This window comes from Homo sapiens, chromosome 19 (assembly GCF_000001405.40).
Source record: "Homo sapiens chromosome 19, GRCh38.p14 Primary Assembly".
In the NCBI taxonomy this organism is placed as follows: Eukaryota; Metazoa; Chordata; class Mammalia; order Primates; family Hominidae; genus Homo; species Homo sapiens.
In genome coordinates this window covers 21,275,762-21,777,315 of record NC_000019.10, presented here as the reverse complement: position 1 = coordinate 21,777,315, position 501,554 = coordinate 21,275,762, and the positions used below count along the sequence as shown (strand labels likewise).

General features: G+C 41.4%; 5 protein-coding genes, 5 long non-coding RNA genes and 11 pseudogenes across 70 annotated transcripts, besides 27 other annotated features; 12 read left to right on the top strand and 9 right to left on the bottom strand.

The window, feature by feature from the left end:
* Positions 9,573-9,750: a silencer, noted in NCBI's record as "fragment chr19:21950368-21950545 (GRCh37/hg19 assembly coordinates)". NCBI's record gives its function as "represses an EF-1alpha promoter that drives an FKBP-Casp9 reporter gene in an ReSE screen in K562 erythroleukemia cells {active_cell/tissue: K562}" and the evidence as "EXISTENCE:reporter gene assay evidence [ECO:0000049][PMID:32094911]".
* On the top strand, positions 9,737-54,545 carry ZNF100 (zinc finger protein 100). 7 transcript variants are annotated; one of them, NM_001351669.2, is made up of 5 exons: positions 9,737-9,889; positions 11,530-11,622; positions 32,249-32,375; positions 33,204-33,299; positions 49,327-54,545. In NM_001351669.2, the coding sequence occupies exons 1-5, from the start codon at positions 9,887-9,889 to the stop codon at positions 50,631-50,633; spliced, it is 1,626 nt and encodes a 541-aa protein (NP_001338598.1). In that variant the 5' UTR covers positions 9,737-9,886; the 3' UTR covers positions 50,634-54,545. The 7 variants fall into 7 exon arrangements, with proteins under 7 accessions (NP_001338598.1, NP_775802.2, NP_001338600.1 ...); NM_173531.4 differs by having other exon boundaries at positions 33,201-33,299; XM_047438363.1 differs by lacking the exons at positions 9,737-9,889; positions 11,530-11,622 and adding exons at positions 26,641-26,795; positions 30,427-30,500 and having other exon boundaries at positions 33,201-33,299.
* CCNYL6 (cyclin Y like 6 (pseudogene)) lies at positions 23,878-26,571 on the bottom strand (annotated as a pseudogene). The gene has a single exon (NR_024523.1). The product of NR_024523.1 is annotated as a cyclin Y like 6 (pseudogene) (transcript).
* Positions 25,888-26,387: an enhancer, noted in NCBI's record as "H3K4me1 hESC enhancer chr19:21933731-21934230 (GRCh37/hg19 assembly coordinates)". NCBI's record gives its function as "activates a minimal SCP1, AML or CMV promoter by ChIP-STARR-seq in primed H9 embryonic stem cells {active_cell/tissue: H9 hESC(primed)}" and the evidence as "EXISTENCE:reporter gene assay evidence [ECO:0000049][PMID:30033119]".
* Positions 26,388-26,889: an enhancer, noted in NCBI's record as "H3K4me1 hESC enhancer chr19:21933229-21933730 (GRCh37/hg19 assembly coordinates)". NCBI's record gives its function as "activates a minimal SCP1, AML or CMV promoter by ChIP-STARR-seq in primed H9 embryonic stem cells {active_cell/tissue: H9 hESC(primed)}" and the evidence as "EXISTENCE:reporter gene assay evidence [ECO:0000049][PMID:30033119]".
* Positions 57,176-57,689, top strand: VN1R84P (vomeronasal 1 receptor 84 pseudogene; annotated as a pseudogene).
* Positions 67,150-67,780, bottom strand: MTDHP4 (metadherin pseudogene 4; annotated as a pseudogene).
* Positions 77,989-78,489: an enhancer, noted in NCBI's record as "H3K27ac hESC enhancer chr19:21881629-21882129 (GRCh37/hg19 assembly coordinates)". NCBI's record gives its function as "activates a minimal SCP1, AML or CMV promoter by ChIP-STARR-seq in primed H9 embryonic stem cells {active_cell/tissue: H9 hESC(primed)}" and the evidence as "EXISTENCE:reporter gene assay evidence [ECO:0000049][PMID:30033119]".
* MTDHP3 (metadherin pseudogene 3) lies at positions 99,095-99,766 on the top strand (annotated as a pseudogene).
* LOC400682 (zinc finger protein 100-like) lies at positions 118,708-127,648 on the bottom strand (annotated as a pseudogene). The gene is made up of 2 exons (NR_144514.1): positions 127,608-127,648; positions 118,708-122,162 (listed from the first exon to the last, which is right to left on the bottom strand). The product of NR_144514.1 is annotated as a zinc finger protein 100-like (transcript).
* On the top strand, positions 142,141-142,483 carry CPSF6P1 (CPSF6 pseudogene 1; annotated as a pseudogene).
* LOC105372323 (uncharacterized) lies at positions 149,340-190,943 on the bottom strand. 7 transcript variants are annotated; one of them, XR_001754059.2, is made up of 5 exons: positions 190,422-190,943; positions 180,845-180,968; positions 179,951-180,032; positions 164,901-164,990; positions 161,437-162,832 (listed from the first exon to the last, which is right to left on the bottom strand). It is a non-coding gene; the product is annotated as an uncharacterized LOC105372323 (long non-coding RNA). The 7 variants fall into 7 exon arrangements; XR_001754056.2 differs by lacking the exons at positions 161,437-162,832; positions 164,901-164,990 and adding an exon at positions 149,340-149,465; XR_001754057.2 differs by lacking the exon at positions 164,901-164,990.
* Positions 150,015-150,309: an enhancer, noted in NCBI's record as "tiled region #12513; K562 Activating DNase matched - State 5:Enh". NCBI's record gives its function as "activates a minimal TATA promoter and a strong SV40 promoter by Sharpr-MPRA in K562 cells {active_cell/tissue: K562}" and the evidence as "EXISTENCE:reporter gene assay evidence [ECO:0000049][PMID:27701403]".
* Positions 182,641-207,414, top strand: LOC101929007 (uncharacterized). 10 transcript variants are annotated; one of them, XR_002958421.2, is made up of 5 exons: positions 182,641-182,890; positions 183,398-183,633; positions 184,681-185,538; positions 189,705-190,453; positions 205,777-207,414. It is a non-coding gene; the product is annotated as an uncharacterized LOC101929007 (long non-coding RNA). The 10 variants fall into 10 exon arrangements; XR_007067177.1 differs by having other exon boundaries at positions 182,667-182,890; positions 183,487-183,633; XR_007067178.1 differs by lacking the exon at positions 182,641-182,890 and adding an exon at positions 183,327-183,397 and having other exon boundaries at positions 183,487-183,633.
* A 645-nt stretch (positions 207,415-208,059) lies between these two features.
* On the top strand, positions 208,060-213,393 carry LOC124904670 (uncharacterized). Its single transcript, XR_007067182.1, has 2 exons — positions 208,060-211,487; positions 212,835-213,393. It is a non-coding gene; the product is annotated as an uncharacterized LOC124904670 (long non-coding RNA).
* Positions 225,157-225,938: an enhancer, noted in NCBI's record as "H3K27ac hESC enhancer chr19:21734180-21734961 (GRCh37/hg19 assembly coordinates)". NCBI's record gives its function as "activates a minimal SCP1, AML or CMV promoter by ChIP-STARR-seq in primed H9 embryonic stem cells {active_cell/tissue: H9 hESC(primed)}" and the evidence as "EXISTENCE:reporter gene assay evidence [ECO:0000049][PMID:30033119]".
* Positions 236,648-271,714, bottom strand: ZNF429 (zinc finger protein 429). 14 transcript variants are annotated; one of them, XM_047438765.1, is made up of 5 exons: positions 271,236-271,714; positions 249,805-249,926; positions 247,532-247,657; positions 246,632-246,727; positions 236,648-241,036 (listed from the first exon to the last, which is right to left on the bottom strand). In XM_047438765.1, the coding sequence occupies exons 2-5, from the start codon at positions 249,851-249,853 to the stop codon at positions 239,238-239,240; spliced, it is 2,070 nt and encodes a 689-aa protein (XP_047294721.1). In that variant the 5' UTR covers positions 249,854-249,926; positions 271,236-271,714; the 3' UTR covers positions 236,648-239,237. The 14 variants fall into 14 exon arrangements, 9 of the variants coding, with proteins under 9 accessions (XP_047294721.1, NP_001333842.1, XP_016882237.1 ...); NM_001346913.2 differs by lacking the exon at positions 249,805-249,926 and having other exon boundaries at positions 247,532-247,658; positions 271,236-271,331; positions 271,542-271,714; XM_017026748.3 differs by having other exon boundaries at positions 271,542-271,714.
* Positions 255,420-255,970, top strand: BNIP3P26 (BCL2 interacting protein 3 pseudogene 26; annotated as a pseudogene).
* Positions 265,097-265,703: an enhancer, noted in NCBI's record as "H3K27ac-H3K4me1 hESC enhancer chr19:21694415-21695021 (GRCh37/hg19 assembly coordinates)". NCBI's record gives its function as "activates a minimal SCP1, AML or CMV promoter by ChIP-STARR-seq in naive H9 embryonic stem cells {active_cell/tissue: H9 hESC(naive)}" and the evidence as "EXISTENCE:reporter gene assay evidence [ECO:0000049][PMID:30033119]".
* Positions 270,729-271,330: an enhancer, noted in NCBI's record as "H3K27ac-H3K4me1 hESC enhancer chr19:21688788-21689389 (GRCh37/hg19 assembly coordinates)". NCBI's record gives its function as "activates a minimal SCP1, AML or CMV promoter by ChIP-STARR-seq in naive and primed H9 embryonic stem cells {active_cell/tissue: H9 hESC(naive and primed)}" and the evidence as "EXISTENCE:reporter gene assay evidence [ECO:0000049][PMID:30033119]".
* Positions 270,729-271,385: a biological region, named in NCBI's record as "H3K27ac-H3K4me1 hESC enhancer GRCh37_chr19:21688788-21689389".
* Positions 271,026-271,385: an enhancer, noted in NCBI's record as "active region_14387". NCBI's record gives its function as "activates an Ori minimal core promoter by ATAC-STARR-seq in GM12878 lymphoblastoid cells {active_cell/tissue: GM12878}" and the evidence as "EXISTENCE:reporter gene assay evidence [ECO:0000049][PMID:35858748]".
* Positions 271,331-271,933: an enhancer, noted in NCBI's record as "H3K27ac-H3K4me1 hESC enhancer chr19:21688185-21688787 (GRCh37/hg19 assembly coordinates)". NCBI's record gives its function as "activates a minimal SCP1, AML or CMV promoter by ChIP-STARR-seq in primed H9 embryonic stem cells {active_cell/tissue: H9 hESC(primed)}" and the evidence as "EXISTENCE:reporter gene assay evidence [ECO:0000049][PMID:30033119]".
* Positions 271,396-271,715: an enhancer, noted in NCBI's record as "active region_14386". NCBI's record gives its function as "activates an Ori minimal core promoter by ATAC-STARR-seq in GM12878 lymphoblastoid cells {active_cell/tissue: GM12878}" and the evidence as "EXISTENCE:reporter gene assay evidence [ECO:0000049][PMID:35858748]".
* Positions 274,078-293,601, bottom strand: LINC00664 (long intergenic non-protein coding RNA 664). The gene is made up of 11 exons (NR_037194.1): positions 293,310-293,601; positions 291,163-291,211; positions 287,546-287,651; positions 286,802-286,913; positions 286,005-286,107; positions 283,469-284,050; positions 282,985-283,196; positions 282,109-282,222; positions 280,594-280,664; positions 278,967-279,117; positions 274,078-276,045 (listed from the first exon to the last, which is right to left on the bottom strand). It is a non-coding gene; the product is annotated as a long intergenic non-protein coding RNA 664 (long non-coding RNA).
* Positions 302,168-302,821: an enhancer, noted in NCBI's record as "H3K27ac hESC enhancer chr19:21657297-21657950 (GRCh37/hg19 assembly coordinates)". NCBI's record gives its function as "activates a minimal SCP1, AML or CMV promoter by ChIP-STARR-seq in primed H9 embryonic stem cells {active_cell/tissue: H9 hESC(primed)}" and the evidence as "EXISTENCE:reporter gene assay evidence [ECO:0000049][PMID:30033119]".
* Positions 313,197-314,095: an enhancer, noted in NCBI's record as "H3K27ac-H3K4me1 hESC enhancer chr19:21646023-21646921 (GRCh37/hg19 assembly coordinates)". NCBI's record gives its function as "activates a minimal SCP1, AML or CMV promoter by ChIP-STARR-seq in naive H9 embryonic stem cells {active_cell/tissue: H9 hESC(naive)}" and the evidence as "EXISTENCE:reporter gene assay evidence [ECO:0000049][PMID:30033119]".
* On the top strand, positions 313,412-336,617 carry LOC105372321 (uncharacterized). Of its 9 annotated transcripts, none has more exons than NR_187819.1 (5): positions 313,412-313,572; positions 320,728-320,855; positions 322,844-322,933; positions 323,539-323,766; positions 327,939-332,669. It is a non-coding gene; the product is annotated as an uncharacterized LOC105372321 (long non-coding RNA). The 9 variants fall into 9 exon arrangements; NR_187823.1 differs by lacking the exon at positions 327,939-332,669 and adding an exon at positions 324,037-324,891; NR_187816.1 differs by lacking the exons at positions 323,539-323,766; positions 327,939-332,669 and adding an exon at positions 333,176-336,617.
* Positions 316,406-316,905: an enhancer, noted in NCBI's record as "H3K4me1 hESC enhancer chr19:21643213-21643712 (GRCh37/hg19 assembly coordinates)". NCBI's record gives its function as "activates a minimal SCP1, AML or CMV promoter by ChIP-STARR-seq in naive H9 embryonic stem cells {active_cell/tissue: H9 hESC(naive)}" and the evidence as "EXISTENCE:reporter gene assay evidence [ECO:0000049][PMID:30033119]".
* Positions 334,142-334,342: a silencer, noted in NCBI's record as "peak3411 fragment used in MPRA reporter construct". NCBI's record gives its function as "represses an SCP1 promoter by STARR-seq MPRAs in K562 erythroleukemia cells {active_cell/tissue: K562}" and the evidence as "EXISTENCE:reporter gene assay evidence [ECO:0000049][PMID:32103011]".
* Positions 337,562-337,762: a silencer, noted in NCBI's record as "peak3410 fragment used in MPRA reporter construct". NCBI's record gives its function as "represses an SCP1 promoter by STARR-seq MPRAs in K562 erythroleukemia cells {active_cell/tissue: K562}" and the evidence as "EXISTENCE:reporter gene assay evidence [ECO:0000049][PMID:32103011]".
* ZNF493 (zinc finger protein 493) lies at positions 349,739-380,183 on the bottom strand. Of its 8 annotated transcripts, none has more exons than XM_047438678.1 (4): positions 379,894-380,183; positions 372,061-372,187; positions 371,460-371,558; positions 349,739-354,403 (listed from the first exon to the last, which is right to left on the bottom strand). In XM_047438678.1, the coding sequence occupies exons 2-4, from the start codon at positions 372,092-372,094 to the stop codon at positions 352,332-352,334; spliced, it is 2,205 nt and encodes a 734-aa protein (XP_047294634.1). In that variant the 5' UTR covers positions 372,095-372,187; positions 379,894-380,183; the 3' UTR covers positions 349,739-352,331. The 8 variants fall into 8 exon arrangements, with proteins under 8 accessions (XP_047294634.1, XP_047294633.1, NP_001070146.1 ...); XM_047438677.1 differs by having other exon boundaries at positions 380,049-380,183; NM_001076678.3 differs by having other exon boundaries at positions 371,460-371,555; positions 380,049-380,183.
* Positions 379,906-380,144: a silencer, noted in NCBI's record as "fragment chr19:21579974-21580212 (GRCh37/hg19 assembly coordinates)". NCBI's record gives its function as "represses an EF-1alpha promoter that drives an FKBP-Casp9 reporter gene in an ReSE screen in K562 erythroleukemia cells {active_cell/tissue: K562}" and the evidence as "EXISTENCE:reporter gene assay evidence [ECO:0000049][PMID:32094911]".
* Positions 388,734-418,316, bottom strand: ZNF738 (zinc finger protein 738). 6 transcript variants are annotated; one of them, NM_001355237.2, is made up of 5 exons: positions 418,173-418,316; positions 415,458-415,550; positions 401,952-402,078; positions 401,352-401,447; positions 388,734-394,450 (listed from the first exon to the last, which is right to left on the bottom strand). In NM_001355237.2, exons 1-5 carry the CDS (start codon positions 418,173-418,175, stop codon positions 393,642-393,644), a joined length of 1,128 nt encoding a protein of 375 aa, NP_001342166.1. In that variant the 5' UTR covers positions 418,176-418,316; the 3' UTR covers positions 388,734-393,641. The 6 variants fall into 6 exon arrangements, with proteins under 6 accessions (NP_001342166.1, XP_047294228.1, NP_001342170.1 ...); XM_047438272.1 differs by lacking the exon at positions 388,734-394,450 and adding an exon at positions 397,635-397,712; NM_001355241.2 differs by lacking the exon at positions 388,734-394,450 and adding an exon at positions 398,007-401,154.
* Positions 395,315-396,284, top strand: ISCA1P7 (iron-sulfur cluster assembly 1 pseudogene 7; annotated as a pseudogene).
* Positions 417,955-418,254: an enhancer, noted in NCBI's record as "active region_14385". NCBI's record gives its function as "activates an Ori minimal core promoter by ATAC-STARR-seq in GM12878 lymphoblastoid cells {active_cell/tissue: GM12878}" and the evidence as "EXISTENCE:reporter gene assay evidence [ECO:0000049][PMID:35858748]".
* Positions 419,046-419,603: an enhancer, noted in NCBI's record as "H3K27ac-H3K4me1 hESC enhancer chr19:21540515-21541072 (GRCh37/hg19 assembly coordinates)". NCBI's record gives its function as "activates a minimal SCP1, AML or CMV promoter by ChIP-STARR-seq in naive H9 embryonic stem cells {active_cell/tissue: H9 hESC(naive)}" and the evidence as "EXISTENCE:reporter gene assay evidence [ECO:0000049][PMID:30033119]".
* Positions 447,061-448,049: an enhancer, noted in NCBI's record as "NANOG-H3K27ac-H3K4me1 hESC enhancer chr19:21512069-21513057 (GRCh37/hg19 assembly coordinates)". NCBI's record gives its function as "activates a minimal SCP1, AML or CMV promoter by ChIP-STARR-seq in naive and primed H9 embryonic stem cells {active_cell/tissue: H9 hESC(naive and primed)}" and the evidence as "EXISTENCE:reporter gene assay evidence [ECO:0000049][PMID:30033119]".
* Positions 447,061-448,113: a biological region, named in NCBI's record as "NANOG-H3K27ac-H3K4me1 hESC enhancer GRCh37_chr19:21512069-21513057".
* Positions 447,593-447,814: a silencer, noted in NCBI's record as "fragment chr19:21512304-21512525 (GRCh37/hg19 assembly coordinates)". NCBI's record gives its function as "represses an EF-1alpha promoter that drives an FKBP-Casp9 reporter gene in an ReSE screen in K562 erythroleukemia cells {active_cell/tissue: K562}" and the evidence as "EXISTENCE:reporter gene assay evidence [ECO:0000049][PMID:32094911]".
* On the top strand, positions 447,906-486,156 carry ZNF708 (zinc finger protein 708). 5 transcript variants are annotated; one of them, XM_047439310.1, is made up of 5 exons: positions 447,906-448,106; positions 449,175-449,356; positions 466,689-466,815; positions 467,975-468,070; positions 482,577-486,156. In XM_047439310.1, exons 3-5 carry the CDS (start codon positions 466,704-466,706, stop codon positions 484,040-484,042), a joined length of 1,674 nt encoding a protein of 557 aa, XP_047295266.1. In that variant the 5' UTR covers positions 447,906-448,106; positions 449,175-449,356; positions 466,689-466,703; the 3' UTR covers positions 484,043-486,156. The 5 variants fall into 5 exon arrangements, with proteins under 5 accessions (XP_047295266.1, NP_067092.2, NP_001284489.1 ...); NM_021269.3 differs by lacking the exon at positions 449,175-449,356; NM_001297560.2 differs by lacking the exon at positions 466,689-466,815.
* Positions 447,934-448,113: an enhancer, noted in NCBI's record as "active region_14384". NCBI's record gives its function as "activates an Ori minimal core promoter by ATAC-STARR-seq in GM12878 lymphoblastoid cells {active_cell/tissue: GM12878}" and the evidence as "EXISTENCE:reporter gene assay evidence [ECO:0000049][PMID:35858748]".
* Positions 448,154-448,353: an enhancer, noted in NCBI's record as "active region_14383". NCBI's record gives its function as "activates an Ori minimal core promoter by ATAC-STARR-seq in GM12878 lymphoblastoid cells {active_cell/tissue: GM12878}" and the evidence as "EXISTENCE:reporter gene assay evidence [ECO:0000049][PMID:35858748]".
* Positions 449,442-449,963: an enhancer, noted in NCBI's record as "H3K4me1 hESC enhancer chr19:21510155-21510676 (GRCh37/hg19 assembly coordinates)". NCBI's record gives its function as "activates a minimal SCP1, AML or CMV promoter by ChIP-STARR-seq in naive and primed H9 embryonic stem cells {active_cell/tissue: H9 hESC(naive and primed)}" and the evidence as "EXISTENCE:reporter gene assay evidence [ECO:0000049][PMID:30033119]".
* On the bottom strand, positions 458,628-459,155 carry BNIP3P25 (BCL2 interacting protein 3 pseudogene 25; annotated as a pseudogene).
* Positions 459,075-459,579: an enhancer, noted in NCBI's record as "NANOG hESC enhancer chr19:21500539-21501043 (GRCh37/hg19 assembly coordinates)". NCBI's record gives its function as "activates a minimal SCP1, AML or CMV promoter by ChIP-STARR-seq in naive H9 embryonic stem cells {active_cell/tissue: H9 hESC(naive)}" and the evidence as "EXISTENCE:reporter gene assay evidence [ECO:0000049][PMID:30033119]".
* On the top strand, positions 485,984-501,341 carry COX16P1 (COX16 pseudogene 1; annotated as a pseudogene).
* VN1R83P (vomeronasal 1 receptor 83 pseudogene) lies at positions 487,318-487,762 on the top strand (annotated as a pseudogene).
* Positions 501,342-501,554: the final 213 nt, after the last annotated feature.

Genomic DNA, 501,554 nt, shown 5'->3' with positions numbered 1-501,554 from the left:
TTGTTCATCTTCTGAATAAATTGAAAAGGAAAAACAGAAAAAATAGGACTTTTCTCATGCTGGCTTTTTCAGGTCTTTTGATTGAAAAACTGAATCTCCTGTATCAAACAATAAAAGATTATTTATTTTATTTTTTTCTGAGGCGGGAGTCTCACTCTGTCACCCACGCTGGAGTGCAGTGGTGCAATCTCCACCTCCCAGGTTCAAGCGATTTTCCTGCCTCAGCCTCCCAAGTAGCTGGGATTACAGGCACCCACCACCACTCCTGGCTAATTGTGGTATTTTTAGTAGAGATGGGGTTTCACCATATTGGCCAGGCTGGTCTCAAACTCCTGACCTTGTGGTCCACCTGCCTTGGCCTCCCAAAGTGCTGGGATTACAGGCACCCACCACCACTCCTGGCTAATTGTGGTATTTTTAGTAGAGATGGGGTTTCACCATATTGGCCAGGCTGGTCTCAAACTCCTGACCTTGTGGTCCACCTGCCTTGGCCTCCCAAAGTGCTGGGATTACAGGCATGAACCACTGCACCCAGCCCAAGATTTTGGTGGTTTTTTTTTTTAATCTTTTAATTATCACTTTGGCTAAATAAGTGACTATTATTTTATGAGAACTTGTGGTTCTATTTTGGTCAAGTGTTTTTTTTTTTTTTCTTTTTTTTTTTTCTTTATTGATCATTCTTGGGTGTTTCTCGCAGAGGGGGATTTGGCAGGGTCATAGGACAATAGTGGAGGGAAGGTCAGCAGATAAACAAGTGAACAAAGGTCTCTGGTTTTCCTAGGCAGAGGACCCTGCGGCCTTCCGCAGTGTTTGTGTCCCTGGGTACTTGAGACTAGGGAGTGGTGATGACTCTTAACGAGCCTGCTGCCTTCAAGCATCTGTTTAACAAAGCACATCTTGCACCGCCCTTAATCCATTTAACCCTGAGTGGACACAGCACATGTTTCAGAGAGCACAGGGTTGGGGGTAAGGTCATAGATCAACAGGATCCCAAGGCAGAAGAATTTTTCTTAGTACAGAACAAAATGAAAAGTCTCCCATGTCTACCTCTTTCTACACAGACACGGCAACCATCCGATTTCTCAATCTTTTCCCCACCTTTCCCCCTTTTCTATTCCACAAAACCGCCATTGTCATCATGGCCCGTTCTCAATGAGCTGTTGGGTACACCTCCCAGACGGGGTGGTGGCCGGGCAGAGGGGCTCCTCACTTCCCAGTAGGGGCGGCCGGGCAGAGGTGCCCCTCACCTCCTGGATGGCACGGCTGGCCGGGCAGGGAGCTGACCCCCCCCACCTCCCTCCCGGACGGGGTGGCTGCTGGGCGGAGACGCTCCTCACTTCCCAGATGGGGCGGCTGCCGGGCGGAGGGTCTCTTCACTTCTCAGACGGGGCGGCCGGGCAGAGACGCTCCTCACCTCCCAGACGGGGTCGCGGCCGGGCAGAGGCACTCCTCACATCCCAGACGGGGCGGCGGGGCAGAGGCGCTCCCCACATCTCAGACGATGGGCAGCCGGGCAGAGACGCTTCTCACTTCATCCCAGACGATGGGCGGCCGGGCAGAGACGTTCCTCACTTCCTAGACAGGATGGCGGCCGGGCAGAGATGCTCCTCACTTTCCAGACTGGGCAGCCAGGCAGAGGGGCTCCTCACATCCCAGACGATGGGCGGCCAGGCAGAGACGCTCCTCACTTCCCAGACGGGGTGGTGGCCGGGTAGAGGCTGCAATCTCGGCACTTTGGGAGGCCAAGGCAGGCGGCTGGGAGGTGGAGGTTGTAGCGAGCCGAGATCATGCCACTGCACCCCAGCCTGGGCACCATTGAGCACTGAGTGAACGAGACTCCGTCTGCAATCCCGGCACCTCGGGAGGCCGAGGCTGGCGGATCACTCACGGTTAGGAGCTGGAGACCAGCCCGGCCAACACAGCGAAACCCCGTCTCCACCAAAAAAATATGAAAAACAGTCAGGTGTGGCGGCGCGCGCCTGCAATCGCAGGCACTCGGCAGGCTGAGGCAGGAGAATCAGGCAGGGAGGTTGCAGTGAGCCGAGATGGCAGCAGTACAGTCCAGCTTTGGCTCGGCATCAGAGGGAGACCGTGGAAAGAGAGGGAGAGGGAGACCGTGGGGAGAGGGACAGGGTGATGGAGAGGGAGAGGGAGAGGGAGAGGGAGAGGGAGAGCCAATTTTTATATATCTGGTCAAGTGTTTTAACCCTTTGACATATTTGACAGGTTTTCCAGAATGAAATTTCCGCTTAATAATTGTCTTTTCTTTGACCCTTAACTTTTAGATGCTGCAGAGGGCTAATGCAACATCCAGAAGAGTAATCATCAGAATTATTTGATATGTTAAGTTACATGGAAGGCATCATAACATTAAAAATGATGTCTGACCTTCAACTTATATTTTAATAAGTGCTATTAGCATTTATTTGAAAATTGTATGAAATTTCTGAGTATATGCTATTAGTCATAATTATGGTTATTATGATAGGTTATTGTAGGACACAGATAAAATCAATTTTTTCATTTGTTTCTTTATAACTATTTTAAGTTATTTCCACAGTTAATGAATTAATTTTAGCATAGTTTTATGAAAAGATGGAAAGGACCCAGACAAGTTGAGTACAAGTTTCTGATAATTTTACAATCAAACTGTTTAGACTGGGTAAGAATTGTGAGAATTCTAATGAAGAGAATGACTCTTATGAAACTACTAATCCAGGCAAAACAAAAATTAATTGAACATCATGAAAATACTCTACCACATTTTTATACTAAATTAGCCAGTACTAAAATTGTTTTAGATATGCCGTTTGAATAAACTCTGTGGTACAAGTCAAATTATGTATGATAACTTCTCAGTTATCAGTGCTATGCACCTGAATTGAAGAAACAAACCAGATATTGAAGAGGACATAAATTTAATGTTGTGTGTGGACTCATGGAGAACCTAGACAGCCAACAGCCACTTGTTTATTTCTGAGTTCTTAAAGTTTCCTCTATCAAAATCACTGCATTTAATTACTCATCACAGAAGAGATAAAAAATAAATTAAGCTAAATATAAATTGAGTGTGTGTGTGTGTATGTGTGTGTGTGTGTTTGGTGATTATTCTAATTACTAAAATAGGTTAGGACCAATTTTTTTTTTTTGTCAAACAGAATCCCGAGAAGACAATCAAAACTTCATGTACATTTCTGCTACCCAATGGGCTATTTAAACATTTGTAAAGAAATTTTAGGCCGGGTGCAGTGGCTCACTCCTGTAATCCCAGCACTTTGGGAGGCAGAGGTGAGTAGATCTCTTGAGGTCAGGAGTTCGAGACCAGCCTGGCCAACATGGTGAAACTCTGTCTCTACTAAAAATACAAAATAGCTGGACATGGTGGCACCCACCTGTAATCCCAGCTACTCAGGAGGCTGAGGCAGGAGAATCGCTTGAACCCAGGAGGCAGAGGTTGCAGTGAGCTGAGATTATGCCACTGCACTGCAGCCTGGGTGACAGAGCGAGGTTCTGCTTTAAAAAAAAAAAAAAAGGAAAGAAATTTTATTTAATTGTCATTTTTAATTCATGTCTGTAGAATAAAAGTTTTCTCAGGCCGGGCATGGTGGCTCACGCCTGTAATCCCAGTACTTTGGGAGGCCGAGGTGGGTGGATCACCTGAGGTCGGGAGTTCAAGACCAGCCTGACCAACATGGAGAAACCCTGTCTCTACTAAAAATACAAAATTAGCAGGGCATGGTGGCACATACCTGCAATCCCAGTTACTTGGGAGACTGAGGCAGGAGAATCGCTTGAACCCAGGAGGCAGAGGTTGTGGTGAGCCGAGATCGTGCCATTGCACTCTAGCCTGGGCAACATGAGCAAAACTCCATCTCAAAAAAAAAAAAAAGTTTTCTCATGCAAAAAGTTTGATGTTATAACAGTAGCCAAAATAATATTAGGAAATATGTTTTGCTCGTGAAACATTTCTTAAAAAGTCTCCAATAATAGGGATACTTATTTTACTAGACATGTTATAAAACTGTTAAATAAGGTATTACAGAAACAGTAATATTGAGCAAAGTTAACTAAATTGACAGAATTGCTTTTGTAGTTGCAGATTGATGACAATCAGGTTAACTGAGAGTGAAAAAATGTGTTGACGATTGTAAAATAGTCATTGGAAGGCTTATGCACCTGATAAAAGAACCTCATGTATCTTCTGCTACTGAAGTCTAATATGACTAAATGCAGCAAAGCTTTAATGCATTACGGCAAAGCATATTTTCACTAGGTAAAGAATGCTTTTAATGGTTTACTGATGGAATACTATAAAACCCTTTATAATTTAGAAACCAGAGAGATTGAGTCTGCCTGCCATCTACACTGCAGCAAGACTTCAGGACTTTAAACCTTGGTTTGATAATCTCATGACTCAGAAGGGCCCCTCCAAACTTGCAATTGTATACCCATTGGAGATCTTAAAGTAAAGCTAAGCAGGGAAGCTTCTCCTCAAAAGCAGATGGTAACATTAACATAGATAGCTTTTTTTTTAACAAGATAAAAAAATCAAGAAAGACATCTCTGCTATTACGACACTCTTAGTCCACTGTTTTTTTCTTATGGCTCTCCAAATGACAGAAATAAAAAAGGGGTCACTTGTGTGCCTTCATGAGCTACACTTTTACATGAAAATGATTTTGCAGCCAACCTTCTATATGGGCAAACTTATGCCTTGATAGGTAAAAGACGAAGGGCCAATATGGGAGAGATTTTTTTTTTTTTTTGAGATGGAGTCTCACTCTGTTGCCCAGGCTGGAGTGCAGTGGTGTGATCTCAGCTCACTGCAACCTCCGACTCCATGGTTCAAATGATTCTCCTGCCTCAGCCTGCTGAATAGCTGGGATTACAGGCACATGCCATCACACCCAGCTAAGTTTTGTATTTTTAGTAGAGACAGGGTTTCACCATGTTGGCCGTGATGGTCTCGATCTCCTGACCTCGTGATCTGCCCGCCTCAGCCTCCCAAAGTGCTGAGATTACAGGCGTGAGCCACTGCACCCGGCCTGGTGAGAATTTTTAATAGGACATCTGTTGCCTCATAATATCAAAAATGGAATATTTGTCCACTGCTCTTAACCTACCTTATAAGTTAAAGAGAACTTATTCAGAATAGATTACAGAGTGTTGCCAGGAGGCCAGTACTCTTCTTAATGGGTATCACTTGTTAGGTCTTTTTTTCCCCCATGGTTTAGAGTAAATGAGGCAATGGTTAAAAATTTATTCCCTATGCTGGCGCAGTGTCTCATGCCTGTAATCTCAGCACTTTGGGAGGCCGAGGCAGGCAGATCACCAGGTCAGGAGTTTGAGACCAGCCTGGCCGACATGGTGAAACCCCATCTCTACTAAAAATACAAAAATTAGTAGGGCGTGGTGGCGTGTGCCTGTAATGCCAGCTACTGGGGAGGCTGAGGCAGAAGAATCGCTTGAACCTGGAGGCAGAGGTTGCAGTGAGCTGAGATCATGCCACTGCACTCCAGCCTGGGCAACAGAGTGAGACTCTGTCTCGGAAAAAAAAAAGAAAAAAAGAAAAAAAGAAATTTATTCCCCATAATAGGGCTCTATAGCAAATTCTATTGTAAAGGCTATGGTTACACAATAGACTTTAATTTTTCTTAGTAAAATTGTGGTAAATAATAGAATTTCTCTAGATTATTTACTGGATAAACAGAGAAGTATCTGTGAAGTTGCTAATACTTATAGTTGCACATAGAGAAATTCACCAGGTATTACAGAGATTCAGTTGTAGGAGATTAGTGAATAGGCTGCTTGTTTGAAATGAGGAGAACATTTATGTAGCTAATTATTTGATCTATTTAATTTTAGTTGGTGGGTTCATGGGACCCTGACTAAAAAGCATACTTGAAACTTTTGGTTATTACCCCCAGATAGTCAAAATAGTAGTCTCCCTACTGCACTGTATTCTCTCAAAAGTTATTGAAGTTTGCATGCAGTTATCTCTAGAATGTGAAATAGTCTCTCTTTAACTGGAACCACAAAAAGTCAAATACATACGTGACCATGAGGACACCATAACCTATGAATGAACTGATAAAAACAAAAACCAAAAATAATAGAAACTGAGAGTGACACTAAGACCCTGAGTTTTAGTCACACTCTGACCTATTTGAGAACTTAACCAAAAGGTGGAAAATTTTTAAACAAAATTATTGGAGGCCATTATTCTGGACTGACCTTGTGCACTAGGCCCAAACAGACCAAATCAAAGTAAATGGAGTCACTCATGCTAAATGTGAAATAATCAAATTAAAAATTTAAGTAAATAGGTAGATCTTAAAACAGGGTAGGTTTTATTTTTATTTTGGAAACAGCAGATTTCGATACAAGATGGTCCCCTCTACTGCAACCCTAAAAAACAAATAACGTGAAGTCCTTGTTTCCACTTTTAAAACCCACAGTTCTGCTATTTCATAGTGGGATTTGAGACTAAATAAGTACACTTTTGATGGTGACAGAGTAATATCAATGTCTAAAGTTTTGGTCTATCTCTCAAAATTGAGAACGTGACCAAAAGGGAGAAATTGTTAAATTAATTATCTCTAAAGCTGCACCCTTTCCTGTTTAACTTTGGTCACTAGGTTTTTTTGTACATAGTAAACTGAAACCTAACTGGATATATAAATAGACTGTAACCCATTATTGTACCAACCACTGTGCTTCTGCCAATAAAAGAACATCAAGTGTTCAAATCATGATTAAATAAGGCAAATCCCAACCTGTAATCAATCTGGCTGTTTCTGTACCTCACTTTCATTTTCTGTATGTCACTTTGCTTTTGCTGTCTATCAATCTGTTTTCATCATGTGGCTGTGCTAGAGTCTCTCTGCGCCTACTCTGGATCCACAGGCTACCCAATCTGCAAATCATTCCATGCTCAATTGGACTCTGCTGCTCACGCCTGTAATCCCAGCACTTTGGGAGGACAAGGTGGGCAGATCACGAGGTCAGGAATTCGAGAGCAGCCTGACCAACATGGTAAAACCCCGTCTCTACTAAAAATACAAAAATTAGCTGGTCGTGGTGGCGGATGCCTATAATCCAGGTACTCAGAAGGCTGAGGCAGGAGAATCGCTTGAACTGGGGAGGCCGAGGTTGCAGTGAGCCAAGATCGCACTGCTGTGCTCCAGCCTGGGTGACAGAGCGAGACTCCATCTCAAAAATAAAAAATAAATTTAAAAAATTTATTAATTTCTCTAAAGATTTTTCCTTTTAATGGATTTCAACTATTTTCTATGATGAAAAATAAATAATGTGTTGTTGGTCTTTGATTTTCTAAACTCATCCTTCAGTTATTTCCCCAAATTATTTTATATCTTTTCAAAATGCTTCTCCAATTTTTTTCTTTCTTTTTTTTTTTTTGAGACAGGGACTCACTCTGTCACCCAGTCTTGATTGCAGTGGTGTAACTACTCATAGCTCACTGCAGCCTTGACTTTCCAGGCTTAAGCAATCCTCCTGCCTCGGCCACCTAAGTATCTGGGACTATAGGCATGCACCACCATGGGTGGCTAATTTCTTCATTTTTGTCATGGAAACAGAATCTTATTATGTTGATCAGGCTGCATTGGAACTCCTAAGCTCACATAAATCTCCCATATCAGCCTCCCAAAGTACTAAAAATACAGGTGAGAGCCACCGTGTGCTTCTGCAATTTTTGTGAGGATTATTCCCAAATGAGCACAAATCTAAAAGGAATCTGACTTCTACTATGGAAGTGTCACTCTCCAGGATTTCAATAGTCTAGGGCAGGGCAGCTACTTTAGTAGTGTCATCTATGGAGGTGCATGGGCTTTGGAGTCAGATAAAGTTGATCCTGAGTCTCAGCCCAGCCACTTAGTAGCCGTAGGACTTTGCACAAGTTTCCTGATGTGGAAGAGTTCTATATACCACATATGCAAAAAAGGTAGAATGATACTGATTGCAAAATGACATTTTTTCATCCCTCTTGTATCTTTGCCCATAACCAGGTGCTTTTACAGCTGTTTCCATCAAGATCTGGAATCTGTTTTCAAAGCCCTATATCTGGCTGACCTTATTTGCTCAGGTCAACAGAAACCTGTGAACATGACAGTGGGCCAGTTTGGGGCCCAGGCTCAAATGGTATTGACTGCTTCTCTTTTTCTTTTAGAATGCTGCCATCTCCATGAATAATGCCCATGTTAGCCAGCTGGAAAATAAGATACCATGAAGAGGAGAAGCAAGGTGCCCCTGTTGACAGACCCAGGAGCAGAAGCTCACCCCCAGATGCACAGCTGTCTAGTCAAAAAGCAGGTGATGATACATGTCTGAAGGAGCTCAGCTGAGACCAGAAGAATGGCCCCACTCAGCTCGGCCTAAATGGCCAACCATTTCAATTATAAACTAATAAGTTTTGGATGATTTGTTATGCCTCAATAGCTAACTAATACATGCACCCAGTACAGATAAGTTGCCAGGATTCAGTGACAGGTTGACTAAGAGTTGGCTTCTAACAGTGGACACCCTCTAGGTACTGATTTCTTCCCCTGATTTAAAGTTCGATGTTTTGTAAGAGAATTTTGGGTAATGCAGAAATACCTGTAGACATGTATGCGTGTGATTGGTGCTTAGACTCACATAGTCCCCCACACCACAGGAGAAAACAGATAAACACAGCCTGATTGTTAGGGCCAAGACCATATAGCAAACTATGTTTGTTTTTAATCTATTTTCTCCATCTCTAAATACTGGAGTTCAAGTGTGTGGACAGAACTGAAGACATAGTTGTTTTTTCTCCTGTGGCCCCATCATCCTTTGTTCACTATCTGGTCTCTAAAAGAAAGGTGGGCAACAGGTGGCCAGCAGTTGTTTATTACCTGTGGCTATTTTATTCCTACTGCCCTCAGCTCTTTCTATGGGAACTATCTGGTCCACCCTAGGAACCAAAGAGAGATGTTTGTAGGGAGAGTCTCTTCTTTCACTCTCGCAGGAAAGAGATGTTCAGGCCCTTCACACCGCTGACATCAGAGCTGCACTTCAATGTGACAGCTATTGTCCATGTGTGGCTACTGGGTTCCCACAATGTGCCTGGTCTGAAATGCGATATGCTAGAAAGGTAAAATACAAAGTCAGCTTCAAAGATTTAGTTCCAAATATTTATATATTTTATCAATAATTACATATTTCTCACACATTAAAATGATAATATTTTGAATATAATGGGTGAATTACATTGTTAACAATCAGTTCAACTTGTTTCTTTTTAAAGTTTGGCTACTAGAAAATTTCAAATCCACATGTGGCTGACATTCATTTTAGATGATTTTCTCTTTTCTAAAATCTCAGGCTGCCTGCTCAAAGGGCCAGAAGCCAGGAAGGTCATAAAAGCTGAAATTTTAAAATAATTGTTATATTCTTTTCACTTGTGTATAGCTATATAATGTATTATTTATTTATACATATGACCTTATACACAAATTTAAAGGCAAATACTCTCTGGGATGGGCCTAGCTCAGCTGAGGGAGGAAGCCCTGTCAGAAGAGGGGGCAGTCTAGGCTGTCACTCTTTCTTCATTGAACCCGCATCTGATCACATCTTCTGTCACTCAAAGCCTGACAGGGCGGGGATTTAAGCATTATCCAACCAGGGACGCTGGGCTGGAAACCGTCCAATCAGGCATGCAGCTGGAGCGGACTGGACGGCTTCCGGGTTTGGCGGGGTCTTTGTCTCTCGCTGTAGCCGGAGCTCCAGGTTTTGCTCTCACTTCTCTGTGTCTTCTGCTCCTAGGGGCCTAGCCTGTGTGGCCCTCTGACCTGCAGATATTGGGAGATCCACAGCTAAGACGCCAGGACCCCCTAGAAGCCTAGAAATGGTGAGAGTGCCCGGTCCGACATCCCGAGAGACGGCGAAAGGGCTGGTTGGAACTGGTGGGAAGTAGCTGTGGCGGGACTCAGGCCTCTCCGCAGTCAGCTTCACAATCTGCGCCTTGCCCAGCTCGGCCTCCGTCCCCTTCGGCCATAAGATGGCGGCTGCGCTGACAGCCAGGACCCCAGGCGTCCTTTCTCTTCCCTGCGTAGTGACTGTGCCTTGGCCTGGAGCCCTCTCTTGGCAGCTCTGCACCCGCAGCGCCGCGTCTCTCTCAGATTGTGCAGGGACCACGGGAGGGTCGTCAGGGGAAAATCCTGACTCGGGGTGCGGGTTCATGAATGGGAAGATCTTTGGTCCGTGGCTTTCCCAGTTCCTCTTTTCTCCTATTAAAAATGTATGGGAGTCACTGCACAAATATTAACGATTTTTTTGTTTGTTTGAGACGGAGTCGCTCTGTCGCCCAGGCTAGGGTTTAGTGGCGCGATCTCCCCTCACTGCAACCTCCGCCTCCCGGGTTCTGGAGATTCTCCTGGCTCAGCCTCCCGAGTAACTGGGATTACAGGCGCCTGTCACTGGGCCGGCCTTATTTTTTTGTATTTTTAGTTGGGACGGGGTTTCACCTCGTTGGCCAGGCTGGTCTTGAACTCCTGACCTCGTGATCCGCCCGCCTTGGCCTCCTAAAGTGCTGGGATTACAGGCGTGAGCCACCGCGCCTGGCCTAAAGAATTTAATCAAACAGTGATTCAAGAATCATAGAGTATCCAGCTATGGTTTGTAGTTTGTTGTCTATGGGAGAGGCTTGAAGGAAAGTCATTTATAAAATGTATGATGAAGAAAACTAAATTTAGTAATTGGTTACAGTAACGTAGTTTCTTGATTTGTACAATACAGGTGAAGATTTCCTGGTTGTGTAATCAGAGGTTAATTAACAGTTTATAGTTGTTTAAGCCTACATTTTCTCTGAATGTAGTAATTAAAAAAAAAATGCACCTGAGTTAGATTTTTTTTTTTTTTAAGTAGGAACCCAGGGACTAGAGACACCTCAGTGGAATTGCCTGTCTCTTAATTATTTTCACACTCCACGGGGAACTGATTTTCTGCTGCATTTTTCACCTGTGTCCCAAGCAGGTTGTTAAGTCTAACCCCCGTCCCCCATTTCTCCAGCCTCACTCTGGCTTGCAGTAAGATACTAAATTTCCAATTTCTTCTGGCGTTCCCAAATGTCAACTTTTCCTTCCTAATTCACATTATCACCTATTTGTCCTTTAGTGTACTTGTTTATACCATATTTTAATTAATTGTTTTTGACAAAGCATTAAATGGCGCTTTTAAGAAGATGTGTTATCCGCTTGTAAATATTTCCCACGAAAAGGAAACAAAGACTAATCCTCTGACACTGTATTGTAGAAAATCTCTGTGTCTCTTTTCCTTTTACCTTCTCTAGGCACAGAGATTTATCAGAATGTTTTTGGGTCAAGGTTTTGATTTGGAAAAATCTATGGGGTGATGTGTCCTCAGCCACCCTTTAGTTTTTTCCTGGTCCTGGGTTTCAGTACTATCTGTGGATAAACCGAGATATCCGCCATGGTTCTGTCAGCTAAAGTGCCTAGTGAATGTCAGCTTCTGGTTTATTTTCTCCCGTAGGATGACCCGAGGTATGGAATGTGTCCTCTCAAGGGAGCAAGTGGATGCCCTGGGGCTGAGAGGAGTCTTCTGGTGCAGTCTTATTTTGAAAAGGTAACCCCTTGAGACATTAAAATTGTCTTCACCCAACCCAGCTTTCATTTCTTGGAGACACGTTGCTGGTCAGCCAATCAGATGCTGGTATTGAGGGGAAACACAAAAATAATTTCTGCTCCCTGGATCATCTAAGGGGGGCAGAAAAATAGTGAAATAAATATAAAGAAAAATATTGGAAAAAAAAGTGAAAATTTTGTTACCAAAAAGTATTCCAAAAGACAAACAACAACAGAACTGACCCCAGTGAGATGGTGTAAGAGCTTGCAAAGTAAAATGCACCTGGGGCAGTCACTGGGGCATAATGCAGTGTCTTCTGAGTGGGTGGTTCTTGAGCACATAAGTGAGCAGGAGTGGGTGGAAGAATCTCTCCAGTGATTGAATGACCTGACTTGAAACATGAGTCAGACACATCTGTTATTTAATCAGCACTGCCACTACCTGGGTTTGTCACCTTGAAGATATTTGTCACTTATTTTGACCTCAGTTTTTTAGCTGTAAATTGCATTATATTAGTAGGGCTTGAAAGGTAGAAAAATATTTACAAAGGTCATGAAAGAGGTGGGTTTCAGAAAAAAATGTCTGATCATGTATTTCATTTGTCAAAAATTTGTTAAAAATTCTCATTTACTGTTTTTCCCAGAGTGAGTTAGGAATTTTCTCAGGTGTGTTTTTTTTATGGCTGAGTGATTTCAAACAGAATTTCAAGGCTTAGCTTTTAGAATGCTCCCAGGCAAAATCTCTCAATTTTAGTTTTGGAAAATGAATACATTTCCACAAGAAAATGTGGTGGATAATTGGTGAGTTACATAGATTCATTAAAACATCAGTTTCTTTTTTTTCAGGGTAAATTTGTGACAGTGAATATCTGTGTTCAGATCCTGTTACATTGATTTTTGAGTTTTATGCTAAATTTTATGAGATGAAACTCGGTACTGTTTAGAAGTGCTCCCATATGACTCATTGTTTACAAAATAATTTTAAATGGAATTAATAAAGTAATACGTTTATTGTCTGAAAGAAATAGATACTTTTGCTTTTTTTTTTTTTTCCCCACACGGAGTCTGGTTCTGTCACCCAGGCTGGAGGGCAATGGCACCATCTTGGCTCACTGCAACCTCCGCCTCCCGGGTTCAAGTGATTCTCCTGCCTCAGCCTCCTGAGTAGCTGCGATTAGAGGCGCACCACTATGCCCGGCTAATTTTTGTACTTTTAGTAGAGGCGGGGTTTCACTATGTTGGTCAGGCTGGTCTCAAACTCCTAACCTCGCGATCTGCCCGCCTTGGCCTCCCGAAGTGCTGGAATTACAAGCATGAGCCACCATGCCCGGCCTGATACTTTTGCTTTTCTTATTGAGGTATAAAATGTAAGCACCTTAAAATTCCCTTCCCTTATATGAACACTGCATTTTGCTGGATTTTTCAGACACTTAATTTCAACAACCAAGTGAATAACTCTTAACATGGAAATTAGAGCTTGGTCCCAGTGACTCAGAGCTAAGGCTAATATTGAGCCTGCAGAAGAAATTTAATAACGGCCTTGTTAGTTTTTTCTGGGGAGTCTCTCCTGCAGATGTCCCAGCCTTCTCACTGCAGCCATGGAAGAAGCCTATCTGCTGAGAGAAGCTACAGAGTCCTGGAAAGCTGGGGGCTCACAGGCAGATGCAGTTAAGGTTAACATAAAAGGGGATTGGGAGGGTCTTGCTGATGATGAAGTTGTTATTGTTTTAAGGCAGTTTCTAGACTTTGTAATGTATAACCAAGTTCAATTTATTTAAAAAATTTGAATTCCAAAAAAGTATTAGAACAGGAGGAATACCAACTATAAAAACTTTAAGAATTGCCAAGTTTAGGCAGACGAGGGCTTTCTTTCATACAGTGGAGCAAAAAAGATTAGAGAGAAGGTGGGAAGGGAATGGCAGTTGGAGATTGAAAAGGTTAGATTTTAGATTAGAGAATGTTTTACCCTGAAGTCAGCATGTTCTTAGGAGGGGCACAGAATGAAGTTTTAAGTTAGCTCAGATTGAGGGTAGCTCAAAGTTCAGGAGCCCACGTAAAATTTTACTTAGACCACTGAAGACAAATTTAGCTGATTTTTTTCCCCCCGGGATGGAGTCTTACTCTGTCGCCAGGCTGAAGTGCAGTGGTGCAATCTCGGCTCACTGCAACCTCTGCCTCCCAGGTTCAAGCGATTCCTTTGCCTCAGCCTCCCAAGTAGCTGGGAATACAGGTGCGTGCCACCATGCCCAGCTAATTTTTGTGTTTTTAGTAGAGACGGGGTTTCACCATGTTAGCCAGGATGGTCTCAATCTCCTTGTGATCTGCCCACCTCGGTCTCCCAAAGTGCTGGGATTACAGGCATGAGCCACCACGCCAGCCTTAGCCAATTTTTTTTCATGAGAAAAAGAAAAAATATGTGCAGAGATTTTACCGAAAAGGGTCCCAATCCAAACCCCAAGAGAGGGTCCTTGGATTTCACTCAAGAATCAAGGTGAGTCCATAAAGTGAAAGTAAGTTTATTAATAAGAAATAAAAGAATGGTTTACTCTACAGGCAGAGCAGCCCCAAGGACTGCTGGTTGCCCATTTTTATGGTTATTTTTTGATTATTTGCTAAACAAGGGGTGGAGTATTTATGCCTCCCCATTTTGGACCCTAAAGGGTAACTGCCTGATGTTTCCATGGCATATGTAAACTCTCATAGCACTGATGGGAGTGTAGCAGTGAGGATGACCAGAGGTCACACTCATCACCATCTTGGTTTTGGAGGGTTTTATCTCACTTCTTTACTGCAAGTTGTTTTATCAGCCAGGTCTTTATGGCCTGTATTTTGTGCTGATCTCCTGTCTCATCCTGTGACTTAGAATGGTTAACTATCTGGGAATGCAGGCCAGTAGATCTCAGCCCTGTTTTACCCAGGCCCTATTCAAAATGGATTTGCTTTGGTTCAATATGCCTCTGACATTTTCCCCCTCTATTATTATTGTTATTTTTTTAAACAAGGAAACCCTTAATCCTAAGGGTTGTAGTGGGACGAAGATCAATCTTCTGTTACTACTTCATGCTGAATAGAGGTGATGATATTCTTGCCTATTAGCGTCTTTTGTATTTGAGGTAGAGAGGAGCTCAATCAGAAAGCATCAGTTTGATGACGGCCATTCCTAACTCCCAGTTCCAACAATAGGTGATATCTGGAAGATTAATAAGTGTTCACTTTAAGAAAACACCCAGTAAGTTTATTCTGCATTTCTACACAAGGAGTAGAATGGCAATATATTCTACAACAGTAAAGCAAAATAAGCAAAATTCTTCCAAGGAAACTTAAGAAAGCTTTTCATGAACTGGGCATTTGTTGGAACCAAGCTGATAGGAAGTCGTGGCTGATTGTCATGTCTTCATAATTCAAACAGTAATCCAGATTTTTACATAATCCATCTTATGACACTGTTAGTAGTAGAAAGAGAAAGCTAAGCTTTGTGACTGTTTTGTTTAGGAGTGCTATTTTTTTTTCTTTTTTTGAGGCATAGTCTTGCTTTGTTCCCCAGGCTGGAGTGCAGTGGCATGATCTTGGCTTACTGCAACCTCTGCCTCCCAAGTTCAAGTGATTCTCCTGCCTCAGCCTCCTGAGTAGCTGAGATTACAAGTGCACACCACCATGCCCAGCTGATTTTGTATTTTCACTAACTCTTAACCTCAAGTGATCTGCCTGCCTTGGTCTCCCAAGTGCTGGTGAGCCACTGTGCTTGGCCTACTAGTGCTATTTTAAAAATATCTTTCAGATTCATGCTTTCTGACCGGCTCTAGCCACAGACTCAACTCTGTGAACTCTATTGTCTCCAAGATGTGAGCAAAGCAAGATCAGCAGGATGTAGGTTGGGAGTGGGTGGTGGATATTACCTGTTGTGTTAGCCACCAAATTAACATGAAGAAGTGAACTGCTATGGCTGGAAGATATGCCATCTTCAAGTTCAAAAATAACTGCAAATAAACATAAGACAATGTGAAGTGTGAACATAAAAAAAAAAAGTTTTAGTCTTATACTTGGCCCGATTATTTCTATAAAGTGTAGCAAGAATAATTATTTTTCACATAGGCCTTTTAAATTGGGTTTGATGGAACCTTGTTTCATAAAAGGAATCTCAGATAAGAAATTTTTTTATTTACCGCTAGCCAGGAACCCTGTACAGGGGCTGTGTAGACAAGGTATAATACCAGTTTTCCCATGGAGCTTTATTGGTTCTACAAGTCAAGTTTAGTTCATTAAAGCAAAGTATGTCATTCTAGTCAGAAGCCTTGGTAAAATAACAAGTTTCTCTAATTGTGTCCTGTTGTAAAAGAAAACAGTTTCTTATTGCACTTATATAAATAACTAAATTGTTTTAAGTTCAGAATACTCACAAATATTTTCCAAATTTTTTTCACAGGTGTATACTTTACTCAATTGTTAAAAGGTGTGAATAGTTCAAAAGAATAGTTTTTTTGACTCTGAAAAACAAAACAAAGGATCAGTGATGTTTTAGGCGAAGTCAAAAAATATTACTTCAGTCTTCTATTAGTTCAGTCCACTCAGTTAATTCCTGTTCTGTTTGATAGTCATGACCATTTTAGTTCTCCATTAGTATTGAAAGTTCTTCCTCAGGCCGGGCACGGTTGCTCACCCCTGTAATGCCAGCACTTTGGGAGGCTGAAGCGGGCAGATCACGAAGTCAGGAGATCAAGACTATCCTGGCTAACATGGTGAAACCCTGTCTGTACTAAAAATACAAAAAAAAATAGTGGGACATGGTTGCGGGCACCTGTAGTCCCAGCTACTCGGGAGGCTGAGGAAGGAGAGTGGCATGAAACTGCAAAGTGGAACTTCCAGTGAGCCGAGATCGCACCACTGCACTCCAGCCTGGGCGACAGAGTGAGACTCCATCTCAAAAAAAAAAAAAAAAAAAACAAGAAAGTTCTTCCTCTATTCTAATGTCACAATTTCTAATGTTATCAGAAACTTGCATTTAAGAACACCTATCATTGTCTTATAGTGGACTACAAATCATCTTTTGAAGAGGATCAACACAAGATGATTGTCTGGATGGCAAAGTCTTAGGGCAGTTACAGTAAAAAAAAAATTGACAAGGAAATTTGGTTAGCTCTGTGGCATACAATGATTTTAGGTAACAATGTAATTATTATTATTATTTTATTTTATTTTTTTTTAGATGGAGTCTTGCTTTGTCCCCTAGGCTGGAGTGTAGTGGTGCAATCTTGGCTCACTGCAACCTCCGCCTCTCAGGTTCAAGCGATTCTCCCGCCTCAGCCTCCCAACTAGCTAGGATTACAGGCACCTGCCATCACATGCAGGGCTAAGTTTTGTATTTTTAATAGAGACGGGGTTTCACCATGTTGGACAGGCTGGTCTTGAACTCCTGACCTCAGGTGACTCGCTAGCCTCAGCCTCCCAAAGTGTAATTATTAATAACATACACTTAGTCATATTAGAATAATAGCAATTTCCTTTTTTTTTTTTTTGAGACGGAGTCTCACTATTTTGCTCAGGCTAGAGTACAATGGCTCGATCTTGGCTCAGTGCAACCTCTGCCTCCCAGGTTCAAGCAATTCTCCTGCCTCAGCCTCCCGAGTTGCTGGGATTACAGGTATGTGCCACCACGCCCAGCTAATTTTATATTTTTAGTAGAGATGGGGTTTCTCCATGTTGGTCAGGCTGGTCTCGAACTCCCAACCTCAGGTGATCCACCCATCTCGGCCTCCGAAAGTGCTGAGATTACAGGCGTGAGCCACTGCACCTGGCCTGTACATTTATTAAGAAAGTGGAGATATAAGAGAATGGCTTTCTCCATAGGCTGGTTGCCCATTTTTATGGTTATTTCTTAATTTTATGGTAAACAAGAAGTGGAATATTTATGCCTCTCCTGTTTAGACCATTATGGTGTAACTTCCTGATGTTTCCATGGCATTTGTAAACCGTCATGGCACCGGTGGGGGTGTAGCAGTGAGGATGACCACAGGACACTCTCATCACCATCTTGGTTTTGGTGGGTTTTATCCCACTTCTTTACTGCAAACTGTTTTATCAGCCAGCTCTTTATGACCTGTATCTTGTGCTGACCTCCAGTCTCATCTTGTGACTTAGAATGCCTAACCATCTGGGAATGTAGCCCAGTGGTTGCAGCCTTATTTTACTCAGCCATATTCAAAATCGAGTTGCTCTAGTTCAATAGTCTGTGGCTATGTGATAAAAAAGAAAAGAGAGCACTGTGTAATTCATAATGGAAGAGTGTTTCTTTCCATAAACTGTTCCTGGAGAACACAGAGGATGAAAAATTTTATTAATCACAGCTATTTACCAGGGTTATCTATATGTTTCATCTTTCCCCACCTCTTCTTTTTGTTCTATACATTTCTTCTATTTGATTTTTCCTGGGTTGTATCTTTTATAATCTGTAAACATAGCTGCAGTGTTTTGCTGAGTTCTGTGAGTAGCTCCATCAAATTATTGAACTTGAGGAAGGTCGCAGGAGTCCTCAGTTTTTAAACAGTAGCCCAGAAACATAGATGGGCCTATGGGGTTTGTGACTGGCAACTGCAAAGAGGGCAATGTTATGAGACTAAACCTTGAATCAGGGTCTTTGCTGACTCTGCATGGTGTCAGAATTCGAATGTTAGACATTGAGTTGGTGCTAGAGAATTGCTTGGTATTCAGCAAACTCTGCAGTTTTGGTGGTAGAAGAAAGATATCATGGAGACCTGGCCTGGAATGGAACTCTTGGTGTCTTGGAGTGGGAGGCTCTGTTCTCGTCTAAAGGAGAACAAAGCCTTTCATTGTCGTGTGATTCCAGATCTTCTAGGGTAAGAGAGGATGAAAACTTAGAGGAAAGGAACTCTGATGACAGACCCCCTTGTTCCACAGCTATCACCACAGGATTCTGATCCACTCACAAACATACCCACTAGACATTGACGTGTCCACACCCCTCCCAGGACTAGTCACCACACTTGGGAATTTCACTACAGCGTTGTGGATCCTAGTATTTCTTGCCAAAAAGCCACAAAAGTGTCCACAAGTCTCCTGGCATATCCCAACCCCCAGACAATGAATCTGCAGCAGCAACCTGTTTTCTCCACCAGCCTAGGGTCCTGGACTACCTGTTCATAATCTTCTCTGCCTGCATGGACCCAGAAATAAATCAGAGTACAGCGCCACCTGGGCCACTGTCTGTAGAACAAACAATCCACTTACACTGCATTCTTCCCCACCCATGGATTTTCTTTTTCTACACGTGTACATGTGCAGGGTTGTTATATGGGTAAAATTGTGTCATGGGGGTTTGGTGTAGATTATTTTGTCACTGAGGTACTAAGCATAGCACCAAAGAGGTATTTTTTTCTGATCCTCTTTGTCCTTTCATCCTCCATTCTCAGCTAGGCCCCGTGACTGTTCCTCGTGTCCATGTGTTCTTATTATTTAGCTCTTACAAATGATAACATGCATTTGGTTTTGTGTTCTGCATGAGTTTTCTAAGGCTAATGGTCTCCAGCGCCATCCGTGTTGCTGCAGAGATCTTTATCTTGGTGGTGTTTGTTTTATGGCCACATAGTCTTCCATGTTGCTTATGTACCATATTTTGTTTCTATTAAATCTTTTCTTTATTTTTTTTTAAGACAGTGTCTCACTCTGTCACACAGGCTGAAGTGCAGTACAGTTGTGGCTCACTTCAGCCTCAACCTCCAAGGCTCAAGGGGTCCTCCTACCTCAGCCCATTAAGTAACTGGGACTACAGGCACACACTACCATGTCTGCCTAATTATTTTTATTTTTTGTAGAGATGGGGTTTTGCCATGCTGCCCAGACTCGTCTTGAACTCTTGAGCTAAGGCAATCCACCTGCCTTGGCCTCCCAAAGTGCTGGGATTACAAGAATGAGCTCTGTCATCTGACCATACCATATTTTTTTCAATCTAGGCTACCACTGATAGGCATTTAGGTTTATTCCATGTCTTTGTTATTGTAAACAGTGCTGAAATGAACATGCATGTGCATGTGACTTTATGGTAGAATAATTTATATTTCTTTGAATATATACCCAGTTAAGAGGTTGCTGGGTCCGATGGTAATTCTGTTTTTAGTTCTGTGAAGAATCGCCACACTGCTTTTCACAATGGTTGAACTAATTTACACTCGCACCAACAGTGTATAAAAGCATTCCCTTTTCTCTGCAACCTTGCCAGTATCTGTTAGTGACTATTTTTTTCCTTTGAGACAGGGTCTCACTCTGTGACCAAGGCTGGAGTTCAGTGGCATATCTTGGCTCAGTGCAACCTCTGCTTCATGGGTTGAAGCATTTCTCATGCCTCAGCCTCTTGAGTAGCTGGAACTACAGACATGCACCACCATGCCCTGATAATTCTTGTATTTTTAGTAGAGATGAAGTTTTGCAGTATTGGCCAGGCTGGCCTGAAACTCCTGATCTCAAGTGATCTACCTGCCTTGGGCTCCCAAAGTGCTAGAATTATAGGCATGTGCCACCTTGCCCAGCTAATTTTTGTATTTTTAGTGGAGACAGGGTTTCACCACGTTGGCCAGGCTGGTATCGCACTCCTTACCTCAACTGATCCACACCCACCTTGGCCTCCCAAAGTGCTGGAATTACAGGTGTGAGCCACCTCTCCCAGCTTGTTCCAGCACCATTTATTAAATAGGGAATTATTTCCTCATTCCTCTTGTCAGCTTTGTCAAAGATCAGATAGTTGGAGGTGTGTGGCATTATTTCTGGCCTCTCTATTGTGTTGCATTTTTCTATGCATCTCTTTTTGCATCAGTATTATGCTGCTTTGGTTATCGTAGCCCTGTAGTGTAGTTTGAAGAGGGTTAATGTAATACCTCCAGCTTTGTTCTTTTTGCTTAAAATTGCCTTGGCTATTCAGGCTTATTTTAGTTCCATATAAATTTTAAAATAGTTAAGTTTTAGTTCTGTTAACAATGTTTTTGGTAGTTTGATAGGAATAGCATTAAGTCAGTAAATTTCTTTGGGTAGTTTTGACATTTTAGTGATGCTAATCTTTTCTATCCATGGCATAAAATGGTTTTCCATTTGTTTATGTCATCTCTCACTTCTTTAAGCAGTGTTTGATCATCTTGTCATAGAGATCTTTCACATTCCTGGGTAGCTGTATTCCTCGATATTTGTGTGTGTGTGTGTGTGGCAATTGTGAATGGCATTATGTTTTTGATTTGGCTTTTGGCTTGGATGTTGTTGATGTACAGAGATGCTACTGATTTAGTATCCTGAAACTTTGCAGAACTTGCTTTTCAGTTTAAAGAGCTTTTCTGCTGAGACTGTACCAATTCTATGTCGAACAGGAGTTTTGAGGGAAGGCATCCTTGTCTTGTGCCAGTTTTCAAGGAGGAATGCTTCTCACTTGTGTCCATTTAGTATGTTGGCTGTAAGTTTGTGAAAGATGACTCATTATTTTGAAGTATGTACCTTCAATGCCTAGTTTGTTGAGGGTTTTAAACATGAAGGATAGTAAATTATATTGAAGGCTTTTTTAGCATCTATTGAAATAATCATGTGGTTTTTGTCTTTAGTTTTGGTTTATGTGATAAGTAACATTTTTTTCCTCTTTTAAAAAATTTCTTCTAAAAAAGCAGGGAGATACACTTGCAGAACATGCAGGTTTGTTACATAGGTATGTGTGCCATGGTGGTTTGGTGCGCCTATTCACCCGTCCTCTATGTTCTGTCTCCTCACCATTCACCCCTCAACAGGCCCTGTGGGTGTAGTTTCCCTCTCTGTGTCCATGTGTTCTCATTGTTCAGCTCCCACTTATGAGTGAGAACATGCAATGTTTTGTTTTCTGTTCCTGTGTTAGTTTGCTGAGGATGCTGGCTTCCAGCTTCATTCATGTTCCTGCAGAGGACATGATCTCATTCCTTTTGATGGCTGCATAGTATTCCATGGCTTATATGTACCACATTTTCTTTATCCAGTCTGTCATTGATGGGCATTTGGGTTGGCTCCATGTCTTTGTTATTGTAAATAGTGCTGCAGTAAACATACATGTGCATGTGTCTTTATAGTAGAATGGTTTATATTCCTTTGGGTATATACCCAGTAATGGGATTGCTGGATCAAATGGTAATTCTGGTCTAGATCCTTGAGGAATGACCATACTGTCTTCCACAATGGTTAGACTAATTTGCCTTCCCACCAAGAGTGTAAAAGTGTTACTATTTCTCCACAGCCTCACCGGCATCTGTTTCTTGACTTTTTAATCATTACCATTCTGACTGGTGTGAGATGTATCTCACTGTGGTTTTGATTTGCATTTCCCTGATGATCAGTGATGTTGAGCTTTTTTTTTTTTCTTTTTTTCTTTTTTCTTGAGACGGACTTTCACTCTCATTGGCCAGGCTGGAGTGCAATGGTGCGATCTTGGCTCACTGCAACCTCTGCCTCCTGGGTTCAAGCGAATCTCCTGCCTTAGCCTCCCGAGTAGCTGGGATTACATGCCCCACCATGCCTGGCTAAGTTTGTATTTTTAGTAGAGACGGGTTTCTCCATGTTGGCCAGGCTGGTCTTGAACTCCCGACCTCAGGTGATCCAGCCGCCTCGGCCTCCCAAAGTGCTGGGATTACAGGCGTGAGCTCGGCTGAGTGTATTTTCATGTTTGTTGGCCACATAAATGTCTTCTTTTGAGAAGTATCTGTTCATGTTTTGCCCACTTTTTGATGGGGTTGTCTTTCTTTTAAATTTGTATAAGTTCCTTATAAATTCTGGATATTAGACCTTTGTCAGATGGGTAGGTTGCAAAAATTTTCTCCTGTTCTGTAGGTTGTCTGTTCATTCTGATGATGGTTTTCTTTTGCTGTGCAGAAGCTCTTTAATTAGATCCCATTTGTCAAATTTTGGCTTTTGTTGCGATTCCTTTTGGTGTTTTTGTCATGAAGTCTTTCCCATGCCTTTGTCCTGAATGGTATTGCCTAGGTTTTCATTTAGGGTTTTTATGGTTAAACATTTAAGTGTTTAACCCATCTTGAGTTACTTTTTGTATAAGTTAATTTTTGTATAATTTTGTAAGGAAGGGGTCCAGTTTCAGTTTTCTGCATATGGCTAGCCAGTTTCCCCAGCACCATTTACTTAACAGAAGATCATTTCCCCATTGCTTTTGTCAGGTTTGTCAAAGGTCAGATGGTTGTAAATGTGTGGTGGTATTTCTGAGGTCTCTGTTCTGTTCCATTGGTTTTTAACATGAAGGGATGCTGAATTTTATCAAAGGCTTTTTTCTATTGAAATAATGATATGTTTTTAATTAAAAGAGTTTATTAACTTTTAATATAAACATGAGAAATAAAAACCACATAAATTGTAACATTCTTTTTAAAATAAAACAGCTATCAATACTTGACTCTCCAAGCTCTGAACTCCATAAACAATGTTTTGTTGTTTTTTTTTTGAGGTGGTAGATTGTAATATTTTTATACCATTATTTATCATTTATTTCTCTGCCCTTTAAAAATGATGGAAATTGCAGCACAATATGATGTGAAATATTGCTATAGTAGAGGAAGTATTCCTGGCCCAGGAATGCTTTGTTTATAAGCAAGATTCCTAGGATTAGATTTGAGTAAGTAGGAGAAATAGATTTCACATAATTGAGAACACTAATCTCCTTTTAGTTTTTCAAATTTAGATGGCATTATCAGTCTCCTAAAATTATTTGTTCCTTGCCTTTTAAAGCCTGAAGTAAGTGTTCCTAAGGGTTATGTAAGTTATTTCTTAAATAGCAGGACTTAATGGGACACCTACAGGTTGGTAGCATGTAGGATGATAAAACAGCTGTTCATATCACCTTCTATCATTAGGGCCCAGTTCCTTTTATTACATGTTAATTAACAGTGCTCTTCAAAATCTTCCTTTAAATTAAAGAAACTTCGGTGATCAATGCATATAGAGCACAGCTCTGCAAGTAATTCATTTTAAAAAGAGAAGGGCATTTTATGGAGATACAAGATATTCCAAAGGTTTAATGTAATTTTAAGCTTTGATACTTGTAGAAGTGCTACAAACCTTCATAAAACCTTGCCTGAATGTTTTTCTTTTCCTTCTTTTGAGATAGGGTCTGGATGTCGCCCAGACTGGAGTGCAGTAGCATGATCATGGCCCACTGCAGCCTTGACCCCGCAGGCTCAAGTGATCCTCCCACCTCAGCCTCCAGAGTAGCTGGGACTACAGACATACGCCACCATATCCAGCTAATTATTTTTATTTATTATTATTTTTTACAGACAGGGGCTCACTGTGTTGACTAGACTGGTCTTGAACTGCTGCGCTCAAGTAATCCTCCCACCTCAGCCTCCCAAAGTACTGAGATTATAGGCATGAATCACTATGCCCGGTGCATTTCTTTTGCATTTAATTTTGCATTTTTCTAAGAGATGGGGTCCCGATATGTTGTCCAGGTTGAAGTGCAGTAGCTATTTCTATAGGCACCATCACGATACACTGCAGCCTCCAATACCTGACCCCAAGCAATCCTCCAGCCACCCAAGTAGCTGGAACCTCAGGTGTGCACCACCACACCCAGCTTCATTTTGAGAATTTTGAATATAAAGCTTTTAATTTTTTGCTTCAGTCAAGAGTGACTTCAAGAGTGACTGAAACAAAAAATCAAAAGCCTAACATTCAGGAGACAAATGCAGGGTGCGCCTGCAGTCCCAGCCACTCGTGTGGCCGAGGCTAGAGGATGGCGCGAAGCCAGGAAGTTCTAGGCTGCAGTGCACCATGACTGCACTGGTGAACAGCCACCATACTCCAGCCTGGACAACACAGCAAGACCCCCATCTCTTAAAGAAAAAAAACAAAACTCTCAAATGATGTTTTTCAAAGGTTTATAGCATTTATACTCCTGCTGCAGTACCTTGGAGGGCCCAAACTATATTAAAGCTTAAAACTGCTTTACTTTTTTTTCACTGTCACTGAACCACCATGTTCATTGGCATTATGAAAATATCTTTTAATACATTTATTTAATAAGATAAAAATTATCAGAAAATGAGAAGTACCATTTATAGTTCACAAGAAATGCAACATGGACCCCAATAGAAGTAGATATCATAACTGATACTTCCTTTGTTTATGACCGCAGACATGCTAAAATGCTAAAGTAATGCTTGCAAAGAATATGAATGACAAATGTTATCCATCAGCTTTTTGGTTTAAAATGATTGCCAATGACTAGCAGCTTTAATGGTAACAGTAGGGAGGAAGAACCCTTCAATACCTAACAATGCTGCAGTCTGCTCCTAAGTGGCTTTAGTTAGAGTCCCTTGTTTTAAGGGCAATACTGCATTGATTCTAAAGGCATATGCAGCAAAATGAGCAGGGGGAGAAAAACTGGAAGAAACATAAAAGTTATATGGTTAATGTCTTTAAAGTCTAAAAATTTAAACTATTGTTTAAAAAACCTAACATAGTTCAGTTACTGGCCCACATTGTAAGCAAATATCTGTGTGTGGGATGGGAGCCTTCACTTTGGAGTGGTTTTGGTGACTCTGTTTACATTAAAAAGGACAGAAGAGTGTTTTGTTGCATTGACAAGGTCCCATTCTTTTCTATGGAGTATGATCCTTGTTGTCCGTGCGTCTCTTGAATTTGAGATCTTTCCTTTTGATGAAAACACTAATTTTGCTGGTTTTTGAGCAGGAAAGGTGGTATTTCTCCAGTCTTTGTAGATGAAGGTCCCGTGACATTATAACCCCTCATTTCTCCCTTTAAGAGAGGATGGCTTTAGAGTGCTGAATACCAATGAAGTTGATCAGCGCTGAAAGACCTTCTTACAGCTGCTCCACACAAGTCTTTGTCTTCACATAATCTAGAAATAGCCTCTAGGTTCTGTGCTCTTTCTTTGCTAAGAGGAGCAAATAGAAAATTCAGGTGGTCATCTGCTAAGGAGCGATGGTCAAGGTAGTGTTTGGCATAAACACTAGCAGGAACATTAATATTAAACTGAAGAAGCTCCGAAAAATGCCTTTCCATTTCATTCATGTCCTCAACTGTAATGTCCTTGAGGATCTGGCAGTAGTCCACATTCCATACAGCCTGATCATCCCAAACCTTGGAGGCAAGAAGAGTGGCTCCCAGAACAATCCTTTTCTAGTTAGTGGGGCAAATGTCGATTTCAGCATAAGTTAAAAGCCTTTCTAAGTAAACCAGAGTTACTGTTGCACATTCAGCTGTTAGCTGTGCAGCACTAAAAAGAGTATGAACAAATCTGTAAATAAATTTGTGCTCAGGATCATGCTTAAACTATTCCTGTGGAACTTTTTCTCGTGTGAGGGGATGTGATCTCTCATCAAAAATATCCAGGGATCTGTTTGCATCTCTGTTCTTTATGTGGTAATATATTTCTAAGGTCACATTTTACTGTGGTTCTAAGGTTAGGCTGGCTGACTGTTCTGTCACCTAGAAATATTGTTGAGCATGAGCTATACTTTTTAGTAAGCTGCCCTGGAGATAGATGATTTAAGTGGTTGCTCTTCCTCTTGTCTCGCACATCGGTTTGAGATTTGCTCAGGAAACTTGTGCTTGCCCTTGGATGGTCAGAAGGGTTTGACTCCAAAGCTAAATCTTAGGGCATCTCGTGGTCGCTGATGTGCTGCAGGTGGTGGCCCTCGCCCGCTGCGAAATCCAACTGGTAGGCTCCACAGAAGCGGGCGCTACCGCCACCGCATCCCCGGGTGCCGCCTCGTAGATGTCGGTTGCGCAGTACAGCTCTGGCACCACGCACCGGCCCAGCTTGAGGCTGGTACTGGGGGGACACGCAATAGGTCAGCGTGTTCCCCATGGGGCGTCTCTGCTCCTCTGGGCCGGGGCTGGCGCCTTCTCTAGCCCCCTACTCGCCGCCCTCAGCAGCCGCCCCTCCCCCAACAATGGCGCAGCCCAGGCTGCACCCGCGCAAGCAGGTGCCTCCTCGCTGGCAGTTCACCCGCCCACCCCGCGACCCGCCCCGGGCAGGGCTCCGGCCTCCCTGCACGCTCGCCGCGCTGCCGCTGCCTCCGCCTCCCCAAGCTGACTCATCTGGAGATAATTATGTGTTTTTCTCTTTCGTTCTCTTTATGTGATGGATTACATTTATTGATTTACATATGTTGAACCAGCCTTGCATCCCAGGTATGAAGCCGACTTGATAGAGGTGGATAAGTTTTTTGATGTGCTCCTGGATTCGGTTCTCCAGTGTTTTATTGAGGTTTTTCACATCAGTGCTCCTCAGGGATATTGGTCTGAAGTTTTCTTTTTTTATTGTGTCTCTTCCCAGTTTTGGTATCAGAATGATGCTGTTTTTATATAATGAGCTGAAAAAGAAGTCCCTTTTTCTCAATATTTTGAAATAATATTAGAAGTGGTACCAGCTCTTCTTTGTACATCTGGTAGAATTAATCTGTAAATTTGTCTGGTTCTTTGCTATTTGTGATTGGTGGCCATTTAAGACCAATTCAGTTTTGGCACTTGTTATTGGTCTATTCAGGGATTCAATTTCTTATTTGTTCAGTCTTTGGAAGATGTATTTTTGCTCCAAGGTTACAGTCCTCAAGCTTGGCCCAGATGAACTCTCTACTTATATTCATGTTGCCTCAGTTTTTTCTTTTAGTTAGACATATTATTTAGAATGTGCCAGAGCAGCCTCTATGAGGGGAGCTCTCCTTTGATTGTAGTCTGTTTGCTGTAACACCCAAGGATGCAGAGTCAGATTGATCCCACCTAGAATCTGCACATAAGGTCTGGCCTCTGCCTAGGATTTACAAGACAGGGCCAGAAGACTTTGGATTGAGAATGTACTGAAAACCAACAGAAGGCATTTTCTGTATTGTGAGATGTCAGTGTAGAAATCTTGAAGCCCCCATTTGAGAGTGTGGCTCTTCAAGCTTTTCAGATCTTGTTTAGTGAGTGACCTGCTACAGTTATGTGAGAGACTCCAGGTATAAATAGAATTTGATGACAGAATCTGTAAGTGTAAACGAGCATCTTAAGAGTGAGAGATCAAGGCCACAAAGTATCCAGAGCCATGACCACAACTATACCTACCTGTAAAATATGATACTGGAGTAGAGTATTCTTGTCCTTCTTCTTACCCAAAAGCTAGCAAGTCAGGATAGGTGATGCAGGTTCTGGAGCTCCACCAAGGCAGTTCCATTTTCTATTTAGAATCAGCATGAATCTCTCTCAGCCTGGCTTATCACTGGGCCATCAGCCCAGGGTCAGTAAGAACCTTCTCACAATCACCTAGATGTCTTTGAGACATTTGAGGATGTCCAGTGCAGAATTGTTTCAGGCTGACGAGTGGTTAATTCTGCTTCTGTCTCGGTGTAAGAGAAATGAGTCATTCTGTTTTTTTTTTTTCTCCCTTCATACTCATACAAGAGATAACTTTGGTTGGTACCCAGATGAGAGTTTCTCTAGTTTGCTGTTACTTTGGTGAAACACAAAGAGGAGGTCCGGTGACTCAAAAGATAAACTAATTGCTTCCATTTCATAAGGTCATTCAAAAAATAGATGAAGCAGTCACGGTCCCTACCATCCAGAAACTTTTGCTCTAGACTAGCAACTGGATACACGGTTGAATTAAACATCATATGGTTGGTACGGTGAATAGATGTGTGCAAAGCAAAACAAAACTTTGGCCTCTTCAGTCGGGAGCAGTGGCTCACGCCTGTAATCCCAGCACTTTGGGAGGCCGAGGCAGGCGGATCACCTGAGGTTGGGAGTTCGAGATCAGCCTGAACAACATGGAGAAACCCTGTCTCTGCTAAAAATACAAAAAATTAACTAGGCGAGGTGGTGCATGCCTGTAATTCCAGCTACTTGGGAGGCTGAGGCAGGAGAATCACTTGAACCCAGGAGGTAGAGTTTGCGTTGAGCCAAGATTGTGCCATTGCACTCCAGCCTGGGTGACAAGAATGAAACTCCATCTCAAAAACAAAACAAAACAAAAAAACTTTGCCCACTTCTTTTTATATTGTTGTGTCTTCTGAGGTTATCACCTGAAGGGATATTTATGGACTGAAGAGTTGTTAGTATTATTTGTGTATCTTTTACTTTGTTAGAATACATACTTATCTTCTAATGAAATTATTCCAGAAAACTTTAAAAGAGTCATTTAAATTGCCTGTTAGTATAGTTATAAAATTGACAGAGCAGTGGCAAAAATAGATTAAAGTTACATAAACTCTAGGATTTAAGTTTTTCTTAGGTAAGCTTAGGAAAAACAGAACTGGAAATACTCCAGTGGCAGAGAACAGAATTCTCCATAGGGTCCTTTCCCTGCCCCAGTTCTGTTCAGATTCACCCTTTTTGAAGGCCTTCTTTAGGTCTGGCCCACTTTGGAGTCTTGCCTTACAGAACTGATTTATAAAGGTCAGAGTTTTGGCCGGTAAATCCTTCTGCCTTTCTAGAGCTGGTGCTTACAATTTCCTGCAACCCAAAAGCAGATAAATAAGAAAAATAAACTATACATTTTAACATCTTATTTTTTTAAATTTTGTATTAAAACCAGTGCTTACAGAAACATTCCATTTAGCAGCTTGTTTTCTATTCTTGCAGATCCAGTAGTTGCTCCACAAGTCACAGACAAGTAAATATAAATAGAAAAAAATTTCTTAAACTCTTTCTATGCCCCCTCCTCTGTCTATATTTAGCCTTATTCTGTACATTTTTTTAAAAAATCAATAACAGAGAAACAGAGGAAGAAGTAATAATGCTGGGCCCTTTATCTAAATCCTGAGAATTACTGAACACTTAGTATCAACTTCCAATGTGTTATGGGGATTAAATCACATAATATGTTATGCCCAGCACAGTGCTCTATATTGTACTCTTGAGCACATAGTACCTGCTTAATAATTATTGCATTAGTACATGTGTACATGTTGTTTTCCAAATGCAGACTTATTCCAACATTGCTGCCTTTTGTTTCCTCTGTAAACTTTAAAGAGCCAGCAAATAATATAAAACTTCAGGATGGAGTGTGGTTGTCTTCATTTGTACCAGAAGTATTTGTGTTGTGACAAGAGTGCTGAATGTCAGGGACTCTGTGCGGTGCCTGCTTTCTCTCACTAATGCTAATGATGAGCCTGGGGGAGCAACATCAGCATTGGCAGGGGACTTGTTTGAAACACCCATTCATGAACCCTTTCCAAACATGCAGAATCACATTACATAAAGTGGGACCAACATTACCAAGTGATTTTTGAGCTCATTAAAGCTTGAGAGGCAATGCTTAGCTAAGTGGTTATCAGCCCAGGCTTCTCATTAAGATCACATGACCAGTTGGCAAAAATCTCTTGTGCCTTCCCCACAGCTTCTGTTTATTGTTGTGGGTGGAAGCATCCATGTTATTTTAATGAAGTGCCTCATGTGACTCTAAGGTGAGGCCAGAATGAAGTATGAGGGCTTCAAGATACATTCATGAGAGTTAAGTGCCACCTTTGCACTAAAGGGTGGTTACGATACCTGTTCTGTTTGGGTTTGGTAGGGACAGGGCAGTGTGGCCCATATGTTCATTACTGTAGCAGAAATTGCTGGTGTTTGTGGCAGGGGAGGGCACCTGAGACAGGAAAGGAGAAACTTACATTTTTACATCCATGGAGCAGCACATTTTTCCTGAATCTCCTCTGTTATAAGGGAGAGGTATGGGTGGACTTTTTGGTCTTGGTCCTTCTGTCTGTGGGCGTGGTGCTAGCAGGTAAGAAGGTGGTGCTGACACATTTAAGGCAGTTTTCTCAAGATGTAGATGTTACTTCTTTAGAGAATTTCATCTGAAAAGGATTCCAAGAGAAGAAGGAGAAAGAGGAAAAATGATGTTTTTTTTTCTTCAGCTAAGTAAGTCTCACATCAAGAGCTTTGTCCACTCTTTTCTAGAGTCTCATGCATTTAGTATTTGCAAACCTTTACTTCTCTACTTGTGTTTTTCCTTACTAATGAGTTTAACTACTTTTTAAAATTCTAATGATAGTCAAGGGTCTATGCAAAATATTTCTTTCCTATGTACTAGAGCCTTCTCTACATTCTCAATATCATGGCTTCTTATATGCCATGCAGAATTCCTACCATGAATTTATGATCTGCACTATTAAAAATGTTCCCATTGTGGCTGTTGAACATGGAAGGATGTGGATACTCAAGATTCCTATTGGGGAAAGCTGGGGTTTACGTGGAGAATATGTAATGTTGAGGTTCCATCTGTGTTCTCCATTAGCTCTATGCAGAACAGGATTAAGAAAATACTTACTTAAATAGGATGGCATTTATTACCCAGAAAGTTCTGAAAAAAGATTGAGAGATACCTGCTATATAGGGTGCTGAAGAAAGACTACTTAAAATCATTATTGAAAATTACAGAACATTGGAGATACCTGTATCTTGAACTTTGCATAAAACTGATGTTTCTGTATGATTGAATTCAGAATATAATTTACTTTTGGAGGGGCAATATCTAGGCAATGATGCTATGTTCTTCTATGTGCATAAGCACAACATAAAAATTCGTCCTACTATGGTTGATATTAATAATTTACTTGGTTAAAAAGCTCTCTGATATTTCTTTCACTACAGAGTTAACTATTTTTCTTGTCATTATTAGGCATCTTTATGCAGTTAATGTGCATAAGCCATCACATTTAATCTGGCAGCTGCCCTTTTTTCTTATGTTTTCTTTGCATGTAGCTGTCTTTGGAAAATGAAGGCTCTTTGTTTTACAGGCCAGAAAAATCTGGTAAAACACAGGCTCTTCCACTTACTGGATGTTTCACAGAATTTTCTTTTGGGGCCAAAAACTTTGGCATTACTAGTGAGCTCGTTAGAAATTCAGAAACTCGGCCGGGCGTGGTGGCTCACGCCTGTAATCCCAGCACTTTGGGAGGCCGAGGCGGGTGGATCATGAGGTCAGGAGATCGAGACCATCCTGGCTAACAAGGTGAAACCCCGTCTCTACTAAAAATACAAAAAATTAGCCGGGCGCGGTGGCGGGCGCCTGTAGTCCCAGCTACTCGGGAGGCTGAGGCAGGAGAATGGCGTGAACCCAGGAAGCGGAGCTTGCAGTGAGCCGAGATTGCGCCACTGCAGTCCGCAGTCCGGCCTGGGCGACAGAGCGAGACTCCGTCTCAGAAAAAAAAAAAAAAGAAAGAAATTCAGAAACTCAGACTTCATTCCAGATCTTCTGAAAAAAAATCTGCACAAGATTTCCAGTTTATTGTAAACATTAAAATTCAGGAGGTGCCTTCTAACTCAACATCTCTTTTTTGTCTGAAAAATATACACAACTCATTCTTTATGATATAAATAATAACACTCAAAAATGTATATGTTTGTGTTTATGCTCTTAATTTTATACTTTATCTAGAAAAGTGTCATATATACACTGGTGTTGTGGATCTTATGCCATTCTCTTCTCTCAGAATTAGAGAATATTTTAGAGAATATTTCTGTGTTAAAAATTATTGGAAAATTTGTCATTTCTATTAATCAGAACCAATTCTCTTTGCTCTGTCATTTCATTTTAATTCAAATAATAAATTCTGCCCATGGCCACTTGGTAAATATATGTGTGTCTCTGTGCTTGTGCTTTTCAGGGGCCATTGACGTTTAGGGATGTGGCCATAGAATTCTCTCTGGAGGAGTGGCAATGCCTGGACAGTGCTCAGCAGGGTTTGTATAGGAAAGTGATGTTAGAGAACTACAGAAACCTGGTCTTCTTGGGTGAGAATAACTTTAATACACAATTTCTAATATACCGTAAAGGTTTCTCTTTTTTTGTGGAATGATTTTTGGTAATTCATGCTTTGCATAAATGAGTTTCTGATCCGTTTTTTCAAGAAAATCTTGAGGCTGTGTGTGGAAAAGAATGTATTCAAGATGTTTCATCTTGACCTGAACTTTCCATATTCCTGAGCTGATCTGTATCCTTCACTCTAGATTAGTGGTAATTCCAGAAATTTAGTGTCATAAAATATTGTTGCCCATGTTTTTAGGCCGGGCATGGTGGCTCACTCCTGTAATACCAGCACTTTGGGAGGCTGAGGCAGGCGGGTCACGAGGTCAGGAGTTTGAGACCAGCCTTGCCAACAAAGTGAAACCCCATTTCTACTAAAAATACAGAAATAGCCGGGCATGGTGGCAGGCGCCTGTAGTCCCAGCTACTCAGGAGGCTGAGGCAGGAGAATTGCTTGAACCCAGGAGGTGGAGGTTGTAGTGAGCCGAGATCATGCCACTTCACTCCAGCCTGGACAATAGAGCGAGACTCCGTCTCAAAAATAAATAAATGTATATATATGTACATATATATTTGCCCATATTTTAAAATCCATTCATCACCACCAATTTTTTGATTCATGAGTACCGGGTAGTGAAATTAAGAACCTACAAATTTAAAATATTTTCTAAATATTTAGAAATTTCTCTCATTAATTAGTACGTTAGGATTAATTTTCTAGAATATTCTATCACCTCCTCTTTACTAAGCATAGTACTAGGTTGGTAATTGGAGAATATGAGAAAGATTCATGTTATTTATTTCTAATAAAGCAGGTATTGCTCTCACTAAGCCAGACCTGATCACCTGTCTGGAGCAAGGAAAAGAGCCCTGGAATATAAAGAGACATGAGATGGTAGCCAAACCCCCAGGTAGGTGAGAGTGAACACAACAGATGACACAGATGTGAGGTCCAAAGGTCAAAAAGAAAGCTGGTCATTAAAATGTGGTTTGGGAAGCTATGTTCCAAAGGAAATAGTTTCTGGGATGCCTGAGTGTTTTTGTTTTTTGGGCTTTTTTTTTTTTTTTTTTTTTGGCTGTCACGTAGGGGCATCTTCTGTCTTATGCTTTTAAATTCTTTAAAGATTCTACTTTCCTTTTGGTGATCTTCCTTCAGGTTTACAGTGAGAGCCAGAGTCCTTTTCAAGGCATATAAAAGACTGCACAATCTCCCTACTTTTCCATTATTTGGGGGGACACACAGATATCTGCATAATTTTGGGAAACTCTATGTTAAACTATTTTTTAGTTCTCTTTTTTCATCATGTCTGAAATGTGTGAAAGTAGTGTTTTCTGTTCCGTTGTTTTGTTTGTTAATCTTTTTGCACATTCCATCCTGTTTTTATTACTATATTCTTGAAATATAGTTAGAACTTATAAAGTATAATACCCCTCTGCTTTGTTCTTTTGCCTCAAGATTGCTTTGGCTATTTGAAGTTTATTGCAGTTTCTTATAAATTTTAGAATTGTATTTTTTATTACTGTGGAAAAAAATGCCACTGGAATTTTAATAGGAAGTTTATTGGAGCTATAGATTACTTTAGATAATATGACACTTTAACAATATTTATTCTTTCAATCCATGGACATGAAATATTTTAAAATTTGTGTCTTCAATAATTTATTTCATTGATATATCTTTTTTGTTTTGTTTTGTTTTTTGAGACGGAGTCTCGCTCTGTCATCAAGTTGGAGTGCAGTGGCGCGATCTTGGTTCACTGCAACCTCCACCTCCTGGGTTCAAGCAATCTTCCTGCCTCAGCCTCCTGAGTAGCTGCGACTACAGGCACATGCCACCACGCCAAGCTAATTTTTTTAATTTTTAGTAGAGATGGGGTTTCACCATGTTGGCCAGATGATCGTGATCTGTTGACCTCTTGATCTGCCTGCCCCGGCCTCCCAAAGTGTTGGGATTACAGTCGTGAGCCACTGTGCCTGGTCTATCTTATATCTTTTATTGTAAAGATTTTTTTTACCTTCTTGGTTAAATTTCCTCTCAGAAATTTATTATTTTAATGCTATTGTAAATAAGATTGTTTTCTTTATTGTATCAGATGGTTAAAATGTATGGAACAGTAGTTTATACTTGTATGTTAATTTTATATTTTGCTAATTTACTGAGTGTATTTATTACTTTAGACAAATTTCAATGTAGTGTTTATGGTTTTTTTATATATAAGATCATATGATCCACAAAAAGTAACTTATTTTTCTTCAATTTCAGTGGCTTTTTAAAAATGTTTTTGACTCATCATTCTGCCACTTACTTCCAGTCCTACGTTAAAATAGAAGCATTGACAATGGGCACAATATAGTTTTGCATTGGTGTCTGTGAATTTGATGGAGGAAATACCTCTTCAACTTTTGTTTTTTGTTTTTTGTTTTTTGTTTTTTGAGACGGCGTTTCACTGTTGTTGCCCAGGCTGGAGTGCAATAGCGCGATCTCAGCTCACTGCAACCTCTGCCTCCCGGGTTCAAGCAATTCTCTGTCTCAAAAAAAAAAAAAAAAAAAGAAAAAGAAAAATTAATGGTTGTAAAAACACGTAACATAAAATTTACCATCTTAAATCTTTTTTTTTTTTTTTTGGGTGGGGGACAGAGTCTTGCTCTGTCGCCGAGGCTGGAGTGCAATAGCGCAATCTCGGCTCACTGCAACCCCCACCTCCTGGGTTCAAGCAATTCTCCTGCCTCAGCGTCCCGAGTAGCTGGGAATGTAGGTGCCCGCCACCACGCCTGGGTAATTTTTTCTATTGTTAGAAGAGACAGAGTTTCACCATGTTCTCCAGGTTAGTCTTGAATTCCTGACCTCAAGTGATCGCTCTGCCTCAGCCTCCCAGAGTGCTGGGATTACAGCATGGGCCACCGCGCCCAGCCTACCATCTTAAATTTCTTTAAGTGTACATTTCAAGGCCAGACATGGTGGTGCCTCACAGCTGTAATCCCAGGATTTTGGGAGGTCAAGAAAGGAGGATCACTTGAGCCCAAAAGTTTGAGACCAGCCAGGGCAACACAGGGAGATTCCCTTTCCACAAAATTATTTAAAAAATTGCCAGGCATGGTGGTATGCACAAGTGGTTTCAGCTACTTGGGAAATTTGAGAGAAGAGAATTACTTGAGCCTGGAAGTTTGAGGCTGAAGTGAGCCATAATTGTGCCACTGCACTCCAGCTTGGGTGACAGAGTGAGACTGTCTCAAAAAAAAAAAAAGTTTTACATGCCAGGCGTGGTGGCTCATGCCTGTAATCCTAGCACTTTGAGATGCTGAGGTGGGCAGACCACCTGAGGTCAGGAGTTCAAGAGCAGCCTGACCAACATGGTGAAACCCCATCTCTACTAAAAATACAAAAATTAGCGGGGCCTTGTGACAGGTGCCTGTAATCCCAGCTACTCGGGAGGCTGAGGCAGAAGAATTCCTTGAACCTGGGAGCCAGAGGTTGCAGTGAGCCAAGATTGCCCCTTGCACTTCAGCCTGGGCAACAAGAGCAAAACACCGTCTCAAAAAAAATAATAATAATAATAATTGCATTTTAGCCATGTTAAGTATATTCACATTGTTATGCAAAAGACTTACAGAAATTTTACATCTTGTGAAATTAAAACTAAATACCCATTAAGTAACAACAACCCATTTTACCCTCTCCCCAGCCCTTGACAAACACCCTTCCACTTTCTGTTTTTATGAGTGTGACTATTTAAGATATCTCATATAAGTGGAATCATACAGTGTCCATCATTTTGTTTCTGGATTATTTCAGATGACATAATATTCTCAAAGTTTGTCTTAAAATTGACAAGATTTTCTTCTTTAAGTCTGTATAATATTCCATTTTATGTATATGTTACATTTTTGATGTGTTCATAAATCAAGAGACACCCGGGTTGCCTCAGCCTTTTGACTTTTGTGAGTACTGGTACAATAATCATAGATGTTCAAATATGTCTTCTAGGTCTTTTGTTGCATATTTTGAATATAGATTCATTAATGGAGTTGCTGTATTTGATAATAATTCCACTTTTAATTATTTGAGAAATGTAACATTTTAAAATAATGACTGCAACTTTGTTTTCTACCAACAATCAACAGAGGTTTCATTTTCATTGCATCATCAACAGAGTTGGCGTCTTTAAAAAATTTATAGTGGCCATTGTAATGGATGTGAGGTGATTTCATTTTTCATTTTTATTTTTACGTGTTTCTCTACAAATTATTAATTTGTAATTTGGTCAGGCTGGTCTTCAACTCCTGACCTCAGGTGATCCGCCCACCTCAGCCTCCAAAGTGCTGGGATTACAGGTGTGAACCACTGCACCTGGCCCGAATATTAACTCTTATCACATGTGACTTGCAAATATTTTCACCCATTTCTTATGAGGCATTTTTACACAGTTGAATGTTTTTTTTTTCTAATGTGGATAAATTTTGAAGTAGCGTGTAGTTAAATTTTTCTGTTTTTCTGTTGTTGCTCATGCATTTAATGTTGTATCTAAGAAAATGGTGCCAAGACCCATGTCATGACTTTTTTCTATTTTGTTCTAAGAGATTCGTTAGTTTTTTTATGTAAGTATTTTATTGAAAACATTTTTTATATACGGTTCAAGGAAATGATCCAACTTTATCAGTGTTGACATTTAGTTCTTAACATTTTTTGAAATGATTATCTTTTCTCTATGGTGTGTTCATGGCAGCTTTGTGGAAGATCATTTAATCATATACACAAGGGTTCATTTCTGAACTCTCTATTCTGCTCTTTCATCTGTTTATCTGTCTTTGTATCAGTACCATACTGTTTTTGTTATTGTAGCTTTTAATGTTTTAAAATCGGGAAGTATAATGCCTGTTTGTTCTTTTCATGGGTGTTTGGTTAGTTATAGTTCACAATCACATTTAAAAATTTTAAAGAATATTTCTGTAATAACTGTGCTATTGAGATTTTTATAGAGATTGTACTGAATTTGTTCACCTCTGTAGGTTGTATTGGCATCTTAACAAAATTAAAATTTTTGACCCTCGAGCAGGAATATGTTGAAGAATGTGTTTTAATTTAATTTTATTTTATTTTATTTATTAGAGACAGTTTATTTATTAGAGACTAGCCTATGTTGCCTAGGCTAGTTTCCAACACCTGTGCTCAAGCAGGTCTCTTGCCTCAGCCTCCCAAAATGGTAGTATTACAGGTGTGAGCCATTGCACTCAGCCCATGTGTTTTATTTTTAGATATTGTTGGAGTTGCCAGTTTTACTTTTGCTTTTAATTCCTAGTTTTATTCAGTTTTGGTCAGATACCATGCAGTGCATGATTTTGGTCTTCTTAAATTTATTTGTTGTTGTCATTTTCAGACATGATCATACTCCGTCACCCAGGCTGGAGTATAGTGTCATAATTTTGGCTCACTGCAACCTCAGCCTGCTTGACTCAAGTGATCTTTACACCTCAGCCTCCTGAGTAGCTGAGACTATGGACATGCACTACCATGCCTGGCTAATTTTTTGATTATTTCTAGGGACAGGCTCTCACTATGTTACTGACACTGGTCTTATACTTGTGGTCCCAAGTGATCCTCTCACTTTTGTCTTCCAAATTGTTGAAATTATGCGTATCAGCCACTACGTATTCTTCAATAAGACTTGTTATGTGTTCTAACAGAATACATCAGGTGCAAATAAGAATATTGTGTATTATTTTGCTTTTAACTGAAAAATTTTGTACATGTCTGTTAAGCCTAGTTTGTCTGTGATATGGTTTGGATGAACATGTTCTGCAAACCTCATGCTGCGATGTAATCCCCAATGTTGGATGTGGAACCTGGTAGGGAGGTGTTTAGGTCATGGGGACGAATTTCTCATAAATGCCTTGGCACCAGCCTTTTGATAATCAGAAAGTTTACACTTCATTAATTCAAATGAGAGCTGGTTCATTAAAAGAACCTGGCCTTTTTTATTTTTTTGAGATGGAGTTTCACTCTGTAGTCTAGGCTGGAGTGCAATGGTACCATCACGGCTCACTGCAACTTCCACCTCCCTGATTCATGCAATTTTCTTGCCTCAGCCTCCCAAGTAGCTGGGATATAGGCACCCGCCACCATGCCCAGCTAATTTTTGTAGTTTTTTAGTAGAGATGGGATTTCACCATGTTGGTCAGGCTGGTTTCGAACTCCTGACCTCATCGACCTCCCAAAGTGCTTGGATTACAGGCGTGAGTCTCTGCGCCTGGCCTGAACCTGGCTTTTTCACCTTACACTTGCTCTTTTTCTTACCACATCCAGTTTCCATTCTCTGTATATGACTAGTCAGTTCTCCCAGAACCATTTATTAAATAGGGAGTTCTTTCCTTATTGCTTGTTTTTGTCAGGTTTTTCAAAGATCAGGCAGTTGTAGATTTGCAGTCTTATTTCTGAGTTCTCTATTCTGTTTCATGGGTCTATGTGTCTGTTTTTATACCAGTGCCAGGCTGTTTTGGTTACTACAGCCTTGTAGTATAGTTTGAAGTTGGATAGCATGATGCCTCCAGCTTTGTTCTTTTTGCCTAAGATTGTCTTGGCTATATGGGGCCTTTTTGGGTTCCACATTAATTTTAAAATAGTTTTCTCATTCTCCATCAGTTTTTTTTTTTTTTTTTTTTTTTTTTTTTTTTTTTTTTTTTTGACATAGTGTCACTCTATCGCCCAGGCTGGACTGCAGTGGCACCATCTCGGCTCATTGCAACCTCCACCTCCTGGGTTCAAGCAGTTCCCCTGACTCAGTTTCCTGAGTAGCTGGGATCACAGGCGTGCGCTACCACACCCAGATAATTTTTGTATTTTTAATAGAGATGGGGTTTCACCATGTTGGCCAGGCTGGTCTTGAACTCCTAACCTCAGCTGATCTGCCCGCCTCAGCCTCTCAAAGTGCTGGGATTACAGGCAAGAACCACTGTGCCCGGCCTGCATCGATATTTATCAGGGATATTGGTTTTAAGTTTTTGTTGTTGTTGTTTTTATATCTCTGCCAGGTTGGATATCAGAATGATGCTGATCTTATAAAATGAGGGAGGAGTTCCTACTTTTCTTTCATTTAAAATGGTTTCAGAAGAAATGGTGCCAGCTCTTCTTTGTACCTCTGGTAGAATTCAGCTGTAAATCCATCTGGTCCTGGGCTTCTTTTGGTTGGCAGCCTACTTATTACTGTCTCAATTTCAGAACTTGTTGTTGGTCTATTCAGGGATTCAACTTCTTCCTGGTTCAGTCTTGGGAGGGTGTAGATGTCCAGTAATTTATCCATTTCTTCTAGATTTTCCAGTTTATGTGCATAGTGGTGTTTATAGTATTTTCTGATGATTGTATTTCCTTTTTTTTTTTTCTTCTTTTTTTTTATTTTTGGAATGAAGTCTCACTCTTGTCCCCCAGGCTGGAGTGTGATGGTGCAATCTCGGTTCACTGCAACATCCGCCTCCTGGGTTCAAGTAATTCTCCTGCCTCGGCCGCCTGAGTAGATGGGATTATAAGCACCAGCCACCATGCCCAACTAATTTTTTTTATTTTTTTATTTTTAGTAGAGACAGGGTTTCACTTTGTTGGCCAGGCTGCTCTAGAAGTCCTGACCTCAGGTGATCCACCCACTTCACCCTCCCAAAGTGCTGGGATTACAGGCATGATCTACCACGCCAAGCCCTGATGATTGTATTAATGTAGGGTCAGTGCTGATATCTGCTTTATCATTTTTTATTGTGTCTATTTCATTCTTCTCTCTTTTCTTTATTAATCTAGCTAGTGGTCTATCTCTTTTATTTTATTTTTTTTAAACAGCTCCTGGATATATTGATTTTTTTGAAGGGTTTTTTTTGTGTCTCTATCTCCTATGGTTCCACTCTGATCCTGGTTATTTTTTGTCTTCTGCTGGCTTTGGGGTTTGTTTGCTCTTGGTTCTCTTTTCCTTTTAGTTGTGATGTTAGGAAGTCAATTTGAGATCTTTCTAGCTTTTTGATGTGGGTATTTAGTGCTATATTTTCCCCCTTAACACTACTTTAGCTGCATTCCAGAGATTCTGGTATATTGTCTCTTTGTTCTCATTGGTTTCAAAGAATTTTTTTATTTCTGACTTAATTTTATTATTTACTCAGAAGTCATTCAGGAGTATGTTGTTAAATTTCCATGCAGTTGTGTGGTTTTGAGTGAGATTCTTACTCTTGAGTTCTAATTTGATTGCACTGTGGTCTGAGAAACTGTTATGATTTTGGTTCTTTTGAATTTGCTAAGGAATGTTTTACTTCCAATTATGTAATCAATTTTAGAGTAAGTGCCATGTGGCAATTAGAAGAATGTGTATTGTGTTTTTGGCTGGTGAGTTCTGTAAATATCTATCAGGTCCACTTGACCTAGAGCTGAGTCCAAGTCCTGAATATCCTTGTTATTTTTCTCTCTCAGAGATCTGTCTAGTATTGGCAGTGGGGTGTTAAAGTCTCCCACTGTCATTGTTTGGGAGTCTAAGTCTCTTTGTAGGTATCTAAGTATGTTTTATAAATCTGAGTGCTGGCTGGATGTGTGGCTCATGCCTGTAATGCCAGCATTTTGGGAGGCCAAGGCAGGCAGATCCCCTGAGGTCAGGAGTTTGAGACCAGCCTAGACATGGTGAAACTCTGTCTCTATTAAAAATACAAAAATTAGCTGGGCATAGTGGTTGGTGCCTGTAATCCCACCTACTCAGGAAGCTGAGGCAGGAGAATCACTTGAACCTGCGAAGTGAAGGTTGCAGTGAGCCAAGATCGCGCCATTGCACTCTAGCATGGGCAACAGAGTGAGATTCCATCTCAAAAAAATAAATCAATAAGGCCGGGCATGGTGGCTCACGCCTGTAATGCCAGCACTTTTGGAGGCTGAGGCTGACAGATCATGAGGTCGGGAGATCGAGACCATCCTGGCTAACAAGGTGAAACCCCGTCTCTACTAAAAATACAAAATACTAGCCGAATGTGGTGGCGGGCACCTGTAGTCCCAGCTGCTCAGGAGGCTGAGGCAGGAGAATGGTGTGAACCCGGGAGGCAGAGCTTGCAGTGAGCCAAGATCATGCCACTGTACTCCAGCCTGGGTGACAGAGTAAGACTCCGTCTCAAAAAAAATCAATCAAGCGAGCAATAAAAACAAATCTGGGTGTTCCTTGAATTGATCCCTTTAGCATTATGTAGTGTCCTTCCTTGTCTTTTTTGATCTTTGTTGGTTTAAAGTCTGTTTTATCAGAAACTATGATTGCAACCTCTGCTTTTTTTCTGATTTTATTTGCTTGGTAAATTCTTCTCCCTTTATTTTGAGGCTATGTGTGTCGTTGCATGTGAGATGGGTCTCTTGAATACAGCACACCAGTGAGTTGACTCTTTAACCAGCTTGCCATTCTGTGCCTTTTTTTTTTTTTTTTTTTTTGAGACAGAGTCTTACACGGTCGCCCAGGCTGGAGTCTGGAGTGCAGTGGCACAATCTTGGCTCACTTCCAGCTCCGCCTCCGGGGTTCATGCCATTCTCCTGCCTCAGCCTCCCGAGTAGCTGGGACTACAGGCACCCACCACCACGCCCTGCTAATTTTTTGTATTTTTAGTAGAGACGGGGTTTCACCGTGTTAGCTAAGATGGTCTCGATCTCCTGACCTCATGATCCACCCACCTCGGCCTCCAAAAGTTCTGGTATTAATTGGAGCATTCAGTCCATTTAAATTTAAGGTTAATATTGTTATGTGTGAATTTGATCCTGTTCTCATGGTGCTAGCTGGTTATTTTGCAGACCTGTTGACGTAGTTGTTTTGTAGTGTCATTGGTCTTTGTACTTCAATGTGTTTTGCATTTGCTGGTAGTGGTTTCTTCTTTTCATATTTAGTGCTTCTTTCAGGAGCTCTTGCAAAGCAGGCCTAGTGGTGATGAATTCCCTCAGCATTTGTTTGTCTGAAAATGATTTCATTTCTCCTTCACTATGAAGCTTAGTTGCAGGATATTCTGGGTTAGAAATTCATTTTTTTTAAGAATGCTGAATATTGGCCCCCAATGTCTTCTGGCTTGTAGGGTATCTTTTTAGAGGTCCACTTTTACTCTGATGGGCTTCCCTTTCTGGGTGACCTGGCCTTCCGGTTGGCTGTCCTTATCATTTTTTCCTGAAGTTTAAACTTGAATAATCTGATAATTATGTGTCTTGAGGTTGATCTTCTCATGGAGTATCTTACTGGGGTCCTCTGGATTTTCTGAATTTGAATGATGGCCTGTCTTGTTAGGTTGGAAAAGTTTTTCTCGATGATATCCTGAAGTATGTTTTCCAACTTGGTTCCATTCTTTCCCTCTCTTTAGTGTACTGCAATCAGTTGTAAGTTTGGTCTGTTTACATAATCCAATAGTTCTTGAAGATTTTTTTCATTCCTTTTTATTTTTATTTTTTCAATCTTATCTGCCTTATTTTAGCAAGATAGTCTTCAAGCTCTGAAATTCTTTTTCCTGCTTGGTCTACTCAGTTACTGATACTTGTGGTTGCATTGTGAGGTTCTCATGTTGTTTTTCAGTTGCATCAGGTCGTTTATGTTCCTCTCTAAACTGGTTATTCGGGTTAACAGCTCCTGTAATGTTTTTCATGGTTCCTGGCTTTTTTGCATTGGGTTAGAACATGCTTCATTAGCTCACTGAAGTTCATTATTACCCACCTTCTGAAGCCTACTTCTGTCAGTTTATCCATCTCAGGCTTCTCCCGGTTCTGTGCTCTTGCTGGAAATATGTTTTGATTATTTGGAGGAGTAGAGACACTCTGGGTTTTTGAGTTTTCAGCATTTTTTGGTTGATTCTTCTGATCGTCATGAGTTTATCTAGCTTTGGTCTTTGAGGCTGCTGACCTTTGGATGGGGTTTTTGTGGGGACATTTTTGTTGATGCTGCTGTGGTTGCTTTCTGTTTTTCCTTTAACAGTCAGGCCCGTCTTCTGTAGGGCCGCTGTGATTTGCTTGGGATCCACTTCAGATCCTATTTGCCTGGGTTTCTCCCACACCTGGAGGTGTCACCAGTGGAGTGTGTAGAACAGCAGAGAGAACTGCCTGCTCCTTCATCTGTAAGCTTTATCCCAGATGGGCACTGAGCTGATGACAGTGGGAATACTTCTTTATAAGTTGTCTTACAATGCCTGTTGGTGGGGTGGTCCTCACTCAGTCAGGATGCACAGGATTCAGGAACCATTTAACAAGGCACTCTGGCTGCTTCTTGGTGAAGGGGGTGTGCTTCACTGGGAGAAATTCCATACATCTGGACTGCCCAGATTCCTCAGCCAGCAGGGGGAAAGACTAAGTCTGCTGATCTGCAGAAATCACCTCATTGTTACTATTTTATGTGTTTCTTGTAGATATGTCTTTTCTCATTTCCTGTGTTACTACCTTAATTTTTGTTTGTTTTAATTTTGTTGTGACTTGCTTTGATTATTTTTTATTTTGTTTTGCATACTTTCCAGAAGTATAATGTAATCATCTTGAAATATAATGTAACCATATTGAAAAACAGATTACATAAAACATCTTAAAGTTAAAACAATGTATTTTAATCTCATCACACCTTCAATTAAGTACAAAACCTCTGTTGTTATATTTTCCAATTTGTTATTAATATTAAAAACCATATTATCTTACATTGTGTATCTATTAACAGATTTATGCAGATTTATATCTTGTTTTTTATATCTAAAGAACTGTAAGGGTTTTATGTGCATCATTATGATAGTAAAAAAATTCTATATGTGTCTGTATTTACATTTAATAGAGAGTTTTATATTTATACATTTTTTTGATACTTCTGGCATCATTTTGTTCTTCAACATAATGGACTCATTTTAGCATTTCTTTTTGTTTATATGCAGAGTTTCACTATGTTTCTCTGGCTGATCTTGAACTACTGGTCTCAAGTGATCTATCTGCCTTGGCTTCCTAAAGCTGTAGAATTACAGGCCTGAGCCACTGTGCCTGGCCACCATGTAACATTTTATGTAGGACTGTGGTAGTTGTAATAAATGCCCTGAATTTTTATTTTGGAAAGTCCTTATTTTTATCTTGTTTTTGAAGTAAAATAATTTTGAATTAAATATTGGTTAGAAATTTTTTTGTTACATAAAAATTTGGGAAGTTCTCAGCCTTTTTTGTCTTCAAGTTACCTCTGTATTACTTTTTCCCTATATTCTTCTAAGATTCATTTGATGAATATATTGATCTACTTGATGGCATCCAATACGTTTTACATTCCATATTTTAATTTTGTGTTATATATTTTACATATATTATATATATATATATTTTATATTGTGTTATGTATTTTAAGGTATGACACCTAACACCAGTTGCTTGTGTTTTGGTGTTTTATTTTATATTGCCATTGTGTATGACAGTGTTTAACTCTGTACAATTTAAGACTGTGTCTAGCCAAATCAAATATAAATCAGCCATATGTCTACTGCCAATATAATTACCTCTGTGTTTGTTTGCCTCTACAAATATCATCTCTGTTTATTTTATGACTTGTATATTTGTTGTGTAGGTTTGTTGTAAATGGTCGTTCAATCTTGGCTAGGTGACCAGTTATAAAAATTCTCCTAATTTCAATATCTGTTGTGAATCTACATTACTTCTATGTGGGAGAAACACTTTGGGATTTGAAGATAATATTGAAACTATTGTAACTGTATCTTTCTTGGTATTAATTGTTCATTTTTACTTGAACACATAAAATATTAGCAATTTTTTTTTTTTGAGACGGAGTCTCGCTCTGTCGCCAAGACTGGGGTGTAGTGGCGGGATCTTGGCTCGCTGCAACCTCCGCCTCCTGGGTTCAAGTGATTCTTTTGCCTCACTGTGTTGGCCAGGCTGGTCTCGAACTCCTGACCTTGTGATCCGCCCACCTTGGCCTCCCAAAGTGCTGGGATTACAGATGTGAGTCCCGGCACCAGGCCCATTATCAAATATTTTTTAATATTCTGTTTATTCCTCTTAATTATATTGATAATGTTATGCAGCATACCCCTAGAATGTTTTATCTTGCAAAGCTAAATCTCAATGTACAACAACCAATTTGTCTGATGTTCTGGCACTTTGCAAACACCACTTTGTTTTCTATTTCTAAGAATGTGACTGCTTCATGTGTCTCATACAATCTCTGTCTCATTGTGGCTAGCTCATTTTATTTTGCATAATGTCATCAAGCTTTATTTTTAGAGTTATTAGAATATTTCCTGCTTTTTAAATCCTGGATGATATTCCAGTATTTTTATATTGCAAATTATATCTATTGGATAATTTGGTGACAGAAAGTTGCATTGCCGGGCACGGTGGCTCATGCCTGTAATCCCAGCACTTTGAGAGGCTGAGGCAGGCGGATATCAAGGTCAAGAGATCGAGACCATCCTGGCCAACATGGTGAAATGCTGTCTCTGCTAAAAATACAAAAATTAGCCAGGCATGGTGGCACACACCTGTAGTCCCAGCTACTCAGGAGGCTGAGGCAGGAGAATCACTTGAACCCAGGAGGCGGAGGTTGCAGTGAGCCAAGATCATGCCACTGCACTCCAGCCTGGGCAACAGTGCAAGACTCCATCTCAAAAAATAAAAAATAAAAAAAAAAGGAAAGAAAAAGGAAAGAAACTTGCATTGCTATTGGTAAAAAATGCTGCAATAATTATGGATATGAAAATAACTCTTCATATAAACATATATGTGAAAGTTTCTATAGATGTGGCATTCTATTTTATTAGTCTACTTTTTAACCATTATACTCATACCAACTTGTTTTAATTATGTAGCTTTGCAATGTGCTTTTAAATCAGGAACTATAATGCCTTCAACATTTTCTTTTTTTTGAAGACTCTTGGGTACTTTATTGTCTCTTGACATTTTATATACTTTTGGGGTTGTTGTTTCTAGTTTCTCAAAAATGCAATGAGAAATTTTTAACAACATTGCACTAAATCTGTAGATTACTTTGAAAAGTATGGACATTTTCAAAATATCTATTATTTCTATCTTTGAACAGGAGCATGCTCAAGAGTGTGTTAATTTCCATATATTTGTAAATGTTTAATTGTTTTTCTATTATTGTTTTATACTCCCATTTTGTTCATGTAATATAATCCATACAATCTCAGTCTTAACAAATGTGTTAAGACTTCTTTTTTGGCCTAACATGTGGTCTATTAAGGAGAATGTTGTATGAGCAATTGAGAAGCATGTGTATCCCGATATTGTTGAGGAATCTTCTCTATACCTCTGTTAGAAATAATTGTTTTATACTGCCTTCACGTCCTCTCTTCACTTACAAATATTCTGTTTTGATTTATTTTTATTACAGAAAGTAAGTTATTGAAATGTCCTACTATAGTATTGCTGTCTAGATGTTTCTTCAGTTCTATCAATATTTGCTTTATGTATTTGGAACCTTAATGTGAGATACACACACACACACACACACACACACACACACACTTAGGTTATCAGTAAATGAATCTATTATTGTTTAATGCCCTTCTTTGTCTCTTTGCAGTTTTGACTTGCAGTACATTTTATAAAATATGAAAGTTTTTCACGTAAGATGTAGCTTATGTAATATTATTTTGACCTCTTCTCTCATTTGGTTAATATTTACATGCAATATCTACATCCATCTTGCCACTTTCAGTTTTTTTTTAATCAATAGATCTCAGCTTACTGTCGTAGAAAGGCAAGTTGGATCTCAGTTTTTAAAATATTTAAATAAGTCTCTATTGAAAGTATGTCTCTTGATTGGAAAGTTAAACATATATATTTAAATAATTTTCTGAAACAGAAAGACATACTAATGTTATTTTATTAATTGTTTTATTTGATTCTTATATCTTGGTCACTCATTTTCTCTCTGTCTTTGTATCTTTTTATTTTTATATTGATATGCTTTTACTTCTTTCTTGTTTTGTGTATCTATACACACATGTTCTTTTTTGGACCTTGGGGATTACGTAAACCTCTAAAAGATATAACAGTATATTTCAATCTGGTAAAAAAGAACTTCAGTTGCATGCACATTTTTTTTCTCATTACTTCTCCCCTCAAATTTGTCATTGATTTTGCTAATTATATCTTTTTATGTTGTATATTTATTAACAGATGTTTATAATGATTTCTCTGATTTTCACTTTCAAATTTTAGAGAATAATTAAAAATGTTTTCTGCACCATTATGATAATGCTAAGGAATTCCATTTTGGTGTATGTGCATATACTTAGAAGTAAAAGTATATATGTGCATATAATCTTTCCCAGAAAGTAATGTATTTTTTTGTTGTTTTTTGTTTTTGTTTTGTTTTGTTTTTATTTTTTCTTTCATTATTATACTTTAAGTTCTAGGGTACATGTGCACAATGTACAGGTTTGTTACATATGTATACATGTGCCATGTTGGTGTGCTGCACCCATTAACTCGTCGTTTACATTAGGTATTTCTCCTAATGCTATCCCTCCCCCCTCCCGAAAGTAATGTATTTTTATTTGACTGTGTTGTTTTTGTTGAATCATGTTATTTTCAATAGAAGCAACTGCTTTCAGTACATTTTGTATGTAGGGTTTATGGAGTTCCAATATACTTTTCAGAATTTTGTTACTTTTGAAAGTTATTTTCTTTTTATTTGGCAGGACAGATTTGCTGATAGTATTATGCTTACTTGATTGCTGTATTTTACAGGAGTTTGACTTTATTACACACTTCCCTTCTGGCCTGCAAAATTTTTATTGACAATTCACTGGCTGTCTCATAAGACTATGCTGGCAAATGACGCATCACTTTTATCTTGCAGCTCCCAAGGTTCTCTTGTCTGTGACTTTTGAAATTGTGCTTATATATGTGTTTGTTATAAATATCTTTGTGTGTTTCCTAGTTTGTTTGTTGAGCTTCTTCATCTTTACATCGTTTCTTTCAATATTTTTCAGCTATTCTTTTTTATATTTATTACCTCCACAATTTGTTTTTTTGATATTCTAAATATTTATGTTCTTATCTTCATTTTTCTGATTTTCTATAGTTCTCTGTCTTCCTGTTTCACTCACTGAGTATTATTCAATTTATTTTCAATTTTTAAAATCGGTGTGTATACATCTTTTTTATAGTTTCTTTTTTAAAATTTTATATTTTTATGGAACCATATTGCCTTATTTTGTATACATTGTAATCCTTGATTGAAATTTGGACATTAAAAAAGGCTACCTGTCACAATCTTTATAATGTAGCTTTGTCCTGGCATAGTCTGAACAATCGTCTTGGTTAGAGATTCTGGGAGTCTCTCAAACATGTTCTTAGAATGTGTCTTGTCTGAGATTTTGTCTTTCTCTTTTAGTTAAAGGAGTTTATTCATGTTTCTTCTTAATAATAATCACGTGCTACACCTGTTTTCTGTCTGTGGTACAGCAGTCTCTCTGTTGCTGAAACATTTACCTTTGGTCTCAGCAAAGTTAAGACTGTCACTCCAAAGTATACCACCGTTTCTTTCAGCATTATATTTCAAGAGAGACACAAACCAGTGTCTGGAAAGGCTCCTAGAAGCAAGTAATAAAGATAAATGTGCCAGTATTTTACTTGTCATTAAAAACAAGTTGGCAATTTACTTCTAAAGACAGTATGTTATATTGGGGAGCAGAAAGAGCTCTGTTGGGTAAATGTACAGACTTTTACTTCTAAGTGGCTCTTTGCATTGTTCTCACCAGGGGCACTTCACACACTTAACTCATTTATAATTTTTTTCAGATGTAATTTGGTTGGTTTTTTTTTTTTTACATTTATATGTCTATAAAGGAATGAGGGCCTTTGGTATTTTCCTATGCCATCTTATTTATGTAGTTTGTATATTAGAGGTTAGATTTGTAAACTATCTGTGTCTAGTAAGTAAAGTAATTTGTTATTTTTATTTCTTTCAGTTATATGTTCTCATTTTCCCCAAGACCTTTGGGCAGAGCAGGACATTAAAGATTCTTTTCAAGAAGCGATTCTGAAAAAATATGGAAAATATGGACATGACAATTTACAGTTACAAAAAGGCTGTAAAAGTGTGGATGAGTGTAAAGTGCACAAAGAACATGATAACAAATTAAACCAGTGTTTGATAACTACCCAGAGCAACATATTTCAATGTGATCCATCTGCAAAAGTCTTTCATACATTTTCAAATTCAAACAGACATAAGATAAGACATACTAGAAAGAAACCTTTCAAATGTAAAAAATGTGAAAAATCATTTTGCATGCTTTTACACCTAACTCAACATAAAAGATTTCATATTACAGAGAATTCCTACCAATGTAAAGATTGTGGCAAAGCCTTCAACTGGTTCTCAACCCTTACTACACACAGGAGAATTCATACTGGAGAGAAACCCTACAAATGTGAAGAATGTGGGAAAGCATTTAACCGGTCCTCACACCTTACTACACATAAGATAATTCATACTGGAGAGAAACCATACAGATGTGAAGAATGTGGGAAAGCTTTTAACCGGTCTTCACACCTTACTACACATAAAAGAATTCATACTGGAGTGAAACCCTACAAATGTACAGAATGTGGCAAAGCTTTTAACCGGTCCTCACACCTTACTACACACAGGATAATTCATACTGGAGAGAAACCCTACAAATGTGAAGAATGTGGCAAAGCCTTTAACCAGTCCTCAACCCTTACTACACATAAGATAACTCATGCTGGAGAGAAACCTTACAAATGTGAAGAATGTGGCAAAGCTTTTTACCGATTCTCATACCTTACTAAACATAAGACAAGTCATACTGGAGAGAAATTCTACAAATGTGAAGAATGCGGCAAAGGCTTTAACTGGTCCTCAGCCCTCACTAAACATAAGAGAATTCATACTGGAGAGAAACCCTACAAATGTGAAGAATGTGGCAAAGCTTTTAATGAGTCCTCAAACCTTACTACCCATAAGATGATTCATACTGGAGAGAAACCCTACAAATGTGACGAATGTGGCAAAGCCTTTAACCGGTCCTCACAACTAACTGCACATAAGATGATTCATACTGGAGAGAAACCCTACAAATGTGAGGAATGTGGCAAAGCTTTTAACCGATCCTCAACCCTTACTAAACATAAGATAACTCATACTGGAGAGAAATCTTACAAATGGGAAGAATGTGGTAAAGACTTTAACCAGTCCCTAAGCCTTATTAAACAAAATAACTCATACTGGAGAGAAACCCTACAAATGTGAAAAATGTGGCAAAGCCTTTTACCAGTCCTCAACTCTTACTAAACATAAAAAAATTCATACTGGAGGGAACTCCTGTGACTGTGAAGAATATGGCAAAGCCTTTAATAAATTCTCAATTCCTAACAGACATAAGATAATTCATACTAGAGAGAAATTCTACAAACCAGAAAGATGTGACAGTGCTTTGAAAACACCTCAAACTTTTCAAAACATAAATCATAGTGTTGAGAAATCCTAGAAATGTGAAGAATGTGATAAAGTTTTAAATGGTTGTCACACTTGATTGTAGGTAAGGTAAGTTATACTGGAGAAAACTTCTACATGTGTGAACAGTGTGACAAAACTTTTAACTAATGCTCACACCTTCACAGGAAAGCATTTATACTTGAGAAATATTGTACAAATATAAAGACTGTGAAAAAGCCATTAATACATGCTCACATCTTACTCAACATCAGAGAGTTCATACTCAATAAAAACATAAGTGCAACTACTGTCAAAATATCTTTAAGAAAATATAAGCTTTTAAAGTGAAGAGTATTTTGAAGAAGAACATTGTAGTAGAATTGTAATATGTTTACTTGTATCACAGATCTTACTGTACACGTTTTGTATTAGAGGAAACCTCTGAAGCAGTTGCTCAAACTTTGTTCAATATCAGGGAATTTATATTGAAAAAAACTGTGCGAATGTAATAAAGTTGGAAAAATACTTTTTCAAAAACTACAGCTTAGAAAACACCAGAGAGTTCATACTAAAACATATTTTTGCAGATACAGGAAAAATTTTTTAAAAATTTTAATCATTAAGTCTGTAAATATCAGAGAATTTACAGTAGAAATATGTAAGGCACTGATGCTTCAGGTATTTTACTAAATCAGAGTGCTGAGTATAGAAAATAATCTAAAACTAAAATTGGTAAAATATTTGTATATAACTTTAAAAGTAGAAATTTTTTGCAGTTATTGCATTCAAAGTATGCTTAACTTTTTGAAAAAATTAGATTTTTTGAAAAGTGAGTAATAATGTAATTCAACTCTTAAATTATTTCCTGCCTTTTCTTCACTCCTATTTACATGTGAAAGCATGTGATCAATTGTTGCTGCATCAGATATGAGAGATTCTTTTTTATTAGGTGAGCATTATTTATAAACTTTGCTATGAAAAAGACATTAAAATATGAGATGTATGATGAAAATCTAAGTGAAGAGACTTTTATGGTTAACTTATAATATTAAGCAATGTGTGCGTTAGGCATTCAGAGTAATATTCTGCATTATGAGAAAACTTAATTTCATTTATAAGTAAATTAAAATTAGTATATTTTACTAATACTTTTATATAAAATGCAGTATATTTTTTAAATTTCAGATTATATGTGATGTTAATATATTCAACCTTTTTAACATGTTAAATACTATTGTGCATTCAGTGAAGTGTTATTATGCCACAGACATTAACCTATTCCACCTTACTCAAGGGTGTACGTAAAACATGGTAACAGTATACTATTTGGTAACATAATGGATTAACATCTCTAGTAATCTCTTTTGCTAGTGGCTTTGACTGCAAATAAGTTAAAGAATATTATTTCTGTAGGTTAAATTTTTGTTTTTATTTTATTTTATTTTTGAGAGGTAGTCTTGCTCTGTCACCCAGGCTGGAGTGCAGTGGCACGATCTCGGCTCACTGTAACCTCCACCTCCTGGGTTCACGCAATTCTCCTGCCTCAGCCTCCTAAGTAGCTGGGATTACAGGCACCCACCACCATGCCCAGCTAATTTTTGTATTTTAGTAGAGACAGGGTTTCATAATGTAAGTCAAGCTGGTCTCGAACTCCTGACCTTAAATGATTTGCCTGCCTCGGCTTCCCAAAGTTCTGGGATTACAGGCATGAGCCACCGTGCCCAGCCAAATGTTTATTTTATTTAAATTTATTTTTCTTAATTATTTGGGGTACATAATATGAGTATATATTCATGCAATATATGGCATATTTTGATACAAGAATACAGTATATAATAATCACATCAGGGTAAATGAGGTATCCATCACCTCTAGTATTTATCCTTTGTATTACAAGCAACCCAGTTTTATACTTTTAGTTATTTTAAAATGTAAAATTAAATTGTTATTGATTACAGTGTTATTTTTATGGTCATAATAAAAGTTATGTAGAAGTATAATAAAATCCCTACATTTCTGAGGCCTGAATAAGTATTTTTAAAGTTTTCTAATATTTATTTTTTGAGCATGTTTCCTGTCTGCCTGCAAACACATGCAGACATTTAGTTTTGATTTACATATAGTTAAATATATGTTAGTCTAAAGATAAACCTTAAGTGTAAGAAAATTATAGAGTGAGTTTGTGTGTATGAATTTGTACCTGTTTTCCGAAGAAAAAAGCAATACTGAACAAAACAAATCATTTTAACAAGATGACTACTAGAAAACTAAAAGCCTCAAAAATGCTAAAAGAAAATGTATTCTCTGCTTTGTATTGAATTTATTACTGTACATTCTGTGGCTTATAGTTCTGAATCTCCCCATGAAAATTCTGTTTATACTTGCCTGGTACTCATGATAGACCCCTAATTATTTTGTATCTTTTTTCATATAAATATTTTACAGATTATGAAGTATTCATTATGTGAGCTGGTCTGTGATTATAAGAATAATTTTTACAAAATTTAGTGCATACAAAATTTTTAAATGTAATTCCACAATTAGTGTATTAAGTTACATTTTATTTAGTTAGAACACTTCATTTTGTTTTTAGTTGGAGAACTCTATAGCCCTTTAGTTATTTTTCTTTTCACTTTTTATAGTTGACATAAGTAAATTTATTTATTGAGTCAATTTGTTCAGGTAAGTACTAGGGAAGCTTTATAAGTCGTGAGGATGTTTTTATATTTAAATGTAGCAAACATACATGACAGTTCTTGCTGTGTAACAGATGCTCCATAGTAAGCCATAAGTATTCCTGCTAAAGTTAGCTTGTAACTTCAGTTCAGAGATGGAAAACATCAGTGGTGAAGAAATAAAATTGATTCTTCATGTGGAGAGGACATAGTTTCCAGGCTGCAATGCTGAATCTTGCTGAATTTAAAGAGAAGTTCTGCATCTTTTATTTCTTAATTATCTTCAGATTTCTCTGTATTTATTATGTGTATCCCCAGCTATGTATGCAGCACAGCCCATCTCCTTTTTCTGTGTTATGGCTTCAGTTTTCTCACTGTTGTCTTAATGCCATTTCATTTCACATGGTACTTTGTAAATTTTGACGAGAAAGTTGGTTGTTTTTTTTTTTTTTTTTTTTTTTGAGACAGAGTCTCACTCTTGTTGCCCAAGCTGGAGTGCAGTGGTGCAATGTGGGCTCACTGCAACCTCTGCCTTCCAGGTTCAAGCAATTATCCTGCCTCAGCCTCCCAAGTAGCTGGGATTACAGGCACCTGCCACCACATCTGGCTGAATTTTTTTTTTTTTAATTTTTTGTAGAGACGAAGTTTCACCATGTTGGCCAGGCTGGTTTCAAACTCCTGACCTCATATGATCCACCTGCCTCAGCCTCCCAAAGTGCTTGGATTACAGGCATAAGCCACTGCACCCAGCTGAAAGTTGGTATTTTTTAATGCACTGAATAATTGTTTTTAACTGGAGAGTTTGGTTATCAATATAACTTTCGGATTAGTTAAGATAAAAGCATACATTGTCCACAGGTGAGAAGATTAAATCAGAATAGTTGTTCTTTGTTAAAAAAAAAATTAGATTCTTAAAGTGTGGCAAACATAAAATTTGCAAGAAAATGTAGAAATTAAATTTTTAAGAGTTAATGGTAAGTGAACAATTTTAAATTTATTTTTTATTATGTAACATACTTTTATTAAAATATATACTTATATAATAAAAGTATAACATAATTTTTTTTTTTCTCACATTTAATAATAATTTTTTTTTTTTTTTTTTTTTTTTATTTTTATTGATCATTCTTGGGTGTTTCTCGCAGAGGGGGATTTGGCAGGGTCATAGGACAATAGTGGAGGGAAGGTCAGCAGATAAACAAGTGAACAAAGGTCTCTGGTTTTCCTAGGCAGAGGACCCTGCGGCCTTCCGCAGTGTTTGTGTCCCTGGGTACTTAAGATTAGGGAGTGGTGATGACTCTTAACGAGCATGCTGCCTTCAAGCATCTGTTTAACAAAGCACATCTTGCACCGCCCTTAATCCATTTAACCCTGAGTGGACACAGCACATGTTTCAGAGAGCACAGGGTTGGGGATAAGGTCACAGATCAACAGGATCCCAAGGCAGAAGAATTTTTCTTAGTACAGAACAAAATGTCTCCCATGTCTACTTCTATCCACACAGACCCGGCAACCATCCGATTTCTCAATTTTTTCCCCACCCTTCCCGCCTTTCTATTCCACAAAACCGCCATTGTCATCATGGCCCATCCCCAATGAGCCGCTGGGCACACCTCCCAGACGGGGTCGTGGCCGGGCAGAGGGGCTCCTCACTTCCCAGTAGGGGCGGCCCGGCAGAAGTGCCCCTCACCTCCCAGATGGGGCGGCTGGCCGGGCGGGGGGCTGACCCCCCCACCGCCCTCCCGGACGGGGCGGCTGGCCAGGCAGAGGGGCTCCTCACTTCCCAGTAGGGGCGGCCAGGCAGAGGCGCCCCTCACCTCCTGGATAGGGCGGCTGGCCGGGGGGGGGGCTGTTCCCCCCACCTCCCTCCCGGACGGGGCGGCTGGCCGGGCAGAGGGGTCCTCACTTCCCAGTAGGGGCGGCCGGGCAGAGGCGCCCCTCACCTCCCGGACGGGGCGGCTGGCCAGGCAGGGGGCTGATCCCCCCACCTCCCTCCCGGACGGGGCGGCTGGCCGGGCGGGGGGCTGACCCCCCCCACCTCCCTCCCGGACGGGGCGGCTGGCCGGGCGGGGGGCTGACCCCCCCTCCCCCCTCCTGGACGGGGCGGCTGGCCGGGTGGGGGGCTGACCCCCCCACCTCCCTCCCGGATGGGGCGGCTGGCCAGGCGGGGGGCTGACCCCCCCACCTCCCTCCTGGGCGGGGCGGCTGGCCGGGCAGAGGGGCTCCTCACTTCCCAGTAGGGGCGGCCGGGCAGAGGCGCCCCTCACCTCCCGGACGGGGCGGCTGGCCAGGCGGGGGGCTGACCCTCCACCTCCCTCCCGGACTGGGCGGCTGGCCGGGCGGGGGGTTGACCCCCCCACCTCCCTCCTGGACGGGGCGACTGGCCGGGCAGAGGGGCTCCTCACTTCCCAGTAGGGGCGGCCGGGCAGAGGAGCCCCTCACCTCCCGGCCGGGGCGGCTGGCCGACCCCCCCCCCCCCGCCTCCCTCCCGGACGGGGCGACTGGCCGGGCAGAGGGGCTCCTCACTTCCCAGTAGGGGCGGCCGGGCAGAGGAGCCCCTCACCTCCCGGACGGGGCGGCTGGCCGGGCGGGGGGCTGACCCCCCCCACCTCCCTCCCGGACGGGGTGGCTGCCGGGCGGAGACGCTCCTCACTTCCCAGACGGGGTGGTTGCCAGACGGAGGGGCTCCTCACTTCTCAGACGGGGCGGTTGCCAGGCAGAGGGTTTCCTCACTTCTCAGACGGAGCGGCCGGGCAGAGACACTCCTCACCTCCCAGACAGGGTTGCGGCCCAGCAGAGGCGCTCCTCACATCCCAGACAGGGCGGTGGGGCAGAGGTGCTCCCCACATCTCAGACGATGGGCGGCCGGGCAGAGACGCTCCTCACTTCCTAGATGGGATGGCGGCGGGGAAGAGGCGCTTCTCGCTTCCTAGATGGGATGGCGGCCGGGCAGAGACGCTCCTCACTTTCCACACTGGGCAGCCAGGCAGAGGGGCTCCTCATATCCCAGACGATGGGTGGCCAAGCAGAGACGCTCCTCACTTCCCAGACGGGGTGGCGGCCGGGCAGAGGCTGCAATCTCGGCTCTTTGGGAGGCCAAGGCAGGCGGCTGGGAGGTGGTTGTAGCGAGCCGAGATCACGCCACTGCACTCCAGCCTGGGCACCATTGAGCACTGAGTGAACGAGACTCCATCTGCAATCCCGGCACCTCGGGAGGCCGAGGCTGGCGGATCACTCGCGGTTAGGAGCTGGAGACCAGCCCGGCCAACACAGCGAAACCCCATCTCCACCAAAAAAAAACGAAAACCAGTCAGGCGTGGCGGCGCGCGCCTGCAATCGCAGGCACTCGGCAGGCTGAGGCAGGAGAATCAGGCAGGGAGGTTGCAGTGAGCCGAGATGGCAGCAGTACCGTCCAGCTTTGGCTCGGCATGAGAGGGAGAGGGAGACGGGAGAGGGAGAGGGAGACGGGAGAGGGAGAGGGAGACGGGAGAGGGAGAGGGAGACGGGAGAGGGAGAGGGAGACGGGAGAGGGAGAGGGAGACGGGAGAGGGAGAGGGAGACGGGAGGATAACACATATAATTTTTAAGTGAATGCTAAAGGCTACAAAATAATGAGCTCTGTGAATTTGAAACTTAAAAGAATATTGCTTTTCCATATTGATATTACAATTTGGAGGAATTTCTCATATAATTTTTTAAGTGGGTGAAGTTTAGTCTACAGTTTTTATTTTCTGTCCCTGAAATGCAGGCAACTCCTTAGTCATTTTTTCTGGATAAATTTTGGGCATCATGACAGCATTTGGATTAAAACATTTTCTGTTACTTTGCATGCAAACTAGTTTACTGTGTTCACAGAGTGGCCAGTCATGGGACCATAAGCAACACCTGCTCTTTGAGTGTCTTTCATACCATTACCATCAGCACCAGAAACTCCAGGTGCCCGGAGCTTAAAGTAAAAATCCTAAAGGACATAAGCTTCTTCCATGCAATGTGCTGGGTCCAGAACATACTGTTAAATATCGGAGTTCCTACGGTTATGACTGACAAATTAAATGATAAAAACACAAAAACTATATATCTTGATACTATTCAACCAAAAACAAAAACTATATATTTTGATACTATTCAACCAAGATTATGACAAAAACATGGACAGTATTTGACACATTGTTATCCTTCTATAAAGCTTTAAAAACTTAACTTGACAGATAAAATGTGTACTTTTTCTGTAGAACATAATATTTTGAAGTGTATATACATTGTCAGGTGATTAGTTCTAGGTAACTAATACTTCACATAGTTAACGTTTTTGTGGTGAGACCACATGACATTGTCTTACCACTTTTCAAAAATACAAAAACATGAGCTATAGTCACCATGCTGTACAAAAAAATCTCTTGAACTTATTTCTTCTATTCAACTCTATGTATTATTTGACAGATATCATTCCAACCCTCTTTTTTCTTTTTCTTTTTTGAGACAGTCTCACTCTGTCACCAGCTGGAGTGTAGTGACACAATCTTGGCTCACTGCAATCTCTGCCTCCCCAGTTCAAGTGATTCTCCTGCCTCAGCCTCCCAAGTAGCTGGGATTACAGGCATGTGCCACCACACTCAGCTAATTTTTGTGTTTTTAGTAAAGACGGGATTTCACTATATTGGCCAGGATGGTCTCCTCCTGACCTCGTGATGAGCCTCCCAAAGTGCTGGGGGATTACAGGCGTGAGCCACCGTGCCCAGCCCATTCTAAATACATTGGCCTCTGATGGTCACCATTTTACATCAATGAGGTTATGTTTTTTGGAATCCATGTGTAAGTGAAATCATGAACTATTAACCTTATCTCAATTAATGTTCTCCAGCTTAATCCATGTGATTAAAAATAATGAATTTTTTTTTAAAGGCCAGGTGTGGTGGCTCACACCTGTAATCCCAGCATTCTGGAAGGCCAAGGTGCATTGCATGAGCCCAGGAGTTTGAAACCAGCCTGGGCAACATGAAGAAACCCCATCTTTACTAAAAATACAACAAAAAATTAACTGGGCATGGTGGTGCACACCTGTAATCTCAGCTACTCTGGATGCTGAGGCATGAGAATCCCTTGAACCAGGGATGTGGAGGTTGCAGTGAGCCGAGATTGTATAGACAGAGACTTGGTCTCAAAAAAATTCTTTTTTAAATAGTATTCCACTGTATATATCTACCACATTGTCTTTCTTTACTCATTAGATGCTGAACTGTTGATTTTTTTTTTTTTTTTTTTTATGAAGTCTCACTCTTGTCACCCTGGCTGGAGTGCAGTGGAGCAATCCTGGCTCACTGCAACCTCCACCTCCTGGGTTTAAGTGATTCTCCCAACTCAGCCTCCAGAGTGGCTGGGATTACAGGTGCCCGTCACCATGCCTGGCTAATTTTTATATTTTTAGTAGAGACAGGGTTTCGCCATGTTGGCCAGTCTGGTCTCGAACTTATGACCCCAAGTGATCCGCCTGCCTTGTCCTCCCAAAGTGCTGGAATTACAGGTGTGAGCCACCACACCCAGCCTGAACTGTTGATTCTATATTTTGGCTATTGTGAAGAGTGCTGCAAACAACATAGAAGTGTAAGTGTTTCTTCATTCTGATTTCATTTGTTTTGGAAATATACCCAATAGTGCAACAGCTGTATTACATGGTAGTTTGATTTTAAGTTTTTTGAGAAATCTCTATTTTGTTTTCCTAACGGCCGTCTTCATTTACATTCAAACCAACAGTGTCCACGCAATGCCTTCTCATCTTTCATAACATTTTTTTCTTTTTCATTTTAATAAGAGTCATTCTAACAGGAGTGAATTGATATCTCATAGTTGTTTTTGGCTTGCCTTTCCCTGATCGTACTTAACACTGGGCATATTTAAATATATCTGTTGGCCATAAGTATGTCTTTTCTTGAAAATTATTTAAGCCTTTTGCTCATTTTAAGAGTTACTTGTTTTTGTTGTATAGTTAATTGAGTTTCATATATATTATACATATATTTATTTATATATATATATATACATATATATGTAGTTTTTTTTCTTTGAGACTGACTCTTGCTCTGTCGCCCCAGCTGGAGTGCAGTGGTATGATCACAGCTCACTACAACCTCCACCTCCTGGGTTCAAGCAATTCTCTTGCCTCAGGCTCCCTAGTATCTGGGATTACAGTCACGTGCCACCACGCCTGGCTAATTTTTGTATTTTTAGTAGAGACGGGGTTTCACCATGTTGGCCAGGCTGGTCTGGAACTCCTGACCTCAGGTGATCTGCCCACCTCAGCCTCCCCAAATGCTGGGATTACAAGTGTGAGCCACCGCACCCAGCAAAGTTTCTTACATACTTTTGGTATTAACTCCTTGTCACATGTAATTTGCGAATATTTTCTTTCATTTTTTTAGTTGTCTCATCCTGTTGATTGTATCAGATTCTGTGCAGCAGCTTTTTAATATGAAGTCATCTGACTCATCTATTTTTCCTTTTATTTCCTAAGATTTTGAGGTTAAATAAAAAAAAAAAAAAAAACTGACCAGACACGGTGGTTCACGTCTGTAATCCCAGCACTTTGAGAGGCTGAGGTGGGTGGATCACCTGAGGTCAGGAGTTCAAGACCAGCCTGGCCAACATGGTGAAACCCCATCTCTACTAAAAATACAAAAATTAGCCGGGTGTGGTGGTGGGTGCCTGTAATCCCAGCTACTTGGGATGCTGAGGCAGAAGAATCACTTGAACTCGGGAGGCAGAGGTTGCAATGAGCCGAGATCATGCCACTGCACTCCAGGCTGGGTGACCGAGTGAGACTCCGTCTCAAAAAAAAAAATAAACAAAAAACCAACTTACTGCCCAGAACAGTCTAAGGGGCTTTCATTCTATTTTTCTGTAGCAGTTTCAGAGTTTCAGGCCTTACATTTATTTGTTATTATTACTTTTGAGATGGAGTGTCACTCTTGCTGCCCAGGCTGGAGTGCAATGGTGCACGATCTCAGCTCACTGCAACCTTCACCTCCCGGGTTCAAGTGATTCTTCTGCCTCAGCCTCCCGAATAGCTGGGATTACAGGCGCCTGCAACCACACCGAGCTAATTTTGTATATTTAGTAGAAATGGGGTTCCACTACCTTGGCCAGGCTGGTCTGGAACAACTGACCTCAGGTAATCTGCCTGCCTCCACCTCCCAAAGTGGTAGGATTACAGGTGTGAGCCACCAGGCTCATCTCAAGCCTTACATTTAAGCGTCTAATTTATTTTGAAATGGTTTTTATATACGGTGTGAGATGAGGGTCTCATTTTATTTCTCTGCCTGTGGACATAAAGTTTTCTCAACATCATTTATTGAAGTTACTGTTCTTTTGGCTCATGCCTGTAATCCCAGCCCTTTGGAAGGCTAAGGAGGGTGGATCATGAGGTCAGGAGATCGAGACCATCTTGGCCAACATGGTGAAGCCCCATCTCTAATAAAATACAAAAAAGTAGCCAGGTGTGGTGGCACGCGCCTGTAGTCCCAGCTACTCAGGAGGCTGAGGCAGGGGAATCACCTGAACCCAGATGGCAGAGGTTGCAGTGAGCCGAGATCGTGCCACTGCACTCCAGCCTAGCAACAGAACAAGAGTCCATCTCAAAAATAAAAAAAGAAATTGTCAGCTTTATTCCAAATCACTTAGCTGTAAATACATGGATATATTTCTGGTCTCTTTTTTTCTACTGCATTGGCCTATGTGTCTGTTTTTATTCAAGTACCATACTGTTTTAGTTACTATTGCCTTGTAGAATATTTTGAAGGTATGGTAATACCTTTACTTTTTTTTCTTGATTGCTTTGGCTATTCAGGGTCTTTTGTGGTACCATATAAATTAAATTTTCTATGCAGTATGCCACTGGTATTTTGATAGGGGTTGCATTATATCTGTAGATCAATTTGTGTGATATAGAAATTTATTAATGCAATTCATAAATGAGTAGTATTTCATTTGCGCATTACTCAATTTATGTAATGCTGTTTACAGTATAATATAAGGTGTTTCAACTTTTTGGTTAAGTTTTTTTCAAAATATAGTTACTACAGTTTTTGTAGATGGAATTATTTTTTAATTTCATTTTGAGATATTTGTTAGTGTACATAAATGCTACTGACTTTTGGATGTTGCTTTTGTATTCTGAAAGTTTAATAAATGTGTTTATTTTAATATTTTTCAGTAAAATCTTCGGCTGTTCTATACTTCAGATTATGTACAGAGATAAAAGATAATTATATAGGGATAATGTAATTTCTTCTTAACCTGGATGTCTTTGATTTTATTCTCTAATTTCTTTGTCATGGGCATTTAGTACTATGTTTAGTAAGACTGATTAGAGTGGGCATCCTTGTCTTGTTTTAGCTTTTAGAGTAAAAGTTTACAATATATCCCCGTTTAGTATGTTGTTAGCTGTGCATTTTTTTGGTTATATGTGGCATTTATTGGCTGAGGTGCATTTGTTCTATACCTAAATTTTTCAGAGATTTATCATAAGGGAATGTCAACTTTTGTCAAACTTTTATTCTGCATCTGTTTTTTTTTTCTGTTGTTCTCTGCATCTATTTAAATATTAGAGATGTGAAATCACAACTAATCCTACATAAATGCAAAAAATTGTCAGAGACTACTATGAACACCTCTATGCATGCAAACTAGAAAATTTGGAAAAAATATGCTGGGCATGGTGGCTCACGCCTATAATCCCAACACTTTGGGAGGCTGAGATGGGCGGATCACTTGAGGTCAGGAGTTCAAGACCAGCCTGGCCAACATGGTGGAAACTCATCTCTACTGAAAATACAAAAAATAAAATTAAAAAAAATTAGCTAGTCATGGTGTCACACACCTGCCACGCACCCAGCCTCCCGAATAGCTGGGATTACAGGTGCCCACCACCACACCCAGCTAAATTTTATATTTTTAGTAGAGACAGGGTTTTGCCATGTTGGCCAGGCTGGTCTTCAACTCCTGACCTTAGGTGATGTGCCTGCCTCGACCTCTCAAAGTGCTGGGATTACAAGCATAAGCCACTGCACCCAGCCGCAATGTAATTTTCAAACAATTGACCAGCCTTTTTCCATGTCAAATTCTCTGCTTAATCTATCCTTTATTTTCACTCTTCAAAGGCATTTTAACTGTTTTTTTTTTTTTAGATGGACTTTCGCTCTTATTGCCCAGGCTGGAGTGCAATGGCACAATCTAGGCTCGCCACAAGCTCCGCCTCTTGGGTTCAAACAATTCTCCTGCCTCAGCCTCCTGAGTAGCTGGGATTACAGGCATACGCCACTACACCTGGCTAATTTTGTATTTTTAGTAGAGATGGGGTTTCTCCATGTTGGTCAGGCTGGTCTCAAACTCCTGACCTCAGGTGATCTGCCCGCCTTGGCCTCCCAAAGTGCTGGGATTACAGGCGTGAGCCACCGCACCCAGCCATATACATGCTTTTATGACAAATCATTTTGTGATTATTTAAATTTTTAATTTAGCAGCGTTGTCTGGGTTTAAAATATGAATGGTGACATATCAGAGAAAGAAATAATAAAGAATACAAAACAAAGCATGATAGTGTTGATGGCTGTGTGAGACCTCGATTCTTCTCACTTTCAAAAAATTTAAACAAGAGACACAAAACAATGAAGATGCAGCATAGAGTGATTTATTGCAAAGTAGAAATACTATTTTAAAAGTTAGGTAAAGAATAGCCAGTACTCGCTGAGAGAGGAGGAATTCAGGGCAGGCTGCTGTAAGAATGAGACAGCAAAGACTGGAACTAGGGAGACTCAGTTATGGGAGTCTTACGTAATTATTTACAAGGAGACGGGAAGAGGTGTTAGTAAGCATGTTCTGGGTGGTCCTTTTGGTGCACAGACACAGTGGCTGTACATGCTTATATGTCACATATCTCATTAACATCTTAAATCTTCACACACGTGTTTATTTTTTACTATTATAATGAGTAAAAGGTCAGTTAGAGGACAAGTAAAATCAAAATGTGCATGTTCTCTACAGGGGAATTTCCCTACTGAAGAGAGCTTTGCTTGAATGGCTGAAATACAGTGTAAATGCTGGGGCTTATCGTGTTGACAATATGCAGTCAGCATGCAATTGCTGTGGTTGCTGCATCCCGAGGACATCGTCACTTTCTTGACTACCTAGCCTGCCTCAATAGTACTTGTCTTGATTTATTCTAAATTATCAACCCTGAGACTCAGATTTAGCTGTTATGTCAACAATGTCAACAGTGGAAAAGTCAAAATTTTTAAATCAAACATATTTGAGCTTGTTGGGTCACTAGCTGTGTATCCAAGAGAAATTATTTGACATCCCTGGAGCTTCAATCTTCATTATTAATATAAAACACTATTTCCCCTAAGGCTACTTTAATTCATGAATGATAGCTATAATACTTGTCTAAGTATTAAATATTAAAAGAAAAAATCATTCATATTTCAAAGATATGAGCGGGTATATTTTGTCATATTTATTCTTTTCTAAAAAAGTCATAATTGTATTAATTTTTTCTAGAATAACGGACTATGGGTATCTAAGTTATGACTTTGCTAATTTTTACATATGGTAAAACTGCTACTGTTAAATTTGGGTTAAATTTTAAACCCACTGTTTTTTAGCTTGTGTGATTTTTTGTTCATTTGGGGAACAAAATATGTTAGATGTTGACTGTTTGGGGTAACTTGGGTTCATTTCTGCTGTCTTTCTGTTATTCCATCTGGGGATTTAGAAATGACTAGGATTAAATTAAGGTTGGTTTGGAATCAAGCAACAGAAAATCCCAGAAAGGACTAAGGAAAATAGCTACTGGATACTGCCTTTCAGTGAGATTTATACATGAAACAGAGTTTAATGAAATTCATAAAATTATTGCAAGTTTTTTAAATTTAGAAACTAATTGCCTACAACATATTAGGCACTTGTCTTAGTTTGTCTATGGCAACCGTACGTTGGGGAAGCTGATATTACAGAAAAGGATATTGCTACTGTAATAAGATTTGGAACAAATGTTTATGTGCTTATGAACAGTCCCCCCTAATAATCCTTAGAGACGTGTCATTCTGGCTCAATCCTTTTGGCATGACTCTAATTCCAGAGACTCCTTCCCACCAAAGCAAGCCATGGAGTTTTCAGCTGCTTATGCTTATTTTCAGTTAGTAAGCTTCATAGTTGATGTCATTATATTGGGGTCCCCAGGAATCCCTGAGCCTTAGGGCTGATCATCCTACCCCATCCTTCTTGCTTCTCATGCTCTGTTGTTGAGTCCCTCTCATTCTATATTTGAGCCTTCACAAGACTTCAGTTTGGATAAACCAGAGAAATGGGTTGCCATATGTATTGAGTTGACAATCAGAATCCGTTTGAGGATAAAGACTTTACATTTATTGTTCATACTAAGTACAAAGCAGTATTTTTAAGATGTGAAAATGTTTTATTCAAACTGAATATAAATAATTTTTTTTTAAGATGGAGTCTCGCTCTGCCACCCAGGCTGGAGTGCAGTGGCAGGATCTTGGCTCACTGCAACCTCCACCTCCTGGGTTCAAGGGATTCTCCTGCCTCACCCTCACTCCTGAGTAGCTGGGATTACAGGTGTGCACCACCACACCCAACTAATCTTTGTATTTTTAGTAGAGACGGTGTTTCACTATGTTGGTCAGGCTGGTCTCAAACTCCTGACCTCATGATCCGCCCAACCTTGGCCTCCCAAAGTGCTGGGATCACAGGTGTGAGCCACCGCACCTGACCCAATATAAGTGATTTTATTGGTATGCCAATGTGATCAAAATAATTGTATCAAGTTCACCAAATGTTCTGCTTTAGACTCTACCAACACAAAGATCAATATGTACACACTGGTCAAGTTAGTTTTTTTGGTGTATGGTTTTGTTTGTTTACATTTTTAAAGATTTTTTTCTACTTAATGCTGATGTTCAACTACACAAAGCTTACCAAAAGCACTATTTCACCACATTTTCAACTAAAAATTTAAATACTTAAATATTGAAAGTGACATTCTGGATTACCCTTTTCCTTATGATGGAGTCTGCGTTAATTAGTCCTCCATTGCAGTTTTTCTTTACCTGGTGCAAGGTTATAGAAACGCCATCCAGTTGATTTTGATTTATTAGGTAACAGTAGAATCTGTTTTCTCAGGCAGTAGCATGAGAATTCTTGATGTACTACCTTTACATGTACTGAAAGCAACTGGATAAATTTGCTGAAATTTGTCTTTATTCTTAAGGTCATTAGAGCCTTAGTCATAGCAACACATGTTATAGTTCAGTCCAATACTTTTTGTCTAAAATTTTGTTGAGCTGCATGCATCTGTATATGTAACTCGGTAACAGCTTCTTTATTCTAAGCCAGAACTCATTTTACCTGCTGGTTTTGTTTTAAATATATGAGCTTTATTATATAACATTTAAATAAGTAATAGAAATGAATTCAGAGGTTATGGAAAGAAAAGTACAGGCACACTAAAAACGAATTGGAATCTGGCAGCTGACACTGATTAACAGGTTGAGCAGATTGGACTAGACCTACATTCCTGTAAACAATATTGAAAGGGAGAATTTTAATTGAAAACATCTTCAATAACATAATATACCTATGAGATTTGAAAAAAATTGATTTGTTTACCCATCATCAATCAACACTAGGTTAAACTAGAACATTTTGAACACATTATTCCAAAAATGAAATTAGTAAATTATTCTCAGACTTAATATGATTAAAACAAGACTTCTGGGTATTTGAAAGCACCAAATTATTGATGAAAGATATCCATTTTAAATAGATTCTTGATCTTATATATATATTACTACTAAGTAAAACCTAACACTGATAGCTTTAATATATGAAATATTTGTGAATGTCTATCACTGTAGTGAAAAAATCAAATTATTTAAACTTACTAAATTTTGATTAAAATATTTGGATATTTGGTATTTTATCCAAATATCCAATGTGGGCATTGGACATTGAGTGCCAGTGTCCACATAGTATGGCAAAGCACCCATTTCTTTAGTATTCTGTTATTTTATAAAATAAGCCAGAATTTGTGGAGACATTTGTAAAACAAAAATAAAAACAAAACAATCTTTTCTAAAAAAAATCTAGACATTAGAAAATAGAGATACTAATGTTAGATTATATAAACAGTTTGCTGAACCCTACAGTAATCTGTGAAGTTTTTTGGGGGGGGGGGTACAACAATCTTAGGTTACCTAAAACAAAATGAAGTCTCTTATGTTAAGCTTAACACACAAAAGTTTAAAATATATCCAGACAGACAGGAACTGTGGCTGCCACTTTAAAAAAACAAATGTTTCAGCACGCTACACTGTTTTATGTATGAATAGATGGAAAACCAGACTTTGAAGTTTTCAAATTTGTGACTGTAAGCCTTAAATATATAAAACAAATACAGTTTATTCTTCTTAATTTAAAATATACTGTTCTTGGAACATCAAGTGACATTAGACTATCAAAAACTTCATAAGTCATGCAAGTGTCAACTGTATTTTCAAAATTATAAGAACATAGAACAAGTAAACTAAACCGCTACAGTTTAGTTAAAAATAATAATAATAAACTACTCTGTATTTGCCCTTGTGATGAGAATCACTTTTATTCATTTTGGAACAAACAGGAAATGCTGCGGTGGTAACTTGCTGAGTGGTGACTGTGATGAGATTTACTGCCCTAGGGATGATGGGATCCAGTGGACCAGAATCGTCAGCACCTTACCATGGTCACTGCTGTCCTTTCTTTCTGTCATTCATTTCTCAAACTTCTTCATCAATTCCGTCTCTATCGTTGTGTGAACGGTTTTGCACTGCTTTAGCATCTGCCTTTGATTTCTGCTAATTTTTCATCTTTCTAGTCCATCTCTGGTGGCTGCTTTGCTGTTCCACTTTGAGGAGTTCGCACAACTTCACCCTCAGGTGTTCCAACGGTCCGTCCATTTTTGTGGTTCTTCTGTTCCTGGCGTCTGAGATTTGTCAGCAGGGCCTGGTTTTCAGCGACCATGCCCTCTTTCTGCCGGCAGGGCGGCTCCTGCACTTCTGGCGGGCGCCGGTTCCAGCCACGGCTTAGCCAAGCACAGCAGGAACCGCAGGAGCAGATGGAGCGCCCACGTCCGGGGTGGCCCAGCCGGTGGACGCCTCGGCTCTAACCCTTGGTCATGGCGCAGCTTGGTGCGCAGAAACCCGATGTCAACCAGAGCATTTTGTGCAGCTGGGCGAGCTTTCCTTGGCATGCGGGGCAGTTCCCCCATCATCTTCATGCTGCCACCTCGCCTTTCATCAGAGAGTTACACAGGATGGTGCAGGGGCCTGGAGACACCGTGGAAGAGTCCAAAGGAGTGAGGAGGGGCTGGGCTGGGCAGCCTCAGGCCCAGGACATGGCGGCGCCCCTCATGCCTGAGCAGAAATCGGCCACTGCCACCTCCGGGAGGACAGTGGGGCCCAGGCTCCCCCAGCTAGCCTCACTCTGCACCAGCAGAGGAAAGAATTATTTTCTAAAAAAACAAAAAGTATGGAGGAGAACTTGCGGATCTGACCGAATCAAATTTTCATTTTTCTTTTTCTTTCTTTTTTTTTTTTTTTTTTTGCCATTTCCCCTTAAATTGTGCTCTCCTGAAGTCAGGTTTCATGTTCCATCCTCATGTGGCAATTTAAATGTAATTATAATGGTCCCAAATTTAGAAACTAAAAATTTTAATGGCCGGGCCAGGTGGCTCACGCCTATAATCCCAGCACTTTGGGAGGCCGAGGCAGGTGGATCACCTGAGGTCAGGAGTTCGAGACCAGCCTGACCAACATGGGGCAACACCGTTTCTACTAAAACTACAAAATTAGCTGGGCATGGTGGCGCATGCCTGTAATCCCAGCTACTCAGGAGGCTGAGGCAGGAAAAATCGCTTGAACCCGGGAGGTGAGGTTGCGGTGAGCCCACATCGCACCATTGCACTCCAGCCAAGGCAACAAGAGTGAAACTCCGTCTGAAAAAAAAAAAAAATGTATTTTACCCATGTGTGCTGGGTTAACATTAAACTTTCTTTTTTTTTAAATTTTTATTTATTTAGTTTTTTTATTGATCATTCTTGGGTGTTTCTCAGAGAGGAGGATTTGGCAGGGTCATAGGACAATAGTGGAGGGAAGGTCAGCAGATAAACATGTGAACAAAGGTCTCTGGTTTTCCTAGGCAGAGGGCCCTGGGGCCTTCCGCAGTGTTTGTGTCCCTGGGTACTTGAGATTAGGGAGTGGTGATGACTCTTAACGAGCATGCTGCCTTCAAGCATCTGTTTAACAAAGCACATCTTGCACCGCCCTTAATCCATTTAACCCTGAGTGGACACAGCACATGTTTCAGAGAGCACAGGGTTGGGGGTAAGGTCATAGATCAACAGGATCCCAAGGCAGAAGAATTTTTCTTAGTACAGAACAAAATGGAGTCTCCTATGTCTACTTCTTTCCACACAGACACAGCAACAATCTGATTTCTCAATCTTTTCCCCACATTTCCCCCTTTTCTATTCGACAAAACCGCCATCGTCATCATGGCCCGTTCTCAATGAGCTGTTGGGTACACCTCCCAGATGGGGTGGCGGCCGGGCAGAGGGGCACCTCACTTCCCAGAAGGGGCGGCCAGGCAGAGGCGCCCCCCCACCTCCCGGACGGGGCGGCTGGCCGGCCAGGGGCTGGCCCCCCCAACCTCCCTCCCGGACGGGGCGGCTGGCAGGGCAGGGGCTGACCCCCCACCTCCCGGACGGGGCGGCTGCCAGGCGGAGACGCTCCTCACTTCCCAGACGGGGCGGCTGCCGGGCGGAGGGGCTCCTCACTTCTCAGACGGGGCGGCCGGGCAGAGACGCTCCTCACTTCCTAGACGGGATGGCGGCCGGGAAGAGGCGCTCCTCACTTCCCAGACTGGGCAGCTGGGCAGAGGGGCTCCTCACATCCCAGACGATGGGCGGCCAGGCAGAGACGCTCCTCACTTCCCAGATGGGGTGGCGGCTGGGCAGAGGCTGCAATCTCGGCACTTTGGGAGGCCAAGGCAGGCGGCTGGGAGGTGGAGGTTGTAGCGAGCCGAGATCACGCCACTGCACTCCAGCCTGGGCACCATTGAGCACTGAGTGAATGAGACTCCGACTGCAATCCCGGCACCTCGGGAGGCCGAGGCTGGCAGATCACTCCCAGTTAGGAGCTGGAGACCAGCCCGGACAACACAGCGAAACCCCGTCTCCACCAAAAAAATATGAAAACCAGTCAGGCGTGGCAGCGCACGCCTGCAATCGCAGGCACTCGGCAGGTTGAGGCAGGAGAATCAGGCAGGGAGGTTGCAGTGAGCAGAAATGGCAGCAGTACAGTCCAGCTTCGGCTCGGCATCAGAGGGAGACCGTGGAGAGGGATAGGGATAGGGATAGGGATAGGGATAGGGATAGGGATAGGGATAGGAATAGGAATAGGGAGAGCAACATTAAACTTTCGATAGTGCTTTCTGCATTCTACACTTCATTATTTTCTATTTGATTTTATTAACTAAACTATAGAAAATAAAAATAATAAAGGCTTGATTTGCATAGTTTCACAGTTTACAAAGAATATGTATTCATTCTTTTAACCAATAAATGTATGTGGAGCACACATGATATGCCATCCTTTTGGTAGCCTTAGAAAATAAAATAGAGAAAGGAAAGTTTTGGTCTCTACTCTCATGAAACTTGAAGTCTAACTACATAAACGCCTTACACACTCCTGATAAGTGGATACTTCTGAAGTTTCCTATAAACCTCCTATCCCAATCTGACTTCAGGAGAGCACAATCTAAGAGGAAAAAGCAAAACAAAAAGAAAAAGAGAATGAAAATGTGATTGGGTCAGATATGCAAGTTCTACTCCATACTTTTGTTTAAGAAATAGTTTTCCGGTGAAACCCCGTCTCTACTAAAAATACAAAAAATTAGCCGGGCGTAGTGGCGGGCGCCTGTAGTCCCAGCTACTTGGGAGGCTGAGGCAGGAGAATGGCGTGAACCCGGGAGGCGGAGCTTGCAGTGAGCCGAGATCCCGCCACTGCACTCCAGCCTGGGCGACAGAGCGAGACTCCGTCTCAAAAAAAAAAAAAAAAAAAAAAAAAAAAAAAAAAAAAAAATAGTTTTCATCTCTACTGGTGCAGAGGGAGGCTGGCTGGGAAGCCTGGGCTTCTCTGTCCTCCCTGCAGTGGCAGTGGCTGATCTGATTTGTGCTCAGGTATGAGGGGCACCACCATGCACTTGGCCTGAGGCTGCCTGTCCCAGCTCATCCTCACTCCCCTGGACTCTTCCATGGTGACTCCGTGCTCCTTCCTCATCCTGTGCATCCCTCTGATGGTAGAGGAGGAGGCAGCAGGAAGCTGGTGGGAGGGCCTGGCTCCACAAACTGAGGAGGGTTCACCCAGCTATGGGAAATGCTCTGGATGACCTTAGATTTCTATGCAGTTAGCTGGACCTCATCCCAGGGTTACAGCCAGGGTGTCCCTGAGCTGGGTGACACCAGATGTGGATGCTCTGGCTGCTGCTGTTGTTTCTGTAGAATCAGCACCCACCAGAAGTGCAAGAGCCACCCTGCAGGTGGAACGAGGTGGTAGCCATGGTTCCTGAAAACCACGCCCTGCTGACAAATCTCAGATGCCACAAACAGAAGAACGGGGAGAAACTGTCCAAGAGCTTGAGCCAAATGAATGGACTGCTGGAGCAGCTGAGGGTGAAACCACCTGAACTTCTCAAACTGGTACAGCAAAGCAACCACCAGAGATGGACAAGAATAATAAAAAGTCAAAGAAAATTAGCAGAAGTTAAAGGAAGATGCTAAAGCAGTCCAAAATTATTCATGCCACAATAGAAATGAAGTTGAAGAGGAGTTAATACAGGATTTATTAAGAAACTGTTTTAGGCAGTTTAAGTGGGTAAAAGAGTTCTCACTGGAATTTTCCTTTAATAAAAAGCAGCCCCCAAACCATTTTATTCCTAACAGAAAGTAGCCTAAAAAGTCAAACTGCAAGCTTATAAGCAAGCTAGAGGGTTGCATATGTAAATAGAGGCAGCTGTACCAAAAGCCAGTTATATTTCAACATGGAAACTTCCCCCTCTTTTCCTTTTCACCCTGTGTGTAGGTGTCATGGTCACAGCCAGGTAGAAGCTGCATTTGCATAATAAAAGGCTAGGGTGGGGAGCCAGTGTTTTCACTGGCTATGTAAATGGCACTCCTGGTCAACCAAACCCCTGGGCCCTATGTAAATCAATCACTGCCTCCACAAGCCTCTCTACAAAATCAATCGTGTTCTACCCCAAACCCAGAAACTCTTCTGGGTGACCTGCTTTCTCAGCATGAGGAAGCTTTCTCTCTTCTTTTTTGTCTATTAAACTTTCTGCTCCTAAACCCACTCCTCCTGTGTGTTTATGTCATACATTTTCCTGGCATTAGACAATGGACCCCAGGTATTTACCCCAGACAGTGCAGCCATTTCATCTGGGAGCTTGTCCAGGATCAGAACAAAATACAGAATCATCGGAGTGGTGAGTATGGAGTGACCATCAAATCTGACCTTTAATCTCAAGGCTCTCAACCTCCATTTTAAAATACTTCAGGCTGGGCACAGTGGCTCACGCCTGTAATCCCAGCACTTTGGGAGGCTGAGGTGGGAAGATCACCTGAGGTCAGGAGTTTGAGACCAGCCTGGCCAACGTAGTAAAACACTGTCTCTACTAAAAATACAAAAAATTAGCTGGTGTTGTGGCAGGCACCTGTAATCCCAGCTACTCGGGAGGCTGAGGCAGGAGAATCGCTTGAATCCAGGTGGCGGAGGTTGTGGTGAGCCAAGATTGCACCATTGCACTCCAGCCTGGGCAACAAGATCGAAACTCCATCTCAAATTAAAAAAAAAAAAAAAAAAAGAATGATACAGCAAAGGCTGGAACTAAGGAGATTCCATTTATGAGAGTCTTACATAATTATTTATAAGGAGGTGGAAAGAGATGTTACTAGTAACCATGTTCTGGGTGGTTCTCTTCGTACACACACTCAGTACCTGTACATGTTTCTTTATATGTCACATATCTCATTAGCATCTTAAATCTCCACACACGTGAGTGTTTTTTACTATTACAATGAGTAAAAGGTCAGTTAGAGGACAGGTAAAATCAAACTGTGCTCTCTACAGGGGAATTTCCCTGCTGGAGAGAGCTTTTCTTGAATGAGCTGAAATCCAATGTAAATGTTGGTGCTTATTGTGTTGGCAGTCTGCAGTTGTCATGCAATCACCATGGTTGCCGCATCCCCAGGACATAGCCACTTTCTTGATTACCTAGCCCGCCTCAATAGTACTTGATTTATTCCCCAACTATCAACTCTAAGGCTCAGATTTAGCTGTTATGTCAACATTGTCAACAGTGGCAAAATTAAAATTTTTAAATCAAACATATTTGAGCTTCATTTGGGTCACTAGCTGTGTATCCAAGATAAATCATTTTACATTTCTGGAGCCTCAATATTCATTATTAATAAAAATTATTTCCCCCAAGGCTATTTTAGTTCATGCATGGTAGCTATAATACATGAAAGTCTTGTCTAAATATTATATTAAATACTTAGGAGAAAGAAAATCATATTTCAAAGATATAAGTGAGTTGGTATATTTTGTCATATTTAGTGTATTTTTTCTTTTTTAAAAATGCCAAAATAAGAATTTTATTATTTTTTCTGGAATAACAGAATGTTTCTAAGTTATGACTTTGCTGATTTTTACATATGGTTTTCTGCTACTGTTGAATGTAGGTTAAATTTCAAACCCACTGTTTTTTAGCTTGTGTGGTTTTTGGGGTCATTTTGGGGAACAAAATATATTAGACATTGACTGTTTGGGGAAACTTGGTTTCATTCCTGCCCTCTTTCTTTTATTACATCTAGGGCTTCAAAAATGACTAGGATTCTAATAAGGTTGATTTGAAATCAAGCAACAGAAATTCCCAGAAAAGTCTCAGGGAAATAGCTACTGGATAGTGTCTTTTTGTGAGATTTATACATGAAACAGAGTTCAATAAAATTTATAAAATTATTGCAAGTTTTTGGGCCAGGTGTGGTGGCTCACCCCGGTAATCCCAGCCCTTTGGGAGCCCGAGGTGGGTGGATCACCTGAGGTCAGGAGTTCGAGACCGGCCTGGCCAACGTGGTGAAACTCTGTCGCTACTAAAAATGCAAAAAATAGCTGGGCATGGTGGCAGGCACCTGTAATCCCAGGTATTTGGAGGGCTGAGGCAGGAGACTTGCTTGAACCTGGGATACAGAGGTTGCAGTGAGCCGAGATTGTGCCACCACACTCCAGCCTGGGTGACAGAGCGAGACTCTATCTCAAAAAAAAAAATTGCAAGTTTTTTAAATTTAGAAACTAATTGCCTTCAACATATTAGTGCCTTGTCTTAGTTTGTCTACAGCAACCCTACCTTGGGGAAGCTAAAATTACAGAAAAGGATATTGCTACTGTAATAAGTTTTGGAACAAATACTTATGTGCTTATGAACATTCCTCCTTAATAATCCTTAGATACATGTCATTCTGGCTCAATCCTTTTGGCAGGACTGTTTGTAATTCCAGAGACTTTTTCTCACCAAAGAGAAGCCATGGAGTTTTCAACTTTTTTTTTTTTTTTTTTTTTTGAGATGGAGTCTCACTCTGTCACCAGGCTGGAATGCAGTGGTGTGATCTCGGCTCACTGCAACCTTCACCTCCCGGGTTCAAGCCATTCTCGTGCCTCAGCCTCCTGAGTAGCTGGGATTAGAGGTGTGCGCCACCATGCCCAGCTAATTTTTGTATTTTTAGTAGAGACGGGGTTTCACCACGTTGGCCAGGATGGTCTTGATCTCTTGACCTTGTGATCCGCTTGCCTAGGCCTCCCAAAGTGCTGGGATTACAGGCATGAGCCACCATGCCCAGCCTCAGCTTTTTATGTTTATGTTTACTAGTGAGCTTCATAGTTGACATCATTATATTGGGGTCCCCCAGGAACCTCTGAGCCTTAGAGCTGACCATCCTACCTCATCCTTCTTGCTTCTCATGCTCTGTTGTTGACTCCCTCTCACTTCATGTTTGAGCCTTCATGAAACTTCAGTTTGGAGAAACCAGAGACACGGGTTGCCATATATCTTGAGAATCAGGATCCTCTTGAGGATAAAGACTTTACATTTATCATTCATGTTACAAAACAGTATTTTTAAGATGTGAACATGTTTCAGTGAAATTAAATAAAATGATTTTATCAGTATGCCAATGTGATCAAAATAACTGTATCAAGTTCACCAAATGTTTTGCTTTAGACTCTCCCAAAACAAAGATCAATATGTATGCACTGGTAGATGTTAGTTTTTTTGGTGTAGCTTTTTGTTTGCATTTTTAAAGATTTTTTTTCTACTCTATGCTGATGTTAAGCTACACAAAGCTTACCAAAAACTTAATTTTATCACATTTTTCAAGTGAAAGGTTAAATACTTTTTTTTTTTTTTTTTTTTTGAGGCAGAATCTCACTCTGTAACTCAGGCTAGAATGCGGTGCTTCAATCTCAGTTCACTGCAATCTCTGTCTCCTGAGTTCAAGCTATTCTCTTGCCTCAGCCTCCTGAGTAGCTGGGATTACAGGTGCTTCCCACCATGCTTGATTTTTGTATTTTTAGTAGTGATGGGTTTTACCATGTTGGCCAGGCTGGCCTTGAACTCCAGACCTAAAGTGATCCACATGACTCAGCCTCCCAAGTGCTGGGATTACAGGCATGAGTCCCCATGCCCAACCTAAATACTTACATATTGAAATTGACATTCTAGATTATTCTTTTCCACATTATATCGTCTGTAATTATTAGTACTGCATTGCAGTTTTTTCTTGCACAAGCTTATAAAAATATATCCAGTTGATTTCTTAGATAAGAGAAGAATCTGTTTTTTCAGACAGTAGCATGAGAATTCTTGACATACTATCTTTAGAGATACTGAAAGCAACTGGATAAATTTGCTGAAATTTGTCTTTGTTCATAAGCCCACTAGAGGCTAAGTCATAGCAACACACGTTGCCATAGTTCAATTCAAATTTTTTTGTCTAAAATCTTGTTGAGCCACATCCATCTATGTATGTAACACTAACTTGGTGACAGCTTCTTTATACTAAACCAGAACTCATTTTACCTGGTGGTTTTGTTTTAAATGTATGAGCTGTGCTATATGATATTCCAATAACTAATCAAAATGTAATTCAGAGACTATGGAGAAAAAGTCACATAGGCACACTAAAAATGAGTTGGAATCTGGCAGCTGACACTGATTAACAGGTTGAGCAGATTAGACTAGACCTAAATCCCTGTAAACAATATTAAAAGAAAGAATTTTTATTAATAACATCCTTGACAATGTAATAGGCCTATGAGATTTGAAAAGAAATTGATTAGTTTACCCATCATCAATCCATATTAAACTATCAAATTTTGAACACACCATAAAAAATAAAATTAGTAAACTATTCTTAGAGTTAATCTGATTAAAACAAGACTTCTGGGTATTTGAAAACACCAAATTATTGATGAAAAATACCCATTTTGAACAAATTCTTGATCATATATTATACATCATACATATATGATAATGTATGATTGCATATATGATATGTATGTATGATGTATGATATATATGATCAATAATTTGTTCAAAATGGACATTTTCATCAATAATTTGGTGTTTTCAAATACCCAGAATATATATATATTTTTTAAATACCCAGAATATATATATATATTACTACTAAGTAAAACCTAATACTAATAGCTTTGATTTATAAAATATTTGTGAATTTCTATCCTGTAGTGAAAAATCAAGAAATTATTTAAATCTGCTATCTAAATTTTGATTATAATATTTGGTATTTTAATTAAGTGCATGTATTCATATACTATGGCAAACCACCTATTTCTTTACTATCCTGCCATTTTATAAAATAAACCTGAATTTGTGGAGATATTTGTAAAAAAAAAATTATTTCTAAAAAAAGTTTTGATTTAGACATCAAAATAGATATTAATGTCACATTATAAACATAGTTTGCTGAACCCTACAGTAATCTGTAGTTTGTGTACAACAGTCTTAGATTACCTAAAACAAAAAGTCTCTTTCTTATGTTTAACATGCAAAAGTCCAAAATATATCCAGACAGATGGAAACTGTGACTGCCATCTTAAGATACAAATGTTTCAGCACGATAACACTGTTCTGTGTATGTACAGATGGAAAAACCAAACTTTGAAGTTTTCAAATCATAAACAGGAGTGTAATTTGTGATTCTAAACCTTAAATATAGGAAACAAACACATACAGTTTACTCTTCTTAATTTAAAATATACTGTTCTTTGAACAATTCAAGTAATGTTAGACTATCAAAAATTTCATAAGCCATACAAGTGTCAACTGCATTTTCAAAATTATAAGAACTTAAGAGTAAACTAAACTGATACAGTTCAGTTTAAAAAGTAAACTACTTTTTATTTGCCTTTGTGATAAGAATCACCTGTATTTATTTTGGAACAAACAAGAAATTATATGGTGGTAACTTGCTGGGTGCTGACTGTGATGGTATTTACTTTCCTAGGGATAGGAAGATCCAGTGGACCAGAATCATAAGCACCTTGCCATGTTCATTGCTGTTCTTTTTTTCTGTGACTAAGATTCATTTCCCAGACTCTGAAATGGCTGCATTGTCTGGGGTAAATACCTGGGGTTTGTTGTCTCACACGAGGAAAATTTAGAACACGAACACACACGAGGATTGATTTTGGGGTGGAAAGTTTAATAGACAACACGCCTGTAATCCCAGCACTTTGGGAGGCCGAGGCAGGTGGATCACGAGGTCAGGAGATCGAGACTATCCTGGCTAACACGGTGAAACCCCGTCTCTACTAAAAATACAAAAAATTAGCCGGGCGTGGTGACGGGCGTCTGTAGTCCCAGCTACTCGGGAGGCTGAGGCAGGAGAATGGCGTGAACCCGGGAGGCAGAGCTGGCAGTGGGCCGAGATGGCGCCACTGCACTCCAGCCTGGGCGACAGAGTGAGACTCCGTCTCAAAAAAAAAAAAAAAAAAAAAAAAAGAAAGTTTAATAGGCAAAAATAACAGAGAGAGAGAAAGCTCCTCATGCTGAGAAACAGGGTCACCTAAAAAATTTCCTGGTTGCGGGTAGAACACAATTGATTTTGTAGAGAAGCTTGAGGAGTCAGTGATTGATTTACATAGGGCACAGGAGATTGGTTGACCAGGTGTGCCATTTACATAACCCATGCAAAGGCTGGCCCTCCCACCCTAGTCTTTTATTATGCAAATGTAGCTTCTACCTGTCACCATGATACCTGCTCACGTGGCTTTACCTGGCTGGTGCCATGACACCCACACAAGTGGTGTCAAAGAAAAAAGAGGAGGAATTCACCTCTGTTGAAATGTACTTGCCTTTTAATACAGCCGCCTGCATTTACAAATGAAAGTCTCCAGCCTGCTTATCAGCTTGCAGCTTGACTTTTCAGGCTGTTTTCTGTTAGAAAAGAATTGGCTTTGGGGCTGCTTTTTATTAAAGAAAAATTCTAGTGAGAGAACTCTTTTACCCTCTCTAAATGCCTAAAATAATTTCTTAATAACTCCTATATTATTCTCCCCTCAGGAGACGTATTCCTAACTGCTGTTAGGGGGTGTCAGATGACGAATCTTTCAAGATACTTCCTGCTGAAAAGGGCCATCATGTTGGGGAACAGCAGTTAGGGCTCCTCCTGAGGTTGATCTAAGAGTTCTTGAAAAAAAATGGTGTGTCCAGGCCAGGTGCAGTGGCTTATGCCTGTAATCCCAGCACTTTGGGAGGCCGAGGCAGGTGAATCACCTGAGGTCAGGAATTCAAGACCAGCCTGGCCAACATGGTGAAACCGCATCTCTAATAAAAACACAAAAATTATCCAGACTTGGTGTTGCGTGCCTGTAATCCCATCTACTAGGGAGGCTGAGGCAGGAGAATTGCTTCAACCTGGGAGGCGGAGGTTGCAGTGAGCCGATATCTCACCACTGCACTCCAGCTTGGGTGACAGAGCGAGACTTCGTCTTAAATCAAACAAACAAACAATAAAAAAAAAGAATGGTGTGTCCTCGTGTGGCTCTGTTTGCAGCACCTAGGCAAAAAAGAGATAATTTTTACCAGAAGGTTTTGAAGACAGGATTAGAATATTCATATTAAGATGACCGCTGCTAGTGGGGTAATACAACCTTATGGTATAATAGCAGAGTTCTACACCTGTTAGTTGTCCCAATGGATTGTAATACTGGTTTGCCTCCACTAGATGTTGCTGTACATTACCAGAAACGTTAATATAAAAGTAACATTTTCTTTGAGAAAAACATACATTTTCCCCTTGACTTGCCATTAGGGAATACTTTTAGGTTTAGGCCATTTTTATAACTTTCAATATGATTGGGAGAAATACATCATCCGGTGGCTAAAGTAACTTTAGTGTTAATCTTGGCAATGCCTTTCCTTTAATTATTCAACTCTTTATTTCCACAGACCATCTTATAACAAACTTTCTGACTTGTCCTAAACATCCATTCTTTAAACAACCAGTCATCTCCTTTTAGAACAAGAATTTAACATACAAGATTCTTCCTTATATAAAATCTTTCTTTATAACTGTCTTTCTGTAGCTTACAGTGCACCATATTACCAATTTTTTTTTTTTTTGAGACAAAGTCTTGCTCTTGTCCCCCAGGCTGAAGTACAATGGCATGATCTCTTGATACCCTACCTTGTTTTAACCTGATTATCTCTCTTAGCTGAGAGAGCCGGACAGACTCCATTTTATTTCCTTCACTTACAGCCCCTTTACCTCCCTCCCTTAAGGGCATAACTAGTGCAAGCTGACTCCAAGCACGTCCAGGAATGCACTTACTGATAAGATATTGAGGCAAGCTGAACCAGCAGCTCCTGGGGACGCACCTAAAACCCCTGCATTTACCTCTTTGTGATAGTTTAAACCCCTGCACCTGGAACTGTTTATTTTTCTGTAACTGCTTCTGTAACCAATTAATTTTTTTAACTTTCTGCCTGTTCTACTTCTGTAAAAATTGCTTTAGCTAAACTCCGCCTCCCCTATTTAGACCACGATATAAAAAAAATCTAGCCCCTTCTTCGGGGCCGAGAGAATTTTGAGCACTAGCTGTCTCTCGGTCACCGGCAATAAAAGGACTCCTGAAATTAGTCTCAGAGTGTGGCGTTTCTCTACAACTCGCTCGGTTACAACATTTGGAAGCCCCAGCAAGATAATTGCCACCTGGTGAGTGCCGGACTCGCTCCAGGCTCTCCTGGCTGGACAGCGGGCTTATAGGGGAGGCACCTCCTGAAGCTGTTCCAGAGACCCGTAGGCCACTGTCTTCCGGAGGGGAACGGATCGACTGCCGGTGTGTGCCCTCCAAAATCAACTCCTGAGTCCTGCATTTCTGGTCCTGGGAAGGTAAGTCAGATCTGACTCTGTTTCTCTGGGAGGGAAGCGGCCCTGACGAGGGCGTCCTTCTGACTCTGCCCATATTCCAGGATGCTGGAGGACGGAGTCCTGGTTTCTGTCAGCCTTCTCTGTTAAGACTAGCCTCTCTCTCTCTCTCTCTCTCTCTCTCTCTCTCTCTCTCTCTCTGTCTTTCTCTCTGTCTTTCTCTCTCTCTCTTTTTATCTCTTCTCCTTCTCTCATTCAGGTTTCTAGGAGACCTCTGTTTTAGAATGGGAATAAAGAATTGTGATAAACTCTGTGTAAGTGTGTGTGTGAATGTGGGGTTCAAGGGCTTGTCCTTGAATTTCCAGTTTGCAGCTCCACGGTGAAAGCTACGGAGTTGGAGTGGGCCCTCACCTGTGGTTCCGTGGCGACCTCATAAGGCTTAAGGCAGCATCGGGCATAGCTTGATCTGAGCCGGTGGGTTTATACCGGTCTGCCAATGCCAAGAGGAGCCTAAGTCCCCTCCGGCGGAGCAGCCAGGTGGGCATCTGGCTGATCCCATCACGGGACCCCCTCCCCTTGTCTGTCTATAAAAATTGTCATAATTGTTTGTATACCCCGGTGTCTCTTGTCCTGTCTGGTGTCTGTCTAAGTTTCACATGTCAGGTCATCGATATTTCCGAAGATGACTGGGCAAGAACTTCTTTAAAGTCCTGAATGCAGATTTTCTAACACAGGAGGTCAAATTTCTCATCAGTCATTTGGGCTGGTCTTCCCAGTCCTGCCTTTTCTGTCAGAAACAAATCAGGTGTTGTTACGGGGAGGCGTGTGGGGAACATTTGCCCGTTTGGGATTTCTGGCACCATAAAGATTGCTAGCATTTGGATTGCCACACCCCATGCCCCAGTGACTGGACCACCTCTGCCTTAGACCAGTGGTGGATTCAAAATAGCCACCCTGCAGTCCTCCTTGCTCACCTTTTCTGTCATCCCATAACTTTTCCCATGCCCTTAGATAAGGCACTGTGCAGAGAAACCTGTGCCCATACTGCTTTACTCCACCTGGATTCTTATTCTATCCCTCTGGCTACTCTCCTACCTTAGAAAAGATCAGAGTGGCCCCTTTCCTCCTCATCCCCATCCCTTACCCCACCCATCTTGTTTTCCTGTGTCACAGCAAGTCCAACGTCCAATGACTCTACTCTCCCTCCTAAAATCCTTAAAAGAAAGGGCCAACTTTAAACTTTTTGCCTTTGAGTCGTGGAGATACCAAAGATATTTGGGCTATAAGTCAGAAAGGAGGGGAGGATCACATAGGTCCCACTGGCCTCAGACCCACCTCTTGTCCTCCCCCTAGATCTCAAAGCTTAAAGAAACAGAACTTATGTGACAAGAAGTGTTGGCTATAGTTGTTTTCCTACTTCTTCTGGTTATAATACTTCTGTTCTTCCTATACTACAGCCCCCCAGATTGTGAATTTCTCTGTCCATGCTGAGTTTAATATTTCGCCTAGACCTTGTTAATTGCCTCCAGAATGGGGAACTCTTCTTCCTGGCCCCATAAAGATTGGAGCCCTTCCAATATACGTTACAAAATTCCTCTCTGGGCTTCTCAGAGGATTATGGAGTCTGCCTTAAGAAAGCAAACTCTGGACACTTTATGAAGTGGAATGGCCACAGTTTGGAACCAGGTGGCCCCTAGAAGGGTCACTGAATCTCACAACTGTGCAGACTGTGTGGCAGGTCATTGCTGGAACTCCCGGACACCCCAATCAGTTTCCTTACATTGATCAATGGCTAGATTTGGTCCAGAGCCCTCCTCCATGGCTCTGCTCATGCACCATTCATGATCCCACCTCCCAGGTCCTTTTGAGCCCGACTGCACTTTTGCCCCAACCCTCAGCTCCCTCGGCTCCTCCTGTACTGCCTCCTTCTAAAGAAGAGGAAAGTTTTCCTCACCCATGTTTGCCACCCTACAACCCTCCTGCTCTCCCAGAATCTTCCCATGTCTCCTTGACTACATGCTCTGTGGCTTCTCCACCTATAGCCACCCAATTACGGCCTCAGCCAGAGGAGGTGGCCCCTCTCCTCCTGCTGAGAGAGGCCCAAATCCCTCCAGGCAGTGAGCGCTCTGCTCCATTTTTAGTTTATGTCCCCTTCTCTACTTCTGACCTGTACAATTGAAAGGTTCATAATCCCCCCTACTCTGAAAAGCCCCAGGTCTTGACCTCACTGATGGAATCCATGCTCCGGACTCACTGGCCCACCTGGGATGCCTGTCAGGAACTCCTTTTAACACTTTTCACCTCTGAAGAGAGGGACTGTATCTGAAGGGAGGCTAGGAAGTATTTCCTTACATCAGCCGGTAGACCAGAGGGGGAAGCCCAAGACCTCCTAGTGGAGGTTTTTCCCTCTACCCGGCCCAGTTGGGATCCAAACTCCTCATGGGGAAAGACAGCTTTGGATGATTTTCACTGGTATCTCCTTGTGGGTATCAAAGGAGCAACTCAAAAACCCATAAATTTATCTAAGACAACTGAAGTTTTCTAGGGGCCTGATGAGTCACTGGGAGCATTTTTGGAACACCTCCAGGAGGCCTATTGGACTTACACCCCTTTTGAGCCAGCGGCTCCTAAGAATAGCCGTGCTATTAATTTGGCATTTGTGGCTCAGGAGGCCCCTGATATTAAAAAGAAATTACAAAAATTAAAGGGATTTGCTGGAATGAATATCATTCAGCTTTTAGAAATAGCACAGAAAGTTTTTGACAATCAAGAGTTTGAAAAACAAAAAGAGGCATCTCAGGCAGCTGAAAAGGCTGCTGACAAAGCATCAAAAAGACAGGCAAAAATCTTAGTGGCTGCCATCCAAGAAGCCAGGAGGGAAGGGCCCCCAGCACAGAGCGCTGGCCAGGAGATCTCGGGTCCCTGCCAAAAAGGCCAAAAAGGTGAGCAGGCTCCTGTACTAAAAAACCAATGTGCTTATTGCAAGCAGATTTGACACTGGAAGAAGGAACGCCCATTAAAACCAGAAGAAAAACCAGAGAATAAAAAGGTCCTCATCCTCCCTGCTGTGGAGGAATATGCTGATTGATGGGGCTGGGTCTCCCTCTCCCTTGGCCCCCGGGAACCCATGGTGTCCGCCACAGTGGGGGGCCGGCCTGTACGTTTCCTAATTGACACCAGGGCAGAACACTCAGTACTGCAAATGCCCTTGGGCAGTGTCTCTAATAAAAAGGTGGCTGTGCAAGGGGATACTGGAGCTATTCAGGAATATCCTGTCACCCACTCATGAGAGGTGAGTTTGGGACAGAAAAGAGCAACCCACTCATTTCTCATAGTCCGAGAGTGCCCCTTTCCCCTCCTTGGATGAGACCTACTTCATAAGCTGAAGGCGTCTATCTCCTTCTTGGCCCAACAAGCTCACCTTGCTTTAGGGGACACAATGCCCACTGCTGTTCAGCTCCTGCTAACCACCCCTCCATCAAAAAAAATCTCTTAGTTTCACCCTCACAAGCACTGGATAATAAAATTAATCCTCTCCTACTGGATTTACAGACTCTCTTTCCTTGAGTCTGGGCTGAGTCAAACCCCCAGGACTGGCAAAGCACTATCTGCCAGTAGTTGTACAACTCCTGGCCACTGCCTTGCTAGTCCAGGTAAAACAATATCCTATGAGTCAGCAGGCTAGAGGGGAAATCTATCCCCATATTCAGCAACTGTTACAAGCTGGTATATTCACACCATGTGAGTCTGCCTGGAATACTCCATCTTTGCCAGTCCAGAAACCCAGAACAAATGATTACCAGCCTGTACAGGACTTGAGAGAGGTTAACAAGTGGACAGTTACCATCCATCCAACTGTCCGTAACTCTTATACTTTACTCAGACTGCTCCCACCAGAACATACAGTATACACTGTCACTGACTTAAAGGATGCCTTCTTGGCTATTCCTCTGGCCCCCAAAAAGCCAACCTATCTTTGCTTTTGAATGGACAGATCCTGGCTCAGGAAACACCACCCAATTAACCTGGACCCAGTTACCCCAGGGTTTTAAAAATTCCCCCACACTTTTTGGAGAAGCTCTCCAACAAGATCTCATACCGTTCTGAGCCAGTCACCCTAACTGTACTCTTCTCCAGTACATGGATGATCTTTTATTAGCTACTGAAATTACTGACAGCTGCCTGCAACATACTAGGGACCTGCTTGGCCTTCTGCAGGAACTCGGGTACCAGGTCTCACCAAGAAGGCCCAGCTTTGTCTTCCCAGAGTTTCCTACCTAGGGTAAAAGATAAACAAAGGAAAAACGGCACTCACCAGTGCTCAAAAGGAAGCCATCCTGCGAATCCCCACTCCCACCACCAAGAGACAGGTATGTGAATTCCTGGGGACCATGGGATAATGTCATTTATGCATACTGGGGTTCACAGAAATCGCTAAGCCCCTGTACACTGCTACCGGAGGGAATGGCCCACTAGTTTGGACTGACAAAGAAGAACAGGCTTTTCAAAATCTAAAAAAGACATTAACTGAGGCCCCTGCTCTTGCCCTCCCAAATATCTCAAAACCATTTCACCTTTTTGTTCATGAGAGCCAGGGAGTTGCTAAAGGTGTACTTACTCAGACTTTGGGACCATGGTGACCCCCAGTGGCCTATTTGTCTAAAAAGCTAGACCCTGTGGTCTCCAGGTGGCCACGTTGTCTGCGAGCCACAGCAGCAAAAACAAGCCTGGTCCAGGAGGCTGATAAACTGACTCTAGGCCAGAATTTAACCCTTACAGCTCCTCATGCCATAGAAACTTTGCTATGAAGTGCTTCTGGCAAATGGATGTCAAATGCTCGCATCCTGCAGTATCAGAGTTTACTGTTAGATCAGCCTTGTTTAGCTTTCTCTCCCACAAGGTGTTTAAATCCAGCTACCTTGCTCCCTGATCCAGACCTTACCACACCTGTCCATGACTGCCAAGAACTGTTAGAGACTATGGAAACTGGCCGACCTGATCTCTGAGATGTGCCCCCAAAGGAGTTGGATGCCACCGTGGTTACAGATGGCAGTAGCTTCCTTGAACAGGGAGTATGAAAGGCTGGTGCAGCCATTCCAACAGAGACAGATATACTGTGGGCCTAGGCACGGCCGGCAGGTACCTCAGCACAGAAGGCTGAATTGGTCGCCCTCACTCAGGCTCTCTGATGGGGTAAGGACAAATGTATTAACATTTACACTGACAGCAGGTATACTTTTGCTACTGTACATGTACATGGAGTCATCTATCAAGAGTGAGGGCTACTCACCACAGCAGGAAAGACTATTAAAAACAAAGAAGAAATTTTGGCCCTGCTTGAAGCTGTTTGGCTTCCTCAGCAGATGGCTGTAATTCACTGCAAAGGACATCAAAGACAGAGCACAGCCGTTGCCTGTGGTAACCAAAGAGCAGACTCTGCAGCTCAAGAGGCAGCTCTGCTCCCAGTCACCCCTTTAACCCTGCTGTCCACAGTGTCCTTTCCACAAACTGACTTGCCAGACCAACCAGAATACTCCCCAGTGGAAGAAAAACTAGCTTCAGATCTTCAGGCCAGTAAAAATCAGGAAGGTTGGTGGATTCTTCCTGATTCCAGAATCTTTATGCCCCCAAGCCTTTGGGGAAACTTTAATCAATCATCTGCATTCTACCACCTGTTTGGGAAGAATAAAACTGGCCCAGCTTCTAAAGAGCCATTTCAAGATCCCCCACCTTCAGGACTTAACTAACCAAGCAGCTCTCTGGTGTATGGCTTGTGCTCAGGTAAATGCCAGATGAGGTCCCAAGCCTAGCCCAGGCCACGGCCTCCAGGGAAGCTCACCAGGAGAAAAGTAGAAAATTGACTTTACAGAAATAAAACCACACCGGACAGGGTATAAATACCTCCTGGTGCTAGTAGACATTTTTTCTGGATGGACTGAGGCATTTGCCACAGAAATGAAACTGCCACCATGGTAGTTAGGCTTTTACTCAATAGAATCATCCCTCGACATGGGCTGCCTGTTGCCATGGGGTCTGATAATGGACCAGCCTTCACCTCGTCCATAGCTTATCGGTCAGCAAGCCATTAAACATTCAATGGAAACTCCATTTCGCCTATCGACCCCAGAGCTCTGGACAGGTAGAATGCATAAACCACACCCTAAAAAACACTCTTACTAAATTAATCCTAGAGACAGGTGAAAATTGGGTAAGGCTCCTTCTTTTAGCCCTTCTTAGAGTAAGATGCACCCCTTACCGGGCTGGGTTTTCACCTTTTGAAATCATGTATAAAAGGGGTGCACTAGCTTGCCTAAGCTAAGAGATAACCATTTAGCAGAAATCTCACAAGCTAATTTGTTACAGTACTTGCAGTCTCTCCAACAGGTATGAGACATCATCCAGCCACTTTTCTGGTGAGCACATTCCAATCCGGTTCCTGCCAGACTGGACCCTGCCACTCTTTCCAACCGGGTTACTTGGTGTATGTTAAAAAGTTCCAGAAAGAAGGACTCACTCCTGCCTGGAAGGGACCTCATACTGTCATTCTCACCACGCCAACGGCTCTAAAGGTGGATGGTATCCATGCTTGGATTCATCACTCTGACATCAAGAAAGCCAACAAAGCCCAGCAGGAAACATGGGTCCCCAAGCCTGGGCCAGTCCCCTTAAAACTGCACCTAAGTTGAGTAAAGCCATCAAATTAATCCTTTTTATTTACCTCTTTTGTTTGTTTCTGCCTATTATGCCGTCTGCTCCATCCTACTCTTTTCTCCTCACGTCTTTCACAACAGGATGTGAGTTTTCAAACACTACTTGGAAGGCAGGAACCTCCAAGGAAGTCTCTTTTGCAGTCGATTTATGTGCTTTGTTCCCAGAGCCTGCCTGTACCCATGAAGAACAGTGCAATCTGCCAGTCGCAGGAGTGGGGAACATCAACCTTGCTGCAGGATTCAGACACACAGGAAGCTAGACCGGAGGTGGGAGCTCTAAAGGTGCAAAAAAAGGACTCCAAGGCGTTGACTTTTACCTCTGTCTTGAAAATCACCCTGACTCTAGTTGTTGAGATTCTTTTCAGTTTTTCTGCCCTCACTGGTCGTGTGTAACCCTAGCCACTTACCCTGGAGGATCAACCTGGTCCTCAACCCTTTCCATAACTCACAATTCCCGTCCTAGACCGTGTACTATAAAAAATTGTAGCCCTCTCACTATAACTGTCTGTAACCCTAATTCAGCTCAATGGTATTATGGCATGTCATGGGGATTAAGGCTTTGTATCTCAGGATTTGATGTTGGAACTATGTTCACCATCCAAAAAAAGGTCCTGGTCCCATAGAGCCCTCCTAAGTCAACCAGGCCTTTAACTGATTTAGGTGACCCTATGTTCCAAAGACACCCAGACAGGGTCAATTTAACTATCCCACCACCACTCCTTGTTCCCAGATCTCAGTTACAACAACAACATCTCCAATCCAGCCTGATATCCATTCTGGATGGGGTACATCACCTCCTAAATATCATCCAGCCTAAACTAGCCCAAGATTGCTGGTTGTGCCTGAAGGCCAAACCCCCATGGTATGTTGGGTTAGGAATAAAGCCATGTTCAAAGTTAACTCTCTTTCTTGTCATACACAGCCCCATGCCCTTACACTAGGAGAAGTGTCAAAGAACACCTCCTGTCTAATTAGCTCTGGGTATAACTTGTCTGCTTCTGCCTTTCAGGCTACCTGTAATCATTCTCTACTTACTACCTTAAACACCTCAGTCTCCTACCAGGCACCCAACAATACCTGGCTGGCCTGCACTTCTGACCTCACTTGCTGCATCAGTGGGACTTAACCGGGGCCTCTCCTGTGAGTGTTGGTTCATGTGCTCCCCCAGGTCTATGTGTACAGTGGGCCAGAGGGACAACTTCTCATTGCTCCCCCTGAATTACATTCCAGGTTTTGCTGAGCTGCCCCACTCCTTGTGCCCCTTCTGGCCAGCCTTAGCATAGCTGGATCAGCAGCCATCAGCACAGCTGCCCTTATTCAAGGGGAAACTGGACTAATGTCCCTGTCCCAACAAGTAGATGCAGATTTAAGCAATCTCCAATCAGCCAGAAATATACTGCATACCCAGGTAGAGTCTCTAGCTGAAGCAGCCCTTCAAAACTGCTGAGGCTTAGATCTACTATTTCTCTCCCAAGGAGGGTTATGCGCAGCTCTGGGAGAGAGTTGTTTCTATGCCAATCAGTCTAGAGTCGTAAAAGATACACCCCCAAAAGTTCAAAAAAATCTAGATAGATGCCAACAGGAATGAGAAAGTAACACCCCCTGGTACAAAAGCACCTTTAACTGGAATCCATGGCTAACTATCCTAATTACTGGATTGGCAGGACCCCTTCTCCTCTTCCTGTTAGGTTTAGTCTTCGGGCCTCATATATTAAACTGGTTTCTTAACTTTATAAAGCAGCACATAACTTCTACCAAACTTATGTATCATAGAACCCAACATACCCCCTTGTTATAACCAAGGAATCAATTATTTGATTCCCCAAAACACGAGTGGGGAATGTGATACCCTACCTTGTTTTAACCTAATTGTCTCTCTTAACTGAGAGAGCCAGACAGACTCCATTTTAGTTCCTTCACTTACAGCCCCTTTGCCTCCCTCCCGTAAGGGCATAACTAGTGCAAGCTGACTCCAAGCACATCCAGGAATGCACTTACTAATAAGGTATTGAGGCAAGCTGAACCAGCAGCTCCTGGGGACATGCTCAGTGGATGGCCCCTAAAACCCCTGCATTTATCTCTTTGTGATAGTTTAAGCCCCTGCACCTGGAACTGTTTATTTTTCTGTAACTGCTTCTGTAACCAATTAATTTTTTAACTTTTTGCCTGTTCTACTTCTGTAAAAATTGCTTCAGCTAAACTCCCCCTCCCCTATTTAGACCACAATATAAAACAAAATCTAGCCCCTTCTTCAGGGCCAAGAGAACTTTGAGCACTAGCCATCTCTTGGTCGCCGGCAATAAAAGGACTCCTCAATTAGTCTCAAAGTGTGGCATTTCTCTACAACTCACTCAGTACAATCTCAGCTCACTGCAACCTCCACCTCCTGGGTTCAAGTGATTCTCCTGCCTCAGACTCCCAAGTAGCTTGGATTACAGGTGCCTGCCACAATGGGTTTCACCATGTTAGCCAGGCTTGTCTCAAACTCCTGACCTCAGGTGATCCGCCCGCCTCAGCCTCCCAAAGTGCTGGGATTACAGGCATGAGCCACTGCACCCAGCCCATATTACCAATATTTAATGAAAAGTCCTATCAAGCTCAGTGAAGTAAAACTTTCATGCTTACTTTTGTCTGTAGCTATTACCTCTGATACAAGGATAATAATTAAGCAAAACAACCTTCACTAAATCCTGCAATTATTAATACTGTTATAAGTATGATAACTCGGCCAAGTATTATAGCAATTAGAATTTTGCAATCAGAATTACACATTACGGGTGCCAAAGTGTATAGTTCTGCAAATAGTGGAGTGAGTATAACAATTCGTGCAAGAGTTGCATAATAGATAATTTTTTTTTTTTGAGACAGAGTTTCGCTCTTATTGCCCAGGCTGGAATGCAATGGTGTGATCTCAGCTCACCACAACCTCCACCTCCTGGGTTCAAGTGATTCTCCTGCCTCAGCCTCCCGAGTAGCTGAGATTACAGGCATGCGACACCACGCCTAGCTAATTTTGTATTTTTAGTAGAGACAGGGTTTCTTCATGTTGGTTAGGCTGGTCTCGAACTCCCAACCTCAGGTGATCTACCCAACTCAGCCTCCCAAAGTGCTGGGATTACAAATCTGAGCCACCATGCCCAGCAATAATTTTTGTTTAAAATTTTACTTGCCAAGAAATAACATTTTCCTTTGGGGTTCTATGAAATTACAAATGCAAACCCATGTATAATTAAAATCTCCCTGCATGTATGCATTTTTAAATGTTCTAATATTTTAAGATATTAAAGTAAATTTTGAGAGAAAAGGGCAAAAATTTAAAAAATTATTTAGTGAGGAGTAAATGAGACTGAGTAAGATGAGTAGACCTCACTTATCTTTTATGGTTTTCAGCTTAAGTTCTTCTATTTTTTCACATTGATATTGAGGACGTTCCTCTGGGCCATCAGGGGTTGCTCCCTCAGCTCTTCAGGCTTTGATTTGAGTGTCATGTATTCAGAACTTGATACCTGTAACTTTTACTGCTGAGGGAGAAGAACAGTGCAGGGCCCTTCCTAGCTTGGCTTAGGGAAGCAGAGAAGGGAGAGTTTTCACTAATACCAAATCTGGGTTAAATAGAGATGGTTCTATTTCCTGAGGTTGGACTTTTTCTAGTTGTGTTAATTACTGTTGGAAGTTCCTAAGTGAAAATCTTGGTGCAGGATTTTAATGACTTTCCATTGGCTGGAGGCTGGCAAATGGAGTTTGCCATCCCCTGACTGTAGCCATCCTGAGGGATGGAAAGTATGCCCTCAAGAAATGGCTTATTTTGGCTGGGCACAGAGGTTCATGCCTGTAATCCCAGCACTTTTGGAGGCCGAGGAGGGTGGATCACCTGAGGTAAGGAGTTTGAGACCAGCCTGGCCAACATGGTGAAACCCTATCTCTAATAAAAATACAAATATCAGCCAGGCATGGTCGCGGGCACCTGTAATTCCAGCTACTTGGGAGGCTGAGTAACGAGAATCTCTTGAACCTGGGAGGTGGACGTTGCAGTGAGCCGAGATCATGCCACTGCACTCCTGCCCGGATGAAAAGAGTGAGACTCCATCTCAAAGAAAAAAAAAAGTGGCCTATTTTATTTCTGCGAAAAATACTGAGGTTTAATTTCTCTTATAGGGCCTTCCTAGATTAAAAGGACTTGAAGTATATTGATGCCTTGGGGCTTCCTTGCCACTGACTTAGTTGCCTGCTTAGCTAACCTATTTCCTTTGGCTATTTATTTGTTCATTTTGATGTCCCTTATAATGCATCACTGCCATTTCTCATGGAAGGAAAACTGAGGATAATAACCTGTTAATTTCCTGGTGATATTTTATAGAAGATCCATTAGTGGTAAGAAAATGTCTTTCCTTTTAAATGGCAGCATGAGCATGGAGAACTAAGAAAACATGCTTGGAGTCAGTGGAAATGTTAGCTACCTTTCCCTTGCTTAATTCAAGTGCTCTTGTAAGAGCTGTTAGTCCAGCTAATTGAGCACTTGTGTCTGGAGAGAGACATTATTTACAGTGACTACTGCTTATCCTGGCCTATGTATTTATTGCTATACTGGTTGGTTGTTAGCTAAGGGCTCCACCTAGAAGACAGTAATTCTGCCACATTACGTGGGTTGTAAACAGTTAAGTTATTTCCTAGGGTTAGAGGCTTTTCTGACTAGTACAGCTACCGTGACAATGGCTTGGAGGCATACGTAAATAACAAGTGCTCCTAACTGCAACTAAGAGATTGAGAAAAATATTACAGTTTTTCCTGAGATGCCCCTTTACAGTCATGCTATGGGAAGAGGGGAGGCCTGGATTCGAGAGGTAATTTAGTTGTAAACCCAGTGACCTCTGTCTCTGGAGGCAGTTTGATTTCCAGTGGCCTTCATCACATGCTGGACAGGGTCGAGATGGCTTCTTCTTGCTGTTTGGGCATTCCTTCTTAAAATGCCCTGACTTACCACACCAATGGCAACTAGCAGATGCACCTCAGGGATCCTGGACTTTGCAAGCTTCCAAAGCAGCTACTAGAGCTTTATCCTCCTGACTTTTCTCTCTTTCTCTTGAGCCTCCTCCTGGTCCCTATTATAAAAGAACAAAGTGGTCACCTTCAGGAGGTTCTCTAAGGTGCTATCTGGTCCTATAGCTTGTTTCTGTTGTTTCCTTCTGTATCAATAGCTGTCTGTGTAATAAACTTGTTCTTTAGAATAAGCTGTCTGACGACTGAATCAGGGAATAAGGAGGTGTGCTTTGTTAGTGCTTCTCTCAGCCTTTCCATAAAGGCTGCAGGATTCTCATCTGGCTTTTGGTCAATCATAGACAGTTTAGAATAATTGAGAGGTTTGGCCTTGAGAGTTATTTGTAGGCCCTCTTATATGCATATTAAAAAGTGTTTCTGCCAGGCGCAGTGGTTCATACCTGTAACCCCAGCACTTTGGGAGGCCGAGGTGGGTGGATCACCTGAGGTCAGGAGTTCGAGACCAGCCTGGCCAACATGATGAAACTCCATCTCTACTGAAAGGACAAAAATCAGCTGGGTGTCCTCCCACACACCTGTAATCCCAGCTACCTGGGAGGCTGAGGCAGGAGAATTGGCTTGAACCCAGGAGGTGGAGGTTGCAGTGAACCAAGATTGGGCCACTGCACTCCAGCAAGTGGGCAACAGAGCAAGACTCTATCTTAAAAAAAAAAAAAGTATTTCCTTTTCCATTCATCTGCAGAGCTATTGGGGTTCCAAGGGTTGTCAAGAGGAACTGCTTCACTTCCTATTGGAAATGGTGTTTCTGCTATTTCTTCACTTTCCCTATCTCCCTTTTTTCCTTTTTGGCGTATTATAGGAGATTTGTTGCTCATCTCCAAAATCCTCTGCTGCCTGCAGAACTGCCTGCTTTTCAGCTGTGGTTGGGGTTTGTTTTAGAAGCAGCATAACATCCTTTCATGTGAGGTGAAACACCTGAGTTAAATTCAGAAATGCTTCTATATACCTATTGGGGTTGTCAGAAAATCAGCCTGTCTTCCTTTACTTGCCTAAGGTCTTGTTATGAGAAGGAAAGTTGAGGTGGCCCCAAATAAGGGACACTCTTAGATGGTTCCACCAGAAGTTGCTTTCTAATTTGGGGGAGTTATTCTCTATGAGCCTGCCTGATATGACTATTAAAAAAACATGGGTTGAGCCAGGCACGGTGCCTCATGCCTGTAATCCCAGCACTTTGGAAGGCCAAGGTGGGTAGATCTCCTGAGGTCAGGAGTTCAAGACCAGCCTGGTCAACATGGTGAAACCCCATCTCTACTAAAAATACAAAAATTAGCTGGGTGTGGATGTGGGTTCCTGTAATCCCAGCTACTCAGGAGGCCAAGGAAGAGAATCACTTGAACCTGGGAGGCAGAGGTTGCAGTCAGGCGAGATCACACCATTGCACTCCAGCCTGGGCAACAAAAGTGAAACTCAATGTCAAAACAAACAAACAAAAAAAACCTGGGTCAATCTTATGACACTTGCAAAAGTTTAGTATAAATACCATGCCCCATGCAAAAAATAAAAAATAAATAAATAAAATAAAGTCACTTTTCTCTTCAAAGTCCTGAGGTTAAAGGAGTTCTGGTGTTTCAGAGTACACTCCAGAGAGTTGCTGAAGTTGGTCTGTTACCCATCTAGAAAAAGAATTGAGAATAGGCTGGGCATGGTGGCTCATGCCTGTAATCCCAGCAATTTGGGAGGCCAAGGCAGGCAGATCACTTGAGGTCAGGAGATTGAGACCAGCCTGGCCAACATGGTGAAACCCCATCTCTACTAAAAATACAAAAATTAGCTGGGCATGGTGGCACGTGCCTGTAATCCCAGTTACTTGAGAGGCTGAAGCAGGAGAATCGCTTGAACCCAGGAGGCAGAGGCTGCAGTGAGTCAAGATCAAGCCACTGCACTCCAGCCTGGCCAACAGAGTGAGACTGTATCTCAAGGAAAAAAAAAAGTAAAATAAGTGAGAATAAAAGCATTCTTTTAGTCTCCCTCCTTTTGATGTGACCCAGGGTGGAGGAAAAAACAGTTGAAGCATCTCCCTGACTGTTTTTTCTCCTTTGTTCCTGGGTCCCAGCACCATGTTAAATGTGCCACCCATGGTTATAGGTATGGCCCTCCAAGCCATGGAACTGGATGAATGAAGTGATGGGATTTAACAACAATTACCCACACAGCCTTAGTTATCCACTATGACTACCCTTTGACTTTCTAAACTTGTGTGATCTGCCTGGCACCCCAAAGAAAGGATCTCTGGAGAAACTGTGTAATGGTAGCATGTAGGCAATGGTTACACCTTCCTCCTTAATGGAGGAAGTATGCTGGTTTGAGCTCTATATCCTGCTATTACGGCCCATGCTAAAACATTTTCCCTTAGAAAACAGTTCCAATTAACTTCTGGACTTAAAATTGCCTTACTAATTAAGTACTCTTCTAATTGGAGACAGAATAACGGCTTTTATTTATTGATTTATTTATTTGCTAATGGGATAGCATTGGAACAAAATTTGGTTATGGAGGATATTTTTCTTTTTCTTTTTCTTTTTTTTTTTTGACATGGATTCTTTTTTTTATTTTTTATTTTATTATTATTATACTTTAAGTTTTAGGGTACATGTGCACAATGTGCTAGTTACATATGTATACATGTGCCATCCTGGTGTACTGCACCCATTAACTCATCATTTAGCATTAGGTATATCTCCTAATGCTATCCCTCCCCCCTCCCCCCACCCCACAGCAGTCCCCAGAATGTGATGTTCCCCTTCCTGTGTCCATGTGTTCTCATTGTTCAATTCCCACCTATGAGTGAGAACATGCGGTGTTTGGTTTTTTGTCCTTGCGATGGTTTACTGAGAATGATGATTTCCAATTTCATCCATGTCCCTACAAAGGACATGAACTCATCATTTTTTATGGCTGCATAGTATTCCATGGTGCATATGTGCCACATTTTCTTAATCCAGGCTATCATTGTTGGACATTTGGGTTGGTTCCAAGTCTTTGCTATCGTGAATAATGCCGCAATAAACATATGTGTGCATGTGTCCTTATAGCAGCATGATTTATAGTCCTTTGGGTATATACCCAGTAATGGGATGGCTGGGTCAAATGGCATTTCTAGTTCTAGATCCCTGAGGAATTGCTGCACTGACTTCCACAAGGGTTGAACTAGTTTACAGTCCCACCAACAGTGTAAAAGTGTTCCTATTTCTCCACATCCTCTCCAGCACCTGTTGTTTCCTGACTTTTTAATGATTGCCATTCTAACTGGTGTGAGATGGTATCTCATTGTGGTTTTGATTTGCATTTCTCTGATGGCCAGTGATGATGAGCATTTCTTCATGTGTCTTTTGGCTGCATAAATGTCTTCTTTTGAGAAGCATCTGTTCATATCCTTCGCCCACTTTTTGATGGGGTTGTTTGTTTTTTCTTGTAAATTTGTTTGAGTTCATTATAGATTCTGGATATTAGCCCTTTTTCAGATGAGTAGGTTGCGAAAATTTTCTCCCATTTTGTAGATTGCCTGTTCACTCTGATGGTAGTTTCTTTTGCTGTGCAGAAGCTCTTGAGTTTAATTAGATCCCATTTGTCAATTTTGGCTTTTGTTGCCATTGCTTTTGGTGTTTTAGACATGAAGTCCTTGCCCATGCCTATGTCCTGAATGGTAATGCCTAGGTTTTCTTCTAGGGTTTTTATGGTTTTAGGTCTAACATTTAAGTCTTTAATCCATCTTGAATTAATTTTTGTATAAGGTGTAAGGAAGGGATCCAGTTTCAGCTTTCTACATATGGCTAGCCAGTTTTCCCAGCACCATTTATTAAATAGGGAATCCTTTCCCCATTGCTTGTTTTTCTCAGGTTTGTCAAAGATCAGATAGTTGTAGATATGCAGCATTATTTCTGAGGTCTCTGTTCTGTTCCATTGATCTATATCTCTGTTTTGGTACCAGTACCATGCTGTTTTGGTTACTGTAGCCTTGTAGTATAGTTTGAGGTCAGGTAGCGTGATGCCTCCAGCTTTGTTCTTTTGGCTTAGGATTGACTTGGTGATGCGGGCTCCATTTTGGTTCCATATGAACTTTAAAGTAGTTTTTTCCAATTCTGTGAAGAAAGTCATTGGTAGCTTGATGGGGATGGCTTGACATGGATTCTTGCTCTGTCACCCAGGCTAGAGTGCAGTGGCATGATCTCAGCTCACTGCAACCTCCGTCTCTAGGGTTCAAATGATTCTCCTGCCTCAGTCTTCCAAGTGCCTGGGAATACAGGCACCCACCACTGCGACTGGCTAATTTTTGTATTTTTAGTAGAGATGGGGTTTCAACATCTGGGCCAGGCTGGTCTTGAAATCCTGACCTCATGACCCACCGGGCACAGCATCCCAAAGTACTGGGATTACAGGCATGAACCACCGTGCCTGGCTGACATTTTTCTTTTAATTGTTGAAGGCAGACCTTTCCCATTCACAGAAGAGGCATAGAGCCTGATTTTTAGCAGTGCAAAAAGGGAGGAGAGTTGGGAAACTACAGTGCATGGCAAAGGACTGACAATGTGCCTCATGAAGAGGATTTCTATTGCCACTTCGTTGCACTGTTGGCTTGGAAATACCACGTGCTCCCCAGTACTGCAGGATTTACCAAGACTTCCTGCACATTGCATACACAGATAGGATAGAAGACACAGTAACCACAGACAGGAAAGAAGAAAAATTTTGTGACAAGATAGTTGGAGATCCTTTACCAACACGTAGATGAGCTGTCAAAGGCTGGATTCAGTCCAGAAGCCTTGAATAACACCAGGATGTGCCCTGGCCAGAAAACCTCAGTTGTTCCAGGACTTCTCCCAGCCTCATACAATGGTTAGATTCTCTGTGAAAGGAAACTGGTCCAAAGCATTTTAACATGGAGACTGAGAGCCTTGAAATTAAAGGACAGATTTGATGATCACTCCATACTCACCATTCCAATGATTCTATATTTTGTTCTGATCCTGGACAAGCCTCCAAATGAAATGGCTGCATTGTCTGGGGTAAATACCTGGGGTTTGTTTTCTCATGCCAGGAAAATTTATGACACAAACACACAAGAGGAATGGGTTGAGGAGCAGAAAGTTTAATAGACAAAAAGAAGAGAGAGAGAAAGCTACATCATCCTGAGAAAGCAGGTTGCCCAGTAGAGTTTCTGGGTTTGGGGCAGAACACGATTGATTTTGTAGAGAGGCTTGAGGAGGCAGTGATTGATTTACATAGGGCCCAGGGTATTGGTTGAACAGGCATGCCATTTACATAGCCAGTGAAAAGACTGGCTCCCCGACCGTAGCCTTTTATTATGCAAACGTGGCTACTACCTGGCTGTCACCATGACATCTGCACTCATGGTGAAAAAGAAAAGAGGGGAAAGTTGCCATGTTGAAATATACCTGGCTTTTAGTACAGGCATTTCCATTTACATATGCAACCCTCTAGCTTGCTTATAAGCTTGCGGATTGAGTTTTTAGGCTGCTTTCTGTTAGGAATAAAATGGTTTGGGGGCTGCTTTTTATAAAAGGAAAATTCCAGTAAGAACTCTTTTACCCTCTTTAACTGCCTAAAATAATTTCTTAAGAACTCCTGTATTAACTCCTCATGAACTTCATTTCTATTGTGGCATGAATGATTTTGCAGTGCTTTAGCATCTGCCTTTAACTTCTGCTAATTTTCTTTGACTTTTTATTATTCTTGTCCATCTCTGATGGTTGCTTTGCTGTACCAGATTGAGAAGTGCAGGTGGCCTCACCCTGAGCTGCTCCAGCAGTCCGTTCATTTGGCTCAAGCTCTTGGGCAGTTTCTCTCCGTTCTTCTGTTTGTGGCATCTGAGATTTGTCAGCAGGGTGTGGTTTTCAGGAACCATGGCTACCACCTCGTTCCACCTGCAGGGTGGCTCTTGCACTTCTGGTGGGTGCTGATTCTACAGAAACAATAGCAGCAGCCAGAGCATCCACATCTGGTGTCACCCAGCTCAGGGATGCCCTGGCTGTAACCCTGGGATGAGGTCCAGCTAACTGCATAGAAATCCAAGGTCATCCAGAGCATTTCCCATAGCTGGGTGAACCCTCCTCAGTTTATGGAGCCAGGCCCTCCCACCAGCTTCCTGCTACCACCTCCTCTACCATCAGAAGGATGCACAGGATGACACAGGGGCACGGAGTGACCACGGAAGAGTCCGGGGGAGTGAGGATGAGCTGGGCCAGGCAGCCTCAGGCCCAGTGCATGGTGGTGCCCCTCACACCTGAGCAGAGATCAGATCAACCACTACCACTGCAGGGAGGACAGAGAAGCCCAGGCTTCCCAGCCAGCCTCCCTCTGCTCTAGTAGAGATGAAAACTATTTCCTAACAAAATTATGGAATAGAACTTGCATATCTTACTCAATCACATTTTCATCTTTTTTTCTTTTTGTTTTGCTTTTTCCTCTTAGATTGTGCTCTCCTGAAGTCAGATTGGGGTAGGAGGTTTATAGGAAACTTCAGAGGTATCCACTTCTCAGGAATGCATGAGGATTTTATGAAGTTAGACTGAAAGTTTCATGAGAGTAGAGATCAAAACTTTCCTTTCTCTATTTTATTTTCTAAGGCTACCAAAATGATGGCATATCATGTGTGCTCAACACACATTTATTGGTTAAAGGAATGAATACATATTCTTTGTAAACTGTGAAACTATGCAAATCAAACCTTTATTATTTTTATTTTCTATAGTTTAGTTAACAGGATCAAATAGAAAATAATGAAGTGTAGAATTGAGAAAGCACTATTGAAAATTTAATGTTAACCTAGCACTCATGGGTAAAATACATTAACATTTTTAGTTTCTAAATTTGGGACCATTATAATTACATTTAAATTGCCACGTGAGGATGGAACATGAAATCTGACTTCAGGAGAGCACAATTTAAGAGAAAACGGCCAAAAAAAAAATGAAAGAAAAAGAATGAAAATTTGATTGGGTCAGAACTGCAAGTTCTTCTCCATACTTACTTATTTATTTGTTTATTTATTTATTTATTTATTTTTAGAAAATAATTTTTTCCTCTGCTGGTGCAGAGCGAGGCTGGCTGGGGAAGCCTGGGCCCCTCTGTCCTCTCCGAGGTGGCAGTGGCTGATTTCTGCTCAGGCGTGAGGGGGCGCCATCATGCGCTGGGCCTGAGGCTGCCCGGCCCAGCCCCTCCTCACTCCCCTGGACTCTTCCACGGTGTCTCCGGGCCCCTGCACCATCCTGTGTAACTCTCTGATGAAAGCGGAGGTGGCAGCATAAAGATGATGGGGGAACTGCCCCGCATGCCGAGGAAAGCTCGCCCAGCTGCGCAAAATGCTCTGATTGACGTCGGGTTTCTGCGCACCAAGCTGAGCCATGACCAAGGGTTAGAGCCGAGGCGACCCCGGACGTGGGCGCTCCATCTGCTGCTGCGGTTCCCCCTGTTCTCGGCTAAACCGTGGCTGGAACCGGTGCCCGCCAGAGGTGCAGGAGCCGCCCCGCGGGCAGAAGGAGGCGGTAGCCGTGGTCCCTGAAAACCAGGCCCTGCTGACAAATCTCAGACGCCAGGAACAGAAGAACCAGGAAAAATGCCCGACAGCTTGAGCCAGATGGACGGACTGTTGGAACACCTGAGGGTGAAGCTGCGCGAACTCCTCAAAGAGGAACAGCAAAGCAGCCACCAAGATGGACCAGAAAGATGAACAAAGAAAATTAGCAGCAATCAAAGGCAGATGCTAAAGCAGTACAAAACCGTTCACACAACGATAGAGACGGAATTGATGAAGAAGTCTGATAAATGAATGACAGAGTGAAAGGACAGCAGTGACCATGGTAAGGTGCTGACGATTCTGGTCCACTGGATCCCATCATCCCTAGGACAGTAAATCTCATCGCAGTCGCCACTCAGCAAGTTACCACTGCAGCATTTCCTGTTTGTTCCAAAATGAATAAAGGTGATTCTCATCACAAGGGCAAATACAGAGTAGTTTATTATTATTATTTTTAACTAAACTGTAGCTGTAGCTGTTTAGTTTACTTGTTCTAAGTTCTTATAATTTTGAAAATACAGTTGACACTTGTATGACTTATGAGGTTTTTGATAGTCTAATGTCGTTTGATGTTCAAAGAACAGTATATTTTAAATTAAGAAGAATAAACTGTGTGTATTTGTTTTATATATTTAAGGCTTAGAGGCACAATGCTTCTGCTTATGATTTGAAAACTTCAAAGGTTGGTTTTCCATCTGTTCATACACAAAACAGTGTATCGTGGTGAAATGTTTGTTTTTTTTAAAGTGGCAGCCACAGTTCCTGTCTGTCCGGATATATTTTGGACTTTTGTATGTTAAGCAGAAGAAAGAAACTTCGTTTTGTTTTAGGTAATCTAAGATTGTTGTACGCACACAAAAAAACTTCACAGATTACTGTAGGGTTCAGCAAACTGTTTATATAGTGTAACATTAGTATCTCTATTTTCTGATGTCTAGATTTTTTTTAGAAAAGATTGTTTTCGTTTTTGTTTTTTTAACAAATGTCTCCACAAATTCTGGCTTATTTTATAAAATTGCAGAATACTAAAGAACTGGGTGCTTTGCCATACTATATGAATACTGGCACTCAATTAAAATATCAAATATTTTAATCAAAATTTAGATTTAAATAATGTCTTGATTTTTCACTACAGTGATAGACATTCACAAATATTTCATATATTAAAGCTATCAGTATTAGGTTTTACTTAGTAGTAATATATATATAAGATCAAGAATCTGTTCAAAATGGATATCTTTCATCAATAATTTGGTGCTTTCAAATACCCAGAAGTCTTGTTTTAATCATATTAAGTCTGAGAATAATTTACTAATTTCATTTTTGGAATAATGTGTTCAAAATTTTCCAGTTTAACCTAGTATTGACTGAAGATGGGTAAACAAATCGATTTACTTTTCAAATCTCATAGGCCTATCGTGTTGCTGAAGATGTTTTCAATTCTCCCTTTCAATATTGTTTACAGGAATGCAGGTCTAGTCCAATCTGCTCAACCTGTTAATCAGTGTCAGCTGCCAGATTCAAATTCATTTTTAGTGTGCCTGTACTTTTCTTTCCATAACCTCTGAATTCATTTCATTTACTGATTTAAATGTGATATAATACAGCTCATACATTTAAAACAAAACCAGCAGGTAAAATGAGTTCTGGCTTAGTATAAAGAAGCTGTTACTGAGTTACATCATACAGGTGGATGCAGCTCCACAAAATTTTAGACAAAAAAAGTTGGACTGAACTATATTGTGTGTTGCTATGACTTAGCCTCTAGTGCCCTTAAGAATAAAGACAAATTTCAGCAAATTTATCCAGTTGCTTTCAGTACGTCTAAAGGTAACATATCAAGAATTCTCATGCTACTGCCTGAGAAAACAGATTCTACTGTTACCTAATAAATCAAAATCAACTGGATGGCATTTTTGTAGCCTTGCACCACATAAAGAGAAACTGCAATGTAGGACTAATAAACGCAGACTCCATCACAAGGAAAAGGGTAATCCAGAACGTCACTTTCAAAATTTAAGTATTTAAACTTTTAGTAGAAAAATGTGGTAAAAGAGTGCTTTTGGTAAGCTTTGTGTAGTTTAACATCAGCATGAAGTAGAAAAAATCTTTAAAAATGTAAACAAACAAAACCATACACCAAAAAAACTAATATTCACCAGTGCATACATATTGATCTTTGTGTTGGGAGAGTCTAAAGCAGAACATTTGGTGAACTTGATAAAATTATTTTAATCACATTGGCATACTGATAAAATTATTTATATTTGGCCAGGTGCCGGGGCTCACACCTGTAATCCCAGCACTTTGGGAGGCTGAGGTGGGTGGATCACGAGGTCAGGAGTTCGAGACCAACCTGAACAAATGGTGAAACACCATCTCTACTAAAAATACAAAAATTAGCTGGGCATGGTGGCTCATGCCTGTAATCCCAGCTACTCAGGAGGCTGAGGCAGGAGAATCCCTTGAACTCAGGAGTCAGAGGGTGCAGTGAGCTGAGATCGCGCCACTGCCCTCCAGCCTGGGTGGCAGAGTGAGACTATGTCATAACAAAAAAAATTTATTTATATTTAATTTGACTAAAACATGTTCACATCTTAAAAATACTGCTTTGTACCATGAATAATAAATGTAAAGTCTTTATCCTCAAACGGATTCTGATTGTCAACTCAATACATATGGCAACCCATTTCTCTGGTTTCTCCAAACTGAAGTCTCATGAAGGCTCAAATATGGAGTGAGAGGGACTCAACAACAGACCATGAGAAGCAAGAAGGATGAGGTAGGATGGTCAGCTCTAAGGCTCAGGGATTCCTGGGGACCCCAATATAATGACGTCAGCTATGAAGCTTACTAACTGAAAATAAGCATAAGCAGCTGAAAACTCCATGGCTTCGCTTCGGTGGGAAGGAGTCTCTGGAATTACAGTCATGCCAAAAGGATTGAGCCAGAATGACATGTATCTAAAGATTATTAGAGGGGACTGTTCATAAGCACATAAACATTTGTTCCAAATATTATTACAGTAGCAATATCCTTTTCTGTAATATCAGCTTCCCCAAGATAGGGTTGCCATAGACAAATTAAGACAAGTGCCTAATATGTTGTAGGTAATTGGTTTCTAAATTTAAAAAACTTGCAATAATTTCATGAATCTCATTAAACTCTGTTTGTGTATAAATCTCACTGAAAGGCAGTATCCATTAGCTATTTTCCTTAGTCCTTTTGGGATTTTCTGTTGCTTGATTCCAAACCAAACTTATTTTAATCCTAGTTGTTTCTAAATCCCCAGATGTAATAACAGACAGCAGAAATGAACCCAAGTTACCCCAAACAGTCAACGTCTAATATATTTTGTTCCCCAAATGAGCCAAAAACCACACAAGCTAAAAAACAGTGGGTTTAAAATTTAACCTAAATTTAACAGTAGCAGTTTTACCATATGTAAAAATTGGCAAAGTCATAACTTAAATATCCATAGTCTGTTATTCTGGAAAAAATACAATTATTATGGCATTTTTTAGAAAAGAAAAATACATTAAATATGACAAAATACACCCACTCACTTATCATATCTTTGAAATAAAAATGATTTTATTCTTACTCTTAAATATTTAATATTTAGATGAGACTTTCAAGTGTTATAGCTACCATTCATGAATTAAAGTAGCCTTAGGGGAAATAGTGTTTTATATTAATAATTAAGATTGAAGCTCCTGGGATGTAAAATAATTTCTCTTGGATACACAGCTAGTGACCCAACAAGCTCATATATGTTTGATTTAAAAATTTTAATTTTCCCACTGTTGACAATGTTGACATAACAGCTAAATCTGAGTCTTAGAGTTGATAATTTGGAATAAATCAAGCCAAGTACTATTGAGGCAAGCTAGGTAGTCAAGAAAGTGACGATGTCCTCGGGATGTGGCAGCCATGGTGATTGCACGGTGACTGCATATTGTCAACACAATAAACCCCAGCATTTACACTGTATTTCAGCCATTCAAGCAAAGCTCTCTTCAGTAGGGAAATTGCACTGTAGAGAGCATGCACATTTTGATTTTACTTATCCTCTAACTGACCTTTTACTCATTATAATAGTAAAAAACACACACGTGTGTGAAGATTTAAGATGTTAAGGAGATATGTGACATATAAGCATGTACAGCCACTGTGTCTGTGCACCAAAAGGACCACCCAGAACATGCTTACTACTAACACCTCTTCCCACCTCCTTATAATTAATTATGTAAGACTCCCATAAATGGAGTCTCCCTAGTTCCAGTCTTTGCTGTCTCATTCTTTTGGCAGCCTGCCCTGAATTCCTTCTTTCTCAGCAAATGCTGGCTATTCTTCACCTAACTTTTAAAATAGTATTTCTACTTTGCAATAAATCACTCTATGCTGCATCTTCATTGTTTTGTGTCTCTTGTTTAAATTTTTTGAAAGTGAGAAGAATCGAGGTCTCACACAGCCATCAACACTATCATGCTTTGTTTTGTATTCTTTATTATTTCTTCTCTGATATGTCACCATTCACATTTAAAACCCAGACAACACTGCTGTTGGGAGCAAGCCCCCCAAAATCTGGCCATAAACTGGCCCCAAGGCTGGCCATAAATAAAAGCTCTGCAGCACTGTAACATGTTCATAATGGCCCTAACACACACCCTGGAAGGTTGTGGGCTTACGGGAATGAGGGCAAGGAACACCTGGCCTGCTCAGGGCAGAAAACCACTTAAAGGCATTCTTAAGCCATAAACAATAGCATGAGCGATTTAGGCCTTAAGGACATGCTCCTGCTCCAGTTAACTCGCCCAACATATTCCTTTAATTCAGCCCAGCCCTTAGTTTGCCATAAGGAATACTTTTAGTTAATTTAATGTCTATAGAAACAATGCTAATGACTGGCTTGCTGTTAATAAATACGTGGGTGAATCTCTGTTCAGGGCTTTCAGCTCTGAAGGCTGTGAGACCCCTGATTTCCCACTTCACACCTCTATATTTCTGTGTGTGTCTTTAATTCCTCTAGTGGCACTGGGTTAGGGTCTCCCTGACCAAGCTGGTCTCGGCAAGTGGCGTCCATTTGTGGGGGCTTCAATCCAGGTCAAAGGGTCACCGGAGCAATGGTTGGAATGGAAAACTAGCTGGAGGACACCCGAGTACTCTTAAAGCAATCCCCATGGTGAGTAAGAAGGGGAGCTCAGAAGTGTCAGGGTAACAATGGGACAGGTATGGGGTCTGGTTCATTTTACCTTGGAACTTTTTCACAATGATGAGGAGGAGGAATGAGAGTATAGCAAAGTAACAGTAGAGGTTACAGACCAGGTTTATTTGCCAGCTAAAGCTAAAGTGGCAAAGGAAGGAGAGGTTCATCCCTACCCTTCTGCACCCCCTCATTATTATTTTGAAGAAAAAGAACCTTCAGATCTTTCTTTTCCAGAGGACACTGGGTGAAAACTAGTTGCCCCAGTGACTGTTCGAGCAGCACCTCGAGCGACCGCTCTTAGTTCTATTCAGGCAGGAATTCAGCAAGCTAGACGAGAGGGTGATTTAGAGCCTTGGCAGTTCCCCATTAGAACACAACCCCCAGATCAACAGGGAAATATTACAGCTACATTTGAGCCTTTTCCTTTGAAATTACTCAAAGAATTAAAACAAGTTATAAATCAGTATGGACCAAGTTCTCCTTTTGTAATGGGACTATTAAAGAATGTTACTGTTTCCAGTCAGATGATTCTTACTGACTGGGATGCTCTTACTCGAGCTTGTCTAACTCCTGCTCACTTCTTACAATTGAAAACTTGGTGGGCAGATGAAGCTTCCATTCAGGCTGCTCACAGTGCCCAGGCCCAACTTCAAATTAATATAACTCAGACCAACTTTTGGGGGTTGGCGGTTGGGCTAGTTTAGATGCACAACTGGTCATGCAGGATGATGTCATAGAACAGCTTAGAGGAGTGTGCATTAGAGCTTGGGAAAAGACCACTTCAGGTGGGGAACAATACCCTTCCTTTAGTGCTATAAAACAGGGACCAAAAGAACCATACATTGATTTTATAGCTCAGTTACAGGAGTCTCTTATAAAGATGATTGCAGATTCAGCTGGTCAGGTTATAGTGTTGCAATTATTAGCATTTGACAATGCTAATCCCGATTGCCAGGCTGCTCTGTGAACCTATCTGAGGGAAAGCACATTTAGTTGATTATGTCAAGGCCTGTGATGGTATAGGGGGTAATCTGCATAAAGCTACCTTGTTGGCACAGGCAATGGCAGGGCTGAGAGTGGATAAAGGAAATACTCCATTTCCTGGAGCTTGTTTTAACTGTGGGAAGCATGGTCATACTAAAAAAGAATTTAGAAAAAATCACCGAGTCGGGCCACCAGATAGGGGAAAAAAGAAAACTGCTGATCCTGAAATAAGTCCAAAAGGAAAACATTGGGCTAATCAATGTCATTCTAAGTTTGATAAAGATGGGAACCCAATTTCTGGAAACGCCATGAGGGTCCCGTCCCAGGCCCTGTTCTAAACCGGGGCATTTCCAGCTCAGGCCATTCCCTCACCCCTGTACAATGGCTGTCCCCCACCACAGCCAGTAGTGCTGCAGTAGATTTATGCTGCAGAAAAGCTGTGAGCCTTCTGCCTGGGGAACCCCTGCAAAGGGTCCCAACAGGAGTCTGTGGACCCTTGCCAGCAGGGACAATAGGATTACTTTTAGGAAGGTCTAGTTTAAGTTTAAAAGTACAAATACATACAGGAGTCATGGATTCAGATTACAATGGGGAAATTCAAATTGTTATATCTACCTCTGTTTTCTGGAAAGCAGAGCCAAGAGAGTGCATAGCACAGCTCCTGATTGTGCCATATGTGGGAATGGGAAAAAGTGAAATTAAACAAACAGGAGGATTTGGAAGCAGAAATAAACAAGGCAAAGCAGCTTTTTGGGTAAATCAAATTACTGATAAACATCCTACCTGTGAAATAACTATTCAAGGAAAGAAATTTAAAGGTTTGGCAGATACAGGAGCAGACATTTCAATCATTTCTCTACAGCACTGGCTGTCCACGTGGCCAATTCAACCTGCTCAATTTAACATAGTTGGAGTTGGTAAAGCCACTGAAGTATATCAAAGTAGTTAAATTTTGCATTGTGAGGGGCCCGATGGACAATCTGGGACTATTCAACCAATTATAACTTCTGTACTTATAAATTTATGGGGAAGAGATTTATTACAACAATGGGGAGCACAATTTCTAATTCCAGAACAATTATATAGCCCTCAAAGTCAACATACAGTGCATGAAATGGGGTATGTCCCTGGTATGGGACTAGAAAAAAATTTGCAAGGTTTGAAAGAACCACTTCAAGTGGAAAAACAAAGTTCCCAACAAAGATTAGGAAATAATATTTGATGGTGGCCATTGTTAAGCCTCCAGAGCCTATACCTTTAAAATGGTTAACAGATAAGCCAATTTGGATAGAATGATGGCTGCTAAATAAAGAAAAACTGGAGGCTTTAGAGATTTTAATTACTAAACAATTAGAAAATGTGCACATAGCTCCAATATTTTCCCCTTGGAATTCTCCAGTTTTTGTAATTAAGAAAAAATCAGGTAAATGGAGAATGTTAACTGACTTAAGAGCCATCAATTCAGTTATGCAACCTATGGGAACATTACAGCCAGGATTGCCTTCTCCTGCTATAATTCCAAAAAATTGGCCTTTAGTAGTCATAGATTTAAAAGACTGTATCTTTACTATCCCTTTAGCTGAACAAGACTGTGAAGGGTTTGCATTTGCAATTCCTGCAGTAAACAACCTGCAGCCTGCTGAGCGTTATCATGGGAAAGTGTTGCCAAAGGGCATGTTAAACAGTGCAACAATTTGCCAGATGTATGTTGGGCAAGCAATTGAACATACTCATAAAAAATTTCCACAGTGTTACATTATTCACTATGTGGATGGTATATTTTGTGCTGCCCCTACTTGAGAAATATTACTCCAATGTTATAATCACTTGCAAAATTCAATTTCTCCCACTTGTTTAATTAAAGCTCCTGACAAAATTCAGACTGCTACTCCTTACTCCTACTTGGGGACCTTAGTAAATGACACTACCATTGTGGCACAGAAAGTAACCATACATAGGGATCAACTAAAAACGTTAAATGACTTACAAAAATTATTAGGGGATATTAATTGGATAGACCTGCTCTAAGCATTCCTACCTATGCCATGAGTAATCTGTTTTCTATCCTTAGAGGAAATCCTAGTCTCACTAGCCCACAGCATTTAACAAAGGAGACTGAGGGAGAGTTACAACTGATTGAGAAGCAAGTCCGTAAAGCTCAGATAAATAGAATAGATCCAGAGAAGACTCTGGATTTGCTAATTTTTTCAACTCAGCATTCACATACTGGTGTTATTGTCCAAGAACAGGACTTAGTAGAGTGACTTTTCCTTCCACATACTAATTCACGGACTCTAACTCCTTATTTAGATCAAATTGCTATTATGATAGGGATTGGGAGAACTCAGATTGTTAAATTACATGGATATGATCCTGGAAAAAGTATTGTCCCTCTCACAAAGGCACAAATATAGCAAGCTTTTATAAATAGTCTTACTTGGCAAACCCATTTAGCTGACTTTGTGGGTATTCTTGATAATCATTTTCCTAAAATGAAGCTGTTTCAGTTTTTGAAATTAACTAATTGGATTGTTCCTAAAATAACTAAATGTAAACCAATTGAAGGTGCTGATAATGTTTTTACAGATGGGTCTAGTAATAGCAAAGCTTCTTATTCTGGCTCAAAAAGCAGAGCTTGTAGCTATAATTGAGGTATTGACTACTTTTGATATGCCTATTAATGTGATTTCTGATTCTTCATACATGGTTCCTTCCACACAGTTAATTGAAAATGGTCAGCTACTGTTTCATACAGATGAACAACTGATGACTTTATTTACCCAATTGCAAACAGCAGTTAGGAGTAGAATGCACCCTTTTTACATCACTCACATTAGAGCTCATACACCTCTTCCAGGACCTTTGACTGAAGGGAATCAAATGGCTGATTGCCTAGTTGCTACTGCAATATCTAATGCTAGACACTTTCACAATTTAACCCATTTTAATGCCTCTGGTCTCAAATGCAGATACAGCATCACCTGGAAAGAAGCTAAAGCTATTATCCAGCAGTGCCCAACTTGCCAAATGGTATATTCCTCATCTTTTACAGGAGGAGTTAATCCTCGAGGACTGGAACCTAACTCTATTTGGCAAATGGATGTGACACATGTTCCCTCGTTTGGGAGACTAGCTTATGTACATGTATGTGTGGACACATTTTCTCACTTTGTCTGGGCTACATGCCAAACAGGAGAGTTTTCTGCTTGTGTTAAATGTCATCTTTTGCAGTGTTTCACAGTGATGGGCATTCCAGCTTCTATTAAAACAGATAATGCCCCAGGCTATACTAGCCAAACTCTAGCTACATTTTTCTCTATGTGGAATATTAATCACATTACTGTCATCCCATACAATTCTCAAGGACAAGCCATAGTGGAAAGAATGAATCTTTCCCTAAAACAGCAGTCACAAAAGTAGAAAGGGAAAAATAGAGAATATGGAACACTGCAGATACAACTGAATCTAGCATTATTAACTTTAAATTTTTTGAACCTTCCCAAAGGCCAGATGTTATCAGCAGCTGACCAGCATCTACAGAAACCAGCTGCAAAGACAGGAACAGAACATCTGATTTGGTGGAGAGATCCGACTACAAAAAGTTGGGAAATAGGTAAAATAATAACTTGGGGTAGAGGTTATACTTGTATTTCTCCAGGCCAAAATCAACAACTGATTTGGATACCATCAAGACACCTGAAACCTTATCATGAGCCAGATGCTGAGGAAGAGATTCTGGGAGGATCCTGAGGACCCGCCAGTTGCAGCCATGTCCAGGCTGACACTGAGGAGGACCCCAACTGTCACAAGCAACACCCGTCAAACACAGCCACCCACCTGGGGACAGATCAAGAAGCTGTCACAGATGGTGGAAGAAAACCTGAGGAAAGCAGGACAATCAGTCACAATGAATAACTTAATGGTAGCTATGATAGTGGTTATCACCATTGCTGTGAGTATTCCTTCAATAAGGGCTGGTAATAATGCCTGGATGCAATCACTCTATGACACAGTTACACATGCTTTCTGATCTCCGTATTTACCATAATAAATCTGCTCCTATAATTGAGGCATACTGCCCTCAAAAACCTATTTGTAAACAGGATTGGACCCAGTAGAAAAAATGAACGTACTTATTTAGGAAGATTGCTTTGCAGAACAGGCAGAGGTGCTGCAGAATGTTTCCTATGGAATCATTATTAATTGATCCCCTAAGGGGATGTTTAGCTTGAATTGCACCTCTCAGTCTGCATGCCACGGTCACACTATGTTCAGGTGATCTGAACAAAATGGTCAGATGGTAGATATAATAATAAGTATGGCAAAAGTTCCTATTATCTGGAACCATGACGGTATAGTGGCACCTCAACCTCAAATGATATGGCCTGCTCTAGGAGCTTAACATAAGGATTTAAAATTAAAAGAACAAATATTTAAAGCATCCCAGGCACACCTGACCTTAATGCCAGGAACTGGAGTGTTTAAAGGAGGTGCAGACAAATTAGCAGCTAGTAACCCATTAAAATGGATAAAAACACTTGGAAGCTCTCTGATTTCAATGATGGCTGTAGTTTTAATCTGTGTTGTTTGCCTTTGTATAGTCTGCAGATGTAGATCCCGACTCCTGTGAGAAGTAGCTCACTGTGAGAAAGCTGCCCTTGTTTTTATTGATTTGCAAATCAGAGAAGGGGGCATGTTGGGAGCAAGCCCCCTAAAATCTGGCTATAAACTGGCCCCAAGACTGGCCATAAACAAAATCTCTGCAGCACTGTAACATGTTCATAATGGCCCTAACGCCCGCGCTGGAAGGTTGTGGGCTTATGGGAATGAGGGCAAGGAACACCTGGCCTGCTCAGGGCAGAAAACCACTTAAGGGCATTCTTAAGCCATAAACAATAGCATGAGCGATTTAGGCCTTAAGGACATGCTCCTGCTGCAGTTAACTAGCCCAACATATTCCTTTAATTCAGCCCATCCCTTCATTTCCCATAAGGGATACTTTTAGTTAATTTAATGTCTATAGAAACAATGCTAATGACTGGTTTGCTGTTAATAAATATCTGGGTAAATCTCTGTTCAGGGCTCTCAGCTCTGAAGGCTGTGAGACCCCTGATTTCCCACTTCACACCTCTATATTTCTGTGAGTGTCTTTAATTCCTCTAGTGCCACTGGGTTAGGGTCTCCCCAGCTGAGCTGGTCTTGGCAACTGCTAAATTAAAACTTTAAATGATCACAAAATGATTTGTCATAAAAGCATGTATATGGCCAGGCACGGTAGCTCATGCCTGTAATCCCCGCACTTTGGGAGGCCAAGGTGGGCAGATCATCTGAGGTTGGGAGTTCGAGACCAGCCTGACCAACATGGAGAAACCCCATCTCTACTAAAAATACAAAACTAGCCAGATGTGGTGGCACCTGCCTGCAGTCCCAGCTACTTAGGAGGCTGAGGCAGGAAAATTGCTTGAACTCAGGAAGCAGCAGTCGTGGTGAGCTGAGATCATGCCATTGCACTTCAGCCTGGGCAATAAGAATGAAAGTCCATCAAAAACAAAACAAAACAAAAAAACACAGTTAAAATGCCTTTGAAGAGTGAAAATAAAGGACTGATTAAGCAGAGAGTTTGACATGGAAAAAGGCTGGTCAATTGTTTGAAAATTACATTGCTGCTGGGTGTGGCGGCTCAAGCTTGTAATCCCAGCACTTTGTGAGGTCAAGGCAGGCACATCACCTAAGGTCAAGAGTTCAAGACCAGCCTGGCTAACATGGCAAAACCCTGTCTCTACTAAAAATACAAAAATTAGCTGGGTGTGGTGGTGGGAACCTGTAATCCCAGCTACTCAGGAGGCTGAGGCAGGAGAATCACTTGAACCCGAGTGGCAGAAGCTGCCATGAGCTGAGATTGCATCACTGCACCCCAGCCTGGGAAACAGATCAAGACTTCATCTCAAAAACAAAACAGGTGGGGCGTGGGGGCTCACACCTGAAATCTCAGCACTTTGGGAGGCAGAAGCAGGCAGATCATGAGATCAGGAGTTCGAGACCAGCCTGACCAACATAGTGAAACCCCGTCTCTACTAAAAGTACAAAAATTAGGCATGATGGCATGCACATGTAATCCCAGCTACTCAGGAGGCTGAGGCAGGAGAATCACTTGAACCTGGGAGGCAGAGGTTGCCGTGAGCCAAGATTGCACCACCGCGGTCTATCTTGGGTGACAGAGCAGGACTCCATCTCAAAAAAAAAAAAAAAAATTATTACATTGCCTGCATGGACTACAACTTTTACAATGTAAGATGCATAACATAAACACCACACAACAAAATAGAATAAAAATGACAGAGTCGGCCACAAAGGACAGTCAAAGCTCTATTACAGCAATAGAGAAAAATATATATCTACTGTCAGAGAAAGATAACTTGAAGTACTTGAGAAATGTTCTCCAAAAATGTAAAATTATTTTGTTTTAGTTTCTATAAAAAAAGTTTCTTAAGCATTTTTAACTTACAAAAAAAGTTAAATGCAAGCTGTGTCAGTTTCACTTTTCTGAAGAATTTAAATAGAATAAAATATTACATATCAAAAGATAAACTTTGCTGATAATAAATTTTTAGACTAAAAGTTAAACTTTACAAATTTGTATGCTGATCAATTTGATCAGAAGCCTCTTTCTTAGAACTGGGAGAGATGACACAAAGATAGTGCTTTCACATTGGGTGGGAGAGAAAATGATTACCAGGGGCTAGATAATATTTGTTTCATTAATCAATGCTGATTTTCATTGCTATTATGTCTCAAATTATGTTAATAATTAACTAATGGCCTTAATTCAAGAAATTTTCTAACAACTTATATTTTCAATCAACCTTAATATTAGCCAAAAGAGGTATAGAAATGAAGATATTTAACAGCCATAATTTATATTTTAAAATTATATACTTCCAGAAATCTGTAAAGTTTTCTAGGTAGAGCATTATATCATCAGTGTAAGATAATTTAACTTCCTTTTTTTCTGTTTAGATGCTTTTTATTTCTTTAGTTTGTTGGATTGCTCTGACTAAGACTTCTAGAATTATGTTGAATAGGAGTGTTAGAGTGGGTATTCTTGTCTTATTTTTATTCTAATGGAGAATGCATGCAGCTATTGCCTTTTCAGTATAATGTTGGCTGAGGATTTGTCATAGATGGCTCTTATCACTTTGAGGTATGTTTCATCAATGCCTTGTTTGTTGAGAATATTTTCATGAATGAATATTGGATTTTCTTCAATGCTTTTTCTGCATCTATTGTGTTAATCTTATAATTTTTGGCTTTTAATTATTTTTACATGGTGAATCGCACTTATAACTTGCATATGATGAAACATCCTTGCATATGTGGAATAAAAATCACACGGTTGTGGCAAAATAACTTTCTCATTTGCTTATGAACTCAGCTTGCCAGTATTTCATGCAGGATTTTTGTTTTAATGTTTATGAAAAATATCGGCCTGGAGTTTTCTTTTTTAGTTGTGCCTTCACTAGATTTTGTTCACTAGATAGTACTGATTTTATATAGTGAGTTAGGGTGGAATCTTACCTTGATTTTTTGGAGTACATTCAGCAGAATGTCTTTGTATGTGGGGTAAAATTTGGATGTGATTTCATATGATCCAGGGCTTTTATGGTTGGTAGTTTATTACTAATTCAGTTTCATTATATATTTTATACACTTTTGCTCTGTTCGAGATCTGTTTATTTCTGGTTCAGTCTTGGAAAGCTGTTTGTATCGAGGAGTTTATTTATTTTCTCCAATTTTTTTTTATTTTTTTGAGACAGAGTCTCACCCTGTCACCCAGGCTGGAGTGCAGTGGTGCGATCTAAGCTCACTCTCACTGCAATTTCTGCCTCCTGAGTTCAAGTGATTCTCCTGCCTCAGTCTCCTGAGTAGCTGGGATTACAGGTGTGTGACAACATTTCTGGTTAATTTTTTTTATTTTTATTTTTTGTACTTTTAGTAGAGATGAGTTTTCACCATATTGGCCAGGCTGGTCTCGAACTCCTGACCTCAGGTGATCTGCCCATCTCAGCCTCCCAAAGTGCTTGGATTACAGGTGTGAGCCACCTTGCCCAGCATATTTTTTCCAAATTTTCTAGTTTGCCGGCATAGAGGGGTTCATAGTAGTCTCTCATGATTTTTTGTATTTATGTAGGATTAGTTGTGATTTCACATCCCTAATATTTAAATAGATGCAGAGAACAAAAAGAAAAGAACAGAAGCAGAATAAAAGTTTGACAAAAGTTGACATTCCCTTATGATAAATCTCTGAAAAAATTAGGTATAGAACAAATGCACCTCAGTCAATAAATGCCACATATAACAAAAAAATGCACAGCTAACAACATACTAAACAGTGAAATATTATAAGCTTTTACTCTAAAAGCTAAAACAAGACAAAGATGTCCATTCTAATCAGTCTTACTAAACATAGTTCTGAAAGTCCATGACAAAGAAATTAGAGAATAAAATCAAAGGCATCTAGGTTAGGAAGAAATTACATTATCCCTGTATAATTATCTTTTATTGCTGTACATAACCTGAAATACAGAAAAGCCTAAGAATTTACTATAAAATATTAGAATAAACACATTTATTAAGCTTTCAGAATACAAAAGCAACATCCAAAAGTCAGTAGCATTTATGTACACTAACAACTATCTCAAAATGAAATTAAAAAATAATTCCATCTCAATAACTGTAGTATACTTTGAAATAAACTTAACCAAAAAGTTGAAACACCTTACATTACACTGTAAATAACATTGAATAAATTAAGTAATGCACAAATGAAATATTACTCATTTATTGAATTCCATTAATAAATTTCTGTATTACACAAAATGATCTACAGGTATAATGCAACCTCTATCAAAATACCAGTGGCATACATCATAGAAAATGTATATGGTACCACGAAAGACCCTGAATAGCCAAAGCAATCAAGAAAAAAACATGAAGGTATTACCATACCTTTCAAATATTCTACAGTGCTATAGTAACTAAAGCAGTACGGTACTTGAATAAAAACAGACACATAGGCCAATGGAGCAGTAAAAAAGAGACCAGAAATATATCCATGTATTTAAAGCTAACTGATTTGGAATAAAGATGACAATTTCTTTTCTTTTCTTTTTTTTTTTTCTTTTTTTAAGATGGAGTCTTGTTCTGTCGCCAGGCTGGAGTGCAGTGGCACAATCTTGCCACTGCAACCCCCACCTCCCAGGTTCAAGTGATTCCCCTGCCTCAGCCTCCTTAGTAGCTAGGACTACAGGCGCCCACACCTGGATAATTTTTTGTATTTTAGTAGAGACAGGTTTCACCATGTTGGCCAGGATGGTCTTGATCTCCTGACCTCCTGATCCACCCGCCTTGTCCTGCCAAAGTGCTGGGATTACAGGCGTGAGCCAAAAGAACAGTATCTTCAATAAATGGTGTTGAGATAACTTTATATCCACAGGCAGAGAAATAAAATGAGACCCTCATCTCACACCATATATAAAAATCAACTAAAAGTAAATTAGACACTTAAATGTAAGGCTTAGGATGAACCTGGTGGCTCACGCCTGTAATCCCAGCATTTTGGGAGGTGGAGGCGGGCAGATTACCTGAGGTCAGTTGTTTGCGACCAGCCTGGCCAAGGTAGTGAAACCCTGTTTCTACTAAAAATACAAAACTAGCTGGTGTAGAAAAATACAAAATTTCCTACTAAAAATACAAAATGGTTGCATGTGCCTGTAATACCACCTACTTGGGAGAGAGGCTGAGGCAGAAGAATCACTTGAACCCAGGAGGCTAAGGTTGCAGTGAGTTGAGATCGCGTGCCATTGCACTCCAGCCTGGGCAACAAGAGTGAGACTCCATCTCAAAATAGTAATAATAATAAATAAATGTAAGACCTGAAACTCTGAAACTACTACAGAAAAATAGAATGAAAACCCCATAAAATTGTTCAGGGATACTGGGTATGTACCCAAAGAACTATAAATCATGCTGATATAAAGACACATGCACACGTATGTTTATTGCGGCATTATTCACGATAGCAAAGACTTGGAACCAACCCAAATGTCCAACAATGATAGACTGGATTAAGAAAATGTGGCACATATACACCATGGAATACTATGCAGCCATAAAAAATATGAGTTCATGTCCTTTGTAGGGACATGGATGAAATTGGAAATCATCATTCTCAGTAAACTATCGCAAGAACAAAAAACCAAACACCGCATATTCTCACTCATAGATGGGAATTGAACAATGAGATCATATGGACACAGGAAGGGGAATATCACACTCTGGGGACTGTTGTGGGGTGGGGGGAGGGGGGAGGGATAGCATTGGGAGATATACCTAATGCTAGATGACGAGTTAGTGGGTGCAGCGCACCAGCATGGCACATGTATACATATGTAACTAACCTGCACAATGTGCACATGTACCCTAAAACTTAAAGTATAATAAAAAAAAAAGGAGCCATCTAAAAAAAAATTTGTTCAGGGCATTAGTAAGTTGGTTTTTTGTTTTGTTTTGAGACGGAGTCTCACTGTCGACCAGGCTGGGGTGCAGTGGCATGATCTCGGCTCACTGCAACCTCCGCCTCCCGAGTTCAAGTGATTCTTCTGCCTCAGCCTCCCGAGTAGCTGGGATTACAGGCACCCGCCACAGCGCCTGGCTAATTTTTGTATTTTTAGTAGAGACGAGGTTTCACCATGTTGGCCAGGCTGGTCTCAAACTCCTGACATTAGGTGATCCGCCTGCCTCAGCCTCTCAAAGTGCTGGAATTACAGACGTGAACCACCGTGCCTGGCCAGTTTTTTAAAATTTAACCTCAAAATCTTAGGAAATAAAAGGAAAAATAGATGAGTCAGATGACTTCAAATTAAAAAGCTGCTGCACAGAATATGATACAATCAACAGGACGAGACAACTAAAAAATGAGAGAAAATATTTGCAAATTATACATGTGACAAGGAGTTAATATCAAAAATATGTAAGAAACTCTGCCAGGTGCGGTGGCTCCCACCTATAATCCTATCAATTGGGGAGGCTGAGGTGGGCAGATCACCTGAGGTCAGGAGTTCAAGACCAGCCTGGCCAACATGGTGAAAACTCGTCTCTACTAAAAAAAAAATAAAAAATTAGCTGAGCATGGTGGCGCAGGTGCCACCATGTTCACTTACCATAACTCTTTTTAAAATTTCTATGTTTTGAAGCAAATTTTATATTTGCCACAGTTTGTGTAAGAATCCAATTTTTTTTTTTTTTTGGTTTTACAAAGAAAAACCATGCTGATTTAATCCTCTCACCCGTGGACAGTGTATGTTTTTATTTATCTTAACTGATCTGAAAGTTATATTGATAACCAAACTCTTCAGTTAAAACCAATTTTTCAGTGCATTAAAAAATACCAACTTTCAGCCGGGTGCAGGGGCTCACGCCTGTAATTCCAGCACTTTGGGAGGCCGAGGCAGGTGGATCACATCAGGTGATCCTGATGTGTAAAACCAGCCTGGCCAACATGGTGAAACCCAGTCTCTACTAAAACTACAAAAAAAAAAAAAAAAAAAAATCAGCCAGGTGTGGTGGCAGGCGCCTGTAATCCCAGCTACTTGGGAGGCTGAGGCAGGATAATTGCTTGAACCTAGAAAGCGGAGGTTGCAGTGAGCCGACATTATGCCACTGCACTCCAGCCTTGGCGACAGAGCGAGACTCTGACGCAAAAAAAAAAAAAAAAAAAAAGGCGAACTTTCTCATCAAAATTTACAAAGTACCATGTGAAATGAAACGGCATTAAGACAACACTGAGAAAACTGAAGCCGTAACACAGAAAAAGGAGAAGGGCTGTGCTGCATACATAGCTGGGATACACATAATAAATACAGACAAATCTGAAGATAATTAAGAAATAAAAGATGCAGAACTTCTCTTTAAATTCAGCAAGATTCAGCATTGCAGCCTGGAAAATATGTCCTCTCCACATGAAGAATCAATCTGAATTCTTCACCACTGATGTTTTCCATCTCTAACTTGAAGTTACAAACTAACTTTAGCAGGAATACTTATGGCTTACTTCGGAGCATCTGTTACAAGGCAAGAACTGTCATGTATGTTTGCTACATTTATTTTTATTTTTTATTTTTTTTTGAGCCGGACTCTCGCTCTGTCGTCCAGGCTGGAGTGCAGTGGCGCGACCTCACCTCACTGCAAGCTCCGCCTCCTGGGTTCACGCCATTCTCTTGCCTCAGCCTCCCCAGTAGCTGGGACTACAGGCGTCCGCCACCACGCCCTGCAAAGTTTTTCTATTTTTTAGCAGAGACGGGGTTTCACCGTGTTAGCCAGGATGGTCTCGATCTCCTGACCTCATGATCCGCCAGCCTCGGCCTCCCAAAGTGCTGGGATTACCGGTGTGAGCCACTGCGCCCGGCCTGCTACATTTAAATATAAAAACATCCTCATGACTTATAAAGCTTCCCTAGTACTTATCTGAACAAATTAACTCAATAAATAAATTTACTTATGCCAATTATAAAAAGTGAAAAGAAAAATAACTAAAGGGCTATAGAGTTCTCCAATTAAAAACAAAATGGAGTGTTCTAACTAAATAAAATGTAACTTAATACACTAATTATGGAATTACATTTAAAATTTTTGTATGCACTACTAAATTTTATAAAATTATTCTTATAAACACAGACAAGCTCACATAATGAATACTTCATAAACTATAAAATATATATATCGAAAAGATACAAAGTAATTAGGGGTCTATCATGAGTACCAGACAAGTATAAACAAAATTTGCATGGGGAGATTCAGAACCAAAAGCCATCGATTGTACAGTAATAAATTCAATACAAAGCAGAGAATATACTTGCTTTCAGCATTTTTAAGGTTTTTAGTTTTCTAGTAGTCATCTTGTTGAAATGATTTGCCTTGTTCAATATTGTCTTCTTCTGAAAATAGTTACAAATTCATACTTACACAAACTCACTTACTCTATAATTTTCTTACACCTAAGGTTTATCTTTAGACTAACATATATTGAACTCTATGTAAATCAAAACTAAACGTCTGCATGTGTTTGTGGGCAGACAGGAAACATGTTCAAAAAATAAATATCAGAAAACTTTAAAAATATTTATTCAGGACTCAGAAATGTATGGATTTTATTCATATTTCTACATAACTTTTATTTTGACCATAAAAATTACACTGTAATCAATAACAATTTAAATGTACATCTTTAAATAACTAAAAGCATACAATTGGATTGTTTGTTATACAAAGGATAAATGCTAAGCCGGGCACGGTGGCTCACACCTGTAATCCCAGCACTTTGGGAGGCCAAGGCAGGCAGATCATGAGTTCAGGAGTTTGAGACCAGCCTGACCAACAAGGTGAAACCCTGTCTCTACTAAAAACACAAAAATTAGCTGGGCATGGTGGTGCATGCCTGTAAACCCAGCTACTCAGGAGGCTGAGGCAGAAGAATCATTTGAACCCAGGAGGTGGAGGTTGCAGTGAGCCAAGCTTGCACCACTACCCTCTAGCCTGGGCAGCACAGCAAGACTCTGTCTCAACAACAAAAAAAAGATAAATACTAGAGGTGATGGATACCTCATTTACCCTGGTGTGATTATTATATAGTGTATTCTTGTATCAAAATATGCCATATATTGCATGAATATATACTCATATTATGTACCCCAAATAATTAAGAAAAATAAATTTAAATAAAATAAAAATTTGGCTGGGCATGGTGACTCACACCTGTAATCCCAGCACTTTGGGAGGCCGAGACGTGTGGATCATTTGAGGTCAGGAGTTTGAGACCAGCTTGACCTGCATAGTGAAACCCTGTCTCTACTAAAATACAAAAATTAGCTGGGTGTGGTGGCGGGTGCCTGTAATCCCAGCTACTTGGGAGATCGAGGCAGAAGAATTGCTTGAACCCAGGAGGCAAGGTTGCAGTGAGCTGAGATTGTGCCACTGCACTCCAGACTGGGTGACAGAGCAAGACTCCCTCTCAAAAAAAATTAAATAAAATAGAAACAAAAATTTAATTTAAAGAAATAATATTGTTTAACTTATTTGCAGTCAAAGCCACTGGCAAAAGTACTAGAGAAGTTAATCCATTATGTTAACAAATAGTATATTATTACCATATTTTATGTACAACCTTGAGTAAGGGGGAATTAATGTTTGTTACATAACACTTCACTGAATGCACAACAGTATTTAAAATGTTAAAGATGTTGAATATATTAACATCACATATAATCTGAAATTTTCAAAATATACTGCATTTTATATAAAAGTATAATTAGTACAATATACTAAATTTTAATTTACTTATGAAATTAAAAATGTTTTCTTCTCATAATACAGAAGAATATGACTGAACACTTAACTCACACATTACTCAATATTATAAGTTAACCACAAAGGTCTCTTCACTTAGATTTTCATCATGCATCTTACATTTTAATGTCCTTACATTTTCATAACAAAGTTTATAAATAATGCTCACCTAATAAAAAAGAATCTCTCATATCTTGGATGCAGCAACAATTCATCACATGCTCTCACATGTAAATAGGAATGAAGAAACAGCAGGAAATAATTTGAGAATTGAATTACATCATTATTCACTTTTCAAAAAATCTATGTTTTCCAAAAGTTAAGCATACTTTGAATGTAATTATAATTCTGCAAAAAATTCTTTTAAACTTATATATGAATAATTTTTCTATCAACTTTAGTTTTAGATTATTTTCTATCATGAGCACTGTGATTTAGTATAATATCTGAAGTGTCAGTGCCTTATATATTTCTACTGTAAATTCTCTGATATTTACATAGACTTAATTTTGTATTAAAATTTCTTTAAATTTTTACTGCATCTGCAAAAATATGTTTTAGTATGAACTCTGTGGTGTTTTCTAAGCTGTAGTTTTTGAAAAAGTATTTTTCCAAATTTATTACATTTGCAGGGTTTTTTTTTCAATATAAATTCCCTGATATTAAACAAAGTTTGAGCAATTGCTTCTGAGGTTTCCTCTAATACAAAATGTGTACAATAAGATCTGTGACACAAGTAAACATATTACAACCCTACTACAATGTTCTTCTTCAAAATAATCTTCTTTACTTTAGAGGCTTCCATTTTCTTAAAGATATTTTGACAGTAGTTGCACTTATAATGTTTTTATTAAGTATGAACTCTCTGATGTTGAGTAAGATGTGAGCATGTATTAATGGCTTTTTCACAGTCTTTATATTTATACAATATTTCTCAAGTATAAATGCTTTCCTGTGAAGTAAGGTGTGAGCACTGGTTAAAAGTTTTGTCACACTGTTCACACATGTAGAAGTTTTCTCCAGTATAACTTATCTTACCTACAATCAAGTGTGACAACCACTTAAAACTTTATCACATTCTTCACATTTCTAGGATTTCTCAACACTATGATTTCTTTTATGTTTAGAAAAGTTTGAGGTGTTTTCAAAAGCACTGTCACATCTTTCTGGTTTATAGAATTTATCTCTAGTATGAATTATCTTATATCTGTTAAGAATTGAGAACTTATTAAAGGCTTTGCCATATTCTTCACACTAACAGGGGTTCTCTCTAGCATGAATTTTTTTATGTTTAGTAAGAGTTGAGGACTAGTTAAAGGCTTTGCCACATTTTTCACATTTGTATGGTTTCTCTCCAGTATGAATTCTCTTATGTGTAGTAGGAGTTGAGGAGTGGTTAAAGACTTTGCCACATTCTTCACATTTGTAGAATTTATCTCCAGTATGACTTATCTTATGGTTCTTAAGGTATGAGAATCTTGCAAAAGCTTTGCCACATTCTTCACATTTGTAGGGCTCCTCTCCAGCATGAGTTATCTTATGGGCAGTTAGGGTTGAGGATTGGTGAAAAGCTTTGCCACATTCTTCACATTTGTAGGGTTTCTCTCCAATATGAATTCTTCTATGTGTAGTGAGGTGTGAACACCGGTTAAAGGCTTTCCCACATTCTTCACATCTGTACGGTTTCTCTCCAGTATGAATTATCTTATGTGTAGTAAGGTGTGAGGACCGTTTAAATTCTTTCTCACATTCTTCACATTTGTAGGATTTCTCTCCAGTATGAATTCTCCTGTGTTCAGTAAGAATTGAGAAGCAGTTGAAGGTTTTGCCACAATCTTCACATTGGTAGGAATTCTCTGTAATATGAAATCTTTTATGTTGAGTTAGGTGTAAAAGCATGCAAAATGATTTTTCACATTTTTTACATTTGAAAGGTTTCTTTCTAGTATGTCTTATCTTATGTCTATTTCAATTTGAAAATGTATGAAAGACTTTTTCATATGGATCACATTGAAATATATTGCTCTTGGTAGTTATCAAACACAGGTTTAGTTTGTTATCTTCTTTGTGTACCTTACACTCATCCACACTTTTATAGCCTTTTTGTAACTGTAAATTGTCATGTCCACATTTTCCATATTTTTTCAGAATCGCTTCTTGAAAAGAATCTTTCATGTCCTGCTCTGCCCAAAGGTCTTGGGCAAAATGAGAACATATAACTGAAAGAAATAAAAATAACAAATTACTTGCTAGACACAGACAAAGTTTTCAAATCTAACTTATTATACAAACTACATAAACAAGATGGCATAGGAAAATACCAAAGGCCCTCATTCCTTTAGACATGTAAATGTAACAAAAACATACCAACCAAATTACATCTGAAAAAAATTTACAAATGAGCTAAGTGTATGAAGTGCCCATGGTGAGAACAACGCAAAGAGCCACCTGGAAGTGAAAGTCTGCTATATTTACCCAACACAGCTCTTTCTGCTCCCCAATATAACATAGTGTCTTTAGAAGTAAATTGCCAACGTTTTAACGACAAGTAAAATACTGGCACATTCATCTTTGTTACTTGCTTCTAGGAGCTTTCCAAAACTGGTTTGTGTCTCTCTTGAAATATAATGCTGAAAGAAATGGTGGTATACTTTGGAGTGACAGTTTAAGTTTGCTGAGACCAAAGGTAAATGTTACAGCACCAGAGAGACTACTGTACCACACAGAGAAAACAGGTGTAGCACGTGACTACTATTAAGAAGAAACATGAATAAATTCCTTTAACTAAAAAATAAAGAACATTTCAGACAAGACACATTCTAAGAACATGTTTGAGAGACTCCCAGAATCTCTAACCAAGACGATTGTTCAGACTATGCCAGGACAAAGCTACATTATAAAGATTGTGACAGGTAGCCTTTTTTAATGTCCAAATTTCAATCAAGGGTTACAATGTATACAAAATAAGGCAATATGTTGAAGCTCAACAAACAAACTAGGAAACACACAAAGATATTTATAACAAACACATATATAAGCACAATTTCAAAAGTCACAGACAAGAAGAGAACCTTGGGAGCTGCAAGATAAAAGTGATGCGTCATTTGCAAGCATAGTCTTATGAGACAGCCAGTGAATTGTCAACAAAAATTTTGCAGACCAGAAGGGAAATGTGTGATAAAGTCAAACTCCTGAAAAATACAGCGATCAAGACAGCATAATACCATCAGCAAATCTGTCCTGCCAAATAAAAAGAAAAAAACTTTCAAAAATAACAAAATTCTGAAAAGTATATTGGAACTCCATAAACCCTACATATAAAAAGTGCTGAAAGCAGTTGCTTCTTCTGAAAATAACATAATTCAACAAAAGCAACACATAATCATATAAAACTACATTTATTTTCTGGGAAAGATTATATGCACATATATATTTTTACTTCTAAGTATATGCACATACACCAAAATGGAATTTCTTTGCATTATAATAATGGTGCAGAAAACATTTTTAATTATTATCTGAAAGTTGAAAGAGAAAATCACAGAAATCATTATAAACATCTGTTAATAAATATACAACATAAAAAGATATAATTAGCAAAATCAATGACAAATTTGAGGGAAGATGTAATGAGAAAAAAATTGTGCATGCAAATGAAGTTCCTTTTTACCAGATTGAAATATACTGTTTTATCTTTTAGAGGTTTATGTAATCCCCAAGGTACCTCAAAGAACATATGTGTATAGATGCACAAAACAAATTAAGAAATAAGTAAAAGAAACATATCAATATAAAACTAAAAAGACACAAAGACAAAGAGAAAATGAGTGACCAAGATATAAGAATCAAATAAAACAATAAAATAACATTAGTATGTCTTCCTGTTTCAGAAAATTATTTAAATATATATCTTTAACTTTGCAATCAAGAAACATACTTTTAATAAAGAGATTTATTTAAATATTTTAAAAACTGAGATCCAATTTGCCTTTCTACAAGAGTAAGCTGAGATCTACTGATAAAAAAAACTGAAAGTGGCAAGATGGATATACATATTGCAAGTAAATATTAACCAAATGAGAGAAGAGGTCAAAATAATATGACATAAGCTATATCTTAAGTGAAAAACTTTCATATTTTATAAAATGTACTAAAAGTCAAAATTGCAAAGAGACAAAAGACATTAAAAAATAATAGATTCATTTACTGATAACCTAAGTCAAATGTATGTGTGTGTGTGTGTGTGTGTGTATCTCACATTAAGTTTCCAAATATATAAAGCAAACATTGACAGAATGGAAGAAACACCTAGACAGCAATATAATTATAGTAGGACATTTCCATACCCTACTTTCCATAATAAAAATAAAACAAAACAGAATATTTGTTAGTGAAGAGAGGACTTGAAGGCAGTATAAAACAATTATTTCTAACAGATATATAGAGAAGACTCCTCAACAATATCAGGATACACATGCTTCTCAATTGCTCATACAACATTCTCCTTGGTAGACCATATGTTAGGCCAAAAAGGAAGTCTTAATGCATTTGCTAAGACTGAAATTGTATGGATTATATGAACAAAATGGAATGAGTATAAAACAATAATAGAAAAAGAACTAAAAATTCACAAATACATGGAAATTAAACAACACACTCTTGAGCATGCTCCTGTTTAAAGGTAGAAATAATTGATATTTTGAAAACATCCATACTTCTCAATGTAATCTACAGATTTAATGCAATGTTTTAAAAAATTTCTCATTGCATTTTTGAGGAAATAGAAACAACTCCAAAAATATATAAAATGTCAAGAGACAATAAAGTACCCAAGAGTCTTCAAAAAAAGAAAATGAAGGCATTATAGTTCCTGATTTCAAAACACATTACAAAGCTACAGAATTAAAACAATTTGGTATGAGTATAATGGGTAAAAAGTAGGCTAATAAAATAGAATGCAGCACCTATATAAAGTTTCACATATATGGTCATATGAAGAGTTATTTTCATACCCATAATTATTGCAGCATTTTTACTGAAAGCCAATAAGTAAAAGCAATGCAAATTTCTTTCTATTGTTTTTGTTTGTTTGTTTGTTTTGAGACTGAGTCTTGCACTGTTGCACAGGCTGGAGTGCAGTGACACTTGGCTCACTGCAACCTCCACCTCCCAGGTTCAAGCAATTCTCCTGCCTCAGCCTCCCAAGTAGCTGGGAAAACAGGTGTGTGCCACCATGCCCAGCTAATTTTTTGTATTTTTAGTAGAGACGGGGTTTCACCATGTTGGCCTGGATGGTCTCGATCTATTGACTTGTTATCTTCCTGCCTCAGCCTCTCAAAGTGCTGGGATTACAGATGTGAGCCACTGCGCCCGGCAGCAATGCAACTTTCTGTCACCAAATTATCCAATACATATAATTTGTGACATAAAAATACTGGAATATCACCCAGGATTTAAAAAGCAGGAAATAGTCTAACAACTCTAAAAATAAAGCTTGATGACATTATGCAAAATAAAATGAGCTAGCCACAATGAGACAGAGATTGTATAAGACATATGAGGCAGTTACACTCTTAGAAAAAGAAAACAAAGTGGTGTTTGCAAAGTGCCAGAAAATCAGAAAAATTGGTTGTTGTTTAATGTACACTGAGATTTAGATTTGCAAGATAAAAACATTCTAGGTGTATGTTGCGTAATATTATCACTATAATTAATATGACTAAACAGATTATTTAAAAATATTTGATAATGGGCCAGGTGTGATGACTCACACCTGTAATCCCAGCACTTTGGGAGGCCAGGTGGGTGGATCACGAGGTCAGGAGTTGGATACCAGCCTGGCCAACACGGTGAAACCCCATCTCTACTAACAATACAAAAATTAGCAGGGTGTGGTGTCGCATGCCTGTAATCCCAGCTACTCAGGAGGCTGAGGCAAAAGAATCGCTTGAACCCAGGAGACGGAGGTTGCAGTGAGCCAAGATGCCACAACTGCACCCCAGCCTGGGCAACAGAGATGCTGTCTCAAGAAAAAAAAAAAGATAATATTTTATGTGTTTTTGACAAGTAAAAATGAACAATATATAAAGATATAATAGTTTCAATTTTATCTTCAAATCCCAAAGTATTTCTCCCACACAGAAGTAATGTAGATTCACAACAGATACTGAAATTAGGAGAATTTTATAACTGGTCACCTAGCCAAGACTAAACGACCATTCAAAACAAACCTACAAAACAAATATACAAGTGATAAAATAAACAGAGATGACATTTATAGAGGTAAACAAACACAGAGGTAATTATATTGGCAGTAGACTTCTGGCTGATTTATATTGATTTTGCTAGACTGTCTTAAATTGCACAGAGTTAAACACTGTCATACACAATTATAATATAAAATAAAACACCAAAACACAAGTAAATGGTGTGAAGTGGCATACCTTAAAATATATAACACAAAAATATAACATTGCAAAACAAAATTAAAATATGGAATGTAAAATGTATTGGACACCATCAAGTAGATCAATATATTCATGAAAGGAATCTTAGAAGAATATAGGGAAAAAGTAATACAGAGCTTATTTGAAGACAAAAAAGACTGAGAACTTCCCAAATTTTGATGTTATAAAAGAATTTCTAACTAATACTTAATTCAAAATTATTTTACTTCAAAAACAAGATAAAAATAAAGACTTTCCAAAATAAAAGTTCAGGGCATTTATTACAACTACCAGAGTCCTACATAAAATGTTAAATGGTAGCCAGGCACAGTGGCTCAGGCCTGTAATTCTACAGCTTTAGGAAGACAAGGTAGATAGATCACTTGAGACCAGTAGTTCAAGATCAGCCAGAGAAACATAGTGAGACTCTGCATACAAACAAAAAGAAATGCTAAAATGAGTCCATTATGTTGAAAAACAAAATGATACTAGACAGCATCATAAAACATATATAAATATGAAGTTCTCTATTAAATGTAAATACAGACACATATAGAATTTTTTACTATCAAAATGATGCTGCATAAAACCCTTAAAGTTCTTCTACAGATATAAAAAACAAGATATAAATCTGTATAAATCTGTTAATAGATACATGATGTAAGATAATATGGTTTTTAATATTAATAACAAACTGGAAAATATAACAGTATAAGTTTTGTATTTAATTGAAGTGTGATGAGATTAAAATACATAGTTTTAACTTTAAGATGTTTTATGTAATCTGTTCTTCAATATGGTTACATTGTATTTCAAGATTACATTATACTTATGGAAAGTATGCAAAACAAAATAAAAAATAAAGCATGTCACAATAAAATTAAAACAAAAATTAAGGCAGTAAAACAAGAAATGAGAAAAGACATATCTACAAGAAACACATAAAAGTGTAACAATGAAGTGGTTTCTGCAGATCAGCAGACTTAGTCTTTCCCCCTGCTGGCTCTGAAAAATCTGGGCAGTCCAGATGTATGGAATTTCTCCCAGTGAAGCACACCCCCTTCACCAAGAAGCAGCCAGAGTGCCTTGTTAAGTGGTTCCTGAATCCTGTGCATCCTGACTGAGTGAGGACCACCCCCCCAACAGGCATTGTAAGACAACTTATAAAGAAGTATTCCCACTGTCATCAGCTCAGTGCCCATCTGGGAAAAAGCTTACAGATGAAGGAGCAGGCAGTTCTCTCTGCTGTTCTACACACTCCACTGGTGACACCTCCAGGTGTGGGAGAAACCCAGGCAAATAGGATCTGAAGTGGATCCCAAGCAAATCACAGCGGCCCTACAGAAGAGGGGCCTGACTGTTAAAAGAAAAACAGAAAGCAACCACAGCAGCATCAACAAAAATGTCCCCACAAAAACCCCATCCAAACGTCAGCAGCCTCAAAGACCAAAGCTAGATAAACTCATGATGATGAGAATAATCAATAAAAAAATGTTCAAAACTCAAAAAGCCAGAGTGTCTCTACTCCTCCAAATAATCAAAACATGTCTCCAGCAAGAGGACAGAACTGGGATCAGGCTGAGATGGATAAATTGAGAGAAGTAGGCTTCAGAAGGTGGGTAATAATCAGCTTCGGTGAGGTAATGAAGCATGTTCTAAGCCAATGCAAAGAAGCTAAGAACCACGAAAAACATTACAGGAGCTGTTAACCCGAATAACCAGTTTAGAGAGGAACATAAATGACCTGATGCAACTGAATAACACAACATGAGAACTTCACAATGTAATCACAAGTATCAATAACTGAGTAGATCAAGCAGGGAGAAGAATTTCAGAGCTTGAAGGCTATCTTGCTGAAATAAGGCAGATAAGATTGAAAAAATAAAAATAAAAAGGAATGAAAAAATCTCTGAGAACTGTTGGATTATGTAAAAAGACCACTTACAACTGATTGCAGTACTCTAAAGAGATGGAAAGAATGTAACCAAGTTGGAAAACATACTTCAGGATATCATCCAGAAGAACTTTTCCAACCTAAAAAGACAGGCCAACATTCAAATTCAGAAAATCCAGAGAACCCCAGTAAGATACTCCATGAGAAGATCAACCTCAAGACACATAATTATCAGATTCTTCAAGGTTAGACTTCAGGAAAAAATGGTAAGAGCAGCCAAAGGGAAGGCCAGGTCACCTACTATAAAATGGACCTCTAAGAAGACACCCTACAAGCCAGGGTGTCAATTGGGGGCCAATATTCAGCATTCTTAAAAGAATGAATTTCTAACCCAGAATACCCAGTAAAAGTAAGCTTCATAAGTGAAGGAGAAATGAAATCATTTTCAGACAAACAAATGCTGAAGGAATTCATCACCACTAGACCTGCCTTGCAAGAGCTCCTGAAAGAAGCACTAAATATGAAAAGAAGAAACCACTACCAGCAAATGCAAAACACACTGAAGTACAAAGACCAATGACATCATGAAACAACTACATCAACAAGTCTGCAAAATAACCAGCTAGCACCATGAGAACAGGATCAAATTCACACATAACAATATTAACCTTAAATTTAAATGGGCTAAATGCCCCAATTAAAAGACACAGAATGGCAAGCTGGTTAGAGTCAAGACCCACTGGTGTGCTGTATTCAAGAGACCCATCTCACATGCAAAGACACCCATAGCCTCAAAATAAAGAAAGGGAGAACAATTTACAAAGCAAATAAAAGCAGAAAAAAGCAGGGGTTGCAATAGTAGTTTCTGACAAAACAGACTTTAAACCAATAAAGATCAAAAAAGACAAGGAAGGACACTACATAATGGTAAAGGGATCAATTCAAGGAGCACTAAGATTTGTTTTCATTTATTGATTTATTTTTTGAGATGGAATTTCACTCTGTCACCCACACTAGAGGTCAATGGCACAATCTTGGCTCACTGCAAACTCCACTTCGCAGGTTCAAGCAATTCTCCTGCCTCAGCTTCCTGAATAGCTGGGATTACAGGTGCCCATGACTATGCCCAGCTAATTTTTGTATTTTTAATAGAGACAGCATTTCACCATGTTGGCTAGGCTGGTCTCAAACTCCTGACCTCAGGGCATCTGCCTGCCTTGGCCTCCCAAAGTGCTGACATTACAGGTATGAGCCACCACACCCAGCCAGCACCCAGATTTATAAAACATAGATACCTACGAAGAGACTTAGACTCCCAAACAATGACAGTGGGAAACTTTAACACCCCACTGCCAATATTAGACAGATCATTGGGAAAGAAAAATAACAAGGATATTCAGGACTTAACTCAGCTGTAGGTCAAGTGGACCTGATAGATATTTACAGAACTCACCAGCCAAAAACAACACAATACACATTCTTCTAATTGCCACATTGCACTTACTCTAAAATTGATTATATAATTGGAAGTAAAACACTCCTTAGCAGATTCCAAAGAACTGAAATCATAACAGTTTCTCAGACCACAGTGCAATCAAATTAGAACTCAAGAGAAAGAAACTCACTCAAAACCATACGACTGCATGGAAACTAACTCAAAACTACACAATTGCATGGAAAACATACTCCTGAATAACTTCTGAGTAAATAATTGTCAGAAATCAAAAAATTATTTGAAACCAAATTCTCTGGAATGCAGCTAAAGCAGTGTTAAGGGGGGTAAAATAGCACTAAATACCCACATCAAAAAGCTAGAAAGACCTCAAATTGACACCCTAACATCACAACTAAAAGAAAAAGAGAACCAAGAGCAAACAAACCCCAAAGCCAGCAGAAGACAAAAAATAACCAGGATCAGAGTGGAACCATAGGAGACAGAGACACAAAAAAACCTTTCAAAAAAATCAATGAATCCAGGAGCTGTTTAAAAAATAAAATAAAATAGACCACTAGCTAGATTAATAAAGAAAAGAGAAGAAAGAAATAGACACAGTAAAAAACGATAAAGCAGGTATCAGCACTGACCTTATAGAAATACAATCATCAGGGCTGGGTGTGGTGGATCATGCCTGTAATCCCAGCACTTTGGGAGGCCGAGGTGGGTGGATCACCTGAGGTCAGGAGTTCTAGACCAGCCTGGCCAACAAAGTGAAACCCCGCCTCCACTAAAAATACAAAAAAAAAAAAAAAATTTGCCGGGTGTGGTGGCAGGCACCTGTAATCCCAGCTACTCGGGGGGCCAAGGAAGGACAATCACTTGAACCCAGGAGGCAGAGGTTGCAGTGAACTGAGATTGTGCCATCATACTCCAGCCTGGGGGCCAAGAGTGAGACTTTGTGTCAAAAAAAAAATTAAAAATACAATCATCAGAAAATACTATAAACACCTCTATGCACATAAACTGGAAAATCTAGAAGAAATGGATAAATTACTGGACACATATACCCTCCCAAGACTGAACCAGGAAGAAGTTGAATCCCTGAATAGACCAACAACAGGTTCTGAAATTGAGACAGTAATAAATAGGCTACCAAACAAAAAAAAGCCCAGAACCAGACGGATTTACAGCTGAATTCTACCAGAGGTACAAAGAAGGGCTGGTACCATTTCTTCTGAAACTATTTAAATGAAAGAAAAGGAGAAACTCCTCCTTAACTCATTTTATAAGATCAGTATCATTCTGATACCCAACCTGGCAGAGATATAAAAACAACAACAACAAAACCTTAAAACCAACATCTCTGATAAACATCAATGCAGGCCAGGCACATTGGCTCTCGCCTGTAATGCCAGCACTTTGGGAGGCCAACGAGGGCAGATTAGCTGAGGTTAGGACCATCCTAACCAACATGGTGAAACCCCATCTCTGCTAAAAATACAAAAATTAGCCAGGTGTAGTGCTGCAAGCCTGTGATCCCAGCTACTCAGGAAACTGACTCAGGAGAATCACTTGGACCTGGGAGGTGGAGGTTGCAGTGAGCGGAGATTGTGCCACTGCAGTCCAGCCTGGGTGATAGAGTGACACTATGTCAAAAAAAAAGAAAGAAAGAAAGAAAAATTGATGGAGAATGAGAAAACTATTTTAAAATTAATATGGAACCCAAAAAGGCCCCATATAGCCAAGACAATCTTAGGCAAAAAGAACAAAGCTGGAGGCATCAGCTATCCAACTTCAAACTATACTACAAGGCTGTAGTAACCAAAACAGCCTGGCACTGGTAAAAACAGACACATAGACCCATGAAACAGAATAGAGAACTCAGAAATAAGACTGTATATCTACAACTGCCTGATCTTTGAAAAACCTGACAAAAACAAGCAATAAGGAAAGAACTCCCTATTTAACAAATGGTTCTGGGAGAACTGGCTAGCCATATGCAGAGAATGGAAACAGGACATGGTAAGAAAAAGAGCAAGTGTGAGGTGAAAAAGCCAGGTTCAGGCCAGGCACCGTGGCTCACACCTGTAATCCCAGAACTTTGGGAAGTCGATGAAGTCAGGAGTTCGAAATCAGCCTGACCAACATGGTGAAATCCCATCTCTAATAACAAACTACAAAAATTAGCTGGGCATGGTGATGAGTGCCTATAATCCCAGCTACTTGGGAGGCTGAGGCAGGAGAATCACTTGAACCAGGGAGGCAGAGGTTGCAGTGAGCTGTGATTGTGCCATTGCACTGCAGCCTAGAGTACAGAGTGAAACTCCATCACAAAAAAGAGAAAAAGCCAGGTTCTTTTAAGGAAGCAGCTCTCATTTGAATTAATGGAGTGTAAACTTTCTGATTATCAAAAGAATAGTGCCAAGGCATTTATGAGAAATTTGCCCCCCATGATATAAACACCTCCCCACCAGCTTCTACATCCAACATTGAGGATTACATTACAGCATGAGGTTTGCAGAACATGGACATCCAAACCATACCACAGACAAACTAGGCTTAAGAGACATGTACAAAACTTTTTAGTTAAAAGCAAAATAATACACAATATTCTTATTTGCACCTGATGTATTCTGTTAGAACACATAACAAGTCTTATTACAGAATACCAGCTGGGTGTAGTGGCTGATATGTATAATTTCAACAATTTGGAAGACAAAAGTGAGAGGATCCCTTGGGACCACAAGTATAAGACCAGTGTCAGTAATATAGTGAGACCCTGTCCCTAGAAATAATCAAAAAATTAGCCAGGCATGGCAGTGCATGTCAATAGTCTCAGCTACTCAGGAGGCTGAGGTGTAAAGATCACTTGAGTCAAGGAGGCTGAGGTTGCAGTGAGCCAAAATTATGACACTATACTCCAGCCTGGGTGACGGAGTATGATCCTGTCTGAAAACAACAACAAATAAATTTAAGAAGACCAAAATCATGCACTGCATGGTATCTGACCAAAACTGAATAAAACTAGGAATTAAAGGCTGGGCGCAGTGGCTCACATCTGTAATCCCAGCACTTCGGGAGGCCGAGGCAGGCGGATCACCTGAGATCAGGAGTTCAAGACCAGCCTCAACATGGAGAAATCGTGTCTCTACTAAAAATACAAAATTAGCCGGGCGTTATGGTGCTTGCCTGTAATCCCAGCTACTTGGGAAGCTGAGGCAGGAGAATTGCTTGAACCTGGGAGGCAGAGGTTGTGGTGAGCGCAGACCACACCATTGCAATCCAGCCTGGGCAACAAGAGCAAAACTCTGTCTCAAAAAAAAAAAAAAAAAAAAAAAACCTAGGAATTAAAAGCAAAAGTAAAGCTGGAAAATCCAACAATATCTAAAAATAAAACACATGGGCCGAGTGCAATGGCTCACACCTGTAATACTACCATTTTGGGTGACTGAGGCAAGAGAACTGCTTGAGCCCAGGAGCTGGAAACTAGCCAAGGAACCATAGGAAGACTGTCTCTAATAAATAAAATTAAATTAAATTAAAATAAAACACATTCCTGCTCAAGGGTCAAAAATTTTAATTTTGTTAAGATGCCAATATAACCTACAGAGGTGAACAAATTCAATGAAATCTCTATAAAAATCTAAATAGCAGTTATTACAGAAATATTCTTTAAAATTTTTAAATGTGATTGTGAACTATAACTAACCAAACACCCATGAAAAGAACAAACAGGCATTATACTTCCCGATTTTAAAACATTAAAAGCTACAATAACAAAAACAGTATGGTACTGATACAAAGACAGATAAACAGATGAAAGAGCAGAATAGAGAGTTCAGAAATGAACCCTTGTGTATATGATTAAATGATCTTCCACAAAGCTGCCATGAACATACAATAGAGAAAAGATAATCTTTTCAATAATGTTAAAAACCAAATATCAACACTGATAAAGTTGGATAATTTCCTTGAACCATATATAAAAAATGTTTTCAATAAAATACTTACACTCATAAAAAACTAACAAATCTCTTGAACAAAATAGAAAAAAGTCATGACATGGGTCTTGGCACCATTTTCTTAGATACAACATTAAATGCATGAGCAGCAACAAAAAAACAGAAAGATTTACTCTATACTTCAAAATTTCTCCACATTAGAAACTAAAAACATTCAATTGAATGAAAATGCCTCATAGGAAATGGGGGAAATATTTGCAAGTCACATGTGATAAGAGTTAATATTTGGGCCAGGTGCAGTGGTTCAATCCCAGCACTTTGGAAGGCCGAGGTGGAGAAGGCTGAGCTCAGGAGTTCAAGACCAGCCTGACCAACGTGGTGAAACCCCATTTCGACTAAAAATACAATATTAGCTAGGCATGGTGGCGCATGCTTGTAATCCCAGATACTTGGGAGGCCGAGGCAGGTGAATCACTTAAAATGGGGAGGCGGAGGTTGCATCAAGCTGAGGTCACACCATTGCACTCAGACTAGGCAACAAGAGCAAAACTCCATCTAAAAAAAAAAAAAAAAAATGGAATATAGAGACAACTCTTAAAACTGAACAATAAATTTGAATAACTTGATTTAGAAATGAACAAATAATTGAACTAAAAGATACACAAGGTCGTGTGCAGGGCCTCATGCCTGTAATCCCAGCACTTTGGGAGGCCAAGGCGGGTGGATCACCTGAGGTCAGGAGTCCGAGACCAGCCTGGCCAAGGTGGTGAAACCCTGTCTCGACTAAAAATACAAAATTAGATGGGCGTGGTGGCTCATGCCTGTAATCCAGCTGCTCAGGAGGCTGAGATAGGAGAATCATTTGAACCTGGGAGATGGAGGTTTCAGGGAGCTGAGGCCGCGCCATTGTACTCCAGCCCAGGTGATAAGAGTAAAACTCTGTCTCAAAAAAAAAAAAAAGATACACAAATGGGGAAAACCATTTGAAATGGCACATAAAATTAACAATTTGTAGAGAAACATGTAAAAATAAAAATGAAAAAAATGAAATCACCTCACATCCATTACAATGGCTGCTATAAATTTTTTAGACACCAAATCTGTTGATGATGCAATGAAAATGAAACCTCTGTTGATTGTTGGTAGAAAACAAAGATGCAGTCATTATTTTAAAATGTTACGTTTCTCAATTAAAAATAATTATTATTAAATTCAGCAATTCCATTAATCTATATTCAAAATATGCAACAAAAGACCTAGAAGACATATTTGAACATCTATGATTATTGTACCAGTACTCACAAAAGTCAAAAGGCTGAGGCAACCCGGGTTTCTCTAGATTTATGAACACATCAAAAATGTAACCTATACATAAAATGGAATATTATTAGGTCTTTTTTTTTTTTTCCAAGAAGGAGTCTCGCTCTGTCACCCAGGCTGGAGTGCAGTGGTGCGATCCCGGCTCACTGCAGGCTCTGCCCCCCTGGTTCATGCCATTTTCCTGCCTCAGCCTCCCGAGTATCTGGGACTACAGGCGAGAGCCACCTCGCCCAGCTAATTTTTTGTACTTTTAGTAGAGACTGGGTTTCACCGTGTTAGCCAGGATGGTCTCGATCTCCTGATCTCATGATCTGCCCGCCTCAGCCTCCCAAACTGCTGGGATTACAGGCGTGAGCCACCACACCTGGCCTATTCAGTCTTAAAGAAGAAAATCTTGTCACATTTTAAGATAAACTTTGAGAATATTACATCGCCTGACATAAGCCAGAAACAAAATGATGGACACTGTATGATTCTACTTATATGAGATATCTTAAATAGTCACATTTAGAATAACAGAAAGTGGAAGGGTGTTTGCCAAAGGCTGGGGAGAGGGTAAAATGGGTTGTTGTTACTTAATGGGTGTTTAGTTTTAGTTTCACAAGATGTAAAATTTCTAGAAGTTTTTTGCATAAGAATGTGAATATACTTAACATGGCTAAAATGCAATTATTTTTATTATTATTATTTTTTGAGATGGTGTTTCACTCTTACCCAGGCTGGAGTGCAATGGGGCAATCTCAGCTCACTGCAACCTCTGGCTCCTGGGTTCAAGCAATTCTCCTGCCTCAGCCTCCCGAGTAGCTGGGATTACAGGCACCTGTCATAGGCCCAGCTAATTCTTGTATTTTTAGTAGAGATGGGGTTTCACCATGTTGGTCAGGCTGGTCTTGAACTCCTGACCTCAGGTGGTCTGCCCACCTCAGCCTCCCAAAGTGCTGGGATTACAGGAATGAGCCACCGTGCCTGGGCTGTAAAACTTTTTTTTTTTTTTTTTGAGACATTATCACTCTGTCACCCAAGCTGGAGTGCAGTGGCACAATTATGGCTCACTTCAGCCTCAAACTTTCAGGCTCAAGTAATTCTCTTCTCTTCATTTCCCAAGTAGCTGAAACCACTTGTGCATACCACCATGCCTGGCAATTTTTTAAATAATTTTGTGGAGAGGGAATCTCCCTGTATTACCCTGGCTGATTTCAAACTTTTGGGCTCAAGTGATCCTCCTTTCTTGACCTCCCGAAATCCTGGGATTACAGTTGTGAGGCACCACCAGGTCTAGCCCTGAAATGTACACTTAAAGAAATTTAAGATGGTAGGCTGGGATCGGTGGCCCATGCTGTAATGCCAGCACTTTGGGAGGCCGAGTTGGAAGGATCACTTGAGGTCAGGAATTCAAGACTAGCTTGGCGAACATGGTGAAACCCTGTCTCTCCTAAAAATACAAAAAATTAGCCAGGCATGGTGGTGGGTGCCTGTAATCCCAGCTACTCAGGAGGCTGAGGCAGGAGAATTGCTTGAACCCAGGAAGAGGAGGTTGCAGTGAGCCGAGATTGCGCTACTGCACTCCAGCCTGGGTGACAGAGGGAGCCTCTGTCTCAAAAAAGAAAAAAAAAAGATTTAAGATGGTAAATTTTATGTTATGTGTTTTTACAACCATTAATTTTCCTTTTTTTTTTTTTTTTTGGAGACAGAGCATCACTTGAACCTGGGAGGCGGAGGTTGCTGTGAGCCAAGATCATGACACTGCACTCCAGCTTGGGCAACAAGAGCAAAATGCTGTCTCAAAAAAAAAACAAAAAAACAAAACAAAACAAAAAAAACAACTTGAAGAAGTGTTTGCTCTATCAAATTCACAGACACCAATGCAAAACTATATTGTGCCTATTGTCAATGCTTCTATTTTTACGTAGGACTGGAAGTAAGTGGCAGAATCATGAGTCAAAAACATTTTTGAAAAGCCACTGAAATTGAAGACAAATAAGTAAAAAGTTACTGTTTGTGGATCATATGATCTTATATATAAAAAAACCATAAACACTGCACTGAAATTTGTCTATACTAATAAATACACTCAGTAAATTAGCAAAATATAAAATTAACATACAAGTATAAGTTATTGTTCCATACACTTAAACCATCTGATACAATAAAGAAAATAATCTTATTTACAATAGCATTAAAATAATAAATTTCTGAGAGCAAATTTAACCAAGAAGGTAAAAAATCTTTACAATAAAAGATATAAGATAGGCCAGGCATGGTGGCTTATGCTTGTTATTTCAGCACTTTGGGAGGCTAAGGGGGGCAGATCACAAGGTCAAGAGATCAAGACCATCCTGGCCAACATGGTGAAACTCCGTCTCTTCTAAAAATACAAAACATTAGCTTGGTGTGGTGACATGCGCCCGTAGTCCCAGCTACTCAGGAGGCTGAGGCAGGAAGATTGCTTGAACCCAGGAGGCAGAGGTTGCAGTGAGCCAAGATTGCACCACTGCACTCCAACCTGGCAAAAGAGTGAGACTCCTTCTCAAAAAACAAAACAAAACAAAAAAGATGTAAGATACCAATGAAATAAATTATTGAAGAGACAAATTTTAAAATATTTCATGTCCATGGATTGAAAGAATAAATATTGTTAAAGTGTCATATTATCTAAAGTAATCTACAGATTCAAAAAACTTCCTATTAAAATTCCAGTGGCATTTTTTTCACAGTAATAAAAAATACAATTCTAAAATTTACAAGAAACTGCAATAAACTTCGAAAAGCCCAAGCAATCTTGAGGCAAAAGAACAAACCAGAGGGGTATTATACTTTATAATTTAACTCTATTTCAAGAATATAGTAATTAAAAACAGATGAAATGTGCAGAAAGATTAACAAACAAAACAATGGAACAGAAACCTCTACTTTCACACATTTCAGACATGATGAAAAAGGAAAACTAAAAAATAGTTTAACATAGAGTTTCCCAAAATTATGCTGATATCTGTGTGTCCCCCCAAATAATGGAAAAGCAGGGAGATTGTACAGTCTTTTACATGCCATGAAAAGGACTTTGGCTCTCACTGTACACTTGAAGGAAGATCACCAAAGGGAAAGCAGAATCTTTAAAGAATTTAAAAGCATAAGAGAGAAGATGCCCCTATGTCACAGCAAAAAATACTCCCAAAAAACAAAAAAGCTCACACATCCCAGAAACTATTTCCTTTGGAACACAGCTTCCCAAATCACATTTTAAGGACCAGCTTTCTTTTTGACATTTGGACCTCTCATCTGTGTCATCTGTTGTGTTCACTCTCACCTACCTGGGGATTTGGCTACCATCTGTCTCTTTATATTCTCGGGCTCTTTTCCTTGCTCCAGACAGTGACCAGGTCTGGCTTAGTGACAGCAATACCTGCTTTATTAGAAATGAATAACTTGAATCTTTCTCTTATTCTCCAATTACCAACCTAGTAGTATGCTTAGTAAAGAGGAGGTAATAGAATATTCCCAAAATTAATCTCAAAATACTAATGAAATTTCTAAATGTTTAGAAAATATTTTAAATTTGTAGGTCCTTAATTTCACTACCCGGTACTCATGATGCTGATGAATAGATTTTAAAATACGGGCAACTATATATAAATACTTTTTTTTTTGGGGCGGAGTGGGACAGAGTTTTGCTCTGTTGCCCAGGCTGGAGTGCAGTGGCACGATCTCGGGTCACTACAACCTCTGCCTCCTGGGTTCAAATGAATTCTCCAGCCTCAGTCTCATGAGTAGCTGGGACTACAGGCATGTGCCACCATGCCCGGCTAATTTTTGTATTTTTAGTAGAGACAAGGTTTCACTTTGTTGGCCAGGCTGGTCTCAAACTCCTGACCTCGTGGTCTGCCCACCTTGGCCTCCCAAAGTGCTGGGATTACAGGAGTGAGCCACCGTGCCTGGCCTAAAAACATGGGCAACAATATTTTATGCCACTACATTTCTGGAATTACCACTAATCTAGAGTGAAGGATACAGACCAGCTCAGGAATGTGGAAAGTTCAGGTCAAGATGAGACATCTTGAATACCTTCTTTTCCACACAGACAAAGTCTCAAGATTTTTTTGAAAAAATGGATCAGAAACTCATTTATGCAAAGCGTAAATTACCAAAAATCATTCCACAAAAAAAGAGAAAGGAAACCTTTAGGGTATATTAGAAATTGTGTATTAAAGTTATTCTCACCCAAGAAGACCAGGTTTCTGTAGTTCTCTAACATCACTTTCCTATACAAACCCTGCTGAGCACTGTCCAGGCATTGCCACTCCTCCAGAGAGAATTCTATGGCCACATCCCTAAATGACAATGGCTCCTGAAAAACGCAAGCACACAGACACACATATATTTACCAAATGGTCATGAGCAGAATTTATCATTTGAATTAAAATAAAATGACAGAGTAAAGAGAATTGGTTCTGATTAATAGAAATGACTGAAATTCTCCAATAATTTTTAACACAGAAATATTCTCTAAAATATTCTCTAACTCTGAGAGAAGAGAATAGCATAAGGCCCACAACACCAATATACATATGACACTTTTCTAGATAATAAAGTATAAAATTAAGAGCATATAGGCAGTAGGAATAAAATAGCCACAGGTAATAAGCAACTGCTGGTCACCTGTTGCCCACCTTTCTTTTAGAGACCAGATAGTGAACAAAAGATGATGGGGCTACAGGAGAAAAACAGCTGTCTTCAGTTCTGTCCACACACTTGAACTCCAGTATTTAGAGATGGAGAAAATAGATTAAAAGCAAACATATTTTGCTATTTGGTCTTGGCCCTAATGGTCAGGCTGTATTTATCTGTTTTCTCCTGTGGTGTGGGGGACTATGTGAGTCTAAGCACCAATCACATGCATACATGTCTACAGGTATTTCTGCATTACCCAAATTCTCTCACAAAACATCAAACTTTAAATCAGGGGAAGAAATCAGTACCTAGAGGGTGTCCACTGTTAGAAGCCAACTGGTAGTCAACCTGTCTCTGAATCCTGGCAACCTATCTGTACTGGGTGCATGTATTAGTTAGCTATTGCAGCATAACAAATCATCCAAAACTTATTAGTTCATAATTGAAATGATCAGCCATTTAGGCCGAGCTGAGTGGGGCCATTCTTCCAGTCTCAGCTGAGCTCCTTCAGACATGTATCATCAGCTGCTTGTTGACTAGACAGCTCTGCTTCTGGGGGTGAGTTTCTTCTTCTGGGCCTGTCAACAGCGGCACCTTGCTTCTCCTCCTCATGGTATCTTATTTTCCAGCTGGCTAACATGGGCATTATTCATGGAGATGGCAGCATTCTAAAAGAAAAATAGAAGCAGTCAATACCATTTGAGCCTGGGCCCCAAACTGGCCCACTGTCATGTTCACAGGTTTCTACTGACCTGAGCAAATAAGGGCAGCCAGATATAGGGTTTTGAAAACAGATTCCAGATCTTAAGGAAACAGCTGTAAAAGCACCTGGCTATGGGCATAGATACAAGTAGGATGAAAAAATGTTGTCATTTTGCAATCATTTTACAATTTGTAATATTCTACCTTTTTTACATATGTGGTATATAGAACTCTTCCACATCAAGAAACTTGTGCAGACCTACAGCTACTAAGTGGCTGGGCTGAGACTCAGGATCAACTTTATCTGACTCCAAAGCCCATACACCTCCATAGATCACACTACTAAAGTAGCTGCCCTGCCCTAGACTCTTGAAATCCTGGAGAGTGACACTTCTACAGAAGAAGTCAGATTCCTTTTAGATTTGTGCTCATAGAGTACTTTTTATCATTGGGAATAATCCTCACAAAAATTGCAGAAGCACATGGTGGCTCTCACCTGTATTTTTAGCACTTTGGGAGGATGAGATGGGAGATGATGTGAGCTCAGGAGTTCCAGTGCTGCCTGAACAACATAGTAAGATTCTGTTTCCATGACAAAAATGAAGAAATTAGCCACCCATGGTGGTGCATGCCTATAGTCCCAGCTACTTAGGTGGCAGAGGCAGGAGGATAGCTTAAACCTGGAAGGTCAAGTCTGCAGTGAGCTATGAGTAGTTACACCACTGCAATCAAGACTGGATGACAGAGTGAGTCCCTGTCAAAAGAAGGAAAGAAAGAAGGAAGGAAGGAAAAGAAAGAAAGAGAGAAAGAAGGGAGGGAGGGAGGGAAGGAGGGAAGGAAGGAAAGAAAGAAACTGGAGAAGCATTTTGTAAAGACATAAAATAATTTGGAGAAATAGCTGAGGGATGAGTTTAGAAAATCAAAGTCCAATGGCACATTATTAGTTTTCATCATAGAAAATATTTGAAATCTTTTAAAAGAAAAAACCTTTAGATACATTAATTTTTTTTTTTAAAGATGGAGTCTTGCTTTGTCACCCAGGCTGGAGTGCAGTGGTGTGATCTTGTCTCACGGCAACCTCTGTCTCCCCAGTTCAAGCGATTCTCTTGCCTTAGCCTCCTGAGTACCTGGATTATGGGCATGCGCCACCATACCCAGCTGATTTTTGTAGTTTTAGTAGACACAGGGTTCCACCATGTTGGTCAGGCTGCTCTTGAATTCCTGACCTCGTGATCCACCTGCCTCAGCCCCCCAAAGTGCTCCCAGACGTGAGCAACAGAGATCAATTGAGCATGGAATGATTTGCAAATTGGGTAGGCTGTGGATCCAGAGTAGGCTCAGAGAGAATCTAACACAGCCACATGATGAAAATAGATTTATAAACAGCAAAAGCAAAGTGACATACAGAAAATGAAAGTGAGATACAGAAACAGCCAGATTGATTACAGGTTGGGATTTGCCTTATTTAATCATGATTTGAACACTTGATGTTCTTTTATTGGCAAAAACACAGAGGTTTGTACAATAATTGGTTGGTCTATTTATATACCCAGTTAGATTTCAGTTTACTATGTATAAAAAACCTAGTGACCAAAGTTAAACAGGAAAGGGGGCAGCTTTAGGCATAATTAATTTAACAATTTCTCCCTTTTGGTCAACTTCTCAATTTTGAGAGATAGACCAAAACTTTAGACATTGATATTACTCTGTCACCATCAAAAATGTACTTATTTGGTGGCGGCAGCAGCAGTGGCCGAGGCTGAGGGAAGATGGCAGACAGCGTGGACCACATAGACATTTACGAGATGTGGGTGAAGAGTTAAACCAGGAAGCTGAATATCGTGGGTATGGCCAGATAGATTTGTATGACTGTGTCATATCTCCATCTGCAAATAATGGAGATGCCACAGAAGACTGGGATTACATGGATACTCTCCCACCAACTGTTGGTGATGATATGGGTAAAGGAGTGGCACCTAATGTTGTCTATACACATACTGGAAAGAGAATTGCATTATATGTTGGAAATCTAACATGGTGGACAACAGATGAAGACTTAACTGAAGCAGTTCATTCTTTGGGAGTAAATGATATTTTGGAGATAATTTTTTTTTTCTGTTTTTGTTTTGTTTTTGTTTTTTTCTTTTTTTTTTTTTTTTTTTTTGCAGTTGCAAGATTTAATAGAGTGAAAACAGAGCTCCTATACAAAGGGAGAGGACCCAAAGAAGGTAGCAGTCACCAGCTCGAATGCCTGGGTTTATATCCTGACCATTGTCCCTCCCGCTGTGCTCTCAAGCAATAGATGATTGGCTATGTCTTTACCTCCTGTTTTTGCCTAATTAGCATTTTAGTGAGCTCTCTTTACTACCTGATTGGTCAGATGTGAGCTAAGTTGCAAGCCCTGTGTTTAAAGGTGGATGCGGTCACCTTCCCAGCTAGGCTTAGGGATTCTTAGTTGGCCTAGGAAATCCAGCTAGTTCTGTCTCTCAGTGCCCCCTCTCAACAGGAAAACCCAAGTGCTGTTGGGGAGATTGGCTGATGACCACTCTAACTGCTTCCTGCTGAATTGGGGTGTAGTAGGGGTCTTGCAGTTGAGATTTCCTTGAGAGGAGTGCCTTCGATGTCATCAACTTTGGACTGTATCTGGGGCTCCATTTGAAGAACCATTTGTAGCTTTACAGCTTCGATTCTGGAGGAGACAAACTTAACAAGGAGGTTAAAGATACAGAATCCAAAGAGGAGTAACAATATTATAGCTGCTAGAGGTCCTAAGAAGGGGAGAATCCAGGGCATCCATTGGCTGAGGAGGCCCCAGGTCCAGTGTTTTGAAGCTCCTCTGCTCTACATTATATTTGATCTCAAATTTCTTTAACTTTCTTGGTGACAATTCTGGATTGATTAACATAATAACAGCATTGTTCCCCTAAAAATAAACAAATTCCCCCTCTTTCGGTGGTTAGCAAGTCTAAAGCTCTTTGATTTTGAAGGACTACTGCTGCTAGGGAGTGAAGTTGATCTTGCACTAACCTCCACTGTCTGTTGGGTTTCTGTACTCCTAAAATTGGAGTATTGTAGGGGCTATTGCATGGTTGGGCTTTTAGGTCCTTAACAATCTTTTGGAGTTGTTGTTGGGCCTCGGGTTTAAGGGGGTACTGCCTTTGGTAGGGAAAAGAGGTGGAATCCTTTAGTTTAACTTGAACAGGATGGGCATTCTTTGTTCATCCATATTGTCCTTCTGTTGCCCAGACTTCAGGATTATTCCTTCCTCAAGTAGGGGACAACAAATGGGTGTTCCTTCTCCTATGTTCAGGTGTATAATTGCCCTTGCTTTTGCTAGAATGTCTCTCCCTAACAAGGGAGTGGGGCTTTTATGCATAATTAGAAAAGCATGTGAAAAGAGTAAATTTCCCCAGTCACAACTTAGTGGCTGGGAGAAGTTTCTAGTGACTGGCTGTCCTAGGACCCCTCTGATAGTGACAGATCTGGAGGACAGTTGTCCAGGACAGGAGAGTAAGACTGAGAAGGCTGTGCCAGTGTCCAGGAGACAGTTAACCTCCTGGCCCTCAATGGTCAAGCATACCTGGGGCTCTGTGAGGGTGATGGCATGGGCTGGCACTTGCCCCAGGAACACTCCGTCCTGCTGCTGGATCATCTGGTTAGTGGCTTCTGACTCAGAGGACCTTCATCCCTTGGGGCAGTTGGCCTTCCAGTGATTCCCTTGACATAAGGGGCATGGATGAGGGGTTGGCTTATTTCTACTTGGATAATCTTTTTTAGTGTCCTTGTAGACCTCACTGGAAGCAAGCCCTATTAGGCATTTGATTTGCCCAGGTTTTCTCTCTTCCAGAGCCTCCAAAGTCTGCTTGCTTGAGGGCCATGACTAAAGTGGTGGCCTTTTTTTTGTAATTCTGTTTGTCCCATTCTGTCTGCTCTCCTGATCTCTATTATAAAAAACTGAGGTTGCCAAGTTCAATAGGGTTTCTAAGTTTTGCTCGGGCCCAAGGTGGACTTTTGAAGTTTTTTTCTAATGTCTGCAGCTGACTGAGTGATAAACTTATCCTTTAAGATTAGTTGGCCTTCAATAGAGTCAGGTGACAGAGAGGGATGCTTTCTCCATGTCTCCCTTAATCTCTCCAGAAAGGCAGTAGGATTTTCTTCCTTTCCCTGTGTTATACTGGACATCATTGAATAATTCATAGGCTTTTTCCTAGTTTTTCTTAGTCCTTCTAGCATGCAAGTTAGCAAATGTCTGTGGCACCAATCTCCATGTTCTGATTCTATGTCCCAATGAGGGTCTGCACTGCGAACTGCCTGCTGGCCTGTGGGGAATCATTCTCTTTCCTCTGTTGTCATCCTATCATTGACCTGACTAAGATACCAGAGATCACCAAGCTCTCACGCTGCAGTAATGGTGGCACTTCTTTCATTTGTGGTTAGTGTCTGATATAGCAGTAACATTATATCTCTCCATGTCAGATGTTAGGCTTGTCCTAACCCTTGTAAAACATCAATATAGCCATCAGGGTTATCTGAGAATTTACCTAGGTCTATTTTAACTTGTTTTAAGTCTGAGAGAGAAAAAGGTATACACACACTGGCTGGGCCAAATTCTCCTCCTCCCACTGCTTGGAGTGGACATAATGGGGGAATATTGGCACTCTTTGACTCATTGTTTACCCCTTTGTATATCTCCTTTTGGACCATTAGGGTTGAAGGGGTGTCCTTATTAGTTGGGGAAGGAGTCGGGGGGACACTGGGGTAGGGAGATAGACTCTGAGGGCTTCCTGTAGGGCTTTTTACATAATTGTACTTTTTACATAATCACAAGTTGTCCCTTAATGAAAAGAAAGTTTGCACATATGGCACTTCACTCCATTTGCCTTCCTTTTTACAAAAGAGGTCTAGCTGTAAGATGGTGTTATAGTTTATACTTCCCTCAGGAGGCCAGGTTTTTTCCCCTTGAAGAGGATATCATGGTGAGGTTGTACTGCAGAAGAATATAAGTCATTTCTTTCTTAGTGTCTGAGGGTCAATTGGCCCCAATTCTCCAGAATATATCTTAGGGACATTTTTGCCTTGGGGGGAACATTTCCCATCTGAAAAAAGAACATAGGGATGCCAGCACCCCTGGTCATTTTCCAATAAGCATTAGTCATAGAGCGGCCTCTATGTTCTTAATGCTTATTCCTTTCCAGGGTGCATAACCACCCATAGGCCTCTGCTTATCAGATTAGTTATGTTCACTGATGTAGCAGTCCTGCACCTCTTTTCCCACCTCTCTTGACCACAAAGAAAGGGGTCCAGGCTGCTGGATTCTAGTGGTCCTTTACCAAATTGCCCAACATTGTTTTTGTGCTCAGGGGTGAGTACTAGACCTGGGCTGGGTTCCTAAGTATTTCATAACAACCCAGCTGCCCCATCAAGATGCATTCCCATAAACAACCGTTCTTATGCAAATTCATTTCAGAGAGGGTGTAGGTAGCCCTTTGAGTCAGGATTGAAATAGTCTTTTTTGATTCTGTAAGTACTTTAAGGCCTGGCTGAGTGCAAACAGCTCGTGCATTTGAGCAGACCAATTATTAGGCAATTTTTCCAACTCTGCTTCCACAGGAGCCTCCGTATCAATTACTGAATACCCTTTTTTATTTTTTTCTCAATCACCTGGGAGGAACCATCTATCATCCTCTCCTGAAGGGATTTCCTCTTAGGTCTGGTTGGACCTTTGTATAGTAATTAAGATTTAAATCCCCTGTGAGGAAATCTGCTGGGTTAAGGGAATTATCAGTGGTTAGTGTTAAATTACCTTTTTCTAACAGAATAACCCCGTATTTTAAGACTTTTTGAGTTAGTAAGCTACTTTTTTCTTGTTTGCCTTAAACTAATTCTGAACTGGTGAGGTGTGCTCACAATGAGTTTTCCTCTAAAAGTTACTTTTCTACTTTCTACTGCTACGAAAGCAGTTGCCACTATAGATTGAATGCACTTGGGCCATCAGTCGGTCTCTGGGTTAAGGATTTTTGATAAGAAGGCTACGGGTGGTCAGTGGTCTCAGTGTTTTCAGGCTACGCCCTTGTTTACAGTGACAACAGGGTAGTATTGGAGTGTTATAGGGTCATGGATAAGACCTTCATTTCTCAACTATAGGTTTTTAATTTACCCTGGCTTTTAAAGGAAGAGGGCACACTTTTTTTTTCTACTTCTATCTTTCTCTTTCTTTCTCTCTTTGACTCCCTCTTTGTCTCTCTGCCTCTCTTTCCTCTCTCCTCTCTGTCTGTCTCTCTTTCTCTGTCTGTTTCTCTCTCTGTCTCTCTCTCTCTCTCTGTGTGTGTGTCTCTCTCTCTCTGTCTCTCTTCTCTTAGCCATTTACAAAGTTGGGGCCCTTGCCAGGGTGGTAGGGAACAGGTCCCACATAACTGCCCATGTTGAAAGCTGTATACCTAAATCAGGAGGGGCACCAGGGACAAGACTCCCTGGGTTTATAGCCTAGATACCTAAGGATGCAGCATAGAGTTTCCTTAGATCCCTTTGGAGATACAACTTGCTAGAGGAAATGAAAATCTGAACCATTAGTACCTAGGAGGCAGAGATCAGAGGAAGTAGATTCAGAGGTAAGGAGAATTTTGGGGCTATATTTTCAAGAAAGTCATGCTCAGGACCCAGGAGTTATGGGTCAGAAGGAAAGGTGGGGGCACACACATGGGTGACTGTTGAGTAGAGACTTCTGGCTGTGCCATAATCTCAACTGGCTAATGCCAGGACTTCGGGATGACAGCTTTCTGCCTCTAGTTGGCCCTCAGCTTCCCCAAGAAAATTGAAAGTGGAAGCTGGTTCCAGGCAGGCCAACATTCCCAACCCAGAAGGGTTGGGGGTTGTTAGAAAGCCCTTCCCAGACAGCCTCACACCTGAGTCTTAAGTCCCTTGGCCACGCTAATTGTTTTTAACCAGCTGACAGGTGCCCAGTATTTTCCTCCAATTCTAAGGAAGGATAGGACAGAATAGCAAGCGGAAGTGGTCCAATGTTACTCACCACTTTGGAGGTCGCTTCATGGTCACCAAAATGTTGCCGGGGGGGGGGGGGTCCTTGCTCCCAGAGCTCCCAAGATGGTGGCAGGCCACTTCCAAAATGGCAGCAGGCCACTTCCAAGATGGTAGCAAGCCTTATGTTCTCTGACCTGGGGTTCTTGGCTTCACGGATTCCAAGGAATGGAATCTTGGGCCATGAGGTGAGTGTTATAGTTCTATTGGAAGCCATGGGTCATGGAAGAGAACCATGGAACCCAGTGACTACTGTTCAGCTTGATTAGAATGAACCCAGGAACTTAGCCATGCAGGAACAATGGCAAGCCTTTAGCCTGATTAGGAGCAGCAATGGGTGCCTTGCTGGATCAGGAGCACAGTGGACACCTTGCTGGATCTGGAGGGATGAAAGTCAGTGGCAGGTCTGCAATGGCGGCAAATAGCAGTGGTGGACAGCAATCAAAAGCTCAGCTCGAGCTGTAACAAACATAGACCAGAAGAGAGTGCAGTTGTAAGATTTAATAGAGTGAAAACAGAGCTCCCAGGCCAGGCTCAGTGGCTCACACCTGTAATCCCAGCACTTTGGGAGGCCAAAGCAGGTGGATCACCTGAGGTAGGGAGTTCGAGACCAGCCTGGCCAACATGGAGAAACCCTGTCTCTACTAAAAAATGCAAAATTAGTCAGACATGGTGGTGCATGCCTGTCATCCCAGCTACTCGGGAGGCTGAAGCAGGAGAATCCCTTGAACCCAGGAGGTGGAGGTTGCAGTGAGCCAAGATCATGCCATTGCACTCCAGCCTGGGCAAAAAGAGTGAAACTACATCTCAAAAAAGAAAGAAAGAAAGAAAGAAAGAAAGAAAGAAAGAAAGAAAGAAAGAAAGAAAGAAAGAAAGAAAACAGAGCTCCCATACAAAGGGAGGGGACACAAAGAGGGTAGCCCAAGATAATTTTTTTTTTTTTGAGACAGAGTCTTGCTCTGTCACCCAGAATGGAGTGCAGTGGTGTGATCTTGGCTCACTGCAAGCTCCACCTCCTGGGTTTATGCCATTCTCCTGCCTCAGCCTCCTGAGTAGCTGGGACTGCAGGGGCCCACCACTACACCTGGCTAATTTTTTTTGTATTTTTAGTAGAGATGGAGTTTCACCATGTTAGCCAGCATGGTCTCAATCTCCTGACCTCATGATCCACCTGCCTCAGCCTCCCAAAGTGCTGGGATTACAGGCGTGAGCCACCGTGCCCGGGCCTGCACTCCATTATTGACCACACTAGCTTTTAATTCTTTTAGTAATTTAAACTCTACAGGAGTGTGTTCATTTAAAAGATTTTGCGGATCATTCAGGTCAGGCCTTATGGTAATAGGAAAAGTGCAAGTTCCTAAAGGTTCCCTAGCCACAGCAGCAGTGCACAAAATTTTTTGTATGGGGGTTTCTACTTCTGTTATTGGAGGGTGTGGCAGCGGCCAATTCTCCTCTCCTGTTTCCTGCTTAGCAAGGGGCCAATTCTCCTCTCCTTTCTCCTGCTCATTGTTTTCAATAGGCCCAGTTGGAGGAACAAATAATTTTTTTAAATCTTGAGACTCAGAACCTGGCTCCTGTTGTGTGACAGAATAAGAAGGAGACAACAGCTGTAGGACCGTGTGAACAAAACCCCAAGAGGAAAAAACAGAAGGGTCTACTTTGGGACCTTTTTGATGAGCCCATTTCAATTTGTCTCCTACTCTGTCCCAATTTTCCACATTGAGAGTGCCTGCCTGCAGAAACCATGGGTTATGTGTAATAACCTCCTGCAGAAGCTTAGTTAATGTCTGTGAATTAACTTGAGCTCCAGACTGTGTTCAATAAAACTTTAAACAACTGCACATAATGTTTTTCTTCAACAGACAAATTCTACCCCATGTTACCCTGATTCAGAGACTTCCCATCCTCAGTACTTCTTTAGAGCACTGGCCTTATATTCCCTGCTGACAGACTCGTCCTGGGGTCCCGGTTCATCTGGTAAATTTCACTTCCTCTGCTCTAGCAGACCTTCTTCGTCACGTCCTTGAAGTCCCTGTTGTTGGTGCCACTTGTCATGGAGCCTGGAAAATGGAACAGAGGACGAACACGGGAATAAAGAAAAAGACACTAGAGTATGTTTTCAAGAAGGGGTCAGGGGGCTCCTTGCTTCTAGGGAGCAAGGCCCCTGAGCTTCTAGAGCCCTTTGTATTTATTAAGTAAAGGAAATAGGGAGAAAGGGGTGGTTGTCAATCAGCTGCTTGATTTAGTGCAGGCCTGCACGAATGCTTTCTTTGAACAGTAGACTCCAGATGTTCCAGTAGACAACTGCAAGGAGCACAGTGCCAGGGAGTGACTGCCCTCAGCATATCTTCTGGTGGCAGGCACAGATGTGAGTTTGCCCACATCCTGCATTCATGATAAACAGTTTGCTCTTTAATCGTATAGCCTCCAGTGGGATGCTGAGTTGGTCACAACCGTCAGGCTTTTGGCTCCTAACAAGAACAGTTTGCTGTTTGCTCATATAGCCTCCAGTGGTATACTGAGTTGGTCACAACCCTCATTCCTTTGGCCTCCAACAGTAGCAGGCAAAGTGAGAGAATAAAAAAGGTTAATACCCTACAAGAGTTGCAATGTACAACAGAAAGCATAGCAAGGAACAAATTATCTGGAGTGAATGTGTCTGTGTCTGGACCAGGATTCACTCAGCCTCCTAAGTTATCTTCTTCAGCATAATGTCCGGGGTCTGTGTTGTCCTAGGAAGCCACATCGTCCAGGGCTGTTAGGTCCTGCAGTGTCATTTCCTTCATTTCTGATACCGAGTTGGGTCCTAGCCAAGCCATGGTAAGGTCTGATGCCTCGTGCTGGAATCCAAAGAGGACCTGAGGGGGTGTGAACACGAGCATACCCTCTTCCCCATGTTAGCAAATCATCTGGACCACACCATACATTACTATTTACATCTTTCCATAAAACTGAAGGTTTTATATCTTGAGTGATTTTTGCAAGGTGCTTGTCTATAGCTGATTGAAATTTATCATCTAAATTTAAGAAACTCAGGGTAAATAAGGCTTGTGCCAAAAGTGTTGCAGGGTCCTTACTCATATTTCCCCTTTTTTGTTTTCTGAGCATATTTAAGGGCAGAGTGGACACTTTTTATTATAGCCTGTCCTTGGGGGTTATATGGGATGTCTTGGAATGTAGGATGTTCCATGTGTGACAAAATTGGTGAAACTGTGAGCTGGCATAAGCCGGACCATTATCAGTTTTAATTTTTTGGGGGCCACCTCATAAATGCAAAAGTTAAGAGAAGATGTTTAATGACATATTGGATGGACTCTCCAGGAAGAACATGAGCGCTAATTAGGTGGGAATAGGTATCAATGGATACATGTACATATCTTAGTTTTCCAAATTCAGGGACATGTGTAACATCTGTTTGCCATGCTGATTAGGTTCTAGTCCTCTAAGGTTAACATCTGTTGAAGGAGGGGATGTGCCTGTGAGCTGGCAATCTGGGCATTGCAGGATAATTTGTTTATCTAGTCTTTGGGTAAATTGAAATTGTTTAGTTAAGTTTCTCCAGTTTTGGTGGAAAAATTGGTGTGATTGGGTGGCTTGGTCAAGCAAGTGACGTCATAACCTGCAGGTCTGCTTGATTGCTGTCATGAACTAGTGGGCTGGGCAGCAAGCTTTGGGCCCAAATGTGTGTGATAAAAACAGGATGTGTTTGTTAATGTAGCAATTTCTTAAGTCAAAGAAAAAGGGCACACAGAGTGGGCTCAAGAGTTGACTTAATGAGGACTGTTTCAAGGTTTTGCAATAAATAAATGGAGTAAGCAGAGTCATTAACAATATTGATGGGCTGAGTGGAAAAGGTTTCCAGGACCAATACTAGGGCTCCAACTTTAGCTGAGTACTAGTAAATCTAGATCGAGTGAGGAAGTTATGCGGTTCCCACCAGATAGCTGCTTTTCCATTTTTACCAGAGCCATCAGTGAAAACTGTTAAAGCACATTAGGTATGGGGGAGTGAACTACCTTTGTAGGCATAATTACAGGAGTATAAGAGCTAGAGTAGTTCATCAGCGGGAAGGGTACTTTCTATATGGCCCACATAATCAGAGAGTGCTATTTAAAGAACTAGAGATAAGGTCGGGTGCGGTGGCTCATGCCTGTAATCCCAACACTTTGGGAGGCCAAGGCAGGCAGATCACGAGGTCAGGAGATTGAGACCATCCTGGCTAACACAGTGAAAGCCCATCTCTACTAAAAATACAAAAAAAATTAGCCGGGTGTGATGGTGGTCCCCTGTAGTCCTAGGTACTCAGGGAGGCTGAGGCAGGAGAATGGCGTGAACCCAGGAGGCAGAGCTTGCAGCTTTCAGTGAGCTGAGATCGCACCACTGCACTCCAGCCTAGGTGATAGAGCAAGACTGTGTCTCAAAAAAAAGAAAAAATCTAGAGATAAGGGCAGGACTCCTTCGAATTGTTTTTTACTTAAGGGTATTCTTATGACATCAGAGTCATAACCTTGCAATCGATTGCATCATCTGTGGCCTGTATAAATGACTTTACCAATTAGCTGGATATAGGGGGACAGTGTTTTAGTCCCAGTGTGTGAGCAAAAACCCATTCTAGGAAGCACAGCCCTGGGGCCATCTGTCCTATTAATCCTGTTGGGGAATGTTTTGTAGGAGAAACAAACAACTGGACTGAATATTGTGGGTCTATGCAATCTAGTTTCCTATGAGAAATAGCTTGCTCTATTTCCTCAATTACCCTATTTGCAGTGGAGGTTAAATACCTGGGGGTGTCCAGGGTTTCATTGCCCTTTAGGATAGAAAACAGGTTCTGCAACTTATCAGTAGTTATGTCCAAGGTGGGGTGAAGCCAGGTAATATTGCCTAGTAATTTTTGATAATCATTTAAGGTATATAAGTTGCTAGTATTTAACATTTTGAGGTCTTACTGACCGGGAAGTTAGTATGTATCTAAGATATTTCCAAGGGGAGGACATCTGTACCTTTTCAGGTGCTATGATTAAACCTCTTAACTGTGTATTCCTTTTGACAGGGGCATATAAACTCAAAAGTATTGGCTCCATTGGGGCCACCAGTAAGATGTCATCCAGATGATATTGCAATTAGGAAATTCTTTTCTACTGGGAAGCAAAGCCTGATTTACATGATACTGACACACGGTAGGACTGTTTAGCATTCCTTGAGGAAGTACTTTCCAATGAATTGGAGGAGCTGGCCTTTCATTATTTATAGCTGGTATTGTAAATGCAAATTTTTCTCTTTCCTGTTCTGCAAGGGAAATAATATAAAAGCAGTCTTTTAAGTCAATAATGAATATAGGCCAATCTTGAGGAATCACCGTGGGGAAAGGGAGCCCCTGTTGAAGGGGCCCCACAGGTTACAAATTAGCATTGATAGCACATAAGTCATGCACAAGTTTCCATTTACCAGACTTTTTGGGAATGACGAAAATAGGTGAATTCCAAGGGCTGTCTGATGGTTCTAAATGGCCAGCTTTTAATGGCTCCTCAACTAATTTATGGGCTCATTGTAATTTCTCTCCCTTCAAAGGCCACTGTTCTACCTAAATTGGATCTTGAGAGAGCCACGTCAGGGGTAGGGGAGGAATAACAACAGTGGCCATTATTAGAAAGAGGTCTGCAGAGTAACCCCCCATTGGGCTAATAGGTCCCATCCACAAATATTAACTGGGATGGGCATGATTTGAGGTTGTATAACTGCTTTCCTTCTCTCTGAATCATGACATATTAAGGGGTGTGTGCTCTGCTTGGCTGTGTGCACTTCCCTGATGATGACAATTTTTTGTTTCTGAGTGACCCAAGGCCAAGTTTCTGGCCAGTTTTCATCACTGATGATCAAAATGTTCACCCTGTGTCCAATAGGCCAGTAAAATTTTTATTTTCAATTTTTAAGGTAATCATGAGTCTCTGATCAGTGATTGATTGGTTCCAATATACTCCTGTGGCTTCCGTGTTTCCAAAACCTCCTTGTCCCCTTTCCTTTCCCTGGGCATTGGGAACCCAGTATGGTAAGAGTAGTAACTGAGCTATTTTAGATTTAGGGGGAAGAATATGTAGACCTTTACATTAAATCATAATTAATATCTCATCTTGGTAATCACTATCAATTACCCCAGTGAGCACATTGACTCCTTTACTGGATAGGTTTCATCGCACTAGGACCAGTCCCACTGTTCCCAGAGGCAGTGGACCCCAGATCCCTGTTGCAACCCTTTAGGGTGTTCTCCTTCTTTTAGCACTAATTTGTCAGGGCAGAGTAAGTCCAGTCCTGCGCTCCCCAAGGTGGCTGCTCTGAAAGAGAGGACTGTGGGCTTTCCATCTAACCGAGGAAAGCCACTGGCATTGCCCCAGTGTGGAATGGGGCCTGGGGCCAGCCCCTCATGAAATGTCCCACCTGATTGCTTAGGGGGTTGACATTTTTATCAAATTTGGACTTGCATTGATTTGCCCAGTGTTTCCCCTTTTTACATCGGGGGCATGTAGAAGGGTTTTTTTTTTTTTTTTCCTGAGTTACTTTGGTCTTTACTATTGGGGCATTCCCACTTCACATGACCTGGCTCTCCGCATAGAAAACAATTTGGGTTTTTCTCCCTTTTCACTTTAGGAGGCTTTAATACAATAGCCTGCATTGCCTGCTGGCAGTCTACATTAGCATTTTCATAAGCCAATTGCAACAATAAGATTTCAGCAGCCTGGGCGTGACTAATTTGTCTCTTAATTGCCTGTGTTAACCGACTGATAACAAATGGCTCCTTAGGCCCTTGTTGAACATTCACAAAAGATCCCTGTTGAACTCCATCTTCAGGAATTCAGTCCCAAGCCCTGCGAGCACACAAAGACACTTGTGCATAGGCCTGGGGAACAAAATTAATTGTTCTTGTACATTGACATAGGGACCCCTCCCCTGGAGCATAGCGGCCGTTATGTTTTGCCCAGCCAACTGATTCTGGTTGGCTTGTTGTTAGTACAACTCATCATATTCTGCCTTCCAGAGGAGATATTGACTGGCTTCTAAAGTTGTTTTAGCTAGTAGTGGCCAGTCTCATGGGGTCATATGGAAGTTGGCTGCTGTGGCATCTTTATAGGTGTTAAAAGTAATGGGTTCATGTACCCAATTGCCTTGTTGATCTTGCATCACCGGGCATGCCAAGAGCTCCCCTTCTAATGCTGCTTGCCTAAGACAGGGTCCCATAACTGTAGTGTATCCCTTGTCTTTTTTCCAATTTACTGGGGGAGGGGGCACAGGGAAAATCTCTGTCTCCTCTGTGGCACCTTTACCTGGTAACAGCAGGGCTGGGGGAGGAGGAGGAGGTGGTAAGGTAGATGATGGTTCTTCCTCCCTTCCCTTTTTAGGCACTTCTGTGTAGAGCGGGGCCAAAGCAGCCATAACAAAGCCCCCTAACATTAAAGATGTTACTGGGACCTGTTGCCCTTGCGCATGATGTCATCTAAGTTTTCTCCCCACTTGTTCCCAGAGCTCTAGGTCTAGTGTGCCTTCCTCTGGGAACCATGGGTTATGAAAAACAACACTTTGCATTAGGTCCCTTAATTGGGCTTCCAAAACTGAGGCTCCACTAGCTTGAAGCAGCTGTTTCAATACTTTTATATGCTGTTGCTGTTGAGCTGATAACTGTTGTCCCATGATGAAACCCTAGCTTGAAAATCCCCTCAAACTTGGAAATCCTGAATGGGCACTGATTACTTACTGCACAGTCTCTTCACCTTTGTTTTTGAGGGTTCCATTGCAGCTTTGTTCACATGGGGCACCAGCTGCCAGGTCTGTCCCATAGACCCTGGCCAATTGATGAATGAAAGGAGTACTCAGACACAGGTATGCAGTGTAAGAGCAGCTAGAGGACTGGCCAGCACTTGTGGTCAAAGACGAGAGCAGCCCCGAACAGCTGGAGCTGCTTGCTTTTATTCAGTACAGACATAATACGGAAAGCCTGGAGCAAACACAATCTGCAGGTAATTAACATTATTGTTCCCCCTTTCAGAGAGCAGTCAAGAGCACGGATGATCAAAGGTCAGCTTCTGGACAACACGAGCAAACAAGCCTATTTAAGATAAATTCCCCTACATTCCCTTGTACCTACTCCTCACCCTCTGCCTCAGGGTAAGAGAACGGCTGCCATCAGCTTATTCTCCCACAAAGTTTTGCAGAGCCTTCTGACCTTTCAAAAGGCCTGCTCCTTTCCCTATAATTTCTCCCCCCATTTTGACTAATCCCCCACAATCTGTCATTTAATTATTTCTATAAAAAATATTTAAGGCCAGGTGGCATGGCTCACACCTGTAATCCCAGCATGTTGGGAGGCCAAGGCAGGTGGATTACCTGAGGTCAGGAGTTCGAGACCAGCCTGAGCAACATGGATAAACCTCATCTCTACTGAAAATACAAAATTAGCCAGGCGTGGTGATGCCTGCCTGTAATCCCAGCTACTCAGGAGGCGGAAGCAGGAGAATCACTTGAACCCAGGAGGTTCAGGTTGCGGTGAGCCAAGATTGTGCCATTGCACTCCAGCCTGGGCAGCAAGAGCAAAACTCCGTCTCAAAAAAAAAAAAAGTTAATATGTACAAACCATGATTAATCAATAGGACAGCCCCCAGACATAGTTTGTGGTTTGGGGGCTATAGGGAAAAGAAAGAGAGATCAGACTGTTACTGTGTCTATGTAGAAAGGGAAGACATAAGGGACTCCATTTTGAAAAAGACCTGTACTTTGAATAATTGCTTTGCTGAGATGTTGTTAATTTGTAGCTTTGCCCCAGCCACTTTGCCCCAGCCACTTTGACCCAACCTGGAGCTCACAAAAACATGTGTTGTATGAAATCAAGGTTTAAGGGATCTAGGACTATGCAGGAAGTGCCTTGTTAACAAAATGTTTACAAGCAGTATACTTGGTAAAAGTCATCACTATTCTCTAGTCTCAATAAACCAGGGGCACAATGCACTGCAGAAAGCCGCAGGGACCTCTGCTCTTGAAAGTGGGGTATTGTCCAAGGTTTCTCCCTATGTGATAGTCTGAAATATGGCCTCATGGGATGAGAAAGACCTGACCATCCCCCAGTCTGACCCCCGTAAAGAGTCTGTGCTGAGGTGGATTAGTAAAAGAGGAAAGCCTCTTGCAGTTGAGATAAAGGAAGGCCACTGTCTCCTGCCTGCCCCGGGGAACTGAATGTCTCAGTATAAAACCCGATTGTACATTTGTTCTATTCTGGGATAGGAGAAAAACCGCCCTATGGTGGGAAGCAAGACATGTTTACAGCAATGCTGCTTTGTTATTCTTTACTCCGCTGAGATGTTTGGGTGGAGAGAAACATAAATCTGGCCTACGTGCACATGCAGGCATAGTACCTCCCCTTGAACTTAATTATGACATAGATTCTTTTGCTCACATGTTTTTTGCTGACCTTCTCCTTATCATCACCCTGCTCTCCTACTACATTCATTTTTGCTGAAATAATGAAAATAATAATCAATAAAAACTGAGGGAACTCAGAGACCAGTGCTGGTGCAGGTCCTTGGTATGCTGAGCGCCGGTCCCCTGGGTCCACTGTTGTTTCTCTATACTTTGTATCTTATTTCTTTTCTCAGTCCCACCTGACTAGAAATACCCACAGGTGTGGAGGGGCAGGCCACCCCTTCAGGGGCTACCAGAGGGTCTTGAAGAAAAGGATTCTATAATGTGTATGAGGATGGAATGCAAATTAAATAAATGATTGGGTACAGTTAGGTAGTCGCTTCATTTGGAGTGTCCAGGAGAAAACTTTCTGGTAACATAATCAGGGATTAAATGGAAATTTATGTTTAATTAAGCCTGAATTTTGTTTTCTTCTAAGGTAGTAACTTACAAAAAATGCATTTGAGTTAGTTTTTTTTTTTGTTACACAGAAACCTAGACCACTAGAGCCACATCAGTCTAATTAGCTGTTATCTAATTATTTTAACTTTAATCAGGAATTCTAGCTAGATGTGGTGGCATGTGTCTATAATCCCAGTTACTTGGGAGGCTGAGGCAGGGGAATTGCTTGAACCAGGGGGGTGGAGGTTGCAGTGAGCCAAGATTCTGCCACTGCACTCCAGCCTGGGTTTCAGAGTGAGACTCCTCAAAAAAAAAAAAAAAAAAAAAAGGACCAGGTGCAGTGCCTCATGCCTGTAATCCTAGCACTTTGGGAGGCCAAGGCAGGCAGATCATGAGGTCAGATCAAGACCATCCTGGCTAACATGGTGAAACCCCATCTCTACTAAAAATACAAAAAAATTAGCCGGGTGTGGTGGTGGGCACTTGTAGTCCCAGCTACTTGGGAGGCTGAGGCAGGAGAATGGTGTGAAACTGGGAGGCGGAGCTTGCAGTGAGCTGAGATTGCGCCAATACACCCTAGCCTGGGTGACAGAGCAAGACTTTGTCTCAAAAAAAAAAAATTAGCTAGGCGTGGTGGTACATGCCTGTAATCCCAGCTACTTGGGAGGCTGAGACAGGAGAACCTCTTGAACGCTGGAGGTGGAGGCTGCAGTGAGCTGAGATGACACCACTGCACTCCAACTTGGGTGACAGAGTGAGACTCCATCTTGAAAAACAAAATTTAATAAATAATTAAGTTAATAATATGTAAATACTTCTAGAAGATGCCAAGTACCATCTTATAAAATTTAGCTTCAGCCAGGCATGGTGGCTCACGCCTGTAATCCCAGCACTTTGTGAGGGCAAGACAGGTGCATCACCTGAGGTCAGGAGTTCAAGACCAGCCTGGCCAACATGGTAAAACCCCGTCTCTACTAAAAATACAAAAATTAGTCAGGCATGGTGGTGGGCACCTGTAATCCCAGCTACTCGGGAGGCTGAGGCAGGAGAACAGCTTAAGCCTGGGAGGGAGAGGTTGCAGTGAGCCAAGATCGCACCACTGCACTCCAGCCTGGGCAACTGAGTGGGACTCTGTCTCAAAACAACAAAAAACAAAATTTAGCATCAGACTCACACATTCAGGTGACAAGATACAGAAAAGAGATTCAAAATATTAAAAATTCTGCAGCTTGCAAAAAAGAGAAACTAATGTAATCATGCCCCAAAAAGGACAGACCAAAGAAATTTAACTGCACTCACTCTGGTGGAGAAAGAAGTAAATAAGAATTTCTACTAAGTAAAACATATGACCAAATATTTAATTTTTTCTGAAATTAACCTCTTTCATGCCCTTTGTAAGTATGTTTTTTGCCTTTTGAGCTCTGATGATAAAATTCAATTTACATCTAATAAAAAACCAAAGTTGAAATAAGTGAACAAATCTGTTCAAGGTGGCAAACTCAGGGAGTAATAGTGTTTATTGCAACAGACACATATCTGACTCAAGTGTCAAATCAGGCAACCCTATCACTTGGGACATTCTCCCACCCTTACCCTACTCACCGAAGTGCTCAAAGATCACCCTCCCAGAAGACACTGCACTGTACCCCACTCTGTGTCCCTGGTACTTTTTTGCTTTGCAGGTTCTTGCATTGCCTCCATGGGGTAGGTCTATTTCGTCTTTCAGCATAGTTTTTCTCCCTTCACAAATATGACACTATTCTGAGGACAGACATGATTTCTGCCTTTTTCTCTAAATACCACCATCTGATTGGCTAACCAGCAAGAACTGGAATTGGGAAAAGAAAATCTTAAAATCCCAAAAGGTTCTGTTTTTATGGGAAGGGTAAGCCAGGATATTTATCTGAGCCCCAGGGCATTCAGTTGCTCTCCTGAGAAGCTACATTCCCATATGTCAGGGTGTCCTCTGGAAGGAGAAGACGAAGGGGCTGGTCGTCACCAAAGCTTCCAAAAGGCATGGCTGTTGTGTGTATCTTGGGCCATCCCAAGACAGTTCTAAAACTCAAGACTAGAAAGAGATCAGAGTGTGGCTGAGGACACATGGCCCCATCAAGTTTTCAAAGGGAAACCTCAATCCAACGATGTCCTGATAAGGCATTTGTGCCTAGGGAAGATAAAAGGAGAAAAGGCAGAAAGATTTTTGACAGTGGAGTGTAAGGGGATGATTTTATGCTTTCCTCTCATGAAAAAATTTACAAATAGAAAACAACTATTTTATTGGGAGGCCGAGGCAGGTGGATTAAAAGGTCAGGTGTTAGAGACCAGCCTGGCCAACAGAGTGAAACCTGTCTCTACTAAAAATACAAAAAATTAGCTGGGCGTGGTGGCAGGTGCCTGTAATCCCAGCTACTCATGAGGCGGAGGCAGGAGAATGACTTGAACCCGGGAAGCAGAGGTTGCAGTGAGCCAAGATCGCATCGTGCTGCTGCACTTCAGCCCAGGTGACAGTGAGAGACTCCATTTCAAAAAAAAAAAAAAAAAAAAAAAAAGGAAAGAAAACAAGTATTTTAAAGAGTGCCATCCACAGCTCTGTGAATAAGTGATTAATTAAAATGCTGTTTCTAAAATGTAAAATAAAGGACAAAAATAGTTGATAATGTTGTGAATTGGAGGGGAGGAGTTGGCTCTGGGAAATATTTGAAAGAAACTGGAAATTTAAGATTTTACTGGCCTGGCGCAGTGTCTCATGCCTGTAATCCCAACACTTTGGGGGACCCAGATGGGCGGATCACCTGAGGTCGGTTGTTCCAGACCAGCCTGACCAACATGGAGAAACCCCATCTCTACTAAGAATACAAAATTAGCCAGGCATGGTGCCGCATGCCTGTGATCCCAGCTATTCGGGAGGTTAAGGCAGAAGAATCGCTTGAATCCGGGAGGCGGAGGTTGTGGTGAGCCGAGATTGAGCCATTGCACTCCAGTCTGGGCAACAAGAGCGAAACTCCATCTCAAATAAAAATAAAAATAAAAAATAAGATTTTGCTGCAAGCCAAGTTAGGCTGGCAGAACAGAGTAGTGGATTTGAGGACCTGCTTGCCACACATTTGGAAAATGTAGGGGGACACCAGAGCCCCTGAATAAAGTTAAAATAATTAGATAGCAGGTAATTAGACTGGAATGGCTCTAGTGGTCTAGGTGCCTATGTAACAACAACAAAAAAAATCTAACTCAAATGCATTTTGTGTAAGTTACTACCTTAGGAGAAAACAAAATTCAGACTTAATCAACCATAAATCTCCAATTAATCCCTGATTACATAACCAGAAAATCTTCTCCTGGACACTCCAAATGAAGCGACTACCTAACTGTATCCAATCAGCTATTTAATTTGCTTTGCTTTCTCATACACCTTATAGGAGCCTTTTCTTCAAGACCCGCTGGTAGCCCCCAAACCACAAACCATGTCTGAGGGCTGTCCTATTGATTAACACTGTTTCTGCATATTAACTTTTTTTTTTTTTGAGACGGAGTTTCACTCTTATTGCCCAAGCTGGAGTGCAATGGCGCGATCTCGGCTCACTGCAACATGCGCCTCCTGGGATCAAGCGATTCTCCTGTCTCCGCTTCCCGAGTAGCTGGGATTACAGGCATGCAGCACCACGCCCGGCTAATTTTGTATTTTTACTAGAGATGGGGATTCTCAAGGTTGCTCAGACTGGTCTCGAACTCCCAACCTCAGGTGATCCACCCGCCTTGGTCTCCCAAAGTGCTGGGATTACAGGCATGAGCCACCATGCTCAGTCTCTCCTGTTAAAAATTAAAGGGAGTCAATGTTAAAACGTTAACAAGTTTATTTGAGCAAACAGTGATTGGTGAAATGGAAAGCACCCAGCCATGATTTGAGGTCCACCTGAGGGGCATAAAGAAAAGGGTTTTAGGCCGGGCGCGGTGGCTCACGCCTGTAATCCCAGCACTTTGGGAGGCCGAGGCAGGCGGATCACGAGGTCAGGAGATCGAGACCATCCCGGCTAAAACGGTGAAACCCCATCTCTACTAAAAATACAAAAAATTAGCCGGGCATAGTGGCGGGCGCCTGTAGTCCCAGCTACTTGGGAGGCTGAGGCAGGAGAATGGCGTGAACCCGGGAGGCGGAGCTTGCAGTGAGCCGAGATCCCGCCACTGCACTCCAGCCTGGGCGACAGAGCGAGACTCCGTCTCAAAAAAAAAAAGAAAAGGGTTTTATAAAGTGTGTCAGAAGGCAAACCAGATTCAATAATTGGTTACAGTTATGTTGTCACCTTATTTGTATGATCCAGGTAGAAATTTCCTGGTTATGTAATCAGGTTAATTGCAGGTTTATGATTGGATAAGCCTGAATTTTGTTTCTGCCTAAGAGTAATTTATAAGACATGCATTTGAGTTAGGTTTTAGATTTTTTACCAATGAACACAGGGCACTAGAGCCACTTCAGTCTAAGTTCGTGCTCTTTAATGATTTTTAACACTCCACAGAAGGACTGGTTTTTTTTTTTTTTTTTTTTTTTTAGTATTTATTGATCATTCTTGGGGGATTTGGCAGGGCCATAGGACAATAGTGGAGGGAAGGTCAGCAGATAAACATGTGAACAAGGGTCTCTGCTTTTCCTAGGCAGAGGACCCTGCGGCCTTCCGCAGTGTTAGTGTCCCTGGGTACTTGAGATTAGGGAGTGGTGATGACTCTCAAGGAGCATGCTGCCTTCAAGCATCTGTTTAACAAAGCACATCTTGCACCGCCCTTAATCCATTTAACCCTGAGTGGACACAGCACATGTTTCAGAGAGCACGGGGTTGGGGGTAAGGTCATAGATCAACAGCATCCCAAGGCAGAAGAATTTTTCTTAGTACAGAACAAAATGGAGTCTCCTATGTCTACTTCTTTCTACACAGACACCGTAACAATCTGATTTCTCTTTCTTTTCCCCACATTTCTCCCTTTTTCTATTCGACAAAACCGCCATCATCATCATGGCCTGTTCTCAATGAGCTGTTGGGTACACCTCCCAGACGGGGTGGCGGCCGGCCGGAGGGGCTCCTCACTTCCCAGATGGGGCGGCTGCCGGGCGGAGGGGCTCTTCACTTCTCAGACGGGTGGCAGGGCAGAGGTGCTCCTCACATCCCAGATGGGGCGGCGGGGCAGAGGTGCTCCCCACATCTCAGACGATGGGCGGCCGGGCAGAGACGCTCCTCACTTCCCAGATGGGATGGCAGCCGGGAAGAGGCACTCCTAACTTTCCAGACTGGGTGGCCGGGCAGAGGGGCTCCTCACATCCCAGATGATGGGCGGCCAGGCAGAGATGCTCCTCACTTCCCAGACGGGATGGCGGCCAGGCAGAAGCTGCAATCTCGGCACTTTGGGAGGCCAAGGCAGGCGGCTGGGAGGTGGAGGTTGTAGCGAGCCGAGATCACGCCACTGCACTCCAGCCTGGGCAACATTGAGCACTAAGTGAGCGAGACTCCGTCTGCAATCCCGGCACCTCGGGAGGCCGAGGCTAGCAGATCACTCGTGGTCAGGAGCTGCAGACCAGTCCGGCCAACACGGCGAAACCCTGTCTCCACCAAAAAATACAAAAACCAGTCAGGTGTGGCGGCGCGCGCCTGCAATCCCAGGCACTCCGCAGGCTGAGGCAGGAGAATCAGCCAGGGAGGTTGCAGTGAGCCGAGATGGCGGCAGCACAGTCCAGCCTCGGCTGGGCGTCAGAGGGAGACCGTGGAGAGAGAGGGAGAGGGAGAGGGAGAGCAGGACTGGTTTTCTTCTGTGTCTTCCTAATGTATGGCAATCAGGGCCTCTAATCCACCACTCTTTTCCCCTAGCCTAACTCAGGCTTGCAGTAAAATTATACATTTCCACTTTCATTCCTACATTCTCAAATGTAGAAAAGAAAAGTAGAAAATAATCCTCTGACACTTCACTGTAAAAAAAAAAAATCTGTGTGCCTCTCTTCCTTTTATCTTCCCTAGGCACACACACCTTATTAGTATGTCTTTGGGTTGCAGTTTTGCTTTGGAGAAATTACAGGGCTCTTTACAGCAGCCCTCCGGTCTTTTCTTGTTCATGAGTATTAGAACTGTCTGGGATAACCCAAGATGCCCATAATGGCCATATCTCTTGGAGTGTCTAATGAATATCATCCCCTGGGTCATCTCTTAGAGGACAGTCTGAGGAATAAGAGTGTAGCCTCTCAGAGGAGCAGCTGGATGGCCTGGGCCTGAGGACAGTCTCTTGGTATACCATTTGCCTAAAAAACTAACCTCTTAGAACATTGAGATTTTTGTTTTTCTCAAAGGAACACTTATACACTGTTGGAGGGAGTGTAAATTAGTTCAACAACTGTGGAAGACAGTATGGTGATTCCTCAAAGACCTAAAGACAAATACCATTTGACCCAGCAATCTTGTTATTGGGTATATAGCCAAAGAAATATAGATTCTTCTGTTATAAAGACATGCATGTGTATGTTCATTGCAGCACAATTCACAATATTAAAGACATGGAATCAACCTAAATGCCCATCAATGATAGACTGGATAAAGAAAATGTGGTACATATACACCATGGAATACTATGCAGCCATAAAAAATGAGGTCATGTCCTTTGCAAGAACGTGGATGGAGCAGGGGGCCATTATCCTTAGCAAATTAACACAGGAACAGAAAACTAAATACTACATATTCCCACTTATAAGTAGGAGTTGAATGGTGCGAACACATGGACAAATAGAGTGGAACAACACATACTAGGGCCTATTAGGAGGAGAGAGAGGATCAGAAAAAACAACTAATGGGTACTAGGCTTAATACCTGGATGATGAAATAATCTGCACAACAAACTCCCATGACACATATTTACCTATGTAAGAAACCTACACATGTACCCCTGAACTTAAAAGAACTTAAAAAAAATTAAAAAATAAAAAGAATTTGGTAGCTTTTCCAATAATTCCCTGAGAGCATTTTGATTCCATGTGTATACATATATAACACCTATTATGTATCAGATATTTGGATTACATAAATGAGTAGGGTTCAACATATCTGCCCCATTTATAGTCCATTAGTGTGGATAGATGCATAAATGATTAATTTATTCTGGAGAATAATGCTTGTACATAAAAAGATATAAGGTATTGAGGCAGCCAAATGGTAGTAGTGATTAATTCTCCCCCTGAGATAGCAGTGAGGGAAATCAAGGAGGGTTTTATAGAGGAGGTGACATCTGAGTGGGTGTCAGAGTTTAACAGAAGCTTTTGTGTCAATGTTGATGCAGAGTATACCATTTTAAAGAAATTATTTTTTAGGCCACATGCAATGGCTCATGCCTGTAATCCCAGCACTTTTGGAGGTTGAGGCAGGCAGATCACCTGAGATCAGGAGTTCTGTAGTGGGATATTTTAAGGAATCAGAGATACTGAGGGATTGAGGAGGATATTTATTATTTAGGTGCACCGACCCAGTCAGATTTACATCCAAAGGACTGAGCCCTGAACAAAGAGCTAAGTCACCTTTTAAGCATTTTGTGGGGCAGGGGGAGATCTGTGCAGGGGGAAGCATATTACAGAAGTGAGAAACAAAGAGAGTTATTCAATTAATTGAAACATGCATTACATCATTTCTTACTTTTCAAGGAAAAACATGTTTTATGACTTGAGTTGATCTGTCTAGTGATCTTGCAGCTGCACAGCTAGAGAAACAGAGTCTTCACAATGCCTGGGAAAGAAGAGATAAGGCTCACTAGCCACAGAAAAACAGGCAGTTAATTTTTAAAGGACTCCAGCTCTTTCTCTTTCTCATACATACAACCGAGTTTCTGTTTACACATTCTTTAATTTCTTTTTATTCCTGTTCCATTCCTCCCTTTGGTGCTTTTTATAACAAAGATGTTAACAGAAAGCACCACTATCTGTCACCTCTTCACAGGGCTGTGCTTCTTCTTCTACTGGCAGTGGCTGATAATCTTGTTAATGCCATCAACTGCACGGTAGTTTTTTTGGTTACTATTGCCTCTATAGTTGACTGAATACTCCTAATAAACAGAGGTAAAAGGCAAGGGAGGATGAGGCAGATGCCAAAAATAAGCAAGAACCCACCAATGAGGGTTTTAATTTTTTTTTTTTTAAGGTTGAGAACCATCCTCCAAACAAGGAATCCAGGGACCACCCAGATCAAGTTTGAACTGGAACATAGGTGAACTCGTGCATTCTAGCTGTGATTTCCATGACAGCTCGGTCATTATCATCAATTTCTAGGCAACAGTTGGTTAAATTAAAATTTTCACATACTCCTCCTTCTGAGGCTAATAGGTAATCTAAACCCAGCCTATTTTGATATATGGCATGCCTCATTTGTGTTGCTTGTATTGCCAATAAATCTAGTGCCCTTGAGGTTTCATTGGTTATAATTTCAAGGACTGCCTGCAACCTTATGATGCGGTTGAGCATATAGATTGGGGTACGGTACCTCCATGACCCATCTTGCGCCTAGGTAGCTGGCCCATAACATTTAATGATTCTTTCAGGAGGCCATTTATTATCTTTCTAGTTTCCTATGTCCACATCTTTTTTGATATTTGTGTCTCTTTTTGTTATTATGCTTCTAGTTGTTTTTTTATTTTTATCATAAACTGGATACCCTAAGAGTTCCTCTTGCTTTAGAGGAATTAGAAAGAATGATGGCTTGATTGTTCCTAACGCACATGCCCCTGTCCATTTAGCTGGCAGTTGCTGATATGCCTGTGCTCCACAGATCCAATATAGGCCAGAGGGTGCCTTTCAAGAATTTGGAGCCTCTAGCTGATGCCAAGTGTGGCTTAGAGTAGAGAATTGAGAGAAAGGGTTTGGATCTCCATAGAGTTTTGTTTTTAGTCTCATCACAATACTGTTGCCCTAGGCAGGTTGTTTCTCACACTGCCTCTGTGAAAGCCTTTCCTCATCGGGTGATACAGTACTTTCCAATTATGGAGGTAGTTGACAACCAAACACTGGCTGAGGCTGTTGGTTCACTGGCAGTGTTAAGTGAAGGGATCTTGTGGCATTAATTCCTTTGCCTCCCATGGCCACTGGTCTTCCATATTAGTTCTTCTACATACATAGCATGAGGAAATTCCTAAGCTGCCAGCTATGTTTTCAGCTAGTTGAGCAAATAAGTTTTTGGTTGATGGGGGGAAGCTTCAGCATTGACTGATCAAAATGCTTATAGAATGACTTATGGACCTGGAATTGTGGGGTTGGATACATTTGAGTCCTTCTAGTCTTTTTGACAATTAGTAGTGGAACTCCAAGTTCTGCTCCTTGTCTATCAACTCATAATAGTGTCATCTGTCCTGTAGACCAAGAAGGTAGCTCTGGCTTTAAGATAGTAAAATTTAAAGGATTGTATGTTCTTGTCTTACAATCTGGTTTGGTTGACATACTAATTAGCAGAGCAGTCCTTCCTGAATGTAAGTGTTGGAGCTGTGTTAGCATAGACCACTGAATGTTCAGTCTCGACATCTGATTTGTGGTTTTCTGTACAGATGTTTAGGACTGTTGCTGCTAAGTCTCTCTTGTGTTAAACTATTGCAGACTGTTTCCGGTTGTATGTGCAGGTTCCTAACTTTGTTCCTGTACATTCATAGTCAGTAACGTACAGTAGAGGTTTAACTAGGGTATTCCTTATCCAGGTAGTGTGTACACAGTGTGGGCATTCTTCTAGGGATTTCTCCCCTTCTAGTATAGGCAGAAATGGTAACAACGTCAGTGTATGTAATAGAAACATGCTTACACTACACATGGGCATGGCAAACCTTCCTCTGGGCATAGACGTTTGCAGTATTTGCAGTAATAACATAACAACAGAACAATCAGTATTGACAGAATTATAACTAGGCTTATAAATTGTATCCACATTTACTTATCCGGAGATTGTCCCCTTAGCTTTGGCTGTGCGTAGACTAGTCAGCTTCCAGGATGTGACTAGAGCAGAGCTTACAGGATCCTCAAGCTTCAGCCGTGCATAGACTGACCAGCCTCCAGTGTGGTCAGAGCAGGGCAGTTGTCCTTCTTACCGGTGGTTGGGTTTCACCATGGGACTATTCGGGTGGGGCAATCTGGGTCTTGTTGGCTAATCCACTGTTCGTCGTTGGGAGTCACTGCTGCCACTGGTTTCAGCCGACTATGGTGAATCCAAGGTGTGAAACGTGCAACTTTAACAGCAGTGGGACTAGGCATGATCACGATATGGGGCCTATCCTATATGGGTCCTAGTGTGGTTGGATTCCATTTTTTTTCCTTTTTTTTTTTTTTTGAGATGGAGTCTCGCTCTGTCGCCGAGGCTGGAGTGCAGTGGCGCAATCTCAGCTCACTGCAAGCTCCACCTCCTGGGTTCACGCCATTCTCCTGCCTCAGACTCCTGAGTAGCTGGGACTACAGGGGCCCGCCATCATGCCGGGCTAATTTTTTGTATTTTTAGTAGAGATGGGTTTTCACCGTGTTAGCCAGGATGGTCTCGATCTCCTGACCATGTGATCCACCTGCCTTGGCCTCCCAAAATGCTTGGATTACAGGCGTGAGCCACCACACCCTGCCTCCATTTTTTAACTTAAACAAAATCCTTAGGTTTGAAAGGGTGTACTGGGTCTGTTTGACTTATAGGCATTTTTTTTCTATACCTAGCCATGCATTTTTGCATGGCCATACTTAAAGCCTGAATTTGCCTTCTTAAAGTTAGTTCTTCTAGTTTACAGAGATTACCTTTAATCTGACTTATGATGGGGGGTGGCTGGCTGAATAAAATCTTACAGGGCGAATACCCAGTTGTTTGGTGGGAGTGCACCTGACTCGGAGGAGGACAACAGACAAGACCTGATCCTACTTTTGATGAGTTTGACAAAATTTCTTCAGCAGCTGTTTGAGTGTCTGGTTTATGCACTCCACTTTACCTGAGCTCTGCGGCCTGTAGGCTGTATGTAATTTCCACTTTATTTTAATAGTCAAGTAAAGTCCTGAACTATTTCAGCCACAAATGTTGGTCCATTGTTTGATCTTAGAGTTAGAGACAGTCCAAATCTGGGAATAATGTCTTTTAACAACACCTTGGTCACCTCTAGTGCCTTCCCTGTCTGGGTGAGGAAGGCCTTGACTTATCCTGAAAAGGTGCAAATGAACACCAACATGTACTGATAGCCCTCCCTCTCAGGGCAATTAGGTGAAGTCTATAAGCAGTTTTTCACAGGGCACGGCTCCCTGGCTCCTGTTTCCTGAACTCCCAGGGGCGGAGTAGGCCCTCCTTGTCATGGATTGTTCTGAGTGCAAGTTAAACACTGTTTGTTTACAAATGGCTTGAGTAATAGCAGTGAGCCATGGTGCATAGAAATGATGCCTTAATAATGTCTTTAGTGCTGTTTTTTTTTTTTTATGTGAGTTCTTTGGTGGAATTGTTTTACAAATCTGGAGGTCACCATTTCTGGTATGGCTAGCCTCCCACTGGAGAATTTTTACCATCTTCCTTTAGTGTAGTTCTTATTTTTCTGGGCAAAACAAGCCCTTTCACTTGGAGCATAGCTTGGGATCTCCGGGAGGGGAATCTCTGGGAAGAGAAGCATAGCTAAGACTTCCTCTTTAGAAGGTGGAGTTGTCATTGCAGCCTGCTTTGCCTCTTTGTCTGCTTTTTTATTTTTATTTTTTTAGCCTTTAGTGTTCTTCCTTTTTTGGTTCCCCTTGCAGTGCATCACTGCCACCTCTTTTGGGTCCTATACAGCATTTAAGAGCTGTAGAATTTCTTCCTTGTACTTTATTTCTTTACTTTCAGCAGTTAAAAGTCTTTTTTCTTTGTAAATCACCTCATGAACATGCAAAGTGGCAGAAGCATATTTGGAATCTGTGTAAATATTTGTCTTTTGGTCTTTTGCTAGCCAGAGAGCTCTTGTCAGAGATATTAGCTCTGCTTTCTAAGCAGAAGTTTCTGTAGGCAGAGACTGCACCTCTACTACTGAGTCCAAAGTCACCACTGCATACCCAGCTCGGCAGACTCCCTTTAGTGATTTTAGTGAAAATCACTGATTTTCAGCAGCCTCAGGGTTAAATGGAGTGCACAATCAAAATGCCTTACAAAGTCTTTCATAAAACTTTAGTATGAAACTGCTTCCATCAGTAAAATATTTAATGTCCAGTTTCCCTGAGGGGCTATCAAATCTCTCTGGCTTGAGAAAACTTCATCTATCATGTTGACACAGAAATGAAAGGGGTCTCCTGGCACTGACTTGATGAGGAGCAATGTAGCCAGGTTTAGGCTATTCACAGTCTCTAAAGTCAGTTTATTAGCTTCTTGCACCAGTAGGGCAGTGGCAGCTAGTGCTTTAATAGCTTTAAAACAAAGAGGCCATCCAAGTGCCACAAAGTCTAATTGCCTGGATAAGTATGTCACTGGGTGATGCCATAAACTTATGGCTTGAGTTAGAACCCTTATGGCCTCCCTTTCACTTGTGGACATACAAGAAGATAGGCTTAGTTAGTTTATCCGGCAGTCCTAAAGCTGGGGCCTGAGTCAAGCTTTTTTGATTTCTTTAAACCCCTTCTCCTGGGAGCGTCTCTGCCCGGCCGCCATCCCATCTAGGAAGTGAGGAGCGTCTCTGCCCGGCCCCCCATCGTCTGAGATGTGGGGAGCGCCTCTGCCCCGCCGCCCCGTCTGGGAGGTGAGGAGCGTCTCTGCCCGGCCGCCCCGTCTGAGAAGTGAGGAGCCCCTCCGCCCGGCAGCCGCCCCGTCTGAGAGGTGAGGAGCCCCTCCGCCTGGCAGCCGCCCGGTCTGGGAAGTGAGGAGCGTCTCCGCCCGGCAGCCACCCCATCCGGGAGGGAGGTAGGGGTCAGCCCCCCGCCCGGCCAGCCGCCCCATCTGGGAGGGAGGTGGGGGGTCAGCCCCCGCCCGGCCAGCCGCCCCGTCTGGTAGGTGGGGGGTGCCTCTGCCCGGCCGCCTCTACTGGGAAGTGAGGAGCCCCTCTGCCCGGCCACCACCCCGTCTGGGAGGTGTACCCAACAGCTCATTGAGAACGGGCCATGATGACAATGGCGGTTTTGTGGAATAGAAAAGGGGGAAAGGTGGGGAAAAGATTGAGAAATCGGATGGTTGCTGTGTCTGTGTAGAAAGTAGTAGACATGGGAGACTTTTCATTTTGTTCTGTACTAAGAAAAATTCTTCTGCCTTGGGATGCTGTTGATCTATGACCTTACCCCTAACCCTGTGCTCTCTGAAACATGTGCTGTGTCCACTCAGGGTTAAATGGATTAAGGGTGGTGCAAGATGTGCTTTGTTAAACAGATGCTTGAAGGCAGCATGCTCGTTAAGAGTCATCACCACTCCCTAATCTCAAGTACCCAGGGACACAAACACTGCGGAAGGCCGCAGGGTCCTCTGCCTAGGAAAACCAGAGACCTTTGTTCACTTGTTTATCTGCTGGCCTTCCCTCCACTATTGTCCTATGACCCTGCCAAATCCCCCTCTGCGAGAAACACCCAAGAATGATCAATTTAAAAAAAAAAAAAAAAAAAAGATAAGCTCCATGGCATCTGCCATGAAAGGCTCTGGCATCTGCCACGAAAGGCTCTACCCACATCAAAGGTGTTCCTTGCAAGACCACTGGACTGCCTGGCCCAGACCAGGAGATTCTTTTTGTCTCTGTTGCTCTTCATGGACTGGTTCATTAACCTTTTTTTCCCATTTCTTTTCTCTTGATGTTAAATGTTATTTTGTTTGTTGTAGATGTTTAACCCATAACATTTATATATTGATTAGGTGTACTATTATGTATAATTTGCAATATAGAGTGACTTGTGGAGTGGCTTCAAAAAAAAATAAATAAATAAAAGCCTTCTCCTGGTTGGCCTCCTAGAGGAGAGGCTCTTTCTTTCCTCCTCTTTGTGGCTTTGTATAATGGCTTAGCCATGAGCAAGAAATTTGGGATCTAAATGTGGCAGAACCTTGCTGCCCTTAGGAACTCTCTTATTTGACACCAGGTTGTTGGAGTAGGAAGTACACAAACAGCCTGCTTTTGTTTACTACTAAGCCATCTTTCCTCTTGGTTTATATAAAAGCTTAAATACTGGACACTTTTAGAGCAGATTTGAGCTGTTTTCTGATACTTTATATCCTGCCTTTCACAGCAGGTGCAGGGGGTCTTGGGTTTTTCCTGGGTGCAGTAGCCCTTGGCCGGTGGTTTTTTTTTTTCATACCATGGCCTTGACAATTCTCCTTATTCTTTTTATGTTTTTGAGATGGAGTCTTGCTCTGTCACCCAGGCTGGAGTGCAGTGGCGCGATAGCTCACTGCAAGCTCCGCCTCCAGGGTTCACGCCTTTCTTCTGCCTCAGCCTCCCGAGTAGCTGGGACTACAGGTGCCTGCCACCATGCCCGGCTTTTTTTTTTTTTTTTTTTTTTTTTTTTTGTATTTTTAGTAGAGACAGGGTTTCACCGTGTTAGCCAGGATGGTCTCGACCTCCTGACGTCGTGATCCACCTGCCTCGGCCTCCCAAAGTGCTGGGATTACAAGCGTCAGCCACCATGCCCGGCCCATTCTCCTTATTCTTTTGACGTGTATCCTTCTAGTGTCCTTTCCTTTTGCACCGTGCACATAAATCTCTCTCTAGCCTTGGCCAGCTTTCAAACTCCTGTCCGGACTAGCCTTTTCCGTGACTGTGTTCACGCCTGCGTCCATGCCTCTTTGCAAAGCCAGCTTCTCTTCCCACAAGGGCTGCTGCTAGTAAATTAGCCTTTCTTAAGCCTCTGATCAGCTTTCTTCTTTGCCTCCTGATCTCGTTAATGTACACCCTGGTAGCCACTTTAATAAGCTGAGTAGCATTCATGCCTACAGAGCTTCTAACTTCTGCAATTTATGCCTGATATCTCCTTGGGTCTGCCTTACAAATGCCGTATTCACCTTGCACTGATTTTCAGCAGCCTCAGGGTTAAATGGAGTGTGCAACCAAAATGCCTTACAAAGTCTTTCATAAAACTGGCTGGTGCTTTTATCTGCACCCTGGAGCACCTCTGAGATGTTTTATATTGGTTGCCTTTTTCTTTTACCATCCTTTAGCCTTTGCAGAAGTGCTTCTCGGCACTTTTGTGGGTGCTGAAGGTGGACTGCATCATCTGCATCCTGGTGGGGGTCCTCTTGTCCTTTTTAGAGGCAGAAGCATAACTTGGGCATGGCTCGACCTGAGATGGCCTGCCTGACTTTTCCAGCCTTTCGCTTTAACTTCCCAGAGCTCTGATTTCTCTTTCTCGGGTGAGACTGGGAGCCTGTATCTCTTTGAACTTAACTCCTTAGGGGCAGTTAGCCTTGGTAAAGGGGGGTAGATTGGAATGTAGGGAGGAGGGGTCTCTATTCCCTCCTGTGGTTCTTGCAAAACTGGTTTTCTTTTTCCTAAGACTTTTCTTTTGTCTCCATAGCTGCCAGGGTGGCTGATTTTTACTTTCACTTTTGGCTTTCACTTTTTGCTTTTGGTGCTATAAGCCTCTGTGACTTTCCCTTTAACTCTGTAGCTGCCAGTGCAGCTGGTTTCTCTTGGCATGAGCTGTGAGCGTTCTACAATAAACTGCTAAGCAGGGCTGCATTCATTTAGCCATGAGTCAATATAAAGACTAGGTCTGAATGTCCTGGCTGTCCTCTGATCCTAGTCACCACCTTAAAACACATGGCCAATTTCTCTATAGTGCCTTCGGCCAGCCATCCAACACTAAAACAGGGCTATTCTAATTCACAGTATGTCTTTAACTTTTGAACATCCAGTTTCATCCCATAATCACCTCTAAATCCTTTTTTAAAAAAATTCTTTATCGTGCACTCCAAAGGAGTTGGTTTCAATGCTTTCCCTCTCATTTCCTCCCTTGCAGTGCACTCTCACTCTCATTTTCACCCTCAGGTTCACCAGACTGGGTCCTATTACAGGAGTTTTGGATGCTGCTTAGCCAGGAATGTGCCTTCCCCTGTCACAGCCTGCTGCAGCTGCAAAGCTGATCCTATCAGCCGTATGCAACATCCTAGGTTTGATTTTGCCTACACTCGCCTCAGAGCACACAGCCTGCACTAAGGGATCTGTGCCTCCCCACATCAGTCCCCATGTTGGCCTCTCCTGAGACCATCTCTTTCACACACTTTCACACACCTCCCCTGCCCCAGGACTCCTCACTGGATGAAATGAACCTCTCTTGTGTCCTGGGTGAGCCTAGTTAGGCTCCCACATTCACACACATAAACCCATCACTCCTACCCCAGGACTCCTCATCGGATGAAATGAGCCTCTCTCATGTCCCAGGTAGGTTCACATGCACCCACACACCCCCAGTTCCTGTCTCCAGATTCTGTGAACCATTTTCACTTTGTTAGTGGGGACACGAGGTTCAATCAAATTGGCAGGCCACTCCTGCTGCCCCCAGCCACTCTGGGTTGGATTAATGGTCAGTCCCCTTCATCCCTATGGGACGGGCTTTCCTGCCTTGGGCCACTACTCCTTATCGTGGTTCCTGAAGTGCTGGTATTGTCCTGCATCTCTGTCCCCAGTTCTGTTGCACTGCTGGGCAGGGCACCAGGACATGGGGAGAGCTGGTCTCCATCCAGGTGAAACCCCCTCATGGTGCGTCTTGGATGCTGGGTCTCCCCCATCCCCGGGGCCCTAGACACACTGGCAAAGGAGACAGTAAATCTATCATCTCCAAACCCAGATAAGCCCCCAGAAATGTTGCAGGATATTTTAAAGAATCAGGGAGACCGAGGGGTTGAGGAGGATATTTATTATTTAGGTTCACTGGCCTAGTCGGATTACATCCAAAGGACTGAGCCCTGAACAAAGAGCTAAGTTATCTTTTAAGCATTTTGTGGGGTTGGGGGAGATCTGTGCAGGGGGAAGCATATTACAGAAGCGAGAAAGAAAGACAGTTATTCAATTAATTGAGACATGCATTACATCATTCTTACTTTTCAAGGAAAAACATGTTTTACGACTTGAGTTTATCTGTCTAGTGACCTTGCAGCTGCACAGCTAGAGAAACAGTGCCTGGGAAAGAAGAGATAAGGCTCACTAGCCACAGAAAAACAGGCAGTTAATTTTTAAAGGACTCCAGCTCTTTCTCTTTCTCAGGGAGAATTGGGTTTTCTTACATACAGCTGAGTTTCTGTTTACACATTCTTTAATTTATTTTAATTCCTATTCCAGTTTAAGACCAACCTGGCCAACATGGTGAAACCCCGCCTCTACTAAAAGTATGAAAATTAGCCAGGCATAGTGGTGCATGCCTGTAGTCCCGCTACTGGGAAGGCTGAGGCACAAGAATCGCTTGAACCCAGTATGCGGAGGTTGCAGTGAGCCGAGATTGCGCCACTGCACTCCAACCTGGGTGATAGAGTGAGACTCCATCTCAAAATAAATAAATGAAATTATTATTTTTTTAATTTACCCCTTGACTCTGCAATGTATTTAGGATTTTCCTCCAATGAAATAAAAATGCACAAGTGTGCAAGCAGTTAAAAAAAGGGTTTTTTTAAACCCCAATTTTTATTCTTTGTAGACACATTGGTGATCAGCCAATCAGAGGTTCATATTGAGGAGAAAAGGCAGAAATAATTCCTGCCCTTTGGATTCATCAGATTTGTGAAGAAATAAATTTTTTTCCAAAGGACTAAGAAGAACCCATTTTAGTAAGGCAATGCAAGAACCTGCAAAACAAAATGTACCTGAGGCCCACAGTGGAGTACAGTACAGTTTCTCCTGGGAAGGTGATCACTGAGTAATTGAATGGGTAGGATGGGAATGGGAGAATGTTTTGAGTGATACCATGGTCTGACTTGACAGTTGAGTCAGACATGTTTGTGTTCCAATCGGCACTGCCACTCCCTGAGTTTGTCACCTTGGAAAGATTATTTTACTTATTTCAACTTCAGTTTTTTAATTACCTTAAATTACATTTTATTAGTAGAACTTAAGACATTTTACAAGAGTCAAGTACCCAGAAAGGTGGATTTCAGTAAAATCTAGTCATATATTTATTTCATTAAAGATTCTTATCTATCTTTATTATCCCCAGAGTGAGTGTAGTAAGTTTCTTATGTGTGTTCTTTTTGGGGGGTGATTTCAAGTAAAATTCCAGGGCTTTTCTTTGAAAATGCTACCAGAAGGCTGAGTGCGGTGGCTCACACCTATAATCCTTGCACTTTGGGAGGCTGAGGCAGGCAGATCACCTGAGGTTGGGAGTTCGAGATCAGCCTGATCAACACGGAGAAACCTCATCTCTACTAAAAATACAAACTTCGCTGGCCATGGTGGCCCATGCCTGTAATCCCTGCTACTCGGGAGGCTGAAGCAGGAGAATTGCTTGAACCTGGGAGGCGGAGGTTGCGGTGAGCTGAGATCAAGCTATTGCACTCCAGCCTGGGCAACAAGAGTGAAACTCTGTCTCAAAAAAAAACAAAAAAAACAAAAAAAAAACAAAAAAAAAAAAACCAAAGCTACCAGGGAAATAAATAGGAAAAATCGCTCTTGCATTATGGCTACAGAAAGTGATATATTTCCACAGCAAATGTGATAGATTAACTGGTGAATTGCATATATTTTTCAAAACATCAGCTCCCATTTTTTGCAGGGTCTAGAATTTGTAACAGTGGACATCTGTGTTCTGTATCCTGTGGTCTGGATGTCCAAGTTTAATGCTAAATTTTATGAGATGAGACTTAGCACCTTCTAGAAATGTTCCCATATGGTTATTTATTAAATTATTTATCATGGAAATATTTAAATGACACGTTTATTTTCTGAAAGAAATAGATACTAAGTGCCTTACAATTTCCTTACAATATTCTATAAACACTGTGTTTGAGTGATTTTGCTCTTTTCTTCAAACATTGAGCATTTTCTTATTTAAAACTAAGTGAATAACCCTGACTGGGAAGTAGAAGCCTGAATTCAGTGACTCCCCAAGCTAACAATAGTTTTGCCTGCAAAGGGAGATTATTGAAGGAGCAACCAGTTCTGCCTGAGGAGCCTCCCCTGCAGATGCCCTAGCCTGCTCACAATAGCCATGGACAGAGCCTTTTATACTTAGAGAAATGACAAAACCCTGAAAAGCTGGAAATCCTTAGGCAGACACAGTTGGGATTGGCATGAAAGTGGGGTTGGGAAGCTCTTTCTGAGGATGGAGTCGTTATTTTCCTGGGGCTATTTCTAGATTTTGTAAAATAAGACAAATTCAGATTTAGGTAAGAAGTTACATGATTTTAAAGGAGTATTGCAACAAAGGGAAAGCACCAACTATAAGATGCTGGAAGATCTCAAAAGTTAGGCAGAATAGGGCTTTCTTTCATAAGGAGGAGGAAACAGGACAGAAAGAAAGGTAGGAGGGGGAGGGAGGAATAAAACATGGTGAAATCAGGTCCCAGATCAGAGAATGTTTCACCCAGAAGTTAGCCTGTTGTATTTTTTGTTGTTGTTGTTTTTTTAAAGACCGAGTTTTGCTCTTGTTTCCCAGGCTGGAGTGCAATGGTGTGATCTCAGCTCACTGAAACCTCTGCCTCCCGGGCTCCAGCAATTCTCCTGCCTCAGCCTCCTCAGTAGCTGGGATTACAGGCATGCACCACCATGCCTGGCTAATTTTGTATTTTTAGTAGAGATGAGATTTCTCCATGCTGTTCAGGCTGGCCTCGAACTCCTAACCTCAGGTGATCCGCCCACCTTGGCCTCCCATAGTGCTGGGATTACAGGCATGAGCCACTACACCTGGCTAGCCTGTTCTTAAGAGGGGTATAAAGAGGAGTTGTGTGTCAGCTCAGAGTAAGTTCAGGTCAAAGTTTGGGAGCCTGAGGAAGGAAAGAAACTTAGACAAAGTTTGGTTAACAAGTATTTTGTTCTGACCACTGAAGACAAACTTATTATTTAATTGTTTATGAGACCCCCAAAAAAGGGAATTTAGAGTCTGTGGCTTTGTGATATCAAAAACAGGAAAGATGTTTCTTTGCAGTAAATGCTCTTGGAAAACACAAAGGATGGGGGATTTCTTTAATCACAGCTGTTGCTGTTACCTACCCACCCCATTCCCCCCCACCGCTTTTTCTTGCCATTTACATTTCTTCCATTTGGCTGTTCCTGACTTGTATCTTTATAATAAACTGGTAAATGCATGTATAGTGTTTTGTTGAGTTCTGTGAGTAGTTATATTAAGTTATTAAACTTGAGGAGCAGGTTATGGGAGCCCCCAATTTATAGGCAGTAGCTCAGAAGGATAGATGGGCCCCTAATAATCGCAGCTGGGATCTGCAGTGGGGGCAGTGTTGTGGGACTGAGCCCTGAACTTTTGGCGTCTGCGTTGACTCAGGATGGTATCAGAATTGAGTTATTATTGGACAACCAATTGGTGTTGGAGAATTGGTTGCTGTTAAAACTCTATACATTTGGTGTCAGGAAAAAATATCCCAGGGGTTTAGGCAGGAGGGAAACTCTGTTCCCCTGCACACAGTCTGTCACAATGCACATTGTCCTGTGATTCCAGATCTCCTCTCAGGGTAAAAGGGGACTGAGGACTTAGAAGAAAGGAGTTCTGAGAACAGACCCCCTGCCCCCAACCTGCTACCACACGATTCTCACCTACTTATGAACATACCCACTAGGAATAGATGTGGCCACACCCTCCACAAAACAAGACTTGACTATCAGGAATTATGTTTATAGGGCCTTTGCACCTAGAATTGCTCACCAAAAAATTCACACAAGTTCCTAGAGGACTCCTGGCTCTTTCCTACCCTTGATCCTCAAACAGCAGCAGCAACCTTTCCCTCCATCCACCTAGACCTGTGGACCACCAGTCATAATCTCATCTGCCTGTATGGACACAGGAACATGTCAGAATATAGCCCTGCCTGGGTTAGTGTCTGTAGCATAAACCAGTTCTCCCAGCTATTATGTACTGTCCCCCACTCATGGGTTCTTGATAACACCTTTCCCTCTATTGCCTTTCTTTTTTTTTTTTTTTTTTTTTGAGACAGAGTCCCACTCTATCGCCCAGGCTGGAATGCAGTGGTGGGATCTTGGCTCACTGCAACCTCCAACTCCTGGGTTCAAGCAATTCTCTTGCCTCAGCCTCCCAAATGGCTGCGATTACAGGTGCCCACCACCATGCCCAGCTATTTTTTTGTGTGTATTTTTAGAAGATACGGGGTTTCGCCATGTGGGTCAGGGTGGTCTTGAACTCCTGACCTCAGGTGACCCACCCACCTTGGCCTCCCAAAGTGCTGGGATTACAGGCATGAGCCACTGCGCCCAACCTCTTCTGCTTTTACTTCCCCATAAACCCTTCTGATGTGCACAGTATGCCCAAGGTCACCCCTCAGGTGCCTGAATCCAGCACCTACTAGAATTCAGATGTCCATGAAAAAAGAGATTTTTCTCTTCTCTTTTTTTAAACACATTCACTTTAGAAAACTTTTTTTTTTTTTAGAGATGGAGTCTCACTCTGTCACCCAGGCTAGAGTGCAGTGGTGTGATCTTGGCTCACTGCAACTTCTGCCATCCAGGTTCAAGTGGTTCTCCTGCCTCAGCCTCCTGAGTAGCTGGGATTACAGGCACCTGTCACTGCGCCCGGCTAAGTTTTGTAGTTTTTAGTAGAGATGGCGTTTCACCATCTTGGCCAGGCTGGTCTTGAATGCCTGACCTCATGATCCACCTGCCTTGGCCTCCCAAAATGCTGGGATTACAGGTGTGAGTCACCACGCCCAGCCCAGAAAACTTTTATACTTAAATTATTTTTCTGCCAACTTGAAATATATATAAATTATTCTAACTGCTAAATAGGTCTTTTGTGAGTATCTCTGACTCAGGACTGTCTTTCTCTAGGACCTGAAAATCATTTATTTAAAATGTAAATAGCAAAGAAAATAGAGCTCCATTCCACACTTTTTGTTGGAAGATAGGAGCCAACTTTCATCACGCACCTGGCTCCAAGTTTCCAAACTACCTCTCATGAAAGCATAAGTTTATTTTTCCTTTGAATATAGCCAATTAGCAACCAGAGATGACCTCCAATTTTCAGGGGAATTTAGGATAAATTGTATGTGACAAATTCCAGAGATATGTCACAATTCCCCCTGTCAGCAGGGTCCAAGCAGGAGATTCACATAACCTTTATGCTGGGCCCAGAAATATGTCACAATGCCTTCTGAGGGCAGGGCCAAGGCAAAACAAATAACATTACCTAGTCGTTGGGCCAAGCAAAAAGACACAATCTCCTCTGTGAGCAGAGCCTAGTAAGAAAAGTCACGTCAGCCAGGGGTTGGGTTCAGCGATATATCACCATCCCCTCTGTGATCAGGGACCAGGCAGGAGAAGAGAATCACATCACCACGGTGATGGGCACAGAGGTATGTCACAATGCCAGGGAGGCAGGGCCCCAGCAGGAGGGTTGTGTCACCAGCTTGTTGGACCCAGCAATATGTCACAGGAGAGCCACATAACCTGTGTGCAGGGCCCAGTGATATGTGAAAACACCCTCTGTATGCTGCGCCAAGGCAGTAGAATACAGTCCCATCTTCTAGGTGCTGCGTCCAGTGATACTCTATTCTCCAGTGCTAAGGCAGGAGAATAGAGTATCGTCACCTAGGTGCTGGGTCCAATGATATGTCACAATATGAAAAATATGCAGAGCCACGCAAAAGAAAAAACTTACATCATCTAGGTATTGAATGCAGTGATATGTCACAATCTCCTTTTTTCGGCATGGCCCAGGCAGAAGTGGTCAGTCACATCACCTAGGTGATAAAGAAAAGATATGTAATAATACCCCAGTGGGCATATGAATGAGAGTCACATCACGTAGGTGTCAAACCAAGCCATATGTCACAATACACAATAAATTCAGGGCCCATTCAGGAGAGTCAAATCCCGTAGGTGCTGGAAACAGTGATATATCACAATTTTTCCTTGGTCAGAAGCCAAGCATTAGAGAGGAGTCACATCGCCTAGGTGCTTGGTCCAGCAATATGTCACAATACCCTTGCACTATGCCCCCTGTGAATAGAAATCAGGAGGAAAAAGATGGTCACATCATCTAAATGATGGGCCCAGAGATAGGTCATAATGGCTCTTGTGTGCAGGAACCAGGCAGAAGAATCACATCAACATTGTCCTTGGCCCAGTGAGAAGTCACTCTCCCTTTTGTGGGCATGGCCCAGGCAGGAGAGGAGACTCACATTACCAAGATATGTCCCAGAGATATGTCACAATCTTTCCTATTTGCAAAGCCCAGGTAGAAGAGGAGAGTCACATCAAATAGTTGATGGGTCCAGACACATATCACAATGCCCCCTGTATGCAGGGCACAAGCAACTATCTCCCATTATTTAGGTGCTGGAGCCAGTGACATGTGAAAATAATCAAAATATGCAGGAACCAGGCAATAAAAGAGAGTCACATCATCCAGGTGCTAGGTTCAGTGGTATGTCAGAATCCCTACTTCAGCAGGGCCCAGGCACATGAAAAGAGTCACATAACCTAGATAATAAATATAAAGATATGTCATAATACCTCTGTGGGCAGAACCCATTGAGGAGAGTCACATTACCTTGATGTTGGACTCAGCCATGTGTCATAATACACAGTATATCCAGGGCTCAGGCAGAAGAGAAGAGTCACATCATCTAGTTGCTGGTCCAATTATATGTTGCAATCACTTGTTTTGGCAGAACCTAGGCAGAAAAGAAGAGTTATATCTGCTAGTTAATTGATGCAGAGATATGCCAAAAGGCCCCTTTTGGGCAGGTCCCAGGCAGGAGCCTCTCATGCCCTGGGTATTTGTTCCAGAGATTTGTCACAGTGCCAAATATGTGCAGGGCCCAGGCAAAACAGGAGAGTCACATCACTTAGGTGCTGAGTTCGGCGATATGTCACAATCACCCCTTTAGGCAGGGTCAAGACACAAAAAAGAGTCACGTCACCTAGGTGAGGAACAAAAAGATATGTCATAATACACCCGTAGGCGGGGCCCATGCTGAGGAGTCAGAACAACTAGGTGTTAGTACCCAGTGAAGTCACAATGTATAATTTATGCAGGGGGCCAGGTGCAGTGGCTCATGCCTGTAATCCCAGCACTTTGGGAGGCTGGGGTAAGTGGATCACTCGAGGTCAGGAGTTTGAGACCAGCCTGGCCAACATGGTAAAACCCCGTTTCTACTAAAAATACAAAAATTAGTTGGGTGTGGTGGCTCACGCCTGTAATCCTAGCTACTCGGGAGGCTGAGTCAGGAGAATCACTTGAACCTGGGCAGTGGAGGCTACAGTGAGCTGAGATGGCACCACAGCACTCCAGCCTGGGCAACAGAATGAGACTATCTCAAAAAAAAAAAAAAAAAAAACACAATTGATGCAGGGCCCAGGCAGAAGAGGAAAGTCACATAACACATAACCCAGGTGCTGGGTTCAGTGACCCATCACAATTCCTCCTTGAGTAAAGCCCAAGCAGTAGAGGAGAGTCACATTACCTAGGTCTGGATCCAGCCCTATGTCACAATACCTCCTAAAAAAAGAGCCCAGGCAGGTGAGTTCCATTACCTAGTAGATGGGCCAAGAGATATTTCCCAATGACCTCTGTAGATAGGGCTCAGAATCATCAAAAGAGTCATAGAACCTAGGGGCTAGGCCCAGCTGTATGTCACAATTACCCTAGTTGGCAGAGCCTTGATATGAGAGGAGAGTCACGTGACTTGGGTGCTGTGCACAACGATTTGTCACAATTATCTCTGCAAGAAAAGCCCAGGTATGGGAGACACACCACCTGGTTGGTGAACCCGGAGATATATCACAGTCTTCTGTGCGGGCATGGAGCAGCCAGAAGAGGAGAGTCACACTTCCAAAGTGATGGATGCAGAGATCTGTCTCAAGGTCTCCTGTGGGCAGGGCCTAGGCAAGAGCCTCCCCCTCCTTTGGTTTGACCCAGTGATATGTCATAATACCCAAAATACAAGAAGCCAAGGTGAAAAAGGAGAGCCATATCACCTAGATGCTGGGTCCAGTGATATGTCACGATCTCCCCTTTTTACAGTGTTTAGGCAGAAAGGGAGAGTCACATCACCTAGGTGAAAAAAAAATATGTCATAATAGCCCTATTAGCAGGACGCATGCAAAAGAGTTGCCTAACCTAGGTTTTGAAAATATGTCACAATAAACAATAAATGCAGGGCTTTGGAAGGAGAGGAGAGTCACATCAGTTAGGTGCTAGGACCAGTGATGCATCACAATTACATCTTGGGCACAATACCCACTGACAGGAGGACCCTGGAAAGAGTCACATCACCTAGGTAAGGAGCCCAGAGGTATGTCACAATGCCCCCTGTGAGTAGAACTCAAAAAAAGAGGAGTGTCATATAACCTCATGGCTGTGCCCAGCTTATATGTCACAATCACCCCAGTGGGCAGGGCCCAGGCATGAGATCAGAGTCACAACATGTAGGTGCTGGGCCAAGTGATATGTCACAATGCCCACTGTAGACAGGTTCCAGGAAGAAAAGGAGCATCACATCATCTAGGTGATAAACCCTGAGATATCTCACAATGACCCCTTTGTGCAGAGATCACAAAGAAGAATCATATAACCTGTGTGCTGGATCCAGTGGTAAGTCACTCTCCCTTCTCTGGCCATGGCCCAGTCAGGAGAGAAGAGTCACATCATCTACATTCTAAATCCAGAGATGTGTTACAATCTCTCCTATAGGCAACGGTCAGATAAGAGAGGAGGGCCATGCCAGATAGTTGATGGGCCCTAAATGTCACAATGCCCAGTGTGGGCAGGGTCCAGGCAGAAGTCCCACATCACCTTGGTGATTAACCCAACAGTATGTCGCAATGCCTTCTGAGGTCAGGGCCAAGGCACAAAAGTGACATAACCTTGGTGTTTGGTCCAACAATATGTCAGAATCTCTTCTTGAGCAGAACCTAGCAAAAAGAGAAGAGTCACATCAGCTGGATGGTGGCCAAGAGATATGTCACAATCCCATCCGTGGGCTGAGCTAAGGAAGGAGAATAAAATCACCCAAGTGTTGAGCAGAGGCAGATGTTAAAATCACTCCTGCAGGAAGGCCCAGGGATGAGATTAACAATACTGAACATGTCCTTGTTTTAGGTATGAAAGTCAACACCTGTATTTTGGGTCTAAGTACATGAGACACAATGGTGGACAATCTATACTGAGAGCCTCAATTCTTCCTGTAGACAGTGTCTCCTCAGTGGAGTAAAAGCCTCACGGTGTGTTGAATCTTGGTCTGAGAGTCGCCAACCCACTGGTGGACCGGATCCACTTACAAGAGTCAATGTTCAAACTTTCAACTGTCTCCAGCTGTGAGATTCAGAACCTCAACAGTGAGTTGTGTTCATGTGTGTGGATGACAATCTTTATTGTGGGATGGGGGTGCATATGAGTGTTACAGTCTCATCTGTGTACTAGGCCCTGTTAGGACGCTTACTGGCCTGAGGCTTTAACTGGTATGCATGAGAGTCACAATTCTCTCTGAGTCCCTATGTTGGTATTAACCCATGATCATACCTATGGCCCTGAACCCAGGTATGAGAACCAACATCTCTTCAACTGTCTGGGTCCAGATAGGAGAGTCTTCTACTGGCTATAAGCTGGGTTAAGAAATTAGTCAGCATTCCAACTGTGGCTGGATGTTTACATATAATGCTCGCAATACAAACTGCATGCTGAGCTCAGCTGCCCCCCTCCTCTAGAAAGCCTTCCTGGGTTTCTCCGTGTCACCATAAGATCATGTCTGCCTATCTCTAACAGCTCCAACTTTTCTAGTTTGTCATTGTCTCCCTTTGTCATGGTGCTTTAAATTCCCTCAGGACTGCACTGTTTGGCTTCTAGAATGTCCCCAGAGTACAGGGCAAGGGCTGGCCCAGATAAGGAACCCCATGAGAGTTTACTAAGCAAATGCTGAATGGTGTGACTAAGCCCCCACCTGTGGTCCCCAACCACTGGCCCACCCTGCCCCAGTGACTTGCAGCTCTCCTCTGAGGATTCCACTGTGAGGTGGTGCAGGCCTCTGGAAAGGTGGCGTGGGTCCCATCAGGTGACCCCTGGGTGCTGGCCCTGCCAGACCACAGCAGACTGAGGAGCAGCAGCAGGCCACCTGTGCCACAACAGAAGGAACTGACCCACTGGAGCCGGGGCTGGGGTCCCCAGGCACAGGGTGTTCTGTGGGTGGGACAGCTGGCCAGGCTGGGCACGTGCATCCCCTTGGCTCCACCAAGTCAAGCAGTGTCCCAGCCACAAGAACCACCATGGTGCTGACCATCATGCAATAGTAGAGGCCCCCATCACACATCTGGACACAGGAGAGAGAAGACGAAATGGGTCACATGAAAGGTACTGGAGACCTAGGTGTTAGTATTTCTCTACCCTAGGTCACTTTACAACCTTGGAGAGGTCATTTGACACCTCTGTGCCTCAGTTTCTTCATCTGCAAAATGGAGATGGTGTCCCGGACTTTGCAGCACTATTTTGAAGGTCAGAGATAATGGGTATCAGCACTGCGCCTGGGACATGGTAGGAACTAAGTGTGACACTCTAGGCCTCTCCCCAGTCCTCAGGAGCCTCATCTACTGCTGCATATTAAGATTCCCCACCCACGGCCGGGTGTGGTGGCTCACACCTGTAATCCCAGCGCTTTGGGAGGCCAAGGTGGGAGGATCACCGGAGGTCAGGAGTTCGAGATCAGCCTGGCCAACATGGTGAAACCCCATCTCTACTAAAAATACAAAAATTAGCCGGGCGTGCTAGCACATGCCTGTAATCCCAGCTACTCAGGAGACTGAGGCAGGAGAATCGCTTGAACCCAGGAGGCGAAGGTTGCAGTGAGCTGAGATCACGCCATCGCACACCAGCCTGGGGGACAAGAGCAAGACTTTGTCTCAAACAATAATAATAATAATGATTGCCCACCCTGATGCCTTATGGGAAGCTGAGAGGGAGGAGAATGAATACTTGTTGGGTGGACCAGGCCTGCCAGAATCAGGGTTTGCTGGCTATGCTCTGCCTTACTTCACGTGGTCACAATCCCATGAGATCCACGCTGTTAACTCCACTGGACAAAGAAGACACTGGGACCTAGGGCAAACAGAACATTGAAACAGAGCATTCAAATGTCTGAAACTGAAACTAACAACATGGAGCAAAACTTTGTGCAAAAAGATGTTCACCATGCCCTTGTTTATAAGGGTTATCATTTGAAAAATGCTCAAGTGTCCAATTATAAAGAAATGGTAAGTAAAATATGACATAACTTCTAGATGAAGTAACTAATATTAATAGTTTTTAAAAAATCAAGCTCAGCAAAAAGGTTTAATAACAGGAGAAAACAGTTACGATATGTTACTTTTTTTCAACTTAAGTATACCAAGAAATATATAGAGTGTTATCTAAATTAAGTAAAGAAAACCATGGATGGGGGGATAAACCTGGGTAAAAACCTGGCCCCAGACCATGCTAAGAGGCTGAAACCTAGGTCCAGGTTATCCCATTATCTCTCTTCAAGGGCCAGCTCAGCCTCATCTGAGACGCCTTCTCTGCTGACACTTTTCACTTTAACACCCAAGTCCTCTGGGCTGTCCTCACCACAGCATGCACCTGTCCTAACTTCTGCTACACCTGTCCACTATCCCAGACTGTGAGCTCCCAGAGGGCTGGATCCATTCTGGCTTTGTTCACCACTATATCCCCCCAGTGCCTAGCACATAATAGCTGCTCAATAAATGTTCATTGAGTAAATCTTCTGAAATGAGGGAAAGTGCTGCTGGATGAGCAGATACTCATTGGGTGAAAATCCTCCCCCACCATTGCAAAGAGCTGAGAAAGGGGCAAGAATGCAGGATTCCAGCTGCCACAGCACTGTTGAGGGAGTGCAGTCCTGGATTTGGTTCTCGCTCTGCAGCTTGTCCTGGGGAAAACCACTCAACTGCCTGGGCCTGCTATCACTTAAAGGGCAGGCACTCTGGCAGGCTGAGAGGAGGATTTGCAGATACACCAGCTGTCTGCTCTTCCAGAGGCTGAGTTGGTGCAGCAGGAAGCAAAGGAGCATAAACCCTAAGGAAGATGTCAGGAACCAGCAATCCCTTCAAAATGGGGCTTGCCCAGCCAAACGACAATACACAGTGGTGCAAAGTCATATTCCTGTGGGAGGTGAAAGGCATGGTACATTTTTAAGATATAGGAGGTGAAACTTTAGATTTCAAAGGGGTATAGTTTCAAATATGTTTACAAATGTGTGTGTGTGCATGTGTGTGTGTCTGTGTGTGTGAGAGAGAGAGAGAGAGAGAGAGAGAATGTATACATGTAAAAGGAGTGCTCTGGGAATGGACCCCAGTATCTTTGAACCCTTAGACTACTGGACACATACAATGCCATTTGTAAATTCCCTGCAGTTCGCCTCCTGTGAATCTGTCCTGGGGGCAAGTACTTCCTGTCTCCAGATCAAAGCATTTTCATGGAGAGAGAAAAAGAACCTGACTACCTGCCACTCCTCAAAGTTGACAGCCAGGAAAGGCTGTTAGGAGGAGAAAACACTTGGCCAGGCGCAGTGGCGCACGCCTGTAATCCCAGCACTTTGGGAGGCCGAGGCCAGTGGATCACTTGAGGTCAGGAGCTCGAGACCAGCCTGGCCAACATGGTGAAACCCCATCTCTACCAAAAATACAAAAATTAGCCGGGTGTGGTGGCACGCACCTCTAATCCCAGCTACTCTGGAGGCTGAGGCAGGAGCATTGTTGAAACCTGGGAGGTGGAGTTTGCAGTGAGCCAAGATTGTGCCACTGCACTCCAGTCCAGTTGACAGAGGGAGACTCTGTCTCAAAAAAAAAAAAAAAAAAAAAAAAAAGAGGAAAAAACACTTTGGGGGAAGGTGGCTGGGCTGGAGAAAATTCCCATGTTACAGATGAGGAGACTGAACCCCAAATGGTGAAGAATCTTGCCTGTAGCCGGGTACAGCAGGGTTATCAGCACTAGAGGAGCTCGCATCTGGGCACACCTGCACAAGGCAACTTACAACACATTTTACTTTCTATCGATACAATAGCTGCTGCTCATTGTGGGAAAAAGAGAAAGCCACAGGAAAATGAGAATGAAAAATACAAATCCCCACAAATCTTGCTTCTCACAGATGAGCATAATCTCCATATAAAGTATCTTGTCCATTTCTCCCTTGCCCTGTGCATTTCTCCCTTTCTCTCCACACCACACAGGACGATGGTGGCACCAGGTGTGTGCTGGGCACTTAGAGGCCGGGCACCATGCTAAGCACTTTACAGACATCTCTTCACTTATTCCTCACAATAGTGTTATGTCCCAAGAACACTGGGACTCCTAGGGTGACCCCTTGTCCAAGGTTGCTGCTGGATTTGGACCCAGCTCTAGTCTGAATCAAATCCCTGCCTGTGTGCACAGCCAAGTTTATCACTATTTTTGTTGTTGTTTTTGTTGTTGAGACGGAGTTTCGCTCTTGCCACCCAGGCTGGAGTGCAATGGCGTGATCTTGGCTTACTGCAACCTCCACCTCCCGGGTTCAAGCAATTCTCCTGCCTCAGCCTCCCGAGTAGCTGGGATTACAGACATGCACCACCACGTCCAGCTAATTTTGTATTATTAGTACAGACAGGGTTTCACCATGTTGGTCAGGCTGGTCTCAAACTCCTGACTTCAAGTGATCGACCCACCTCGGCCTCCCAAAGTGCTGGGATCACAGGCATAAACCACCGTGCCCAGCTTATCACTATTTTTTTTTAAGATGGAGTCTCGCTCTGTCGCCAGGCTGGAGTGCAGTGGTGTGATCTCAGCTCACTGTAACCTCCGCCTCCCGTGTTCAAGCGATTCTCCTGCCTCAGCCTCCCATGTGGCTGGGACTACAGGCACGTGCCACCACACCCAGCTAATTTTTTGTATTTTTAGTAGAGACGAGGTTTCACCATTGCCGAGACCAGCTCGGTCGGGAGACCTTAACGTAGCGGCGCTAGAGGAATTAAAGACACACACAGAAATACAGAGGTGTGAAGTGGGAAATCAGGGGTCTCACAGCCTTCAGAGCTTAGAGCTCTGAACAGAGATTTACCCACATATTTATTAACAGCAAATCAGTCATTAGCATTGTTTCTATAGATGTTAAATTAACTAAAAGTATCCCTTATGTGAAACGAAGGGATGGGCCAAATTAATTGAATAGGTTGGGCTAGTTAACTGCAGCAGGAACATGCCCTTAAGACACAGATCTCTCAGGCTTTTGTTTGTGGCTTAAGAATGCCTTTAAGTGGTTTTCCACCCTGGGCGGGCCAGGTGTTCCTTGCCCTCATTCCTGTAAACCTACAACCTTCCAGCTTGGGCGTTAGGGCTATTATGGACATGTTATAGTGCTGCAGAGATTTTGTTTATGGCCAGTTTGGGGACCAGTTTATGGCCAGACTTTGGGGGGCTTGCTCCCAACACACCATGTTGTCCAGAATGGTCTCGATCTCTTGACCTCATGATCTGCCCAACCTGGCCTCTGAAAGTGCTGGAATTATAGGCGTGAGCTACCACGCCCAGCCACTATCTTTTAATACATAAAGTTGAGGCCATGCTGTGAATGGGTGCAGGTGTTAAGTCTTTGGCATAGGCAGCTCTCACTCTGGAATGCACTGCCTGCCTTACTGGCTTAACCTCTCCCACACCTTGGACCAGCCCCTGCAATTGTCCTTTGCATGGTCTCACGTGGCATCATGGTCATCTCCTTCTATGTGGGTCTCCCTCCTTCCATGTGGCTCCCCCATGGCAGGCAGGGCACGTGCTAACCTGCCATCTGGGGGATTAGGGGCACGTGGAGAGGGTCAGTGTCTACTGGATGAAGGACAGCCTGTTTTGTTTTGCCGTGACTATTTTTGCAGTAACTGTCAGCAGGGTGTCCCACCCCAAGAATTTCCTTGAGCCATATCAGAGAATTGGTGAAGCAGGTTACTGGTCCCTTACACTGTGTACCTCCAGAACCTGTACCCTGCTAGGAAAAGAAGAGTTACCTGCCCTGGAATGCATAAGCCCACCCCAGGGCAAGCCAGGAACTCCCCTGTCCCTGAGAAGTCCCACCCCCAACCCTAGCACTCATGCAGGGCCTCGGAGGGTGGCCCTGCCTCCCTCAAATGCCCTCCCCCCAAACTCCTATCACCTGGAAGCCTCTACTAGGCCTGTGCCCCATTCCAGGGAACCCTCTGCTCCCATCCAGGGCCCTCATTTCACCCCTTCCCTGAAGCCTGTCTGCGGCTGTCCCCACCTCCCTCCAGCCAGGGGAGGGTGCTCCCTGACCAGATGGCTCCACCTGTCACTCCCTGTCACTATGGTGGTCCTTCCTCCTCTGAACTCTGGGACCTTGCAGAGGCTGCTCAACACCTCTGAGCTCGAATCTCTGCTCCAGGGGATGCAGGTTATGAAGATGAGAGCGTGAGACAGCGAGCTGTAAGGGAAGCAGGTTACCCAGGGATGGACAGAGGATGGGCCCTGGCCCTCATGTTATGAAGCTTCTCCACGTGGTGCCTTCCTCTGTCAAATGGGCAGAAGAATATCCTTTTGATAGAATTAAAATATACGAAAACCATTTATTCTCCTGTTACAATGATTTTTATTTCCACAGCAACACTTAGTACCTGCCCCCCCCTCCAGCTTGCCCTGCCCACCAACCAGGAGCGGGGCCAGCCTGGATCTCTTCTCTGCCGCTGGCGTAGGGGCGGGGGCGGGGGACAGTGTCTTCAGCAAAAGTCTGCGGATAGAAAGGCCCCGCTCCTGTCCGGACAGCAGGAATGGGAGAGCCGCCTCCAACCCCAGCCCCATGGAGCAGGGCAGAAACGCTGCCCACTGCCCTGCTCCTGCCACCAGGAAGGGCGTGTGGGGGGCCACTTTCTGTAAAGAAGAAACCGCCTGAACAACAAGTGGCTCAAGGCACCCTTGTCTAACGACCAGGGACACTGAGCGCCAGGGCCCAAGTCACCAGCAAGAGAAAACCCAGGCGGAGCCCAGGGTGTCCCCCACTGCCCACCAGCCACTGCGGTCAACGTGAAGGGCAAGGGTGCAAGCGGGATCGCGTCACAGGGAGCCGAGTGAGCCCAGAAAGTAGGAGAAGGACGTTTCCACCCACCTGGAGCGCAGTCCGTTTGCAGCCGGCGGCAGGTGAGGTTTCAGCGCGGGTAGCCAGCGGGGTTGAGGCCTGGGGGGAGCGGAGCGGGGCGCCGGCCCCTGGAGTCCCACGCAGGCGCTCGTTGCAGAAGGCCCCGCGTTGTCCCCAGCGCCGCTGCCCAGCCAGCCGAAGTGCCACGGGGTTGGGCTCCGGGCGGATCCGGGGCGCTCTCCCGCCGCCACTGCCAGCTGCGTCCGCTCGGCCGCCCGCCCCGGCGCGGAGGGTCCGAGCCTGGCTCCAGCCCGCAGGCTCCGCTGCTTGTCCCAACACCCGTGGTGAGCGCCCGGTCAGGGGGTGCTCGGGCTCGGGGCAGCCTCTCCGGGGTCCGCGCCCACCGCTGCCGGGTTCCACCGAGACTCCAGGTGCCGCTGCACCCGGCCCCAGCCCTCCTTAAAGCTACAGTGAGAGGGCCCTGGCGGGGACCGGGCGTCCCGGGCGGCGGGGGTAGCACAGCTGCGGACCTGAGCGCCTAGAACTGTCTGGAACCCGTCCCAGGGGCCACCCTGCCCCAGCAAACCCTCTCGGGCGGGCTGGGGGAAGGGAGGCAAACGCAAAGCACCGTCCTTGCTCAGCCCCGTAGGGCTTTAGGAATCCTGAGCTCATGCCTCTTCACCTGCATTTTACAGAAAGGGAAACTGAGGCCCAAAGAGGGGAAAGTCTTTTTTTTTTTTTTTTTTTTTTTTTTGAGACGGAGTCTCGCTCTGTCGCCCAGGCTGGAGTGTAATGGCGTGATCTCGGCTCACTACAACCTCCGCCTCCCGGGTTCAAGCGATTCTCCTGCCTCAGCCTCCCAAGTAGCTGGGACTACAGGCGCCCGCCACCATGCCCAGCTAATTTTTATACTTTTAATAGAGACGGGGTTTCACCATGTTGGCCAGGATGGTCTCAATCTCTTGACCTTGTGATCCGCCCGCCTCGGCCTCTCAAAGTGCTGGGATTACAGGCGTGAGCCACTGTGCCCGGCCGGGAAAGTCTTTTGACTCAGTGTTTGCCACCTGCTGCTTTGACAAAACCGGCATTTTTTTTTTTTTTTGAGACGGAGTTTCGCTCTTGTTGCCCAGGCTGGGGTGAATGGCGCGATCTCGGCTCACGGCAACCTCGCCTCAACCAGCTTGTTTGTTCAGCCGTCAGACACCAAGCCCTCCAGGTCTCTGACCTCCAGAACTGGTCCCAGCAGCAAGTCTGCCGTGCTGCCCGGGCATAGTGGTAACCCTCTCTGAACAAGCAGCCTCAGATTTTCCCTGCCACCAGCTGGGTCACTCAGAGGGAACCCTTGGTCACCAGCTTCCGCCTCAACAGGGCAGGGAAAGGAGCTACCACTTCACCTACTTATTACTGGTCACCAGTCAGGCACTTTTCACATTTAGTGAAAAGTGGCTAAGTCATAAAGGCTCAGAGGGCAGTGCCTTGCTTGGGTTTCACAGCTAATAAGTGAGTGGGGAGTGGGGAGAGGAGGTGGGGTTCCCACATCTGTCTGGACCTTCCAGACTCCTATGCACTTCTCCATTTTTGCCACATTGTTCCCTCCTCAGTGACAGCCTGGGCTGCTGCTCCTGCCTCTCACTGGCCTCTCTGTCCCCAGGCTGCCTGCCCTTCATGAAGCACCAGCTTGAGCTACCAAAACAGCACCCAACCAGTCCCTCACCTGGCTGTGCCTTTTTTTTTTTTTTCGAGATGGAGACCCACTCTGTTGACCAGAGTGGAGTGCAATGGCACAGTCTGGGCCCACTGCAACCTCCGACTCCAGGGTTCAAGCAGTTCTCTTGCCTCAGCCTCCCGAGTAGCTGGTATTACAGGCCACCACCACCATGCCTGGCTAATTTTTTTGTATTTTTAGTAGAGACAGGTTTTCGCCATGTTGGCCAGGCTGGTCTCAAACTCCTGATCTCAGGAGATCCGCCCATTTCAGCCTCCCAAATTGCTGGGATTACAGGCATGAGCCACCGCGCCCAGCCCTGGCTGTGCCTTTCAGTGGCTCCTCATTGCCCTCGGAATAATCCCAGTTCCTAAGCATCCACAACCTTGTGATGAGGTCCCTGGCCACCTCCTAGTCTCACTTCCTGCACCTAAATTCACTGTTTATTGTGTCCCGGGTCTAATGTCACACCTTGGCTACAAAAGTTCTTTCATCTGGTGAACTCATGCACTTCCTTTAAAATTCAGGTCACCTTCTGTGGGTGACTTCTCTTCAGTTTCCTAAAGTGGTATGAACCAGTCTCTCTTCTAGGCTTTCACAGGACTTTCCAGGTCCATACATCATATCCCTCGACATGCTGACAAAAATAAACCTGCAAGCCTTCCTTCTTTTTTCCAGTGGAAAAAAGATAGCTAGGCCGGGCACAGTGGCTCAGGCCTGTAATCCCAGCACTTTAGGAACCCGAGGCAGGTGGATCACGAGGTCAGGAAATCGAGACCATCCTGGCCAACATGGTGAAACCTCATCTCTACTAAAAATACAAAAATTAGCTGGGCTTGGTGGCATGCACCTGTAGTCCCAGCTACTCAGGAGGCTGAGGCAGGAGAATTGCTTCAACCCGCGAGGCAGAGGTTGCAGTAAGCTGAGATGGTCCCACTGCACTCCAGCCTGGGCAACAGAGTGAGACTCCATTTCAAAAAAAAAAAACGCTGGAAACTGCAGAAAAATTAGAAAATATCAGTCAGTTAAAAGAAATCAGAATATCTCCCTTAACAGATAAAGAACAGTTTCGAACCCTACAAAGAAGGAAAAACATTCCCCTAAATGCAGCCACACTTGGAGAAACAAGTACTAAGCACTGGAATCAGATAGGTCTGGTAGAGATGGCATGAGGGTTAAATGAGTTATTATATAATATGCTTGGCGACAGTGCTTGGCTTATAGTAAGTGCTTAGTGATATTAGCTATTTTTTTTTAAATCTGTAAGTAGGAGAGAAGCAATGGGAGAATCCACGATCTTCTTGGAAGAACCTCCTTTCTCCCTCCTCCAGGACAGGGGTCCAATGTTCTTTTCCAGTGACTTAAGACTCATTACCACGCAGAGACCACCCATCACTGTGACATTTTTGATATAACTTTTTCCTAACGTGTATTTTACAAAACTCTGGGCATGCATTGCATATAGTTTTTTATTGAACGTGATCCATCGTGAGCACCTTTCCATAGCCCATGCATGCTAATTATTTGCTTATATATCTGGCTCCCCTGTGTACAGCATCTGGAGGGCAGGTAAGCACATGTCATGTCCTGTCCCCACCCCCATACCATCTCCAAACAGCACACAGTAGGCCACCATGTCATGGCCAGCATGGGCGATGTGATGGTGGGTTGCTCTGTTCCCTGCCTAGGAACATGATACATTTCCACAGGGATGTCTCAAGGCCTGCATTGAGCAGCCAAGGCCCAGCAAGCTCTGTAGCAGGAGTATCTTTATAGAAAGATACCTGAGCACATCCTTAACACCAATAGAAACAAGATTCTCAGATTCAAGATCCTAAAAGAGTCAGCAAACATTTTCTGTAAAGATCCAAATTGTAAATATTTTAGGCCTACAAAGCCTAAGATATTTAACTTTATAGAAAATGTTTGGGCCGGGTGCGGTGGCTCACACCTGTAATCCCAGCACTTTGGGAGGCTGAGACGGGCGGATCACCTGAGGTCAGGAGTTCGAGACCAGCCTGGCCAACATGGTGAAACCCAGTCTCTACTAAAAATACAAAAATTAGCCAGGCATGGTGGCGGTCACCTGTAATCCCAGCTACTCGGGAGGCTCAGGCAGGAGAATCTATTGAACCTGGGAGGTGGAGGTTGCAGTGAGCCGAGATTGCACCATTGCATTGCAGCCTGGGGGACAAGAGCGAGACTTCATCTCAAAAAAAAAAAAAAAGAAAAGAAAATATTTGTTGACTCCTGCCCTAGGCTGTAGCTCAGCCCTGTCATTCATGTGCAGTGCAATCTTGGGCAAGTGACTTCACCCCTCTGGGTCTCCTCACTTGTAAAATAGGAATAAAACTGCTCTCCAGAGATGAGGGATATATTTGTATTCTACTGTAGCACAACAAACTATGACAAATGTAGCAGTTTATAATAATCCCTATTGACTTCCTCATAGTTCTATAAGTCAGAAGTCCAGGTGGGTTTAACCGGGCTCCCTGCTTAGGGTCCCACAAGGCCAAAGTCAAGGTGTTGGCTGGGCTGGGCCCTTCTCTGAAGGCTCTTGGGGAGAATCCACTTCCAAGCTCATTCAGGTCATTGGCAGAATTCAGGTCCTTGCAATTGTAGTAACCAGGTCTTTCTTTTTTTTGTTTTTTTTGCGATGGAGTCTTGCTCTCTTGCCCAGGTTGGAGTGCAGTGGCCCAATCTCAGCTCACTGCAACCTCCACCTCCAGGTTCAAGCGATTTTTCTACCTCAGTCTCCCGAGTAGCTGGGATTACAGGCACCTGCCACCATGCCTGGCTAATTTTTGTATTTTTAGTAGAGACGGGGTTTCACCATGTTGGCCAGGCTAGTCTCAAACTCCTGACCTCAGGTGATCCACCTGCCTTGGCCTCCCAAGTGCTGGGATTACAGGCATGGGCCACTGCGCCCGGACCCAGGTCCTTCTTTATAGCTGCCAGCCAAGGTGCTGCTCTCTGCTCCTAGAGACTGTTCTCAGTTCTGTCTCAGGGACCCCTCCAACTCAGTAACTGAAAACCAGCCTCAAGTCAAATCTGTCTCCCACTATGAACCTCTGATGGCCTTTTCTAGCCAAAGAAGACTCTGCTTTCAAAGGGCTTCTGTGATTAGGTTAGGCCCACCCATCTCCCTAGCATAAGGTCTGCTGATTACTAACTTTAATGACATCCACAAAATTTCTCTTGCCATGTCACATAATTATAGCATTAACACCAGGGGGCAGAGGTCAGGAGAATCATCTCAGAATTCTGCCCACCATAGGTGCTGTGCCAAGGGACTCAGAGCACATGTGCTGTGAACACATTCCTTACAGGATCACTCCCTCTGTGCCAGGTGCCACCATGCCAGAAACAGAGGGCAGGACACAGGGACAGGTGGTGCATTCACAAATAATTTGGAAACAAGCCAGATGGTGACCAGAGCTTGCCTCTGAATGCCCCTTGTTGGGGATGCTATACAGAAAGCCCAGGATTTTTAGCTGAACCAACAAGGAGGCTTTGAAAAGGTGACATCTGAGCTGGGTTGTGATACACGTAAAATTTCAAGAAGCAAAGAAAGGGCTGGAACTGAGGGTAAAGAAGGGCTATCTGCTCAAGGCACACATTGATTACGAAAGGATACATCAGTATTATGTTAACAATGAACATAATTGTAAGCTTTTGTATAAACCAGCCTGTTAAGGATTACCAACAGAATAAATGTTAGCATATTTTGAACACCTACCAAATGCCAGGCACTATGTATACTAGGTACACTAGGTATATTGTATTCCTAGCTTATTTAATCTTCAAAGAACCCTACATGGTAGAACTTTTTCTTCTTACAACTTTTTTGAAATATAATTTGCATACTAGAAAAATCACTCATTTAAAGTGTACAATTTAATGGCTTTCAGTAAATTCACAGAGTTGTTCATCTATCACTACTAAAATCGAATCTATCTTAGAACAGTTTTATTACCCTCAGAAGAAATTCTACGCCCCTTAACCATGACACCCTAATTACTCCCTGGCTTCCAGTCCTAGGCAATCACTAATCTAACTTCTGAGTGTGGATTTGCACATTCTAAACATTTTATATAAATGAAAACATAGAAAATGTGACCTTTTGTGTCTGGCTTTCACATAATATGCTACGTGAAAGGTACATCCATGTCTTAACATGTGTTGGTACTTCATTCCTTTTTATTGCTGAATAATATTCCATTGTATGGATATACCACATTTTGCTTAATTATTCATTAATTGACAGACATTTGACTTGTTTCTACTTTTGGCCATTATGAATACTGCAGCTATGAACACTCACATACAAGTTTTTGTGTGGATGTATGCTTTCATTTTCCCTGGGTATGTAACCTAAGGATGAACTTGCAGGATCATATAGTTAATTCTACATTTAACTGATTGAGGATAAGATAGGAATTTGTATCTTCACTTTAGGATTGAGAAAGCTGAGGCTCAAAGAAGTTAAAATAGCTGCCCAAGATTATAGAACAGAGAAGATTGAAACACATATTCATCATACATCAAAGCTCTAGACTTCCATGGCTCTACATACATACAAAATAAGACAGAGGTCTCTTTTAACAAGTCTCATCTTAAAATATACATTTCTCAAGAGCAGAAATTTTTGTCTGTTTTATCTCAAAAAAAAAAAAATGTGATTTTGATTTCTCCAATTAGCTCCACATGAATGGGATTTTGAATCGAGCAAAGAGATAGGCAGGACGAGGACATTTTGTGGGCTTGAGTCCAGCATTGACTTCCTAACTCTAAGGCAATCTTCTGATTTAGTGCTTCCTGCCTTTGGATGAAGCAGGAGCTCCTCTGATGGACCAGCTCTATGTGGTGTTGAGAGCCATTTCTGGAAATTGAGCCTAGAGTTTCTGTCTTCAGCCCTTTGAGGCTGAGAGCCATCTAAACCACTTAACCCATTTCCCGTTTAGAAGAAAAGGTGCAGCTGGTTGCCAGTGCTCATTTAATTTTACATAAACATCCTCCTTGAAGCTGAAGCAAATCTGAATGATTTTTATCTTGAAAATAAAATATAAAAACTGTTTGTGAAGTTATTTCTAAACAAAACTTGTCTCTAGTCCTAATGTAACAGAAATGTATATGATGTCACATTAGGATTAGAAACATGAGTGTTCTCAGGGCAAGTGGGAAATAGGTTAATGAATTCTTGTCTTCTTAACCCACACAAGTAGACATTATAAGTCCCACTCCACAGATGAGTAAACAGAGGCTTCACTGGAAAAGCTAAATGTTTTGTTAGGGGTAACTCTACTAATAGTGGCAAAAGTAGAATTCGACCCAGATTTATCTAACCAGAAACTTGTGTTCTCCCCTATTACTGACCCCCTGTGACAGTCAAGGTGTAGAATAAACTAAAAGGCATTCCACCCCAAGAAAGGAGCTGAATGTTTAGTTAACAACAGAAGACACAGTGGATGGGAGTGGTAGAAGGTAAGATTTCATCGCTGCTGTGATAGTGTTATGGCCAGCATCCCAAGGAAGGCTTTATCCTGCCTTGATCTTCCCATAGGGTTCCTACCCAAGGTGCTATAGACAAGGAACAATAGCTAAATGCGAATCACTGGCTCACTTTGTTAGTATTTGACTTAGTGTCCAATAACTGCCAAAATGATAAAAGTCTGAGGTAGAGTATAAAACTTAGGCCTGGTCGAGCGCGGTGGCTCATGCCTGTAATCCCAGCACTTTGGGAGGCCGAGGTGGGTGGATCACCTGAGGTCAGAAGTTCAAGACCAGCCTGGCCAAAATGGCAAAGCACCATCTCTACTAAAAATATAAAAATTAGTGGAGTGTGCTGGCACACACCTGTAATCTTAGCTACTTGGGAGGCTGAGGCAGGAGAATCACTTGAATCCAAGAGGTGGAGGTTACAGTGAGCCAAAATTACACCACTGCACTCCAGCCTGGGTGACAGAGTGGGACTCTTTCTCAAGAAAATAAAAAATAAAAACATACTGCTGGATGCGGTGGCTCATGCTTGTAATCCCAGTGCTTTGGAAGGCTGAGACAGTCAGATCACAAGGTCAGGAGATCGAGACCATCCTGGCTAACAGAGTGAAACCCCATCTCTACTAAAAATACAAAAAATTAGCTGGGCATGGTGGCACATGCCTGTAGTCCCAGCCACTCGGGAGGCTGAGGCTTGAACCGGGGAGGTGGGTGTTTCAGTGAGCCGAGATCACGGCACTGCACTCCAGCCTGGGCGACAGAGCGAGACTCTGTCTCAAAAATTAAAATAAATAAATAAATAAATAAAAACATATTTAAGCCTGAGGCTAAAGTGAGTCTTTCTACCTGTCTCCATTCCTGCTAGAATCCAGTAGGCTCAGGTGAGTTCTGATCTTTAAGAAATACTAATCCCGTTTGGTTCAGCAAATATCTTAGGGTCAAAGGACATAAATGACTTCTGGAGTTGAAAAGGTGACCAGAGGCAGGTCTGATTGTAAAGGAAGGCAAAGAGTGCATCTATCTTACACAAATTCTTCCAGAAAATTGAAAAAGAGAGAACATGTTCTAATTCATTTTATGAGACCAAAAGAATCCTTAATGACAAAACTACAAGGACATTACATGAAAGAAAAATTATAGGCCCGTCTCTCTCATGAAGTTCCGTTTAACACTCAAAGATTAAGCAATGTGAATTAGGATTTCCACACCTCAATACTATTAACAATTTTAGTTGAATATTCTTTGTTGTGGGGAGACATTCTGTGCATTGTAGAATGTTTGTCACCACCCCTGGCTTCTACCCACTAGATGCCAGTAGCACAGACACACACCCAATTGAGCCAATCACAAATGTCTCCAGACATTGCCAAATGCTCTCTAGGGAGAAAAATTACCCTCGGTTGAGAACCGCTCATGAAATTATTTCATTAACAGAATAAGTAGAAAAATCTACAAGATTATCTTAACAGATGTAGGAAAAGCATTTTTAAAAATTGAACACCATGGGAGGCTGAGGCAGGAGAATCCCTTAAACTTGGGAGGCGGAGGTTGCGGTGAGCTGATATCATGCCATTGCACTCCAGCCTGGGTAACAAGAGCGAAACTCCATCTAAAAAAAAAAAAAAAAAAAAAATTGAACACTGGCCTGGCGCGGTGGCTTACACCTGTAATCCTAGCACTTTGGGAGGCTGAGGCAGCCAGATCACAAGGTCAGGAGTTCAAGACCAGCCTAGCCAACATGGTGAAACTCCATCCCTACTAAAAATACAAAAAAAAAATTAGCTGGGCGTGGTGGCAGCACCTGTAATCCCAGCTACTTGGGAGGCTGAGGCAGGAGAACAACCCGGGAGGCAGAGGCTGCAGTAAGCCGAGATTGCACCACTGAACTCCAGCCTGGGCGACAGAACAGGACTCCATCTCAAAAAAAGAAAAAATTGAACACCAATTCATAATTTTCTAAAAAGCAGCAATCTAGAATGAAAGAAAACTTACCTAATTTAATAAAAGGTACCTACTTTTCAACAATCTATAGTAAGCATCAGAATTCTTTTTTTTTTTTTTTTTTTTTTTTTTTTTGGCAGAGTCTTGCTCTGTTGCCCAGGCTGGAGTGCAGCAGCGTGACCCCGGCTCACAGCAACCTCCACCTCCCAGGTTTAAGTGATTCTCCTGCTTCAGACTCCAAAGTAGTTGGGATTACAGGCGTGCATTACTAATTTTTGTATTTTTAGTGGAGATGGGGTTTCACCATGTTGGCCACGCTGGTCTCAAACTCCTGGCCTCAAGTGATCCATCCACCTCGGACTCCCAAATTGCTGGGATTACAGCCATGAGCCACTGTGCCTGGCCAGTTATTATGATTCTCAATGGTAAACTACTAAAAGTTTCCCCTCCTAGATCAGGAAAAAGACAAGGATGCCTGCTATTATTGATTCTATTATATTTCATTGGAGATCCTAGCCAGTGCAATAAGGTAAGGAAAAAAAAAATTTAATAGGAAAAAATAAAACGGTCATTTGCACATAATGATTATCTTGTGTAGCAAATCTGTAAGAATTTGCAAGTGAATTTACCAAGTTCATTACATACAGCTTCAATAAACAAAAGTCAACTTTTTAAACTAAACTAGCAATAAACAATCAGACAATAAAAGTAATAAAGACTGGCCGGGTATGGTGGATCATGCCTGTAATCCTAGCAGTTTGGGAGGCCGAGATGGGTGGATCACCTGAAGTCAGGAATTTGAGACCAGCCTGGCCAACACGGCAAAACCCCATCTGTACTAAAAATATAAAAATTAGCCAGACGTGGTGGTGTGCTCCTATAGTCCCAGCTACTCAGGAGGCTGAGGCAGGAGAATCGCTTGCACCTGGGCAGCGGAGGTTGTGGTGAGATGAGATTGCGCCATTGCACTCCAGCCTGAGTAACAGAGTGAGACTCTGTCTCAAAAACAAAACAAAACAAAACAAAACAAAAAACAAGTAATAAGGACCATAATTCCCTGTACCCTTTTCCACCTGACTGGTCTGCTGTGAGGGTCAGGATGAATCATTCTGAGCTAAACATCCTGGGTTTACAGGCATGAGCCACCATCCCTAGCCAGGAATATTTGGATAAATGCAGGTCTCATAATTTATTCATTCAGAGAGAGGGAGACACAGAGAAAGAGAAAGGAAGAGATGTTTTTATATGTGAGTGTATATTAATATGTACATTTCCAAACTCTGTCTGCTGAGAGCTTTCAGAAGCAGTAACACCCCAGTATTAATAAGAATACCTAGCTCTCATATTATGGTTCCTAAGTACTATTCTTCAATAGAAGGAAGCAACACTACTTGGACAAATAGATAATTCTGGGACTGGAGTGAAAAATCAAACTTAAGGTAGAGTATTTTGTAAAGCTAGAAAGTTAAAAAGTGCTTTATGAACAACAGAAAGAGACATGTCAGAGGAAGTGAACCTGAAAGAGTTTCCAGCAGCCCAAGCTGAAACAATGTGAGAAACAAAATAATAATACCCTTGGATTATAACCTAGAGAATAAAAGAGCTATACATGAGTCCATGCAGATATAGACAAAATATAATAAGAAAAAAGGAAAGAAGAAAGAGAAAAAGCAAATCTTTTTTTTTTTTTTTTTTTTTTTTTTGAGACGGAGTCTCGCTCTGTCGCCCAGGTCGGACTGCGGACTGCAGTGGCGCAATCTCGGCTCACTGCAAGCTCCGCTTCCCGGGTTCACGCCATTCTCCTGCCTCAGCCTCCCGAGTAGCTGGGACTACAGGCGCCCGCCACCGCGCCCGGCTAATTTTTTGTATTTTTAGTAGAGACGGGGTTTCACCTTGTTAGCCAGGGTGGTCTCGATCTCCTGACCTCATGATCCACCCGCCTCGGCCTCCCAAAGTGCTGGGATTACAGGCGTGAGCCACCGCGCCCGGCCAAAGCAAATCTTCTTAACAGAATTCTAAGTACTAATCAATGTAGATAGATAATGCAAAATAGGAAATCACTACCAGGACACCACAGTAATAATTACTGTAGATAAAGATGTATTAAAGAATGCACAAATTGTGGGTAAAATTTAAAGGAGAAACAGTGTATTTACATAGCCCAAAATATCTGCCTCCAAATATTTATAATACCATTTTCTCTTAATTTCTTTATAAGACTTATGACTAAAGGAGAAATTGTAAGTATTGTGAGATATAGAATGTGTAGATGTAAAATTTATGAATAGCATAAAAATAAAAGGAGGTAAGTAAAGCTCATCCATAGCAAGGTCTTCATATTTTACATTTATTACAATTGTACAGTATTAACTCTAGGTAGATTGTGATATGTTAAAGATGCATATGGTTATCCCTAAAGAAACCACTAAAAAATGTAAAGAGTTGTCATTTAAATGCTAGTAAAGAAATTAAATTATATATGAAAAAGTATTTGTACCAGAATGTTTATAGACCTTTTAGTCATAATAGCTTAAAGCAGAAAACAACCCAAATGTCCATGTCTAGGAAGATGAATAAACAAATCATAGCTCATTCATACAAGAGAAGGCTACTCAGCCATAGAAAGAAACAAACTGAAGCACACACCTTGGATGAATCTCATAAACCTGCTGAGACAAGCTTGAAATAAAATAATACAAATTGTATAATGTCTGGAAAAATGAACTAATGGTAAAAAAAAAAAATACCAAGTAGCCTCGGTAGAGATTAAAATTGTCTGAAAAAAGCAGGAGGGAATTATCTGAGAATAATAAGAATATTCTATCATTTTATTATAAATTCTATTAATAGAGAAGGGAAACATTCTATTTATTCTTAAAAGATATGAAGGTCATATGGGTGTATTTATTTGTCAAAAATCTTCAGTTAGGATTTGTGCCTTCCAATGTATGTACATATGACGTCACAAAAAACAAAACTGAAGAAAATAATGAAGGGTGGACAATGGGTTGGCCAGGGATGACCGAAGTAGAGAAGAATAGGTGAAACCAGAATGGCACAAGATTAGTAGTTGTTGAAGCTTCATGATAGGTCTATTAAATTATTTTTGTTGTTGTTGTTTTGCATATGTTTAATTTTTTGTAACAAAACACTTGAATAAAAACACAAAATTGATCTACAATGTTAACTCTTAAGATTATGGTTATTGTCTAGGTGCAATGGCTCACGCCTGTAATCCTACCACTTTGGGAGGCTGAGGCAAGAGGATCACAAGGTCAGGAGTACAAGACCAGCCTGGCCCAGATGATGAAACCTCATCTCTACTAAAAATACAAAAAAATTAGATGGGCGAGGTGGCACGTGCCTGTAATCCCAGCTATTTGGGAGGGTGAGGCAGAGAATTTCTTAAACCTGGGAGGTGGAGGTTGCAGTGAGTCGACATTGCGCCACTGCACTCCAGCCTGGGTGACAGAGCAAGACTCTGTCTCAAAAAAAAAAAAAAAAGGTTATGGTTATTGTTGGAGAAGAAAAAAGAAAGTAATTGTTGGAACATGGTTGAGGCTATTTTATGCATTGCATTGCGTTGCGTTGCGTTGCGTTGCGTTGCGTTGCATTGCATTTTAGAGACAGGGTCTCACTCTGTCAGCCAGGCTAGAATGCAGGGGTGTGATCTCAGCTCACTGCAACCTCCACCCCCGGGCTCAAGTAATCCTTCCACCTCAGCTCAAAAGTTTTAAATGTTATCATGCATGAGTCATCTCTAGAATGACAAATGGTCTCTCTTTAACTAGAATGACAACAATTGAGACATATGTGACTATGGAGACACCATAACCTATGAATGACATAATATGGACAAAACCCAAAAATAATGGAAATTGACAGTGGCACTAAGATCGTGAGTTTTTTACACTCTGATCTATGTGAGAACTTTGCCAAAATGGGAGAATTTTTTAAACAAATTTATCGGAGGCCATCATTCTTAACTTCTGCACTAGGTTCAAACAGAAAAACAAAACAAAAAAAGTAAGTCACTCATGCTAAATGTGACATAATCAAATTGAAAATTTCAGAAAATAGGTAGGGCTGGGCACAGTGGCTCATGCCTGTAATCCCAGCACTTTGGGAGGCTGAGGTGGGTGGATCACCTGACGCCTGGAGTTCAAGACCAACCTGACCAACATAGTGAAACCCCATCTCTACTAAAAATACAAAATTAGGCGGGCGTGGTGGCACATGCCTGTAATCCCAGCTACTTGGGAGGCTGAGACAGGAGGATTGCTTGAACTCGGGAGGTGGAGGTTGCAGTGAGCTGAGATGGCGCCATTGCACTCCAGCCTGGGCAACAATAGTGAAACTCAATCTCAAAAACAAAAAGAAAGAAAAAAGAAAATAGGTACATCCTAAAACAGATGAGGTTTGTTTGTCTGTTTGTTTTGGTAAACAGCACATTTCAACACAAGGAGTTTCCCTCTACTCTTTTAAAAATAAATAATAATAATAAAATAATAATAACCTGAAGTCCTTGTTTCTACTTTAAAAAATCCACAGTTATGCTATTTCACAGTGGGATTTCAGACTAAATAAGTACTTCTTTTATAGTGAGAGAGTAATATCAATATCCAAGTTTTTTTTTTTTTTTTAGATGGAGTCTCGCTCTGTTGCCCATGCTGGAGTGCAGTGTCGCGATCTCAGCCCACTGCAACCTCTTCCTCCCGGGTTCAAGAAATTCTCCTGCCTCAGTCTCCTGAGTAGCTGGGATTACAGGCACTCACCAACAGGCCTGGCTAATTGGTTTGTATTTTTAATAGAGACGGGGTTTCACCATGTTGGTCAAGCTGGTCTCAAACTCCTGACCTCAAGTGATCCACCCACCTCGGCCTTCCAAAATGCTAGGATAACAGCCATGAGCCATCACGCCCGGCCAATGTCTAAAGTTTTGGTCTATCTCTCAAAATTAAGATGACCAAAAGGACAAATTATTAAATTAATTACACCATAAAGCTGCCCCCTTTCACGTTTAATTTTGGTCGTTTTTATTTAAAATACTAAACTGAAACCTACCTGGATATGTAAATAGACTGTACCCATTCTTGTACCAATCAATGTGTTTTGGCCAGTAAAATGACGTCAACTGTTCAAACCATAAGGCAACTCCCAAGCTGTAATCAATCTGACTGTTTCGGTACCTGGCTTCCATTTTCCGCATGTCAATTTGCCTTTTCTGTTCATAAATTTTTTACCACCATGTGGCTATGCTGGAGACTCTCTGAGCCTACACAGGCTACCCAATTTGCAAATCATTCTTTTCTCAATTAAACTCTGATAAATTTAATTTCTCTAAAGTTTCTTTTTCTTTTTTCTATGATGAAAATAAATAATGTGTTCTTGGGCTTTGATTTTTCTAAACTCATTCCTCAGCTATTTTTCAAAATTATTATATGTCCATTCAAATGCTTCTGCAATTTTTTTGAGACAGTGTCTCTCTGTATCACTCTGGGTGGAGTGTAGTGGTGCAACCAATCATGTCTCACAGCAACCTTAACACTTCAGGCTCAACCAATCCTCCTGCCTCAGCCACCCGAAGAGCTGAGACGACAGACATGCAACATCATGACTGGCCAATTTTTAAATTTTTTTTCACGGACACAGGATCTTACTATGTTGCCCAGGTTGCACGTAAACTCCTGAACTCAAGTGATTCTTTCATCTCAGCCTCCCAAAATGCTAGGATTACAGGTGTGAGGCACCCTGTGCTTCTGCAATTTCTTGAAAGGATTATTCCCAATCATAAATAGTGCTATATGGGCATACATTTTTTAAAAATCTGGCTTTTACTGTAGCAGCATCTCTCTCCAGGATTTCAAGGATCTACAGCAGCCAAGAGTTTGATGCATGGGCTTTAGAGTCAGAAGAGTTGGTACTGAGTCTCAGGCCAGCCATTTAGTAGCTGTGAGTCTTTGGACAAGTTTCTTGATGCGAAAGAGTTGTATAAACCACATATGCAAAAAAGGCATAATGATATTGATTGCAAAAATGGTAGCAATTTTTCATCCCTCCTATCCATGCCTATTGGCAGGTGCTCTTACAGCTGTTCCCATTGAGATACAGAATCTGTTTTCCCAACCCTAGATCTGGCTGGCCTTATTTGTTCAAGGCACTAGATACTTGTGAACATGACAGTGGGCTAGTTTGGGGCCTGGGCTCAAATGGTGTTGAATGCTTCTGCTTTTCTTTCAGAATGCTGCTGTCTCCATCAATAAAGTCCATGTTAGCCACCTAGAGGATAAAATACCACGAGGAGGAGTAGCAAGGTGCCCCTGTTGACAGATCTTGAAGCACAAGCTCACTCCCAGAAGCACAGCTGCCTAGTCAACAAACAGCTGACAATACATGTCTGAAGGAGCTCAGCTGGGAACAGAAGAATGGCCCCACTGAGCCTAGCCTAAATGGCGGACCATCTCAATTATGAGCTAATAAGTTTTGGATGATTTGTTATGCTGCCATACCTAACTAATACATGCACCCAGTGCAGATTGGGTGTCAAGATTTAAAGACAGTTTGATTATTAGTCACCTTCTAACAATGGGCACCCTAAAGGTACTGACATTTTTCCCGATTTAAAGTTAAATGTCTTGTAAGGCAATGTTGACTGATGCAGGAATACTTGTAGACATGTATGCATGTGATTGGTGCTTATATGCACACAGTCCCCCACACCACAGGAAAAAACCGATGACCAGAGCCTGACCATTATGGCCAAGGCCAAATAGCCAAAGTTTGCCTTTAATCTATTTTCTTCATATCTAAAAATTGGAGGTCAATACTGTGGACAGGTCTGAAGACATAGAGTTTTGTTCTCCTGTGGCCCCATCATTCTTCAGTGGTCTACCTGTGGTTATTTTATTCTTGTTACCTTCTGCTCTTTCTATGACCACTATCTGTTCCACCCTTGAAACTGAAGACAGATGTTAGTAGAAAGAGGCTGTTCCCTCATGTCGGGCATGTGGGATACGATGAGGTTTCTCTTCAAATAGCCTGATCAATCTTTTATTCTTTAATTCATAGTACCCACACACACACCCCTTTTTTTCCTTTTTCTCCTTTTTCCTTTCTGCCTTTGTTAGATGCCCAGGCACGCCACAGTACCAGGCATTATCAGTACCAGCTCACATTTCTTCCCTTATTTGGAAAGAGGACTAACTTTCTAGCTCAATGCAGACACCCCTTCCCCTTCCTCTCTGCATTCTTTTGCATGCCCACCTTATCTAAAAAAATCAAATGTTTAGCCAACCAGGATTAGTTCAGATTGTACGACCCGACCCTGGCCAATGGGGAAAGGGTACAGGGGCAGGACTTGTGTCAGGAATAAAGGCTCTTGTGCCCCTTTGTTCAGGTGTGCTCTCATGGTGACTGGACAAGAACGCACCCCTCTGTGCAGAACTAAAATTGCTTTGCTAGGAATCCTTTGTTCGAGTGTTCAATTTCCTTATGATTTTGAGCGTTATTCCTAACAGGAAGAAAAGGGATATTCAGGCCTTTCACAGACCTGACAACAGAGCTGCACTTCAATGTGACAGGTATTGACCATGTGTGACTCCTGGGAGCCTGGAATGTGGCTGGTCTGAGCTGCAATTTGCAAGAAAGGTAAAATGCAGAGTTAGTTTCAAAGATTTAGTTCCATAAATATAAAAATATACAACATATAGATAAAAATATCTATATATAATATGGATAAAAATACATAGCATAATGCAATATATAGATACATAATTATGTTATATATAAATATATATCTCATTCATAATTATACATTGCTCACATATTAAAATAATATTTTGGATATATTGCTTTAATTAAATTGTTACAACAGACGGATGCAGTGTCTCACGCTTGTAATCTCAACACTTTGGGAGGCCGAGGTGGGCGTATCACGAGGTCAGGAGATCGAGCCATCCTGGCTAACACGGTGAAACGTGTCTCTACGAAAAATACAAAAAATTAGCCAGGCATGGTGGCAGGCGCCTGTAGTCCCAGCTACTTAGGGGACTGAAGCAGGAGAATGGCGTGAACTCGGGAGGCGGAGCTTTCAGTCAGCCGAGATCGCGTCACTGCACTCCAGCCTGGTCAACAGAGCGACTCCGTCTCAAAAAACAAAAACAAAGACAAAAAATCTCATGCTGCCTTCTCAAAGCCAGGAAGGTTATAAAACCTGAAATTTCAAAATCATTATTATTATATTCTTTTCATTTGTGAATAGCCATACAGTATAATATTTATAAATGCATATAACCTTATACACAAGATTACATGCAAACACCCTCTAGGGTGGGCCTGGCTCAGCTCAGGGACGAAGCCCTTTCTGAGCGGGCGGCAGCTTAGGCAGTCACTCTTTCTTCATTCAGCCTAGCGTTTGGTCACATCTTCTGTCAATCACGATGTGAGGAGGCGGGGATTTAAGCGTTATCCAATCAGCAACACTGGGCTGGAAACCCTCCAATCAGCCACGCAGCTGGAGCGGGCAAGACAGCTTCCGGAATATGGGGGCCTTTGTCTCCGGCTGCAGCTGGAGTTCTACGTCTAGTCTTCAGAGGCCCAGTCTCCGTGACTTTGTGACCTGCAGGTATTGGGAGATCCACAGCTAAGATGCCAGGACCCCCTGGAAGCCTAGAAATGGTGAGAGTGCCGGGTCCGACATCCTGAGAAAAGGGAAGGAGTTGATTGGAACTGGTGGCAAGTGGCTGTGGTGGGACTCGGGTCTCCCGTCAGTCAGCTCCACAGTCTGCGCCCCGAGTTCTCCTTGGCCAACTCAGCCTCAGTCCTCTTCAGCCATAGCATGGTGGCTGCGCTGACAGCAGGACCCTGGGCTGAAGGTGTGGGTTGCCCCTCCACACCTGTGGGTGTTTCTCGTTAGGTGGAAGGAGAGACTTGGAAAAGAGAAAGACACAGAGACAAAGTATAGAGAAAGAAATAAGGGGACCCAGGGAACCAGCGTTCAGCATATGGAGGATTCCACCAGCCTCTGAGTTCCCTTAGTAGTTATTGATCATTCATGGGTGTTTCTCCAAGAGGGGGATGTGTCAGGGTCACAAGACAATAGTGGGGAGAGGGTCAGCAGACAAACACATGAACAAAGGTCTTTGCATCATAGACAAGGTAAAGAATCAAGTGCTGTGCTTTTAGATGTGCATACACATAAACATCTCAATGCTTTACAAAGCAGTATTGCTGCCCACATGTCCCACCTCCAGCCCTAAGGTGGTTTTTTCCTATCTCAGTCGATGGAACGTACAATCAGGTTTTATACCGAGACATTCCATTGCCCAGGGACAGGGAGGAGACAGATGCCTTCCTCTTGTCTCAACTGCAAGAGGCATGCCTTCCTCTTATACTAATCCTCCTCAGCACAGACCCTTCATGGGTGTCGGGCTGGGGGGCGGTCAGGTCTTTCCCTTCCCACGAGGCCATATTTCAGACTATCACATGGGGAGAAACCTTGGACAATACCTGGCTTTCCTAGGCAGAGGTCCCTGCGGCCTTCCGCAGTTTTTGTGTCCCTGAGTACTTGAGATTAGGGAGTGGTGATGACTCTTAAGGAGCGTGCTGCCTTCAAGCATCTGTTTAACAAAGCACATCTTGCACAACCCTTAATCCATTTAACCCTGAGTTTGACACAGCACATGTTCCAGAGAGCACAGGGTTGGGGGTAAGATTATAGATTAACAGCATCTCAAGGCAGAAGAATTTGTCTTAGTACAAAACAAAATGGAGTCTCCTATGTCTGTCTACTTTCTACACAGACACAGTAACAATCTGATCTCTCTTGCTTTTCCCCACACTGGGCGTCCTGTCTGCACAGTGACCCAGTGATGGTCCCCTGGCCTGGAGGCCTCTCTGGGCAGCTCTGCAGCCGCAGCGCCTTGTCTCTGGCCAATTGTGCAGGGACCATGGGAGGGTAGTCAGGGGAGAATCCCGACTCGGGTGAGGGTTCATGAATGGGAAGAGTTTTGGTCGGTGGGGTTCCTAGTCCCTCTTTTCATCTATTAAAAATTTATGGAGTCACCGCAAAAAGATTAAAGAATTTAATCAAAGAGTGGCTCAAAAATTGTAGAGTACCCAGCTATGGGTTTTAGTTTGTGGTTCATGGGAGGAACTTGAAGGAAAGACTTTTATAAGGTCCATGATTAAAAAAAAAAAAACAAATTCAATAATCGGTTAGGTACAGTTACCTACTTTTTTTTGTTTTTTTTTTTGAGACAGTTTTGCTCTGTCACCCAGGCTGAAGTGCAGTGGCGCGATCTCAGCTCACTGCAACCTCTCGGTGTCAAGCGATTCTCCTGCCTCAACCTCCCGAGCAGCTGGGACTACAGGGAGTCACGTACTTTCTTAATTTCCACTTTGAGTGTGTAAATTTTCTGGTTATGTAATCAGAGCTTAATTGGCCATTTATAGTTAGTTGGTTAAGCTTAAATTTTGTTTTCCCCAATGCAATTTACAAAAATTTACAAAAAAAAAAAATATATGTTTGAGGATACACACTTCACAAGAGACTGATTTTTTTTTTCCCCTGAATTTTTTAAATGTGTCCCAAGTGCGGTCTCAAGTCTAGCCCTCATCCCCCATTCCTCCAGCCTAACTCAGGCTTGAAGTAAAATACTAAATTTCCAGTTCCTTCTGACAATCCCAAATGCCAGCCTCGTTTCCCTAGTTCACATTGTCATCTATTTGTCCTTTAGTGTATATTTTCAATACTGTATTTTTTTTTACAAACCACTGGATGGCACATTTTAAAAGATTCATTTTCTGTTTGTAAATATTTCCCATGAGAAGAAAGCAAAGAATAACCCCTGACACTGTGTTGTGTAAAATCTCTGTGCCTCTTTTCCTTTTACCTTCCCTAGGCAGAGATCTTACCAGAATGCTTTGGGGTAAAGGTTTTTTTTTGGCGGGGGGAAGCTTTATTGGGTGATGTGTCCTCAACCACCCTTTAGTTTTTTCTTGGTCATCGGTTTCAGTACTGTCTGTGAATAAACCATTATATCAGCCATGGCTATGTCTGCTAGAGTGTCTAGGGAATCTCAGGTCCTGGGTCATTTTCTTTCATAGGACAGCCTGAGGTATGGAGTGTAGCCTCTCAAGGAAGCAGATGGATGCACTGGGGCTGAGAGAAATCTCCTGGTGTGCTCTTCCTTTAAAAAAGTAACCCCTTGAGACATTAACATTGTTTTCACCCAACCCAGCTTTCATATCTTGGTGACACATTGCTGGTCAGCCAATCAGAGGCTGGTATTAAGGGGAAAACAGAAATAATTTCTGTCCCCTGAATTCTCTAAGATTTGTGAAAGAAAAAATAGTATCCCCCCTAAAAAAAAAACAAAAGAAAACCTGACCCCAGAGAGATGCTGCAAAAATTTCCGAAAGTAAAACCTGGGCCACTCACTGGAACATAGTGCAGTGTCTCCTGAGAGGTTAGTCATTGAGCAGTTAAGTGAGCAGGCTGGGGTGGGAGAATCTCTCACGTGATTGGATGACCTGACTTGACACATAAGTCAGACACATCTGTTTTTTAATCATCACTGCTACACCCTGGGTTCGTCACCTTGAAAAGATTTGTTCACTTATATTGATTTCAATTTCTTAAACTGTAAATTGCATTTTATTAGTAGAGCTTGAAAGGTTCAAAAACATTTACAAAGGGCATAAAAGTGGTGGGTTTCAAAAAATATTAATATCTAATCATATATTTCGTATGTTAAAAATTCTTACTTACCTTTTTCTTTCCCAGAGAGAGTTTAGGAATTTTCTCAGGTGTGTTTTCTGTAGGTGATTTCAAACAGAATTCCAAGGCTCAGCTTTTAGAATGCTACCAAGGAAAATAATAGGGAAAATCTCCTTCGATTTTGGCTGTAGAAAATGAATACATTTCCACGAGGAAATATTGTAGATAATTGGTGAGTTACATAAATTTATAAAACATTAGTTCCTCTTTCTGCAGGGTAAATTTCTGAGAGTGAATATCTCTGTTCTGTATCCTGTTATCTTGATTTCTGAGTTTCATACTAAATTTCATGAGATGAAACTTGGTACCTCCTAGAAGTTTTTCCCTATGACTAATTGTTTACTACATTATTTTTAATAGAAATAATACAATAATAAATTTATTATCTGAAAGAAATAGATACTTTTGCTGTTCTTATTGAGGTATAAAATGTAGGCCAGGTGCGATGGCTCATGCCTGTAATCCCAGCACTTTGAGAGGTCAAGGCGGGCAGATCACGAGGTCAGGAGTTCGAGACCAGCCTGGCCAACATAGTGAAACCCGTCTCTACGTAAAATACAAAGTTAGCCAAGTGTGGTGGCATGCACCTGTAGTCCCAGCTACTCAGGAGGCTGAGGAGGCAGGACAATCACTTGAACCCAGGAGGCAGAGTTTGCATTGAGCCAAGACTGTGCCATTGCACTACAGCCTGGGTGACAAAGTGAGACTCTGTCTCAAAAAAAAAAAAAAAAAAAAGTAAGCACCTTATAATTTATTTTCCATGTATGAACACTGTGTTTGAGTAATTTTGCTGAATTTTTCAAACACTTAGTTTCAAAAATCAAGTGTATAACTCTGACATGGAAATTAAAGCCTGAGCCCAGTGACTCCAAGAAAAAACTAATGTTGAGCCTGCAAAAGGAGGTTATTAAGGGCCCAGTTAGTTCTTTCTGGGGAGCCTCCCCTGCAGAAGTCCCAGCCTGCTCAGCCCAGCTATAAAAGAAGCCTTAATCCTGAGGGAAGCTACAGAGCCCTGGAAAGCTGGGGACCCACAGGCAGATGCTAGTAAGGTTAAGATAAAAGGAGACTGGGAGAATATTACCAAAGATGAACTTGTTACTGTTTTGAGGCAGTTTCTTGACTTTTAAAAATAAAGTTGGATTTATGTAAGAAAATTCAGTGTACAAAGGAGCATTGCAACAGGAGGAAGTACCAACTATAAGATCTTTAAGGATTGCAAAGTTTAGGCAGACAAGGGCTTTCTTTCATAGGGAGGAGCAAACAAGATTAGAAAGAAGTTGGGAGGGCAATGGCAAGTGGAGGGTAAAAAAATCAGATTTTAGATCAGAGAATGTTTTTCCCTGAAGTCAGCATGTTCTTAGGAGGGATATAAAATGAAGTTTTATGTTGACTCAAAGTGAAGGTAGCTCAAAGTTCAGGAATCTGTGGGAAGGAGATAAACTTAACTGAAGTTTGCTTTATAAGTGTTTTATTTTGACCACTGAGGACAAATTCACCTCCTCTTTTTTTTTTTTTTAAGATGGAGTTTTGCTCCTGTTGCCCAGGCTGGAAATGCTATCGTGTGATCTTGGCTCACTGCAACCTCCCCATCCCAGGTTCAAGCAATTCTCCTGCCTCAGCCTCCCGACTAGCTGGGATTACAGGCATGCGCCACCACGCCTGGCTAATTTTGTATTTTTAGTAGAGATGGGGATTCTCCATGTTGGCCAGGCTCATCTCAAACTCCCAACCTGAGGTAATCCACCCGCCTTGGCCTCCCAAAGTGCTGGGATTACAGGTGTGAGCCACTGTGTCCGGCACCTTTTTTTTGAGAACAAGAAGAAAATGTGCAGAGTCTGTGTCTGGCTATGTGATAGGTAAGAAAAGACAGCACCATCTAAGTCATAATGGGAAGGGTGTTTCTTTCCATAAGCTGTTCCTGGAGCACACGATGGATGGATAATTTTATTAATCACAGCTATTTTCTAGGATTATGTATAAGCTTCATTTTTTCCCAGCTCTTTTTTTGGTCCTATATGTTTTTTCCATTTGACTTTTCCTGGGTTGTGGCTTTTACAATAAACTGGTAAACATGCTGAGTTCTGTGAGTAGCTCTATCAAATTATTGAACTTCAGGGAGCTTATGGGAGTTCTGAATTTTTAAACAGTAGCTTACAAGCACAGATGGGCCCAAGGGGTTTGTGATTGGCATCTGCTGTGAGGTCAATGTATTGAGACTAAGCCTGGAATCAGGTTCTGTGCTGACTCTGGGTAGGGTCAGAATTCAAATGTTGGACAATTAGTTGGTGTTGCAGAATTGCTTGGTGTACAGCTAACTCTACACATTTGGTGACAGAGAAAAGATATGGAATCCTGGCTTGGACTAATCGCTCGGTGTCTGGGAATGGGAGGCTCTGCTCTCCTGTACACAGGCTGTCACGCTGCCCATTGTCCTGTGATTCTAGGTCTCCTCCCAGAGTGAGAGAGGATGAAAACTTAAGGAGCTCTGATGACAGTCCCCCTTTTCCCACAGCTGCCACCACAGTATTCCCACCCACTCATAAACATACCCACTAGACATTGACATGTCCACACCCCTCCCCGGACTAGACACCACCATCAGGAACTTCACCATGGCATTTTTCATTCTAGTGTTTCTTGCCAAAAACCCACAAAAGTGTCTATAAGTCTGGCATATCCCCACACCCAGACACTGAATCTGCAGCAGAAACCTGTTTTCTCCACCTAGGGTTCTGGGCCACCTGTTCATAACCTCATCAGTCTACATGGACCCAGAAATAGCACAAACCAGTTCTTCTGCCTACATTAGACTCTCCCCCACTAATGGAGTTTTTACTTTTTAATGTTTATTTTTGGTTCAGGGGTACATGTGCAAGTTTATTATATAGATAAAACTGTCATGGAAATTTGGTATAGATTATTTTATCACTGAAGTACTAAGCATAGTACCCAACAGGTATTTTTTCTGATCTTTATCCTTCCACTCTCTACTCCAAAGTGGGCCTCAGTGTCTGTTCCTCTCTTTGTGTCCATGGTTTCCTTTTCTTTTTCTTTTTTTTTTTTTTAAGACAGATTCTTGCTCTGTCACCCAGGCTGGAGTGCAGTGGTGCCATCTCGACTCACTGCAACCTTGGCCTCCTGGGTTCAAGTGATTATTCTGCCTCAGCCTCTCAAGTAGCTGGGATTACAGGCATGCACCACCATGCACGGCTAATTTTTGTATTTGTAGTAGAGATGAGGTTTTGCCATCTTGGCCAGGCTGGTCTTGAACTCCTGACCTCTGGTGATCTGCCCACTTTGGCCTCCCAAAGTGCTGGGATTACAGGTGTGAGCCACCGTGCCCAGCCTGTGTCCATGTTTCCTTTTCTTTTTTTTTCTTTTTCTTTTTTTTTTTTTTTTGAGACAGAGTCTCACTCTGTCTCCCAGGCTGGAGTGCAGTGGCATGATGATCTCGGCTCACTGCAAGCTCCACCCCCCGGGTTCACGCCATTCTCCTGCCTCAGCCTCCTGAATAGCCTCCCGAATAGGTGCCTGCCACCACGCCCAGCTAATTTTTTTTTTTGTATTTTTTTTTAGTAGAGACGGGGTTTCACTGTGTTAGCCAGGTTGCTCTTGATCTCCTGACCTCGTGATCCACCTGTCTCAGCCTCCCAAAGTGCTGGGATTACAGGCGTGAGCCACCGCACCTGGCCTCATGTTTTCTTGTTATTATCTCTTAACTTATAAATAAGAACATGCGTTTGGTTTTCTCTTTCTGTATTAGTTTTCTAAGGATAATGGGCTTCAGCTCTGTTCATGTTGCTGCAAAGGACATAATCTTGTTCTTTTTTTATGGCCACACAGTATTCCATGATGTTTATGTACCATATTTTCTTTTAAATATTTTATTTTATTTTGGGGGGAGACCCAGGCTGGAGTCTGGGCGCCCACTGTCCTGTGATGGGCACAATCTTGGCTCACTGAAGCCTCAACATCTTGCATTCAAGCAATCCTCCTACCTCAGCTCTCCAAGTAGCTGGGGCTACAGGTGCACACCACCACGACTGGCTAATTTTTCTTTCTGTATTTTTTGTAGACCAACAAATGTTGCCTTGGTTGGTCTCAAACTCGAACTTAGGCAATCCATCTGTTTTGACCTCCCACATTCTGGAATTATAAGCATGAGCCACTTTGCCCAGCCATACCATATTTTCTTTATCCAGTCTGCCATTTTTGATGAGCATGTTGATTCCATGTCTTTGCTATTGTGAATAGTGCCACAGTGAACATGCATGTCTATGACAGAATAACTTATATTTCTTTGGGCATATACCCAATTATGAGGTTGCTGGGTCAAATGGTAATTCTGTCTTTAATTCTGTGAGGAATCACCACACTGGTTTTCACGATGGTTGAACTAATTTACACTCCCACCAGCAGTGTGTAAGCATTCCCTTTTCTCCACAACCTTGCCAGCATCTGTCATTTTTTAACTTTTGAGTAATAGCCATTCTGACTGGTGTGAGAAAGTATTTTGCTGTGGTTTTTCTTTGCATATCTCTACTGATTGGTGATGAGCATTTTTTCATATGCTTTTAGCCACACACATGTCTTTTTTTAAAAAGCATCTGTTCAGGCCGGACGTGGTGGCTCACGCCTGTAATCCCAGCACTTTGGGAGGCCGAGGCAGGTGGATCACGACGTCAAGAGTTCAAGACCAGCCTGGCCAACATGGTGAAACCCTGTCTCTACTAAAAATACAAAAATTAGCTGGGCATGGTGGTGCATGGCTGTAATCCCAACTACTCCAAAAGCTGAGGCAGGAGAATTGCTTGAACCGGCACCCGGGAGGCGGAGGTTGCAGTGAGCTGAGATAGCACCATGCACTCCAGCCTGGGAGACGGAGCAAGACTCCATCTCAAAAAAAAAAAAAAAGATCTGTTTGTGTCCTTTGCCTACTTTTTAATAAGTTTTTTTAAGTTCATGGATTCTGGATATTAGATCTTTGTCAGAAGCATAGATTGCAAATATTTTCTTTTATTCTGTAGGATGCCTGTTTACTCTGTTGATAGTTTCTTTTGCTGTGAAAAAGCTCTTTAGTTTAATAAGGTTCCATCTGTCAATTTTTGCTTTGGTTGCAATTGCTTTTGGTATCTTCTTCATAAAATATCTGCCAGTTTCTATGTCTGGAATGGTATTATTTAGGTTACCTTCCAGGGAATTTTTTTTTTTTTTTTTTTGAGATGGAGTCTCACTCTGTCACCCAGGCTGGAGTGCAATGGCGCAATCTCAGCACACTGCAACCTCTGCCTCCCTGGTTCAAGCAATTCTTCAGCCTCAGCCTCCTGAGTAGCTGGGATTACAGGTGCCTACCACCACTCCCGGCTAATTTTTATATTTTTAGTATAGACACAGTTTCGCCATGTTGGCCAGGCTGGTTGCGAACTCCTGACCTCAGGTGATCCGCCTGCCTTGACCTTCCAAAGTGCTGGGATTACATGTGTTAGCCCCACACCTGGCCTATTTTTTTTTTATAATTTTAAATTTTACATTTAAGTCTTTATCTTGAGTTGATTTTTGTATGTGGTGTAAGGAAGCGGTCCGTTTTCAGTCTTCTACATAGTGCTAGCTAGTTATCCCAGCACCATTTATTAACTAGAGAATTCTTCACACATTCCTCTCATCAGCTTTGTCAAAAATCAGATGGTTGTAAATGGGTGGCATTTCTGAGCTCTCTCTATCACATTGGTCTGTAAGTCTGCTTTTGTACCAGTACCATGCTGCTTTGGGTTTCTATAGCCTTGTAATATAGTTTGAAGTCAGGTAATGTAATGCCTCTAGTTTTGTTCTTTTTGCTTAGGATTGGTTGGCTATTTGGGGTTTTGTTTGTTTGTTTGTTCCATGTAAATTTTAAAATAGTGTTTTTTAGTTCTGTTCAGAATGTTTTGGTAGTTTGATAGGAATAGCATTAAATCTGTAAATTTCTGACCACACTCTCCACAATGTCTGTAGAAATATATTCGCTAAACACGAACTTTTCAGTCAGCTGGGTCAAGAGCTTCTGAGCAGTAGACATTGTCTCCTCACAACAGGAGGGGACAATGGATGTTCCAGAAGAAGGTGTTGATTATGCCAGTGTGGCTGTTCTCAGTGCCCTGGTGTCCCCCAAGTTTCCTGCAGTCCTGAGGCCAGCAGCCCAAGCAGCAGCAGTAGGAGCCCATCTTAGGCCGGGCTCCTAGGGTCCACCTCAGGTGCATGTCTCCATGCCAGCAGGTGGAATGTGGTGGCATCATGGGGCAGGGAGAGAGCTGCACACAGGGCTGGGCTGCCACAGGCTCAGCAGAAACAGCAGTAAAATAATCAAGTGCTGCACACTACACCTTTGCCCACTACTGCTGCCACCACCTATAATGTTTAAACAAACATCTTTTAGAGGGCTCATGTAATCCTTTATCAAGATAAGAACTCCCTGGCAGGGCATGGTGGCTTATGCCTGTAATCCCAGCACTTTGGAGGCAGAGGTGGGCGGGTCACCTGAGGTCAGGAGTTTGAGACAAGCCTGGCCAACATGGTAAAACTCCGTCTCTACTAAAAATACAAAAATTAGCCAGGTGTGATTGCCAGCACCTGTAATCCCAACTACTTGGGAGACTGAGGCAGGATAATCGCTGGAACACAGGAGGCAGAGGCTGCAGGGAGCTGAGATTGAATTAAATTCTTTTTTTTTTTTTTTTTGAGATGGAGTCTCACTCTGTCACCCAGGCTGGAGTCCAGTGGCATGATCTCGGCTCACTGCAACCTCTGCTTCCTGGGTTCAAGTGATTCTCCTCAGCCCCCTGAGTAGCTGGGATTACAGGCATGCACCACCATGCCTGGCTAATTTTTGTATTTTTAGTAGAGATGGGGTTTCATCATGTTGGCCAGCCTGGTCTTGCACTCCTGGCCTCAAGTGATCCACCCGCCTCAGCCTTCCAAATTGCTAGGATTACAGGTGTGAACCACCATGCCCAGCCTGAATTTAATTCTTTTAATTAGAATGCTTTCAAAATTTCTCAGTGTGGAATATTCAAAGCCAAACTTACAATATATCCTCAGGAAGCCTTATACCTAGAAGTTAGATGGAGTTGTCAGAAAGAGGAGTTGTCTAAACCACTAATAAATAAATTTTTAAGTATAAAATAAAATCTTAACTAGTGTATCAACAAAAAAAATCAAGTTCATACTAACAATAAAAGTTAAGAAAGTTGATGGACTGCATATATTGATTGGTAAAAGTTTTAGACACCGAAAGCTCCAAGGCCAGTAGAATATCTAGGGTAGGTGCAGTGGCTTATGCCTGTATCCCAGCACTTTGGGAGGCCAAGGCAGTCGAATCACCTGGGGCAAATCACCTAAAGTCGGGAGTTCAAGACCAGCCTGACCAACATGGAGAAACCCCTTCTCTACTAAAAATACAAAAATATAGCCAGGTGTGGTGATGCATGCCTGTAATCCCACTACTTGGGAGGCTGAGGCAGGAGAATCACTTGGACTGGGGAGGCGGAGGTTGTGATGAGCTGAGATCGCACCATTGCGCTCTGGCCTAGGCAACAAAAGTGAAACTGCATCTTAAAAAAAGAAAAAAAGAAAAAAGAATATTCTTGATCACCCAGTTAGAGCAGGTAGTCAGATAGTAATGAGTGGGGTAAGGTAGAGACCCTGGGAATGTGCCCCAGGAATGTCAGGTGATTATCAGGTGGTCAGCTCAGGATTGACAAATGGTCTCAGCTGGTACCAGGGAGGGGGAAACCTCCTAAACACAGAACACATCCTGAGCTCAGGGGCAGCAGCTGTTTCATAAAATCTCAAATATTGGGCAAGACACCCAAGCATGCACACTGAGAGGCCAAATATTGGAGTTTAACTGGTATATGACCTTTCTCTGGCACTTGATCTCTCAAGTCACACCCTTGGTTCTTTCCCAAGGGTACTTTATTTCCTTTCAACAACCCCCCACTTATGCTTCAAACCCACTCTTCGTCTCTGGGCTGGATTATTTCTTTTGAGAATGGAAGAACCAAAATCACTGCAAACCTATATGGACCAGCCATTAGTAACACGGTAACGGTGATGAATGATTTATTTTTTATTGCTGGCAATTTATTATTATTAACTTCTCCAAATTAAAAATAAAAACTGATTTACATTTGAGAGTCTATTGTTTATTATATGAAGCTTTTCATGTCTTCAGAAATAATTATCAATTCTTTTTCCAAGGATTAACAATTAACAGGTAGTTGTAACAACATTGCTGTGTTTATATCTCTTCAGATTATTAGATGCGAATAAGTTTTTATAAACAGAATTCTCTGAGGTAGAATTTCTCATATTTTGCAGCCCACAAATCAACATATCCCAAGATAGCTGTGAATTTGGGAACTGCAAGAACTGAGTTCAGATTTGTTCACCCTGGAAATTACAGAGGCAACTTCGCTACCCTTTAACCTTCTGTTGAAGGGCCACTGAGAAGCTGTTAATTTCAACCTGCAAGAGTTTTACCATTTTAGGGTTAGCACTGAAAATAAGAAAAAGGCAATTTTCTTATATTCACCCTATGTAATTAAGTGATAGTAATAGTTACCAAAACAAAGCAAAATGTGAATGGTGACTATTCAGACCATCTGCTCTATCTTCTCTGGATTCCCTGAAGTTTCTAGATTTCTTTTTGAATTCAATAGTATTATGATGTTAATTCTGTGCTTTTGCAATCTACAATATGAGTTCCAGCCAGGAGGTAGAGTTGAAGTTTTTTGTTTGTTTGTTTGTTTTTAATTTGTTTGTTTGTTTGTTTGAGATGGGGTCTCACTCTGTCACCAGGCTGGAGTGCAGTTGTGTGATCTTGGCTCACTGCAACTTCTACCTCCTAAGTTCAAGTGATTCTCCTGCCTCAGCCTCCCGAGTAGCTGGGACTACAGGCTCCCGCCACCATGCCCGGCTAATTTTTTGCATTTTTGTAGAGACGGGGTTTCATCATGTTAGCCAGGATGGTCTCAATCTCCTGACCTCATGATCCACCCGCCTAGGCCTCCCAAAGTGCTGGGATTACAGGCATGAGCTACCGCGCCAGGCCTAGAGTTGAAGTTTTTTGAACTAATCACTGTTGGTAAAGCCTTTCCCTCCTGCACAATTTTTAAAGGTAGATTTGGCCAGGCATGGTGGCTCATGCATGTAATCCCAGCAATTTGGGAGGCTGAGGCAGGTGGATCACTTGAGATCAGGAGTTCAAGACCAGCCTGGTCAACATGGTGAAACCCCGTCTCTACTAAAAATATAAAAAGTACTTGGGTGTGGTGGCAGACGCTTTTAATCCCAGCTACTTGGGAGGCTGATGCAAGAGGATCCCTTGAACCCGGGAGGCAGAGGTTGCAGTGAGCTGAGATCATGCCACTGCACTCCAGCCTGGGTGACACAGCGAGACTACACCTCAAAAAAAAAAAAAAAAAAAGGTAGTTTTGATCAGTGATTAGTGCTGCCCTGCCAGAAATGTGCAGTTTAAAGACAAGTAAACGAATTGGCTAAAAGCATAACTACTAAGTAGTGAGGTCACAGCAGGATCACTGCTGATTCCATTTTCTCCCTTCGGATATTTTCAAGCCTTCATACTCTGTTTCAATGTAACATTAAGAGCATATAACCCGAAGAACAATTCATTTTTCAGCTGTTTCTAGAAGTTATACTTCATTATTGGAGCAGGGGAAAGCAATTTGAAAAGTGTTATTAATTAGCCAATTTAATCTAAATTTTGCCAGAAACTCTTTAAATTCCAAATATAGGGTCCACTTGCTATGCAAATTTAGATCGTTGTTCTTATTATAATTTAGGCAAAGATGTACAAAAAAAAGATAGCAGCTATTTGGATGAAATAAAAATAAAAGATGATTTGGGGGACAGGGTCAAGAGGGCCAAATAAACATTTCCAGTCTGCAGCTCCCAGCGAGACCCATGCAGAAGACAGGTGATTTCTGCATTTCCAACTGAGGTACCCAGTTCATCCAACTGGGACTGGTTAGGCAGTGGGTACAACCCATGGAGGGCGAGCAGAAGCAGGGTGGGGCATCGCTTCACCCACGAAGTGCAAGGAGCTGGGGGACCTCCCTCCCCCAGCCAAGGGAAGCCGTGAGGAACTGTGCTACCCGGCCAGGTTACTATCCTTTCCCCATGATTTTTGCAATCTGCAGATCAGGGGATTCCCTGGTGTGCCTACACCAGCACAGCCCTGGGTTTCAAGCACAAAACTGGGTGGCTATTTGGGCAGACACCAAGCTAGCTGCAGGAGTTTTGCTTTGTTGTTGTTGTTTGTTTGTTTTGTACCACAGTGGCATCTGGAACCCCAGCAAGACAGAACCCTTTACTCCCCTAGAAAGGGGCTGAAGCCAGGGAGCCACGTGGTCTCGCTCAGCAGGTCCCAATCCCATGAAGCTCAGCAAGCTAAGAACCACTGGCTTGAAATTCTCACTGACAGCACAGCAGTCTGAAGTTGAGTTGGGATGATCGAGCTTGGTGGGGGGAGGGGCATCCCCCATTACTGAGGCTTTAGTAGGCAGTTTTCTAGTGCTAAGGAGGCTGGGAGGATTTGTGGGCTGCCAAAATATGGCCAGACTGCTTCTCTAGATTCCTCCTCGCTGGGCAGGGCATCTCGGATGGAAAGGAGACAGCCCCAGTCAGGGGCTTACAGACAAAATCCCCATCTCCCTGGGACAGAGCACCTGGGGGAAGGGGTTGCTGTGGGCACAGCTTCCATAGATTTAATCCTTCCTGACTGCTGGCTCTGAAGAGAGCAGGTGACCCTGACAAGAGGGATTCTCCCAGCACAGCACGTCAGCTCTGCTAAGGGACAGACTGCCTCCTCACGTTGGTCCCTGACCCCTGTGCCTCCTGACTGGGAGAGACTTCCCAACAGGGGTCGATAGAAACCTCATACAGGAGAGCTCCGGTTGGCATCAGGCTGGTGCCCCTCTGTGATGAAGCTTCCAGAGGAAGGAGCAGGAAGCAATTTTTGCCATTCTACAGCCTCTATTTGTGATTCCCAGGTGAACAGGGTCTGGAGTGGACCTCTAGCAAGCTGCAACAGACCTGCGGAAGAGAGGCCTGTTAGAAGAAAAACTAACAAACAGAAAGCAACAACATCAACATCAACATAAAGGACCACCACACAAAAACCCCATCCAATGTCATCAGCCTCAAAGATCAAAGGTAGATAAGTCCATGAAGATGAGTAAAAACCAGTGCAAAAACACTGAAAATTCAAAAAATGAGAATGCCTCTTCTCCTTCAAATGATCACAACCCCTCTCCAGCAAGGGCACAAAACTGGATGGAGCAGGCTGGGTGCAGTGGCTTAAGCCTGTAATCCCAGAACTTTGGGAGGCCAAGGCTGAGGCAGGTGGATCACTTGAGGTCAGGAGTTCAAGACCAGCCTGACCAAGATGGTAAAACCCTGTCTCTACTAAAATACAAAAATTAGCTGGGTATGGTGGCAGGTGCCTGTAATCCCAGTTAATTGGGAGGCTGAGGCAGGAGAATTGCTTGAACCCAGGTGGCAGAGGATGCAGTAAGCCAAGACTGCACCACTGCAATCCAGCCTGGGCGACAGAGCGAGACTCTGTCTCAAAAAAACAAACAAACAAAAACTGGACGGAGAATGAGATTGACGAATTGACAGAAGTAGGCTTCAAAAGGTGGGTAATAACAAACTCCTCTGAGCTAAAGGAGCATGCTCTAACTCAATGCAAGGAAGCTAAGAACCTTGACAAAAGGTTAGAGGAATTGCTAACTAGAATAATCAGTTTAGACAGGAACATAAATGACCTGATGGAGCTGAAAAACACAGCATGAGAACTCTGCGAAGCATACACAAGTATCAATAGCCAAATCAATCACGCGAAAGAAAGGATATGAGACTGGAGATTAACTCAATAGAATAAGTCGTGAAGACAACATTAGAGAAAAAATAACAAAAAGGAATGAACAAAGCCTCCAAGAAAGATGGGAGTATGTAAAAAAACCAAACCTATGATTGATTGGTGTACCTGAAAGTGATGTGGATATTATCCAGAAGTTCCCCAACCTAGAAAGACAAGCCAACGTTCAAATTCAGGAAATAAAAAGAACACCACTAAGACACTCCTCGAGAAGAGCAACCCCAAGACACAAAATCATCAGATTCTCCAAGGTTGAAATGAAGGAAAAAATGTTAAGGGCAGCCAGAGAGAAAGGCCAGGTTACCTACAAAGGGAAGTCTATCAGACTAACAGCAGAACACTCTGTAGAAACACTAAAAGACAGAAGAGAGTAGGAGCCAATATTCAATATTCTTTTTTGTTTGTTTGAGACAGAGTTTTGATTATTGCTCAGGCTGGGGTGCAATGGCACGATCTTGGCTCACCATAACCTCCAACTCCTGGGTTCAAGCGATTCTCCTGCCTCAGCTTCACGAGTAGCTGAAATTACAGGTGCACGCCACCACGCCCGGTTTTTGGGCTCACGCCTGTAATCCCAGCACTTTGGGAGGCCAAGGAGGGTGGATCACCTGAGATTGGGAGTTCAAGACCAACCTGGCCAACATGGTGAAATCCTATCTCTACTAAAAATACAAAAATCAGCCAGGCATGGTGGCAGGCACCTATAATCCCACCTATTCTGGAGGCTGAGGCAGGATAATCACTTGAACCTGACAGGCAGGGGTTGCAGTGAGCCAAGATCATGCCACTGCACTCCAGCCTGGGCAACAGAGCGAGACTCCATCTCAAAAAAAAAAAAAAAAAAAAAAGCAAAAGAATTTTCAACCCAGAATTTCATATCCAGCCAAACTAAGCTTCGTATGCAAAGGAGAAAGAAAATCCTTTACAGACGAGCAAATGCTGAGGGATTTTGTCACCACCAGGCCTCCCTTAGAAGAGGTCCTGAAGGAAGCACTAAATATGGAAAGGAAAAACCAGTACCAGCCACTGCAAAAACACATCGAACTATAAAGTCCAATGACACTATGAAGAAACTGCATCAACTAATGTGCAATATAACCAGTTAGCATCATGATGACAGGATCAAATTCACGCATAACAATATTAATTTTATATGTAAATAGGCTAAATGCCCCAATTAAAAGACACAGACTGGCAAATTGGATAAAGGGTCAAGACTGTGCTGTATGCAGGAGACCTATCTCACATGCAGAGAGACACATAGGCTCAAAATAAAGGGATGGAGGAATATTTACTTACCAAGCAAACGGAAAGAAAAAAAAAAAAGCAGGGATTGCAGTCCTAGTCTCTGATAAAACAGACTTTAAACCAACAAAGATCAAAAAAGACAAAGAAGGGCATTACATAATGGTAAAGGGATCAATGCAACAAGAAGAGCTAACTATCCTTAATATATATGCAGCCAATACAGGAGCCCCCAGATTGATAAAACAAGTTCTTAGTAACTTACAAAGAAACTTAGATGCCCACACAATAATAGTGGGAGACTTTAACACCCCAGTGTCAATATTAGACAGATAACAAGACCGAAAATTAGCAAGGATATTCAGGACTTCAACTCAGCTCTGGACCAAACGAACCTAATAGACATCTCCAGAACTCTCCACCCCAAATCAACAGAATATACATTCTTCTCAGTGCCACATAGCACTTATTCTGAAATCAACCACATAATTGGAAGTAAAACACTCCTCAGCAAATGCAAAAGAACTGAAATCATAACAAACAGTCTATCAGATGACAGTGCAATCAAATTAGAACTCAGGATTAAGAAATTCACTCCAAACTGCACAACTACATGGAAATTGAACAATCTGCTGCTGAATGACTACTGGGTAAATAATAAAATTAAGGCAGAAATACGAGTGCCTGCGATTGCAGGCGCACGCCGCCGTGCCTGACTGGTTTTCGTATTTTTTTTGGTGGATACGGGGTTTCGCTGTGTTGGCTGGGCTGGTCTCCAGCTCCTAACCGCGAGTGATCCACCAGCCTCAGCCCCCCGAGGTGCCGGGATTGCAGACGGAGTCTCGTTCACTCAGTGCTCAATGGTGCCCAGGCTGGAGTGCAGTGGCATGATCTCGGCTCGCTACAACCTCCACCTCCCAGCTGCCTGCCTTGGCCTCCCAAAGTGCCGAGATTGCAGCCTCTGCCCGGCCGCCACCCCTTCTGGGAAGTGAGGAGCGTCTCTTCCTGGCCACCCATCGTCTGGGATGTGAGGAGCCCCTCTGCCTGGCTGCCCAGCCTGGGAAGTGAGGAACGCCTCTTCCCGGCTGCCATCCCATCTAGGAAGTGAGGAGCGTCTCTGCCCGGCCGCCCATCGTCTGAGATGTGGGGAGCGCCTCTGCCCCGCCGCCCCATCTGGGATGTGAGGAGCGCCTCTGCCCGGCCACGACCCCGTCTGGGAGGTGAGGAGCGTCTCTGCCTGGCCGCCCCGTCTGAGAAGTGAGGAGCCCCTCCGCCCAGCAGCCGCCCCGTCTGAGAAGTGAGGAGCCCCTCCGCCCGGCAGCCACCCCGTCTGGGAAGTGAGGAGCGTCTCTGCCTGGCAGCCACCCCATCCGGGAGGGAGGTGGGGGTCAGCCCCCGCCCGGCCAGCCGCCCCATCCGGGAGGGAGGTGGGGGGCCAGCCCCCGCCCGGCCAGCCACCCCTTCCGGGAGGGAGGTGGGGGGCCAGCCCCCGCCCAGCCAGCCGCCCCGTCCGGGAGGGAGGTGGGGGGTCAGCCCCCGCCCGGCCAGCCACCCCGTCCGGGAGGTGGGGGGCGCCTCTGCCCGGTCGCCCCTTCTGGGAAGTGAGGAGCCCCTCTGCCCGGCCACCACCCCATCTGGGATGTGTACCCAACAGCTCATTGAGAACGGGTCATGATGACAATGGCGGTTTTGTGGAATAGAAAAGGGGGAAAGGTGGGGAAAAGATTGAGAAATCGGATGGTTGTTGTGTCTGTGTAGAAAGAAATAGACATGGAAGACTTTTCATTTTGTTCTGTACTAAGAAAAATTCTTCTGCCTTGGGATCCTGTTGATCTATGACCTTACCGCCAACCCTGTGCTCTCTGAAACATGTGCTGTGTCCACTCAAGGTTAAATGGATTAAGGGCGGTGCAAGATGTGCTTTGTTAAACAGATGCTTGAAGGCAGCATGCTCGTTAAGAGTCATCACCACTCCCTAATCTCAAGTACCCAGGGACACAAACACTGCGGAAGGCCGCAGGGTCCTCTGCCTAGGAAAACCAGAGACCTTTGTTCACTTGTTTATCTGCTGACCTTCCCTCCACTATTGTCCTATGACCCTGCCAAATCTCCCTCTGTGAGAAACACCCAAGAATGATCAATAAAAAAAAAAAAAAAGAAAAAGAAAAAATTAAGGCAGAAATAAAGAAGTTCCTTGAAAGCAATGAGAACAAAGAGACAAAGTACCAGAATCTCTGGAACACAGCTAAAGCAGTGTTAAGCGGAAAATTATTGCACCAAATGCCCACATCAGAAAGCTGAAAGGATCTAAAATCAACACCCTAACATCACAATTAAAAGAACTATAGAAGCAAGAACAAACAAATTCAAAAGCTAGCAGAACACAAGAAATAACTAAGATTAGAGTAGAACTGAAGGAGATAGAGACACAAAAAACCCTTCAAAAAATCAATGAATCCAGGAGCTGTTTTTTGAAAACATAGACAAAATACATAGACTGCCAGCTAGACTAATAAAGAAAAGAGAGAAGAATCAAATAGACACAATAAAAATGATAAATAGGATATCACCACTGATCTGACAGAAATACAAACTACCAACAGAGAATACTATAAACACCTCTTTGCAAATAAACTAGAAAATTTAGAAAAAAATGGATAAATTCCTGGACACATACACACACCCTCCCAAGACTAAACCAGGAAGAAGTCAAATCCCTGAATAGACCAATAACAAGTTCTGAAATTGAGGCAGTAATTAATAGCCTACCAACCAAAAAAAGCCCAGGACCACATGGATTCACAGCCAAATTCTATCAGAGATACAAAGAGGAGCTGGTATCATTCCTTCTGAAACTATTCCAAACAATGGAAGAAGAGGGACTCCTTCCTAACTCATTTTATGAGGCCAGCATCATCCTGATTCCAAAACCTGGCAGAGACACAACAGAAAAAGAAAATTTCAGGCCAATATCCCTGAATAATATTGAAGTGAAAATCCTCAATAAAATACTGGCAAACCAATTCCAGCAGCGCATCAAAAAGCTTATCCACCACGACCAAGTCGGCTTCATCCTTGGGATGCAAGGCTGGTTCAACATATGCAAATCAATAAAATAATCCACCACATAAACAGAACCAATGACAAAAAACACATGATTATCTCAATAGATGCAGAAAAGACTGTTGATAAAATTCAACACCCCTTCATGCTAAAAACTCTCAATAAACTAGGTATTGATGGAACATATCTCAAAATAATAGAGCTATTTATGACAAATCCATAGCCAATATCATACTGAATGGACAAAAGGTGGAAGCATTCACTTTGAAAACTGGCACAAGACAAGGATGCCATCTCCCACAACTCTTTTGTTTTTTGAGACGGAGTTTCACTCGTTTCCCAGGCTAGAGTGCAATGGCATGATCTCGGCTCACCACAACCTCTGCCTCCTGGGTGCAAGTGATTCTCCTGCCTCAGCCTCCGGAGTAGCTGGGATTACAGGCGTATGACAACATGCCTGGATAATTTTGTATTTTTAGTAGAGACAGAGTTTCTCCATGTTGGTCAGGCTGGTCTTGCACTCTCAATCTCAGGTGATCCACCCGCCTTGGCCTCCCCAAATGCTGGGATTACATGAGTGAGCCACTGCACCTGGCTCCTCCACTCTTATTCAACATAGTATTGGAAGTTTTGGCCAGGGCAATCAGGCAAGAGAAATAAATAAGGGGTATTCAAATAGGAAGAGAGGAAGTAAACTTGTCTCTGTTTGCAGATGACATGATTGTATATTTAGAAAACCCCATCGTCTCCACCCAAAAGCTCCTTGAGCTGATAAGTAACTTCAGGAAAATCTCAGGATACAAAATCAATGTGTAAAAATCACAAGCATTTGGCTGGTCATGGTGGCTCATGCCTGTAATCCCAGCACTTTGGAAGGCTGAGGCAGGTGGATCATCTGAGGTCCACCTACTCGGGAGGCTGAGGCAACAGAATCGCTTTAACCCAGGAGGCAGAGGTTGCAGTGAGCCAAGATCATGCCACTGCACTACAGCCTGGGTAACAGAGTGAGACTCTGTCTCAAAAAAAAAAAAAAAAAAAAAAAAATCACAAGCATTTCTATACACCAGCAATACACAAGCAGAGGGCCAAATCATGAGTGAACTCCTATTCACAATTGCTACAAAGAGAATAAAATACCTAGGAATACAACTTACAAGGGATGTGAAGGACCTCTTCAAGAAGAACTACAAAACACTGCTCATGGAAATAAGAGAGGACACAAACAAATGGGAAAAAATTCCATGCTCATGGATAGGAATAATCAATATCATGAAAATGGCCATACTGCCCAAAGTAATTTATGACTCAATGCTATTCCCATCAAGCTACCATTGACTTTCTTCACAGAATTAGAAAAAAACTACTTTAAATTTCATATGGAACCAAAAAAAGAATCTGTATAGTCAAGACAATTTTATGCAGAAAGAACAAAGCTGGAGTCATCACGTCACCTGACTTCAAACTATACTACAAGGATACAGTAACCAAAACAGCATGGTACTGTTACCAAAACAGATATATAGACCAATGGAACAGAACAGAGACCTCAGAAATAACACCACACATCTATAACCATCTTATCTGCCACAAACTTGACAAAAACAAGCAATGGGGAAAGGATTCCCTTTTTAATAAATGGTGCTGGGAAAGCTGGCTAGCCATATGCAGAAAACAGAAACTGTACCCCTTCCTTATAACTTATACAAAAATATACTCAAGAAAAATTAAAGACTTAAATGTAAAACCCCAAACCACAAAAACACTAGAAGAAAATCTAGGTAGTACCATTCAGGATATAGGTATGGGCAAAGACTTCATTACTAAAACACAAAAGCAACTGCAACAAATGCCAAAATTGACAAATGGGATCTAATCAAACTAAAGAGCTTCTGCACAGCAAAAGAAACTATCACCAGGGTGAACAGGCAACCTACAGAATGGGAGAAAAATTTTGCAAGATACTCATCTGACAAAGGTCTAATATCCAGAATATACAAGGAACTTAAAAAAATTTATAAGAAAAAAACAACCCCATCAAAAAGTGGGCAAAGGATATAAAGAGACATTTCTCAAAAGACATTTATGTGGCCAAAAAACGTATGAAAAAAAGTTCATCATCACTAGTCGTTAGAGAAATGCAAATCAAACCACAATGAGATACTATCTCATGCCAGTTAGAATGGCAATTATTAAAAAGTCAGGAAACAACAGATGCTCGTGAGGCTGTGGAGAAATGCTTTTACACTGTTGGTAGGACTGTAAATTAGTTCAACCATTGTGGAAGACAATGTGGCAATCCTTAAGAATCTAGAACCAGAAATACCATTCGACCAAGCAATCCCATTACTGGGTATGTACCCAAAGGATTATAAATCATTATACTATAAACACACATGCACACATGTTTATTGCAGAACTCTTTACAGTAGCAAAGACTTGGAACCAACCCAAATGTCCATCAATGATAGACTGGATAAGAAAATGTGGCACATATACACCACAGAATACTATGCAGCCATAAAAAAGAATGAGTTCATGTCCTTTGCAGGGGCATGGATGAAATTGGAAGCCATAATTCTCAGCAAACTAACACAGGAACAGAAAATCAAACACCACATTTTCTCACTCATAAGTGGGAACTGAACGACGAGAACACATGGAGACAGGAAGGGGAACATCACATACTGGGGCCTGTCAGGGTGTGGGGGGCAATGGGAGGGAGAGCATTAGGACAAATACCTAATTCATGTGGGGCTTAAAACCTAGATGATGTGTTGATAGGTGCAGCAAACCACCATGGCACATGTATACATATGTAACAAACCTACATGTTTTGCACATGTATCACAGAAATTAAAAAATTTAAATTTAAAAACATAAAAAATAAAATCATCTATATATTTATATATATATATATTTATATATGTATATACACCACGATTTGAACCCCGTTGAAGACCAATTTTACACAAAAGTCCCCTAATTAACATTGTTTCTAGGATATAAAAACTTGTGCATACATTGAGGACATTTTGCAGAAACAAAAATCCTTACAAAACTCTGTTAATTCCAATATTACAGTTTGAAATTAGCCTGTGCTGACAATAACTTAAGTAAACAAAATTTCCAAACTTAGTAATAAAAGTAATTTAAAAAAACTGAAGCAAAGATAATTGTTATAAAGACAGTACCATGTATCCTACATAATAGAGTATTTCTAGTTGTAGTTTTTTTGTTTTGTTTTTTTTTTTGAGACAGAGTCTCACTCTGTCTCCCAGGCTGCAGTGCAGTGGTGCTATCTTGGCTCACTGCAACCTCCACCTCCCGGGTTTAAGCAGTTCTCCTGCCTCAGCCTCTCAAGTAGCTGGGACTACAGGCGCATGCCACCATGCCTGGCTAATTTTTATATTTTTAGTAGAGCTGTGGTTTCACTCTGTTGGTCCAGCTGGTCTCAAACTCCTGACCGCAGGTGATCCACCCGACTCAGCCTCCCAAAGTGTTAAGATAACAAATGTGAACCACCGCACCTGTCCTGTATACTTCTTTAATTTGAAAACTGTCAAAGATGTCTACACTCAAAGAAAAATCTGGAATAGTCTTCATATTCTCTATCCAAGGCTTCTTTGAAGAGCTCAACAATAGGATGTGTGTTGCCTTCCATTTATATAGCAAAGAGGGAAGCAAAAAAAAATGGCAAAAAGTAGAATATTCAGAAGAATATTGAAATATTAAAACGAACTAGGAAACTTTTCAGAAATAATTTGGGTTTTTGCCTACTTGATGTCACAACTTACCTGATTAATATTTTCTGTGTGTCTGTGTGTGCGTCCATATGACTGAGTTCTTATAGCCTTAGTACCCTTTTAAATTGACAAATGGTCAATTTAAAATTCCTTAAATTGCATTCAGGAAATAAAATTCCTTAAATTGCATTCAGGAAAATAAAAAAATTTAGGCTTGGAGGCTGAGCGTGGTGGCTCATGCCTGTAATCCCAGCACTTTGGGAGGTGGAGGTGGGCAGATCACTTTAGGTCAGGAGTTCAAAACCAGCCTGGCAAACATGGTGAAACCCATTTCTACTAAAAATCCAAAAAATAGCCAGGCATGGTAGCTCACACCTGTAGTCACAGCTACTCGGGAGGCTGAGGCAGGAGAATTGCTTGAACCCTGGAGGCAGAGGTTGCAGTGAGCCAAGATTGCACCACTGCACTCCAGCCTGGGCAACAGAGCTAGACTCCATCTCAAAAAAAAAAAAAAAAAAAAAGGCTTAGAGGCTTTAATTCGCTTAATATTTCCAGGATCTGCATAATGCGCCTCACAAAATATTCCAGGAAAACATTTTTATTAGAATCTACTAAAATTTCTAAATAGATTCCTTAGAGATTGGATTTTGATTAAGAAATATTTGCCGGGCATGTTGGCTCACGCCTGTAATCCCAGCACTTTGGGAGGCCGAGGTGGGCGGATCAGGAGGTCAGGAGATGGAGACCACCGTGAAACCCCGTCTCTACTAAAAAAAAAATACAAAAAAATTAGCCGGGCACGGTGGCAGGCGCTTGTAGTCCCAGCTAGTCGGGAGGCTGAGGCAGGAGAATGGCGTGAACCTGAGAGGCGGAGCTTGCAGTGAGCCGAGATTGCGCCACTGCACTCCAGCCTGGGCGACAGAGTGAGACTCCATCTCAAAAAAACAACAAAAAAACAAAAAACAAGAAATATTTAATACTCTAGGTAGATACCTGAAATACTGTAAAACTCAATACATTCATTCTTCCAGAGTGTTCCTAGCATTTATAAGATGTCCAGAATAATATTTGTAGAAAATAAGCCTAAATGTATTTAGAAATGTATGTAGAAAATTATGGTATTTTGCTAAGCAGGTATATTCAGGATAAATGCATTACAAAATTCTTGCTGGGCACAGTGGCTCATGCCTGTAATCCCAGCACTTTGGGAGGCCAAGGCGGGCAGGTCACTTGAGGTCAGGAGTTTGAGACATGTCTGGCCAACATGGTGAAACTCCATCTCTACTAAATATACACAAATAAGCTGGGTGTGGTAGCGCATGCCTGTAATCCCAGCTACTCAGAAAGCTGAGGTAGGAGAATCACTTGAACCCAGGAGATGAAGGCTGCATTGAGCCAAGGTTGCACCACTGCACTCCAGTCTGGGTGACAGTGAGAGTCTCAAAAAAACAAACAAACAAAAAAAAACTATGAATTTGTTTTAAACTATATGGTGAAATCGACTCCTAATTTTTATCTTTTTTTTTGAGATGGAGTTTCACTCTTGTTGCTCAGGCTGGAGTGCAATGGCATGATCTCCACTCACCACAACCTCTGCCTCCCGGGTTCAAGCGATTCTCCTGCCTCAGCCTCCCGAGTGACTGGCATTACAGGCATGAGCCACTACACCCAGCTAATTTTTGTATTTTTAGTAAAGACGGGGTTTCTCTGTCAGGCTGCTCTTGAAATCCCAATCTCAGGTGATACTCCCACCTCGGCCTCCCAAAGTGCTGGGATTATAGACATGAGGCATTGCGCCTGGCCTAATTTTTACTTTTTAGATACATAAACTAGTCGACACATAAACTATTTTAAATTTGTTCCCCTCTTTATTAGTCCTTTGTTATGTTTGGTACTAGAACATCCAGTTTCACAGCATCTGCTGCTTCAGGGGATCTCAATTTGCTCATTCATTCATTCATTCAGAGAAGTTTTGCTCGTCGCCCAGTTTGGAGGGCAATGGAGTGATCTCAGCTCACTGCAACCTCCTCCTCCCAGGTTCAAACAATTCACCTGCCTCAGCCTCCCAAGTAGCTGGGATTACAGGCATGCGCCACCACACCCAGCTAATTTTTGTATTTTTAGTAGAGACGGGGTTTCACCATGCTGACCAGGCTGGTCTTGGACTCCTGACTTCAGGTGATCCACCCACCTCGGCCTCCCAAAGTGCTGGGAGGCCTGAGCCACCGTGCCTGGCCGCAGTTTTTTATACAGCCTAGTTCTTCTCCCCCTCTCAGTTTTTAAATCATTCTTTCTCCATTTGAACCTAAACCATATAAGCTCTACAAATTACCCTTCAATACTAACATACACTTGAGAACCACTTTTCTGTCAACTTCCCTTCCCCATCCCTCTAGTAATTTGGAATACTAATAGCGTAATTTTTACCTAAAACTGTAGTCAGTAAACGCTGCAAAGTGGTTAACTATCGTTCACTGCAGATCCAAGCAGTATACATTGATTTTATCAACTAGTTAATACAAATTTCTTTAACAATTATTGCAGTCCATATTAGTTTGATTTTATGTCTAATGCTAAGTCTTGCTGAAATACCTCCTCTTAACTTACACTTGCCCTAAAATATTTTTCATTTGTTTAAAAAACTTTAAATTATCTCTGGGTTACATTTTTTTCCCTGCAGATGTCTCTCCTGCTGATCACCTTCCTCCTCCTCTAATTTGCTGTCTCTCTGGACAATGTGAAGTTTGACCTGAGCTCCCCTCCTCACACCCTGTATGCATGTTCTGTCTCTGGGTCTTCTGCTGTTGTGTTCCGCTGTCGTTTTGCTTGCTGACTCCACAGAGAGTTTGTGTCCTGGTGTCCACAAAGAGTGCACGTCAAGGTCAGGAGCTCGAGACCAGCCTGACCAACATAGTGAAACCCATCTCTACAAAAAATACAAAAATTAGCTGGGTGTGGTGGTGAGCACCTGTAATCCCAGCTACTCAGGAGGCTGAGGCAGGAGAATTGTTGAACTGGGGAGGTGGAGGATGCAGTGAGCCAAGATCATGCCACTGAACTCCAGCCTCGGCAATACAGCGAGACTCCATCTCAAAAGGGGAAAAAAAAAAATATAACTTCAAAGATGGTTCCTGGCCAGGTATGGTAGCTCACGCATGTAATCCTAGCACTTTCAGAAGACAAGGTGGGTGGATCACTTGGGGTCAGGAGTTCAAGATCGGCCTGGCCAACATGGTGAAACCCCATCTCTACTAAAAATACAAAAATTAGGTGGATGTGATGGCGCAGGCCCATAATCCCAGCTACTTGGGAGGCTGAAACAGGAGAAGCACTTGAACCCAGGAGGTGAAGGTTGCAGTGAGCCAAGATATTGCCAGTGCACTCCAGCCTGGGCAACAGAGCAAGACTTCATCTCAAAAAAACAAAAACAAAGAAACAAACAAACAAAAAAATGGAATACAAAATGAGTTTCTAACAAAATTGATATTTACCACACTTTGTGTAAGAATCTAATAGATTTTTCCAGCCAGGCACAGTGACTCAATCCTGCAATCCCAGCACTTTGGGAGGCTGAGGCGGGCAGATCATCTGAGGTCAGGAGTTCTAGACCAGCCTGGCCAACAGGCTGAAACCCCATCTCTACTAAAATACAGAAATTAACCAGGCGTGGTTGCGGGTGCTTGTAATCCCAGCTATTCAGGAGATTGCGGCAACATAGGAGGCAGAGGTTGCAGTGAGTCAAGACTGCATCACTGCACTCCAGCCTGGGTGACAAGAGCAAGACTCCATCTCAAAAAAATAAAATACATAAAGATTTTTCTTTTACAGACAAACAATGCTAAGTGATGTAATTCTCTCACCCAGGAAAAACGTGTGCCTCTTATTTTATCAATCCAAAAGTTATATTGATAAGCAAATTCCCCAGTTAAAACCACTTTTTCAGTGCATTAAAAAATAAACTTTCAGCCAGGTGTGGTGGCTCACTCCTGCAATCCCAACACTTTGGGAGGCCAAGTCACTTTGCGCGAATCACATGAGGTCGGGAGTTTGAGACTAGCCAGACCAACATGGAGAAACCCCGTCTCTACTAAAAATACAAAATTAGCCAGGCGTGGTGGTGCATACCTGTAATCCCAACTACTGAGGAAGCTGAGGCAGGAGAATCGCTTGAACCCGGTAGGGGGAAGTTGTAGTGAGCAGAGATCGTGCCACTGCACTCCAGCCTGGGCAACAAGAGCGAAACTCCATCTCAAACAAAACAAAACAAAACAAAACTTTCTCATTAGAACCTTCAAAGTACCATGTGAAATGAAGACAACAGTGAGAAAACTGTTGCCATAACACAGTAAAAGAAGTACTGTAGTTCATTGTAATGCATACAACCTTGGAATACACATAAGACAAACAAAACAGGATAAGAAACAAGAGAAGCAAAATTTCTCTTTAAATTCATTAAGAGTCAGCTTTGCAGCCTGGACAAAAATGCCTTCGCCACATGAAGATTTCTTCACCATGGATATTTTTCATCTCTGACTTGAAAATACAAACTAACTCCAGCAGGAATATTTATGGCTTATTATGGAGCGTCTGTGACACAGGAGGAACTTTCATATTTGTTTGCTACATTTATATATAAAAACATCCTCATGACTTATGAAGTCTCCCTAGTACTTACCTGAACAAATTGACTCAATTAATAAATTTACTTGTCACTTATAAAAGTGAAAAGAAGCAATAATTTTTAAAAAATGCTTATATAGGGTTCTCCAGTTAATAAAATGGAATGCCCTAACTAAATAAAATGTAAATACACTATTTTAAAATTATATCTAAAAATTATCTTGTGTGCATTACTCAATTTTATAAAATTTATTATAATCTCTGACCAGCTCACATAATGAATACTTCATAAACTATACAACAAAAAATATATAAAACACACAAAAAAATTAAGGGCCTAGCATGAGTACCAGGCAAATAAATACAGAGAATTTGCATGGGGAGATTCTGAACTATAGCCATAAAATTTTACAGTAATAAATTCAATAAAAAGAGAGTATAGATTTGCTTTCAGCATTTTTGAGGTTTTTTGTTTTCTAGTATATTAGCAACCTTAATAAAATGATTCTTTTTGTTCCAATATTACTCTTCAAAAAAATTAGGTGTATTCACACAAAGACACTTAATAACTGTATAATTTTCTTACATCTAAGATTTATCTTTACAGCCACACATGTGTACATTTAACTCTATGTAAATCAAAGCTAAAAGTCTGTGTGTGTTTGCAGGCAGAGAGGCCAAATGTTCAAATAAAAATATATTACAAATAATTGAAAATATCTATTTAAGACTCAGAAATGAGTTTATTTATACTTATATATAAATTTTTATACCACAAAGATAACCATGCAGTCAATAGCAATTTAATTGTACACTTTAAAATAACTAAAAGTGCATAATTGAGTTGTTTGTAAAAGATAAATGTTACAAGTAATGGCTACATAATTTACCCTGATGTAATTGATGTAATTATTACATATTGTATGCCTCTATCAAAATATGCCAGATTTGCATAAATATATACACATATTATGTACCCACAAAAAAATAAGAAAAAAATTTAAATATCAAAAAAAGGATAAATATTTAACCTATGGGAACAATATTAACTTATCTGCCAGTTAAAGCTACTGGCAAAAGAGATTACTAGAGATGCTATTCCACTATGTTACTAAATAGCATACTGCTACCTTCATTTAGCTACACCCTTGAGTAACGTGGGATAGGTTAAAGTTGATAGCATAATAATGCTTCATTAAATGCACAATAGTCTTAACATGGTAACAAATAAAATCAAATTTACATATAATTTAAAAATTTTGAAATATACTGCATTTTATAACATAAAAGCTCAATCACTAAAATGATTTACAATTTTATTATAAATTCACTTTTAACTAAAAAATATTTTCTATCACTGTAATACAGAGGCATATTACTCTGAACATCGACCTCATACATCACTCAATAAGTTAACCACAAAGAGCCTCTCCACTTAGATTTTCATCAAGCATCTTACATTTTAATGTCCTTACTTTTTTACAGAAGAGGCCATAATTTCCACCTAATGAGTCTATATGTGATGCAGCAATAATTGATCACATGCTTTCACATGTGAATAGGAACAATGAAACAGCATGAAGTAATTTGATACTTGAATTATATCATAATTTGCTTTTCAAAAATTTTATATATATACATATTTTTAAAAGCATACTTTGGGCTGGGTGCAGTGGCTCATGGCTGCAATCCCAGCACTCTGGGAGGCCAAGGTGGGCAGATCACTTGAGATGAAGAGTTTGAGACCACCCTGGACAAAATGGTGAAATCTCATCTCTACTAAAAATACAAAAAAAAAAAAAAATAGCCAGACATGCTGGTGTATGCCTGTATTCCCAGCTACTCAGGAGGCTGTGGCAGGAGAACTGCTTGAACCCAAAGGTCGAAGTTGGCAGCAAGCTGAAATTGTGCCACTGAACTCCAACGTAGGCAACAAAGTGAGACTCCATCTCAAAAAAATAAATAAAAAGTACACTTTGAATATAACTTTGCAAAATATCTTCCACTCTTTTAAAAGTTATATACAAATAATTTAACAACTTTAGTTTTATTTTCTATACTCAGCACTTTAGTGTAATGTCTCAAGTGTTTGTGTCTTAGTTGTTTCTACTGTAAATTCTGATATTCATGTAGACTTTTCTATGTATTAAATATCATATTCTATGTATTTAATACATGTATTCAATATCATACATATCTATGTATGATATTTATGTAGACTTTTTAAATTCAATTTTGAATTAAATATTTTTATACATATGGCCATATGCAAAAATATATGTTAATATAAACTCTCCATTGTTTCCTGAGGTATAGTTTTTGGGGAAAAAAAAGTTTTTCCAAATTTATTACACTTGCTGGATTTTTCTCCAATATAAATTTCTGATGTTGAACAAAGTTGGTGCAACTGCTTCAGGGTTTTCCTCTAGTATAAAATGTGTACAACAAGATCTGTGATACAAGTAAATGCACTATAACCCTCTTTACATTTGTAATGTTTTTCCTCAGACTAGTCTCATTCACTTTAAAGGATGATATTTTCTACAAGATTGTTTGACAGTAATTGCACTTACAATGCTCTTATTAAGTATCAACTCTCTGTTGTTAAGATGTGAACAGATTTTAATGGCTTTTCCACATTTTTTAAATTTGTATACCTTTTTTCAGGTATAAATGCTTTTCTATGCAATAAGATGTGAGCATTAGTTAAAACGAGTTTTGCCACATTCTACACATTTGTAAGGTTTCTCTCTACTATGAATTTTCTTTCTTTTATTTATTTATATATTTTTTAGACAGAGTCTTGTTTTGTCATCCAGGCTGGAGTGTAGTGGCGTGATCTCAGCTCACTGCTACCTCTGGCTCCCAGGTTCAAGCAATTCTCCTGCCTCAGCCTCCCAAGTAGCTAGGACTACAGGCATGTGCCACCACATCCAGCTAATTTTTGTATTTTTAGTAGAGATGGGGTTTTACCATGTTGACCAGGCTGGTCTTGAACTCCTGACCTCGTGATCCACCCGCCTCGGCCTCCCAAAGTGCTGGGATTACAGGCAGGCATGAGCCACCATACCTGGCCTATGAATTTTCTTTTCTTTTTTTTTTTTTTTTTTTTTTGAGATGGAGTCTGGCTCTGTCACCCAGGCTGGAGTGCAGTGGTGTGATCTTGGCTCAATGCAAGCTCCACCTCCGGGTTCAGGCCATTCTCCTGCCTCAGCCTCCCGAGTAGGTGGGACTACAAGTGCCCACCACCACGCCTGGCTAATTTTTTTTTTTTTTTTTTTTGTATTTTTAGTAGAGACGGGGTTTCACCATGTTAGCCAGGACGGTCTCGATCTCCTGACCTCGTGATCCGCCCACCTCTGCCTCCCAAAGTGCTGGGATTACAGGCATGAGCCACCACACCCATCCTATGAATTTTCTTATGTTGAGTAAGTCTTGAAGACCGGGTAAAAGCTTTGGCACATTCTTCACATTTGTAAGGTTTCTCTCTAGTATGAATTTTCTTATGTTGAGTAAGTCTTGAGGACCGATTAAAAGCTTTGCCACATTCTTCACATTTGTAGGGTTTCTCTCCACTATGAATTTTCTTATGACTACTAAGGTTTGAGGAGTGGGTAAAAGCTTTGTCACATTGTTTACATTTGTAGGGTTTCTCTCCAGTATGAATTTTCTTATGTTGAGTAAGTCTTGAGGACCGGTTAAAAGCTTTGCCACATTCTTCACATTTGTAAGGTTTCTCTCCAGTATGAATTTTCTTATGTTGAGTAAGTCTTGAGGACAGGATAAAAGCTTTGCCACATTCTTCACATTTGTAGGGTTTCTCTCCACTATGAATTTTTTTATGACTGTTAAGGTTTGAGGACTGCTTAAAGGCTTTGCCACATTCTTCACATTTGTAGGGTTTCTCTCCAGTATGAATTCTCCTATGGCTAGTAAGGTGTGAGGACCGGTTAAAAGCTTTGCCACATTCGTTACATTTATAGGGTTTCTCTTCAGTATGAATTCTCTTATGTCTAGTAAGTGTAGAGGAATAGGTAAAAACTTTGCCACATTCTTCACAATTGTAGGGTTTCTCTCCAGTATGAATTTTCTTGTCTTGAGTAAGTGTTGAGGAACAGGTAAAAACTCTGCCACATTTTTCAAATTTGTAGGGTTCCTCTCCAGTATGAATTTTTTTATGTCGAGTAAGTCTTGAAGACTGGTTAAAAGCTTTGCCACATTCTTCACATTTGTAGGGCTTCTCTCCAGTATGAATTACCTTATGTTTAGTAAGAGTTGAAGACCAGTTAAAGGCTTTGCCACATTCTTCACATTTGTAGGGTTTCTCACCAGTATGTATTCTCTTATGGCTAGTAAGGGTTGAGGACCGGTTAAAGGCTTTGCCACATTCTTTACATTTGTAGGGTTTCTCTTCAGTATGAATTATCTTATGTTTAGTAAAGGTTGAGGATATGCTAAAGGTTTTGCCACATTCATCACATTTGTAGGGCTTCTCTCCAGAATGAATTCTCTTATGGGTAGTAAGGGTTGAGTACCTGCTAAAGGCTTTGCCACATTCTTTACATTTGTAGGGTTTCTCTCCAGTATGAATTCTCTTATGGTTAGTAAGGGTTGAGTAGTGGTTAAATGCTTTGCCACATTCTTCACATCTGTAGTGTTTCTCACCAACATAAATTCTCTTATGGTTAGTAAGGGCTGAGGACTGATTAAAGGCATTGCCAAATTCTTTACATCTGTAGGTATTCTCTCTAATATGAATTTTCTTATGTTGAGTTAGTTGTGAAAGCATGCAAAATGATTTGCCACATTTTTTACACTGGAAAGGTTTCTTTCCAGTATGTCTTGTCTTGTATCTATCTGCATTTGAAAATGCATAAAAGACTTTTACATATATATCACAGTGATACATTTTGCTCTGGGTAAGTGTCAAACATTGGTTAAGTCCATTATAACCTCCTTTGTATAGCTTACAATCACCTACAGTTTTATAGCCTTTTCTTAATTGTAAGTTCTCATGTCCACGTTTATCATATCTCCTCAGTGTCACTTTTTGGAAAGAATCTTTTATGTCTTGCTCTGGCCAAAAGTCTTCAGCAAAATGAGAACACACAACTAAAATAAAATTAAAACAACAAATTACTTCACTTACTAGACTCAGATATATATACGTCACAAACAAAACCTCTAAAGTTATAAAAACTACGTAAGCAACACAGCATAGCAAAATACCAGATTCTAATTTCTTCATAAACATATAAATATAACAAAGACATACTAACCAAAATATATTAGTGGATAATTTATCAATAAGTTATATGTGTACAACGCCCCAGGTGAGTACAATGCAAAGAGTCACATAGAATGAAAAACATTTCTGTTACAGTTACCCAACACAGCTCTTCCTGTTCCCCAATAAAACACAGTGCCTTTGGAAGTAAATTGCCAGCTCCTCATTTTGTTTTTAAAAGACAAGAAATATATTGGCACATACATCTTTATTTCTGGCTTCTAGGATATTACCAGATGCTGGATTTAGCTTCCCACAACATAAACTGCTGAAAGAAATGGTGGTATACTTTGGTCAGGCGCGGTGGCTCATGCCTGTAATCCCAGCACTTTGGAGGCCAAGGCGGGCAGATCATAAAGTCAGGAGTTCGAAACCAGCCTGGCCAACATGGTGAAACCCTGTCTCTACTAAAAATACAAAAAATTAGCTGGGCGTGATGGCAGGCACCTATAATCCCAGCTACTCAGAAGGCTGAGGCAGGAGAATCACTTGAACCCAGAAAGTGGAGGTTGCAGTGAGCTGAGACCGTACCACTGCACTCCAGCCTGGGCAACAGAGCAAGACTCTGTCTCAAAAAAAGAAAAAGAAGGAAAGAAAGAAAGAAAGAAGAAAGAAAGAAAGAAAGAAAGAAAGAAAGAAAGAAAGAAAGAAAGAAAGAAAGAAAGAAAGAAAGAAAGAAAGAAAGAAAGAAAAGAAAAAGAAAGAAAGAAAGAAAGAAAGTAAAAAAGAAAGAAAGAAAGAAAGAAGAAAAGAAAGGAAAGGAAAGAAAAGAAAAGAGAAAGAAAGAAAGAAAGAAAGAAAGAAAGAAGGAAAGAAATGGTGGTATACTTCACAATGAGAGTTTGAGTCTGCTGAGACCAAAGGTAAATGTTACAGGAGTGGAGTGACTGCAGTACCACAGACAGGGAACAGGTGTAGCAAGTGATTACTGACTATTAGGATGATACATGAATACACTTCTTTAAAAAATAAAAACAAGGCCGGGCGCGGTGGCTCACGCCTGTAATCCCAGCACTTTGGGAGGCCGAGGCGGGCGGATCACAAGGTCAGGAGATCGAGACCATCCCGGCTAAAACGGTGAAACCCCATCTCTACTAAAAAAAAAAAAAAAAGAAAAAACACAAAAAATTAGCCAGGCGTGGTGGTGGATGCCTGTAGTCCCAGCTACTCGGGAGGCTGAGGCAGGAGAATGGCGTGAACCCGGGAGGCGGAGCCTGCAGTGAGCCGAGATCACGCCACTGCACTCCAGCCTGGGCGACAGAGCGATACTCCGTCTCAAAAAAAAACAAACAAACGAACAAAAAAAAAAAAACACAAAAAACAACTTTCCAGCTGAAAGCAAGAGATTCTCTCCAGTCAAAAGCAAAATATCCTTATTTGCACCTGGTGTATTCTGTTAGGACACAAATCAAGTCTTACTAAATTTAGGAATATTGGCTGGGTACAGTGGGTCATGCCTTTAATCCCAACACATTAGACACCAAGGTGGAAGGATCACTTGGAGCCACAAGTTTGAGACCAGGCCTGGGCAACATAGTGAAATCCTGTCCCTACAAATAATTAAAAACTGCACTAGCCAGACATGGTAGTGCATGTCTGTAGTCAGGAGACTGAGATGGAAGGATCACTTGAGCTCAGGAGGTTGAGGCTGCGTTGAGCCAAAATCATGCCACTGTACTCCAACCTGGGTGACAGAGTAAGCTCCTGTCTCAAAACAACAAATAAAATTTAAAAGACCAAAATTACACACTATGTTTTGTGGCCAAAACTAAATAAAACTAGGAACTAAAAGCAAAAGTAAAACTGGAAAATCCAAAAATATATGAAAATAAAACATGCTCTTCAACATTTTCTTGCTTAGGGGTCAAAAATTTAATTTTTCAAATATGTCAATACAACAGACAGTGATAAACACATTTAATATAATCCCTAAACAATCCCAATAGCACAGTTTTTTACAGAAATATTGTTTAAAATTGTAAAATTTGATCATAAACTATAGCCAAACACCCATGAAAAAGAATAAAGAGGCATTATACTTTTTGATTTCAAAACATATTAAAAGCTACAGTAACAAAAACAATGTGGTACTGACAAGACAGATGAAAGATGAAAGAATAGAATACACAGCACAGAAATATACCCTTCTGTATATGATCTGTTGTGTGCCATGAGCACACAACAGAGAAAAGAAAATCTCTTTAAAAAATAATATTGGAAACTGGATATCAATACAGCCTAGCCAACATGGGGAAACCCCATCTCTACTAAAAATACAAAAAAATTAGCCAGGTGTGGTGGCATACACCTGTAATCCCAGCTACTTGGGAGGTTGAGGCAGAAGAATTGCTTGAACCCGGGAAACAGGTTGCAGTGAGCTGAGACTACACCGGTACACTCCAGCCTGGGCAACAGAGCAAGACTCTGTATTGAAAAAAAACAAAAGAAACACTGGTAAAATAAAGTTGGGTCCTTTCCTTGAACCATATACAAAAAACATTTTAAATAAAATACTTGGACATTAAAAAAAAAAAGAACCACTAACAAATCCCTTAGAAAAAAATATAGAAGAAAGACATGACATTGGACTTGGCCGCATTTTCTTAGATACAACATTAAATGTATGAGCAAGAAAGAAAATAGAAAAATTTAACTGCACTAAAAAATTTCTGCACATCAGAGAAAACGTTCAATACAGTGAAAATGTCTCTTAGGAAATGGATGAAAATGTATGCAAATCACATGGATATGATTTAATATTCAGAATATATAAACACCTCTTGAAACTAAACAATAAAGTTGAATAATGTGATTTTAAAATGGGAAAACAACTGAACTAAATTTTCATCAAAAAAGACGCACAACTGGAAAAAAAGCATTTAAGAACACAAGATCACTAATTTGTAGAGATATGCATGAAAATAACAATGAAAACCAAAATCACCTCACATCCATTAAGAATGGAAACTGTAAATTTTTTTAAAAACACCAAAGCTGTTGATGATGCAATGAAAATGAAACCCATGTTCATTGTGGAAAACAAGAATGCAGCCATTACTTTAAAATGTTATGTTTCTCAAATACTTAGAAATGAAAAAAAAAAAAATTTGGACCGGGCAAGGTGGATCATGCCTGTAATCCTAGCACTTTGAGAGGCCGAGGCAGGCAGATCACCTGTCAGGAGTTCAAGACCAGCCTGGCCAACAGGGTGAAACCCTGTCTCTACTAAAAATACAAAATTAGCCAGGTGTGGTGGCACACACCTGTAGTCCCAGCTACTTGGGAGGCTGAGGTTGGAGAATCGCTTGAACCCGGGAGGCCGAGGTTGCAGTGAACCAAGACTGCACCACTGCACTCCAGCCTGGGTGACAAAGCGAGACCACCGTCTCCAAAAAAAAAAAAAAAATCCTCTCACATAGAGGCATCTTCTGTCTTATGCTTTTATATTTTTTAAGGATTCTACTTTCCCCTCAGTGATCTTTGTTCAAGCTTACAGTGAGCCAAAACCCTCTTCATGGCATATAATATACTGCATAATCTGACTGCTTTTTCATTGTTTTGGGGGACAAACAAGTATCTGCCTAATTTTGAAAAACTCTTTGTTAAACTACTTTTTAGATTCTCTTTTTGTATTATGTCTAAAATGTTTGAGAGTAGTGGTTTCTGTTCCAGTAGTGTTTTTTTGTTAATTTTTCTGCACATTCCACTATGTTTGTATTACTATAGTGTTGAAATATAGTTTGACATTATGAAGTATGATGTTCTTTTGCTTTCTTTTTCCTCAAGATTGCTTTGGCTAGTCAAAGTTTATTGTAGTTTCATGTAAATTTTAAAATTGCATTTCTGTGAAAAAAAAAACACTGAAATTTTCATTGGGAATTCACTGAATCTATAGATCACTTTGAATAATATGGCACTTCAAAAATATTTATTGTTTCAATCCATAGATACAAAATATTTTAAAATTTACGTCTTTTTAAATTTCTTTCATTGATATATTTTTAATTGTAAATACTTTTTACCTCCTTGGTTAAATTTGTTTTCAGAAATTTATTACTCTAATGCTATTGTAAATAAGATTGTTTTCTTCCTCTCTTCTATCAGATAGTTTAAGTGTATGGAACCATAACTTATACTTGTATGTTAATTTTGTATGTTGCTAATATACTAAGGGCATTTACTAGTTTAGACAGGTTTTAATGTACTGTTTATGGTTTTTTAATGTCAGATTACATAATCTACAAACAGCAACTTTTTACTTGTCTTCAATTTCAATGCTTTTTTTTTTTTTCTTTTTTTGAGACAGAGTCTCACTCCATCACCCAGGCTGGAGTGCAGTGGCATGAGCTTGGCTCACTGCAACCTCCGCCTCCTAGGTTCAAGCAATTCTCCCTGCCTTAGTCTCCCAAGTAGCTAGGATTACAGGTGCCTGCCACCACGCTCAGCTAATTTTTGTATTTTTTAGTAGAGACAGGGTTTTGCCAAGTTGGCCAGGCTGGTCTGGAACTCCTGACCTCAGGTGATCCAGCTGCCTTGGCCTCCTGAAGTGCTGGGATTATAGACATGAGCCACCGTGCTCAGCCTATTTTCTATTTTTTTGACTAATATTTATGCCACATACTTCCAGTACTATATTAAAATAGAGGCATTAACAATGGGTACAATACAGTTTTGCATTGGTGTCTGTGAATGTGAAGAAGCAGACACCTCTTCAATTTTTTATAAACTGGCCTCAGGAGGTAAGCCTCTTTTGTTGGGTCCCCAGGGTGCTGAGATGCCCTATGGATTTGTAATAGAGAGGGGTTGTAGCTTGGTCACAAGGCTGCGGGGTCTGTACTAGGGTCCACCTTTAGTTGGCTTGTTACAAGGGGTTTTGGTAGTTGTTAATCCCCATTTTATTTTTCAACAGAATGAATATTCTTCAGGACTTTGCTCTGTAGGGCAGTCACCAAGACGGGTGTTTTTTTTTTTTTGGTTTTTTTTTTTTTTTTTTTTTTTGAGATGGAGTTTCACTCTTGTTGCCCAGGCTGGAGTGCAATGATGTGATCTCAGCTCACTGCAACCTCCGCCTCCCAGATTCAAGCGATTCTCCTGCCTCAGCCTCCTGAGAAGCTGGGATTGCAGGCATGTGACACCATGCCCAGTGAACTTTTGTACTGTTAGTAGAGATGCAGTTTCATGATGTTGGCCAGGCTGGTCTCAAATGCCTGACCCCAGGTGATCCGCCCACCTCAGCCTCCCAAAGTGCTGGGATTACACGTGTGAACCACTGTGCCAGGCTGAAAGTTTTTTAGAACACAGTTTTTCAGAAAATATTTTCTTTGAAACATAGCTTCCCAAATCACATTGTTAAGGACTGGCTTTCTTATTGGCCTTGGGACCTCTCATCTGTGTTGTCTGTTGTGTTCACTCTCACCTACCTGGGGGTTCATCCACCATTTCATGTCGCTTCATCTTGCAGGGTTCTTTTTCTTTCTCTAGACAAGTGATTAGGTCTGGCTTAGAAACAGCAATACCTGTTTTATTAAAAATAAAGAAGATGAATCTTGCTTATATTCTGTAATTACCAATTTAGTAATGTGCTCAGTAAAGAGGATGTAATATAATATTCTAGTAAATTAATGCCCAAATACCAATTTATAAGAGAAATTTCTAAATCTTTAGAAAATATTTAAAATTTTTAGGTTCTTAATTTCATTGCCCAGTACTACTTAATAAAAAATCGATTGTGACAATTAGATTTTAAGGTGTGGGCAACAATATTTTAGGCCACCAAATTCCTGAAATTATCACTAATCAAGAGTACATAATACAAATCAGCTCAGGAATATGGAAAGTTCAGGTGAAGACAAAACATCTTGAAGAAATTCTTTTCTACATGAACAAATCCCCAAACTTTTTTTTTTTTTTTTTTGAGATGGAGTCTCGCTCTTTTGCCCAGGCTGGACTGCAGTGGTGCTATCTCCGCTCACTGCAAGCTCCACCTCCCGGGTTCACGCCATTCTCCTGCCTCAGCCTCCCGAGTAGCTGGGACTACAGGTGCCTGCCACTGTGCCCAGCTAATTTTTTGTATTTTTAGTAGAGACGGGGTTTCACCGTGTTAGCCAGGATGGTCTCCTGACCTCGTGATCCACCCGCCTTGGCCTCCCAAAGTGCTGGGATTACAGGCGTGAGCCAAGACACCCGGCCCCAAACTTTTCTTAAAAGCAGGAATCTGAAACTCATTTATGCAAAGCATAAATTACCAAAGAACATTCTACAAAGAGGAGAAATGAAACATTTAGGGTATATTAGGAATGTTGTATTGAAGTTATTCTCACCCAGGAAGACCAAGTTTCTGTAGTTCTCTAACATCACATTTCTATATAAGTTCTGTTGTGCTGTGTCCAGGCACTGCCACTCCTCCAGAGAGAATTCTATGGCCACATCTGTAAATGTCAATGGTCCCTGAAACACACACACACCAACAGAAGGAGAGAGAAAGAGAGAGAAATATATTGACCAAGTGCCCATGGGTAGAATTTTTTATTTAATTCAAGGTGAAATGAGAGAGTAAAGAGAACTGCTTCTGACTTATACAAGTGACTGAAATTATTCAATAAACTAATTTATAAACAGAAATGTTCTCTAATATATTCTCTAACTTTGAGAAAATAGTGGCATAAGATCCACAACATCAGTGTACACATGACATTTTTCTAAGTGATAAAGTATAAAATTAAGGGCATGAACAGAAACATACATTTTTGAGTGCTATGTTTACATCTTACAGAATGAGTTGTGTATATTTTTCAGATCAAAAAGACATGTTGAGTTAGAATTTACCTCTCACATTTTAATGTGTTCAATGAACTGAAGATTTTGTTAATGCAGATTATTTTTTCAGAAAATCTGGAATAAAGTCTGAGTTGCTGAATTTCTAACAAGCTCACCAGTAATGCCAATGTTTTTGATCCAAAAAGAATATTTTGTCAAACATTCAGTAAATGAAGGAAGCTGTGTTTTTCCCAGTTTTTTTGTCCTGTAAACAAAGATGAGAGCTTTCATTTTCCAAAGACAGATATATGCAAAGAAAACCTAAGGAAGAAGGGCAGCTGCCAGATTAAATGTGATGGCATCAGCTGCATAAAGATAGTTAATAATAAAGAAAAAATAATCAACTCTATAGTAAAACAGTCTGTCAGAGAGTTCTTTAACCAAGTGAATCATTAACATCAACTGCACTAGGACAAATTTTTATGATGTGCTGGTGCATACAGAAAGACATAGCCTCACTGATGTGATCTTGCTACCTAAAAGTAGATTACAGTCTGAATTTAACCATAAAGAAACATCAGTTTTATTCAAAGTTTAAGGTACTGATGACTCATGGGTTCTGTAATTTTTTTTTTCTTTTTTTTGAGACGGAGTCTCACTCTGTCCCCCAGGCTGGAGTGGAATGGCACAATTTCGGCTCACTGCAACCTCCACCTCCTGGGTTCAAGCGATTCTCCTGCCTCAGCCTCCACAGTAGCTAGGATTACAGGCACCTGCCACCACGCCCGGCTAATTTTTGTATTTTTAGTAGAGATGGGGTTTCACCATGTTGGTCAGACAGGTTTTGAACTCCTGACCTCAAGTTATCCACCCACCACGGCCTCCCAAAGTGTTAAGATTACAGGTGTGAGCCACTGCACCCAGTCAAGTGTTCTATAATTTTTAGTAATGATTTAAAGTAGTCTTTTTTTAGCACTCTAGAGAACAGGTACCTCCTAATATATATTATTTTTTAGAACTTTCTGGGTGATAAATGCCATCCTGTTTAAATAAGCATTTTGAAAATCCTGTTCTGCATAAAGCCAATGGAGAACACAGATGGAACCTCAACATTACATGTTCTCCATCTTTACTGAGGACCCCCACCTTTCCCTAATAGAAACCTTGAGTATCCACACCTCCTGTTTCACAGCCACAAGAGAACATTTTTAATATTGCAGATTAATTTATAATCGGTGAGAATTCTGCATGGCACATAAAAAGCTATGATGTAGAGAATGTAGAGAAAGATCTGGTATGTAGGAAGGAAATATTTTTCAGAGACCCTTGACTATCATAAGAATTTTAAAAAGTAGTTAAACTCATTAGGGAGGAAAAATACAAGTAGAGAAGTAAAGGCTTGCAAGTACTAAATGCATGACAGTCCAGGAGGCAGAGTGGACACAGCTCTTGATCTGGGACATGATTAGCTGAAAAATCGCCATTTATTCTTCTTTTTCCAATTTCTGTAAAATTCCTGCTCAGATGACATGCTCCAAACAAATCACACCTGCATCTTGAGACTATGCCTTTTAAAATGTCAACAGAACCTGTTTACCTGCTGCCACCACACCCACAGGCAGAAGAATCAAGACTTGCAAAAAAAGTCCACCCATTTCTGTTCTTAATAACAGACATTTAGGAACAATGCACTGTTCCATGGAGACACATTTCTTCTTTCCTGTCCTCAGGTGCCCTCCCCTGCCACAGACAACAGCAGTTTCTGCTACAATATTGGTAGTATGGACTGCACTGCCCTGTCCCTACCAAACCCAAACAGAACAGGCCCTGTAACCACCCTTTAGTGCAAAGGTGGAACTCTCATGAATGTGTCTTGAAGCTTTCATACTTGATTCTGGCCTCACCTTAGAATCACATGAGGCACTTAATTAAAACAACATGGATGCTTCTATGCAGAACCTGTTGAAAGGGCACAAGTAAAGAGATTTTTGTAAATTGGCTGTGGAATTCTAATTAGAAACCCCGGCTGATAACCACTTGGCAAAGCATTGCCCCTCGAGCTGTAATGAGCTTATAAATCACTTGGTAATTTTGACCCCATTCTACATAATGTGATTCTGCAGGTCTGAAAAGGGTCCAAAATGAGTGTTTTAAACAAGTCCCATCGGTGCTGATGTAACTCCCCCTGGGCTCACCATTAGTATTAGTTAGACAAAGCAGGCACAGCACAGAGTCCCTTCCACTCAGGACTCTTGTCACAACACAAAAAGTTCTGATACAAATGAAGACAACTCATCTGTACACTAAAGTATCATATTCTTTGCTGACTCTTTAAAGTTTACAGAACAGGTGGCCTACTTACTTAAAGAGCCAAAGTGGAATGGGCTCAGTCATGGTGGATGGGAGGCAGGACTAGATTGCAGCTCCGACTTGGACAGAGAAGTGTGTGGAGGTTCACAGTGTGAATTTTAGCTCCAGATTGACTGCAAGAACAAACTAGCAATCCCAAGAGGACCCACAGACCATCTGAAGGAAGCAGACTGCTCCTGCAGGACCTGAGAGACACCCCCAAGTGGGCTGATACAAGGTTGTCTGTCAGAAATTATTTATTTACAAAAAAAATTGATTATTAATTGGGTATATATACATCGTTAAGGTTTAGAGTATGGGTTATAGTGCACAGTGCAGCACTATTAATTTAATTTATAGCCACTGGTGGCAATAGTAAACAGTTTCAAGAGATAACTACATAGTTCAAAGAGGAAAGACGTAATTGTGTTCTCATTTTAATGTCTCTCTGAGTTTGACAACTATTAGGTTGGTGCAAATGTAATTCTGGTTTTTGCCATTACATTAAAAGGTAAAACCACAATAACTTTTGCCCCGACCTAACAAGAGGATTTGCATTCCTCAGATAAAAGGTTTTCTGTTCTCACTGATATGTGGGAGCTAAACTACGAAAACACAAAGGCATAGGAATGGTACAATGGACTTTGGGGACTTTGGGGGAAGAGTGGGAGCAGGGCAAGGGATAGAAGACTACAAATGGGTGTAGTGTAAACTGCTTGGGTGATGGGTGCACGAAAATCTCACAAATCACCACTAAAGAACTTATGCATGTAACCAAATACTACCTGTACACCAGTGACTTATGGAAAAAAAAAAGTCAAAGTGAAGAAACCTCTCTTTTCATAACAGATTAAAGTAGCTTCTCAAAAACCTGAAAAAAATAGTAAAATAAAGTTTACAGAACAAACAGAAGGCAGCAATGTCTGAATGAGTCTGCATTTGAAAAATAGCATATGCACAGGTACTAATGCAATGTTTGTTAAGCAGGTACTATGTGCTCAAGAGTATGTTACAGAGCACTGTGCTGGGCATAACATACTGTGTGATTTCATCCTCATAACACCCTGGGAGTTGGTACTAAGTGTTTAATAATTCCCAGGATTTAGATAAAGGACCCAGAATTTTAATTTTTCTGTTTCTCTGTCATTGATTTTTAAAAAATAAAATGTATAGAATAAAAGCTAAATATAGACAGATGAGAGGAATACAGAAATTAAGAGTTTAATGTAGTTTAGAGGAATTTTTATTGTGTTTATATTTAATTTATTGTGACTTGTGGAGCAACTACTGGATCTGCAGGAATAGAAAACAAGTTGCTAAATGGAATGTCTTGGTAAGCACTGATTTTAATAAAAAATTAAAAATACGTATTTTTCCACTTATCTGCTTTTGAGTTTCACGAAATCAGAGCACCAGCTCTAGAAAGGTAGCAAAATATACCACCCAAAACTCTGATCTCTTCTAATCAGTTCTGTGAGGCAAGGCTCCAGAGTGGGGCCAGACCAAAATAAGGCATCCAAAAAGGGTGAATCTGAACAGAACTGGGCCAAAGAGTGGACCCTGTGTAGAATTCTGTTCTCTATGCCAGTGGGGGTACTTCCAGTTCTGTTTTTCCTAGACTTACCTAAGAAAAACTTAAATTCCAGAGTTTGTGTAATTTTAATTTTTTTTAGCTACTGTGCTGTCAATTTTATAACATATACTAATAAGCAATTTAAGCAAATCTCTTAAGGTTTTCTAGGGTAATTTTATTAGAAGATAAATATATATTCTTAACAAGGTAAGAAAAATAGAAATAATAATAAAAATTCTTCTGTCCATAAATATCCCTTCAGCTGATGACATCAGAAGTTACAACAATGTAAAGAAAGTGGCCCAAATAAAGCCCAAGTTTTTTTGCACACACGTATTCATTGTACCAACCATATGATGCTTCATTCAACCATTTATCCAGTTGATAGTCTAAACCAAGAGTTTTTGGATGGTAGGGACCATGACTGCTTCATTTTTTTTCTAATGGTCATATTAATGAAGCAATTAGTTTATCTGCTTTGAGTCTCCAGACCTCCTCCTCGTCTTTTACCCAAAGTACCAGAAAACTAGAGAAACTCTCATCTGGGTACCAACCAAACACATCTCTTGTATGAGGAAAGAAACAAACACAAGATGATTCATTTCTCTTACATTGAAACAGAAGCGGAATTAACCACTCTTATCATCCTGACACAGTTCTGCTCTGGACATCATCAAATGTCTGAAATATACCTAGCTAATTGAGAGAGGGTTCCCAGTGACCCTGTGCTGATGGCCCAATAATAAGAAAGGCAGAAGAGACTCAGGCTCATTCTAAATAGAAAATGGAACTGCCCTGGCAGAGCTCCAGAACCTGGATCACCCGTCCTGATTTGCTAGCTCTTGGGTAAGAGGAAGGACAAGAATACTCTACTACAGTGTTCACTTTTTTTTTTTTTTGAGATGGAGTCTCGCTCTGTCACCCAGGCTGGAGTGCAGTGGCATGATCTCAGCTCACTGTAACCTCCGCCTCCTAGGTTCAAGCGATTTTCCTGCCTTAGCCTCCTGAACAGCTGGGATTACAGGCATGTGCCACCACACTCGGCTAATTTTTGTATTTTTAGTAGAGATGGGGTTTCACCATGTTGGTCAGGCTGGTCTCCAACTCCTGACGTCGTGATCCGTCTGCCTTGGACTCCCAAAGTCCTGGGATTATAGGCGTGAGCCACCACGCCTGGCCCAGCATCACATTTTACAGGTAGGTATAGTTGTGTTATGGCTCTGGATACTTTGTGGCCTTGATCTCACTCCTACGATGCTTGTTTACACTTACTGAATCTGACATTAGATTCTATTTATACCAGAAGCCTCTCACACAACTGAAGCAGGTCATTGGACAAGATCTGAAAAGCTCAAAGAGCCACACTCTCAAAAGATGTCTTTAAAATGCCCATGTTGACATCTCACAATGCAGAAGATGCCTCCTGTTAGTTTTTTTTACATTCTGAATCCAAAGTGTGGCCTTGTCTTGTAAATCCCAAGAAGAGGCCTGGCCTTATGTGCAGATCCTAGATGGGATCAACCTGGCTCTGCATCCTTGGGTATTAGAGCAAGCACACAACAATCAAAGGAGAGATCTCCTCATAGAGGCTGCTCTGGCACACTCTAGATTATACATCTATCTAGAAGGTAGAAGATGAGGCAACATGAACAGAAGTAGGCAGTTTATTTGGGCCAAGCTTGAGGATTGTAAACTGCGGGCAAAGATTCAAGTTGACTGGAATCTACACTTCAATTAGCAGCACTTACAAGTGGATTTGCAAAGGCAAAGAGAGAGGGACAGAGTGTGGCCTGATAAAAGGTTGTCTGTGAGAAATTCTTATTTATTTACAGAATTAACATTGATTACTGATTGAGTGTACATCGTTAGGGTTTAGAGTATGGGCTATAGTGTCCAGTGTGGCACTATCAGTTTAATTTATAGCCACTGGTGGCAATAGTAAACAATTTCAAGAGATAACTATATGGTTCAAAGAGGAGAGAAAGACATAATTGTGTTCTCATTTTAATGTCTCTCCGAGTTTGACAACTATTAGGTTGGTGCAAATGTAATTGTGGTTTTTGCCATTACATTAAATGGTAAAACCGCAATAACTTTCGCCCCGACCTAAAAAGAGGATTTGCATTCCTCAGATAAAAGATTTTCTGTTTTCCAAATCTCATGACCTAGATTCAGAATTTCCATCTGCAGATTTAGGTCCTGAATAGGTGGAGTAGCAGTAGCAGATGTTACCTGAACATTTGTGAGCAGTTTACCAAGAGGAGGAAGGGGAAAGTGGAGATTCTCATGTCCACATGTCTACTCAATGCACACGTGTTACTCTGATTTGGTTTCTTGGCTCCATGGTCTCTTAATCAGTTTCAGGTTTGAAGACACAAGAGTCATTGAAAGAGGTAAAATGGTTGATTTCCACCCTGTAACATTTGTACAAATCTAATCCCTCTAGAAGTGACTGTAGAGGACTATAGATAACAAAGAGACATGATTCTGCCTGCATATTTACGGGACAGTATACACTTTTTTTTTTTTTTGAGACAGAGTCTCGCTCTGTTGCCCAGGCTAGAGTGCAATGGCATGATCTTGGCTCAATGCAACCTCTGCCTCCTGGGTTCAAGCAATTCTCCTGTCTCGGCCTCCAAGTAGCTGGGATTGCAGGCACCTGCCATCATGCCCGGCTAATTTTTGTATTTTTTTAGAGACAGGGTTTCACCATGTTGGCCAAGCTGGTCTCAAACTCCTGACCTCAAGGTGATCTGCCCATCTTGGCCTCCCAAAGTGCTGGGATTAGAGATGCCCAGTGACAGCATGCACTTTGCAGCACAACTGTGAGTTGACTGGAAGCCTGAGAGGAAAAGTACCCTCTAGAGTAAAGCCTGGCTGGCACCTAATATGTTTATATCATGTATGGTAATTCTAGATAGTGTTTGGAAAATATAATTAAAAGAAAAATTGTATCCAGCTGCAGAGAAACTCCATAATGATAGAACAAAAGAGTTTTTATATGCAAGTAAACCAGAATGTGACATGCACCACAGTCAATTTGCTTAAGAGACTGCAAAGACAGAAAAATAGTCATTATAATTAGTCCACAAGTGGAAGAACTTACAGCACCATGTCATACAGAGTTTATCCTAAATTTACCTGGTAATTTGAGAGGCCATCTGTGCATGCCAGTGGGTTATAGTCAATGACAAAATAAACTTTTCCTATCTTCACGACAGGAGGTAATATTCCAACTTGAAAGCAGGTGGCTGCTGAAGGTAGGCTCTCACTCTCCTGCAGAAATGGCTGGATGGGGTGCTATCTTTTTGGCTATTTACATTTTAAAGCAATGGCTCCTCTACTCCCTAAGCACTGGGCTAGAGCACTCCTGCTTACCCTCTCCTGATGACGAGTGTCCTCTCGACTCCTACCATCTGCCACTGAAACACAGCTCACAGCACAGGGCTCACAGCTGGCAGCTCACATCATACATGAACCCCAATTGCCATAGCAGCACTCCAGTGCCACATCAGAGAGTAAAGCCTGAGCTGCATGAGGAGATCCTGTAGGCCTCCTGGATAGAATTGTGCCTTCATAATAATGGGAATGGGAGCAGTGTTTCAGCCTCAGTTTCTAGTTATAATTGTGACATTAAAAAATACTGCTGGATTTCCAGGATAAGTGCAGATGCTCCAAGAGTTCTCACTGTGACAGCCCACCTAATTCACACAAACCACAGGATATGAATAGGCCTTCTGAAACAGACAACCAAAGCATGAGAGAGAAAAGCAGCTCTCCATCTCAGCAAGATTCTACTGAGAACAAACTAAGTTAAAAGCATCTTAAGAAGAAAACTCAGATTAGATACAAGATTGATCAAGTAGGCCAGAAAATATTCCCCTAAAAGGAATTTCTCTGAAAACACCCAAAATGCACAGCTATTGTCAGCATGAGAAACATGAGCATTATGAAGAAAAAGGGCATATTCTCAGTAGAATTTCATAAGGTTTTTCTTTCATGTCTGTTGCTCTTTTATCTCCTAGCCATCAAATGGGGGATCTATTGTGAAATACATGTGACAACTTCCACTAGAGCTTTTTGATAAGAACTGGAACCTGACTTTGTTTATATAGTGGAATGTATCTGAGATTGAAACATAGTTAACTAAAGAGCTATTATGGTTTTGGGTGGCCACATCACTCATCATGTTGATTTGTCCTGTAATAGCAGCATTCAAATTTAGTGAAATAAGACACTGAAACCATGCTCACATATAATTAGTCCTTTTGGGGAAACTAATGAGCATTTCAGACTAATATCTACTGTAACAATTTTGTAGTGAGTTTTCCTTTGATGTTAGATACAAATATCTATGTATAAATAATTTTTGTGTACTAGTCATGATGTCTGTAGAACTTTTAAAAATTGTCTGTAACCATAATTCAGTTAAAACACTATATTTCAAAAGTAAAAAGAACAATATTGAAGTGCCTATTTAAGGTATTCAAAGTAAATATTGTGGCCTTATATTCATACTATTATAGAAAATGCTATTAATATGAGTGCAGGTTGTTGACAAACACTACACATAATAACTATGTTAATTGTTCTGAAGTAATAAATAGAAACCAAAGTACAACTACAGATTCCACTTTTCAGTTTATACACTGAACTGCTCTTGCTTTTTCTGTGTAAGTACTTTGGACTGCAAATATCAGATAATTACCCTGGATAATCAGTTTTCTCTCAAAGGAACTTAGTATTTTCTAGTCTTTATTATCTTTGTGCTCAACTTTTGTGTACTCTTAAAATGAGCTTTAATCTAAACAACTCTGTGTCTACTTTACAAGACTAAAAATGAAAAAATAAAATAAAACCTTTCCCAAAGCAAAAACAAAGCAATGGTTATGAGGTCCTAGAGAAAGACAACCTTGAGTCAAAAAAAAATGACAAATGGTTTATTTAGCTGTTACTATGATTTACATATATTTCCAAAAATCAGAGAAAAATATCTACATATAATCTAAATGCTTTAAGAAAAAAGAACAAAATATCTTCCATTATTTTCAGGTAGGAGAATAAAGCCTCTTATTTCTAATTTATATTTTCTCCTACAACAACCAAGTCTCTGGACATGTCCCTGAACCCTTGGACATCTGAATTTTAGGAGACACTGGATTCAGGTATCTAAGGTGTAGCCTTGGGCACCCTGTGTACACTTGAAAGAATGTTTATGAAGGAAAAAGCAGAAGAGAAAAAGGTGTTCTAAAAAAATCCATGGGTGTTGGCTGGGCACAGTGGCTCATGCCTGTAATCCTAGCACTTTGGGAGGCTGAGGCAGGTGGACTGCCTGAGCTCAGGAGTTTGAGACCAGCCTGGCCAAGATGGTGAAACTTCATCTCTACTAAAATACAAACAAAAACCAGCCAAACATGGTGGCAGGTGCCTGTAATCCCAGTTACTCAGTAGGCTGAGGCACGAGAATTGCTTGAACCCAGGAGGTTGCAGTGAGCTGAGTTCATGCCACTGCACTCCAGCCCGGGCAACAAAGTGAAACTGTCTCAAAAAAAAAAAAAAATTCATGGGTGCACATGAATACAGCAAGTTCTTAGAAGACCTATAAAGAGATGTAGATTCTGACACAATAATAGGAGACTACAACACTCCGCAGACACTTAGATCACTGTGTTGTGGGAATTAGGAGACTGGAAAGACCGATAGGTAGAAAAGGAGGATTTTATTGAGTGCACTCAGACCCAGTGGATTAACATCCAGAGACTGGGCCAAGGACAAAGACAGCATTTAACTTTTACATACACTTCTAAAGAGGGTGGGCTAACTTGAAACAAGCCTACAGTGGCACAAAGTGTAGTGATGTGAAAGCAAGGATACAGAAACAGAACAAAAGCAGTTAATCATACTATGACAGGTTTATAACTCAGACTTACATATGACTCTTACTATGTGGCCCAGATGGCTGTTACCTAGGCTTGCTCTAGTGCCTTGCATGGGCTTATCTTATAACCTTCACTATGGTGCCTAGGTGGCTGCAATCCAGGCCTGCTCAGGCATCTCATGACCTTCAATGTGCTGCTTAAATGAAAAACAGGAATCATAAGAGAAAGGAAAATTTGTTTCTCTTCTCCCTATGTTGAGGGAATGCTGGGAGAGTCTCCAGAGCACATTCTTTCCAGCCCTGGCTTCTTAAATAGTGTTATCAAAACTTTTCCTGGATGTGGGCTGTGCCTGTTACTGCCTCTAGGATAAGTCAGCCTAATACAGGAAACCTTGTTTCTTTCTCTTTTTAATTTAATTTTATTTTCTTTAATTTCCCACCTTGAGGCAGAAAATTAGCAGATATCAGAACCTAAACTCAACACTTGACCAAATCATTCTAATAAACATATATGAAACTCTTCATCTGAAACCAACATAGTATATATATCTTTCTCATCACCATGTGTCACATACTCTAAAATTGACCACGCAATCAGAAACACAACAATCCTCAGCAAATTCAATAATCCCAAAATCATACCAAATGCTCACTTAGACCACAACTTGATAAAGATAAAGATATAATACAGGGCTGGGCACGATGGCTCATGCCTGTAATCCCAGCACTTTGGAAGGCTGAGGTGGGCAGATCACGATGTCAGGAGATCGAGACTATCCTGGCTAACACAGTGAAACCCTTTCTCTACTAAAAATAAAAAAATAAAAATTTAGCTGGGCGTGGTGGTGCACATCTGTAGTCCCAGCTACTCAGGAGGCTGAGGCAGGAGAATCACTTGAACCCGGGAGGTGGAAGTTGCTGTGAGCCGAGATGGTGCCATGCACTCCAGCCTGGGCGACAGAGCAAGACTCCATCTCAAAAAAAGAAAAAAAAAGATATAATTCAGTACAAAGAAAAACACTTGAAAACATGCAATTACATGAAAATTAAACAATCTTCATCTGAATGACTTTTGGGTAAATAATGAAATTAAGGCACAAATCAAGAAGTTCTTTAAAACAAATGAGAACAGTGATACAACACACCACCAGAATCTCTCCAACACAGCTAATGTGAGGTTAAAAGGGGAATTTACAGCACTAAATGCTCACATGAAAAAGGTAGAAAGATCTCAATTTAACAACCTAACATCATAAATAAAAGTATAAGAGAAGCAAGAGCAAACCAGCCCCTGAGCTAGCAGAAGACAAGAAATAACCAAAATCAGATCAGAACTGAAGGAGATTTAGACATAAGAAGTCATACAAAAGATCAAGAAATCCAGGAGTTAAATCTTTTAAATAAATCAATAAGATAAACCACTAGCAAGTTTAGTGAAGTAAGAAGAGAAGATTCAAATAAACACAATAAGAAATGACAATGCCTGTAATCCCAGCACTTTGGGAGGCCGAGGTGGGTGGATCACAAGGTCAGGAGATAAGAGACCATCCTGGCTATACCCTGTCTCTACTAAGAATATAAAAAAAAATTAGCCAGGCATGGTGGCGGGTGCCCGTAGTCCCATCTACTCAGGAGGCAGAGGCAGGTGAATGGCGTGAACCTGGGAGACGGAGCTTGCAGTGAGCTGAGATCGAGCCACTGTACTCCAGCCTGGGTGACAGAGCAAGACTCCATATCAAAAAAAAAAAAAAAGGAAATGACAAAAGGGTCATTACTACTGACCCCACAAAAATACAAATAACTACTGAAGTCTACTATAAACATCTCTATGCACACAAACTAAAAAAAAAATCTAAAAGAAATGGATAAATTTCTGGGCAAATACATTCTCCCAATACCAAACAGAAAGAAACTGGAGCCCAGAACAGAACAATAACAAGCTCTAAAATTGAATTAGTAAATAGCCTACCAGCCAAAAAAAGCCTAGGACCCACAGATTCACAGCTGAATTCTACTAGATGTACAAAGAAAAGCTGGTATTATACTTTCTAAAACTACTAAAAAAATTGAGAAGAAACTCTTCCCCTGCTCATTATATAGTAACAGCATCATTCTGATACCAAAACCTGGCAAACATAAAACAAAAAAAAGAAAACTCAGGCAAAAATTCTTCATGAACACTGATGCAAAAATCCTCAATGAAATACTGTAAAATTGAATCCAGCAGCACATCAACAAGCTAATCTGCTATGATCAAGTAGGCTTTATCCCTGGGATGCAAGGTGGGTTCAACATACACAAGTCAATAAATGTGATTCATCACATAAACAGAACTAAAGACAAAAAACACAAGATTATCTCAATAGACGTAGATAAAGCTTTCAATAAAATGTAACATTCTTCATGTTTAGAACCCTAAACAAACCAGGCATTGAAGGTACATACTTCAAAATAGTAAGATATCTGTGACAAATCAACAGCCAACCTGCTGAATGGACGCAAGCTGGAAGCATTTCTTCTTAAAAACTGGCACAAGAAAAGGATGACTTCTCTCACTACTTTTATTCAACATAGAATTGGAAGTCCTGGCTAGAGCAATCAGGCAAGAGAAATAAATAACAGGCATCCCAACAGGAAGAGAGGAAAGGAAACTAACCCTGTTTGCAGATGACATGATTCTATATCTAGAAAACCCTATAGTCTTGGTGCAAAAGCTCTTTAGACTGAAAAACAACTTCAGCAAAGTTTCAGGATACAAAATACATGTACAAAAATCAGCAGCATCTCTGCACATCCACAATATCTGAGCCAAAAACCAAATCAAAAACATAATTCCATTCACAACTGCCACAAAAAGAATAGAATATCTAGAAATACAGCTAACCAGGGTGGTGAAAAATCTCTACGACAAGAACTACAAAACACTTCTTAAAGAAGTCAGAACTAACACAAACAAATCAAAAACTACTTTATGCTCAAGGACAGAAAAAAATCAGTATCATTAAAATAACCATACTGCTCAAAGAAATATACAGAAATAATGCCATTTCTATCAAACTACCAAAAACATTCTTAACACAACTAAAAACTGTTTTTAAATTCATATGGAACAACAAAAAAAGCCCGAAGAGCCAATGCAATCCTAAGCAAAAAGAACAAAGCGGCTGGGCATGGTGGCTCACACCTGTAATCCCAGCACTTTGGGAGGCTGAGGCGGGTGGATCACAAGGTCAGGGGATTGAAGCCATCCTGGCTAACACGGTGAAACCCCGTCCCTACTAAAAATACAATAATAATAATAATAATGATGATGATAGCAGAGCATAGTGGCACATGCTTGTAGTCCCAGCTACTTGGGGGGCTGAGGCAGGAGAATTGCTTGAACCCAGGAGGCAGAGGTTGCAGTGAGCCAAGATTGCTCCACTGCACTCCAGCCTGGGGAATTAAGCGAGACTAGGTCTCAATAAAATAAAAAAAATAAAAAAATTTAAAAAAACAAAAAAACAAAAAACAAAGCTGGAGGCACTGTATCACTTTACCCCACTTCAAACTATATTGCAGGGTGATAGAAACCAAAGCAGCATGGTACTGGTACAAAAGCAGACTCATAGACCAATGCAACAGAATAGAGAGCCCAGAAATAATGCTGCACACCTACGACCATCTGATATTTGACAAAGCTGACAAGAGGAACGTAAGAAGAATTTTCTGTTTAATAAATAGTGCTAGAATAACTAGCTAACATTATGTAGAAGACTGAAACAGCACCCCTTTCTTATACTATATACAAAAATATACTCAAGATTAAGTAAAGACTTAAAAAATACTGGAAGATGACCTAGGAAATACCATTCTAGACATAGGAACTGGCAAAGTTTTATGATGAAGATACCAAAAGCAATTGCAACAAAAGCAAAATTTGATGAATGCAACCTAATTAAAGAGCTTTTTCACAGCAAAAAAACAAAAAACAAAAAACACCACACACAAAAAAAAATCAGAGTAAACAGACAATCTACAGAATAGAAGAAAATATTTGCAAACTATGCTTCTGACAAAGGTCTAATATCCAGAATTCAAAAGGAACTTAAACAAATTTACAAGAAAAAACAACCTTATTAAAAAGTAGGCAAAAAACATGAATAGATGCCATTCTAAAGAAGATATACATGTGGCTAACAAGCATTTGATGAGTATTTCTTTCTTATCACTAATCAGTAGAGAAATGCAAAGAAAAATCACAATGAGATACCATCTCACACCAGTCAGAATGGCTACTATAAAAAAGTAAAAAAAAAAAAAAAAAAAGGCCAGGCACAGTGGCTCACAGTTGTAATCCCAGCACTTTGGGAGGCCAAGGTACGGGGATCACTTCAGGTCAGGAGTTCGAGACCAGTCTGGCCAACATGGAGAAACCCTGTCTCTACTAAAAATACAAAAATTAGACAAGCGTGGTGGTGCATGCCTGTAATCCCAGCTACTTGGGAGGCTGAGGCAGGAGAATCACTTGAATCTGGGAGGTGGAGGCTGCAGTGAGCGGGGATCACGCCACTGCACTCCAGCCTGGGTGACAGAGTGAGACACCATCTCAAAAAATAAAATGAAATAAAACAAAATAAAATAATTTAAAAAAATAAAAATATATATGGTGGCCAGGCACAGTGGCTCATGCCTGTAATCCCAGCACTTTGGGAGGCTGAGGTGGGCAGATCACTTGAGGTCAGGAGTTCGAGACAAGCCTGGCCAACATGGCAAAACCCCGTCTCTACTAAAAATACAAAAATTAGCTGGGTGTGGTGGTGCGTGCCTGTGATCCCAGCTACTTGGGAGGCTGAGGCAGGAGAAATCACTTGAATCTGGGAGGTGGAGGTTGCAGTGAGCCCAGATTGTAAAACTGCACTCCAGCCTGGGTAACAGACCTAGACTCTATCTCAAAAATAAAATAAAAAAATATATATATGTGTGTGTGTGTGTATAAAATATACATGGTATATAAACATCACGGAATGCTGTGTGGTTATTTAAAAAAAAAAGAACAAGATCATGTCCTTTGCAGCAACATGAATGGAGGTGAAGCCCATTATCCTCAGAAAACTAATGCAGAAAAAAGAAACCAAATGCATGTTCTCATTTATAAGAGCTAAATAACAAGCACATATGGACACAAAGAGAGGAACAACAAGCACTGAGGCCTAGTTGAGGGTGGAGGGTAGGAGGACAAAGAGAATAAGAAATACCTGTTTGATGCTATGCTTAGTACCTCAGTGACAAAATAATCTACACTAAACTTCCATGACACAATTTTATCTATATGATAAACCTGCATGTGTACCCCTAGACCAAAAATAAAAGTTAAAAGGAAAAAACTTCATTAGTTGGGGGAGAGTACTATGTAGGTGAAAAGACTGGTTTGTGCTACAGATAATGGTCCAGGTGGGGCTGTACTGATTTATTTCTAGGTCCATGGAGGCAGATGAGATTACAAACAGGTGGCCCAGAACCCTAAGTTGGTGGAGAAAAACAGGTTGCTGTTGCAGATTGTGTCTGGGAGTAGGAATATTCCAGGAGACTTGTAGACACTTTTGTGCATTTCTGGGAAGGAACACTGGGATCAAAAATGCTGTGGTGAAGTTCCTGAGGGTGGTGCTTCATTCTGGGAGGGATGTGGACATGTCAATGTCTAGTGGGTGTGTATGTGAGTGGGTGGGAATCACGTGGTGGCAGCTGCAGGAAAAGGGAGTCTGTCATCAGAGATCGTTCCCTCTAAGTTTTCATCCTCTCTTACCCTAAGAGGACACCTGGAATCACAGGACAATGGGCAGTGTGAAAGCCTGTGTACAGGAGAGCAGAGCCTCCCATTTCCAGATACCAAGAGTTTTATTCCAGGACAGGCCTCTGTGATATCTTTCTTCTGGCACCAAATCTGTAGAGTTTGCTTAACACCAAGCAATTCTCCAACAGCAACTCAATGTCTAACATTTGAATTTGGACACCACCCAGAGTCAGCAGAGACCCAGATTCAGGGCTTGGTCCCACAACATTGTCCTTACTGGAGATGCCAGTCACAAACCCCATGGGCCCATCTATGCTTCTGAGCTGTTTAAAAATTCAGGACTTTCATAACCTCTATGAAGTTTAATAATTGGACAGAGCTACTCAGAGAACTCAGCAAACACTGTAGTTATGTTTACTGGTTTATTATAAAAGATAAAATCCAGGAGAAGTCAAATGGAAGAAATGTATAGGACAAAGAAAAGAGGTGGGAAAATAAAAAGCACGTGGATAATCCGAGAAAACAGCTGTGATTAATAAAATTCTCTATCCTTTGTGTGCCAGAAACAGTTTATGGAAAGAAACCCCATTACCATTAAGACTAAGGGCCGGGTGCAGTGGCTCATGCCTGTAAACCCAGCACTTTTGGAGGCTGAGGCGGGTGAATCATGAGGTCAGGAGATCGAGACCATCCTGGCTGACATAGTGAAACCCTGTCTCTACTGAAAAATAGAAAAAATTAGCCGGGCATGGTGGCAGGCGCCTGTAGTCCCAGCTACTGGGAGGCTGAGGCAGGAGAATGGTGTGAACCCAGGAGGCGGAGCTTGCAGTAAGCCGAGATCACGCCACTGCACTCCAGCGTGCAAGACAGAGTGAGACTCCATCTCAAAAAAAAAAAAAAGACTTAGATGGTGCTCTCTATTCTTACCTGTCACATAAGCCAGACATAGACTCTGCACATTTTCTTCTTGCTCTCATAAAAATGGTAGCTGAATTTGACTTCAGTGGTAAAAATAAAATACTTCTGTCAGAGGCATTTAAACCAGAGCCTATTGGGCTGCATTCCCAAACAGTTAAGGCATTCTTTCCTCCTTTTTTTTTTTTTTTTTTTTTTGAGATGGAGTCTTGCTCTGTCGCCCAGGCAGAATGCAGTGGCGTGATCTCGGGTCACTGTAACCACCACCTCCCCGGTTCAAGTGATTCTCCTGCCTCTGTCTCCCAAGTAGCTGGGATTACAGGCGCCCGCCACCATGCCCAGCTAATTTTTATATTTTTTTTTAGTAGAGATGGGGTTTCATCATGTTGGTCAGGCTGGTCTCGAACTCCTGACCTCAGGTGATCCACCCGCCTCAGCCTTCCAAAGTGCTGAAATTACCGCGCATGGCCCACAGTTAAGGCATTCTAAGTCGCATAATAAGAGGTTGGCACAAGATACAGGTCATAAAGACCTTGCTGATAAAACAGACGGCAGTAAAGGAGCCAGCTAAAACCCACCAAAACCAAGATGGCCCTGAGAGTAACCTCTGATTGTCCTCACTGCCACACTCCCATCAGTGCCATAACAGTTTACAAATGCCAATGCAATATCAGGAAGTTACTCTGTATGGTCTAAAAAGGGGAGGCATGAATAATTCACCCCTTGTTTAGCATATAATCAAGAAATTACCGCTCTCCCTCTCCCTCTCCCCACGGTCTCCCTCTCCCTCTTTCCATGGTCTCCCTCTGATGCTGAGCCGAAGCTGGACTGTACTGCTGCCATCTCAGCTCACTGCAACCTCCCTGCCTGATTCTCCTGCCTCAGCCTGCCGAGTGCCTGCGATTCCAGGCGCGCACCGCCACGCCTGACTGGTTTTCGTATTTTTTTGGTGGAGACGGGGTTTCGCTGTGTTGGCCGGGCTGGTCTCCAGCTCCTAACCGTGAGTGATCCGCCAGCCTCAGCCTCCCAAGGTGCCGGGATTGCAGAAGGAGTCTCATTCACTCAGTGTTCAATGGTGCCCAGGCTGGAGTGCAGTGGCGTGATCTCGGCTCGCTACAACCTCCACCTTCCAGCCGCCTGCCTTGGCCTCCCAAAGTGCCGAGATTGCAGCCTCTGCCCGGCCGCCACCCCGTCTGGGAAGTGAGGAGCGTCTCTGCCTGGCCGCCCATCATCTGGGATGTGAGGAGCCCCTCTGCCTGGCTGCCCAGTCTGGAAAGTGAGGAGCGTCTCTGTCCAGCCGCCATCCCATCTAGGAAGTGAGGAGCGCCTCTTCCCGGCTGCCATCCCATCTAGGAAGTGAGGAGCATCTCTGCCTGGCCACCCATCGTCTGAGATGTGGGGAGCGCCTCTGCCCCACTGCCCCGTCTGGGATGTGAGGAGCGCCTCTGCCCGGCCGTGACCCTGTCTGGGAGGTGAGGAGCGTCTCTGCCCGGCCGCCCAGTCTGAGAAGTGAGGAGACCCTCCGCCTGGCAGCCGTCCCATCTGGGCAGTGAGGAGCGTCTCCGCCCGGCAGCCACCCCATCTGGGAGGGAGGTGGGGGTCAGCCCCCCACCGGGCCAGCCGCCCCGTCCGGGAGGGAGGTGGGGGGTCAGCCCCCGCCCGGCCAGCCGCCCCATCCGGGAGGTGGGGGACTCCTCTGCCTGGCCGCCCCTTCTGGGAAGTGAGGAGCCCCTCTGCCCGGCCACCACCCCGTCTGGGAGGTGTACCCAACAGCTCATTGAGAACGGGTCATGATGACAATGGCGGTTTTGTGGAATAGAAAAGGGGGAAAGGTGGGGAAAAGATTGAGAAATCGGATGGTTGCTGTGTCTGTGTAGAAAGAAGTAGACATGGGAGACTTTTCATTTTGTTCTGTACTAAGAAAAATTCTTCTGCCTTGGGATCCTGTTGATCTATGACCTTACCCCCAACCCTGTGCTCTCTGAAACATATGCTGTGTCCACTCAGGGTAAAATGGATTAAGGGCGGTGCAAGATGTGCTTTGTTAAACAGATGCTTGAAGGCAGCATGCTCGTTAAGAGTCATCACCACTCCCTAATCTCAAGTACCCAGGGACACAAACACTGCGGAAGGCCACAGGGTCCTCTGCCTAGGAAAACCAGAGACCTTTGTTCACTTGTTTATCTGCTGACCTTCCCTCCACTATTGTCCTATGACCCTGCCAAATCCCCCTCTGTGAGAAACACCCAAGAATGATCAATAAAAAAAAATTAAAAAATTAAAAAAAAGAAATTACCATAAAGTGGTCAACCAGCAGCCCTCTGGGATGCTATGTCTGTGAAGTAGCCATTGTTTTATTCCTCTATTTTCTTAATAAACATGCTTCCACTTTACTCTATGAACTCACTCTAAATTCTTTCTTGCGTGTGATCAAAGAACCCTATCTTGGAGCCTGGATTGGGACCACTTTCCTGTACTTCCATATCAGACCTCGCTGAAATTTATCTCCTTCCCAGAGGTTCCTGGACTTTGGGCTGCCCTCCGTCTGAGCCAACATACAACCCCATTCTACTTCCCTTCTAAGAACATGCTGACCTCAGGATAAAACATTCTCTGATCTAGAATCTGATGTTTTTACCGTCCATTTGCCGTTCCCCTCCCATCTTTTTTCTAATCTTGTTTGCTCACCCCTATGAAAGAAAGCCCTTGTCATCACCTGAGGTAAGGACTTCGAGACCAGCCTGGCCAACATGGTGAAACCCCGCCTCTACTAAAAATACAAATGTCAGCCGGGCATGGTCGCGGGCACCTGTAATCCCAGCTACTTGGGAGGCTGAGTAATGAGAATTGCTTGAACCCGGGAGGTGGAGGTTGCAGTAAGCAGAGATCGTGCCACTGCACTCCTGCCTGGGCAACAAGAGCAAGATTCCATCTCAAAAAAAAAAAAATTATTAAAAAAAGAAAAGAAAGGCTTTGTCTGCCTAAACTTTGCAATCCTTAAAGCTCTTATGGTTGGTATTTCCTCCTGTTGCAATACTCCTTGGTAATTCAATTTTCTTTTTTTTATACAAATCTAACTTTGTTCTACTTTACAAAGTCTAAAAACTGTCTCAAAACAAGGACAACTTTATCTTCAGTAAGATCCTCCCAGTTCCCTTCCACCTTAACTGTAACTGTATCTGCCTGTGGGTTCCCAGCTTTCCAGGGCTCTGTAGCTTCTCTCAGGATAAAGCCTCCTTCCATGGCTGGGGTGAGCAGGCAGGGACACCTGCAGGGGAGGCTCCCCAGAAAGAACTAACTGGATCTTAAATAACCTTCTTTTGCAGGCTCAATATTAGCCTTAGCTTGGAGTCACTGGGCTCAAGTTTTAATTTCCGTGTCAGAGTTATTCACTTGGTCTTTGAAACTAAGTGTTCGAAAAATCCAGCAAAATTACTCAATGTTCATATAAAACAAGGCAATTTTACAATGCTTACATTTCATACCTCAATAAGAAAAGCAAAAGTATCTATTCCTTTATAAATGTATTATTTTATTATTTCCATTAAAAAATCATGTAGTAGGCCGGGCAAGGTGGCTCATGCCTGTAATCCTAGCACTTTAGGAGGGGCAGATTGCCAGAGCTCAGGAGTTCGAGACAAGCCTGGGCAACACGGCGAAACCCTGTCTCTACTAAAATACAAAAATAGGCTGGCGCGACAGTGTGCGCCTGTAGTTCCAGCTACTCGGGAGGCTGAGGCAGGAGAATTGCTTGAACCCAGGAGGCAGAAGTTGCAGTGAGCCAAGATCGCACCACTGCACCCCAGCCTTGAGCAAGACTCCATTTCAAAAAAAAAAAAAATGTAGTAAACAATTAGTCATATGGGAACACTTCTAGGAGGCACCAAGTTTCATCTAAAAAATACAGCATTAAACTCTGAAATAAAGATAACAGGATATAGAACAGAGATATTCACTGTCAGAAATTTATCCTGCAAAAACAACTGATGTTTTCATGAATTCATGTAACTCACCTATTATCTACAACATTTTCTTCTGGAAATGCATTCATTTTCTACAGCCAAAATGGAAGAGATTTTTCCCTATTCTTTTCCTTGGTAGCATTCCAAAATCTAAGCCTTGGAATTCTGTTTGAAATCACCCAGCCATAAAAAAAAAAAAGCCTGAGAAAATTTCTAAACTCACTCTAAGAAAGAAAAAGGTACATGAGAATTTTTAACAAAAAAAAAAGATAGATTTTTCTGAAGCCCACCTCTTTTATGCGCTTTGTAAATATTTTCTTACCTTTCAAGCTCTACTAAAAAATTGCAATTTAGAGTTAAAAAACTGAAGTCAATATAAGTGAACAAATCTTTTCAAAGTGACAAACCCAGGGAGTGGCAGTGCTGATAAGAAAACAGATGTGTCCGACTCATGTGTCAAGTTCAATCACTTGAGAGATTCTCCTACCCATCCCGCTCACTTAAGTCACTTAAGTACTCAATAACCACCCTCTCAGGAGACTGCTCTATGTTCCAGTAAGTGTCCCAAGTGCATTTTACTTTGCAATTTCTCGCCTCATCTCACCGGGGTCAGGGTTTCTTTTGTCTTTTGAGATATCACCTTTTTTTTTTTTTTCAGATGGAGTTTCACTCGTGTTGCACAGGCTGGAGTGCAATGGCACGATCTCGGCTCACCGCAACCTCCGCCTCCCGAGTTCTTCTGCCTCAGCCTCCTGAGTAGCTGGGATTACAGGCATGCACCACCACGCCTGGTTAATTTTCTGTTTTTAGTAGAGACGGAATTTCATCATGTTAGCTAGGCTGGTCTCGAACTCCTGACCTCAGGTGATCTGCCCACCTTGGCCTCCCAAAGTGCTGGGATTACAGGCGTGAGCCACCGTGCCTGGCAGAGATACTAGTCTTTTTTCACAAATTGTAGAGAATCAAGGGGTCAGAAATTATTTGTTTTCAACTCAATACCAGCATTTGATTGGGTGACCAGCAATGTGGCCCAAAGAAAGGAAAGTCGGGCTGGGTGAACACAGTCTTAACATCTGAAGGGGTTAGCTTTTCAAACGAAAAGTACACCAGGAGATTCCTCTCAGCCCCAGGGAATACACCTGCTCCCTTCAGAGGCTACACTCCATACCACAGGTTGTCCTATGGGAGAAAATGACCCAGGAATTAATATTCATTAGACAGTCTTGCAGACATAGCCATGACTGATATCTTGGTTTATTCACAGACAGTACTGGAACCCAGGACCAGGAAAAAAACTAAAGGGTGGCTGAGGACACATCACCCCACAAAAATTCCAAGAAAAACCTTGATGCCAAAACATTCTCATAAAATCTCTATGCCTAGGGAAGATAAAAGGAAAAGAGACAAAGATTTTTTTACAATACAGTGTCAGAAGATTATTCCTTGCTTTCTTCTTATGGAAAATATTTATAAACAGAAAACAAATCTTTTTAAATGTGCCATCCAATGCTTTGTCAAAAAATGTTTAATTAAAATACAGTATCAAAAATGTACACTAAAGGACAAATAGTTAATAGTGTGAATTAGGGAGTAGTGGGAGTTGGCATTTGGGATTGTCAGGAGGAAATGGAAATTTTGTATTTTACTGCAAGCCAGAGTTAGGCTGGAGGAATGGGGGGCGTGGGAGTAGATTTGAGACCCTGCTTAGGACACCTGTGAAAAATGCAGGGGAAGATCAGTTTTGTGTAGGGAGTGAAAATAGTTAAGTGGTAGGCAATTCGACTGAGGTGGCTGTAGTCCCTGAATTCCTACTTTTAAAAGATCTAACTCAAGCCGGGAGCCGTGGCTCACGCCTGTAATCCCAGCACTTTGGGAGGCCGAGATGGGCGGATCACCCGAGGTCGGGAGTTCAAGACAAGCCTGACCAACACGGAGAAACCCCGTCTCTACTAAAAATACAAAATTAGCCGGGCGTGGTGGTGCCTGCCTATAATCCCAGCTACTCAGGAGGCTGAGGCAGGAGAATTACTTGAACACGGAGGCGGAAGGTGCAGTGAGCCGAGATCGCGCCACTGCAGTCCAGATTGGGCAAGAAGAGGGAAACTCCATCTCAAAAAAAAAAAAAAAAAAACAAAAAACTAACTCAAATGCTTTTTTTTTTGTAAATTACTACACTGGGGAAAACAAATACAGGGTTAACTATTAACTGGAATTAAGCTCTGATTACATAACCAGGAAATTTTGTAAGCTGAAGATGGAAATTAAGAAACTACGTAACCCTACCTAACCAATAACTGAATTTGCGTTTTTGTACCATGCGCAAAGTCTTTCCTTCAAGCTCCTCCAAAGGACCACAAACTACATCCCACAGCTGGGTGCTTTACAATTTTAGAACCACTCTTTAATTAAATTCTTTAATATTTTGCAGTGACTCCCCTTTTTTTTTTTTTTTTTTGTTTGAGATAGTCTCATTGTGTCAACCAGCCTGGAGTGCAATGGCACAATCTTGGTCTCCTGGGTTTAAGCGATTCTCGTGCCTCAGCCTCCCACATAGCTGGGATTACAGATGCCTGCCACCACATCCGGCTAATTTTTGTATTTTTAGCAGAGAGGGGGTTTCACCATGTTGGCCAGGCTGTTCTCGAATGCCGGACCTCAGTGATCTGCCCGCCTCCCAGCAAACTGCTGGGATTACAGGCATAAGCCACCGCGCCCGGCCACTCCCATAGATTTTTAATAGGAGAGAATGGGAACTGGGAACCCCACGGACCAAAGCTCTTCCCGCTCATGAACCCGCATCCCGAGTCACTATTCTCACCTGACGCCCCTCCCATGGTTCTTGCACAATCTGGGAGAGACTGCGGAATTGCGCGTGCAGAGCTCCCCAGACAGGGCTACACGTCAGGCACAGTCACTGCGGAGGGAAGACAGGACGCCCGGGGCCCGGCTGTCAGCACAGTCGCCATCTTATGGCTGAAGGGGACTGAAGCCGAGCTGGGCAAGGAGAATTCCGGGCGCAGATTGTGGAGCTGACTGCCGGGAGACCTAAGTCCGCCACGGCCACTTCTCACGGTTCCGACCAGCCCCTCCCCCTCTCTGGGGATGTCAGACTCGGCACTCTCACCATTTCTAGGCTTCCAGGGGGTCCTGGAGTCTTAGCTGTGTATCTCCCAATATCTGCGGGTCACAGGGCCACACAGGCTGGGCCTCTAAGAACAAAGGACACAGAAATGAAGACGAGACCTGGAGCTCTGGCTGCAGCAAGAGCCAAACGCCCCGCCATATTCCGGAAACCGTCCTGTCGCTCCAGCTGCGTGCCTGATTGGATAATGTTTAAGACCCGCCCTCTCAGGCCCTGAGTGACAGAGGGTGATCAGTTGCTGGGCAGAATGAAGCGTGACAGCCTAGCTGCAGCCTTTTCAGGCAGGCTTTCCTCCGAGCTGAGCCAGGCCCACCCTAGAGGGTGTTTGCATTGAACCTTGTGTGTAAGGTCATATGCATTTATAAATATACTATATGGCTAGTCACAAATGAAAAGAATATAATAACAATTACTTTTAAATTTTAGCTTTTATCACCTTCCTAGCTTCTGGTCCTTTGAGCAGGCAGCCTGAGATTTTAAAAAGGAGGCAGTCCTCTGAAATAAAATGTGAGCCACATGTGAATTTTTAATTTTCCAGTAGCCAAACTTTAAAAAGAAACATGAAACACGTGGAATTGATTGTAATAATGTAACTAACCCAATATGTTTAAAGTATTATAATTTTAATATGTGAGCAATGTGAAAGGAAAATATCTTGGGCCCCCAAAATTACTAAGGAAAACTCAAGCTGGGAACTAAAGGCCAATCAGAAACTCAAAAGAATTTGAGTCCACCTATCTGTGACCTGGAAGCTCCCTCCAGCTTCGTGTCTTCCTGCCTTTGCTTCAAGTTGTCCCACCTTTTCAGACTGAACCAATGTACTTCTTACATATATTGATTGATGTCTCATGTCTCCCTAAAATGTATAAAACCAATATGTTCCCTGACCACCTTGGGCAGGTGTCCTCAAGACTTCCTGAAACTATGTCATAGGCGTGTTCTCAACCTTGGCAAAATAAACTTTCTAAATTAACTGATGTCTCAGATTTTCTGGGGTCACAGCAATATGTAATTATTAAGGCACTATATATATTTTTGGAACTAAATCTTCGAAACCAACTCTGTATTTTACTTTTCTAGCAAATTGCAGTTCAGACCAGGCACATTCCAGGCACCCAGGAGCCACACATGGCCAACAGCCACCACGTTGAAGTGCAGCTCTGATGTCAGGTGGGTGGAGGCCCTGAACATCCCTTTTCTGCCAGAGGTGAGGAGACAGCCTCTCTCTACTAACATCTATCTTCGGTTCTGAGGGTGCGATAGATAGTGGCCATAGCAAGGGCAGAGGGCAGCACAAATAAAATAACCACAGGTAGACCACTCTTTGCCACCTGTTGTCCACCTTTCATCCAGAGATCAGACAGTGAACAAAAAATTCTGGGGCCACAGGAGACAGGAGAAGAAAACTCTATGTCTTTGGGTCTGTCCACAGTCTTAACCTCTAACTTTAAGATATGAAGAAGGCCGGGCGCGGTGGCTCACGCCTGTAATCCCAGCACTTTGGGAGGCCGAGGTGGGCGGATCACGAGGTCGGAAGATCGAGACCATCCTGGCTAACACGGTGAAACCCTGTCTCTACTTAAAAAATAGAAAAAATTAGCCGGGCGTGGTGGCGAGCGCCTGTAGTCCCAGCTACTCTGGAGGCTGAGGCAGGAGAATGGCTTGAACCCGGGAGGCAGAGCTTGCAGCGAGCCGAGATCGCGCCACTGCACTCCAGCCTGGGGGACAGAGCGAGACTCCGTCTCGGAAAAAAAAAAAAAAAAAAAAAAAAAAAGATATGAAGAAAATAAATTAAAGGCAAACTTATTTTGCTGTTTGGCCTTGGCTCTAATGGTCAGGCTGTGGTTATCTGTTTTTTTCCTGTGGTGTGGGGTACTGTGTGAGTATAAGCACCAATCACACACATACATGTCTACCTGTATTTCTGCATTACTCAACATTGTCTTAGGAGACATCCAACTTCAAATCGGGAAAAAAAGAAAAGAAAAGTCAGTATCTTTAGGGTGTCCACTGTCAGAAGGTAACTAGTAATCAACCTGTCATTAAATCCTGGCATTCCATCTGCACAGGGTGCATGTATTAGTTAGCTATTGCAGCATAACAAACCATCCAAAACTTATTTGCTCGTAATTGAGATGGTCAGCCATTTAGGCTGGGCTCAACTGAGGTCCTTCAGACATGTATCATCAGCTGCCTTTTCACTATTTTTATTATTATTTGGGAAATTATTGTATTATTATTTATTATTATATTATTATTATTTGGGAAAATAGCTGTGGGATGATTTTAGAAAATCAAAGCTCAATAACATTATTTATTTTCATCATAAAAAATTTGAAAATTTGTAAAAGAAGAAAACTTTAGAAAAATTAAATTTAACAGTTTAAATGAGCAAATCATGATTTGCAAATCGGGTAACCTATGGATCCAGAGTAGGCTCAGAGAGACTCCAACACAGCCACATGTTGGTAAAATTTTTATGAACCAGAAAAGCAAAATGACATACAGAAAATGGAAGTGAGGTACAGAAACAGCCAGATTTATTACAGCTTAAGATATGTCCCATTTGAACATTAAGTTTACTATGTAAAAAAACAAAAAACAAAAAACAAATCCTATTAGCCAAAATTAAACATAAGAGGGAAGCTTTAGGCTACAACTAATTTAACAATTTCTCCCTTTTGTCATCTTCTCAAGTTTGAGACCAAAACTTTAGACATTAATATCACTTTGTCACCATCAAAAATGTACTTATTTAGACTCGAATCTCACTGTGAAACAGCAGAACTGTGGGTTTGTAAAGTGGAAATAAAAACTTCAGCTTATTATTTTGAAATTATTTTTATTTGTTTTTTAAAGTGTTAGAGTACAGGGGACCTCCTTGTGTTGAAATCTGCTATTTAGAGAAGAAAAACAAAACCTGGCCAGTTTTAGAATCTACCTGTTGCCTTAAATTTTTAGTTTAATTATGTCACATCCAGCATGAGTGACTCATTTTGGTTTGGTTTGTTTGGACCTAGTGCATAAGCTCAGTCCAGAATTATGGCCTCCAATAGTTTTCTTTAAAAAATTCCCCGTTTGGTTAAGTTCTTACATAGGTCACAGTGTAACCAAAACTCGGGGCTTTAGTGCCACTCTCAGTTTCCATTATTTTTGTTTTTTGTCCTTAGCATGTCATTCATAGGTTGTGCTGTCTTCATAGTCACATATGTCTTTGAGTTTCTGTCATTCCAGTTAAAGAGAGACCATTTGACATTCTACAGATGACTACATTCAAACGTTTACATCTTTTGAGAGAATACAGTGCAGTAGGAAGATTACCATTTTGACTATCAGGAGGATAATACCAAGAGTTTGAAGCATGCTTTTTAGCCAGGGTCCCCATGAACAACCAATTAAAGTTAAATAGATCAAATAGTTAGCTAGATAAATGATCTACTCATTTCATCTAATCAGCCTGTTCATGAATCATCTACAACTGCATCTCTGTAATACCGGCTGTAGTTCTCCATGGGCAACTATTAGCAACTGCACAGATATCTATTTATCCAGTAAGTAATCAAAAGAAATTATATTTAGCATAACTTTGTGAGAAAACTTAAAGTCTATTGTGTAAGCATAGTTTTTATGGTATAATCTGCTATAGAGCCCTATTGAGAGGGATAAATTTGTAACCATTGCCTCATTTACTCTAAACAGTGATACCCATTCAGAAGAGTAATGGCCTCCTGGCAATGCTCTTTAACCTATTCTGAATAAGTTCTTTTTAACTTATGAAATAGGTTAAGAGCAGTGGACCAATATTCTGTTTTTGATATTGTGAGAAAACAAATGTTTCATTAAAACTTCTCACCTACATTGGCCCTTCTTCTTTTACCTTTCAAGGAATAAGTTTCCTCATACATAATGTTGGCTGCAAAATTCTCTACATATAAGTATACCCCCATGAGTGCACACAAGAGACCACTTTTTAAAATTTCTGTGGTTTGTAGAACCATAAACAAACTGTGAACTAAGAGTGTCATGATAACGAGATGTCTTGATTTTTGATCTTGTGAAAAAAGCTATCTACATGGAGACGGCCATCTGCTTTTGAGGACAAACTTTCCTGGTTAGCTTTACCTTAAAATCTCCTATGGGTTTACAATTTCAAGAGTTTGGAGGGGCCCTTCTAAGTTGTGAGATTATCAATCCAATGTTCAAGGTCTTGAAGTCTTGCGTCAGTGTAGGTGGCAGGCAGATTCAATCTCTGGGTTCTTGATTATAAAGGGTTTTACTCTCCTCAGTCAGTAGACTAGTAAAGGCTTTCCTCACCTGGTGAAAATGTGCTTTGCCATAATGCATTAAAGCCTTGTTGAATTTAGTAATGTTAGACTTTAGTAGCAGAAGACACATGAGGTTCTATTACGCACATAGGCCTTCTAATGACTATTTTATAAGGGCCAACATACTTTTTCCACTCTAAGTGAATCTGATTGTCATCAATCTGCAATTACAAAAGCAATCCAGTCAATTTAGTTAGCTTTGCTCAATACTATTGTACCTGTAATACTGTGGCAGGCCAGACCTCACTAACAACTGTTTCAGTACTGACTGAGTGGTTAAGTTAAATATTAAAAGCCAGTGACCAGCCGGGCGCAGTGGCTCACACCTATAATCCCAGCACCTTGGGAGGCCGAGGCAGGCGGATCACAAGGTCAAGAGATCGATACCATCCTGGCCAACATGGTGAAACCCCGTCTCTACTAAAAATACAAAAAAATTAGCTGGGCGTGGTGGCATGTGCCTGTAGTCCCAACTATTTGGGAGGCTGAGGCAGAAGGATGGCTTGAACCCTGGAGGCGGAGTTTGCAGTGAGCTGAGATTGTACAGCTGCACTCCAGCCTGGTGACAGAGTGAGACCCCGTCTCAATTAAAAAAAAAAAAAAAGCCAGTGACCTTATACAAAGGCTGGGATGTAACAAAAGCCCATCAAGAGTTTCGCCTAGGCCTTTCTTGGGCCTTATAGGATTAAACAAGTTTTATTGGGGGTCTGAAGAAATTCCCCAGGCCTCTACAAACAGGTTTATTGGAGGTCTGAAGGAATTCACCAAACCACTGTGATTTAGCAGGAGACAAGATAAGGGTAATTACCCCAGCACCTGGACCCATTTAGATTAAGTAAATTTACTGAGGCTGCAGGGGAAGGTCTTCAAGACTCAGACCTTAGTTACAGATTAAATAAAAGAAGTTAATCACTTATCTCTTTAGATGAATGCACACTTACATGTAGACATATAGCTTAGAAGGTATATAGGCTCTGGAAAACGTTGTAATTTTGAGTTGGTCTGGTGATAATTTCCAGGCCTTCTCCCTGTAACTGGTTGCAGAAATAAAACTCTCTTCCTCCCCAGTTCATCTGCATCTCGTTATTGGGCCATGAGAAATAGCAGCCCAACTCTCAGTTTGGTCCAGGAACAATACCTTATTTAACAGTTTTACAACTTGTCTAGTGAAATAAGTATCTTGATCATTAGAGACCTTTCAGAAATGTCCCATGAAAAAAAAACATATTTTCTAATATTCTTTTAGCTACTATTATAACATCAGCCTTCTTGCATGAGAAAGCTTTTATACTATCAGAAAACATGCATTAAAAATGACAACTGTATAAAATTTCTGTATAAATGCTTAAATAGCCTATTAGGTAACAGAAATGTACATAAAGTATTGATTGTTTCTCAGAATTATATGTTTGACATAAAAAAATTGGCCTTAATCTGTTTAGTAATTTAGAATAATCACCACACACACACACACACACACACACACACACACACACACACACAAACTTAATTCATATTTAATTTAGATTATTTTCTGTGATGAGTAATGGAATGCAGAGCTTTTAATAATGGAAGCTTTAAGAAATCAAGAATAAACAAATGGCTTGGTGGCTGTCTAGATTCTTTATGAGTCCACACTTAACATTAAATTTATGTCCTTTTTTTTTTTTTGAGACAGAATCTCCCTCTGTCACCCAGGCTGGAGTGCAATGGTGAGATCTCGGCTCACTGCAAACTCTGCCTCCTGGGTTCAAGCAATTCTCTGCCTCAGCCTCCCGAGTAGCTGGGATTACAGGCACCTGCCAACACACGTGGCTAATTTTTGTATTTTTAGTAGAGACAGGGTTTCACCATCTTGGCCAGGCTGGTCTTGAACTCCTGACCTTGCGATCCACCCTCCTCGGCCTCCCAAAGTGTTGGGATTACAGGCGTGAGCCAGCATGCCCGGCCGCTTATTTTTTCTTATTTTTTGAGACAGAGTCTCGCTCTGTCACCCAGGGTGGAATGCAGTGGCATGATCTTGGCTCACTGCAACCTCCACCTCTCGGGTTCAAGCAATTCTCCTGCCTCAGCCTCTGAAGTAGCTGGGATTACAGGCACCCGCCACCATGGTCAGCTGATTTTTGTATTTTTAGTAGAGACAGGGTTTTGCCATGTTGGTCAGGCTTGTCCCAAATTCCTGACCTCAGGTGATCCACTCCCCTCGGCCTCCCAAAGTGCTGGGATTACAGGCATGGCCACCGCACCCCACCTAGTGTATCTGTTTAGACAGAATAAAACAAGGTATCTATTCATAAGTAACAAATATAGGTTAATAGAAAACTCAAACACAAATATAACTAATGCTATATCTTTCAGAATAGCCCATTCTAATTATTTCATTTCTCATTTGCTAAAATTCAAATCAACTTTTTTCATAATTTTACAGTGTATCTTAATGTCAGAGGCATTTAAACCAGAGTGACTCTATTTTGAATAGTGGCTGGGCAAATTGAGGTTGAGACCTACAGGGCTGCATTCCCCGGCAGTTAGGCATTCTTGGTCACAGGCTGAGATAGAAGGTTAGCACAAGATACAATGCACTTAGCAATTTGTCACAATCTTCTCTGTTAGCAGGGTACAGGCAGAAAAGAAGGGTCACATATTTAGGTCATGTGTCATAGGCGGTCATAGCAGAGATATGTCATTTGTGGGAATGGTCAAGAAAGGAGCTCCCCAACTGCTAGGTGTTGAGCCCAGCTATACATCACAATACCCAAAATATGTGAGGCCCAGAAAAAAAGGAGAGCCACATCACCTAGGTGCTGGGTCCAGCAATATGTCACAATCACCCTTTTTGGCAGGTTCCAGTCAAAAGACAAGTCACAAAGTGATGAACAAAAAGATATGTCATAATACCCTTCTGAACAGAGCCTATGCAGGAAACTCATATTACTTATGTGCTGGGTCCAGTGATAGGGTCACAATCCCCCACCTTTTACAGGATTCAGGAAGAAAAGGAGAGTAACATCACTTAAGTGATAAACAAAACATATGTCATACATCCCCTATTAGCAAGGCCTATGCAGGAGAGTCACATTACCTAGGTGTTGGACCAGCCGTATTTCAACAGACACAATGTAAGCAGGGCCTAAGGAGGAGAGGAGAGTCACATCACCAAGGTGCTGGGTCCAGTGATATGTCACAATCACCCTTTTTGGCAGGTTCCAGTGAAAAGACGAGAGTCATAACACCTAAGTGAGGAACAAATGATATGTCATAATACCCTTCTGAACAGAACCCATGAGTTAGAGTCATATTACCTGGGTCTTAGACCCAGTCATATATCAGAATACACAATGTATGCAAAGCCCAGGGGAAAAAAAAAAGTCACATCTCAGGCAGAGCCCAAGCAGAAGAGAGTCACATCACCTAGGTTCTAGGTCAAGAAATGTCACAGTATCCTCTGAGAAAAGAGCCCTGGCAGAAAAGTCACATCATCTAGATGAGAGCCCCAGAGATATGTCACAATGTCCCCTGTGAGTAGTGTTGGGAACAGGCCCCCAAATCTGGCCATAAACAGGCCCCAAAACTGGCCATAAACAAAATCTCTGCGGCACTGTGACTTGTTAATGATGGCTATGACACCCATGCTGAAAGGTTGTTGGTTTACTGGAATGAGGGCAAGGAACATCTGGCCCACCCAGGGCAGAAAACTGCTTAACGCGTTCTTAAACCACAAACAATAGCTTGTGAGATCTGTGCCTTAAGGACATGTTCCTGCTGCAGATAACTAGCCAGAGCCCATCCCTTTATTTCCCACAAGAAATACTTTTAATCTGTAATCTATAGAAACAATGCTTATCACTGGCTTGCTGTCAATAAATATGTGGGTAAATCTCTGTTTGAGGCTCTCAGTTCTGAAGGCTGTGAGACCCCTGACTTCCCACTCCACATGCTATATTTCTATGTGTGTGTGTCTTTAATTCCTCTAGCTCCGCTGGGTTAGGGTCTCCATGACCTAGCTGGTCTTGGGAGAGTAGGGCTCAGGAGGAAGAGAAAGATCACCTGACTTAAGAGCTGGGCCCAACTACATATCACAACCAACCAGTGGGCAGGGCCAAAGCATGAGAAAAGAGTCACATCACATAGGTGCTGGGCCAAGTGATATGTCACAATTCCCACTGTGGACAAGTCCCAGGGAGAAGAAGAACGGGACCAAGAGATATGTCACAATAACCCCTGTAGACAGGGACTAGGCAGAACAATTACATAGCCTGTGGGCTGATCCCAGGGATAAGTCACTCTCTTTTATGGGAGCATGGCCATGGAAGGAAAGAAGCGTCACATTATCTAGATGCTGGGCCCTGTGATATGTCACAATCTCTCCTATAGGAAAAATCCAAGTAAGAGAGTCACATCACATAGACGATGGATTCACAAATATGTCACTATTCTTGTTGGGCAAAAGGTGTTGACTCTTGAGCAAGGTTCAGGCAGAAGGATCACATCACCTTGGTTCTGAGCCCAACAATATGTCACAATGCTTGATGAAAAGAAACGCCAAGGCAAAAATGTAACATCACCTTGGTGTTCAGCCCAGCAGTATGTCACAATGTACACTGTAAGCAGAATATAGGTAGAAGAGTCATATCAGCTAAGGCACTGGGCCCATTGATAAGTAACAATCCTTTCTTTGAACAGGGACCTGGGAGAAAGAGTCACGTTACCTGGATGATGAATACACAGATAGATCATAAAGCTTCCTGTAGGCAGGACCCAGCAAGGAGAGTTACATAACCTGGATGTTGCAAATGGCAATATGTCACAATGACCCATGAAGGCAGGGCACAGGTAGGAGAGTCACATAACCAGGGTGAGGGGCCCAGTGATATGTCACAATGTCCCATGTGGGCAGTGCCAAGGCAAAAGTACAGAGTCGCACCACCTAGTGTTAGGTCCAGCAATGTATCACAATCTGATCTGTGGACTAGGCACCAAGCAGAAAAGTCAAATCACTCAGGTGCTGGGCAGAGGTGTATGTTACAGTCACAGTTGAAGGAAAAGGTAGGGATAAAATTAACAATCCTGCTGGGTGTGGTGGCTCACACCTGTAATCCCAGCACTTTGGGAGACAGGCAGGTGGATCACATGAGGTCAGGAGTTCAAGACCAGCCTGGCCAACATGGTGAAACCCCATCTCTACTAAAAATACAAAAAATTAGCCAGGCATTGTGGTGGGCACCTGTAATCCCAGCTACTCAGGAGGCTGAGGTAGGAGAATCGCTTGAACCCAGGAGGCAGAGGTTGCAGTGAACCGAGATCGCACCATTACACTCCAGCCTGGGCAACAAGATTGAAACTCCGTCTCAAAAAAAAAAAAAAAAAAATTAACAATTCCACACATGTCCCATTTCTAGGTATTAGAGTCAACACCTTTTGTATGTTGAGTCTGAATACACAAGTCACAATCTCAATGGTGGACTGGATACCTGCATGACAGCCTCAATCTTTGCAGTGGACTGTGTCCCCTTAGTGGACTCACAGCCTCACAGATACGCTGAATCTTGGTCTGAGAGTCACCAGCCCACATGTGGACTGAATCCATGTGTGAAAGTCAATTTTCCAACTTTTGGCTATCTCTAGGTGTGAGATTCAGAACTTCAACAATGAACTGTGTTCATATGAAAAGATGACAATCTTTACTGTTGGCTGAGTGTGTGTATGAGTATCACAATGTCACCTGTGTGCTGGGCCCTGTTACAAAACTCTCTGTTACCATCTGAGGGCTTTATACAATATGCATGATAGTCACAATTTGCTCTGAGAATTCTGTTCTAGTATGAACTGATAATCGTAGCTATGGACCTAAGCCCATGTGTTAGAGTCAACATCTCTCTAATTGGCTAGGACCAGAGAGAAGAGTCCTCATCTGCCTATGAGCTTTGTTTTGAAATGAGTCAACATCTTGACTGTGGTCACATGATCACATATGACAGTCACAATTTTTACTGTGGACTGCATCCACGTGTGAAATTCAGGATCTTTCCAGTGAGCTCTGTCCATGTGTGAGGGTGTTGGTAGGTTTGCCAACATTTGGTAGGTTGTTCATATGAGAAACACAGTCTCACCTGTGTGCTTGACCCTGTGATGACACTCTGTACCATCCAAAGACTTTATACAAACTGTGAAAGAATGGTTATGCTTTATAATGTTCTTACCTAGAGAAGACCCCAATAATTTACCTGTTTCTCTAAGTTTAGCTACAAGTGCCAGTATCTCTCCTACTGACTGATTTGTCAGTATGAGTGTCATTATCACAACTGTGAGCTGGGCTAAAGTATATGTCACAATCCAACCTGTGAGTAGAAAGCAAATGAGAGAATAACATCGCCTGGGTGCTGGGTCAGGAATATATCACAATTTTTCCAGGGAAGAAACCAGGCATATCGCCTGGTTGCCTGGCCAGGGTTCTGTTGCCCTAAAATTCCCTCCTGAAAGCAAGGCACAGTCATCAAAGTCACATCACTTGGGTAGTGGGCCCAGCTATGTCTCTCTGCAGGCAAGGCCTGGGCACAAAAGATATACCACCTGGTTGCTGAACCCAGAGATGTGTCACAATTTTCTGTATGGGCATGGTGCAGATGGAAGAGAGTCACACCTCCAAAGTAATGGATGCACAGATATGTAACAAAGGCCTCCTGTGGGCCCCTAAGTTCTTGGTCCAGTAATATTTCACAATACCCCCTAGGCATAAATGTCATATTACCTAGGTGAGAGGCCTAGATATGTCACAATGCCCCCTGTGGGTAGGGCTTATAAACAGGAAAGTCACATTACGTAGCTGTGGGGATCAGCTTTATGTTCCAATCACCCCAGAGGGAAGGGACCAGGCATGAGAGAAGAGCCACATCACATAGAAGCTACGTCAAGCGATATATCACAATTCTCACTGAGGACAAACCCTGGAAGAGGAGAGTCATATCATCTAGGTGATGGGCCCAAATATATAGCACAGTGACTCCTGTGTGCAGGGAACAGGCAGAATAATTACATCACTGGTGTGCTTGGCCCAGGCAGAAGAGGAGTGTCACATCACATAGGTAAAATAGGGCATTTACCTGGGCTTTGTCCATAGGAGAGATTGCAGTGGGTCAAGAAATATGTCACAATGCTCCCTGTGGTCAGGGTTCAGGCAGAGGACTCACATCATCTTGGTGCTGGGCCCAGCAGTGTGTCTCAATGCCTTCTAAGGACATAGCCAAAGCAGAGAAGTAACATCACCTTAGTGTTAGGCCCAGCAGTATGCCACAATCTCCTTTGTGGGCAGAACCTAGGAAAAAGAAAACAGTCACATCAGCTAGGAGCTGGGACCAGCAATATGTCACAATTACCCCGTTGAGTAGAGAACAGGCAGCAAAAAGAAAGTCACACTCCCTAGGCCAGCGACCATGGCTCACGCCTGTAATCTGAGCACTTTGGGAGGCCAAGGTGGGCAGATCACCTGAGGTCAGGAATTCGAGACTAGCCTGGCCAACATGGCGAAACCCCTTCTCTATTAAAAGGCAAAAATTAGCTGGGCGTGATTATATGTCATAATCTTACCTGTGGATAGAGAGTGAGCAGGAGAGATACGTCATCTGCATCATCTGGTTGCTGGGCCAGGGATATGTCACAATCTTCCCTGAGAACAGGCACCAGGCAGAAGACTTATCACCTGGGTGCTTGGTCAGAGATATGTTACAATTTCCTCCTGAAAGCAGGGGACAGGCAGTAGAGTCCCATCACCTGGGTGCTGGGCTCAGTGATATGTCACAATGCTCCCTGTGAGCAAAGCTCAGGCAGGAGAAACACATCGCCTGATTTCTGGGCCAGAAGATACATCACGGTCTCCCCTATGAGCAAAGCCTTGGTATAAAAGGAGAGTCACATCAAATAGCTGATGCTCCCAAAGATATGTCACAATGCTCTCTGTTGTCAATGTCCACACAGGATCTCTCGTCACCTTGTTGCTGAGCCGAGCAATACGTCACAGTGCCTTTAAGGTCTGGGCCAAGGCAAAACAGTAATGTCACATTGGTGTTGAGCCCCACAATATGTCCCAATCTCCCTTGAAAGCAGGACTTATGATGAATAGAACAGTCACACTTGCTTGGTACTGGGCCAAGTGATATGTCACAATTCCCCCTGTGAGCAGAACAACGCAAAAGAAGAGAGTCACATCACCTGGGTAATGGGTGAAAAAAATACCACAATGTTCCTTGTTGGCAGTAGAGTTACATTACCAGGGTGTTGGACCCAGCAATATGTCACAATGTGGTGAGGGCACAGGCATGAGAGTCATATAACCTGGATGTAGGCCCAGAGATATGTCACAATGCCCCAGTAGGCAGTGCCAAGGCAGGAGAGGAGACTCACATCAACTAAGTGCAAGGTTCAGTGAGATGTCACAATGTCCTCTACGAGCAGCACCAAGACAGAAGAAGAGTCACATCCCCTCAGTTCTGGGTTCAGCAGAACTATCCCACCTGTGGGCTGGTCCCAGACAAGACAGTCAGATCACTCAGGTGCCTGGCATAGAAAAATGTCACAATTGGGCCGGGCACGGTGGCTCACGCCTGTAATCCCAGCACTTTGGGAGGCCGAGGCGGGTGGATCACCTGAGGTCAGGAGTTTGAGACCAGCCTGACCAACATGGAGAAGCCCTGTCTCTACTAAAAATACAAAATTAGCCCTGCGTGGTGGCACATGCCTGTAATCCCAGCTACTCGGAGGCTGAGGCAGGAGAATCACTTGAACCCGGAAGGCGGAGGTTGCAGTGAGCCAAGATTGTGCCATTGCACTCCAGCCTGGGTGATAAGAGTGAAACTCCATCTCAAAAAAAAAAAAAAGAAAAGAAAAATGTCACAGTTAAAACTGCAGGAAGGTCCAGGGATGACATTAACAATCCCACACATGTCCCGGTGTTAACCTCCTATATGTTGTGTCTAAGAACAGGAGTTACAATCTCAACGGTGGATTGAACTTGTGCACAACAGCCTCAACTCCTTCTGCACGCCACGTATAAATAGTAAAGTCACAGCCACATAGGTGTGCTGAATCTTGCTCTGAATGTCACCAACCCACCTGTGGACTGAATCCACATGAGAGTCAAGTTTCCAGCCTTTGACTGCCTATAGGTGTGAGATTCAGAACCCCAGAAGTGGGCTGTGTTCATGTGGGGAAATGATGATGTATACTGTTGGGTGGGTGTACATACAACTGTCAACATCTCCCCTGTGTGCTGGGCCTTGTTAATACACTCTCTATACTACCCAAGGGGCTTTATGTAGTATGAATGTGGGTCACAATTCACTCTGACCCCTTCATGTTTATATGCCCCCATGACCATACCTGTGGCCCTAAGCCCAGGTGTGAGAGTCAACATTTCTCCAATTGGCTGGATCCAAATAGTAGAGACCTCATCTGCCTATGATTTTGAGTTTAGAAATGTGTCACCATCCCAACTGTGGCTGGATGCTCACATATGACAGTCACAATTCCAACTGTGGACTGTTTGCATGTGAGATTCAAGACCTCAGCAGCGGGCTCTTTCCATGTGTGAGGGTGATAATACTAATGGTTGGTGAGGTTTGCTGTGCCCTGTGATGACACACTCTAACACTTGAGGGCATTATACTACGTGTGGGGGTGTGGCAATCTTTTATAACCTTCATACAAAGAGAGACCCAGGATGTCGCTCATTTTTCTGAGCTATGAAAGGTATTTCTTCTTCTTTTTTTTTTTTAGATAGAGTTTCGCTCTTGTTGCCCAGGCTGGAGTGCAATGGAACGATTCTCCTGCCTCAGCCTCCCAAGTAGCTGGGATTACAGGCATGCGCCACCACGCCCGGCTAATTTTTTTTGTATTTTTAGTAGAGAAGGGGTTTCTCCATGTTGGTCAGGCTGGTCTCGAACTCCTGACCTCAGGTGATCCACCCACCGTGCCTGGCCAGTATTTCTTCTAATAGCTGACTTGAGGCATGAGAGTCATCATGACATTTGTAAGCTGACATGAGAGTCATCATCACACTTGTAAGCTGACCACAGCCTATGTCGCAATTCTACTTATAAGAAGGGAGCTAGCAGGGGAGTCACATCACCTGGATTTCAGCCATGGATATCTCATAATCTGCTGAGGGAAGAAGCCAAGCAGGAGTGTCACATCACCTGAGTGCTCAGCCAGGGATATGTTACAATTCTGTCCTGAAAGCACAGCACAGGCAACAGAGTCACATCACCTGGGTGCTGAGCTCAGCGCTATGTTACAATGCTCCCTGTGGGCAAGACAGAGGCAGAAGAGCCACATCACCTGGTGTCTGGTTCCAAGGATATGTCACAATCATTCCTGTGCAGGGCAGGGTGCAGGCAAAAAATAAATGTCACATCTTCTAGGTCATGGGTGCAGATATATGTCACAAGGTCCCTGTGGGCAAAGCCAAGGTAGGAGCATGCAATCCCATAGGTGGTGGGCCTAGTGATATTTTACAATACCCAAAACATGAGAGGCCCAGGCCAAACAAGAGAGTCACATCACCTAGGTGCTGGGTTCAGTGATTTGCCATAATCTCCCACTTTTTGGCAGGGCCAGGCAGAAGAGGAGAATTATATCACCTAGATGATGAATGAAAATATATGTTGTAATACCTCTGTGGGCAAGTCCCATGCAGGAGAGTCACATCACCAAGGTATCAGGACCAGCCACATGTCACAATATGTGCAAGAGGAACCAGGCAGGAGAGGAGAGTCACATCACCTAGGTTCTGGTCCCAGCAATATATTACAATCCCTTCTTGGGAAAAGCCCAGGAAGTAGAGGAAAGTCACGTCACCTGGGCACTAGGCCCAGTGATGTCTCAATGCCCTCCGTGAAAAGCAATAAGGCAAGAGAATAGACTCACATCACCTAAGTGCTGGGTCCAGCAATGCGGCACAATCCCATCTGTACGCTGGGCCCAAGCAGAAGAGTCAAATCACTCAGGTGCTGGGCAGAGGTGTATGTAACAATCACACCTGCATGAAGGTCGAAGCATAAGATTAACAATTCCACACATTTTCTTGTTCTAGGTATGAGATCTAACACTTCCTGTATGTTGAGTCTAAGTAAATGAGTCACAATCTCAATGATGGTCTGGATCCATGTATAAGAACCTCAATCCCTCCTGCAAACTGTGTCCCCTTAGTGGAGTCACAGACTCACAGGTGTGCCGAATCTTGGTCTGAAAGATGCCAACCCCCGCATGGAGCGAATTCACATATGAGATTCCATTTTCCAACATTTGACTGCCTCTGGGTGTGATATTCAGAATCTGAATTGTGAGCTATGTTTATATGGAAGGATGAAATATTTACTGTTGGCAGGTCATACATATGAGTGTCACAACCTCACCTGTGTGCTGAGTTCTGTTAGGACATCCGCTGTACCTTTTGACAACTTTACACAGTATGTGAGAGATTCTCCATGACTTTCACACGAAGAGGAGACCCAAGATATTACCCATTTTCCTAACTCTGGCTATGAGAGACAGTGTATCTGCTATTGGTTGTTTCAAGGTATGAAAGCAATCATTGCACCTGTAAGCTGGGCCAAGATATGCATCATAATCCCACCAGTGAATAGGGACCGACCAGTAGACTCACATCACCTGGGTTTCGGGGCAGTGATATGTCACAATCTTCTCTGAGGGCAGGGACCAGGCAGCAGTGTCACATCACCTTGGTGCTCCATTAGGAATATGCTACAATCCCCTCCTGAAAGCAGAATACAGTCAGAAGAGTCACATCACCTGAGTGCTGAGACCAGAGATATGTTACAATGTTCTCTGTGGGCGAGGACCAGGCAAAAAAAACAAATCCCCTGATTGCTGAGACCAGTGATTCGTCACAATCCCTAGTGGTCAGGGTGCAGACAGAAGAGGGGAATTAAATCTCCCAGATAACCCCATCCAATGGGTGTTGAACTCAATGATATGTCACTATACCCAAAATATGCCAGGGACATGGAAAATAAAATGGTCACATCATCTAGGTGATGAAAAAGAGGTATGTCGGCCAGGCACAGTGGCTCATGCCCATAATCCCAGCACTTTTGGAGGCCACAGTGGGCGAATCACCTGAGGCTGGGAGTTTGAGACCAGCCTGACCAGCATGGAGAAACCCCGTCTCTACTAAAAAAAAATAAAAAATTAGCTGGGCATGGTGGCACATGCCTGTAATCCCAGCTACTCGGGAGGCTGAGGCAGGAGAATCACTTGAACCCGGGAGGTGGAGTTTGCCGTGAGCCAAGATCACACCATTGCACTCCAGCCTGGGCAACAAGAGCGAATTCTGTCTCAAAAAAAAGAAAAAGAAAAAGAGATATGTCATAATACTTCTGTAGGCAGTTCTCATGACATAAAGTTGCATCACCTGGGTGCTGAATCCAGGTATATGTCACAATACACAATGTATGCAGGGCTTAGGCAGAAGAGAAGAATCACAACAGCTAGGTGGTGGGCCCAGAAATACATCACAATCCCTGCTTGGGCAAAGCCCAATCCATAAAGGAGAGTCACATCACCTACGTACTGGGTTCAGCAATATGTCACCCTACCCCTTGTGGGGAGGGCCCATGCAAGAGTCACATCACATAAATGATGGGCCCAAAAATATGTCAAAGTTTTCACTGTGGGTAGGGCTCAGGAAAAAAAAGAATCGCATGACCTAGGGGCTGGGCCCAGCTATATGTAACAAACACCCCAGTTTGCAGGGCCCATGCATGAGAGAAGAGTCATATCACCTAGCTGCTGGGCTCAGTGATATGTAACAATACTTTTTTGGCAGGGCCCAGGCAAAAGAGGAGTGTCACATCACCTAGGTGATTAATAGAAAGATGGCTCATAATACCCCTATGGGCAGGCCCCATGCAGGAGAGTTGCGTTATCTAGGTGTTGGACCCAGTGATATGTCTCAATACACACTGTATGGAGGTCCCAGGCTGGAGAGGAGAGTCACCTCTTCTAGGTTCTTGACAGAGTGATATGTCACAATCCCTTTTTGGGTAGAGACCAAACAGTAGAGAAGAGTCACATCACCTAGATGCTGGGCTCAGCAATGTCACAATATCCTGAGAAGAGGGCCCAAACAAAAGAGTCGCATCACCTCATTGAAGGTCTCAGAGATATGACACAATGCCCCCTGTGGGTAGGGCTCAGGAAGATGTGTGGAGTCACATAACCTTGGGGCTGGGCCCAGCTACATGTCAAAATCACTCCAGTGGGCAGGGCCCAGGCATAAGAAGAGAATCACATCATGTAGGTTCTGAGCCAAGCAACATGTGACACTCCCCACTGTGGACAGGTTCCAGGAAGAAAAGAGTCACATAACCTCAGTGATAGGCCCAGATATATGTCACAATGACTTCTGTGAGCAGGCAGAAGAATCCCATCACTTGTGTGCTGAATTCAGCAATAAGTCATTCACTCTTCAGTGGGCAAGGAAGAGGCAGGAGAGGAGAGTCACATCACCTATGTGTTGGGCCCAAATTTATGTCACAATCTCTTTTTGGGCAACATCCAGGTAAGAGAGGAGAGTCACATAAAATAGTTAAAGGTCCCAGAGATATGTCACAATGCACCTTGTAGGCAGGGTCCAGGCAGGAGACTCACATCACATTGGTTCTGGGCCCAGCAATCAATCACCATGCCTTCTAGGGGCAGTGTCAAGGCATAAGAGTATGTCAGCATAGACTGCTGCCATCTCGGCTCACTGCAACCTCCCTGCCTGATTCTCCTGCCTCAGCCTGCCGAGTGCCTGCGATTCCAGGCGCGTGCCGCCACGCCTGACTAGTTTTCGTGTTTTTTTGGTGGAGACGGGGTTTCGCTGTGTTGGCCGGGCTGGTCTCCAGCTCCTAACCGCCAGTGATCCGCCACCCTCGGCCTCCCGAGGTGCCGGGATTGCAGACAGAGTCTCGTTCACTCAGTGCTCAATGGTGCCCAGGCTGGAGTGCAGTGGCGTGATCTCGGCTCGCTGCAACCTCCACCTCCCAGCCGCCTGCCTTGGCCTCCCAAAGTGCAGAGATTGCAGCCTCTGCCTGGCCGCCACACCGTCTGGGAAGAGAGGCGCATCTCTGCCTGGCCGCCCATCGTCTGGGATGTGAGGAGCCCCTCTGCCTGGCTGCCCAGTCTGGAAAGTGAGGAGCGTCTCTGCCCAGCCGTCATCCCGTCTAGGATGTGAGGAGCGCCTCTGCCCGGCCGCGACCCCGTCTGGGAGGTGAGGAGCGTCTCTGCCCGGCCGCCCTGTCTGAGAAGTGAGGAGACCCTCTGCCTGGCAACCGCCCCGTCTGAGAAGTGAGGAGCCCCTCCGCCCGGCAGCCTCCCCGTCTGAGAAGTGAGGAGCCCCTCCGCCCGGCAGCCACCCCGTCTGGGAGGTGAGGAGCGTCTCCGCCCAGCAGCCACACTGTCCGGGAGGGAGGTGGGGGTCAGCCCCCGCCAGGCCAGCCGCCCCGTCCGGGAGGTGAGGGGCGCCTCTGCCCGGCCGCCCCTACTGGGAAGTGAGGAGCCCCTCTGCCCGGCCACCACCCCGTCTGGGAGGTGTACCCAACAGCTCATTGAGAATGGGCCATGACGACAATGGCGGTTTTGTGGAATAGAAAAGGGGGAAAGGTGGGGAAAAGATTGAGAAATCAGATGGTTGCTGTGTCTGTGTAGAAAGAATTAGACATGGGAGACTTTTCATTTTGCTCTGTACTAAGAAAAATTCTTCTGCCTTGGGATCCTGTTGATCTATGACCTTACCCCCAACTCTGTGCTCTCTGAAACATGTGCTGTGTCCACTCAGGGTTAAATGGATTAAGGGCGGTGCAAGATGTGCTTTGTTAAACAGATGCTTGAAGGCAGCATGCTCGTTAAGAGTCATCACCACTCCCTAATCTCAAGTACCCAGGGACACAAACACTGCGGAAGGCCACAGGGTCCTCTGCCTAGGAAAACCAGAGACCTTTGTTCACTTGTTTATCTGCTGACCTTCCCTCCACTATTGTCCTATGACCCTGCCAAATCCCCCTCTGCGAGAAACACCCAAGAATGATCAATAAAAAAAAAAAAAAAAAAAAAAAAGAGTATGTCAGCATAGTATTAGGCCCAGTGACATGTCACAATATCCTCTTTGGGCAGAACCTAGAAAGAAAGAGGCAGAGAGTCATGTGAGCTAGGTGCTGAGCCCAGTAATACATCACAATCCCTTCTGTAAGCAGGAGCCAGGCAGGAGAAGAGAGCCATATTACCTGTGTGATGGGTGCAGGGATATGTCACAAGATCTTCTGTAGGCAGGACCTAGGCAGTAGAGTTACATCACCTGGGTGTTGGACTCAGCAAAAGTCACAGTGGCCCACATGGGCAGGGCACAGGCAGGAGAGTCATATAACCTATGTGTGGGGCCCAGCCATATGACACAATGTCCCCTGTGGAAGAGCCAAGGCTGGAGAGAAGATTCACACCACCTGGGTACAAGATGTAGTGATGTCAAAATGTCCCCTGTGGGTAGTGCCAAGGCAGTAGAATAGTCACACCACCTCGGTACTGGGTCCAGGGATATGTCACAATCCCTTCCATGGGCTAGGCCAGGGCAGGGGCACCAAATCACTCTGGTGCTGGGTAAAGTCATATGTCATAATGACACCAGCAGGAATGTTCAGACATGAGATTATGCATCTGGACTGGAAAGAATCAACACATCAAAAACATGACCAGACCGTGCACAGTGGCTCACACCTGTAATCCCAGCACTTTTGGAGGCCACGGAGGATACCTGGAACCCAGGAGTCCAAGACTATCCGGGGCCAACATGGTGAGACAGCATCTCTATTAAAAAATAATAATTAAAGTTAAAAAAGAAATATATATCCAGAGCATGGACAACATAGCAAGATCACATCTCTACTAAAAAGATGATACAGGCTGGGTGCCAGTGGCTCACGCCTGTAATCCCAGAACTTTGGGAGGCTGAGGTGGGCGGATCACAAGGTCAAGAGATCGAGATCATCCTGGCCAACATTGTAAAACCCCATCTCTACTAAAAACACAAAAATTAGCTGGGCGTGGTGGCGCACACCTGTAGTCCCAGCTACTCGGGAGGCTGAGGCAGGAGAATCACTTGAACCCAGGAGGTGGAGGTTGCAGTGAGCTGAGATCATGCCACTGCACTCCAGCCTGGGTGACAGTGTGAGATTGTCTCAAAAAAAAAAAAAAAAAAAAAAAAAAGATGATAGATAGATAGATCAGAAAGACAGAGACAGAGCCAGCCAGATAGACAGAGCTGGACAGACAGAGAGAGATGATAGACAGATAGATAGATAGATAGCCAGCCAGCCAGGCAGGATGGTGCATGCCTGTAATCCCAGCACTTTGGGAGGTCAAGGCTGGTGGATTGCTTGATCACAGGAGTTCGAGACCAGTCTGAGAAACATGGCAGAACCTCATTTCTACAAAAATAAAAAGTAAAAAATGCAAAATAAAGAGCCAGTGTGGTGGTACGTGACTGTAGTACCAGCTACTGGGAGAACTAAGACGGAGGATCCCCTGAGCCCAAGGAGGTCCAGGCTGCAGTGAGCTGTGATCACACACCTGCACTTCAGCCTGGGTGACTAAGAAGACCTCATTTAAAAAAACATACACACACACACACACACACACACACGTATGAAAGAAGAAATTTAAAACAGCAACTTCAGTGTGCAGGAAGGTGCTTAAGAGAGAAAACAAAACAAAACAAAACAATAGTAACTCAATGTACCGTGGAAACAAACTCAAAGTGGGGCTAGAAAAAAAGAAAAAAAAACCCAGAAAGATCCCGAGCCTCAGCTACTCTGGAGGCAGAAACAGGAGGATGGGGCCGGGCATGGTGGCTCACACCTGTAATCCCAGTGCTTTGGGAGGCCAAGGTGGACGAATCACCTGAGGTCGGGAGTTCCAGACCAGCCTGACCAACATGGAGACCCCATCTCTACTACAAATACAAAATTAGCTGGGTGTGGTGGCGCACGCCTGTAATCCCAGCTACTCAGGAGGCTGAGGCGGGAGAATCGCTTGAACTCGGGAGGTGGAGGTTGCAGTAAGCCGAGATTGCCCCATTGCACCCCAGCCTGGGCAACAAGAGCGAAAACTCAAAGAAAGAAAAACAGACAGAAAGAGAAAGAGAAGAGAAGAGAAGAGAAGAGAAGAGAAGAGAAGAGAAGAGAAGAGAAGAGAAGAGAAGAGAAGAGAAGAGAGAAAAGAAAAGAAAAAAGAAAAGGGAGGATGACCTGGGTGAGTCCGGGCAGGTGGAGGGCGCGTGAGCCGTAATCGCACCCTCTGCTGGACCTAAGCGGTACTGCCGCGGGCGAGAGCTATCTAGTCCGTCTTAAACATCTCAAGCTGGAGGCCAAACCCTAACCTTGGGGCTGACATCTGGTCGACCCAGCGGCTGGACAGAGAAGCCAGCCGGTGGCGAGGGCAGAGGCCCACCGGGTCCACACTACGCGCCAAGTGTGGCCGAGTGTGGCGCGCGGGGCCTGAGCCCGTCCGTCTGGAGTATAACTCCGCCAACCTTCCTTCCCAGCGCTCTCCCACACTGTCTGCTGGTCCACTAAGACGGGGAAGAGCTCAAGGGGGGGCGACCGGCCCCTACTCCCCGCCGACCCCTCCTCCCCGCTGCTGAGTGGGAGAGGCCCAGGACCTGGACCGCCACTTCCAGACCACACAGCCACCCCTGAAACGGGGGCTGCCGGGCCACACCCTCTGACGCCCGCGCCTCAGCCATCCCACCACGCTCCCACAGCGGCGTCCCAGCCAGGGCGACGAGCCACCCGCAGGGTGGGAAGAGGAGGAAACCAGAGGGGGTGGACACCAAGCAAGGGAGCCCCACGAACCTGCGGCACCCTCAGAGCAGCATGTGGCCCCTTCGGCGCTCGGAAAGCCCACGGGCGGACCCTTCCAGGCTCTCGGAAGATGGCACAGGACGGTCCCTGATTCTCCATGGGGACTTGGGAAAAGAAATCGGCCAGAGCCTCAAACGGCCAGGACACACATGGGCCCGCAACCGGGCCTGGGGGGTGTCCCCGGCCCCCTGCATCATGCCTGGTGGGTTCCGAGGGTCGGGCCTCCGCAGCTGCGGTGAGCTGGGGACCAGCCCGGGCAGCCCCACACTAAGCTCATGCCGGGAGCACGGTAACAGCCTCCCCTCCACAGCCCTACACGCCAGAGCTATGACTCACAAGGGACGCGCCAGAGCTCTGGCACCATCGGGACTGTTCTGCTGAAGTCTGCAGGACTCCCGAGCTCTGCTCAGCTCACAGCGGGGGCTGTCCCTCCCTCGGCAGCTGCCACTGGAGCTCCAGAGGACAAGAGAACTCTAGAAAGGTGGCCGCCCCTGTGGGCCACAAGCCGTGCCGTCAGCCCAAGCGGCCTCTGGAGGAGGCCTGTACTGCTAGCCGGCCGCTAGGAGGCGCCAAACAACCACCCACGCAATAATCAGCCAGGAAAGAATGAAAAAATACATATATATGCATATACTGATCAAAGAACAATCATACCCAGTCAGGGCGACGATTTTCTAGGCAACAAGGAAGAAGCCAACTTTGAGGTAGGGACAGTAGAGAAGACACAGTTGACCCAGTCTGTGCACAGGCTTCCTTTTCTGTGAGACCTTGGTTTAGGGGACATAACTATATTTCTTTGTAACACAATTACTTATTATAAACGTTATGTTTGTTTATTTACTTATTTGCTTTTTGATTGGAGTCTTTTTTTTTTTTTTTTGAGACGGAGTCTTGCTTTGTCACCCAGGCTAGAGTGCAGTGGGGCAATCTTGGCTCACTGCCATCTCCGCCTCCCGGGTTCAAGCGATTCTAGTACCTCAACCTCCTGAGGAACTGGTATTACAGGCACGCACCACCTCGCCCGGCTAATTTTTTATTGTTAGTAGACACGGGGTTTCGCCATGTTGGCCAGGCTGGTCTCAAACTCCTGACCTCAGGTGATCCAGCCGCCTCAGTCTCCCAAAGTGTTGGGATTACAGGCGTGAGCCACCACGCCCAGCCGATTTTTTTTTATTTCTTATGTGTATGGTCCTGTGATAGACCAGGGGACTTGTAACCTCAGAGTCCATGAGGCCAGAAGTTAACGTCCTAAATGTCTATTTAGAATGAACTTAAATGAACCAAACTCTCTGCCACGAAACTCTCAGAAAGACAAGAGATTAAAAAAAAAATTGCAACCTGGCAATGAATCACGCCTGTAATCCCAGTACTTTAGGAGGCCAAGGCAGGTGCATCGCTTCATCCCAGGAGTTCGAGACCATCCTGGGCAACATGGTAAAACATCATCTCAACCCAAAATACAAAAATTAGCCAGTTTCATAACCTGATCTCAAAATACATAAATAAATAGATTAAAATTCAAAAATAAAATTTAAATTTTAAAATGCTGAGTTCTGTTCATTTTGCTTCCTACCCAGAGAAGGGCATAAAATATCTGTTGCTTGCTTGTTTGTTTTTGACAGGGTCTCACTCTGTCACCCAGGCTGGAGTGCAGTGGCACCATCATGGCTTACTGCAGCCTCAACCTCCCCAGACTTAGATGATCCTCCCACCTCAGCCTCCCAAGTAGCTGAAATCACAGGTGTGTGCTGGCACACCTGGCTAATTTTTGTATTTTCGGTACAGACAAGTTTTCCACATGTTTCCCAGTCTGGTCTCAAACTCCTGGGCTCAAGTGATTCTCCCGTGTTGGCCTCCAGAAGTGTAGGGATTGCAGGAATCGGCCACCACGCCTGGCCTTACTTAATACATCTGATCTCACTACATTCTGACACTAAAGCCTCACATCAAAAAGTTAGGAAGATCTCAAGTTAACAACATAACATCACAACTAAAAGATCTAGAGAACAAGGCCAGGCACGGTGGCTCACGCCTGTAAACCTAGCACTTTGGGAGGCCGAGGCGGGCGGATCACAAGGTCAGGAGATCGAGACCATCCTGGCTAACATGGTGAAACCCCATCTCTACTAAAAATACAAAAAATTAGCCAGGTGTGGTGGCACATCCCTGTAGTCCATCCCAGCTACTTGGGAAACTGAGGCAGGAGAATCGCTTTAACCTAGGAGGCGGAGGTTGCAGTGAGCCGAGATTGCACCACTGCACTCCAGCCTGGGCAACAGAGCGAGACTCCATCTCAAAAAATAAATAAATACAATAAAATAAATAAATAAAAGAACTAGAAAACCAAAAGCAAACAAATCCCAAAGCTAGAAGAAAACAAGAAATAATCAAAATCAGAGCTGCACTGAACAAGACAGTGACATGAAAACACATTCAAAAGACCAACAAATCCAGGAAGTATTTTTTTGGAAAAAATAACTAAAAAGACCACTAGCTAGACTAATAAGAAGAGAGAGAAGATTCAAATAAACATAATCAGAAACAATAAGGGGGATATTACCACTGACCTCAGAGAAGAGAACCATCAGAGAATATTATGAACAAGTCGATGCACATGAACTAGAAAATCTAGAAGAAATGGAAAAATTTCTGGAAGCATACACCCTATCAAGACTGAACCAGGAAGAAACTGAATCCCTGAACAGAACAATAGTGAGTTCTGAAATTGAGGCAGTAATAAATAGCCTACCAATCAATAAAAGTCCAGGACCAGGTGGACTCACAGCTGAATTCTCCCAGATGTACAAAGAAGAGCTGGTACTGTTCCTACTGAAACTATTCCAAAAAATGTAGGAGAAGGGACTCTCCCTAAACTCATTCTATGAGGCCAGGACCAACCATCTTGACATGAAAACCTGAAAAAGATACAACAAAAAAGAAAGCTTCATGTCAACATCCTTGATGAACATTGATGTAAAAATCTTCAACAAAATACTAGCAAAGTAAATTCAGCAGCAAATCAAAAAACTTATCCACCATGATCAGGTAGGCTTCATCTCTGGGATGCAAGTTTGGTTCAACATATCCAAATCAATAAATATGATTCATTACAGAAACAGAACTAGGGGCAAAAACCACATGATTATTTCAATAGATGCAGAAAAGACTTTCATTACAGTTCAACATCTATTCATGTTAAAAACTCTCAATAAACTAGGTATAGAAAAAAAAGACACCTCAAAATGATAAGAGCCATCTATGACATACCCACAGCCAACATTATACTGAATGGGCGAAAGCTAGAAGCATTCTCCTTGAAAACCAGAATGAGACAAGAATGTCGTCTCTCATCATTCCTATTCAACATAGTACTGGAAGTTCTGGTCTGGGTAATCAGGCAAGAGAAAGAAAGAAAGGGCATCCAAATACGAAGAAAGGAAATCAAACTATTCTTGTTTGCAGATTACATGATCCTATATATAGAAAACCCCATAGTCTCAGCTCAAAAGCTCCTTAAGCTGATAAACAACTTTGGCAAAGTCTCAGAATGCAAAATCAATGTGCAAAAATTACCAGCATTCCTATACACAAACAACACTCAAGCCGAGAGCCAAATCATGAACAAACTCACATTCACAGTTGCCACAAAAAGAATAAAATATCTAGGAATACACCTAACTAGGGAGGTGAAAGATCTCAAGGAGAACTACAAACTGCTGCTCAAAGAAATCAGAAATGACACAAACAAAACACATTCCATGCTCATGAATAGAAAGAATCAATATCATTAAAATGTCCATACTGCCAAAAGCAATTTATATATTCAATGCTATTCCCAATAAACAACCGCTGACATTCTCATAGAATTTAAAGTAATTATTTCAAAATTTATATGAAACCAAAAAAGCCTGAATAGCCAAGGCAATCTTAAGCAAAAATAACAAAGCTGGAGGCATCACGCTACTCAACTTCCAGCTATACTACAGGGCTACAGCACCAAAACAGCATGGTACTAGTACAAGAACAGAAACATAGATCAATGGAACAGAATAGAGGGCCAGAAATCAAGCTGCACACCTGCAACCATCTGACCTTTGACAAAGCTGACAAAAAGAAGCAATGGGGAAAGAATTTGCAATAAATTGTGCTGGGAGAACTGGCTAGTCATATGCAGGAAATTGAACCTGGATCCCTTCCTTACACCATACACAAAAAATAACTCAAGATGGATTAAAGACTTAAATGTAAAACCCAAACTATAAAAACTCTGAAAGACAACCTAGGCAGTACCATTCAGGACACAGGCGCAGGCAAAGACTTCATGGCAAAGATGCCAAAGCAATTGCAACAAAAGGAAAAATTAACAAATGGGATCTAATTAAGTTAAAGAGCTTCTGGCTGAGCGTGGTGGCTCAAGCCTGTAATCCCAGCACTTTGGGAAGCTGAGGGAGGTGGATCACCTGAGGTCAAGAGTTCAAGACCAGCCTGGCCAACATGGTGAAATCTCGTCTCTAATAACAATAAAAAATTAGCCAGGTGTGGTGGCATAGGCCTGTAATCCCAGCTACTCGGGAGGCTGAGGCAGGAGAATCGCTAGAACCTGGGAGGCAAAGGTTGCAGTGAGCTGAGACTGCACCACTGCACTCCAGCCTGGGAGACAGTGTCTGTCTCCAATAAATAAATAAATGAAGAGCATTTACTGGACAAGTGGAAGATTATGTTTTATAAACAAAATCATCTTTGAAATTACTGGCTGATTCCTCTTTAAAAGGTACAAATAGGTCTTTTTAAAAACTTTTAAGTGTTAGGGTACAAGTGCAGGTTTGTTACATAGGTAAACTTGTGTCATGGGGTTGTATAGATTATTTAATAACCCAGGTATTAAGCTTAGTACCATTATTTCTCCTGATCCTCTCTTCCCACCTTCCACTTTTTGAAAGACCCCAGTGTGTCATTCCCCCCCGTGTCCGTGTTCTCATTATTTACTTGTCACTCATAAGTGAGAACAAGTAGTATTTGGTTTTCTGTTCCTGTGTTAGTTTGCTAAGGATAATGGCCTCCAGCTCCATGCAGATCTCTGCAAGGGGCATGATCTCATTTTTCTTATGACTCCATAGTATTTCATGGTATATATGTACATTTTTCTTTGTCCAGTGTATCATTGATGGAAATTTAGGTTGAGTCCATGTGTTTGCTGTGGTGGATGGTGCTGCAGTGAACATACATGTGCATGTGTATTTATAATAGAATAATTTATATTCCTGTGGGTATATACAGTAATAGGATTCCTCATCACACTAGGCTGGGCATGGCAGTTCACACCTGTAATCCCCACACTTTAGGAGGCCAAGGCGGGCAGATCACCTAAGGTCAGGAATTTGAGACCAGCCTGGCCAATGAGGCGAAACCCTGTCTCTACTAAAACTACAAAAATTAGCTGGGTGTGGTGGCACGTTCCTGTAATCCCAGCTACTCAGGGGGCTGAGGCAGGAGAATCGCTTAAACCCGGGAGGTGGAGGTTGTAGTGAGCTGAGATCGTGTGATTGCACTCCAGATTGGGCAACAAGAGCAAAACTCTGTCTCAGGAGAAAAAAAAAAAAAATCAACACACTGTCTTCAACAATGGCTAAAGTAATTTACACTCCCACCAACAGTATATAACCATTTCTTTTTCTCCACAACCTCGCCAGCATCTGTTATTTCTGTAACTTATTAAAAATAGCCTTTCTAACAGGCATGAGATGGTATCTCATTGTGGTTTTGATTTGCATTTATTTAACAATCAGTGGTGTTGCGCTTATTTTCATATGATTGTTGATACACGTCTGTTCATGTCCTTCCCCCACTTTTTTTTTTTTTTTTTTGGAGAGGCAGTCTTGCTCTGTTACCCAGGCTGGATCCCAGCTCACTGCAACCTCTGCCTCCCAGGTTCAAGGAATTCTCTTGCCTCAGCCTCCCTAGTAGCTGGGATTACAGGTGTCCACCATCATGAGATGGAGTTTCGCTCTTGCTGCCCAGGCTGGAGTGCAATGGTGCACTCTTGGCTCACCACAACCTCTGCCTCCTGGGTTCAAGTGATTCTCCTGCCTCAGTCTCCAGAGTAGCTGGGATTACAAACATGCACCACCATGCCCGGCTAATTGTATTTTTAGTAGAGATGGGGTTTCTCCATGTTGGTCAGGCTGGTCTCGAACTGCCAACCTCAGGTGGTCCGCCCACCTTGACCTCCCAAAGTGCTGAGATTACAGGCATGAGCCACTGTGCCCAGCGATATTTTGTATTTTTAATAGAGATGGGGTTTTACCATGTTGGCTAGGCTGATCTTGAACTCCTGACCTCAAGTGATCTACCCACCTTGGCCTCCCAAAGTGCTGGAATTACAGGCATGAGCCACTGAGCCTGGCCCTATTTCATCCACTTTTTTATGGAGTTGGTGTTTTTCTTTTTTTTTTTTTTTTGAGATAGAGTCTTACTCTTTGACACAGGCTGGAGTGCAGTGGTGCACTCTTGGTTCACTGCAATCTCCGCCTCCTGGGTTCAAGCGATTCTCCTGCCTCAGCCTCCCCAGTAGCTGGGATTATAGGCATATGCCACCACAGCCAGCTAATTTTTGTACTTTTAGTAGAGACAGGGTTTCGCCATGTTGGCCAGGCTGGTCTTGAACTCCTGACCTCAAGTGATCCAAACGTCTCGACCTCCCAAAGTGCTGGAATTACAGGCATGAGCCACCACGCACAGCCGGGGTTGTTGTTTTTCTACTGTAAATTTGTTTAAGTTCTTATAGATGCTAGACATTAGACCTTCGACGGATGCATAGTTTGCAAAAATTTTCTCCCATGCTGTATGTTATCTGTTTACTCTGTTGATAGTTTCTTTTGCTGTGCAGAAGCTCTTTTTTTTTTTTTTTGAGATGGAGTCCCGCCAAGATCGCGCCACTGCACTCCAGCCTGGGCGACAGAGACTCAGTCTCAAAAAAAAAAATTAAAGACTACATAAGAGACATTACGACATTTTTCAAACATTACCTTCAAATAAAGAGTGTTCTTCTCACATAATTATACAGATTCAAAATATAAGTAGATTGTGAATTTAGGATTATTTTCCCGACTACTCACCTAGACAGAATAATCATTGAAAACCATGGAAAGAGTATGTCATAAACGAAGTAGTGGCAACACAGATGAAAAACACATCGATATTTCTATAGATGACATACGGCTAATTCATATATAAATTAAGCATCACATTGTCTAAAATTGTACAGAGTTGAAAATTATCATTCAATTCATAATATCAAGCTTTGAAAGCAAAAATACAATTAACTGATCTAAAAAAACATACCCCCTCGAAAAGAAACACTAATGTAGAAATAAAAATAAGAGAGATTTTATTTATTTATTTTTTTGAGACGGAGTCTCGCTCTTGTAACCCATACTGGAGTGCAGTGGCGTGATCTTGGCTCACTGCAACCTCAGCCTACCGAATTCCAGCGATTCTCCTGCCTCAGCCTCCCGAGTAGCTGGGATTACAGGCACCCACCACCAAGCCTGGCTAATTTTTGTATTTTTCTTTTAGTAGAGAAGGAGTTTCACCATGTTGGCCAGGCTGGTCTCCTGACCTCAGGTGATCCACCCGCCTTGGCCACCCAAAGTGCTGGGATTACAGGGGTGAGCCACCGCGCCCGGCCAAGAGAGATTTTAACGCATAATATGCTGAATACAACATAGATATTAAAAATAATTCTTTAGATATCTACAGTTTTTAGCTGTGTGTACTCTTGCAGAGCAGGCATTCTGAATCATTGGCATTCAATGAATGGCAGCAAAATTTCACAGAAAAATGCATTACAATCAATAATAGGCTCTAATGAGAAAATTTAATAAATACGAAAAGTACGGCGGAAAAATTTATTTGTGGCCGAAAAGGACGGCGGAAAAATTTCTTTGTGGCCGGGCGCGGTGGCTCACGCCTGTAATCCCAGCACTTTCGGAGGCCGAGGGGGGCGGACCATCTGAGGTCAGGAGTTCAAGACCAGCCTGGCCAACATAGTGAAACCCTGTCTTTACTAAAAATACAAAAAATTAGCCGGGCATGGTGGCGGGTGCCTGTAATCCCAGATATTCGGGAGACTGAGGCTCGAGAATCGCTTGAGCCCAGGAGGCGGAGGTTGCAGTGAGCCGAGATCATGCCACTGCACTCCAGCCTGGAGACAAAAGCGAGACTCCGTCTCACAAAAAAATAATAATAATCAGAAAAGACTTAAGACCCCACGGGCAGCAGCCCCTCCAACGCATACACCGAGTGGGGATTCTGCCGATGACCCGCCTGTCTTCCCTGAACAACCCGGGAAATACTCGGGATTGCGGGTGCAGAGCTGCCCAGAGAGCCCCGGACTGGCGCCGCGCAGAAACTGGCGGGACGCTGTGGTCCTGGCTGCGAGTCCAGCCGCCATCTTGCGGCCAGAGTGGCCTGGAGCGGAGCTGTGCCAGCGGGGACTCAGGTCGGCGACCCAGGAGCGGACTGTGGGGAGGCCGGTCCAGCCGGTTTCACAGGCCGCTCTCCCATCTCGGGATGCTCAACCCGCACACCCACCGGCTGTGACAAAGTCACCTGGGGCTCCCGAGGTGGAGGACGCAGAATAGCAGAGACAGGCAACTAAAACTCTGGCAGGAGCGAGACAAAGGGCCCGCCAAATGCCGGAGGCCACGCCCTCCTCTCCAACTCCGCGCCTGATTGGGCGGTTCCCGCGCCAGCGCCACTGATTGGATAAAGCTTCAGGACCCACCTCCCAGCGCGGCTTCCCCAGCATTAGTGCATTTTATGGGCAGGGAAACAGGCTGAAGTAGGCAGGGTCACCTGCTCAGGGAATTACAGCTAATTAAGAAGTGAGCTGAGGCTTGAAATGCGCTTGCTCTTTCCCTTACCTGGGTCTACTTGTATAATGCATCTGAGTAGTTATTTTAGGGTAAAAAGAAAATTTGGACACCTTTTTAACAACTTTTTAATCATTTTGATAATGCAGGAAAAACCTTCATCCCATCCCTGAGCCCCTCTCTCACCATGCTGTACCACACTGCTGACCACATCGTGGGATGGCCATTAGGAATGGGGCGGGGGGGAGGTGGGCAGAGGGGGCTGAGAATGGGTAAGCATGAATTACGTTGGCCAAATGTGCTCATCTTAGAAAGGCTCCTCAGGCATTTTGTGTGAAGCGTCTATCCTTGGGGTAATTGTGCCCTGACTGCGCTGCATCTCAGTCTGACTTCTCCTTTTGAAAATCACTGGATTACTTTCATTAACGGGTGTGTTTCATTTTCTATTTGAAAATGGCCAGGCTGGGCGCTGTGGCTCACGCCTGTAATCCCAGCACTTTGGGAGGCCGAGGCGGGCGGATCACCTGGGGTCAGGAGTTCAAGACCAGCCTCAACATGGAGAAACCCCGTCTCTACTAAAAATACAATTAGCCAGGCGTGGTGGTGCACGCCTGTAATCCCAGCTACTCAGGAGGCTGAGGCAGGAGAATTGCTTGAACCTGGGAGACGGAGGTTGCAGTGAGCCGAGATCGCGCCATTGCACTCCAGCCTGGGCAACAAGAGTGAAACTCCGTCTCAAAAAAAAAAAAAAGAAAGAAAGAAAAGAAAATGGCCAACGGTTTTCTGTAGGTGTCCTGATTTGATTTGCTAGTTTAGACCCTGGAGGTAGAGGTCAGAAAGCACTTGAGCCACATCAGAACACCTTTTCAACTGGAGGATACATAGGAATTCTTTAATAATATCTAACAGTTTTCTCAATACCCATTATATTTAACAGTGATAGCTTGGAGGGTAGGGAGGGGACACAGATGACACAACCTTATTAGTTCAATTTTGTTATAAGTTTTTGTGTTTTGTTTTTGGAGACAAGGTCTCACTCTGGTGCCCAGGCTGGAGTGCAGTGGCACATCATAGCTCATTATTTGGTTGTAACAGTTCTTTAAAAAATATTTTTGAGGGCCAGCTGCAGCGGCTCACGCCTGTAATCCCAGCGCTTTTGGAGGCCGAGGCGGGTGGATCACCTGAGGTCAGGAGTTCAAGACCACCCTGGGCAACATGGTGAAACCCCACCTCTACTAAAAATACAAAAAATAGCCGGGCGTGGTGGCACATGCTTGTAATCCCAGCTACTGAGGAGGCTGAGGCAGGACAATCGCTTGAACCTGGAAGGCACAGGTTGCAGTGAGCCCAGATCATGCCATTGCACTCCAGCCTGGGCAACAAGGGAAAAACTTCGTCTCAAAAAGAAATAAAAATTTTAAAATATATATTTTTGAGGCCGGGCATGGTGGCTCACGTCTGTAATCCCAGCACTTTGGGAGGCTGAGGTGGGCGGATCACAAAGTCAGGAGTTTGAGACCAGCCTGGCCAACATAGTGAAACACCGTCTCTACTAAAAATACAAAAATTAGCTGGGCATGGTGGCAGGCCCCTGTAGTCCCAGCTACTTGGGAGGCTGAGACAGGAGAATTGCTTGAACCCGGGAGGCAGAGGTTGTGGTGAGCCGAGATCGTGCAGCTGCACTCGAGCCTGAGCAATAGAGCGAGACTCTGTATCAAAAAAAAAAAAAAATTTTTTTTTTTGCCTGGGCTTGATGGCTCACACCTGTTATCCAAACACTTTGGGAGGCAGGCCAAGGTGAAATGATCACTTAAGCCCAGGAGTTTAAGACCAGTCTGGGCAACATTTTAAGCCTCAGTCTCTACAAAAAAATTTTAAAATTGGCCAGGTGTGGTATTGCATGCCTATAGTCCCAGCTACTTGAGAGGCTGAGGTGGAAAAATCACTTGAGCCTAAGAGTTTGAGAGTGCAGTAACCCATGATTCAGCCACTGCACTCCAGCCTGGGTGACAGAGTGAGACCTCTGAGTGTGTGTGTGTGTTATATAATTTATTTTTAAAAATAATATGTATGTTAAAAAAATTTCAAGCACAGAAAAAAAGTGAAAGACCTTGGGGGTGGGGGTATGTGAAGAAAGGTGAGTGTGGGCTGGGTGCGGTGGCTCACACCTGTAATTCCAGCATTTTGGGAGGCCAAGGTGGGCGGGAATCGCCTCAGGTCAGGAGTTTGAGACCACCCTTGCCAACATGGTGAAACCTTGTCTTTACTAAAAGTACAAAAATTAGCTGGGCATGGTGGTGGGCACCTGTAATCTCAGCTACTCGGGAGGCTGAGACAGGAGAATCGCTTGAAACCGGGAGTCGGAGGTTGCAGTGAGCCGAGATCACACCACTACACTCCAGCCCGGGCGACAAAAGTAAAACTCTGTCTCAAAAAAATAAAAATAGATTAAAAAAAAAAAAAAAGAAAAGTGGCTCCTGCAACTCGGTGAGACTTGGTTTTCTATTTTGAAAAACTGCCCATCCACACAGGAACCATCACCTAGCTCATGCCAATTCTCTCTCTCTCTCTTTTTTTTTTTTTTTTTTGAGACAGGGTCTGACTGACTGTGTAGCCCAGGCTGCGGTGCAGTGGTGCAGTCTGGGCTCACTGCAACCTCTGCCTCCTGGGTTCAAGCGATTCTCCTACCTCCGCCTCCCAAGTAGCTGGGGCTACAGGTGCCCACCATCATGCCTGGCTAATTATTGTATTTTATGGTAGAGATGGGGTTTCACCATGTTGGCCAGTCTGGTCTCAAACTCCTGACCTCAAATTATCTGCCTGCCTCACCCTCCCATAGTGCTGGGATTACAGGCATGAACCACCACTCCCAGCCACATGCCAATTCTCACACTAAGCCTGCTGACATACCACTATTTACCCATTTTTAAAGAAAAATTGAGGCCGGGCACGGTGGGTCATGCCTATAATCCCAGTACTTTGGTAGGCCTAGGTGGGCATATCACCTGAGGTCAGGAGTTTGAGACCAGCCTGGCCAACATGGTGAAACCCCGTCTCTACTAAAAATACAAAATTAGCCCGGCATGGTGGCACGTGCCCGTAACCCCAGCTACTCGGGAGGTTGAGGCAGGAGAATCACTTAAACCCAGGAGGCAGAGGTTGCAGTGAGCTGAGATCATGCCACCGCACTCCAGCCTAGAAAACAAGAGCGAAACTCTGTCTCAAAAAAAAAAAGAAAGAAAGAAAAGAAAAATTGAAATATTTCACCTAAAAAAAACATGGAGGAGAAAAAGAGGATTTGATATTTAAAGACTTTGTTTCCTTTATAAAACTACAGCCCCTTGTTATTTGATTTGTCCAAAGGTGTCTGACAGCACTAATACACTTAAGGAATCAATCAGGAAAAATGGGCCTCTCAGGTGACAAGGAGTTACAATGTACCTAAACCCAATCCATTCTCAGCTTTACATGGTGTCGCCCTCAAGAAGTGGTGTTCCCCACGTGAACCATATTCACTGGACAAGGCCAGAGGAAAGCATGTTTAGGACAACACAACCATGAGGCTGCAAATCAAACTGGGGGCAGGAAGCACGCAGGAGGCTTCCATGGCCAAGACACTGGTGGCTATCCTTGGGTATCACTTAAAACTTCAAGGTGAAGGACATCTTTTCCCACTTGGCTCAGAGGAACTAACAGACATTAGGATTGGAATATTTTTGTTTGTTTGTTTTTTCAGAATTTCTAAGACATGAAGGACTCTCCAAACACTCCAAAGGGCATTTAGCTATACATGAGGCTAATTGGCCAGGTGTGGTGTTGCATGCCTATAGTCCCAGCTGCTTGAGAGGCTGAGGTGGAAAGATCACTTAAGCCTAAGAGGTTGAGGCTGCAGTAACCCATGATTCAGTCACTGCATTCCAGCCTGGGTGACAGAGTGAAATATACACGTGTGTGTGTGTGTGTGTGTGTGTGTGTGTGTGTGTGTCTGCTCTGGAGAGGGATGGCTGAGCAACAGCCACCAGCTATAATAACTGTGAACTCCCCCTCTTATAGGGTCAGGCCACCTCCACATACCCCCTCTTACTTCACAGGCTCTGTCCCTCAGGTCTGGAATATTGCCTTCCTCCCATCTCATTAGCTCTCCAAGAGAGCCCAGCTTGCTCTAAAACCTACCCTAGAATGGCAAGTTGTAGACCCTCCTCCATTCTCCCAGTACAGTGGGACTTCTGGAGAGTGCTGCCTAATTTCCTTACCTCGACTGACCTGACAAGGGCAAGTGCCTTGGCAGTTAGATGTTCAGTGACCTAACAGGTCCAGCATGCCCAGTGCTCAGCCCCACAGCCTAGCATCTCTCCTCCCCTGGCCTTCCCTCCAGGATTTTTTCTTTTCTTTTTTTCTTTTCCTTTCCTTTCCATTCCTTTCTCTCTCCCTTCCTTCCTTCCTTCCTTCCTTCCTTCCTTCCTTCCTTCCTTCCTTCCTTCCTTCCTTTCTCTCTCTTTCTTTCTTAGATGTAGGCTTGCTCTGTTGCCCAGGTTGGAGTGCAGTGGCATGATCTTGGCTCACTACAACTCCATCTCTGGGGTTCAAGCAGTTTTCCTGCCTCAGCCTCCCAAGTAGCTGGGATTACAGGCTCACACCACCATGCCAAGCTAATTTTTGTATTTTTAGTAGAGACAGGATTTCACTATGTTGGCCAGGCTGGTCTTGAACTACTGATCGAGGTGATCAGCCCACCACGACCTCCCAAAGTGCTGGGATTACAGGCTTGAGGCACTGCGCCTGGCCTTAGCCTTTTTTCTTCTGTCACCAATGACAGGTGATATTCACCTGTGCCACACTTTCATGAGCCTAGTAAGTGGTGTGGGCAAACCCCAGCTGAGTCCCTGTGACTCCACACTCTTACTTCCCACTCAAGTGGCATTATAAGCATAACCTTAAATATGATCTAATTTATACATATTTCTCTCTTAGCAACATTTCTGACAACAGTCCTCACAATCAAATCAGACTGGGTTACAAAACACACGGGTGAGGCTGGAGCAGTAGTTTATAAAAACTTACTTTATTCTAATGTGATATGAAAATATGATGGGTTAAAAACAAGAAAATGTTATTAATCAGTGGTGGGGATGCTCCACTTGCTAGCTTATGGCCACTCCCTTTAAAACAAGATATCGGCCGGGCGCGGTGGCTCACACCTATAATCCCAGCACTTTGGGAGGCTGGGCAGGCGGATCACGAGGTCAGGAGATCGAGACCATCCTGGCTAACACAGTGAAACCCCGTCTCTACTAAAAATACAAAAAAAAAAAAAAAAATTAGCCGGGCGTGGTGGCAGGCACCTGTAGTCCCAGCTACTGGGGAGGCTGAGGCAGGAGAATGGCGTGAACCCAAGGAGGCAGAGCTTGCAGTGAGCTGAGATCACGCCATTGCACTCCAGCCTGGGCACAGAGCAAGACTCCGTCTCCAAAAAAAAAAAAAAACAAAAAACCAAAAACAAGATATCTAGGCAAACCATATTCATAGGTATCTTTTTGCAAAATCCCAGGCAGAAGCCCCAGTCAGACACAGCTCCCTCAGGCTCACAGGGTGGCAACCTCCTTCTCCATGTTAGGGCTCTGACAGTAGGCAAGAGAAGTAGCACCGGCAGGTGGGGACAGAGAGCAGCCTGGGCCTATAGGGTCCCTAACTACCCCCAGAGCTAGTCTCCGTTTAAGGGGCTGTGTGGCCAGGACCAGGTAGGAAGCTGGGCTCAACAGAGCGGTGACAACCACTCCTGTATCTTTAACATTCCCCCGGGATTCATGATTCAGCTCTGGTTCTCCCCAGGCCCCAAACCTACTCTACCCTCAGTGTGTGTTAGGGAGGTCTGGTTAAGACAGGGAGAATAATACATTCAGATTGTAGCCTCCAAGGTATTCCCATCTGGGGTGCAGGGAGTAGGGAGGCAAGTCAGAGCCTGTGGTGTTGCCTTTTTGCTGGTACTGAGGGCAGGCAGGCCAGGCCTAGGCACATGGATGTCTGGGGGACCACCACTGCTGACTCCCTCCCTGTCACCCAGAGTTACAATCAGGCCAGGCCAATCACAATTATAATCACTGCAGTTCTCATCCTGCCACAAAACTAAAGTGTACCCAAAACCCTAGCCCTACCACAGGTCTCTGACTTTCCATCCCAGAACACAAGGAGGCCCTCGATCTTTTTTACTTAAAGCCTGAACTTCAAACCAGGTTGGGTCTGGGGGTAGTGGCAGCAAAAGCAGCAGCCATAATATGAAGCATACAAATGACTCGAGAAATCCCATCTGCATGTCATTCACTCGGAACTGACCTGGAGTTGTGTACAAGTTAAGAAGGACAGATCTATACACTCATTGGCATGGACACATTCTACAGTTGCTGGGAAGAATGAGGGACCTGAGAGGCACCTTTTTCCCAGCTGCAAGCTGATGTCCACATACACCATTCACATGTCTTCATTTATGCCTCTGCATTGTATATTCATTGAGCCAATGCAAACACATCTCCTGGGGGGGGCATCATTCAATGCAGCACCAGCCCCCACTTGTCCTGGGGGGCAGTCAGTAGGGATCTGGTCAGCTCATAATCTCCTAGGACAATGGTGCTGCCCCCTTTCCAGCACTCACATCCAGCAGCACCATCTTGGGATGGTTTTCATCAAACATGAACAGCGTGAGGTAGCAGGCATGGTGTGACAGGCTCAGGGCCATGGACAGCTGGCTGCTGGGGAAGCAGCATAGGGCAGGGGCATCTGTGGGTGGCACCATGACAAGCCCCTACCCCCACACAGCCCCTACCCCCACACAGCCTGAGTCCAAATGCCATTCAAATCTTCCTGGGTGGTATTGGGGTGCTCGATGTCCATTTCTCACCTGCTCATTAGCACTGCCTTGTGTTGGTTACTCAGGACCTGGGGAGAGGGGTGGGGGCTGTTGATCCAGGATGGGCAACACCTCACACCCAGAGTCCACGTGGCTGCAGGCCAGCAAGCAAGCCCAAGTGGCTCAGCTCTAGACACTGAGCCTCGGCACCTCTGGCTTGCACTTTCTATTTATACTTTGCACAAAGGCAACAGAAGGAGGTCAACATCAGCTGTTGTGACATGGAACTCTATGCGCCACGGAGACCTTCTAAAAATGTTGTCTTAAGTCCTTTTCTTTCTAATAAAATCTATACAAATACACACATGCAAGCCTGAAACTACTATAAATGAAATATTAAGTGTTTTAAAACCCATAAACAAACAAACACAAAAACAGCCACTTTGAGGAGAGAGTGGGACCCTAAAGCAGCTGACCCCCCAAAAGCCCCACCAAGCCTTAGGACAGGACAGGCAGCCTGAACACTACAAGGCCACATGGTGGTTACAGAGGATGACAGCTCCCACAGGTACTTGTCAGGCACTGTGGTAGCTTCTCACTCAGAGTCTCAGAACGCCTCCTCACCAATACCCTGTGAGGGGAGGTCCCGCCTCACTAGAGCACAGGAGTTTCCTGAACTCTCCCAAGGAAATGGTTAACAAAGGGTGGAACTAGGGGAAGCCCAGACAAAACAAGTGACTCCCCAGTGTCTCCCTAGACTCCATCCACTCCTCCACATGGGGCCCGGAGGGGAAGTGAACAGCCTCTTAACTCCCTCGATAGGGTTCCAGTCCTGCAGGCCTGGACTCTCCCATTTCCTGCTACCATAGAGGGTGACAATGAAACTCCAGACTCCTCATTTGCCATCCCTCATTTGCCAGGCCAGGTCCAAAGACGTTTGATGACACAGCCCAGAGGGTGCTCGAGGCCCACCTCAGCATAGTCACCGGTAATGTAGTGGGGAGGAGCAAGGAGGTGCTCAGGGCCTCAGTGATGAGCTCACAGCCCTCCTTTAGGAGGCCTGCAGAGCACACTCCCAGGGAGCAGTGCTCAGATGGGCAGACAGGCCAACCAGCACCGAGGACTCAGAACCCCTCCTTGCCCCACCTGCCGCCCGGCCACATGAGGCTCTGTCCCACTTTCAGGGCTTCTGCACAGGCCAGTCCCCACTGCTTCTGTGGCGAGATATCAGAGTTGAAGTGAATGTTGAAGTGAGTGCTGAAGGCCATGCAGCTGATGGAGCTTACTGCCTTGCACACACTGTAAATCACCTCCTGGCTCCAAGGGTCTGCTGTGGAAGAGACACAGCCTGATGGGATGTAGCCCCACTCCACCACCAGTGGGGCTTGGCTGTCCTGAGCTGCAGCCCGCAGCTCCTTGCAGAGATGTCTACCTGCTTCTCTCTGGAGCTGGGGCATGAGCCATCCCTGGCAAGGACCGGCTGCCAGGACAGGCTGGGAACTCTCCCCCAGCATCCTCAGGAGCCCCACCTGTGCTGGCATCTGCGCTGGTGATTTCCATAATAAGATTATGGAAGATTTTTAAAGCAACTTTCCCCCCTCATTTCTCTATCTTAATAACAGCACTGATAACTTCTAAGCCCCAGCAGGCTGAAAGTGTAAGACAAATGAGCTCCTGCCTAAGAAGGGCCATAATTGGGCAGTGTGTGCTCAGGAGGGCACCCCATGGTTGTTAGTGGAGGGTGGGAAGCTGGATGGCCCTGGCCACTCAGTCCAGTGGAAAGGAGGGCCCTCTCCTTCCAGGAAATCAAAGTCTCAAAGAGACCAGAATAAGTGCTTGACCAGCCTGCCAGGAAGCAGAAGGCTAGATGGCCTTGCAGGCAACCCCAGGCAGCCTTTAGGGTGCCTGATAGGGCTGAGCTCATTCCAGCTTTCCTTGCTTTCATTCCGTCTACAAGAAAACCTGCCTGCTGGCTGGGCATGGTGGCTCATGCCTGTAATCCCAGCACTTTGGGAGGCCGTGGCAGGTGGATCACAAGGTCAGGAGTTCAAGACCAGCCTGGCCAAGATGGTGAAACCCTTTCTCTACTAAAAATACAAAAATTGCCAGGCGCAGTGGCAGGTGCCTGTAATCCCAGCTACTCGGGAGGCTGAGGCAGGAGAATCACTTGAACCCGGGAAGCGGAGGTTGCAGTGAGCTGAGATCGCACCATTGCACTCCAGCCTGGGCAACAGAGCGAGAGTCCATCTAAAAAAAATAAATTAATTAAAAATTTAAAAAAGTTTTTATATCTTTGATATTTCGCTCATTATTTCTAAATCTCATTTAGTTGTCTATTTGTGTTTTATTTTTGTTCATTGAGCATTCTAAGATGATGATGATTATTATTTATTTATTTATTTTGAGATGGAAGTCTCGCTCTGTCGCCCAGGCTGGAGTGCGGTGGTGCGATCTGGGCTCACTGCAAGCTCCACCTCCCAGGTTCACGCCATTCTCCTGCCTCACCCTCCAAGTAGCTGGGACTACAGGCGCCTGCCACCACACCCGGCTAATTTTTTGTATTTTTTTTCAGTAGAGACGAGGTTTCACCATATTAGTCAGGATGGTCTCGATCTCCTGACCTCGTGATCTGCCCACCTTGGCCTCCCAAAGTGCTGGAATTACAGGCGTGAGCCACCACGCCCGGCCTATTATTTTGTATTTTTAGTAGAGACCAGGTTTCACCACATTGGCCAGGCTGGTCTCGAACTCCTGACCTTGTGATCCACCTGCCTCAGCCTCCCAAAGTGCTGGGATTACAGGCATGAGCCACCGTGCCCGGCCAAATATTTTGAATTCTTTATCAGATATGCAAAAACTTCATTTCTTAAGATTCAATTTCTGGATATTATTTTGCTCCTTCAAGTGGGACATATTTCCTGTCTTTTCTCTATGCCCTGTGATTTTTTTTTTTAAGTGATATCTGAGGATTTATACAACAGCCATCTAATCCAGCATTTAAAGACCGGCTTAGTAAAGGGGAGATACTGACAGTAATCAGCCAGGCTATGAATGCTGGGTGTTTCACATTCTCAGATACGTTTTCTCTGAAGTTGTGTGTGTGTTTAAGTTAAAGAGTTTTTTTTCTTTTTCTTTTTTTTTTTTTTTTTGAGAGAAGTCTCACTCTTGTCCCCCAGGCTTGAGTGCAATGGCTCGATCTCGGCTCACTGCAACCTCCGCCTCCCGGGTTCAAACGATTCTCCTGCTTCTGCCTCCCAAGTAGCTGGGATTAAGGCGCCTGCCACCACGCCTGGCTAATTTTTGTATTTTTAGTAGAGACGGGGTTTCACCATGTTGGCCAGGCTGGTGTCGAACTCCCGACCTCAGGTGATCTGCCCGCCTCGGTCTCCCAAAGTGCCGGAATTACAGGCGTGAGCCACCATGCCCCGCCTTTTTCTTATTTCTTTTTGAGATTCTATAAACTTTTTTTCTTCTTGGTGCCACCACTCCCGGCCCTGTTTTTCTTTTAAAATCCCAGGTTGCCTACTCAAAAGACTAAAGGCCAGAAAGCTTATGAAATGTTAAATTTTAAAATAATTGTTATTATAGTGTTTCCATTTGTGAACAACATATATGTGTGTATGAATAAAATTTATAAATGGACATAACCTTATACACAAGATTTAAAATAACCCCTGGGCACATGTGGGCCCAACCCAGAGATAGCCCTTCCTGAAATGACTGGAGCCAAGAGCCTGTCACGCTCGCGGTATTCAGTGCAAGGTCTGATCGCGTCTTCTGTCACTCAAGGCCTGAGGGCGCGGAGCCTGGAGCTCTATCCATTAAGGGCGCTGGGGTGGGAACTGTCCAATCAGGTTCACAGTCAGAGAGGAAGGGGTGGCTCCCGGTACCTGGCGGGGCCTTTGTCTCTTGCTCCAGCCAGAGCTCGAGGTTAGCTCTTCACTGCCCTGTGTCTTCTTTCCAAGGGTCTCGGTGATTCGGCCACAGCCTCAGCCTCCATCACGCGGTGAACTGATGGTGCTGGAAGATTCATAGACTCCAGGACATTCCTGAAGCCGAGAAAAGGTGAGTGTGCGGGGCAGGGCGTTTGGAGACGGGGGAGGCCTCTTTGGGACGCGCCAGAAATGGCGGTGGCGGGACGGTCTTGTGAGCCTGAGTGCCCCGCAGCTCAGCCCTCACTCTCCTCCGGTGCAGGGACCCCGGGGCGTCCTTTACCGTTTCAGCACAGCGGCTTTAGCCCCAGCCTGTAGCCCTCTTTGCGCAGCTCTGCGCCCGCAGCCCGTCATCTTCCCCAGGTTGTGAGGTCATCAGGGAAAGACTCCGACTGGTTGTGCGGGTCTCCTGCGTGGAAGGAGCTGCGGTCTGTGGGGTCCCCAGTTCCTACTTTACCCTGTTCAAAAATAAACTGAAGCACCATTAGAGAGTTAATATGGCCGGGCGCGGTGGTTCACGCCTGTAATCCCAACACTTTGGGAGGCCGAGGTGGGCGGATTACCTGAGGTCGGGAGTTCCTGACCGGCCTGACCAACATGGAGAAACCCGGTCTCTACTAAAAGTACAAAAAAAATTAGCCAGGCGTGGCATGCCTGTAATCTCAGCTCCTCGGGAGGCTGAGGCAGGAGAATCGCTTGAATACGGGAGGCGGAGGCTGCAATGAGCCAAGATCGCTCCACTGAGCTCCAGCCTGGGCGACAGAGCGAGACTCCGTCTCAAAAAAAAAAAAAAAAAAAAAAAAAAAAAAGACTTAGTATGCACAAACAGTGATTAATCAATGGGACAGTCCCCAGACATGGTTTGTGGGGGCTTTTGTTTTGTTTTGAGATGGGAGTTTCGCTGTTGTTGCGCAGGCTGGAGCGCAATGGCACGATCTAGGCTCACCGCAACCTCCGCCTCCCGAGTTCAAGCGATTCTCCTGCTTCAGCCTCCTACTTAGCTGGGATTGCAGGCATGCGCCACCACGCTCGGCTACTTTTGATTTTTAGTAGAGACGGGGGTTTCTCCATGTTGGTCAGGGTGGTCTCGAACTCCCAACCTCAGATGATCCGCCTGCCTGGGCCACCCAAAGTGTTGGGATTACAGGCGTGAGCCACTGCGCCCGACGTTTGTGGTTTTGGGGCTACCAGAGGGTCTTGAAGAAAAGGCTTCTATAAGGTGTGTGATGAAGCAAAGCAAATTAATCGATTGGGTACAGTTAGGTAGTCCATTTGCAGTGTCCAGGAGAAAATTCTTTCGTTATGTAATCAGATTAATTGGAGATTTGTGGTTGATTAAACCTGAATTTTGTTTTCTCTTAAGGTAGTAACTTACAAAAAATACATTTGAGCTAGATTTTATTGTTGTTGTTGTTGTTACATAGGAACCTAGACCACTAACGCCACTTCAGTCCAAATATTGCTATTTAATTATTTTGACTTTAATCAGACGCACTGGTGTCACCCTGTATTTTCCACATGTGTGGCAAGCAGGGTCTCAAATCCACTACTCTGTCCTGTTCAGCCTTGCCAGTAAAATCCTTGCCAGGCTTGCAGTAAAATCTTAAATTCCCAGTTTCTTTCCAACATTCCCCAAAGCCAACTTCTCCCCTTCAATTCACAACATTATCAACTATTTTTGTCCTTTATTGTACATTTCAGAAACAGTATTTTAATTAATCACTTTGTCACAGAGCACTGGATGACACTTTTAAAAATACTTGTTTTCTATTTGTAAATATTTTACATGAGAGAAAGGTAAAAAATAATCCCCTTACATTCCACTGTCAAAAATTTTCCCGCTTTTTCTCCTTTTATCTTCCACAGGCACAAATGCCTTGCCCAGACATCTTTGAATTGAGGTTTTCCTTTGGAAACTTTATTGGGCCATGTGTCCTCAACCACACTCTAGTCTTTTTCTAGTTTTAGAATTGTCTTTAGTCTTTCTTTTTTTTTTGAGATGCAGTCTCACTCAGTCACCCAGGCTGGAGTGCAGTGACACAATCTTGGCTCACCGCAACCTCTACTTCCCGGATTCAAACAATTCTCTGCCTCAGCCTCCCAAGTAGCTGGGATTACAGGCGCCTGCCACCAAACCCAGCTAATTTTTGTATTTTTAGTAGAGATGAGGTTTCACCATCTTGGCCAGGCTGGTCTTGAACTCTTGACCTCATGATCCACCTGCCTCAGCCTCCCAAAGTGCTGGATTACAGGCGTGAGCCACCAGGCCCGGGCTAGTCTTTCTTAAGTGCTTTCTTTTATATTAGATACTTTCCATGTAATATTTAGATTTCTATAGTGATTGTTCATGTTTTTAAAGTTACTAACTTGTTTCTCTAGGCCTTATAATATACATCTTAACTTACCAGAATCTGCTTCATATTTATATTAATTCAGCTGGTCGCGGTGGCTCACGCCTGTAATCCCAGCACTTTGGGAGGCCGAGGCGGGCGGATCACGAGGTCAGGAGATCAAGACCATCCTGGCTAGCACAGTGAAACCCTGTCTCTACTAAAAATACAGAAAATAAGCCGGGTGTGTTGGTAGGTGCTTGTAGTCTCAGCTGCTCTGGAGGCTGAGGCAGGAGAATGGCATGAACCCGGGAGGCGGAGTTTGCAGTGAGGTGAGATTGCGCCACTGCACTGCAGCTTGTGGGACACAGTGAGACTACGTTTCAAAAAATAAAAAATAAAAACATATTTATATTAATTCCAATGAGATATAAAATATTACCTCTATATGGTTATTTCCCATGATTTAGACTGACTTTTCTATCAAAATTCATATGGTAAGCCATAACCTCCAATGTGATTCTATTTGAAAACAACAATTTTAGAAAGTGATTAAGGTTAAGTAAGTTTATATGAGTTGGATGGAAAAGCCATAGGCACTCAATGCCAGCTTGTGAAAGCAGCTGCAGGGGCTGTACTCTGCAGATTACAGGGGTGGAGCTGCCTAAGGCCTTGGGAGCTCACCCCTTGCATCATGGTGGCCTAGATATGAGACATGGAGTTGAAGGGAATTATTTTAGAGCTTTAACATTTAATGACTGCCCTTCTGGGTTTTGGAGTTGCATAAGACCTGGAGCTCATTTGCTTTGGCCAATTTCTCCCTTTTGGAACAGGAGAATTTACCCAATGCCTGCATAACCATTGTATCTTGGAAGTGACTAAGTCGTTTTTGATTTTACAGGCTCATAGGTGGAAGAGAATTGCCTTGTCTTAGATAGAATTTGGACTGGACTTTTAAGTTTATGCTGAAATGAGTTAAGAATTTGGGGGAGCAGGCCAGGCACCGTGGCTCACTCGTATAATCCCAGCACTTTGGGAGGCTGAGGCAGGCGGATCACTTGAGGTCGGGAGTTCGCGACCAGCCTGGCCAAAATGATGAAACCCTGTCTCTACTAAAAATACAAAAATTAGCCAGGCATGGTGGTGGGTGCCTGTAATCCCAGCTACTTGGGAGGCTGAGGCAGGAGAATTGCTTGAACCTGGGAAGTGGAGGTTGTGTTGAGCCGAGATCATGCCATTGCACTACAGCTTGGGTGACAAAGTGAGACTCTGTCTTTAAAAAAAAAAAAAAAAAAAAGATTTTGAGGGACTGTTGAAAATGGATGATTGTGTTTTGAAATGTGACTAGGAGGCTGGGCATGGTGGCTCACACCTGTAATCCCAGGATTTTGGGAGGGTGAGGTGGGTGGATCACCTGAGGTCAGGCATTCAAGACCAGCCTGACCAACATGGCCAAACCCCATCTCTACTAAATACAAAAAATTAGCCAAGCATGGTGGCACATGCCTGTAATCCCAGCTACTTGAAAGGCTGAGGTGGGAGAATTGCTGGAACTCGGGAGGTGGAAGTTGCAGTGAGCAGAGATTGTACCACTGCACTCCAGCCTGGGCAACAGAGTCAGACTCCATCTTAAAAAAAAAAAAAGAAATGTGACTAGGACATGAGGTTTGTTGTGAGGGCCAGGAGCAGAATGATGTGGTTTGACTCTGAATCCCCACCCAAATCTCATGTCAAATTGTAATTGTATTAATACAGGTAGGGGTCTAGTTGTATTACCCATATGATTAGCCTTAAACTTTTTTTTTTTTTTTTTTTTTTTTTTGAGACGGAGTCTCGCTCTGTCCCCCAGGCTGGAGTGCAGTGGCACGATCTCGGCTCACTGCAAGCTCCGCCTCCCCGGCTCACGCCATTCTCCTGCCTCAGCCTCCGGAGTAGCTGGGACTACAGTTGCCCGCCACCATACCTGGCTAATTTTTTTGTATTTTTAGTAGAGACGGGGTTTCACTGTGTTAGCCAGGATGGTCTCGAGCTCCTGACCTCATGATCCGCCCGCCTCGGCCTCCCAAAGTGCTGGGATTACAGGCATGAGCCACCGCTCCTAGCCTTAAACTTTATTTTTAAAACAACAAAAAAAGCCAATTTTGAATGATTTAGTTATTTTGCTTTTTTTTTAGTTTTGAGAACCTCTAGCATATTTATAATATTTTAAGATTAAATTTATGATATACTATATGAAATAATGAAAATATTTTGTAATAATATCACTAGTATCATTTTGTCTTATTTTGTTATAAAAATACCTAATAGATTATTTTTTCTGGTCATCACAAAACTATTTGAAAATGTCATATTTGCCATTTATCAAATCTTCATAGAGTTAATAAAACTTTATCTGAATGGGCCGGGCAATGTGGCTCACGCCTGTAATCCCAGCAGTTTGGGAGGCTGAGGCAGGTGGATTACCTGTGGTTGGGAGTTTGAGACCAGCATGGCCAATATGGTGAAACCCCATCTCTAATAAAGATACAAAAATTAGCTGAGCGTGATGGCATGTGCCTGTAGTCCCAGCTACTCGGGAGGCTGAGAGAAGGGAATTACCTGAGCTGGGGAGGTGGAGGTTGCAGTGAGCCAAGATGGCACCACTGCACTCCAGCCTGGGTGACAGAGTGAAACTCCATCTCAAAATAAATAAATAAATAAATAAACTTTATCTGAATGGGGACTTGTAATATTTATTATACTTGTTCATATTGTTTTAAAATAAATTAATTCAGTTTTATTATTTCATTTTGTAAAAGTTCTAAACTGGCCAGGCATGGTGGCTCACACGTGTAATCCCAGCACTTTGGGAGGCCGAGACCAGTGGCTCACTTAAGGTCAGGAGTTCCAGACTAGCCTGGCCAACATCTACTAAAAATACAGATCAGCTGGGTGTGGTGGCAGGTGCCGGTAATCCCAGCTACTTGGGAGGCTGAGGCAGGAGAATCACTTGAACCTGGGAGGTGGAGGTTGCAGTGAGCTGAGATCACGCCACTGTACTCCAGCCTGGGCAACAGAGTGAGGCTCCATCTCAAAACAAAACAAAACACCAATACATGCAGTGTATTAGTAAAGTGATTAGTGATTTCTATATAATTACTAAGTCGTTATTTATAAAATAATATTCTGTGTTCAACTAAAGCAGAAATTGAAAGGAGAAAAACCTAAGTTCCTCCCTGTACTGGGTTGACTCACTCCAAGGGCCTGCGAGGACTAAGATAATGTTATCTGCAAAGCCAGGCAGAGCCCAGAAGGAATGGACTCCAGGAACAGGGATGAGAATAACAAGTTCTTATCAGCTTCCCTCTCTTGAGATTCCTTCCCAGACCAGCATTTCTTTGCTCTGCTCTCATAACTATTTTTTAACTATTTCTGTAAGTTTGTAAAGATTTTGTAAGTTCCTATTTTCCATCAGTGCAACACTGCGAAGGTCACAAGACATACCTGAGCAAACCTAAGATAGTTACCATCTGCTGAGAGTCTGATGATCAGCCCAGCAGAGGTCACTAGATATGTTTGAGTCACATACCTTTCACTGTTTGATTAACTGCCTTCGTTCTGCTTCTGTAGGATGCTAAGCCCGCCCCTGAGTTTCATGCCACTGCATGCTTAAAAGCCAAGCCTCATCTTTGTTTGGGGCTCAGCCTTTTGGATTTGAATCCACTGAGCCAGTGGCCACCTTAATGAAATTCTCCTGTCTCACCCATTGGTCTCTCCAGTCTCCTGAATCCCACAACACAACTATTGCTTTTCTTTTTCTTTTTTTGAGACAGTCTCACTATGTCACCCAGGTTGGAGTGCAGTGGCACGATCTTGGCTCGCTGCAACCTCTGCCTCCCAGGTTCAAACAATTCTCCTGCCTTGGCCTCCTAAGTAGCTGGGACTACAGGCACATACTACCATGCTCGACTAATTTTTTTGTGTTTGTTTTGGTTTTTTTTGAGATGGAGTCTCACTCTGTCACCCAGGCTGGAGTGCAGTGGCATGATCTTGGCTCCCTGCAACCTCTGCCTCCCAGATTCAAACAATTCTCCTGCCTTGGCCTCCCAAGTAGCTGGGACTACAGGCACACACTACCATGCCCAACTAATTTTTTTTTTTTTTTTTTTTTTTGAGATGGAGTCTCGCTCTGTCACCCAGGCTGGAGTGCAGTGGCGCAATCTCAGCTCACTGCAACCTTCCCCTCCTGGGTTCAAGCAATTCTGTGCTTCAGCCTCCCAAGTAGCTGGCATTACAGGCACCTGCCACCATGCCCAGCTAATTTTTTGTATTTTTAATAGAGACAGGGTTTTACCATCTTGGCCAGGCTGGCCTTGAACTCCTGACCTCATGATCTACCTGCATCAGCCTTTCAAAGTGTTGGGATTACAGGCATGAGCCACTGTGCCCGGCCTTTTTTTATTTTTAGTAGAGACAGGGTTTTACCATCTTTGCCAGTCTGGTTTTAAACTCCTGACCTTAGGTGATCTGCCCACCTAAGGGGTTTATGTGTCCTGAGCAAGGCGGTGAGAAAAGTAGCTCAGAGCAGTCTCCGCTCTTTGAGTTCTGCACAATTTATCAAGCCCAGAAAGATGAGAGTATGAGACTTCAATCTTACCCCACATCTGTGCACAGGGGCAATTGTTTAAAGACATTTTGTTTCTGACTAGCTGTCTCAACCATTATTTCGTTTTTCATAAAATATGTAAAACAAATATATATAGCCAATCAATACCCAATCAATTTACCAATAATTTTAATGTCAATTCTTGGTAAACAACTTAGAAACTGCCTTCGCACTGTTTCCAAAAAACCGGCTTGTAATGGCTACTAATTGGAATATATATTCAGGGCTACTTAAATCTGTTATTTGGTGGCTATCCTTAATATTTGAACTTAAATAAATTATTTTCAAATTCTGACCTTTTTAATTATTTTAGGTTAAGTAGGGTCTGGCCTGGAATACTCTCCTAGATGAAGATAGCCCAACCATGAGCCACCTTCGAAGCAGATGAGATGAAATTAAAGCTCTTCAACTCCTAAAGGCCCAGAGACTATCACAAAAGAGGTGGGCATGTGAGATTGTAAGAACTGATTTTGAGAGATAAAATAAGTTCAGTTTTTCTATACATTAATCATTAATGTCAAAGGCACACTAATGCAAGACCAGAATAGGGGCCCCAGTGTTAGATTAACAAGGTTTTCTTGAAGCATTAACTGACTCCTTAATAAAGGCTTATAGAAGTTATATCTCATGGTCAAGATTAGAATTTTATAGATTGTTCATAACATTTTGAAAAACAAATTTAATTGGCTTTATGCTGTTTTATTGAAGATTATTGTTTGGAAAATTAAGTCTTGTCTCCCAAAGAATGAAGGTTTTTTCTTTTTTTGTTTTTGAAATCTTTATTACTTTGGTCAAATTAATGACTTATTTTACAATGACCTGTGACATCAGGTGTTTTAAATCTTTGATATTTGACTGAGATTCTTTCTGTGGAACAAAGTTCCATCAAACTTTCCAAAATCAAATTATAAATTATGTATTTTTCTTACCTAATCCTTTAAAATATTATGTTCCCTAAAGTTTAAAAATGACATAATTTTGCTTATTTCTTATAAAAATTATACAGAGAACGTTGTTGAATATGAAATGGTGTTTGGTTTTTTTGGGCTGTGTTTGTATAAGTATATTATTGGTATTTGTTCTAAAATTATGGGAAACTCCTATAATTCTTATATGACTTAGTGTACATTATTAGCAGTAATTATAATTGCTATATTGCCACAGAGGTAACAAATTTCCTTGTCAATTGTATCTTTGACTTTGGTTGCCTTAAAACTTTTTGTCATTCACAGACAATTGTATTGTTTTGGTCCTCTTTAGAAGGTGGTTTTATAATCAGCTATAAAACTCTTAACAGGTGGTCTTGAATGCAAGTTTCTGATAACTTTGGAGATGGTGACATCAGAGTAGAGGAAAAAAATTCAGAACTCATGGAGAGCTGAAATGTTCATGAATATTAAGCAGAACAAGGATTAAGTGCATGCATTGAACTATTAGAAGACTGAAGTAATCTTTTTTTCTTTTTTTGAGTCGGGGTTTCACTCGGTCTTCCAGGCTGGAGTCCAGTGGTGTGATCTCAGCTGAATTACAGATGCATGCCACCACACCTGGCTAAGTTTTGTATTTTTAGTAGAGACGGGGTTTCACCATGTTGGTCAGGCTGGTCCAAACTCCTGACCTCATGATCTGCCTGCTTGGCCTCCCAAAGTGTTGGGATTATAGGCGTGAGCCACCGAGACCAGCTGATCTTTTTGACTTTTTACTTAAAATGTTGCTGATCCTTTCTTTTGTTTTCTGAGTCAAGGAAACCTACCTTTTGATCTATTTACAGCTTTTAACAAGTTAGTATACTCCTGTGAACAAAATTTAAAGCATATTTAATTCTCTCTACTTGATTTCTCTAGAATTTGGAAACTATTTGTGAGTATTCTTAACTTATGGCAATACATTTATTTGCATAAGTGCATTAAGAATGTTTTTTTTTGTTTGTTTTGTTGTGTTATTTATTTATTTTTTGAGACAGAGTCTCACTCTGTTGCCAGGCTAGAGTGTGGTGGCCCGATCTTGGCTCACTGCAACCTCTGCCTCCTGGGTTCAAGCAATCCTCCTGCCTTGGCCTCCCAGGTAGCTGGGACTACAGGCGAGCGCCACCATGCCCAGCTGATTTTTTATATTTTTAGTAGAGATAGGGTTTCACCATGCTGGCCACTATGGTCTTGATCTCTTGACCTCATGATTCACCCATCTTGACCTCCCAAAGTGCTGTGATTACAGGCATGAGCCACCACGCCCTGCCAAGAATCTGGTTTTTATAAGTAACAGGACACAATTGGAGAAACTGGTTATTTTACCAACACTTTGACTGGAATGGTGTTCCTTTTTTAAGGAATCAAACTTGATTTATGGAGCCAATTAAAAGCCCCTCGGGAAAACTGGATTCAAATCTTGTCTACATATTCCCTGTACTATGACATTTTTACTTACCACAGGTCAGAAATCCTGAAGGTCACTTTCTGACAAACTCAGGAACCCCAGGTTTATCTTGGAGCCTCAAGAGGAGATAAATTCACCCAACTCAGGTATTTGATGGTACAAATCCATGTCTGGGGTTGGCTTTTAAAAAGTATTATCTGAGATTCCTTCTGTGGAACAAAGTTCCATCGGGGAAAAATTGTGCAAATGTAATAAATTTGGAAAAACACTTTTTCAAAAACTACAGCTTAGAAAACAACAGAGAGTTCATACTGGAGTATGCTTTTGCAGATGCAGTACATGTAAAAAAATATTTAATCCATAATTAAGTCTATGCAAATATCAGAATTTATGGTAGAAATATATAAGGCACTGACACACTTCACGTATTCTAAATCAGTGCTGAGTATAGGAAATCTAAAACTAAAGTTGGCAGAAAAATTATTTGTATGTAACTTTCAGAGGATCAGAAGGTTTTTTGCAGAATTATAATTACATTCAAAGTATATTTCTTGAAAAAAATACAGATTTTTTGAAAAGTGAATAATGATGTCATTCAACTCTGAAATTATTTCCTGCTGTTTCTTCATTCCTATTGGAGTCAAATGTGAAAGCATAGGATCAATTGTTGCTGCGTCAAAGATGTGAGAGATTCTTTTTGTTTTGTTTTGTTTTCTGTTTTTTTGAGATGGAATTTCGCTCTTTTGCCCAGGCTGGAGTGCAGTGGAATGATCTTGGCTCACTTCCGTCTCCGCCTTCCAGTTTCAAGTGATTCTCCTGCCTCAGCCTACTGAGTAGTTGGGATTACAGGTGCCTGCCACCACACCCAGCTAATTTTTGTATTTTTAGTAAAGATGGGGTTTCACCATGTTGGCCAGGCTGGTCTCAAACTCCTGACGTCATGATCTGCCCGCTTCAGTCTCCCAAAGTGTGATTACAGGTGTGAGCCACCATGCCTGGCAAGGCATTCTTTTTTATTAGGGGGGTGTTGTTTATTACCTCTTCTATAGAAAAGTAAAGACATTAAAATGTAAGATGCATAATAAAAATCTAAGTGGAGAGGCTCTTATAACCTATAATATTGAGTGATGCATCAGGTAGGTGTTCAGAGTAATCTGCATTATCATGAGAAGAAAACATGTTTAATTTTATTTAAAATTAAATGAGTAGTATATTATTGTACTAATTGTACTAATTTTTTCTGAGACAGAGTTTTGCTCTTGGTGCCCAGGCTGGAGTGCATTGGCACGATCTCTGGCTCACTGTGACCTCTGCCTCCCAGATTCAAGTGATTCTCCTGCCTCAGCCTCCTGAGTAGCTGGGATTACGGGCATGTGCCCCCATGCCTGGCTAATTTTGAATTTTTAGTAGAAACAGGGTTTCTCCATGTTGGTCAGGCTGGTCTTGAACTGCCAACCTCAGGTGATCTGCCCACTTTGGCCTCCCAAAGTGCTGGGATTACAGGCATGAGCCACCGAGCCTGGCCTGATTGTACTTTTATATAATAAAATGCAGTACATTTATAAATTTTAGATTATGTGTGAAGTTAATAGTTTAATTCAACATTTTTAACATGTTAAATACTATTGTGCATTCAATGAAGCGTTATTATGCCACAAACTTTAACCTCTTTCACCTTACTCAAGGGTATAGGTAAAAGATGGTAACAATATACTGTTTAGTAAGATAATAGATTAACATCTCTAGTGATTTTTTTTTTTTGCCAGTGGCTTTCAACTGCAAATAAGTTAAAGAATATTGTTTCTGTAGGTAAATTTTTATTCTGTTTTTAATCATTTAAATTTATTTTAATTTTGGTGGCTGCATGAGTATCTATGCAATATATGGCATGTTTTAATACAGGAATACAATATATAATAATAATATCAGCATTAAGTGAGGCATCCTTCACCTGTAGCATTTATCCTATGTTTTATAATCCAATTCTACACTTTTTTTTAAATTTAAAATGTACAATTAAATTGTTATTTACTACAGGGTTATTTTTATGGTCATAATAAAAATTATATATGAGTATAAATAAAATTCATTGTTAAATTCTTAATATTTTTTCAAATTTCTTATATATTTTTCTTGGAACATGTGGCCTGTCTGCCTGCAAACACATAAGACTTTTAGTTTTGATTTACATAGAGTTAAATATTTATTAATCTAAAGACAAACCTTAGGTGTAAGAAAATTATGGAGTAAGTGTGTTGGGAGTTTGAGACCAGCCAGACCAACGTGGATTAACCCCGTCTCTACTAAAAACACAAAATTAGCCGGGCGTGGTGGCATATGCCTGTAATCCCAGCTACTTGGGAGGCTAAGCCAGGAGAATCGCTTGAGCATGGGAGGCGGAGGCGGAGGTTGCAGTGAGCCGAGATCACGCCATTGCACTCCAGCCTGGGCAGCAAGAGTGAAACTCTGTCTCAAAAAAAAAAAAAAAAGAACTACAAAACATTACTGAAAGTAATCAGAGACAATGCAAATAAATAAATAAAAAAAAAGAACTACAAAACATTACTGAAAGTAATCAGAGACAATGCAAATAAATAAAAAAAATTTTATGCTTATGGATTTGAGGAATGAATATGAAATATCCATGCTTCCTAGATCAGCCTACAAATTAAGTATTATTTTTATGAAACTGTCAATTACTTTTTTTTTAAATGGGACAGAGTCTTGCACTGTCGCCTAAGCAGGAGTGCAGTGGTGCAATCTCAGCTCGCTGCAACCTCCACCTCCCAGGTTCAAGTGATTCTCGTACCTCAGCCTCCCACGTAGCTGGGATTACAGTTGCCCACCAGCACACCTGGCTAATTTTTGTATTTTTAGTAGAGAGGGGGTTTTGCTGTGTTAACCAGGTTGGTCTTGAACCCCTGGCCTCAAGTGATCCACCTGCCTCAGCCTCCCACCACCCTTTGCTGGGGTTACAGGCATGAGCTACCACACCCATCCCAACCCCATATTATTTCTGATAACAAAGCACAGCAACACGATTTGAATTTTGCTTGGATCTTAATTCATAAAAGAAAGTTGAATGCCATTAAAAGGTGTTTAATACACTTGCACCAGAAACAAGAGCAAGGCAAGCCATGGGGGCGTGCCTCACAAAGGCTGTCTCATGTAGGGGTGGGAAAGCAGAGTTACCAGGGAACTGGGACTATTTCTTTATGACTGTGATGGTTGGAAGCAAAAACGTGGGGCTTTTCCCTATTGAATAAAAAGTAAAAAAATGCATGTTGATGTCAGTGGTTGGGAATAATATAACATTTGCAGGCTCATAAGAACTGCCTGACAAAAAGCATGTAAACAACAGTGATTGCTCTATGGCCCTGTGATTCAGCAGGCTTATAGAGCAGTTAAGAATAGCAGATGTCAGCCAGGCGTGGTGGCTCATGCCTGTAATCCCAGGTGCCCACCACCATGCCCAGCTAATTTTTGTATTTTTAGTAGAGATGGGGTTTCACCATGTTAGCCAGGCTGGTCTCAAACCCCTGACCTTGTGATCCACCTGCCTTGGCCTCCCAAAGCGTTGGGATTACAGGCATAAACCAGCATGCCCGGCTCAAGCTGTTCTCTTATAATAGATGTATTTTTTATTTTTGTAAAATTAAAAACATAAATTTTAGATTTCTTATTTACCTTTTTTTTTTGAGATGGAGTCTTGCTCTGTCACCCAGGCTGAAGTGCAGTGGCATGATCTCGGCTCACTGCAAACTCCGCCTCCCGGGTTCAAGCAGTTCTCTGCCTCAGCCTCCTGAGTAGCTAGGGTTACAGTCGCCCACCACCATGCCTAGCTAATTTTTGTATTTTTAGTAGGGACAGCGTTTAACCATGTTGGCCAGGCTGGTCTTGAACTCCTGACCTCGTGATTTTCCCAACTTGGCCTTCCAAAGTCGTGGGATTACATGTGTGAGCCACCACACCTGGGCTCTCTTTTATTTCTTCTTCAGTCACTTTTTGCCACATACCTTTCTGGAAAAATAATAATTGTATCTAATTTTTTAAATATAATGACATAAAATTGTTTAAAACAATATTATGTTTAAATCTTTTTTTTTTTTTTTTTTGAGACGGAGTGTCACTCTGTTGCCAGGCTGGAGTGCAATGGCATGGTCTTGGCTCACTACAACATCCACCTCCTGGGTTCAAGCGATACTCCTGCCTCAGCCCCCCAAGTAGCTGGGATTACAGGTGCCCCCCACCACAACCAGCTAATTTTTGTATTTTTAGTAGAGACGGGGTTTTACCCCGTCAGGCTGGTCTTGAACACCTGACCTCAGGTGATCCTCCCACCTTGGCCTCTCAAAATTCTGGGATTACAGGCATGAGCCACCCTGCCTGGCTTCTATTTTCTAAGGCTACCAAATTGTTGGCATATCATGTGTGCTCAACACACATTTAGGTTAAAAGAATGAATACATATTCTTTGTAAACTGAAACTGCAAATCAAGATTATATTTTTACTTCCTATATTTTAGTTAACAGAATCAAATAGAAAATAAAGTGTAGAATTCAGAAAGCACTATTGAAAGTTTAATGTTAAACCAGGACTTGTGGGCAAAAATATATTAAAATTTTTTAGTTTCTAAATTTGTGACCATTATAATTACTTTTAAATTCCCACATGAGGATGGAACATGACTTCAGGAGAGCACAATTTAAGAGGAAAAGGCAGAAATAAAAAGAAAAAGAATAAAAATTTGATCAGGTTAGATATGCAAGTTCTTCTGCATATTATTTTTTATACTATTTTTTGTTTTTTAGAAAATAATTTTTTTTCAGCCAGGCGGGGTGGCTCATGCCTGTAACCCCAGCAATTTGGGAGGCTGAGTCGGGGTGATCACAAGGTCAGGAGTTCGAGACCAGCCTGGCCAATATGGTGAAACCTCATCTCTACTAAAAGTACAAAAATTAGCCAGGCGTGGTGGTGGACGGCTGTAGTCCCAGTTGCTTGGGAGGCAAGGCAGGAGAATCACTTGAACCCGGGAAGCAGAGGTTGCAGTGAGCCTAGATTGTGCCACTGCACTCCAGCCTGGGTGACAGAGCGGGACTCCATCTCACTTTAAAAAATAATAACAATAATTTTTTCCTCTGCTGGTTTAGAGTGAGGCTGGCTGGGGGAGCCTGGGCTCCTCTGTCCTCCCCGAGGTGGCAGTGGCTGATGTCTGCTCAGGTGTGAGGGGGTGCTGCCATCCTCTGGGCCTGAGGCTGCCTGGCCCAGCCCCTCCTAACTCCCTGGACTCTTCCACGGTGTCTTCAGGCCCCTACACCATCCTTTGTGTAAGGGGAGGTGGCAGCATAGAGATGATGGGGGAACTGCCCCATGTGCCAAGGAAAGCTCACCCATCTGTGCGAAATGCTCTGGTTGACATTGGGTTTTTGCGCACCAAACTGGGCCATGACCAAGGTTTATAACCAAGGTGTCTCCGGGCATGGGCACTTTGGCTCTTGTAGAAACCACCCCACTGGCAGGAGACGGCGGTAGCTGTGGTCATTGAAAACAAGCTCCTGCTGATAAATCTCAGACACCAGACACAGAAGAACCTGGAGACCCTGCCAGAGAGCTTGAGGCAAATGGATGGACTGTTGGAGCAGCTGAGGGTGAAGCAGCACAAACTCCTCAAAGTTGAATAGCAAAGCAGCCACCAGAGATGGACAAGAAAAATGAACAAAGAAAATTAGCAGAAATCAAAGGCAGATGCTAAAGCAGTGCAAAATCATTCATTCAATGATAGAAATGAAATTGATGAAGGAGTCTGGAAAATGAATGACAGAAGAGAATTAAACAGCAGTGACCATAGTAAGGTCCTGACGATTCTGGTCCACTGAATCCCATCATCCCTAAGACAGTAAATATCATCACAGTCACCACCAGCAAGTTACCACCACAGCATTTCCTGTTTGTTCCAAAATGAATAAAGATGATTCTCATCACAAGGGCAAATACAAAGTAGTTTAGTATGTTTTTAACTAAACTAAAGGTGTTTGGTTTACTTTTTCTAAGTTCTCATAATTCTGAAAATGCAGTTGACACTTGTGTGGCTCATGATGTTTTTAATAGTCTAATGCTACTTGAATTGTTCAAAAACCACTGTATTTTAAATTAAGATGAATAAACGGTCCTTTGAAAACTGGCACAAGGCAAGGATGCCCTCTGTCACCACTCCTATTCAACACAGTATTGGAAGTTCTGGCCAGGGCAATCAGGCAAGGGAAAGCAATACAGCGTATCAAAATAGGAAGAGAGGAAGTCAAATTGTCTCTGTTTGCAGATGACATGATTGCATATTTAGAAAACCCCATCTTCTCAGCCCAAAACCTCCTTAAGCTGATAAGCAACTTCAGCAGTCTCAGAATACAAAATCAATGTGCAAAAAATCACAAGCATTCCTATACATTAATAACAGACAAACAGAGAGCCAAATCATGAGTGAACTCCCACTCACAATTGCTAGTAAGAGAATAAAATACCTAGGAAAATACAGCTTACAAGGGACATGAAGGACCTCTTCAAGGAGAACTACAAACCACTGCTCAAGGAAATGAGAAGAGACAAACAAATGGGAAAGCATTCCATGCTCATGGATAGGAAGAATCAATATCGTGAAAATGGCCATAGTGCCCAAAGTAATTTTATAGATTCAATGCTATCCTCATTAAGCTACCATTGATTTTCTTCACAGAATTGGAAAAAACTACTTTAAACTTCATATGGAACCAAAAAAGAGCCTGCACAACCAAGACAATACTGGGCAAGAAGAACAAAGCTGGAAACATCAGGCTACCTGGCTTCAAACTATACTACAAGGCTACAGGAACCAAAACAGCATGGTACTGGTACCAAACAGATATGTAGACCAGTGGAACAGAACAGGGCCTCAGAAATTGATATCACTCTGTCACCATCAAAAAATACTTATTTAGTGTCAAATCCTACTGTGAAATAGCAGAACTGTGGGATTTGTAAAGTGGAAATGCAGAATTCAAAACAGAGATATATACCAATGGAACAGAGCAGAGGCCTCAGAAATACCACCACACGGCTACAACAATCTGATCTTTGACAAACCTGACACACACAAGCAATGAGAAAAAGATTCCCTATTTAATAAATGGTGTTGGGAAAACTGGCTAGCCATATGTAGAAAATTGAAACTGGACCCCTTTCTTACCCGTTTTACAAAAATCAACTCAAGATGTATCAAAGACTTAAATGTAAGACCTAAGACCATAAAAATCCTAGAAGAAAACCTGGGCAGTACCATTCAGGACATAGGCATGGGCAAAGCCTTCATGTCCAAAACACCAAAAGCAGTGGCAACAAAAGCCAAAATTGACAAATGGGATCTAATTAAATTAAATAGCTTCTGCACAGCAAAAGAAACTCATCAGAGTGAACAGGCAACTACAGAATGGGAGAAAATTCTTGCAATCTATCCATCTGACAAAAGGCTAATATCTAGAATCTACAAAGAATTTAAACAGTTTACAAGAAACAAACAAACTGCCCCATCAAAAAATGGGCAAAGATATGGACAGACACTTCTCAAAAGAAAACATTTATGCAGCCAACAGACACATGAAAAAATGCTCATCACTGGTCATTAGAGAAATGCAAATCAAAACCACAATGAGATACCATGTCACACCCGTTAGAATGGCAATCATTAAAAAGTCAGGAAACAACAGTGCTGGAGTGGATATGGAGAAATAGGAACACTTTTACACTGTTGGGAGTGTAAATTAGTTCAACCATTGTGGAAAACAGTGTGGCAATTCCTCAAGGATCTAGAACTAGAAATAACATTTGACCAATTCCATTACTGAGTATATACCTAAAGGATTATAAATCATTCTATGATAAAGACACATGCACACGTCTGTTTATTGTGGCACTATTCACAATAGCAAAGACTTGAAACCAACCCAAATGTCCATCAATGATAGACTGGGTAAAGAAAATGTGGCACATATACACTGTGGAATACTGTGCAGGTGTAAAAAAGGATGAGTTCATGTCCTTTGCAGGGACATGGATGAAGCTGGAAACCATCATTCTCAGCAAACTAGCACAAGATCAGAAAACCAAACGCTGCATGTTCTCACTCATAAGTGGGAGTTGAACAGTGAGAACACATGGACACAGGGAGGTGAACATCACACACTGGGGCCTGTCAGGTGCTGGGGGGCTAAGGGAGGGATAACAGGAAAAATACCTAATGTAGGTGACGGGTTGATGGTTGCAGCAAACCACCATGGCACATGTGTACACGTATGTAATAAAACTGATGTTCTTCACATGTAACCCAGAACTTAAAGTATAATAATAAAAAGAAGAATAAATATTTGTTTTATATATTTAAAGCTTAGAATCACAAATAATGCTTCTGTTTATGATTTGAAAACTTCAAAGTTTGGTTTTCCTTCTGTACATACACAAAACATTGTATTGTGCTGAAATATTTGTTTTTTAAAGTGGCAGTCATAGTTCCTGTCTGTCCGGATATATATATGTATATATGTTAAGCATAACATAAGAAAGAAATTTCATTAGCTGGGCATGATGGCTCACTCCTGTAATCCCAGAACCTTGGGAGGCTGAGGTGGGTGGATTGCCTGAGGTCAGGAGTTTGAGACCAGCCTGGCCAACATAGTGAAACCTCGTCTCTACTAAAAATACAAAAAATTAGGTGGGCGTGGTGGCAGGCACCTGTAATCCCAGCTACTAGGGAGGCTGAGGCAAGAGAACGGCTTGAACCTGGGAGTCAGAGGTTGACGTGAGCCGAGATCACACCATTGCACTCCAGCCTGGTGACAGAGTGAGACTCTGTCTGAAAAAAAAAAAAAAAGAAAAATTTTATTTTGTTTTCGGTAATCTAAGATTGTTGTACACAAAAACTTTACAGATTATGGTAGGGTTTAGCAAACTGTGTATATAACGTAACATTAATATCGCTATTTTCTGATGTCTAACTTTTAGGAAAGATTTTTTGTTTACAAATGTCTCCACAAATTCTGGCTTATTTTATAAAAATAGCAGAATACTAAAGAAATGGGTGGTTTGCCACACTACATGAATTCACACACTACTGGCATTCAATTAAAATAGCAAATATTTTCCTCAAAATTTAGACAGATGAAATAATTTCTTGATTTTTGAGTGCAGTGACAGACATTCACAAATATTTCAGAAATCAAAGCTGTATTAGGTTTTACTTAGTAGTAATATGTATATAAGATCAAGGATCTGTTCAGAATAGATATTTTTCATCAATAATTTGGTGCTTTCAAATACCCAGAAGTCTTGTTTTAATCAGATGAAGTCTGAGGATAGTTTAGTAATTTTACTTTTTGTATGATGTGTTCACAATTTTCTAATTTAACCTAGTATTGATTGATGATGGGTAAACCAACTTTTTTTTTTAATCTCGTAGGTTTATTATGTTGTTGAAGATGTTTTTAGTTAGAATTCTGTCTTTCAAAATTGTTTACAGAGATTTAGGTCTAGTTGAATTTGCTCAACCTGTTAATCAGTGTCAGCTGCCAGATTCTAATTCATTTTTAGTGTGCCTGTACTTTTCTTTCTCTAAACTAAATTTATATTCTCTATATTACTTGTTCAAATGTGATATAATACAGCTCACACATTTAAAACAAAACCATGAGGACAAATTAATTCTGGCTTAGTATAAAGAAGCTGTTACCAAATTAGTGTTACATATGCAGATGGATGCAGCTCAACAAAATTTTACACAAAAAAAATTGAATTGAACTACACGTGTTGCCATGACTTAGCCTCTAATGATCTCGTGAATAAAGACAAATTTCAACACATTTATTCATTTGCTTTCATTATGTCTAATGGTAGTGTGTCAAAAATTCTCATGCTACTGTCTGAGAAAACACGTTCTACTTTTACTTAAGAAATCAACTGAATGGCATTTTTATAACCTTGCACCACATAAGGAAAAACTGCAATGTAGTCTGCGTGGAAAAGGATAATCCAGAATGTCACTTTCAATATTTAAGTATTTAACCTTTTGGTTGAAAAATGTAGTAAAATACGGATGCCAAGCCGAGGCTGGACTGTGCTGCCGCCATCTCGGCTCACTGCAACATCCCTGCCTGATTCTCCTGCCTCAGCCTGCCGAGTGCCTGGGATTGCAGGCGCATGCCGCCACGCCTGACTGGTTTTTGTATTTTTTGGTGGAGACGGGGTTTCGCCATGTTGGCCAGGCTGGTCTCCAGCTCCTGACCGCGAGTGATCTGCCTGCCCGGGCGTCCCGAGGTGCCGGGATTGCAGACGGAGTCTCGCTCACTCAGTGCTCAATCTTGCCCAGGCTGGAGTGCAGTGGCGTGATCTCAGCTCGCTACAACCTCCACCTCCCAGCCACCTGCCTTGGCCTCCCAAAATGCCCAGATTGCAGCCTCTGCCCGGCTGCCACCCTGTCTGGGAAGTGAGGAGCGTCTTTGCCTGGCCGTCCATCATCTGGGATGTGAGGAGCCCCTCTGCCCGGCTGCCCAGTCTGGGAAGTGAGGAGCGCCTCTTCCCGGCCGCCATCCCATCTAGGAAGTGAGGAGCGTCTCTGCCCAGCCACCCATCGTCTGAGATGTGGGGAGCGCCTCTGCCCCGCTGCCCCGTCTGGGATGTGAGGAGCGCCTCTGCCCGGCCACAACCCCGTCTGGGATCTGAGGAGTGTCTGTCTCTGCCCGACCGCCACCCCGTCTGGGAGGTGAGGAGCGTCTCTGCCTGGCCGCCCCGTCTGAGAAGTGAGGAGCCCCTCCGCCCGGCAGCCGCCCCGCCTGGGAAGTGAGGAGCGTCTCCGCCCGGCAGCCGCCCCGTCCGGGAGGTGGGGGGCAGCCCCCGCCCAGCCATCCGCCCCGTCCAGGAGGGAGGTGGGGGGGTGCCTCTGCCCGGCCACCCCGTCTGGGAAGTGAGGAGCCCCTCTGCCCGGCCGCCACCCCGTCTAGGAGGTGTACCCAACAGCTCATTGAGAACGGGCCATGATGACAATGGCGGTTTTGTCGAATAGAAAAGGGGGAAATGTGGGGAAGGAAAGAGAGATCAGATTGTTGCTGTGTCTGTGTAGAAAGAAGTAGACATGGGAGACTCCATTTTGTTCGGTACTAAGAAAAATTTTTCTGCCTTGGGATGCTGTTAATCTATAACCTTACCCCCCACCCCCCACCCCGTGCTCTCTGAAACATGTGCTGTGTCCACTCAGGGTTAAATGGATTAAGGGCGGTGCAAGATGTGCTTTGTGAAACAGATGCTTGAAGGCAGCATACTTGTTAAGAGTCATCACCACTCCCTAATCTCAAGTACCCAGGGACACAAACACTGTGGAAGGCCGCAGGGTCCCCTGCCTAGGAAAACCACAGACCCTTGTTCACATGTTTATCTGCTGACCTTCCCTCCACTGCTGTCCTATGACCCTGCCAAATCCCCGTCTCTGAGAAACACCCAAGAATGATCAATAAATACTAAAAAAAAAAAAAAAAAAAAGTAGTAAAATAGAGCTCTTGGTAAGTTTTGTGTAGCTTAACATCAGCATAAAGTAGGAAAAAATATCTTTAAAAATGTAAACGGACAAAAACCTACACCAAAAAAACAAACATACACCAATGCATACATATTGACTGAAGCTCCAGGGATGTAAAATAATTTCTCCTGGGTACACAGCTAGTGACCCAAATCAAGCTCAAATATGTTTGATTTTAAAATTGTCATTTTCTCACTTTTGACAATATTGACATAACAGGTAAATCTTTGTCTCAGAGTTGATAGTTGAAAATAAACTAAGATAAGTATTATTGAAGCTGGCTAGCTAGCCAAGAAGGTCACCATGTCCTCAGGATGCAGCAGCCATGGCGATTTCCTGGTGATAGCATATTATCAACACAATAAACCCCAACATTTGCATTGCGTTTCAGCTCATTCAAGCAAAGCTCTCTAGTAGGGATATTCCCCCATAAAGAGCATGCACATTTTGATTTTACTTGTCCTCTGACCTTTTACTCATCGTAATACTAAAAAACACACACGTGAGTGGAGTTTTTGCTAATGAGATGCTAATTAGATATGTGACATATGCTAATGAGATATGTGACATATAAACAAGCATGTACAGCCACTGTGTATGTGCACCAAGAGGACCACCCAGAACATGCTTACTAATAACACCACTTTCTAACTCTTTGTAAATAATTATGTAAGACTCCGATAAATGGAGTCTCTCTATTTCCAGTCTTTGCTGTCTCATTCTTATAAGCAGCCCATCCTGAATTGCTTTTCTCTCAGGGGTGTTTTGCACCGCACTTTTAAAATAGTGTTTCTACTTTGCGATAAATCTATCTATGCTGCATCCTCATTTTTTTGCGTCTCGTTTAAATTTTTGAAACTAAGAACCGAGGTCTCACAACAGCCTTCAGGACTATTGTGCTTTGTTTTGTTTTCTTAACATTATTTTATGTGATATTTCATATTTACATTTTCAACATAGCCAAAACTGCTAAATTAAAAACTTAAATGATCATGCTTTTAAAGTGATTTGTCTTAAAAGCATGTATGTATATTTTTCAAGTTTCAGCTTTATGTATTCAAATTTTTTAAAAATTCTGACACATATATCTATCAAATTTAATATTTTAAATAATTTGAATTCACTTCCAAAATGATTTATATTCATTGTTATATTTCATTTTGACCAAATTTGGCTTTCCAAGCTAAAGAAATGCTCTGTAGTAAAATAAAGGCTCATGTTTTTATCAATAATATTTTATGTCTGAGGACTTAAGCATCAAGGACAGAAATCTGGATGATGTTGAGTGAATATTTAAATTGATAAAGTAGAAATTATCAGAATCAAATAAGGGGTGGATCCAGAAACATAGTACTTAATAAAACCATTCAGGGTATGTTTGACAAACAAGAAGATTGCATAGGATCTGCACTGCACTACTAATGTAAAGCGTTCTCTGTAACTTTATTCTCCACGTACTCATACACAAAATGAATAAGATTAACTCCTTTTCCTGGAAGGCAGTGATTCCTCTTTTATTCTGTTACATCTGTTCCACATTGCTGTGATAATGCTGTTGAAGTGCACCCCCTTACACCAGAAGATCACCTGTGTGAATGTGAATAGACTGACACTGGAGAGGACCAGCTCAGCACAGTCACTTGAACTGCCCCTTTGCATTTCAGGCAGGTAAAATGCCTTTGAAGAGTGAAAATAAAGTTACTGCTGATTAAGCAGAGAGTTTGACTTGCTGATCAATTTGATCAGAAGCCTCTCAATGAGATAATTACTGCATTTATTTATTTCAAGAAAAGTAAAAGCCAAAGCCCAGAATGTGGCAAGGCAAGAGTTGAAAAGAAAAGAACAAGTTTTTCTTTGCCTAGCAAGCTCACTTCAAGGACAGTTATAAGATAATGCTGTTTGAGAAGTTGAAACCAAAGAAATAGGCTCCAGACACTCCCCTCCGAAGCAAGGGTGAAGGAAACAAAGAAAAACAAACGTCTGTATTTAGCCAGTTCTTGTTTTTTCTTTCAATGCAGCTACAAGGCCACCAGCTATTAAAGGCCACAAGTTATGCCAAGAATTCAGTTATGCTATAAATTACATAAACTGGTCATTATATAATTAACTGCCTTTGTTTTGCTTCTGTAAGTTTACTTATTAAAATCTCACTCAGTCTTTGTTCAAGGCTCAGCTTTTTGGATGTGAATTCACTGAGCCAGAGCATACCTTAAAATAAATATCCTCCTTTATTGACTCATACTGGTCTCTCTAGTCCTCTGTGTCCCACATTTCTTGGCGAGCCAGCCAGGAGCAGAGACTGTCTCCTTTGCCTTGAAATCGGGGCTGGAGCCCCGGATTCAAGGGAAAATCGGGGCTGGAGCCTTGATTCAAGGGAAACCTGGGACCCAGGCACCGCCGGGAGAACTTCAGCCCGGAGGGGAAATCAGCTCTCCCATGACCCGGCATCCCTACCCAGCAGTGCAACGGAGCCTGAGAAGGGCTACAGGATGATTCCAGAAATAGCGCACTTTAGGAACCACGGTAAGTTATTGGGGACCAAGGCAGGACCCGTCCCGTAAGGACGGAAGGGGAGCCTGATCACCTCCCGGGGTGTAACTAGTAGTCCGACCCAGAGAGGCTTGGGGCGGCAAGAGGGGCTTGCCAATTCAGAAGAATCTCACACCTCAACCAACACAGGATGCGAGAGTGGCTTGCTTAGTTGGTTAGGTAAAGGAAACTGGAGGTGGTGAGAGTTGCTTGCCACCCCAATTAGGAACACAGGAACTGGGAACAGGGACGTATATAAAAGTGTGTGAAAGATGGTTCCAGGAGAATACAATGCAAGGAGTGACGTGGGGAGTCACAGATCTCTTAGCATTGACTGTGTGCTCCGAGCAAAGTATGGGGCTGCCCTGGACTAGTGGTGAACTGTATACGTCCAATAGGAGTTGCCCCACAGCTCAGAGTTGTGGTGGGAATAAGGACCTCTCCAAAGCCAAGCAGCATCTGAAAACTCCCGTAATTGGGGATGGTCTGGTCAGTCTGAGGCAAAAGGAAGAGTGGGTGTGCTGCGTAGTAAAGGGAGGAAATGGGAGTAAAGTCATCAAAGTCCACTCCATTGGAGCGCATGTTACAGAACTTTAAAGAAGGTTTTACAGGGAATTATGGAGTTAAGCTAACCCCCCAGAGGTTAAGAACTCTCTGTGAATTAGAACTGCCTTCTTTTAGTGTTGGATGACTGATTGAAGGAACTATAGATAGGAAAATAATTGGCCGTGTATTTAAGGTGGTGACAGGTCAGAGGACAGCCTCGGCATCCAGATCAGTTTCCTTATATTGACTCATGGTTAAATCTAGCACAAACAAGACCAGCCTGAATCCAGCCCTGTTTAGCAGCTTATTGCAAAACACTTGTGGCCTAAGCCAAGCCAAAAAATGAAAGTAAGAGCAGCTTCGCTAGCAGATACAGAGTTAAAGAAGAAGGCCCAGAGGGAGCAAGAAAAGCCAGTTTTGCAGGAGCCACCAGAGGGAATAAAGATTCCTACTCCATATGTCACAGCCTACCCCACTTTACCAAGGCCAGCAGCCCCCTGGGAACCAGATTCAGGTGCTAGCACACCCCAACTCTCACCCTGAAATGAAAGACTGGAGACTTGAGAGGTCAGGGAAAGAAGTCAAGATAGTCAAGCAGGCCATCTCAGATCTGGTTGTGCTTGAGATATGCAAATGCCTCTCAGGGAGACACGAGGACCCATTTATTAAGATAACCAAGGCCAAGTCCAAGGGTGGGAATGGACTTTCATCTGTCAGCCCTTTTCAACCACTGATCTCTTAAACTGGAAACACCATACTCCCTCCTATATGGAGAAGCCCCAAGCTCTTATAGATCTGATGCAGTCCATCTTTCTGACACAGAATCCAACCTGACCAGACTGCAGGCAGCTGCTTCTCATGCTGTATAACACTAAGGAGCACAGGATAGTAACCTAGACAGCTCTCTGCTGGCTAGAAGCCCATGCACGAGCAGATGCAGTAAATAGGCAGGCTGGCTGCGGTGGCTCATGCCTGTAATCCCAGCACTTTGGGAGGCTGAGACAGGTGGATCACGAGGTCAGGAGATCGAGACCATCCTGGCTAACATGGTGAAACCTTGTCTCTACTAAAAATACAAAAAAATTAGCTGGGCGTGGTGGCGGGTGCCTGTAGTCCCAGCTACTTGGGAGGCTGAGGCAGGAGAATGGTGTGAACCTGGGAGGCAGAGCTTGCAGTGAGCCGAGATGGTGCCAGTGCACTCTAGCCTGGGTGACAGAGCGAGACTCCATCTCAAAAAAAAAAAAGAAAATGCTCAGGCATATGCTCAGGGCCAGTTCCCAGACCAAAATCCCAACTGGGACTCAGAAGATGCGACTCAGCTTCAGCATTTGCAGAGGTACCAAAAGGCACTTATGCAAAGGCTAAGGGATGGTGGAAAAAAGGCTATCAATATAAGAAAGATCTCAGAGGTGCTTCAGGGAAGTAAGATCCCTAGCCAGTTTTATGAAGGACTCTGTGAGGCATACCAGCTTTTAACCCCGTTTAACCCTGAGGCTGCTGAAAATCAGCATATGGTAAATACATCATTTGTAGGACAGGCCCACAGTAATATTAAGCAAAATCTTCAGACACTGGGAGGTTTTGCAGCCATGAATGCCACCCAGCTTATAAAAGTAGCCACCAAAGTGTATGTTAACCATGACCAGGGGGCAAAGAAGGAAGTCGAACAGAGGCTTTAAAAAAAGCCAATCAAGGCCGGGCACGGTGGCTCATGCCTGTAATCCCAGCACTTTGGGAGGCCGAGGCGGGTGGATCACCTGAGTTTGGGAGTTTGAGACCAGCCTGACTAACATGGCTTAACCCCGTCTCTACTAAAAAAATACAAAAATTAGCCAGGCATTGTGGTGCATGCCTGTAATCACAGCTACTTGGGAGGCTGAGGCAGGAGAATCACTTGAACCTGAGAGGCGGAGGTTGCAGTGAGCCAAGATCATGTCATTGCACTCCAGCCTGGGCAACAAGAGCGAAAATCCGTCTCAAAAAAAAAAAAAAAAAAAAAAACTCAATCTATAAGCAGCAGCCCTCATAGAGAGAGAAACTATTAATGTGAGAGGATGCAGACATGGACCTGGAAGAGGTCAAGTTAGACAGGGATTCGAGAGCCAACCAAGGTTAGAGAAGGATCAATGTGCATGATGCAAAAAGAAAGGACACTGTAAAGATGAATGTCCAGAAGGCAATGAGGGAAATGGCTAAGGCCGTGTGACAGAGAGGCCATCGGTGAGGGGCTGCCAAACCCTAAAGCAATGCAATACTGATCTAATCGGGCTGGCAGGGGCTAAAAGATATGAGAACTAGGACAAACTGGGCTCCTTCTCATTGGGCCTCCAGGAGCCTATGGTTGCATTAGAAGTTGGGAGGCCAATTAATGGACTTTATGGTAGATACTGGGGCTGAATACTCTGTAGTAACTTGACCCATAGGGCCACTATCCAAGAACTATACAACGATTGTAGAGGCTACTGGTGTCTCAAAGAAGAGGCTGTTCTGTTGGTCAAAGAGGTGTGTTATAGAAGGACGAGAAGTCCAGCATGATTTTCTGTACCTCCAAAATTGTTCAGTTCCCTTGTTAGAAAAAGACCTACTCCAAAAACTGCAAGCACAAATTACTTTTGGCCCACAGGGAGATATGACTTTAAATCTGACTCACCCAAAGGCCATGGTGTTAACCCTTACCATCCCACAGGTTGAGGAGTGGAGACTTTATAAAAATAAATCGCAAGCACCAATGCAACCTCATATGCCCTCATAACCAATGAGGGCATCATTGGTTATCAAACCCAAGAATGACTCAGTACTAAGGGCTTCTATGTAAAAGAAAAATTATTATTTCAGTTAGTTAAAGAAATTCCTGGAGTGTGGGATGAGGACAACCGACCTGTGTTAGCTGTAAATCATGCAGCAGTAGTAGTAAAATTAATACCAGGAGCAACTCCTGTTCGGGTTCATCAGTACCCAGTTCCCCCAAAAGGCTGTACAGGGCGCTTACAAACACTTAGAGTGGCTCCATAAACATAGGATTTTAGTCCAGTCCCAGTTGCCGTACAATATTCCACTTTTGCCTGTACAAAAACTGCTGCCAGGACCAGGGTCTAATAAGTATAGACCAGTGCAGAACTTGTGTGCTGTGAACCAAGCCATGTTACCTATCCATCCAGTGGTACCCAACCTGTATGCTTTAATGGAACTCATTCCAGCAAGTACTGCCTGGTTTACAGTCTTGAAGGATGCTTTCTTTTGTATCTGCTTGGCACCAGTTAGTCAGCCTATCTTTGCATTTCAGTGGGACAAAGAAGCTACACAGCTCACCTGGACTAGGCTCCTGCAAGGGTTTAAAAACTCTCCCACAATCTTTGGGGAAGCGTTGGCCTCAGACCTTAAGGCCTATACCATGCCAAATGATAAGTGCACCTTGTTACAGTACATGGACAACCTTCTTTTGGCAGCCCCAACCCGAGAGGACTGTTATCATAAAACCCGAGACCACCTCCATCTCTTATTGAAAGCAGGTTACTAAGTATTTAAAAAGAAAGCCTAAATTTGCCATGAAGAGGTTAAATGTCTAGTTTTCATAGTAAGCCACAAGGAATGCCAGCTTAGGTATAAGGAATAGCAGTCCATTTGTGCGCTTCCAACCCCTGAAACTAATCAGGAAATAGCATTCAAACAAATCAAAGAGGCTGTAATTCAGGCCCCAGCCTTAGGACTACCAGATATAAGTAAACCTTTCTTTCTATATATTCAAGAACAAAAGGAAATTGCTACGGGGTTCTGACTCTAAGTTATAGGATCACAGCATCACCCAGTGGCATATTTATCCAAACAACTAGACTCCGTGGTGCTAGGAAAGCCTTCTTGCTTTAAAACCTTAGCTGCCACTGTTTTGTTAACACAAGAGGCTAGTAAATTAACTCTGGGACAGCAGCTAACCATCCAGGTGCCACACTCAGTTATAACTTCAATGGATCAAAGAGGGCATCATTGGTTATCAAACCCAAGAATGACTCAGTACTAAGGGCTTCTATGTAAAAACTCTTACATTATTTTAAAAACAGTAAACATCCAGGCTGGGTGTGGTGGCTCATTCCTGGAATTCCAGGACTTCGGGAGGCCGAGGAGGGAAAGTCACAAGGTCAGGAGTTCGAGACCAGCCTGGTCAACATAGTGAAACCCCGTCTCTACTAAAAATGCAAAAATTAGCTTGGTGTGGTGGCACGTGCTTGTAGCCCCAGCTACTTGGGAGGCTGAGGCAGGAGGTGGAGGTTGTAGTGAGCTGAGATCACAGAGTGTGATTCTGTCTCAAAAAAAAGTAAACACCTAAATCTGGCTACTCTGCTTCCCATCACACCGGGAGCTCCTCTCCATAACTGCGTCAAAACCACAGATAAGGTATCCTCCAGTCGGATAAATTTTATAAACCAACCCCTCAGAAACCCGAATGTCAAAACATCAGCTCAAAAAGCAAAATTAATAGCCCTAACAAGAGCACTGTTGTTGGCAAAAGATAAGAAGGTCAATATTTACACTGGCTTTAAATTTGATTTTACCACACTGCATATTCATGGAGCTATAAAAAAAAAAAAGCAAATAAAAAACGCTTTCAACAGCTGGAGAAAAAAAAATAAAGTATAACGAAAAGATTCTACAGCTCCTAAAGGCTGTATGGGCTCCAGAAAAAGTAGCTGTAATACACTGCAGAGGGCACCAAAAGGCAGGAACACGGGAAACCAAAGGAAACAAAAAGGCAGACAGAGAGGCAAAACAGATAGCAATAATTACGCTGCATTTTTTTTTTTTTTTAAATCAGAGGAAGCCTTAGCTATGGCTCTCCTCCCAGAACCTCCTCTCCAAGAAAACCCAAGTTATACACCAAATGAAAGACCCTGGTTTGCCCAGGAGGCTGAAAAATATATTCAAGGAGGGTGGTGGAAATTCTTCGATGGGAGATTAGCCATTTCAAAGATTTAAGCTCATATGTTTGTAAAGCAAATTCATCAAGGAACTCATGGAAAAAATGGCACTAGAAACGTTACTAAAATGCCATTTCTATGTGCCACGGCTCTCTGCCATCACTTGAGCCATTTGTAAACAGTGCTTAACCTGTGCTCAAAACAACCCGCAACAGGGGCCCACTTGGCCCCCAGGAATTCGGGAAGTAGAAGCCATGCCTTGTAAAAGCGTGGTTACAGACTTAACAGAACTGTCCATGCTGTGGACTACCAGTCCGTGCTAGTGCTTGTTTGCACCTTTTCAGGATGTGTTAAGGCTTTCCCCACCGGGACAGAAAAAGCATGAAAAGTAACTAAAGTACTTTTAAAAGACATTATCGCCAGGTTTGGACTGCCTTTAACTTTAGGATCAAACAATGAGTCATCATTTGTGGCTGAAATAGTGCAAGATTTAACAAGACTATTAAAAATAAAATGGAAGTTACACACAGCCTATCGGCCATGAAGTTTAGAAAAAGTGAAATGTATGAACAGGACACTCAAGCAGCTACTTAAAAAATATCAGGAAATTCATCTAAGATGGAATCAAGTCTTGCCTATGGTCGTCCTCTGAGTCAGTTGCACCCCCAGCAAACAAACTGGGTATTTGCCCTGTGAAATTTTGTTCGGTCAGCCTCCCCCAATCATAAGCGAAATAAAAGTTGATCTCCAGGAACTAGGGGAATTAACTTTAAAAAGCAAATGCAGGCTCTACGGATAGCTATGCAAAGTGTCCATTACTTGGTACATTAAAAAAAACCTGTAAGTCTGACAGACCCAGTACACCCCTTTAAACCTGGAGACTGTTTGGTTTAAAAAGTTGAATCCAACTTCTCTAGGACCCATATAGGATGGGTCCTATACTGTAATCTAGTCCACTCCCACTGCTGTTAAAGTTTCAGGTGTTGTGTCTTGGATCCACCACAGTTGGCTAAAACCAGCAGCCCAAGACAAGTGGGCCAGCCAGCAGGACCCAGATCATCCAACCCGGCTGATCCTGAGACGAGAGCAAGCTGCTGCTAAAGACAACTGCCCTGCTCTGGTCATTCTGGAAGCTGACCAGTCTATGAATGGCGGAAGCATAAGAAGACAACAAGCCCTACTCTAGTCACACACAGGAATCTGACTAGTCTATGCACAGCCAAAGCTTAAGAACTTGTCAAGCAAGTAAATGTGGTTAAAAATCCTAAAAGTAGTAGTTTTCCTTGTAATACTGTTTTCCTATTGTTCTGTCACTGTGCTCAGTCTCCTCCCCCAAATAAAGACCTCTTCCGTCCTTGCTGAATATAAATAAGCTGTATATTGTTTTGCTGTTGTTACCCCCTTAACCATGCTAGAAGAAGCACCTATAGAAGGGTGTCCCCACTGTACACATACTACCTGGTCAGGGACTGGTATAACTAAAACTCTATTGTACCATAGTTATAAGTGTACAGGGACTCACTTAGGAACTTGTACTTATAATCAGACTACCTGCTCAATTTGTGGCCCAGAAAATAACAAACCTTATGTATTCTCTGACTCTAAATTTTCGCCTGGTGAATGGTGTAAGATTCGTGCAATGTCAAAGGAAAATTTCCTCTTAAACCAAACCAAGGTCCCTCCCTTTTACCAAGGGCCTGTTTCTCTGTACTTGGATGCCTATCAGGCAGCATACTAGACTCACCCGTCTGTGGTAACTTACCCTTAAATACTATAGAAATAACTACAAATATATATGCATGCCAAGAGTAACTCCTCCTTGTTCCGCTGGGATCCCAAAAAAGGATTGTTGGTACTGCATATCATGGCACCTTAGCATACAACAGAGGCCAATTATGCTTACCAAAATGCCAGTAAAACCAGATTGCAAAATAAAAACCTGTAATCCTGTAAACTTCACCATTCTAAAGTCAGACTTACCCATGTGGACTACAGGTTACTCTTACATGTCTACATAAATACATACCCAGCAACCTAACTATATGTTATCAAAAAAGAAACCTGGACCTGTCTGGCTCAGCAACAATCCGAAGTCTTTAAATCATTCTATAAGCATGTAAACTAGAAGTTACCAGAGTCTCTTCCTTTAGCTGAGAACCTGTTTGCTCAGCTGGCTCAAAACATTGCTGGCAGCCTAGGCATTTCTTCATGTTATGTTTACAGAGGAACATGGGAGACCAGTGGCCTTGAAAAGCAAAAACGTTAATGCCACAAGATAATTTTACTTTAACTGACAATTCCCCTGAACCAATGCCTGTAAGTTCAAGTCTCTGGCTCTGAAAAACTTCTGTCATTGGAAGATACTGTGTTGCTCGCTGGGGAAAGGCTTTTACAAACCCAGTAAGAGAACTAACCTGCTTAGAACAGCAATATTATAATGAAACACTAAGAAAAACTTTGTGGCGGGGCAGAAATGACTCCAAATCACCTCATCCAAATCCGTTCTCCTGTTTCTGTTCTCTAAATCACACCTGGTATCAGCTTGAAGCTCCAAATACCTGACAAGCACCCTCTGGTCTTGATTGGATCTGTGGGCCATGGGCCTACCAACAGTTACAAGGAAAATAGATAGGGGCTTGTATATTCAAGACAATTAAGCCATATTTCTTTTTACTCCCACTGCAACAAGGAAAAACCTTAGGGTATCCTGTCTATGATGAAATTAAAAGAAGAAACAAAAGAAATATAAACATAAAAAAAGACATACAAATAGGAGATTGGGGGCCAGGCATGGTGGGTCATGCCTGTAATCCCAGCACTTTGGGAGGCTGAGGCAGGTGGATCACGAGGTCAGCAGATTGAGACTATGCTGGCTAACATGGTGAAACCCCGTCTCTACTAAAAATACAAAAAGGTTAACCAGGCATGGTGATGGGCACCTGTGGTCCCAGCTACTCGGGAGGCTGAGGCAAGAGAATGGCGTGAACCCAGGAGGTGGAGCTTTCAGTGAGCCAAGTGGCACTGCACTCCAACCTAGGTGACAGAGCGAGACTCTGTCTCAAAAAAAAAAAAAAAGGAGATTTGAAGGATACAGATTGGCCACTGAAAGAAGGATTCAATAATGTGGGCCAGCTACCTAGGCACAAAATGGGTCATGGGGGTACTGCACCTCAATTTACATGCTTAACTGCATCATAAGGTTGCAGGCAGTCCTTGAAATTATCACTAATGAAACAACAAATGCATTAGACTTCTTTGCCCAGCAGCCCACAAAAATGAGAAAGGCCGTTTATCAAAATAGCCTGGCTTTAGACTATCTCCTAGCCCAGGAAGAAGGAATATGTGAAAAGTTTAATCTAACTAATTGCTGCTTAAAAATTGATAACAATGAGAAAGCTTTGTAGAAATAACTGCAAGAATGAAAAAATTAGCCCATATTTCAGTCCAGACCTGGAAAGGGTGGACTCCTGATTCCCTCTTTGGAGGCTGGTTTTCCTCCTTTGATGGATTCAAAACCTTAAAAGGACTAGTTCTAACCATACTAGGAGGTTGTTTGATACTTCCTTGCCTTTAATCCTTCCTTATTAGGAGCATTCAATCAACTATAGAGACAATTGTAGCTAGGCAAACTACCACTCACCTAATGCTCTGCATAAATATCAACCTGTTCCTAAAGAAGAAAACCTGCTGTCTCTTAATGAATCAAGTAATAGTGATGCTTTCTATTAAAATTTTGTTTATAAAAAGCATCAAAGGGGAGAAACTGAGGCAGAAATTTAAAATAATAAGTACTGCATTCATTAACTCCAAGAAAAGTAAAAGCCAAAGCCCAGAATGTGGCAAGGCAGGGGTTAAAAAGAAAAGTTTTCCTCTGCCTAGCAATCTCACTTCAAGGAAAATTAGAAGATAACCTTGTTCAAGAAGGCAAAACCAAAGAAATAGGCTCCAGACAGTCCCCTCCGAAGCAAGGGTGAAGGACACAAACAAACAAACAAATGTCTATATTAGCCAGTTCTTTTTTCTTTCAACGCAGCTCCACGGCTACCAGCTATGCCAAGCCACAAGTTATGCCAAGTCATCAGTTATGCTATAAATTACGTGACCTGTCATTATATAGTTAACTGCCTTTGTTTTGCTTCTGTATGTTTGCTCAGTCTTTGAGCTCAGTCTTTGCTTTTTAAGTTTGGATGTGAATCCACTGAGCTGGTGCCTACCTTAAAATAAATATGCTCCTGTATTCACCGATACTGGTCTCTCTAGTCCTCTGCATCCTGCAACACTTAGAACTGGGAGAGATGACACAAAGATGGTGCTTGCATGTTGGGTGGGAGAGGAAATGATTATCAGGGACTAGATCGTAACTGTTTCACTCATCAATGTTGACTTTCATTGCTATTTTGTCTCAAATTACGTTAATAAAGTAATGGCTTTGGTCCAAGAAGTTTTCTTAAAACATGTTGTCAATCAGCCATAATATTAACCAAAAAATGCACAGAAATGAAGGTAAACAGTCATAATTTACATTTTAAAATTAAAATATTTCTGGAAATTTTTAAGGTTTCCTAGGTAGAGCATTATATCATCGTGAAGATAATTTAACTTCCTTTTTTTCTATTTAGATGCTTTTAATTTCTTTATTTTGTTGGATAGCTCTGACTAGGACTTCTAGAATTATGTTGAATAGGAGTGTTAGACTGGATATTCTTGTCTTATTTTTATTCTAACGTTCTGATTTGCTTATGAACTCAGATTGCTCGTATTTCATGGAGGATTTTTGTTTCAATGTTTACCAAAAATATTGGCCTGCAGTTTCCTTTTTTTGTTGTGCCTTCACTATATTTTGGAATTAAGATAATATTGATATTATGAGTTAGGGTGGAATCCCACCTGGATTTCTTGGAGTATATTCAGTAGTAGTACAAGCCCATCTTTGTATATGTGGTAAAATTTGGCTGTGATTTTACATAATCCAGGGCTTTTACAGTTGGTAGGTTTGTTACTAATTTAATTTCATCATATGTTTTATACATTTTTGCCCATTCTAGACTTCTGTTTCTTCCTGGTTCAATCTTGGAAAGTTTTGTGTATCCAGGAGTTTATTCATTTTCTCCAAATTTTCTAGTTTGCATGCATAAAGATGTTCATAGTAGTCTCTGATGATTTTTTGTATATATGTAAAATTAGTTGTGATTTTACATCTCTAACATGTAAATAGATGCAGAGTACAAAAGAATAGATGCACAATGGAAGTTTGACAAAATTTGACATTCCCTTATGATAATCTCTGAAAAACTAATTATAGATCAAATTATTGGCACCTCAGCCAATAAATGTCACATATTAGCAAAAAATACACAGCTAACAACATATTAAACAGGGATACCTTGCAAGATTTTACTCTAAGAGCTAGTATAAGGCAAGGATGCCCACTCATCCTTACTAAAGTCAGTCTTGCTAAACATAGTACAAATCCAAGACAAAGGAATTAGGGAATAAAATCAAAAGCATCCAGATAGGACAAATGGAAGTTAATTATTCCTGTATAATTATCTTTTATCCCTATGCATAATCTGAAGTATAGAAAAACCTAAGTAAGACTGGCTGGGCGCAGTGGCTCACGCCTGTAATGCCACTACTTTGGGAGGTTGCGGCAGGTGGATCACCTGAGGTCAGGAGATCAAGACCAGCCTGGCCAACATGGTGAAACCCAGTCTCAACTAAAAATAGAAAAAAAAAAAAAAAGTAAAAAATTAGCCAGGCCTGGTGGCACAATACCTGTAATCCCAGCTACTTGTGAGGCTGAGGCAGGAGGATTGCTTGAACCTAAGAAGTAGAGGTTGCAGTGAGCCAAGATCATGCCACTGCACTCCAGCCTGAGTGACAAGAGAGACTCAATCTCAAAAAGAAAAAAAAAAAAAGAAAAAAGAAAAGCCTAAGATTTTACTAAACAAATTTATTAAACTTTCAAAATACAAAAGCAACATCAAAGTCAGTAGCATTCCTATGCCTTAACAACTATCTCAAAATGAAAATTAAGAAACACTTTCATATACAATAACTCTAGTAATAAATTCAATACAAAGCAGAGTATACATTTGCTTTCAGCATTTTTGAGGCTTTTAGTTTTATACTAGTCACCTTGTTAAAATAATTTTTCCCCAATATTTCTTCTGAAAATAAGTACAAACTTCTACTCACACAAACTCACTTACTTTATAATTTCCTTACGCCTAAAGTTTATCTTTTAGAGTAATGTATATTTAACCCAAATTAAGTCGGTATGTGTTTCCATGCAGACAGGACACATGTTCAAATATATATATATGTATAAAATTTTAAGATATCTACTCAGGACTCAGAAGTGTATGTATTTTATTTATACTTGTATATGATTTCTTTTATAACCATAAAAATAACCCATTAGTCAATTACAGTTTAACTGTTCATTTTTTTTTTTTTTTTCGTGAGACGAAGTCTTGTAATGTCGCCTGGGCTGGAGTGCAGTGGCACGATCTCAGATCATTGCAACCTCTACCTCCCAGGTTCCTGGCCATCTCGAACTCCTAAGCTCAGGTGATTCATTCGCCTGGGCCTCCCAAAAGTTCTGGGATTACAGGCGTGAGCCACTGCACCCAACCATAACTGCACATTTTAAAATAATTTTTATTATAACCATAAAAATAAACCAGTAGGCAATAACAATTGTATATATATATTTTTTCCTGAGACAGAGCCTCACACTGTCACCTGGGCTGGAGTACACTGGCATGATCTTGGCTCACTGCAACCTCCACCTTTCAGGTTCCCTTGATTCTCCTGCCTCAGCCTCTTAAGTAGCTTGGATTACAGGTGCCTGCCACCACACCCAGCTAATTGTTTGTATTTTTAGCGGAGACAGGGTTTCACTATGTTGGCCAGGCTGGTCTTGAACTCCTGACCTGGTGATCCACCTGCCTCGGCCTCCCAAAGTGGTGGGATACAGGCATGAGCCACCACACCTGGCCATAATTGTACATGTTAAAATAAGTAAAAGTGTAGAATTGGGTTGTTTTTAATACAAAGAAATAAGTGCTAGAGGTGATGGATACCACACGTATCCCAATGTGATTATTACATATTGTATTTGTGTATCAAAATATGCCATATATGGCATAAGTATATAAACTCATGTACCCACAAAAATTAAGAAAAATAAATTTAAATGATTAAAATAAAAATAAAAATTTAACCTATAAGAACAATATTCTTTAACTTATTTGCAGTTCGAAGCCACTGGCAAAAGAGATGACTACAGATGTTAGTCCATGATGTTACCAAATAGTATATTGTTACCATCTTTTACGTATGCCATTTGGTAAGGTGGAAAATGTTAATCTTTGTGGCATAACAACACTTTATTGAATGCACAATAATATTTACCATGTTAAAAATGTTGAAACAGTTACCTTCACACAGAATTTAAAATTTTTTAAAATGTACTGCATTTTATTATATAAAAGTACAATTGGGGGGAGGGGGGACGGATAGCATTGGGAGATATACCTAATGCTAGATGACGAGTTAGTGGGTGCAGCGCACCAGCATGGCACATGTATACATATGTAACTAACCTGCACATTGTGCACATGTACCCTAAAACTTAAAGTATAATAAAAAAAGTACAATTAGTAAAATATATGAATAATATACTAGTTTTCTCATAATGCAAAAGAATATTACTCTTAACACCTACCTTGTGCATCACTCAATAGTATAAGTTAACCACAAAGAACCTCTCCACTTAGATTTTCACCATGCATCTTACATTTTAATATTCTTACTCATCCATAGAAAAGATCATAAATAATGCCCATCTAATGAAGAAGAATCTCTCATACCTCTGATGCAGCAACAAATGATCACAAGCTTTCACAAGTGAATAAGAATGAAGAAACAGCAGAAAATAATGAGTTGAGTTACATCATTTGCTTTTCAAAAAATCTGTAATTTTTTCAAGAAACAAAGTATAATCCGAATATAGTTATTATTCTACAAAAAATCTTTTACTCCTCTTAACATTATATACAAATAATTTTTCTACCAACTTTAGTTTTATTTTCTATACTCAGAACTCTCATTTAGTAGAATATTCGAAGTGTCGCTTCCTCATATATTTCTACTATAAATTCTGGTATTTACATAGACAAATTTGGATTAAAATTTTTTTTATTTTTACTACACCTTTGAAAATATATTTTCGTATAAACTCTGGTGTTTTCTAAGCTGTAGTTTTTGAAAATTTGTTTTCCCAAATTTATTACATTTGCAAGACAGCTCTCCAATATAAATTCCCTGATGTTGAACAAAGTTTGAGTGACCTCTTCAGAGTTTTTCTGTAGTACAAAATGTGGACAATAAGATCTGATACAAGTAAAGGTACTTCAACCCTCTTTATGGTTGTAATGTTCATCTTTAATATAAATACTCTCCTTCACTTTAAAGGATAATATTTTCTGAAAGATCTTTTGGCAGTAATTGCACTTATCATGCTTTTATTAAGCATGAACTCTCTGGTGTTTAGTAAGATGTGAGCAGATATTGACGTCTTTTTCACAGTCTATATTTCTACAATTTTTCTCAAATATAAATGATTTTCTGTGCAATAAGGTGTATTAGTTAAAAACTTTGCCACATTGTTCTTACTTGTAGGAAATTTTTCCAATATGAATATTACCTATAATCAAGTGTGACAACCATTTAAATACTTTGTTACATTCTCCACATTTCTAGGATTTCTCACCAATATGATTTCTTTTATGATTAGAAAAGTTTGAGATGTTGTCAGAAGCACTGTCACATCTTACTGGTTTGTAGAGTTTCTCTGCAGTAAGAATTATCGTATGTGTGTTAAGAACTGAGGACTAGTTAAAGCCTTTGCCATATTTTTCACAATCATAGGGTTTCTCTCCAGTATGAATTTTCTTATGTTTAGTAAAAATTGAGGACTGGTTAAAGGCTTTGTCACATTCTTCACATTTGTAGGGTTTCTCTCCTGTATGAATTATTTTGTTCAATAAAGTTTGAGGACTGGTTAAAAGCTTTGCCACATTCTTCACAGTTGTATGGTTTCTCTCCATCATTAATTATGTTTACTAGGAGTTGAGGACTGGATAAAGGCTTTGCCACATTCTTCACATTTGTAAGATTTTTCTCCAGTATGAGTTATCTTATGTTTAGTAAGGTTTGAAAATTGGTTAAAAGCTTTGCCACATTTTTCACATTTGTAGGGTTTCTCTCCAGCATGAATTATCTAATGTGTAGTAAGGGTTGAGGATTGGTTAAAAGGTTTGCCACATTTTTCACATTTGTAGGGCTTCTCTCCAGTATAAATTATCTTATGTGCAGTAAATTGGAGGGACAGGCTAAAGGCTTTGCCACATTCCTCACATTTGTAGGTTTTCTCTCCAGTATGAATTATCTTATGTTTACTAATGGATGAGGATTTGTTAAAAGCTTTGCCACATTCTTCACATTTGTATAATTTATCTCCTTTATGAATTATTTTATGTTTAGTAAGGTATAAGAATCAGTAAAAAGCTTTGAGACATTCCTCATATTTGTAGGGTTTCCTTCCAGTATGAATTATCTTACGTGTAGGCAGGGTTGAGAAGTGGTTAAAAGCTTTGTCACATTCTTCATATTTGTAGGATTTCTCTATGGTATGAATTCTCTTATGTTTAGTAAGGGATGAGAACTAATTAAAGCCTTTGCCACATTCTTCACATCTGTAGAATTTCTCTCCAATATGAATTATCTTATATTTAGTAAGGTATGAGAATCAATAGAAATCTTTGCCACATTCTTCACATTTGTAGGGTTTCTCTCCAGCATTAATTATCTTATGTGTATTAAGGGTAAAGTACTGGTGAAAAGCTTTGCCACATTCTTTAGTAAGGGAATAGGAGCAGTAAAGGCCTTTGCCACATTCTTCACTTTTGTACAGTCTCTTCAGTATGAATTCCAATATGAATTATCTTATGTCTACTAAGATGTGAAGACCGCCTAAAAGCTTTGCCACATGCTTCACATTTGTAGGGTTTGTCTCCAGTATGAATTAGCTTATGTTTAATAAGGTTTGAGGAATGGTTAAAAGCTTTGCCACATTCTTCACATTTGCAAGGTTTCTCTCCAGTATGAATTATCTTATGCGTATTAAGGTTTGAGAATCGGTAGAAAGTTTTGCCACATTTTTCACATTTGTAGGGTTTCTCTTCAGTATGAATTATCTTATGTTTAGTAAGGGTTGAGAATATACTAAAGGCTTTGCCACATTCTTCACATTTGTAGGGTTTTTGTACACTATGAATTTGCTTGTGCCCAGCGAGGTGTGAGGACCGCTTAAAAGCTTTGCCACATTCTTCACATTTGTAGGGTTTTTCTCCAGTATGAATTTTCTTATGTATACTAAGGATTGAAGATCGGTTAAAAGCTTTGCCACATTCTTCACATTTGTAGGGTTTCTTATCAGTATGAATTATCTTGTGTTTAGTAAGGGTTGAGAATACACTAAAGGATTTGCCACATTCTTTACATTTGTAGGGTTTGTGTCCAGTATGAATTCTCTTATGTGTAGTAAGGTGTGAGGACCGATTAAAAGCTTTGCCACATTCTTCACATTTGTAGGGTTTTTCTCCAGTGTGAATCATTTTATGTATAGTAAGGGTTGAAGATCGTTTAAAAGCTTTGCCACATTCTTCACATTTGTAGGGTTTTTCTCCAGTATGAATTATTTTATGTATACTAAGGGTTGAAGATTGGTTAAAAGCTTTGCCACATTCTTCACATTTGTAGGGTTTCTCTTCAGTATGAATTATCCTATGTTTAGTAAGGGTTGAAGATCGTTTAAAAGCTTTGCCACATTCTTCACATTTGTAGGGTTTCTCTTCTGTATGAATTATTTTATGTTTAGTAAGAATTGAGAATACACTAAAGGTTTTGCCACATTCTTCACATTTGTAGGGTTTCTCTCCAGTATGAATTCTTTTATGTGTAGTAAGGTGTGAAGACTCCTTATAAGCTTTGCCACATTCTTCACATCTGTGGGATTTCTCTTCAGTGTGAATTATCTTATGTTTAGTAAGGGTTGAGAAAATACTAAAGGCTTTGCCACATTCTTCACATTTGTAGGGTTTCTCTCCAGTATGAATTCTTTTATGTGTAGTAAGGTGTGAGGACTCCTTATAAGCTTTGCAATATTCTTCACATCTGTGGGATTTCTCTTCAGTGTGAATTATCTTATGTTTAGTAGGGGTTGAGAAAATACTAAAGGCTTTGCCACATTCTTCACATTTATAGGGTTTTTCTCCATTATGAATTATCTTATGTCCAGTAAGGGTTGAAGATTGGTTAAAAGTTTTGCCATATTGTTCACATTTATAGGGTTTCTCTCTAGTATGAATTAGCTTATGCCTAGTAAGGTATGAGAATTGGTAGAAAGATGTGCCACATTCTTCACATTTGTAGGGTTTCTGTCCAGTATGAATTCTCTTATGTGTAGTAAGGTTTGAGTCCTGGTTAAAAGATTTGCCACATTCATATTTGTAGGATTTCTCTCCAGTATGAACTCTCCTGTGTCTAGTAAGGGTTGAAAACCAGATAAAGGCTTTGCCACATTCTTCACATCGGTAAGAATTCTCTCTAATATGAATTCTTTTATGCTGACATAGGTGTAAAAGCATGCAAAATGATTTGCCACATTTTTTACATTTGAAAGGTTTCTTTCCAGTATGTTTTGTGTTATGTCTATTTGAATTTAAAAGTTTATGAAAGACTTTCACATATTTATCACATTGAAATATTTTGCTCTGGGTAGTTGTCAAATACTGGTTTAGTTCATTATAACCTTCTTTGTGCACATTACACTCATTCATACTTTTACATCCTTTTCTTAACTGTAAATCCTTATGTCCACATTTTACATATTCTCTCAGTATCACTTTTTGAAAAGAATCTTTAATGCCTGGCCCTGGGCAAAAGTCTTCAGCAAAATGAGAACATATAACTGAAAGAAATAAAAATATCAAATTACTCCACTTACTAGACTCAGATAAATATAGATTACAAATCTAAACTATAATATTATACAAACTGCATAAACCAGATAGCATAGCAAAATACCAAAGGCTCTAATTCTTTATATGTAATGAAAACATACTAACCAAAATATATCTGAGAAAAAATTATAAATGAGTTAAGTGTTTGAAGTACCCCAGGTGAGCACAAAGTCACACAGAAGGGAAAAGCAAATGTTTGTTACATTTACCCAACATGGCTATTCCTGCTTCCCAATATAACATAATGCCTTTAGAAGTAAATTCCCAGCCAAGTGCAGTGGCTCAAGCTGTAACCTCAGCTACTTGGGAGGCTAAGGTACCAGTGAACCAAGATTGCACCATTGCACTACAGCCTGGGGAACAGAGTGAGAATACATCTCAAAAAAAAAAAATTATAAAAATAAATAAATAAATAAATAAATAAATAAATAAATAAAGAAGTAACTTGCCAACTTTTGATTTTGTTAAAAAAAAAAAAAGACTAGTAAAATACTGGCTCAAATTTCTTTATTACTTGCTTGTCCAGGCCTTTCCACACACTGGCTTCTGTCTTCTATGATATATAGTGCAGAAAGAAATGGTGGTATACTTTGGAATGACAGTTTGAGTCTGCTGAGACCAAAGGTAAATGTTACAGCAGTAGAGAGACTGCAGTGCCACAGAAAGAAAACAGGTGTAGCAAGTGATTACTGAGTATTAAGAAAAAAGATGACTAGGGGCCAGGTGCAGTGGCTCATGCACATAATCCCAGCACTTTGCGAGGCCTAGGCGGGTGGATCACGAGTTCAAGAGATTAAGACTATGCTGGCCAAAATGGTGAAACCCCATCTCTACTGAAAATACAAAACTTAGCTGGGCATGGTGGCACTTATCTGTAGTCCTAGCTATTCAGGAGGCTGTGGCAGGAGAATTGCTTGAATCTGGGAGGCGGAGGTTGCAGTGAACTGAGATCGTGCCACTGCACTCCTGCCTCATGACAGACTGAGACTCCATCTCCAAAAAAAAAGATGAATAATTTCCTTTAACTAAAAAATAAACACAAAATTTCAGACAAGACACACTCAAAGAACATGTTTGAGAGACTCTCAGAATCTCTAACTCAGACAATTGTTCAAAGTATGCCAGGAGAAAGCCATATTACAAAGATTGTGACAGGTAACTTTTTAATGTTCAAATTTTTATAAAAGATTACAATGTGGCCAGGTGCAGTAGCTCACACCTGTAATCCCACACTTTGGGAGGCTGAGGTGGGTGGATCACCTGAGGTCACGAGTTTGACACCAGCCTGATCAACATGGAGAAACCCTGTCTCTACTAAAAATACAAAATTAGTCTGGCATGGTGGCAGGCACCTGTAATCCCATCTACTTGGGAGTCTGAGGCAGGAGAATTGCTTGAACCTGGGAGGTGGAAGTTGTGGTGGGTGGAGATCATGCCATTGCACCCCAGCCTGGGCAACAAGTGCAAAACTCTATCTCAAAAATAAAATAAAATAAAAATTTGAGGAAGAAACAATAAAAAATGAAATAAATTCAGTAACACTCAATGAGTGAAATATGAACACAGAGAACTACAGAAAATCAGAAAACTGGAAATAAGAACAAAAATATTTAAAACATTAGTAAACAAATTAGGGAGGTAAAAAAATATAAAAAAACCCTGAAAAATCTTGAAAAATGATGTAAAAATAAAAAAGCTCAACAAACAAACTAGGATACAAGCAAAGATATTTATATCAAACACATATGTAAGCAAAATTGTAAAAGTCACAGAAAAGGGAATCTTGGGAGCTGCAACATAAAAGTGATGTGTTGGCTGGGTGCAGCAGCTCATGCCTGTAATCCCAGCACTTTGGGAGGCCAAGGCATGCCAACAACCTGAGGTCGGGAGTTCAAGACCAGCCTGACCAACATGGGGGAACCCATCTCTACTAAAAATACAAACTTTGCTGTGTGATGGTGCCTGCCTGTAATCCCAGCCACTCGGGGGGCTGAGGCAGGAGAATTGCCTGAACAAAGGAGGCAGGGGTTGCAGTGAGCTGAGATCACACCATTGCACTTAGCCTGGGCAACAATAGCAAAACTTCGTCTCAAAAAAAAAAAAAAAAAGTGTTATTTGCAAGAATACTCTTATGAGATAGCAAGTGGATTCTCAAGAAAAATTTTGCAGGCCAGAAGGATATTGTGTGATATAGTCAAAGTTCTGAAAAAAAAAAAAAAAAAAAAAAAAAAAAAAAATATATATATATATATATATATATATATATATAATCAAGTGAGTATAATACCATCACAAAATCTGTCCTGCTAAATAAAAAGAAAAAAAAACTTCAAAAATAAATGAATTCTAAAGAAGTATATTGGCACTGCCTTATATATAAAAGGCGCTGAAGGCAGTTGCTTCCAATGTAAATAACAAGACTCAACAAAACAACATATAATCATATTAAAATACATTATTTTCTGGGAAAGATATGCACATACACAAAAATAAATTTCTTAGCACAAAGAATACATCTATATAGATACACAAAACAAAATAAGGAAGAAGTAAAAGCATATAAAATAAAAATAAAGAAGACACAAAGAGACAGAAAATGTGGGACAAAGATACAAGAATCAAATAGAACAATAAATTAACATTAGTAAATCTCTTTGTTTCAGAAAACTTTGTGTCTGTACAGGCAGAAGAGATTATAATCAGGAGGTCCAGAAGCCTGTGTTGGTGAAGGAGACAGGTTCCTGCTACAGATTCAGTGTCTGGGGTTGAGATAAGCCAGAAGTCTTCTAGGCACCTGTGTATATTCTTGGCAGAAAACTCTAGGGGCAAAGCTATTGTGGGCATAATTCCTGAGGGTAAAACCTTGTCCTGGGAGAGGAGTGGCCGTGTCAATTTTTAGTGGGTATGGTCAAGAGTGGGTCAGAATCATGTGGGGGTTGGCACCAAAGTGGGGAGAGGGAATAAGTTCTCAGAACATTTTTACTCTCTCTTCCCTCTCACCCTAGGAGACCCAGAATAGCAGGACAATGTACAATGTGACAGCCTGTGTGCAGAATAAACCCTCACTTCCCTCAGACATCTGAAGTCTCCCTCCAGCCCAGGCCTATGATGGTTAATACTGTCAACTTGATTGAAGGATGCAAAGTATTGATCCTGGGTGTATCTTTGAGTGTTGCCAAGGGAGATTAACATTTGAGTCAGTGGGCTGGAAAAGGCAGACCCACCCTTAATCTGGGTGGGCACCATCTAGTCAGCTGCCAGCACAACCAGCATACAAAAGCAGGCAGGAAAATGTGAAAAGGTTACATTGGCCTAGCCTTCATCTTTCTCCCGTGCTGGATTCTTCCTTCCCTCAAACATCAGACTCCAAGTTCTTCAGTTTTGGGACTCAGACTGACTCTCTTTGCTCCTCAGCTTGCAGACGGCCTGTTGTGGGACCTTGTGATCATGTGAGTTAAAACTAAATAAACTCCCCTTTATACATATATATCTATCCTATTAGTTTTGTCCCTCTAGAGAACCCTAATACAAGGCCCCTGTGGTAGATCTCGTCTGACAAAAAAAGTTGTAGTTTGCTGAACACCAATCAATTATCCAACACCAACTGGCTGTCCAACAACTCAATTCTGACACCACCCAGAGTCAACACAGAATCCACAAGTTCAGGGCTCAGTCCCACAACACTGTCGCAACTACAGATGCCAGTCACATGGCTCTGGATAACCATCTATTTCTGAACTACTGCTAACAAGCCAAGGTCTTCCACATCTTCCTCCTCAAGTTCAATAATTTGAATAATTTGAAAGATTACTCAGAGAACTCAGCAAAGCACTGAGCTTACATGTTGGGAACAGGCCCCCCAAAATCTGGCCAAAAAGTGGCCCCAAAACTGGCCATAAAGAAAATCTCTGCAGCACTGTAACATGTTCATGATGGCCATAACGCCCACGCTGGGAGGTTGTGGGTTTACCAGAATGAGGGCAAGGAACACCTGGCCCACCCAGGAAGGAAAACTGCATAAAGGCATTCTTAAACCACAAAAAAAAGCATGCTCCTGCTGCAGATAACTAGCCCAACCCATCCCTTTATTTTGGCTCATCCCTTCGTTTCCCATAAGGGATACTTTCAGTTAATCTAATATCTCTAGAAACAGTGCTAATGACTGGCTTGCTGTTAATAAATACGTGGGTAAATCTCTGTTCAGGGATCTCAGCTCTGAAGGCTGAGGCCCCTGATTTCCCACTTCACACCTCTATATTTCTGTGTGTGTGTCTTTAATTCCTCTAGTGCCGCTGGGTTAGGGTCTCCCTGACCGAGGTGGTCTCAGCAAGTGGCGTCCATCATGGGGGCTCGAATCCAGGTTGAAGGTCAGTGGAGTGATGGTTGGAGAATGTAGAACTAAGCCGGAGGACACCCAAGTACTCTTAAAGCAATCCCCATGATGAGTAAGAAGGGGAGCTTGGAAGCATCAGGGTAACAATGGGACAAGTGTGTGCTGTGGTTCATTCCACCTTGGAACTTTTTCACACTGATAATGAGGAGGAAGGAGAGTGTAATGAAGTAACAGAAGAGGTTACATATCAGGTTTATTTGCCAGTGAAAGCTAAAGAGGCACAGGAGGGAGAGGTTCATCCCTACCCTTCTACACCCCCTCATTATTATTTTGAAGAAAAAGAGTGGCCTGACCCTCCAGATCTTTCTTTTCCAGAGGACACTGGGTGAAAAGTAGTTGCCCCAGTGACTGTTCGAGCAGTGCCTCGAGCAACTGCTCTTAGTTCCATTCAGGCAGGAATTCAGCAAGCTAGACGAGAGAGTGATATAGAGGCTTGGCAGTTCCTTGTTAGAATACACTCCCCAGATCAATGGTGAAATATTATAGCTACATTTGAGCCTTTTCCTTTTAAATTACTCAAAGAATTTAAACAAGCTATTAATCAGTATGGACTAGGTTCTCCTTTTGTAATAAGACTCTTAAAGAATGTTGCCGTTTCCAGTCTGATGATTCCTACTAACTGGGATGCTCTTACTTGAGCTTGTCTAACTCCTGCCCAGTTCTTACAATTTAAAACTTGGTGGGCAGATGAAGCTTCCATTCAGGCTGCTCGCAATACCCAGGCCCATCCTCAAATTAATATAACTCAGACCAACTTTTGGGGGTTGGCGGCTGGGCTGGTTTAGATGCACAACTGGTCATGCAGGATGATGCCACAGAATAGCTTACAGGAGTGTGTATTACAGCTTGGGAAAAGACCACTTCATGTGGAGAATAATACCCTTCCTTTAGTGCTATAAAACAGGGACCAAAAGAACCGTATATGGATTTTACAGCTTGGTTACAGGAGTCTCTTAAAAAGGTGATTACAGATTCGGCTGCTCAGGATATAGTGTTGCAGTTACTAGCTTTCAACAATGCTAATCCCGATTGCCAGGCTGCTGTGTGACCTATCAGAGGGAAAGCACATTTAGTTGATTATATCCAGGCCTTTGATGGTATTGGAGGTAATCTGCGTAAGGCTACTCTGCTAGCACAGGCAACGACAAGACTGAGAGTGGATAAAGGAAATACTCCATTTCCTGGAGCTTGTTTTAACTGTGGGAAGCATGGTCATACTAAAAAAGAATGTAGAAAAAATCAGCAAGTCAGGCCACCAGATAGGGGAAAAAAGAAAACTACTGAGTCTGAAATATGTCCAAAATGTAAAAAAGGAAAACATTGGGCTAATCAGTGCCACTCTGTTTGATAAAGATGGGAACCTGATTTTGGGAAATGCCATGAGGGGCCTGTCTCAGGCCCCGTTCTAAACTGGGGCATTTCCAGCTCAGGCCATTCCCTCACCCCTGTACAATGTCTGTCCCCCGCCACAGCTGGTAGTGCCACAGTAGACTTATGCTGCAAAACCTGTGAGCCTTCTGCCTTGGGAACCCCCGCTAAAGTTCCCAACAGCAGTCTGTGGACCCTTGCCAGCAGGGACAATAGGAGTTAGCTCTAGGAAGTTCTAGTTTAAGTTTAAAAGGGGTACAAATATATACAGGAGTCACTGATTCAAGACTACAATGGGGAAATTCAAATTGTTATATCTACTTCTGTTCCCTGGAAAGCAGAGCCAGGAGAGCGCATAGCACAGCTCCTGATTGTGCCATAAGTGGGAATGGGAAAAAGTGAAATTAAACGAACAGGAGGATTTGGAAGCACAAATAAACAAGGCAAAGTAGCTTATTGGGTAAATCAAATCACTAGTAAACGTCCTACCTGTGACATAACTATTCAGGGAAAGAAATTTAAAGGTTTGGTAGATACAGGAGTCAACATTTCAATCTTTTCTCTACAGCATTGGCCATCCGCGTGACCAATTCAACCCACTCAATTTAATATAGTTGGAGTTGGTAAAGCCCCTGAAGTATATCGAAGTAGTTATATTTTACATTGTGAAGGGCCCGATGGACAACCTGGGACTATTCAACCAATTATAACTTCTGTACCTATAAATTTATGGGGAAGAGATTTATTACAACAATGGGGAGCACAAGTTCTAATTCCAGAACAATTATATAGCCCTCAAAGAACATACAATGCATGAAATGGGGTATGTCCCTGGTATGGTACTAGAAAAAAAATGTGCAAGGTTTGAAAAAACCACTTCCAGCGGAAAAACAGAGTTCCCGCCAAAGATTAGGATATCATTTTTGATGGCAGCCATTGTTAAGCCTCCAGAACCTATACCTTTAAAATGGTTAACAGATAAGCCAATTTGGATAGAACAATGGCTGCTAAATAAAGAGAAACTGGAGGCTTTAGAGAAATTAGTTACTGAACAATTAGAAAATGGGCACATAGCTCCAACATTTTCCTCTTGGAATTCTCCAGTTTTCATAATTAAGAAAAAATCAGGTAAATGGAGAATGTTAACTGACTTAAGAGCCATCAATTCAGTTATACAACCTATGGGAGCATTACAACCAGGATTGCCTTCTCCTGCTATAATTCCAAAAAATTGGCCTTTAATAGTCATAGATTTAAAAGACTGTTTCTTTACTATCCCTTTATCTGAGCAAGACTGTGAATGGTTTGCATTTACAATTCCTGCAGTAAACAACAACGCTTAGCAGCCTGCTAAGCGTTTTCATTGGAAAATGTTGCCACAAGGCATGTTAAACAGTCCAACAATTTGCCATACATATGTAGGGCAAGTAATTGACCTACTCATAAAATATTTTCACAGTGTTACATTATTCATTATATGGTTGATATACTTTGTGCTGCCGCCACTTGAGAAATATTACTCCAATGTTATGATCCCTTGCAAAATTTGATTTCTTGCACTGGTTTACTTATGGCTCCTGACAAAATTCAGACTACTACTCCCTACTCCTACTTGGGGACCCTAGTAAATGACACTACCATTGTGCCACAGAAAGGAACAATATGTAGGGATCAATTGAAAACATTAAATGACTTTCAAAAATTACTAGGGGGCATTAATTGGATACAATCTGCTCTAGGCATTCCTACCTATGCCATGAGTAATCTGTTTTCTATCCTTAGAGGAAATCCTAGTCTCACTAGCCCTCAGCAATTAACAAAGGAGGCTGAGGGAGAGTTACAACTAATTGAGAAGCAAGTCCATAAAGCTCAAATAAATAGAATAGACCCAGAGAAGACTCTAGATTTGCTAATTTTTTCAACTCAGCATTCACCTACTGGTGTTATTGTCCAAGAACAGGACTTAGTAGAGTGGCTTTTTCTTCCACATACTAATTCATGGACTCTAACTCCTTATTTAAATCAAATCGCTACTGTGATAGGGATTGGGAGAACTCGGATTGTTAAATTACACAGATATGATCCTGGAAAAGTTATTGTCTCTCTCACGAAGGTACAAATACAGCAAGCTTTTATAAATAGTCTTACTTGGCAAACCCATTTAGATGACTTTGTGGGCATTCTCGATAATCATTTTCCTAAAACAAAACTGTTTCAGTTTTTGAAATTAACTAATTGGATTCTCCCTAAAATAACTAAATGTAAACCAATTGAAGGTGCTGAGTATGTTTTTACAGATGGGTTTAGTAATGGTAAAGCTTCTTATTCTGGCTGGAAAAGTAAAGTTTTCCAGACGCCCTATACTTCAGCTCAAAAAGCAGAACTTGTAGCTGCAATTGAGGTATTGACTGCTTTTGATATGCCTATTAATGTGATTTCTGATTCTTCACACGTGGTTCATTCCACACAGTTTATTGAAAATGCTCAGTTACGATTTCATACAGATGAACAACTGATCACTTTATTTACCCAATTGCAAATAGCAGTTAGGAGTACAATGCATCCTTTTTACATCACTCACATTAGGGCTCGCTCATACACCTCTTCCAGGACCTTTGACTGAAGGGAATCAAATGGCCGATTGCCTAGTTGCTAACGCAATATCTAATGCTAGACACTTTCACAATTTAACCCATGTTAATGCCTCTAGTCTCAAATGCAGATACAGCATTACCTGGAAAGAAGCTAAAGCTATTATCCAGCAATGCCCAACTTGCCAAATGGTACATTCCTCATCTTTTACAGGAGGGGTTAATCCTCGAGGATTGGAACCTAACTCTATTTGGCAAATGGATGTCACACATGTTCCCTCATTTGGGAGACTAGCTTATATACATGTATGTGTGGACACCTTTTCTTACTTTGTCTGGGCTACATGCCAATCAGGAGAGTCTTCTGCCTGTGTTAGTTAAACATCACCTTTTGCAGTGTTTTGTGGTGGTGGGCATTCCAGCTTCTATTAAAACAGATAATGCCCCAGGCTATACTAGCCAAGCTCTAGCTACATTTTTCTCTGTGTGGAATATTAAACACATTACCGGTATCCCATACAATTCTCAAGGACAAGCCATAGTGGAAAGAATGAATCTCTCCCTAAAACAGCAGTTGCAGAAGGAGACGGGGGGAAATAGACAATATGTAACCCCACAGATGCTCCTGAATCTAGCATTATTAACTTTAAATTTTTTGAGCCTGCCCAAAGGCCAGATGTTATCAGCAGCTGAACAGCATGTACAGAAACCAGCTGCAAAGAGAGAAGCAGAACAACTGATTTGGTGGAGAGATCCAATAACAAAAAGTTGGCAAATGGGTAAAATAACTTGGGGTAGAGATTATGCTTGTGTTCCTCCAGGCCAAAATCAACAGCTGATTTGGATACCATCAAGATACCTGAAACTTTATCATGAGCCAGATGCTGAGGAAGAGATTCTGGGAGGATCCCGAGGACCCCCTCGTTGCAGCCATGTCAAGATTGATGCTGAGGACAACCCCAAGCGTCACAAGCAACACACGTCGAACACAGCCACCCACCTTGGGACAGATCAAGAAGCTGTCACAGATGGCGGAAGAAAACCTGAAGAAAGTGGGACAACCAGTCACAATGAGCAATTTAATGGTAGCTATGATAGCAGTTATCACCATTGCCATGAGTATTCCTTCAACAAGGGCTGACACAGAGAACAATTATACTTATTGGGCATATTTATCTATCTTGGCTGGTAATAATGCCTGGATGTAATCACTCTATGACACAGTTACACATGCTTTCTTATCTCAGTATTTACCATAATAAATCTGCTCCTATAATTGAGGCATACCGCCCTCAAAAACCTATTTGTAAACAAAATAGTACCTGGCCAGAAAAAATGAATGTACTTCTTTAGAAAGATTGCATTGCAGAACAGGCAGAGGTGCTGCACAATGATTCCCATGGAATCATTATTAGCTGGTCTCCTAAGGGGATGTTTAGCTTAAATTGCACCTCTCAGTCTGTGTGCCACAGCCACACTGTGTTCAGCTGATCTGAACAAAATGGTCAGATGATAGAAATGATAAGAAGTATGGCAAGAGTTCTATTATCTGGAACCATGGCAGTATAGTGGCACCTCGACCTCAAATGATAAGGCCTGCTGTAGGAGCTAAACACAAGGATTTGTGGACACTATTAATAGTTCTTAATAAGATCAAAATTTGGGAAAGAATAAAAAAGCATCTAGAAAGACACTCTACAAAGTTGTTTTTGGATATTGCAAAATTAAAATATTTAAAGCATCCCAAGCACACCTGATGTTAATGCCAAGAACTGGAGTGCTTAATGGAGCTGCAGACAGATTAGCAGCTAGTAACCCATTAAAATGGATAAAAACACTTGGAAGTTCTGTGATTTCAAAGATGATTGTGCTTTTAATCTGTGCTGATAGTCTGCAGATGTGGATCCTGACTCCTGCGAGAAGTAGCTCACCGTGACAAAGCTGCCTTTGCCTTTATTGATTTGCAAATCAAAGAAGAGACATGTTGGGAACAGGCCCCCCAAAATCTGGCCATAAACTGGCCCCAAAACTGGCCATAAACTAAATCTCTGCAGCACTGTGACATGTTCATGATGGCCATAACACCCATGCTGGAAGGCTGTCGGTTTACCGGAATGAGGGCAAGGAATACCTGGCCCACCCAGGGTGGAAGACCACTTAAAGGCATTCTTAAACCATAAACAATAGCAGGAGCCATCTGTGCCTTAAGGACATGCTCCTGCTGCAGATAACTAGCCCAACCCATCCCTTTATTTTGGCCCATCCCTCCATTTCCCATAAGGGATACTTTTAGTTAATCTTTTATAGAAACAATGCTAATGACTGGCTTGCTGTTAATAAATATGTGGGTAAATCTCTGTTTGGGGCTCTCAGCTCCAAACCTTTTCTGATTTCCCACTTCACACCTCTATATTTCTGTGTGTGTGTGTCTTTAATTCCTCTAGCACCGTTGGGTTAGGGTCTCCCCGACTGAGCTGGTCTCGGCAGTATAAGATAGAGAAAAAAAATGTACAAATACATAGAAATTAAACAACACACTCTTCAGCATGCTCCTGTTCAAAATTTGAAATATTTTGAAGATGTCCATAATGCTCAATGTAATCTACAGATTTAATGCAATGTGAGATTGAGGGAGGAGAATTGCCTGAAACCAAAAGGCAGAGGATACAGTAAGCTGAGATTCAGCCACTGTACTCTTGCTTGGGTGAAAGAGCAAAACTCCATCTCAAAAAAAAAAAAAATTACAATAGCACAGTTTTATTGCAAAAACATTAACTTTTTTTTTTTTTGAGATGGAGTCTCACTCTGTCACCCAGGCTGGAGTGCAGTGGAGGGATCTCAGCTCACTGCAACCTCTGCCTCCTGGGTTCAAGCAATTCTCCCACCTCAGCCTCCCAAGTAGCTGGGACTACAGGCGCACGCCACCACACCCTGCTAATTTTTTGTATTTTAGTAGAGACGGGGTTTCACTTTGTTGCCCAGGCTGGTTGCAAACTCCTGAGCTCAGGCAATCTGCTCGCCTCAGCCTCCCAAACTGTTGGGATTACAGGTGTGAGACAGCGCACCCAACCTGCTTAACATTTTATAATTTGATTATAAACTATAACTAGCAAAACACTCATAAAAAAGAACAGAGAGACATTATACTTTCTGATTTCAAAACACATTAAAAGCTACAATAACAAAAAGTGTGATACTTACACAAAGATAAAAAGATGAAAGAACAGAACAGAGAGCCCAGAAATGAAGCCTTCTGTATATGATTACATGATCTTTTGCAAAGTTGCCATGAGCACACGATACAGAAAAGATAATTTTCTCAAAAAATAATGTTAAAAACATCAACACTGATGAAATACAGTTACATCATTTTTAAAAACTATATTCACAAAATTTACAAAAAAATTCCGTAGACATGAGGCCAGGGGTGGTGGCTCATGTCTGTAATCCTAGCACTTTGGGAGGCCAAGGCAGGTGGATCACCTGAGGTCAGGAGTTCCAGACCAGCCTGACCAACATGGAGAAACCGTCTCTACAAAAAATACAAAATTAGCTGGGTATGGTGATGCATGCCTGTAATCCCAGCTACTTGGGAGGCTGAGGGAGGAGAACTGCTTGAACTTGGAAGACAGAAGTTGCCGTGACCCAACATCATCCCATTGCACTCCAGCCTAGGCAACAAGAGTGAAACTCCATCTCAAAAAACAAAAACAAAAACAAAAACAAAAAAACTTAGACATGAAAAAGTAATAAATCTCTTAGAAAAAAGAAATAATATGAGTCTTGGCACCATTTTCTTAGATATGATATTAAATGCATGAACAACAAAGAAAAAAACAGAAAAATGTAACTACACTATACTTGAAAATTTCCGCACATTAAGAAAATTCAAAAATCATATGTGATAGTAGTTAATATTCATAACATATGAACTCTTAAAACTGAACAATAAAGCTAAATTAATTTATAGATGAGCAAATAATTGAACAAAATTTTCATCAGAAAAGATACACATATAGAAAAAGAGCATTTGAAATGACACAGAAAATTAATACTTTGTAGAGAAACACACGAAAATAACAATGAAAAAATTGCCTCACACCCATTACAATGGCCACTATAAAATTTTAAGCACACCAAATATGTTGATGATGCAATAAAAATGAAACCTATGTTGATTGTTAGTAGAAAACAAAGATACAATCATTATTTTAAAATGTTATGTTTCTCAAATAATTAAAAATGGAATTATCATCAAATACAGCAATCCCATTTATGAATTTATAGTCAAAATATGCAACAGAAGACCTGGAAGACCTATTAGAACATCCATGTTTATTGTACCCGTATTCACAAAAGCCAAAGGGCTGAAACAACTCAGATGTCTCTTGATTTATAAACACATCAAAAGTGTTGCATATATATATATATATATATATATATATATACACACAATGAAATATTATTCAGTCTTAAAGAAGAAAATATTGTCACATTTTAAGATAAACTTTGCAAATATTATGTCACCTATATGCCAGAAACAAAATGATGAATACTGTATGATTCCGCTTATATATCTTAAGTAGTCACACTTATAAAAACAGAAATTGGAAGGGTGTTTGCCAAGGGCTGGGAAGAGGGTAAATGCGTTGTTGTTACTTAATGGGTACTGGGTTTTAGTTTCACAAGATGTAAAACTTTTAGAAGTCTTTTGCATAACAATGTGAATATACTTAACATGCCTGAAATATACAGCTTCTTTTTGAGACAGGGTCTCACTCTGTCACCCAAGCTGACATGAAGTGGCACAATTAAGGGTCACTTCAGCCTCAAACTTCCAGGCTCAAGTAATCCTCCCCTCTCAATCTCCCAAGTAGCTGGAACCACAGGTGCATACCACCACGCCTGGCTATTTTTAAAAAATTTTTGTAAAGAGAGACTCTTCATATGTTGCCCAGGCTGGTCTGACACTTTTGGGCTCAAGTGATCTTCCTGTTTTGGACTCCCAAATTTCTGAAATTACAGATGTGAGCCACCCACATGTTGGGCCATGAAATGTACACTTAAATAGATTTAAGATGCTAAATTTTATGTGTTTTTACAACAATTAATTTTCTAACAGAAAAACTGAAAAAAATAAAGAATTATAAATCTTTTCAAAAATTACCTTCAAATCCCAGAAGTGTTTCTCTTACACAAAGGGAATATATATTCATGATTAAACACATCATGAAAATAAGAAATGGTGAAAATATTTACATGACTACACATTTAGACAAGATAAAACAACCACTGAAAACCAGCTAAGAAAGAATATATACAAGAGGCAGGGTGCAGTGGCTCACATCTCTGATCCCAGCACTTTGGGAGGCTGAGGCAGGCAGATCACGAGGTCAGGAGATCGAGACCATCCTGGCTAATATGGTGAAACCCCGTCTCTGCTAAAAATACAAAAAATTAGCCAGGCGTGGTTGCAGGCGCCTGTAGTCCCAGCTACTTGGGAGGCTGAGGCAGGAGAATGACGTGAACCCGGGAGGAGGAGGTTGCAGTGAGCCGAGATTGTTCCACTGCACACTCCAGCCTGGGCGACAGAGCGAGACTCCACCTTAAAAAAAAAAAAAAAAAAAGAAAGAAAGAAAGAATATATACAAGATAAGCCATAACCAATATTGGGGTCATATTTATAGATAAACACACACACATATATGATTGTGATAGACATATGGCTATCTTTTAATTCAACCTCACATTGACATAAAGTATACAGACAGAATTGCAAATTGACTAAAATTATAATACATAACCAAAAACCACGATAAGCTGATATTAAGATACCTACACTGAAAACACCACTAATATGAAACTGCACAGGAAGAGACGTTTAACTCATACAATTTGGTATGCAACATTAATATACCATTAAAAAAGAATTTGTCTAACTACAGTATTTGACTGTAACTGTACTCATCAAAAGCAGGTATTTTGAAAAATTGGCAGTAAAATTTCAGAGAATATGCAGTATAATTATAAATAAAATATTCTGATGAGAAACTTTTAATAAGCATTTAAAAGAAACAAGTGGCCGGGGGTGGTGGCTCACGTCTGTAATCCCAGCACCCAGGAGGCCAAGGCGGGTGGATCACCTGAGGTCAGGAGTTCGAGACCCAGCTTAGCCAACATGGTGAAACCCCGTCTCCACTAAAAACACACAAAAAATTAGCTGGGCGTGCTGGTGGGCACCTGTAATCCCAGCTACTCAGGAGGCTGAGGTAGGAGAATCGCTTGAACTAGGGAGGCAAAAGTTTTGATGAGCTGAGATCACACCACTGCACTCCAGCCAGGCGACAGAGCGAGACTCCTGTCTCAAAAAAAAAAAAAAAAAAAAAAAAAAAAATTGGGAAGTACAACTACCCAAGCCTCTTGTAACATGACAACTAAATATGGACCCTAATGTAGAACCAGCAGCCTTGCAACCAAGTTACAACCCCACTCCACTACAAACCCAGAGGGCATCCCAAAACCCTGGGGAACACAAGAAAAGAAGATCTTTACCTCCTGAAATCAGCTTATAAAAACTTAAGGAGTTGTTTGCCATTTCAAATTCACAGACACCAATAGTAAACTCTATTGTGCCCTTTGTCAATGTTTCTATTTTAACATAGCACTGGAAGCATGTGGCAGAATAATGAAAAAAGAATTCTTTTTAAAGCCATTGAAACTGAAGACAAATAAGTAAAAAGTTGCTGTTTGAGGAACATATAATCTTACACATAAAAAACCACAGTACATTGAAATTTGTCTAAACTAATAATACAGTCAGTAAATTAACAAAATATAAAATTAACATAAAAGTGTAAGTTATTGTTCTACACACTTAAAACAAGCTATTGGATACAATAGAAATAAAAAAATTTTTATTAGGCTGGGCATGGTGGCTCACGCCTGTAATACCAGCACTTTGGGAGACTGAGGCGGGCGGATCACGAGGTCAGGAGATAGAGACCATCCTGGCTAAAACGGTGAAACCCCGTCTCTACTGAAAATACAAAAAAATTAGCCAGGCATGGTGGCAGGTGCCTGTAGTCCCAGCTACTCGGGAGGCTAATGCAGGTGAATGGCAAGAACCCGGGAGGTGGAGCTTGCAGTGAGCAGAGATGGCACCACTGCACTCCTGCCTGGGCGATAGAGTGAGACTCCATCTCAAAAAAAAAATAATAATAATAATTTTTTAAGATTAATAATAGTGATTCCCCTGGTTCAGCCTCCTGAGTAGCTGGGATTACAAGTGCCCACAGCCACACCCAACTAATTATTTGTATTTTCAGTAGAGACGGGGTTTCACCATAATGGCGAGACTAGTCTCGAACTCCTGAACTCAAGTGATCCACCGGCCTCAGCCTCCCAAAGTGCTGGGATTACAGGCCCCAGCCACCGTGCAGCCAAGAAAGCAATCTTTTTAAAAATATAATTAAAATAATAAATTTCTAAGAACAAATTTAACCCGAGGCAAAAAATGTTAACAATAAAAGATATAAATCAATAAAAGGAATTAGGCAAGACACAAATAAATTTACAAATATTTCATATTTATGGATTGAAAAAATAAATACTGTTAAAGTACCATATTCTCCAAAGTAATCTATAGATTCAGCAAACGACCTATCAAAATTCCAGTGGCATTTTTTTCTTATAGTAATGAAAACTACGATTTTAAAATTTACAAAAAACTACAATAAACTTCGAATAGCCAAATTAATTATGAGAAAAAAAAACAAAGCAGAGGGACATCATACTTTATAATTTCAAACTATATTTCAAGAATATACTAATAAAAACAGGATGGAATGTTCAGAAAATTAACATAAAAACCAATAGAACAGAGACCACTACCCTCATACATTTTAGAAATGATGCAAAAAAAGAACTAATAAAATAGTTTAACATAAAGTTTCTCAAAATCATGCAGATGCAGATATTTGTGTGTCCCCCAAAACAATGGAAAAGCAGTCAGATTGTGCAGTCTCTTATATGCCATGAAGATGATTTGGCTCTCACTGTAAACTTAAAGGAGTATCAATGAAGAGAAAGTAGAATCCTTAGAGAATTTAAAAGCATAAGACAGAAGATGGCCCTATGTGAGAAAAAGAACAACAAAAAAAAAACAAAAAAATGCCAAAGGCTTCCGAGAAACTCTTTGCTTTGGAACATAGCTTCCCAAATCAGCAGGACAGATTTGGTGATGGTATTATATTCACTTGATAACTATTTTCTTTTCCTTTTTTTTTTGAGATGAAGTCTCACTCTTGTCCCCCAGGCTGGAGTGCAGTGGCACCATCTTGGCTCATTGCAACCTCTGCCTCCCGGTTTCAAGCAATTCTCCTGCCTCAGCCTCCGGAGGAGCTGAGATTACAGGCAACTGCCACCACGCCTGGCTAATTTTTGTATTTTTAGTAGAGACAGAGTTTACACCATGTTGGCCAGTCTGGTCTCGAACTCCTGAGCTCAGGTGATCCACCTGCCTTGGCCTCCCAAAGTCCTGGGACTACAGGCATGAGCCATTGCTCCCGGCCAGGACTGGCTTTTTTTTTTTTTTTTTTTTTTAAATCTTTCAACCTTTCATCTATGTCAACTGTTTCATTCACTCTCACCTACCTGGGGGTTTGACTACCGTACTGTGTCCCTTCATATTCCAGGGATCTTTTCCTTGCTCCAGACAGGTGACCAGATCTGGCTTAGAGACAGCAATACCTGCTTTATTAAAAATAAATAACATGAATCTTGCTCATATTCTCTAATTACCTACCTAGTACCATGCTTAGTAAAGAGGATGTAATAGAATATTCTAGAAAATTTATCCCAAAATACTATTTAATGACAGAAAGTTCTTAACATTTAGAAAATATTTTAAATTTGTAGGTGCTTAATTTTGCCACCCAGTATTCATGGATAAAAAATTAGTGGTGGCATATAGATTTTAACATATGGACAACAATATTTTATACTACTAAATTTCTGAAATTACCACTACTGTAGAGTGAAGGATACAGACCGGCTCAGAAATGTAAAAAGATCAGGCCAAGATAAAACATCCTGAAGAAATTTTTTTCCACACGGACAGTTCTTCAAGATTTCTTTAAAACAGGCACCAGAAACTCACTTATGCAAAGCATAAATTACCAAAAATTATTCTATGAAAACAGAGAAATGAAAACTTTAGGGTATATAAGGGATTTTGTATTAAAGTTATTCTCACCCAAGAAGACCAGGTTTCTGTAGTTCTCTAACATCACTTTCCTATACAAATCCTGCTGAGCAGTGTCCAGGCATTGCCACTCCTCCAGAGAGAATTCTATGGCCACATCCCTAAATGTCAACGGCCCCTGAAACAAACACACACAAACACACACACACACACACACATTTACACGTGGGCAAAATTTATCATTTGAATTAAGGTCAAATGAGAAAGTAAAGAAAATTCGTTCTGACTTACAGGAATGACTGAAATTATCCAACAATTTTCAACACAGAAATATTCTCTAATGTATTCTCTAACTCTGAGAGAAGAGAATGGTATAAGATCTACAACACCACTGTATATATACTTTTATTAATAGTAAAGTATAAAGCTAAAGGCATAAACACAAACATGTACATTTTTTAGTGCTATATTTGCCACACAAAGAATGAGTTGTGTATATTTTTCAGACAAAAGATATGTTGAGTTAGAAGGCACCTCTCAAGTTTTAATGTGAACAGTAAACTGGAGATCTTGTGCAGATTCTTTTTTCCCAGAAGATCTGAAATAAACTCTGAGTTTCTGAATTTCTAACAAGTTCACTAGTAATGCCAATGTGTTTGGCCCAGAAAGAATATTTTGTCAATATCCAGTAAGTGGAAGATCCTGTGTTTTACTCAATTTTTCTGCCCTGTAAACAAAGATAAGAGTCTTCATTTTCCAAAGACAGATAAATGCAAGGAAAACCTAACAAAGAAAGGCAGCTGCCAGATTAAATGTGATGGTTTATGCACAGCTCTTCCTTAGCTACATAAAGATACTTAATAATGAAGAGAAAAATAATTAACTCTATAGTGAAATAAATATTTCAGAGAGCTCTTTTAAGTAAATTTTAAAATCAACTGCATTAGGACAAATGTTTATGATGTGCTGATGCACACAGAAGAAGACATCATCACTGCTGAGATATTGCCCCTCAAAAAGTAAATTATAGTCTGAGGTTAACCATACAGAAAAATCAGTTTTATGCAGAGTTCAAAATGCAGATATCTTCTATGTTCTGCAATTTTTAATAACATTTTAAAGTAGTCTTTCTTTAGCACCTGAGAGAGCAGGTATCTCTCAATAACTTTTTTTCAGAACTTTCAGGGTAATAAACACCATCCTGTTTAAATAAGCATTTTATTAATCCTGTTCTGCATAGAATTAATGGAGAAAACAGATGAAACCACAACATTACATGTTATTTATCTTTACTAAGGACCCCAGCTTTCCGCCAATGGGAATCTTGAATATCTACATTTTCCCACGTTCAATGGCAACAAAGGGAACATTTTAAGTAGTGCAGATTATAAATTCATTTTAAGAATTCTGCATGGCGTATAAGAAGCCATGATTTAGAGAGTGTAGAGAAGGTTCTGGGATATAGGAGAGAGATATTTTGCAGAGACCCTTGACTATCACAAGAATTTTCTAAAGTAGTTAAAACAAACTCATTAGGGGAAAGAAACACAAGTAGGGAAGTAAAGGTTTGCAAGGACTAAACGCATGGCAATCCAGGAGGCAGAGTGGACACAGCTCTTCATCTGAGACATATTTAGCTGAAAAAAAAAGCCATTTTTCCTCTTTTGCCTTCTTTGGAAATCCTTTTCAGATGACATTCTCTGGAGAAGTTACACCTGCATCCTGAGAAAATTCTTGTAAAGAAGTCAGCACCACCTATTTACCTGCTAGCCTCACAACCACAGAAAAAAAGAAGAACTGCAGAAAAAGCCCACTCACTTTTGTCCTTTATAACAGGAGAGATTCAGGAACAATGAGCTGCTCAATGAATATAAAAATATGTTTCTCTATTTGTCTTCATGTGCCTGCCCTTGCCACAAACACCAGCAATTTCTGCTATAGTAATGAAAATATGGGTGACACTGACCTCTTCCTATCAAAACCAAACGGAACAGTTCCTGTGACCACCTTTTAGTGCAAAGGTGAAACTTAACTCTCATGAATCTATCTTGAACCCCACACACTTAATTCTGTCCTCACCTTAAGAGTCACATGAGACACAATTAAAACATGAATACTTTCACCTAGAACAATACACAGAACCTGTGGAGAGAGCACAAGTAAAGAGATTTCTGCAAATTGGCCATGTAATCCCGACACAATTCTGTCCCTGACATCCTCAAATGTCTTAAAGACACCTAGGTGATTGTGAGACGGTTCTCAGTGACTCAAGGCTGATGGCCCAGTGATAAGCCAGGCTGAGAGAGATTCATGCTGATTCTAAATAGAAAATGGAACTGCTTTGGTGGAACTCCAGAACCTGGATCACCTATCCTGATGTGCTAGCTTTTGGGTAAGAAGGACAAGAATACTCTACTCCATTATTACAATTTACAGGTAGGTATAGTTGTGGTCATAGCTCTGGATACTTTGTGGCCTTATCCCTCACTCTTAAGATGCTTGTTTACACTTATAGATTCTGTCATCAGATTCTATTTATACCTGGAGCCTCTCATATAACTGTAGCAGGTCACTAAACAAGATCTGAAAAGCTTAAAAAGCCACACTCTCAAAGGGGGGCTTTAAGATGTCTATGTTGACATCTCACAATGCAGAAAATGCATTTTGTTGGTTTTCATTACATTCACAATTGAAAGTCTGGCCCTGTCTTGTAAATCCCAGGCAGAGGCCTGACCCTATGTGCAGATTCTAAGTGGGGTTAGCCTGACTCTGCATTCTTGGGTGTTACAGCAAGCAGAGTACAATCAAAGGAGAGATCCCTTCATAGAGGCTCCTCTAGCCCATTCTATTAATATGTCTACCTAAAAGGAAAAAACTGAGGAAACATGAATATAATTAGAGAGTTCGTCAGGGCCAAGCTTGAGGATTATAACCTTGGAACAATGATACATCCTGCAAAGACTGAACAAATAAGAAATTGAATCCCTGAATAGACCAGTAACAAGCTCCAAAATTGAATTAGTAATAAATAGCTGGCCAGGGCCAGGCATGGTGGCTCATGCCTGTAACCCCAGCACTTTGGGAGGCCAAGGCAGGTGGATCACAAGGTCAGGAGATCGAGACCAGCCTGGCTAACACAGCGAAACCCCATCTCTACTAAAAATACAAAAAATTAGCCGGTCGTGATGGCGGGTGCCTGTAGTCCCAGCTACTCGGGAGGCTGAGGCAGGAGAATGGCATGAACCCATGAGGTGGAGGTTGCAGTGAGCCGAGATCGTGCCACTGCACTCCAGCCTGGGTGACAGAGCGAGACTCCATCTCAAAAATAAATAAATAAATAAAATGAAATAAATAAATAAGTAGATAAATAAATAGCTGACCGGGCATGGTGGCTCACTCCTGTAATCCTAGCACTTTGGGAGGCCGAGGCGAGTGGATCACGAGGTCAGAAGTTCAAGAACAGCGAACAGCCTGGCCAACATGGTGAAACCCCATCTCTACTAAAAATACAAAAATTAGCTGGGTGTGGTGGTGCACACTTGTAATTCCAGCTACTCAGGTGGCTGAAGCAGAGCATTGCTTAAACTCAGGAGGTGGAGGTTGCAGTGAGCTGAGACTGTGCCACTGCACTCCAGCCTGGGCGACAGAGTGAGACTGTCTCAAAAAATAAAATAAAATAAAATAAATAAATAAATAAATAGCCTGCCCACCAAAAATAAAACAAAGAACCACACAAATTTACAGCTGAATTCTACCAGATGTAAAGTAAGAGCTGGTACCACTCCTACTAAGATTATTTCAAAATACTGAGAAAAAGGGACTTCTTTCCAACCCATTATGTAAAAACAGCATTATTCTAATATGAAAATTTGGCAAATATAAAACAAAAAAATAGAAACCTTGAGGCCAATATTTTTAATGAACATTGATGAAAATATCCTCAAGAAAATACTGGAAAACCAAATCCAGGAGAACATCAAAAAGCTAATCCACTACGATCAACTTGGCTGTATCTCTGAAATAAAAGGTTGGTTCAACATGCAATTAATAAATGTTACTCCTCAAGTAAACAGAACTAAAGACAAAAACCACAGGGTTATTTCAGTAGATGTTAAAAAAGCTTGCAATGAAATTTACCATCCTTCATGTTTAAAACTTTCAAAAAACTAGGCATTGGAGGTACATACATCAAAATACTGAGTTATCTAAGTATGACAAACTTACAGCCAACATACAAAATGAACACAAGCTGGAAGCATTCCTTCATGAAAACTGGCACAAGAAAAGAATGCTTTTTCTCAAAACTCTTGTTCAACATAGAATTCAAAGTCTCGGCCAGAACAATCAGGGAAGAGAGAGAAATAAAAGGCATTCAGACAGGAAGAGAGGAAGTCAAACTATTCCTGTGTGCAGATGACAGGATTCTGTATCTTCAAAACCCTACAGTCTCAGTAGAAAAGCTCTTTAAACTAATAAACAACTTCAGCAAAGTTTCAGGATACTAAATCATAGCATCCCTGATGTACAATAACAACTACATGGTCAGTATGACCCTCCCTGTCCCCTTTTATCTTAACCTTAACTGCATCTGCCTGTAGCTTTCCAGGACTCTGTAGCTTCTGTCAGCAGAAAGGCTTCTTCCATGGCTGGAGTGAGCAGGCTGGAACATCTGCAGGGGAGGCTCTCCAGAAAAAAAACTAACTAGGCCTTTAATAAACTCCTTTTGCAGGCTCAGTATTAGCCTTAGCTCTGAGTCACTGGGCTCAACCTTTAATTTTCACGTTAGAGTTACTCACTTGGTTTTTGAAATTAAGTATTTAAAAAATTCAGCAAAATTACTGAAACACAGTGTTCACATACGGGAAAAAAAATTTTAAGGTGCTTACATTTTTTTTTTTGAGATGGAGTCTCTCTCTGTCACCAGGCCAGAGTACAGTGGTACAATCTTGGCTCACTACAACCTCAACCTCTTAGGTTTAAGCCATTCTCCTGCCTCAGCCTCCCAAGTAGCTGGGACTACAGGTGCGTGCCACCATGCCCAGCTAATTTTTCTATTTTTAGTAGAGGCAGGGTTTCACCATGTTGGTCAGGATGGTCTTGATCTCTTGACCTTGTGATCTACTCGCCTCAGACTCCCAAAGTGCTGGGATTACAGGCATGAGCCACCGCGCCCGGCCAAGTTGCTTATATTGTATACCTTAATAAGAAAAGCAAAAGTATCTATTTCTTTTAGAAAATAAATGTCTTATTCTATTAATTCCACTAAAAATCATGCAGTTAACAATGAGTCATATGAAAACACTTCCAGGCAGTATCAAGTTTCATCTCATAATATTTAGCATGAAACTCACAAATCAAGATAACAGGATTTGAACAGAGATATTCACTGTCAAAAATTTACCTTGCAAAAAAAGGAACTTACGTTTTTATGAATCTACGTAACTCACCAATTACCTACCGCATTTTCTCATGGAAATGTATTCATTTTCTACAGCAAAAATGAAATGGAGATTTTTTCTCTCCTTTTTCTTGGCAGCACTCTAAAAGCTAAGCCTTGAAATTCTGTTTGAAATCACCCAGCTATAAAAAAAACACACCTGAGAAAATTCAAAAACTCACTCTGGGAAAGAAAAAGGTACATGAGAATTTTTAACAAATGACATATATGATTAGATATAATTTTTTGAAACCCAAATCTTTTATGCCCTTTGTAAATATTTTTCTACCTTTTCAAGTCCTACTAATATAATGCAATTTACAGCTAAAAAACTGAGGTCAAAATAAGTGAACAAATCTCTTCAAGGTGACAAATCCAGGAGTGGCAGTGCTGGTTAAATAACAGATGTGGGCCGGGCATGGTGGCTCACACCTGTAATCCCAGCACTTTGGGAGGCCGAGGCGGATGGATTATGAGGTCAGGAGATTGAGACCAGCCTGCCTAACACAGTGGAACCCTGTCTCTACTAAAAACACAAAAAATTAGCCGGGCATGGTGTCAGGCACCTGTAGTCCCAGCTACTTGGGAGGCTGAGGCAGGAGAATGGCGGGAACCCGGGAGGGAGAGCTTTCAGCGAGCCGAGATCGGGCCACAGCACTCCAGCCTGGGCGACAGAGTGAGACAAAAAAATAAAAATAAAAAAATAAAAAATAAAAAATAAATAAATAACAGATGTGTCTGACTCACCTTTCAAGTCAGGCCATTCAATAACTTGAGAGATTCTTCCACCCACTCCTGCTCACTTGTGTGCTCAAGAACCACCCATTCAGGAGACACTGCAGTATTTCTTGGTGACTGTCCCAGTTGCGTTTTACTTTGCAAGCTCTTACACCATCTCACTGGAGTCAGTTTTGTTTTTGTTCTTGTTGTTTGTCTTTTGGGATACTATTTTTTGGGCCACAAATTTTTCACTTTTTTTTTTTTACTCTTTTTCTTTTACTATATTAATTTCACTATTTTTCTGCCCCCTTAGAGAATCCAGGGGGCAGAAATTATTTCTGTGTTTTCCCCTCATTACCAGCATCTGATTGGCTGACCAGCAATTTGTCTCCAAGAAATGGAAGCCTGGTTGAGGGAAGGCAATTTTAACATTTCAAAGGGTTACCCGTTTCAAAATAAGAGTACACCGGAAGATTCCCCTCAGCCCCAGAATATCCACTTGCTCCCTTGAGAGGATACACTCCATACCTCAGGTCATCTTATGGGAGAAAATAAACCAGAAGCTGAGATCCAATGGACACTCTAGCTAACATAACCATGGCAGTTATCTTGGTTTATCCCCAGATAGTACTGAAACCCATGACCAGGAAAAAACCAAAGGGTGGCTGAGGACACATCACCCCATAGATTTTCCAAAGGAGAACTTCGACCCAAAAACATTCTGGTAACATCTCTGTGCCTAGACAAGATGAAAGCAAAAGAGACAGAGATTTACTACAATGCAGTGTCAGGGTATTATTATTTGCCTTCTTTTCATGGGAAATATTTACAAACAGATAACAAATCTCTTTAAATGCACCATTTAACCATTTAATGCTTTGCCAAAAAAATAATTAAAATATGGTATAAAAAAGTACAGTAAAAGACAAATAGGCGATAATGTGAATTAGGGAGGAAAAGGTGGCATTTAGGAACGTCAGAGGAAACTGGAAATTATCTTACTGCAAGCCAGAGTGAGGCCGGAGAAATGGGGGATTGGTTCCAAGACTCTGCTTGGGACACAGGTGAAAAATACAGCAGAAAATCAGTTCCCTGTGGAGTGTGAAAATAATTAAGTGGCAGGCAATTAGACTGAGGTATTTCTAGTCCCTGAATTCTTACTTTAAAAAAAAAATCTAACTCAGGTGCATTATTTTTAATTACTACATTCAGAGAAACAAAATTCAGGCTTCAGCAACTGTAAACTGCCAATTAAGCTCTGATTACATAACCAGGAAATTTTCACCTTTAACGCACATATTAAGAAACCATGTAACTGTACCTAACCAATTAGTAAATTTGGTTTCTTCATCATGCATTTTATAAAAGACTTTCCTTCAAGCCTCTCCCACAGACCACAAACTACAAACCATAGCTGGGTGCTCTACAATTCTAGAACCACTCTTTGATTACATTCTTTAATATTTTTGCAGTGACGCCCATAAATTTTTAATAGGAGAAAATAGCAACTGGGAACCCCACGGACCAAAGCTCTTCCCATTCATGAACCCGCACCCCAAGTCAGGATTCTCCCCTGATGACCCTCCCGTGGTCCCCGCACAATCTGAGAAAGACGCGGCGCTGCGGGTGCAGAACTGCCAGAGAGGACTCCAGGCAGGGCACAGTCACAGTGCAGGGAAGAGACAGGACGCCCGGGGCCCCGGCTGTTGGCGCAGCCGCCAACTTACGGCTGAAGGAGACTGAGGCCGAGCTGGGCAAGGAGAACTCAGGGAGCAGATTGTGGAGCTGACTGCGGGGAGGCCTGAGTCCCGCCACAGCCACTTCCCACCGGTTCCGAGCAACTCCTTCCCCTCTCTCGTGATGTCGGACCCAGCACTCTCACCATGTCTAGGCTTTCAGGGGGTCCTGGCATCTTAGCTATGGATTTCCCAGTATCTTCAGGTCACGAAGCCACACACGCTGAGGACACAGAGCAGTGAAGGGTAGACCTGGAGCTCCGGCAGCAGAGAGAAACAATGGCCCAGCCACATCCCGGAAGCCGTCCTCGCCGCTCCAAATGTGTGCCTAATTGGACGGTTCCCAGTTCTGCGTGTCTGATTGGATACGGTTTAAGGGCCCGCCCCTTCAGGCCCTGAGTGACAGAAGATATGACCAAATGCTGGGCGGAGTGAAGAAAGAGTGATAGCCTAGGCTGCAGCCTTTTCAGGCAGGGCTTCCTCCCTGAGCTGAGCCAGGCACACCTTAGAGGGTATTTTCCCTTAACCTTGTGTATAAGGTCATAAGCACTTATAAATAATATATGGCTATTCACAAATTTAAAAAAATAATTATTTTAAAATTTCAGCTTTTATGACCTTCCTGGCTCCTAGTCCTTTGAACTAGCAGCCTGAGATTTTTAAAAGGAGCCAATCTTATGAAATAAGATGTGAGCCACATGTGAATTTTAAATTTTCTAGTAGCCAGACTTTAAAAATAAAGAAGGGCCGGGCGCAGTGGCTCACGCCTGTAATCCCAGCACTTTGGGAGGCCGAGGCGGGTGGATCGCCTGAGGTCAGGAGTTTGAGACCAGCCTGGCCAACATGATGAAACCCCGTCCCTACTAAAAATAAGAAAAAATAACCAGGCGTGGTGGTGGGCGCCTGTTATCCCAGCTACTCGGGAGGCTGAGGCAAAATAATCGCTTGAACCCGGGAGGTGGAGGGAGGCAGAGGTTGCAGTGAGCCGAGATCGCCCCACTGCACACTCCAGCCTGGTCAACAAGAGTGAAACTCCATCTCAAGAAAAAAAAAGAAGAGAGAAAGAGAGAGAGAGAAAGAAAGAGTGAAAGAGAGAGAGAGAGAAGGAAAGAGGGAAGGAAGGAAAAGGAAGGAAGGAAAAAGAAGAAAGAAAAGTGAAGAGAAGAGAAGAAAGAAAATAAAAGTGAAAGAAAAGAAAGCCGGGTGTAGTGTCCCATGCCTGTTATCTCAGCACTTGGGGAGGCCGAGGCAGGCGGATCACCCGAGGTCAGGAGTGCAAGACCAGCCTAGCCAACATGGTGAAACCCCGTCTCTACAAAAATACAAAAATTATCTGGGTATGATGGCAGGTGCCTGTAATCCCAGCTAATAGAGAGGCTGAGGCAGGAGAATCACTTAAACCCAGGAGGCAGAGGTTGAGGTGAGCCAAGATCACGCCATTGCACTCCAGTCTGGGAAACAGAGCAAGACTCCATCTCAAAAATAAAAAAATTTTAAAAAGAAGGAGAAGAAACAGGTGAAATTCATTGTAACAATTTAATTAACCCAATATATCCAAAATATTATCATTGTAATATGTGAGCAATATGTAAAGATTAATGAAGTATATATATATTTGGAACTGTATCTTTGAAACTAACTCTGTATTTTACCTTTCTAGCAAATTGCAGCGACATTCCAGGCACCCAGTAGCCGGCCATACATGGCCAATAGCTGTTGTATTGAATGTGTCAGCTCTGACGTCAGGAAGGTGAAGGGTCTGAACGTCCATATTCTGCCAGTGGTGAGGGGACAGCCTCTCTCTACCAAAGTCTCTGTGCTGTTCCGAGGGTGGAACAGATAGTGGCCATAGAAAGGTCAGAAGATATCAAGAATAAAATCACCACAGGTAGACCACTGCTGGCCACCTGTTGCCCACCTTTCTTCTAAAGATCATACAGTGAACAAAGAATGATAGGGCCACCAGGCGCGGTGGCTCACGCCTATAATCCCAGCACTCTGGGAGACCGAGGTGGGCGGATCACTTGAGGTCAAGAGTTCGAGACCAGCATGGACAACATGGTGAAACCCGGTCTCTACTAAAAATATATACACTGGCTGGGCGTGGTGGCGTATGCCTGTAATCCCAGCTACTCAGGAGGCCGAGGCAGGAGAATCACTTAAACCTGGGAGGCAGAATTTGCAGTGAGCCCAGATCTTGCCACTGTATTCCAGCCTGGGCAACAGAGCGGGACTCCGTCTCAAAAAAAAAAAAAAAAAAAAAGCCTGGGCACGGTAGCTGTCGCCTGTAATCCCAGCACTTTGGGAGGCTGAGGTGGGCAGATCACAAGATCAGGAGTTCGAGACCAGCCTGGCCAATATGGTGAAACCCCATCTTTATTAAAAATACAAAAATTAGCCGTGCATGGTGGTGGGTGACTTTAATCCCAAGCTACTCAGGAGGCTGAGGCAGGAGAATCGCTAGAATCTGGGAGACAGAATTTGCAGTGAGCCCAGATCTTGCCACTGCACTCCAGCCTGGGTGACAGAGCGGGACTCCGTCTCAAAAAAAAAAAAAAAAAAAAAAAAAAAAAAGCCTGGGCATGGTAGCTCACGCCTGTAATCCCAGCACTTTGGGAGGCTGTAATCCCAGCACTTTGGGAGGCTGAGATGGGCAGACCACAAGGTCAGGAGTTCGAGACCAGCCTGGCCAATATGGTGAAACCCCATCTCTACTAAAAATACAAAAATTAGCCGTGCACGGTGGTGGGTGACTTTAATCCCAAGCTACTCAGGAGGCTGAGGCAGGAGAATCACTAGAATCTGGGAGGCGGAGCCGAGATCGCGCCACTACACTCCAGCCTGGGCAACAGAGCAAGACTCTGTCTTAAAACAAAACAAAACAAAAAAATGATAGGGCTACATGAGAAGAAAACTCCATGTCTTCAAATTTGTCCACAGCCTTGAGCTTTCATGTTTAGACATGAAGAAAATAGATTAAAGGCAAACTTTTTTTTTTTTTTTTTTTTTGAGACGGAGTCTCGCTGTGTGCCCAGGCTGGAGTGCAGTGGTGTGATCTTGGCTCACTGCAAGCTCTGCCTCCCGGGTTCACGCCATTCTCCTGCCTCAGCCTCCCTACAATATCATTTTAAAATCTTGACTTTATCTATAAATATCCTCTTTTGTGTTTAATATTTTTATTGCTCTTAAAATAACTTTTTCTACTTTATTAATATGTTCAAAGAACAACACTGATTTTACTGGCCATGTTATTATTCCCAAGTGATAGATGAGACAGAGAGGTTAAGAAGTTTGCCCGGCCAGGAGAGGTGGCTCAGGCCTGTAATCCCAGGACTTTGGGAGGCCAAGGAGGGCAGATCATCTGAGGTCGGGAGTTCGAGACCAGCCTGGCCAACATGGTGAAACCCCGTCTCTACTAAAAATACAAAAATTAGCCTGGTGTGGTGGAAGGCACCTGTAATCCCAGCTACTTGGGAAGCTGAGGCAGGAGAATTGCTTGAACCCAGGAGGCAGAGGTTGCAGTGAATCGAGATTGCACCATTGCACTCCAGCCTGGGCAACACAGCAAGACTCCATTTCAAAAACAAAAACAAACAAACAAACAACAAACAAACAAACAAACAAAAACAACTTGCCCAAGGTTTTACAGGTACTTTGAGCCTGCTCTTATAACCATCAAACACACTATCTCACCCAAGGAAACACACATGCAATACTACTTCGAAAGGTACATAAAATCACACATACACATGCAAATCTTTGTAAAGATAAAACAAACTTATATAGAGTTTGTCTGCAAAAGGGCACTGAGGTTGAGTGTAGTGATTTTCACATGATACCAGCATTCTCTTTGTTGTTGTTGTTTCATTTTGTAGGGATGAGGTATTGCTACATTGCCCAGGCAGATCTTACACTCTTTTGTTCAAGCAATCTTCCTGTCTTAGCCTCCCAAAGTGCTGTCTGTAATATTTAAAAATACTTATATGGGTAAAGTGTGCTTGTTTATGTTTGTAATCCTGTTTTGGAAAGATGAGGGGGAAAGATTGTTTGAGTTCAGGAGTTCAAGACAAGTGTTGGCAACATATTGAGATCTTATCAAAACTAAAAATCAAATAAATTAGCTGTACATGGTGGTACCCACCTGTAGTCCCAGCTACTTGAGAGGCTGAGGTGAAAGACCCACTTGAGCACTGTATATCGAGGCTGCAGTGAGCTGTAAACTCACCACTGCACTCCATCCGGGGCAACAGAGTCAGACACTATATCCAAAATAATGTTTACAGAAAAAATGCATTCATACAATTTTGTTATTTATGGAATTCATGGAAATATAAAAAATATAAAGTACTCAATGGCAAAATTATTATTTTCTAATTTTTCTCTTGCCTTTCATGTTAGCTCTTCACTCCAAAAGCAACTCAGTATGTAGGGCTAGATGTGCTCATGCTGCCAACTTTTTACTTTCTTACTCTGAAATCATTTTAGCTTTCCTGAACATATTCCTCACATTAGAGAAGAACATTGCTTTATATTTGTGTATGTAAACAGACTATGGGGTTGGCTTTCTTAATACTTTTTCTTCAGTATTTTAAAGCAAATCTTGGCTGCTGGCAGCCAGGCACAGCCAGATTAGGTGGGAGCAGGAGGCAGAAACTTGCAATCCATGAGCTGCATTGGCTTTTTCAACACCCACTCTTTCTCCTCAACTACATAGAAAATTGTCTTAGTGTTTGATCTTATGCATCCTTGAATCCAAACATCTCATTCTTTGCCTTATACAAACTACAAACATATTTGCAATTTATAACACGTAATCAATCTATTGGAAAATATTCTAAACAAAAACCTTCTTTTCATAGAACACAATAGTGCAGCTGAACACTTAAAATATTGTGTTCAGGATTACTAGTATAATGATGTTACCTAATATTTATTATGTACTTTTGGATGTTTAGCACTTGGAAATTATTTAAAAACCTTCTCAAAATTAACCTGGGAGTTCAAAGGCTAGGTATGACCCAAACAGTCCCTTTCTTCCCAACACTGAGGAATGGCATACAAGATTGTCTTGAGGTTGAGGGCAGGTGATAAAGAAAAATTTTCAAAAGAGAAAGAAATTTCTACAATCTTGTCACCACACATTGATCTTACATAAATTTCTCCATCAGTTATATAAATTTTGAATGAACCACATTACTTAAAGTTGTCCAAATGATTGTTCCACATTGTAAAATTTTCAGAAAACTGAAAGAAGCAAAAGCAAACTTTCTTAAAGAAGGTAACATCTCATCCAGTCCTTGATGAAACTTGAAAGTAATTTTCTATGAACAGTGACTAGCAAGCAACCAAAGATGGCAAAACTCACAATAAAGAAGACAGTGTGAAAGACACCAGAAGAAGGAATAACAGAAACAAACCTGCAAAGACATCCAATATTAGATTTATCGACAAAAATATTAAAAACTACTAGGCTTAACATATTTAAATAAGACAAATGAAAGTATCTACAGGGCATTAGAAACTATAAAACAATTTAAAAAGTAACTAAGTTGTGGAATGAATAATACAATAACTAAAAGAACTCACTAACCACATTTGAACTTAGGTGCACTAGACAGAACTAGTAAACTAGATGAGAGCAGATGAAATTAACACATATGCAAAAAATGTCAATGTCAGAAAACTCTACAGGTAAGTCTTTCAGACATTTAAAGTTTAAAAATGAAAAGCATACTGTTGATATTATTTAACCTTTCAAAAAACAGAAGAAGTAAAAACACTGCACAACTCAATTTCTGAGAGTTAATACCAAAGATTGACAGAGACAAAACATGAATAACTATAAAAGTATCATTCATAAAGACAGATTTTAAAGTTTTAAAGCATTTGCTAACAAACTGAATCTTGCTCTGTATAAAATAAGTAAACCCGGCTGGGAGCGGTGGCTCACGCCTATAATCCCAGTACTTTGGGAGGCCGAGTTGGGTGGATCATGAGGTCAGGAGTTCAAGACCAGTCTGGCCAATATGGTGAAATTCCGTCTCTACTAAAAATATAAAAATTAACCAGGCATGGTGGCACACACCTGTAGTCCCAGCTACTCGGGAGGCTGAGGCAGGAGAATCACTTGAACCCAGGAGGAGGCAGAGGTTGCAGTAAGACAAGATTGCACCACTGCACTCCAGCCTGGATGACAGAGCGAGACTCCATCTCAAAAAAAAAAAAAAAAAAAAGTAAAACCATGAATAAGTTTATCTCGAGAGTACAAGGTAAGTTAAACTTTGTAAAATCTATATGTGTATATACAATAGGCACAGAAAAAGGGCTTGGTAAAAACCTTTTAGCAAACTAAAAATAAAAGGAAATTTTATTTTCTAAATATAGAAGGTATCTAAAATGTACTACAGCAAATGTACATGATAAACCATGAAAACTTGTCTTTTGATGTCATAAACATTATAAGGATGCTGCTATCAACATTTTTATTAAATATTGCATCTATGGTCCCAGCCAATAGATTAAAATGAGAGCTCAGTATTACAGTAATACTGGCAAAGTAGAACAAGTCAATAAGCTAGTACCTAAACAATTGGTTCTAGCTGGGTAGATTGGATTCCTGCACAGCAACTGACACAACAATTTTTCACATAGATTGAGAATTTAAAACTTTTAGGAGAAAATACAGGATATTATTGTTGTTATAACAGTGGGGTAAAACAATGTCTTAAACATGGCACATTATAAATTAGACCAAATTCTAAGAATTTTTGATTAAGAACTTATAAAAACATGTTTAAATATAGATGGTGGAAAGGCAAATCATAACTAGGACAAAAATCTACAAAAACGCATATTACAAAAAATTAGTATTTAGACAATATACCTTATAGAGTATGAATACAAAAAGAAATGAAATACATTAAAAATAGACAGATGGCACATCTTAAAGCACAATTGACCAATTAACTTCTAAAAATGCTAACTTCATTAGTAACTATAGAAATGCTAATTAAAACTATAAATGATATACCATTCTGATTCTCCACTTTGTCAAAAAATATTGTGCCCAGAATTTATTCCATCTGGTGGATTCTTGGTCTCGCTGACTTCAAGAATGAAGCCGCAGACCTTTGCAGTGAGTGTTACAGCTCTTAAAGATGGTGTGTCTGGAGTTTGTTCCTTCCAATGTGTCCAGAGTTTCTTCCTTCTGGTGGGTTTGTGGTCTAGGTGACTTCAAGAATGAAGCTGTGGACATTCGTGGTGAGTGTTACAGCTCTTAAAGGTGGTGCAGACCCAAAGAGTGAGCAGCAGCAAGATTTATAGTGAGGAGTGAAAGAACAAAGCTTCCACAGCATGGAAGGGGACCCAAGCAGGTTGCTGCTGCTGGCTCCTGGTGGCCAGCTTTTATTCCCTTATTTGGCCCTGCCCACGTACTGCTGATTGGGCCATTTTACAGAGCACCAATTGGTCCATTTTACAGAGTGCTGATTGGTGTGTTTACAATCCTTTAGCTAGACGCAGAGTGCTGATTGGTGGGTTTTTACAGAGTGCTGATTGGTGCATTTACAATCCTTTAGCTAGACACAGAGTGCTGATGGGTGCATTTTTACAGAGTGCTGATTGGTGTGTTTGCAATCCTTTAGCTAGACATAGAGTGCTAATTGGTGCATTTTTACAGAGTGCTGACTGGTGCATTTACAATCCTTTAGCTATACAGAAAAGTTCTCCAAGTCCCCATTTGACCCAGGAAGTCCAGCTGGCTTCACCCCTCAATATGTCTAGTAATTCCAAGAGTTGGTAAAATATAGAGTAATTGGAATTCACAAATAACCACTGGCTATAGAATTGGTTTAAAAATTGATGTATATTCACCCTATGCAGCAGTGAAATGGACAACTGTAGCTATGCAAAGCAACATGGAAAAATAGAAGGAAACAATTGTAAATAAAAAAGCAAGTCACAGATGAAAAATTGTAGAATTTATCTAGAGCCAAAAATCTGGCAACACTGAAACGTATATTGTTTATAGATAAAATTGCATAAAGTAAATGATAATACAAAATTCAGATACTGGTTACTTTGGGTTAGTAGGGCTTTAGGAAACTTCAGAGGTATCCACTTCTCAGGAATGCATGAGGATTTTATGAAATTATACTGAAAGTTTCATAAGAGTAGAGACCAATTCTTTCTTTCTTCCCTTCCTTCCTCTCTCTCTTTCTTTCTTTCTCTTTTTGATGGAGTCTTGCTCTCTGACCCAGGCTGGAGTGCAGCGGCACGATCTCGGCTCACTGCAATCTCCACCTCCCGAATTCAAGTGATTCTCCTGCCTCAGCCTCCAGAGTAGCTGGGATTACAGGTGCCTGCCACCATGCCCAGCTAATTTTTCTATTTTTAGTAGAGGCAGGGTTTTACCATGTTGGCCAGGCTGGTCTTGAACTCCTGACCTGGTGATCTGCCCGCCTCAGCTTCCCAAAGTGCTGTGATAACAGGTGTGAGGCCACTGTGCCTGGCCATAATTGTACATTTTAAAATAAGTAAAAGTGTAGAATTCGATTGTCAGTAATACAAAGGATAAATGCTAGAGGTGACGGATACCACATTTAGCACATGATTATTATGTATTATATTTGTGTATCAAAATATGCCATATATGGCATAAGTATATATACTCATATACCCACAAAAATTAAGAAAAATAAATTTAATTGATTAAAATAAGAATAAATATTTACCCAACAGGAATATTATTATTTAATTTATCTATACTTTAAAGCCACTGGCAAGAGATTAACATGTTAAAAATGTTGAAACCATTAACTTCACACATAATGTAAAATTTTAAAAATGTGCTGCATTTTATTATATAAAAGTACAATTAGTACAATAATATACTAATAATATACTACTAGTTTTCTCATAATGCAAAAGAACAATACTCTTAACACCTACCTCATATATCACTCAAGAGTATAAGTTAACCACAAAGAACCTCTCCACTTTTTCATCATGCATCTTACATTCTAATGTCCTTACTTGTCCATAGAAAAGATCATAAATGCCCACCTAATGGAAAAGAATCTCTCATACCTTTGATGCAACAATTATCACATGCTTTCACAAGTGAATAAGAATGAAGAAACACCAGAAAATGAGTGTTGAATTACATCATTTGCTTTCAAAGTCTGTAATTTTTTCAAGAAATAAAGTATACTTAGAATGTAGTTATTACTCTGCAAAAAATCTTTTACTCCTCTTAAATTTATATACAAATACTTTTTCTATCAACTTTAGTTTTAGATTATTTTCTATACTCAGAACTCTTGACTTAGTATATCTGCAGTGTCAGTTCCTTATATATTTCTATTATAAATTCTGATATTTACATAGCCCTAATTTGGATTAAATATTTTTTCATTTTTAGTGCATCTTCAAAAATATTCTTCAGTATAAACTCTGGTGTTTTCTGATGTAGTTTTTGAAAAAGTGTTTTTCCACATTTATTATATCTGCAAGACACTTTTCCAATATAAGTGCCCTAATGTTGAACAAAGCTTGAGCAACTGCTTCAGAGTTTTCCTCTAGTACAAAATGTGTACAATAAAATTTGATTCAAGTAAAGGTACTACAACCCTCTTTATGTTTGTAATGTCCATCTTCAATATAAATTCTCTTCTTCACTTTAAAGGGTTATATTTTTCTGAAAGACCTTTTGACAGTAATTGCCCTTATCTTGCTTTTATTAAGTATGAACTCTCTGGTGTTAAGATGTAAGCAGATATTAATGTCTTTTTCACAGTCTGTATTTGTATAATTTTTCTCAAACATAAATGCTTTTCTGTGCAATAAGGTGGTTAAGTTTTGCCACATTGCTCTCACTTGTAGGATTTCTTTCCAGTATGAATTATATTGAATGTAATCAAGTAAGGCAGGGAGTGGTGGCTCATGCCTGTAATCCCAGCACTTTGGGAGGCCCGAGGTGGGCGGATCACCTGAGGTCAGGAGTTTGAGACCAGCCTGGCCAAGATGGTCATACCCCATCTCTACTAAAAGTACAAAAATTAGCCAGGCGTGGTGGCAGGTGCCTGTAATCCCAGCTACTTGGGAGGCTGAGGTAGGAGAATCACTTGAACCTGGGAGGCGGAGTTTGCAGTGAGCCGACATCATGCCATTGCACACCAGCCTGGGGGACAAGAGTGAGACTTCATCTCAAAAAAAGAAAAAAGTCAAGTATGACAACCATTTAAAGACTTTGTCACATTCTTCACATTTCTAGGATTTCTCACCAATATGATTCTTTTTATGGTTAGAAAAGCTTGAGGTGTTGTCAAAAGCATTATTGCATCTTTCTGGTTTGTGGAGTTTCTTTCCAGTATGAATTATCTTATGTGTGTTAAGATCTGAGGACTAGTGGCTGAGCGTGGTGGCTCATGCCTGTAATCCCAGCACTTTGGGAGGCTGAGGTGGGCAGATTACAAGGTCAGGAGTTCAAGACCAGCCTGATCTACATGGAGAAACCCCATCTCTGCTAAACATACAAAATTAGATGGGTATAGTGGTGCATGCCTGTAATCCCAGCTACTCGGGAGGCTGAGGCAGAATTGCTTAAACCTGGGAGACGGAGGTTGCAGTGAGCTGAAATCATGCCACAGTATTGCAGCCTTGGCAACAAGAGTGAAACTCCATCTCTAAAAATAATAATAATAACTGAGAACTAGTTAAAGCTTTTGCCATATTTTTCACACTCATAAGGTTAATCTCCAATATGAATTTTCTTATGTTTGGTAAGAATTGAGGACTGGTTAAAGGCTTTGTCACATTCCTCACATTTGTAGTGTTTCTCTCCTGTATGAATTATTTTGTTCAAAAAGGTTTGTAGGACTGGTTAAAAGCTTTGCCACATTCTTCACAGTTGTGAGGTTTCTCTCCAGTATGAATTATGTTATGTTTAGTGGGAGTTGAGGACTGGATAACGGCTTTACCACATCCTTCACATTTCTAAGATTTTTCTCCAGTATGAGTTATCTTATGTTTAGTAAGGTTTGAGGATTGATTAAAAGCTTTGCCACATGGGTGGGATTTCCCTCCAGCATTAATTATCTTATGTGTAGTAAGGGTTGAGGATTAGTTAAAAGGTTTGCTACATTTTTCACATTTGTAAGGCTTCTCCACAGTATAAATTATCTTATGTGCAGAAAGTTGAGGGGACCATTAAAGGCTTTGCCACATTCCTCACGTTTGTAGGTTTTCTCTCCAGTACAAATTATCTTGTTTAGTAATGGATGAGGATTTCTTAAAAGCTTTGCCACATTCTTCACATTTGTATAATTTCTCTCCTGTAAGATTTTATGTTTAATAAGGTATGAGAATCTATAAAAAGTTTTGAGATATTCTTCATATTTGTAGGGTTTCTCTCCAGCACGAATTACCTTATGTGTCATCAGGGTTGAGAAGTGGTTAAAAGCTTTGTGACATTCTTCATATTTGTAGGATTTCTCTCTGCTATGAATTCTGTTTAGTAAGTGTTGAGGACAAATTAAAGCCTTTGCCACATTCTTCACATTTGTAGAATTTCTCTCCAGAATGAATCACCTTATTTTTAGTAAAGTATGAGAATCAATAAAAACCTTTGCCACATTCTTCACATTTGTAGGGTATCTCTCCAGCATGAATTACCTTATGTGTAGTAAGGGTTGAGTACCGGTTAAAAGCTTTGCCACATTCTTGACATTTGTAGAGTTTCTCTCCAGTATGAATTATCTTATGTGCAGTAAGGCATGAGTACCAGTTAAAAGCTTTCTCACATTCTTTACATTTGTAGGGTTTCCTTCCAGTATGATTTCTCTTATGTGCAGTAAGGTGTGAGGACTGGTTAAGAGCTTTCTCACATTCTTCACATTTGCAGGGTTTCTCTCTAGTATGAACTCTCTTATTTTTTTTATTTATTTATTTATTTTTTTGGAGATAGAGTCTCTCTCTGTCATCCAGGCTGGAGTGCAGTGGAGCCATCTCAGCTCACTGCAACCTCCACCTCCTGGGTTCAAGCGATTCTCCCACCTAGGCCTCCAGAGTAGCTGGGACTACAGGTGTGCACCACTACACCTGGCTAATTTTTTATATTTTTAGTAGAGATGGGGTTTCACCATATGGGCCAGGCTGGTCTTGAACTCTTGACCAGGTGATCTGCCTGCCTCAGCCTCCCAAAGTGCTGGGATTACAGGCATGAGCCACCGCACCCAGTCAAACTCTTTTATCTTTAGTAAGGGTAGAGGACCATTGACCAGGTGATCTGCCTGCCTCAGCCTCCCAAAGTGCTGGGATTACAGGCATGAGCCACCGCACCCAGTCAAACTCTTTTATCTTTAGTAAGGGTAGAGGACCAGTCAAAGCCTTTGCCACATTCTTCACATTTGTAGAAATTCTCTTCCGCATGAATTCTCCTATGTGTAGTAAAGTATGAGTACTGGTTATAAGGTTTGCCACATTTTTTACATTTGTAGTGTTATTCTCCAATATGAATTATCTTATGTATAGTAAGGGTTGAAGATTGGTTAAAAGCTTTGCCACATTCTTCACATTTGTAGGGTGTCTCTCCAGTATGAATTTTCTTATGTTTAGTAAGGTTTGAGGACCAGTTATAAGCTTTGCCACATTCTTCACATTTGTAGGGTTTCTCTCCAGTATGAACTCTCTTATGTCTAGTAAGAGTTGAGGACTGGTTAAAAGCTTTTCCACATTCTTCACATTTGTAGGGTTTCTCTCCAGTATGAGTTATCTTATGATTAGTAAGGTTTGAGGATTTTTAAAAAGCTTTGCCACATTCTTCACATTTGTAGGGTTTCTCTCCAGTATGAATTATCTTATGTCTAGTAATTTGTGAGGAACAGTTAAAAGCTTTGCCACTTTCTTCATGTTTGTAGGGTCTCTCTCCAGTATGAATCATCTTATGTGTAGTAAGGTATGAGAATTGGTAGAAATCTTTGCCACATTCTAAACATTTGTAGGGTTTCTCTCCATTATGAATTCTCTTATGTTTAGTAAGGGTTGAGAATACATTAAAGGCTTTGCCACATTCTTCACACTTGTAGGGTCTCTCTCCAGTATGAATTATCTTATGTTTAGTAAGGGTTGAGAATACACTAAAGGCTTTGCCACATTCTTCACATTTGTAGGGTTTCTCACCAGTATGAATTCTCTTATGTGTAGTAAGGCGTGAGTACCAGTTAAAAGCTTTGCCACATTCCTCACATTTGTAGCGTTTCTCTACAGTATGAATCATCTTATGTGTAGTAAGATAAGATAATCGGTAGAAAGCTTTGCCACATTCTTCACATTTGTAGGGTTTCTCTCCAGTGTGAATTCTCTTATGTGTAGTAAGGTAAATGAATCGGTAGAAAGCTTTGCCACATTCTTCACATTTGTAGGGTTTCTCTCCAGTATGAATCAACTTATGTGCAGTAAGGTAGGAGTAACAGTTAAAAGCTTTGCCACATTCTTCACATTTGTAGGGTTTCTCTCCAGTATGAATTATCTTATGTGTAGTAAGGTATGAGAATCTGAAGAAAGCTTTGCCACATTCTCCACATTTGTAGGGTTTCTCTCCAGAATGAATTTTCATGAGTAGTAAGGTTTGAGGACTGTTTAAAAGCTTTGCCACATTCCTCACATTTGTAGGGTTTCTCTTCAGTATGAATTATCTTATGTCTAGTAAGGGTTGCGAATACATTAAAGGCTTTGCCACATTATTCACATTTGTAGGGTTTCTCTCCAGTATGAATTATCTTATGTCTGGTAAGGTGTGAGTACCAATTAAAAGCTTTGCCACATTCCTCACATTTGTAGGGTTTCTCTCCAGTATGAATTATCTTATGTTTAGTAAGGTATGAGAATTGGCAGAAAGCTTTGCCACATCCTTCACATTTGTAGGGTTTCTCTCCAGCATGAATTGTCTTATGTTTAGTAAGGTGTGAGGACTGTTTAAAATCTTTGCCACATTTTTCACATTTGTAGTGTTTCTCTCCAGCATGAATTACCTTATGTCTAGTAAGAGTTGTGGAGTGGTTAAAACCTTTTCCACATTCTTCATGTTTGTAGGATTTGTCTCCAGTATGAATTCTCTTGTGTCTAGTAAGGGTTGAGAACCATTTAAAGGCTTTGCCACATTCTTCACATTGGTAAGAATTCTCTCTAATATGAATTATTTTATGTTGACCTAGGTGTAAAAGCATGCAAAATGATTTGCCACATTTTTTACATTTGAAAGGTTTCTTTCCAGTATGTCTTGTCTTATGTGTATTTGAATTTAAAAATTTATGAAAGACTTTCACATATTTATCACATTGAAATATTTTGCTCTGGGTAGTTGTCAAATACTCTTTTAGTTCATTATAACCTTCTTTTTGCACATTACACTCATTCACACTTTTACAGCCTTTTCTTAACTGTAAATCTTTATGTCCATAATTTCCATATTCTCTCAGTATCACTTTTTGGAAAGAATCTTTTATGCCCGGCTGTGGCCAAAGGTCCTGGGCAAAATGAGAATATGTAACTGAAAGAAATAAAAATATCAAGTTACTCCACTTACTAGACTCAGATAAATATAGATTACAAATCTAAACTATGACATTATACAAACTACATATACAAGATGATATAGCAAAATACCAAAGGCCCTAATTTTTTATAGACATATATATGTAACAAAAACATACTAACGAAAATACATCTGAGAAAAAATTATAAATGAACTAAATGTTTAAAGTACCCCAAGTGAGCACAATGCAAAAAGTCACACAGAAGAAAAAAAAGTTTGTTACACTTACCCAACACAGCTGTTCCTGCTCCCCGATATAACATAATGCCTTTAGAAGTAAATTGCCCCAGATGTGGTGGCTCACACCTGTAATCCCAGCACTTTGGGAGGCTGAAGCATGTGGATCATGAGGTCAGGAGATTGAGACCATCCTGGCCAACACTGTGAAACTCCGTCTCTACTACAAATATAAAAATTAGCTGGGCATGGTGGTGTGTGCCTGTAGTCCCAGATACTCAGAAGGCTGAGGCAGAATTGTTTGAACCCAGGAAACAGAGGTTGCAGTGAGCAGAAATCATGCCATTGCACTCCAGCCTGGGTGACAGTGCAAGAGTCCATCTCAAAAAAAAAAACAAAAAGAAGTAAATTGCCAGCCGGGCGTGGTGGCTCAACCTGTAATCCCAGCTACTCAAGAGGCTGAGGCAGGAGAATTGCTTGAACCCAGGAGGCAGAGGTAGCAGTGAGTCAAAATCACACCATTGCACTCTAGCCTGGGCAACAGAGCAAGACTACATCTCAAAAAAAAAAAAAAAAAGAAAGAAAGAAAAAAAGAAGTAAATTGCCAACATTTTATATATGTATTTTAAAAAACACAAGTAGAATGCACCTGCCATGTCCATGGAGACAGGCTGAGGCAGCCGAGCTCTGGCCTGAGGCACTGGGGCATTGGGATGGTGAAGATGTCAGCTTCCTTAGTCCAGGCAACTGTCCAGGCTGTGAGCAAGAGGAAGCTGCAGCCCACCCAGGCCGCCCTCACCCTGACACCTTCAGCAGTAACCAAAGTAAAACAACTTCTTAAAGATAAGCCTGGCCAGGCGCGGTGGCTCACGCTTGTAATCCCAGCACTTTGGGAGGCCGAGGTGGGTGGATCACGAGGTCAGGAGATCGAGACCATCCTGGCTAACGCAGTGAAACCCCATCTCTACTAAAAATACAAAAAATCAGCCAGGCATGGTGGCAGGTGCCTGTAGTCCCAGCTACTCGGGATGCTGAGGCAGGAGTATGGCGTGAACCCGGGAGACGGAGCTTGCAGTGAGCTGAGATCACGCCACTGCACTGCAGCCTGGGTGACAGAATGAGACTCCATCTCGAAAAAAAAAGAAAAAGAAAAAGGTAAGCCTGAGCTTGTAGGTGTAAAAGTTGGTGTCCAAACCAGGGTCTGTAATGGCCTTTCTTATACTCTAGAATATACAAAGACAAAAGGAGATTCTGATGAAGAAGTTATTCAAGATGGAGTCAGAGTATTCATCAAAAAGAAAGCAAAGCTAACAGTTTTAGGAGCGGAAATGGACTATGTTGAAGACAAATTATCCAGTGAGTTTGTGTTCAATAACCCAAACATCAAAGGGACGTGTGGCTGTAGAGAAAGCTTTAATATTTGAAATCTCAGGACTCTTCTGGCTGTAGGTTCCAAGAAAACTCCTGGAAGCCTTGGTGCTCACTGCAGAAATCATGTGACTCTCACGTGCTTAATGTGCTGCTGCCTTGTAAGGAAAATAAAGTGATGCATCTTGAAAATGAAGCTAGTGTGTTAGATCCCAGAAGAAATATTTGTATTCTCATTAGGGGACAGAAAATGAGAAGCCATCACTCTCCTTGGATCATTTAGGTCTCTTATATCCTTTGTTTTAGAAACAGTTTCATTAAAGTTGCCTTCCTGGGCACCTGTTTATCCATTTCCTGAACAGTGTGCCCTCCTTAGCTCTCTACTGAATGGCTTGAACATGCATCCCCCTCAGCATTTCTCCCAAACAGATCGGTGACTCCTAAAATCTGAGACAGGACGTCCTGACTGCTGGTAGTAACATGGTGGTGCATTGTTTTCCCACCCAAACTTAATATAGCCTTTTTATACATTTGTATGAAAAATTTCATTGTCAGATGCCTCATTGAGTACCCTATAATAGTACCGGGCAAAGATTTTCTTCAACTATAGTACAGATTAGTTCTCAGTGATGGTATTAAAAGGTGAGAAAGACATCATCCATCTGTTTTTTAATCCATTTCTTTTGCCACCTTATGTGCCTGCTCAGAGATAGGATCTCAAGCTGACTTTGATTCTTTTAGTTGAGGGGTCTCTTAAAGCCATCTAGCCCACCTCCCTCAATTCCCTATGTGAGGAAGCAAAACCCCAGGGAAGCCAAAGGGCTCCTGTCCACCCCCACTCCACAGGCCAGGGGAGAGTGGGGACTCTACCCCCATCTCCCCTTCCTTGTAGGTGACACATGCTCTGCCCTCTGAGGCAGTCAGTGAAGGCAAATGGTCTGACTTCTTTATTTGGTCACCATTTTGATAGAATTTCTTTATAATTTGATGGAGATCATATTATTTTTATTTTATTTTGAGTGGGAAGAATTTTAAAACCCTTTTATGTGAACTTGTTTCTTTCATCTTTGAAACTATGGTTTGTAGCAGAGAAGACATTGTAACAACCCAGAATTATGTTTTTGGAATGTGGTCCTCATTGTGCAGGAGAATATGGGGATCTTTTCTTAAAATTCCCAGTGTGCATATACTTTCTGGTTCCTCAGTCCAGTTGCTAAAGTTCTTAATATTTTAGCCTAACATTTTTATCATCAAATTTTCTTAATAAGTGTTCCTTTTGTTACTTAGTTACTGATTTTCCTGGGTTTGACATATTAAGTATTCTATGAGATGACACATATGCTTTTATTGAAAGCTGATTCTCATGAATTCAAGTAGTTGAGTTCCTTTATGTTTCTTTTATTCACTAAAGTAGCTGGCACAAAACACACCAAAACCTAGAGCGGTAGTTTTATGTAAATGCTCATGAGTTTGTATCAATAATATAATTGTTGATCCACTTATAATTCGTGCAATACTGTATGTATGTAGAGATTGAGGTGTCAATTAAAAAAATGTGGCCTTAAAAAAAAAAATTTAAAAAACACAAGTAAAATACTGGCTCATGTATCTTTATTGCTTGCTTGTAGGGGCCTTTGAAGACACTGGTTTCTGTCACCCATGACATATAGTGCTGAAAGAAATGGTGGTATAATTTGGAATGACAGTTTGTGTCTGCTGAGATCAAAGGTAAATGTTAAAGCAGTGAAGAGACTGCAGGACCACAGAAAGAAAACAGGTGCAGTGAGTGATTACTGAGTATTAACAAAGAAGATGAATAATTTCCTTTAACTAAAAAATAAACACAAAATTTCAGGCAAGACACATTGTAAGAATATGTCTGAGAGACTCTCAGAATCTCTAACCCAGACAATTGTTCAAAGTATGCCAGGAGAAAGCCACATTACAAAGACTGGGACAGGTAACATTTTTTTAATGTGCAAATTTTAATAAAAGATTAGAATATATACAAAACAGGGCAATGTAGTACCAACAAAATTATTATAAATTTTTCAGAAAGAAATAAAAAATGTATACATTAATTTTAAAAACAAAATAAATTGAATACTCAATGAGTAAAATATGAACACAGAGAACTACAGAAAATCAGAAAACTGGAAATAAGAACAGAAATATTTAAAATATTGGAAAAACAGAAATTATGGAGGTAAAAAAATATAAAAAATAACAGAAATCTTTTAAAAAGTGATGTAAAAATGAAGAAGCTGAACAAACAAACTAGAATACAAAGATATTTATATCAAACACATATGTAAGCACAATTTTAAAAGTCACAGAAAAGAGAATCTCGGGAGCTGCAAGATAAAAGTGATGTGTTGGCTGGGCGCGGTAGCTCAAGCTTGTAATCCCGGCACTTTGGGAAGCTGAGGTGGGTGAATCACCTGAGGTCAGGAGATCGAGACTAGCCTGACCAACATGGAGAAACCCTGTCTCTACTAAAAATACAAACTTAGCTGGGTGTGGTGGCATATGCCCGTAATCCCAGCTACTCGGGAGGCTGAGGTAGGAGAACTGCTTGAACCTGGGACACAGCGAGGTGAAATCGCGCCATTTCACTCCGGCCTGGGGAACAACAGTGAAACTCCATCTCAAAAAAAAAAAAAAAAAAAGTGATATTATTTGCAAGAATACTCTTATGAGATAGCCAGTGGATTCTCAACAAAAATTTTTCAGGACAGAAGAAAACTGTGTGATATAGTGAAATCTGAAGAAAATAGTTATCAAGTGAGTATAATACCATCACCAAATCTGTCCTGCTAAATAAAAAGAAAACAAACTTCAAAAATAACCAAATTTTAAAAAGTATATTGGTACTTCCTTACATATAAAAGGTGCTGAAAACAGTTGCTTCCAATGAAAATAAGATGATTTAACAAAGCAACACAAAATCATATTAAAACACATTATTTTCTGGGAAAGATACGCACATACACAAAAATACATTTCTTAGCATTATCATAATGGCACAGAAGAAATTTTTAATTATTCCCCAAAATTTGAAAGATAAAGGCATAGAAATCATTATAAACATGTTAATAAATATACATATAAAAATATAATTAGCAACATCAAGAACAAATCTGAGAACATATGTAATGAGAAAAAATTTTTGCATGCAACAAAAGTTCATTTTTAACTAGACTGAAATACATTGTATCTCTTAAAGGTTTTATGTAATCCCCCACGTACCACAAAGAATATGCCTGTATAGACACAGAAAACAACATAAGAAAGAAGTAAAAGCATATCAAAGTAAAAATAAAACAGCCACAGAGAGAAACAAAGAGAGAAAATGTGGGACAAAGATGCAAGAATCAAATAGAACAACAAAAAAAATTAGTAAGTCTCTTTGTTTCAGAAAACTTTCCAATCAAGAGACATACTTTCAATAAAGAAATTTATTTAAAATTATTAAAAACCAAGATCCAATTTGCCTTTCTACAAGGGTCAGCTGACATCTAATGATTAAAAACATACTGAAGGTGGCAAGATAGATTTAGACATTGCATGCAAATATTAACCAAATGAGAGCAGAAGAGGTCAAAATAGTATTACAAAAGCCACATCTTAAGTCAAAAACTGTCATATCTTACATAAAGTACTTTAAGTCAAAACTGCAAAGAGACAAAGAAAGACATTAAACAATAATAGATTTATTAACTGGGAACCTATGACAAATTTTGTGTGTGTGTGTGTGTGTGTGCACGTCTGTGTGTCTGTGTGTATGTCACACTAAGGTTCCAAATATATAAAGCAAATATTGACAGACTGGAAGAAACACCTAGACAGCAATATAATTATAGTAGGAAATTTCAATACCCCACTTTCTGTAATAAAAATAAAACAAGACAGAATATTAGTAAGTGAAGAGAGGAACTGAAGGCAGTATAATACAATTTTTTTTTTTTTTAGATGGAGTTTGCTCTTGTTACCCAGGCTGGAGTGCAATGGCACGATCTCAGCTCACCACAACCTCCGCCTCCTGGGTTCAAGCGATTCTTCTGCCTCCGCCTCCTGAGTAGCTAGGACTACAGGCACGTGCTGCCATACCTGGCTAATTTTGTATTTTTAGTAGAGATGGGGTTTCTCCATGTTGGTCAGGCTGGTCTCAAACTCCCAAACTCAGATGATCCGCTCGCCTCGGCCTCCCAAAGTGTTGGGATTACAGGCATGAGCCACTGCGCCCAGCCTGTACAATTATTTTTAACAGAGAAATAGAGAAGAGTCCTCAAGAATATGAGGAAACACATCCTTCAAAATAGCTTATGCAACATTCTCTTTGATAGACCACCTGTTAGGCCAAAAACGGAGTCATAAAAATTTGTTAAATTTGACATTTTATGAATTACATCCTATGACCAAAATGGAATGAAAGTATAAAATAGAAAAAAAGGCTGGGTGTAGTGGCTCACGCCTGTAATCCCAACACTTTGGGAGGCCAAGGCAAGTATACTAAAAATCCAATTTTTTAATAAAACTTTTTATAAAAACATGAGTTTTTACTAAAAACTCTCATGGTGGTGCATGCCTGTAGTCTCAGCTACTCGGGAGGCTGACATAGGAGAATCGCTGGAGGCAGAGGTTACGATGAGCCAAGATGGCGCCTTTGCACTCCAACCTGGGCAACAAGAGTGAAACTCCATCTCAAAACAAAAAACAAAACAAAACAAAAAAACTACAATAAACTTTGAATAGCCAAAGCAATCTTGAGGAAAAAGAACAAAGCAGAGAGACATTATATTTTATAATTTCAGACTATATTTCAAGAATATACTAATAAAAAAAGATGGAATGTGCAGAAAATTAACATAAAAACCAATAGAACAGTGACCACTACTCTCACACATTTTAGACATGATGCAAAAGAGAACTAAAAAAATAGTTTAACATAAAGTTTCTCAAAATCATGCAGATATTTGTGTGTCCCCCAAAACAATGGAAATGCAGTCAGATTGTGCAGTCTTTTATATGCCATGAAGAGGACTCTGGCTCTCACTGTGAACTTGAAGGAAAATCAATGAAGGGAAAGTAGAATCCTTAGAGAATTTAAAAGCCTAAGACAGAAGATGGCCCTATGTGACAGTAACAACAACAAAAAGAAAACAAACAAAAAAACCACACACCTCAGGCTTCCCAGAATCTATTTGCTTTGGAACACAGCTTCCCAAATCACATTATAGGGACTGCTTTTTTTTTTTTGTAATCTTCCAACCTTTCATCTATGTCAACTGTTTTATTCACTCTCACCTACCTGGGGGTGTGGCTACCATACTGTGTCTCTTCATATTCCAGGGATCTTTTCCTTGCTCCAGACAGGTGATCAGATCTGGCTTAGAGACATCAATACCTGATTTATTAAAAATAAATAACATGAATCTTGCTCATATTCTCTAATTACCTACCTATTACTGTGCTTAGTAAAGAGGAGGTAATAGAATATTCTAGAAAATTCATCCCAAAATACTATTTAATGACAGAAAGTTCTTACATTTAGAAAATATTTTAAATTTGTAGGTCCTTAATTTTGCTACTCAGTGCTCATGAATCAAAAATTAGTGGTGGCAAATAGATTTTAACCTATGGGCAACAATATTTTATACTACTAAATTTCTGAGATTACCACTACTCTAGAGTGAAGGGTACAGACCAGCTCAGGAATGCAAAAAGTTCAGGCTAAGATAAAACATCTTGAGGAAATTTTTTTCTGCATGGATAATTCCTCGCAATTTTTTGAAAACAGGGATCAGAAACGCATTTATGCAAAGCATAAACTACCAAAAATTATTCTACAAAAATGGAGAAATGAAACCTTTAGTGTATATAAGGAATTGTGTATTAAAGTTATTCTCACCCAAGAACACCAGGTTTCTGAAGTTCTCTAACATCACTTTCCTATACAAATCTTGCTGAGCAGTGTCCAGGCATTGCCACTCCTCCTGAGAGAATTCTATGACCACATCCCTAAATGTCAACGGCCCCTGAAAAACACACACACACACACATATTTACAAGTGTCCACGGGCAGAATTTATCATTTGAATTAAGGTTAAATGAGAGAGTAAAGAAAATTGGTTCTGACTTACAGGAATAACTGAAATCATCCAACAATTTTCAACACAGAAATATTCTCTAATGTATTCTCTAACTCTGAGAGAAGAGAATGGTATAAGATCCACAATACCGCTGTATATATGATAATTTTATGAACAATAAAGTATAAAAACGAAAGGCATGAACACAAACATGTATATTTTTTAGTGTTATATTTGCATCACAAAGAATGAGTAGTGCATATTTTTTAGGCAAAAATGACATGTTGAGTTAGACAGCACCTCTCAAGTTTTAATGTGTACAATACACTGGAGATCTTATGCAGATTTTTTTTTTTCAGAAGATGTGAAATAAAGTCTGAGATTCTGAATTTCTAACAAGCTCACTAGTAATGCCAATGTATTTCGCCCAAAAAGAACATTTTGTCAAACATCCAGTAAGTGGAAGAGCCTGTGTTTTACCCCATTTTTCTGGCCTGTAAACAAAGATAAGAGTCTTCATTTTCTAAAGATAGACATATGCAAAGAAAACCTAAGAAAGAAAGGCAGCTGCCAGATTAAATGTGATGATTTATGCACAGCTCTTCTTTGGCTACATAAAGATACTTAATAATGAGGAGAAAAATAATTAACTCTACAGTGAAATGAATATTTCCAAGAGCTCTTGAAGTAAATTTTAAAATCAACTGCACAAGGACAAATTTTTGTGATGTGCTGACGCACACCGAAGAACACAGCATCATTACTGAGATATTGCCCCCCAAAAAGTATAGTCTGAATTTAACCACACAGAAAAATCAGTTTTATGCAGAGTTCAAGATGCAGATATCTTCTATGTTCTGTAATTTTTAATAACAATTTAAAGTAGTCTTTCTTTAGCACCCTAGAAAGCGGGTATCTCGCAATAATTTTTTTTTCAGAACTTTCAGAGTAATAAATGCCATCCAGTTTAAATAAGCATTTTCTTAATCCTGTTCTGAACAGAGCTAATGAAGAACACATATGAAACCTCAACATTACATGTTCTCCATCCTTACTAAGGACGTTCCCCCAATAGGAATCTTGAGTATCCACATCTTTCCACGTTCAACAGCAACAAGGGAAACACTTTTAATAGTGCAGATCAAAAATTCCTGGTAAGAATTCTGCATGGCGTATAAGAAGCCATGATTTAGAGAGTGTAGAGAAGGCTCTGGGATATAGGAGAGAGATACTTTGCAGAGACCCTTGACTACCACAAGAATTTTTTATAGTAGTTAAACTCATTAGGGGAAAGAAACACAAGTAGAGAAGTAAATGTTTGCAAGGACTAAATGCATCGCACTCCAGGAGGCAGAGTGGACACAGCTCTTCATCTGACACATGTTTAGCTGAAAAAAAAAAAAAAAGCCATTTTTCCTCTTTTGTCTTCTTTGGAAATGCTTTTCAGATGACATTCTCTGGAGAAGTTACACCTGTGTCTTGAAAAAATTCCTTAAAAGGCGTCAGCACCACCTGTTTACCTGCTAGTCTCACACCCACAGAAAAAAGAACTAAGAACTGCAGAAAAAGCACACCCATTTCTGTCCTTTATAACAGCAGAGATTCAGGAACAATGAACTGCTCAATGAATATAAAAATATGTTTCTCTATTTCTGTCTTCAGGTGCCTGCTTTTGCCACAAACACCAGCAATTTCTGCTACAGTAATGGAAATATGGGTGACACTGACCTCTCCCTATCAAAACCAAACAGAACGGTCCCTGTGACTACCTTTTAGTGCAAAGGTGGAACTTAACTCTCATGAATGTATCTTGAACCCCACACACTTGATTCTGGCCTCACCTTAGAGTCACATGAGACACAATTAAAACAACATGAATACTTTCACCTAGAACAATAAACAGAACCTGTGGAAAGGGTACAAGTAAAGAGATTTCTGCAAATTGGCCATGTAATGCTAATGAGAAGTCTAGGCTGATAACCACTTAGCTAAGCATTGCCTCTCAACCTTTAATGAGCTCAAAAATCACTTGGTAACGTTGGTCCCACTTTATGTAATGTGATTCTGTAGGTTTGGAAAGGGTCCATGGATGGGTGTTTCAAACAAGTCCCGTGTCAATGCTGATGTTGCTCCCCTTGGGCTCATTATTAGCATTAGTTAGAGAAAGCAGGCACAGCACAGAGTCCTTTACATGCCGCACTCTTGTCACAATACAATACTTCTGATACCCAAATAAAGACAAAAAATGTAAAGTTTCATATTCTTTGCTGGCTCTCTAAAGTTTACAGAGGACACAGAAGGCAGCAATGTCTAAATAAGTCTGCATTTAAAAAACAACATGTACACATGAACTAATGCAATGTTTATTAAGCAGGTACTATGTGCTCAATAGTATGTTGCAGAGCACTGTGCTGGGAATAACACATTATGTGTTATTATTTGTTATTATGTCCTACTAACACCTTGAAAGTTCATACTAAGTGTTCAATAATTCTCAGGATTTAGAATGTAGTTTAGAGAAATTTTTTTGTGTTTATGTTTACTTGTTTATGACTTGTAGAGCAGCTACTGGATCTGCAGGAACAGAAAATCTGCTAAATGGAACGTTTCTGTAAGCACTGGTTTTACTACAAAATTTAAAAATTAAGATCTTAAAATGTATAGTTTATTTTTCTTATGTATCTGCTTTTGGGTTTCAGGATACTGTGAGCAGCAGCTCTAGAAAGTCAGCAGGATTTACCCCCAAAAACTTGAATCTTTATAAATCAGTTTTGTAAGGGAACACTCCAGAGTGAGGCCAGACCTAAATAAGGCCTCCAAAAATGGTGAATCTGATCAGAACTGGGGCAGGGAAAAGAACCTAGGTAGAATTTGTTTTCTATGTCACTGGAGTATTTCCAGTTCTGTTTTTCCTAAGTTTACCTAAGAAAAACTTAAATCCCAGCCTGGCACGGTGGCTCATGCCTGTAATCCCAGCATTTTGGGAGGTCGAGGTAGGTAGGTCACCTGAGGTCGGGAGTTCAAGACCAGCCTGACCAACATGGAGAAACCCCATCTCTACTAAAAATACAAAATTAGCCAGGGTGGTGGTGCATGCCTGTAATCCCAGCTACTCGGAAGGCTGAGGCAGGAGAATCGCTTGAACCCGGGAGGCGGAGGTTGAGGTGAGCTGAGATCGCGCCATTGCACTCCAGCCTGGGCAACAAGAGCGAAACTCCGTCTAAAAAAGAAAAAAGAAAAAAAAAGTTAAATCCCAGAGTTTATGTAACACTAATCTATTTTTGCCACTGCTGTCAATTTTATAACATATACTAATAAGCAATTTAAATGGATCTTTTAAAGTTTTCTAGGATAATTTTATTAGAAGATAAATATGTATTCTTAGAAAAGTAAAAGAAACACAAATAATAATAACTCTTCAGTCCATAAATATACGTTCAGGTGATAACTTCAGAAGTCACAACAATATTAAAAAGAAGTGGACCAAGGTTTTTTTGCACACTTCTATTCACTGTACCAACCATATAATGCTTAATTCAACCATGTATCCAGTTGCTAGTCTAGACTAAAATTTCCTGGATGGTAGGGACCTTGACTGCTTCATCTATTTTTTGAATGACCATATGAAGTGGAAGCAATTAGTTTGTTTGAGTCACCAGACCTCCTCTTTGTCTTTCACCCTAGTACCAGAAAACTTGAGAAACTCTCATCTGGGTAACAACCAAAGTTATCTCTTGTATGAGGGAGAAAAAAACACAGGATGTCTCCTTTCTCTTACAACGAGACAGAAACATAATTAATCATTCTTGTTAGCCTGACATAATTCTACCCTTGACATCCTCAAATGTCTTAAGGACACCCAGGTGATTAGGAGAGGATTCCCAGTGACCCAGGGCTGATGGCCCAGTGATAAGCCAGGCTGGAGAAACTCAGGCTGATTCTAAATAGAAAATGGAACTGCCTTGGTGGAGCCCCAGAACCTGGGTCACCTATCCTGATTTTTGCTAGCTTTTGGGTAAGAAGAAGGACGAGAATACTTTACTCCAATATCACAATTACCGGTAGGTATAGTTGTGGTTATGGCTCTGGATACTTTGTGGCCTTGATCTCTCATTCTTGTTTACACTTACAGATTCTATCATCAGATTCTATTTACACCAGGAGCCTCTCACATACTGTAGCAGGTCACTGAACAAGATTGAAAAGCTTAAAGAGCCACATTCTCAAATGGGGGCTTTAAGATTTCTACACTGACATCTCACAATACAGAAAATGCCTTTTGTTGGTTTTCAGTACATTCTCAACCCAAAGTCTGGCCCTGTCTTGTAAATCCCAGGCAGAGGCCAGAACTTATGTGCAGGTTCTAGGTGAGGTTAGCCTGACTCTGCATCCTTGGGCATTACAGCAAGCCGAGTACAGTCAAAGAAGAGATCCCTTCATAGAGGCTGCTCTAGCACATTCTAAGTAATATGTCTACCTAAAAGAAAAAAACTGAGGCAACATGAATATAAGTAGAGACTTCATCTGGGCCAAGCTTGAGGATTGTAAACTTGGAGCAAAGATACATCCTCCAAAGACTGAACAAATAAGAAATTGAATCCCTGAATATACCAATAACGAGCTCCAAAATTGAATTAGAAATAAATAGCCTACCCACCAAAAACAACAAAGAATCAGAAAAATTTACAGCTGAATTCCACCAGATGTAAAAATTAGAGTTGGTACCACTTCTACTAATATTATTTCAAAAGATTGAGAAAAGGGGACTTCTTTCCAACTTATTCTATAAAAATAGCATTATTCTGATACCAAAATCTGGCAAATATAAAACAAAAAATAGAAAACTTGAGGCCAATATTTTTAATGAACATTGATGAAAATATCAACAAAATACTGGCAAACCAAATCCAGGAGAACATCAAAAAGCTAATGCACTATGATCAACTTGGCTGTATCTCTGAAATAAAAGGTTGGTTCAACATACAATTAATAAATGTTACTCATCATGTAAACACAATTAAAGATAAAAACCACAAAGTCATTTCAATAGATGTTTAAAAAGCTTTCAACCATTATGGGCATGGTGGCTCACACCTGTAATCCCAGCACTTTGGGAGGCCGAGGTTGGCGGATCATGAGGTCAGGAGTTCAAGACCAGTGTGACCAACATGGTAAAACCCAATCTCTACTAAAAATACGAAAATTAGCCAGGCATGGTGGTGTGTGCTTGTAATCCCAGCTACTCAGGAGGGCGAGGCAGGAGAATCACTTGAATCCAGGAGGTGGAGGTTGCAGTAAGCTGAGATCATGCCATAGCACTCCAGCCTGTGAGAGAGTGCGAGACTATGTCTCAAAAAAAAAAAAAAAGAATGAAGCTGGAAGCATTACATTGCCCCTCTTCAAACTACATTACAGTAACCAAAGCAGCATTATACTGGCATAAAAACAGACTCATAGAACAATGCAACAGAATAGAGAGCCCAGAAATAATGCCACACACCTCCAACCATCTGATCTTTGACAAACCTGACAGGAATATGAAAAGAATTCTGTATTTAATAAATGGTGCTGGAATAACTAGCTAGCACTATGTAGAAGATTGAAACTGGTCCCCTTCCTTACACTATATATAAAAATCAACTCAACCTGAATTGAAGACTTAAATGCAAAACTTAAAACATGCATGTTCATTTCACCACTGTCCACAATAACAAAGACACGGAATAAACCTAATTGCCTATTGATGGTAGACTAGATTGAAAAAATATAATATGGTAGCATGAGGTGGCTCACGCTTGTAATGCCAGCACTTTAGGAGATTAAGGCAGGTGGAATGCCTTAGCTCAAGAGTTAAAGACCAGCCTGGGCAACATGGCAAAGCCGTATCTCTACAAAAAATAAAAAAAGAAAAATTAGGCGTGATGGTGTGAGCCTATAGTTCCAGTTACTTAAGGGGCTGAGGTAGGAGGATTCCTTAAACCTTGAGCCTTGGAGGTTGAGGCTGAAGTGAGCCAAGATCACACCACTGCATTCCATCCTATGTGACAGAGTGAGACACTGTCTCCAAAAATAAAATAAAGATTTAATCAAAATAAAATATGGTACATAAAAATCAAGGAAGACCATGTGGCCATATAAAAACACAAAGCCAGGCACTGTGGCTCATGCCTATAATCCCAACACTTTGGGAGGCTGACGCAGATGGATTACTTGAGATCAGGAGTTCAAGACCAGCCTGGCCAATATACTAAAACCCCGTGTCTACTAAAAATACAAAAAATCAGCTGGGCGTCGTGGCAAGTATCTGTAATCCCAGCTACTCGGGAGGCTGAGGCAGGAGAATCACTTGAACTTGGGAGGTGGAGGTTGCAGTAAGCAGAGATCACACCATTGTACTCCAGCCTGAGCAACAGAGTAAGAATTTGTCTGGCTGGGCGCTTTGGCTTCTGTCTGTAATCCCAGCACTTTGGGAGGCTGATGTGGGCAGATCACAAGGTCAGGAAATCAAGACCATCCTGAGCAACATGGTGAAACCCCATCTCTACTAAAAATACAAAAATTAGCAGGGCTTGGTGGCATGCACCTGTAGTCCCAGCTACTCGGGTGGCTGAGGCAGAATTGTTTGAACCTGGGAGGCTGAGGTTGCAGTGAGCCGAGATAGCACCATTGCACTCCAGCCTGGACAACAAGAGCAGAACTACGTCTCAAAAAAAAGAAAAAAAAAGAGTTTGTCTCAAAAAACAAGCAAACAAACAAAAAACACCAAGATTAAGTCCTTTGCAGCAATATGGATGGAGCTGGAGACCATTATTCTTAGAAAATTAACGCAAAACAGAAAACCAAATGCATGTCACCATTTATAAGGAAGAGCTAAATAATAAGAACACATGGACATAAAGAAGGAACAGTCATGGAGGCCTAGTTGAGGATGAAGGATAAAAGGACAAAGAGGATCAGAAAAAAATACCTCTTTGGTGCTATGTTTAGGAACTCACTGACAAAATAATCTACAACAAACCCCCATGACACAATTTTACCTATATAACAAACCTGCACGTGTATGCCTGAACCAAAAAGAAAAGTTAAGAAAAACCCATGCGTGCAGAAGAGTGCAATATAACTGGAAAGAACTGTTTGTTCTGCAGATAGTGGTCCCAGTGGGGCTGTACTCTGATTTATTTCTGTGTCCATGCAGGCAGATGAGATTATGAACAGGTGCTCCATAATGCTAGGTAGATGGAGAAAACAGGTTACTGCTGCAGATACAGTGGGGATATGCCAGGAGAGTTGTAGACACTTTTGCGTCTTTTTGGCAAGAAACCCTAGGATCAAATATGCTGTGGTGAAGTTCCTGATGGTGGTGCCTAGTCCTGGGAGGAGTGTGGACACATCAATGTCTAGTGGGTGTGTTTGTGAGTGGGTGGGAATCCTGTGGTGGCAGCTGTGAGACAGAGGGTCTGTCATTAGATCTCCTTTCCTCTGAGTTTTCATTCTCTCACCCTAAGAGGAGACCTGGAATCACAGGACAATGGGCAGTATGACAGTCTGTGTACAGGAGAGCAGAGCCTTCCATTTTCAGACACCTGGAGTTCCACTGCAGGCCAGGCGTCTGTGATATCTTTCTTCTGGCACCAAATCTGTAGCATTTGCTGAACATCAAGCAATTCTCTAACACCAACTCAATGTCTAACATTTGAATTCTGACACCACCCAGAGTCAGCACAGACCCTGATTCAGGGCTCAGTCTCACAACATTGTCCTCACTGCAGATGCCAGTCACAAACCCCATAGGCCCATCTATGTGTCTGAGCTACTGTTTAAAAACTGGGGACTCCTGAGCCCTTTCTCAAGTTCAATTATCTGATCGAGCTACTCACAGAACTCAGAAAAACACTGTAGTTATGTTTACCAGTTTATTATAAAATATACAACTGAGGAAAGTCAAATAGAAGAAATGTATAGGACAAAAAAAGATGTAGAAAGATGAAACACATACATAACCCTAGTAAATAGCTGTGATTAATAAAATTCTTCATCCTTTGTGTTCTTCAGGAACAGTTTATAGAAAGAAATACCCTTCCCATTATGACTTAGATGGTGCTCTCTTTCCTTATTTATTACACATCCAGACACAGAATCTGTCAGAGGTACACAGCATCCATTTTGAATAGGGGCTGAGTAAAATAAGGATGAGACCTACCAGGCTGCATTTCCAGATGGTTAGGTATTCTAAGTCACAAGATGAGATAGGAGGTCAGCACAAGATACAGGTCACAAAGATCTGGCTGATAAAATAGCTTGCAGTAAAGAAGTGGGATAAAAGCCACCAAAACCAAGATGGTGATGAGAGTGACCTCTGGTCATTCTCCGTTACCCTCCCACCAGTGCCATGAGAGGTTACAAATGCCATGGCAACATCAGGATGTTACATCGTAAAGGTCTAAAAAGGAGATATATAAATAATCCACCTTTTATTTAGCATATAATTAAAAAGTAAACATAAAAATGTGCAACCAGCCTATGGAGAAAGCCATTTCTTTTATTTCTTTACTTTCTCAATAAATTTGCTTTCACTTTATGACTTGCCCTGAATTCTTTCTTGAGCAAGATACAAGAACCCTCTCTTGGGGTATGGATCAAGACTTCTTTCTAGTAACATTTTCCTGGCAACCACAAAAGGACTATACTGAAGAGACTTCTGTCCCTCCCCCAGAAAAATTATCTGTGGATACCAATTGGCTGACTTTGAGTCCATATACCTGGGTAAAGGATGAGATTAGGTTGGAGGCACAACTTAGGAAAGTCAGAGTCTCTCCTAAGACAGCGTGGGTTAAAGGAGCCTCTAAAACAAGGCAAGGATGCTTGACTGTACTTGGATTCAAGACCCAACTTAGGAAGGTTATAGTCCTTCCTAAGATGTAGGTTAGAGACCGCTCTCAGTAAAGTCTCAACTAAGAACTGGTTTCACACCACTGGATGTTAATTGCTATTCTTTTTGGATTAATCTGTCTTGCACTGTTTGCTGGTGTCTATGAGTGACAGAATTAGGACATGGGGAGCTCTTTCCCCTCCAAAAGGGGAAACTTGAGAGCTGACAGGACTTCTGGAAACGACCCTTTTGCTACCAAGAAGCGGCTGCCTGAACTTGTAAAATATATTGCAGTTGTACTCTGTGTGTAGAAATGCAGGATAAACTTTCTGGATGTTTCCTATTCTTTTTTTTTTTTGAGATGGAGTCTCCCTCTGTCACCCAGACTAGAGTGCAGTGGCGCGATCTTGGCTCACTGCAACTTCTGCCTCCCAGGTTCAAGCGATTCTCCTGCCTCAGCCTCCTGAGTACCTGGGATTATAGGCGCGCCCTACCATGCCTGGCTAATTTTTTGTATTTTTGGTAGAGACAGGGTTTCGTCATTTGGTCAGGCTGGTCTTGAACTCCTGACCTCAAGCGATCCACCCGCCTAGGCTTCTCAGAGTGCTTGGATTACAGGCATGAGCTACCACGCCCAGCCTAGATGTTTTCTTAAATTAAACACTTACTAATCTTTGAGATAACCCCTTTTTTGAAACTCAACAGTTATGAATGGCCCTCACATACTGATGAGTTCCGATTGAGCTCCTCTCTACCTCAAATACAAAAGACTCTAATAGTTAAGCAAGAATATCATCGCCCCTATACAGCATGAAGTAGTTACAGAAGATGAATTTTCATTCCTCTGTAACCCTTATGATTAAGGGGTTTTTTTGTACAAAAGAGGGAGGAAATGTCAGGCATATTGAACCAGGGCAAATCCATTTTGAATAGGGGGTGGGTAAAATAGGGCTGAAACCTACTGGGCTGAATTCCCAGATGGTTAGGCATTCTAAGTCACAGGATAAGATAGGAAGTCAGCACAGGATACAGGTCATAAAGACCTGGCTGGCAAAACAGCTTGCAGTAAGGAGCAGGATAAAACCCAACAAAACCAAGATGGCAATGAGTGTGACCTCTGCTCATCCTCACTGCTACACTCCCACCAGTGCCATGACAGTTTACAAATGCCATGGAAACATCAGGAAGTTACCCTATATGGTCTACAATGGGAATAAATAATCCACCCCTTGTTTAGCATATAATCAAGAAATAACTGGCTGGGTGCAGTGGCTCATGCCTGTAATCCCAGCACTTTGGGAGGCCAAGGTGGGTGGATCATGAGGTCAAGAGATGGAGACCATCCTGGCCATCACGGTGAAACCCTGTCTCTACTAAAAAAAAAAAAAAAAAAAAAAAAAAATTAGCTGGGTATGGTGGTGGATGCCTGTAGTCCCAGTCACTCAGGAGGCTGAGGCAGGAGAATCACTTGAACCCAGAAGGCAGAAGTTGCCATGAGTCGAGATCATGCCACTGCACTCCAGCCTCACAACAGAGCAAGACTCCCTCTCAAAAAAAAAAAAAAAAAAAAAAGAAAGAACCATAAAATGGGCAACCAGTAGGCCTCCGGACTGCTCTGCCTATGGAGTAAGCAATTCTCTTATTTCTTTACTTTCTTAATAAACTTCCTTTCATTTTATTCAATGAACTTACCCAGAATTCTTTTCTAGAATGAAATCCAAGGACCCTCTCTTGGGGTTTGGATTGGGACCCTTTTTTGGTAAAAACTTGGCACCTTTTCTTCTTTTTCTTATTAAAAGAGTCAGCTGTATTTGTCTTCAGTGGTCTAAATAAAATTTTTCACAGGCTACTGAACTTTGAGCTACCCTCAATCTGAGCCATTATACAATTTCATTCTATATCCCTCCTAAGAACATGCTGACTTCAGGATAAAACATTCTCTGATCTGAAATCTGATTTTTTAACCCCCCGTTTGCCATTCTCCTCCATTCTTTCTAATCTTGTAGGCTCCACTCTATGAAAAAAAGCCCTTGTCTACCTAAAATTGCATTCCTTAAAATTTTTATAATTGGTATTCCTCCTGTTGCAATGCTCTTTTTGAATTCTTTTTTTTTTTTTGAGACGGATTCTCGCTCTATTGCCCAGACTAGAGTGCAGTGGCATGATCTCGGCTCACTGCAACCTCCATCTCCCGGGTTCAAACATTTCTCCTGTCTCAGGCTCCTAAGTCACTGGGGCTACAGGTGCACATCTCTACGCCTGGATTATTTTTGTATTTTTAGTAGAGACGGGGTTTCACCATATTGGTCAGGCTGGTCTCGAACTCCTGACATCAGGTGGTATGCCCGCCTCAGCCTCACAAAGTGCTGGGATTACAGACATGAGCCACCATGCCGGGCTCTAGAATTCAATTTTTTTTTTTTTTTTTTAAATGGAGTCTCACTGTCACCCAGTCTGGAGTGCAGTGGGACCGTTATCGGCTCACTGCAACCTCCGACTCCTGGGTTCAACCATTTCTCCTGTCTCAGCCTCCAGAATAGCTGGATTATAGGCACCCATCACCACGCCCAGTTAATTTTTGTATTTTTAGTAGAGATGGGGTTTCACTATATTGGTCAGGCTGGTCTCAAACTCCTGACCTCAGGTGATCCGCCCACCTTGGCCTCCCAAAGTGCAGGGATTACAGGCATGAACCACCGTGCCTGGGTCTAGAATTCAAATTTTTTAACAGAAATTAACTTTATAACATATTACAAAGTCTAGAAACTGCCTTAAAACAACTACACGGTCAGTAAGACCCTCCCAGTCCCCTTTTGTCTTAACCTTAACTCATCTGCCTGTAGCTTTCCAGGACTCTAGCTTCTCTCATCAGAAAGGCTTCTTCCATGACTGGAGTGAGCAGGCTAGAACATCTGCAGGAGAGGCACTCCAGAAAAAACTAACTGGACCTTTAATAACCTACTTTTACAGTCTCAATATAAGCCCTAGCTCTGAGTCACTGGGCTCAAGCTTTAATTTCCATGTTAGAGTTGCTCACTTGGTTTTTGAAACTAAGTTGTTTGAAAAATCCAAAAAAATTACTCAAACACAGTATTCCTATAAGGGAAGAAAATTTTAAGGTGCTTACATTTTATACCTTAATAAGAAAAGCAAAAGTATTTCTATCAGAAAATAAATGTATTATTCTATTAATTCCATTAAAAATCATGCAGCAAACATTTAGTCATATGGAAACACTTCCAGGCAATACCAAGTTTCATCTCATAAAATTTAGCATAAAACTCAGAAATCAAGATAACAGAATTTGAACAGAGATATTCGCTGTCAAAAATTTACCCTGCCAAAAAAAGGAACTGATGTTTTCATGAATCTATGTAACTCACCAATTATCTACCACATTTTCTTGTGGAAACGTATTCATTTTCTACGGCAAAAATGGAATAGACATTTTTCCTCTTCTTTTTCTTGGTAGCATTCTGAAAGCTAAGCTTGAAATTCTGTTTGAAATCACCCAGCCATTAAAAGCTACACCTGAGAAAACTTGTAAACTCACTCTGGGAAAGAAAAAGGTAAGTGAAAATTTTTAACAAATGAAATATATGATTAATTTTTTTGAATCCCACGTCTTTTATGCCCTTTGTAAATATTTTTCTACCTTTCAAGCCCTACTAATATAATGTAACCTTACAGCTAAAAAACAGGTGAAAATAAGTGAACAAATCTCTTCAAGGTGACAAATCCAGGAATGGCAGTGCTGGTTAAATAACAGATGTGTCTGACTCACGTTTCAAGTCAGGCCATTCAATCACTTGAGAGATCCTTCCACCCACTCCTGCTCACTTATGTGCTCAAGAACCACCCATTCAGGAGACACTGCACTATTTTTCGGTGACTGCCCTAGGTGCATTTTACTTTGCAAGTTCTTACACCATCTCACTGGAGTCAGTTTGTTGTTGTTTTTGTTGTTTGTCTTTCGGGATACTATTTTTTTGGTCACATATTTTTCACTGTTTTTTACTCTTTTTCTTTTACTATATTTATTTCACTATTCTTCTGCTCCCTTACAGAATCCAGGGGGCAGAAGTTATTACTGTGTTTGTTCCTCATTACCAGCATCTGATTGGCTGACAAGCAATTTGTCTCCATGAAATGGAAGCAGGGTTGGTAGAAGACAATTTATTCATTATTATTATTATTATTATTATTATTATTATTATCATTATTATTATTATTAGATGGAGTTTCACTCTTGTTGCCCAGGCTAGAGTGCAATGGCAGGATCTCGGCTCACCACAACCTCTGCCTCCCGGGATCAAGTGATTGTCCTGCCTCAGCAACCCCGAGTAGCTGGAAATTCAGGCATGCACCACCATGCTTGGCTAAGTTTTTTGTATTTTTAGTAGAGCATGTTTTTCAAGCTGGTCCCAAAGACAATTTTAACATATCAAGGGGTTACCTTTTCAAAATAAGAGTACTCCAGAAGATTCCTCTCAGCCCCAGGGTATCCACTTGCCCCCTTGACAGGATACACTCCATACCTCAGGTCGTCCTATGGGAGAAAATAAACCAGAAGCTGATATCCACTAGACACTCTAGCTGACATAACCATGGCAGATATCTCGGTTTATCCCCAGATAATACTGAAACCCAGGACCGGGAAAAAACTAAACGGTGGCTGAGGACACATCACCCCATAAATTTTCCAAAGCAGAACTCTGACCCAAAAAAATTCCGATAACATCTCTGTGCCTAGAAAGATAAAAGGAAAAGACACACAGAGATTTTTTGCAACACAGTGTCAGGGGATTATTATTTGCTTTCTTTTCATGGAAAATATTTACAAACAGATAACAAACCTTCTTAAAAGTACCATTGGTCTGGGTGTGGTGGCTCACGCCTGTAATCCCCACACTTTGGGAGGCCGAGGCGGGCGGATCACCTGAGGTCGGGAGTTCGAGACCAGCCTGACCAACATAGAGAAACCCTGTCTCTACTAAAAATAAAAAATTAGCCGGGCGTGGTGGCTGGCACATGCCTGTAATCCCAGCTACTCGGAGGCTGAGGCAGGAGAATCGCCTGAACCCGGGAGGCAGAAGTTGCGGTGAGCCGAGACCATGCCACTGTACTCCAGCCTGGGCAACAAGAGCAAAACTCCGTCTCAAAACAAAAAACAAACAAAAAAACCCCCAAAACACCATTTATGCAGGGCGCAGTGGCTCACGCCTGTAATCCCAGCACTTCGGGAGGCCAAGGCGGGCGGATCACCTGAGGTCGGGAGTTCATGACCAGCCTGACCAACATGGAGAAACCCTATCTCTTCTAAAAATACAAAATCAGCTGGGCGTGGTGGTGCATGCCTGTAAACCCAGCTACTTGGGAGGCTGAGGCATGAGAACCTCGTGAACCCGGAGGCGGAGGTTGTGGTGAGCCGAGAATGTGCCTTTGCAACAAGAGTGAAACTCCGTCTCAAAAAAAAAAGAAAAGAAAAAAGCACCATTTAATGCCTTGCCAAAAAATAATTAATTAAAATACGGTATAAAAAAGTACACTACAAAATAAGTGGCCAGGCCCGGTGGCTCACGCCTGTAATTCCAGCACTTTGGCAAGCTGATGCGGGCGGATCACCTGAGGTCAGGAGTTCGAGACCAGCCTGGCCAGCATGGTGAAACCCCCGTCTTTACAAAAACACAAAAATTAGCCAGGTATGATGGCGCGCACCTGTAATCCCAGCTACTAAGGAGGCTGAAGTGGGAGAATTGTTTAAAACCGGGAGGCGGAGGTTGAGGTGAGCCGAGATCGCGCCATTGCACTCCAGCCTGGGAGACAGAGCGAGACTCCATCTCAAAAACAAAACAAAACAAACAAAAAAACACAAATACGTGATAATGTGAATTAGGGAGGAAAAGCTGGCATTTGGGAACCCCAGAAGAAATTGGAAATTTAGTATCTTACTGCAAGCAAGAATGAGGTTGGAGTAATGAGGGATGGGGGTTAGACTTAAGACCCTGATTGGGACCCAGGTGAAAAATGCAGCAGAAAATCAGTTCCCTGTGGAGTGTGAAAATAATTAAGTGGCAGGCAATTAGACTGAGGTTTCTCTAGTCCCTGGGTTCCTACTTCAATTTAAAAAATCTAACTCAGGCGCATTATTTTTAATTACTAAATTCAGAGAAACAAAATTGAGGCTTCACCTACTATAAACTGCCAATTGAGCTCCGATTACATAACCAGGAAATTTTCACCTTTAATGTACAAATTAAAAAACCACGTAACTGTACCTAACCAATTACTAAATTTGGTTTTCTTCATCATGCATTTTACAAAAGACTTTCTTTCAAGCCTCTCCCATAGACCACAAACTAAAAACCACAGCTTGGTGCTCTACAATTCTAGAACCACTTTTTGATTAAATTATTTAATAAGTTAATTTTTTTTTTGAGACAAGAGTCTCGCTCTGTCGCCCAGGCTGGAGTGCAGTGGCACGATCTCGGCTCACTGCAAGCTCTGCCTCCTGGGTTCACGCCATTCTCCTGCCTCAGCCTCCTGAGTAGCTGGGACTACAGGCGCCCGCCACCACGCCCGGCTCATTTTTTGTATTTTTAGTAGAGACGGGGTTTCACCGTGTTAGCCAGGATGGTCTTGATCTCCTGACCTCTGATCCGCCCACCTCGGCCTTCCAAAGTGCTGGGATTACAGGCGTGAGCCACCGCGCCCAGCCTAGAACCACTCTTTGATTAAATTCTTTTAATATTTTTGCAGTGACTCCCATTAACTTTTAATAGGAGATAATAGGAACTGGGAACCCCACGGAACAAACCTCTTCCCATTCATGAACCCGCACCCCAAGTCAGGATTCTCCCCTGACGACCCTCCCACGGTCCCTGCACAATCCGGTAGAGAAGCGGCGCTGCGGGTGCAGAGATTCCCCAGAGAGGGCTCCAGGCAAGGGCACAGTCACTATGCAGGGAAGAGACAGGACGCCCGGGGGCCGGGCTGTCGGCGCAACCGCCATCTTATGGCTGAAGGCGACTGAGGCCGAGCTGGGCAAGGAGAACTCGGGGCGCAGATTGTAGAGCTGACTGCGGGGAGGCCTGAGTCTCGCCACAGCCACTTCCCACCGGTTCCAACCAGCCCTTCCCCTCTCTCGGGATGTTGGACCCCGCACTCTCACCATTTCTAGGCTTCCAGGGTGTCCCGGCGTCTTAGCTGTGGATTCCCAATACCTGCAGGTCACAGGACCAGAGGCTGGGCCTCTAGGAGCAGAGGACACAGAGCAGTGAAGACGAGACCCGGAGTTCCAGCGGCAGCCAAAGACAAAGAAGCGGACAAATCCCGCCACATCCCGGAAGCCGTCCTCTCCGCTCAAGCTGCGTGCCTGATTGGACAGTTCCCAGCCCAGCGTCGCTGATTGGATAACGTTTAAAACCCCACCCTCTCAGGCCCTGACTGACAGAAGATGTAATTAGATGCTGGGCTGAATGAAGAAAGAGTGACCGCCTAGGCTGCAGCCTTTTCAGGCAGGGCTTCCTCCTTGAGCTGAGATAGGCCCACCCCAAAGGGTATTTGCATTCAACCTTGCGTATAAGGTCATATGCATTTGTAAATACTATATCATATGGCTATACATAAATGAAAAGGATATAATAACAAATGTTTTAAAATTTCAGGGTTTTTTTACTTTCCTGGCTTACGGTCCTTTGAGCAGGCAGCCTGAGATTTTAAAAAGGAGGTAATCCTCTGAAATAAAATGTGAGCCACGTGAATTTTGAATTTTCTGGTAGCCAAACTAGAAAATTAAAAAGAAACAAGGGGCCAGGCATGGTGGCTCACGCCTGTAATCCTAGGACTTTAGGAGTACAAGGCGGGCAGATCAAGAGGTCAGGAGTTTGAGACCAGCCTGGCTAACATGGTGAAACCACGTCTCTACTAAAAATACAAAAATTAGCCGGGCGTGGTGGTGGACATCTGTAATCCCAGCTACGCAGGAGGCTGAGGCAGGAGAATTGCTTGAACCCGGGAGGCGGAGGAGGTTGCAGTGAGCAGAGATCGCGCCACTGCACTCCAGCCTGGGCGGACAGAGCGAGACTCCGTTTTGGGGGGTGAAAAATATAAAGAAACAAGAGGCCACGCGCAGTGGCTCACGCCTGTAATCCCAGCACTTTGGGAGGCCGAGGCTGGTGGATCACGAGATCAAGTGATTGAGACCCTCCTGGCAATATGGCTAAACCCTGTCTCTACTGAAAAAAATATAAAAATTAGCCAGGCGTGGTGGCGCATGCCTGTAATCCCAGCTACTGGGGAGGCTGAGGCAGGAGAATCGCTTGAACCCGGGAGGCAGAGGTTGCAGTGAGCCGAGATTGCGCCACTGCACTCCAGCCTAGTGACAGACTGCAACAACAGCAACAACAACAACAACAATAACAAGGAACAGGTTGAATTGATTGTAACAATGTAATTAACCTAATATATACAAAATATCATTTTAATGTGTGAGGAATATGTAATTATTAATGAAGTATATAAATATTTGCAACTAAATTTTTGAAAATAACTCTGTGTTTTACCTTTCTAGCATATCGCGGTTCAGACCAAGCACATTCCAGGCACCCAGGAGCCACACATGGCAGCTCTGATGTCAATGGTGTGAAGGGCCAGAGGGGAAGGAAGGGCCTCTCCCTACTAACATCTATCTTCAGTTCTGAGGTTGGAACAGATAGTGGCCATAGAAAGAGCTGAGGGCAGCAGAAATAAAATAACCACAGGTAAACCACTGCTTACCACCTGTTGCCCACCTTTCTTTTAGAGATTAGGCTGTGAACATAGGATGATGGAGCTTAGGAGAAAAAAACTCTGTGTCTTCAGTTCTGCCCACATTCTTGGACTCCAGTGTTTAGATACAGAGAAAATAGATTAAAGGCAAACTTATTTTGCTATTTGGCCTTGACCCTAATTGCGAGGCTGTGGTTATCTGTTTTCTCCTGTGGTGTGGGGACTGTGCGAATATAAACACCAATCACATGCATACATGTCTCCCAGTATTTCTGCATTACCCAACATTCTCTTTCAAGACATCCAACTTTAAATTAGGGGAAGAAATCAGTACCTAGAGGGTGCCCACTGTTAGAAGGCAACAAGTAATCAACCTGTCACTGAATCCTGGCATCCTATCTGCACTGGTGCATGTATTAGTTAGCTATTGCAGCATAACAAATCATCCAAAACTTACTAGTTTATAATTAAGATGATCAGCCATTTAGGCTGGGTGAGTGGGGCCGTTCTTCTGGTATCAGCTGAGCTCTTTCAGACTGGTATCATCAGCTGCTTGTTGACTAGCCAGCTGTACTTCTGGGGGTGATCTTCTGCTTCTGGGGCTCAACAGGGGCACCTTGCTTCTCCTCCTCATGGTATCTTATTTTTAAGCTTGCTAACATGGGCTTTATTCATGGAGATTGCAGCATTCTGAACAAAAAACAGAAGTATTCAAGACCATTTGAGCCTGGGCCCCAAACTAGCCCACTGTCATGTTCACAAGTTTCTACTGCCCTGAGCAAATAAGGCCAGCCAGATCTAGGGTTTAGAAGACAGATTCTGGATCTTGATGGAAACAGCTGTAAAAGCACCTGACAATGGGCATAGATACAAGAGGGCAGAAAAATTGCTGCCATTTTGCAATCAGTATCAGTCTACCTTTTTTGCATATGTGGTATATAGAGCTTCTCCACATCAACAAACATGTCCAAAGACCCACGAGTACTAAGTGACTGGAATAAGACTCAGGATCAACTTTATCTGACGCCAAAGCCCATGCACCTCCATAGATCATACTACTAAAGTAGCTGCCCTGCCCTAGACCCTTGAAATCCTGGAGAGTGACACTTCTACAGAATAAGTCAGATTCCTTTTAGGTTTGTGTTCATATACTACTGTTTATCACTGGAAATAATCCTCTTAAGAAATTGCAGAAGAGGCCACGTGCAGTGGCTCATGCCTGTAATCCTTGCACTTTGGGAGGCCAAGGTGGGTGGATCATGGGGTCAGGAGTTCCAGAGCAGCCTGACCAACATGGTGAAACCCTGTCTCTACTAAAAATACAAACATTAGCCAGACGTGGTGGTGTGCACCTGCAATCCCAGCTACTCAGGAGGCTGAGACAGGAGAATTACTTGAACTGGGGAGGCAGAGGTTGCAGTGAGCTGAGATCGTGCCACTGCACTCCAGCCTGGGCAACAGAGCCAGCCTCTGTATTAAAAAAAAAAAAAAATTTGCAGAAGAACACAGTGGCTCACACCTATATTTTTAGCACTTTGGGAGGCTGAGATGGGAGAATTATGTGAGCGCAGGAGTTCCAGTGCAACCTGAGTAACATAATAAGAGTTTGTTTTCATGACAAAAATGAAGAAATTAGCCAGCCATGGTGGTGCATGCCTGTAGCTGCAGCTAGTTAGGTGGCAGAGGCAGGAGGATTGCTTGAGCCTGGAAGGTCCAGGCTGCAGTGAGCCATGATTGGTTACACCATTGCAAGCAAAACTGGGTGATAGAGTGAGACCCTGTTTCAAGAAAAAAAAAAACAAAACTGGAGAAGCATTTTGAAAAGACATGGAATAATTTTTGGAAAAGATGAAGGATGAGTTTAGAAGATCAAAGCTGAGGCCGGGCGTGGTGGCTCATGCCTGTAATCGCAGCACTTTGGGAGGCCGAGGTGGGCGGATCACGAGGTCAAGAGATTGAGATCATCCTGGCCAACCTGGTGAAACCCATCTCTACTAAAAATACAAAAATTAGCTGGGCGTGGTGGCGGGCGCCTGTAGTCCCAGCTACTTAGGAGGCTGAGGCAGGAGAATCGCTTGAACCCAGGAGGCAGAGGTTGCAGTGAGCCGAGATCGTGCCACTGAACTCCAGCCTGGCAACAGAGCGAGACTCTCTCTCAAAAAAAAAAAAAAAAAAAAATCAAAGCTGAACAGCACATTATTTATTTTTCATCATAGCAAATGTTTGAAAACTTTTAAAGAAAAAAAACTTTAAGCCGGGAGAGGTGGCTCACGACTGTAATCCCAGCACTTTGGGATGCCGAGGCGGGTGGATGATCTGATGTCAGGAGTTGGAGACCAGCCTGGCCAACATGGTGAAACCCCGTCTCTAGTAAAAATACTAAAATTAGTTGGCTGGGTGTGGTGGCTCACGCCTATAATCCCAACACTTTGGGAGGCCGAGGCAGGTGGATCACTTGAGGTCAGGAGTTCAAGACCAGCCTGGCCAACATGGTGAAACCCCGTCTCTACTAAAATACAAAAAATTAGCCAGGCGTGGTGGTGGGTGCCTGTAATCCCAGCTACTCAGGAGACTGAGGCAGGAGAATCACTTGAACCCAGGAGGCGGAGGTTACAGTGGGCCAAGATCGTGCCATGGCACTCCAGCCTGGGCAACAAGAGCAAGACTCCATCTCAAGTACAAAAAAAAAAAAAAAAAAAAAATTAGCTGGGGGTTGTGGCGGGTGCCTGAAATCCGAGCTGCTCAGGAGGCCGAGGCAGGAGAATTGCTTGAACCTGGGAGGCAGAGGTTGTAGTGAGCTGAGATCGTGTCATTGCACTCCAGCCTGGGCAACAAGAGTGAGACTCCATCTCAAAAAAAAAAAAAAAAAAAAGAAAGAAAAAAATGCAATGAGATAGACAGCAACACATTTATAGTAGGGGACTTCAATACTCCACTGACAGCAGTAGACAGATAATCAAGACAGAAAGTCAACAAAGAAACAATAAACTTAAAATATACCCTAGAACAAATGGACTTAACACATATTTACAGAACATTCTACCCAACAACTGCAGAATGTGTATTTTTTATCAGCACATGAAACATTATCCAAGATAGACCATGTGATAGGCCACAAAAGAAGTCTCAATAAATTTAGGAAAATTGAAATTATATCAAGTACTCGCTCAGATCACAGTGGAATAAAACTGGAAATCAACTATGAAAGGAACCCTCAAAACTATACAAATACATGGAAATTAAATAATCTTTTCCTGAATAATCATTTGCTCAACAATAAAATCAAGACGGAAATATAAAAGCTCTTTGAGCTGAAAGATAACAGTGACAAAACTTATCAAAACTTCTGGAATACAGCAAAAGCAGTGCTAAAGGGAATGTTCATAACAATGCCTATATCAAAAAGTCTGAAAGAGCCCAAATTTAAAAATCTAAGCTCATACCTCTAGAATCTAGAGAAACAAAAACAAACTAAACCCAAACCCAGCAGAAAAATAAATCACAAAGATCAGTGCAGAACTAAATGAAATTGAAACAAAAATTTCAAAAGATAAATGAAAAAAGTTCATTCTTTGATAATATAAATGAAATTGATAGGCCATTAGCGAGATTAACCAAGGAAAGGAGAGAAGATTCAAATAAACTCAATTTGAAACAAAACAGGATATATTACAAGCAATCCCACGGAAACACAGAACATTATTTAAGGCTACTATGAATATTATGAAATGCACAAACTAGAAAACCTAGAAGAGGTGAATACATTTCTGGAAATATACAATTCTCCTGGAGTAAACCAGGAAGAAATAGAAACTCTGAGCAGATCAATAACAAGTAGCAAGATTGAAATAATTGCCAACAAAAAATACTCTGGGACCAAATGGAGTCACAGCTGAATTTTACCTGCCATTTAAACAAGAATTGGTACCAATTCTACTTAAACTATTCAAAAAAATAGAGTAGGAAAGAATTATTTCTAAATCATTCCATGAAGCCAATATCACCCTAATACCAAAACCAGGAAAAAACATAACAAGAAAAGAAAACTACACACCAATATTCCTGATGATCATAGATGTAAAAATTCTTAACAAAATACTAGCCAACAAAATACAATAGCATATTAAAAAGATAATACACAATGATACAATGCATCTCCTACCAGAGATGGATGAATGGTTTAATGTACATAAGTCAATAAATGTGATACACCACATAAACTGAATTAAAAACAAAAATTGTATGACCATCTCAATAGATACAGAAAAAGCTTTTGACAAAATTCAGCATCCCTTAATGATTAAAACCCTCAGCAAAATCAGCATAGAGGAGACATACCTTAAGGGAATAAAAGTCATCTATGACAAACCCACAGCCAGCAATATACTGAACAAGGAAAAGCTGAAAGCATTCCCCCTGAGAACTGAAACAAGAAAAGGATGGCCACTCTCACCACTTCTATCCAACATAGTACAGGATGTCTTAGCCAGAACATTCAGATGAGACAAAGAAATAAAGGACATCCAAATTGGTAAAGAGGAAGTGAAGATGTTATTGTTCACTGATGATAAGATCATATACCTAGAAAACCCTAAAGACTCACCCGAAAAGCTTTTAGATGTGACAAATAAATACAGTAACGTTTCAGGATACAAAGTCAATGTACACAAATTGGTAGCACTGCTATACACCAACAGCCACCAAGCTGAGAATCAAATTAAGAACACAAAGTCTTTAACAACAGCTGCAAAAAATAAAATAAAATAATCAGAAATATACCTAACCGTGGCAGGGCATGGTGGCTCATGCCTGTAATCCCAGCACTTTGGGAGGCCTAGGCAGGCAGATAAACTGAGGTCGGGAGTTCAAGACCAGCCTGACCAAGATGGAGAAACCTCGTCTCTTTTAAAAATACAAAATTAGCTGGGCATGGTGGCACATGCCTGTAATCTCAGCTACTTGGGAGGCTGAGGCAGGAGAGTCGCTTGAACCTGGGAGGTGGAGATCGGGGTGATCCGAGATCATGCCATTGCACTCCAGCCTAGGCAACGAGAGCGAAACTCCATCTCAAAAAAAAAATAATAATAATAATAAATAAATAAATATACCTAACCGAGGAAGTGAAAAGTCTCTAAAAGAAAATCTACAAAACACTACTGAAAGAAATCACAGATGACACAAACAAATGGAAAAACATCTGACTTTCATGGATGGGTAGAGTAAATACTTTAAAAATGACCAACCTACCAAAAGCAATCTACACATTCAAGGCAATTCCCATCAGAATAACATCATTCTTCACAGAACTTGAAAAAACAATTATAAAATTCTTATGGAACCAAAGAAAAGCACGCATAGCCAAAGTAAAACTAAGCAAAACAAACAAACAAACAAAAATCTAGAAGCATCACAATACCCAACTTAAAACTGTACTACAAGGCTGTAGCTACCAAAACATCATGGTACTGTTATAAAAATAGGCACATAGAGCAATGGAACAGAATAACAAACCCAGAAATAAAGCCAAATACTAACAGCCAGCTGATCTTTGACAAAGTAAACAAAAGCACAAAGTGGGAAATGAATGCCCTATTCAACAAATAATGCTGGGATAATTGGCAAGGTACATGTAGAAGAATAAAACTGGATCTTCATCTCTCATAGAAAAATCAACTCAAGATGAATTAAAGACTTAAATCTAAGACCTGTAACTAACAATTCTAGAAGATAACATCAGAAAAACTTTTGTAGACATTGGCTTAGGCAAAGACTTCATGACCAAGAACCCAAAAGCAAATACAATTAAGTGAAGATAAATAAATGGGACTTTGATTTGTAATGTAAATCAAAAGCACGATGCAATACCACCTTACTCCTGTAAGAGTAGCCAGATTATGCCATTGCACTCCAGGGCAACAAGAGTGAAACCTCATGTCAAAAAAAAGAATGGCCATAATTTTTTATTTTTTGAGATGGAGTCTCGCTCTGTCACCCAGGCTGGAGTGCAGTGGCGCGATCTCGGTTCATTGCAAGCTCTGTCTCCCGGGTTCATGCTATTCTCCTGCCTCAGCCTCCCGAGTAGCTGGGACTACAGGTGCCCACCACAACGCCTGGCTAATTTTTTTTGTTTTTTTATTTTTAGTAGAGACAGGGTTTCACCGTGTTAGCCAGGATGGTCTTGATCTCCTGACCTCGTGATCCACCTGCCTCGGCCTTCCAAAGTGCTGAGATTACAGGTGTGAGCCACCGTGCCCAGCCTTTTCTTTCTTTCTTTCTTTCTTTTTTTTTTTGGGACTTGAGTCTTGCTCTATTGCTCAGGCTGGAGTGCAGTACGATCTCGGCTCACTGCAATCTCCGCCTCCCAGGTTCAAGCAATTCTCATGCCTCAGCCTCCCGAATAGCTGGGATTACAGGCACCTACCACCACACCTGGCTAATTTTCATATATTTTTAGAGATGGAGTTTCACCATGTTGGCCAGGCTGGTCTTGAACTCCTGACCTCAATTGATCCACCTACCTCAGCCTCCCAAAGTGCTGGGATTACAAGCATGAGCCATTGTGCCCTGCCAAGAATGGCCATAATTAAAACAAAACAAAAAAATAGACATTGGCATGGATGTGGTTAAAAAAAAAACCACTTTTACACTTTTGATGTGAATGTAAACCAGTGCAACCACTATAAAAAAACAGTATGGAGATTCTTAAAAGAACTAAACATAGAACTAATATTTTATTCAGCAGTCCCACTACTGAGTATCTATACACAGAAAAAGAAGTCACATAAAAATGAAACTTGTGGGCCTGGCACGGTGGCTCACGCCTGTAACCACAGCACTTTGGGAGGCCAAGGTGGGTGGGTCTCCTGAGGTTGGGAGTTAGAGACCAGCCTGACCAACATGGAGAAACCCTATCTCTATTAAAAATAAAAAATTAGCCAGGCATGGTGGCACATGCCTGTAATCCTAGGTACTCGGGAGGCTGAGGCAGGAGAATTGCTTGAGCTGGTGAGGCGGAGGTTGCAGTAAACCAAGATCGCGCCATTGCACTCCAGCCTGAGCAACAAGAGCAAAACTGTATCTCAAAAAAAAACAACAACAACAAAATGAAACTTATAACACACATATTTATAGCAGCACAATTGGCAATTGCAAAGATATGGAACCAGCCTAAATGCCCATCAACCAATGAGTAAACAATGAAAATGTGGTATACATAATACTACTCAGCCATAGAAAGAAACAACATAATGGCATTTGCAGCAACATGGATGGAGTTGGAAACCATTATTCCAAGTGAAGTAACTCAGGAATAGAAAACCAAACATTGTATGTTCTCACTTATAAGTGAGAGCTAAGCTATGAGGCTGTAAAGACATATGAATTATATAATGGACTCTAGAGACTTGAGGAGAAGGATGGGAGAGGGTGAGGAATAAAAGACTACACATTGAATACAATGTACACTGCTCAGGTGATGAGTGCACCAAAATTTCAGAAATCACCAGCAAACACCACCTGTACCCCAATAACTATTAAAATAATAAGAGCAAAGAAACCCATAAGTTTAAGTTTATATACATTAGCATTTTTTTGTTTAAGAAAGTGTCTCACTCTGTGACTTTGGAGGGAGTGTAGTGGCTCCATCATGGTTCACTGTAGCCTCAAACTCCTAGGCTCAGGCAATCCTCCTACCTTAGCCTCCTGAATAGCTTGTACTCCAGGTGGAGGGCTCTATGCCCAACTAATTTTTGTATCTTTTGTAGACGTGGGTTTCACTATGTTGCCCAGGTTGGTCTCAAACTTCTGGGCTTAAACAGTCTTCATGTCTTGACCTCCCACAGTGCTGGGATTACAAGTGTGAGACACCATGATTTACTGGAATCTTATTTTTATATGATGTTTAAAAAACTAAATAGATTTAGATCTGTTAGTTAACAGAAAATTTGAGAAAATCGTCTTTTTTAAAAAATATAAAATTGTTTTTGTCACAAATACTGATATGAAACTGTTCAAAATTACTTCCTTGAGATTTCACTAAAAATTTGGTTGTTCAGAGTTAATGTAATTAACGTATGTAATTAAAACTACTAGATGTAAGAAAAACAACTCTGCATAGAATGTATAGACAAGTAAAAACTACTTTTTGATAAAAAAATTGGGAAAGTTTCCTCTAGTTTGTGTTGTGGGAAGTCAGAGACCCTGAACAGAGGGACCAGCTGGAACTGAGGCAGAAGAACATAAATTGTTAAGATTTCATGGACATTTGTCAGTTCCCAAAATTAATATTTTTATAATTTCTTATGCCTGTCTTTACTGCAATCTCTGAACATAAATTCTGAAGATTTCATGGACATTTATCACTTCCCTAATAATGCTCTTATAATTTCTTATGCCTGTCTTTACTTTAATCTCTTAATCCTGTTATCTTCATAAGCTGAGAATGTACGTCACCTCAGGACCACTATTGTACAAATTGATTGTAAAATATGTGTGTTTGAACAATATGAAATCAGTGCACCCTGAAAAAGAACAGAATAACAGCAATTTTCAGGGAACAAGGGAAGATAAACATAAGGTCTGACTGCCTGTGGGGTTGGGCAGAATACAGTCATATTTTTCTTCTTGCAGAGAGCCTATAGACAGATGTGTGAATAGGAGAAGTATCACTGAATTATTTTCCCAGCAAGGAATATTAATAATTGATAACCCTGGGGAAGGAATGCCTTCCTGGGGGTAGGTCTATAGAAGGCCAGTCTGGGAGTGTCTGTCTTATGTGGTTGAGATAAGGACGGAAATATGCCCCGTTCTCCTGCAGTACCCTCAGGCTTACTAGGATTGGGAAATTCCAGCCTGCTAAATTCTAGTTAGACCGGTTCTCTGCTCTTGAACCCTGTTTCCTGTTAAGATGTTTATCAAGACAATGTGTGCACGGTGGGGCATAGACCTTCATCAGGAATTCTAATTTGCCTTGCCTTGTGATCTTTATTGCCCTTTGAAGTATGTGATCCTTATGACCTACTCCCTGTTTGTACACCCTCTCCCCTTTTAAAATCCCTAATAAAAACTTGCTGGTTTTGCAGCTCGAGGTCGCCATCACAGTCCTACCAATATGTCATGACACCCCCAGAGGCTCAGCTGTAAAATTTCTCTCCTTGTACTCTTTCTGTTTATTTCTCAGACTGGCTGACACTTAAGGAAAATAGAAAAGAACATACATGGAAATATTGGGGGCTGGTTCCCCCGATAAGTTTGAAATTAGAGATTGTTGAAAAATGAAAAAATAAAAAGAATAGAGACAGAATATAAAAAGTTAAAGAATTAACTATAAAAGATTGTAAAACATGTATGGAAATCTAGAGTGGTCAAAAGTGACAAATTTGGTGGATTTATTTATAAAGTTTTATTAAAATGAGCTTTAGTATAGATAATACACTAATACAAAACTAGAAATTGATTTTCTCTGGAACAAAAGTCTTATGTATTAATAATATGACAAAGTAAAATATTTTTGTTCACTTTTTGAACAAATTTGAAAACAAAGAAAGTAGAGATAGAATTTTTTCATGCTGTCTTTCTCAGGTGTTTTAATTGGAAAACTCAATCTCTTATATCAAGTGGTAATGGTTTTGTTTTTTAAAATCCTTTTATTATCACATTTTTAAGTGAATGACTATTATTTTATGGTGCCATGTGATCCTATTTTGGTAAAGCATTTTAACCCTTTGACTTTTTTTTTTTTTTTTTTTTGAGACTGAGTCTCGCTCTGTCACCCAGGCTGGAGTGCAGTGGCATGATCTCAGGTCGCTGCAACCTATGCCTCCTGGATTCAAGCAATTCCCCTGCCTCAGCCTCCTGAGTAGCTGGGATTACAGGTGCCTGTCACCACGCCTGGCTAAGTTTTGTATTTTTAGTAGAGATGGGGTTTCACCATCTTGGCCAGGCTGGTCTTGAACTCCTGACATCATGATCCACCCACCTCAGCCTCCCAAACTGCTGGGATTACAGGCATGAGTCACCATGCCTGGCAACCCTTTGACATATTTGACAAGCTTCACAAAATCACATTTCAGCTAAAAAATTGTCTTTTTTTTAATCCCAAAGTTTTGGATGTTACAGAGGGCCAACGCAGCATCCCAAAGAGTGAAGAACAGAATTATCTGATATGGTAAATTAAATGGAAAACATTGTTAAATTAAAAATGTTTGATCAAACTTTTATTTTAATAAATGTTATTAATATTTAGTCCAAAGGCTGGGTGTGGTGGCTCAAGCCTGTAATCCCAGTACTTTGGGAGGCTGAGGCAGGTGGATCATGAGGTCAGGAGATAGAGACCATTCTGGCCAATATGGTGAAACCCTGTCTCTACTAAAATACAAAAAATTAGCTGAGTATGTTGATGCATGCCTGCAGTCCCTGCTACTCGGGAGGCTGAGGCAGAAGAATCATTGGAACCCAGGAGGTGGAGGTTGCAGTGAGCCACTGCACTCCAGCCTGGTGACAGAGCAAAACTCCGTCTCAAAAATAAAAACCAAAAGGCCAGGCGCGGTGGCTCACATCTGTAATCCCAGCACTTTGGGAGGCCAAGGCAGGTGGATCACGAGGTCAGGAGATTGAGAACATCCTGGCTAACATGGTGAAACCCCATCTCTACTAAAAATACAAAATATTAGCTGGGTGCGGTGGCAGGCACCTGTAGTCCCAGCTACTTGGGAGGCTGAGGCAGGAGAATGGCGTGAACCTGGGAGGTGGAGCTTTCAGTGAGCCGAGATTACGCCACTGCACTCTAGACTGGGTGACAGAACCAAACTCTGTCTCTAAAAACAAAACAAAACAAACAAACAAACAAAAAAATGTATTCCAAAATTGTATACATCCTCCCTCCCTCCCTCCCTACCCCCTTTCTCTCTTTCTTTCTTTCTTTTTTTGTCTTGCTCTGTCACCCAGGCTGGAGTGAAATGGTGCAATCTTGGCTCACTGTAACCTCTGTATCCTGGGTTCAGGCGATTCCCCTGCCTCAGCCTCCCAAGTAGCTAGGACTACAGGTGCATGCTACCATGCCTACCTATTTTTTTTTTGTATTTTTGGTAGAGATGTGGTTTCACCATGTTGGCCAGGATGGTCTTGATCTCCTGACCTCATGATCCACCAACCTTGACCTCCCAAAGTGCTGGGATTAGAGGCATGAGCCACCACACCTGGCCTACAATTTCTAAAAATCTAATATACCTGAGTATATGCTATTAGTCATAATTATGGCTATTATGATAAATTATTGTAGGCCACAGATATAATGAACTTCTTTTCATTTGTTCCTTTATAACCATTTCAAGTCATTTCTACAGTTAACAGGTTAATTCTGATATAGTTTCTAAAAACTTCAAAAGCATGCAAAATTCTAGAGTATTGTGTCTTTAAGAAGGTTTATGAAAAGATAAAAATGGCCCAGAAAAATTGAGTACAGGTTTCTGATAATTTGAGGATCATATTGTTTGGACTGGGTAAGGATTATGTGAGTTCTAATGAAGAGACTGACTCATAAAATTTATAACCCAGGCAAAATAAATATTAATTAAATATTTTGAAAATACTCTGTCTCATATTTATGGTAAATCAGCTAGTACTGAATTTTTCAGATATGTCATTTGAATAAACCCTGTGGTTTAAGTCAATTACCTATGACAGTTATCAGTGCAATGCAACTAAATTGGAGAAACAAAGCCTAGTATTTAAGAGGAAATAAATTTTATGTTAAGTGTGGACTCATGGAAAACCTAGAAAGCCAACAGCCCCTTGTTTATTCCTGAGTTCTTATAGCTTCCGTTATTGAAAGTGCTGTATTCCATTACATATCACAGATGAGATAAAATAATCTAAATTAAATATAAATTAGGCTGGGCATGGTGGCTCACGCCTGTAATCCCAGCACTTTGCAAGGCCAAGGTGGGCAGATCACCTGAGGTTAGGAGTTTGAGACCAGCCTGGCAAACATGGTGAAACCACATGTCTACTAAAAATACAAAAGTTAGTCAGGCATGGTGGTGGGCACCTATAATCCCAGCTACTCAGGATGCTGAAGGAGGAGAATCACTTGAACCTGGGAGGCGGAAGTTGCAGTGAGCCGAGATCACACCATTGCACTCCAGCCTGGGTGACAAGAGTGAAACTCCATCTCAAAAAGAAAACATAAATAAATAAATATAGGGCCGGGTGCAGTGGCTCATGCCTGTAATCCCAGCACTTTGGGAGGCCAAGGCATGTTGGGAGCAGGCCCCCCAAAATCTGGCCATATGCTGGCCCCAAAACTGGCCATAACCAAAATCTCTGCAGCAAAATAACATGTTCATAATGGCCCTAACGCCCACACTGGAAGGTTGTGGGTTTGCCGGAATGAGGGCAAGGAACACCTGGCCCACCCAGGGTGGAAAACTGCTTAAAGGCATTCTTAAGCCACAAACAATAGCATGAGTGATCTATGCCTTAAGGATATGCTCCTGCTGCAGTTAACTAGCCCAACCTGTTCCTTTAATTTGGCCCATCCCTTCATTTTCCATAAGGGATATTTTTAGTTAATTTAATATCTATAGAAACAATGCTAATGACTGGTTTGCTGTTAATAAATATGTGGTAAATCTCTGTTTGGGGCTCTCAGCAGGCTGTGAGACCCCTGATTTCCCACTTCATACCTCTGTATTTCTGTGCATGTGTCTTTAATTCCTCTAGCACCACTGGCTTAGGGTCTCCCCCACCCAGCTGGTCTCGGCAAGTGGCATCCATCATTGGGGCTCGAATCCAGGTCAAAGGGTCACTGGAGCAATCTTTGGAATGGAGAACTAACTGGAGGACACCTGAGTACTCTTAAAGCAATCCCCGTGGTGAGTAAGAGGGGGAGCTCAGAAGCATCAGGGTAAAAATAGGACAGGTGTGGGGTCTGGTTCGTTTCACTTTGGAACTTTTTCACACTAATGAGGAGGAACGAGAGTACAGCAAAGTAACAGAAGAGGTTACAGAGCATGTTTATTTACCAGCTAAAGAGAAAGCGGCAAAGGAAGGAGAGGTTCATCCCTACCCTTCTGCACACCCTCCTTATTATTTTGAAGAAAAAGACCCTCCAGATCTTTCTTTTCCAGAGGACACTGGATGAAAAGTAGTTGCCCCAGTGACTGTTCAAACAGCGCCTCGAGTGACCACTCTTAGTTCTATTCAGGCAGGAATTCAGCAAGCTAGACGAGAGGTTGATTTAGAGGCTTGGCAGTTCCCTGTTAGAATACACCCCCCAGATCAACAGGGAAATATTACGGCTACATTTGAGCCTTTTCCTTTTAAATTACTCAAATAATTTAAAGAAGCTATTAATCAGTATGGACCAGGTTCTCCTTTTGTAATGGGACTGTTTTGTAATGTAACAACTGTAAAGAATGTTGCTGTTTCCAGTCAGATGATTCCTACTGACTGGGACACTCTTACTTGAGTTTGTCTAACTCCTGCTCAGTTCTTACAATTGAAAACTTGGTGGGCAGATGAAGCTTCCATTCAGGCTGCTAACAATGGCCAGGCCCATCCTCAAATTGATATAACTCAGACCAACTTTTGGGGGTTGGCGGCTGGGCTGGTTTAGATGCACAACTGGTCATGCAGGATGATGCCATAGAACAGCTTAGAGGAGTGTGCATTAAAGCTTGGGAAAAAAATCACTTCAAGTGGGGAAAAATACCCTTCCTTTAGTGCTATAAAACAGGGACCAAGAAAACCATACATTGATTTTATAGCTCGGTTACAGGAGTCTCTTAAAAAGATGATTGCAGATTTGGCTACTCAGGATATAGTGTTGCACTTATTAGCTTTTGACAATGCTAATCCCGATTACCAGGCTGCTCTGTGACCTATCAGAGGGAAAGCACATTTAGTTGATTATATCAAGGCCAGTGATGGTATTAGAGGTAATCTGCATAAAGCTACTCTGGTAGAACAGGCAATGGCAGGACTGAGAGTGGATAAAGGAAATAAATCCATTTTCTGGAGCTTGTTTTAACTGTGGGAAGCATGGTCATACTAAAAAGGAATGTAGAAGTCAGGCCGCCAGATAGGGGAAAAAAGAAAATTGCTGATCCTGAAATATGTCAAAAATGTAAAAAAGGAAAACATTGGGCTAATCAATGTCACTCTAAGTTTGATAAAGAAGGGAACCCAATTTCAGGAAACGCCATGAGGGGCCCTTCCCAGGCCCCGTTCTAAAAGGGGGTATTTCCAGCTCAGGCCATTCCGTCACCCCCGTACAATGTCTGTCCCCTGCCATAGCCAGTACTGCCACAGTAGATTTATGCTGCATGAAACCTGTGAGCCTTCTGCCTGGGCAACCCCCGCAAAAGGTCCCAACAGCAGTCTGTGGAACCTTGCCAGTGGGGACAATAGGATTACTTTTAGGAAGGTCTAGTTTAAGTTTAAAAGGCATACAAATACATACAGGAGTCATTGATTCAGATTACAATGGGGAAATTCAAATTGTTGTATCTACTTCTGTTCCCTGGAAAGCAGAGCCAGGAGAGTGTATAGCACAGCTCCTGATTGTGCCATATGTGGGAATGGGAAAAAGTGAAACTAAATGAAAAAGAGGATTTGGAAGCACAAATAAACAAGGCAAAGCAGCGTATTGGGTAAATCAAATTACTGATAAATGTCCTACCTGTGAAATAACTATTCAGGGAAAGAAATTTAAAGGTTTGATAGATACAGAAGCAGATGTTTCAATCATTTCTCTACAGCACTGGCCATCCTTGTGGCCAATTCAACCCACTCAATTTAACATAGTTGGAGTTGGTAAAGCCCCTGAAGTATATCAAAGTAGTTATATTTTGCATTGTGAAGGGCCCGATGGACAACCTGGGACTATTCAACCAATTATTACTTCTATACCTATAATTTTATGGGGAAGAGATTTATTACAACAACGGGGAGCACACATTCTAATTCCAGAAAAATTATATAGCCCTCAAAGTCAACATACAATGCATGAAATGGGGTATGTCCCTGGCATGGGACTGGAAAAAATTTTGCAAGGTTTGAAAGAACGGCTTCAAGTGGAAGACAAAATTTCTGCCAAAGATTAGGATATCATTTTTGATGGTGGCCATTGTTAAGCCTCCAGAACCTATACCTTTAAAATGGTTAACAGATAAGCCAATTTGGATAGAACAATGGCTGCTAAATAAAGAGAAACTGGAGGCTTTAGAGAAATTAGTTACTGAACAATTAGAAAATGGGCCCATAGCTCCAACATTTTCTCCTTGGAATTCTCCAGTTTTTGTAATTAGGAAAAAAATCAGGTAAATGAAGAACGTTAACTGACTTAAGAACCATCAATTCAGTTATACAACCTATGGGAGCATTACAGCCAGGATTGCCTTCTCCTGCTATAATTCCAAAAACTTGGCCTTTAGTAGTCCTAGATTTAAAAGACTGTTTCTTTACTATGCCTTTAGCTGAGCAAGACTGTGAATGGTTTGCTTTTACAATTCCTGCAATAAACAACCTGCAGCCTGCTAAGTGTTATCATTGGAAAGCGTTGCCACAGGGCATGTTAAACAGTCCTACAATTTGCCAGACGTATGTGGGGTAAGCAATTGAACCTACTCATAAAATATTTTTCACAGTGTTACATTATTCACTATATGGATAATGTAGTTTGTGCTGCCCCCACTTGAGAAATATTATTCCAATATTATGGTCACTTGCAAAATTTGACTCCTCATGCTGGTTTAATTATAGCCCCTGACAAAATTCAGACTACTACTCCTTACTCCTACTTGGGGACCTTAGTAAATGACACTACCATTGTGCCATAGAAGGTAACCATACATAGGGATCAACTAAAAACATTAAATGACTTTCAAAAATTTCTAGGGGACATTAATTGGATACGACTTGCTCTAGGCATTCCTACCTATGCCACAAGTAATCTGTTTTCTATCCTTAGAGGAAATCCTAGTCTTACTAGCCCTTGGCAATTAACAAAGCAGGCTAAGGAAGGGTTACAACTAATTAAAATGCAAGTCCATAAAGCTCAAGTAAATAGAATAGATCCAGAGAAGACTCTAGATTTGCTAATTTTTTCAACTCAGCATTCACCTACTGGTGTTATTATCCAAAAACAGGACTTAGTAGAGTGGCTTTTTCTTCCACATACTAATTCATGGACTCTAACTCCTTATTTAGATCAAATTGCAACTATGATAGGAATTGGGAGAACTCGGATTGTTAAATTACATGGATATGATCCTGGAAAAGTTATTGTCTCTCTCATGAATGCACAAATACAGCAAGCTTTTATAAATAGTCTTACTTGGCAAACTCATTTAGCTGACTTCGTGGGTATTCTCAATAATCATTTTCCTAAAATGGAGCTGTTTCAGTTTTTGAAATTAACTAATTGGATTCTCCCTGAAATAACTAAATTTAAACAAATTGAAGGTGCTGAGAATGTTTTTACAGATAGGTCTAGTAATTGTAAAGCTCCTTATTCTGGCTCGAAAAGTAAAGTTTTCCAGATGCCCTATACTTCAGCTCAAAAGCAGAGCTTGTAGCTGTAATTGAGGTATTGACTGCTTTTGATATGCCTATTAATGTGATTTCTGATTCTTCATACGTGGTTCATTCCACACAGTTAATTGAAAATGCTCAGTTATGATTTCATACAGATTAACACCTGATGATTTTATTTACCCAATTGCAAACAGCAGTTAGGAATAGACTGCATCCTTTTTACATCACTCACATTAGGGCTCGCTCATACACCTCTTCCAGGACCTTTGACTAAAGGGAATCAGATAGCTGATTGCCTAGTTGCTAATGCAATATCTAATGCTAGACATTTTCACAATTTAACCCATGCTAATGCCTCTGGTCTCAAACGCAGATACAGCATTACCTGGAAAGAAGCTAAAACTATTATCCAGTGATGCCCAACTTGCCAAATGGTACATTCCTCTTCTTTTACAGGAGGAGTTAATCCTTGAGGATTGGAACCTATAGCTCTTTGGCAAATGGATGTCACACATGTTCCCTTGTTTGGGAGACTAGCTTATGTACATGTATGTGTGGACATCTTTTCTCACTTTGTCTGGGCTACATGCCAAACAGGAGAGTCTTCTGCCTGTGTTAAACATCATCTTTTGCAGTGTTTTGCGGTGATGGGCATTCCAGCTTCTATTAAAACAGATAATGCCCCAGACTATACTAGCCAAGCTCTACCTACATTTTTCTCTATGTGGAATATTAAACACATTACTGGTATCCCATACAATTCTCAGGGACAAGCCATAGTGGAAAGAATGAATCTCTCCCTAAAACAGCAGTTGCAAAAGCAGAAAGAGGGAGACAGAGAATATGAAACCCCACAGATGCAATTGAATCTAGCATTATTAACTTTAAATTTTTTGAGCCTACCCAAAGGCCAGATGTTATCAGCAGCTGAACAGCATCTACAGAAACCAGTTGCAAAGACAGAAGCAGAACAACTGATTTGGTGGAGAGATCCAATAACAAAAAGTTGGGAAATAGGTAAAATAATAACTTGGAGTAGAGGTTATGCTTGTGTTTCTCCAGGACTGAATCAACAGCCAATTTGGATACCATCAAGACATCTGAAACCTTATCATGAGCCAGATGCCAAGGAAAAGACTCTGGGAGGATCCTGAGGACCCCCCGGTTGCAGCCATGTTGAGAGTGATGCTGAGGAGGACCCCAACTGTCATGAGCAACACCCATTGAACACAGCCACCCACCTGGGGACAAATCAAGAAGCTGTCATAAATGGCAGAAAAAAACCTGAGAAAAGCGAGACAACCAGTCACAACGAATAATTTAATGGTAGCTATGATAGTGGTTATCACCACTGCTGTGAGTATTCCTTCAATAAGGGCTGACACAGAGAACAATTATACTTATTGGTTATATTTATCAGTCTTGGCTGGCAATAATGCCTGGATGCAATCACTTTATGACACAGTTACACATGCTTTCTGATCTCAGTATTTACCATAATAAATCTGCTCCTATAATTGAGGCATACCACCCTCAAAAACCTATTTGTAAACAGGATTGGACCCAGTTAGAAAAAATGAACCTACTAGTTTAGGAAGATTGCATTGCAGAGCAGGCAGAGGTGCTGCACAATGATTCCTATGGAATCATTATTAATTGGTCCCCTAAGGGGATGTTTAGCTTGAATTCCACCTCTCAGTCTGCATGCCAGGCCCACACTATGTTCAGCTGGTCTGAACAAAATGGTCAGATGGTAGATATAATAAGAAGTACAGCAAGAGTTCCTATTATCTGGAACCATGGCAGTATAGTGGCACCTCAAATTCAAATGATATGGCCCACTCAAGGAGCTTAACATAAGGATTTAAAATTAAAAGAACAAATATTTAAAGCATCCCAGGCACACCTGGCCTTAATGCCAGGAACTGGAGTACTTAAAGGAGCTGAAAATGGATAAAAACACTTGAAAACTCTGTGACTTCAATGATGATTGTGCTTTTCATCTGTGTTGTTTGTCTTTGTATAGTCTGCAGATGTGGATCCTGACTCCTGCGGGAAGTAGCTCACTGTGACAAAGCTGCCTTTGCTTTTATCGATTTGCAAATCAGAGAAGGGGGACATGTTGGGAGCAGGCCTCCCAAAATCTGGCCATATACTGGCCCCAAAACTGGCCATAAACAAAATCTCTGCAGCACTATAACATGTTCATAATGGCCCTAAAGCCCATGCTGGAAGGTTGTGGGTTTATGAGAATGAGGGCAAGGAACACCTGGCCTGCCCAGGGTGGAAAACTGCTTAAAGGCATTCTTAAGCCACAAACGATAGCATGAGCAATCTGTGCCTTAAGGACATGTTCCTGCTGCAGTTAACTAGCCCAACCTGTTCCTTTAATTTGGCCCATTCCTTCATTTCCCATAAGGGATACTTTTAGTTAATTTAATATCTATAGAAACAATGCTAATGACTGGTTTGCTGTTATTAAATATGTGGGTAAATCTCTCTTTGGGTCTCTCAGCCCTGAAGGCTGTGAGACCCCTGATTTCCCACTTCACACCTCTATATTTCTGTGTGTGTGTCTTTAATTCCTCTAGCGCCACTGGGTTAGGGTCTCCCCAGCCGAGCTGGTCTTGGCAAAGGTAGGTGGACCACCTGAGGTCAGGAGTTCGAGACCAGCATGGCCAACATGATGAAACCCCATCTCTACTGAAATTACAAAAAATTAGCTGGATGTGGTTGCGGGAGCCTGTAACCCAGCTACTCAGGAGACTGAGGCAGGAGAATCGCTTGAACCTGGGTGGTGGAGGTTGCAGTGAGCTGAGATCATGCCACTGCACTTCAGCCTGGGCAATGAGCAACACTCCGTCTCAAAATAAATAAATAAACAGACAAACATAAATAAAAAATAAGTGTGTGTGTTTGTGTGTGTTGGGGGGTGACTATTCTAAATTATTAAAATAGGTTATGACATTTTTCTTTTGTCAAACATATAAACATGAGAAAACAATCAAAACTGCATGTTTTCTGCTATCCCATGGGCCATTTAAACATTTACACAGAAATTTTATTGAATTGTCCCTTATAACACATGTTTTCTTAAAGTAGAAAAGCTTTCTGATGTTAGAAATCTGCTGTTATACCAGTAGCTAAAAGGATATAAGGAAATGTTTCTCTCATGGGACATTTCTGAAAAAGTCTCTAATGATAAAGATACTTATTTCACTAGGCAAGTTTTCAAAATGTTAAATAAGGTATAATGGATACAATAGTATGAGAAAAGCTAACTACATTGACTGGATTGCTTTCATAATTGCAGATTGATGACAATCATATACACTTAGAGTGAAAAAAAAGTGTTGACCCTCATAGTCACTGGACTATAGGTGAAGGCCTATGCACCTAAAAATAGATCCTCTTGTATCTTCTGTTACTGAAGTCTAGTATGACTAAATGCAGCAAGATTTTAATGTATTATGATGAAGCATATTTTCACCAGGTAAAGAAAGCCTTTTAACAGTCTACTGACTGAGGACAGTAAGTCTTTATAATCTACAACCCAGAGATTAAATCTGCTTGCCATCTACACTGCAGTAAGACTTCAGGACCTTGAACCTTGGGTTCATAATCTCACAACTCTGAAGCAGACCTCCAAACTCTTACAATTTTATACCCATTGGAGATCTTAAGGTAAAGCTAACTAGGAATGTTTCTCCTCAAAAGGAGATGTCATCCTTGATGTAGATTGCTATTTTCACGAAATCAAAAATCAAGACATTTCTGCTATCATGACACTCTTAGTTCACTGTTTGTTGTTTGTCTGTTTTTTTTTTTTTTGTTTTTGGTTTTTTTTTTTGTTTTGTTTTTGGTTTTTTTGCCTCTGCAAACAAAAGAAATAAAAGGCTGGCACAGTGGCTCATGCCTGTAATCCCAGCATTTTGGGAGGCTGAGGCATGTGGATCACCTTAGGTCAGAAGTTGAAGACCAGCCTGACCAACATGGAGAAACCCCATCTCTATTAAAAATACAAAATCAGCTGGGTGTGGGGGCATGTGCCTGTAATCCCAGCTACTCAGGAGGCTGAGGCAGGAGAATTACTTGAACCCAGGAGGCAGAGGTTGCAGTGAGCTGAGATCGTGCCATTGCACTTCAGCCTGGGCAACAAGAGTGAAACTATGTCTCAAAAAGAAAAAAAAAAAAAGAAAAAGAAAAAGAAAAAAGGGATCTCTTGTGTGCACTCATGGGTTTTATTTTTATATGTAGAGGATTTTGCAGTCAACCTTATCTATGAACAAACTTATGCCTTGATAGATTAAAGATAAAGGGCCAATGTGGGTGAGACATTTTAATGGGACATTTGTTGCTTCATAACATCAGAAACAGAATATTGGTTCATTGCTCTTAACTTACTTTACAAGTTAAAGAGAACTTATTCAGAATAGGATAAAGAGCATTGCCAGGAGGCCATTGTTCTTCTGAATGAGCACACTTGGTAGGTTATTCTTTTCCGTGGTTTAGAGTAAATGAGACAATGGTTAGAAATTTATCCCCCATAATAGGGCTCTATAGCAGATTCTAGTCTAAGAATTACGGATACTCTATTGTAGAAAGTAAAAAGTTTCCTCTTCAAAGTTTCCCTTCTTGTTAAAGAATAATTTGTAAGTATTAAAAGTAATAGTTTCTTTTAAAGACTAACTTCCTTCAAGCCTCCTTGCTTTGTGCTAATAACTCTTTGTTAAGCCCTATCCTATGTAGCTGCTAGACATGCTCACAGGCACATAGTACATTCTATGTCCTTGTACCTTAACCAAGATATTTGTGCTGGACATGTTCACAGGCACGTTCCAGCTCACAGCCTATGCCCCTTCCCTATCTGGCATAAACAACTTCCTCCTTTCCTTTGTTCTCCCTTGCCTTTACCTATTTAGGAAAGTTTTAAATTATTAGCCAGTTGGGTTAGCTTAGATTGTGTGGTCCAGCTCCATCTAATGGAGACAGGATGCAGTAGCAGGGACAAGCTGCATAAGGGATAAAAGTTGTTTCCCTCCTTTGTTCAGGTGTGCTCTTGCCATTGTTCCATCTGGGGAGCACCCTTTCTGCAGAAAGTAAAATTGCCTTGCTGAGACAATTTTTTGTCTGAATGTTAATTTTTCCTTGCGGTACCAAGGAACAAGCATTCTGTTTCTAAATAAACATTTTACTTATAACATTTATAGACTTTAAATTTTCCGCCTAAGTTTGTTCTAAATAATAGAATTTCTCTAGATTACTTACTGGATAAAAAGAGAAGTATCTGTGCAGTTGCTAATACTTGTAGTTGCATGTGGAGAAATACATTGAGTATTACAGAGATTCGGTTGTTGGGGATTAATGAACAGTCTGCCTGGTTGAAATGAGTAGGCCATTTGTCTAGTTAACTATTTGATCTATTTAATTTCAGTTGGTTATTCATGGGAACCCTGGCCAAAAAGCATACTTAAAAGTTGTGGTATTATTTTTCTGATAAAAATTGCTTCCCTCCTTTGTTCAGGTGTGCTCTCGCCAGTCAAACCACCATGGAGAAACCCCATCTTTACTAAAAATACAAAATTAGCTGGGTGTGGTGTTGTGATAGTCAAAATAGTGTCTCCCTTTTGCAGTGTATTCTCTCAAAAGTTATAAATGTTTGCATGTAGTCATCTCTAGAATGTCAAATGGTCTCTCTCTCTCTTTTTTTTTTTTTTTTTTTTTTTGAGATGGAGTCTTGTTCTGCCACCCAGACTGGAGTGCAGTGGCTTGATCTTGAACTCCTGACCTTGTGATTCACCCACCTCAGCCTCCCAAAGTGCTGGGATTACAGGCACGAGCCACCACACCCAGCCCGAATGGTTTCTCTTTAACTGGCATTAAAAAAAACTCAAAGACATATGTGACCATGGGGACACCATAACCTATGAATGACATTATAAGGACAAAAACCCAAAATAATAAAAACTGAGAGTGGCAATAAGACCCCTGAGTTTTGGTCGCACTTTGACCTATGTGAGAACTTAACCTAAAGGAGAAAATGTTTTAAACAAAATTATTGAAGGCCATCATTCTGGACCAAGCTTGTGCACTAGGCCCAAACAGACCAAACCAAACCAAATGGAGTCACTCATGGTAAATGTGACACAATCAAACTGAAAATTTAAGGAAATAGGAAGATCTTTAGAATCTACAGGCCAGGTTTTGCTTTTCTTTTGTAAACAGCAGATTTGAACACAAGGAGGTCCCCTCTACTGTAATCCTTTAAAAAACTAATAACCTGAAGTCTTTGTTTCCACTTTTCAAAATCCACAGTTCTGCTATTTTAAAGTGGAATTTGAGACTAATTAAGTACTTTTTGTTGTTGTTGTTTTTGACATGAAGTTTCACTCTTATCACCCACGCTGGAGTGCAATGACACGATCTCAGCTCACTGCAACCTCTGCCTCCTGGGTTCAAGGGATTCTCCTGCCTCAGCCTCCTGAGTAGCTGGGATTAGAGGTGCTCACCACCATGCCCAGCTAAGTTTTGTATTTTCAGTAGAGATGGGGTTTCACCATGTTGGCCAGGCTGGTCTCAAACTCCTGACCTCAGGTGATCTGCCTGCCTCAGCCTCCCAAAGTGCTGGGATTACAGGCATGAGCTACCACGCCCAGCCTAAATAAGTACATTTTTTTTATGGTAACAGAGTGATATCATTATCTAAAGTTCTGGTCTATTTCTCAACATTGAGAAGATGTCCAAAAGGGAAAAATTATTAAATTATAGCCTAAAGCTGTTTCCTATTGTGTTTAATTTTGGTTAATAGGTTTTTTAATATATAGTAAATGGAAATCTAATTGGATATGTAAATAGACTGGAATCCATTTTTGTACCAACTGCTGTGTTGTTGCCAATAAGAGGACATCAACTGTTCAAACCATGTTCAAATAAGGCAAATTCCTGGCTTTAATCAATCTTGCTGTTTCTGTACCTCACTTTCATTATCTGAATGTCACTTTGCTTTGTCTGTCCATAAATATTTTTCTACCATGTGGCTGTGCTGGAGTCTCACTGAGCCTACTGTGGATCCACAGTCTGCCTGATTTGCAAATTATTCATTGCTCACTTAAACTCTGTTAAATTTAATTTTATTTCTCTAAAGTTTTTTTTCTTTTAAAAGTTTTCCAATTTTTTCTATGATGAAAAATATATAATGTGTTGTTCGGCTTTTTTTTTTTTTTTTTTTTTTGAGACGGAGTTTCACTCTTGTTGCCCAAGCTGGAGTGCAATAGTAGGATCTTGGTTCACTGCAACCTCAGCCTCCCGGGTTCAAGTAATTCTCCTGCCTCAGCCTCCCGAGTAGCTGAGTTACAGGCACTTGCCACTAAGCCTGGCTGATTTTTTGTATTTTTAGTAGAAACGAGCTTTCACCATGTTAGCCAGGCTGGTCTCAAACTCCTAACCTCAGGTGATCCACCCACCTCAGCCACCCAAAGTGCCGGGATTATAGGTGTGAGCCACTGTGCCCAGCCCAAATTTTTTCTATGATGAAAAATATATAATGTGTTGCTGGGCTTTGATTTTTTTTTTTTTTTGGAGGTGGAGCTTTGCTCTTGCCACCCATGTTAGACTTCAATGGCAGGATCTCCACTCATGGCAACCTCCGCCTCCTGGGTTCAAATGATTCTCCTTCCTCAGCCTCCCAAGTAGCTGGGTGTACAGGTGAGCACCACCATGTCCAGATAGTTTTGTATTTCTAGTAGAGATGGGGTTTCTCCATGATTGGCCAGGATGGTCTCGAACTCCTCACCTCAGGTGATCCACCCACCTTGGCATCTCCAAGTGCTGGGATTACAGGCATAAGCCACGATGCCCTGCCAGCTTTGATTTCATAAACTCAATCCTTAGCTATTTTTCCAAATTATTTTATGTCCTTTCAAATTGCTTCTGTAATTTATTGTATTTATTTATTTATTTTGAGACAGGGTCTCACTCTATTACCCAGGCTGAAGTGTAATGGTGTAACCCATCATGGCTCACTGCAGCCCCGACCTTCCAGGCTCCAGCAATCTTCCTGCCCCAGCCAACTGAGTAGCTGGGACTACAGACATGCACCATTATGCCTGGCTAATTTAAACTTTTTTTTTTCATGGAGACAAGATTTTACCATGTTGCCAAAGCTGCACTTGAACTCCTGAGCTCACGTGATTCTTCCATTTCAGCCTCTTAAAGTACTATGATTACAGGTTTAAGCCACCGTCTGCTTCTGGAATTTCTTGAGAGAATTATTCTCAATAATAAACAGTACCATATGGGCATGAATCTAAAGGACCTCTGTCCTCTATTGTAGAAGTTCCACTCTCCAGGATTTCAAAGGACTAGGGCAGATTCTGTAATATTGTTATCTATGGTGGTGCATGGGCTTTGAAGTCAGAATTTATTCTGAATCTCAGCTCAGCCACTTAGTAGCCGTTAGTCTTTGGACAAATTTCTTTCTGTGGAAGAGTTCTATAAACCACATACATTAAAAAGGGCAGAATAATAATGATTACCAAAATGGTAGCAATTTTTCATCCTCCTGTATTCTTGCCCATTGCCAGGTGCTTTTACAGTTGTTCCATTGAGATCCAGAATCTGTTTTCTGAACACTAGATCTGGCGGGTCGTACTTGCTCAGGGCAGTAGAAACCTGTGGACATGACAGTGGGCTAGTTTGGGGCCCAGGCTCAAATGGTCTTGAATGCTTCTGTTTTTATTTCAGAATGCTGCCATCTCCATGGGAAAAACCCACGTTGGCCAGTCAGAGAATAAGATACCATGGAAAGGAGAAAAAAAGTTGCCCCTGTTGACAGCTCCAGAAGCAGAAGCTCACTCCCAGAAACACAGCTGCTTAGTCAACAAGCAGCTGATGATACATGTCTAAAAATGCTCAGCTGAGACTAGAGAAATGGCCCCACTGAGCCCAGCCCAAATGGCTGACCATTTCAATTATGAGCTAATAAGTTTTGGATGGTTTGTTATGCTGCAATAGCTAACTAATACATGCACCCAGTGCAGACAGGATGCCAGGATTTAATGACAGATTCAGTACTACTTACCTTCACACAGTGGACACTCTAAAGGTACTATTTTTTCCTCTGATTTAGAGTTGGATGTCTTGTAAGGTAATATTGAGTAATGCAGAAATACACGTAGACATTGTATGCATGTGATTGGTGCCTATACCCACACAGTCCCTCATACCACAGGAGAAAATAGACAACCACGGCCTGACCATTAGGGCCAAGGCCAAATAGCAAGATAAGCTTGCCTTTAATCTATTTTTTTTTCATATCTAAAAATTGGAGGTCAAGAGTGTGGACGGGCCTGAAGAGACATAGGGTTCTCTTCTCCTTTGGCCCCATCATCCTTTGTTCACTGTCTGATCTCTAGAAGGAAGGAGGGCAATAGGTGGTCAGCAGTGGTTTACCTATGGTTATTTTATTCCTGTTGCCCTCTGCTCTTTTTTTTTTTTTTTTTTTTTTTTTTGTTGAGGCGGAGTCTCGCTCTGCCACCCAGGCTGGAGTGCAGTGACCCGATCTTGGCTCACTGCAACCTCTGCCTTCCAGGTTCAAGCGATTCTTCTGCCTCCCGAGTAGCTGGGATTACAGGCATGCGCCACCAGCCCAGCTAATTTTTTTTTTTTTTTTTTTTTTTTTTTTTTTTTTTTTGAGACGGAGTCTCGCTCTGTCGCCCAGGCTGGAGTGCAGTGGCGGGATCTCGGCTCACTGCAAGCTCCGCCTCCCGGGTTCACGCCATTCTCCTGCCTCAGCCTCCCAAGTAGCTGGGACTACAGGCGCCCGCCACTACGCCCGGCTAATTTTTTGTATTTTTAGTAGAGACGGGGTTTCACCGTTTTAGCCGGGATGGTCTCGATCTCCTGACCTCGTGATCCGCCCGCCTCGGCCTCCCAAAGTGCTGGGATTACAGGCGTGAGCCACTCCGCCCGGCCTGCCCTCTGCTCTGTCTATGACCACTGTCTGTTCTACCCTCAGAACCGAAGAGAGATGTTGGTAGGGAGAGGCTCTCTCCTCACCTCCGGCAGAAAAGGGATGTTCAGGTCGTTCACCCTCCTGATGTCAGAGCTGCACTTCAATGTAGCAGCTATTGGCCCTGTGTTGCTACTGGCTGCCTGGAATGCGCCTGGTCTGAACTGCGATGTGCTAGAAAGGTAAAATACGAGTTAGTTTCAAAGGTTTAGTTCCATATATATAGACACACTTCATTAATAATTACATATTTCTCACATATTAAAATGACAATATTTTCGATATATTGGGTTAAATTGTTACAATCAATTTCACCTGTTCTTTGTTTCTTTTTAAAAATAGAGCTAAACTCTTTTTAAAGTTTGGCTACAAATTAGCCGGGCATGGTGGCCAGCGCCTTTTATCTCAGCTACTTGGGAGGCTGAGGCAGGAGAATCGCTTGAACCCGGGAGGCAGAGGTTGCAGTGAGCAGAAATCGCGCCATTGCACTCCAGCCCAGGCAACAATGTGAGACTCCGTCTAAAAAAATAAAAATATAAAATAAAGTTTGGCTACTAGAAAATTTAAAATTTACATGTGGCTCACATTTTATGATTTTATTTTATTTATTTATTTTTTTTGAGACAGAGTTTCACTCTTGTTGTCCATACTGGAGTGCAGTGGCGTGATCTCGTCTCACTGCAACCTCCACCGCCCAGGATCAAGCGATTCTCCTGCCCCAGCCTCCCAAGTAGCTGGGATTACAGGCGCCTGCCACCATGCCCAGCTAATTTTTTTGTATTGTTTTAGAGACGGGGTTTCACCATGTTGGCCAGACTGATCTCGAACTCTGAACCTCAGATGATCCACCCTCTTCGGCCTCCCGAAGTACTGGGATTACAGGCGTGAGGTACAGCGCCCAACTTGTGGCTCACATTTTATTTCAGAGAATTGCCTCCTTTTTAAAATCTCAGGCTGCCTGCTCAAAGGACCAGAAGTCAGGAAGGTCACAAAATATAAAATTTTAGAACAGTTGGGCCGGGCGCAGTGGCTCATGCCTGTAATCCCAGCATTTTGGGAGGCCGAGGCGGGAGGATCACCTGAGGTCTGGAGTTTGAGACCAGCCTGACCAACATGGAGAAACCCCGTCTCTACTAAAAATACAAAAAAATTAGCCGGGCATGGTGGCGCATGCCTGTAATCTCAGCTACGCGGGAGGCTGAGGCAGGAGAATCGCTTGAACCCGCGAGGTGGAGGTTGCGATGAGCCAAGATCGCGCCATTGCACTCCAGCCTGGGCAACAAGAGTGAAACTCAATCTCAAAAAAAAAATTTTTTTTAGAACAATTGGGTTATTATATTCTTTTCATTTGTGAATAGCCATATAGCATATTATTTATAAGGGCATATGACCTTATACACAAGATTAAAGGCAAACACCCTCTCGGGTGGGCCTGGCTCAGCTCAGGGAGGAAGCCTTGCCTGAAAAGGCTGCAGCATAGGCTGTCACACTTCATTCAGCCCAGCATCTGATCACATCTTCCGTCCCTCAGGGCCTGAAGGGGCGGGTTTTAACATTATCCAATCAGGGACTCTGAGCTGGGGACAGTTCACTCAGACACGCAGCTGGACCGGACAGGGCGGCTTCCGGGTTTGGCGCGGCCTTTGTCTCTTGCTGCAGCCGGAGCTCCGGTCTCGTCTTCACTGCTGTTTGTCCTCTGCTCCTAGAGGCCCAGACTCTGTGGCTCTGTGACCTGCAGGTATTGGGAGATCCACAGCTAAGACTCCAGGACCCTCTGGAAGCCTAGAAATGGTGAGAGTGCCGTCCGACATCCCGAGAGAGGGGAAGGGCTGGTTGAAACCTGTGGGAAGTGGCTGTGGCGGGACTCAGGACTCCCCGCAGTCATCTCCACAATCTGCGCTCCGAGTTCTCCTTGCCTAGCTCGGCCTCAGTCCCCTTCAGCCATAAGATGGCGGCTGCGCCGACAGCCGGGCCCCCGGGCGTCCTGTCTCTTCCCTGCGCAGTGACTGTGCCCTGGCCTGCAGCCCTCTCTGGGCGGCTCTGCACCGGCAGCGCCGCGCCTCTCCCAGATTGTGCAGGGACCATGGGAGGGTGGTCAGGGGAGAATCCTGACTTGGGGTCGGGTTCATGAATGGGAAGAGCTTTGGTCTGTGGGGTTCCCGGTTCCTATTTTCTCCTATTAAAAATCTGTGGCAGTCATCGCAAAAAATATTAAAGAATTTAATCAAAGAGTGATTCAATAATTGTAGAGCACAAAAGTATGTTTTGTAGTTTGTGGTTCATGGGAGGAGCTTGAAGGAAAGACTTTTTATAAGGTGCATGATGAAGAAAACTATATTTAATAATCGGTTAGGTACATTTACGTAGCTGTTGCTGTTAAGTAGAAAGCCGGGGACTAGAGCCTCCTCAGTGTAATTGCCTGCCACTTAATTATTCTCACACTCCACAGGGGACTGATTTTCCCCTGCATTTTTCACATGCGTTCCAAGCGGGGTCTCAAGTGTACCTCCCAGCCCCATTCCTCCAGCCTAACTCTGGCCTGCAGTTAGATTTAAACTGCAAATAAACTAAAATACTAAATTTCTAGTTCCTTCTGACATTTCCAAATGCCAGCTTGCCTTTCCTAATTCACATTCTCAACTGTTTTTCCTTTAGTGTACATTTTTGATACTGTATTTTAGTTAATCATTTTTTGACAAAGCATTGGATGGCACTTAAAATTGTTTTCTGGTTGAAAATATTTCTCATGAGAAGAAAGCAAAAAATAATTCCCTGACACTGTATTTTATGAAATTTCTATGGCTTTTTTTTTTTTATCTTCCTCAGGCACAGAAATCTTATCAGAATGTTTGTTTTCAGGTGAAGGTTTTTCTTTGGAAACTTTACGGAGTGATGTGTCTTCAGCCACCCTTCAGTTTTTTCCTGGTCCTGGGTTTCAGTACTGTCTGGAGTAAACCAAGATACACATCATGACTTTTTCTGCTAGAGTGTCTAGTGAATATCAGCTCCTGGGTCATTTTTCTCCCTGAGGACAACCTGAGGTATGGAGTGTAGCTTCTCAAGGGAGCAGGTGGATGCCCTGGGGCTGAGAGGCATCTCCTGGCATACTCTTCCTTTGAAAAGCTAACCCCTTGAGACATTAAGATTGTCTTCACCCAACCCAGCTTCCATTTCTTGGAGACACAGTGCTGGTCAGCCAATCAGATGCTGGTATTGAGGGGAAAACACAGAAATAATTTCTGCCCCCTGAATTCTCTAAATTTTGTGGAAAAAAAAAAGTATCCCAAAAGACAAAGAAAAACCTGACCCAAGTGAGATGGTGCAAGAACTTACAAAGTAAAATGCACCTGGGGCATAGTGTAATGTCTCCTGAGAGGGTGGTTATTGAGCACTTAAGGTGAGCAGAATGGGGTGGGTGAATATCAGTCAGACACATCTGTTTTCTTTCTTTTCTTTTTTTTTTTTTTTGAGGTGGAGTTTCACTCTTGTTGCCCAGGCTGGAGTGCAATGGCACGATCTCGGGTCACCGCAACCTCCGCCTCCCAGGTTCAAGCGATTCTCCTGCCTCAGCCACCCGAGTAGCTGGGATTACAGGCATGTGCCACCACACCCAGCTAATGTTTTTGTATTTTTAGTAGAGATGGGGTTTCTCCATGTTGGTCAGGCTGGTCTCAAACTCCAGACCTCAGGTGATCCGCCCGCCTCGGCCTCCCAAAGTGCTGGGAATACAGGCGTGAGCCACCGCGCCCGGTCTAGACACATCTGTTTTCTAATTAGCACTACCACTCCCTGGGTTTGTCACCTTGAAAAGATTTGTTCACTTATGTTGACTTCCATTATTTAACTGTAAATTGCATTTTATTAATAGGACTTGGAAGGTAAGAAAATATTAACAGAGGGCATAAAAGAGGTGGATTTCAGAAAAAATTAATATTAATCATGTATTTTATTTGTGAGAAATTCTCATTTAAGTTTTCCTTTCTTAGAGTAAGTTTAGGAATTTTCTCAGATGTATTTTTTGTGAATATATATATAATCAAATATATATGTATTTATATTTATATTTAATATGGACTCTTGCTCTTGTTGCCCAGGCTGGAGTGCAATGGCACAATCTTGGCTCACTGCAACCTCTGCCTCCCGGGTTCAAGCAATTCTTCTGCCTCAGCCTCCCGGGTAGCTAGAATTACAGGTGGGCGTGCCACCATGCCCAGCTAATTTTTGTATTTTTTGTAGAGAACGGGGTTTCTCCATGTTGGCCAGGCTGGTCTCAAATTCCTGATCTCAAGTGATCCACCCGCCATGGCCTCCCAAAGTGTTGGGATTATAGGCATGAGCCACCGCGCCCAGCCTATTTTATGAGATTTTGGTGCACCCATCACCAGAGCATTATACACTGCACCAAATTTGTAGTCTTTTATCCCTCGTCCCCCTTCCACTCTTCCCCTCAAATCCCCAAAGTCCATTGTATCATTCTTATGCCTTTGCATCCTTATAGCTTAGCTCCCACATAACAGAACATACCATGTTTGGTTTTCAACTCCTGAGATACTTTGCTTAGAATAATAGTCTCTAGTCTCATCCAGGTTACTGCAAATGCTGTTAATTCATTTTTTATGGCTGTGTAGTATTCCATTGTATATATATACCACAGTTTCTTTATCCATTCATTGATTGATGAGGATTTGGGTTGGTTCCATGATTTTGCTATTGTGAAATGTGCCACTATGAACATGCGTGTGCAAGTATATTTTTCGAATAATGACTTCTTTTCCTCTGGGTAGATACCCAATTGTGGGATTGCTGGATCAAATGGTAATCCTACTTTTAGTTCTTTAAGGAATCTCCACAGTGTTTTCCATAGTGGCTTTTCTAGTTTACATTCCCACCAGCAATGTAGAAGTGTTCCCTGTTCACCACGTCCATGCCAACATCTACTGTTTCTTGATTTTTTGATCATGGCCATTCTTGCAGGAGTAAGGTGGTATCGCATTGTGGTTTTGATTTGCATTTCCCTGATCATTAGTGATGTTGAGGATTTTTTCATATGTTTGTTGGCCATTTGTATACCTTCTTTTGAGAATTGTTTATTCATATCCTTAGTCCACTTTTTGATGGGATTGTTTGTTTTGTACTGATTTGTTTGGGTTTGTTGTAGACTCTAGATATTAGTCCTTTGTCAGACGTATAGATTGTGAAGATTTTTTCTCACTCTATGTGTTGTCTGTTTACTCTGCTGACTGTTCTTTTTGCCGTGTAAAAACTATTTAATTTAATTAGGTCCCTGATATTTATCTTTGTTTTTATTGCATTTGCTTTTGAGTTCTTGGTCATGAAATCCTTGCCTAATCTAATGTCTAGAAGGGTTTTTCCAATGTTATGTTTTATAATTTTTATAGTTTCCGATCTTAGGTTTAAGTCCTTAATCCATCTTGAGTTGATTTTTGTATAAGATGAGAGATGAGGATCCAGTTTCATTCTCCTACATATGGCTAGCCAATTATCCCAGTACCATTTGTAGAAAAGGGTGTCCTTTCCCCACTTTATGTTTTTGTTTGCTTTGCTGAAGATCAGTTGGCTGTAAGTATTTGGGTTTATTTCTGGGTTCTCTATTCTGTTCCATTGGTCTATGTGCCTATTTTTAAACCAGTAACATGCTGTTTTGGTGACTATGGCCTTATAGTGTAGTTTGAAATCAGGTAATGTTATGCCTCCAGATTTGTTCTTTTTGCTTAGCCTTGTTTTGGCTACGCAGGCTCTTTTTTGTTCCACATGAATTTTAGAATTTTTTTTAATTCTGTGAAGAATTATGGTGGTATTTTGATAAGGATTGCACTGAATTTGTAGATTGCTTTTGGCAGTATGGTCATTTTCACAATATTGATTCTACTTATCCATGAGCGTGGGATTTGTTTCCATTTGTTTGTGCCATCTATGATTTCTTTCATCAGTGTCAGGTGTATTTTTTATGGCTTGGTAATTTCCAATAAAATTTCAAGGCTGTTTAAGAATGCTACCAAGAAAAAGAATAGGGGAAATGTCTTTCCCATTTTGGCTGTAGAAAATGAGTACATTTTCACAAGAAAATGTGGTAGATAATTGCTGAGTTACATAGATTCATGAAAGCATCAGCTCCTCTTTTTGCAGGGTAAATTTGTGACAGTGAATATCTCTGTTCAAATCCTGTTATCTTGATTTCCTAGTTTTAAGCTAAATTTTATTTGAAACTTGGTACCTCCTAGACATGTTTCCATATGACTAATTGTTTACTATATGACTTTTAATGGAAATAATAAAATAATGCATTTATTGTTTGAAAGGAATGGACACTTTTGCTTTTCTTATTGAGATATGAAATATAAGCACCCTAAAATTTTCTTCTCTTATGTCAACACTGTGTTTGAGAAACTGCTGGATTTTTTTTTTATTTTTTGAAATGGAATTTCTCTCTTATTGCCCAGGCTGGAGTGCAATGTCATGATCTCGGCTTACTGCAGCTTCCGCCTCCTGGGTTCAAACTATTCTCCTGCCTCAGTCTCTTGAGTAGCTGGGATTACAGGCATGCACCACCACACCTGGTTAATTTTGTATTTTTAGTAGAGACGGGGTTTCTGCATGTTGGTCAGGCTGGTCTCAAACTCCTGACCTCAGGTGATCTGCCCGCCTCGGCCTCCCAAAGTGCTGGGATTACAGGCGTAAGCCACTGCGCCCAGCCAAGAAACGCTGGATTTTTTAAACACTTAAGTTTATTTTTTTTTGAGACGGAGTCTTGCTCTGTAGCCAGGCTGGAGTGCAGTGGCGCGATCTCAGCTCACTGCAAGGTCCACCTCCCGGGTTCACACCATTCTCCTGCCTCAGCCTACCCAGTAGCAGGGACTACAAGTGCCCGCCACCACGCCCGACTAATTTTTTTTTTTGTATTTTTAGTAGAGACAACGTTTCACCATGTTAGCCAGGATGGTCTTGATCTCCTGACCTTGTGATCCACCCGCCTCAGCCTCCCAAAGTGTTGGGATTACAGGCGTGAGCCACTGCGCCCGGCTAAACACTTAAGTTTCAAAGACCAAGTGAATAACTCTTGACATGGAAATTAAAGCTTTAGCCCACTGGCTCAGAGCTAAGGCTAATATTGAGCCTGCAAAAAAATTTTATTAAAGGCCCAGTTAGTTTTTTCTGGGGAGTCTCCTCTGTAGATATCCCAGCCTGCTCACCCCAGCCATAGAAGTCTTTATCCTGGGAGAAGCTACAGAGCCCTGGAAAGCTGGGGACCCACAGGTGGATGCAGTTGATGTTAAAATGAAAGGGGATTGGGAGGGTCTTACTGAAGATGAAGTTGTTCTTGTTTTGAGGCAGTTTATAGACTTTGAAAATAAAACAAGGTTGAATTTACATAAAAATTTTGACTTCCAAAGAAATATTGCAACAGAAGTACCAACTACAAGGTCTTTAAGAATTGCAAAGTTCAGGCAGACAAAGGCTTCCTTTCCTAAGGAGGAACAAACAAGATTAGAAAGGAGGTGGAAGGGGAATGGCAAATGCAGGGTGAAAAAATCAGATTTTAGATCAGAGAATGTTTCACACTGAAGTCAGCCTGTTCTTTGGAGTTACATAAAATGGGTTTGTAAAGTTCAGAAGCCTTGGGGAAAAAGACAAACTTAAGTAAAGTTTCCTTAAGAAGTATTTTATTTTCACCACTGAAGTCAAATTCAACTGATTTTTCAATAAGAAAAAAAATGTGCAGAGTCGGTGTCTGCTATGTGATAGATAAGAAAAGAGAGCACCATCTAAGTCATAATGGGAAGGGTGTTTCTTTCGATAAACTGTTCCTGGAGAACACAAACAATGAAGAATTTTATTAATCACAGTTATTTATCTGGATTGTCTATGTGTGTCATCTTTCCCCACCTTTCTTTGTTCTATACATGTCTGCCATTTGACTTTTCCTGGGTTGTATCTTTTATAATAAACTGGTAAATATAACTACAGTATTTGCTGAGTTCTATGAGTAGCTTTATCAAATTATTGAACTTGAAAAAGGTTATGGGAGTCCTCAATTTTTAAACAGTAGCTCAGAAATGTAAATGGGCCCATGGAGTTTGTGCCTGGCATCTGCCGTAAGGACAGTGTGGGACTGAGTCAGGGCCTGTGCTGACACTGGGTGGTGTCAGAAATAAAATGTTAGACAATGAGTTAGTGTTAGAGAATTGCTTGGTTTTCAGTAAACTGCAGATTTGGTGCCAGAAAAAAGATACGGGGGCCTGACCTGGAATAAAACTCTGGATGTCTGGGAATGGGACGCTCTGCTCTCCTGTACACAGGCTGTCACACTGCCCATTGTCCTGTGATTTCAGTTCTCCCAGGGTGAGAGAGGACTGAAAAATTAGAGAATAGGAGCTCTGGCCGGGTGCCGTGGCTCACGCCTGTAATCCTAGCACTTTGGGAGGCCGAGGCGGGTGGATTGCCTGAGCTCAGGAGTTCAAGACCAGCCTGGGCAACGTGGCAAAACCCCGTCCCTACTACAGATAGAAAAAATAAGCTGGGCATGGTGGTGCGTTCTTGTAATCTCAGCTATTCAGGAGGCTGAGGAAGGAGAATCACTTGAACCCGGGAGGCAGAGGTTGCAATGAGCCAAGATTGCGCCACTGCACTCCAGCCTGGGTGACAGAACTAGACTCTGTCTCAAAAGAAAAAAAAAAGGAAAGAAAGAAAAAAAAAGAATATGAGCTCTGATGACAGACCCCCTTTTCCCACAGCTGCCACCACAGGATTCCCAGCCACTCACAAACATACCCATTAGACATTGACGTGTCCACACTTATTCCCAGGACTAGGCACCACCCTCAGGAATTTTACCACAGCATTTTTGATCCTGGTGTTTCTTGCTACAAACTCACAAACATGTCTACAAGTCTCCTGGCATATCCGCACCCCCAGACACTGAATCTGCACCAGCAACCTGTTTTCTCCACCAACCTAGGGTTCTGGACCACCTGTTCATAATCTCACCTGCCTGTATGAACAGAGAAATAAATTAGAGTACAGCCCCACCCAGGCACAAACCAGTCCTTCCATCTATATTGCACTCTCCCTTATCCATGGAGTTTTTTCCTTTTAACTTCTATTTTTGATTCATTGGTACATGTGCAGGTTTGTAATATAGGTAAAATCGTGTCATGAATGTTTGGTGTGTAAATTATTTTTTCACTGAAGTACTAAGCATAGCACCAAATAGGTATTTTTTTCTAATTTTCTCTCTCTTTTCCTTTTCCCTTTCTTTCTTCCTTCCTTCCTTCCTTTCTTTCTTTCTTTGTTTCCTTCTTTTTTCTTTTCTCTCTCTCTCTCACCTCCCTCCCTCCTTCCCCCTCCCCTCCCCTCCCCATCCTCTCCCTTCCCTTCCCTTCCCTTCTCTTCCCTTTTTTTCTTTCAAGCCTTGCTCTGTCACCCTGGCTGGAATGCAGTGGCATGATCTTGGCTCACTGCAACTTCCGCCTCCCAGGTTCAAGCGATTCTCCTGCCTCCTGAGTGGCTGGGATTAGAGCTGTGTATCACCATGCCAGGCTAATTTCTGTATTTTTAGTTGAGATGGGGTTTCACCATGTTGGCCAGACTGGTCTCGAACTCCTGACCTCAAGTGATTCATCTGCCTTGGTCTCCCAATGTGGTGGCATACAGGCGTGAGCCACAATGCCCACACCCTCTTTGTTTTTCCACCTTCCACCCTCAAGTAGGCCTCAGTTACTGTTGTTCCCCACTTTGTGTCCATGTGTTCTTATTATTTAACTCTTACTTATAAATGAGAACATGCATTTGGTTTTCTGTTTCTGCATTACTTTTCTTTTCTTTTCTTTTCTTTTCTTTTTTTTAAGATGAGTCTCACTGTCTCCCAGGCTGGAGTGCAGTGGCACGATCTCTGCTCACTGCAAGCTCCGCCTCCCGGATTCACACCATTCTCCTGCCTCAGCCTCCACAGTAGCTGGTACTACAGGCGCCCGCCACCACGCCCAGCTAATTTTTTGTATTTTTAGTAGAGACGGGGTTTCACCACATTAGCTGGGATGGTCTCGATCTCCTGACCTCGTGATCCACCCGCCTCGGCCTCCCAAAGTGCTGGGATTACAGGCGTGAGCCACCGCGCCCAGCCTTCTGCATTACTTTTCTAACAATAATGGTCTCCAGCTCTATCCATGTTGCTGCACAGGATATAATGCTGTTCTTTTTTTTTTTTTTTTTTTAATGGCCAGAGAGTATTTCATGATGTTTATGTGCCATATTTTGTTTTTATTAGATCTTTTATTTTATTTTTCTTTGGAGACAGGGTCTCATTCTGTCACTCAGGCTGGAGTGCAGTGGTGCGATGACTGCTCATTGCAGCCTCAATCTCCTGGGCTTGAGCAGTCCTCCTACCTCAGCTTCCCAATTAGCTGGGACTGCAGGCATGCACCACCATGCCTGTCTAATGTTTCTTTTTGTATTTTTTTGTAGAGACGGGGTTTTGCCATGTTGCCCAGGCTGGTCTCAAACTTCTGAGCTCAGGCAATCAACTTGCCTCAGCCTCCCAAAGTGCTGGGATTACAGGTGTTAGCCACCTTGTCCGACCATACCATATGTTCTTTATTCAGTCTATTATTGATAGGCATTTAGATTGATTCCATGTCTTTGCTATTGTGAATAGTACTGCAATAAATATGCATGTGCATGTGTGTGTCTTTTTAAGAGACTAATTTATATTTCTTTGGGTATATACCAAGTTATGAGGTTGCTGGGTCAAATGGTAATTCTGCTTTTAGTTCTGTAGTTCTGTGAGGAATTGTTACACTGCTTTTTTTTGACTGAGTCTTGCTCTGTCACCCAGGCTGGAGTGCAGTGGCATGATCTTGGCCTACTTCAACCTCTGCCTTCCAGGTTCAAGCGATTCTCCTGCCTCAGCCTCCTGAATAGCTAGGATTACAGGTGCCCGCTACCACACCTGGCTAATTTTTGTATTTTTAGTAGAGATGGGGTTTCACCATGTTGGCCAGGTTGGTCTTGAACTCCTGACCTCAGGTCATCTGCCTGCCTAGGCCTCCCAAAGTGCTTGGATTACAGGCTTGAGCCACTAAGTCTGGCCGCCACACTGCTTTTTACAGTGGTTGAACTAATTTACACTCCCACCAGCAGTGTATAAGCATTTCCTTTCCTCTGCAACTTTGCCAGCATCTATTGCTGACTTTTTAACAGTAGCCATTCTGACTGGTGTGAGATGGTATCTCATTGGGTGTTTTTTTACATTTTTCTAATAATTAGTGATGAGCATTTTTAAAATATGCTTGTTAGCCACATGTATGTCTTGTTTGGAAAAGCATCTGTTCAGCCACGCGTGGCTTTCTCTACTAAAAATACAAAATTAGCTGGGCGTGGTGGCTCATACCTGTAATCCCAGCTACTCCGGAGGTTGATACAGAATCCCTCAAACCCAGAAGGCAGAGGTTGCAGTGAGACAAGATCACACCATTCCTCTCCAGCCTGGGCAACAAGAGCAAAACTCCATCTCAAAAAATTAAAAAAAAAAAACTCATATTAGGAGCACACACAAATTGAACACAATGATAGGAGTAAATTTAGCAATACAGAATAATAAGGACTAAAACATACTAGGTTCCTTTTACAGAACACTAATTATCCAAAGTAATTATCTAATATTTGCAGGCTGAAGTACTTACACTGCAAAAACAAGAACAGTTCAGTGTATAAACTGAAAAGTGGAGCCTGTAGTTGTACTTTGGTTTCTATTTATTAAGAACAATTAGCATAGTTATCTGAAGTGTTTTTAGACAACATACATTCATATAAATTAAAAAGTATTTTCTACAATAGTATGAATATAAGATCAAAATATTTACTTTGAATCTCCTAAGCAGTCATTTTAATATTGTTATTTATACTTCTGAAATATAAAATGTTTAAACTGAATTATGGTTATAGACAATGTTTAAAAATCCTACATACATTATGACTAGTACATTAAAATTATTTATATTTATTTATATAGCTAATATCAAAAAATACTACCAAATTGTTACAGTAGATATGTGTCTGACATACATATTGTTTTATCCAATAGGGATAGTTATAGGTAAGCATAATTTTAGTGTCTTTCATTTTACTAAATTGGAATGCTGCCATTCCAGGACAAATAGACAGGTGATGTGGTCACCCAAAAACCATAATAGCCCTTCAGTTAGTTATGCGGCAAGCTCACATATATTCTACTATATGAACAAAGTCAGATTCCAGTTCGTAATTTAAAAAGTGCTGGTGAATTGTCAGTTGTATTTCAATATGGAACCCCCATTCAATGGCTAGGAGATGAGAGCAGCAGAGATGGAAGAGAAACCTTATAAAATTCTGCTGAGAATATGCTTTTTTTCTTCATAATGCTCATGTTTCTCATGCCAAGAGTAGCTGTGCATTAGGGGTATTTTAAGAGAAATTCCTTTTAGGGGAATATTTTCTGACTGACTTGATCAATCATATCTAATCTGAGTTTTTTCTCAAGATACATTTAACTTCTTTTTTCTCTCAATATAATTTTTGCAGTAGAATCAGACCAAGAGCTGTTTTTCTCTTCAATGCTTCAGATGTCTGTTTTAGAAGCCCTAATGCTATCCCTTGGTGTTGACAAAGAGGTGGGTTTTCACAGGGAGAACCATCCTATCTCTATCTGGACTCATGCTGGAAATCCAGCAGTATTTTTTTCAAGTCACCATAATAAATTGAAACTGAGGCTGAAACACCACTCCCATTCCCATTATTATGAAGGTGCAATTCTACCCCCAAATCCTGTAGGCTCTCCTGTACCATAGTCTTCAGTCTCTGATGAGGTACTGGAGTGCTGCTGTGGCAATTGGGGCTCACTTAAGATGTAAGCTGCCAGCTGTGAGCTCTGTGCTTTGGGCTGTGCCTCATTGGCAGATGGTAGGGGTCAAGAGAGGACACTAGCCATAAGTAGACGGCAAGCAGGAGTGCTGTAGCTGAGTGCTCAGAACATAGAGAGCCATTGCTTTAAAGTGTAAATAACCAAAAAGATAGCACCCTATTCAACCATTGTAGTAGGAGACTGAGAGTCTACCTTCAGCAGGCACCTGGTGTCAAGTTGCAAAACTACCTCCTGTCATGAAGATGTGAAAAGTTTATTTTGTCATTGATTATAACCAATTAGCATAGATAGGTGGCATCCCCAATGACCAGGTGAATTTAGGATGAGCTCTGTATGACATGGTGCTGTAAATTCTTCGACTTGTGGACTAATTATGGTGACTATCTTTCTGTCTTTGCAGTCTCTTAAGCAGATTGATTGTGATGCATGTCACATTCTGGTTTAATTGTGTAATAAAAGTTTTCTTTCTTTTCCATCATTGTGAAGTTTTTCTGGGGCTGGAGATAATTTCTCTTGTTATATTTTCCAAACACAGTCTAGAATTACCAGACGTGATATAAATATATAAGGTGTCAACCAAGCTTTACTCTAGAAGGGCCTTTCCCTCTCAGGATTCCAGTCAACTCACAATTGTGCTGCAAAGTGCACGCTCTTCCCTAAATATGCAGGAAGAATTGCATCTCTGCCTATTTGGTATCTATTGTCCTCTACAGTCACTTCCAGAGAGGCTAGATCAGATTTCTACAAACCTTACAGGGCAGCAATCAACCATTTTACCTCTTTCAGTGACTTTTTTGTTGTTGTTGAGATGGAGTCTCACTGCATTGCCCAGGCTGGAGTGCAGTGGCATGATCTTAGCTCACTGCAACCTCAGTCTCCTGTGTTCAAGTGATTTTCCTGCTTCAGCCTCCCAAGTAGCTGGGATTACAGATGCTCACCACCATGCCTGGCTAATTTTTTTTTTTTTGTATTTGTAGTAGAGATGGGGTTTCACCAAAGGCTGAGCACGGTGGCTCACACCTGTAATCCCAGCACTTCGGGAGGCCCAGGCAGGCAGATCACCTGAGGTTAGGAGTTCGAGACCAGCCTGACCAACATGGAGAAACCCCGTCTCTACTAAAAATACAAAAATTAGCTGAGGGTGGTGGCACACGCCTGTAATGCCAGCTACTGGGGAGGCTGAGGCAGGAGAATCACTTGAACCTGGGAGGCAGAGGTTGCAGTGAGCCAAGATTGTGCTATTGCACTCCAGCCTGGGCAACAAGAGCGAAACTTCGTTTCAAAAAAAAAAAAAAAGAGAGATGGGATTTCACCATATTGGCCAGGCTGGTCTCAAACTCCTGACCTCATGATCCACCCATCTCAGCCTCCCAAAGTGTTGGGATTACAGGCGTGAGCCACCGTGCCCAGCCTCAGGGACTCCTGTCATCAGACCTGAAGCTGACTCAGAGACCATGGGGCCCAAAAACCCTAGCAGAATAACATGTGTGCATTGAATAGATATGTAGACATGAGAATTTTTAATTCCTTTTTTCTCCTCTTGCTAAAATGTCCACAAATGTGCAAGTAATACCTGCTGCTACTCCACCCATCCAGAATCTGAATCTGCAGCTCCAATTTCTGAATCTAGATCTTGAGGCTTGGAAAAAATGAAAACTTTGCCGGGCCCACTGGCTTACTCCTGTAATCCCAGCACTTTGGGAGGCCAAGACGGGTGGATCACCTGAGGTCGGGAGTTCGAGACCAGCCTTACTAGCATGGAGAAACCCTGTCTCTACTAAAAATACAAAAAATTAGCCAGGCGTGGTGGCGCATGCCTGTAATCCCAGCTACTCGGGAGGCTGAGGCAGGAGAATCCGGGAGGAGGAAGTTGCGGTGAGCTGAGATTGCGCCACTGCACTCCAGCAGGGGCAACAAGAGCGAAACCCTGTCTCAAAAAAAAAAAAAAAAAGAAAAAAGAAAAGAAAAGAAAAGAAAAGGATTTGCATTTCCTATATAAAAGGTTTTTTTTTTTTTGAGACAGGTTTCACTCTTGTTGTCCAGGCTGGAGTGCAATGGCACGAACTCGGCTCACTGCAATCTCCGCCTCCCAGGTTCAGGTGATTCTCCTGTCTTGGCCTCTCAGTAGCTGGGATTACAGGCCTGCACCACCATGCCTGGCTAATAATCCTTTTCTTTATAAGTCTCAGAGAGACATTAAAATGAGACCACAATTATGTCTTTCTTTTTTCTTTGAGCTATGTAGTTACCACTTGAAACTGCTTGCTATTGCCACAAGTAGCTATAAATTGAACTAAAAATGCCACACTGGACACTATAACCCACACCCTATAGCCTAACAATGTATATCCAATCAATAATCAATTTATTTTTGTAAATAAAAAAATGTTGACAGACAACTTTGTATCAACCCACTCTATGCGCCTCTCTTTTTGTCTTTCCAATCCAATTGTAACTGCTGCTAATCAAAGTATATATTCCAGGCAACTTGAATATTTGCTCCCAGGTTACAATCCTCAAGTTTGGCCCAAATAAATTGTATACTTACATTCATGTTTCCTCAGCTATTTCCTTTTAGGTAAACATCATTTGGAACGTGCCAGAGCGGCCTCTGAGGGGATCTCTCCTTTGATTGTACTTTGCTTTCTGTAACACCTAAGGATGCAGAGTCAGGTTGATCCCACTTAGAATCTGCACATAAGATCTGGCTTCTGCCTGGGATTACAAGACAGGGCCAGACTTTGAATTGGGAATGTACTGAAAACCAATAGAAGGCATTTTCTGCACTGTGAGATGTCAACATAGACATCCTACAGCTCCCTTTGAGACTGTGGCTCTTTGAGCTTTTCAGATTTTGTCCAGTAAGATCTTGTAGCAGGTCTGCCACAGTTACGTGAGAGGCTCCAGATGTAAACAGAATCTGATGGCAAATTCTGTAAATATAAATAAACATCTTAGGAGTGAGAGATCAAGACCACAAAGTATCCGGAGCCATGACCACAACTATACCTGCCTGTAAAATGTTATGTACAATATTCTTGTCCTTCCTTCTATCCAAAAGCTAGTTAATCAGAACAAGTAATTCTGGAGCTCAACCAGGGCAGTTCCATTTTCTATTTAGAATCAGCATGACTCTCTCTAGCCTGGCTTATTATTGGACCATCAGCCCAGGGTCACTGGGAACCCTCTCACAATTACGTAGGCATTTTTGAGACATTTGAGGATGTCCAGAGCAGAATTGTGTCAGGCTGACAAGAGTGGTTAATTCTGCTTTTCCCTCAGTGTAAGAGAAATGAGTCATCCTGTGTTTGTTCCTTCCCTTATACAAGGGATGTTTTTGATTGGTACCCAGATGAATTTCTCCAGTTTTCTGGTACTTGGGTAAAAACAAGGAGGAGATCTGGAGACTCAAGCAGATAAACTGATTGCTATAATTTTATATGGCCATTAGAAAAATAGATGAAGCAGTCATGGTTTCTACAATCCAGAAACTCTTAGTCTAGACTAGCAACTGAATAAATGGTTGAATTAAGTATCATATGGTTGGTATAGCAAATAGATGTGTGAAAAAATTGTGAGCTTTATTTGGGCCACTTTATTTATATTGTTGTGGCTTCTGATGTCATCACTTGAAGGGATATTTATGGACAGAAGCATTATTATTTTTTGATTTCTTTTATCTTGCTAATAATACATATTTATCTTCTAATAATATTACCCTAGAAAACCTTAAGAGATTTGTTTAAATTGCTTATTAGTATATGTTATAAAATTGACAGGGCAGTGGCTAGAAAAGATTAAAATTACGCAAACGCTGGGATTTAAGTTTCTCTTAGGTAAGCTTACAAAAAACAGAACTTGAAATACCCCAGTGGCATAGAGAACAGAATTCTACAGAGGGTCTCCCCTTCCCCAGTTCTGTTCAGATTCACCCTTCTTGAGGGCCTTGTTTAGATCTCACCCAGCCCTGGAGTCTTGCCTCACAGAACTGATCAGAAGAGATCAGAGTTTTGGTTGTTGAATTCTGCTGCCTCTCTAGAGCTGGTGCTCCCAATTTCCTGAAACCCAAAAGCAGATAAATGGGAAAAGTAAAATATGTATTTTAGGGTCTTAATTTCTTAATTTTTTATTAAAACCAAGGTTGCAGAAACATTCCATTTAGGAACTTGTTTTCTATTCCTGCAGATTCAGTAGTTGTTCCACAAGTCACAAAAAAGTAAATATAAACCCAGTAAAAATTCCTCAAAACTACATTAAACTCTTTCTGTAATCCTCTCATCTGTCTGTATTAGGCTTTTATTCTACACACTTTTTTTTTTTTTTTTTTGAGACATAGTCTCGCACTGTTGCCCAGGCTGGAGTGCAATGGCATGATCTTGGCTCACTGCAACCTCCACCTCCCGGGTTCAAACAATTCTCCTGCCTCAACCTCCTGAGTATCTGGGATTACAGGCACCCACCACCATGACTAGCTAATTTTTGTATTTTTAGTAGAGACGGGGCTTCACCATGTTGGCTAGGCTGGTCTCAAACTCCTGACCTCATGATCTGCCCGCCTGGGCCTCCCAAAGTGCTGGGATTACAAGCATGAACCACCGCGCCTGGCTTTTCTACACATTTTTTAAAAAACCAATGACAGAGAAACAGTAGAAGAGTTAAAAATGCTGGGCTCTTTATCTAAATCCTGGTAATTATTAAACACTTAGTACCAACTTGCATGATGTTATGAGAGTTAAATCATATAATATGTTATTCCCAGCACAGTGCTCTGTAACATACTTTTTTTTTTTTTTTTTTGAGACAGGGTCTTGCTCTGTCACCCAGGCCAGAGTGCAGTGACACAATCTCAGCTCACTACAACTTCTTCTTCCTGGGTTCAAGCGATTCTCCCACTTCAGCCTCCTGAGTAGCTGGGATTACAGGCACATGCCACCACACCTGGCTAATTTTTTTTTTTTTTTTGTATTTTTAGTAGAGATGAGGTTTCACCATGTTGTCCAGGTTGACCTTGAACTCCTGATCTCAAGTGATCCACCTGCCTCCTAGGATTACAGGCATGAGCCACTGCACTCAGCCTGTAGCATACCCTTGAGAGCACATAGCGCCTGCTTAATACACCTTGCATTAGTACATGTTGTTTTCCAAATGCAGACTTATTCAGACATTGCTGCCTTCTGTTTCCTTTGTAAACTTTGAAGAGCCAGCAAATAATATGAAACTTTAGGATGAAGATGGGTTGTCTTTATTTGTACCAGAAATACTTGTGTTGTGACAAGAGTGCTGAGTGTAAGGGACTCTGTGCTGTGCCTGCTTTCTCTAACTACTGCTAATAATGAGCCCGGGGGAGCAACATTAACATTGACAGGGGTCTTGTTTAAAACATTTATCCATGGATCCTTTCCAAACCTGCAGAATCCCATTACGTAGAGTGGGTCCAAAATTACCAAGTGAATTTTAAGCTCACTAAAGCTTGAGAGGCAATGCTTGGCTAAGTGGTTATCAGCCCAGGCTTCTCATTAGGATTACACAGCCAGTTTGCAGAAATCTCTGTACTTCACCCCTCCTCACAGGCTCTGTTTATTGCTCCAGGTGGACACATCCATGTTGTATTTGTTTGTTTTGAGATGGAGTCTCACTCTGTCTCCCAGGCTGGAGTGTAGTGGCTTGATCTTGGTTCACTGCAACCTCTGCCTGCCAGGTTCAAGTGATTCTCCTTGAGTCAGCCTCCCAAGTAGCTGGGATTACACGTGCATGCTACCGTGCCTGACTAATTTTTGTATTTTTTTTTTTTGAGATGGAGTGTCGCTCTGTCACCAGGCTGGAGTGCAGTGGCGCGATCTCAGCTCACTGCAACCTCTGCCTCCCACATTCAAGCGATTGTCCTGCCTCACCCTCTCGAGTAGCTGGGACTACAGGCGCGTTCCACCACGCCCAGCTAATTTTTGTGTTTTTAGTAGAGACAGGGTTTCACCATGTTGGCCAGGCTGGTTTCGAACTTCTGACCTCAGAAGATCCACCCCCCTTGGCCCCCCAAAGTGCTGGGATTACAGGCTTGAGCCACCGCACCTGGCCCCATGTTGTTTTAATTAAGTGCCTCATGTGATTTTAACATGAGGCTAGAATTGAGTATGAGGGGTTCAGATACATTCATAAGAGTTAAGTCTCACCTTTGCACTAAAAGGGTGGCCATAGGGCTGTTTCTGTTTGGGTTTGGTAGGGAGAGGACAGTGTGGTCCATATTTTTATTACTGTAGCAGAAATTGTTGGTGTCCATGTAAGGGAAGGGCACCTGAGGACAGGAAAAATGAAACTTATATCTTTATTTCCATGGTGCAGCGTGTTTTTCCCGCATCTCTTCTGTTATTAAGGACAGAAATGGGTGGACTTTTTCTGCAAGTCTTCATCTTTTTGCTTGTGGATGTGGTGGTATCAGGTAAACAGGTGGTGCTGACACCTTTAAAGGCATATTCTCAAGATGTCTACCTAAAATCATTATTAAAAATTAAAACGGGAAAGATATGTTTATCTTGAACTTTGCACAGAACTGATGTTTTCTTTATGGTTAAATTCAGACTATAATTCACTTTTGGGGGGAATATTCCAGCAGTGGTGCTGTGTCCTTCTGTGTTATGCATTAGCACATCATAAAAATTTGTCCTAGTGCAGTTGATGTTAATAATTCTTTCGGTTAAAAAAAAAAAGACAAAATAAGTCTTTTGGTTAAAGAGCTCTCTGAAAGATTTTTTCACCATAGAGTTAATTATTTTTCTGTTCATTATTAAGTATCTTTATGCAGCTAATGTGCATAAATCATCATATTTTATCTGGGAGCTGACTTTTTCTTAGGTTTTCCTTGTATACATATGTCTTTGGAAAATGAAAGCTCTTATCTTTCTGTACAGGTAAGTAAAACTGAAAAAAACACAGGCCCTTTTACTTACGGGATGTTTGACAAAATATTCTTTTTGGGCCAAAAACATTGGAATTATTGGTGAGCTTGTTAGAAATTTAAAAACTGAGACTTTATTCCAGATCTTCTGAAAAAATAATCTCCACTAACAAGATCTCCAGTTTATTTTACAGACTAAAATTTGAGAAGCACTTTCTAACTCAACATGTCTTTTCCATCTGAAAAATATACACAAGTCATTCTGTATGATGTATATATAGCAATAAAAAATGTACATGTTTCTGTTCATGCCCTTAAGTTTATACTTTATCATTCAGAAAAGTAACATATATACACTGATTTTGTGGATCTTATACTACTCTCTTTTTTCAGAGTTAGAGAATACATTCGAGAATATTTCTGTGTTGAAAATTATTTTATTGGATAATTTCAGTCACTCCTATAAGTCAGAACCAGTTCTCTTTACTCTCTCATTTCACCTTGAGTCAAATTAAAAATTCTGTCCATAACCACTTGGTAAATATGTGTGTGTGTATGTGTTTTTCAGGGACCATTGACATTTATGGATGTGGCCATAGAATTCTCTCTGGAGGAGTGGCAGTGCCTGGACACAGCACAGCAGAATTTATATAGGAATGTCATGTTAGAGAATTATAGAAACCTGGTATTCCTGGGTGAGGATAAGTTTTTTTTTTTTTAATTTTTATTATTTATTATTATTTTTTTTTTTGAGACAGAGTTTCACTCTGTCACCCAGGCTGGAGTGCAGTGGCGCAATCTTGGCTCATTGCAACCTTTGCCTCCAGGGTTCAAGAGATTCTCCTGCCTCAGCCTCCTGCGTAGCTGAGATTACAGGCATGTGCCACCATGCCCGGCTAATTTTTGTATTTTTAGTAGAGATGGGGTCTTACCATGTTGGTCAGGCTGATCTCGAACTCCTGACCTCAGGGTCTGCCCGCCTCAGCCTCCCAAAGTGCTGGGATTACAGGCGTGAGCCACCTTGCCCGGCAAGGTGAGGATAACTTTAATATACAATTCCTAATATACTCTAAAGGTTTTATTTCTCTTTTTTGTTGCGTGTTTTTTTGGCAATTTATGCTTACATAAATGAGTTTCAACTACCTGTTTTTAAGAAAATGTAGGATTTATCTGTGTAGATGTTTCACCCTGACCTGAACTTTCCACGTTTCTGAGCTGATCTGTATCCTTCACTCTAGATTAGTGGTAATTCCAGAAATTTAGTGGCATAAAATACTGTTGCCCACACCTTAAAATCTAATTGCCACCACCAATTTTTGATTCAGTAGCACTGAGTAGTAAAATTAAGAACATACAAATTGAAAATATTTTCTTAATATTTAGAAATTTTGTTATAAGTTAGTATTTTGTGATTAATTTACTAGAATATATTTTGTGATTAATATACTAGAATATTCTATTACATTCTCTTTTTAAAATATTTTTTTCTGAGACGGAGTCTTGCTCTGTCACTCAGGCTGGATGCAGTGGTGCAATCTTAGCTCACTGCAACCTTTGCCTCCTGGGTTCTAGTGATTCTCCTGCCTCAGCCTCCCGAGTAGCTAGGACTACAGGTGTGCACCACCATATCCAGCTAATTTCTGTATTTTCAGTAGAGACAAGGTTTTGCCATGTTGACCCATCTGGTCTTGAACTCCTGACCTCAGGTGATCTACCCACCTCGGCCTCTCAGAGTGCTGGGATTACCAGGATGAGCCACTGTGCCTGGCCTACATTCTCTTTACTGAGAAAATTACTAGGTTGGTAATTGGAGAATATGAGCAAGATTCACGTTATTTATTTTTAATAAAACAGGTATTGCTGTGTCTAATTTAGACCTGATCACCTGTCTGGAGCAAGGAAAAGAGCCCTGGAATATGAAGAGACACGAGATGGCAGCCAAACCCCCAGGTAGGTGAGAGTGAACACAACAGATGACACAGATGTGAGGTCCAAAGGTAAAAGAGAAAACCAGTCCTTAAAATTTGACTTGGAAATCTGTGTTCCAAAGTTTCTAGGCAGCTGTTTTGTTTTTTTAACTTTAATATAGGGGCGTCTTCTGTCTTATGCTTTTAAATTCTTTAAAAATTCTACTTTCCCTTCAGCGATCTTCCTTCAAGTTTACAGTGAGCTAAAGTCCTCTTCATGGCATATAAGAGATTGCACAATCTGACTTTTTTTTTCCATTGTTTTTGGAGACTCAGAAATATCTGCATAATTTTGAGAAACTCTGTGTTAAACTATTTTGTAAGTTCTCTTTTTGCATCATGTCTGAAATGTGTAAGAGTTGTGGTTTCTGTTCCATTGTTTTTTTTATTTTTCTGCACATTTCATCTTATTTGTATTACTACAGGCTTGAAATATAGTTTGAAATTTAAAAGTATGATGTTCACTTTGTTCTTATTCCTCATGATTGCTTTGACTATTCAGTTTCTTGTAGTTTTGGCTGGGGGGGCAGTGGCTCACAGCTGTAATCCTATCACTTTGGGAGGCCAAGGCAGAAGGATCCCTTAAGCCTAGGAGTTGGATACCAACCTGGGCAACATAAGGAGACCCTGTCTCTTAAAAAGATTTACTGGGCTGGGCACGGTGGCTCACTCCTGTAAACCCAGCACTGTGGGAGGCCGAGATGGGTGGATCACCTGAGGTCAGGAGTTCAAGACCAGCCTGAACAACATGGTGAAATACCGTGTCCACTAAAAATACAAAATTAGCCAGGTGTGGTGGTGCATGCCTGTAATCCCAGCTACTCTGGAGGCTGAGGCAGGAGAATTGCTTGAACCCGGGAGGCAGAGGTTGCTGTGAGCTGCGATTGTGCCACTGCACTCCAGCCTTGGCAATAAGAGTGAAACTCAATCTCAAAAAAAAAAAAAAAAGATTTATTATAGTTTCATGTAAATTTAGGGATTGTATTTTCTATTACTATGAAAAAAATGCCACTAGAATTTTGGTAGGGAGTTTCTTGAATCTATAGCTCACTTTGGATAATATGGTATTTTAACAATATTTATTCTTTAAATCCATAGATATTAAATATTTTAAAACTTGTGTCTTCTCTGATTTCATCATTGAAATCTTATATCTTTTATTGTAAAGATTTTTTTCACTTTCTTGGGTGAATTTGTTCTCAGAAATATATTATTTTAATGCTATTATAAATAATATTGCTTTCTTCCTTTATTTTATTAGACAATTTAGGTTTATAGAATGATAACTTATAAGTTGAGTTTATATTTGGTAATTTACTGAGTGTATTTATTAGATAGGTTTTAATGTACTGTTTATGTATTTTTATATGTAAGATTTTATGATCTACAAACAAACATTTTACTTGTCTTCAATTTCAATGGGTTTTTTATTTTTTGACTAATTCTTCTGCCACATATTTTCAGTGTTATGTTAAAAGAGAAGCATTGACAAGTGGGCACAATATAGTTTGGCATTGGTGTCTGTAAATTTGAAAATGCAAATGCCTCTTCAACTTTTTATAAACTGATAAACTGATTTCAGAAGGTAAAGATTTTTTTTTTTTTCCGAAACTGAGTCTCACTCTGTCACCCAGGCTGTAGTGCAGTCATGTGATCTCGGCTCACTGCAACCTCCGCCTCCCGGGTTCAAGTGATTCTGGTGCTTCAGCCTCCCGAGTAGCTGGGATTACAGGCTTGTGCCACCATGCCCAGCTAATTTTTGTATTTTTAGTAGACGGGGTTTCACCATGTTGGTAAGGCTGGTCTTGAACTCCTGACCTTGTGATCCACCCGCCTCAGCTTCCCAAAGTGCTGGGATTACAGGCATGAGCCACTTCGCCCAGACAAGATCTTCTTTTTTGGGCTGCCAGGGTTCTGGGATGCCCTCTGGGTTTGTGGAGAGGGGTAGTAGCTTGGTCTCAAGCCTGCAGTTTCTGTGCTGGGGTCCACCTTTAGTTGGCTGGTTACAAGGGGCTTGGATAGTTGTAATTCCTATTGTATTTTATTGTATTTTATTTTATTTTATTTTATATTATATTTTATTTTATTTTATTTTATTTTTTATTTTATATTTTATTTTATTTTATTTTATTTTGTATTTTATATTTTATTTTATTTTATATTTTATTTTATATTTTATTTTATTTTATTTTATGTATGTTATGTTATGTTATGTTTTATGTTATGTTATGTTATGTTATGTTATGTTATGTTATGTTATGTTATGTTATGTTATTTTTCTTTTGAGATGGAGTTTTGCTGTTATTGCCCAGACTGGAGTGCAGTGGCCTGATCTCAGCTAACTGAAACCTCCGCCTCCCGGGTTCAAGCGATTTCTCCTGCCTCAGCCTTCCGAGTAACTGGGATTACAGGTGTGCACCACCACACCCGGCTAATTTTTGTATTTTTAGTAGAGATGGGGTTTCACCATGTTGGTCAAGCTGGTCTCGAATTCTCGACCTTGTGATCTGCCTGCCTCGGTCTCGCAAAGTGCTAGGATTACAGGCCTGAGCCTCCATGCCCGGCCAATATTTGTAACATTTTAAAACAATAGCTGCTCTTTTGTTTTCTACCAACAATCAACAGGGGTTTTATTTTCATTGCATTATCAACAGATTTGGTGTTTTTCATAAATTTACAGTAGCCATTGTAATGGGTGTGAGGTGATTTCATTTTTCTTTTTTATGTGTTTCTCTATAAATTATTAATTTTGCTTTTCTTTTCAAATACTTTTTCCCATTTGGGTATCTTTTTAAATGAAAATTCAGTTCAATTATTTTTTCATTAATAAATCAAGTTATTCAGCTTTATTGTTCAGTTTTAAGAGTTGTTTATATATTCTGAATATTAACTCATCACTCATCTCTTGTGATTTGCAAATATTTTCACCCATTTTCTAGGAGGCATTGTCTATTGAATTTTTGTTTTGATGTGCAGAAATTTTGAAGTATAATGCAGTTAAATCTTAATGGTTATTGTTGTTGTTGTTGTTGCTCATGCATTTAGTGTCATATCTAAAAAAATAGTGCCAAGACCAATGACATGACTTTTTCCTATGTTTTTTCTAAGAGATGTTATTTATCTTTTCATGTTTAAGTATTTAGTTAAACCATATTTTTTGTATTTTGTTCAAGGAAATGATCCAACTTTATTTCATCAGTGTCGCTTTCCAGTTTTCAACAATATTTTTTGAAGAGAATATCTTTTCTTTATTGTATGCTCATGGCAACTTTGTGGAAGGTTATTTTATCTTATACAGAAGAGTTCATTTCTGGGCTCTCTGTTCTTTCATCTGTTTATCTTTGTGTCAGTACCACATTGTTTTGTTGTTGTAGCTTTTAATATGTTTTGAAATCAGAAAGTATAATGCCTCTTTGTTCTTTTTCAAGGGTGTTTATCTATAGTTTGTAATCAAATTTAAAAATTTTAGGCCAGGCCCGGTGGCTCACGCTTGTAATCCCAGCACTTTGGGAGGCCCAGGCGGGCAGATCATGAGGTCAGGAGTTAGAGACCATCCTGGAGAACATGGTGAAATCCCGTCTCTACTAAAAAAAAATACGAAAATTAGCTGGGCGTGGTGGCGGGTGCCTGTATTCCCAGCTACTCAGGAGGCTGAGGCAGGAGAATCACTTGAATCCAGGAAGCAGAGGTTGCAGTGAGCCGAGATCAGGCCACTACAGCCACTGCACTCCAGCCTGGCAATAGAGTGAGACTCCATCTAAAAAAAATAAAAATAAAAAAATAAACTATATTTCTGTAAAAAACTGTGTGATTAGGGTTTTTATAGAGATTATATTAAATTCATTCACCACTGTTAGGTCATAGTAATGTCTTTGAAAAATTAAATTTTTTGACCCTGGAGCAAGAATATGTTGAAAAGTGGCTGGGTGCAGTGTCTCACGCCTGTAATCCCAGCACTTTGGGAGGCTGAGGTGAGCGAATCACAAGGTCAAGAGATCGAGACCATCCCGGCCAACCTGGTGGAACCCTGTCTCTACTAAAAATACAAAAATTAGCTGGGCGTGGTGGCACGCACCTGTAGTCCTAGCTACTCAGGAGGCTGAGACAGGAGAATTGCTTGAACCCTGGAGGCAGAGTTTGTAGTGAGCCGAGATCACACTATTGCACTCCAGCCTGGCAACAGAGCGAGACTCCATCTCAAAAAAAAAAAAGAATCTGTTGAAGAGTGTGTTTTAATTTCCTATATTTTTGGATTTCCCAGTTTTACTTTGGCTTTTAATGCCTAGTTTCTTTCAGTTTTGGTCAGAAAACATAGTGTATACTTTTGGTCTTCTTAAATGTATTTGTTGTTATTTTGAGACAGGATATTACTCTGTTGCCCAGGCTGTAGTGCAGTGACATGATTTTGGCTCGCTGCAACCTCAGCCTGCTGGGCTCAAGTGATCCTTTTACCTCAAATTTTTGAGCTGGGACTACAGAAATGCACTACTACCCCTGGTTAATTTTTTGATTTATTAGTAGCGACAGGGTCTCACTATGTTGTGTAAGCTGGTCCCAAACTTTTTGCCCCATGTGATTTTCCCAAAGTGTTGAGATTATAGATATGAGCCTCTGCACTCAGCCAGTATTCATAAATTTAATAAGACTTGGTATGTGTCGTAACAGAACACACTAGGAGCAAGTAAGAATATTGTGTGTATTCTCTTGCTTTTGCCTGGTAAGTTTTGTACATATCTGTTAAGCCTAGTTGGTGATATGATATGGTTGGCCTAAGGTTAGAGGATGTCCATTTTCTCTAAACCTCATGCTGCAATATAATCCTCCTGTTTGATGTGGGACCTGGTGGGTGGTGTTTGGGTCATGGGGGAGCAAATTCCTCATAAATGGTTTGGCACCATCCTTTTGATAATCAAAAAGGTTACGCTCTATTGATTCAAATGAGAGCTGGTTGGTTAAAAAAAAAAAAAAAACCTGGCTTCTTCACCTCACACTTACTCTGTCTCTTACTGTGTGATGTGTCCACTTATACTTTGCCTTCCACAATGATTATAAGCTTACTAGGACCCTTACTCACCAGAAACAGATGCTGGCACACACTTCCTGTACAGTCTGCTGAACTGTGAGCCAAATAAACCTTTTTTCTTTATAAATTATCTACTCTCAGGTATTCCTCTGTAGGTAAAATAATTAATACAGTCTATAATGTCTGAGTTTTTTATTTTCTTATTTATTATGGCAAATGGGGTGTTGATGTTTACAGTTATTATGTTGCTAAGTATTTCTTCACTTTTGTCAGTATTTGCTTTATATATTTTGCAGCTCTTATGTTTTATACATACATACATATATAGAGAGAGATATAATAGTTATAGATTCCTGGTAAATTGACCTATTTTATTATTATATAATATCAATTTTGTTCTCATGCTAGTACTTGACTAAAAGCATATTATGTCTAATATAATTATAACTACCTTACCCAATTGTGGTTACTATATGCATGAAAAATAAATTTTTTCTATTACGTTACTTTCAGTCTATTCAATGCAATGCTAAAACCAGTCTCTTGTAGGCAGCATATTGTATGCTTTTTTCCAGTTACTCAGATGTTTTATTTCTTTTTCTTTTTTATAATTTTATTTATTTATTCATTTATTTTAATTTTTTTTCTTTTTGAGAAAGGATCTCACTCCATTGCCCAGGCTGGAGTGCTGTAGCGTGATCTTGCCTCACTGCAACCTCCACCTCCTGGATTCAAGTGATTCTCATGCCTCAGCCTCCCAAGTAGCTGGGATTACAGGCATGTGCCACCACACCCATCTAATTTTTTCTATTTTCAGTAGAATTGGGGTTTCACTGTGTTGGCCAGGGTAGTGTCAAATTCCTGGCCTCAAGTGATCCACCCACCTTGGCCTCCCAAAATGCTGGGATTACAGGCATGAGCCACCATGCCTGGCCTATTTATTCATTCAGTTTTGAAATAGGGTTTCACTCTGTCAATCAGCCTGGTTTTCAGTGGCATGATCATGGCTCACTGCAGCCTCAACTTTCCAAACTCTGATGATCCTCTCATTTCGGCCTCTCAAATAGCTGTGTTACAAATATTTGCCATCACACCCAGCAAGTTTTGTTGTATTTTTTTTTGTAGAGACAGGGTTTTGAGATGTTGCTCAGGCTGATCTCAAACTCCTGGGATCAAGTGATCAGCCCACTTTGACCTCACAACATCCTAGGATTATGTTTCTTTCTATTAAGTAGTTTAATTAATTAGTATTTAAAATGATTGCTTTAAAATAGAGTTGCTATTACCAGTTTTACTGTTATTGTTATGTGTTTCTTGTAGATTTTTTTTTCTCATTTCTTGTTGTGCTGCTTTTATTTTTGTTTATTCTATGTAGTGATATGCTTTGGTTATTTTTCCATTTCCTTATTTATACTTTCGATAAATATTATCTTTGTAATTGTCTTGAGAAATGGAGATTACATAAAACATTTTAATATGAAAATAATATATTTTATTTTATTTTTTTGAGACACAGTCTTGCTCTGTCACCCAGGCTGGAGTGCAATGGCATGATCTCGGCTCACTGCAACCTCCACCTCCCAGGTTCAAGCAATTCTCCTGCCTCAGCCTCCCAAGTACCTGGGCTTACAGGTACCTGCCACCACACCCAGCTAATTTTTTGTATTTTTAGTAGAGATGGGTTTTTGCCATGTTGGGCAGTCTGGTCTCAAACTTCTGACCTCAGGTGATACACCCGCCTCAGCCTCTCAAAGTACTGGGATTACAGATGTGAGCCACAGCACCCAGCCAAAACTAAAATGATATATTTTAATCTCGTAACAACTTCAATTTAATACAAAAGCTATACCTTTATATTTTTCAGTAGTTATTGATATTGAAGATTATTTTATACTATGCATCTACTAACAGATTTATATTTTATATTTCATATTCTATAGAAGTAGTTTAAGGATTTTGTGTACCATCATTATGATAGTAAATAATTCTATATGTGTCTGTATATTTACATTTAATAGAGAGCTTTATTTTATATATGGTTTTATGATGCTGGCCAGCATCATTTTAATTTTCAAAAAAATGGACTCATTTTAATATTTCTCTTTGTTTATATGCAGAGTCTCACTATGTTGCTCAGGCTGATCTTGAACTCCTATTCTCAAGTGATCTGGCTGCCTTGGCCTGCTAAAACTGTAGGATTCATAGGCCCGAACCACAGTGCCTGGACACCATGTAGTACTTTTCATAGGACTGTGCTTGTAGTGATGAACACCCACACCTTTTATTATGGAGTCTTTATTTTTATCTTGTTTTTAAAGTAAAATAATTTTGGATCAAGTATTATTGGTTAGAAATATTTTTTTATCACATCAACATTTGGAAAGTTCTTAGGTTTTTCTTTTCTTTTTTGAGACAAAGTCTCACTCTGTTGCCCAGGTTGGAGTGCAGTGATGTGATCTCGGCTAACTGCAATCTCCACCTCCCGAGTTCAAGTGATTCTCCTGCCTCAGCTTCCTGAGTAGCTGGGATTACAGGCACGTGCCACCATGCCCAGCTAATTTTTTTTTGTTTGTTTGTTTGTTTTATTTTTGAGATGGAGTCTAGCTGTGTCGCCCAGGCTAGAATGCAGTGGCTTGATCTTGGCTCACTGCAACCTCCACCTCCCGAGTTCAAGCAACTCTCCTGTCTCAGCCTCCGGAGTAGCTGGGATTACAGGGGACTGCCACCATGCCTGGCTAATTTTTTTTGTATTTTTAGTAGAGATGGGGTTTCACCATCTTGGCCAGGCTGGTCTCAAACTCCTGACCTTGTGAAACACCTGCCTTGGCCTCCCTAAGTGCTGGGATTACAGGCATGAGCCACCGCACCCTGTCTAACTTTTGTATTTTTTTAGTAGAGATCGGGATTCACTATGTTGGCCAGGCTGGTCTTGAACTCATGACCTCAAGTGATATGTCCACCTTGGCCTCCCAAAGTGCTGGGATTACAGGGGTGAGCCACCGTGCCTGGCTCTCAGGTTGTTTTTATCTTGAAATGTCCTCATATTACTTTTTCTCTGTATTCTTTTTCTAGGATTTCTTTCATGAATATATTAATCTACTTGATAGTGTCCAATAAGTTTTACATTTCATATTTTAATTTTGTTTTGCAATTTTATATTTTTGAGTTATATTTTTTAGGTTATGCCACCTCACACCAATAAATTGTGTTTTGATATTTGAGTTTGTATTATAATTGTGTATGACAGGCCGGGCATGGTGGCTCATGCCTGTAATCCAAGCATTCTGGGAGGCCGAGGCAGGTGGATCGTGAGGTCAGGAGTTAGAGACCATCCTGGCTAACACAGTGAAACCTTGTTTCTACTAAAAATACAAAAAATTACCTGGGCCTGGTGGTGGGTGCCTGTAGTCTCAGCTATTTGGGAGGCTGAGGCAGGAGAATAGCATGAACCTGGGAGGTGGAGCATGCAGTGAGCCGAGATGGTGCCACTGCACTCCAGCCTGGGAGACAGAGCGAGACTCTGTCTCAAAAAATAATAATAAATAATAATAATAAATTGTATATGACAATGATTAACTCAATGCAATTTAAGACAATGTCAAGCAAAATTAAATATGAATCAGCCATATGTCTACTGCCAATATAATTATCTCTGTTTGCTTGTGTAAATATTATCCCTGTTTTGTTTTTTTTTTTTTTTAGACAGAGTTTCGTTCTTGTTGTCCAGGCTGGAGTGCAATGGTGCGATCTCAGCTCACCGCAACCTCCGCCTCCCAGGTTCAAGCAATTCTCTTGCCTCAGCCTCCCGAGTAGCTGGGATTACAGGCATGTACCACCATGCCTGACTAATTTTGTATTTTTAGTAGAGATGGGGTTTCTCCATGTTGAGGCTGGTCTCCAACTCCTGACCTCATGTGATCTGCCCGCCTCAGCCTCCCAAAGTGCTGGGATTACAGGCGTGAGCCACCGTGCCCAGCATTTTTTTTTTTTTTTTGAGACGGAGTCTTGCTCTGTTGCCCAGGCTGGAGTGCAGTGGCACGACGCCTGGCTAATTTTGTATTTTTAGTAGAGATGGGGTTTCTCCATGTTGGTCAGGCTGGTCTCGAACTCCTGATCTCGTGATCCGCCTTCCTCCCAAAGTGCTTGGATTACAGACATGAGCCACTGCACCCAGCCTATCCATGTATTTTTGTTATAACTTGTGTATTTGTTGTGTAGGTGTGTTGTGAATAGTTGTTTAATCCTGTCTAAGTGAATAGTGTTAGAAATTCTTCTAATATTAACATTCAATTTATTTGTGAATCTCTATTATTTTTGGATTTAAAGATATTTTTAAAACTATGATAACTTTATCTAAGTATTATTGTTTACTTTTACTTGTCAAAAACACAGCAAAATTTAGAATTAAAAAAACAATTTTTTTTTTTTTTTTTGAGATGGAGTCTCACTGTGTCTCCTGTGCTGGAGTGCAGTGGTGTGATCTTGGCTCACTGCAACCTCCGCCTCCTGGGTTCAAGGAATTATTTTGACTCAGCCTTCTGAGTAGCTGGGATTACAGGTGTGCATCACCACCCCTAGCTAATTTTTTGTTGTTGTTATTGTTGTTGTTGTTGTTTTAGTAGAGATGGGGTTTCACCATGTTGGCCAGGCTGGTCTTGAACTCCTGATTTCAAGTGACCCATCTGTCTCAGCCTCTCCAAGTGCTGGGATTACAGGCATGAGCCACTGTGCCTCACCTAAAAGATTTTTAAATATTTAGTTTATTCATATTAATTATATTTATATTGGTATGCAACATATGCTAAAATGTTTTTATCTTGCAAAGCTAAATCTGTTTTTTTGTGTGTGTGTATGAGACAGAGTCTCACTCTGTCACCCAGGCTGGAGTGCAGTGGTGCAATCTCGCCTCATTGCAACCTCTGCCTCCCAGGTTCAAGCAATTCTCTGCCTTAGCCTCCCAAGTAGCTGGGATTACAGGCACCCGCCACCATGCCTGGCTAATTTTTGTATTTTTAGTAGAGACGGGGTTTCACCATCTTGGCCAGGCTGGCCTTGAACTCCTGACCTCGTGATCCACCCGCCTCGGCCCCCTAAAGTGCTGGGAGTACAGCACTGCCTGGCCGTAAAGCTAAATCTTAATATACATTAAACAACTACCAATTATTCCCATTTCATCTCACTTTTCAAACACCATTCTTGTTCTGTTTCAGAGTGTAACTGTTAGACATATCATACAATCTCTGTCTTTTTGTGACTGGCTCGTTTCATTTTGCATAATGTTAAGATTTATCTTTATAGTTGTTATAATATTTTCTGCTGTTTGCAAACTGAGTGATATTCCGTTTTTATATTTCAAATTATATTTACTAAATGATTTTGTAACAGAAATTTGCATTGCTTTTACCTATTGGCTTTCAGTAACAGTGCTGCAATAATTATGGGTAAGCAAATGACTCTTTATATGACCATATATGTGAAAGTTCATGTGCTGGATTCTATTTTATTAGTCTACTTTCTTATCTTTATATTCACACAAAATTGTTTTTATTATGTAGCTTTGTCATGTATTTTGAAGTAAAGAACTGTGATACCTCTAACATTGTTCCTTTTTTTGAAGATTGTTGAGTATAGTCTCTTGAGATTCCATATACTTTTGGGGTTGCTGTTTCTATTTCTTCAGAAGTGCAATAAGAAATTTGAAAGACATTACATTAAATCTCTAGATTACATTCAGCAGCATGGACATCTACACAATATTAATTATTTCAACCTTTGAACAACAGCACACTCAAAAGTGTGTTGTTCAATTTCTATATATTTGTGAATTTTTCCGTTTTTTAAATTATTGTTTTATAATCTTATTCCATTTTGGTCACAGAAAGTAATTCATAAAATTTCAGTTTTAAAAAATTTGTTAAGAATTTTTTTTGGCCTAACAGATGGTCCTTTCAAGGAGAATGTTGTATGAACTATTGGGAAGGGTGTGTATCCTGATGTTCAGCTCTCTATACCTCTGTTAGAAATAATTGTTCCATACTGATTTCAAGTTTTCTATTCCCTTGCTAATATTCCATCTTGTTTTATTTTTATTAAGAAAATGGGGTCTTAATATATTCTACTATAATTATATTGCTCTCTGTGTGTTTCTTCAATTCCGTCAATATTTGTTTTATATATTTGAAACCCTCATGTGAGATGTGCGTCTGTACACATACACACACACACACACACACACACACACACACTAGTCATTTGTTCCCAGTAAATGAAACTACTATTGTTCAGTGTCCTTTTTTCTCTTTTCAGAGTTTTCACTTAAAGTACATGTTGTTAAATATGACACTTTTTGACTTAAGATGTAGCTTGTGTAATATTATTTTGACCTCTTCTTCTCTCATTTGGTTAATATTTACATAAAATTTCTACTTTCATCTTGCTACTTTCAGTCTTTTTTTATCATTAGGTTTCAACTGACTTGCAAAAAGGCAAATGAATCTTGGTATTTGAAAGATTTTAATAAATCATTTCGTTGAAAATTATGTCTCTAGATTGAAAAGTTAATTTTATATATATTTAAATAATTTTCTGAAAGAGTAACTAATGTAATTTTATTAATTCTATTGTTTAATTCTTGTATCTTTGTCCCTCATTTTCCCTCTGTCTTCTTTTGTGTCCTTTGGTTTTTGTATTAATATGCTTTCACTTCTTTCTTATTTTCTTTTATGTATCTATACAGATATTTTCTTTGTGGTACCTTGGGAATTACATAAAAACTTTAGAAAATAAAACAATTTTAATGTAGTAAAAATTAACCTTATTTGCACCACAGTTGCTTGAATCCGGGAAATGTAGGTTGCAGTGAGCTGAGATCATGCCAGCCTGGGCGACAGAGTGAGACTCCATCTGAAAAAAAAAAAAAAAAAAAAAAAAAAAAATATATATATATATATATATATATATACCTTATTTGCATACAAAAATTCTTTCTCATTATATCTGCTCTCTACTTTGTTACTGATGTTGCTAATTATATACATATATATTTTTTAAATTTTTATTTATTCATTTTTTTTGAGAGACAGTCTTGCTCTGTCACCCAGGCTGGATTACAATGGTGCAATCATGGCTCACTGCAACCTCCACCTTTCAGGTTAAAGCGATTCTCCTGCCTCAGCCTCCCAAGTAGCTGGGATTACAGTTGCCCACCACCACGCCCAGCTAATTTTTATATATTTAGTTGAGATGGGGTTTCACCATGTTGGCCAGGCTGGTCCTGAACTCCTGACGTCAGGTGATCCGCCCTCCTCAGCCTCCCAAAGTGCTGGGATTACAGGCATGAGCCACTGTGCCTGGCCACTAATTATTTATTTTTATGTTACATTAACAGATGTTTATAATCATTTCTATGCTTTTATCTTTTAAATTTTAGAGAAAAATTAATAATGTTTTCTGCATGATTATTAAAATGCTAAGGAATTCTGTTTTTGTGTATGTAAATATCTTTCCCAGAAAGTTATGTATTTTTGTATGATTATGTGTTTTCCTGCATCATGTTATTTTCAGTGGGATGAACTCCTTTCAGCATCTTTGGTATGTAGGGCATATGAAGTGCCAATATACTTTTTCAGGATTAGGTTATTTTGGAAGGTCTTTCTTTTTATTCAGTTGGACAGTTCTTTTTTATTTATTTATTTATTTATTTTGAGAAGGAGTTTCGCTCTTGTTGCCCAAGCTTGAGTGCAATGGCATGATCTTGGCTCACTGCAATCTCCGCCTCTCAGGTCCAACCGATTCTCCTGCCTCAGCCTCTTGAGTAGCTGGGATTACAGGGGCACGTGACCACGCCCGGCTAATTTTTTATATTTTTAGTAGAAACGGGGTTTCACCATGTTAGCTAGACTGGTCTCGAACTTCTGACCTCAGGTGATCCGCCCGCCTCGGCCTTCCAAAGTGCTGGGATTACAGGCACGAGCCACTGTGCCCGGCCACTTCTTTTTACTTGCATTATTTTCACTTGACAGATTTTTTTTTTTTCCCCAGGACTTTGACTATATCACCCAGTTCTCTTCAGGCCTTCCAGTTTTTTTTGAAAAGTTACTGGTTATCTCATAAGACATTTTTATAAATGATACATTACTTTATCTTGCAGCTCCCAAGATTCTCTTCTTGTCTGACATTTTTATCTTCCTAATTTATGTTTTTTGAGATTTTTAATATTTTTATTGTTATCCTCATTTTTCTGAACTTCAGTAGTTGTCTGTGTTCCTGTTTCATTCACTGTGTAGTATTTAATTTATTTTAAATTGAAAAATTTATACATCTTTATATTCCTATGGTTGCTTTCTGAAAGTTTAGTAATGTTTTTGATGGGGTCATCCTGCCCTAATATTTTGTGTACATTAATCTTTGATTGAGATTTAAACATTAAAAACAAGCTACCTGTCACAATCTTTTTTTTTTGAGATGGAGTTTTGCTCTTGTTGCCCAGGCTGGAGTGCAATGGCATGATATCAGCTCACCACAACCTCTGCCTCCCGAGTTCAAGCGATTCTCCTGCCTCAGCCTCCCGAGTAGCTGGGATTACAGGCATGTGCCACCATGCCCAGCTAATTTTGTATTTTTAGTAGAGATGGGGTTTCTCCATGTTGGTCAGGCTGGTCTTGAACTCCCAACCTCAGGTGATTCACCCGCCTTGGCCTCCCAAAATGCTGGGATTACAGCTGTGAGCTACTGTGCCCGGCCCTGTCACAATCTTTATAATGTACCTTAGGCCTGGGATAGTTTGAAACCAGTTGTCTTGGCTAGAGATTTTGGGAGTCTCGCAAACATTTTCTTAGATTGTGTCTTGTCTGAAATTTTGTGGGCTTTTTAAGTTAAAGAAGTATGTTAGTGTTTTTTCTAAATAGTCAGTAATCACTTGCTAAACCTGTTTCCTGTATGTGGTACTGCAGTCTCTGCTGCTGTAACACTTAACTTTGGTCTCAGCAGACTCAAACTGTCATTCCAAAGTATACCACCATTTCTTTTAGCACTTTATGTCATGGGAGACAGAAACCAGTGTCTGAAAAGGCCCCTAAGAGCCAGAAATAAAGATGTATGTGACACTATTTTTTTTAGTCTTTTAAAAAAGAAACCAGGAGTTGGCAATTTACTTCTGAAGGCGCTATGTTATATTGGGCAGCAGAAAGAGGTGTGTTGGGTAAATGTAACAGACTTTTCTTTTTTCTCCTATGTGGCTCTTTGCATTGTCATCACCTGGGGCACTGCACAGACTTTACTTATTTATAAATTTTTTACAAATGTATTTTGGTCAGAATGCTTTTGTTACATTTATATGTCTATAAAGGATTTAGGATCTGTAGTATTTTGCTATGTCATCTTGTTTATATAGTTGGTATAAGTTAGATTTGTAAATATTAATCTGAGTTGAGTAAATGGAATAATTTGTTATTTTTATTTCTTTCAGCTATGTGTTCTCATTTTGCCAAAGACCTTAGGCCAGAGCAATATATAAAAAATTCTTTCCAACAAGTGATACTGAGAAGATATGGAAAATGTGGATATCAGAAAGGCTGTAAAAGTGTGGATGAGCATAAGTTGCACAAAGGAGGTCACAAGGGACTTAACCGGTGTGTGACAACTACCCAGAGCAAAATAGTTCAGTGTGACAAATACGTGAAAGTCTTTCATAAATATTCAAATGCAAAGAGACATAAGATAAGACATACTGGAAAAAATCCTTTCAAATGTAAAGAATGTGGCAAATCATTTTGCATGCTTTCACAACTAACTCAACATGAGATAATTCATACTGGAGAAAAACCCTACAAATGTGAAGAATGTGGCAAAGCTTTTAAAAAGTCCTCAAACCTTACGAATCATAAGATAATTCATACTGGAGAGAAACCCTACAAATGTGAAGAATGTGGAAAAGCTTTTAACCAGTCCTCAACTCTTACTAGACATAAGATAATTCATACTGGAGAGAAACTCTACAAATGTGAAGAATGTGGCAAAGCTTTTAACCGGTCCTCAAACCTTACTAAACATAAGATAGTTCATACTGGAGAGAAACCCTACAAATGTGAAGAATGTGGCAAAGCTTTTAAACAGTCCTCAAACCTTACTAATCACAAGAAAATTCATACTGGAGAGAAACCCTACAAATGTGGAGAATGTGGCAAAGCCTTTACCCTATCTTCACACCTTACTACACATAAGAGGATTCATACTGGTGAGAAACCCTACAAATGTGAAGAATGTGGCAAAGCTTTTAGTGTATTTTCAACCCTTACTAAACATAAGATAATTCATACTGAAGAGAAACCCTACAAATGTGAAGAATGTGGCAAAGCTTTTAACCGGTCCTCACACCTTACTAATCATAAGGTAATTCATACTGGAGAGAAACCCTACAAATGTGAAGAATGTGGTAAAGCCTTTACCAAGTCCTCAACTCTTACTTATCATAAGGTAATTCATACTGGAAAGAAACCCTACAAATGTGAAGAATGTGGTAAAGCCTTTAGTATATTCTCAATCCTTACTAAACATAAAGTAATTCATACTGAAGACAAACCCTACAAATGTGAAGAATGTGGCAAAACTTTTAACTACTCCTCAAATTTTACTAATCATAAAAAAATTCATACTGGAGAGAAACCCTATAAGTGTGAAGAATGTGGCAAAAGCTTTATTCTGTCCTCTCATCTTACTACACATAAGATAATTCATACTGGAGAGAAACCCTACAAATGTAAAGAATGTGGCAAAGCTTTTAACCAGTCCTCAACCCTTATGAAACATAAGATAATTCATACTGGAGAGAAACCCTACAAATGTGAAGAATGTGGCAAAGCCTTTAACCAGTCCCCAAACCTTACTAAACATAAGAGAATTCATACCAAAGAGAAACCCTACAAATGTAAATAATGTGTCAAATCCTTTAGTGTATTTTCAACTTTTATTAAAACACAAGATAATTCATACTGGAGAGAAATCCTACAAATGTGATAAATGTGGCAAAGCCTTTAACTGGCTCTTAATCCTTATGAAACAAAAGATAATTCATACTAGAGAGAAACCCTACAAATGTAAAGAATGTGGCAAAGCATTTAACTGGTCCCTAAATCTTACTAAACATAAAAAAACTTAAACTGGAGAGAAACTACAAAGCTGGAAGACATCACAGTAATTCTGACAACACCTCAAACTTTTCTAAACATAAAATAAATCATACTGGTGAGGAACTTTAAAAATGCGAAAAATGTGACAAAATCTTTAAATGATTGTCACACTTGATTGTAGGTAAGATAATTCTTACTAGAAAAACTCTTACAAGTGTGAAGAATGTGGCAAAATTTTTAATGAATACTCACACCTTATTGCCAGGAAAGCATTTATACTTGAGAAAAATTGTACCAATATAAAGACTGTGAAAAAGCCATTAATGTCTGCTCACATCTTACTCAACATCAGAGAGTACTTAAAAAAAGTATTATAAATTTAATTACTGTCAAAAAGTATTTCAGAAAATATAAGCTTTTAAAGTATTTATTTTGAAGACAAACATTACAAATAAAAGAGGATTGTAATACCTTTATTTGTATCACAGATCTTATTGTACACATTTTGTACTAGAGAAAACCCTGAAGCAGTTACTTAAACTTTGTTCAACATCAGGGAATTCAGATTGGAGAAAAACCCTGCAAATGTAATAAATTTGAAAAAAAAGTTTTCCAAAACTACAACTTAGACAACACCAGAGGGTTCATACTGAGATATATTTTTGCAGATGCAGTATATATTTAAAACATTTAATCCAAAATAAGTCTATGTAAATATCAGAGAATTCACAGTGGAAATATCTAAGGTAGGGCCGGGCATGGTGGCTCACGCCTGTAATGCCAGCACTTTGGGAGGCTGAGGTGGGCAGATCATGAGGTCAACAGATTGAGACCATCCTGGTCAACATGGTAAAACCCTGTCTCTACTAAAAATACAAAAATTAGCTGGGCGTGGCGGCACGTGCCTGTAGTCTCAGCTACTTGGGACGCTGAGGCAGGAAAATCCGTTGAACCCAGGAGGCAGAGGTTGTAGTGAGCCGAGATTGCACCACTGCACTCCAGCCGGGTGACAGAGTGAGACTCCATCTCAAAAACAAACAAACTAAGGTATGGATGCTTCAGACATTACACTATATCAAAGTGCTGACTGTTAAAAATGATCCCAAACTAACGGTAGATAAATTTATTTGTACATAACTTTAAAAGGAGTAGAAGATTTTTTGGAAGTTTGTAATTACATTCAAAGTATACTTTTTTTGTTTGTTTGTTTTCCTTGAGACAGAGTCTCTCTCTGTCGTCCAGGCTGGAGTGCAGTGGCACAATCTCAGCTCGCTGCAACCTCTGCCTCCTGGGTTCAAGCAATTCTCCTGCCTCAGCCTACTGAGTAGCTGAGATTACAGGTGCACACCACCACGTCCGGCTGACTTTTGTATTTTTAGTAGGGACGGGGTTTCACCATATTGGTCAGGGTAGTCTTGAACTCCTGACCTCATGCTCTGCCCAGCTTGGCTTCCCAAAGTGCTGTGATTACAGGCTTAAGCCACAGCGCCCGGCCCAAAGTGTTCTTTTTTCCTTGAAAAGAAGTACAGATTTTTTAAAAAGCTAATATTGCTGTGATTCAACTCTCTAGTTACTTGATGCTATTTCTTCATTTCTATTGTATTCACATGTGAAAGCATGTGATCAGTTGTCACGGCATCAAAGATAGGAGAGTTTCTTTTTTTTTAGGTGGGCATTATTTATGACCTTTTCTTTGGAAGAGTAAGGACATTAAAATGTAACATGCATGATGAAAATCTAAGTGGAGATGGTATTTGTGGTTAATTATGATATTGAGTGGTGCATGAGGTAGGTGTTTAGAGTAATATTCTTTTGCATTATAGTAAGAACATTTAAGTTTTGTTAAAATTAAAAAATTAGTACGTTATTTTACTATTTGTACTTTTATGTAATAAAATGCAGTACATTTTTAAATTTTCAGATGATGTGTGAACTTGTTTCATTATACATTTTTAACATGTTAATACTATTGTGCATTCAATGAAGCATTATTATGCCACTAACTGAAACCTATCCCATTTACTCAAAGGTGTAGGTAAATGATAGTAAGAATATACTATTTGGTAATGTAATCAACTAACATCTCTGGTAATCTCCTTTGCCAGTGGCTTTCAACTGCAAATAAGTTTAAAAAATACTGTTTCCGTAGGTTAAATTTTTATTATTTTTTCTTGTTGAAATCTGTTTAATTTTTTTTTTTTTTTTTGAGACAGTGTCTCGCTGTGTCCCCCAGGCTGGAGTGCAGTGGCACGATCTCGGCTCACTGCAAGCTCCGCCTCCCACATTCACGCCATTCTCCTTCCTCAGTGTCCTGAGTAGCTGGGACTACAGGCGCCCGCCAACACGCCCAGCTAATTTTTTGTATTTTTAGTAGAGACGGGGTTTCACCGTGTTAGCCAGGAGGGGCTCGATCTCCTGACCTCATGATCCGCCCATCTCGGCCTTCCAAAGTGCTGGGATTACAGGCGTGAGCCACTGCGCCTGGCCTAGATTTTTATACAACGTGTAGCAAATACAAAATTTGCTAGAGAATATATTTTAGAAATCAAAATTTTAGGAGTTCTAATGGTAAGTAAAGAATTTTAAATTTACTTTTCTGTAATGTAGTGTAACTTAATTTCTATGCAGAATCTTCTACTTTAAGAGTGAATGTTAAACATGGCAAAATAATAAAGTGACCTCTGTGAATTTGAAATTTGAGATAATATTTCTTTTCCATACTGATATTACAATTTGAAGAAATTTCCAGTTCATATAACTTTTTTTCAGTGGGTGAAGTTCAGTCTACAGTTTTTTTTTGTTTTTGAGAAAGAGTTTTGCTCTGTTGCCCAGGCTGGAGTGCAGTGGCCCAACCTCGGCTCACTGCAACCTCCGCCTCCCAGGTTCAAGTGATTCTCCTGCCTCAGCCTTCCAGGTAGCTAGGATTACAGGCATGCGCCACCACACCCAGCTAATTTTTGTATTTTTAGTAGAGACCAGGGTTTCCCCATATTGGGCAGGCTGGTCTCGAACTGCTGACCTCATGATCCACCTGCCTCAGCTTCCCAAAATGCTGATAACAGGCGTGAGCCCCCGCACCTGGCCCAATCTACAGTTTTTATTCTGAGTCATCTAAGTATAGCCAACTCCTTGGTCATTTTCTCTGAAGAATTTTGGAAATTTTGGCAACTTGTGGATTAAAACATTTCCTATTATTTTGCATGCAAGCTTGTTTACTGTGTTCACAGTCATGGGACAATAAACATCACCTGCCCATTTACTGTCTATCATACCATTACCATCAGCACCAGAAACTCCAGGTGCCCCAAGCTTAGAAGCCCTAAACTACATTGGCTCCTCTCATACACTGTGCTGTGTCCAGAACATGCTGTTAAATATCAGAGTACCTATGGTTGTGTTGTGGCTGAAAAATAATGCGAAAAAAACAGCACAAAAACCATATATTTTGGATACTATTCAGCAAAATTAATGATGAAGACACAATATTTGAAACATTGTTATCCTTCTATAATGTTTTAAAAATACATTTCTTAACTGGACAGATGAAATGTGTGTTCTGTAAAGCATGATGATTTGAAGTATATCTACATTGTCAAATGATAAATTCTAGGTAATTAATGCTTTACCTCACATAGTTTACATTTTTGTGGTGAGAGCCTGTAATATCCTCTTACCATTTTTCAAAAATACAATATTATGAACTGTAGTCAGTGTTGCACAAACAATATCTTGAACTTATTCCTCCAACTTAACTATAATTATGTATTCATTGATAGACATCTTTCCAAACCATTCTTTTTTCTAAGTATCTTGGCATCTTGTGGTCACCATTTTACTCTCTACTTCAATGAGATTTGTTATTTATACTTTAAGTGTAGGTGAAATCGTGAAATACTAATCTTTCTGTGCCTGGCTTATTTCAACTAATATCCTCTAGGTTAATCCATGTGGTTGAAAATAATAGAATTTTTTTTTAGAGGTGAAGAGTATTCCACTAGATATATCTACCACATTGTCTTTATTTACTTATTAGGTGTTGAGTGTTGCAAACAACATAGAAGTGCAAACTTTCCTTCATTGTGATTTTATTCATTTTGGATGTATATTTAATAGTGCAATTGCTGTATTATATGGTAGTTTGATTTTAAATTTTTTTTGAAAAATCTCTCTTTTGTTTTCCAAAATGGCTGTCCTCATTTACACTCATACCAATAGTATACAAGCATTCCCTTTTCTTCACATCTTTATCAACACATTTCTTTTTACTAAGAGTCATTCTATCAAAAGTGAGTATATATCTCACAGTTATTTTGTCTTGGCTTTCAATAATAATAATTGACATTGAGAATTTTTTATGTATCTGTTGGCTCTATGTATGTCTTTTGAAAAATAAGCATTTTACTCATTTTTAATTTGTTTTTTGTGATATAGTCATTTGAATTTTAATATATTTTTGATATTAACCCTTTGTCACATGTATGATTTGCACATATTTTCTCTTATTTCTTAGTTGTCACATCCTGTTGATTTCATCAGATTCTGTGCAGCAGCTTTTTAATTTGAAGTAATCTGAGTCATCTATTTTTCCTTTGCTTTCCTGGGGTTTGAGTTTAAATCATAAAGTCACTGCCAGCCGGGTGTGGTGATTCATGCCTGCAATCCCAGCATTTTGGGAGGCCGAGGCAGGTGGATCACTTGAGGCCAGTTTGAGAACAGCCTGGCCAGCATGGTGAAACCCCGTCTCTACTAAAAATACAAAAATTAGCCAGACTTGATGGCACACACCTGTAGTCCCAGCTACTTGGGAGGCTGAGGCAGGAGAATTGCTTGAACCCGGGAGATGGAGGTTGCAGTGAGCTGAGGTTGCACCAATGCACTCCAGCCTGTGCAAAAGAACGAGACTCTATCTCAAAAAAAAAAAAAAAAAGTTACTGCCTAGACCAATGTTATGGGGCTTTTACTCTACTTTTGTGTATTAGTTTCATTGCAGTTTCAAGCATTACATGTAAGTTTCTAATTTATTTTGAATTGATTTTTACATGTGGTGTCAAATGAGGGTCTCATTGCTTTGCATGTGGCTGTAAAGTTTCTCAACACCATTTATTGAAGATACTGTCCTTTCTCTGAGAAATTGTCACCTATATTTAAAATTAGACAGTTGTAAATACATGGATATATTTCTGGTTTCTTTGGGTTCATTTTTATTCCAATATACTGCTTTGGTCACTATAGCTTTGTAGTATATTTCAAAGTAAGGTTGTGTGATACCTTCAACCTTTCTTTTTTGCTTGATTGCTCTGGGTATTTGGGGTCTTTTGTGGTGCCATATTAATTTTAAATACATTTTAAAAATTTTATGAAGTCACTGGTATTTTGATACAGGTTACATTTTATCTGTAGATTATTTTGTTTAACACACATATTTAGCAATATTAATAGTACCAATTCAGGAATGAGTAATATTTTCCATTTGTGTATTACTTAATTTTTTACTTTTATGTTCTTTAGATTATAATATAAGGTGTTTCACCTTTTTACTTAAATTTATTTCAAAGTATAGTTACTCAAGTTATTGTAGCTGGGATTCTTTTTAAATTTCATTTTGAGATAGTTAATTGTTAGTGTATAGAAATGCTACTGACTTTCATATGTTGATTTGTATTCTGCAAATTTAATAAATTTGTTTATTAGTTCTAGTAGTTCTAGTAAAGTCTTAGGCTTTTCTGTACTTAAGATTATATCGTCTGCAAACAAATAATTTAATTTCTTTTCTTCCAATCTGCCTATCTTTGCTTTTATCTTACAATTTCTCTCTTTGGACATTTAGTATTATGTTTAGTTAAGAATGAAGAAAGTGGTCATCTGCTCAGGAGTGGTGGCTCATGCCTGTAATCCCAGCACTTTGGGAAGCCAAGGCAGGTGGATCACCTGAGGTCAGGAGTTCGAGACCAGCTTGGCCAACATGGTGAAACCCAGTCTAACTAAAAATACAAAAATTAACTGGATATGGTGGCAGGTGCATGTAATCCCAGTTACTTGGGAGGCAGAGGGAGGTGAATCGCTTGAACCTGGGAGACAGAGGTTGCAGTGAGCTGTGATTGTGCCATTGCACTCCAGTCTGGGTGACAAGAGTGAGACTCCGTCAAAAAAAAAAAAGAAGAAAGAACAAGAAAGAAAGAAAAGGAAGGAAGGAGAGAGAGAAAGAAAGAAGAAAGAAAAGGAGAGAAGGAAAGGAAGAAAGGAGAGAGAAAGAAAGAGAAGCAAGAAAAGGAGAGAAGGAAAGGAAGAAAGGAAAAGGAAGAAAGAGGGCATCCCTGTCTTGTTCTAGGTCTTAGAGTAAGAGCTTACATTTCACTGTTTAATATGTTGTTAGCTGGACATTTTTTTCTATACATGGCATTTATTGGCTTGAGATGCATTTGTCCTATACTAATTATTTTTTAGAGATTATCATGAGGGAATGTTGAATTTTGTCAAACTTTTGTTTTTTTTTTTGGCTGGAGTTTCACTCTTGTCATCCAGGCTGGAGTGCACTGGCACGATCTCGGCTCACTGCAACCTCTGCCTCCCAGGTTCAAGCAATTCTCCTGCCTCAGCCTCCTGAGTAGCTGGGATTACAAGCGTGAGCCACCACGCCCAGTTAATTTTTGTATTTTTAGTAGAGACAGGGTTTCCCCACGTTGGCCAGGCTGGTCTCGAACTCCTGACCTCAGGTGACCCACCCGCCTCGACCTCCCAAAGTGCTGGGATTACAGGTGTGAGCCACTGCACCCAGCCAAATTTTGTCAAGCTTTTATTCTGCATCTATTTAAATGTTAGAGTTGTGATATCACAACTAATTTCACATAAATAGTAAACATCCTCAGAGACTACTATGCACATCTCTATGCATGCAAACTAAAAAATTTAGAGAAAATAGATAAACTCCTGGATACATCCAGCTTCTCAGCATTGAACCAGAAAGAAACAGAAGTCTTGAACAGAGCAACAATGTATAAAGTATATAATAAGATTGAATTACTAATAAAACAAGCTACCAACCATAGAAAGCCCTGGATAAGATGAGTTCACAGCCACATTTTATCACATATACAAAGATAACCTGGTATTAATTCTACTGAGTGTATTCCAAAAATCAAGGTGGAAGTCCTTCCTAAATTATTTGAAAACATTATTATCTTGGTAGTAAAACCTAGTGAAGACACAACAAAAAAGGAAAATTACCGGTCACTATTCTTGGTGAAAATTGAAACAAAAATTCATGAAGTACTAGCAAGTTGAGTTCATAAGCAAAGCAAAAAGTTATTTTGCCACAATCATGTAAACTTCATTGTATGAATGCAAAGATGTTTCATCATATACAAGTAAATAAATGTGATTCACCATGTAAAGATAATTTTTAAAAAACAATTATCACATGCAGAAAAGGCATTCAAGAAAATCTAATACTCATTTATAAAAACATTCTCAACAAACTAAGCACTGGAGAAATATGCCTGAAAATAATAAGAGCCATCCATGACAAATCCTCAGCCAACATCATACTGAGCGGGCAAAACCTGGATGAGGTCTCCATCAGAATAAAAATAAGGCTGGGTGCAGTTGCTCACGCCTGTAATCCCGGCTCTTTGGGAGGCTGAGGTGGGTGGATCACCTGAGGTCAGGAGTTCAAGACCAGCCTGGCCAACAGGGTGAAACTCTGTCTGTACTAAAAATACAAAAAATTAGCCTGTCGTGCTGGCAGGCATGTGTAATCCCAGCTACTCAGGAGGCTGAGGCAGGAGAATCACTTGAATGTGGGAGGCAGAGGTTGCAGTGAACTGAGATCATGCCATTGCAATCCAGCCTGGGCAACAAGAGTGAGACTCCATCTCAAAAAAAAAAAAAAAAAAAGACAAAGAGTATCCACTCTAAACACTTCTATTCAACATAGTCCTGAAAGTCGTAGCCACAGCAATTTAACAAGATAAAGCAATAAAATGTATTCAAATAGAAAAAGAGGAAGTCAAATTATCTTCACTGGTGATATAATTCTCTACCTGGGAAACTTCACCGAAAAAGATTTCACCAAAAGATTTCTAAGCCTAAAGAATGACTTCAGCAAAGTCTCACCATACTAAATCAACATACACAAATGAGTAGCATTTCTGTGCACCAATAATATTCAAGCTGAGAAAAAAAGAACATGGTTCTATTTACAATAGCTACAAACAAAAAAATATGTACCTAGTAATACATTAAATCAAGGAGGTAAAATATCTCTACAACAAGAACTACAAAACTGCTGAAAAAAAATAGAGACAACGCAAATAAGTAAAAAGGCACTCCATGCTCATGAATTTAAAGAATCAATATAATTAAAATGTCCGTGCTGCCTAAAGCAACTTACAGATTAAGTGCTACTTCTCTCAAACTATAAATGCAACTTTTTATGGAATTAGAAAAAGAAAACCATTCTAAAAGTCATATGGAAGAATAAAACAGCCCATTTAGCCAAAGCAACATTAACAACAAAGCAATCCTGGAGGCCTCACATTACCTGGCTTGTACTACAAAGCTACAGTAATCCATATTACATGGCTTGCTACAAAAATACACATGTAGACCAATAGAAAGAAGAGAAAGCCCTGAAATAAGTTTACATTTCTACACCCAACTTTTTTCTGACAAAGTCAACAGAAGTAAACAAGGAAAAATTGTCTATCCAACAAATGGTACTGGGAAAACTGGTTAATCATATGTAGAAGGAGAAAATTGAAACTGTACCTCTCACCATATAAAAAATGTAATTCAAAATAGATTAAAAACTTAACTGTGAAACTTAAAGCTATAAAAATCGTAGAACATCAAAAAAGTACTCTTCTAGTCACTGGCCTCTGGAAAGGATTTATGACTAACACCATAAAAGTGAATGCAACAAAAATAAAAGTGAAAAATTAACACCTAATTAAACTAAAAAACTTCTGCACACCAAAAGAAACCATTGACAAATATGCAGACAACCTAGAGTATGGAATAAACTATTTTCAAACTTCATACAAGAAAAAGTTAATATTTATTCATATATATTATGTATTTATATAATATATAAATTAAGTTAATGGTTAGAATACTATAAAAATTTAATAAGGAAATACACAAATGATCTGAGTAGACACTTCTCAAAAAAAGACATGAGAGTTGCCAATAAACATGCAAAAAATTGCTCACCATCCCTAATCATCAGAGACATGTAAATCAAAATGACAATGTGATGCCATTTCATAGCAGTTAGAATGGCTGTTATTAAAAAGTAAAAATATTGCAGATGTTGAAGTTGTGGAGAAAAGGGAATGTATATATACTGTTGGTTGAAATGCAGTTTAATGCAGCCCTTGTGAAATGCAGTTTGGAGATTTCTTAACTGAAAATAGAATTGCCGTTTGACCCATCAGTCTCATTACTGGGTGTATACCAAAAGGAGAATAAATTATTTATTTATTTATTTGTTTATTTTTGAGATGGAGTCTTGCTCTGTCTCCCCAGCTAGAGTGCAGTGGCGCGATCTGGACTCACTTCAGTCTCTGCCTGCTGGGTTCCAGCAATTCTCCTCCCTCAGCCTCTTGAGTAGCTGGGACTACAGGCATGTGTCACCATGCCCGGCTAATTTTTTGTATTTTTAGTAGAGACGGGGTTTCATCCTGGTGGCCAGGCTGGTCTCCAACTCTTGACCTCATGATCCACCCACTTGGGCTTCCCAAAGTGCTGGGATTACAGGCGTGAGCCACTGTGCCCCGCCTGAGAATAAATTATTTTACCCAAAAGACTCCTTGCACTCACGTGTTTATTGCAGCACTATTCACAGTAGCAAAGACAGAATTAAACTAGGTAGCCATGAATCTTAAATTGGATAAAAAAAACTTAGATACTTGTACATCATGCAATACTATGCAGCCACAGAAGACAGTGAAGTAATGTCCTTTGTAGCAACATGTCTGCAGAAGATGGCCATTATTCTAAGCAAATTAACAGAAAACTATTACATGTTCTTACTTACATGTGGGAGCTAAACATTGGGTGCATATGGAAACAAAGATGAAAACAATAAACACTGGGGATTCCAAAAAGAAGAAAGAAGGGAGAGAAACAGTGAAAAACTACTTAACAGGTATGATGTATGCCACTTAGGTAATGGGATTATTAAGTGCCCAAACCTCAACACCATGCAGTATACCTGTGTTACAAATCTGCACACATACCCTCAATCTGTAATAATAAAATGGTTTGTGGATAATGACATGTTACACTTCTCCCGTTCTGGCTTAATAGTTGGAATTGGGGTGAAAGACTCAGTATTATGTTCCCTTTTGAAAGAGGGGTGAAAGTCTCTGTACCAGGTCGCTCGACATTCTATAAGCTAACATCTCTGAAAGCTCTTGGTCTATAGCTCAAGAAGTGTTTTATTCCCAATTATGCAGCTAGAATAAGTGACTAATCTTTATTTTTTATTAGCTGTACTTTAGACTACAGATTTAATTTGTTACTCTTTGGGGAAAAAATGGAAGTTGGTTTAATCATCTTTCTTTTTTATAATGAACCATTTTTGAAAATGTGAGATTGTGAAAATCATGCTAAATTTCTGAATTAGGAAAAAAAGATTTCTCTCAAATAAGCATAAATGTCTTATGACCATAACTCAAGAATAACAAAATAGAGTGAGGGTTATTTAAGACCACCCTGCTGCAACCATTCTGTCACAACCATTCTGGTGAAGAAAGAATACTTTCCTCATTCTATTTTAGCGTTAATTTTTATTTGCCTTTATTATTTGCCATATAGAAATCTGTTCCTCAGGCTGGGCATCGTGGCTCATGCCTGTAATTTCAGCACTTTGGAAGGTCAAGGCAGGCGGATCACCTGAGGTCAGGAATTCGAGACCAGCCTGGCCAACATGATGAAACCCTGTCTCTACTAAAAATACAAAGAAAATTAGCCAGACATGGTGGCAGGTGCTTGTAATCCCAGCCACTCAGAAGGCTGAGGCAGGAGAATCGCTTGTACCTAGGAGGCAGAGGTTGCGGTCAGCCGACACAGCGACATTACCCTCCAGCCTGGGCAACAAGAGAAAAACTCCACCTCAAAAAAAAAAAAAAAAAAAAAGTCTGTTCTTCAAGAAAAGATGCCAGGAATTTCAAGTTAATATGTTCAAACATATATTCTCCCTAGAAGGGTACTGGTGTGTTTGCAATCAAGGTGTAGGATTTCTGGCCTTCCTTGTTTTGCTGTGTTTGTGAGAAATAGGCAGAAGGTAAAGCTGAGTCAACCATGACATTTCTAGTTACTACAGCCACAGCACCTCAAATCTAGTGTTATGTCAACTAGAAATTATGATTGTGTTTCATAAGTAAGAAAAATGAATTAATACTTTCTAGATGATAGTATTAATATTTTAGTAGCTTATGATTGTGAGTCACAATTGCCCCATTGGGTTTACTGAAAAGCAGTTATTTATCTTCTAAGTGTAAAAAGAGAATAGGTGTTCTATAATCCTATGCATACAGATCTTTTAAGATTGGCACTGTGTTTAGATTTGAATACATTCATACATTTGTAGCAATTTAAATTTTAATATTTTTCTAATAGAAGTGAAAAAAACAATAGAAATAGTTAACATGAGTTGAACAGAAACTTCACGTTTTCATTAAATAACATTTAAAACCACATTGTGACCAGTAATTCCAATCTGTTTCATTTAGTAACTAAAATAACTTGATATCCTTTATTCAATCAGAAATAGTATTTTTATATTGGTGTTTCTGAAACTTTCAGAAACTGTAGACCACTTAATGGGTAATAATGCACATGCAAATCACAAATTTTCTACATAATAGTAAGCTTAGCCTAGCTTTTAATATAAATATTCACTATATTTCCAAAGTAAAATTAGCGGCTCTTTCTGGGTGCAGTGGCTCACACCTGTAATCCCAACACTTTGGGAGGCCAAGGCGGGCGAATCACGAGGTCAGGAGTTCAGGACCAGCCTGGCCAACATGGTGAAACCCCATCTCTACTAAAAATACAAAAATTAGCCAGGCATGGTGGTGCGTGCCTGTAATCCCAGCTACTCAAGAGGCTGAGATGGGAGAATGGCTTGAACCCAGGAGGCGGAGGTTGCAGTGAGCTGAGATCATGCCATTGCACTCCAGCCTGGGCAACAGAGCAAGACTCCATCTCAAAAAAAAAAAATTAGTGGCTCTTTTAAGTGATGAGACAGATATAATTGTTAGGCCGGGCACGGTGGCTCATGCCTATAATCCCAGCAGTTTGGGAAGCCGAGGCGGGTGGATTATGAGCCCAGGAGTTCGAGACCAGCCTGGCTAAGATAGTGAAACCCTGTCTCTACTAAAAACACAAAAATTAGCCGGCTGTGGTGGCACACACTTGTAGTCCCAGTTACTTAGGAGGCTGAGGCAGGAGAATCGCTTGACCCCGGAGGCAGATGTTGCAGTGAGCCAAGATCGTGCCACTGCACTCCATCCTGGTGACAGAGGGAGACTCCGTCTCAAAAAAAAAAAAAAAAAGTTTTAAATTGGTAAGGTGGAAATCAAGCTGTTGCTGTTTGATGGTAATATAATAGTATACCTAGAAAACATTAAAGACTCCTCTGAAAAGCTTCTATAACTGATAAATGAATTCAGCAAAGTTTCAGGATACAAAATCAACGTACACAAATCAGTAGCAATCTAAAAATTCAATGCAATTTCCATCAAAATACCACCAATGTTCTTCACAGAAGTAGAAAAATCACTGATAAAATCCATATGGAACCAAAAAAGAGCTCACATAGCCAAAGCAAAACTAAGCAAAAAGAACAAATCTGGAGGCATCGTGTTACCTGACTTCAAGGCATAATATATTTTATAAGGCCCTAGTCCCCAAAACAGCAGGATACTGGTATAAAAACAGGCACATAGGCCAGGCGCGGTGGCTCACGCCTGTAATCCCAGCACTTTGGGAGGCCGAGGCAGATGGATCACGAGGTCATGAGATTGAGACCATCCTGGCTAAAACGGTGAAACCCCGTCTCTACTAAAAATACAAAAAATTAGCCGGGCGCGGTGGCAGGCGCCTGTAGTCCCAGCTACTCAGGAGGCTGAGGCAGGACAATGGCGCGAACCCGGGAGGTGGAGCTTGCAGTGAGCCGAGATCGCGCCACTGCACTCCAGCCTGGGAGACAGAGCGAGACTCCATCTCAAAAAAACAAACAAACAAACAAACAAACAAAAAAACCAGGCACATAGATCAGTAGAACAGAATACAGAACCCAGAAATAAACCCAAATAGCCTACTCCTGAATGATTTTTTTTTTTTTTTTTTGAAACAGAGTCTCACTCTATTGCCCAGGCTGGAGTGCAGTGGCATGATCTTGGCTCACTGCAACATCCACCTCTTAGGTTCAAGCAATTCAGCCTCCGAGTAGGTAGGATTACAGGAACAAGCCACCATGCCTGGCTAATTTTTGTATTTTTAGTAGAGATGGGGTTTCACTATTTTGGCAAGGATAGTCTCAAACTCCTGACCTCAAGTGATCTGCCCACCAAAGTGCTGGAATTATAGGAGTGAGTCACCATGCCCAGCCTCCTGAATGAGCTTTGAATCAACAACAAAATTAAGGTGGAAATTTAAAAACACTTTGATTTGAATGACAATAATGTCACAACTTATGAATACCTCTGGGATACAGCAAAAGTCGTGCTAAGAGAAAGTTGATAGCAATAAATGCCTACATCAAAAAGTCTAAAATGGCAAAAACAGACTACATAAGGTTACACCTCAAAAATCTAGAGAAGCAAAAACAAATCAAATCCAAATGCAGCAGCACAGAAAAAATAACAAAGAGAAAAACTAACTGAAATTGAAACAAAAAAATACAAGAAAATAAATGAAACAAAAAGCTGGTTGTTTACAAAGTTGAACAAAATTGATAGACCATTACTAGCAAGATTAACCAAAAAAAGCAGAGAGAAGATCTAAATAAGCTCAATTACAAACAAAATGGAAGATTTACAGACAATACCACAGAAATACAAAAGATTTTGCTACCATGAATATATTTACATGTACAAATTAGAAAACCTAGAGAAGATGCATAAATTCCTGGAAATACACAATCCTTTTAGATTAAACCTGGAAGAAACAGAAACTCTGAACAGACCAATAAGAGGTAGTGAGATTGAAATAGTAATAAAAAATTGCTAACCAAATAAGTCCAGGAGTACATGAATTCACAGATATATTTTATCATCAGACATTCAAAGAAGAATTGTTACCAATCTTACTGAAACTATTCCAAAAGATAAAAAGGTAATCTTCTCTAAATCATTCCATCAAGCCAATATCACCCTAATCCCCAAACCAGAAAAAGGCATGACAAAAAAACAAAAAAAGTAAATATTTCTGATGAACATAGATGATAAAATTATCAGCAAATTCCTAGCTAACCAAATACAACAGCATATCAAAAAGATAATACACCATGATCAAGTGCATTTTATACCAGAAATGAAGGGATGGTTTAACATATGCAAGTAAATAAATGTGATATACCACATAAACAGAATTAAAAACAAAAATCACATGATTATCTCAATAGGCTCAGAAAAAAATCTGACAAAATCCAGCATCACTTCAGCATTAAAACCCTTAGCAAAACTGGCAGAGAGAGGACATAGCTTAAGGTAACAAAAGCCATTTATGACAAACCCACAGCCCACCTTATACTGAATGGGAAAAATTTGAAAGCATTACCCCTGAGAGCTAGAACAAGACAAGGATGTTCACTTTCACCACTTCTATTCGACATAGTACTGGAATTCTTAGCCAGAGCATTCAAACAAGAGAAAGAAATAAAGGGCATCCAAATTGGAAAAGAGGAAGTCAAACTGTGACTGTTCACTGATGATGTGATTGTATACCTAAAAGACACTAAAGACTCATCCAAAAAGCCCCTAGATCTGATAAATGAATTCAGTGAAGTTTCAGGATACAAAATCAATGTACAAAATTCAGTAGCACTGCTATGCACAAATAGCAACCCAAACTAGGAATCAAATCAAGAACTCAACCCCTCTTACAACAGCTGAAAAATAATAATAATAATAATAATAATAATAATAATAATAATAATAATTAGGAATATACTTAGCCAAGGAGGCAAACGATCTCTACAAGGTAAATAACAAAACACTTGAAATAAATTATAGATGACACAAACAAATGGAAACACATTTCATGCTCATGGATAAGTAGAGTGACTATTGTGAACATGACCATGATGCCAAAAACAATCTACAAATTCCATGCAATTCCCATAAAGATAGCATCATCATTCTTCACAGAACTAAAACAAAAAAAGACAATTATAAAATTCATATTGAACCAAAAAAAGCCCACATAGCCAAAACAAGACTAAGTAATAAGAACAAATCTGAAGGCATTACATTACCAACTTCAAACTATATCAAAAGGTGATAGTTATCAAAACAGTATGGTACTGGTATAAAAATAGGCATGTAGAACAACAACAGAATTTCATACCCAGAAATGAACCCAAATACTTAAAGCCAACTAATTTTTGACACTGTTAACGAAAACAAAGTATAAAAAGGACACCCTAAGGCTGGGCGTGGTGGCTCATGCCTGTAATCCCAGCACTTCGGGAGGCCAAGGCAGGTGGATCACCTGAGGTCAGGAGTTTGAGACCAGCCTGGCCAACATGGTGAAACCTCATCTTTAATAAAACTACAAAAATTAGCCAGGCACAGTGGCTTATGCCTGTAATCCCAGCCCTTTGGGAGACCAAGACAGGTGGATCACTTGAGGTTAGGAGTTCAAGACCAGCCTGACCAACATGGCAAAACCCAGTTTCTACTAATAATACAAAAAATTAGCCAGGCATGGTGGCACGCGCCTGTATTCCCAGCTACTCAGGAGGCTGAAGCAGGAGCATCACTTGAACCCAGGAGGCAGAGGTTACAGTGAGCCAAGATTGTGCCATTGTACTCCAGCCTGGGCAACAAGAGCAAAACTCCGTTTTAAAAAAAAAAAAAGGACAGCCTGTTAAAGAAATGGTGCTGAGATAGCTGGTAAGCCACATGTAGAATAAGAAAATTGGGTCTTCATCTCTCATCCTATACAAAAATCAACTCAACATGGATCAAAGACTGAAATCTAAGACCTGAAACTATAAAAATTCTAGAAGATAACATCAGAAGAACGCTTCTAGACATTTGCTTAGGCAAAGAGTTTGTAACCAGGAACCCTAAAGCAAATGCAAAAAAAAAAAAATCATAAATAAATGGGACTTACTAAACTGAAAAGCTTCTGCACAGCAAAAGAAGTAATCAGCAGAGTAAAGAGAAAACCCACAGAGTAGAAAATATTTACAACCAATGCATTCAACAAAGGACTGTTACCCGGAATCTACAAGGAACTTGAACAAATCAGCAAGAAAAAACAAACAAACAAACAAACAAATAATCCCATGAAAATGTGGACGAATGACACGAATAGACAATTCTCAAAAGAAGATATACAAATGGCCAACAAACATATTTAAAAAATGCTTGGAAACCTATCAGTAAGGACCGAACACCAAACAACCAAGGAAAGTTGGTGAGTCTCATCTTGATGAGAGCTTGGACCACTGAGATTTGAGAATCTGCGTTGGGCCTGCTTGCAGTTCTAAACGGGTGGAAGAGTTCAGTCGTTTGCACCCGCAGTGATGCGTGCTTTGCGCAAGAATAAGACTCTCCACTACGAAGTCCCCATGTTGTTGCTAATTGTTGGAGTTTCTTTTGGTGTTCGTGAGTTTTTACAAATCTGACATGATGCAGTGAAGATTAAAATTGATCCTGAGTTGGAAAAAAACTGAAAGCAAATAGTATCATTAGAGTCAGAATATGAGAAAAGACTCCACTTTTGATGACTGGAAGAATATCCAAGGACCCAAGCCTTGGAAAGATCCTGACCTCCTCCAAGAAAGGAATCCAGAAATCCTTAAGACTAAGACAACCTGACTGTGCTGATTCTTTTTGATTTTTTAAATAAAAATGTCATCAACTGGATTTCCTAATACATACCCCTATCAAGTGGAAAGAAGATTCCAGGCTCATTGAAACCCGAATATGGGTAACTTGTTGGCAGATAATCTTGATAAAATATCAAGTACAAGGCTGGGCACAGTGGCTCATGCCTGTAATCCCAGCATTTTGGGAGGCTGAGGCAGGTGGATCATGAGGTCAGGAGTTCAAGACCAGCGTGGCCAGTATGTTGACACC

What these genes read in the sequence shown, in the direction of transcription:
- ZNF100 (NM_173531.4), top strand. An exon ending in TGCAGTCTTATTTTGAAAAG is followed by an intron (nt 11,623 to 32,248) that starts GTAACCCCTTGA and finishes TGTGCTTTTCAG; the next exon opens with GGGCCATTGACGTTTAGGGA. An exon ending in GATGGTAGCCAAACCCCCAG is followed by an intron (nt 33,300 to 49,326) that starts GTAGGTGAGAGT and finishes TATTTCTTTCAG; the next exon opens with TTATATGTTCTCATTTTCCC.
- ZNF429 (XM_047438765.1), bottom strand. Translation starts at nt 249,853, where the DNA reads ATGAAAGCTTCAAGACACATTCATGAGAGTTCCACCTTTGCACTAAAG. An exon ending in CAGAAACTTGGTCTTCCTGG is followed by an intron (nt 246,728 to 247,531) that starts GTGAGAATAACT and finishes TTAATAAAACAG; the next exon opens with GTATTGCTGTTTCTAAGCCA. An exon ending in AATGGTGGATGAACCCCCAG is followed by an intron (nt 241,037 to 246,631) that starts GTAGGTGAGAGT and finishes ATTTTATTTTAG; the next exon opens with TTGTGTGTTCTCATTTTGCT.
- ZNF493 (XM_047438677.1), bottom strand. Translation starts at nt 380,078, where the DNA reads ATGCCAGGACCCCCTGAAAGCCTAGACATG. An exon ending in CCCCTGAAAGCCTAGACATG is followed by an intron (nt 372,188 to 380,048) that starts GTGAGAGTGCTG and finishes TGTTTGTTTCAG; the next exon opens with GGGCCGTTGACATTTAGGGA. An exon ending in CAGAAACCTGGTCTTCTTGG is followed by an intron (nt 371,559 to 372,060) that starts GTGAGAATAACT and finishes TTTTTAATAAAG; the next exon opens with CAGGTATTGCTGTCTCTAAG.
- ZNF738 (NM_001355237.2), bottom strand. An exon ending in AGTACTCTTATTTTGAAAAG is followed by an intron (nt 402,079 to 415,457) that starts GTAACCCCTTGA and finishes TGTGTTTTTCAG; the next exon opens with GGGCCGTTGACATTTAGGGA. An exon ending in TATGGTAGCCACACCCCCAG is followed by an intron (nt 394,451 to 401,351) that starts GTAGGTGAGAGT and finishes TATTTCTTTCAG; the next exon opens with TTACATATTCTCATTTTGCC.
- ZNF708 (NM_021269.3), top strand. An exon ending in TAGAAACCTGGTATTCCTGG is followed by an intron (nt 466,816 to 467,974) that starts GTGAGGATAAGT and finishes TTAATAAAACAG; the next exon opens with GTATTGCTGTGTCTAATTTA. An exon ending in GATGGCAGCCAAACCCCCAG is followed by an intron (nt 468,071 to 482,576) that starts GTAGGTGAGAGT and finishes TATTTCTTTCAG; the next exon opens with CTATGTGTTCTCATTTTGCC.